At 28.4% G+C, this 440,132-nt stretch overlaps 61 protein-coding genes, 1 long non-coding RNA gene and 1 other non-coding gene across 124 annotated transcripts; 28 read left to right on the top strand and 35 right to left on the bottom strand.

The window, feature by feature from the left end:
* Positions 1-40,194: 40,194 nt before the first annotated feature.
* Positions 40,195-41,235, bottom strand: LOC118067479 (uncharacterized). The gene is made up of 3 exons (XM_035084221.1): positions 40,698-41,235; positions 40,470-40,601; positions 40,195-40,378 (listed from the first exon to the last, which is right to left on the bottom strand). The coding sequence occupies exons 1-3, from the start codon at positions 41,187-41,189 to the stop codon at positions 40,337-40,339; spliced, it is 666 nt and encodes a 221-aa protein (XP_034940112.1). The 5' UTR covers positions 41,190-41,235; the 3' UTR covers positions 40,195-40,336.
* Positions 41,236-42,077: 842 nt separating this feature from the next.
* On the top strand, positions 42,078-42,149 carry TRNAG-UCC (transfer RNA glycine (anticodon UCC)). The gene has a single exon. It is a non-coding gene; the product is annotated as a tRNA-Gly (tRNA).
* A 351-nt stretch (positions 42,150-42,500) lies between these two features.
* Positions 42,501-46,213, top strand: LOC118067510 (telomerase reverse transcriptase-like). 5 transcript variants are annotated; one of them, XM_035084274.1, is made up of 11 exons: positions 42,504-43,119; positions 43,216-43,436; positions 43,509-44,014; positions 44,093-44,225; positions 44,325-44,418; positions 44,484-44,686; positions 44,773-45,029; positions 45,088-45,281; positions 45,361-45,573; positions 45,644-45,903; positions 45,983-46,213. In XM_035084274.1, the coding sequence occupies exons 1-11, from the start codon at positions 43,055-43,057 to the stop codon at positions 46,129-46,131; spliced, it is 2,295 nt and encodes a 764-aa protein (XP_034940165.1). In that variant the 5' UTR covers positions 42,504-43,054; the 3' UTR covers positions 46,132-46,213. The 5 variants fall into 5 exon arrangements, with proteins under 5 accessions (XP_034940163.1, XP_034940164.1, XP_034940165.1 ...); XM_035084271.1 differs by having other exon boundaries at positions 42,504-42,943; positions 43,012-43,119; positions 44,093-44,418; XM_035084272.1 differs by having other exon boundaries at positions 42,501-43,119; positions 44,093-44,418; positions 44,484-44,716; positions 44,851-45,029.
* Positions 46,214-47,298: 1,085 nt separating this feature from the next.
* Positions 47,299-50,969, bottom strand: LOC118067490 (E3 ubiquitin-protein ligase MARCHF6). Its single transcript, XM_035084240.1, has 4 exons — positions 50,816-50,969; positions 50,057-50,506; positions 48,212-49,952; positions 47,299-48,138 (listed from the first exon to the last, which is right to left on the bottom strand). The coding sequence occupies exons 2-4, from the start codon at positions 50,441-50,443 to the stop codon at positions 47,402-47,404; spliced, it is 2,865 nt and encodes a 954-aa protein (XP_034940131.1). The 5' UTR covers positions 50,444-50,506; positions 50,816-50,969; the 3' UTR covers positions 47,299-47,401.
* Positions 50,970-51,029: 60 nt separating this feature from the next.
* On the top strand, positions 51,030-52,308 carry LOC118067501 (uncharacterized protein C7orf50 homolog). Of its 2 annotated transcripts, none has more exons than XM_035084259.1 (4): positions 51,030-51,274; positions 51,382-51,607; positions 51,678-51,861; positions 51,946-52,308. In XM_035084259.1, the coding sequence occupies exons 2-4, from the start codon at positions 51,384-51,386 to the stop codon at positions 52,222-52,224; spliced, it is 687 nt and encodes a 228-aa protein (XP_034940150.1). In that variant the 5' UTR covers positions 51,030-51,274; positions 51,382-51,383; the 3' UTR covers positions 52,225-52,308. The 2 variants fall into 2 exon arrangements, with proteins under 2 accessions (XP_034940150.1, XP_034940151.1); XM_035084260.1 differs by having other exon boundaries at positions 51,030-51,251.
* A 105-nt stretch (positions 52,309-52,413) lies between these two features.
* On the bottom strand, positions 52,414-53,342 carry LOC118067502 (thioredoxin, mitochondrial). Its single transcript, XM_035084261.1, has 3 exons — positions 53,038-53,342; positions 52,825-52,948; positions 52,414-52,678 (listed from the first exon to the last, which is right to left on the bottom strand). Exons 1-3 carry the CDS (start codon positions 53,190-53,192, stop codon positions 52,562-52,564), a joined length of 396 nt encoding a protein of 131 aa, XP_034940152.1. The 5' UTR covers positions 53,193-53,342; the 3' UTR covers positions 52,414-52,561.
* Positions 53,343-54,279: 937 nt separating this feature from the next.
* On the bottom strand, positions 54,280-71,591 carry LOC118067495 (glycoprotein endo-alpha-1,2-mannosidase-like). Of its 9 annotated transcripts, XR_004690390.1 has the most exons (14): positions 71,253-71,591; positions 70,422-71,124; positions 70,079-70,341; positions 69,692-70,010; positions 69,450-69,605; positions 63,839-64,190; positions 63,615-63,737; positions 63,113-63,383; positions 61,368-62,722; positions 61,182-61,302; positions 60,704-61,091; positions 58,413-58,946; positions 57,881-58,326; positions 56,294-57,752 (listed from the first exon to the last, which is right to left on the bottom strand). XR_004690390.1 is itself a non-coding variant. In XM_035084248.1 (5 exons), the coding sequence occupies exons 2-5, from the start codon at positions 71,049-71,051 to the stop codon at positions 69,333-69,335; spliced, it is 1,485 nt and encodes a 494-aa protein (XP_034940139.1). In that variant the 5' UTR covers positions 71,052-71,115; positions 71,253-71,591; the 3' UTR covers positions 69,176-69,332. The 9 variants fall into 9 exon arrangements, 3 of the variants coding, with proteins under 3 accessions (XP_034940139.1, XP_034940136.1, XP_034940138.1); XR_004690393.1 differs by lacking the exons at positions 60,704-61,091; positions 61,182-61,302; positions 61,368-62,722; positions 63,113-63,383; positions 63,615-63,737 and adding exons at positions 54,280-54,416; positions 54,603-54,924 and having other exon boundaries at positions 57,171-57,752; XR_004690388.1 differs by lacking the exons at positions 56,294-57,752; positions 57,881-58,326; positions 58,413-58,946; positions 60,704-61,091; positions 61,182-61,302 and having other exon boundaries at positions 62,073-62,486; positions 62,572-62,722.
* On the top strand, positions 60,159-62,108 carry LOC118067499 (protein yellow-like). The gene has a single exon (XM_035084256.1). The coding sequence runs from the start codon at positions 60,472-60,474 to the stop codon at positions 61,768-61,770; it is 1,299 nt and encodes a 432-aa protein (XP_034940147.1). The 5' UTR covers positions 60,159-60,471; the 3' UTR covers positions 61,771-62,108.
* LOC118067489 (exportin-4-like) lies at positions 64,335-68,715 on the top strand. Its single transcript, XM_035084239.1, has 8 exons — positions 64,335-64,553; positions 64,997-65,386; positions 65,468-67,092; positions 67,167-67,450; positions 67,528-67,706; positions 67,796-68,058; positions 68,126-68,345; positions 68,435-68,715. Exons 1-8 carry the CDS (start codon positions 64,500-64,502, stop codon positions 68,711-68,713), a joined length of 3,294 nt encoding a protein of 1,097 aa, XP_034940130.1. The 5' UTR covers positions 64,335-64,499; the 3' UTR covers positions 68,714-68,715.
* Positions 71,592-71,604: 13 nt separating the features above from the next.
* LOC118067497 (calcium/calmodulin-dependent protein kinase type 1-like) lies at positions 71,605-79,527 on the top strand. Of its 5 annotated transcripts, none has more exons than XM_035084254.1 (10): positions 71,605-72,377; positions 72,680-72,814; positions 73,836-73,907; positions 74,566-74,640; positions 75,089-75,351; positions 75,639-75,779; positions 76,020-76,146; positions 76,395-76,432; positions 76,538-76,743; positions 79,131-79,527. In XM_035084254.1, the coding sequence occupies exons 1-10, from the start codon at positions 72,268-72,270 to the stop codon at positions 79,173-79,175; spliced, it is 1,212 nt and encodes a 403-aa protein (XP_034940145.1). In that variant the 5' UTR covers positions 71,605-72,267; the 3' UTR covers positions 79,176-79,527. The 5 variants fall into 5 exon arrangements, with proteins under 5 accessions (XP_034940145.1, XP_034940144.1, XP_034940142.1 ...); XM_035084253.1 differs by having other exon boundaries at positions 71,619-72,377; positions 76,395-76,482; positions 76,577-76,743; positions 79,131-79,524; XM_035084251.1 differs by lacking the exon at positions 79,131-79,527 and having other exon boundaries at positions 71,620-72,377; positions 76,538-78,221.
* Positions 79,528-79,602: 75 nt separating this feature from the next.
* Positions 79,603-80,379, bottom strand: LOC118067527 (sorting nexin lst-4-like). The gene is made up of 2 exons (XM_035084300.1): positions 80,365-80,379; positions 79,603-80,280 (listed from the first exon to the last, which is right to left on the bottom strand). The coding sequence occupies exons 1-2, from the start codon at positions 80,377-80,379 to the stop codon at positions 79,603-79,605; spliced, it is 693 nt and encodes a 230-aa protein (XP_034940191.1).
* A 517-nt stretch (positions 80,380-80,896) lies between these two features.
* Positions 80,897-82,419, bottom strand: LOC118067500 (macro domain-containing protein CT2219-like). The gene is made up of 6 exons (XM_035084258.1): positions 82,333-82,419; positions 82,158-82,269; positions 81,843-82,070; positions 81,647-81,763; positions 81,364-81,572; positions 80,897-81,288 (listed from the first exon to the last, which is right to left on the bottom strand). Exons 1-6 carry the CDS (start codon positions 82,342-82,344, stop codon positions 81,202-81,204), a joined length of 765 nt encoding a protein of 254 aa, XP_034940149.1. The 5' UTR covers positions 82,345-82,419; the 3' UTR covers positions 80,897-81,201.
* A 516-nt stretch (positions 82,420-82,935) lies between these two features.
* Positions 82,936-88,524, bottom strand: LOC118067493 (probable ATP-dependent RNA helicase DDX17). 2 transcript variants are annotated; one of them, XM_035084243.1, is made up of 8 exons: positions 88,332-88,524; positions 87,611-87,970; positions 86,855-87,508; positions 86,542-86,714; positions 86,389-86,448; positions 84,472-84,714; positions 83,993-84,181; positions 82,936-83,214 (listed from the first exon to the last, which is right to left on the bottom strand). In XM_035084243.1, exons 1-8 carry the CDS (start codon positions 88,346-88,348, stop codon positions 83,177-83,179), a joined length of 1,734 nt encoding a protein of 577 aa, XP_034940134.1. In that variant the 5' UTR covers positions 88,349-88,524; the 3' UTR covers positions 82,936-83,176. The 2 variants fall into 2 exon arrangements, with proteins under 2 accessions (XP_034940134.1, XP_034940133.1); XM_035084242.1 differs by having other exon boundaries at positions 83,551-84,181.
* Positions 88,525-88,698: 174 nt separating this feature from the next.
* CSN1b (COP9 signalosome subunit 1b) lies at positions 88,699-90,972 on the bottom strand. 2 transcript variants are annotated; one of them, XM_035084250.1, is made up of 5 exons: positions 90,821-90,972; positions 90,521-90,610; positions 89,309-90,430; positions 89,065-89,199; positions 88,699-88,924 (listed from the first exon to the last, which is right to left on the bottom strand). In XM_035084250.1, exons 1-5 carry the CDS (start codon positions 90,830-90,832, stop codon positions 88,847-88,849), a joined length of 1,437 nt encoding a protein of 478 aa, XP_034940141.1. In that variant the 5' UTR covers positions 90,833-90,972; the 3' UTR covers positions 88,699-88,846. The 2 variants fall into 2 exon arrangements, with proteins under 2 accessions (XP_034940141.1, XP_034940140.1); XM_035084249.1 differs by having other exon boundaries at positions 88,847-88,924; positions 90,521-90,751; positions 90,821-90,964.
* Position 90,973: 1 nt separating this feature from the next.
* Positions 90,974-93,901, top strand: Tbce (Tubulin-binding cofactor E). Its single transcript, XM_035084244.1, has 8 exons — positions 90,974-91,176; positions 91,568-91,879; positions 91,966-92,355; positions 92,437-92,718; positions 92,807-92,936; positions 93,031-93,325; positions 93,404-93,621; positions 93,713-93,901. The coding sequence occupies exons 2-8, from the start codon at positions 91,683-91,685 to the stop codon at positions 93,803-93,805; spliced, it is 1,605 nt and encodes a 534-aa protein (XP_034940135.1). The 5' UTR covers positions 90,974-91,176; positions 91,568-91,682; the 3' UTR covers positions 93,806-93,901.
* Xpd (general transcription and DNA repair factor IIH helicase subunit Xpd) lies at positions 93,896-97,403 on the bottom strand. Its single transcript, XM_035084241.1, has 14 exons — positions 97,322-97,403; positions 97,082-97,129; positions 96,902-97,001; positions 96,571-96,825; positions 96,263-96,496; positions 96,062-96,185; positions 95,892-95,988; positions 95,684-95,817; positions 95,095-95,624; positions 94,851-95,026; positions 94,496-94,775; positions 94,303-94,413; positions 94,135-94,233; positions 93,896-94,058 (listed from the first exon to the last, which is right to left on the bottom strand). The coding sequence occupies exons 2-14, from the start codon at positions 97,084-97,086 to the stop codon at positions 93,924-93,926; spliced, it is 2,280 nt and encodes a 759-aa protein (XP_034940132.1). The 5' UTR covers positions 97,087-97,129; positions 97,322-97,403; the 3' UTR covers positions 93,896-93,923.
* Positions 97,404-97,612: 209 nt separating this feature from the next.
* Positions 97,613-103,390, top strand: Med (Smad/Smad4 homolog Medea). Of its 2 annotated transcripts, XM_035084264.1 has the most exons (12): positions 98,135-98,307; positions 98,397-98,567; positions 98,828-98,976; positions 99,073-99,352; positions 99,475-99,735; positions 99,915-100,052; positions 100,200-100,385; positions 100,548-100,727; positions 100,800-101,054; positions 101,127-101,408; positions 101,493-101,623; positions 101,703-103,389. In XM_035084264.1, exons 2-12 carry the CDS (start codon positions 98,501-98,503, stop codon positions 101,781-101,783), a joined length of 2,010 nt encoding a protein of 669 aa, XP_034940155.1. In that variant the 5' UTR covers positions 98,135-98,307; positions 98,397-98,500; the 3' UTR covers positions 101,784-103,389. The 2 variants fall into 2 exon arrangements, with proteins under 2 accessions (XP_034940156.1, XP_034940155.1); XM_035084265.1 differs by lacking the exons at positions 98,135-98,307; positions 98,397-98,567 and adding an exon at positions 97,613-97,863 and having other exon boundaries at positions 101,703-103,390.
* Positions 103,391-104,156: 766 nt separating this feature from the next.
* On the bottom strand, positions 104,157-105,787 carry mRpS26 (mitochondrial ribosomal protein S26). Its single transcript, XM_035084268.1, has 3 exons — positions 105,644-105,787; positions 105,338-105,583; positions 104,157-105,264 (listed from the first exon to the last, which is right to left on the bottom strand). Exons 2-3 carry the CDS (start codon positions 105,577-105,579, stop codon positions 104,841-104,843), a joined length of 666 nt encoding a protein of 221 aa, XP_034940159.1. The 5' UTR covers positions 105,580-105,583; positions 105,644-105,787; the 3' UTR covers positions 104,157-104,840.
* A 12,448-nt stretch (positions 105,788-118,235) lies between these two features.
* jeb (jelly belly) lies at positions 118,236-144,378 on the bottom strand. The gene is made up of 4 exons (XM_035084262.1): positions 142,684-144,378; positions 139,295-140,958; positions 119,759-119,919; positions 118,236-119,443 (listed from the first exon to the last, which is right to left on the bottom strand). The coding sequence occupies exons 2-4, from the start codon at positions 140,199-140,201 to the stop codon at positions 119,384-119,386; spliced, it is 1,128 nt and encodes a 375-aa protein (XP_034940153.1). The 5' UTR covers positions 140,202-140,958; positions 142,684-144,378; the 3' UTR covers positions 118,236-119,383.
* A 16,989-nt stretch (positions 144,379-161,367) lies between these two features.
* car (vacuolar protein sorting-associated protein 33A) lies at positions 161,368-164,015 on the top strand. Its single transcript, XM_035084266.1, has 8 exons — positions 161,368-161,608; positions 161,679-161,872; positions 161,953-162,458; positions 162,530-162,650; positions 162,734-162,894; positions 162,971-163,516; positions 163,586-163,708; positions 163,783-164,015. The coding sequence occupies exons 1-8, from the start codon at positions 161,504-161,506 to the stop codon at positions 163,875-163,877; spliced, it is 1,851 nt and encodes a 616-aa protein (XP_034940157.1). The 5' UTR covers positions 161,368-161,503; the 3' UTR covers positions 163,878-164,015.
* Positions 164,016-164,101: 86 nt separating this feature from the next.
* On the bottom strand, positions 164,102-165,508 carry LOC118067508 (serine/threonine-protein phosphatase Pgam5, mitochondrial-like). Its single transcript, XM_035084267.1, has 5 exons — positions 165,205-165,508; positions 164,901-165,079; positions 164,572-164,786; positions 164,363-164,493; positions 164,102-164,281 (listed from the first exon to the last, which is right to left on the bottom strand). Exons 1-5 carry the CDS (start codon positions 165,393-165,395, stop codon positions 164,131-164,133), a joined length of 867 nt encoding a protein of 288 aa, XP_034940158.1. The 5' UTR covers positions 165,396-165,508; the 3' UTR covers positions 164,102-164,130.
* A 196-nt stretch (positions 165,509-165,704) lies between these two features.
* LOC118067470 (glucose-6-phosphate 1-epimerase) lies at positions 165,705-174,134 on the top strand. Its single transcript, XM_035084206.1, has 6 exons — positions 165,705-165,934; positions 166,620-166,671; positions 171,234-171,292; positions 171,380-171,717; positions 171,832-172,140; positions 172,439-174,134. The coding sequence occupies exons 1-6, from the start codon at positions 165,865-165,867 to the stop codon at positions 172,445-172,447; spliced, it is 837 nt and encodes a 278-aa protein (XP_034940097.1). The 5' UTR covers positions 165,705-165,864; the 3' UTR covers positions 172,448-174,134.
* A 1,796-nt stretch (positions 174,135-175,930) lies between these two features.
* Positions 175,931-178,395, top strand: eIF3d1 (eukaryotic translation initiation factor 3 subunit d1). Its single transcript, XM_035084210.1, has 3 exons — positions 175,931-176,205; positions 176,600-176,645; positions 176,731-178,395. Exons 1-3 carry the CDS (start codon positions 176,038-176,040, stop codon positions 178,194-178,196), a joined length of 1,680 nt encoding a protein of 559 aa, XP_034940101.1. The 5' UTR covers positions 175,931-176,037; the 3' UTR covers positions 178,197-178,395.
* Positions 178,385-180,417, bottom strand: LOC118067473 (probable low-specificity L-threonine aldolase 2). Its single transcript, XM_035084211.1, has 6 exons — positions 180,278-180,417; positions 180,069-180,192; positions 179,948-179,994; positions 179,742-179,859; positions 179,411-179,494; positions 178,385-179,335 (listed from the first exon to the last, which is right to left on the bottom strand). Exons 3-6 carry the CDS (start codon positions 179,987-179,989, stop codon positions 178,449-178,451), a joined length of 1,131 nt encoding a protein of 376 aa, XP_034940102.1. The 5' UTR covers positions 179,990-179,994; positions 180,069-180,192; positions 180,278-180,417; the 3' UTR covers positions 178,385-178,448.
* Positions 180,418-181,719: 1,302 nt separating this feature from the next.
* On the top strand, positions 181,720-207,157 carry zip (myosin heavy chain 10). Of its 3 annotated transcripts, none has more exons than XM_035084235.1 (7): positions 181,720-182,681; positions 195,940-196,096; positions 197,483-197,601; positions 199,127-199,156; positions 199,629-199,721; positions 199,862-204,897; positions 205,124-207,157. In XM_035084235.1, the coding sequence occupies exons 1-7, from the start codon at positions 182,325-182,327 to the stop codon at positions 205,257-205,259; spliced, it is 5,928 nt and encodes a 1,975-aa protein (XP_034940126.1). In that variant the 5' UTR covers positions 181,720-182,324; the 3' UTR covers positions 205,260-207,157. The 3 variants fall into 3 exon arrangements, with proteins under 3 accessions (XP_034940126.1, XP_034940127.1, XP_034940128.1); XM_035084236.1 differs by lacking the exon at positions 199,127-199,156 and adding an exon at positions 198,852-198,875 and having other exon boundaries at positions 205,124-207,125; XM_035084237.1 differs by lacking the exon at positions 199,127-199,156 and having other exon boundaries at positions 205,124-207,125.
* A 39-nt stretch (positions 207,158-207,196) lies between these two features.
* Positions 207,197-208,572, bottom strand: LOC118067488 (26S proteasome non-ATPase regulatory subunit 10-like). Its single transcript, XM_035084238.1, has 4 exons — positions 208,397-208,572; positions 208,220-208,318; positions 207,555-207,843; positions 207,197-207,470 (listed from the first exon to the last, which is right to left on the bottom strand). The coding sequence occupies exons 1-4, from the start codon at positions 208,499-208,501 to the stop codon at positions 207,274-207,276; spliced, it is 690 nt and encodes a 229-aa protein (XP_034940129.1). The 5' UTR covers positions 208,502-208,572; the 3' UTR covers positions 207,197-207,273.
* A 573-nt stretch (positions 208,573-209,145) lies between these two features.
* Positions 209,146-211,337, bottom strand: Pis (phosphatidylinositol synthase). The gene is made up of 4 exons (XM_035084193.1): positions 210,968-211,337; positions 210,076-210,364; positions 209,601-209,764; positions 209,146-209,532 (listed from the first exon to the last, which is right to left on the bottom strand). The coding sequence occupies exons 1-4, from the start codon at positions 211,008-211,010 to the stop codon at positions 209,378-209,380; spliced, it is 651 nt and encodes a 216-aa protein (XP_034940084.1). The 5' UTR covers positions 211,011-211,337; the 3' UTR covers positions 209,146-209,377.
* A 601-nt stretch (positions 211,338-211,938) lies between these two features.
* LOC118067464 (protein dj-1beta-like) lies at positions 211,939-214,292 on the bottom strand. Of its 3 annotated transcripts, none has more exons than XM_035084190.1 (5): positions 213,501-213,652; positions 213,195-213,338; positions 212,939-213,097; positions 212,590-212,779; positions 211,939-212,391 (listed from the first exon to the last, which is right to left on the bottom strand). In XM_035084190.1, exons 1-5 carry the CDS (start codon positions 213,576-213,578, stop codon positions 212,264-212,266), a joined length of 699 nt encoding a protein of 232 aa, XP_034940081.1. In that variant the 5' UTR covers positions 213,579-213,652; the 3' UTR covers positions 211,939-212,263. The 3 variants fall into 3 exon arrangements, with proteins under 3 accessions (XP_034940081.1, XP_034940083.1, XP_034940082.1); XM_035084192.1 differs by lacking the exon at positions 213,501-213,652 and adding an exon at positions 214,274-214,292 and having other exon boundaries at positions 211,940-212,391; XM_035084191.1 differs by lacking the exon at positions 213,501-213,652 and adding an exon at positions 213,936-213,955 and having other exon boundaries at positions 211,940-212,391.
* LOC118067463 (protein ABHD11-like) lies at positions 214,049-215,492 on the top strand. Of its 2 annotated transcripts, none has more exons than XM_035084188.1 (2): positions 214,049-214,140; positions 214,208-215,492. In XM_035084188.1, exon 2 carries the CDS (start codon positions 214,338-214,340, stop codon positions 215,292-215,294), a length of 957 nt encoding a protein of 318 aa, XP_034940079.1. In that variant the 5' UTR covers positions 214,049-214,140; positions 214,208-214,337; the 3' UTR covers positions 215,295-215,492. The 2 variants fall into 2 exon arrangements, with proteins under 2 accessions (XP_034940079.1, XP_034940080.1); XM_035084189.1 differs by having other exon boundaries at positions 214,051-214,140; positions 214,296-215,492.
* A 63-nt stretch (positions 215,493-215,555) lies between these two features.
* Positions 215,556-217,790, bottom strand: Mfe2 (peroxisomal Multifunctional enzyme type 2). Its single transcript, XM_035084187.1, has 2 exons — positions 217,576-217,790; positions 215,556-217,476 (listed from the first exon to the last, which is right to left on the bottom strand). Exon 2 carries the CDS (start codon positions 217,445-217,447, stop codon positions 215,642-215,644), a length of 1,806 nt encoding a protein of 601 aa, XP_034940078.1. The 5' UTR covers positions 217,448-217,476; positions 217,576-217,790; the 3' UTR covers positions 215,556-215,641.
* Positions 217,791-218,698: 908 nt separating this feature from the next.
* On the top strand, positions 218,699-228,264 carry LOC118067467 (arginine-glutamic acid dipeptide repeats protein). 6 transcript variants are annotated; one of them, XM_035084196.1, is made up of 7 exons: positions 218,699-218,930; positions 219,705-219,850; positions 220,595-220,954; positions 221,039-224,462; positions 225,891-226,166; positions 227,056-227,254; positions 227,478-228,264. In XM_035084196.1, exons 2-7 carry the CDS (start codon positions 219,803-219,805, stop codon positions 227,542-227,544), a joined length of 4,374 nt encoding a protein of 1,457 aa, XP_034940087.1. In that variant the 5' UTR covers positions 218,699-218,930; positions 219,705-219,802; the 3' UTR covers positions 227,545-228,264. The 6 variants fall into 6 exon arrangements, with proteins under 6 accessions (XP_034940087.1, XP_034940088.1, XP_034940091.1 ...); XM_035084197.1 differs by having other exon boundaries at positions 220,613-220,954; XM_035084200.1 differs by lacking the exon at positions 225,891-226,166.
* A 732-nt stretch (positions 228,265-228,996) lies between these two features.
* LOC118067468 (deleted in azoospermia protein 3-like) lies at positions 228,997-240,858 on the top strand. Of its 2 annotated transcripts, XM_035084203.1 has the most exons (8): positions 228,997-229,472; positions 229,608-229,824; positions 232,676-232,963; positions 233,065-233,200; positions 233,282-233,401; positions 233,588-233,691; positions 235,870-236,316; positions 237,499-240,858. In XM_035084203.1, the coding sequence occupies exons 1-8, from the start codon at positions 229,396-229,398 to the stop codon at positions 238,660-238,662; spliced, it is 2,553 nt and encodes an 850-aa protein (XP_034940094.1). In that variant the 5' UTR covers positions 228,997-229,395; the 3' UTR covers positions 238,663-240,858. The 2 variants fall into 2 exon arrangements, with proteins under 2 accessions (XP_034940094.1, XP_034940093.1); XM_035084202.1 differs by lacking the exons at positions 228,997-229,472; positions 229,608-229,824 and adding an exon at positions 230,960-231,284.
* Positions 240,859-244,199: 3,341 nt separating this feature from the next.
* Zyx (lipoma-preferred partner zyxin) lies at positions 244,200-247,361 on the bottom strand. 2 transcript variants are annotated; one of them, XM_035084223.1, is made up of 4 exons: positions 246,968-247,360; positions 246,717-246,890; positions 245,411-245,960; positions 244,200-245,324 (listed from the first exon to the last, which is right to left on the bottom strand). In XM_035084223.1, the coding sequence occupies exons 2-4, from the start codon at positions 246,861-246,863 to the stop codon at positions 244,312-244,314; spliced, it is 1,710 nt and encodes a 569-aa protein (XP_034940114.1). In that variant the 5' UTR covers positions 246,864-246,890; positions 246,968-247,360; the 3' UTR covers positions 244,200-244,311. The 2 variants fall into 2 exon arrangements, with proteins under 2 accessions (XP_034940114.1, XP_034940113.1); XM_035084222.1 differs by having other exon boundaries at positions 244,312-245,324; positions 247,184-247,361.
* A 336-nt stretch (positions 247,362-247,697) lies between these two features.
* IFT54 (intraflagellar transport 54) lies at positions 247,698-249,709 on the bottom strand. The gene has a single exon (XM_035084231.1). The coding sequence runs from the start codon at positions 249,525-249,527 to the stop codon at positions 247,719-247,721; it is 1,809 nt and encodes a 602-aa protein (XP_034940122.1). The 5' UTR covers positions 249,528-249,709; the 3' UTR covers positions 247,698-247,718.
* A 596-nt stretch (positions 249,710-250,305) lies between these two features.
* Positions 250,306-251,990, top strand: LOC118067486 (8-oxo-dGDP phosphatase NUDT18). Its single transcript, XM_035084233.1, has 4 exons — positions 250,306-250,842; positions 250,932-251,475; positions 251,543-251,648; positions 251,723-251,990. The coding sequence occupies exons 1-4, from the start codon at positions 250,734-250,736 to the stop codon at positions 251,960-251,962; spliced, it is 999 nt and encodes a 332-aa protein (XP_034940124.1). The 5' UTR covers positions 250,306-250,733; the 3' UTR covers positions 251,963-251,990.
* Positions 251,991-252,163: 173 nt separating this feature from the next.
* On the bottom strand, positions 252,164-254,291 carry LOC118067485 (transmembrane protein 39A). The gene is made up of 7 exons (XM_035084232.1): positions 253,805-254,291; positions 253,583-253,722; positions 253,410-253,508; positions 253,232-253,341; positions 252,894-253,146; positions 252,563-252,770; positions 252,164-252,484 (listed from the first exon to the last, which is right to left on the bottom strand). Exons 1-7 carry the CDS (start codon positions 254,147-254,149, stop codon positions 252,230-252,232), a joined length of 1,410 nt encoding a protein of 469 aa, XP_034940123.1. The 5' UTR covers positions 254,150-254,291; the 3' UTR covers positions 252,164-252,229.
* Positions 254,292-255,026: 735 nt separating this feature from the next.
* On the bottom strand, positions 255,027-267,001 carry LOC118067483 (serine/arginine repetitive matrix protein 2). 3 transcript variants are annotated; one of them, XM_035084230.1, is made up of 13 exons: positions 266,863-267,001; positions 266,317-266,412; positions 266,030-266,198; positions 265,765-265,839; positions 265,619-265,676; positions 265,184-265,536; positions 264,873-265,115; positions 263,816-264,331; positions 262,931-263,181; positions 256,340-262,812; positions 255,945-256,273; positions 255,681-255,832; positions 255,027-255,545 (listed from the first exon to the last, which is right to left on the bottom strand). In XM_035084230.1, the coding sequence occupies exons 3-13, from the start codon at positions 266,147-266,149 to the stop codon at positions 255,527-255,529; spliced, it is 8,589 nt and encodes a 2,862-aa protein (XP_034940121.1). In that variant the 5' UTR covers positions 266,150-266,198; positions 266,317-266,412; positions 266,863-267,001; the 3' UTR covers positions 255,027-255,526. The 3 variants fall into 3 exon arrangements, with proteins under 3 accessions (XP_034940121.1, XP_034940120.1, XP_034940119.1); XM_035084228.1 differs by having other exon boundaries at positions 255,028-255,545; positions 255,945-262,812; XM_035084229.1 differs by lacking the exon at positions 266,317-266,412 and having other exon boundaries at positions 255,945-262,812; positions 266,863-266,979.
* A 760-nt stretch (positions 267,002-267,761) lies between these two features.
* Positions 267,762-272,407, bottom strand: LOC118067481 (formin-binding protein 4-like). 2 transcript variants are annotated; one of them, XM_035084226.1, is made up of 12 exons: positions 272,084-272,407; positions 271,644-272,002; positions 271,457-271,568; positions 271,206-271,391; positions 270,986-271,133; positions 270,288-270,880; positions 269,894-270,210; positions 269,686-269,819; positions 269,119-269,603; positions 268,704-269,047; positions 268,251-268,598; positions 267,762-268,157 (listed from the first exon to the last, which is right to left on the bottom strand). In XM_035084226.1, exons 2-12 carry the CDS (start codon positions 271,827-271,829, stop codon positions 268,068-268,070), a joined length of 2,943 nt encoding a protein of 980 aa, XP_034940117.1. In that variant the 5' UTR covers positions 271,830-272,002; positions 272,084-272,407; the 3' UTR covers positions 267,762-268,067. The 2 variants fall into 2 exon arrangements, with proteins under 2 accessions (XP_034940117.1, XP_034940115.1); XM_035084224.1 differs by having other exon boundaries at positions 270,288-270,886.
* An 83-nt stretch (positions 272,408-272,490) lies between these two features.
* LOC118067482 (probable RNA-binding protein CG14230) lies at positions 272,491-275,048 on the top strand. Its single transcript, XM_035084227.1, has 7 exons — positions 272,491-273,018; positions 273,108-273,535; positions 273,611-273,781; positions 273,873-274,087; positions 274,159-274,406; positions 274,499-274,732; positions 274,820-275,048. Exons 1-7 carry the CDS (start codon positions 272,835-272,837, stop codon positions 274,987-274,989), a joined length of 1,650 nt encoding a protein of 549 aa, XP_034940118.1. The 5' UTR covers positions 272,491-272,834; the 3' UTR covers positions 274,990-275,048.
* Positions 275,049-275,145: 97 nt separating this feature from the next.
* Positions 275,146-277,947, bottom strand: Fpps (Farnesyl pyrophosphate synthase). The gene is made up of 8 exons (XM_035084294.1): positions 277,688-277,947; positions 277,443-277,587; positions 276,537-276,699; positions 276,320-276,460; positions 276,051-276,254; positions 275,800-275,964; positions 275,505-275,720; positions 275,146-275,429 (listed from the first exon to the last, which is right to left on the bottom strand). The coding sequence occupies exons 2-8, from the start codon at positions 277,574-277,576 to the stop codon at positions 275,229-275,231; spliced, it is 1,224 nt and encodes a 407-aa protein (XP_034940185.1). The 5' UTR covers positions 277,577-277,587; positions 277,688-277,947; the 3' UTR covers positions 275,146-275,228.
* On the top strand, positions 277,906-280,114 carry LOC118067519 (ovalbumin-related protein X-like). Its single transcript, XM_035084293.1, has 7 exons — positions 277,906-278,308; positions 278,455-278,634; positions 278,712-278,922; positions 279,004-279,218; positions 279,376-279,555; positions 279,702-279,837; positions 279,904-280,114. The coding sequence occupies exons 1-7, from the start codon at positions 278,099-278,101 to the stop codon at positions 280,074-280,076; spliced, it is 1,305 nt and encodes a 434-aa protein (XP_034940184.1). The 5' UTR covers positions 277,906-278,098; the 3' UTR covers positions 280,077-280,114.
* A 40-nt stretch (positions 280,115-280,154) lies between these two features.
* LOC118067518 (spermatogenesis-associated protein 20) lies at positions 280,155-284,045 on the bottom strand. 4 transcript variants are annotated; one of them, XM_035084290.1, is made up of 12 exons: positions 283,664-284,045; positions 283,405-283,543; positions 282,938-283,298; positions 282,720-282,863; positions 282,556-282,642; positions 282,229-282,480; positions 281,763-282,152; positions 281,508-281,700; positions 281,277-281,445; positions 280,996-281,204; positions 280,729-280,928; positions 280,155-280,648 (listed from the first exon to the last, which is right to left on the bottom strand). In XM_035084290.1, the coding sequence occupies exons 2-12, from the start codon at positions 283,536-283,538 to the stop codon at positions 280,388-280,390; spliced, it is 2,400 nt and encodes a 799-aa protein (XP_034940181.1). In that variant the 5' UTR covers positions 283,539-283,543; positions 283,664-284,045; the 3' UTR covers positions 280,155-280,387. The 4 variants fall into 4 exon arrangements, with proteins under 4 accessions (XP_034940181.1, XP_034940179.1, XP_034940180.1 ...); XM_035084288.1 differs by having other exon boundaries at positions 283,405-284,045; XM_035084289.1 differs by having other exon boundaries at positions 282,238-282,480; positions 283,405-284,043.
* Positions 284,046-284,148: 103 nt separating this feature from the next.
* HSPC300 (haematopoietic stem/progenitor cell protein 300) lies at positions 284,149-284,811 on the top strand. Its single transcript, XM_035084299.1, has 3 exons — positions 284,149-284,431; positions 284,517-284,599; positions 284,672-284,811. The coding sequence occupies exons 1-3, from the start codon at positions 284,311-284,313 to the stop codon at positions 284,696-284,698; spliced, it is 231 nt and encodes a 76-aa protein (XP_034940190.1). The 5' UTR covers positions 284,149-284,310; the 3' UTR covers positions 284,699-284,811.
* Positions 284,812-284,919: 108 nt separating this feature from the next.
* Positions 284,920-286,024, bottom strand: ND-B14.7 (NADH dehydrogenase (ubiquinone) B14.7 subunit). The gene is made up of 3 exons (XM_035084297.1): positions 285,891-286,024; positions 285,410-285,739; positions 284,920-285,291 (listed from the first exon to the last, which is right to left on the bottom strand). Exons 1-3 carry the CDS (start codon positions 285,901-285,903, stop codon positions 285,077-285,079), a joined length of 558 nt encoding a protein of 185 aa, XP_034940188.1. The 5' UTR covers positions 285,904-286,024; the 3' UTR covers positions 284,920-285,076.
* Positions 286,025-286,043: 19 nt separating this feature from the next.
* Positions 286,044-286,961, top strand: LOC118067524 (NADH:ubiquinone oxidoreductase subunit V3). The gene is made up of 3 exons (XM_035084298.1): positions 286,044-286,249; positions 286,348-286,483; positions 286,570-286,961. The coding sequence occupies exons 1-3, from the start codon at positions 286,214-286,216 to the stop codon at positions 286,713-286,715; spliced, it is 318 nt and encodes a 105-aa protein (XP_034940189.1). The 5' UTR covers positions 286,044-286,213; the 3' UTR covers positions 286,716-286,961.
* Positions 286,843-287,886, bottom strand: LOC118067522 (peptidyl-prolyl cis-trans isomerase-like). Its single transcript, XM_035084296.1, has 3 exons — positions 287,713-287,886; positions 286,996-287,634; positions 286,843-286,930 (listed from the first exon to the last, which is right to left on the bottom strand). Exons 1-3 carry the CDS (start codon positions 287,824-287,826, stop codon positions 286,859-286,861), a joined length of 825 nt encoding a protein of 274 aa, XP_034940187.1. The 5' UTR covers positions 287,827-287,886; the 3' UTR covers positions 286,843-286,858.
* Positions 287,887-288,196: 310 nt separating this feature from the next.
* LOC118067521 (mitochondrial glutamate carrier 1-like) lies at positions 288,197-291,056 on the bottom strand. Its single transcript, XM_035084295.1, has 7 exons — positions 290,795-291,056; positions 290,332-290,574; positions 290,105-290,254; positions 289,351-289,487; positions 289,042-289,227; positions 288,824-288,974; positions 288,197-288,743 (listed from the first exon to the last, which is right to left on the bottom strand). Exons 2-7 carry the CDS (start codon positions 290,523-290,525, stop codon positions 288,605-288,607), a joined length of 957 nt encoding a protein of 318 aa, XP_034940186.1. The 5' UTR covers positions 290,526-290,574; positions 290,795-291,056; the 3' UTR covers positions 288,197-288,604.
* Positions 291,057-291,847: 791 nt separating this feature from the next.
* Positions 291,848-293,988, top strand: LOC118067469 (protein MEMO1). The gene is made up of 8 exons (XM_035084205.1): positions 291,848-291,899; positions 292,069-292,150; positions 292,231-292,299; positions 292,386-292,498; positions 292,572-292,683; positions 292,772-292,991; positions 293,234-293,338; positions 293,418-293,988. The coding sequence occupies exons 1-8, from the start codon at positions 291,848-291,850 to the stop codon at positions 293,553-293,555; spliced, it is 891 nt and encodes a 296-aa protein (XP_034940096.1). The 3' UTR covers positions 293,556-293,988.
* A 1,459-nt stretch (positions 293,989-295,447) lies between these two features.
* LOC118067474 (uncharacterized) lies at positions 295,448-302,169 on the top strand. Of its 2 annotated transcripts, none has more exons than XM_035084212.1 (6): positions 295,448-295,575; positions 298,269-298,396; positions 298,478-298,787; positions 299,953-300,245; positions 300,343-300,540; positions 300,841-302,169. In XM_035084212.1, the coding sequence occupies exons 3-6, from the start codon at positions 298,481-298,483 to the stop codon at positions 300,877-300,879; spliced, it is 837 nt and encodes a 278-aa protein (XP_034940103.1). In that variant the 5' UTR covers positions 295,448-295,575; positions 298,269-298,396; positions 298,478-298,480; the 3' UTR covers positions 300,880-302,169. The 2 variants fall into 2 exon arrangements, with proteins under 2 accessions (XP_034940103.1, XP_034940104.1); XM_035084213.1 differs by having other exon boundaries at positions 300,343-300,412.
* Positions 302,170-304,412: 2,243 nt separating this feature from the next.
* Positions 304,413-308,782, bottom strand: IleRS-m (Isoleucyl-tRNA synthetase, mitochondrial). The gene is made up of 15 exons (XM_035084275.1): positions 308,582-308,782; positions 308,127-308,419; positions 307,922-308,044; positions 307,678-307,837; positions 307,396-307,600; positions 307,017-307,321; positions 306,781-306,947; positions 306,477-306,713; positions 306,106-306,417; positions 305,875-306,032; positions 305,668-305,811; positions 305,382-305,595; positions 305,057-305,309; positions 304,801-304,982; positions 304,413-304,722 (listed from the first exon to the last, which is right to left on the bottom strand). Exons 2-15 carry the CDS (start codon positions 308,325-308,327, stop codon positions 304,501-304,503), a joined length of 2,883 nt encoding a protein of 960 aa, XP_034940166.1. The 5' UTR covers positions 308,328-308,419; positions 308,582-308,782; the 3' UTR covers positions 304,413-304,500.
* Positions 308,783-308,905: 123 nt separating this feature from the next.
* On the bottom strand, positions 308,906-310,910 carry LOC118067512 (WASH complex subunit 1-like). The gene is given in 5 exon segments (XM_035084276.1): positions 308,906-309,255; positions 309,257-309,814; positions 309,891-310,422; positions 310,516-310,645; positions 310,747-310,910. Coding segments are annotated over 5 exon segments (1,497 nt in total). The 5' UTR covers positions 310,769-310,910; the 3' UTR covers positions 308,906-309,000.
* A 367-nt stretch (positions 310,911-311,277) lies between these two features.
* LOC118067478 (uncharacterized) lies at positions 311,278-312,031 on the top strand. Its single transcript, XR_004690387.1, has 3 exons — positions 311,278-311,575; positions 311,666-311,769; positions 311,852-312,031. It is a non-coding gene; the product is annotated as an uncharacterized lncRNA (long non-coding RNA).
* Positions 312,032-312,840: 809 nt separating this feature from the next.
* LOC118067477 (IWS1-like protein) lies at positions 312,841-316,090 on the bottom strand. Its single transcript, XM_035084220.1, has 5 exons — positions 315,853-316,090; positions 315,627-315,765; positions 313,492-315,558; positions 313,257-313,368; positions 312,841-313,165 (listed from the first exon to the last, which is right to left on the bottom strand). Exons 1-5 carry the CDS (start codon positions 315,863-315,865, stop codon positions 313,043-313,045), a joined length of 2,454 nt encoding a protein of 817 aa, XP_034940111.1. The 5' UTR covers positions 315,866-316,090; the 3' UTR covers positions 312,841-313,042.
* A 199-nt stretch (positions 316,091-316,289) lies between these two features.
* On the top strand, positions 316,290-338,902 carry Rap1 (RAS oncogene family member Rap1). The gene is made up of 4 exons (XM_035084194.1): positions 316,290-316,990; positions 337,291-337,568; positions 337,652-337,933; positions 338,323-338,902. Exons 2-4 carry the CDS (start codon positions 337,386-337,388, stop codon positions 338,410-338,412), a joined length of 555 nt encoding a protein of 184 aa, XP_034940085.1. The 5' UTR covers positions 316,290-316,990; positions 337,291-337,385; the 3' UTR covers positions 338,413-338,902.
* Positions 338,903-339,916: 1,014 nt separating this feature from the next.
* LOC118067504 (carboxylesterase 5A) lies at positions 339,917-346,715 on the bottom strand. The gene is made up of 4 exons (XM_035084263.1): positions 346,272-346,715; positions 345,855-346,128; positions 342,202-342,317; positions 339,917-341,400 (listed from the first exon to the last, which is right to left on the bottom strand). Exons 1-4 carry the CDS (start codon positions 346,431-346,433, stop codon positions 340,069-340,071), a joined length of 1,884 nt encoding a protein of 627 aa, XP_034940154.1. The 5' UTR covers positions 346,434-346,715; the 3' UTR covers positions 339,917-340,068.
* A 1,819-nt stretch (positions 346,716-348,534) lies between these two features.
* Wsck (tyrosine-protein kinase Wsck) lies at positions 348,535-351,828 on the top strand. The gene is made up of 3 exons (XM_035084281.1): positions 348,535-349,253; positions 349,332-351,234; positions 351,320-351,828. The coding sequence occupies exons 1-3, from the start codon at positions 349,090-349,092 to the stop codon at positions 351,386-351,388; spliced, it is 2,136 nt and encodes a 711-aa protein (XP_034940172.1). The 5' UTR covers positions 348,535-349,089; the 3' UTR covers positions 351,389-351,828.
* Tre1 (Trapped in endoderm 1) lies at positions 351,760-356,578 on the bottom strand. 2 transcript variants are annotated; one of them, XM_035084286.1, is made up of 4 exons: positions 356,483-356,545; positions 355,169-356,058; positions 353,727-353,973; positions 351,760-353,118 (listed from the first exon to the last, which is right to left on the bottom strand). In XM_035084286.1, the coding sequence occupies exons 2-4, from the start codon at positions 355,254-355,256 to the stop codon at positions 352,473-352,475; spliced, it is 981 nt and encodes a 326-aa protein (XP_034940177.1). In that variant the 5' UTR covers positions 355,257-356,058; positions 356,483-356,545; the 3' UTR covers positions 351,760-352,472. The 2 variants fall into 2 exon arrangements, with proteins under 2 accessions (XP_034940177.1, XP_034940178.1); XM_035084287.1 differs by having other exon boundaries at positions 355,169-356,578.
* A 1,920-nt stretch (positions 356,579-358,498) lies between these two features.
* LanB1 (laminin subunit beta-1) lies at positions 358,499-367,287 on the bottom strand. 3 transcript variants are annotated; one of them, XM_035084279.1, is made up of 14 exons: positions 367,055-367,287; positions 366,794-366,909; positions 366,295-366,417; positions 365,515-365,562; positions 365,248-365,328; positions 364,614-364,839; positions 363,145-364,534; positions 362,643-363,056; positions 362,372-362,567; positions 361,808-362,254; positions 361,194-361,701; positions 360,025-361,108; positions 359,569-359,958; positions 358,499-359,469 (listed from the first exon to the last, which is right to left on the bottom strand). In XM_035084279.1, the coding sequence occupies exons 3-14, from the start codon at positions 366,350-366,352 to the stop codon at positions 358,888-358,890; spliced, it is 5,424 nt and encodes a 1,807-aa protein (XP_034940170.1). In that variant the 5' UTR covers positions 366,353-366,417; positions 366,794-366,909; positions 367,055-367,287; the 3' UTR covers positions 358,499-358,887. The 3 variants fall into 3 exon arrangements, with proteins under 3 accessions (XP_034940170.1, XP_034940168.1, XP_034940171.1); XM_035084277.1 differs by lacking the exon at positions 366,794-366,909; XM_035084280.1 differs by lacking the exons at positions 365,248-365,328; positions 366,794-366,909.
* Positions 367,288-369,565: 2,278 nt separating this feature from the next.
* On the bottom strand, positions 369,566-372,402 carry ort (ora transientless). Of its 5 annotated transcripts, none has more exons than XR_004690394.1 (10): positions 372,099-372,377; positions 371,806-371,950; positions 371,649-371,731; positions 371,391-371,534; positions 371,222-371,304; positions 370,916-371,050; positions 370,751-370,851; positions 370,342-370,662; positions 369,852-370,151; positions 369,566-369,760 (listed from the first exon to the last, which is right to left on the bottom strand). XR_004690394.1 is itself a non-coding variant. In XM_035084283.1 (10 exons), the coding sequence occupies exons 2-10, from the start codon at positions 372,197-372,199 to the stop codon at positions 369,966-369,968; spliced, it is 1,299 nt and encodes a 432-aa protein (XP_034940174.1). In that variant the 5' UTR covers positions 372,200-372,289; positions 372,351-372,402; the 3' UTR covers positions 369,566-369,965. The 5 variants fall into 5 exon arrangements, 4 of the variants coding, with proteins under 4 accessions (XP_034940174.1, XP_034940175.1, XP_034940176.1 ...); XM_035084283.1 differs by having other exon boundaries at positions 369,566-370,151; positions 372,099-372,289; positions 372,351-372,402; XM_035084284.1 differs by having other exon boundaries at positions 369,566-370,151; positions 372,108-372,377.
* A 3,715-nt stretch (positions 372,403-376,117) lies between these two features.
* On the bottom strand, positions 376,118-391,238 carry Ssdp (Sequence-specific single-stranded DNA-binding protein). 4 transcript variants are annotated; one of them, XM_035084301.1, is made up of 15 exons: positions 391,082-391,238; positions 390,785-390,969; positions 390,047-390,119; positions 389,631-389,692; positions 389,475-389,559; positions 389,331-389,372; positions 388,723-388,809; positions 386,530-386,637; positions 385,178-385,249; positions 384,892-384,940; positions 384,364-384,393; positions 383,326-383,534; positions 383,037-383,207; positions 382,626-382,826; positions 376,118-377,467 (listed from the first exon to the last, which is right to left on the bottom strand). In XM_035084301.1, the coding sequence occupies exons 2-15, from the start codon at positions 390,838-390,840 to the stop codon at positions 377,363-377,365; spliced, it is 1,350 nt and encodes a 449-aa protein (XP_034940192.1). In that variant the 5' UTR covers positions 390,841-390,969; positions 391,082-391,238; the 3' UTR covers positions 376,118-377,362. The 4 variants fall into 4 exon arrangements, with proteins under 4 accessions (XP_034940192.1, XP_034940196.1, XP_034940193.1 ...); XM_035084304.1 differs by lacking the exon at positions 376,118-377,467 and adding an exon at positions 381,762-381,986 and having other exon boundaries at positions 390,785-391,238; XM_035084305.1 differs by lacking the exon at positions 386,530-386,637 and having other exon boundaries at positions 390,785-391,238.
* Positions 391,239-391,719: 481 nt separating this feature from the next.
* Atg10 (Autophagy-related 10) lies at positions 391,720-395,951 on the top strand. Of its 7 annotated transcripts, none has more exons than XR_004690395.1 (7): positions 391,720-391,852; positions 392,635-392,785; positions 393,698-393,935; positions 394,613-394,781; positions 394,909-395,035; positions 395,134-395,245; positions 395,345-395,951. XR_004690395.1 is itself a non-coding variant. In XM_035084306.1 (6 exons), exons 2-6 carry the CDS (start codon positions 392,678-392,680, stop codon positions 395,155-395,157), a joined length of 666 nt encoding a protein of 221 aa, XP_034940197.1. In that variant the 5' UTR covers positions 391,720-391,852; positions 392,635-392,677; the 3' UTR covers positions 395,158-395,951. The 7 variants fall into 7 exon arrangements, 5 of the variants coding, with proteins under 5 accessions (XP_034940197.1, XP_034940198.1, XP_034940199.1 ...); XR_004690396.1 differs by having other exon boundaries at positions 395,510-395,951; XM_035084306.1 differs by having other exon boundaries at positions 395,134-395,951.
* Positions 395,952-396,912: 961 nt separating this feature from the next.
* LOC118067476 (excitatory amino acid transporter 1-like) lies at positions 396,913-408,440 on the top strand. 5 transcript variants are annotated; one of them, XM_035084218.1, is made up of 9 exons: positions 396,913-397,217; positions 397,327-397,446; positions 399,499-400,186; positions 405,309-405,712; positions 405,805-406,008; positions 406,218-406,401; positions 406,465-406,893; positions 407,267-407,401; positions 407,481-408,440. In XM_035084218.1, the coding sequence occupies exons 3-9, from the start codon at positions 400,167-400,169 to the stop codon at positions 407,623-407,625; spliced, it is 1,521 nt and encodes a 506-aa protein (XP_034940109.1). In that variant the 5' UTR covers positions 396,913-397,217; positions 397,327-397,446; positions 399,499-400,166; the 3' UTR covers positions 407,626-408,440. The 5 variants fall into 5 exon arrangements, with proteins under 5 accessions (XP_034940109.1, XP_034940106.1, XP_034940107.1 ...); XM_035084215.1 differs by having other exon boundaries at positions 396,913-397,518; XM_035084216.1 differs by having other exon boundaries at positions 396,913-397,518; positions 399,504-400,186.
* Positions 408,441-408,863: 423 nt separating this feature from the next.
* Positions 408,864-410,660, top strand: LOC118067471 (dual specificity protein kinase splB-like). 3 transcript variants are annotated; one of them, XM_035084207.1, is made up of 4 exons: positions 408,864-408,978; positions 409,067-409,344; positions 409,419-409,637; positions 409,902-410,660. In XM_035084207.1, the coding sequence occupies exons 2-4, from the start codon at positions 409,152-409,154 to the stop codon at positions 410,489-410,491; spliced, it is 1,002 nt and encodes a 333-aa protein (XP_034940098.1). In that variant the 5' UTR covers positions 408,864-408,978; positions 409,067-409,151; the 3' UTR covers positions 410,492-410,660. The 3 variants fall into 3 exon arrangements, with proteins under 3 accessions (XP_034940098.1, XP_034940100.1, XP_034940099.1); XM_035084209.1 differs by having other exon boundaries at positions 409,515-409,637; XM_035084208.1 differs by having other exon boundaries at positions 408,921-408,978; positions 409,115-409,344.
* The last annotated feature ends 29,472 nt before the right edge of the window (positions 410,661-440,132 follow it).

Raw genomic sequence — 440,132 nt, forward strand, 5'->3', positions numbered from 1 at the left:
AAAGTGTAATCGAAGAATGTTAAATATATTTCAAGGATTTTTATTTTTTTTTTTAATCATTATTATTTCTTTTCAACCTAATAACACATCACTTTTTCTTCATTCCTTAATTATCAAAGATTTGTAATTTGAGTTCTTTGTCATGAGATGATATGTTTCAGTAAGAAGAAAATGAATAATTGGAGTGGTTAATTTGGAATACATACCCTTGATTATTTATATCCAAGAAAAATAACTCAGCTTGAACTTCATAATGATCAAGACAAAGTTATCTTGAAGAAAAAGTAATAATTTAGTATACATAGTATAAAGTTCTTTAAATGTGATTAATTGGATTGTTACCTTATTTAACAAACTTCTTGTGATTCGTAGAAATTTTCATTCTTATCTGAGTTTGTTTGAAAAAGTCTCAACTGGAATAGCAAGGAAGCCTTGTAATTTCGTTCTTATTCTAAGAATTGAAAAAGTTATGCTCAAGAGATTGGAGTAATGATATTTAGAGTTGATATGTTGTTTGGTGGATATGGATGATACTCCTCCATATCCACCAAATAAGTATAAAACTTATTTATTTGCTGGTAAGGTTAAGGTTGTTTTCTACTTGGTAGTGGTAGTGGCATGTAATTTTTCATAATTAAATATTTTTATTTTGAAATTTGTTATTAAAAGTAAACTTTGAGATATAAAAGGTCGAATTATTTTTTCAGATTTATAAAAATACTATTAATAAAAAATAAAAACCAACTAATAGTGATTTTTATTGAAATCTCATTTCAAGAATATCAAGATTATAACTAAAAGCTACAATTATTTTATTTTTAATATTTACCTTGACTTTAATTGATAGAAGTAAAAAAATTCATCATTTTTCATACTTTTCCCCTAACAAATTAAATATAATTGTATCTTGTTACAGAGAATGTATTATTATAGTTATTTCATCATTTATATTAACATGAATTCTCTTTACAACAAATATGTATCAACATTCACTAGATCAACATACCTACATTTACTTAATTTACCTTTCTTGTTTATTGATCATAAAAAATTATATCTCCTTTATCGATCAAGTACATTCATAAAAAATGTCCTCAAATGCTGTTGTTGTTAGAAGTCTATTTAGGTTACTATTATTTTAATAAATTCTAATTTTATTCTAATTAAATATTGACTTAATAATTTTTTTTAATCCTTATAAAAAAGAAAATTAAATAAAATAATTGATTGATGTTGATGTTACACTCAAAGTAGATATTTATAACAAGCTCAATTGATTCGTTGCAGGTTTTCACAATGTCTTCTATAATAACATCATTTCTATGTATCATAAATAATATACTAAACAAGAAAATAAGTAAGGAAGGAACGAATCTTACTAACGAGAAAATAAATAAGTCTAAAAATTAATTTTATTATATTATTCAAAATGAGTGTACGGTACAAAAACGTTCTGTGTGTTGTGCAATATTTCTGGAATTAGGAATGTTTTATAAACAAGTGAATTACCTACTCTTACAATTACCGGAAATAATCTTTAATGGCTTCTATATCATACAATTTATAACTTGGAGACCGTGAGGTAACAATTTAATAAAACTCGTTAACACTGAATATAAAATATTTTTTTACTCATAATAAATTTTTTATTATTTAATATCAGCATGGTATGAATAGACTCTCATTTCTTCAATTATTTATTGAACTTATAATGGTTTTAATCTTCCAATTTTAAAATAATTTTTCCATTTTAAGTAGTACAAGTCAAGCTATGATTCATAATAATAAAAATTACTCCAAAACACTAGTTCATATTTTCTCCATTATTATTATTTTTTTCATTAAATAATTTTTAGTTATTAATTGTGACTTATTTTATAATTTAATTTAAATGACTATCGTAATATTGCTTTTAATCAATGAATATAATTTGTGAGTAAATGGAATTAAATCTGACCTTATACCTTATACCTTAATATACCTAGACAAAGTAATAAAGTAAGAAGTCAATATTACTAGTTATTTTAAAATTATATTGGCATTGTAGATTTTTTTTTATTACAAATGAAAATTGAATTAATTTAATAAGTTAAATTTATGTATTTAACAAGGAATCATCGTTTGTATTTCTGATGATTAGGGAAATTATAAATTTAAAGAAAAATCTGGTATTGGAATATGATTGTTTGATAATTGATTTGATAAAATTGAATGCAGAGTTTGAGAATTCAATTTATCAGTCAATTCCATTGTAGAGTCATGCCCTCCTATTTTGATCTGGTCACGGAAAATTAAATCCTGATAGATAGCCGGAATCCCCTGGGAAGTTGAATGGTCGATTAAATGTGCAACTGTTTCCGAAAATACTCTAAAATTTAATGAAATAGCTCAAATCAATCTACTATGAACAATTAATCTTTTAAAAGAAATTTTCAGATGATTACTTTGTTATAGAAAAGACAACAGTAAAGTAGCAACTAATGCATACTCATTATGTTAATCTAATAAAATTGTATTGCATGCTATATTTTAACTTAATTGTTATTAATAATATCTGACAATTCATAGCATATTTTCTCAATAATTTTTCAAATTAAAAGTTTACTATCACGTGTGAACTTGGTAAAAAGAAAAACAGTTCTGAAGCGTGACTGGTATTTATTTTATTTAAAAATCTGTTATTATAAATAATATTATCATTCAATAACTAATCATTTTCTATGAGAACTTGAATAAGATTAATTTATCAGATAAATTAATGTGAATTATGAAGTCATCGAATGTCACTGATTATATAATAATGATATACTTCTGTTTCTGTATGTGCAAAGTCAATAGATGACCTAACTACATTGTAAAAATATCGTTTGATAATAATACTTCAGATTTACAGTCTGAATATCGAAAGTTTATTAGCCAGTTCTTTTACAAGTCTCTTAACAGAGTTCGTGTCTAGCTTATTGACTCCTCTAGATAAAAAATAGTCATGTAGGTTCAGATATTACACCAAAATTAATATCAATTTTACTTTCTGCTCTATAAAAGGATCAAAGCTGAGTAGCATAAGCTAGATCAGACTCAATAAGTCTAATTAAAGAATAATACAATTATTAATTAACATTGGATCAAAATGCTCAAATTTAGTTGAATCTTAGACCGGGAATGAACTACTCTTGCTTGCTACAAAGTGTTTTGTTGAAGCTAAGACGTAAATATGATGGAAATAAAAAATGACAATGGCAAAGTGATATATTGTTTTTGGGCATACAAAAATATGAAACATCTAAGTAGGCTTGAATAACTGTAGTGTTATTGTATTTAACCCAACATTAATGTAGTATGTAGTCTTTAAAATGAATTAATTTTAGTAATCTTTTATTCTAAATTCTAACATATACCAGTAGAATAAGAAAAAAAAAATGATAGTAGAAAATCAGTGGCAATTTTGGTAGTAGTTTTTAGAATTTAGCCGTCAGACAACCTTACAAAGTCTATAATATTTTTTCAAACATTTCAACATAAATATCCATGCATTCCAACTGCAGACTAATTTTTCTCGTCAGTTGGCTTGCAGTCTAAAGCTAAACTAATTTACATGATTATTTTTCAAACTCCAATTTTTTTTTGTAATAAATTATTATACATCGACAATTCACATAAATTATTATTGTATTTCTGTTTTTTTAGTTCCAATGCATTATTGATGATGATAATTTTATTGTTCATAAGCTTATTATCATTAAATGAATAACATCTCAATAATTTTCTCCACTTTCTAACAAATAGAGTGTTTTCTAATATTTTGTAAACCATACTTAATGATTATAATCAAGACAAAAGCATCCTTTCTATAACATATATTTATTTGTATTTTATAATAATCTATGAATCCAATGATGACTGGACAATCACTTTGGCGTCGTCAATGATTTCCTGTCTAGAAAATGAACCTGTATTGATAACTGCAGCTTAATTTATAATGGCGAACCGAAACACGAAAGTTCGTGCCAGTAGTTATTTCCCTGTCAAACCTCGATCTCGTCGCTGGTGATGGAGATTTTTAGGAATATATTAAGAGCAGATTAGACTTTAAAAAAAGGGAAGCAAGGGAAATTAAAGACAAGATTGGATAGAGAAGAAGAAATTTAAAATGAAAAAAAAATTTTTTTTCGACAAAGATAGAAATACAAAACGAGGCTGAGGGCAATGATAATGATGATGATGATTGCCTAAGACTTTATAACGTCGGCCTTCGCTTTTATTGGATCTCATGTGCAGTTTCCTAGTGTGCACACAGTACATAAGAAGAGCAACTTAAGTATTTTATAACATCGAATTGGGCAGTTAACGAATTATTTCGATTGTTCTTCCTAGCTAGTGGGTAAATTAGTGAGGGTGTGGTGCTAAAGTTTATGGTTTTTTTCTGGCAAATATTAATAATAGTTTTATTAACTTAATTCATTGTTTTGGTAATAACAAAAAAAAAGCTATATTTCATCATTTGACTCCAATTACTCTGGAAAAAAATGACAAACTTAATGTCTGAAAGGTGGAAAATTGAAATTAAAACTGTTTTAATTATTAAACTTGACAATCAAAATGATATTAATTACTAAATTCATCATTTTTATTGAATGAAACTTGAATTAATGTTTTCTTATTCTTGATGAAAAACTTCTCGATTTTATTCGTCGGCAAGCTTAAAAACTCAATAATTAAAAGCTTTTTTTTTTAAATTTTATTCTCTTTTAAACATTTCCATAAATTAATGAAAAAATAAATTGTCTAGAGCACAAAATACTTTATAAAATAATAAATAGTATATTTAACATTAAAATCTATTAAAATTGTATTAAAAAAAAATTAAATTAAATTTTTTATCAAAAATATAATTATTGTATATATTATTAGTATTACAGTATTTTTAAATGATTTAATTTTTAAAAAAATATAATAAAGACACGTTTCAGAATGAAATCAAAGATTTTAGATCACATTATTTTAAGTAACCTCTAGACACATAATTATCTTGTTTTTGTTCATACATAATTCTTCAACTCCTCACAACTGATAGATCAGAGTACCGTGAATGTAAAATATGTTAGTGCATTCTTGCAAATATTTATGTTTCAAGTTCTTGTAATAACAATCATCAGAGCATATAGCATGAATATTTCCTCAAGTGACATTTGTGTATACCTCACTTAAGTCTCATCTTTTCCTCAATTAAACTTATTTTATATATAATTTTCTAATTTTCACACCTCCACCTAGTATAATTGTTAGATAAACATATAATATAGTCATTTTTGCCATCCGTTTCATGTCTGCTATCATTTTCATACTTTTTTTTACTAAATATATATGTATTAATTAGATGAAATTAATTTTTAACTTTTTTTCATGAACAGAAAATTATTGTGGTATAAATAATTGTGGTATATAATAATAGTAATGTTAAACAAAAATAATTTTAACGTTTTCATCTAAAGAAAAATGGCATCTGAAGAATAAAAATTTTGTTTGTGATAAACATGCATGAGCAGTTTTATAGACAATTTTATATTCTAATAGTTCTCTCTTTTTTAAAGTCTCTAAAAAGTCGTGATCTCCAATTTATTTAACGACAGATTATTAATTTTATTACATCAATAAATAGTTCATTAAATAATATTATATATTAAGTACAAGGAAATAATTTTTTCACTAAATATAAGTAAAAAAAGTGACAAGTGCACATTTCGAAACAAAGAAGTAAAAACATTTTTGTTCAATAGTGAATTTTGGGTTATCCTAAGTAATTATTAATTTACGAAGACACCTTTTAAGTATCAAGTTTACTTATGAACAGAAATATTTTTATTTATAAATTTCGAAACGTACACTTGTCACTTCTTTTTACTCATATTTGGTAAAAAAATTCTCTAAAAAAATAAAAAAATAAAAAAAGATCCTAAGATTTGACAAAGGTGTTAAAATAATACACAATACATGATTTGTCAAAAAATTTAACACGTTTTATTGTGTGTGAAAAATCTATAGTTTGTTAACGACCTTTAACATTGAAGAGGCTTAGTGTACTAAAAATGTTTACAAGAATAACAACACTTGGATTTGCAGTGTAGTTTGTTTTAGAATATTTAAGTACTAATTTAGCTTTCAAATTTCATAGAATCTATTTCATCAGACTTTAATTCAATGAGTTGTCTCTTGAATAAAAAAATCATTATTTACGATTTCTATAGCATTTATCCTTCTTCATTTCGACTTACTTTCACATCCAAGTAATTTTCATCCAACTAGTAAATTCATCTCCAAGAACAGTCTCCAACAGTAATTTTCCCGACTAAGATTCTCTTTTAATATCAAAATTTACCGTCAGATAACCATTGGACTATCGTTCAGGACAAAATTCAGGGCCTGAGGGCTTTTTGTCGGTTGAAATCAACAATAAAGCAGTAGAGAGGTTCGGAGACCTAGACGGATGATTCTTCGTTTAGCAGACGTGGCTGTCAATCACTCGCGGACTAGACTACCAATTTCTTCTCTCATAATTTCTTATAATTTCGTACAAATACGGTACCCTCATACCTTGGTTTCATATCTCGCCCTTTCTGTTAGCCCAGCGAAATTATTATAAGATCGTAATTGCGCCGATCACGTACCAACGGACTACTATTTATCCACGTTCATTATAATAACAATGTAAAACGTGTTGCTGTAATATCGCCGTGGACAGAATCCGGAGGGAATAATAACAGGTTCAACATGAGTCTACCGCAACCGATTCTTGCCAGTTCTTTTCCATACTTTATACACCCTCTCTCTGTATTTCTTTTTCTTTCCTTTTTTGTCCATCCCTTTAATATTCTTCAACTTACTAGGAATTATTATAACTACAGTTGACAGTCATGATACATATTATTATTTCGTGCTATCAGATTGGTGATAACAAAATTATTGGCTTAAGGCAAAGAAAACTGTTTTATAAAAATGATGATTTATACTTTTTACCTTGTGATTTAAGAAAAATAGTGCTCAAGAAAATCACTGTTTATTATCTGATCAACAATTGCAGCTAGTTGTTGCAATATTTATGTATAACTTGTGTGTTAAAAACTCACTACACATGAGTCGTGTAAATGATTTTCTGTCATTGATATTAATTTGCTGATGACAATAGTCGATATTACTACTCTATTGTTACTATAAAACTACCCATTACATAAATAATTAATTATAAATAATAAATATAAATTGTTTTTATTTTTTATATTTAATACTACTGGGGAGAAGACAAAGTAATAAAATAAATTTAAAAAATTTTAAATGGAATTAAATAAGTAATGCTGCAGTGACAGTGGAGCTTAAATAAAATAAAAAAAAGATTATTCAACATAAGAATGACGCGCTACAGATAATAACGATCTATTAACTCGTTAATTATTGACTAGAAATTTCAATAGCCTACAAAAGAGTTTTAATTGTTATAATAAGCATATTGTCACGTTGTGCCCTAGTTCTCAAACAACTGAAGAATAAAACAATGTTATATTTGTAACTTCAAGGAAATTACGTTCATCGATGTCATAATAATAACATATCGTAAAAATATGACATAAAAATGAAAAATACCTTATCTGGTGGCGAAAAAATATTTTTTTTCTATTGTTTTATATAAAAAAATTTTCGCATAAATTTCATACTTATTGCGAAAAAAATACGTCAAGAACATTGATGTGTGATTATGATAATTACACTTTAATGACACTACTGCAAATTTTTATTGCCTAAAAAATTTATGTAAAATATATGGAAAAAATGAAATGTAATTTACCAATCAAGTTTGAAATTCATATTTCGTTGTAATGCTAGTAATAATACCTCAAAAGTTAATAAAAATTGTCAACACTATTTTTAATATAACTTATTTTTATAACATAGGTAATAGGATTCATTGAGCAAATCAATGAGGAAATAATAATTAGACACAAATTAAGTCTATAATTGTGCACAGAGCTACCATGCTACAACTTGGACAAGCTTTAATTCATGATAACCGACGGTTATAAACAATAAGGTTGATAAATATATTTTTTTTTTTTATAATTAAACATGTTTCGAAAATACACTTTTGATAAATATATTATTTAACTATAGTCTCTATATATTTTTAATAATTTATGAAAAACCTAGAGAGGTTAATTATCAGCAGATTTGAAAATAATGAAGAAGAAAAATTATAATATTTAGCCTCTAGATAAAGTATAATGTATTTTTTTTATTAATAGAATAGTTATTGTGAAATGCAGTAATAAATATAACAGGAATGTTAATATCTAGGAAAAGTTGATTATTTCCCACGATTATTATGGGCATTATTGATGGATAAAAAAATTGACAGTCTCAATTATTCAATTGTTCCACATTAGAGAATATAAAGTTCAGTAAGATGAATAAAAAAAATTTCTTATATAAATTATTATGAAAATTGGCAATAAAGTTTCTGTACAAAGTCCAACTTGGAATGAATTCAATGTCAAGAATTTTTGTTACTATATATTTTTTTCCATTTCGTACTTTGGTTTCCATCTTTGAATAGCTGTTCATGATAAACAATATTTCTAGAAACTTTAGTGATGATTCTTGGAAAGGAAATAATAAAAAATACAAAATTATTAATTTTATTGCATGAATCGAAAAATTGCTCAACTTATTTTTTATTTAGCTTCCAATCAAACCAGTTCTTATAGCCAACAACCATAACTCGTCTTTGTTTCGTCAAAGTCTTTCAAGTTTCTGGCATATTGATTAATAAAATATTTATCACAATCGCATAAATATGGATGATACTCATATTAATTTCGTGGAATTTTAATATATCTGCAGACTAAATAATCAAAACCACATCAACAGGAATTCATCATTTTATTTTTGAAACTTTCGTAGTAACCTTAAAATTTCAAGTTTTCTATCAAAGTAATTTATTCAGAAATTTTACTGATAATATTATTAACTTTAATCACTGGAATAGATAAAAAAATAACATACTCAAATTTATTAGCGAGAAATGTTTTTATAGTCCTTAAGTCCTCATAGAGTAAATCTTTATACAGATGATATAGTACCAATTTTGAAAAACTTTAATAGCCTATTACACACTCATTTTCTCCTACGATCCCACAATAAGTTAAAAAAGTTGTTTTATTCCTTTGTAGTCCTATTATTTCTATTTTTTTTTTTAAATTATTGTCCATCATTAAAAAGAGTCCAATCTAAGTTTTAAAGATTTGTATATTCTGTATAGATCTTCCAAGAGAAAAAAAGAGGTCAAAATTATCTGAAAGGAAACCACGAAAAAACCTGATTTGAATTCTGAAAAAAAGAAAAAAGAAATCGAATAATGTAAAGGAAGAAGAAACCCTTTTGAAAAGAAGAAGAATCAATGCTCACCGGATACATTCTCCACCCAACTGCCATGCCTCAGCAGGTTTCTTCTCATTACTTATAAATTGCCCTGCATTATTTGTCTTCTTATTAACAGCAGTTCAAATGCTGAATAAAACATTCAAAGCCAGCGTGCTCCGTTGAGGTACGGTTTATCCTCATCTGACAGGATGGCTGACGATGAATATTATAACTCTCACGATGCTGATAGCAGTAGCCAAGATTCATCACGCAAAACCAGAGGAATTTTCTTCCCTACTTTTCTCATTACTGATTCTATCTCTCACGTTTTTCTCCCCTGAAAATTCTTCAAGAAACAACGATCAGAGCAAAGGAACTCTGTGAAGTCCTTGAACATCAGTAATTACCAAAGAAATCGCTTGGTCTAGATATCTGCCTATGGGTTTTATCTTCTGGCATAAGCTGTCTTGACATGCGAGAGTCATCCAGTGTCCTAAGTATTAAATTATGAGATTGGACTGAATAGAAATGATCTCAATCAATGAATAAAGAAATTATCAATATCTTTGGAAAGCTCATCGGTGGTAAACTATTTTTTTCTTTGAAATAAACTAGAAAAGAACTTAGGTATAATCAATTTACTTGAAATAAGTTCTTGTTTTAATAAAGATAAGTGTTTGTTTTTTTTTTATTCTGAAGAAGAGTAATAATATAGAGTTGAACTAAAATTAAAGCAAAGTTTAAATTTTTACAAAATGAACTTAGACTTGTTACTCCTGACTAGTAATTTTCCTCGTTTTAGTTTTTTTTTATTGTTATTATATAATTATATTCCTTTAACTTCCTTTGAAGAAGGTTTTTTTATTTTGTGGCTTTTATTTTTGATCTTACTTGTCCAGGCTGGAAATTATTTTATGGAAAATTACTATTTTTTAAAGCTTTTAAAATAAATACTAAGCTAATCCTGAAATTTTCATTCCTTTAAAGCTATTGTTTAAAATATATTCGTTTTTATAGCATAGAATATTATGCATTTGAATATTTTTTATGCCATTATTATAAATAGAACAAATTTCTCACTTTTAATTATCTATGTTTAAGTTATCTTTAATAATTATATAATAATGAACAATCTAAATGATTTTTATGATAAACGAGTATGGTTAAAAATTTATATGACGACTTTTAAACTATCGTCGGACTCCAATTGATGATGAACGAATATTTTTCTTGGCTCTTTTTTACAAATGATTTCAAAAACAAGTTTGTTATCAACAAATCATAATTGAATGAAAAAAATAATTATTACTTACAGCTACTGCTGAGAGAATTGTGTTTTAATTTTAGCAAGGATAAAGTCATAGATGATAAGGATAATATACAACATATCCGAAATGAAAAAAAAATATATAAAACCTATTAATCAAAAATAATTTTTATTTATTTATTGAGCATTAATTTATTTTATTCATTATTTTTATGCCTAGTGTTTGGAATCACAGTTAATTAATAAAATAATTAAGGATCATTTCAATCGTTATATCTTCTTGGTCAAGAAATTATTTAAAGATTCTTTGATTACCAAAAATATATTTATAAAAATTCATATCAATATTTGTTAATAGTATTTATTTATAAAATCTATGAATTATTATACAAGAATACAGTTTTTTCTATTATTTTAAACCATTAAAAATTTTTAAAAATAGAATTATCAGGTTTTTTCCGACATCTTATTATAACAAAACGATCAATAAAATCCAACATTTTTTTAATCGTTAAATAATGTTGTTTATAAATAAATATTTACCATCTTCTGTGTACAAACATAATCGTCGTCATTAATATGCAAAAAAAAATCGATAATCATTTTTTCAGTCAAAGCTCAACAAATTACAAATAGGAACCTGGATCAGATAATTCATTCCATAAAAAATACAAAAAAGTTCAATCCAAGTAATGGAGAATTGAATTTTTTTTTTAAATCTAATATAATATCATTGCAGAAATTATTTCACCATTACATTACTATTATAATTATGGCAATAAAAATATTTCATATTTTTAAATGAAGCTAATGTGAGTTAAATCATCAGACAAAAATAAATTTAATGATGAAAGTGAGATTAATAATCGATCGGTAAATCAATAACAATTTTGATGATCATGATTACTAAAAAAAAATATATTATTAATTAAAAAAGAAAGGAAAAACTTATATATTCACTTCAGTAGGAGTTTATTCCACATAAATTATGAAAATTTTATGCCATGTAAAATTATATTCATAATGTTATAACTTAAAAAATATAAAACACATGATACCCGATACGGAAAAAAATGGTCCACACATGGCTTACACCTTAATAGAAAGATTTCTGCATAACATTAAATAATGAATTTGATATTGAGTTTCCGCTATATCAGATTCAAAGTCGTTGAAGATGAAAATACTTAGATATATGAGGTTACACATATAATAACTGCATTTTTCCTCTCTACATTTTTCTATCAAGTTTCCCAATCAACAGAAATTTTTTTCACAGAGGTATACATTGTGTTTGTGGAATTTTATTATTTTGCTCCATTATACTCTGCAAAAGATTCACGCGAACCGATGTATGCAATACATACCCGACTTTTATTGTAATATACATACGTGCAATATATAGATATATATATACGTTGACCACGATGGTTGTCATTATTATTTTATTTGCTAGTTAATGCAATATTAAAAATAACCTACCTACATTACAAATCAATACAGATACATGGATATATAAATGAATCACAAAAATTAATCATTTACATTTATTATAGAACATGCAATAGCTACAGGTCTGTTATGATTTGGAGCCTGCTAAACAAAAGTCATTTTTCAATCATTTCAACACTTCAATCGAGCTCCTAAATTATTCCTCTATTACTCTGAGTTTTTTAAATTATTATTCATCAATTAATAAATACCATCATGATTATCATATTAAATATCTTTAAGTACAGAGATCAATCCATTAAAGTTATAGTTCATTCATGAAATATATTTTTAATAGCTAAAATTTATTTACATTCAAAATGATTATGATAAAATTAATATTAATATATCAATATCTTCACACAACCTCTATCCCACTCATGGTCCATTAGCTTTTCATGAAAATAATTCCAAGGACAATTTCTATTTACTCAACATATTTTTTTTTGCATCAAATAAAATATCCCCATTACCACAATTTGCATTCTAATAGTCAAGAAATCAGACTTAGCGATTGCACATTCAAACAAAAAAAGATCCTACAAATAAAATTGAATAAAAAAATAGTACTTTTAAAACCGCCATAGCGGCCTAGATATAGAAGTTGTGTGCAAGAGACGGTCGACTGGAGAACGGTGGCACAGTATGGGGGTAATTGCGTTGGCAATGCACGAGGCTCCTCCCTCCGTTGGATGTTGAAGCCCCAATGCTGGCTAATCATTTCGGTGCGCGAACATGACATATCCAATACGTGCGAGGTGTGAACGTCATTCTAGCCAGTTGGAAGTAAGCAGAATAATGAGTTAACTTCACTAGCATGTAATTCCACTCTACCACCCAAATATTTGGTAGTAAAATGATGCCAGTGACGAAATATGCTTACGATTGTCAATCTATCAGCACTTATAATCTTATTATATTGGCGGATTTATATGAAAAAATTAACTCTCGAAAAATTCTAAACTGCTAAACCTACACTTTGTTGTGAGAAACACTGATAAAACAGTTTTATAATTCTTGACTAGATTTCACATGATAATAAAATAATCGTTTGATACATATACGCATAATATTTCATCGACATATAATCTTGATATCAAATCATTGATCATCGTCAAAGATAATGGAATTTATATATTATATACAAGATTTTACCATACAATGTCTGGCTCTGTGAATATTTTTTATTCTTTTGCATTAAAAGATTTAAATCAAAAATTTTCATACTTTACCCTCGTGAATTAGATAGTTATCAATTTAGTTGTATATTGAAAACAGCAAAGTTTATGATTTCGATATTAAGAGACATCACACTAACAATGCAAGTTTATACAAGATTGAATGGACTTTTGTATAAAGTTGGGTATTGTTGGATTATAAATGTTATGGAGTATAAGTACTTTGATAGATATATTTATGTTAATAATTAATAGTAAATGGTCAGGCATAGCTGATCAATTGTGTCCCATGTAAAAAAATTTGTTCTAAAGCTGCTCATCATGAAGATGCTCTAAAAATCAAACATAATATAACTTTGGAGATACATTTTTTAAAATACTTTAATGAATGATGAAAGTAAATTTTATAAAAATCAGTTCAACAATTTTAATAATGATTCTTTTATTGAAAATATTTTTCTATTATTTAATTAAGTATTTCTAAAAATATTCCTCTTAAGTTAAATTGGATGCTTATTTAAGTCTAAAAAAATTTTTTATAGTGATGAATATTATTTTATCAGTAAAGAATTATTTCAATTAAGTAAATAGATAAGATCATTTTTACTATTTTGCATTCATCGATCAATTGCTTACTACTGAAAAAAAAGGAATATATCTTGGAAAATAATAAATAAATAAAATTATTCTGAATTTATGATAATAATTCATACATATTGATATAAATAAATAAAAGAAAATCAATGAATGTCAAATTTTAGAGACCAGTGAATCATAATTACAACTGACTCCAGAAGTATCTTGCTACCTTTCGATATATTTCTCAATTAGCTCCAGGCACAATGAAATGTTTAAATATTTCATCGAAAGAAAAAAAAAAGTGAATGAAAAATATTTTTAAAAATAATAATTAAATTTCAGATAATTCAAAGTCATTTATTCACAATTAGGATCCTAGGGTCTTTTGCAGACATTTCCAAAAATTCTCCTCAGATTATAAACGAACAAATTTTAGTAGCCGGTCCGATTGAGCGAATTTGTAAAATTCACTGTAAAGTCTTTGTCGGTGTTGTGAAAACCTTTGAACTGACATACGTATATAAATACACACGTCAAATGACGAGTCACGATGTGTTAAAATGTGCTTGGTATCTCTTGTCTATATTTGATATATAGGTCGTCTTTTGTGCAATTCCGCCTTGTTACAACTCAACTGTAGGTACAAAGAGGCCGTCTTAATCTTTTAAAAATCTCCAACACTCTAGAGACTCTCACGATGAGCATAAATCCAAAAAATAAAGTTCTTGCCAAATTTTAACAAATTACAAGACTGTTTGAAAAAATTATTTACAACTTCAATAATATTTCAATTAACTTCAAACATCAGTAATATTACTATTCTTCAGCATATAATACGCAGCATCATTTTTCTGAAATAATATAGGTATCCTTCTTAGAACCACTTTAACCCTACTTGAATATAGTTGCCTTTCTTTTCCTAGTAAATAATTCCGAAACATATAAGTCTAATCTAGCACAAAAAAGTGATGTCTAGAAGAGGGAGCTCAGAAAAATTTGACACTGATTAGCTCAAACGTAGTTTACGTTAAACATTTACATGACATTTTTGTGGGAATTTTCGATCTTATAATTTTCTATAATTTAGTAATATAATGGTAAAACCATTTAATTATAAAATGGATAACGTGTTTAATTATGTCAGTTAAAAGTCTAAATTTCTTCATAGATCACATGAACAACACTAGATATTCATAATTCATCTTTGACCTATGGTTCTCCTTAAATTGTCAAAGCTATCACGATCTACGAGCTTTGGATATGATCGTGTGATGACCCTACCATTTATTAGCCACATAACAATTTTCACTAATAATAGTTTTTGCCATTAAATATCTTGTAAAAAAAATACAATTCTTTTACATCACGCTTGATGTATTGTAGAAAAAATCCTAAACGCTTGGCGTGCTTCTACAGAATCAATCATTCCGAGGATAATCTTCCGTATATGTGTATAAAATTAATTTACATTTCACGAAAATACCAGCATGAAACTATGTAACGAGACAAAATAATTTTTATTACATGGGTAGAATTATGATTATGCTGCATTATGTGTGAAAGAAGGTGGGTCATTGATATTAGTCGTTGTCAAACTCGTTTTCATTTAGTAATATCATTAGACATATACTTAGTGATTTGATGTAATTAATTGTAAACACGCTTGTTGCATTATTTTTTTTTCTTACCAGTATTGTAGAAATATAAAATGATTTTTTTATTGGAAGACTTTTGATTGGAAGATTGATAAATGCAAATGAAATAATTTTCTTGTAGGGAAAGGTCGAGCAAGACGGGGTAGCTAAATAAGATTAGGCATTTAGAAGAAGTTTTTAGTGCCACAGTGTGCTTATTGTGATTTTGTAAGTATTTTTTTCAAACTCATATTCATATAAGCTTTCTTTTATATATAAGTTATTAATTTATATAAGCATAATTCTTGTTTTTTGTTTTGACTTATTAGAATGTAAAAAATGTGATTATTTTCTTAAGAAAAGTTTTCTTATTATGTAATTGAAAATGAAGGGTTTTATTTATGAAATATTTGAAAGTCTTCATCTTATCCTACCTTCCTTTACTCAATCTTAAAATGAAAATTATTAGGTTATTTATTTACTTTGAATATAATATTTTTGTTATGATAATAAAATTATTCAATTCGAAAGATTATATTTTGAATCTTTTAACGAAATTTCTGAAGATAGTTTCAATTTAATTTCATAAACTGATGAAATTGTAAATAATGGATAAAAAAATATATTTACAATGCGAGTAAAAATGATGATTGACAGTTTGTTCCATCGATGTCGATCATTGATTACTTCTAACTTATAAATATGGATACTCATATGTAGTCACGTAATCTATCGTGACTTTGAGTCACGATATAAACGTGTATTTTGAGTACAAACAACTTTGGAATTATTTGGCTAGTTCCAGAGATACCATCCCAGAACTAAGTGTCTTATCTTCATCGTATAAGTTAGAAATTTTTATTTCCAGGTTTCGATTAGCAATTGATAATATATCTTTTTCCATCAATATTTCTAAAGTAAGTTGAATTGCACTCAACTGTTTTACAATGAGAATTTTTGCAATTTAATTTTTTTGCTAATCATACCCCTTTAAAAAATATTTCAAGCAAACTGCACCTTGTGGAACTAACAATCTAGTTGTCAATAAAATAGTAATGAGTTTAATTTTATAGTATCTCAAAAATTCGACTGCTTAACTTAGTGAGACGGTACAAATGAGAAGAAGAGAACAAGAAATAACAAGACACGTTGTCACCTGGTACTCTAGTATAATTCAATGTGCCAGCTGCACGTGCCGCTTTAACTGAAGATACCCGCAGTATAACCACAAGATGCTATCTCACATCTTAAATCATTAACCGTGCCATCACGGCATTGATAACATTCAGCTTCGTTTTTCGGACTTAATATGGTAGACGTTAATAAATACAATCATGACTTCTGGATTTTTATCGATTTATTTTAAAAATGTCTCATTAAGATCCATACACCCTCGAACAAAAATTAGATTATATTTATGGCATTTAAATAAAAAAGGAATTTTATTGAAAGTATTTAGATGTAGAGTAATATAGAATTGTAGTCAATCATAGGTTGACATCTAGCGAGAGAATTGGAAAGACTCTTTAAATGATCTATCATTTGCTTCAGATATTGAAATTTTTTTTAAAATACCTGATATTTTAATTTGATATTTGTATATGTTATGTCCAACAATAACTGATAATAAGTGTTATTATTTTTTTGAAATAAAGTGTGAAGTACCAAGAAAAATGAATTTATTCAAAATAAGGAATAATAATGAAACATTGATTCAAACTTGTATTTTTTGGAAAAATATAAACTTGAAGTGTAATTACATGTGCATGCATTCTTCGATTATAGTTTTTAAATTTCTAAATTTTTTTTGGAGCAATTTACTTTCAGTTAATGTCCATTGCATTTAATTATTTAGTATTAAGAAACTGCTTCATTTAAATGAGTGAATATTAAATAAATGTTATTTAAATCAACTTCTTGATTGTCAAAATACCTATCAAACTATATTATTTGGGTTCACGAGTATAATTATTCATCTTTTGTCCTGAGAAAGATAACAAAGAATTGACGAGACCAAACAGTAATATATTTAATTTCACAAATTACCTGTTATTCTTCCGGGAAGTATAAGCAAATATTTTTATAATATTCGTGACGAATTCTTACTGCGAATACGTGAAGCGCATAAATATTTTTTTTGTGTACACATATAGTACACCAACTTTTTACTTTTACAATATCTACAGCAATTAAGTGCACATTTTCCAAAATATAGTTTGTCTGTTAAATTATAGGTAGGGATAAAATCGTAAATTGGTTGCGTGGTGACTTTACATTTTATACAACTCACGTACTAAATAAATGTAGGATTTTCACAGCATAATACAATAAAAATTTCACGTGTATTTTTGTTTTCATACTTTACTTGTTGTGTACCTTTAATATAGAAACTCTGAACTTGCTTATCAATATTCAATTGAAATAATTACTTTCAATAAGTTTATCTTCAAACCTACAACTGGTTGAAATTTTTTTTCTTTACTTTATTACAACTACTTACTTTAAATAAATATTGAATACTCTTTATTGTGACATTGTGACAAAAAAACACTCATGTTCATTCTTTGTAATGGTTTAGATCGTACAGAATAAAAATAAAGGAATAAGGATTAATAATTTTAATAAATAATAGAAGTTTGGAATATTTTTTTAGAGGAGAGTGAGGCAATATACAAAAAATAAATAATTGATAAAAAATAATTTTTTGAGGCATTTCACTCATATTTGTAATGAATGATTGAGTTACGAACGATTGCTATTCGTGAAAATCCTCGCGGAAGAGCACTTTCCAAGTTTCTAAGTTTAATTTTTTGAAATTCATCTTTAAGTTTAATTATCATAATCTACAGATATACACACATCGGATTGTTAATAACAGCACATTTCTTTTATACTAAAAACGCAGTCCTGTCGTCCGCGTATTCAAACGTGACATGAGTTCCACCCAGTTGAGTTTTATGACGTTACCGCCCTATTATGATAACAGTACCGCATAAATTTATTAACAGACATAATCGTAAAATACAGCAATATGAAAAATTGCATCAGGGGTCATTTTCGAAATTAAACATATTTATTCATCATTTTATTCTCATTTATATCTACTGTTTTTCTGTAACTTAAAACTATATCTTTTAATTATTTATATTAACAGATGTTACTTTTCTTTGTACTTTTCAGTAATACTTTCCCAAAAACTCTTTTTTTTATTCTATATCTTCATTTAATTTAATCAATCAATATTTATAAAACAAGCATATGCAAATTATTTTTAGATAGGTTCAAAGTTGCATAGTAATAATTATCTTTAATTGCAGCACCTTAGTCTTAAAATTATCCAACAAATGCAAAAAGTCAATTTAAAAATTATTTTCATCAAGTTTCCATTTTTTTCCAAAGAATTTAAATATATTAAATATAAAGTTCACATATTTATTAATAACGATCAAAAAAAAAAATTAATTTTGCATCAAATTAATCCCTCATTATTTTTATAACTACATTTAGGTATCAATATACCGACAACATTATTAAACATGTGAAATCGTTAGTATGAAAAAAAGTACGAAACAAACTAGCAAAAAGCATGATCAAAGATATAAGACCACATGCAACAGCACCCGACGACTAAAATATACGCCAAGTTGTACGATTACATATGGACTTCATTGTCTGCAAATGATTATTGACTTATTGATACCATCGAATCACCCGAATCTTCAATATTATTTCCATGAATTCTATACTGTACATAAAGTCAGTTTATACCTCAATTTTTTGTTTAATTAACAATCAGCTTATCATGCATACCTTAATATAATCAGTATCTATCTTATTATAAATGCACCATTGGACGAACCTTAATAATTTGCAAAATAAAAAATCATCGGCTTTATTTTTACATTTAAAATATAGACAATCGTTTAATGTAAAATTAAAAAAAAAGAACACACTTGACTACCACATTACCGTTTAATTATACCAAATAAGGGATGGGCGTGGTTCTGAGTCGCACGCACCGACAATAACTTGCAAAGTCGCATAAACCAGCCACAACGTCTTACTTATTTAATGAGCAACTTGATTACCTTCACCATTGGGACGGTTATAGTCAAACTTTTCTGTTTGTATTCAATATTTTGTTACAATTATCTAACATCACCATTATGCGCTAAGAATTTTCTATAAATAAATTTAATTATAAATATTTAAAAACATATTAATTTAGAAAAAAAATTATTTTCACTGTCAGAAAATACCAATAGGAAGGTTTCGATAAAAAAATGGTCAGTATTGATATAAAACATGTAAAACGTAATGTTATATCATATCTGGTGAGTATAAATAGTCTAGATATACATGCATATCTCCAACCCTAAAGATATAAGGTAAAAATGGAATTATTGTCGTACTTATCCTTGTGACTATTATCCTTGAATTAGATAAAATCTACTTGATATTTTTTATTTTTAAACCTGGCTTCAATTTCCAAGTCTAAGGGTTAAGATTAGACAAAATGATTTGTTAATTATATTCATGTAATAATAGTACAACTAAAAACTAAATTAATGGTAATTGTATACAGAATATAATTAAATATTAATTCATATCATATGAAGAATCTTTAAATGAAGTAATTAATCATCTTATTATGTTTGTAAGGGCTATTCTGATAATGGAGTATTTATATTTTTTGTACATTCATTGTGATTACCTTATTTATTATTCTGGTACAATTAACAAAAATTATTTATAAATATATGATAAAATTCTTTATTTTATTTGTAGTAGGATTAATAATTTTTTTATTTAAAATAATGATAATCAATGAAATTATAATATTAGAATTATTAATATATTTTTTAATAAAAATAATTTGCAATTTTTGACTGGGACTGTAAAAAAATAATTATCACCTGCAAAGTTTGCAGATTGTAGTGCATTTTATAAGTGATTCTATTCAAAAAGGATACTTGTATTGGTAATTATGACCAAGATAAAAATACATATTGTACAAGGTGAAGAAACGCCTTCATGATTCGAGTACACATATAAGCATGGAAAAATAGAATATAAACGCATAAGATTAAAGGTGGTATAGCCTTATTACCGGCAGATGCATCATGTTGGCAATATAATCAAAAGACGTTTTGTGTCGACAAGAGCACACACATGTCCTTTCTCATTGCTCTCAATCATTATTCTAATTTTCTTAGTTTCTTTTATTTGAAGAGATCCTGACCTCCACTTTTATTTTAAGAGAGAGAGAATCCAAGTCAACCCTTTTCAGATATACACTGTGAGCGTCGATTAATCATCCTCGTCATCCGCAGACCGTAGCATGTCTTGACGTTTATAAATCGCTCGTATTAATTGAGTCGTTAAGCATAAAGTGTAAGATAAATTTATCGTAATGATTTTATTTAACTTCTACATACATTATGACATAAGATTTTTTGATTAGTTACTTTTATTAATGACTAGTTTATACTTTATATCTTTGGCTTGAGTAAATATACATGTGTAGAATTATTTATTTTATATTATCTTAACTTGAGATATGATTAAAGATACTTCATATTGGAAAAAAAACATTTATAAATTCAAGTATTACATGATCTTATCCGATTGTAAACCTCCTTTGTAGATCACATTAAGTATAATTGTGTATTACAATAACACCTGATAATAAAAATATGTAAGCAGTTGTTTATAAAACCAGAAAGAAGTCTGACGTAAGATATTTTTGTTTTTAGATGTTCAAAAAATTGTGATGTATGATTATTATTTTGATTCACAAATATTGTTTTGAATTTAGTAAAAAGGAGAGAAATAAATAAATGAGTCTCATTTCAATTATCAATAAGTTATTTAAAATTATCAAGTACAAATGTGTTTAAGGAGTCGTTAACTTCTCATTAACATAGAATCCTGATAATTAAATAGTATTTTTATCTTACTCAAAGTGAAAGTAAAAAGATAAATATGTCTGATAATTCACTAAAGTAATCATTCACGCTTGAACAATGTTATGAATGAAAGGCGAAAAGTTCGATTTTTTGATGAGGTGTTCGAAATTATTGCAAACGTTTATAGAGTAATTAATTAATTTTTTTTTTATATTATAATTGATCTTTAGATTAAATACTTTTGCTCCATTCATTCCATATTTTATCATCAACGCATTTATTATTAGCTTTTAATTACTAAAAAAAATTATACTTTTTAAGAAATAAAAAAAAAGAAATGATTAAGAGCAAATATTATTTTTTAAATTAATTGATTAATTGTTTATTTTGCATTTAAGTTTAATTGATAGTATATGTTGAAAATAAAGGTAGATAATATATAAACAATGAACAGTAATGTATTATAATTGATATCATGCACTACTTATTGTAAAATAACTCGAAAATAAGAGAATACAACTCTATTTGAATTTAAAAATGAAAATAAATAATAATAATAGATAATTCGTCAATTACTTATCTGATTACTCTGATTCATGAACCTCATTATTAAATGAATTAATTATAAACCATAAATTTTTTAAAACTGTTGAAAAAATTTTACAAGAAAATATTATATAGTATTATTTTCTAAATAATAAAATAAATATCCTAAAATTTTAAAAATCATTTTACTATGAATAAGATGTTGAGTTTAAAAGTGAAAGTAAATATGTATGGGTAATTTTTATAGAGTAATTAAGATTGTAACTATAAAGGTAAAAAAATCAAATAATTCTTTTTGTTGCTTTTCTTTATTCATATATATATACATCACTGATTGCACTTACATAAATATCTCTAAACTATCCAATTGAAACTTCCACTTTTATATGTAGGTATATCGTACAGATTACACAAATGGAAAAGCGGACGTGGTGGCAAAAAAAGCACCATATAAAAACCAAAGTCATCAACTTAATTATGAGATGCACATGCGTAATCCGTAACAACATCATATTTACATTCTTTTCATCTTTCTTTTTTTTACTTTTTTCTTCTTTTTTTTTTAATACGCATGCATATATTGTGAAAACATTAAGTATATACTGATAATTGTTATTCAACAAATACACAGTGAAAAAAAAAATTTATTATTTATTTTTGGAGTAAAATTCTTTATTTTTGTATTTAATAATCCGCATTATGATCTTTGTTTAATCAGAATAATCTAGAGATAAATTAATATATAAAAAAGGATAATAAAAAATATTGTATCTCAGCACGAGTCATTCGAAGATCCTTCGCACCCCGGGGATGACGTACGGGTCTGACGCAGCGTGTGGCGCTCCCTTTTCTTCATACCCTGGAGTCATAGCTGCCGCTTAATTCCCTCAACTTTTTCAAACTTGGATCCAAACGCACCGCTACGAATAAATATTTGAATTACAATCCGTGCTGCTCATAAAAATGTCGTCAGTCGTAACGGATCGCGGCGAAAAAAGTAAAAGGAAAAACAAATAAGAAATAAGAGAGATGATCCTCCATTTGGAGTGTGGTACCTATATTGATGTGTTTCATTGCGGTTCCTTTTACACCGTGTCAGACAAAATGATGTTAATTATTTGTTTCAAAGAAACTTAAATTGATATGACGATTTGAGTGATGGAAGACGACTTTTAAATTGGTCACAATTTTGTCAGAAACTCTACCGATAAGGAAGTTTATTGAACAATTATGTTCAATAAAGAGTCAGTATAAAAAATTGAAGAGACACCGGGAGCTAAAAAACATCTAATTCCAAAGATCATTAATCAATAATTTTGAAATTTAATTAATTCTATTTTCATCTCTTTTTAATTTATTTTAATTTCGATTTTTTTTCAATAAAATTTATGATTATTTAAATGAGAAACACTAATTTATGTTATTTAAATCACAATAATTATACTCTAATCTTTAATAATAATTTTTTTTCATCCATTTTTCTTCAAACTAGCTCTAGCTAATGATTAAAAAATTAATGCAAACTTATAATAATGTGTGATAAAAAGTTTTGAGTAAATTCATGTTATCAACTACTTACAAAAGTAAATTAAAATACTCCAAGGAAAGTAATTATTCGACAAATTGTAATTTTTATAATTATTTAATTCAACTTATATCCAAAGCACAATTTTTGTGTTCTCTTTTAATAAGTTCAACTAATTGATACGCTCCAATTAAAAATCATTATAAACTACTTTTGTTATTTTGCTTTATTTTAATCATTTCTAAAATATTCAAGTTAATTAAAATGTCACACGTATTTATGTTTATCATTTGCAGTCAATTATTGAACAAACTTCATTATTGATTATTTAAGTAAACATGATACCATGAAATATTCATTTATTTCTAAAAAAATTTAATCATTCAGAGGATTTACATGAAAGAGTTTCCTTAAAAAAAAATTATTTACAACAAAAAAATTATGATAAAAGAATATTGCATGACATCAATCATCTTATGAAGTTTTTTGTACGTTGTTTGCTACTTGAGCAGCCTGATATCAAGGTAATTTAAGGAAAAAAAAATTCAATTCAAGTTATCTCATGGTGGTTATTCATTACCCATTTTTTATTACACAATAATGAGTTTTCGAATTATGTAACCTGTCAAAATCAACTATATAATGGTCAAAATATATCATAAGGTGATACTTTTCAAAAGATCCCTGTCTACATTCCATCATAAATAAATGTTCTAAATATTATTCAAATGCGTAAATTCCATTTCAATATTATTCTTTATAGCAAATATAATCTAATTAATACTATGTATGAGATGTTGAGAAAGAAAAGTGAAATCAATTATCTATAAAAATATTTTTACAACACATCAAAGTAATACATCATCAACGATAATATCAGATGCTTTTCTTCAAAAGCGTCACATGTCAAAAGAATTTTTGGAATTAAAAAAAAAGTTAGTTTATTATAAGACACCGATTACTTAGCGACGATTCAATGTAAGAAAGACTGAAGAGGAATAGGAAGGTGATACACTTCTTGAAAACCACCTGCCGTCTGCACGTTCCGACGCTGCATCACTTTTTGCTTGCAACCTTCCATTCTTCTATGAAAATTACGATCTCTGACGTACTTTTTTCGCACGACATTACTACGTCGACAAAGTATTGCTCGACGACAACTAATTCTTCCCTCTATCTAAAAAAAATTATGCTTTAGAATGTGAATTGAAATATATACAAAAAATTAAAATATGCTCTTTTTTAACTAGTGAATTGTTTTTATTAATTATGTAACTGTTATGACATCGTGTTGATACACATATCGATGAAAACACGTTTTAGAAATTTTAATCATTGATTTAACTGTATTAAAAAAAAATTAACAAATTATTGCATTCATTCATTGTCCTATTAATTCATTATATAAATAATTTAATTTTTTTTATTTTATTTAATATTCACAAAGGTAATTAGTGTATTACTAAGCCCTAAGGCTTATTATTTGTTCTCTATATGAAAAAATTCATTAGGTTGGGATTAGTAGTTATTATTAATAATAATAAACAAAGTCGTTGTTCATTGAAATAAATTGTTACTGAAATAATTGTAGTCACTTTAAATTAAAGTAAATATACTGATCAAAAATCTTAAATAATTGTTGATGCAATATGGCTTGGTTGTTAATGATTGCGAAATAATCAGTTAAAAAAAAAGAATTCAAACTTTTTAGAAACATTACTAATGAAATAAATGAATTGAATATAATTAAATTAATATAAATAATCAAACTATACAAATATATATTTAAATAGTACAATCATTCAATACGAGACGATACTAAACTCAACTTTAATATAAGATAAAGACGATAAAAGGATATCAAAGAGATAAGGTAAGCGAGTAAAATTAATATAATTAAACTCGACTGAAGAATTCCAATGGAACAAACCAGTTCGCCGACATGGCATTATCGCTTTCATCTTCTTCTCTTAAACTCAAACACTTTTATACATATGAGGATCATCTATATTCATATATAACCAGATCCATAAACACACGAAAAATTATTTTACTTTCTGATAACAATAAAAAAGCTCACTTTTGGTGTTTTTACTGAAAAATTTATTTTTCATTAAAACTTGGAATATTCTTCGATTGTTTCGAAAGGAAATTTTTATATAAATACAGAAAAAAATGCTTAGCATAATTAACTTGTTTACTCTTAAAAAAAAAAAAATACACTAGAACTTTATAACAGTGTACACAAGGCACATTTTATCAATGCAAATGACACTCTCTGTTTGACTGTCGTTTATTACTCATTTTGCTATACTTGCTAATGTTCGTCTGACTTTATTGTCCTCTTCTACTATTTCTCTTGAATTTAGAATTTTACAATCATCACACGCAACCTAGATATAATAAAAAATATTTACATACACAAAAATATGTCTTAGAAGAAGATGTAAAGAAAATAATAAAAAAGGGGTATGGAATAGATTTATAGGAACAATAATAACACAACATAAAAAAAATCATAACAGTCGGTAAAATAAAAAAAATGCAAATTTTTCATATCACATTTGAATTGGAAATATAAGCCGTAATTTTTATATCGTCATATAGATGTAAGTATGAAGAAATAATTGAATTTAATTTAATATAAAAAATTGAAGCAATTAAAAATACAAGCATAATAATGGTGTATGTATGTACAAGGTAATGCCTCAGTTGATAAGTGTTCTATTTATACTAATCTTATGATGAAGAATGAGATAGATGTATATAATTAATAATTAAAGATCTAAACATGATAAAGAGATTAACAACTATAAGTAATTTCTTTAAGTGATTATAACTTTCATTTGTATTTATTCACATATACTAAAAATTAAAATAAAATATTACTTCATGTTATTACTGCAAATCCAGATAAATTCAAAGATTTTGTAATAAAACAATTCAAGTATTTAGTCTCGATACATTTGGATATTCAGTATATTCAGCAGTAGTTTTTAAAATTTCATTGTCAGAGTCATAGTTGATATTTATAACATATAAACAAATTTTATGTGTCTATTGGAGTCTGTTTTAAGAAGTATAATTTTTATAACCATTAAAAGAATTCTTTGATCTTCAATTATTGTAAATTATAATTATTATTTATATGTACTTCACTATTACAATTAATGACTCAAGAAAAAGATATAAGTAAAGAAGTATTAAACAAAATACAAGTGTCCATATTTTCATAATATTTATAAATTGAGAATTATCCCTACGGATGTATTAAACTCAATCTGAAAATGATTTTCAAGTCACAGGTGCATTAACTGGTTTTTTTACAATCCTCAAAACAGCTCAAACTATATAATAAAGTGGTTACATACTGAGTGTAATACTTAAAAGTCTATTCACTTCTAAGTATAGATATGTAGATAATAATAATAATTTAGTCATAAAAGCATAAAAAATATTAGTGAGCAATGTAAAATTATTGTATAAACTCATATACAATTGATTCTATAGATGGATTGCTTGACTTCATGAAACAGAAAATTTTTTGTACATCCTTTGAATGTCATATAGCGTAAAAGAAGAATAAAACCTCTATGTAATCGTCAGCCAATGCAAAGAAAAAAAATAAATTCATTGAAGTAACTCTATATACATAAAAAGCATATTCAGCCTGATCGACCCAGTACTTAAGTGCACGCGCTTATCAGACTTATTGTATTTGTTTGCAGTCGATCCATGCACCCATCATTTCGTGGTCACACAATTCGACCTTCACCACTTTAGCAAGTGCTAATATATGATGTATATGTCTTTTGCTTTATAATTATTTCAAAATTCATCAAGCATGTTCCTATCAGTGAATTAGAGTGTATTTTCAGTGGAGTGTCATCACTGTAATTATTTTTTTTATTCTCAAACATATTGTTTTATTTGCTGATCTGATATGATATGTTCTGAATTTATTGGGCATTGAGTGCATTTTCACTTATACAACAGAGTAAAAAAATTTATTAGCTATGGAGCATAAAAATTAAAATATAAAAAAGCTGTTCAATAATAACAAAAAAAAGAAATATATGCAATCATAACTAAACTCAATCGATAAGGATGTTTAAAAAATTTATAATCATTTTCAACATTTTTATCTTAGATATTATATATATATCTATTTGAACTGATAATACCATACCTACGTTAGAACAGGACCCATTAAGTCAAAACTTATGACGATCACCAATGATCATGATAACAACATATCTTTCAAGATACTACTCCATCTCTCACCATTATTATTTGAATTATAATCAAGAACAAGCTTATCAACTTTTAGATTCTTTGAAAAAAAAATAGAACAATTTATAAAAAGAATAGTGAAATCGATTAGCAAATATAGAGGAGGTGAATACATAATCAAAGTGAAGCTGATTCGCTCAGTAATCACAACAACACTTCCTGTAATGCAAAGTGTTATTAATTATTTTGACTGTTTAACGTTGTGAATATGACAAATATACTCAAATAAAGGATCAAAAATAAAAAGGAGAAAGTTGAAATAAAGAACTGCAGGTATCGGACGGTGCGCTAGGTCACGTTGATCCCTATCGTCATTTTAATAACCGGTTATACGCCCACTACGAATGCATTTCAGACGACATAAACGCCCGTAAGATAGTCAGCACGTGATAGGCCGTCTGCTTGCACGGCTCGACGGCTCTATACAGTTGCATCCTCTATAGAACCACATACTTCATCATTTTTATCTCTATTTCCTTTCTATTAATTGCAAAAAGTAAATTCAATGCAATTAAATGATTCAGATTTTTATCCAAATCTATAATGCCAGTTCACTGAACTCTGCATTCAAATATAATAATAAACACACATTTTGCAATATTATTACCTTTATGTATCAAAAAATACATAATGTATTTTTAATTTAACCTTGGAGCTAATGAGTAAATTTAGCAATTCAGGTCATCGTGATTGAATAACACGAATCAGCCTTATTTATCCGCTGAAACGATGCTTTATATACGCATGGGATATAATTACCTGGTCTATCAAACTGTCAAAGTGAACAAACTTCTATTCCGTAATATGGGCTTTTGATTTCCCTTTATTGTTAACTGCAGCTTAACTTTGAGACTTGGTTATAGGTGATGTTTAATTGCATCTTTCTAATAATAATTTAGTTTAAACTCAATTTATCATTAATATTAGTATCCCAAATTGAAATTTTCAATTTATTTTTTTAATAGATATTTGTTTCTTAACTAAAATTACTATTGTTTGTCATAAAATCAATTAAATCTATTTTATAATCAAAAATTTATAAATATATTTTGGTGTGTTATCTTTAGCTGGTTTTAATAATTAAAGTGAAAACCAAAAAAGCAACCTTCATTTTTAATTTCACGTCTGTTCAATTTATTGAAATATTATTCCTCATAAAGAAAAAGTGTGCAAAAATTCTCTCTTCCTCTCTAATAAGACCTTTGATAAAAATTCGATAAAACCTTGAAATATGGGTTCAGGTGAAGGTAAAAATAGCGGTAATTTCTCTCAATACCAGTGAGTACTTCAATAAATCACTCATTGAATTGACACTTATTGACAATTATGTAAAACATTCATAAATACATCAAAAACCACAACATTAACTTGGCAATATCTCGAGTCAAAAATTAGCAAGGGAAATTTTCTAAATAAATAAAAAAAAGGTGTTTGGAGATATAGATGGATACACATGATACGTTTGATGAGCTCGTATACCAAAATTCAGGATAAACGTGACGTTTTCGTGAATATACATACATCAGAATGTTACGCTATCTGAGACCGTAATTTTCGAGTATGCGGCCACTTCAGCTGCAATAAATACTTACCAGTGCTATTAATCAATTCAAATAACACATATGCGCGAGTTAAAAAATTGCCGTCCGAGGTAATATACCAAGTATATCAGCATAAGCTTCTTCCAATGAAAGGAAGAGATAAAACGATAAGATATATAAGATAAACAGAAATACTCGTTTTAGTTCTCATCGGTGATGATAATACACAACACTAGATTAAGAATCTTATGTTCAATTTATTTCAATAAACATCCTGGTTCTTATACATTCATTTATTTTCCATATATTCTATTTAAAATTCGTTAATTAATGAATTCATGACAGTGAGAGTTTACTTAACGTTTCTAATTTGACATTTCATTTATCATGCAATAATTCGAGATGTGGGATATGGCTATCAGTTGAAGATGCTCCAGATTAAGAATTGTTTATTAATAAATTGCTAAAAATGTATATTTGATTATAATGAATTTCAAAGTTTTTTATTCATGTAAATATAAGCCTTTATTTCATGTAATTAGTGTTTATTAAATATTAATTATCATACGCAGTCATTATTTACTCTGTCGAGATGAGTGATTTGATATATTTTATTCATTTGCCATATGGCCTTGAGCTTTCTTGAAGATAAAACATTTTTGCTAAAGGGTTATTTATCAACTGACTTATTTTTAGTTATTTATGTAATTATGTTGTATTTTTATCATTTGAACGATATGCGGATATTTAACTGCAAATAACTTTAATTGCAATCACTATTTGGTTTTCGTAAGTTAATGCAAAAATATAAATTGTTAAAAATTATTATTCTTTATTTATTTTTCAACTTGAAAGTAATTTCATTGAAACCTTTTATTATTTTACTGAAATATTTTTTTAATATTGCAGATCACTGAATAGAATATTTAATACAATAGAGAGACAAATTTTTGCATCAAATTTTTAAATCTATTCTTTAAAAATGTAAATACAATTTCTAAAAATCATTATTTCTACCATAAATTTAATATTATGATGATTACTATTTATAATTATTATTATTATTCAACATATTTAAGTCGAACAATTTTATGATTTTCAGTAGCACACAAATTTGCAGCTTTCTTCGGTATCATCAACATTAGATTTGCCATAGCAATAAATCTTTCAAATAAAAAGTGAGTATTCGTAATACCTACTACGTCCATTGGCCTATACCACCCAGAATTAACCAGAAACATCTGCCATGCGATTTAAAACTCATCCGACGGATCATTAACATTCGGTCACCTCCTAACTAATTATTCCTTATTATCCAGCTGCAAAACATCAATTTTTCTAGCAAAAAATCTTTTTAAATGTAACAAACCTTATATAATATATACATAACTTGTAGGACAATAGAATTCGATTTAAATTAGTGATTCATGTATTTTAATTTATCTCCAACATTTGTACTAGAGTTCTTAGAAATTTATTTATGACTCACATTCGAATTAATTAGTTTTTAAAGGTTTAACATCATTTTATCAGTTATCAAAAGCTAGCAAATCAACGCTTTCAAAAGTATTGAGTTAATAATAAGTTCATAATAAAATCCCTTAAATCTTATTTTTTGTGAGCATTTAATGATTATTTTTTACTATATTGGAACCCTTGCAATTAAATTAATAAATACATTGATTATTTTATTTATCGTTATTGTATAATGATGACCAAAATATTGAATCAAAAAAAAATTTTAAGCTCCTTATAAGACAGAATGATAAAAGGAAAAATATATATTCAAAAAAAGTATTTACCTTATACACAAAACCCTTCAATAGACATACATTGGTGTTTTGGCAGTGCAAGACTGACAGTACCCATTCTCTTTTTACTCCGGACAGCACAATGAGACCAATTAACTTAATTGTAGTTCAGCCCATCTGAATGCAAAACTCTCAACTAACCATCCGGTATAAACGATACCGTACAATCACCATTTTACTGTACATAATACTCCTTTTCCGTTAACTTGGTTGATTTTTCGTTAACTTATGCAAGGTACGAATTACGACGATTGACAGTTTCAATAACTTATTTATAATCATTTTAAGTCAATTGTTTGTTTTTATTACTCTATAAAATAAATTTATATCAATCAATAGAAAAATATTTTAATCTCTCTGGTATCTTCTAAAACGTTAACAATTTATTAGTAATGAAAAAATATGAAAATTGCAATGTATCTCTGCATCAGCAACAATGAAAATTAATTATTTTATCATAACTAATTGAATTTCATTGAATAAAAAAATTGTAACTAGTAATTTTCCATAATATAGAGAGATGTTTTATTAATATTCGAAATTTATTCTGTTGTAGCATGTGTTAGTTAAATTATTATTTTTTGTAAAGTTCAGTTAAACCCTGATGATGCTATATATGTATCATATTATTTATCATTCTATTTTTGATAAAATTCTCTCCTTATTATGTACTCTAAACCTCATCATACTCCATTTTTCCTAACAATTTTTTAAGAAGTATATACCCTATAATAATTACCACTACTACCACTACTAGTAGCATAATAATCTAACCTTCTAACTATTTCCTAGATTTTTTGATTAACCAGTGTATAATTGGAGGAAAGCAATTGTTGACATTTTTAAACTTACCTACATTTACCTTGGCCTTGACATTTTCTATTGACGGCAATATCCTGAAGAATGATTTTTATGTTGGTCAACTATTCATTTAAATAATCTTGCAAAAATGGTCAATCCTTGTATGTAAAAATTTTTATGAAATTTAAATTTTTGTTATTATTATTCTATCAATACATTCAAAATTGTTCTACTTAAATTATAAATTATTACACAATTTTGAATATTTTAATGAAAATATCTTCAAGTATAAAAATTGCAGCAGTTAACAACTTTTTATTTCTTTCTAATTTTTTTCTTTATTAAAAATTGTATTGTCCGACAAATCCGTATTCTTCTCCAAACAATGAGGGTAGAAAGTATACAGTACTATATAAATTCAAATATTTCGATTTTTAATGAAGCTAAGTAGGTTTTTTTTTCAAAATTAAAGTTCAAACAATTCTGGGTAATATAGATATATAATTTTTAAGACCTTAGTTTCAAATTAAAAAAAAAAATTTAATCCTTGAATCAACTTGATAAAGTGCATCAACAGTAATTCTAAAGTAATTTTTAATCACAGTCATCCTACAGGTTTCTTTTGATTAACTGGAATCGATTATTCCTTCATATGATTTTTTCAGTACAAACTGTAAAATAGATCAAAGGAAAAGAACAAAATAAAAGTTAAACAAGAAACAATTTGTCAAAATCAATAAAAGTAATTGTCAGCGTCTTATTACCATAATTGATTAAAAATGAAAGACAAGGAAGTTAAGTTGATATAGTCATGCTAAAAATATATATATCCAAATACAGATCAACAAAAAGCTTGGGCAAAAGTTTTATCAGTTCGTTGCGTTCTCCATCCATCATCATTAGCCCGCCGTAAATTATGAGAGTGTAACGTAATGTTCGTGGTGGACCTATGTTGCAACAACATAAGCTAAGTCAAACGCGCGTGGTCACTTTTCAAGCCAATGCCAACCATGCAAACTCCACCTAATTATTTATTTTGATCACAAGTAATGATCTTTCTTTGAAGTTAATAAGCTAGGAATAAGAAGTACGTGAAATAAGAAAAACGTATCTAATCGTTCACATTACATACTTTACTATTACCACCAGAATCAAGTGATATAAGCACACTTACAAGATTCAATGTTGGCAAATGTATATATGTATATACAGTTGAAAATAGCGGAAAAACTCATAATCCAGGCGTTGAAATAAAATTGTTGTGTATCATAAATTAAATTAAATAAATCGCAGTGCAAGTAGCGCGATACTGACTAGTAATATGTTGGTAAAAGTGGCACGCTACATCGCATGCTACTTACATATATCACGCTCAAGAAACCAAGACTGATTCCCAACGCATTACGCATTAGCACCTATCGTTCTGTAACGACAACTGTGCATGTTGAATGAATATATCTTCCGGTATTTAAACGACTGCAAATCCGTTAAGTTGTTTTGTTTGTAATCATGATCACTTACAGAATCATATAAATCATGGCAATTAATAAAAACTCCTCTCAATATACTATGACACAATTTTTGAACCTGTAAAACACTCCATCCTTTCTGTCTACCTGTTTTAATCAACTTTAACACAACTCTACCACTAGTCTTTTTCTCATCCGACTTTTTTTTGCTTTTGGATCACGTTAGTTCAGAGAAAAACCTTCGTATGAACTTGCTCAATTTATTTTCAAGAAATCATTATTAAATTAAAGAGATTAGCTTTTGATGAACTAGTTATGATAAAAGACTCTTGTTAAATATTGTTGTTACAATAGAGATGTTATTAATAATAATTTGAATAATTTAATAATTTGATATTTACTTTTTTGATTGTTTCTACCATCACCGTAAATCCAAGTGCATTATTGTTATACATTTAAATATGTAACAAAAATGCACTAGGATTTGCAGTGATTACATATTATCACTTATTGAAAAAGCATCAACAAGAGTCCCGGCTAAAATAACTTGAAATTCTTCAAAGTATTCTAATTTTCTAATTAACTTTTCTTTTAAAAAGTATTCATTGTTCAAAAAAAAAAATATTCAAACAGTAAGAATAAGAAATGAAAAAAACGAAATAATAGGTTATTATGAAAATTAAATAAGTGTGCAAAAATATTTGATTTAAAGAGATATTATATTTTACTATTCTATTTAATAAAATTTATTATTATTAAATCTAGGAATAGAGTTAGAAAAATTATTTTGATTACATTCGTTCAGGCAATATCTTGTTATGCTTGAGCTACTTCCATTAATTTTTTTATCTTATTGATACAATCAAATTTAATAATCATTCTTTTTTTCACAAATCACATTAATATCACTTTAATATTATTTATGACACATAAGCATCATGTAAATGTATAGATAATTTTTATTAAAATTTCGATATAAATCATTTATTTTACCATTCATTTTTAACAATAGGCCACGTATATTGTAGTTATGACTGTTTCGTCTTGAATTACGTTATGCATTTTTTCAAATCATTTTTGTGATAATGAAATGTAAAAAAAATATACGGTTTGGTGTATCTAAAATTGAAAGACATTCTTTTGTACACACAACCGAACCTTTTCTCATGTTCAAGTAAATACCTTTTTCTTCCTCTGTCTTTTGGTTTTCATGTTATTCGCTTATTCCGAATGTCATTATTTTTACGAACGGTTCTTTATTTTTTTGCTCATAATAATTTGCTAAAAACAGTTGTCTCATACAAATGTATTTATTATTAATCTCGTTTGCAGAAAAAGTTAAATTATAATTTAAATTACCATATTTTTATTAACAAATATAAATAATACTATTTATAAACACAATTATTAAAATTATTTTTAAATAATGTTTATTATTTTATTGCTCCATATTGTTTATGGGTAAGAAATGAATTCTTACTTGATCACTTTTTTTTTATTTCGTTAAAAAACTATTTAAAATGATAATATTTATTATAATAAGGGTTTGAATAAATTTTAATTATATTTTAGTTTTTAAAAAGTGCTCTCCTATTTGCTCCTTTTCATTTAATTCTTCAATAATTCAGAAAACAATTAATTACAATAAAACATAATTACTTTATTATCCTTTATAATATAATTAAATCCTAAAAATTGTCATTAACAATAAACAAACTATGTCTTTAATTATTTTCAACTTAATTTAGAAATAATTGAATTTCAGACATCTATTAATTATTGAAATTTAATTAAACTTTTTTTCATGCGTCAATTACTTAATTAACCATCTAATTAATACACAACCATCTTTATAAAAGATTAGAAAGCTAAATAAAGTAATATTCTCTCACAATTACACCTACTTGTGTCACTTAAAAGTTCAAGGTTACTCTTACTTATCAAACATATTTTTCACACATAATTTTCACAGTTTTTTACATAGGTATGTATTATCTAATAAATACCAACTTATGATATATGTATAATTTAAAAATCTATCAGACCGAGTCTATATAAAAATATAAAAAATCATATAAATATATAAATAATATTAATTACCAAGTCTATATATATTTATTAACATTGCAAGCTTCTTTAGACTTTATTATGCTGAATGTTTCACAGTGCCGTACGATTTTTAAAATATTGTAAATCGAACGTGTGATTGGAATATATTAAAATATAATCGATGGAATAAAAAAAACTTTTAAATTACCCTTAGAAGATATGATATTCGTCTGTAATTACTAACAATGATGCAAAAGATAACGAAATGAAAGCCGTTACAAGTCGTCCAGACGATGACATTAACAGAAGTGTATTTTTTTACAATGCAGATGGAATTATAAAAGCCTCTAAATACTTGAATGCATGCATTTTAATTACAGCAAGTATTTAACTACCAGCTTTGATTTTTATAGCAAAGAGACTAAGCATGAACTCACTTACAACTTAATTTTACATTTATTTTCATCACCCTATTACATTTTACAGTGAAGAAGGAACCAATTGAAAGCAAGTAAAAAAAAAAAATAAAAAGGGAGAGATTGTTATAAAAAACAGTCATAAATCATGATGGCGGCGAGAAGTGTGCGCGTATGAGTGGCTGAATGTTCAAAACCGCAGTCTCGCCAAAGTGACGGTGCTTGCTAGCAGTAGTGTTTAGTGATAATACGTTTGGAACTTATGGTGGTGGCAGAAATACACTGTCGAGTATGCTGGTTGGTGCATGCCGACTCCGCCCCGTTACGATCATGATAAAGACCACTATTATATTACTCCCACGCGACAATCTCTGCCTTAATCCCCATGTTAACAATACGGTAACTAAATATTGTACTTGTGCGAATTTTTCTTCTTCTATACTTTTGTCGATTGTCAATTGACTATTCAAGACTCCAATCTTACTTATAGCCTCTAGATCAATCCAAATCACAAGTGACCAAACAATCAAGCAGTTAAGTCTGCTATAGATCTTGAAACCAGGTAGAGCTTGATGATGGCTAATCAACTAAGTGAACTCCAATTTGATGTCAAATTAATCAGAGGAAAATAGTTTGAATAATGAAAAAATGCAATTTAGCAATCGATTAATCCAATTCGATTTCACCGAAATAGAAATCATTTACAGATTGTTTTTTTTGTAAATATGATTTTCTAAATAATGTATAATACTGATGACGATCATTGATTGAATTGGATTAAATTGGTAATTTCATCATTGCAATTACCAATCAGTTTGAATTTATGTGAATTAATGTCACCATTGAATAAATTCTATTTCGCAAGAAATGAGCTTAATTTTTTGATGAACCTTCCTACTGACACCATGTAACCATGATAATGTATTTAACAAGCATAAAAAAATAATTACAATGATTTATCTGTCTTATTAAGAACTTCATCAAATGATGAGATTGTTAATTAGAAAAGCCTAATTTATTTAGTTAGGTTGAACATTTCAAAAACATCAAGATGATGGATAAACAAATTTAAGATTGCATGTGCATCAAAGCTTCCAGGAGCTCTAGATAAAGAATAATCCAACAACTTAGATACCTCGAATCACAAATTAATTATCTTTATCAGAAACTTCTTAGTTTGGTAATAACTTTTCTCTATTAAACTAGTGATAATAAGAATATTTTGCTAATCTACCATACATCAAAGATTGATCATCAATCAGTTTCCAAATTCATCAAAGCCAAAACATAGAAAACACTAAGAATAATCAATTCCAATAAATCCACTAAAATGCAATAACTTCTGTATCTCCAACATTTGATATACATAATATATGTCTCAGAGAAAAAAACTTAAGTAAATAAACGTTTGTCTTTTTAGCACGAGTGACAGGAAGCAACTAATCCGTCGGAGACGTTTACCCTTCTTATACGTTTACACATTTACGAATTCAGAGTAGACATTTGATGAAATTTTAAGTTGCTGCAGAACCTTGTGCTTGAGTGACAGACGTGAGTTCCTGCTGTATGGACTGGACAATAATTACACTACGATATAAAACCCAACAATCTCCCGTTGCATCGCAAGCTAAATATCACCTGCTGGCTGTCATTCGGAATGTATAAGGCACTCTTTAAAAAGAGCAAGTAGTAGGATATGAGGGACACATTGGCAGAAAAATATCTCAAGAATGTGGTCTGGCATCAACATATATACAACATACATTACGAGGAGTAATCAGTTAATTGAGTATCGCTAAGGCATGTTTGTTACTTCTGATAGACTTTCCAGAAGTATTCGTGTTATTGCGACACCTGCTATATATTCAACGCCATAAGATCAGATTCTATCAAAAATATATAATCTACCCTGCTACATTTACACGAAATGTGAATTTATAACGAGAAAATAACTTTCTAAATATATCCGAACTTGTTCATTTTGCAATATTCCTTATAACCACATACCAACTAACCAGTCAACCACCATCAGTCTTATCAAGACCATAGCACTAATCTTACACTGTTATCAGTTCACCAATTATCATTATACTCGAGCTATGTTCTTAATGCATAATTCAAAATTTTCCTAGAGTATAACTGAAGAACCAGCATTATTCACTATGTCACCAATTATCAAATCTCTTTCAATATACCTCATGATTGATTTGATTTCTTAAATATTATTACTTTCAATGAATTTAGACACTAAACATTTCGCATACGTGCACTTTGAAGAACGAAACAAAACTGGCGTTTGGTTTGTCCCAGTGGTGTGTACCTACAATCTGGCGAACAAGCAGGATGCCAGCTTGGATTGCGTGTATAGCATTGTACAGTCGAGCATTCCGTGTGCGTCGTAATCGAAGCTTCTTCGTGATTGTCGTGATCTCATGACGTGCTCGACAACTTTACTACTCTTTAGCCACATGATGTTACATTTATTACATTTTAAGATATTCATTTATATTAGCATCATGCATTTATATAATATATAAATTATTCATTCAATTCTACAGCTTCTCTAGAATTAGATAAGATTATTTTGCAGATCATACTGAAACTGTGCTTTATCTTTTGAAACAATCAAATTATTTTAATGGGCTTGATTTAGTAGATAGTTGGTAATACACATTAGAGAAAGAATTTTAGCATCAGTGTTGTAAGGAAAAAGTATAATCGTGGTTAGTCAAAAATTATTCAGAGTTATACAGGAAGAAGCAACTTTCAAGATTGTTTAAGAAAACGAGACGAAAAAAAAAGATATATTGTAAAGCAGGCTGATTCCCCATACCCAGTATAGACAATTCTGTAAGGCAATTTACGTGTCAGCTTGTCAGGGTGTAATTTGACTGATAGAGGTTTCGGTGAAACGTGAACGAGACACAAAAGCGTCGAGACTTTTCGATGGCAGATAATTACGACTGTAGAAAAAAAAAAAAACAGCTCGATTTCGAAATATCGGCATTTTAATACATTCGAAAAATGTTCTTCAAGTTGCCCTTAAGGATGATATTTTTGTAGTTTTGAAAAAAAATTCTTTACCACAATTCAGTTTTGTTAATTCTTGTAAAAAAATTATAAAAGTATCGTTTACGTTTATTTTATACTTTCAGAAGATGTCTGAATAACTGAAATTGTTGATACATTTATCCATTATGCATATAGTTTAACGTACTTTGTTTTGATTGCTTTTTTGTGAATTATGATGTTTGAATTTTGTTTATTACTTATTCTAAAAAATAAAAATTTATATTCGTGACTGTAGATATGTTTTTATAGAACTTATGTAAAAACACATTCGTTATTTTTTAACAAACTTGTTCAAAATTGTATTAATGATGATGAATTCAATTATTTAAAATAATTTTTAAGAAAAAAGATTATTTACTATTCTGTTGGAACCCCCTCGAACTTTGATTCAAATACTTTACCACAGAGAAAGTCTATATTATCAACTGTAGAATCAAAAGTAAAGTCGGTAAGTATTATTTACTTATCGATATAGGTAATTATCGACTGTCAGTGTAGTAAACTAACAAATAATACTATTCAAATGTATACTTGAGCTCATACTCTATTCAAGCATTAAAAATTTACTCAACGATGTAGTTTTCAATGTATAAACTAAAAATATACTCCTTGCTCGAAAGGACCAACGCATTCACGTGTTCATTATTTAAGAAGATTATTTTTATGAAAATGTTTGTTCCAAAATTAGTCACGATCGATTTTCATCAGATGTTTCTAATTTTTCTCGTATGTTATCTTTTAAAATACTCCACATACCGCATGTTCTACTAAGAAAAAAAGTTAAAATACTTTGAAAATTCACACAAATGAAGTAAAATGTAAAAAATGTAGTTTTTTATTTCATGTTATTCGTCAGAATACATTAAAATTAATTATTTACAAATATTAATTTTTGTACAAATTAAAAAAAATCATATCCGTTTAAAATTAATATTCAATTACCTATATAATAAAAATATTATATTTTTTACTCTAATTTGTTATAAATATAATCCATGAACCTAACTGTAATTTAAATGCATTGATATGTCACATACATGCTTTATATTAATTGTATTTAGTTAAAATTTCAAAGCAAATAAATATAAAATTATTTCATAACTTCATTATATGAAGTTAATTTAATATTAAAATTGCTTTTTCAATCTCATTCTTTTTTATAAATAAATATTATCATAAATATAACTCGAAACAAATGACTCAAAATTGATTTTACATAATTACATTGAATTCCACGATAAAAATAATCGTATTACACATAATTTTTACATGGGAGTAACATTCTTTTTCCTCCACATTTTCCACGATTGCTTATGTAGTTAATTTATTTACACAATTATAATCCCTTCACATGTTGTCCTCTAACAATTCCGGGTCATAGTTTCCAAACTATTAAAAGTTTAATTTAAATTGAGTATTTAAATTTACCAAATAATAGTATATATTAAAAAATAAAAAAAATATTGATTAAATTGCTCACCAATTCTCGTAAGTTGAGAACATTTTCCGCTTTCGTTAATGGACCCCAAATAGCCTGGGCTTCTATCCGTTTGTGAACCCTTTGAAGGTGAAGCACTAGTCCGTAATCCAAAAAGGGGGGACATCCTTCAAACTGCAAATTTCAATGGTTGGATTCCAATCACATTCATTTCATTTACAATATAAATAAATCAGATATTATAAAATAAAATTTTTTATTATAACTTACGAGTTCTTGAAGATTAAAGATATTTTCCCCAATATGGTTATCGGCGTCATCATCATCCCAGTTAACAAAATTGTTCTCTTCAACTAATATACGTCTTCTGAATCGTCTCATGAATATGCCATCAATATATTTTTCATGTATTTTTTGTCTTAAGTTTTTATTTAATGCTAATAAATATGCTAAATATCTGCCATTCTTTTGTACTTCACGACGTTTACTTTTTGAAACAATCGGTTGCTTCAAATCATCTTTCACTAATTTAAAACCATTAAAAAAATTGTCTAGATGCCAATACGTTTTCATAAAAAATTTATCATTTTTTCTCCTTAATTCGGAGCGACGTAAACGACACTCTTTAGCCTTGGAAGTTTTCCAAAATTTTTTATCATTTAGATTTCTTAATTCTTGTCGATGATGACGCCGATTAATTGATTCACACCAATGATCCGTGTATAAGACTGTTTTTATTATTAAGTTCGTTAGATTTTCCATGGCTTTTATTTTTTTTATTCTCCACTTTCTTTCACTTAGTCACTCCAAAAACTTGTAACGGTATGTAAAAGTCACAGTTTCGAAGCACAGAAAATTTCACGCTTTTCCCCTACCACTTCTCACTGTTTCCCCCAGACAGATGTATTTCGTAAACGCATTCATATCAATTATTATTATTATTTGGTAAAAAGCGTCAAAACTATTTGACATTGACTGGCAGACTGCATTATTTATCAACAGTATTATCTACGGTGAATCATAAATTTTTGTCAAAAGTAATATAACAAATTTCTATTATAATGACGAAATTAGTGAAACTTACTTCTTTACTCTTCGGAGCATAATACTCTCACATTAGGGATGTGTCGTTAACGCTGTATTCTTAACGATCGTAGAATACCTTTTGGGGAAGTTTAAGAGAATTGATAATGACTTTTTCCATTTACCGGGGAAATATATTAGACTTAAATTTAACGAAATGGAAATTTTAGTGTAACAAATAATATTCTTCAAAAAGAATATGTTATAATTTTGTGTGCTACCTCATTCTTGATAAATTAATTTCTGTATTCTAGGAAATATATTTCATAACAATTTGATAATTTGTCTCACTTTCGTTGTGGCTTTGAAAAAAAAGTGGGATATAAAAAAATGAAATCCATGGAAATTTTAAAGAATTTAGTAATAAAAATAGACAAGAATTAAGGAATCTAAATGATACAAATTTTGGAAAACTCTCGAGGCTAAAGAGCGTCGTTTACATCATTCATGTTATGTTTAAATTTTGATTTTTAAATCTCTTGATATTCAATAATTTTATATTTATATTTGTATAATTGCCAAATAAGGTATAGTTTTTGTATAATACAAATCGAATAGACTCCAAGTGCGATGGTGGTGTAATGGTCAGCATAGTTGCCTTCCAAGCAGTTGATCCGGGTTCGATTCCCGGCCATCGCATATTTTTTTTAAAATGATTCTTTTTTTAAAGACGATTTTATACACTGATATTTTTATCTTAAAATAAAATGTTATTTAAAAATATTTAAATTCAACTAGAATTTCTCAAGAGATGTAATATAATTTCTCTCAAGCTAGGTTAAAGGAATTGATATCAAGTCTGAAACGCAAAACCGCCAAAAATCTAAATTCCTATGAAACATTTTATTTATTACACATTTAGGCAAACTACAAATATAATAATCTAATCATAAAAAATACTCAAATAATGTTCCATCCAATAAAATAGCCATGTGATCACAATGAAATTAAATTCGCAAAAGTTCGCTTTATCAACTAATGATAACAATAAATAATAATCAAATATAATTTGCATTCAAGAAAAATAAATAAAAAATAGAATAAATTTCTCCCACAATGGAGAAATCAAAAAATTATTAGCAGTTGATATGGAAATATAGTGGGCGAAAAAGAAATTTTCACATGATACATATGCATAACCTAAATTCAAACAAGTCATTGAAATTATTCTATACCTTGGACATAATATTTAGGTCTTAATTAACTATTTTATGGTTTTTTTTTCAATAAATCATTGACTTAAAAATTATAGATTGCCAATTTTCTGCACAAAAAAATTCTTCTTGCAGTCGGTAATTACTCGGCGGGAATAGGTTAGGTTTTTTAGATGTGTGCTCATAGGTATTTATACGTATAATCTCAAGTGTCTATTTTAATATGGTGGACCTTCGATTATTCAATAAAACCTTATGACATCGATGAAAACAGTTCACGTGTGTAGAAATGATTCATTTTTTACTAACGATTAAATTTAAAAATAAAGTTATCATTAATAATACAGACTAACTAACTCATTGTTTTTCTAAAACATCTAATCTGCAATCATGGAGGGATCAACAATCCCAGAATGGTCTGAAATACGTAATATTTTTGGTAATACTGTAGCAGAGTAAGTAGTAAATTTATCATTTTATTAATTATAAGAACTATCAAATGTTTGAATTTTTTACCATTATAAAAATAATGTAATTTATGTAATTCCTAGATACTTGAAAGAACAGAATTGTGTTGTACGAAAATCAAAAACAGGGGCATTTATTATGAGAGAAAAAGACCGCTATTTATTTGATGATTGTGCTCATTTGATAAGAAACTGTAAACGTCTAAAAAAGACTGATCCCCAAAATCAACAAGCATGTAGTACAAATCCGTTACCTGAGATATTATATGTTGATACAAATATACGAGACAACCTTTATCTATTTGGTAAATATCTGATTTTCTTAAAGACAATTACGTAAAATAAAATTAATTTGAATTTGTTTTTGATCCATACAGAAAACTTTAGACGAAATCCTGATTTTGAAGCAATCAATGAAAGTTTCAATCCAGCTTCACCGAATTCAAGTCCATCACGAGAAAATGTTGAAACGAGTGATGATGTTGATTTAGATTGTCTAGATGGAAGTATTTATTTAAAACATAACAAGATTAATCAGTTGAGATCAGAAATATTTAGACATCTATATAAAATAGTAAAAAATAAAGATAAAGAATGTGCACTCATGTTTAAAGCAATTGTTGAATCTTTTATTCGAAAACATAGAGCATTTAAATACAACGTACTACTGGACAGTTTTCGACAAGATGAAACATTGATAGATGGTTTATTGACTAAGAAACAAGTTATTGAATTTTTTCATAAAATTTTTACTTCTGTGGTACCCATATCGTTGTTTGGAGATCAAACTAATTTCAAGAAAATTTACCATGCTGTTTTTTTTTTCCTTAAAGCTGCTGAAAGAGAAACTTTTTCTATTAAATATGTGTTCAAGAGACTAAATGTATGTATGTATAATAATCTATTTCGATTTAATGAATTAATGTGAAAGGTCATGTTTTTTTATTAATTTAAATTCCAGAGAAATAATGTGGTGTGGCTGAGAACAATCAAAGATAAAAGAGAAAAAGGATTAATTTTGTATCATATAGTGCAATGGTTTTTTGAAGAGTTTGTATCTGGTATTATAACAGCATACCTCTACACTGAAAAAGGTAGTGACAGACAAAAGTATTTTTTTCGACGTTGGAAGAAAAAATGTGATAACAAAATTTACATTAATAAACAAGTTCAAAAAAACATTTTTTTGCCAGTTAAAGTCGTAAACGTAGATAATATTGACGTACCAGTTGCAAAACTAGTATTTTATACTAAAAAAGACGGGATCCGTCCAATATTATCAACCAGGTAATGTCTATATTTTTTTTTAAATACATCAGTAGTATACAATTGATTGACTGATTAATTTTTAGGGCGAATCCTGAGCAAAGAAACGAACGTCAGGTAATTAAAAGTTTATTACGTCAAATATATTTGAAGAATCATGACATAATTAATTTGAAGAAAATTCATCAAGTTTGGAGTGACTTTAAAAAGTCGAGTACCAGTTCAGCAAATACTCCAGTATATTTTGTTTCTTGTGACATCCTTGATGCTTATGGCTCAATTATCCAAGGTGACATATTCATTTTTTGTTTATCTGTTGGTCAGTTCTTTTTATAATTCGATTTTCTGATAATAATTATTTTGAAAATATTTTAGAAAAACTTCTAAAAATTATCAATGATGAACTAGATAAACTGCCAAGCAAACTAATTGCTAGATGGTTCGTAATTTTAGATCCCAATACTTCACCTGTAACTGAAGAATATATAGATTCTGTAGCTCCTGAAATTCTACCTGTTACATTACCACCTGGAAGTTTATGCTGTTTAGATAGAAATGTTGATCAACTTTGTAAAGTTATCAATGTGAATACAATTAAACAAAGATTGGAGGCTTATATATTTAAACAACATGTACGTATTTTTTATAATTTGTGAAAACAAATATAATTTATTATTGTTTTTTTTTTAGATATATGTATCTCAAAAATATTATATCCTAAAACAAGGCGTTGGTCAAGGTCTTCCAATGTCTGCGTTATTATGTGATTTATATTATGAGAACATGCTAGAAAAAGAATTATCAAAATTTAAAGAAGATGGTTATTTCTTTCGTTATGTAGATGATTTTTTATATCTTACAAAGTCTGAAGATGCTGCAAAGAGGTAATTTTAATTCTCAAAATCTATGAATAAATGGCATTTTATTATCATTTCTATAAAGTTATTTACAAAAATTTATCAGATTTTTAAAAAAGGTAAATGAAGGTATAAAATCGTACAATTGTGCTTTCAAACAACAAAAAACTCAAACCAATTTAATGCCACATAACAACGAAGAATTCATTTATTTAGGCTATCGTTTTAATATTAAAACCTTTAATGTTATTCCTGAATATTCATCCGTACCAGCACGCTACAATACAGCTATTTCAAGACCACCTGATGATACATTAAGGTATCTAAAAATTATCTTAAGATCTTCAATCTAAATTTCCTAATATTAATATTTTTTGTATTGTTAACAGTGTATTTATTCAAAGAATATCCAATTTTGAAGGTCTTAAATTATGTCCATTAATCATGGATTTATCCATTAATTCGAAGGAAGTAATTCTGAATAATATTAAAAAAGCTTCTGTACTCAATGCTCAGCGATGTTTAGCTCTTGTAATAAATATGTTTGATATTGAAGATATCGATTATCCTGAGATATTTCGCATTATAAGAACTCGTTGTGTTCAAGTATTAATATCAGAGTTTTTAAGAATGATGTCTTTTAATACAGGTATAGATATATAAATTAGAATTTTAACAATCACTGTATAACTCATGTTAATCATAATAGTAATAATGTTGTTTTCTAGAAATTAATGAAAATTTAAAAAATCAAGTAAAGGAGCTCGTTTGGTCATCATATTATGAAGTCTTCAAAGCGAAAAAATTTATTAAAAAATGGTTTCTACGTAAAATTAAACAGCAATATATAAACTCAGACTTTCTAATGAAAGGTTAATTGATAAATGATTTATATAAATTATATTTTTTTAAATATTATTTTACAATAAATGATTATACTGAAAAAATTTAAATATGATTGGTGCAAAATAAACTTTATTTTTACATATCTTAATTTTTATTCAACTTAATCGTTTTTTGTACTAATACTTACTACAGTAATATGATGAGAAACTGATTTACTACTCATGCTTTTGATTATATTTACAATAAGTAATTGTCTATTCAATTGAGATATACAAATTTTTATTTAAAATTTGCGCTATTGATTATTCAGGAAAAATCGTATTTCTCAATCAAATGGATAATTATTCATTTTAAATGTAACAACTGCGATGAATGGTCGGTCATTTTTTTTGTAAATAAAAAAAAAATTGACTTAGTACTAAAAATTAAATTTGTAAACATCAAGAATGATTAAATTCAACATTTGTTTATTATTGATAGAAGAATTTCACATTATTATATTATTATTATTAATAAAACGAGTACTATTTGCAATTCTTTTTTCATCAAAAACACCATATAATAATTAATAGTAAAAATTCTACAATAATCTAGTAATCAAGAGATAGCAGTTCATATAAACAATAAAATATATTGAATTCTATGTGTAACTTATTTTTTTTTAAACTAATAAAATTAAATCACATTTTAGTTAATAGGTTAATTTTGACAATGATCATTAGAAACTGTGAAAATTTAGTTTAATTTATCAATACTTACTAAATGTTACAAGTAATTTATACAGATTGTTACATCTATCATAATATTAATTATACTTTACACCTACTAGTAGTACTTTGAAAAGATGTTTATGAGTAAAGAGGATAGTTTACAATTTTAAAGATAATTAAAGTTGGAAGTTTACTAAAAAAAAAAGTAAAGAATTAGTTATTAATCATTTTATCCCAATTACGTGGATATTAATATTATGATTAATAATATACTTGTGTAAGCGATACCATTGTGCGATTAATGAATGACAAATTCTATACATAACATTTAATCCACAATTTTATAATAATAATAAAAAGTAATATAATGGAAAACAAATACAGTCTTTCTTATTAAATCAGCATCGCCTACATAAATATTTAACCATTAATATTTACTGTATTATTGACACCAGTTATAACATTATTATTTTTGTTTAATTTTAAAATTTCTTTTTTTTCAATATTTTATAAATCATTGTAGAATGAGAATGTACACGAAGTTATTTCTAAATCTTCATTTTTTTTTGTCATTACTTTGTACAATCGACTTTAATTAGCTTTTTGTGAATGTTGTTGCTTGTTACGATGCTCATAATTTACTAAACGTTGTCCAACCAAATATTTATCATTTTTGATTCGTTCATAGAGCTTTTTGAATTGACGAATATGAAATACTATTAAAACACAAACAAAAATAATCCAAAGTAAAACTGAATAAAGACATCTAGCAATAAGAATCTGTGTTTGAAGATTTGTCACAAATAATGGTACTATTCCATAAGCAAAAGCGTAAGGAACAGCTAATGCAAGACCAAAAACGCAAATTACTGGTGCTGCAAGTTCGGTTACAATAAATTTGAGATCCATCTCTCTCACACCATCATTATAAGCTTTTTCAATTGCATTTCGTAATCTCCATTCAGGTCCCATCATCGTTACTGCTGTTGCTATTTTGGTATAGAGTACACCTAAAGCCCAATCTTGCCAAATAAATAAAATAGGATTTTGTTCTAAGGGCACCCGCAACGGAACGACTACAACTAATTCTAAAAGGAGGCCAAATAGCAGAGGAATTACTCCAACTAAAAGTATAAATGCTATTGACGCTTTTACACCTAAAATTGCTCGATGTTTAATTCTATCTAAAATGGCTCGTCGTCCTCGAGGCAGCCATGAAAATGCAAGAGCTAAACCACGAGCTGCTGCCCAACAAACATAAGTTCCACAAGCAACTGTATAAATTTCGTGGACTCGCCCGGAAAATACAACCATAGCCTCTCCTACACCTAGAAAAATAATGTATTATTTTTTTGACAATAAAATGAATAAATATTACTAATAAATAATGGTTATACTGACTGTTTACAGATAAAGTTTGTGGCAATACAGATGGAGAAGGTGCTGGAGCGCCGACCATCCATAAAGCCATAACTCTGCGTCCCAACCATACTGGTAGAGTCATTGCAATTAAACTAGCAATCACCAATGATATGCAAACACATATCAAAAGTCCAATTATTCTTGCTGGGAACCATTTAGTTCTAACGTATGGTTGATCGCCAGTTGGATTGTCTCTATGTAGCATATTAGCAGCTGCTTGATGTGCTGCTCTTAGATCTGCATGTTCCTCAATAACTGCTGGTCCTTGATCATCCCTTTGATCTCGAAGTAAATAAGATTGAATATCAAGCATCCAGGCTACTGCTTGACACCAGCCACGTATTAACGCCTTCAGCCATGTACGTGTATGGGATTGTTCTAATAAAGCTGGTAAAATCACTTGAAGTAAGAGTAATTCCAAAGAAAGTTCGCTAACTTGGGCTTCTGTTTGTAAGGTCACAGTGTACGGCAAAAATCCAGGCCATGCCCATTTGAGTAATCTAATAGGCAACCAAAGCATTAAAAGTATTGCTGTACCAAATATTACGGCTGATACGATAAGCCTTCGGGCATGTTTTATGATTGGAAGATGAATCATTTCTTGAATCGGTGAAAAGTCAGGATCATTAAGATTACGTAAGAACCAAAGAACACCTGGACGCAACACTTCACGTAAAAGTAGAATGAATGAAGCAAAATAATAAATATACACCATTCCTACTAGCCAATGGATAAACATACACGTGCCTGGAGCAAGTCTGAATGAAGATTCACGATCTTTTAAAGTTGCATCAAACATTGCTAGAGAGCAGATATCCAACCACCATCCACATACAAGTGGTAATACACCAATTTCTACAACTGATAGTAGGGAAACTTTTACTACTACATATCCTAACCCAAGGATCTTTTGGGAACGTTGAAAACCAAATAGCGCTGCTAGTGTATGTAAAATTACTAGAATTCCACCAATTACTCCATAACCACATAGAGTTGTGACAAGTCCTTCAAAGTGGGATGCAGCAGCATGTTCTTGAAGTCCTAAGGCAGCTATTGTATAATGTCCAAAGATGTACGGACAAAAAGCAAAAAGTAAAATAAAGACAGTATTCAAAGAAATAACCCAAAACACGTGTTCAACGAATAATAGAGAACCGTCAAGACCTAAAAGTCTTTCCCAAGTAAGTTCTTCAGCTGGTCGATCCCATTCCATAGGATTCCAATTGCCTTCTTCGGCTTCACCAGCAGCTTGAGCTTGATCTTGAACTTGACCTTCTCTCCATACACGTTCTTCAGGTTGAACAACGTTTACATTATCTTCTTGCCGTACTTCTTCATCAACGATTTCACCTACATTGCCTATTCCTTGTTCCGGACCATTATCAACAATTTCACGATACATTAGATGTTCTTCATCACTAGGATCCACTGGTCTAGGTGGTTCATCCACAAATGGAGGGATATTGTTATTATCACGATCATCAGGTTGTCTTTGAGGATCTTGAATATGTGGTTGAGCTTGAGCTTCATTATTTTCTTCCGCAACAGGCAGTTGAATATCTCTTTCAAGCCAATCAGGTCCTCCAGCGTGAAGAATTTGTTCTCGAAGCCATACCAAGCCAATAAAAGCAAACAATGTACAAGTGACCACAAAACAACCGTGGAAAATATCCGATGATATGTTTTCAGTAGACAAAATGTCTAATGGTAATGACATCACCTGCGATAAAATTAAATTAATAAGATTACTTTTGATCAATAGCAGCTATTTAATTTAAAAAAAAAAAAAAAAAAAAAAAAATAAAACACAAAATATATACGTACTCTGACAAGGTCTAAGGACCCACTGAATAATGTTCTGTAAGTACGACAGGCTGTTAATGGAACTAACCCCAACCATGCTAAAGCAACTAAAGTATAATGCAGCCAATAATTTACGACTGTCATGATACTAGAACATAATCCTCCGATCACATCGCGTAGAGGTAAACGACGTGGCATATCCGGGCTGTAAATTGGTGTAAAAGAAAATCTGTGGCCACATAATTCGCAATATTCTTTTCTTGAATATCTCATCCATTGTACTAAACACTCTTGATGGATCCACTTAATACTTCCAGTACAAATACAAGGATGAAATAAAGGTCTATCTGGAAGACCTTCAGATCTACAAACCCGGCAGATATCAGCTCCTAACATGTCCTCCGTCATGTTGATTAATTTTCAATATTTTATTGTATGAAATTTGACTTCCACTATCCAATGTCGTATGATCTAGAATTGAAAATTTCTTATCAGTTAGATTTCGTTTCTTATTGCTGATGTTATTGACTCTGTTGACAAAAATATAATAGAGTAACTAATCATGTAATGAGTTTTCGTGAGAAAGGAATCTTTTGACCCTTTGACATCTAAATAATACATCATCCAATTAAATTAGGTTAAGCTTAATAAGAAATACATATAAAAGAGTTATTGAAGACAATAACTACGTTGAAAATAGTTGCATCATTTGGTTCGAATTGAGAAAGAGGTTTGAATGCCAAATTGTTATTAATTGTTCAATACTATAAAAACACTTACTATTTTCTTGTTTAAGAAGTATATAACATCGAAGAATCGTGAAAAATATTGAAAAAAATACTCTACTGCTACTTCTTTACTTGCAGCTGTTTCGTTCAAGGTTCCGACACTAGTTTTATCAGTGATGCCAATGAGACAATAATTATGTTCCAAAATGATAAAAAATAAAGTTGGTCACACTGATGTTGTTTTATTGCTTTCCTTTCTTGTTTATTTCGAAAAGAAATTAGTGCATCTGAAATATACCACATAAATGTTCTGATAGAATTATGCGAACAAATAATAAAATTAAATAGTTTTAAAACATATGACACCTATTTTCGAAGTTATAAATTTATGTAAACTTAACTGATGACTCTAAATTTTTAGATAAATTATTGGAAAATTTTTCTAAACGTCTTGAATATTCAAAAGACAGTGTGCCACTCAATTACAGGTTAGGCTTCTCAAATAAAATAGGTAAAAATTTAGTTTATTTAAATAAATATAAAAAATAAAATACTCATTCTTTATTCAATTAAAGTTATGATAAACAATATCATGTTTTATGCAAAATTTTTCAATAGACATGGCTAAAACATTATCTAATAAAAACAAAAAAGCCGACAACGTGGATAATGAAATACATTCTAGAAAAAATTCTAAAAAAAGAAAAACAAAAGCAGTAGTAAATCAGAATGATGAAGAAGAGCCATTTAAAATCAGTAAGAAAATTAAAAAGAAGCGAAATCTTAAAAATAATGAACCAACTACTGAAGAAAAATCTTCAAAAAAATTTAAAAAAAACGAAAGGTATGCCCATTAGCAATATTCATTTAATCAATTTTTTTACAGTGAATCATTACTGAAAATTTTTTAACAGCAATTTAGATAGTAAAAAAAATTTATCAGAAAATGAAGAAGAATCTCAAGATAATATTGAACAAAAACCACGTACAATTTCTAAAAGACAAATAAAGAGAGAAAAAGAAGAGCAACGTAAAACTGACAAAAAAGAAGCAAGTAAACAAGATGCAATGAATAAAGCATTAAATTATATTTCTATGGTAAGAAGCATTTCAGGATATAAAGTGGCAGCGTTTTTTAAAATTTAAGATATTCTTTAATTACAAAGAAAACATTATTTTCAGTGGAAACATTCAAGAAGCCAATGGAAATTTGAAAAGATAAAGCAAATATGGTTAATGGATAATTTATTAGACGACAAAGCTGTGCCTAACTCAATTTTTCCAACCGTATTGGAATATTTTGAAGGTTGCAAAGGAATGGCAAGAGAAACATTACTTAAGAAAGGTATGGATGTTATCAAAATGTGCGAACAAAAACAAGAGGAGACAGGTAGCAGAATTGAAACAGTGGAATATAAAAGAGCAAGGGAATTATTGCAGGCATTGCCAATTGAGACTTAAACTAAGGTTTTACCTATTAAGATATTTAGTTCCTTCAGATAAATTTTAAAGTAACCGTTACATTATTAGATATAAAAATATAACTATTTCGTATGTTTATAGACGAAACATTTTTATTTTGTGATCGTTCATTAATTTATAATTATAAAACTATGAGAATTTTTGTACATATTCAAAGTACAAAATTAGTTAGTCTATACAACAGAATAAATTTTTATTTAATCAAAATTATTGTAAAGACATTATTAATTCGAAAGCGAAACATAACAGTACGTTTGATTTAATCAAAGTTCAAAATACAGTAAAGTGCTACAATTATAATATCCATATTTACTGCCTAAGGATCTGCATATTTGTCCACGAACTTTCTAAGTTTATCTGTATCCTGTAAACCAACAATTCGTTCTAAAACCTTTCCATCTTTCATTGCTATCAAAACTGGAACAGATTCCACCTAAAATTTTGAAACAATTAAATAGCTGATACTTTAAACAGAGCTAGAAAAAAGTATTGTTAAACAAGTGATATTTGATACAAATAATTTTTTGATATTATTGTTTATTGTAATCTAATTCGTATGAACTATACTGTTTATTTTACCTGATAATCTAGTGCAAGATCTGTGTTTTCATCAATATCTACTTTAGCTAATAAAATTTTTCCTTTCTTTTCTGCAATAACCGACTCTAAACGTGGTGTCAACATACGACAAGGATTACACCATCTAAAATCAAATTTAAAAAGTGCGTATTATTTTTTAAAATATTATTTTTAGCAATTATCAAATATTCTGATATATAATTGATAGCTTACGTTGCAAAAAAGTCAATGATAACAGGAACTTTGGAATTTTTAACTCTATCATTAAAATCTTTGTTATCTTGCACTTTGAACGCTGGAGAAGCTACTGATGAAAATGATCTAGCCTCTAAATTCGCAAAAATAGCTCTGACACCGACTCTTAACATTATTATTAGCTTCTCTGATTATTTAATGATTGATCAATTGGCTATTGCTAAGTGATACTAAATTTTCACTTTAAAAATATTCGAAAATAACCTTGCTATATATCAAAGAGAAGTCACTTCTTTCTGCTATACATATATCTAATATTTACGCTGATTACGGTACGCGAACCATCAGACTATTACACCAGATCCGGATTCCTTTGAAATAAATTGAAACCACGGAAAAGCTAAAACCGTAGAGATTTATGTTGATAAAAGTTGATGATTTAGTTGTTTTCAAAATTATTTCTTTGATATTTCACAGTGAACTAAAAACATCAGTGTTCTATTTTAATTAATTATAAAAATTAATTTGAAAAAATGTTTAATATATTTCGCGCTAAAATTCCATTAGCTTATTACGCTATCTATATCCTACTTTTGTAATTAAAATAAAAAATTCAAATAATTGTAAACATTGTTGACATTCATATTAGTTTGTTTACTTGTCATCAATCGGTGACAAAATAAAAATCCTTTATACAATTAATATTTTTTAAATTGTCAATAAAATTACATTAAAATTTATATCTTCTATTTGACATACTTATATTATAATAAAAATAATGTGATATTCACATCGTATGTCCTATTACGTTCGTTTAATTGTTAAATTGCATCATATTTACAATTGTATTATTTTCTAGTTCTCATATGGACACACACTAATATTCTCGGCTGTTTTATCATCCTGACGACTATGAACAACTTCTTACGCAAGCATATATTTTCTCAGTATATGACGCGAGAAAAAAAGTAAAAATATGAGTGTATAAATATAAAGGCTGTTAATCAAGATCGGATAAAAATTAATAAAACGTCTTTGGTGATTTTCTAGGAGCTGAAATATTTTCTGTTCTTATTATTGAAAATCAAATTGTCCAATAATAACTCAGATAAACCTGCGTAAATGACGTAATATCTGAAGCTCTCTGATTTTCAAGGCAATGATGATGCCGTGGCGCCGACAAGAATGAAAGAGTAGCTATATGGATGCAAGTCTAGTCTTTTCAGCAGAAACTAGAGTCGATTACGACGTTAGAGATTGAAGATAATTTAAATCTTGTCTCGTTACCTCGTTTGTGCTTTTCAAGGACTTCACTTCCTACGACATGGGCATTTTCACATGTCATATATCCGTACTATGCATATTGTTCGCGCTTTAGCTCTACTCACCAAGGACACCTAAGAAATACATCATCATTATTGCAAAAGATTGATTCCCGATCTCCATAATTAACCATTTACACATCCTTTTGATGTAAAAAAGAAACTAAGCTCAATGAAATTTGTGAAAAAATGTTTCATTGTTTTTTTTTATCATAATGAAATAAATCAAAAATATAACAAGATTTTAAAATAAATATTTACCAAGAATAAGAAAGTATACAATCGTAAAATATGATATTGAATTCGGAAAAAACCAGATATTTATTCCTATTTATTATATCTTCAAGCTATCAATAGTACCACACCCATTGGCCAATCCTGGTTGATCTAATTGATCCAGAAATATTGTAATACATCATTGAGTCGTTTCCTGATGACTCTTAGTAACAAAGGTGAACAATAATATGATTGCTTCATTCTATAAAGCTACTTGTCTTAATGTCAATTTACATTACATGCAAGGTTCCGCAACCGTCTAGAACTTATTTGTCTTCATTTATTTGGTTAGTACTCCATGAATGTGCTAAACAGAAAAAAAAACGTTTAATACCTGGTTGCATAGGTGATAAACAAGAACAATCATAAAATTAAACTATTGAGATAAACAGTAATTCCAATTGATAGCAGGATAAACATAAAATTCTCCAGTACAGAGATATATAGCTCATAAAATTATACGGCTTCTTCTTATTCATTTTGAACACTCTAATAACGACTCAAGGCTAGCAGATCTATTCCTATTTTTGCCATACAGATGAAATTCTACGTCGATGGTTACCATAACGACCAACTTACCCCCGACAACGAGCATCCCCGTTAGCTTTTTCATTACACTGCAACCCCACAATACGTGTGCACTCATCCCTAATGTTTCCGAAGCAAATATACTACGCACTCTAGCATGAAGATATATTTACTCTACTGTACAGATTTAATTTTATTCAAAAACTCAATAGCCTATTTTTTTCTCAGATGTGTATTAAATTTTTAATATCAACACCCTATTTTATTTACTAATGAACTTGTTCACGATATGTTTTAATATTTAATCTACCTTAAAAAATATGAATATAATTAAAATGAATTAATTTTTATAATTAAACTACTGTCTTATGAGCTATTTAATTTATAAAAAAGTAGGATAGTACATTGTAATAGAAAAATAATAATATAATGAGCCAATAAATTGTTTAAATGTCAAGATTGGAACAGAAGGTGATCATCACGAAGCAATCATAAAATAATTTCTCTAATATATAAGAAATTATCTTCAATGAAAAATATATCGTTAATTGCTGATTAAGTAGAATGATGACCTCATTTATAGCAACAATAAGAACTCTAATAATTTTTTATTTTTATCATAGCACACCAATTATTTCTTTTCAAATATTTATGAGTAAATAATAGCGAAGATACTATGCGAAATTTTAATGTTGATTTTACTACAATCGATCGGTTAACAGGAAAGTCTAATTTTTACTTTTCAGGGGAAAGAACGCTCTGTAAAAGATCAATCGATTTTAAAGCTGTTTTATGATGTATTCCCCTAGTTTCTTAACATTAAGGAGACCCTAAAATGTCAATTTTGAGGGTGTGCAAAGTAACAAAATTGCACGTCACGTAATGAGTTTGCGTGTGAAGAGTTGAGTGAGATGAGAACAAACGGACGGGCTATTAACTCTCGCGCTTGCTAACAATATTATGACGGTGACTCTACTTCTGTCTATTTACTGTGACGCAACGACCTAATTCCGCTGTGAATTTTTGCTTTTTGTATTCCATCATATTATTAAATGGCAATTATATTCGTCAAAATGTTACCGGAAAAATAATTTCTCTTATTCTATACTTTAATATAAAATAACAATTGGATATAATTTCATTTTTTATTGTGCACGTGCTAACTCATTAATAGTTATGGTTGAGTTGAATATTTTCAAAGAATAGTCAGTCACGCTACTGGGTTATACATAGTTGAGATACGTACATTCAACTCTTCTCTATACATTCCTAAACATGTAGAATCTATATAGCTACGCATAAATTCTTGCATGAAAAAAAGAGACAGCGATTTGTTTAATGCGCGGGAAGTATCCATGGTCAAGTTATCCGTGATTCGCATAATCATGATTAAAGTGATAGTTTGTGCACGCGAGTGTCGTCGTGCGTGTTCTAAGTGAATGTACTCCCTTAATTCATTGGGAACTTTTTACGATGTTCACCCACAGGTCAAGTTAGGGCCAGCGTTCTATAGAATTATTCACGCACACAGTTGTCTATTATTCTCCATATACTCGACTATGTGTACCACGGTCGCTGACGAATAAAAAAAGACCGAATATAAATTGCAGCGATCTAATCTAATGAGTCATCCGTTGATGTCTACAGCTGTATCTCAGCGTCAAAAGCATCCGATCGTTAATCTTATTACATGTGTTCTCTAATACGCAATAACAGTAGTCAATTACTAGAGATCACATGTCAACAGTCATCATCATAATCAACATTTCCAAGATATTATATATTTTTTTTAACACATATGACTGATTTCTGTTACCATTTTTCCGAACTAAACTCTCACAACTAGATATAAATTTCCGGACAAGGTATTAAATTCAGATGCAATTATAACATCTCATCTCTCTTAAATGGTGTATGTTACTAATGAGCTCTCGTTTTCAGCTTTTGTTTCCTTATTAGTTATTAAGAAAAAAGGAATAATTCAACTCATGTTTTTCAAATCTAAAATATGAATGTCTCTAATACCATTTGTGCAAAGTTGTGAACAATTGCAAAACATAAAGCATCCATCTGGCACACTGTCATCATTATTATCATCATAATAGTCCCACGGTACTCATTCTTCAATTTCCTCATGGACCCTTTGATTTTTTTCAAATCATTGATAAATAGTATTTAAAAATAATATACGGATTAAAAAGATGCAGAGTATACGATAAGGAACAATTTGAAAATAGATCATAAAGGTCAAGCGATACGATAAAAGTTTAGGCGGTTAATTCAACTTTTGATATCAATACACTGACCTCATTCCTGTCTTACTTTCCTTTTCTATCTTTAAGTTTACCAACATCTGTCTATCTGGGGTCTGATTCTTCTTATATTTGCGTCCATCTTCCTCGTCAGCTAACCACGCAGTTCTATTTCAGGAACCGATGTAGTCTTGTTAGTGGGGCAGTAGGAAGCGGAAAAGTGAAGGCGCGGCTTTTGACTATGCCATCCCAAGTTGAACAACACCAACAAGATATAGAAAAAATGCATTCTAGTCTATTTTGTGATTTACGTCATATATAGAGGCTTTTGTCCAAACGTTTCACTTGTAACGAGCTGAAAAAGTGAATAAAATATAAACTTTTGGTTAAAAGAAATGAAAAAGAATGCTAAATAAAGCAAACGAGCTTCGCATGAGCGTAACTCATTAAATAATTAATTAGAAAACACACGCAGTTACTTACTTGTTTTCTAACGTAATCCTTTGCATCAAAAGAAACCAGGTCAATTCTTTTTCTCTGTTCCCTCTCTACATTCTATGGCTTTATAGATCATTTAAAGCTTTATAACCAACGTGCAAGAATGCTAGTAAATTCTACATAGAATAATATATCATCACCTATGTCTCTTTCATTCCGCTAACAACTTTCCTCATTGAATATAATTATTAATTAAGAAACACATAAAGTCAGTCGAGTATAAACTCCTACATTTAATTCATTCATAATCAAGAACCATAAAATTTTTCACTTCAATTTATTATAGCTATCAAATGACATATATTTATCATTGATAATAGTTTCATTTTTGTATCTTCCACTTTAATGAGAATTAGAATATGATCCGAAAGTCGAGGTTATCATCACGGTCATTTTGATTAATTGTATTAAGAGTATAATCGTAACAAGCACTAAACAACAAAGTTAATAGAATAATGAAAAAATTCATGTTAAAATACGAAAATGATATTCATGTGAATATACCCTCGATTCTCACCTTTACTAATATACATTCATATTCTAAACGTCTATTTAAGTGTTAATAACTCAGACTTTGCGTTGAATCGAAAAAACTTATATTACCAATTCCGGTGGTATAAGTGCTTGAGGTGAGTAGGTCAAGTTGAACAAGAATCATCGCTAAAAATGACTAGAATATTTGTTTAATTGATAAAAATCTTCATCGGTTTCGTTGAAACATTAAAATATGTTTACAGAGAATTAAGCGACAATGCGAAGCACGTAGAAAGGGTACACAGAAGGTCTTACATAATCATAGCTTGCAAGTGCGGTCAGTAAAATAGCATTTAACCAACAAGTAAGCAAGCAGCTATGCTACACCATCTACCCATGGATGTAACGTTTGAAAATAACTATCTACAACTAGCTTATTAGTCATCATCCTTGAATTCTGGTGTTCCTGGTCACAACACTATTCAATAATTTAATCTTTATTGGAAAAGAATCACATTCATTTTCCGCTTTCTCTTTTCAAAGCAACCAGAACCAAAATATTATTGATCATTGGAATCTGAAAATAAAAACATAGTTTTAATAGAAATGTTAATTCCAAAATTCAAATTACTAAATATAGATAGAATAAAATTATACTATGTAAATCTTTCATAAGCATTTCAATGTGTTTTGAAAAAACTACACTACGTTATACTCATTCTGCATAGATCTATAAGAGTTTGTGCTAATAGAAAAGTTTTTCTGAGAAAAAAATTATTCATGGCTGTTGATAAGATTTGTTACAAAAACTAAAAAAAATTTTATTACAATCACTATCATCTAATAGTGATTTTATTTAATTATTTAAATGAGAATTTTTTTGTTTTTTTTTTTTATTGTAATTAATTATATGATTAATCAGTATATTTACAAAAGCAAATGCTCAATGACAATAATAATAACCACGAGGATATTATGTCAGGCTTGTGAAAGAAAATGAGAAAATTCCCTTCTTAAATAACTTAATGAGAAAAAAAGTAATAAAATATGGAAACCACATCATAAAATTCTCAATATTATTTTCTGGCCCTAAGATTCGCAAGATTTATTTCGTGTGTTTGTTAAGAAATAAAACGAAGGCCACAAGAAACTGGCACTGATCCATGTAAACTGTCATCTGGGACTTCAAACAGGACAATCTATTCGTCATTTATTGTAAACGATTATGATCAATGGAACATTAGAAAATTACAAATTGTTGAATCCCTTTTGAAACTTCTGCTTGAGCTTTTTTTGAGATGGATCATTTTCCCTTTAATCCCTTACCTAATAAACTAAACCTGTAGTATAGTATAGGAACAATTGAGATGTCCAGATGCTGCGTATAAGCAACCGGAAAAAGTAGACAAAAGATCTACCGACAAATACGAGAATAGTTTTAAAAGTTTTGTCTCTTCCATTCATAGACCTATGATGCAGTTGTTAAAAAGAGCGGCCTTTCATACAGCTATAAAGCCTCTGACAATCAAAAGAAATTCTATCATCAGAATAATTGAAATTGCTTATCAAACTGGTTGTATTTGTTCATATAAATTATCTGTTAGCCTGACCATTAAATAATTTTGAGTAACAAAAATCACAACAAATGGGAAAAAGGTATGAGCTTCGATGGGTAGGGAAGCTAAAAAGTACAGAGAAGCATAAAGAAAGAACGGTGGGGTGCACATAGGAAGGGGAATGAGGGAAGCCTTGTTGAACTGATGCTTCGCGCCTCCGTCAGTCAAAACGCGGACGTCCGACGCTATGGACCGTGTCAATAGTCGGCTCGAGTAAGATTGTCATATAAGAAAATTCATTAGGCAACTTACTCTCAACCGGATTGCTGGCGCAAGCCCGGAAAATCGTTGAATAATCAACAGTTTAAGAATAGCACGAGAAATACTTGAGTACTTCACATCGTGTAAGTTTATATTTTACTCTTGAAGTGTATTAATTTTGAGAAGTCATTTTTCCGACTACATCATCGTGAATCAAGTGTTTGGATTACGTGTGGAGTGTAAATCAATTCTATTTGTACATAAGACTACGTTAGACTTGAAAAAATGTTGAGAAAGGTTGTGATCTTTTTAGCTATTCTTACAGTAGTTTCAGCTATTGAACAATTCCGTGAAATATTTCGATGGAATACAATTGATATTATTTGGCCTTCAGATGAAATACGAACCAAAATTTTAGACCGAAATGAATATTTACCTGAAAATAATCCAATAGCTGGAATTAAATTTTGGAAAAAAAGAATGTTTCTTACTATACCAAGGTGGAAGCATGGAGTACCTGTGACTCTAGGAGTGACTGCTGCAGAGCCAATCAACAGAAATTGGTCACCAAAAATTGAAGCTTATCCCAATTGGGACATGCAAACCGTGGGCGATTGTAGAGCTTTTCAATTTGTTCAAAGCATGGAAATTGACCCTAAAGGTCGGATGTGGGTTCTAGATACTGGTCGAACAGCCACCATGACGACAGAAGCAAAATCCAGATGTCCACCACGTCTAGTTATTCTTGACGTTGAAAATAACGGTGACGTTTTACGTAGTTTTCCATTTCCTGAAGATGTAACTCCTCATAATTCTTCGTATCTTAATGACATCGTGTTAGATCATACTGATGGTGGCTATGCATACATTACTGACACAAGCGATCGTGATCCTGGCATCATTGTCTATTCATTACGAGAAAATAAATCATGGAAAATACGTCACGATTCAATGAAAGCTCAGTCAGAAGCTGTCGGGTTCACAGTAGCACGTACCTGGGTCAGAACACCAACAGCTGTCGATGGAATTGCTTTGTCTCCAGTTGACGCTCCAGAACGTTATGTTTACTACTCTCCATTATCATCATTCCATTTGTATGCTGTACTTACTTCCGCCCTGAAAAATAATACTGATAAAATTGATCGATACATTAGTGATATAGGAAGAAAGAGTTCACAAACCGATGGTATGATGATGTCTGCTACTGGTGTTCTCTACTTTGGACTTCTCGCCGATGATGCTGTCGGCATGTGGGATATGAAAGTAATGCCTTCATTTGTTACTGGACAACGGATTATTTCTCGTGATCACGTTCAAATGCAATGGCCCGATACGTTTGCTTTCGATGAAGATGGAAATCTCTGGTGCGTTACTAATTCATTACAAAATTTTATCAATAACAGAGTTAATACACAAACGGCAAACTACCGAGTCATCAGGATCTCCACTGGCACGAAGAGTTATCAATACCATGAAAATGGTAATGCACCTGATGTTCCAATAATTACAGCTGGTGCTGGTGATCGAACAGCTTTGGCCATGGCCACAGTTCTTATAGCTGTCCTTACTTTTGCACTTAAGTAGAAATATTTATCTACAATCATAATCATCATTACTATTTTAAGAATGGAGATCTCCATGACCAACTTCATGGATACTTCGGTCTAGCTTTAATGCATTCTTAACTGTGCAACCGTCCAGTCAATATGGCTTAAGGAATTTAATTATTTTTTTTAAATTCAGCAACACTTCATACATATTTGAATGTAGAATACAATTTGATATATCTTGATCTTTTAGTACATGGTGAAAATATAAATAGATCTACGCACACTGCACATAATTGATAAAGTGCCAGCACAAATTTGATTTATCTACCAAAAAAATTGTTTATTAAATATATATTTATTAATTTCAAATTATTTATCTTGACTCTGTATTTTATTTACCAACACATTCATTTATTCAGAGCACATACGGTTCACGGACAATTTTCTCGTATATAACTACGGGCCAAAGTATCAATAGGTACTATTATATAAGTGTAATTTTTCACACGAGAAAAATGGAATTGATATTGTTTTTAATTAACGTTTAATTGAGATAAATAGAACTAATCGAAATTGTAAAAAAAGCTAGATTTCCGGTGTGTATCATATAGAAACTCTCATGCTCACGAGCAAACCATGCAACCGAGACAAAATACACAACAGGGTTTGTCCTAGTTTTGTAAACATGAATTGGAAGAACATCATTTGGAATTCGTGGTACGCCTGGATTCGTCTGCAGATATCTGATTCCTAGACAAAAAGTGATCTTAGATTAAAATATATTCTCGTGTATATTAATTCAATGAAATATCACATTGTACACCTTAGATTGTACCTGAAAAATTTTATTATTTTCATTTCCAAACTTCACGCACCAGTTACAAAATATAATTTCTCTCATATATATTTTAAGAAATTCACTTTCTCAATTGTTTTCATTCTTTCGTTTGAACCATCAGCCTTTGTCATGCTACGTGATACTTGTACTAATCAATTTAAAATGTACTCGTCTACATTAATAGCTTATAATGAATATTGTCTTCATAAGTTTATTAAATTAATAAGTATAAAATAAGTGTATCATTATTGTTTAATAATCAAATGTTATTAATTGCTACTAAGATTAATTTATAAATATTCTATATAAAATTCAAGCAAATTTTATTTAATTTTTATGCCAGCTTATTTCATATTTACTTGGTTAATATTTACGTTGCAAATGTAAATGTTTTAAATAGTCATAAAAAAATGTTAATTTTGTATTACTCATCTGACTAGTGACGATGATGTAAGATCAATAAATAAAAAATTGGATTGATGATTAACTTGCATATTGCACTTGAAGAAAAAAATCTATAAACGTGAGATAATCGTACCTTGAATGACTCACATTGCCTTCATTTAATGGAGCCTTAAAAAATCTTGTTATGGCCTCGATGAAACATTCAGGTGTGGTAACATCGCGATCGATGATTTCATGTTACACCCGTAGAACGTCAATTGAGCTAGAGATTATTCTACTATTTCTAACAACCCCAGTAGCTACTAATTAACTAGGTTGGTGTTATACATGCTTGAATGTGTCATCAACAAGATATATACATCTATCGTCGCTTCTAAGGTTTCAGATGGAGTTTTTTCTCTTTTCTACAAAAACAGTGATTGGTGGATTTCGAGTAATGCGTATTACTTATGGAATAATCTAATCTTATTTAGAGTTTGCATTCTCAATGGATTCTTTTGTTTACACAAGATCTACACGTTCTTTTATAGAGTATAAGTATTGAATAATATCATCTCTCATTTCATCTATCAAAACTCAGCAGAAATTATTCTTGATTAATTTCAATAAAAACATTAAATAAGTGTTTTACTTACGAGTCGATATTTAATTATTTTCACATAAAATCAATTTTGACTCTTAGGTTATTCGTAAATAGATATTAATATATTTTATATCATACATTTAAGCATCGTCAAATTATTGTTTAGATGAATAATCTATATTTCGGTGTACCAATAAAGTATATATTGTATAAATTCATAAATAAAAAAAATTATAAAACTATTAAATGGGTTGTTTTCAATTTATTTATTCTTACCAGTGATATATTTAGATGTAAGTTGGGTTTTCTTGGTTATAAAGTTCACTAAATAAACACTGGATCAAATCGTCATTATCATTCAGAAAACAAATATTCTTTTATCATGTTGAAATGGTCAGTATTGCGAAATTATAACAAGTTATAAGTTTTAAAGATCTGCATTTTTTTACAATAAAAAAAATATCTGATAATGAGATCACGACCGTTGACACAAATTAGCCATTTTTGAATTTTTATTATAAATTGTTTCATTGTTTTAAAATAGTACAGCAGCGCTGCACGGTAAGTAACATGGCTAGGGATATAATAATTCCTTTATTACCGATAAATGAGATACCAACAAGGCCATCTGTAAATAAAAAACATAACATGCTGTAACATATGTATATAATTTTTTATTTCATACAAACATAGTTTGTTGATCTATTAAACATTTCGTTCATGGTTTTCTGGGGATGAAATATTCCTCTCGTGTACTATACGATTTTTATTATACTATACATAGTTCTGTATGTTCATAATTAAAAATTTGAAAGTTAAAAATACTTTTTATTATTACGTTTTTAATAGTTGATTCGATTTATGTTCAAGTTATCAAGCTAAAAATTCTATGAAAGAACTATTAAAAGGAATAATTTAACTATTTTTAATTTTCATCATGGATAATATCCAAATTTTAAACAGATTAGAAGCAGCTGCACAAATTATTTTGGTAAAGTAATCCACGTGCAATTTAATTATTGTTAAAAGAGAAAAGGAGTAATTTTTAAGCTAATTTTTCTCATAATACAGTAATTAATCTTTTTGAATATTTTTACCTGCTTTAATATCGTAACAGAAGACAAAAACATATAATTAAACGTGCTATAATGTTTATGTGATCCCGAAGATTTAATTTCCCAATAATATTCTATAATCATAGAAACTTTTTTATGATTTCTTATCGCTATAAATAATTTTATAATCCTCATTCACAAAATATTATCTACTATGGGTTCTCTTCAAATTTTGTCTGCTTAAATAATAAATAATTATATCAAGCACACATAAAAACAACTTATAATTATGTTTAAATTGCACTAATAACATTGTTTCACTGATGTAACAATATTATTTCCAGTTAAGAATGAATAATAATAGGATATATTATTTCAGGCGCCTCCAAATCTTATTTCGTCTGAACAACGTCATTCAGCAGAATCAGTTTTTCTAGAATTCCGCAAAACAAAAAGCCCCTATTTACTATGTCAACAAATACTGGAAACAAGTACAGTAGACTATGTAGTATTCGAATCAATTGGACTGATGAAAATAGCATTAATAAGAGAATGGAATTCAATATCAAAAGATGATATCAATTCTGTAAAAGACTATCTACTTCATTATGTAATAAATAAGCTAACGTTAGCACCATTTGTTAGAGAACGTATATTTCAAGTTGTTGCTGTAATAGTGAAGATATCAAGTGTCAACGACTCACGAGAAAACTTTACAATGATATTAAATCAAGTCGAATCCATGATTAGTAATAAAGATTTACATATAGTAATTATTTTAATATTGATTTTGTTAAATTTAAGTTTTTGTTAAACAAGTTTAATAATGTTTTCATATTTTGTTTAATAGAAATTGCTCGGGTGTGGAATAATTGCAGCATTAATGCAAGAATTTTCGATATCGACGAAATCTTCAGACATTGGTCTATCGCTAATATTGCACAAAAAAACAAAATTTAAATTTGAAACAACGGAATTGCCACGTATATATAGGTTCTGTACCCATGCATTATCTGAATTCATAAATAATACAGGATCAGAAGAAGATGTGCCTTTTTTAAAACATTTATTATCAACTTTAGAAGGAATTTTTTCTTGGACTTTCCTTGGTCAAGTTCCAAATAAAAATTTTTATTTACTGCCAACATCGAATAATGCTATTTTTGATCCTTCCATGATTCAACTATTCTTCAAAGTATACAAATTAATACGGACTAATTTAGGATTAGCACATTATGCAAGAAGCTGTTTAGTCGAATTATCTGACATCTGTGAAAACGTCAGGTGTAGTAATGAAGTCGAACTGCAATATTTGTCTTACTATATGGAAGAATTTTTAAGATTAGTTTCTAATATTAATATAATTGATCAAGAAGCACTTGATTTTGCAAATATTGTACATAAATTAGCTAACAAATATTTACCCAAGTTACTACCTAAAGCATCAGACCTTTTTAATTCTTATATGAATCAGGTAATAAGATTAACAGAAGTTTTTGCCAAAGGAGCAATTCAAGAAGAATCAATATGTTCTGATGATTATTTATACACAGAAGCATTTGAAAAAATTCTTGAGACTTGGATAGCGTTGAAGCTTATCTCACTAGAAAATTATCCACAACTTTCTGCGCAAATATTTGATATATATTTGAAGTCTAAATTATCACCACCACAAGGTTTTCATGTTATAAGTCAACAAGAACTAGAAGCAGAAATTACTGAAATTGAAGAAAATGACCGGGAAAAATTCAAGGGCCAACTTCAATTAGTTGGAGAAATAGGAAGAGCAAATTTGAATCATTCTTTAGTTTTATTAGTTCGTTTATTAGAAGAACGAACAAAAGACTTTTGTAATCAACTCAATAATCATAATTTTTTACATCAAACGAAGACTAGTTTGGACAATCTTACAAATATTTATGAAGATCTCCATTGGCTAATATTAATATCAATGCACGTATTAATTATACTTGAGAATGAAGAATATTGTGTTAAGACAATACCTTCAGAAATAATAAAAAATAGCATGTCTCAACTAAATGAAGGTAAAACTAATATAAATGTAACGTTACAGCTACTTGCATCACCTCAATGTAACTTATCAGATATATCTGGTGCTGAAGAATCTGCAGATCATGTTATCCAACTAATTTCATCTATTTTAAGATTATGTGAAATTCAGAAAAAAATGATCAATAGTAATATGTTATATATATTAAGTCCTGAGTTTATTAAATCAACTGTTTGGTTTTTACATCACTGGTCAGATTATTTTTTTCTGCTAGAAGAACAGCTTTATCATGAATTAAGTATTGTTTTTACACAAGCATTCGGAGTGGATAGCGAAGGAGCGCAATGGAGTATGAATTTTATGTTAGACTATACAAGATGTATATTGGATGCCTTCAAAAATGATCAAGAGGTATCTCAAGATTTAATTCTTTTATTAAGAAGTTTAGTCAATTCTAAAGAAAAGTAAGTGTGTCTTTACATTATGTGGCACAAATAACTTGATGTTTTAGTATTAATATATTTTTTATTTATTACAGAGCATTATGCGCCCTAAAATCTGAAAGACTAGATTACTTTATCGAATTAGCAAGTAAAAATAGATTTAGTTTTTCACAAGGTGTACAAAGAGGACTTATAAGTGCTATAACGCAAGTTGGATTACAACTGAAAGATAAATTAAATGACGATCAGGTTTTATCAAAAACTATACAACCATTTAAAGATAAATTTTTACAAATTATTATGGATAATAATTTTTCTCGAACATATCAAGAAGAATACGTTAGAATTGAAATCAGTGAACTTCTAGATGCTTTTATCGGTAATCATCAATTTATTCAACTAAATTTGTGTGTGGCACTCAATTTGAATTGTGTTTGAACTTGGCTTTGATTTTAGGTATGACACAAATTTCAAAAGTGCACTCTTCTATGGATTGTCTACTAGAACGTCTTTATCCGGTATTGTCTGAATTGGCACGTCTATTATCATTGTATCATAATTATCCAATGATAGTAAGATCAATTTTAGAATTGTTGTCTAAATGCGTTGGATTCCCAATTAATAAATTTCATCAGGTATTTATTATTCTTTTAGCTATACTTAGCTATATCTTAAGGATTTAAGAATTGGAACTGGATAAAATGGATTAAATCTAATTTCTTAGGAAAACAATATTAATATAAGCAAACTTTTTATGGATAATATTCAAGCATATGCACGTTGTAATTTAAACAAATGTACGAGAAATGTGACTGAAGAAAATGATCTCCTTGAAGATCTTATATTAATTGTGCAAACATTGATTGTGTTTATATCACAAAATTATTATTCTCCCGCATCAACTATTGAAGTAACGTTACTCTGTTTAAATTGTATTATACCAATGATGACTATTGAGATACTTAGGTATCCATCGTTATGTCAAAAGTAAGTCACAAATATTATATAAATTCATTTAAAAATATTTGTTGCTATTTGAATTTACTTTTTGCAGGTATTATGAGTTATTAAGTATTATCTTTAGTGAAGCCTTATTAACATTACCACCAGAAACTCTCAAGCAAGTGATGTCTTTTTTAGAATTCGGCCTCTACTCATTTGGAGAAGAAATAACAGAATTGTGTTGTTTGACGATAAAACAACTAGCTGAATGCATTTTGAAAGAAATGTTACAACAACAAAAAAGAAATTTAATATTAGTGCCATTTTTAAATGTAAGATTTTTTTATAATGAAGAAAAAATAAATTACAGTGATATCATAAAATTATGATAGGTCTGTTAATAATTTTTTTCAATTTACAGATATTATTCAATCTCCATCAAACGAAACAAATAAATTCATCAACATCAAATGTAAACGATGCAATGCTTTATTTGATTTACTGTTATCACGATGAGTATCAAAAAATAATACAAAATTACATAGCTTCACAATCTAATCCAGAAATGCAACAAAAAATAGCAGCAGCTTATGCAGAACTAGTAATTGATATCAAATCAATAGATGACATAAATGCCGATAAAAATAAAGATTTTGAAAATTTATTGAATACTCTACGAGATGTTATGGTTATAAAATAATGCAACAATGCCATTTATTGACTGTATATGGGTGTAAAATTTTATTTGATGTTTATTACGATCGTAAAATACTTGACAATTACAAGAAAATAATTATTAAATTATTTTTTATAGCTATTATAATTACAGATAAATATGACATATTTTACCTATATATACATAAAATTACTTTTTCTACAAAGATCATACCTTGATATTTTTGTGCGCATTTTCATTAATATTGATATTTTGAGAATATTTTAATTATCATTAATCATAACAAGATATTTGATAAATTAAAAAAAAATCAACTTCGTCAATTATCACATTTTTTTTAATATCACATAAGATAAAAAATTATTTACATTGTCTATAAATATAAAATAATAAATTATAAAAATGAAAATATATTGAATTTAAAAATAAGATATGTTTATATATATATATATATATATATAATTTTGATTAAAATTATGATTCGAACTATGATTTATGTACAAATTCAAATGAATAAAATTACATAAAGATTTTTTATGACTTATTAAATGCTTCGTTAAATAATTCTATTATACATCAATGATAGATAGATGAGAATTAAATTCTAAATACTGTATAATGCTTTTTTGATATAATATCATTATTAATTGGAATTAAAAGTTTTGTACGAAAATTGTTGTATCCACCATTTAGTGAGATTCAAATAGAAATTTGGACCTTCTGGTTCATAGTCAAGGTAAGTAAAATCTTTATTACTTACAGGTTTTGCTGGTTCAATTTGAGTTCCTTCATGCCATTCGTTGAAAGATGTAATAGATACTATGTTTGCTCCACTATTCATTGCACTTTTCCACGCCACTTCATAATATTGTCCGTGACGACGATATCTAATATTTTCAGCATTCCATGGACGCACCTGTTCAATAATAATTAGTTAATTAGTAATTTTTTACCCAAATACAATTATTATAAATTAAAATAATTATGTTATAAGTACATTACCTGTGTGTCAATGTAGCCAGGTCCAACACTAGGAATAAATAGAAGATCGTTATCGTTTGCGAATTTATTCAAATCTTTCCAATTTTTCCAAGTGCTTCCATAACTGAACCCATTAACAGCAAAATAAGTGTAGAAACCATCAAAGTGAGATTTTTTAATTTGACTACGATGCTGTGAATCTACTAATAATCCAATGTACACGGCATCAAATTCAGTTCTTCGAAGAGTTAAATTTCCTCGTTCGGACAAAAGTTCCCACCAAGCACTTGGTGGGAATAAATACGAATCGTAAATGTAGATCATCGGTAACAAAACTCCACTGTAATAAGATGTGTTTAAGTATATATAAAATCATCTCTAAAATATTTAACTATTTTTTTTTTTTACGTTTTAGGCTTTTTAACTCTATGAAGAGCAGGATGTGATGCATATCGCTCAAATAAATATTTAATGTGGTCAATTAAATTAATAGGATTCCTTCCTGGATAAGGCTCAATATGAGGAGCTATTTTTAAACTGTATCGATGCGCTGCGTCTAATAAATCAGCCATTAGTGAATCTGTACTATCGGGAAGATTAGGTGGTATCCAAGAAACTACCAATACTCCAACACCAGTTTCCTTCAACTGTTTCATGTGTAGATCAATCACCTAATATATAAAACCAATCAATATCATTACACAAAACAAATACAAGTATCGAACAAGCATATTTTTTATAAGCTTTATACCTGTGGATCATTGGAACTGTAACATCCAAGGCTAGGATAAAAATTAGTTCCAATATCAGCGGGTGGTTGATGAGTACCTACTGGATAAACTTTCTTGTCATTTTTTTTCCAATTGGGTATATAATTATGATTCCAATGCTTCCAATAGCCGTCATATGATAAAGAACGATACCATGGATAATAAAAAATGTGAACATGATAATTAACATCAAAATCTTTGGCATTTTTTTGAGATAATAAAGGTAAAACTTTATTTCTCATTTTCCAAGATAAATCTGGCACTTTGATTTGCATATTATTTTTATTAGTATTGATCCTAATGTCTGAGAACTTATCATCACGATATTCCCGTTGACTTTCATTATTGGAATTTAATTGCGAATTAATAAATAGTGAGCCATTATTATCTGAGTACCGATTATGTGCTATTGATCCAATAGGTATAGCACTGCTCCATTCAATTCGAGCTGTTGTCTCATCAGCATTTGCGGAATTACACTTTGTAGATTCTAACGGTGTTAATTTCACTATAATCATCATTGCCATTAAGGTAGACAAAATAAATACCATTGACGATAAATAAAAACATCTTCGCAGTGAAACAGCACTAACAAAACTTCCCAGCATCATTGCAAATTCTCTTTATTTTGTTATTGTCGATTAATATGGCACTGATATCGTAGAAGATAAATAACTATCGTATCTGCAAAAGAATAATATAAATATATAACTAAATCTTTAAATAAAAATAATGTTAATTATTTAAAATATTCATGTTTCTATTTGATAATGAAAAAGTGAAAGTTTTATTTACATTATCAGAAAACTTACGCGTATAGAACAATTAATTTTATCATGATTAAATATTTGGTATCATTTTCAAATATGAGTTACTCGATTAAACAATCAATAAGTTTTTCAAATAGAAATTAATTTAAATTTTTATTGACCCCGATTAAACAAATTATTCTACTCTTCACTGAATCCATAAACTGCATATGTATAATTGTTTTTTGGTAATGAGCGATTTACACAAACATGAATATGTACACACACGATGTACATTTATACATGCGCAATGAAATGAATACGCATCCATACTTTTCTTCCACTAACATAACATTTTTCTTTAGAGGTAAAGTAGAATTAGATAATTTGTTGGACGCTCTTGGATCTTTTACCAACAGATCATAAAGTAAAAAGAGGTGTTTATTATGAATTACTTCAAATTTTTTTTCTAATTAACAAATAAATTAACCTCAAAAATTGAATTGTTCAACAAGTGGACGCACACAAAGTGTAGAATATTGAATTCCTATGAATAAGTGAGAAAGACAAAAGGTGAGGTTCGAAGTGTGTATGTAATGGAAAATTTTGAAAGTAGACCCATATATGTATGACTATTCTCTACGTCATCAACGACTTAGCTATAGTGAAATTGCTGATGTGTTATATCGTATAATTCTACTGCAAATGCAACAAGAGTGTGTATTTTTTTAAGATTATGTAAATTAAATTTTGGGTGTGTATTAGGAGAATGTATAAATTATGAAATTTAATAGCTAGTTGATGAAACACATTGGCTATTAACCAATAAGGTTTATATAAACTTCAGTAATTTTAATTAAATTTCATGAATTTTGATAAGAGAGAATGAAGATTAGTATTGAATGATTGGTCAATTACTATTTTGGAATAAATATTACTCAGTTGATGATAATAAATTAACATTCAAGTGTGTGTCGACGAGTTTATTTGACAAAACAAATTCTACAGTCAAGTTCTTTCGATCATTCGCAATTAGTATATTTTATTTTGTGGTTAGTAACATCAAAATTTGATTGAAATGCCGCTTTTTGGTAAAAAAGACTCGAACAAAAAACTAAAAAAGGATGGAAAGGATGAGAAAATGTCATCTGTTGATGAAAAATATATACTTAAAGAACTTCTTGGAACGTAAGTATTACATTATTATTTTATAGATTTTAATATTTCTCTGTCCAATAACAGTAGATTATAAATAAGCATGAATTATTTTTCTTTACATGTTTTTATAAAATATATAAATATATCAGAATTATTAATAAATAACGTCTTTGTTGATAACACACGAGTCAAATGCCAACATGACATTTGTTACATAACTTTACCAGTCAAACTATTTACATACTAGTTAAATTATATCAAAATATAATATTCAAATAGTAAATAAACTATTTTCTTATTGAGATTAATATATTTTCTCTTTTTTTTTTCAGGGGAGCTTTTTCAGAAGTAAGACTCGCCGAAAGCAAAGAGAAGCCTGGTCAGATGTATGCAGTCAAAATAATTGACAAAAAAGCATTGAAAGGAAAAGAAGATTCGTTGGAGAATGAAATTAGAGTATTGAGAAGGTAGTACAAACAAATTTGTATGTTAATAAATTATTACATTTTAGTAATTATTTCAAATGTCTTGCTAACAAATGTTATTTAAACCAAGCTAATTTTAATACAAATATTTTTCTCATCTAATGCCGTTTATTTTTTAAGTTTTACGTTCGTTTGATAAGCATTTTTGAAAAATAAAACTTGAAAATTGAGAAGCTTGTCATAACTAAAGTATTTTTATTTTTCTTTGTTTCAGCATGCATATATTATGCGCGCTTTATTTTATTAAAATATTCGCGATTGTGTCATATCAACGTTATTGAGTAATTTTACATATACTGATCAATTGAGTTTGCCTAATTTTTTATTAATTTGAAGGTTATTATGATCCATCCTTCTTTTCCTTAATTTTTTTTTATTTTTTTTGTAGTAATGTATGCAGTATTACAGTAGTGATTCTAAAGATATGCTCATGGACTAAGTGTTGAAATCGTAATTATATCAATCGTTAGCCGATATTTCTGAACTAAAATACATACAATTGCGAGTTGAATTTGAATGAAAAAAGTGGTAAAAAGATATTATTTCTTTGTAGACATATTGAATGACTTAATTCTACTATTGGTACATATCATGTATCAAATTGATTACACTTGAGTCATTATTCCTATTCTTTTACAAACTAAAAAAAACATGTTCTTACATCAGAATTAAATTGTAGCAATTTTTTATACCATCTTTATTATTTATAAAATTCTCCGTCGTCATTTCGATTCTTTTTTTTTTATATTAATTTATTTCTATATATATTTTATTAAAATAATTATCAATATAATCCCGTCACTTAGGTTTTTTTACTTATTTCTTCTTTATATAATTTTTATACTTTTCCCGAATAAATAAAATTAATTACAAAACAATGGTTTTCAATAGAATAAAATTGATGGCGAAGTATAGCTGGTATGATTTTTAGAGGAATAAATTGAGAAAACGCACTTTTAGGCGTTTATTATGTAATTGTGTATGGTGTTATTATAATTCGTAGGTTCAGTGAATCAGTGACACCACAGAGTGGTGATGGGCCGATCAAGTCTAATATAATTGGCGAAAGAGGAGGGTAAGTGAGGGCCCATTTTTACGGGAATCACCTGCCTTTACCACTCTAATTTTTATTTTATCATTTTTTACAAGTATTCCTCAACATTGCCACATACTAATTATCATTGTTCAATCAAACATGAAACGATTTGAAGTCTTAACGTCACAGATAATGTAAAAAAAATTTTTTTTAATTAAGAAAATTGACAATTAAGTCAATTAATAAGCGTTCCGACATATAATTACGATAAATCTATGCATGAACTGGACAAATAACAACGTGTTTTATTAAACTCTCGTTTGTAACGACTCTGATAATCATCAGGACAAATTCATTGACTTTTTTTATCCTTATAATAATCTCTCATGCCTAAGTATCATTATGCAATGCATATGTGTGCGTTTATTTATTGTTATATTTATTTTATATAATAATTACGTTTTTATCGATGCATGTTTACGTTTTATCAGGCAAAATTATTATTATATTTATGCTTATCTTTGATATATTTTAATTAGGCGTGTGAAAAAAAAATGTCAGATATATTTATTATTTATTTTATCTGCTACGTAGTAAAAGGGAAAAATATTCTACAATATTGATAACTATCAAGATAATATGTTGATAAATAGAATATTTGAATACCCTTTATTAATTAATTTTATAATTGTTACAGGTTAACACATCCAAACATTGTCCAACTGTTAGAAACTTTTGAAGATAAACATAAAGTTTACCTCGTAATGGAGCTGTAAGTTAAATTTTATTTCCTATTAAATTTAAGTGAGTAGCTCGGTTATTGATTAGAGGAAAATTTCATTTGATGCTTTCATGTTTTTATTTTCACAAGGGTCGGATGAAAACTCAATAAATTTCTCAATAAATAAAATCAATAGATGATGGTTAAATTTAAAACATTTTCATATAAAATTTAAAAGAATTACAAACGTGAGAGTTTTCATCAATAAACCCATGTTTATATTTCAATAAATATATAATATATAATTAGCAAAGATGGAAGCACATAATTACACAAAGAAAAATAAATAAAAAAATATATTTATGAAAGAAATACTGTTAAAGGATTTTTAATTAAAAGAATTTAGAGTGTTGGTGCTGATTATAAAATGCTCAATAGATTTTATATTCACTTTAATTAGTTGAAGTAATGAATTTTATAAAATAATTAATTTTTGCAGTGTTACCGGAGGCGAACTCTTTGATAGAATAGTAGAAAAAGGTTCCTATACAGAAAAAGATGCATCTGGACTAATAAGACAAGTCCTGGAGGCAGTGGATTATATGCATGAACAGGGAGTTGTTCATCGTGATCTCAAGCCAGAAAATCTTCTCTATTATAGTCCTGATGAAGATAGTAAAATAATGATTAGTGATTTTGGCCTTTCAAAAATGGAGGATTCAGGAATTATGGCAACAGCCTGCGGTACTCCAGGCTACGTTGGTACGATTTATTTATGCTAAATACTTTAATTACTATTTTAATGAAACATTCTTTATTTTAAACCCTCTGCAGACTACGAAGATTTGGTAGTTTATTTTGAATTTTAAAACCCTTTTGAATATTAAGAAAAGTAATTAATGTAATCATTTATTAAAAAAGGTAATTCATGTTTTATATTTAAATTCAAATGCTCAAGAGATAAAAGTAATTTATTCAAGTTTTAATTTACTAGTTTAAGATAAAAATACTTGAGTGATTAATCATGTCTGTGTGGTTTCTGATTTCAGCTCCTGAAGTTTTAGCACAAAAACCTTATGGTAAAGCTGTTGATGTGTGGAGTATAGGTGTTATATCGTACATTTTATTATGTGGATATCCGCCTTTTTATGATGAAAATGATGCTAATCTTTTCGCACAAATTCTGAAAGGTAACATTTTTATATCTCTAATAATTAAATATTAACAATTTTCTTTGTCGTATTTATTATATTAAAAAAAAATTTTTTTTAGTAACTTTATCCTTGACACAATTTTCTATAGTGTAACAGTTTTGTAGAAATTTTTTTTACTTAAAAATCTTTAAACTTGTTTGTAAAAATTTTCTTTTCACTCCATGTTGTTAAATAATATTATTAAGTTGTCAGTGAAAGCTAATAAGGCTGTTACAGGTGAGTTTGAGTTTGATTCACCCTACTGGGACGATATAAGTGACTCAGCCAAGGACTTTATTCACAAGCTCATGTGCGTTAACGTTGAAGAGAGATATACTTGTAAACAAGCTTTAGCACATCCATGGTAAAGTGCATTCAAAATTTTTTTTTATCCATATTTTTATTTTTCTCATCCAAAGTTTATTGAGTCAAGACGTCGAATTTTAACCATCTTATTTAAAGAGATTATTCTAATTATAGATAAAAGTATTTATCAAGAATGATAATTAATTAGATAAGTGATTATTTTTTAGTTTTATTGATTTAATATAAAAGATGGTTGAAAATAAACGGCTTTACTCTATCGGGATAATATGTACTATTAACATTTAGGATCTCCGGTAATGCTGCAAGCAATAAAAATATCCATGGTACAGTATCGGAACAACTTAAGAAAAATTTTGCAAAGTCAAGGTGGAAGGTTAGTATAAATTGATTTCTTAGCACCGCTGATTGTGGTTGTGTTTACTTACCAGGCACCGTAGGAAAGTCTCCCTGTTGTCTCATGGTTGCAGCAAGCATATCACGCGGCCACGGTGATTCGTCAGATGCAGAGGCTGGCGCTCAACAGTGGACATCAACAGCAGCAGCAGGACTTAGAAATGACAGGGTCCTCTGCAGGCAATCAAAAATCAACGAGGTCCGACCAGTCTCATGCCAATCCTATTCGTCCTCATCGAAAGTAAGATCTACCAATAAACATCTGCTTCAAAAAAATCTTGACCCAAAACGATCGACGGTCAACATGCCACCAATATCTATTGCTTCTAATTCTTCACAGTTATCTACTGCTTATCGCTCTCAATTGTATTTCCGTAACAAACGCTTTCAGCTGTTGTGGGCTGATACACGCACTGCATTCACTACTCTCTTTCGAAAAAATACTAATTACTTAAAAAGAAAGAAGCGTTTACATAAATAATTTGAATCTCATTACTTACTTTCTTTTTTTATTCATTTACCTGGATCTGATAAAATTTTAATGAGCTCTACCTAATTACCTTTACCTAATATATATATTTTTTTTTCTAGTATCAAATGTTAATACAATGATAAATGTAACTTGTAAATAATCATTCCTTAATCAATTTAATGATAATACAACGACATATTTTTCATTATATTTTATGAAATAATGATAATGTTATTGATATTATTTTGGATAAGCAAAATATGTTGCGTATTCTAAACAAATATATAACAATTATATCAGTGAGTAACGGGTATAAAATACTAGTAATAATTTAATTTTAATAAAGATTTCTATAAAATCATTATTTCATTTATTTTTAATAACAATATCATTAAATTTAACATTTTACTTTACGTGATATGTATCAAATTAATCTTAATGATTCTGTACAGTACATCTATACGCTTCGTCTAGATATATTACCGTCAAGTTTTTCAATGAAAATACTTGTTGGAAAAAAATACATAATCTCTATAATTATTTTCTATATACATATATATATACACAAAAATTTACTGAAAGTTAAAAATAATGAAAATAGCACATATTTGTGTTGATATTATGTACATTAATTTCTTTAGAATTTCATATTGCGGTTGCTAAAGAGAATAGAATCGCTTATTGCTGATACTTGAAAACAAATATAATATTAAAAAGAAATAATTCCTTTTCCTATGTAAATAATATTATAATTAATTAAATTTTTTATTTGTACATGACTTATAAGCCGATCTGTTAAATGTATGTAATATATTTTAAATAATATTTTGGGGGAAAAAATGAATAATAAAACTGAAAAAAAAAATTTATTATCACGTTAAAAGACACATTGTGTGGATAGGTAAGGCTGTACGATATTTTAATCAAGTTTTATAGCTTTATTTTTCAACGGTTTACATCGTTAAAAATATATTTGATGCACAAATATTAGTAAATATACATTACAAAAAGATAAAATTGCAGTAGTATGAAAAAAGACATACATATACATACATGATTAATAATGTATTATCTAGAAATTTTTATTATCTCGTGCAAAATAAATCAATAATTGAAAATGCAAAATTATCTTATTGTGTATAAAGTACAATTTTATCTACACAATGAATGACTGTACCAGTTTGTCAATGGAATTGTAATGACACAGATTCAAGAAAATACAGTTGATTTCATTCGATTTCCGTATATAATGAGATTTATTTATGCATTATATGCTGCCAATGTTTCCTGTAATTTTGAAACTATTTTCTGATAAAATTCAATTTGTTCAACCAGATGTTTCTTAATTGATTGATGCATGTGAATATCAATCTCCGATTGAAAATGAGTTTCCTCAGCCATCAATGCTCGAGCTATCACATCTGTTCGACGTGACAATTCGCGTAACTCTTGTGGTTCCATTTTATGTTCACTGACTAGTCGTTCACAATCTTTTCTCTTTTGGGTTGCGCTCTATAAAAATGAAAAACAATTAATTATAATTAAAAACCGTAAATACTCCATATTTATAGGTATAATTATCAACGCGTTCAAGTTTTGACATAAAATATATTCATAAAAAACAACTCTGGTGTTTATAAAATATTTAATAATTATCACAAGTTTTCGATTTTGCTAATTATTAGATTTTCAGATAGTGATAAAATGTAAAAAAATAAAATAAAGGTCTACCTTATGGATAGCAATAACATCTGGGAAGTTACTGATAATACCACGATAAATATGAAATCTATCGGCAAGTGGTTCCCAATCAAATCTTGGCTGTTCTTCATACAATTTACCAATGTCATTGTAGACTTGACCAGTAAGTTTTAAAGCACTTGTTAATCGAGCACGATCACTACCTTCAGCTTCCAAAGCATGCCCGAGTGATGTAAAAGATTGTCCTATTTTTTGGAATTCTCTTTTGTACAAATTTTGATATTTTTTTCCTTGGTCCATAGCCGTTGCCATAAAATTTTTAACTACGGGATCTAATCCATTAATAAACCGAGTCAATCCATCAACTTTAATATCCATTTTTATAGAATCTACTGCTAAATCACTACATTGAATAGCATTAAAATAATTTACTCCTAATAATTCATCTTTTTCAGCCTGACGCTTTCCGGCTTTCCAGAGTTTTCCATCAGTACACGTAATAAAATGCTGCCAAACACGACTCCTTGACAAAACAGGATGTCGACAAACATAATCGACAAATTCCTGTAGTTGGGTCCGACGGTGTTCTATAAATTGTTCATCATATCTTCCAGATATTTGTTTATCTGGTAGAGGAGGAATTGCTAGGAAGCAATATTTACTTTCTAAACGTTCATGTAGCCAGTCAAAGTGTTTATATCTTCTTGAAACTTGAATGTTATTAAACTGTAAAGAAAGAACATATCATCACTAATCAACCTTTAATATTCATAGTTGATAAACAAAGAGATTGTCGATTATTAATAACAACTAATCATTAATGAGTTCTAAAAATATGATAATAAAAATTAATAAAATTATGTAGCATAAAATTTTAATATTTTTTCGGTTTGAATAAATTCATTTTTAATATAAATGATTATCGAATTATTTATGATAGATAAGTACCGTTGGCGTAAGCTGATAAACAATGAAGCTTTTAAGACCCTTAAGCTTTGATCCTTTTTTGGGTGATGTGACGACACAGTTATAAACATCACCATGTGGAAGCCAATAACAGTGACCATCCTCAGTTTCTTGAACAAATATTTTTTCATCCTCAGGAACTATTAATGTTTTCGTACCCATCAAAAAGCTATCTTCTCCTGATTTGATAAGAGTTGAAAATTTGTTATTTTTCTTAGGTATATTGGTAATGCTTCTTTCAGATACGATTGGGAATGTGTGAGCTGTTGGCATAGAGATAAGATCATTTGGATGATTTGTAACGCCCATTTGACTTGCTGCAAATTCATCCATCTGTGATTGTTGATACTGATTATTGCTAGGAGTATATGGCTGACTTTGTCCGATTTCTGAATCATCATCCCAGTCATCATCCCAATAATCTCCGCTACTTTGACTCACTGGGGCTGTGGCTGTAACTGTTGATGAGTCTATCGCTTGAACATAAGCTGCCGGAAAGAGACCAGATTGGCCAAGATGATTGTATCCTTCACACCATCCATCACCAACATTATCTCGAGTGACAGTAAGAATTTCACCAGCGTTAATTGATAATTCTGCTGTGCCAGGTTCTCCCGAAAAATCATATACAGCTCTAACCTAATGTAGAAACCGTTCTTTTTAAGAATTAATGACGTAACTAAGATGTTAATTTGTGAATTAAGCAATTATAGTATACAATACCTGCTTATTCTCCATTATTTTACAGTGGAATATTAATTTCCTTTGTAATTGAATATTAAACGCTTACATTTAATTTAGCAATTATCAGCAGATTTTTGAGATTAAAAAAATATTGTAACAATGATTACTTTTAATGAGAACAACAATGAATAAGTAATCTAAAAATATCACAAACACTCTTCTATTTTCTTTTATAACCTATCCTTTTTATAAATTAAATACAGAAATATAATTTATAATACTTTATCGTGCTATCACGCACAATTGTAGTAAGTGAATATTTTAGAGATTAAATAATATCAGAGGATATTGTTAAATGATAAATTGACATACGTGTCATTTTACAAAAAACTATCTATGTAATTTGAACTAAAGGTAACTTTTTTACTCCAGAATATCACTCAATAAGCTCCAATTGACTATACACTACAAATTTACTTAAAAAAAAAACCTTGTATAAATCCGTAAATCGTTAATTGATAATAATCAACGTCCACCAAGTTGTTATTAATTTGTATGCTTAACCAAAAGATAATTTTTATTTGACATTTTTATTTATCAAATGTACTACACAACTATAGTTTATGCATGAAACTACAAATTTATCCGTTTGTGCTTTATTTACCAACGGTGGAAAATATAGACTTCATTCGAGCTTATTTAGTTATTTTTAATTTTTTTTTTTCATAACAAAGATTAATTGTTAGATATCAAAGTAATTGAAAATGACTTTATTGTTGTATAAATTTAAGAAGCAAAAATAGTCATGAGTATCTCATAATTGAATAAAAATTGATCCAGTCTACATATCACACCTACAGCTTAGCTCACTCAAACTTAAGCCAAGGGAAAATATTTTTGGAGCAAATTTTCATAAATATCCTTATCAGTCTGTAGGAATAGGCAAAATATGACTCTTTCGAACTAAAACATTAATTTAAATAAGTCATAAATTATTTTTCATTTCTTGTGATATTATTTTTTTCATTTAATGTTTACCTGATCTTTATTTTCTTCCAAAAACTGTTTTACAGTTGTAATTGCTACTTCAGCAGCTGGTCTTTGAGGATACCCATAAACTCCAGTAGAAATACAAGGAAATGCTATAGTCTTTACTCCATTTTCTTTAGCAAGCTCTAAACTATTTAAATAACATTTTTTTAACATTTCGGGTTTTTCACCACGAGGGCCGACTGTATGAATTACATCTGAAAGAGTCAGGAAATGATTAATTACGGAGCTTAAATACAATTATACTCAATTTAAAAGAAGGTTTACTAACATTTAGCTGGAAGTTTGTAGCCTCCAGTTATTTTTGCTTCACCAACATTACATCCACCAAGACTAGCACATTCTTTTTTAAGACTTGGTCCAGCTGCTCGATGAATAGCTCCATCAACTATTATATCATATTAATTTTACTTGAGTATCTATTACTTTGAAATGATAATAGAATGATGAATAAATTATATAATTACCGCCACCTCCTCCTAGTAAACTTGAGTTAGCAGCATTGACAATAGCATCTATTTCAAGAGATGTTATGTCACCTTGCCACATTGATATTTTATTAGCTAAATTAGTATCATCTTTTATTTTATTTTTCGCAAAATATTCTGGCCATGTTAAAACTTCATCTAAAGCTGTTACTTTTGATGTTTGATAGTGCTTTCTTTTATCTTCTAGATTCATTTTTAAAAATTTATCTGTAAAATAAATTGGCGCTTCAATACTCAGCCTAACAGTTGAATGGATGATATTTAAAAAAAAATTAAATGACCCTGATAAAGTACCTTTATCTCCTTGAAATGACATTTTAGCTGTTGTTGAAAATATTGATAAACTTGTTATTGATATTTTATCTAAAGCTCCTTTAAATTGTATGAATACACTTGGTTTTAATACCTATAAGATTACACGTTTTTAATTGATGTCCTTTATTTAAGGTGTATTCTTAAAGAATCTTACTTTCAGTAACATTCTGTTAATAAAATAGTAAATGATTTATTCCATCTAATATGTATTGATTGAGTTTTCAAAATATAGCCATCTTTATTGATACCCAAAAAAATGTGCAAAACAGCTGCTAAACCTTTTCGCCATCTGGCGATTGTCTAGAAATACAATTTAAATTGCTAAACTAATTATTAGTAAAGCCACATATATATTTTTATAGCTGGATTAAATGTTTCACTTATTGAGTAGTTTAACTTAAATAAACAAGTTAAGATTTAAATTTTTTAGTTTATATTTTTATTATGACGCATAGATGCTTTTAATATTTAAATCCTTATATCTAGTTATAAATTAAGGTTATCAATATTTAATTAAAATTCTTTTGCTATTCAACTAATTAAAAATAATAAAGATATGTTTTATATACAGTCGTCTAACAAATTTTTTATTTGTTACATTTGAATTAAATACTGTACAATGTTATTATTTTTTTTTTAGTATCTAAATACACAGGAATGAGTAAAAATTATTGAATAGCTGATACTTAATTATTCATATATAATCCGTCGAAAAATTTGTTTCAATAAAATTAAAAAAAATTATGCTTAATTTATAAACAACCTTGTAGAGTTTGCAAATACAAAAAAATGAAATATTAATTACATTTTCGTCGATGTTAAAGTGAGTAATAAAATTAAATATTAAAATTATATGACATTCACAAACGATTATTAGTTTTATCCTTTAACCGTTGAAAAATTAATAATCACGATTGATGACAGCATATACAACTAATACGTTTATTGACAGCGTAAAGTTGTATATCTCTTGAATGTTAGAGAGATTCCGAAGTTAATTATCTTTCGCTATTCCAGTAGCTTTTGCCGATGATTTCTGAAGCATAAAAAATAAAATTATTTTGATAGAAAATTTTCTTTAAAAATGCCAGACAAATTTTGTAAAGATTTATAACATTGTTTTAATAATAAAATACGGGGCAGGATTTTAAGTTAAAGTTTTAAAGAATTTATTTGATTTTAAAGGTGACAATCAGTTGAAAAGACGATTCATCAAGTCGATATTGACGAATAGTCGTCAAAAGAATAAGATTATATATTACTGATATAATAATGTAAAGAATTTTCATTGATAAATACTTTACTATAGTATAGCAGCAAAAATTTCGCCAAAATAGACTTGACGTACCGTTTTGGGGAGATCGTAACGAACCTTGTGGTTATGAAATTGGCAGAGCAGAGGTACTGCCACTAGCGATGAAAGCCATTGGTAGAATGCATGGGCTGTGGGGGCAGCTGATAGTACGGCAAGGCTGGCAAACCATTAGGATAACCAACCCCACCTCCAGGGCCCGGTAACGGTGGCATTGACGTGAGAATATTAACGCCAGGTGAAGTTCCACCGTCACCATGACGTTGGTGGTAACCAGGCGCCACGGCTGGCCCAGATAGGATCGACGATCCCGTGCGAAGTAGATGGGGCATCGTTGGGATTTGCCGAAGATGAATTGTGTTTCCTGGTGGCCTTTCTTCCGGTTCAGTAGGGAGAGGAGGTAATACAGATGGAGCTGAAGGAGGTGGTAAAGGAGGTAAAGGAGCTGGATGGTGTTGAAAGGGTTGAGTTTTCAAAGTTCGAGTCGAAAAAGTATCCTCACCCGTTGGTGGACTGGCTGATGACTTGCCTGTACGATTATTCACCGGACTCCGACTCCTCGAATAGCTGCGACTATAACTTCGTCTTCCTCCTCGACCATTTCGTTCTTTGCTCACACTTCGACTGCGACTTCTTGAATAGCTTCGATCCTTTCCACTTCTTGGTGTACGAGTACGCCATCGATTTCTACCTGTATTCAAAATAACTATCGTCGTTGATGATTTTTTATTTACAGAAATTTTTCTTTACAATTATTATCTAGACTCTACATTCATTCCTTTATTTACAGATATTTTGACCTTTTCTCAAAAATATCTATTAACCAAAATCATCAAGTTATTTATTAAAATATTCAATAGTCTAGTAATGAAAATAATATACTAAAGGATCAAAACATCTTGAATCTAATGCTTTTACGTGTTAATATTCAATTCAACTTTGATCGCACTTTCACATTTAAATGGCATTAGTACAGCTCACCTTTTTGTCTACCAAAGGCTCCAGCTCGACTGTCTACAAGCTCTAATAATTTTGGATTGATGACTTGATTAGCTTCTTTCAATACTTGAATTAAGTCATTAGCTTTATTTGAATTACTTGGTGTAAAGAAAGTGTAAGCTGTTCCGGTTTTTTGTCGTCTACCGGTACGACCGATACGATGTACGTAGTCTTCAGAACATGATGGATAGTCAAAGTTGATAACAAACTTGACGTCTTCAACGTCTGAAATGGATAAGGCAATTAGTTATATGTTATAAATTTAATAATCAAGCCTGTGTACAGAAATTTCACTTTAATTGGGCAACAGCGCGAATTTGTCCTATATACATTAAAGATTTACGCGTCTAATAAATTACTCTATTAAACATTTTTTGCTTTATTTTACCATAAGCTACAGTCCCTCTGGCATAAAAAAATAATATCTTCAATGTGAAAAATTAAACTTTATTATATTTTATCATTAAAAGTTTCTTTTTAATAATTATTAAATTTATTAATTAAATATAATAAATGTTTTAATAATAGCAAATAACTCCAAAACGTGCAAAAAGATCAAGCTCTTTTCAATCAAAAAATCAGAATCCAATGAAAAATATGAGATAAACGAAAAGGGTAAAAAGTTAATTACTCATTTATACTTTTAATCTTTCAAGCATTTGATAATAATTTTTAAAAAACATAAATGCATGGATAAAAGGCATTAAAAATCAGTACACTTTACACTTTGTAAGCAGTAGTTATTTAAAGGACCGAAGCTTATGACTGCAGTGCTCTATTAATTACAAAAAAATAAATAAATAAGAAACTAAATCAGTGTTAAAAACCGAGAAATGAATGAAAGGTAATAAAGGCTATTTAAACGACAGTAAGATGAGAATGAAGAGAAAGAAAGCAAGACAAAGTAAAACAAAAAACAGATAAAGAATAGCAAGAAATGTAGTAATTGTGATATGAAATAATTTGATTGGTCTATCATACTAAAGTAAATCAGTGGGCGAATGTCGCTAGCAACGTACGGGCAGGGCCTGGCTGTTTGAGCTCGTTCCAGCTACAGCCTCCGCCGATCTGTTGCTATTGGGACCCACGAGAGGCCCTGGCATCCTCAAGTATGCCATCGCCTCATCGGTGACCCCGCCGTTGGGCGGGCTACTTTTAGCTCGAGTGACCAGTAGATGGGGTACTCTAGACTGGCAACAACGACTCGGCCAGCCCAGATGCCAAACGACGCTGCGTAGTACCGAGAAATCCGTTATTGTAGGCAGAATAAGAGGACCTGATTAGGCCCAACATTGACCCATCACGCAATTGACGATAGAGGCACGCGCAGCAGCCACCGCAGACAATGCAAACTTGTGCACCACCGAATATAAGACGGCGGAGCACCTCCGTTTGCTTTGCATTACCCGGCGTGGACCTGCGCGCAATGTGCCTCTGCAATCCAAACAAACATCCAGCCGCGTTAGCTACATATTTTTACTCTGTTTATTTAGTTTATTTTATGAGATAATTTTTTTTCTATTTACTTTTATCTAATATGTACCCTTTATTAATAGCTACTTATAAACTTTATCAACTACTTCTTGAATTTTATGATATTTGAAAGTTAATGAACTACTTGAACAACATGATAATAGACTTCAACCAGTAAATAAAAATATCTTTACAAACAAAAGATTTTAAATTAAGTTTTAATTGAAAATTAAATTTAATGCTTAAATTTTCTGTGCTTTGTTTTAAATAATACTTAACATGACTAGTTTATTATTTATTATATATCTTAAGCACAGAAATTATTCATTTAAATGATAAAAAATATTAATTTAATTTGATACTTAATAAATTTGATACTATAATTTTAATTGTAATAATAATTAAATATTTTTCATTTTTACTTACCAAGTCCACGAGCTGCTACATCAGTTGCCACGAGAATTGGAGCTTTACCAGATCGAAAATCTACACAATAAAAGTTATAAAGTAAATAAATAATATATATGTATATTTATTTATTCAAATATTAAAAAACTAAGTTAAAAAAACCTGTATTACCTTGTAAAACCCAATCACGTTCTTGTTGGGTCTTATCTCCGTGAATACACACAGCTGGCCAACCGTCACGCTTCATTTTTCTTGTTATTTCATCTACTCTACGTTTCGTTTCAATAAATACAATTGTTTTATTTTCTTTTTCAGCCATTATTTCCTTTAAAAGTGTACTTAATCTGAAATAACAGTTTCATTTTTCAATTTCAATAGTTTTAGCATTGATTTTTATTTATCGTTCATAGTCACGCATAAAAACGTAATGTGAAACATCACTTTTATTTTGCAATAACCTAATAACTGTTTAACCAATACATACTTTGTTTCTTTTTCGTAGTCCTGGCAAACATCAATTATTTGCAAAATATTGTGATTTGCCGACAATTGAAGGGATCCAACATTAATTTGTGTATAATCTTTCAGAAAATCTTCAGCAAGATTTTTAACTTCTTTTGGCCACGTTGCAGACCACATAAGAGTCTGTCTATCAGGTCTAATTTGTTCAATAATTTTTCTTATTTGAGGTTCGAAACCCATATCTAACATACGATCAGCTTCATCTAAAACTAGATATGTACATCTCTTCAAATTAGTCCTTCCTGACTCGAGAAAATCAAGAAGTCTTCCTGGCGTAGCTATCACAATCTCAACTCCAATATCAAGGTCTCTAGCTTGAGCACCTTTTGGAGCACCACCATATAAACACGTATTTCTAATTCCAGAAGTATGACCAAATTCATCTGCAACTTGTTGAATTTGTTGAGCAAGTTCGCGGGTAGGTGCTAGAACCAATGCTATCGGGCCATCTTTTCTACAAAGCTTTGGTTGACTATTAATATGAACAATAGCTGGTAATATGTATGACAAAGTTTTTCCAGAACCAGTTGATGCAATTCCAACCATATCACGACCGCTGAGTGCAATCGGCCATCCTTGAGCTTGGATTGATGTCGGGTCTTTAAATCCCTGTCGTCTATAAAAATTATTTACATTAAATTTACATTTTGAATAAACAAAGAAGCCAACAATAAGGCTTTAATCTCTTTAGGATTCATTTATTAAATACTCAACTTACTTAATTTCTTTCATAACATAATCAGGAAATCCAGCCTCTTCGAAACTAAAGACAGGATTAGGTATATTTTTCCCCCTCAATGTAATTTCTTTTTCACTTCTATATTGTTCAATGATCCGAGGATCACGATTTAAAACAGCATTACTAGGTATGTAGAAATCTTTTTTGAAGGGCTCTAAGCGTCCTAAATCCCATCGTGGTTTCCGGAGATTAGCACCAGGTTGATTTCTACCACCTCGATTATTTCCACCACGATCTCGACCATTACTTCCACCCCAACCACGTCTATCTCGTGGAGATCGACTCCTCGAACGGCTGCGGGATCTCCGACGTCGATCCCGGTCTCTATCTCTACTGCGACTAAAAAAAAATTGTTACAATCAGTACGGTAATTAGAACTCAATAATTAAAATTAAAACATCTGTTTTCGTTTTAAGTTTCTTTTTGTTTATCATCTTTAAAATTATTTTATATATATATATGTATAAATATTTAAAAGGTTATTTTATTTTTGAAAAATATTTTCAATTTATGAAATATTACTTTAACTTCAATTAAATTCAACTTTTGTTAATTATACGTCTAATTTTAATTAATGTTACAAAAATTTCATATCATTCAATACAATGAGAGTTGGGACGCGTCGCGGGGTGTAGATATAGAATTAAAAGCATTCGGACGCGATAAATTTCAAATAGTGTATCTTCTTTTCGTTACTCACCTCCTGTATCGACCCATTTCTTGTAAATGCAATTGCACCCTTTTCAATCGTTTTAATATGTTTTTATTAACATAAATTATCGTTTAGTTGATTGAACATGTAAAATATTAAAAAAAACTTTTACTGTTATGAGAATTACAAAAGCACTGAGCAATCGAGCGACCGCTCAAGCTGAAAGCCTGACACAACCAGAGAGAAACTTCTCTGAACAGAACAAGATGGAAGTCAATTTTGTCCACTAGAGTTCGCGCTGAGTACGGAGTGGGGAAAATCTTTTGACCAATAGTAGTGTACATTCTATCCATAGCGCGCTAATTAAACTGAAATTTATATAAATAATAAAATAATAATTGCTTAATTATTGCTATATACTGCACGCATTTATTATCAACTTTGTTATATGTGTATTTAAAGTCTTATTAAAGTGTATGTACATCGATTATATAAAATGAACGAGTAATTTTAGCGCTGGAAAATAAAATGAAAACAATGTATATGATGTACAGAGTAATGGATTAGTTTCTAGGAGTTGAACTGCTATTTCCTGGTGCAACCGACATTTCACCACCTTGAGAGCTGTCACGATGAGGACACTAAAAGTATAAACAATTTTATAAATTAATTTAACTTTAATAATATAATAGTTTAGAAATAGACAATTATTGCATTGTAACGAAATTCACAAAATACAAGTTAAAAGTTATTTGATAATTAACGCAATTAAGATAATTACCTTGACATGGATCTGATGCTTTAAAATAGCAGCTCTCAGAATAAGCATTCTTGTTCGTCTTTGATACTCTTTTCCCACACTTATAGACTTTTCGAAAGTTGTACTTCGTTGATCAACATCTTTGGCATACAAAATCTTTAATAAAAATAATCAATATTTAGTATATAAATAAATGTTTATAACCGAAAAATTTTCAATGAATTAATAATATTAAGAAAATTAAATAAAGTTAAGATATATTCACCTTATTGTGTGAGTCAATACGTGCTTGAATTTGCCCGTCTAAAATAAGTTGCATAAGCTCATTCTCCAAATCTGGAACACTTCTGTTAAATGCAACAGCCATTCTCTTCATGTCAGCACTTAAGTAAGGACTGAAGTATTGAATTAATGCTCGATTACGAATTTGCGTATATAATAATTGTACGTGGGGCGCTAAATACATATCTAATAAAATGTTATCAAGAATATCATCGAGTAATTTCAAACATGAAGCATATTTTGATTCATAAAACTTGAAAATAATATCACGAACTTGAGGTTCAAGCTCTAAGAAAAGTTTGAATGAGCTACTAAGTATAACTTGTTTTTGTAATTCATGTCTATCGAAGGTTGCTAAAGCACAAAGACCACCATAAAGAGCAACATTTCCTGGTGATAATAATTCCGGACAGTCACAATGATCGAGTGAAGCTTGTAGGAAATGTTTCGCTGCCATTTTATATTTTCTCATAGCTAAAGCTGCAAGACCAGCTGCTACTTTTAATTTTGTGACGATAGATTGATTATTATCTTTACCATGAACATCAGGAAAATCAGGCGCATTTTCAGCTTTTGCAACGTAAGTTAAAACATGTGTCCAATTTTGTAAATAAACAGATACTTTAATAACATTTAGACACATGTTAACTAGGTGTTTGCCACTCGTGCAATAATCTCGCGCTCTTGAGTAACATTTCAAGGCATTACCAAGATCACCACAATCTAAGTAATGATCTCCTAAATCATCATGTCCTCTTCTTATACTTTCTTTAATAGAATTGCTACGATAATTCTTCAAATCGGTATCGAATTTCTCTAGCTTTAAAGCTGCTTTTTTAGATCTTGTTTCTACCCACATTTGATTAATCGTTGGTATGTCTTGTGATGATGATTGAGCAGCTACGTCGGGCAATCCTTGTGTTCCAAGAGCTTGCAATAATTTTTTGTGTAAGGTTTGATATAATGTTACATTATAGGTAGTCATTACATGAGCAATAGCCATTTTTAGAGCTTCAATTTGTAAACTTGGACAATGATCAGCAATATAAATTAGTCTATATAATTTAGCAAGCCCCGCATAGCTGTTTGCATAAGCTTCAAGATCCTGGATGAGTTTTCATGAAACATTGATATTAAAAAATTATTTTAGATGAGAGGAATTATTGTTTTAAATAAATTAATTTATGTCACTCACCAAAGTAGGATTTTCGACGATGTATGGCTCTTCTTCTGAATTATCATTGTCTTCTGGGGGAGCATCAACCTGCATAGGTTCCACTGCATTCTGTTGAACCAATGAAAATAAACCCAACATGTTTATTTCTTATAGTAAATAAATTCCTTTTAATAAAAAATATTCTTCTGAATTATGTTGCTAATCCGTACGAATTACAGAAGAGCAATAGAATTAAGCAACCTGTCAAAACTAACCTTAAATATTAGTACACAATTTGTCTAAATAAGACGAAGCAAGTTTTAAAAAAATTTTCCTTACCTCAGACAGCATGATTTTAACGTAGAAAAATAAGGCAATTAAAAGTAATTAACTGTTTACTAAACTATGCAAACGTTGTACGTTTTTTTCATTTAACAAAAAAAAGCTTGCACCGCTACAACTACGACAAACGACTCTCGGCAACATTCACATTAGGCTGCGGAACAGTTGTGAAGTGTCATAGTGTCAGCAATGCAGAGATGTGACAATACCGAGATTACAATTATTTTAACTGACTAATTCAATCAAATATTCAAAAAAATTATAATAGTGGTTTTAAATAAATCAATAAAAGTATATTTTTATACATTCATAAATTGAAATTTTTGTTAACGAGGAATTGGGAAGTGCTGAAGGTTAAAAAATTTTTTATGGCTATTGATTACATTTTATTTAATTAACAGTCCATTGAAATAATACCGTTTTACTTGAATTTTTATTCATTTTACTAAGCTGTAATCGAAATTTATAAATAAATACCCAATAATATATTTATTAAATTAAAATTTTTAAAAAATATTTTGAAATTAGTTTACTAGGGATTTTTTCCAGTTTTTATCTCTAAATTTTGAATTTAATCTATTTAGAGTAGTCTTTTTTCATTTAGTGTTATTCTTTTTATAGTTTAAAAAGTCATTTTTATATTTTAATCCGTTGCTAAAGTTATTTACTCCGTAGAAAATATATAATTTATTCATAAAGTAACATACTAACCCTTTAAAACAAAACGCTACTTTCAATATGTAGGTAACAAAGTTTGAATGTGATCAAGAAGTTGCTGACGATACTAAAAACTGAAAAATAAAAAGAGTAGCTCATAAAACCACGTGAGCTATTGAAATTTAATTTATATTTTAACAAAATGGGAGAAAGTACAAACATTCTCAATGATTCCTATCAAGTTGGAAACCGAATTGATTGTGATGGACACCGTGGAACAATTCGTTATATTGGCCCAGTTATTGATACCAATGGTATGTGGTTAGGAATTGATTGGGATGAGTCGGATCGAGGAAAACACAATGGTACTTATCACGGCATTGAATATTTCAAAACACGGTAATTATTAAAATTTATTAGGTTTTTCATTTCTTATCATATTTTTAATAATTTATTTCATTTTCTTTTATTTTTATTTTCCATAGATATCCTACATCAGGATCATTTGTTCGTCCAGGAAAAGTTAAAACTGGAGTCTCTTGTCCAGAATCTATTAAGAATCGTTATGGCTTAATTGACGACGAATTAGCTGGAGTAGAACCAGAAAATGTCACCAGTTTAAAGAAAGAAATCAATGCTCCTTTCTTAGAGATGGTTGGGTTTTCTAAAGTTAATAAAAAACAAAGTACATTTAATAAACTTAAAATAGTTTGGTTACGTGATCAGTTAGTAAGTTGTGCCGGTGCTCCTGGAGAGTTAGAAGAGCTCTGTCCGAATGTAGAACAACTCGATATTTCGAGGAATTTAATAAACTCATGGCGAACGGTTGGTGATATTTGTTGGCAGCTAAAACATCTCGAACATCTTGATGTAAGGTAAATTGGCAAAGCAATCTGGAGTGGTATTGGTAAGAAGCAGATAAGCTGATACTATGATAATTAATTTTTTTTTTACAGTGAGAATATATTGCCTACTCCGGAAGACGGTAAAAATTTGAAAAACGCTTTCACAAAAGTTAATCAATTAACAATGGCGCGAATGAATTATACTTGGGACGATGTAGAATGGTGTACATCATTGTTCCCATCACTTAAAATCCTTCATGTGCCATTTAACAATATTTGCATCTTGAAAGAACCAGAAACAGATGCAAGCCTTAAACAACTTGTTGTTTTATCATTAGAAGGAAATGGTATTAATGATTGGACAGAAATTTTAAAATTAGGAAAACTTGAAAGGTAAGCATAAAATGTGTCATTAAATTAATATAATAAAATAAACAAAAATAAAAAATGATGTGGGATAACCAGAAACGCGATTGTTCAGCTTGGAAAATCTCAATTTGAACTCAAATAATATTGACGTAATAAGACTGCCGAGAGATGATGAAAATGGAAAGACGTCAATGTTTCCAGCACTTCGACAATTACATTTATCAAAAAATTTAATTAATGAGGTGAGTTAACAAAATTCATTTTCTATCAATATCTTACAATATCAATAAACTTGACAAGAGCAATAATTATTAAAAAATCATTTTTACTTTATAGTGGATTTCAATAAGTGAGTTAGAAAAATTAAAAAATCTCGAAGACTTAAAATTTCGTGATAATCCATTGTTAAATGATGTAGAAAAAGGAACTGCTAGGCAATTAATTATTGCTCGAATCTCAAACTTAAAGTTATTAAACAGCACAGAAATTACAAGAGATGAAAGAAATGGAGCAGAGTATGATTATTTAAAATTATGCTTTAAAGAATGGCAACAAATAAATTCAGAGTCTTCAGAAAATTGTAAAAAAATATTTTTAGAAAATCATCCTCGATATCTTACTTTAATTCAATGTATGTAGTAAACAATCCAAATTTAAGTTAATTATTTCATACTTAATAAAAGATTTGCTTTAATAATTATTTTTTCAGTGTGCGGAGAACCTGAGATTACGAATTCAAAGACAGATTTAGATATGAAATCTGATTTGATTACTGTTGAATTTATTTGTATGAATGAATCTTCACAATGTTCCAGTGTAAAAAAAAAACTTCTTAAAGAAATGGATGTACAAAAACTCACCGGTTTAGTTCAGCGAATATTTAAAACTAGAGGGAAAATTCCAAAGTTATCATTTGTTGGATTAAATGTAAATTATTACTTATATTATTTTAAAAAGTTATCTATGTTTATATATATACATTTTTTTTTTATATGAACACTAAAAAAATTTTTTATAGAGATTGACAGAAGAAATTCCTCTGGACAAGCCTTTGCAACAATTAAGCTATTACTCCATTCAGAATGGAGATCACATATTGGTTCGTTGGTGACGTTGAAAAATAGCGTAAGCTCTTTACAATTAAATATTATAAATGTAATTCCATCATTATTTTGTAATTAAAAAACTGATTTTTCATAAACCAAAACTTATTTTTCCCTTTTTGACTGTCAGTTTTGTGCTGCTTTTTCTTGAATTTTGCTAGACTCTTCTTTTTCAAGCTGTTCTTTTGTTAGTAACGAAAGCCCTAATTGATCTTCTCGTGAAAAAGGTTGTGCCATTTGTCTCAACCATCTTTTTGCAATCTACAAAATTAAAAATCAAATTTATCTAACAACCATATATAATTATAGTTTTATACATAATCAAATAAATGTTTACCTGTATTGCTTCCTCAGTAGATAAATTACATAAACCGTCAGAAAGATGCTCTTGAATCCATTTGGGTAATTTTGTTTTTTTATCAGCTCGAGAAAATCTCTGGAAATACATTTAAATGATTAATGATCTCGTAAACTATTTATTTTTTATCTAGTGATTGATTTTTACCTTATCAGCGAAAACCATAATACCATAGTCAGTTTTTCCTCTTATAGCTCGTCCTACACATTGAGCTGCATGTCTCATTGCATCAAACGTTAAGAAATCATTTTCTTTTATCTAATTATAAAAAATAATACAAAGTTTTTTAGTAATTTTTATCAATTAATCATGTAATTAAAATAAATGTTGAGCTTCTTACTTGAAATTGATCTCGAAGATATTCTAATCTAGCCTTTAATATTCTCGATTGAGTATAAACATAAGGAATTCCAAACATAAGCACAGCTCTTCCTAAATGATTGTCAAAATCGACTCCTTCGGAAACTTTTCCTCGTGCTACTGATAATAATACTGCACCTCTTCCACTGTCACATGCTTTGATATAGTTGATAAGAGCCAAGCTCGTTTCTGCTGAATCTTGGGTTTCGATAAATAAAAGTTTATGTCTTTGAAGTTGATCAACAACTCCTTGGTCGTACCTACAGAGCATATTCAAATGTTAGACAAAAAAAAATATGAGATAAAACAAAGAATAAAAAAATTTGGCTTCTTACCAAGCAGCAATAACTGATTCCATATAAAGATAAGATGTGAAAAAGCAAACGATCCCATCTGGTACAATTGCTGAAAATTCTACCAAAAGCTGGCCATAATTTCTTATTACAGCTATATCATCTCTTGTTTCAAATTTGGAAGAAATAGACACTTGATCATTTCCCTTAGCTACAATCTATCAAATAAATGTTACAATCATTTATTTACTATAGAATTGAAATAGAAATACAGATTGATATTCACCATAGGTAACAAACACTGCCTTGCCAACGTCATGGTGAATGATGACATAATTACTGGATGAAAATTTAAAATCTTTGGATACATATCTAGTGGTGATAAAGTACCCGAAGTGATGATTACAGATTGAAATCGATCGAATATCGGTTTCATGGCAATTGAAGAGTCCATACAACTAAAGTGAAAAACAGGATTCAATACCGTTGGAGTTTTGTCATCAAAAGGCTCGACAATTATCGTAAATCCTTTTGTATAAGTTGATACCAAAGTCGCCAGGTGTGTTACCAGAATTAATGGAGAAAAATCTGTTAGATCTGTTATCTCCATGGTTCTTAATAGTGAAGCCAATCTTTCGGCACAAAATCTAAGAGGCTTTCTCTCTATACAAACTTTATTTTGTACATCTCGAAGAAATATTGTCGGTGACTCTTGAACAACATGTTGGACTCGTAATCTTGTTTTCAAATATTCAACAAAACGTTTCAAAAAGCTTACAAAATGCTCTGCATTTCGTATATTCCCTGGTATTACCTCTGAAATATTTTTATGATTGATGTATTTAAATAAATTTTTCCTTATTCTATATAATTACCATGTAATATTTCATCAGGTAAAACTGGATTGGCTAAAATAACATCTGTCTCTCTAGCTACCTGCGCATCTTTCAAGCCGTCAACCAGTCTTTGATATTCCTCTTTTAATTTATTAGCATCTTCGTCTCGCATTCTAAAAAAAATAATTAAATCAAGATAATAAATATGAATGATTAATAAACGATGATAACAATCAATAAAGCTTACTCAGCAACAGTCTTCTCTAAAAGTTGAATATTTGCCGTACATTTATCCATGATTCTTCTATTTATTTTTACACTCATTGAATCAATACAAACATTATCTAAAAAAAAAAAAAAATGAACATTAAAATTTTGAAAATATAATAATTTATGAGTGAAAGCAAAAATGTATACCAATATTGTGAGCTTCGTCAAAAACTACAACTGAATTTTTAGCAAGTTCTTTAGAAACTGTTTCAGCGATCTTGGGATCCAATAAATAGTGATAGCTGTATACAATTATTTGAGCATGTATAATCTGTAAATTATTAAGAAAATAATTTCCAGTAATTCAGAATGAAACTAAAAAATAATAGTTGCATATAAAATATTTACAGTGAACCTCGCAAGAAAGTATGGACACCAATTTCGGTCTCTACCATACTCTTTAAGATCGTCAATAGAGTAAATTCCAGGTGGCATAAGTCGTTCTCTACCTTCCATATCGAAACCTTCGTAAAAATTGCATATTGGAGTACTTTCATCGTAATTATGTCGTGCTCTGACATATGATGCTGTTAAAGAATGACAACGGCCATCAACAATTTTCCCTTCTCGTTCTCTGCTTACCTACATATTAAATATAGTATATATAACAAATTTATAAATAATAAATCAAATCATTATTTGTAAGTTAAATGTACCTCTGGATGAATGCACATATTTTTTCTAGAACTTAAAACTAATCCAACGAATTTTGGCTTTACATTTGTTTCTTTCTCATAGTAATCCATAAGCTTTTTTAACTCTTCTACAACTTTTTCAATTTCTGGTACAGTTCGAGAGCAATAAATTAATTTGGTGACTGCTAAAGGATTTTCTATCATGTAAGCAACAATTAATGCTAATAGAGTAACAGTTTTTCCAGTTCCAGAAGGCATTTCAAGTAAGCAATGGCCCTGTTCAAGTAAGTAGAAACAAATCATTATTTTAATGTTTTTTTTAAGATTTACTTTAACTTAATTTTCTAATTACCTTGGCATCCAGGCCTTTTTTAAGCTCCAACATATAAGCATATTGTTCAGGATAAATATAATCATAAGGGAAATAAACTATTAACCCATCCACACTTATCCTAATAAAAAATAATTACGTAAAAATTAATATAATAATAAATGAAATTGGTTAATTTATATCTGATTAATTGATACGTACTTCATAATGTCAAATGATTTTAATAACAATAATTATAAATAATTATTCCTAAAAAATATACATAAATTACAAGTATTTATATTGTTTTGATTGTTTTAAGGTTATACCGGTATTCATTATTTGTTAAAAAAATGAATGAAAAATGATTCAATAAATATAATATAAAATTTCAATCATTATTAATACATAAAATAATTTTGATATGATTTAATGATAAATATCAATTGAATTAGTAATTACTTTATTCTATTGATGAAAACGTTTACAGTGCAAATATTTGGCGTAAAGGAAACGGAACAACTTACAGTGTACATACACATGTATACATATGCATATAAGAGGGGTATATGTATATGTGTGTATATATACAATGTACAGTACCGGACATAAATGCTGTGTGATTTTCTATAGGACGGTATAGGGAAATCGCCTGTATCACCCTTAAAAAATTGAACAGCATTCATGTCTGGTACTGTATGCACTATACTATACACATGATGCGGTTGAACCAAACTATAGATGTGACGAAACTTTAGAGTGCATATGCAAAGCAAGCCAGCGTTGCAAAAACTTATTTGTGCATCTATTATTTCTTTTGCATATTTATATAGAATTGTAACAGTATAATTACTTGAATAAATAAATTTTTGATACACATCAGTGTAAATAATTGATTCTTTTACAATTAATAAATAGCGTGTATATGCGCCTTAAGAATGTATTAGAATTTTTGTATCGGTGCTACCGGTGAACAATTCGCGAACTAGCTTTTTTACTGATATGTAAGTATTTTTAAAGATATTATTTAATGTTCATTTCTCTATAAACCTTCAATAAATATATATATCCTACTAAATTTATAAAATTTAACTCTAAAGTTCAATAAAATAAAAACTTTTGCCAATTGTTTTTTTTAGGTTATGGTAGAAAATAAATGTTGATTAAACAATTGCGATTTAAATTACGCGGTGTCAATAATATTAACGCCATCTAAAACATAACAAACATCTTGACGGTTTTATTTTTTCTATGGAAAATCGTTATAAACAAAGCGTATTTTAACTGAATACTAAAAAATTTCAGTGTTTGTAATTTTTTATGTGCCAATGCTACTATTAACCTAAAAAATATTTTAAAAAAAGTTTGTTAGAATATCTAGAATTTGTGTGATAGATAAGAGTTTAGTTCTACAGATTTTGACATTCAGAGAAGGATTCTTTGCGTGTGTATGCATTAATACTAGTAATTAATGAATAGTAACATCAATTACGTATGTTAAGATTCTTATTTCATTGTTTTTCAACAAACACTTTAGATGGTCAATCCTAAAGATATTTTTCAACGAAAGACTCGTTTCAAGGTCAAAACGAGTCATTTCAAAGTGGAAACAAAGCATTCGCCGCCACGGCTTTCACGGAGATGGTTGGACTTGCGGGCGGGGGAGGTCACTTATATCCCTCGCCCCCGATGCAGCCAAATTCTGAGTGTAAATACGGATTATTTAAATTTTTTGTTAAATTATAAAATCACATTATTTCTCTAATTTGAAAATTGAATCAAAGCCAAAAAAATGTATATACTTAATTGAGTGTTAAACCCGGGATCTTTTGCTAAGTACGCGAATGCTCATTCTACTGAGTTCTCGGGCATATCTTTTTCTCATTCTTTCAGCCTCGTAAAACTATTATATATACATCTTGAAAAAAGTCAAAAATATTAAAACTTTAATTAATGGTTTCTTTTTAGTGAGAGAAATGACTGGAATCACTCCATCAGCACCAACAAGTGCTGATGCATGCCTTAGCATAGTTCATTCCCTCATGTGTCATCGTCAGGGTGGCGAGAGTGAAGGCTTCAGTAAGCGTGCCATTGAATCTCTTGTAAAGAAGCTCAAGGTATTTATTTATTATTTAAAATGAATTAGTTTTTACTTTTTTATATATATTTTTTTTTGGTAATTTGATAATTATTTATGTTTTCATTTAAATTAGGAAAAACGAGATGAACTTGATAGTTTAATAACTGCCATCACCACAAATGGTGCACACCCAAGTAAATGTGTCACTATCCAAAGGACACTTGATGGGCGACTTCAAGTAGCAGGAAGAAAGGGTTTCCCTCATGTAATATATGCGAGAATATGGCGATGGCCAGATTTACATAAGAATGAATTAAAACATATAAAATATTGTCAGTTCGCATTTGATTTAAAATGTGATTCTGTTTGTGTTAATCCTTACCATTATGAGAGAGTTGTGTCACCAGGAATAGGTAATTCACGTACCAATCAAATATATGCTTCTTGCGATTTTTTTTTCTTATTATTTATTTATATTTTTATTTATTAAAATTTTGCTGCTTTGGTGTATGAATGGGTTCGTTTCCCGGCACAGACCCGTTCTTTACAGACTTATCTGGCCTAACACTTCAATCTGGCGTTGGAGTAGGTCCTGGTGGACGACTAGTTAAAGATGAATATTCCGTTGGTGGTGGTGGTGGCACTAGTACGGCAAGTGCTTCCGGTGTTGGAACTGGAATGGATGTTGACAATGAATTGAATCAGACAATTCAACATCATCCACCGCCTGCTCAGCCAACAACATCGAATCCAACCCCTAATCCGCAGTTCATTAATCTCGCACCTTCGAATCCAGGTAACATTTTTGATGAATATTTCTAAGGACTATTTTTTTACATTATTATGATTTGTTTTTTAAAGGATTCAATTAAAAATTTTTTTCTTTGAAATTAGTATTATTTTATTTGCTTTTTTTATTTTCATTATGTTTATTTGGTTTGTTTTTTTTGTTTTTTCCCGTATTATTGAATGCAGCTGGTGGTGAAGGTATATATGGAGGGGGTGGTGCGGGTAATCCGAATAACCCTCATGCTAAATTGGAAGAAAATAATTGTCCAAGGCAAACATGGATTCCTACGCCTCATCACATTTCCACGCGAAATATGCACCATCGTACGTATTTTCTTTTGCAAACAGTCCTATAAAATAATTATTTTTTTTTCATTTTGGTTTTAAATTTTTTAAGAATTTCTGAAAACAATTGATTTTTTGTTTAATAATACATTTTAATTATAGCTAATTATTATCTATAAATTTTAGCTGTAGTTCATCAGTTGGGACATCCAGTTACCACGCAACAACAATCACTAAATACAGCAGGAGGGAATGGAGGCCAAATATTAAGCCCAACGCAAGGGCAATCTTCAGATCAATTTTATAGCACTAATACACCTCAAGATTTGAATCAAGCTCCGCCAGCTGTTGATGCATTAACTGCGTCTTTGGGTATTTATTTATTTTACGCCTATTACAGTCTTATTAATTTCACTTTCAATTTGTATGATGTTATTAAATCACGTATTGGTATGCATCGCCTCGAAGTAAAGTTGACTTGGTATTTAAATAATATTTATAATTAAAATTAATCAAAAATGAATATTTTCTCAGGTGGAACATCTAGTTCTCCAGTATCTCCAGCTCATCTTCATCACCAAAATGGATTTGCTGTAGCTGCTGTATCAAATCCTTATAATACCGGGGCTCCACAATGGACTGGTGCTAATACTTTAACTTATACACAAAGTATGCAGCCACCTGATCATCGACATATGCACCCTACATCATATTGTAAGTAAAACAATTTCAAATAATTAGAATTAAATTTACTCTGATAAATTTATTTGGTATCAATATTTTAAGGGGGACATGGTAATGAAGTTAGTGGAGGAAATATTGGAGGTTTATTATCCACTCAACCTGCTCCCGAGTACTGGTGCTCTGTAGGATACTTTGAACTCGATACTCAAGTTGGAGAGACTTTCAAAGTTAGCAGTACTTGTCCAACAGTTACAATCGATGGTTACGTTGATCCTAGTGGTGGTAATAGATTCTGTCTTGGTGCTTTGAGTAATGTTCATAGAACTGATCAGAGTGAAAGAGCCAGGCTTCATATAGGTATATAAATTTTATTGCATATTTTAAAACCAATCAATTGCAATGAAACTAATAAATACTTAAAAATTGCAGGTAAAGGTGTAGTTCTAGACTTGAGAGGTGAAGGAGATGTGTGGTTACGATGTCAGAGTGAACACAGTGTGTTTGTTCAATCTTATTATCTTGATAGAGAAGCTGGACGTGCTCCCGGTGATGCCGTTCATAAAATATATCCTTCAGCGTATATTAAAGTGTTCGATTTAAGACAATGTCACAAACAAATGAGAGGACAAGCGGCCACTGCTCAAGCTGCTGCTGCAGCACAAGCCGCTGCTGTTGCTGGTCATCTTACTCATGGTCAACCAATTACAAAAAGTACAGAGAAATATTATACGATTGTGATTAAATTGTCAATTAATTAATATATACGTTATGATACTAACATTAAAAATTATTTAGGTCTCAGTGCAGCTGCAGGTATAGGAGTTGATGATTTGAGAAGACTTTGCATTCTGCGATTGAGTTTTGTCAAAGGTTGGGGTCCAGATTATCCTCGTCAAAGTATCAAAGAAACGCCTTGTTGGATTGAAGTAAGTATATTTCGTCGATTTATTTCATTAATTCACTTGACTTTATTACTATATTAATATATTTGTTAATTCATTATAGGTACATCTTCATCGTGCTTTGCAATTGTTGGATGAGGTTCTACATACTATGCCAATTGATGGACCACGAGGTATTGAGTGAATAATTTATGCGATATTAATGAATAATTTTCAAAAATTATTTTGACGTTTAATTTCGTAAAATGATGGCATATTTATATGATTAACATAAGATCATGTCATTAGACATGTTTTACAAGTGATACTTTGAATTGTTTGTATAACTAGTACAGTTTTCTTCAGAAGAAAACTGTAATGATTATGAGATAATTCAAAAATTAGGTAGATAAACGTTTGATGAAGTTAACACTCATTAATAATGATTAATATATATTTAGTGATTAGAATAATATTAATAATAAGAACTGAATAATAAATAATACGGCGCCATGGCCTTGCTCTTAGACAACGTACAAAAAAATTATCAGGTAAACGAGGTAAATTGGAGAAAGCGTAAAAATACTAATTATTAATGAAAGAGAGAAATGTTATTTTTCTCCATGATAAAAAATTATTTTTAATGAAAAATTAATGGATAATGCTAAGTGTATATTTTTTAGGCGGTCAAATGCAATCTTGAGGTATCAATTAAATTTTAAAGGAAAAAGAAAATAGAAAAAGTCAGAGTAGGCCTGGGGCAAATTTTTTGCAATTATATTTTTTGCCCTCAAATAATTATTGTTTTTGATTGTTTAATTTTAAAACAACATAACATAATTTGTTTTGTTGACAAAGAAATGCGAATTTATAAGTAAACAATACATGTTTTACAAGTTGTGTACGATTATCACAATATAAAAACGTTTGAATATTTTCGTATTAGCAGTTATTTATTAATGATAAATTATCAAGTCTACATTAAAACTAAGCTCAATTTTTATAATTTATATCTTTTAAGTTAAATTTTAAACGAATTCTAAAAAAATTTAGAAAAAAAAAAAATGTAAATACTCTAAGATCTAGAATAGTAGATCTTGAAGTAATTACGATGAAAAAAAAGTTCGAGTTGAACTTTATGCAATGAAGCAAAATGTTTTTTTTTTTAAGATATCGTTGATTTTTTTTTTATTATTTTTGACATTATTTTTAAATATAATTCAAAAATGTATGTATTTTACTAATCCATTATCGTTGTCATTGATAAAATGAAGTCAGAAGAATCTCATTGGAAGACATTAATGACTTCATTTTTTACTCAATTAGTTTTTTTTTCATCATTTATTGAAAATGTTATACAATAATATTTAATGTTTATGACCCAATGTCTCATAGTAATTATAGATACAAAAAAAATATATATATTATATTTGATAAGTATTATAATTATATCCAATAATTAATTAATTATTGAAAACAATAGGAGAGAGCGAGAATGGGTTGACCAAAATTAAATATCCAATTATGAAATATGAATTAACTATAGCCTTTAGAATTTAGCTCAGATTTGTTTGTGTTTTAAGTAGATTCGAGTTAAATAATGAATGTAAGAGTGATAAACAATTTTATAGTTTTTTTTCTTTATTTTATTTAATCTTTATTATTGATAAATGAAATATTATTACAGATTGACTAATTGATTTTTATTAATTACACACATGAATATGTGCAGTGTTTTAACTGAGTGAAGATTATTAGATATTTTATCATTTTTATTATTAATTTTATTATTATTCTTTTAAGCATATGTAAGAAATGCTTTGTTAATTTTTTTTTTCTTTTATACCAAGAGGCTTTTTTGCAAATTTATTAATGGCGTAAATGTAAAAGTTATTGAGAAAAAAGATTTTTATGATGTTAAAGTGATGTTTTAACATAAAAATTTTTTTTCTTTATTATTGTATTCCTTGGCGGATCGGTACAAATAATTCATACATATTAAAGACTTCAATACAGCCGCCAAGTTGATTAACAGTTAATAATAATATTAATGATTAATGTTAGATTTTACATTTAAATAGACGAAAACAATGAGAGATTACGAATGTGCCATTTATTTCATAAAGTGTACACAATCGATGATACAAATATTAAGATAAAAAAAACTACAATTATACCAACAGAAAAAATAATAACTACTATTTAAATATTTAGTAAAATTAAAAAAATAAATAAAAATAATAGTCTTTTTTACGAAACTTATATTTTTATCGTACGATAAAGTGCAGTTTTATACATAGTAACATACAAGTCATTCATATTTAGTCCTTGAAAATAATAAATAAAAAACAATTATTAAATAATTAATAGACGATTAATTTTAATAAAGGATTGTTCAAATTTTAAAAATCACGATTGTAAAATTGCACCAATACATTTATAACTTTTGAACATGATATATTATTAAAATAAATGGCGACTTCATTTCAATTGTTGGCATATAAAAACTAAAATATGCAATCTTGATGGTTTGTTGTTGATCAAAACTATGGAATGAAGTTTAAATTTACACGTTAAATGCACGCACACACTGATATTTATTTATAATAGTGTACAATAATTACTAGAAAGCAATGAATCTGTTTATAGAAAAAACAATACATAAGTGGTTTAGCTGAAATTTGTTTCGGTATTTGGCATGCATGCATATGATAATCAACTTTCAGTGCGATAGCATCGAAAATCATTTAATTAACAAATATTATTTTGTCTTATACTATGAAACTGCCTTAAAAATATGTTAAGACAGAAAAATTTTCCATTTTTTGTCCGCTAATATTAAATTGAAAAATCCAACAGCCGTTTTTTCTTTTCTTGAGACTTTGAGACTTGATTTTAATAAACTTATATTTAAATTATTTCAAAAAATCATTAATCGATATTCAATTGACCAATTTTCAACTGAAAATGAATTTATTCATTAAGAGTGTGTGTGTGTGTGTTGGAGAGGAATAAATGATCGCGCCAATGCCAAAGATATTTCGTAAAACAATGAAAAAAGCCTCTGAATACCAATAATTGTAATACAGTGGATAAACAACAATCATTAAAACTAATAAACAGAATAATTTATATAATGAGTGAAAATATTTAAAATATACTTTTTTTATCATAATGGTTATTATTACTATTATTATATTACATTGGATACATTACCATTTTGAAATAAAACAAATTTAAAAATTTTATCATGTTTTATTATTCAATTAGTCATTTTATGTTTAACCGTAACTCCTGGCCTATCAAAAATATCAGTATATTTATTTCCTTTCGAGTCTATAGCTACATTGTAACTGACTTCATTCTCCAAAGCTTCTTCAATTGCTTGATCTACCATTTCTCTTGTGATGAATTTTGCAGCTTCTTGTTTGAGTTTTCTTATGTATTCTTCTGACTCAGCTAATTCTTGTTCTTCTTTAACTTTAGCCTCTGCCAATTTTTCTAAATGGAACTTCTTTTTTTCTATCCATTCTTTCTGTAATCTTTCTTCTCGTTTCAATGCAATTTCTTTATTCCATTCGTCATTCAATTTTTGACAACGTTCAAAATCTTTTTGCTTAAATTGTTTTATTTTTTCTTCATCATATTCTACTTGATTTGCTTTTTCTAACTGTTCGAAATATTGTCTATAAACAAAAAAAGCTGGTTAATAAATATAAATGGTTATTTTTTTTTTAAATCAAAATATTTTTGACTAACTTGATTGACTTTCTGTATGTTCGATAATAATTTTGCAATCGTCGCATTTCCAACAACTCATCTCTTGGTATTTCCGGCCAATTGTCAATTTTGAATAATTTTGATTTAGCTACTGGAAGCCAACGCGGTTTTTTCGCTTTCCATCGTACTATTTGTGATATTGGAGCATTTATTCCAACTACTCCAGACCCTAGACTACTATTTTGGATTTTGATGCTTCCTCGCACAAAGCTTCTTAACATTTTTCTGTAGTTAAAACATATTGTGTATTAATCCATTATAATTGATAAACATTAATTAAATTACCTGGATTTTTAAATATGTATGATTTAATTTATTCAAGCTGATATATCTTAATTTTGGTTATGACATGAAATAAACAAATCACATGCATGTAGAGAGAATAGAAGCACAAAGAGGAAACAGAAAAGACAGACTTTTGGATATTAAAAATAACCTAGTAGCGGTATCCTGTTGTTGGAATACGTACTAAAGATTCAAACTAGCCTAATATTCTTTAATTTTAGTCGTTGTTAAATCAGAAATTACTTATGGAATTGATTGTTGAAATACAGTTTTTTTGTCGATAATATAAATGATGACTAACAATTGAATAAATCGTTTTATTATAATTATCAAAATAATTATGAGATAATTTTTAGTATTTAACTGCAATTTTGTTAGTTGGGTGAACAGTTGCTAATTGTTGAGTACATTTTTTTTCCGCTGACAGTGCTGCCACAGACGCCGTTCGTTTCTTTTCTGGAAACAACGTAGTAACATCACAAGGCCCATATTTTAAGATTTTTTGATTAAAAATTACTCGTTTTATTTGAATTTGAACAAATACTGAGTACATATTACGATAATCTAAATACATTATCAATGAAATATGATTAGAAAATCCGGAATTTCAATTTTACCTGTTCTTGGTAAACTCGGCGTCAATATTACAATGAAGTACCAATATTTTTACTAAGTTTGAGACAGTTCAAAAAATACCAAGACGAAAAAAAAGCCTTGAACAATTTTATAGAAAAATAATTGTTCAGATAAAGACATAGAAGAATTGAATGTCTTATTTTATTACAAGTAGATTAAATATAAAATATTCTTGAGAATTTTTTTATTATTGAAAAGTATGAAAAATATTTCAAACTTGAAAGAATACGTAATTAAAATTTACACGATTTATAATTGTTTTATTTTTTAGAACAATAATATTTAATGGAAAGAATATGCAAATAGATTGAATATACAATCAATGATTCTTTACATTTATTGATGTAAAATAAAAACAGAAGAAAAACATAAGGTACTTTTTCTAATTTTTTTTTCTTTCTTAATCAATTGATAATATTTATTAATTTATAATAATTACATCTGAAACATAATTTTACTTTTATTATTTTGTGTGTATGACTTTGGATTGATGATCAATGTGATGAATTATATTGCAATAAATAGTACTAACTTGAACAAAAAAACATGAAATTATTGATTGATTGAGGCATTTATTATTTTTTATACATATATAATTATTTATATCGGATTTTGAGGTTCTCAGGAAATGAGGATGTTTTCATAAACATCATTAAATAATTTATTATATCCACAGTAAATTTCACAATGTAACCTTACGATAATCTGTTTATCATTATTATTTAAATGGCATTACATCAATCATTCTCAATGTTATGGTAAGATTTATTATTCATAATCATTCATTATAGTAAAATATACACATAATTTATATTTATCATAATTTATTATAATAATAATGTGTTATATCATATTGATACAATATATCGATTGAATTATCAACAATTGCAAGCTAGCTACTGTAATTAGTTCATTACCTGAGAAATCCTTTAATTATTTACTATAAATTATAATAAACAAAAACTATATTATTTATTAAATTATTGATTACAATTATTATTTTATTCGTTTCACACATTTTTAAAATTTTTTTTAGTTATTAATAAAATTTTTATAAATTCAGTTATAGTATAAAAGAAATTGATGATAAAAATTTACAAATTTTTCTGATAACATATTTCCAATAATCTTTAACTATAAGCAGTAATTAATTAAAGGATTTTTAGTAAATATTTTAATTATATTTGTTTGTTTGTTAATGTTATATCCAATGTCTACTCATAGAATAATGGGCGATTGACATGTAAACTGTTGAACCATAAGTTCAGTTGATTGTATCATTGTACACTTTATAGATAATGGTAGTCCAGTATTATTGTTATTACTAATGTTATTATTATTACTTTAGTTATTATTATCATTATCATTATCTTTATGTTTTTAGTTTTATTCATATTATAGTATAGTTATTAATTATTTTAATTTAATAATAGCTTTTAGCTGATAAATTTACTATTAATCCGGACTTTTTCGAAGTGACTTATTGAATCACTATAAAGGGCCAAAAATGATCATCGCAAGTATTATGATTATAATAATTTAATGAGCAGTCTTTATATAGAGTAATTGGATGTACATTTTAAATTAAATTACAGAGTTGAATTACATATATTGTTGAAAAATGATAAAAATTTATATATATATATATAACATCAAATGATTCATTTATAAGAATTTGAAGAGAAATTTTGATTTTATTGCAGTTGAAGTAAATCGAGATTAATTAATTATTATTATTATTTATAATTTTATTTTTTTTTATATTTCATAGTAGAAAAAAAATGATGTGCAACAATGACTTGTAATTTCTTTTCTTCAAGTATATAAGTGTATTTTGTTATTTTAATTATTTATCTATGTCAAATACTTTTTTCATTCGAGGCGACCAACTGTCATATCGAAGTGACTTAGACTTTGTTACTGAATCAAACTTTGTTATCTTACATCTAATAAAGCAGGTACATATCACATAGACAGGTCTTCGAAATGTATTTTTATAGTTTTCGTTTATTCATGTACGGAATGTAAATTTTTTAGAGAAATTTTGATTTGTTTTTGTAAATAATATTAATGGTAAGTGAATGTAGAAAAAAAATTAAACCTGTTCTTTGGACATTTATGAGAAAATATTACTTTTATCCATTGTTTCATCATTTTTTGAGCTTGATTATAGCGATTTTTATTAACTGCTATAAATTTCTTAGTCTCTACACAGTTTTGTATAAATTTTTATAGTTAATTACTAGATTTGTCAGCATTAGAGAATGTAACTTTCGGATTACAAACTGCCCATTGCAAATATAGTCATTAGAAATTTATAATTTTATTGAATGTATACAGAACAGTTTTATGTAAATAATTAATCATTTATTTATTTTTTGTTAAATAGAGTGGCAAGGAATGAATGATCGAACGTGTATTTCGAAACACCCTGTCAGGATAGGCCACCGATCTGTAAGTTTTTAAATTTTATCTATTTTTTATTTCTGTTAAACTACTACTTTATAATGATTAAAAAGGTTTGAGTGAATGACCGAAAGATTTAGCTGTTTTTCACCAGAAATTTCAGCTTATTTATTTCCACTCAACCTGATGATAGTTTGTCCCTCTACTCGGTATGAACGATACTATTGAGAATAAATTTGTGTTTGAGTATCCAAAATAAAATCTACCATTTTGTCGTTCATATATCTGTTATCGTAAATTCTGCTTAAATTTATTCAATTTATGTTTCAAATATAGCTCGAAGTTATACACATACTACAGACTTATTCGATATTTATGTGCAAATTATAGTCATTAAAAGAATTATATCGAACACTGAAAAATAGAAAAATGTCCTTTCTTTGTTTCATTGTACCTTCTAAGGATCAGCATTTAGTTGAAGAAGTTGTAGCTCTTATTATTGATAATAATTTTGTTTTTTTAATTAATTATTATCATAACAAAATTGTAAACAAATAATTCAAAAATATCGTAATACATGCGGAATAATAAATATCAGGTAAAAATGTAAATTTTGAAAATTTTTTGAATATTGAATATTTAGTAGGCACCGCATGTAGGACTATTCTTTTTTTTTTTAATAGTATTTTTCGATTATAGATTACGTTTCGAGTTTCATTACTTTCACATGTTGTTCAAATCCATACGATTGGTCGCTCGAGAAAAAAATAATTATATTTACAGAGTTTATTTTACGCTTTTTTATCATTATAATTACATATAATTTTTATCAGATTATTCATTGATACATTTTTTAATAAAATTAAATTAACTACAAATCAATATGATAAATTACTTTGACGGTCAATAAATAAATAAATTTGATTTAATAAGTAATTTTAAATATTTTTATACTTATTTATTATTATGATTAATCAAAGTGAAGAAGCAGAATTTTTATTAATTTTATAAAAATTACTAATTTATCTCAAACTAATATTGAAAACTATTTTTTTTTATATAATTTTCATTCTATTATAAAGTAAAATAAATTCACTAAGTCTTTAAGATTATGATTTAAAAATGAATCAACATTTTTCTCGATATTAATCAGAAAATAGATGTTTTAAAAAAAATATAAAAATTGAACTTTCTATTTTTCATTATTCTTGTCTCTGCGTTTGAAAATTCACACTTTGAGCTTTACTTTTCTTTTCAAGTATTTTATAACAATTTGTTGTCAAGTAATTGAGTCATAATGCTGAAATGACGTTTTTTACTTCTTTCAAAAATAGCCTAGTGGAAAAGTTCTTGGTCATTGAAAAAGAAATTTTGAATTTAACAACTAAAGGTTGAGAAATATATCGAAAATTGCATTATTTTTTTACTTAAAAAACTGAAAAAATTACGAATTATATCTATTTAATTATTTTAAGTGACAACTCAAACATAAAAAGCTCTTTTAAGTAAATAGTTCAAGCTTTGACATATTTTTTCTTAATGTCGATATGCTTATTCAAACCAGCTGTAACTCTATTATAATTTTTTTTTTCTTTCCAATTTTCCTTTTTCTTTAAGAAAGAAAAAACTCAAAGTCACTTTAATTAAAATCAGTATCAAGAAAGTAGTTACTAAAGGATCGATAAATAATCTTTAAAAAGTCAATAAAAATTTCTACTTTTTCATCTTCAATTATCAACTATGATTATTTTTAAATAAGATCACTACTTTTAATGTTAATTAAACTGGTGATAAGTGATAACGTATGTATGGTTGAAAGCAAAATATTCAGCTTGATTGATACCAAAAAATCATTAAAATGATTATTTGGAATTATCATGGCGTTTAAATACCATTATAATAACATCATTATATCCTAAATGTCTTTACTTATCGATATATATTTATAATTAATAGCTTGATTTCCTTAACATGAATAATCGAACAAGTGAGACGACGAATGTAATGATAAGGGATGATTGAACAATCTACATCAGTAGCTCCAAAAATAATCCATTGAAATAATGAACAAATTAAAATGATTTAGTTGGAGATCTTTTCATTCCATGTTTTATATCATTCTCATATTTGATGCAGTCATGAATAAGAATCCAGTAAAGTGCTACTTGAGGAATCATGTAAAGGACGTATGTATTGTCGTATGTATATAATTAGAACGTGTATGCACATACCGTGTACACTCGGTGTCAGTCTGTATAATCAGTCAGAAAATGCGTCGTGTCAATGGCAAACTTAGTCACATGATCGATTATCAAAATGAAGAAGCACTTCACCATGTGCCTTGTATGTATATACAGACTGGTGATTGATTATGGTTCATTATAGATGGATAAATATTATTAAATGCTTCTTTCAATACTACAATCGAATCATGTGAAATAATGTTGTGATGATAGTGACTCAATCTCACTAGTGGTGATGGCCAAGGGGTTTGAATCGAGGGGTTCAATAATTCGCGGTTGCAAATTGTATTATTCTACTCAACAAGAGTTGATTGAGTCTCAACATCTTCACAATTGCACTCAACTAGTTTGTCCATGACACGTCTGCCAAATAGCTAAGCTATAACAAGCTAACTCAATAACAATCTAGCATATGATTAATCGCAGTCGTTATTACAATCCAACATCTTACAATCACTTTATCATCTTTGTGAAAAAGTTAAATTAATTGTAGTCAATTCGTTAACTATATTATCATTGGATTATTACAATAATTTTTCCAACTTTAGCTGTATTTAAGTTCATTAAAGTTTATGTATCCCGAATTTTTATTATTAATTGCGCAGCTGATGTTTATTACCTTTTATTTATTAGTATTGATTGAATTTATTTTTAATGAAAATTTTTATGAAATAATTCATGAAATATTCCAAATATTTTTGTAATAACTAATAGAAAAATTACCTGACAGATGTCTTCAGTACGCTTTTTTTCGATAGATTTAATATTGGTATATTACAATTCAATTTATAATAATTAATTCAATGTGACACAATCAATTAAGGCTGTCGTGGAAAACTAGGAATTTAATTTCTCACTTATATATTTTAATTGATTTTCCTTTAATTTATAATCATGGTATACAACTAAACTGTGCATGCGATTCAGCAAATGTGATAAAGTAAATTGTATTAAATCACAGAGCCGAATCAAATTTCAATGTTTCCAAAGAGATAAACCGATTGGAAAGGAAAAATATACAACGTGATTATGATTTATATATATATATATATTTGTATATGTATGTTTATTTTTAAATCATACTTTATACTTTTAGTAGTAAAAATAATGGATTTATATTTTAGTAGTTTTAACAGAGTATGAAATAATTATTTGAATTAAATTGCAACTTTTCTTATTGGATTTGATATTTTTGATACAAAATAATTCAAAAAAATATTCTTTTTAAATTCTATAATCATCATATCTGGCTGTTTTAGAACTTATTTTTATAAAGCTTCAGTTATAATTTAATATAAACAATATTTAATTGAAAATTTTAATTAAAATAATAGAAATGAGAAAGTTTTTTTCTATTACTTTTAAAAACAAAAACTTTCAAATATAAAAAATATGATATTTACTTTTTCATAAAGTTAAGAAAAGTAAATAATATACACTTCTACAAATGAAACATCTTTAAAAAATTAATTTACAATTAAAGTTCATTTTAGTATAAATAAATTGACTTCACTGAAAAAAACTATATTCTTGGGCTAAGTATAATTTTATTCTTGATAATAATGTTTTTAAATAAAACAATAATACATGTTCAACATAGCTCAAATGAAAATTGGATAAGAACACAACGGATCCAAAACGATGACAGAAATCCCATGATTTTGTCATTATTCTGGATCTATCCTGCTAACATTCTGGATCCATTACGTTCTTATCCTATCTTTATTCGTGCTATGTTGAAAATGTATTATTGTTTCATTTCAGAATATCACTATCAAGAATAAAATTACTCTTGACTCAAAAATGTTTTTTTTTTTCAGTGTAATTAGTTAATTGAAACATCATTGTTAAATTAAATGCAAAAAAGTATTTTAGAAAACGTTTTATAATGTAAAAGATCAGTTGATCAGTTCTTTTACGCTGGGAAGTGAAAATAAAAAGAAACTTAATTTAAAAAAACTCAGTTTAGATAAAATGAAAATGAATAGAAGTATGAACTGAATGTAACATTTAATCTGTATTAACATTTCATTCGTCAATCGAGCTTATATTTTTCATCACTTTCAGAAGCTACACTAATCCGACTAATATAACGTATCTGTAACTATTTAAGTTTCTTAGATTTTTTTCAACATTTGAACTAATTAGCAGCACTCGTAAATGGAAAAGCCTGACAAACCCTGATCTTGGTGTACTACTATCACGATCGAACTTGATTTTTTTTGTTTTAGTATATAAATCTATTTTCTATATGTTATGTAGTTAGAGTCCCAAATGACTCAAAATAATATATATAGTATCGAACTGTCGAGTTTCAATCAAATTTTTAGACTTTCTTTATTCATTTCACGAGTAGTAGAGAAATGTTTTTTTATATATTCGATTTATATATTATTATTACTTCATTTTTTATCATCTTTGTTTTTTCATTTTATATATATCCATTTCTGTAGTCGTTTTGATTTCCATCAACATATTTTCCATTTTTATTTTTATGCTCATTTATGTTATATCATAGCATTGAGTTGACATTCATTTGATAATTAATATTGGTTTTTTTTGTTGATTTTGTTATACAATTCTGCAACAACTTGTTAAATTTACAAGACCATTAAAGAATATTAAATTTCTTTCGATGACTTTTTTTCTAACGACTCTTGTTAAAATTATTGTACGAAAAAATATAAAAATAAAATAACGAAGAAAGTCAATTACTCAGCAGTAATCAGATAATTTTTTTGTATTGACTAGGATCATACTATAGAAAAGTAAATTGAATGAAAAGAAAATACTTTGACGTTAGCGGGAGTTGAACATTCAAGGTTTTATAACTTTTTGTTAGTAGTTCTTCTTTATGATTTACTTAATAATACAACTGCATATTTATAATGAGTACTTTTACTTTGAAAAAAAAAAAAAATCAAAGTAATTAAATCCAATAGATTTTCTACAATGTTTTAAATAGCATGAAAAGTTTTGTTAGAAAACTTAATTTGAAGATTAAATTGAAAAAAAACAAATGCATTGGTTAAGTAAATATAGTCAACCTACATAAGTTCAACACATTCAAGTCTTTTGACTAGTAGAAAATCATTTTTAGCTATAGGTAGATCGTTTTTAGAAGTTCTAGGTACTAATCAACAGTTGCCTACTCTAAAGTCAGCACTATACATTTTAAATTAAAATGAATTTATTATTAAAATAAGTTTGTCAGGTTTCAAAGATTCTTTGAACGTTCCTCCTAGATGCAGAAGTTAAACAACTATTACCAAATAAGGAATCACTTTTTAATAATTTATGGCACGAAAGACTACATGTTATTAATTGTTAAGTATGTAATTGGGAAAAAATATTGTTGAAAAGTAACTGCTTCATTAATTTCCTACTGCTGGTGAAAACAATGAATTTTTTAGCTTTTGATTTTAGAGAAGAGTAAATAATTGAACACGCAACAATAACAGTAATGACAATTATTCCAATCCAATAATCACTTATTAGTTATTTTAATTAGACATATTTATTCAATTAATTAATTATAAATAAAAAAATAAAATATTGATAAAAAAATGGTTTCCCTTAATAAATGATGGTTTTTCCATAGATTCAAATTTTAATAGATATTTGCAAAAATTACATCTAATATTTAACTTGAATTTAGAACACACATGAGGTGAATAATATTCCCAGATGTAGGTCCATGGTATCGAGGGAAGGTCATTAGAAGAGGTAGCAATAATACTAGACCAATTAATCAAATTCTCATTTCCATAAGCATAAAATCCGGGTGGCTCAGGATGAGCAGGATTTTTTTCATCTTATTATTGTCCTGCTTATCGCCCGTTTTTTATCACTGGATATTTATATTATTAAAAAATTTTATTTAATTTTAAAATCAATATTTTTCTCTCAAATTCATCAAACCTTACCCATCAATTCCAGCCTCCTGGACCCAAGTCTGTCTAGATAATTATATACTCATTAAATATTAGACTATATAATGATTAATATTTATGCTAATATGCCACTGAACATTCAGATATAATATATATAATAAAATTTTTAATATTTTCATACGATAATAATTATAATTTTTTTTTTTCGTTAATTCATCAATCTTTTATGTGTTACAATTAGTAATGAATTAATTATTTTTATATACCAATATAGACATTATTATGAATATTGAATAATTTGAACATTCAATTTATCTTTTACTAACTAGAATTTTTATCCTGAAAAATTTGAATCTCTTGGAAAACTCATATTTTATCAAGGAAAATGTACTTCAATGAAGCTGTAGAATAAAAAAAGAAGTCAATGACCTAGAGGGCAAGAAATGTGTCAAAAAAATATCTCTCACTAGGAACGAAAAAAAAATTTTGGATTTTTTATTATAAAACTCTTGTATTTGTACATTAAATAAAAAAAAACTTGACTGCTCTATGCAATTTACCAAGAATTGCATACTATTGATTTCACACAAGAGTTATGTAAGCTTTTCAGCACGAAAGAACGAAAAAAAAAAGGAATATATATATATATATCAAAGTGATTTCGGTAAATCATTCTATTTACGATGAAATATATATTGATTGTTTCTATAAATGCTGTCCAATGCAGATCAAATCGATTGCAATTATGGACAAAATTAGCCGCGGCCTTCTTTAATTGATCGTAACTGCAAAAGCTGGTGTATACGTACTTTGAGAGTGACCTTTAACATGAATTGACGTAATAACTTGCGACGAACCAATCGAATATGGAATAGTAGGCCATGCAAAAAAATTGTTTATACTTTTTTTTTCAATTACTTATTTACTTAACTTGAGAAATAGTTACTTGTTTTCTCTAGGCTTAACATTATGATGATTATGAGAATGAATAAAATGAGCTTATGTGAAGTGTGCGTGTGTATATGTTGTGTTGAAGAGCAAAAAAAGTAATCAAGTCCGAAGAAAAAGTAAACAAAAGAGCGGTCATTAACCCGATTGTGAGACGCTATAGTTTTCATTGATTTGCAAATTCTTTTTTTATCAACCTTCTTTCATTATTCCCATTTCTAAATGTCATTACTAGATCCGCTTGTGTCTACTATATATCTAGTCTGTAGCGCTTCGGACTTTGCAAGCACGCTATGTAAATTATTTATTTGATTCGTCTACATAAGGCCAGGATATTTGCCCGATCGGTATAATTCATGATTTCTTCTACTTATAAACTAAATGAGTGGTTTAAAGCTTTCAACACAATAAATAATATTTATTTTTATCTATTACTTCTTTTTCATTGCTCTATTTTTGTTAATAAAATTATTATTTTTTTTTTTAAATAATAACCAGTTTTATCGGATTATAGTCTAAAAACCATTTCTTCTTTATAAAACAAAATGCTTTTTGTTGAATTATTATTCTTTTTTATCTTCAAAATTTATTCATTTAAATGAATTTTTACTAAACAAAGTATAGTTGGTTATTTAACTGGCTAATAATTAAAATCAAATTCAAGATGTATTTCTTATTGTTCTTTTCAAGTATTTAATATATACACTGAAAACTCATTTACATTTACGTGCAATAACGTCACTTTGACGTGAAAGCTTATGAAATTAATTATAAATTTTTCATATTAAATGTTTTAGCTGAAGATAAAATATTAAATGAAATTATAAGTAGTTAAAGTAGAAAGAAAAAAAATAAATATGAATCCAATATAACCATTAAATAGAAATTTATTTATTTTTAAAATGAGTTTTATATTTATGAATCAATTGAAATAAATGTTTTATTTAAAATGTAAATGATACCTTAGAAAATATCTGGAAATAAAAGCAAAAAAAGTTCAATTACTTTTCTATAGTCTCGTAATTATTGATCGACCAAAAAGTTCAATAGTCTGAAATTTTTAGTAACAGAAAAGCATACTAAGTAAATTTGGAAATAAGTAAAAATGGGAGAAGGGAAATTAGATTCAATTGGATATGCACTAGTGTATGCGCGAGAATGATAAACGAATAAAAATTGATGGTCACTGCAGCAAAGTGCACGATGTGCTTATAAAGCTCAATTGAAATTGGGATTGTTGACTGAAGAAATGATATTTGTGATCGTAACGTTTCGTGCAGATTGTCGTGTGCTGAATATGGCAGAAAAATACAACGAAAGTTGAGGATAATATTATTGAGGTACAGAATGACAGAGAAAAATAGACAGAAAAGTAGGAAAGTTAAAAAAAATAACAAAATGGATAAAAAAAATGTACGATCGAAAGTGCAGTCTCGGTCGTTGGCTTTGCCTGGGATGCAGTTACATAAGAGAAGAAAGAAATTGATGGGTTCTCGCTCCCCCGAGTTCACGAATATTATGGCTGGGAGAGGTTTGGTAACTCGCCAACGGCCGATTCTACTACGTTTCAAGTAAAACGTTTTAACCAATCGGTAAAATTTAGCCAACTGCCAAATCTAACGAGTCGATCGAATATTCGAGTGTTGAAACTCTAAAAGAAATTCGTTTATTTAACCGTGCGCATCGTATCTTTGGTAATTTCATCTTGAGAATTATATACTGATAAATTCGAAAACTTATCTGGCTGACCTGATAGTATGGCTTTTGAGAATATTATCGAGAAAGAAAATGAGTTGGATACTCTAGCTAGTCGATAGTACCTCAGGAATGCAGTCAAAGTATTGGATTGATGCAGAAGTTTTGTGCTATCTTCAAGAGATATTTCAATTTACTGATGCTATTAAGTTGTCGTAATTAAGTTTTGCCATAAATTCATTGCAATTGATTGTTGTAATTCATTTAGAACAACTAAATGACTTTATTGCAAATTTATTTTTTCAATCATTTTTATTATTATTTCATTTTTTATATTAAATTATTGAAATTTAAAAAAACAATCAATTTATAATTATATTCTATTATCAACTAATCTTATTTGTAATGTAATTTATTGCAATTTTTTGATTTCCCGTAAATAATTTGAATATTGCTAAAAGTAGCTGTACTTAGTTGATTGTAATTAATTATTAAAACTAATTGAGTTATAAATAATTATAAACATCTTTTGCATCAATCCATTAATAATAATTTAAATAAACTACGTAACTAAATATGTTATGTACTAATAGAGATTAATGATTGATTACTACTTAGATAAATGAAGAACAATGTTAATTATAAAAAACTTTCAGTTTTGTAATTGTAACTAAAAATATCAATTTTACATTTATAATTATAAACAACACTTTACAATTGAAAAATCTGAGTATTAATTCAAAAAATTATCAAACATTTTGTTTCTTTTTTTATTATCATCATTTATCACTAATATTAGAAAATAATTTTTACTAAAGTATAACGGTGTTCGGCCAGCCCGATTATATTTTTATTATTCATCCATTTCCATTTTTTTTTTTTTATTCCATTTAACATTTAGACTTGTATAGTAATTCATTGACATGAATTATCTTTATTATTATTATTATATTATTATGATTATTTGGTATTTTTATTTATTTTTTTTTTTGTTTTTTGTATAAGACTACTATTTTTTTTTATTAAGTTACTATAAAAATAAACTGCTGAAGTAAATAGTCTGACCAACGAAGTTATTTTCTGGCAATAATACCAGAGACTATACACATACATTTACTTTACTGTACTCAGTTTAGTTAATTAAATAATGAGTTTATTCTATTTAAGTGACTCAACGACTTTTCGTCATCTCTTTTATTTTTTTTTTTTTTTTTACATTTTTTTTCTTAATATTATATAATTATTCATACCATCAAGTTTCTTTCTTAATTATAAAATAAATACTTCTAATTAAATTCTGTCTTTTTTTTTATACCTCTTTCTCACTCTCTCTCGCTCTTTCTTATTTTTTTTCATTCCCTTTTTTTGTCATAAATGAGTATGACTGAAAAGTCGTTGAAAGGACCAGATAGATATTGATAGAATTGACATGTACTATGATATATGCTATTTATTTATACTATATTGAAATTCATGAAAATCAAATATATAAATCATTTGTTTCTTTTTCCATATAACTCGATTATCTTTGGTTGTCTATTAAATTCAGTTGTCAAATATTTTATCTTTTATAATTTTTTACTGGGCAATAGCGAGGGTAGAGAGCATATTTTAAGTTTTTTCCTTTTCTCCTCTTTCATTTATATATATCTATATATATATGTGTGTATATATGTCTGTATGTTTGTTTAGTATTCTTCCATTTAAAATATACAACAAAGTATAGAGAAGGAAGATAAGAAATATTACCGGACATAGGAGTACACTCTTCACAATAAAATATTTATTGATACGTTGAATTTGACTCCTCTTGTTTATTTATCTTCTTTTTTCTTATCATTCAATTATTAATGAGTCGAGTTTGAATAAATGATGGTGAGATGAAAATATATAGGCAAGAATGAAATAACATAAAATCTTTAGCGGCCTCTGACCCATCGTAATAAAGCCTCTGCTAGCACATCTAAATGTGCTTTTGTCTGAAATAAAAGTAGAAAAAAAATATTAATATTTGCGTGACTACTAATATAATAGAAGGGTATGTATACATGAACACACAAAACGAGTAAAAAGTTTAGCATTTTTTAACTGATAAAACAAAAATAATTTCTAAATTTATGATTAAATTCAAGAGCATTTAATTAAATCTATAGCTGTGTCAGAATGAGACTGGACAGAGTATATTTAAAAGCTCAGTACACTCGTGTATGTATAGTAGAGTAAACGAAACAAAGAGAGCACGTGATAGAGGTCTTTTAGTGGTCAGACATTTAGTAACTAGTAGTGTTACTCACGGTTTTGTAGAACATGCAAGCTTGCCGATCCTCATCCTCTCCCGTTGGACAATCAATAAATCCATCACAGAGTACATGATCGTCAATGCAACGATACCTGCCCATTCTGTCGGGTGTTGGACAAGCAAACCTCTCCATACCATCCTCCGACGACGGACATTCTGTTAAAAGCAAAAATAAAATCACCATTTATTAAATGATTAATGATAATTTTTTATAATATCAAAAATATTTAAGTACTATCGAAATTGAGAGGTCATTTAATTTCTTAAATTAAGAGTGTTGGATTATGTAATTTCATTCATTCTTAATGCGCGCAATATTTGTCATGCGCAACAGGTGGTAATACAAGAGAGTCAACTGGCATCTATCTCTCAATCAGTTTTATTGTTACTTTATAACTTCTAAAGGATTATTAAATGGTTGATTGATTGCTGCTAAATCTATTTAGTATTCATTATAAATATTATGTACGTAATTTATGTCATTTATCGTTGGCTTGTAAATGACTTATGACACATTTGCGTTATTTTCGTAAGTGAATTATGTCTAATTGAATATTAAATACCCCATTAATTCTTTAATATATTTCGTGTTAAATACAGCAAATTTCATTCCAGTTAATCTTGTCTGCTTTTGGTGGGCGGATAACATGAAAATATGAATTTTAATTCTTTTATGTCTTTAATATGAAAAATATAAATTTATTTATTGCTGAGTTTTGGATTAATTATTTAGTATGCGTTCGTAATTAATGGTGATTTATTATTTTTTTTACTTCTCTAGAACCACAATGTAAAGGTAGAATATTATCTTCATCAGATTATGAGGATTGATATCAAAAAGAAATTTCATTAATCTCACATGAATTCAATTTATTGAAATTTTTAATTATTTTTTAACCGTTTTTTTCATTTGATTATCAATCAAAACAATCATTTGTGATTTTTGGTCCGTGAAAAATAAACTTATAATAAATAAAATGAAAAATGAAAAACTCTTTTTTCCACCTTAGTAAATTAGGCTGAAATAAAAATGAAAAATATGAGTATATAATCGTTTCATATTAAGTGGAATTAATAATTAAATATGATTGATTTGAGTAAACCCTAAGTATTATAAATAATTTATGATATTTAATTTAATACATATCTATGTATTGAATCAAAAGACTTTTTTTTTTCTTGATATTGATTGTCATATTCATCAGTTTACGCGATTAATAAATAAAGATGATTTTTTACTTTATTTTGATAATAAATACACTAAGTATTTGGAGTTGCGCTGCTAAAGAGATTAAAATAAATTCCTCAGGGTGTTGTGATTATGAATAACCATCATTATTTGCTATTATTATTACATAAATGTTTAATTTTGTAAGCTCTAGAGACTGTAGAGTCATTAATTCATTTACCATAATTATTATCATCATTTTTAATGTGAAAAAGTTCTTTTGTTATGGCGATAATTAAATATTTCAGCTTTTGAGTGAGTTATTTGGAAAGTTTTTGAAGATAAATTTGGTGTTTTTGAAGTTATTATTCCTCTGAATTTGATGTTAATTAAAAATTTATATGATGCTATTTCTGGTAATATATATTTCTGCTATCGTGAATATTTCATCTATTTGACTCTTCGCAAAAGTCTTATACTCTATATTTAGAATAACTTTGGCAAAAAAAACACATGGAAATTGATATCGATGGAGTTTAGACAGTTATAAGTGCAGAAAGTGCTAAAAGTAATAACTGTTAATCCCCTGAAAATAATAATAAATGACTCTAAAATGGCAAATGGTCACGCAATGAGCAAAATGTGTTTACTTATAACTGAAATAAACTGGGAATTCCATTTGTTTTATGATTCACTTTTTCTCAATTATAAAACTTAAGAAGAGGTTATATGAAATATTATTGAAGTGATACCTTATTTTTAACTTGATTTATAGTTTTTTCTTTTATTCATTCTTGAGATGCTCTATTTAATTTATAATGTATTTGTATGTAATTTATTTAATAAATAGATATTTTTTTTTAAATTAGGACATTGTGACATATTTGTGGAAATTTAAAAATGGATAGATATGAAGATAAAGCCATGTGATTTGAACAGTATCCAGAAAAATTTTTAAAATAAAAAGAAAAACTCTTTAAAAGTTTATTAATGTTATATATTTTATAATCTAGTTTTCTCTTCACTATAAATAAAATATAGATAAATTATTAAATATAATTTTTTTTATTCAACAATATTTTATCTTCATTATATGATTTTTCTTTAATCGTCTGTATTTTTTTATATTTATGTTTAACATTTTTCTCAATCATTTTTCTTTGACTTTATTAAATTTTTACGTCGACACATACTGTTAAAAATAAATATAAATGTTACATTTTATGAATATGGCTTTTTATAAATGTTAAACATTATTTATAGCTGAAAATTTTTCTATTTAAAATTAAAAAAGAAAAAAAAAAGTAAAGAAAAGTTTTTTTTTAGTCAATCTCTGGGTAATATCAGTGATATGAGCTCTTTTAGCTATTTTTAATATTTTATATTATCTGCAATATAATTCATGCAGCAAAGAGATACAAAAAAACTGATTAATAATATGGAAATGAATTGTTCTTAGCTTTAAAAAATCTACTGATTCATCAAAACGTTCATTTTTCGGGAAAAATGCAGTTATTTGAATATGATCCAAAATCAAAAATTTTCCACTCTATTTCTCTAGATGAAGAAAAAGAGAGATGTAGTCATTTTTACCATGTTTTTTTTTTGAGAAACTGACTCGTAGATTAATGGAACTGGTTGAGCGTATTTTCTTATGATTTGGTCATTTGTTAAAAATTTCAAGATTTTACAATAAAAAAAAAGAACTTTCCAAATACCACTGACGTTTCTACTAAATGCTTTTTTTAATAATTCAATTCAATTTGCATTTTTATCTTTTAAATTCTGATAATAAGTATCCGTAAATACTGACGACATGTCATTTAGAATGATAATAATAATAGTAAATAACACATCTAATTTTTAAATCAATAATAATAATCAGTATAATACACAAATTGTTATCTAAGATGATATAATGAATAATTATTTCCGACAGGGCTTTAGTTTCGAAAGTATATATGTATATGTATATGATGTTTCCAATATCCGAGAGTTCCGGGGTTAGATACAAAGTTGTACAATATTCATACTACAGAATGAAGAAATTTTAAAGCGAAATACAAACTATTACCCTTAGTTTTGCACTCATTTACTTCAAAAGTCATAACAATATTCTCTAAACAAACAACTGGACCAATAAAATTAGAAAAAAAAATATCCAGCATACACTGCAAATTAAAAAAGTACATTTAATTAAATATTTTGAATAAAAACATTCATTTAAATGTTTAGATTTGCAATGATTGTTAAATAAAATAATAATTTCCAATGCCATTATAATAAGAGAATGTTTTTTCTTTATCATTTAATTGATACTATATTTATTTAACTTGTTATTTTAACTTAGTCTCTTCTCTGAATGTGGCCTTTAATTATTCTTCACATGATTTCCATCTAGTCTATTGTGCATTATTTAATAAAATAAAGTTGTTAACATTTTTTTTGTAATGCCATCTTTGGCACATTGTGATCCTATCGCAATAGTTAATACTATTAGGTCTGTATGTTATTATAAATAAATAATTAAACAAATAATAACTTTTAGAATAAAATTAAATGATAAATAAAATAAAATAAAAGACTTTGGAGTGTGATATAAAATAAAATAAACGAATCAATGTTAATAATTAAAGTCTCTAGTCAGGTACTCAGTTCGTTAGTATAATAATGATATCACATCCCATCATAAACGATAAGTCGGTTATGACGGCATAAATTGCAATAACAGAGTACATGAAGTACCATGAATACAAGTAAGCTAATAGGTTTTATATACCGCAATGCATACTCGTGTATGAAGGAAAAGGTAAATAGACTTTTACCTTGATGTCATACGACGCATTACATACACTTGATACCCGACCTAACATTGTTGTGCTCGACGTCTGAGATTCATTACTAAAATTTAACAAGCAACCACTTTATATTATGAATTTACATTCTAATCGAGTCATAACAACATTGTCATTCTCTTTCATTACACCTTCTTCATCAATAATAAATTTTAATTGCGAGAAAATACTCGGTAATTCTCTTGACTTCTTAACACTATTGTCTAAATGATTCGCATTACAATTTGAATAAAATTATTCTTTTGGTCTTAAATTATTTTCAAGTCTTTCAATTAGACATTAATGAATGAATATATAACATTAGAAAACCAATGACAGATTGAAAGTCTTAAGAAAGAAGAATGAATTTAAAAAATGAGATATAAGAAAGGTTATAATTATAGCACAGTCGAGTGTAAATTTAAAAACGTTGAGAGATAAAATATTCAAACGTTCGAGGGTCATGAATGAGTTAAAATTAATCCTTGAATGATACAGAAAATTAATTTAATTCACTTTTTTTCTTGTTATTAAGAGAGATAATACTAGTCAGATAAATTTATATAAATACATGATTGTTCAAACTTCACAGATGTTTCGTGAAAAGTTGAAACGATAGATCCATAATGTCCTGATTTGAAATAAAATTTCTCAGGTGACATCATGTGAATTGTACATGCCACAGGTAGGTGGTGAGTTTACAATAGATCGATAGTTTCTATACTTAGACCTTTATTTATTCCATTTCGTTATATTCAACATTACCTTTCATGAAACTCTAAGTTAAATATGACTTGACCTGTGTTAAGATGTACAATGTAGAATAAGATAAATTAATTCACACAATAGTGTCAACATAATTTCTATCATTATTCTATCAGTTTTTATCATTACTAAGAACAAAATTAATTAAATACTTTGAATAATAAGAATTTAGTTTAATTTAGTTTTTTAAATGATTTATCGTTAAAGAAAAATATTATTAAATGATAATAATAATATTAAAATAATACTTTAAGTATAATTATATTCAAAATAATAACTTTATTATTGAAATAATAATAATTGAACATTCAATAATACTTGGTATGAAAAAAAAATAATATAACTTTTTATTATAACTATTATTGTTTGATATACATATTTAGATTTGAATGGAAAAGATTTTAGATAAAGCAAAAGTTTGAAAGATTCCATTAAAAATATAGCTAATGAACTGAAAGATTACTAAAACGTATAGATGCTGTTGGAAAGAGTAATTTTAAGTCATTGAGATTATCTTTGAAAAAAATTGAAACAATTTGTGAGAATACTATATCGTATAAAATTTATTCTTCCACCAGTATATAAATATATATATTTTAACTTCTTATTACTTTCATATTGTATTTTGATTTTTTAATTTTAACAAAAAAAAAAAAAAAGATTTTTAAAACTTTTATGCAAATAGCGTAGAACTATTTTTTATTTTTAACGTAAAATATGTTGTGGCGTGTGACTAAAGTCACAAAATCTCTGAACACGATAAGTCAAATGGTCAAGTAGCCAATCGATACTTCAAAGTACCTTAAAAGTTTTCAAGTAAAATAGTCAAAAAATAATATGAGACTTGATAAAATGATTATTATCCTTTTTGTTTGTTGTTATAAATATAATTTTCCCTATCAAAATAAAGTCATTACCCTCATTTACATTGGTATTCTTATCCATTTGAACAATACAATTGTTAAAAATAGCTATTGTAATTTCGAGGTTACTCAGCACTAATCTACTTCCCTGTTTGGTCTATAAATATTTTTATAATGATCCATAAAATTACTTGCGTGTTAAGTTGAAAACAACACGAAAAAACCTCTACTATGTATATCGAGTAACAATGTATCAAAAGCTATTACATAAAAAACGTCTTTTGATTTAAATATGATAGAAACAGTTGGATGTTTTCTACGAATTTGCATGCACTAAATAAATGCTTTTTAATAGTAAATTGTCATAAAAGTATAATTTAGATATTTAAACTTTTTACTAAAATGTTTCATTGAAATTCATGACAATGATAATTGAATGAATTTTCTCCATAAATTTATCACGCTAGAATAAACAATTTAATTAGAATACTGATGATGCTACTTAGTATTTGTTGCCTTAAACTCCAAATCGTAGTTAAAATAATTCATAAATTATTAATGAATTTAATGTAAAAAATTAATTTATTATGTATAAGAACGATTAATTTTTAAATGTTTAAAGGAGATAAAAAATATAAACTTAAAATTAAATGTTAAATGTGAACGTAAAAACGTATTTAAGGATAAGATCAAAGAAACATCAAGTCAACTGTTGAAAGTAAAATGGTCAATCTAAGTTCAGTTAACGAGTTTTCCGTGAAAAAATGAGGGTAAAAAGAAGGAACAATTTTTAAAGACAAGCTAAAGAAAAAATAAAGAAGTGTACAGAGGAGAGAAAAGCCTGTGCTAGTTATAAAAATTCCCAGGCACTCGCTCCTTCTTCTTCTTCATTTTCTTTCTCACTATATACTAGCTTTCCTATGTAGTCTGCAAGGCGCCAGTATGACCTCGACGCTCTTCCCTCTTGGAAGAGTATTCCTGAGATTATTTTATCCTGTAGCAAAACCTTTGGTAAAACACAGAAAAGCTTTCGTTCACTGAGAAAACCCTGAACGAAATACAATATAAGAAGGATCAGAATGATTCTCCATAATGTTAGGATAATATATTCTTTGTATTGTGCATAAATATTACATATATTTATTTTTAACTTTTTGAGATTTCTTTATGGGTGAATGTTATGGATATGTAATGCAATATATTTTAATCCTAAAATATAAATTGTGACATATATGGTACATACACTTTTATAGTTTCCAGTTTAGTCAAAAATTATTGATGCTAAATCTTAGCACAATGTGAATAGGAAGTGCTTGTCTTTATATCTAACTGAGTTTTTAGATTTTATTTATGATGATTCTTTTCTACAACAAACTAGATATTTATTTTGTCAAGTTTAAAATTAAATAAAATAACGTCTAGTAGAATTAACATCATGTATAAATGAATGTTCAATGTATCAATGGATGACGTTTGATTTAGATAAGTTAGTTGCTTGAAAAGTAGTTTATTTATACTTGGAATGCTATTAATATTCATGAATTGATTTAAGAGGATAATTAAAAAGATAGAAACGAGCTAGAAATGTTGTGGTATCTATTTAAACTATAAAAAATGACTTAATAATAATAGAGATATTATGAGTCAATTTTTTTAAAGTTTAAAAGTTAAAATAATAAAAAATATCATTAATAGCAACATTATTTTCTTAGTTATTAGATTTTCATAAAAAGTATGTTAATAAATAGTAATTTTTCCTCCAATTTATTTAGTTGGAAGTTTCAAAGGAACCACAGGTGGTAAAATTTTCCCTACTGGGTAAATATACTCAGCACACTATGGAGATGAAGTTATGAAGTTAAAAACTAATAAAAGTTCAATAACATAAAAGTTTATTTATAAAGTTTCAGAAACAGGAAAATCAATTTCTATTAGTAGGAAACGAAGCCAGAAATCAGGTTATTATATCATGAGCTAACAGTTTAGTTTTATTTTTATCATTTCTCCTTTTACTTAGGTATTTTTAGATTGAAAGATAAAAAGAATTCAATAAACTCATCATAAAATGCTAATTATCCAAGTTCTTATTAATTAATTAATTATTTCCTGTTAATTAAATTTTAAAAAGCTTCCTAAAAACTTTACTAGAAATAAAATATTTAAATAGTTAAGGTACAACTTTTATCCTTATTTATCGAAAAGGAATTTCATTTTCTTTTGGATATAAAATTACTTAAAAATTTAATTTTATAAAATCTCATATAAAGCAGATGAAAATTTTTGAAAAGCAAACTTTTCAACTTATATCGATTCGAACTCTATGCGAAATATCCTTTTAACAAACTTGGCTCAAATCTAAATATAGTTCCGAACTTTTACTTCACTTCATATAAAAAAATATTTCAAATTAAATCCCCCTATCCAGAGACATGTTTTAAAAATATTTTCAAATAAAATACACTTCCATGAATGTTATGACTTTTTGATAGAATTGTAAAACATGTAGGATCAAAAGTAAAGTTTTCTATAAGATCTTCCAAGCATGATACAACATCAGATATTTTTTTATCATTCATTTGTCATCATTATCATTCACCTATCCATTTATTTACAACAAATATTCCAATTGAAAGTAGCTAATTAATTAGAGACTTGTTCTAAAAGTATTCAACTGTATACAAATTACAGACTCGACTTTCAACCACCATTTACAATCCACTGAAAGATGTTTCTACTTCAGACAATTCTCCAAATGTGAATTAAATTGAAAGTTGATTCAAATGCTATTCTAACAATTTAACAATAAAAAAAGATAATAATTTAACTGGAGAATGATGTTTAATAGAATGTACAAATATATACACTAGTGTCGAATAGAAAGCATAACATAAAGCTTAATGATTCATATATCTTTCTTTATTGCTGGTATATACGCATTTTTTTATTGGGTATAGTTTCCACAGCACAAAATCCTTGGTTATATATCTTCTTTATTTACTCTTCATATGAAATACCACTTTATAAAAATGAAATACTGTGATATTTCATATTAAATATACCACACTGCAATGTACTTTTTATTGCTCAAAACTAACAAACGTTCATAATTTCATTGAAAAGAGTTTCAGATCAAAGTTAATACTACTGTAGTCTAGAATTTTAATGTGATATGATTAAAAAAAATGTTCTGTTACTGTAATAGATTTAAGATTCGTTCTCTCAACTGTTTTAATTGCTGCTTTCTGATGAATAAACCAGTTGTGGGTTTTAAAATATTCATCAACTACTTCTAACTGACGTATAAGAATTCATGTTAAGATAAAGTATGCTAATTGTTTTTATCATTAAAAAATGTTTATCAAGTTTTTGGAGTTAATTTTGAAGTTAATGATCATTAAAGTGTCTTCCATTTTATTATTAATTCATTCTTAATTTTTTTTAGTAAGATTGATGCATGTAAGTTGCTTTTTTTTTTTTTAAACTTTCATGATATTAATTCATCAACAGGTTTAATATTGGAAAATGATTTCAGCAGTTCAAGTGAAACTAAATTATTACTACGACAAGAATTTAATGTTAATCCTATAATTGAATAATGTGTTCATGAAATTGAATAATAGGACTTTTTTAGGGGAAAACTAGTATTCGATATAAGACATAATCATCTTAAGGGTTGGTTAAAAGGTTACAGGGTGTTCAATTTTTATTCAAACTAAAAGGTCATGGTTATGATCTATAAAAACTTTTATAAATAACTAAAACAATGTATTTTTGTTGATAATCTTAATAAGTAAAAAAATTTGAATAAAAAAATTAAGTCTATAAAGGAGTCTTTATTTTATATAGTTCATTTAAAAGTGTATAATTTATTGATAAAATGTTGGAACAAAAGGAGACTTCATTACTCAATTATTTATCCTTTATTATAATATTATTTTTATCAATAAAAGTATTGTAATTAAATACCTCACTTACTTTACAGGTATGAAATGAAAGTATGCAATAAAAAATAGACATGAAAAAATTTATAAAAGTATTTTAATAAAATTGAAACAACATTTAAAATTGTATTTCAAAAGAAGTAAAAATAAAATAGCAGTTTTTTTCTCTTTAATTATTTAAAAACTTTTCATATCATAAAATAGCATAATAAGAAGAATTTTAGACTAAATTATTAATAAATAAATGATCAAATAAAATGATATATTCACAACATTAATTGAAATGTCAGAAGCAAATTGTAGATCATAGAGAAAATCAATTTAACAGTAACTTCTTGGTAAATGTTGTAAAATAAGTTAATTAGTTACATAAAGTTTTGTGAGAGTGTAGTTGGTTTAATTTAGCCCCAAGTTGAATAACTAGTGATTCGCAAATTTGACTGATTATCAGTTTGATTATAAGTGCTTAGATGGCACTCAAACTACCTGTGACCTATGACCTATACGAGTTTCATTGAGTGATCATGACACATGAATATATGTACATAATATGTATAGACGTGTACATCAGTGACATCATATTTTACAATATAGTTAAACATTTAATGCATGTACGCATCGTGTATTGAATAAATTCCATATACACACAACCCTAAAACGTACATGCGAATGAAACAAACATCAGAAATGAATATGTCGTAACTCCAACGTTCAATACAAAATTTATTTCAAGCTATTCTATTGACATTTGTCGATAATAATAACAAATATTTGATGATATAAAAAAGTGAAACGAGAAACCGTGTCTCTTTGTAGTCATGTAATATTTTTGTTAAAACGGAATATTGTAAATTTTTGTTATTTATCTATTTTAAAATACACTTAACAATGGGATAAAGAATTTAATTAACTTTTTAACTAATAAAAGTTTTAGCATTAATTTTTTTTAAACAAATAATCGGATTTTTTAGAATTTTTTTTTTGCTTTATTATTTTGTATCAAATTGGAAAGGAATTATTGAGTTCAGTGCTTTTATATAAAAAACATTTACATCATATTCCTTTTAACGTAGTTGAATTAATTAATTTGAATATTTAAGTTGATGCTGTTGATTTGTTATTTAATGTTATATGCTATAAAAAATTATGAATTGTTCAATTTTATCAGCTTTACACCATTTTAATACAAATTTCTGCAGTTTAAATAAAATTAATGAATTAATATTATTTTATTATTTAATTTTGAATTGTAAAAATAAAGTAAAAATTAAAGTTATGAAAACAATATTTGATTGTACAACAGAAAGATTGGTTTGTAAAAAGCAAAAAACAACAAGTAATAACGATAAAAAAATAATTTAAATAATATTACACAGTTGACTGCAAAGTGGCTGTTTAGTAACCAATTGTACAGAGTAGTAGACTAAATTGAATTTTATTTAAAGGATTTTCTTTCTCAATTCTTGAGTAAATTATACTTTAGCATCGTACGAAGTTAAAATGATTCTTTTGTTGTATGGTGTTACACGTCATGTTCATAAGGAAGAAAATATTTTAGTGAAGGGTGCAAAGTGGAAATTGAAACTCATGTTATGTGTGTGGGTAGTTGAAATCAATTTAAGGAATTTCATTATTTGTTAAAGGAAGAGTAGGTTGTCCCGAAAATAGATAAACTTCATTCTTCTTATCACTTAAATTCACTCAAGTAATTTTTCCTTATTTTATTTCACAAACCAACAGAAGATATTTAAAATAAATTTAAATATCTAAAATTAATCTTATCTATTTATATATTACTCTATTCGCTTCCTCAATTGAAATAAGAATGGACTATTATCAGAAAACGATAATAATCAACCTAGTGACTTTTGTAATTATTTTATGTCTGACCGCAGCCCGATAATTCCACTAAATTTTTTCTCTTCACCGTTTAAATATACCACAACGAACTAACTATCAGCCGTTAACATGATTTTAGTTTTATTTTAAACAAACAATGTCCATTATTTTACAAAAGAGATTGGAAAAAACAATAAGAAATTATTAAGTATAAAATAATAAAATGAATGTTAATAAAACGTAAAATAATTTGATTTTTTGCCATTTTTCACTTAATTTAGCGTTAAATTTTCATTTTTAATCAAATATCCCCTTATTATTTCAAAGTAACTTTATTCTTACATACATCACACTATTATGACAAGTAATAAAGATGAAAAATATAGAATGCAGCTTCTCGATAACTGCACCAGTCGTACACTTATACTGTATACATACAGGTCAAAGCACTGACAAAGTAAAACAGTTAAGCCGCAAGTAACAGAGACAAGGATGAAAAAAGAAAGAGAGCGCGATGCATGTAGGCATTGCACGGAAGTGGAATAGGGAATATGTAGCTCGAAGTGCATTGGCAGTTAGCCGAGAGGCGCCCTCACCGAGTGCAACGGACGCTTAAGAGCGGCGCCGCTTATGTCACTCTCATCCCCCACATTCTTTAGCGAAACCTACTCTCAAGTCTAGGCGCGTTCAATGGTAGTTTCCAGTCTGCTTGTCGACTTGCCCTCTCTATATTACCCTTCTCTCTTTCTCTCTCTCTCTCTCTCTCTCTCTCTCTGTACTAGCTTTGTATCAATTGCTTCTGATTTCTCTCATTAATTTCCACGTCAACGGCATGTCAACGTCACAAAGTTAATCATTTATTGGACTAAATCCAGATTAATTGTAATATCAGAACCTCAAGAATATTTGAAAAGATGGCAAATCCTTTTTTAGTAACAGTCAAGTAATTAAAGCTGTCTGATGAATAATTTTGTCTGATAAAAAGGATTTAGAGGAATTACAGAAATAATGTGACTTAGAATGAGGATTAAAAGTTACGTTTCATTGTTGTGAATAAAGTTATTGATGAAAAAAAGTTTTATTAGTTGGGTTTTAAAAAATATCGAAGAAGAATGGTAGTTATGAAGTTGCTGTAGAAGTTGAAATTGTTCAGAAAGAAAATCCATTGTTGCAACAAATTGAGGATTTTCTTGATTTAAATGGTTTTGAATTGTTTTAATAGATTTATGCAAAGTCAAATTTACAAATAACCTAGGACTATATGGTTTTTATCAAAACTAGAATAGTATTTTTATTATCACTATTGAAAATGAAATACTAGAGTAAAATTGATGTTCAATTCTTCCATTACAATTAAAAAAAATAATATTTTTTGAAATTTTAAAATATCTGTCAGTTCTTTTTAATCTGCAGTGAATTTTAATAAGAAATTCTGTTTGATTTTTAACTTAATTTCTTAGATCGATAGACTTTTCGTGTGAGCACATCAGAATTATTCAAGAACAGATCTCGAGAATCTATTGCAGCAACAGGATATTGCTTTTCGTGTGATATCTCAATTAATGAAACAACTAGATTCTTTTTTCAGTTCATCATTGTTTAAAACTATCTTGTAGATCTGACAAATTCAAGATTTAACTATTTAGATAAAAAAACATCCTATCTTCTATTGACTCTTAAAAGAAATTAATTAATGAAATTACTGAAGAATATATTGGTAGAAAAAATATCAATCACGTTAGGTTAAAAAATGGACTAAGTTGTAATTGATTATTTTCAAGAGGTCATTGTATTAAAATGAGTTCAACAATAAACATTATGGAACAAATATAATTGAAAAATTTATTAAATCATAAAAGTTTTTACAGGTTTATAGTATTCATGCCCTCTATTCAAATGCAGAGAGTTTGGAATTAGAACTAAGTGAAACGAAAATTTTTCGGAGACTTTATGATTGTTTGTAAAACTTCCAACATTGTCATTGATCACAAAAACCGTTGGCTTATGAAATTATCAAATTTATTACCACAAAAATAACAACTCATAATTTGTATAATTTAAGGATACTTTAACATTACAATTCAGTTTATAACTACTAATTTACAAGCGTGATAAAATGTTTTATTATGCAGATGGTGTTAATAAATTTTCATTTTTAACTCAGAATAAATTGTTAGAATGAAATTGCAGTTTTTTCTTCAATATCATTCTTTACTCGAATTTTCAGTTATTTTTTGGCCATAAAACTTTCAAGAATGTTCAGATTTCTTTCAGACTACTTTCAATTTGGATTATCAATTAATGTTAGATAACAATTCCACTGTTCCTGTTATTGAACTATTGTCGATGCAATGACCTCTTTAATCAATACAAAACTTTCTCAACAGTATCTTATGTATGTATTCCTATGCTTATCTAGGAAAATTGTAATATCAATTTCACCAAGAAAATTAGCATAGAATTAATTATCTTTAAGAATTCTAAGATGTTCATTCTAGTTGAAAGCATTTTATCTAGCAAAACAATGCTTTTTTTACATCTTATTATTCAATAAAAAATGGATGAAAATCCCCTACACCTTTTATAACTTAAATGATTGATTCATCAATCCTTTCTAATTCATGTTAGAAATTTCATTAAACCATAGCTTCAGGCATAGTTTGATAATTGAAAAAAAAACCTATTATCAGAGAAACATTATTTTGCATGTCATATTATATTATATTTAGCATAATATTATATGTCAGTTATGAAATAAATATTTAGAACGTTCAAGTATATTACTTGAGACTTGATTAACTATTTACCTAGATATTCAGACTTGTCACAAGGTATTACAAAGGTTTAATTGAAATAAGTTTTCATTAAATGTATCTATTAGTTTAATATTTTCAATCAATAAAGTAGAATCCTATGATTTTAAATTAAATAAATGTTCATAAAATGTTTTGATAATTGAATAAATTCATAACTGACAGGTCATGTAAATAGATCTTTTGATTTCATGAAAGATGGAACACGAAAAAATAGAAAAAGTGTAATTTTAAAATCAATTTATTTAGTGAGTGGATGATTTTTTTTAAGTAAAGCTATAAATTTTGAAGATAAAAAGAAAGTACCCATCGGAGTATTCTTTGGGGCAGTAAAAAGGCTATATAAAAAATTGCACAGCAGTTTATTTTTTTTGTTGAACTAGCTAATTTTTGAATTACTTTAGTAATAAAAATAAATCCCAATCAGATAAATGTTTGGTTGTGCAATTATATAAATTATTCAGTATAGAAGAACAACAAATCTATTGAGCTAAGCATAATATTGTGCTTGGAAAATTCATTATTATTTTATGGAAATTAGCTTTTTTACCAATCAATAATTCTATCTTCTAAAATTTCATTTTTAGCTTTAATTAAATTTTTCAATTAAAAAGAATATTTTTTATAAAAGTGAATTAGGTAAATGAAGTTCAAGTAAACTTAATAATGATCATAGTAAAATAAGAATAATTAAATATTTGAATGTCCACCAACGACAAAAGAAAAAAACTTATTTGATAAAAATATTCTTGCCTTTTCATCAGACAACATTATTCCCCTTATTTTCAAAACTTCATTAATTATTCGATAATATTACTCTACCAACTTATTCCAATAACTGTTGATAAAGTTGTTATTAATCTTGTTTATCATTTCTTGCTTACATGACAGAATCTCTTGTTTATTGAATCGTAAAGGATTGCTATATTTAATGAATGATTCTTTGCTATTTTGATGAAAATCGATTGAATGGAATTAATTCATACGTATATGTGAGTATATATAGATAAAATAAATACAACATTATATATTGTAAAGTAAATAAGTCAAGGTGAAATAAACATTGAAGATGGAATACATGATGAAATAAATAGCAAAAATGAAATAAGAATATGATTATTATTTTATCTGATGATGGGTATGGTATGTGAATGTGTCCTATATTGATTAATCTTATACAAGAATAGTGGGGTAAAATGCATGGTATCTTTTCACAAGTAACTTTTCGTTAGTATAGTTTTTTTGTACCTAAGCTTTTATCTTTCCCCCTCCCTCCCATTTACTTGTTTATATATTTTCATGTCTCTAGTGTGGTGTACATCCCCTCTTTTATGACGAGATGAAATATTCACCTTGGCCTTATTGCTCCCGTCGGCCATTAATTATGGTCAAGACTCTTTTACTTTACTTTTTTCCTTTTTACTTACTTCCTTGTTTTAGAGACGGAATAAACTTTATATTTATATTTAAGATGTAAATGAAAATTAAAAATAACATAAGTTAATAAAAAAATTAAAAACGAAAAAGAAGAAATTTGTCAACATCGAAGGTAATTTTGCTTTTAAAATATTTTACCGGAAATTGCTTTTGGTTGGAGGAAAAAGAAACAAATGATTTTCTTTTATTTTACTCTAAAATTCATTCTTTTTTTTGCCAATTTATCAATATTTAATATCTAGGAAACTCAAGAGGTCTTGATACAATCGATGTGTTGCGAGTAATGCTGACATTTATCCTCGATGATGGTTCATATTTAGCATTGCCCTTCATTTTTCTGTCAACAAATATTCGTTATCGTTATATTTTTACTCTTCTTTTTCTTTTTGCTAATCTTTTATTCATTATGATTCCATCAGTATTAAAATGATTGAAAAAATACTCAAATTCAAAGTATGACTGGATTACAATACATCTTACAACATTATTAATAAACATAGTCTATGTTTAATTAAAATTATATTTCATTAAGAATCTTTGTAAAAAATATTTAACTTCGTTGCTGAAAATGGTGAACTTGAATGTATTAAATTACTTTTTTTTTATTATCAAAAAAAAGTTTTTATTCGGAAAAATAAATAGATAATAATTTACTTATTATAACTCGTACTTCCGTAAAGCATAAAATCATTTAACTGTATGAAATGGAATATTTTATTAAATTTATATTTTATAAAAAAAACTTTATTCTATTTTTCACTCCAACACTTTCAAATATTTAATAAACGTAAATAATTCAACAACTAGAGTGATGCAGAAGAATGAATCAAAATAAATTCACTAAAGTTTAAAGTGTGAAAAATTGCAACTGAATAATAATTATTTTTTTTACATCCATATACTTCAAATGGTTAAATTATTTTGTTTTTTTTTTTGAGATGGATAATTATTTTCTCACGCTCCAGCTATGATAATATTACTGTTGTACAATGAATTAGTAATAAAAGTAGGCTACTTTAAGTACGAAACATGAGATATCTACAAACATATTTCACAAAATCCTCAAAAAATCCACTTTTATTTCATAAATTGATAAACGATGATATGTAATGAATCAACTTTAAATTTTAAATTTAAAAAAATTTTCAACAATTTTCACTACTGAGAATGAAATTCTATGATCTGATGTAATTTTTATCAAATTCAAATCATTCTCCCCTATTACTTAAAAATATTCCATTACAATTATCTTCCCCCAACAATCTACCATCAATCATCTTCTTAAAAAAATGGTATCAAATATTTTTTCACTAACTAACTTAAATGGAGTAATCAACAATAAACAAAACCGAATACTAACCCAACTTCAAATACAGTTGAAAATAAAGCTTTACAAATCAAGCTTTCAACAAGAAACATCAATATGACCTAAAATGCTTTTCACGTATCTGATGTCATAATATAGACCATTACGAGGGACCACGTCTTTGGATGTTTTTGCAATTCTGACATCTACTGATCCCCAGAGTCTTTTAGAAATAGTGAGAGATCAAATCACTGTAAACTATAAATCATAGATTACGAGGAGCTTTACTGACATGTCGTTCGCAAGCGTCGCCACTGATTTCCTCTATTCATCCTGTGGGTCGCGACGTCCAATACTTTTCCCGTGGCGCCGTTTCCACTTTCAAGCAGCACACAAGTGTGGAACTCAACACGTACAAACAATTTTCGCGTGCGTTTTCTTACAATTTATCAACGTCTAGTGACACTTACAGTTATGCTGGTACACCGCGATGATATATCTCTTTGGGAAGTGCTGTTATTTACACAGCAGGTATTCCTAAGATTGCTTTATATTATCCAACACAAGGATTTTATCTATTCTTCACTATATACAACTTTACCATTTTTATCTAAATATTTCGGGAAATATAACAAATTAATGTTACAAAACTTTCCTATTTATTTTAATGGTTACTATTCATTTATCTTTTTTATAAATGTTGCTATCTAGCATGGAAAAGTATAATAAAACAAACGACTGAAAATGTCATGCACTGTCATCGTAAATGGAGTAATTTTTTTTCTTCTAAAGATTTCTCTTTGTAGTCTTGTAATATTATCTCTTTTCATTATTCTGCTATTTATCCACCCACACTTTTTCTTTCTTTCTCTCTGCATATTCTCAACGTCACCAACTCTTCCAGTCAATAGAAGATTAAAATAATATTCAACATTTGATGTTAGGATGGAAAATTTCTCTATGATTTTATCCTGAGATGTATTTTAAAATTGACTGACTTGACAGTGAATTTGCCTTTTTCAAGAGTGAAAAAAAGCATCTACTTGTTTAAAAAAAGTTGCATTTTATATTGAATAAAAAAATATTAAAATAGTGTTCATTTTTTTATGATTGAGTTAAACTGAAATTTATTTTTAACGATATTTTTCTATTTTTAAAAAAATCACTTTTGTAGATAAATTACAGTCAATTTTGTTCTTGAAAAATAAATATTTAAAAAAAAGAAGAATCAAAATTTTTTTCTCTCAAATTTATTTATTACTATTCAACACATCAATTTTGTGAGTAAAGACAAAAATCTGATTATTAAAGTTCTATAAAATTGACAACACCGATAAATATGACAATAAAATGTCTAATTGTTAATCAAATTGTTTCTAGTAATTCGATTAATTAAAAATGTATTTTGATTCCGCTTGAATTAACCTGTTATAAGCGCCCTAGCATAATGTGAGCAACAAGTGGGGATAAAATAGTGATAGGGTAAGTCGTAGTATGTTTATGCTATTGAGACAAAATAATATACAAGTGTTGAATAAATAAGAAAGTTTAACTTAACTCACTTTCAGTTTCAGTGGTTTTATTATGCATTATGTTATATATATATTTGAATGTTACTACAATGAAGAGATTAATTATTTATACCAGAGTAGTCAAACATTATGAAATACTAGGAGATTAGTGGATATAACAATGTTATTTTCTTTTCAAAGTGAAAATTACTGGAATGACATAAAGTGTAGGTAGTTTTAGTGAAATTTTTTTCTGGGTTGAATATTCTAGCATGATGTAACAATTCATTGATGTTAATAAATTATGAGTTAAGTTTATTCAAATTTTTTTGTTACTATTAGAGTTATATTTCAGTGAATGAAAGTCTTTTTTATAATTCAGTGGTTTGGTATTATTTGAATCAAGTAGATAATTGAGAAATTACTTCACTTGATTAAAGTTTAGGTCAAGAGTATCAAGTTCTTGAAAAAATCGATACTCTGAATTTTTATGACTTCAATAAAGTATTGTTAATCATCACTTTTTTATATTCTTATTTATTTAGTACTAAAGAATTTTAAAATAAAACTTGTACCAATGAAGATCTTGTTCTAGTCATAGAATAAAAGTTACGACATGAAAACTAATCATTTTGGGAAAAAATTCATCCTACCAATGAAAAATAGTTGACATTTACATTCTAGATTGAAGTAGTTATTCTATTTTATAGAAATAAAAAATTTGATGGATGTGCACTAGCTAACTCTGATCATCATTCAAATTAAATATCACGGAATTTGAATGTTGAATTCAAAGTTCAATCAATCCTGCTCATGTAAAAATTAGTAAAATGTATATTTATATCAAGGTAATCATTTTATCAATTTATTATATTATTAGAAATAATAGACTGAACAAAGGAAGGTAAAATTATTTTTATTAATTGAATATATCTAATCATTATCAGATCTAAATAAATTATTCAAAAATAATTGAATTCTATAAATATAATAAAAATTGATAAAAAGATAAGTTGAATCAAACTAATAATAAAGTATCAATGTGAAAACTTACCTATTTGAGGAACGTCGTATTGACGATTGCCACGTGCTGATCTGAGCATCAACTGTGACGCCATGCTGCCCATGGATACTTCAGGAATACCGGAAGTAAAAGACGATGGATGTTGTCCTTGTTGGGAAGTGGTACGGGAATCGACAGACTTTCTTCGTGTCCCGGCGACCTGATTTCTCTTGCCAAGTGTTCTGCTAGTATAGAAATTCCCAAGAGGGGATCTAGTATCAACGTTCGGCTGGATTTTCCATGGATAGCCAAACGGCTCTGGAGACCAGAGGAACGAGCTCTTGTGGGACGTCGATGCGAGACTATTTTGACTATCGATCAGTCGTTCGTTCAGACTATATTGATTCGTAAGATCATTTTGATTCAATGCTTCAGAGCGTAATATTCGCTCTGAACTTTGTTGAGACTGAGAGTGTCTACTATTATGTATCCTAGCCTCATCATCATCATCATCATCGTCATCGTCATCATCTCCAATATTATCGCTTTCTTCATTATTTATATTCACTTGTCCTTGAGTATTCAATAGATCCCGATGTGAATCTATTGATTCTAATACTGTATTTGAGAAATCATTTAGAATGGTATCACTGTAACCTCGAGGATTATTAATACCATTATTATTATTATCATCAGGTACAGCTGATCTTGCATGATCTTGATAAATATTCCAATCAGGCGGTAAATCATAAGGCCCATAATGGTACGAAGAATCAGAATCACTAGACTTTTTAGCAACTATTGAGGCCTTTTCGTTGATCGTTTGATCATTTGTCCTTAAACGATTATCAAAGCCTGATCTAATTTGGGCATGATTATGGATACTTGGACGATTGCCTAAAGTTAGAGCCAGTCCAAGACTGACATAACCCAACAGCCATATCATTTGACTTGTCATGATTCCACAATTGTTTCTTTGGTGCCACTTTACAGGTTTTGATAAACCAATTGGTTCTACTTAATTAAATTTTCTCCAAAGAGATAATTTATTTTCTATCTACCACTGCTGGTCTTATTAGGATCCAGTTGCTTACGTAGTAGAGATTATAGTCTTCTATAACTTCTTGTAATGGTTTTACTTCTATTTGCACTATTGATTTGTCATTCTGTTCATGACTAAATCCGCAAAATTCACAAATCAATTTTATTTGATGATAAAAGAGCTTTTTTTGTTTTTCAATTTTGAATTATTGGTTTTTGTACGTGATTCAAGTTTTGTAAAGAAGGAAGAAGGTTTTGACAGGGGAGAGGAAAGGAAATATGAGAAACCGGAAGGATTGCCGCAATTGTGAGGACAAGATAAGGAGGCAGAAAAGGAAGATAAAGTCTGATGGACAAGCAAAAGGAAGACTTTGAGGTCGCAAAAATGAGAAAAAAGGCAGGAAGGTATGGATAAAAGGTAACTGATGAATCAACCGTACAAGATTTGTGATATCCTTAGCAATACCCACTGATGTTTCCTTTCACTTTTTCTTTTGAATTTTTTGCTTTTTATCCTTTCGTCAAATTCGTTTCTTCTTTCTTTTCTCTCTATTTATTCGAGATGCTCTAGTTACTGCTAAGCTCAATGCACTCCAATTTTCAAGAGTTCCAACGATGTACGTAATCTCGTTTAATTCCTTGTTGAAGACGAGTCTCTTCTTCTTTATATCCTCCTGAAATCAGGTGATAATTACAAAAAGTTGTCCTGATGTTCCATTTAATAAACTCAACTGTTGATGCATATTTAAGTGGTTCATGGTGACACTGATGGTGCCAGTGTTGGTGCTGATAATACTGGTCGTCGTGATCGTCGTGCATTTGGTGCAGGTGCTAATTGTGCTTTGTTTTGTGCGTTAAGTAAACAGTATAATTATTATTTTATATGAAATTACGATTTACTATTATTTACTTTCATTCCACAAATAAAATCATATCAAGAAAATATCGTTTTTCTCATTCATCGTATTTCAAATTTTCTATTCACTAAAGTATTTACGATTTTTTATCTTCAACTCTCTATTTTTGTCTCACTCTCATACCCTTGCTATATCGTTATATTACAACTCACGTCTCAACTTTCTTCGTAATCTTTACTTCAAGTCGATTCACCTTACAAACAATGTCTCCTACTGCTACTTTAATTTGTATTTATGTTCGTGTAAAAGTTACTTTTACGTTACTTTACTTCCACTTTACTTTATTAAGTACTTTATATGTATACATATATATGTATGTATATATATATATATATAATATTTATTAATTTTTATATAAATCTATCTTTTATCTAAATAAATATATTTTCCTCTATTTATTACAATCAACAATGCAACATAACAACGCGCGTCCTTCGCGACGAAAAAGGTACTAATTAAATACTTCTAAACATCTGTTTGGACGGCATCTATCAATATAAATATGTATATAATAATATATAGACTATTACACCTTTTATTTATTTTTTTTTTCGTTTATTTAATCAATAAATATAAATATACTATTTATTTTATGTGCGTGTATACATAGAAATATTCTTTCTCCGGGTTGTAAATCGTTTAAGGCTACGTGAGTGAAAAACTGTTAGTTATAAATATACACTATTTGTTTCTAAATATATGTTATATACGTTTACAAATGTGCACTTTATACATGCTAAGGCTTTTGGTGCATTATTGTTTATTGTTTCAATGCCATGTAACAATAAATGTGAATCGCATATAACGTGCTGGTATAAAACAATACCGTGCTTATTATTTAATTTTATTTAGGTGCTTTTCAACAATTAATATACATATATGTGCGAGTACATTAAAAAATATCTAATCGAGCAGCCAAAATAAAGTTATATAAAAGTGTATTTATTTTACTTTTGCTCAATAATTAATTATATAATCAAATATATCTACTTTGCTTTGTTTATTTATTTTGACTTAGTTAATTATTTTAGATTTATTCTTTGACTTTTTTTTGTTCAATATCACAAATCTTGTGCTTTTTTTTTTCGTTTTTCAATTTAATTTGAATTATTGCAATTGTTACAATAACAACAACAAGAGCAATTTAATTGATAAATAATAACAACAATGGCAAAGTAGTAAATTATTGTATGTCAGTGATGGTAATAATAATAATAATATAAAAAAAAGGAAATAACAAAAACTATTGAGAGAAGGTTGAAATTTTTTGGCATTGAATGGTGAATGAGATAGATAAACAGTGAGAGGCCTCGAGCATTCACCGAAGAGAAGTAACAGCGGAAAAGGGCCGCGTGAGCTTCGGCATAATCAACAGGTGTCTCAAAAGTGCATAAAAAATATGGAGACGTATAGTGAAATAAATCATAGAGCGTGATATATTTGGTGGTATTTTCACTTCAAGTTTTATTTTTTTCTACGTACGCCCGTGTGCGTTAAGTTGTCGACGATGCTTTGACTTTTGTGACGACAAATCTCCAATAATAAAAGTATATGTTGGTGTGTTGTTGAATGGTAGATTATTCTTTTTAACAAATATTCCAAACGTTGTTAACTATAATTGCTGACATCTTGACATTAGAATTATTTCAGTAGTACAAGTCAACGTATGAGTGTATCACAAATGTGTCCACGTTCCCGGTAATATGTTGGTAAAAAATATATACTTCGAGCAGATGAGGTGACTGTCGAGTGACAATCCCTTGGCTCGAGTTCCGTTTATTCTCCTGCTTTTCTTCCTCCACCAAGATCACTCCCCTTCTTTCAAGTCCTCCCACTTCTGTTAAAGAGTAGTCTTGGTACTTAGTGTGACCTTTTCTTCTTCTTCTTCTCGATTATCTTGGTATTTTTCTCTTCTCTTTTCTCGCCTGCTTATCTATACGTGATGTCTAACTTCAGAATCGCAGCAGTTATTGAGGGAAAAACTACAAAGATACAATCAGAGTTGATATAAATAATTGATGTCTTGTCTTTAGTTTCTTTTGTTTTCTCAGTCACTACTAAAAGTGCCGACGTCAATGTTGGCGTAGTTAAAACCGTGCGATCATTTGCACCTGCGATTCACCCTTATACGACAGTTCCTTATTTCCTCCCACTTAATTTCTTTCTTCCACTCTCTTATATATACTTTCGTCATATACCTAAACCTTTTATTCACTCTCTTTCATCCACTTTCTTCTTCTTTTTTTTATTTTCTTACTTTTTGAAACTTTTTTTTTCCTTATATTTCTTGAACTCTAGTTTTCTTTAATGTCTTTCTCTCGTTTTTTTTTTTTTCACATAAATCTCTGTGACTCGCCTACTCTTCACCTCCTTCACTCTTGCAAAACCTCACTTCACTCACCTTTCCACTTTATATACACCTGAAGATAAATCAACGTACTTCACTGACTTTAATATTTCTTTTTTAAATACTAAAATTAAATTTCTTTTTTATTTTAAATAAAAAACACTACACACTTTTTACTATTTTCAGCATAACATGAATTATTATTTTTTTTTTTTGAAACTTCTTCAGTAATTCGTAGAAAACGTATTTGATATTTTATGTTTAGAAAAAAAAAAACAATCAAGTAAAATGTCAAAACGTAATAGGAAAAATATAATCAACAAACAATAATATGAATAAATAATGTATAGATTGGCTTCTCGACGATAATGTATCGTCGATTTCTTCAGGCACTATCAGAGGTCATTAAGAACAGCGATATCCTCGCCACCTCTCCTCGAGATTGTTAGCAATTAACCGAGTAATGAATTTAGCAAGACGAGGAAGAGAATAAGAGGAAGAAGAAGAAGTGAATATGTTATTTTTTGTTAATAAAAAACCTCCTCAAGTAGTAGTAGTTGTAGTTGTAGTTGAAGTAGTTGAGTTAAAAAATTGTTTAGATTCTTATCCTCGTGATGTAAAATGTTGAATTTGTTTCAAGTTTGAAGGATGAAAACGAAGCCGGACAGATACGCGTGTCGTTAAATGATTTTCGCGTATCTTAATAAACGAGCTTTTTTAATCTTTCCCGGCAACGCGACGGTCAGCCTCTACAAAAATCTGTAGCTGAGCCGGAGCTGTGAAGCTGTATAGTGAGCGAAATCGACGAGGGAGGTGGCGGTAGTTGGAGGGTTAGGGATGGTGGGTTAGTTTAGCGAGCGAGCCGGCTGGCGCCCTCACCAGAACTAACACCCACGCTGCGCGTCACACGTCATCATTTTAATGCGTTGCGCATCCCCCCTCAACAACGGGGTTTCATTTTCCCACCCCTTATACCAACGGCCTTCCGACCCGCACGACTATACTCTCTCTGTCGCCCTTACTTCCACTTATTTTTCATCCCCATCCTAAACCCTACTCCTCCCTACCATTCAACTACCCTTACACCCCACTAGTCTCGCGCCTTCGACCATCCACCGACATCCCCTTCACGCGCTTTTACCACTTTACTCTTTTGTTCCTAAGCACGCACCCGCACATACTCCTTTGCAAATTATGAATGTGTATAGTCTAAAAGACACTTACCTTTGTCACTTGAGTTAAGAGTATATCTAAAAAGAGGTAGAAAAATGTTGAGTAAAATTATTTTATTCCATTATTCAAAAAGTCTCGAGTCCTATTCTTTTTTACTCTTTGAGGTTGGATGGTTAAATCTAATTTTAAGAAATTTCGTCCTTTCTTTCAAAGCACCTTTCACCATTTATTTATATGGATTTGCTTTATTTACTTATGTAACATTTCGTTTTCTTCAATTACTATTACTTCTATTCTGTTTATTGTTCCACGTCCTACGTTATTTTCTTTAATGTTGATGATAATATTGAGCAATGTGTTAGGTAACCGAAGACTTGAACTGACCAATTCAATGAAAATTCATTCGATATTTGTGGATTTTAATTACAGTTAACAAAGACACTGTTATACTGGTCATTTTATTCCACTTAAGAGCTTTATCTTTTACTTACTTTGGTTATCAAAAATGCCAGTTTATTTTCCTTGTCATTACTCTCATTATTTCATGTTTAATTACCGTTAATACCGTTATCATTTTTCCCACACAAATTGTAATATTGATGTTTTATTACACCGAGTATTGTTTAACTTTTGTCTGCTTAGAGAAAATGAAGAGGCAATTATGAGTCGAAATTATAATTAATTTTAAATTTGCAAAAAAAAAATTAAACATTCATGTTTTTTTTTATTTTCATTATTAATAAAAGAGTATCTCCTAACTTATTCAGATGTGAAATTTTTTTGCCTACAGATATTTCTGTTATTGGTAAAATACACAAAAAAAACCCATTTTCATATCATCGTATCAATGTGATTTGAGCATTTCCCAAGATGTCTGTATATTTGACGACATGAAAATGTAAAACTGCAATTTTTCTCAATTCAACATCATTTTCAATAATATAAAAACTTTTCAATACTTGTGAGATTGAAATTCTAATTCTCATTTGTTGTTATTTTATTCATTTTTGAAGATAAACTTTTCTTATGGTTACTTTGATGAAATTTTATGATAGAGATCAGTTTGATTTGATCTTAATATTTTTATAAAACTAAATATATAATTAAATAAAGATACCTAGAATTTGTTAAATTATAATCCATGTTTTTATGCTCAAACGTAACAATGTCATGATCTTGTTTAATTTATTTTAGCTATTAAATAATTCATATACTGTTTTTTTGTTTTTTTTTGGATAATCATTATATTGATTTAGCAAATTTTCCTATTGTAAACACAGAGAAAATAAAATTAAAAAAAAAGCCTGATTCTATTTCTGTAGTAGTATTATTATAGAAGGAACAAATGTCAATAGAAGTGAATAAAATATTATCTACAGGCCATCAAAGTCTTACGTTTGAGATGATAATTTATAGAATATTTCGAATAAAAAGATAAATTATCATGTCGAAATTCAAACTATCTTTATTTATGTATTTACAAAAATATTGTAATCATATTATTTAAATAAATAAAATAACATTATTTTAATTGCATTCATTGAAATTTTAAGTGTCACGTCATGCTAATTGGACATTTAATTATACGCTTGTCATTGTGCTCGCAAATACTTGAATTTAAAATATCATATTTATTTTGAATTAATTGTCAGTGATGATACTTAAACATTTAAGAAAAAAAAATTTATAGCTTAGTATTAAATAATTAATAAGCATAATATTGATAACAATTGAAATATGTTTATTGAAAATAAAATTCGATAATAAGTGTAAATTTTAAAAGAGATAAATTGTGATGCAAGGATGAAACATTCAGCACGATTATTTGTACATCATCAAGTGACGCTAACAAGTAAGACTCATATTTATTAGGCCCCAATATTAACACGGATGTTATGTACTTTCATGGAATACATTTATTGGTCTATTTATTTTACTACACATTGTTTATGTTGAATAACAATTATGTTATTTGAACACGTATTATTATGTTAAAACATTGTCAGTAGTGGATTAAAAATATTCAGCTGCCTGACAAAAGTGTACATGACTAACGATTTGATATGAAATTAATAATCTGTTATGGAAGAAAATTGTTTTAAATAGCTTAAATTTCAAAGTGAATATACATGAATAACATGTTACTGATTTTTATTTAAAAATAAGTTGATAAGAAAAAATATTTACAGGAAAAAGTTTCTCAAAAAAATCTAACCTTAGTTTCACACAATATTCTTTAGTCTCTCATTCAAATAGTAATACCTTTTTATTTGAACTTGAGTTACATAAAAAAAAATACATTTTTGTATAAAATAATATTTAACTTTATCTTTTTTCGTTATTTTAATTCCAGGAACACCGTTAACACCGTTATTTAAGGTTATTGAATTTGATAATAGATTGTTTTTACAAAATTAATTTAATTTAATTGAATAATAATAATTAATAGATTCATTTTGACATTAATTTCAATTAATCGATTATAATTGAGACTCAATGAAAATATTTAAATTAAAAAAGGCTAAATATTATACAAAGTTAATTTCTAAATATACATATAACAAAAGGGTATTCTGTTATCATTAATCTCATTAATTTTTTAACTATCTCAATAATAAAAATAAAACGAATTAAATTAATTTATTGATATGCATACAGTAAAGAATAACATTATGCAAAAACATGAAATAAATTAAATATTTTCTATCGAGTCAATTGCGAAGGAGGTAAGTACTTAGATATATGGATATGTTTGTTAGTATGCGGAACGTAGATAATACATAAATAACTCGAAGGAGGATCCATTGTATAGGGTCAAACCTACGCACGACATTAAGATACAGATAACCGGTATCTTAAAATTGCTGGTGAAATCATGTCGAGGCGACGTCTGACAAAAAAAGTGTCGTTAAAGGAAAAAGTTTCCGACTTTTCTTTGATCCCCATTTTCATACAATTTTCACAAAAACATTTTATGCTCATGAATAAATTTAATAATATTAAAATTTGCTATCGAATAATTTTTAATAAAAAGTCGTGAGATTAAATTGATACAATGTCCTGATCGTTTGGCTCATACAAATGTTAAGTTTATCAATAATGAAATTTTTGAATAAATTTATTGTTATACTTTTGATCGATCTATTAAATAAATATTTGTTGATGATGCTCAGACAAAATAATAGAAATATAAAAATAAATTGTTGTGAGATTAGAATCGCTGATTCTCTGTCATTATTAATTCAACAAGCCATTTGTTTTATTTAAAAATTAAATGAATTAAGTTTTGTTGGGTCAACGATACAACTATTAACATTTTAGTTATAATTCTCTCACACCTCCACTAATTATTTTTGTATTTGATCTATCAATAAATAAAAGTATGTCAACCTTAATAATGTTTATGTTCCAATTTTTTTTTATCTTACAAATAAATTGAAGGAAATTAGCTAAAAAAACTTATGTAACTAATCAACATTAGTTTTTATTTATAAACATCTTTTAAAACTTTCTTTCTAAATATTGATAAAATTTACTACTAGTCATTGATTGAATATTAATCATAACAGGCATCAATATCTTCATTAGAAGATTTAGAATCAAAGTGGAAGTAATAAATTTTTAAATTAGAAAAATCATCAGGAAGTTTGGAAATTTTTTCAATTAACAAAAAGCTTCAATAGCAATAAAACTCAATACTTTTTTAGAATCACTAAAGTAGGAAGATCACTGGATAGACAGTTAAAACCAAAAGGTGAACAGCAACATACTTGTTTCTTTTTTGAAAGAAAAGAAGAAATACTTGAAAAACTTCTGAGTAATTGGGAAAAAGTAAAATTTGATTAAAAAAAAAATATAGGAATTGACTTGTATTTAACTTTCTCACTGATTCTCATCCACAATCAACAATCATTTTATTGATGTAGACAAAAAAAAGTTGTTCTACTCATGAAAAAACTACTCTTTCTATCAGACAGCAAAAATTACATCAGCTATTATTCTCCAAACCAAAGTAGTCTGTTTAGAGTATCAACAATAAAACTTCTCTCCAATTAAATCATTTATCTGTTTTGATTTCATTGATTGATTAATGAATTAATTTTCAAACATAAATTAAAGAGGTAAATGTTGAAACAATTGGTAGATTGATTTCCAACAGCAGTTTTTAACAATTCATCTTCAACAACATTCACAACGATAATTAAATCGCATAACATTGAAGATAGGCATTTTAATGGTGCCATAAAATAGCAATGATATTCAAGTGCTCATCCATATTTACTGGTATATGAATACATTATATCTAATCAGTAACAGTACACTTCAATGCTCATGAGCAATCTATGTATCACCTAGAATAGGACATTTCTGTGTAGAATCTGTTTCACATAATATTGCTGGCAGTTGCACATTATTATTCGTTAGACCTAAACATAGAAACATCCATAAAGCTCACATACATATAAAGATTATTACTATATTTCATGATGAAAATTTTAGCTCTATATATTTTAATGTTATTTTCATGTATCTTGAACAAAATTTCATTTGTTTTTTCTGTATATTACAAAGGTTTCACCACGCCTATAGCATTTTATTTGTTATTTCTGTTAATTTTTTCTTCCTTTTTTTTTCATGGTATCCAAACAAGCCCTCAGGTTTTAAGAGAATTACCAATCAAGCTAGCACGCAGCTATCTTCGAAACAAATCGATTTAATTGAATATGCTTTAATTGTATTTTAGATTTTTTTTCTTTATTTATATATTTATTTTTTTTTGCTTTTAAAAAAACGAAATAATTTATTTTATACTTAACTTTACTTGTTGCCCTGAGAGAGTGTAATTTATATTTTTGGCAAGGTAATTTCATTGATGAATGAAAAATAACTCTGCCAACATTATACTTGGAGCAACGTCGATGGAATTATTTAATATATATGTATAATAGGTCACTGAAGCATATCTATATGAAAAAGTGTACATATATGTGTAATCGTAATACAGAGAAGAAATTCCGAGTATACTGACACTCATTCAACATATAATGGGATTCAATTCTTGCTTCAAGCCAAAGCTATTTCGTTGCTACCCTTTTTACAACCCGCCTACTTCCGATCGTCCTTTCGACGTGATAGAGGCCATTGAGTGATCGTGGGCGAACGATAAAAATTTTGTAATTATTTATTCTTTCATACTTTCTGCTCTTTTTCATGATAATATTACTTTTGTACAAAACTTGATACTTTAACCTTTAATCCTTAATAAATAACTTTTTTACTTTAGTTTACTGTACGACTTAGTTTTGCTTTATTGGTATATACCAGGAGATAAATTTATTTTATTATATATAAAGGAGTAAATGAAATAAATAAATAAATCTCCTTAGGTTTTACTATATACTATCATTTTAATGAAAATAAAAATTAACTTTCACCCTGGAGGTTATTTCAAATGCTTCAATAATTTTAGTATCTGATAAAGAAATTTTGTTTTTTTTTTCGAGATTTGATTGTAGTTTTAGTATTCATTTGCAATTTATCTGCTTGTCTATTGGTTAAAAAAAAAACAAATTACATAACAGAGTTTTTTAAGCAAATGGGAAAAGAGAAATAATGTTAGTTATTTTCCAGGTATTTTTTATCACTAGTTGAGTTTATAATAAGTAAAAAATTCGTCCTATCATTCGTATTGATTCTAAAAATAAAAATTATCAAACATTTCTATATGTGACTTCTCTAAAAGACTACTAATCACATTCATGATAATATTGAATTATTTTAAGAACTTTTAAAATAACCAAAAATCAATCTTTTCGTTAATAAAAATATTTTTTAATATCACATCTTATTGAAATCGTTCAATAAATAAAAAAATAAAAAATTTTTAAAATAAAATCAACAACTGAACTCATCTGAATTGTTCATCAAATTTTATAACGTTTTTTTTTTAAACTTATTATTAATAATACCTCTTTGATATTTAAATAAAAACAAATGAGTTCAATAAAATATTGTCGAGATCTACTAATATTTTATACTTAAATTTCAATGAAAATGTTTATAAAGTTTAATGTTACCATAATTATTTTAACATTTTAATAAGAGTTAAATTTTCAAATTAGCTAAAAGATGATACTGACATTATCAACTAACAATGTCTGTCGTATGTAGATAGCATAGTATATTTTTCAACTTCTTTTGTTGTTTAATTAAAAATAAAATTCCCACACAATTTCCTTGATCTTATCAAACATTAAAATAACAAGAACAAAATGAATAACTAACCATGATGATGACATATTATTTTATTTCTCCACTTTTATTACAAACTTTGCTGCTAAATTTATTGTTTAATTCTATTGTTAACACAAAAAATATCATCTATTCATCATTTTATTTATAATGAACGAAGAATTGACAAGAAAAATTTCAAGGATTAAGTCACCGTGTGACCTTAATGTCATATAACTTTTTCGCCACCATATACTTGCGTATTATTAATATGGGTATGAAAAAGTTAAACGTCCACAGTGACGCTGTTACACCTACAGAATAATAATTACTGCTGTAGAAAAAAGAAACTTTGAAAATTATCTCAAAAGATTTTACTCTTCAACTAGATAGAATAACAATAAGGGCTATAACACGCTCCAAGGATTAAATGATTAAGATAATATTTCCCCGTTTAGTTTTATCAGCAGTTAGGAAGTTGAGCAAGAGTTGAATGTATCAGAGGAACATACTATGAAGAATGAAAATTTGATTGATTCAATGTCTGGAAAAATAGTTGTGGCGACGTGGTTCGTTTAGCACTGAAGAAGAGCCGGGCTGGCTAGCAGAGCCACCGCCTACTTGGCTGGGATACGTGGAAATACCTATAATATCCTTGTCTGATCCTTACATAGCTTTTACTTCATTCCCTAGGCCAACCGAAAACCCTATTTCTACCCACTCACGTATGTCGCTTCATTTGTTTTTCTTATCTGCATATTAATCGGCTTTTACTCTATTTTATTAAATTAAAACTTTTCTTTTAGCTTCCTGTGGTGACTTTCAGCTCTTTGTTGATACAGTTTATATTAAAATAATACGAAACATCAACAGTGTTAAAGATTTCTCACTTTGTATAGAAAACATTCATGCATCCTTTTTTTTTTTAATTTATTCATTGTTTGCCTAATTATTTTTTCTTAAAACTGTTTTTTTGTCTCGTGCATCTTTCATGCTCTTTTCGTAAATTCTTGATAGTTTTAATTAACAATGGTTAATTATAGAGCAAACAGTTTTATTTACTTCTTTTTTCTTTTAAAATTGTACTCTTTGTCTTAATCACAATAACTTCCTCTAAGTTTTCTTAGAAATGTTTGTTTAAAAATTTCCATAAGAGTAAAAAAATCGAAGGATACGATTTAACCTCGAAGTAGCAACGCCTACTCATTTTGCGTTGGCGTTAAAAAAAAAAATCAAGCATGTGAAAATTCAGTTGAGTGCTTTTTAGTGAATCATTCCCATACGTATAATATGAGTGTCCATTAGAACTCATTACTTTTTTTTATATCAAAACTCTGACTCAGTCTCACCCATTTTCTCTGCTTTTATTCAACTATTTTAATTGCTGTTTATTGAAGAACAAAAAAAAATTCACAACAAAAAATTTTTTAAAACTTTTTTTTTTTATTTTTTGTCAAAGATTTTAAGTTAAAATTGGCGTGACTAATAGTAAATAATAATTTTTAAATATATTTTAATGTAATTTTGAATGAGAATTTTTTGATTGTTGGTTGTTTAAAATAATTTAAAATAACGGAAATATTGATAAAAAGAATATTTACTGATACAAATGAAAGCTTAAAATCATAGCACTTGAAAAATGCAAATAAATGGTATGATTTGTTTGGAATGAATTCAAGAATAAAATTAAATTTGGCTAATTATTAATTTTTGATTAATGTCAAGAGCATTGATCAATTATTTGCGATTGTTTAACATTATTTATATAAAAATAAAATCTAGATATTGATTTTTTTATTTTATTCGAAATTATTAGATTAGTAAATACTTATTAATTAAGTGTAAATCTCAAATTTGGGAGTGTTTTGTTTTAATACACTCAAAATGTTATAAAATTGCGTCGCCTATCTAATTAAATTTTAAACAATTTTGAATGCATTTTAATGGACTCATAATAGTAATTACAATATTAATCAAATTCGTGACGTCATATTAAAACACTTTTAGTGAATTAAAATAAAACATTGTGATTTACAATAATGGAAATTTAATTTTTTTTATAGAATCATTTTATAATGAAACTTGAAAAAAAATCAAATCAAATAGTCTTCATGTTAATTACTGTCAATCAATATTAATGGCTGATTTTATCAAGATAATCAGTAGTAATTTGTTAATTTCAATCAATGATTTTTTTTACTAAGATAAATTTATATTCTGATTAGAGTAATTTTGTGTAATCAAACATTTTAAAATAAATTAAAACTATAAATGAAACAATCATTACGACAAACTTATAAATAATTTTCCTAATTTTCAATTTTACATCAAGTAAAAATAACTCGAGTATTTTTTCCGTACATCCTTTAGTAAAATTGAAATAAAAAAAATCCAACACTATCTATCTTTAAATCGATCATAAACTATTGTAAAAAATATTTAAAAAAAAAACAACATTAAAAAAATATTAAAAAGAATAAATTGAAACGAAGGACGTATCGGTTTGTGAATCTTACACAGTGCTGTCAACGGCACAAAAGACAAACAGAGTTGAATTTATGTATGAATCTCCAGACAAGTAAAATCGATCGGTCAACTGAAAAGAACAAAAATGCACAAAACGACGTTGTGAGTTCTCTTCTAAAGAAAGGAAGAGGAGGAGGAAGATGCGAGTGTGTGAAGAGAAGGGTGTAGAAATACAAGGAAGACGTCGACAACAACGGCGGACCAACGGCGACAGCCGCCGCAGCAGTCATAGTAACGATCGTACACGGCCTTGAACGATGACGTCAAAACTAGAGAGCTCCCGGTCGCACACCCCTCTTGTCCTCCAGCCCCGGCAAACCCCGGCAGGCATCCCACTCAAGTCCGAATCCTTGCACTCCTCTTCCCGGCTTTCCACCCTAACACACCCAGTGAGCTTTGGCTGGAGCCGCGCCAAAACCCGGGCTTCATTCATCGTTCGGGCCACGAACTAACCCAAGTCACCACCAACCCCTTTCTTCCTTCTTCTCCTCCTCCTCCTCCTCTCCCTCTTCTTCTTTCTCTTCTTCTTTTACTTTTTCGTATTTTTTTCCTTTCTTATTCTCGTCACCTCTTTCAGACACTCCAGGATTAAATATAACTCCTTGTATCAATAAAAATCAAATCCTCCAATTATTATTATTTTTACGTTGATTCATCCGATGCTTTTGACGAATCATAAATAAATCATTTTTTTTTCAGATGTTCATATCGATTTCGAATTTATTATGTTCTTGTTTTATTTGCGGTGAAATATGATGTAAAAGATAATATAAGGGGGAGATTTTTTATCGGATTTTCAATTAATATGAAATCATTTGTATCAATAGAGATCAAGGATCTTGATACTAGTTAAATTCAATTTCATGCCTGATAAAGAGGATTCTAAAATAAGAAAATAAATTAATATTGACAATACTTCATTTTATTTACAGTATGTTGTATAATTTTGTTTAATTTCACTATTTTTAATTTTATTATTCTAATCTATTTATTTAATCATCTATGCAGCTACTTTTTGATCAATAATTTATATGAGATATTAATAAGCTTAGATGATTATAAATAAAGTTGATAGTATCTATGAAATATCAATCATGAAATTGGTCCATTGATTATTTAATGTTATTTTTAATAAAATTAAGTGATAAGAGATCATAATGGTATATTAATTCAATCTATTGTTATTCAGAAAATAGAAGCTTGTAAAAAAAATACTTTAATACAAATAAATTAAAACTTTTATAATTAAATAATTAATTTAGTAAATGTAATTATTATAAAATAAATGATATTGTTATTTATTTTCAATAACTTTTAATCGATAAGTGATGCAAAGTATAATGATAAGAAGTATTATAAGAATGTGTAAAATTCATAATGGAATTTTTTCTAGCCATCAACTTGGTTTAATTGATTAGTGTGTTTGATAGACGTAAAGAATTCCATTACATTATAGGGCAAAAAAATGAGTACTCATGACAATGGTAATAGCTTTTAATGATACTTTCCTGTGAATAAAAATAAACGAGTGCAAACATATTTCTCAATCATAGTGTCACATTATACTGTGTAGGTTGGAAACAATAGTTTTCGTCAACAAATAAGCCACATTTTCTTGCTATTTATTCTTATTATGCTTCTGTTGGTACATTCAAAAAAAAAGAATATATTTTATGTAAAAGCTTTAACTTTAACAAATACATTTATGGACTTAAAAGATAGATACGTGCAACACTTTCTTATCTGTCTGTATTATTAAAGGGATGTAGACGGTATAAAAAAAGAATTAGCAATTCTATTAGGTTGCTGTGAAGTCTTTGAAAAAAAAATTTTAAAAAAATGTAAAAATAATAAGTTAAATATAACTTAAATAAAGTAAATTTAATTAATTGGCGAAATCTTACTGAATGATATTTGATATTTATACTTATAAACTGACGTTTTCCATCCCTTATTCTTTGAAGTAGTGTCTGGCTTTTATTGATCTTTAATTAATAAAATATGTCAAAACAATTATGGTTATCTTGAAAGTACACGTGGTAGTTATTAAGATATGTGTGTGTTGATTTTTTTTAAGTTAAAATAAATCGACTGTTACAAGAACTTGTGCAACAACCTAATAATTGTTATCTAACTGATTATCTGCAAAAAGAAGATATTCATTTATTCATTCCCTTGAGATTTACTTTCCGATTAATTTCAATTACTTAATTGCAAGTATTTATCAGTAGTCTTTTAATAAATTTATTTTTTGCTGTACTTGTAATTAGTGAGTTTGATAGCACGAACTCTAGTATAATTAACGATAAAAATAGTCCTGTTAATTAATAGTTTTAAGAAATCATTGTTAAATTTATCTACATATATATTTAACTGTAAGTAAATAACAAACTTTCATTGAAGAACATTTTTATTTTAAAAATAACTCAAAAAATATTTAAAAAAAAAAAAAACCTTTGAATGATATTACATTGAAGTATTTTATTCATATGTTGGAATAATATTTTATGTAAAAAAAAAAACTAGTCTTAATTAAATAATTATTTAATTAAATTATTAATTAGAGAAGTGTGTAGAAAAATGTTTTGTAATTTATTTAAAATAATATTTAGTTTATTTTTATTATTTTTATTGTTAAATAAAAAAATGACCTGTCAAAAATAAACTAAAGTGATAAAAAAGTTCTATTCAAGTTTTTAAGAAGAAATAAAAAATAATAATTGCATAAATCTAACCAAATGGCATCGACAAAAAAGTTGTTAATATTTCATAAAAATCATTACAAACAGGATTGATACAAATAAAAGATATTTATCGAAGCACTTTGTGGAATTTGATAAAACAAATATACATTTTAAAAGGTGTGAAAAAAGATGCTAAATATATATTGAAATAAAATTAAATAAAAGATAGACGAAAAGGGAAAACAATAAAATGGTAGGTATGAGAAGGAATGCATCAGAGGGTAAGGAAGGAAGGAAGGAAGGAAGGGGTCGCGGATAGCGGGGTGTATTTGTGAATGGAGCAAAACCCTGCGGAAGACTGAGGGTTGAATCAATATGGCGGGCCGCACCCCTTACTAGAATTGTGACGTCATTAAGCTGTATGAGAAAACCTGTATGTGCGACAAAATATTATCACGAAAATTTTCTTAGAAATTAATTGTCCTATTTAATGACACTTTATAACTTAATGTTAGATATAATTATCTTTTTTTTTTCTTCGTGACACGTTGAATTAAAATTCTATTTATCATGTTTAAACATTCGGGAAATAGAAATAAATATAAAAGAAATGTGTGTTGTTTCTTCATTGATGTAAGGACAAGTCGATTGGTCGATACGTTGTATCAGATAATATGTCAGACGTATTCTCGACGAATAAGGAGAACATATGAGAATAGTCAGTCAAGTGACACAACAACATGAGTGTGAATGTATGAGTGAAACAGGTCCTCACATGGCTGACCCGTCCAGTCATCGAGAGACGCAACAGGGTTCGGGTATCAGATCATGCGAGGATCGATGTTTGGCTCGGGTCACCGCCACCAAATATCACTCGTTATATTCCAACACTTGTCTAGCTGTCTCCAAGTTCCTTTGATTTTTACTTTGATCGTATCTAGAGTGATGCATCATTTATAAAGCATAATTTAAATAGGGCTTGAAAATATTCGTTAAAGTGTACATGACACTAAAAAAAAAAAATAAAAAGCAAAAAGTTTTTTTTTATCAATCACAATATCGTTGTCAACTATTTTTGTTCAATAATTATTCCTACAACACAATAAATAAATCTTTACAGATTTAGTTTAAATAATAAAAAATATATTTTTTTAATTTAATAAAAATAAAAAAATTTTAAATTAATAATTTGGTGTTAAAAATATTGTTATATATATACAGTGGAATTAATTTTTATTTGTCCTTAACTTTTTTACCTGTGCATACAAAAATTGTGAATATACGGAATATTAAATTAATATTTCACCGAATATCGAATATTTCTAACGTAGGGAAAACATTTTTATTGTAATAGAATTGACATATAATAACAATCATATACATTTATTTACCTTATAAAAATTCTGATTAAAATCAGGATAGATTTGAACATACAAACACTTGAGAGACAGGTTCTTCTTTATTTAATCTGTAAAAATTTTATTGGACTGAATTTAAACATTTATAAACTATTGGTTTATTTAATAAATAAACACAACAATTATTGAAAGAAAAATAAGAAAAAGACATAAAAATAAAAAATAAATTAATTAATTATAACGTTAATATGTTGTTTTGCATGATATTATTTAAATATCTGTATTTAAATAATAATTTATTTTCGACTGATTGCATTAATTTAAATACCAATAATGTCATTAAATTTATAAAAAAAATAAAACTGTGAAAAATTATAATTTATAATTATAAAAAAAAATCTTACAATTTTCAATTGGGAGATTAATCTAAAAATAACTCTCTAATGAACTTCACCACTTTTCTTATTAAACTTTATTGCTCGATAAAAAATTCAAAGGAAAAATGAAACTTTTCACGTTAAATGGTCATTGAAATTATTATTCATTAAAGATATCCTCACCAAAACACAAAAAAAGTCTCAGGATAACTTGTTGAAACTCTCACGTACATATTCACGCACATTTTTTTTGCAAACGTACATTATTTAATTAACACCAATACCTTTATGAACATGCAACTTCCTACGAGTTCTTTATTCATTTGATATTTTTTTCTTCAACAACAGCTCAAAGGAATTTTTTTATTCAGCATTTTTTTTGTTTTTCTATTTAAACTATCTCCAACTTTTCTGTTTTTTTTTTTCTTCGAAGAATTTACTTTGTCTGTACTTTCAACTGTAACAGTCAAATAATATAAGAAGATAAAATACGTAGGATGACAAGATGGAATGAAGAAAAAAAAAAGTACCTTAAAAGAAAATAAGATTTATCCATGTAAAGTAGTAAGAAATTAGATTGACTGTACTTTGAGCAATCGATGTCATAAATTAAAGAAATCAACCCAGAAAAAACTAGAGACTACGGGCATCGACCGTATATTAAAGGTTACGAACGGCTAATAATTTTTAGTGCACTTATGCCAGCTGTATAAATGACGTCACGCGACTTTAAAAACTATTCTAAGCATTATAATACAGCCAACGTAATCAACATAAGCCAATCGAATTGACGTATCAGTTAGACTATCTCTTTAAACGCTTCAACTGTATATCCCTATCTTTATACGTCATTGAATAACGGTGTTGCTGGGTCACACGAGACGAAGGATGAAATGTCCAACTAATAATAAATAAACGTATCATTATTTTTCTCTTACTCTTTTTCTATATCTTATCTATCGATTTATACGGTAATTTTTGTTCAATTAAATTAATGTTAAATGGCCAAGTGATATACAAGGATTAGTAGTTTATGGTTGTCATTTATTATCAAACTTAAGTCATGAGAAAAATTAAAGTTATCTTTCGACTATTGGAATTAAAGTATAAGGATATTTTTAGAGTTTCAAATGTTTTCAAAGAAGAAGATCTTTTTATAATAAAGGCACAAAGTGTTTAAAAAGTGTGTTTGAAACCTGTAAGCAAAAATAATTTTTTTGTTGAAGAATAACTTTTGTTCATAATTGTAGGTAAAATATTTTTATTTCATTCTATTAGATAAATTTAAAAAAGTATTTTAATTACATCTTCAAGCAAGCAAATAATATAAAATCTTGAAAATAGAAAATAACATTACAAGTCAAATAAAAGATTCGCTTGGATCAATTCATTCTTTATTAAATAAAACTTTTTTCTTGAAATATATATGATCAAAGGATACATTATGTTCTTACAACAAATACTGTAAAGATGAATACATTTCAAGGGGTAAAAAAAAAGTTAAAAATCATTATTATATAATAAAAGGTCAAGTAGGATAAATGTAATAGGGCAAGAGAAACGAATCATCAAAATGTTTTTTTTTTTATTTTTTAGAATTTCTGTAGCAATTATAAATAATTACAATCAAAGGTTTATTACCAATTTAAAAATATAAACAATAATAATAATCTTTAACAAATCACAAGATAATAATAATAACAATTAAAAAGAATTAATGATAGCTATTACCTTCATCCTATACCTACCCATTATACTTATCCCACTTGACCTTATATTGGTCAATTCCACCATCTTATATACCTAAAAAGAATTTATTTGACTAGGTTCAATTAATGAGCTAGAATTTAACTAATTTCTTTATTTTATAAAATAATCAATTGGAACTCGAGCCTAATTACAACTACAATCAATATAAAAAACTAGTAAATATTGGAGAATCTTCTAATCTGATTCATCAAGACCTTTGGTCCATTCCAACTACCATGATGAGCTCTTGATTACCATAAAGTGCTCTTTGCTGATGAGTAAGAGAATAGAAAATTGATGATATAGTCCATTAAATAATAACAATAATGAATGAAATCACTCTTATTTCTCAATAAATTTCTCAATATTCCTCACAGTTTAAGTATTAAAATGGCATCAAATAAAAGAATAGGAATGACTGTGACTTTAACGGAATTTCGTTTTTCATGAGTTATTAATTTTGACCTTATATTTAATGTTTAGATTTTAACACTAGATTTTGAGAGTATGAAAAAAGAAGTAAATAGGGTAAGAGGGAGCAATGTTTTTTTACTTGGAAAAGATTGAGGTGATAAGAGGGTTGGAAGTACTTAACATCTCAAGGAATGTACCATTCATGTTTCTCTAATTATAAACATATTAGTGGACTTTATATTTAAAAGGTTATTTAAGTAAAAGTATCATTAAATTTTTTTTCTCCATCTTATTTATTCATTTCCTGTACCAATAATTTATATATAATCGTGATCGAAATATATTTTACGCTAAAGAATGATTAATGAACTTTTATTTATTGATTTTTGCTCCAATAAATTACATTTTTTTTTGACATTTCAAAAGCTTTGACCTAAAAAACACTTGTTTGATCTATTTTTCAATGAATTAAATATCATCTAACATAATTAATTGAAATTAACCATACGTTAGTCATTGATTTTACAAAAATTATCTTTGCAGTTTTTATTATTAAAAATTGCGCCATTATTGCTAATAATGATTTAAAAATTGATTGAAGTAAAAGTGAAAGATATTTAGAGAAAATATTGAATAATGGTGGTTTCTAAAATTTATCATATTTATTTTTTACTTTATTTTCTATTAAAGACGACCAAGATTATTTGACAATACATACTTGACCTCTGTAGAAAAATTATATCAAAGAGTTTAAAAATATCACTAAGAGGTCGCAAATAAGTAATTCAATGGAGAAGAATAACTGTTGTATATAATCTTCAATCTTTTTTTGGAATTTTATAATTGTTATATTGCAATTATTCCATAGATTAAGTGGTAGTATGTATTTATAGAAGATAAACTTGGTAATTATGATAAATATCATTAGTTCCCTGACGTCATTTCATTGAAGAATATCAACTTTTAATACAAAGAATATTCATCTTTTTTATAAGTCAATTATTTAAAAAAAATTTTATTATCATAAAATATTTCAAAGTTATTTTGATAGTTAATTTTGAGTAAATACTGTTTTTTAAACTTCATGATGAAGTGGATTGAAGTTACAATTTATATTAAATTGAAATTTGATGTAAATTTAGTTCTCTTCATAAATTTTTCTTTATTTTAATTTATTAGGCGCTTTTTTTTTATACAAAATCGATACTGTTAAGTTTAATTTATTTTATTCATTGTCGGTATTATAAGAAACTTTATAACATTTCCTTCTGATAACTTATCGTCCATATCCTGTCAAATTTGATCACATAACCTCCATTATTTCGAATAAATACAGTGTTTATTTGACGGATAGCAATGTCTACTTGCTGGCTCCTAACTTGTCACATTTAATGACAATTTCTATAAATTGGAAGGAAACGAATCTTAGTGGAACGTACAACAATGTCATCAACTCATCTATCAGGAGGAAGATTGAATATAGGCTTGATTCAAGAACAAGCAAGGAAACAATTATTAAATCTGATTGAAAAATGCGATGGTCCAAAGGTAAATGAAAACTCTATTTATATTGTTTTTATGTTGATTGGAAAATATTTTTTTAATTCTTTATTATCAGGCCATTGTTTGGGATCCATCACTTGCTGGACCAGTTGGTCTTATTGCAAGATATAATTTATTAGAAGAATATGGAGTGACAAAAATGTATGAATTAGTTGGTGGACAACTGCCACTGACTAATGTACCTAATATAATCTTCATAGTTCGTCCACAATTACATTTAATTGATTTAATTGCTGAAAATGTACATGGGTAAGTTATTTAATCAGTCTAGATTGTGTCAAAGTAGTAATTGATAAGTTAAATTAATTATCGACGTAATATTTTTGCAGTGAACAGAATAGGCCAAGAAAAGAATTTCACATCTTTTTTGTACCAAGAAAGAGCCTTTTGTGTAGGAAAAAATTAGAAAATCGAGGAGTTCTTGGTAATTTTACTCTCATTGAAGAATTTGCATATGATTTATTCCCTTTTGATAATGATTTGGTATCGATGGAATTGAGTCAGACATTCAGAGAATTTTATTTAGAAAATGATCCTACGTGCTTATACCAAGTAGCACAGGCCATCAAAAAAATTCAAGGACTGTATGGGAGAATCCCTCGAGTAACAGGACGTGGACCAGCAGCGAGTAAAGTGTGGGAATTATTAAAACGATTAGAGCGAGAAGAAGATGAAAATGAATATAAAAATAATTTTAGATTAAATCAAGGCTCGAATTTATCACCAACGATAGATCATTTACTTCTACTAGATCGAAGTGTTGATCTCCTAACGCCACTTGTTACACAACTTACATATGAAGGTTTAATTGATGAAATATTTGATATCAATTGCAGTAAGTATTTTTTTGAATAAATATCAGCAATTAATATCAATTGATAAATTGAATGTTTGGAATTTTTTCAGCTACTGTTAAATTACCAGCAAAAAAATTCCATGATAACGATGATTCACCCACAGTCATGTCAGTAGATAAGAAAGAAAAAATCATATTAAATTCTGGAGAAGAATTATTTGCTGAAATCAGGTATTCTTTTATTCATGCTAAAATATATAATTTTTAACTTTTCTATTCACTAGAATTTCTGAATAATATCTAAATAATTTCAGAGACAAAAATTTCAATGGTGTTGGTCCAGTTTTAAGTCAAAAAGCTAAAATAATTTCATCACAGCTGGATGAGAAACATGGAGATAAAAGTGTTCAAGAAATAAAACAATTTGTTGCTCGATTGCCGCACATGCTTGCAACAAAACAATCTCTAACTAGACGTAAGTATTTTATAAATTATCAGATTATTAAAAATGAATAATTTTATTTAATTTAAATATAAACTCTTATCTTTAGATACTACAATCGCAGAGATGGTAAAAGAAGTAACAGATTCAAGTGATTTCCTCGAATCGCTTCAACTGGAACAAGAACTTTTAAACTGTATAGATACAGATAAGCCAAATGCATTTATTGAAGACTGTATAGCGCAAAAAAAACCTTTGATTAAAGTTCTCAGGCTTATTTGCATTCAATCTTTAACGAATTCTGGGTTAAAGCCAAAGCTCCTTGAATATTATAAGAGAGAAATTATTCAAACATATGGTTATCAATATCTCCCAGCGCTTTTAAATCTTGAAAAGGCTGATCTACTTCGTTCGCAACAATCTGCACGACAGTATGCAGTTTTAAGAAAAGCTCTCAGACTAACAGTAGAAGACGAAAGTGAAATTGCACCAAAAGACATAAGTTATGTGCACTCTGTTTATGCTCCGCTGAGTGTGAGATTGGCGGAGCAACTGGTTCAGCCTGGAGGCTGGCAAGGTTTAAATGATATTTTAGGATTATTACCAGGGCCACCAATTAGTTGTGATTTTAGAGGAGCAATTCCTATGATGAGAAGTATAATCACATTTTATTTTAATAAACGCAACTCTAATTATCTGTTACTAATATGTTTTGTTCATTTAGGAGGATCTATCACAAGTGAAGGTTCGAATTCGGAACCTCCAAGATTAATTTTAGTATTTTTCATTGGTGGATGTACCTATGCTGAAATTTCAGCTTTAAGATTTTTATCACAACAAGAAGATCGTAAGTAATAGCGGAACAATGATTTTTGTTTCATCTAATTACAATGATATTAAATTTCATATTTATTGTTATAGTTAACGTTGAATTCGTTGTGGGAACGACAAAATTAATTAATGGAAATACTTTTCTGAGTTCTCTAATCGAAGATTCAGAGACAAATAAAAAATGAAGATAAATCTAATAATAAATATAAATATTATTTCACTAATATATAAAAATTAAGATACAATATTGTAATTATCATGAACAATTAAATTCAATGAAGATAACACAATCTTAACAACTATTTAATAGATAGTTGGTTGCAAAATACAATTATTTAATTATTATTTAGTTGTTTATAATGAAGATTAATAAAAAATTATAAAATCAAGAAATACAAAGTTCATTAAATATAAAAGAAGGAAAATGAACAAACTTTATTAGCTCGTAGTCAGATATTCTGGTAACATATGTCCGGAATCTCCAAAACATCGTAATGTAACCCGTCCACTGGGATGAATACTGACCCAGGTAATACTTGCATGTTTTAATGAAAGTCGTAACCACGCTTCAGGCGGGAATTGTAATGCTCTATTAAAGAATAATATACAGTTATGAATAAGTAATTAACTCCTCTAAATTGATTAATCTCTATAATAAAAATTCAATTACCTGCATACAAAATATCTTATAACATTTGCATGACAAACAATTATAGTATAAGAGTCTGAAACATCTCTTGGACTAGCTCTATGAAAATATTTCCTAAACGCTGCTTCAATTCGAGGTCCATCTTGAAAATACTGTTCCAAAATTATTTAAAAAAATGGAAATTATAAAATAATCTGTGTAAAAGCATTTAACAATATCTAAATATTTACTTGACTTTCAGCTTTCCAATGACCAATAGGAGGTTCAGGAGGAATAGGAGAGCCTTCTACAAGAATACTATCATCTATAACTGGTACTTTCATTAGACTTTTTTCAATTATTTTGGAAGTTTCTTGTGCACGAGCCATTGTGGATCTAATAATAAGAGAATATGGCAGGGCCAACTCTGCCAACCGTTTACCAGTCGATTCAGCTTGACGTCTGCCTTTAAAGAATAACAATTCAGGTATTATCTGTGCCCAAATTTATATCTAAATAATATTTTTTAACTGATGTATTTATCAATTAGTAAACTATTCAATTCAAAATTATTACACACCAAGATCAGTTAATATCCTTTCAGCGTCATTCTGCCCTGCTAAGTTATATTGCCCATGTCTAATAAGGAGTAGATGTCGAACAGTATGAGGCTTCTGAGCATCTAACTTTTCATTGTAGTCATTTTCATCGTTTGTACTTTTTATCTTCATTGGTTTTACCATACTTTTTGGATCTCGTCTATTGAAATTTAAAATATATATCAACAATTTTTATCATTAAAAAAAGTTAATAAAAAGACTGCAATAAAAGATTTTAAAAAAATTTGAACAAAATATAATCTATGAAATAATAAAATAACGTACTTGTCCCAATTGCTATCCCATTTAGTCGTAGGCACAAATTTCATCACTTCAGATGTATTTTTGGTATTGAAAAATTCTATTTGTTTGGTTTTCTGTCCATTTTCTGAGAAGCGATAATAATATAATGTAGCACCAGTTATCGCACAAATTCCACCCAAAGCATATTTTTGAAATCGTGAAAAGGCAGTCATTTTGATTAAAAATATTTAAACAATATAATTACGATAAATATTAGATAAAAGTTAGACAAAACACTACGAATCACTATCCACGTGTGACTTTTTGTTCATTGCTTTTATTTACAGCTGTTTACATACGAAAGCCATCTAGAGTGACAATCAATTTAAAAATATCAACTGTAAGTATTAAAGTTGTTCTTATTTATCAGCATTACTATTATTGACTATCGATAACTTGAGCCATTTTTGTGTGATTATTTGCAGATAACTCAGAAACCTGATCAATCATAATAATCACAAAAGAGCAGCAGTGAAGTCGAAGTGGTGGGGTTAAAAGTCGTGGACATCGGACAAAGGTTGGTTGCGTCGGTAGCCGGCGAACTAGGCGGTGCTAAGCAGTCAGCAGACAAGCAGGCTTTACATCAAGACATCTCGTCGAGAAGCAAACCGAGCAGAGTGGCGGCGCATTCGCGATTCAAACATGGCAGCGGCTACCAGCGTTGTCGTGCTCGACCGGGGCAACAATACCACCTGCACGATCAACTTACATGGTGTGTGTAAATACAAATACATATATAAATTTGAGTTTATTATCATTTTATAAGTGTGATTATTAGTGAAGGTTGTCGTGTTAGAATGGACGAATTTTTTTTTGTTTTTTTTAACAATCATCAATACATCTACGTAATAATCAACCGTTTCTCTCATCTCAACTTTTTGCTCTTTCGCTCTCTCATCATTTTTTTCTGTCATTAAGAATTACCAAGCAATACGCGCGGCTTCAGTATGTCAAGTTTTGCCCACAGGCATGTGCACTTTCTTCAAGAGCAAGTGAGAGGGTGAGATAAGCGCGGGATATTCTCTGAACCACGTGGTTACGTCGTGGGGATGTTACAAAGCTCCTTTTCTCTTTTTTTTTTACCTTCACTTTAAAATTATTTTTACTAATAAAAAAAAATCATTCTAACATCAAGTGCTCATTTAGATTGAAAAACATCCAATCAGAGGTTTCTTAAAGTGGAAAAGATCATCAAAAAATTATTCAGATAATGGATTTAAAAAAATTAAAAACCATGACTCACGATTGCATGATGGATTGTATCAATTCTGTATGCATGATTTGTCGTTATACTTGCAAATAATAATCGTATGATCATTTAACTTCACTGATAATAGAGTTAAATAATACTTCTAATTAAATAAAAGAATTTTAAATATACTTGATAATTTTTTTAGGTGCCACAGTGGTTTCTTGGAGGGTTAATAATCAAGAACAGCTGTTCGTTAGGTAAGCTATATTATAATTTTATATTTAAAAAAAGTTTAATTTTTACTATTATTACTTGATAAATAATCATGAACTATGACATTGATAACTCTTGAATTTAAAATACTTGATAAACGTTTAGCAACTAAATTAACAATATAAAACGTATATTGCGGAAAAGCTTACTCAGGATATACAGATGAAGTGAAGGGTAGAGAGAAACTATCTCAAGCACACACAAGAGAAAAAACTATAACGGGAGAATGAGAAACGCCAGAACTCACTAACGGCTGCTTTCATCTGTGTACACATCTCGGCTTTCGTTTTATTCTCATCAATGTAGCACACCAAGAAGCATCCGTATATCCTTTCCCCTCTCTAAACAAAGCAACGATCAGAAATGCAGAGTTTTTTTTTTTATTTCCATGACAATCTAAAATCTAACTGACTAAATAAAATAGGGATGTCATAAATAATATATTGTATCTTTTTTCACGTTAAACTATCGATTTATGACAGTTTATACGTCTTGACACCTTCGTGATAAGGATACAAAAATATATAAATAATATCATTTATTTTGATGAAGATAGTCAACTGCAAGTTTATTTGTTTTTTTTTTAAAGTTGCTAAAATAAGGATATGTTTGAATAACGGAATTAAAATAAAAAATTAAAGTTGGTTTTGAACATAAATTATTAATTGACTTGACAAAAGCTGAAAAAAATTAAATATCCAGGGGATTTTAAAGATAAGATAACTCTTTTGTTATAAGTGAAGCTTTTAAGACTTTAATAATTTATTATTTAAAGATAGTTTCATATCTTAAAGTTTTAAAAAATTAATTTTCGTCAAGACAATACTTGGCAAAATTTTTATTTATTTTATCTGGATTTTCCAACACATTTTGATATGTATTCAGTTGAAATTGTCTGTATTGGACACAATCAGAGCTGATGCGAGTATTTTTCGAGACCCAAGAGAGAAGAAGAAGAGGCAAAGTGAACGTAAGAATCGGTAGCAGCCCTACGATTTATCTTGACAGAAAGGAATCAGGGTGGAGAAGAGAGAGAGAGAGAGAGAGAGATAAAAAAAGAGTTTTGAAAGAATGAAGAAGATATAAACCTCTAGTAAGAATATGATAAAAGAAAAAAGTTTTTCTTTGTAAAACAGATCAAGTTAAAGTTTATTTATTGTAGGAAAATGTACACATTATTTGATCACAGACATTTCAATTTACCAAGGTAATCAAGAAGAATTAACGTGGTTCAACATTCGATAAATTGTGAGGCAACGGAGGAAGACAAATTTGGAGGTTTCATGGAGGATGTTGGACGTGTGTTTGAAATAGTGAAGAGGGGTAGGAGGATGTATTGAAGAAGAAAGGAAGGGAGCAAGAAAGGAAGAGAAATAGAGATGGAGCACTAATGATGCAGCAGCGCCTGGCGTCGTCGTCGTCCCTGGTTTTTGTCGTCGTTCTCTCCCTCCATCTCCTTCATCTCTTCAGCTCGCTTGTCGGACCATAGGATTTGCACAGACAAGAATTTTCCAGATGGATATCCTGCTAAAATTTTCAGTAAATTCCCAACTGAATTTAAGCTTCAAATAGCAGGTATTTTGTTAATAAAAGTCTGAATAATCAGTAAGTTGTTTAATTTATCAACTTGAGATTGATATTTATCTTGAAGGAATAATGAAAGATCCTTGGAGTAGATGAGGTGCGTTGGCCGAGCGCAGAAGAGAGAAGAAATAAAGGGGGGAAGACTCCAAGAGTCCTGCAGTTGAAAGGGAATGTTGTAGAATGCCGGCAAAAAGCGTTCAGCCACTGAGATCATTAGTCTACGGTCTCGAGCTTATAACCAACGTACCGGTGGTATACCGGGTGAGACTGAACATGGGAAAGACATTTTTGGATATTTTGGAAGCTCAAGAATTGACCAAAGTTGCTGGAAGAAACAAAGAGCCTTTGAGAAATGATGGCAGAATAACACCACGTGGAATACACGTGGCCATAGCCATTAAGTTGTCTTCAATCATTTTAATCATCAAGAACCATATGCATCACACATTTTTTCCTACTAAAATAGTCCGGAAAAGCTGTGTTTGGTCAACGAATGAAGATCAGTAGATCACTTGTGGAATCAAAGAATCTTGATGATTCATTTGGTTGAATGCGTATTTGTCGGTGTAACCATTGGCTTTGTCAATCTCTTACGATCAAGTATATAATATCGTATGAGTGTACTTCAAGTTGAGACTCATAATGGACATGATGACATTCTACATGAGATGAGAACTGAGAGGAAAATAAATGCATTGACCCCTCAAGTATAAGAAATGTTCGTGTGGTTAATCAACGTGTGTTGGAGAGAAGAAATGTAAGAGAAAGAAGCTGGATGAAGTATTGTGTCAAAGAGGAGCGGGAGAGGGAGGAGAAGGGTGAGAAATGCTTGCAGCGATAACGACTAACGAGGTGATTTGGAGTGCCTCTCTTTAGCGCACCGTTCTGAACAGCAAAGTTGCTAAAGTGGATAGCGAGTGGGCTGAGAATCCGTCGGATTCCTTCTGAGTGATGAGATGATTGCTTTGATTAGTCTACTCCGATTTTAATTCCTTTGCTTTCCGCCATATCTTTGAACTCATATGGATAATTATGAATTTTAACAGAGTGGAATAATTGAACCAAGTACGAAGATGATAAAAAATAATAGATGCAAGAATTACCTTGTTGACAGGCTCATCGGTGATATAAATAGGATACTAAGCTATACGCCTGTCCAGCCATTGTTTCTTGCTGACTTTGGTGAAACAAAGTTTCGCGGTGACTTCGGTGGGGTAGAAAGTAAAGCGAGTAAACGAGGGTGGATCGAGTGTAGAGATGAAGGAGGGAGAAAATTCAAGCCCGCTGGAGCAGCAGCCAGCCCGGCTAATCGCAAAAACCGCTGGCTTCGCTCGCGCTTCAAACAGGCTATTCACAACGTACCGGGTGACTGTTGGAAACATTTTCAATATATATGTTCTTTCTTTTCATTATATAAAGTTGACATGAGCTTGATACCAATTGCGAGACATTCATTAATCTTTATACTTGTTTGGGAAGTTTAAAAAAAACTATTGATGGTAATTATGATTTACTTTTTCTTTAACTTTTCAATTGATCAGAAAAATACCTAAGGTTGAGTGGTCTTGAGGTTGCTCGATGATGCGGAGATCCGGTGTGATTTCTACTTGATGACGAGAAACAAATCTCAATATGAATTTACAAAGATCGAATTCAGCAGCCGTGAAATCGAGACAAAAGAAATTTCTGCTTGAAATTTAGTTTGAAAATTCATGTTTATTCTTTTGCAAGCAGAAAGACAAGATAGAGTTAAATATATATGCCGATGAATCTGTGAAATTGGAATACTGGAGTTGTGCAAGCAACGCGTAACGTTGAAGCTACAAGCATTGCTGGAGAAATACGTACAGGATGAGAGAGAAGAGAAGACAGGGGAGGATGAGGTGGAGGACGAGGAGGTTGGGAACTGCGATGCCCACAAAAAGCACACCAGACAGCGGCGATCGTTTTTGTTGGGCGTCAGCCGCGTTCTCTACCATCACCACCGCCTGCAGCTCCGCGCTACATTGCTCCCCTTCGCCGTGCAAACCTTTTCCCATTCCACTGGTCTTCAACCTTCGTCTACTCATCCCGCGGGATCTGATCGTGCGAGAGGATCGATCAATGGGATTAACTGAGTTCTTCTAGCGATCGCTCTCTTCCATCAAATCTACTCCATGTCCTTTTAGAAGTTGCTGCATAACTTGTTCTACAAAAAAATATACTTGAGTGAAATCAATCCTAAGGTTTACACATTTACTTTTTGTAATTTCACTAATGCTACAGATCATTTTAAACAAATAAGTGGAATTTTGAGGGAAATCATTTTCAAAGAAATTGAATAAAGGGAATACTCGGCTGAATAAAACTCGAGTGGATCGAATTACCCCCTCGGACACGTCCGGTTACCGTGAAATTTTCCCTTTGCTCTGGTGTAAATTAGTTAGTCAAGAATCAAATGATCCTGGCATCTGGTTTACATTTAAAGTAATATATTAATCTTCCGTGAAAAAAAAATTAGACCTTTTTGAATCATCACTGTTGGTAAATTCACTCCTAAAGATTCTAATTTACAACACAATAAAAATATGTCAGTTAATTAACGTTACTTAACCAAAAATTGCTTTTATAAAATACAACGAAATAAATGTTGCTGAAAAAAAAATTTAATATTTATGAAATAGTGAAATAAACCATAAAAATAACGATAAGTAAAAAATTGCAATAAATGTTAAATATTTAAGCAATTAAATTTTTTGATCAAATTATCAGTTTCAGTTAAATTGAAATAGTGAGAGAATAAAAATGATTGATGTATATTTTGCACGATAGATATTCAACATAGAAAAGTATAAAATAAATAGATGAATAAAAATCTAGAAAATAGATCATATAAAAATGAACATAAATTAAATGTCGATCGTTGGCATAACGTATTTACTTAGAAGCACTCATTAGTCACGTTTGTTTTCTTGTGTTTCAGTAAGCAAGCAGTGTTCGACGGGAAGAAGGCCATTAGAGGTGGAATTCCATTTGTCTTTCGTAAGTAGAGGGAACGCCATACAAAATATCTCAATATTTTGATTTATCATAATTATTATTATTTAAACATTTATTTTTATATTTCAGCACAATTTGGACCCTGGACATTTGGCCCAGGGCATGGATTTGCAAGGATTATGCGATGGAATGTGGAGAAATCTCCAGAAAGATTACCAAGTGGAGATGTAGAAGCAATATTTTCGATAATGGATAACGATTTTACTCGATCAATGTGGAATTATCCATTTCGACTTACATATAGGTTAATTCTACGTGAAAAAGAGCTTCATTTTAATATCGGAGTTTATAATCCTAGCAAGGAACATACTTTTAGTTTCAATCTGCTTCTACATACATACTTCAAGGTTCCTGATGTGAGAAGGTGTCAGATAACTGGTCTTCATGGTTGTACTTTCATTGACAAGGTATTTATTACCTGAACAACATAATTATTAAGATATTGCATTTATTTATTGCATCATATTAACTCTACTCAATCATTATGAATTGCTTATACTTTCCTATTCTATCATTTTCAGACGCGAGACAATCAAATATTCCAAGAAGGTCTAGACGTTGTTACAGTACGTGAATGGACCGATAGAATTTATCAGAATACACAGCCTGAGCACATAATCACGAACGTGGTTTCCGGAAGAAAAATGCGAGTCCAGAAATATAATTTTCCTGATACTGTTGTATGGAATCCGTGGCAAGAAAAAGCTAGAGATATTCCTGATTTTGGTGATGATGAATTCCCTAATATGATTTGTGTAGAAAGTGGACATGTCAGCAGTCCTGTTATACTTTTACCAGGAACAGCTTTTGAGGCTAGTCAAATTCTCCAGGTATTTGATTTATTCGTAAATAATTAAATTGATTGGATAATAATTACATTCATTTTTTTGATGCACTTTATTAAAAATTTATGAATTTTTTATTTCAGTAAATAATATAGTATTATTATACTTTACTAATATTACTCAAAAAACGATATTTATATTATTTTGATTGATTATATAAATTCAATCAATCAGCACATTGCTGAAATTATTATTCAAGCAATATATAATATATGATTATAGTGTATAAAAACATAACGAATGAGTCATGTTAAATAAATTTTTTTTTTTTTCCTTATCCAAGGTCATGTGAGTAGAGGGTGGAGTTTCATCTAGCCAAGTAACAGCAAACATGGGAGCATCAGAACAATTTCATCCTCCATCAGAATCTTTACCACCGGCACGTCCTTGCGCAACTGTTGGATGGCCAACAAATCCACCTAATTGGTTTTATGTTCAATCACCAGCTCAAACACCGGCGTACAACCATCATCATCCATCTCATCATTACTCCCACTGTGTAACTCAGTCCTGCTCCATATGTTCTCTAAATCTTTAAAAACCCGAAAACCGTAAGTTTGCTAGGTAAATTTAGCTGATGGGCGACTATTGACTATTTTATTCTAATTATAATTAATTAACACTTTTTTCCTCCTTTTATAAATTTAAAGCTACGGTATGCAATATCATAATTATTCCAGTTTTTTTTTACATTCCTTATAATATTTTCTTGAGTTTTTATCTCAAGATGACTAGCAATTTTCCACGATTAAATATTTTTTTCGATAAATAATACAGACAAAGTAATGGTGCTATGAATAATGTTAATAAATGACGTTGTAAGCATTAGATAAAGATTGTTAGAATTTAAGCCCACCGAATTCATTTTGCAAACACTTTATTTTCGAATCAATGCTTTAATGAATATATCAGTCAAAAAACGAGCAATAATTTGAAATAAAAATTAGATTCTATTTGTATTTATAAATGAACTCTGCTTCAATTAAATAATATTGAGAATATAAATAAAATTGCCAATATTTGAGCTTTAAATACTGTCAGCTGTTGTCAACTGCAATTAAATCAATTGAATATCATTGATCTTCCGCTTAAAACTATATACATTTAGCCAATAATTAAATTTAATGAAGACAACAAGACTATGAAATATAAATAATTAGAAAGTATTTTTGATTCATTTATTATGCTTTTTTTTCGTTTTGTTTCGTACTTGTAATTGAATTTTATGTTTTATAGGCGATAAATATTATTAAAAAAAAAATAAAAAATAAGATGTATACGATTAAATTTTGCCAGTGTCTTAAGGTACAGTGGCTTTTCAGTGGTGTAAAGATAAATACGTCACTGAATGAATTAATTCAAGTAGAGTTTCAGTTATTATATTGTAATATCGAGTTTTTGTAAATAGAAAGAGTTCGGTAACGAACAAAATTGTGTGTGTTCCTATACATTCAGACACAGGTGTGAGAATGTGACAGCGAAAATGAGCATAACAGATAATTAGAATTAAATTCATGTGTTAATTATAAGCCATTTGAATTGTAATATGTAGTGTTAAAAATTTAATTAATCACCTACAGTTTTCATTATCGAGAGAAAAAATTGAAATAAATACCTACAATAGATGTTTGATCATACATTTGGTCAACTATCAACTACCTTTATGAAAATATATATATATATATATATATATATATATATATATATATATTTATATCTTGAAGTAGGATTAATTGCAATTTTATCGACTTATTATTCTTTCCCATTATTAGCCTTGATATATTGTTGAGAATTTTGTTTTACGAATAACAGAATTGCACATTTATTGCAGCAAAATGTTAGAGAAAAAAGAAGGCTTGAAGAATGTAATTTTTTTGGGAAAGTGCAATAAACATATAGAAAACATGTAAACATTATGTTGGTTTAAAAAATCACTTAATTGGGATTAAAAATAAAATGAAATATTATATGATGAAAAATATACTCACAATAATTCGTTAAAATTACAACTGACATTAATTTATTCTATTAAAAGTAGATACAACTGTCAGGTATTGTTATCAAATTGATTATACTTCATCAATATTTTATAATACAAATTCACTACTATATTAAACATGAGCTTCAATTAACCATTTAAGTAACATTTACAATTATTGTTGGTATCATTATGCTCATAAATTATTATATACTTATTAATATTAGTTGTCTTATGATTAATGTATTCCTTATAAATATTACTATTACCGCTACAACTTAATCATTATAATTAAAACTATTTTTTATTATCACTATTTTCATAAATAATCAGAAAATTTTTACTACTAAAATTCTGAAGAGAGTGAAATTTAAAATCTAGAGTAGATTGGTGATTTAATTACTTAAACAAATTGATGATAAAATGGAGAGGTAGCCTGAACGGTATTTATTATAGATAGTATCGTTTCTTTCGGAGTTTAGTTATTAAATTATCATCAAGCTGCTTGTTTTTGACCATTCTGGTCCTGCGCTTTTTTTAACTGTTTCTCCCTCATTCGTTCTGCATCACTGAAATATTCATCAAAGTTCAATCACTGTTCGTAATAATTTAAAACTTAATATTGAATCAATTCAAATAGATTTTTGTATCGATGCAATATTTTTTTTCTAATAATTTTTTTTTAACAAACCGCTGTTTACGTTGTTCTAATGTGAGCCCTTTATTACTTTCTTGTTCAGCTGCAGCCTTTTTTACATTTTTTTTCATGTTCTTGGCACGAGCTAATTCTCGTTGATTTCCTCCTAAAACACAAGCATAAATTAGCACATAGACTCTAAATTACTTTAATATATTATCTTATTATCAAGCTGTTTATTTCTCAATAACTTCATCATTATTATATCATTTAAATTATTTTGAAAATCCTTTTTTTCTTAATAAGCTAAAATTAATGTTTAAAAAAAAGTAATTGCAATATCTGTAATTACTAAATAAATATAGGTTAATACTCATCTTGACGAGTTATGAGTTGGAGAAAGACAATTACGTTAGGTAATTTTATCTAAATAAAAATTTTTTCTTCATGGGTCTATTTCGAAACTATTGAGCCAATATTTTTGAATTTTTTTACAGAATGTTCGAGAATTACAGATTGGAGTACACCAATCTTATAATACTATTTTTTTGATGTAAACATTAGATACAGAATGCGTGAAAATATCTACTCCAATTGAATTTCGTTAGTGAAATTAACTTTAATCATTAACAGATTTTATAAACTCGAAGAGAAAATAAATATATAAAAATAGCACACAGGCATAAATATAAACAAGAGATCTAAAACTTGTCGAGTAAAAACTTGAGTAGTAACTTTGGAGCCTGAAAACTCTTATCTGTTTATTGTATTGTTAGTTGTACTGATATATGATGTATTGAATTTTATAATTAGTAATTATAATTTTTAGAAAATTATTTATTTAATAAACTTACGGGTCATTTTTCAAGCCTTGACCTCCGACAAACAAGTCTTTTGAAATTAATACGTAAACGGGGATCCTGATGAATTGTCTAAAAATCCTCGGGCTCCAAAATTAACGTGTGTCAGGTCTACACGTAGGTGATATGAATTAGATCACTACGAAGGCACGAATAAACTGAACTTTCAGACATTTACTCACACATAAACACAAATAACGCTAGTCAGGAAGTTCTGAATCTTTGAGAACTTTATTTCAAACTACTGCGCATTGCGTCACGCATAGATCAAGATGGCGCATCTGAGTCCAAGATGGCGGAATAATGGCGTCAGAGTCTCTTCCGCTTTGCCGGCAGTGGTATTCAGAGTAGTGTGCTGTAGAATTACTTGAAAAACATTGAATTTATGTGATAAATTACTCTGTAAAATGATTGCTACAGAAGATAAATTTGAAGAACCTCCAAAAGAGGAACAAGTGCACTTTCAATCTCCTGCTGTCCAGAATAATCCTAATGGATGGGGTCCTTGTGAATTACCAGATCAATTTAAAGATATTCCATACCAGCCGTTTTCGAAGGGTGATAGACTCGGCAAGGTAAGAAAGCGTATGGCTATTAAATTTTTGGTACATTGATAGTTAACTGTAATTAATTATTTAAAAATTACTCTTAAATTTTTCTATCTCACAAATAATATTGTCTAATACTATTTACATATTAGTTGAATTTTATTTATTACTCAGAAAATAAATTTTTTATGGGTTATGTTTATAAAACTTCAATAAATTATCATCATTATTTATAAACAGTATTGACAAATTTTTATCATCTTTATTTCAATAAATTTAATAATGTCTTTTATAATATTATCATTACATAATTCGTATTTCAATAAGATATGTTAGAAATTTATTAATCATATTCTTTTAAATATTTAAGTTGAAGTATTAATTATTTTTGTTCAATTTATATATTTTTTTGTAATTTAAGATATCAGACTGGACTGGAGCAGCTTTTCAAGACAAGAAATTTACCAGTAAGTTATTGAATTTATTATCAATTACTATATAATATTAAAAACATTATTCAACATTATTTATAATCAAATGTAAATTTTACAGACAAGTATGCGTCTCAATTTGGCTCTGGTAGTCAATACGCTTACTATCATGATGAAGATGAATCAACATTTCACTTGGTTGATACAACACGCGTACAAAAGCCACCTTATCAACGTGGCCGATTTGGTAAAAACCAACGTAATCTTCGTGGTCGTGGTGGCCAACGTGGTGGCCTCAATCAAATGCAGCAACTTGGTAAACTCAAGTTACGCGAACGTGAACGTAAAGGCCAAGCTAAACGTTGGGGACGCCAACAAGGTCTTAGGAATCATAAAAACCAACCCCCAATTAAAATTCGTGATGCTTCCGTTACTGTAAGACCTGATTGGGTAACTATTGAGGAAATGGACTTTCCAAGACTGGCCAAACTTACATTGCCCAATATTAAAGATGGAGAAGATGTTGTTTGCTGTGGATCATTGGAATTTTATGATAAAACTTATGACCGAGTTAATGTCAAAAATGAAAAGCCATTACAAAGAGTTGACCGTATATTCCATACAGTTACCACAACTGATGATCCAATTATTCGTAAATTATCTAAAACAGAAGGAACTGTTTTTGCTACGGATGCTATATTGGCAACAATTATGTGTTGTACTCGTAGTAATTATTCATGGGATATTGTCATAGAAAAAATTGGAGACAAACTTTTCTTTGATAAACGTGATAACACTGAATTTGACTTACTAACTGTTAATGAAACTAGTGTGGAACCACCTCAAGACGATGGAAATTCTTTAAATTCTCCAAGAAATCTTGCATTGGAAGCTACGTTTATTAATCATAACTTTTCTCAGCAAGTTCTAAAATCAAATGAACCAAGATATAAATTTGATGAAGGAAATCCATTTATTTCTGAAGAAGAGGAAGGTGATGTAGCATCTGTTGCTTATCGTTACAGAAAATGGGATCTTAATAACGGAATCACTTTGATTTGCCGATGTGAACATGATGCAGTAATGCAAGGACCTAACGGAGAAACTCAATTTCTAACAATTAAAGCTTTGAATGAATGGGATTCAAAATTAGCAAATGGAGTAGAGTGGAGACAGAAATTAGATATTCAACGAGGTGCAGTATTGGCCAATGAATTGCGTAATAATGCTTGCAAGCTCGCTAAATGGACAGTTCAGGCATTGCTTGCTGGTTCTGATCAACTAAAGCTTGGATATGTTTCACGTGCCAGTGTTCGTGACTCAAGTAAACACGTAATCCTCGGAACTCAACAGTATAAGCCTAATGAATTTGCTACGCAAATCAATCTGAATATGGATAATGCTTGGGGCATTTTACGATGCATCATTGATATATGTCTAAAGCAGAAAGATGGAAAATATTTAATTATGAAGGATCCTAATAAGCCAATGATTCGATTGTATGATATTCCTGATAATACCTTTGAAAGTGAAGGTGAAGAAGATGAGGATGAAGATGAACCTGTTAATGATGCTTTCCAAAACTGATCAATTTTCTGCCATTCAATTTTGTATATCAAAAATTTTTTTTGACATTTTTATTTTAATTACCGATATCCAATATACCATTATGTGACATCATCGAAATTGTAATAAATTTGGGGATTTAATATCTAGTTTTAATATCAATTTGTTTATTGAATTAATAAATTTAAACAAAAGAAACAACAAGTGTGTAGTAAAAAAGGTTATTAATTTTATTTTTTTCCCTTTGAATACATTTTTATACATTAATATTTGTTACTGATGTAAAGCTGGATCCAATTTTTTAATTACATATATAACTTTTCTTATTGCAGCTTCAAGCATTTCATCTGTTATGTCAACATGAAAAACTAGTCTCAAATTTTCTCGCCATTCAGCCCAAGCTTGAACAATAACTTTATCATCTTTATGATCATCTTCTACTACTTGAAGACGTTCAACGACAGTTTCCGCGGTGACACTTGGTAATCCTTTTACAATCACAAAGACCATGTTAGTTTGAACGGTTTTAGGATCAACATAAATTACCTTAGAACCAACATTATTAATTGCTGTCATCATCTTAGTTGCTTTTTCATGATCTGAAGCTAATCTGAATCTATTTTCTAAAGCAACTAATCCGGCAGCTGCAATAATTCCAACTTGACGCATTCCACCACCTAAAGCTTTTCGACAACGTCGTGCTTGAGTGATAAATTCATTACTTCCACATAATAATGATCCTACTGGCGCTCCTAAACCTTTACTTAAGCAGAAAGAAACAGAATCAAAGCCCCTTACAACTTCTTTTACTGAAATGTTGCTTGCAATTACAGCATTCCAAAGCCTAGCGCCGTCCATGTGTAATTTAAGATTATTTTTTTTTGCAAATTCTACAACTTTATTAAGCCACGTAACAGGCAAAATTTTGCCATTTATGGTATTTTCTACCGCAATCATACGAGAAATAGGATGATGAACATCATTAGGATTACGAATTTTATATTGGAGAAAATCTAAATCAAATGTACCATCATGATTATTTGGCAATGGATAAATTGTAACACCTGCTATTTGTGCAAGTGATCCTTGCTCATGTTGAACAATATGAGATTCTTCACCTAGATAAACTTCACAACCTCTCACATTACAATGAACCATAGCTAGAAATAACCATTTAGCCATTAATAATTATAATAAAAAAAATAATTATTATTACATTGTTTTTAAGTCCTTACCAGCAATTAAATTTCCCATTGAACCACTCGATACAAATAAAGCAGCTTCTGTTCCAAGTAAGTTAGCAGCCATTTGTTCTAATTCTATAAAATATTCCATAATCATTAAAAAATTATTTTATTATAAAATTTCTTTAAAGTATCTTTATTCTGTTTTTATTTAGGTGGCCAACATCAAAATACATAAATAAAGGATATGATACAATATGCCTGATTGCAGTAGTCAAATTTTATGATGTGTTAAAAATATACTGAATGAAATTTAGATATGAGATGATAATCGCTATTTTATATTAATTATTAACTAAATAATTAGTGAATCGATAATTACTGATAACTGTTGGGTCTTCTCTACAAACGTCATCTCCAACTTCAGCTTCAAACATTGCTTGTCTCATTGTTTGACTAGGCTTTGTAAATGTGTCACTTCTTAAATTAACAATAATTACCTGAAGAAAGAAAATACAATTAGTTAAAACTTTCTTCATTGATAACTTTTGATTAAACAATTAAATCAAAAAGAAAAAATCAATTCACCTTGTCAGAAGTGGAATCAGTAGTATTTTTCATTTGATACATTTTCGCTAGAGGAAAATTTAAACAGTTTCTGAAATATGTAATAATTTTATATACAAGTTACAGAAAGCATTTAACTTACCTGTTATTTAAAAACAAAAACGTAAACAAAGAATGGCCAAATATTTTGTATAAACTATTTTGACTTAAAGATGAGTTACTTTGGATTTAAAACGAAATGGTATGGCCGGAAAACTTGTTGGCGCCTAGATTTAACAATTTATTAAAATATAATGAAGTAAGTTTAAAAATATTTTTATTATTCTCTTTTAAACGATAATAAATAAATACTTTTATATTGGTTATTAAAATGAAATAAATCGTTAAATTTAATGTATTACGCATTAAATTATAGCTGAAGACTCAATTGATAAAATGAAAGATAATAGTTCAGAGTGTGAAAAAATTATCCAATTAATAGAGATAATCTATGTGATGAAATAAGATAAAATTCTACAACCTAGTCTAGAATATAAAAATCCATTTGCCGCCCATGGAAAGATACCTTAATCGGCGCGATTATTTGCTTTGAAAGTTTTAAATATCACGATTAAAACACGCAAATATGGAAGTGGTTTAATTCACAACATGAGATATGTTGGGGTCCATTAGCTAAATGTTGAAGCGTTTATCTCAATTTAGCCATCGACAGTTTGCCTATTTAATGGCTTTATTTGGTATTAAGAAAAAATTAGTCACCTTTAAGGACTTAATGCTACCTGGTAATAATAATTTACTTATTAAGAATAAATTTCTACAAAAAGTTTTGGCTTATTCGGATGTGAAACGATGCAATGTTTTTCTTTGTAATTAAATGTACATAAAAATATGCCACGCTCTTTTATTGTTTACTCTTGAATAATTGAAAAAGTAATAAATATTTAAGAAATATTTAGAATAATTTATGATGAATGAAATGGTTTGGTCGATAATAAGTTTGATTTATGATTTATAGTATTGGTATAAGCATTGTAAATTTATTTAAATATTTGTAACTGAACAGATTTCTATACATGCGCGAGTATAATCGGTAATCTCATTTAATACCAAATAAAGAAATGGTATGACTCATATGTTTATATTTTTGAATTCACCTTGAGAATTGTAGGCCAGCCAGTAGTTGGCGAAGTTGGGATCATGACGACCATAAAGTAAACTCAATTAATTAGTGGATTATTTTACGAATATACAGAAAATTAACGGTCTTGAGATGTTTTTAAAAAAATATACATAAATTTTTATTATTTCTTCAAAGTTGTCAAGCTAATTTTTATGAGCACTTCTTCCAACATGATTACTTAGGTGAAAATAGTTAGTAATTAAAATTCCTAAATGATTTATGAAGATACAGTCAAAAATATTTTGTGATTTTTTTTTAATAGTTATTTTCAGTTATTAAAAATGAAAAAATTGAATATCAATTCAAATTGTGAAAATAAATGAAATAGTTTATTGTCTATGACGAAAGGTAAGATAATCTTTCCATTCTTAAAACTATGATAATTATTGTTCAAATCACAAGAAAAAATCATTAACGATTATTATATTATTATTAATCTAATAAATAGAATTAATTGACGCAGAAAATAAAAAAAAGTGTACATTTAAATTTGGAATAAATTTAGAGTAGCGAATAAGCGCGTCGCTTGGCGAATTAGTTCAATGAAAATCCGGCATATGGCGACGTAGTCATGAGCGCTATAAATTCCACAGTGGTCAGTATGTGAACTTGAACGACGGTTACTGAATGTGCGCGTGTATATCCAGACGAAAAAAGATAGAAATACGTGGAATCTGTAACGTAAAGTGGGAACGTAATAAAATTGAATGTGTAGTGAGTGGTTTCGGCGCAGGCAGGAGAAGCGAGAGGTTCTTGGACTTGAGTACGAACGAAAGAAAGAGGGAGAAGTTATGGCGAGAAGCCATGGGGGTAGTGAAATCAGACTGGACTGTTGAAGAACGGTATTGAGAGGTAGTAGTGCGGCAGGCAGCGGTCGAGTAAGAGAAAAGAGTCACGGAGAAAACGATTTTACATGTGTGGTTTTGTTTCTCAAACAATTTTAAAGCCGACAGGCCCGTGCATGTATAATACGTGGAATCGACAATCATTCGTGGTTAGTTAAGTGTAATAAGCCGGTCAGTGAATTATTTTAAGACGGCTTCATTGAGAAAAGCTGTAGCAAGAAAAAGAAAAACGACGCGTGAAATTTTTTTTATCACTTTCAAATAATTCGGAGAACAGTTGAGGAGAGTCTTAACATACCAGCAAGGCGTGTAGTGCTTGAGTTACATTTTTTGCAAAGGAAGAAAGGCGGCGCATTGTGCGCGCTAAACAAAAATGGCGGATAGCGATTCGAGGGTAGACCGGTCAGATCCGGAGCTACGTTTTCTGTCTGTCGACAGGAACAACTTCAATGATCCGGCTACACAAGCTGAATGGACGCAGAAGAAACTCGTATGGGTGCCGCACGAGACTCAAGGTTTTGTTGCCGCTGGAATAAAAGGCGAACGTGGTGATGAAGTCGAAGTGGAAATCGCTGAGACCGGTAAACGGGTACTCGTTGCCAAGGATGATATACAAAAGATGAACCCACCTAAATTCGACAAGGTCGAGGACATGGCCGAGTTGACGTGTCTTAATGAAGCGTCTGTGCTTCATAACCTCAAGGATCGTTACTACTCCGGACTCATATATGTAAGTATTTTATTTCATCATTTTCAATATCTATTTTTTTTATTATTATTCATTAAAAAATTCAATGGTCTAGCAATTGTTTGATGTGCTAATGTCCTTATTTATATTTTTGCCACAATTATTGCCTTCAACGATTAAAATTCCACGACATTATGACGTCGCGCATCGGAATCCCGACCTTGTCCTTCATGTTGCTTCTCTAGATTTTTTTTCACTTTTTCTTCATGCTCAAAGACTACACTCAGACTTTGCTTTGATATTAGGCATAGTCTTCGAGCATATCTAGGTGGTCCCCATGAATATGAAAGCTGTAATGAAAGGGCTTACGTCATACTGATCGAATAAGAGGTATCAACGATAACCATTCAATGTTCCAGGCTTGAAAAATTATTTTTTATTTTCTGGTTAACTTTAAAAATATTTTCTTACACTTTTTAATTCTTTAGCAATGTCTAATAAAATATTCTTTTTTATTTTAGAGAATATTTTTGATATTTTCTGAGTTTAATGTGATTCAAAAATTACTCTAGCAGTTCTAATGTGGATAAAGAAGAATTTTTTAATTCTTTTATCGAAATCTTGATGACTCTGCGGAGAATCAAGGGTTTCATTCAAACAGATAATTAAATGACAACCGGCTGTCATCTTACTACAACGCGGGAGAGTTGAAACGCAGACGCGTTGTGATACCACGTGAGAATGTTTGAAAAGCGAATGAAGATGTGCGTGGTTGAACATCATTACGTGTTACAGCCGTTGTTCTTCCTCTCTATTTCCTCTTTTTTATTCATTCGTCAATCAATTTCTCTTTTTTCTAAGAAAGCATGAGGGAGCATGACTACTTTCTAAGTCAAGTATGAAAGTGAATTGCAATTGATTATAAGCAACTAGTATCTGACTATCTGGTGTAATCACCACAAATCACTATTACTTATTTTTCTATATTTTTTCTTTCTTTCTTTCTGTTGTATTCCAAAGTTTGAGAAAATAACTAGATAAACACTTTTATACCAAGCAAATCAACTACAATTAATATGTAATAGCTAAAGTTAAAGGTCTTTACATGATATTCAAATCTATTTTGTAGGTTTTTTTTGAATATGAATTAGACTAGGGTGAAATTATAGAACAACAGTTGGGGATCGTAGTGAAAGCTTAATTGAATATTAATGTCTTACATTAATAAAGTAGTTATCAAAAAATCAGATACATTTTAATTCAAAGTACTAGTTTTTTTTTTCACCAAAGACATAACATTAATTTTTTTTTATTAAATAATAATTGTACTTGAAAAAAAAAAACTTTTTCTGTTTTAACAATAGTACATTGTTATTTAATTGCTTGAAAAGCTTGATGATGACACTATTGAGAAAAAATTAAAATTAGATTAACAATTTAATCACATGATACTGAATAAAAGAATTATAATATAATTGATTATTCATAAAAGATAAACTACTTGAAAAATATTCGTTCCTTTAATTCTTCACCCTTATCAAAGCAGAAGCAGATAAATTCACCTACGTCAAGTTTCTGAGTCATTCACGATATCTTAATTGAAGACAGAAAAAAAAATTTCTAGACATTCTTCAACAACTTATACATCGATAATATTTATTTCAATCTATCTTCATTATTCTTTTGTTCATAGTTCCAACTAATGAAAATAATATTATTCAATAATAAAATCAATTAAATTAAATCAATTCAATTGTGTCAACTATAAGCTAAAGTTCGTTTAATTGTTTTGATAATTCTTTACATTGTTCAGTTTATAATTGACATTTGTCAAGCATTTGCGCTGTCCAAGTGTTAAAAAGGCCAACGTCCTGAACTAGTATCAATATCTCGCTTGTCTTGTTGGTTACTGCTTGATTTGTTCTTTTTTTCTTCTATCATATCACATTGTTGTTAACGCATTTTTTTTATCCATTTGCTTCCTTTTACTTTTGCCTTTGCTCGCCCGCAAGTCACACCCATGTCTCTTTGGGTAAAGCAGTTGTGCTTGTGATAAGGTTTAACGATAAGATAAAATAGCAAATTATATCTGTAGTTAAAATTTCATATATATGTATATATATATGTGGAGGAAAAAAAAAATATTTTCATATCTCAATGCTGATTTTTGTGTCATGTCTCGTTGATGAGTCTTTTGTCATGTCATCATCTCGTCACGTCTCGTTTCATTTAAAAAATATGAGACCATTTATTTTTAGATTTCAATGCTTAACTTCGTTAATCACTTATCTTTTTTATTGTATTATTTATCGAAAGTTATGCAAAAAATATTTGTAAACACATTAAAAGAATTTGATTAGGAGTTTCGTTCATTTTAATTGGCCATTTAGATTTTTAAAGAACATACATTCTTGAAATAATTATAAAAAATATATATATTTGATGAAAAGAAAAAAAATAGTTTTTTATTACAATAAAATGATTGAGAAAAAAAAATACACATGAACTTATAAAAAATCGTTCTGAAGCCTGAGAAAATATTTTATCCAATCATTCAAAATAATCTTTAATATTTATAATACACATTTCAAAACCATCTATTGTTTGTTATTGATAGTTAAATGATGAAAGAATAAAATACAATCGGATTGTCATTGTAGTCTAGGATTATTTTTAAAATACATTTGACCTCAAAAGAATTTCGATAGTAATCTTGGTCTGGATATTATTGATATTGGAAATTGGAGTAATCAAACTAGACATATATAGTGGAATGTCTGGAGTTTGAAAAGACCACCCGTAGAGTTAATTTCTTGTGGTTATTTGAAATCCCATTTACTCTGTCGTTATCAGTTCATCGTAATAGATTCAAAAATGAAGATGAACCGTAATATCTCATATCAACTCATACTAATATCCTTTAATGTATGAATAACATATATTACATAGTATTTTTTATTTGTATACTTACTCTTTTATTAACCACAAATTAGCGTAATTATCGATTGTATGATAAGGTCCATTTAGGAATATACATATATAAATATAAAATCAGGTGAATAACATTTAAAGATAATATCAGCAATATTTTAGTCACCGTTTTTGATACTTGACCATTAAGTATATTCAAAAGTTACACCATTATTTATTATTTTCATTTCAATTTGTCAATTTATTGCTAAAAATTTCTTTGTTATTAAAATCAATCTTCAATTAATTATTTTATTTTTCATATAAATATTTTTAATTTCTAAATCAGTTTGAAAATTAATTAATTTATATTTATTAATAAAGTTTTAATGACATTATTTAATACGGTCAATTTAAAATTAGTTAATTATTTCTTCGAAAATCTTTGACCTACATTTATATATGACTGAAAAATATCCAGATCTATGTAACATTAATTTATTATCTAGCTTTAACATTAATTATAAATTTTTTTCTATTACAAATAAATAATTAATAATAATTATAATACCTACTATTTTTAAGAATCATTACACGACAACTCTAAAAAATAATAATTAATTTCATTAAAAATATTTGCTGAATAAAAATCAATTCACAGTTTGCATCACAATTTAAGTAAAATAATATCATTTTTTAAAAATGCAGAATAGTCGTTTTTGATTTTAAAATAAATAATATTAAAGAGTTATATATTATTTGAATATATAACAGTAACTTGTGTATAATTAGGGAGAATTGAAAGTTAACATTTAAATCCTAAAAAAATAAGAGGATATTTGGATGGTCTTCTCTGAGCAAGTTTCATCCTTTCTTGAAGTGACTCATGCGTGACTGATTCGGTGTAAGAAGGAAAGTGAAGGATGGAAGAGAAACGAAGACGACCGAATACAAAGTTGTAAGAGAGTAGAATATGAGCTTTAGATGTTGTTCGACGAACTCTCAATGCGACGGCCATTTTGCAAATTCGAGTACTGTCCCAACAAAATGCATGATACCATGGTATAGTTTACAGTCTTGCGAAAGGCATCCAACTTTCTTCTTTCTTATTCCTGCTGTTTCAGTTGTTATTTTGCTACATCAGCAAATTTCCGAACGTTTATTTCGCAAATTCTGACGTCTTGGTAAAAGAATTTTAAAAATAAACCACGTTGTGGAATTTATAAAAATATTGATGTAATGAATAATTGAGTTAATATAAAATATAAAATATGTATTACTCAGATAATAAATTAACGTTGACTAGTTTGTGCAGTAATAAAATTCAAAAGGTCTTTCTTATCATAACGTGGGAGTCAGTCGAACGTTGTCGTTTTGTCTCTCTCATACGCTTTTGCGTTAATAGAAGGTTACTATAGGTTCGTACACCTGTTTAAACAACCTGAAAAATTTTACGCCATATCTTTATGTTGGCATGAGATCACCTAATCAGTATTACTGAAGAGTGTCTTAAATATTTTTTCTCTTAACATAAGCTTATATTATTTCTATTTTTATTCGTGTAACGTCATTATTATACTTGTTTTTTTCTTTTTTTTTTAGTAATAATTAATAACTAAAATAAAATACAAACATTAGGTTATCGTGATTTTATTGAAAATATTACTAAACACTATATTTAGAAATCAGATTGATGGTCTACTTCTTTTAACTGTCGTTAAATCATAAATATTTTTACGGAATTCAAATATATTATTCTATAACGTAAAATCTTAATGTCTCTAGGGCTTAAACATATCCACAATTCCTCTAAAAAAAGTATCCCCCTTTTTGGAAACTTTTGTCCAATTCAACATTTTTCATTGGAATATATATTTTTTTTTAGTTGGATTTATTTATAAAACAAAAAAAAAGGAAGATATATTCATAAAATGTATGAAAATTTTCTGCTATTATCCTTAGATTAATAATAATATAATCAAAATGATTGATTAAAAAGAATCAAAAGTACGAATAAAAAAAGTACACATATAAAATTGATTATATTAAATAAGCAAACTACTGTGAGAGTTTGAATTGTATTAAGATATATCAAATGACGTACAAATTCATATCTTGGGTGAATGCACTCCGGATGCAATGGCCGAGGTTAAGGATAAGGTTGGCTCAATATAAGTCGAAAATAGACAGCCACCTTCTATTCTGCGAAGCCAACTTTTTAAGTAGCGTCAAAATATGAGACCTTTTTGTAAAAATAGAATCAACCATGTCTGCGTTCAAGTTCGTTATTGTATCTATTCATAATATTATTGTTCTTGTCGATATGAACATGAAGAACAATAAATAGTAAGATTTACCTTCTTTTTTTTTTACTATTTTATTTTTAGAACTTATTTTCCTAATGGATCACAATAAATAATCGTGTTTCATATCATTTTTTATTTCATTCTAACTTAATATCTTTTTTATTTTTCAACTTTCTAATATTTTTTGAAAATTTATTTCTATATTTCATCAAGTTATTCATTATTATTTGTTGAATTTTAAATACTATACCACCAAGACAAAATTTAAGTAGCACAAAAAAAATGCTACTCAATAAAAATATATTATTCTGTAGTAGCCATTAGTTATATTACGCTGTTTTATGTTATAACAGTTGGCAGTATCTATAATAACACACAAAAAATTACTTCTAAACTAATTTCATTTATAATACCAAATATAAATGACACTACTGCTAAATGGAAAGATGATGTCCATTAATCATATAATTCTCATAATAAATTCAATCATGAACATTTTCATATGTTTAAAACAATATTTATTAGACTTGATGCATTTCTTTGTTGTAGTTAAAAAAGAAATTATCAAAACAAAAAACCGATAATTTTTTTTTTATTTATCAAAATAGAATATTTCTCGAAATAAAATTGAAAACAAGTGACGATGGTGAAGAAGATTTTTAGAATAATTTTTCATATAGATGTGGATATTACTGTCAAAAATAATTCTGTTGATGTCTCTTATTTTTTATTAATGCATTAGGTTCAGATATTCATCTAGTTTCATGTCATTGTTTTGTCATATTCAAAGTAAGTGAGAGTATAACAAAGTAAGATATTATCCTCACTAGCCCAAAGGATTTTTTGGCATATTGCCCATACAATGAATCGCGATGTGACGCACTTTAATTACCCGTAATATTTTCTCTCGTTTATATTAGGTCACAATAATACTACATACGTTGTCTTGAATAAGATTACTAAAAGTATCATTAAGTCCTTTCATCTAGACAAGACTTTACTCTGAGTTGCTTTGTGTTTCTATCCATGAATTGCTGCTTTATAGATGTAAGTTGTTTTGAAAGTAGTCGCTTTGATTGGACATTGTATAAAGCTCTTAATTAATTTCTCCTGAATTCCTCGTATAAAGCTTTATATATAGTAAAATTGGAGAAAATGTCTAAAAAGGTCAAATAATTATATTATTTGAAGATAAAAAATTTCTTTAATGATTTATGCCATTAAAAATCGTTTGAAATTGATATCTATCTGGTGGAGTGGTCATTCAATATATATTTTGTAAAGTTTTTTGATTGATTTTTATAAAACCTGACATTTTTAGGAATTTAGATAATTAGTTATTGAATGATTTAAAATATTTCATTTGAATGACTGCAGTCGTTAAAAATCATTTAATATTTCTTAATAGCTCTTATCACTTTAATTAAGATTATAAAAAATGTGATAACTTTTAGGAACTTAAATTTGTGTGCTAAATTAATCAATAAATCAAAACTATTCCATTAATTATCAATTTTTTTAAAACAAAATGCTCTATGTTCCTAGATGTCTTCTGTTCCTAAATATCTTATTTTTCGTAGATGTTAAAATAGCAAAAAAGATTATTCCAAGTTCTTTGAACATAACTTGGCTATTTTACGATCCGTTTACTTTTGTTGGCTGTTAATGCATGGAATTGAAATGATGATGGTAGTACATATTTAAGCGTGTACCAGCACGTGACACACAAAATATTGAATGTGTTCAGAGAGTAAGGAAGGCCGTTTTATCATGAAGTTGTCGACAATCATAAAAGTGAGGACCAGCCATGTGTGTCAACCGGCAAGCCTTGTCCGGGGACGCTAGAAGCTGATGTCATACCGGTCGTTCAATCGCAAAAAAAGAAACGTCTTTCTTTCCCTCATTCACTTCCCCTCACCATCATTGACTTTTTATATATTCCAACGACGCTTCATGTGAGCGATGCCTACCTCACCTGACGACTCATCTTTTTCATAGCTTACATGGATGATAATACGTTTTAAAATTCAATATACTACTTATCACTCTCTCTTCTGCATTTCATTTAATTATTTTATATTTATTTTTTTTTGTTATTCATTTAAAAAATAATTAATTATTTTTACTTGACATTAAAAACTATTTTGGTGTTTGGACTTTAAAGTTCTCTTTATTTGATAACGTGAATTTTTGTAAACGATTTTTCTTTTGTAAATGTGTTGGAGATTCGAAGAAGAGCCCGGTGTTGTAAACTGGCAGGTGTTTGCCATGAAATCGCTTCCAAACTCGCCCACAAGCTGTCGCTTACCCTATTTCTCTTCCTTATTCAAGTCTTCGAGTGTTTTCAGTGTATTTACACCTTGCATATGTACTTTTTTAACGCTGTTTCATGGCCCACAAACATTTTACACCTCCACAAAAATTGTTTCAAATTATTCTTCCGTACCGAAATTTATTTTACCTATTTTTTTTCTCGTCAATAAATCAAAAATAATGCATTAAAACTATCTTTTCAACTAATAGTCATGCTAAATTTTTCTTTAACTTCATTTCAAACGTATCAATGAATTTAAAAAATATTTACTACAATTTGCATAATTTTTCTATTTAAAAAAAATGCATATTCATCGTAAAAAGAATTATCTACTTTCCAAGAAAAAGAAGATATATCTTTAAATTTTCATATTCGTTGAATTAATTAGTTGAAATATTATTTATTAACTATTATTTGATTTGCGTATCACTAATCAATCTGTTGAAAATTTATTTATTAATTATCTACCAATTATTTGAAATTTGCCTGACATCAGTACATAAATCATCATTTTTACGTAGTTATTTCCAGACATGATAACGAATAAAAAATTAAGTAATTCTTAATTTTATCGATGATTCATACGATTATTTCATTATAATACATTTAAACGTCCTTCTCTAGGTAACCAGTAATATATGGTCTTGTTTAATCAGAATGAAGAGATAATATTCAATCTTGATAAAAAAAAAGCCAAGAAAGAAAAAATTAAAATTAATCAATACATTTCATTTTTATTATCAGAAAATTTTTCTTTTTTAAATCAATTTTTCTAATTTTTATCAATCATAATAAATAATTTTTTAGTGTGAATAATAATAGAATCATAAATTTTTACTGTTCACTAGTATAATAATCGATTAGATTTAATTGCGGTAGTAGTCGAGATGGCCGACTGACGGGTATAATTATAAATAGCTTGAGTCTCGCCTGGTATGGTTACCAAAAGCGTGATGCGCAAATCCGCGCACTTTCGATCATGTCAAAGTAGCTGTGATTTTTTTCTTTTTTATTTAAGATGAAGAAAATCACGATCATTAGCTTGAGACGTGTGCCGGTGTTTAAAGAATCACAAAAGAAACAAGGATTTTATATATGTGATGATAATGGTGATGATGACGAGGAGGTTGGTTAGAATTATATTGAGGCAAAAGACAAGTCCTTATATGGATCAAGTGTCCTTAACCCGGTTTGGAAATACGCGGTCAAGAGAGCTGACTGAAAAGAGTGAAGATTTAACTGGCCTAGAGTTTATAAAGTATGTTCCTGCATTATATGTTAAAGCGCCATGGCTCCCCAAGAGTTCCATTTATGGTCAACTCATATTGAAGTTGATGAAAAAATACGGTCAATTACGACATTACCTCCTTTCATGTTTTAGCAATTGATGACTCTTTGAGCAAATATTTACGTTTCTTTGGAATAACGGAATTGAGATCGATTGATAGGACATTTTTATTCTTGTAGGATAATTAAAAACTATTATCATCAAATGCTCTTTTTTTAATCACTAATGTTATAATCATCAAATAATTATTTGTTTCATTGAAGAAAATTCAAAACACTAGAAAATTGATTGAATAAATGTAATTTTTTCTAAAAATAAATATCAAGATTTAATTGCATTACATTGGCCTCAAAAAATGACATTCGATTGATATTCAGTGTTTGTAAATACTAATTATTATCATAGATAATTTATCACAATAAAAAACAGTATTTGTTGGTTTGTTTACTTAAAATATTTTATCTTTCAATCAATAACTATATTACTAAATTATTTATTATTTAAAATGACAAATTCACTGTAAATGATCAACTAAAACATTTATAATTTTTATCAATTGATTGATTAAAAAAAAAAACATTTCAGAGAAAATTAAAAAAAAAGAAAATATTTTATTCAGTTGAATAAAAATAGAATATTTCCAATGCAAGCTAATTTAAAGAAAGTAAAAGCAAATTAACATGAACAAGATTTCAGAGTCACGTCTCTTTAAAATCAAGGTCAAATATCGGAGAGTCGGAAAAAAATATTACAAAAAAGAAAACAGTCTAAAAACAAAAAATAACAACTTTACACTCAAAGCTTATTTTTTTCTTATATTTATTTCCAAGATTAAATTTCGAAGTTTCATTACAATTGAAGACCATAAATGTTTTATGTTATCCTGTATATACTGACTATGAAGAAGGAACAGAAAAGAAAAAAGAGATTTCACGAGAGTGGGTACATGGTCTTGTTTTTTTTTATGCTTAAGGCACTTTCAGCTCAGTTAGATATACGTAAGCCAAGCAGGAATGTCGAATAGGTCGACGACACAGGACCCCGAGGGACCGGTTTTGGGGACCTTCGGACACTCGTACTGCTACACGATGAAGCAGGCGAGACAATGTTGAACCTTATCGTCTTGCCCAAGCTTTTTTAAACTCCACTCTCTGTACTCTGGCAAAAAGAAAGCCTTTAAAAGTATGCTAAAAAAATTTTTCAACACAGCAAGACACCTTCCTTGACTTCATTTTAAACATAATTGCATCTTCTTCTACTCTTTGACAATGAATTTCCCTTTTAATTTATTCTTTAAAATTCTCATTCAATCGACAACATTTTAAATATTTTTCTTCAAATCATAAATGATCTGGAATACCGGTTGATATTATTATCATGAGAATCGTCTCAACGAGTGACGAATAAGCGGAGTATTTTGTGGGGAAAGTGTATGGATGAATCATGACATTAAAGCGAGGAAACGATCGTGATGACGATGCATAAAGAACTTTAGTGAAGGTGGTAGATATATACGTTATATTATGCAAAGTATTTAACGATTTAGTGTCTTGATGGATCGACAAAAATGCGGATATAACCCTTTTGTATAAGCTGAAGAAGCAAACTTCCTACTTTTTCATCAATTCCATTTACTTTTCTGATGATTCATAATTTTTGAATATTTTTTTTTCTTTCACAACCAATTATCTTCTTACATTTTTTTATTTTTATTTAAACAAAGAAATATTCATTTAAATTTATATGATTTTATTTTTAGACTTGGAATTTTTATGAAATACTCATTAGTAGTATCATAATAATTACACAAGAGTAAAAATTCACAAAGCTACTCTGGAATGCTTGCAAATCAATGTGCTTGTTACACTAATTAATTGCCCCTTGCGATGATAAACGCATCGGCATACATTAGCCTTTGAACGAGAGTCTTGATAGAGAATTTTATAATGTCATGAAAATGGGGTGTATTTCTTTTCTTTTTTAATTGTTACTTTTTTTGTTGATATAAAGTATTTATTTTATCCCTTAATTTAAATCCCATTTTTTTTATTCATCAAAAAGGTATTTAAAGAAGAAAAGTATTAAATAAATTTTTTTGACAGAAATTAAGAATAATTTATTTAATTCTATCAAGCTTGTTTTGATTTTTTATTCATGTGATTCCATTCGTAAAGAATAAGAGTAAAAATAACATCAAAAAAATTTCTCAACCTCTATTGAATAAATTTCAATAAAATGTTTTTCTCCAACCTAAATGTCTATCATTCTATCAAAGTACATATTACTCAACGGCATATAACTTTTGTGCAGCTGTAGTATAAAAACATTGAAAGTAAAAACGACATGCAAAGAAAATTCAAAATCAGAGTTTGTGAATAGACCAATTACCCTAAATATTATTCACCACTTTTTCATTACTTTCAACACAATTATTTGCTTATAATATTATAAGTAATTGAAACTATTAAAAAATACATTACATAAATAATAATATCTAATTACTTTTTAATAATAGTAAAATAGTAATATATAGCAAGTTAAATAATAATTAAATAATAAAAATTTATTTTCTCATAACTTTTTTTTTTCTTGACATAATAATATCATAAATTTAGCAAAACCCTGCTGTTAAAATTACCACAATAGCAAATATTTTTTTAATGTTTAACACAATAACACATTAGTATGCTTATTTCTACAATGATCATTAGCTTATTTTAAAGATATTCTAGCCGGAATATTAATAAGTTAATGATTAAAGTGAGTGCTTCATTCATGACTTGAATATAAGTCTTATTCTAAAGCTTGTTCACACGTAGTCATCAAGGTGAGTCTTGTCGTTGTACTACACATATGATATGATGTGTATGCAGATTTATGGCGGTCTGTCAACGACTGGAAAAGCCAATGTGCGTGGTGTAAGTGAACGAGCATACGTGAAAGAGTCCAAGTGTATTATTGAGGCGAGAAAAGAAGATAAAAATAGTTGGAAAGAAAGAAAGAAAAAAAAAGAGAGGATGAGGCTAAACATTCATCAGACAATCTGTGTTTCATACTTTAATAATATGCATGTATGCTCACGTGACGTCATTGATCTGACATTCCACTACTTTCCCATTTGCAACTCGCGTGTATGCTCCACCTCCTCTGACGAATCATACGTCCATAAAATTCTTCAAACCAGACCGCCTGAGTACTTTCAAGTTAGCTTGACGCTTCAAGTTTGCTTGGAATTTTTTTTCACGCTTCTCTGATGCTTTTAAGCTATAAATGCTGTTGTATTACACACTGCAGCAGCCAATCTCCTAAATTGATGCATTAGAAAGCTACAGACTAAATGGACAACAGATAGAAATGTCAATGAAATGCCTGAGAAAAGACTCAATGCTTTGCCTGACTTTTGTTCTGATTTTTTTTATTGTTGATATTTTTTTGATAAAACAATACTCAGCAATTCCTTTATAATGTTTTTGGAGTTTCTATTTTATATCCTCCCGTTTTTTATTTTGCTAGCAATACTCTTTATGTTGAAATTGCAAAACTTTCAGATGTGATGCAATTTTTAAAATAGTCTACGTATTTTATTTGTTTTTCAGTCTATTATATTTTTGTATCGATCATGTAAATAATTCAATATATAAATAAATCAAAAATTTAATCAAATATTTACAATGTTTAAAAAGACTCTAACTTAATAAATCAATATTATTTATTTTTAATTAAATTTATTATTAATTATTTGTTATTAGAAAAAAAATTTATGTTAAATGAAGATAAAATTAATGAGAATGTGATGGTAAAAATTTAAAAATAAATGGGTTAATTGAAATATGGTAAATGGTAGTAAATAATAAAAAAAGAAGAATGATATTTTTAGTAAATGACTATAAACGAAATACAAATAATTACAAGATGAATTATTTAGTGATTTGTGTCATGTTTGAATCTCTTACGATGGCCGTGACTTGGAAAAAAAATAATTAATGTGTGTCCAAAGACTAAAATATACTTGTGAAAAGCAAAAAGATAGCAAGGGAAGATGAAAATGTTTACTCTCCGTACAGAAAATCATGTATGATTTCTTATACACCAACTGCAATCATATTTTACTTAATTCTATGAACACGTTTTCTGGTCTCATTTTTTGCTGATATTTCAATTTTTTAGTCTGATGTCTTTATTAAAGGCGCCAGTACTCAAAGCCATCAAGTAAAGTGCATTTAAAACAGCGAAGAAATTTATTAAACTTAATAACCTTTCAACATCATCATTAACTTGTTTTTACTAATTACAACTTGTAATTTTTAATACTTGTGTGGTCATTAAATATAAACTATTATTTATTCATTTATTTATTTATTTATAATATAATAAATCAATCATCATTTACTTTTCAATGAAATGGCAATTTTAAAAATTAGGCCAATCGATTGCACACTTCTTCATTATGAATTAATTTTTTTTGTTATCAACTTTTTCCAGACTTACTCCGGCCTCTTCTGTGTTGTTGTCAACCCCTACAAGAGGCTTCCGATTTACACAGAAAAAATAATGGAGCGGTATAAGGGCATCAAGAGGCACGAAGTTCCACCGCACGTTTTCGCCATTACAGACACCGCCTACCGTTCTATGTTACAAGGTAATGTATGCTCACGATACTTCCTTGACTTAAACTTTCCTTTAAATTATTTTATCCACCCTCTAATTTATTACCATCTTTTTCGACCTTTTAAACATCTAAGAACGACACTAAACAAAAATCAATTCATGCTTCACAGATATTTGTATCAATCTTTTCCCTTTTGTTTATCAATTTTTCATTCTCATACTTTTTTTGCTCTCTAATATTAATTCATGGAATGCTTGAAGATCTTTCATAAAATTCTCATCAGTTTGCTGGAGATTAATAACATCATAAGGCTTTTAAAGTTTTTAATTATGTTTTTTTTAAATTATGATTAGTAGTATTTATGGAGTAATTAAATGAAAAGTTGATGATATTTTCATCTTCTTACTAATCGAAAAAGCATTAACTATAAAATGAACTTGCAGTAAAATTAAACTTTATGTTGAAAGTTAATTGTTGAGTTGCATTATAAAAAAGAATATAAAATTTGTAAAAACAACTTTGAATTAAAAATTATTTTATATATATATATTTTTTTTATTGTTGTTTAATGTATCAATAAAATTATTACCAGATAATATTCTTATTGATATAGGTCAAGTTTATTTTTAATTTATTCAACTCTATTTTATTCTATGGAAATAAATAGTTTATTTTGTTTTGAAATTTTTTTACTTCAACTTGTAATGTTTACTTTGATTAATCCTTAATTAAAAACCTTTTTATAGTATAAAGATTGTGAATAAGTATGTCTCTTGTTTCGTTTAAATCAATTACCCTTGATGTGTCAATTTGACATACAAATTTTTGTAAGTATTCGAGGGTAATTGGTATAAATATTCAATTTACAAGTATTTATAAACATAAATAACTCTAGTATTATATTAAAAATAAATTTAAAGTTGCTACATTATTTTTTTTTTAAAAATTGTTTTTGTACATTTTAAACATAATTTGTCAAGTCATTTAAAAAAATATAAAATTTTTCTTTTTCAAATAAAATATAGAAAATTACTAGGAAAAGGACTGAATAAAAAATAATATATGCTAAAATTACATTTAAAAAAAAATAAGCAATACAGTATAATTGTTTGGTTATTTATCTTATTTCACAATTGTAAAGAATAAACATGATTTCACGTGGGATTACTTAGCTGCAGCTGTGTTCAGCCTTGCTCGAATTCTGCTTCATGATTTCTTCTCCCTTCTATTTATTCATCTCCATAATATAAAAATAAAATTATACTGCCAAGTCTCATCAGCTTCGCTAATTTAAATAATTAAATATAATCCATTAAATTAAACTCAATGAAAACCAACAAAAAAGTTTTTCTTTGACCCAAAAAGAAATGTTTATTATATTCAACTCTATTTTAATTTTATTATATTTTCTTGCAGATCGAGAAGATCAATCAATTTTATGTACTGGTGAATCTGGTGCTGGAAAAACAGAAAATACAAAGAAAGTTATTCAATATTTAGCTTATGTTGCTGCATCCAAACCCAAAACAAATGCTGTAAGTTATGGATTTGATCTTTTATTAAATGAATTATGAATTTATTATCAATAGTTTCATTGTTGGAATAATTTGATAAAAATAGTGATATTAAACAGCTGACTAGACAACTGATGAATCAAATCGTAGTATAATAACTGCGAAATTCGAGATGTTTTATTATCTATTTACACTTGGCAAAGACTCCTATTACATTGAATTGATGATTATAACGAAAAAAAAAAAACAAAAAAGACATATTAAATTATTTTAATTTCTTCAATCATCAGAAATCTCAACCACATCCATACATAGTTATCACATTTGACCACGATTTCCGTAGCATATCTCCGAAAAAAAGAATTACTTCAATGAAATAAGTAGAATTATTAGCATTTGAATGAATCATCTGACATTTTATTTTATGTTGAATTCAAATTACGAAATGAAATAAATTACAAAGTTAAGCAGCCTTATTTGGATATAATCTACGATGTTGCATTTAAAGAAAATGTTCAATTTGTCTTGCACTAATGAAATAGAAATAGGAAAGAGATATAAAAAAAACACTTTGTAAGGATTAATCTCTATCTATTAACAATTTATGCCCATGATCAATTGGATTGTGAGCCCACCCGTAAATATTTCGCAATCGATCGATGGTCGCGTCATCCAATCGCTCTCTATTCAACGTGATTGATCCAGGTCAAGAATCTCGATACGTCCCATTCGTTTTTCTTTTTTTTCTTTCATGAGCTCACTGTAATTATTTCTTACCAAGTTATCTTTATTATTAGGGAGTATTTTTTCATCAAAACTTTGGTTACATTCAATTAAAGATGTTCAGTCAGATTCTTTTCATACTTTCTCAGTATGTGTCTTCGTTATTGGATATTTTCATTCTTCTTTTTTTTTCATAAACAGAGAGAAAATTGCAATGTTATTATGCTCGTGAATTATTCATTTTTAGTTGAATTGATTGTTCCTGTACATACGTAGCATAGTTAACTTTCAGAAAAATTAATAGGTTGATTTATATTTATTAATGAAATGTAAAATATAAAATTCCTGGTTTTTATTGCTAGAACATATTGTTATTAATTAGACATGATCGATCAAATAAGTAGTTGTAATTTGTTTAAAATAAAAAAATATGTTAAAATGTTAGATAATTTATAGTAAAGAAAGTACCATACAAAAATTAGCTAGAATTATAATTGATGGTTGAACCTTTCATTTTCGGTGCTGATAATCTGCGGCCACTCATCTAGACCCCCAGTCCAGCGTTAATAATAGTAAGTCCATTAAAGTTATGCCGCAAATCAAAATTACTAAGCTTTGTTCTTATCTTATTATTTCGCTTTTAATTTTTTATGTACGTCTTTGTCCCATTTTTATTCGTATTTCATAAGTACATTGCATTTTAATGTTATTCACTATGTTCATTTAAATCATTATGTTCATTGAAATGAAACAACAACTAATTTACTGATCATATTTAACTAACATATTAATGCTTAAATTTTCTTGCTGCCTGTGGATCCAGGGGACTGGAATCACCACCGAGAAATTTGCGGTAATTATTTAATTATAGGTGTGATTGTTTAATATTAATGCATGTTGCTTTTCAAACAGCTTAAAATGATAATTTTTTCATTCAAATTTTTTTCAAAAATATGATATATCATTACTTCATTCGACTTCATAAATTCATAAAAAAAATTTTTTCTTACTGATATTTTCTTTTTGCATGTTTTCCAATCTTGATCATAGTGATAGTTCTTTCCATATTCTGATATTTATAATTAAAGCATATAATAAATATTTGATTATAGATTCAAAAAATATTTTTCAACGTTTCTTTGTTTAATAATAAAAGAGAATAAAAATAAAGAATACTTTTAGTGACCGATTAATTTTCTTATCTTTTGATCTATTATTTACGATGTTGAAAAATTATTCATTTGAAAGAACGATCACTCGTACTGCTAGTGCTCTAAAAATAAAAATAAAATTTTGAACTAAAAACAATTTTTATTTCAATTTAGGGTGAACTAGAACAGCAACTTCTTCAAGCAAATCCTATTTTGGAGGCCTTTGGAAACGCCAAAACTGTGAAGAATGACAACTCTTCACGATTTGTAAGTAAAAAAAAAAAAAAAATTGTTTCTCAAAAAAGCATAAATTGGTTTTCATTGAAATAAACAATGACATTGTCTTATGATGATAAATTGTCTTCCATTTATTTGAAAAATTTCAATGCTTAAAATTATGTTTGCAGGGTAAATTCATCAGAATAAATTTCGATGCATCTGGATACATCGCAGGTGCAAACATTGAGACCTATCTCTTGGAGAAATCTCGAGCTATAAGACAAGCTAAAGAGGAAAGAACTTTTCATATATTTTATCAACTATTAGCTGGCGCTTCTCCAGAGCAGAAAAAAGAATTTATATTAGAAGATCCAAAGCATTATCCATTCCTATCAAATGGCGCACTGCCAGTTCCTGGTGTTGATGACGCATCAGAGTTTGCCTCGACTGTCAAATCAATGCATATTATGGGTATGACTAATGAAGATTTTTCTTCCATCTTCCGCATTGTATCTGCTGTTATGCTTTTCGGATCAATGCAATTCAGACAAGAGAGAAATTCCGATCAAGCTACGTTACCTGATAATACTGTAGCTCAAAAAATTTCACATTTATTGGGACTCAGCGTTACAGAAATGACGAAAGCCTTTTTGAAACCAAGAATCAAAGTAGGCCGTGACTTTGTGACTAAAGCTCAGACAAAGGAGCAAGTTGAGTTTGCTGTGGAAGCAATATCTAAAGCATGTTATGAAAGGATGTTCCGTTGGCTGGTCAACAGGATAAATCGATCTCTTGACAGAACTAAACGTCAAGGAGCTAGTTTTATTGGAATTTTAGATATGGCAGGGTTCGAAATATTTGAACTGAATTCTTTTGAACAATTGTGTATCAATTATACTAATGAGAAACTTCAACAGCTCTTCAATCATACTATGTTTATTCTAGAACAAGAAGAGTATCAACGAGAAGGAATAGAATGGAAGTTTATTGACTTTGGATTAGATCTTCAACCTACAATTGATTTAATTGATAAACCTATGGGTGTTATGGCACTCCTTGATGAAGAATGTTGGTTTCCAAAAGCCACAGATAAAACATTTGTTGAAAAACTTGTCAGTGCCCATAGTGTTCATCCTAAATTCATGAAAACTGATTTCCGAGGTGTTGCTGATTTTGCTATTATTCATTATGCCGGTAAAGTTGATTATTCTGCTGCTAAATGGTTAATGAAGAACATGGATCCACTGAATGAAAATGTCGTCAGTTTATTACAAGCCTCTCAAGATCCATTTGTTTGCCATATCTGGAAAGACGCTGAAATAGTTGGAATGGCACAACAAGCTCTTACTGACACGCAATTTGGAGCAAGAACTAGGAAAGGAATGTTTAGAACAGTGTCGCAGCTGTATAAAGAGCAACTTGCAAAACTGATGGTGACTCTTCGTAACACGAATCCCAATTTCGTACGTTGTATTATTCCAAATCACGAAAAAAGAGCAGGAAAGATTGATGCTCCTTTGGTTCTTGATCAATTACGATGCAATGGAGTGCTTGAAGGAATTCGTATTTGTCGTCAAGGATTCCCTAATAGAATACCTTTCCAAGAATTTAGACAGCGTTATGAATTACTTACACCAAACGTTATTCCAAAAGGTTTCATGGATGGTAAAAAAGCTTGTGAAAAGATGATTCAAGCATTAGAACTTGATCCTAATCTTTATCGAGTCGGTCAATCAAAGATTTTCTTCAGAGCTGGAGTTCTTGCCCACCTTGAGGAAGAAAGAGACTATAAAATTACAGATTTGATTGTTAATTTCCAAGCTTTTTGTCGTGGTTTTCTCGCAAGACGAAATTATCAGAAACGTCTTCAGCAACTTAATGCTATTAGAATTATTCAGAGAAATTGTGCAGCATATCTAAAACTTAGAAATTGGCAATGGTGGAGATTGTATACTAAAGTAAAGCCTCTTCTAGAGGTTACAAAACAGGAAGAAAAATTAACACAAAAAGAGGATGAGTTAAAACAGGTCAGAGATAAATTAGAAATGCAGCTGCATTCGGCTCAAGAGTATGAACGAAAGTATCAGCAAGCTCTTGAAGAAAAAACAATGTTAGCAGAGCAATTGCAAGCTGAAGTGGAATTGTGTGCAGAAGCAGAAGAAATGCGTGCGAGATTAACCGCAAGGAAGCAAGAGCTTGAAGAGATCCTTCATGATTTAGAAGCACGTATTGAGGAGGAGGAAGAACGTAGTAATGCTCTTAATCAAGAGAAAAAGAAACTCCAATTGAACATAAGTGATCTTGAAGAGCAATTAGAGGAAGAAGAAGCTGCTCGGCAAAAATTGCAGTTAGAGAAAGTTCAGTGTGATGCAAAAATCAAAAAATTAGAGGAAGATCTTGCACTTTCAGAAGATACGAATCAAAAACTGTTGAAGGAAAAGAAAATTCTTGAAGAAAGAGCTAATGATTTGTCTCAAACTCTCGCTGAAGAAGAGGAAAAAGCCAAACATTTAGCAAAATTGAAGGCCAAGCATGAGGCAACAATTGCAGATTTAGAAGAAAGACTTCTCAAAGATCATCAACAACGTCAAGAGGTTGATCGTTCAAAGAGGAAAGTTGAAACTGAGGTATCTGATCTTAAAGATCAATTGAGTGAAAGAAAAATTCAAGTCGAAGAACTACAACTTCAATTAGGTAAGCGAGAAGAAGAACTTAATCAGGTGATGTTGAAAGTTGATGAAGAAGCCGCTGCTAAAGCACAAGCTCAAAAGGCATTAAGAGAACTGGAGTCTCAGCTGGCAGAACTCCAGGAAGATCTGGAAGCCGAAAAAGCTGCAAGAAGTAAGGCAGAAAAATTAAAACGTGACCTAAATGAAGAATTAGAAGCTCTTAAAAATGAATTATTAGACTCTCTTGATACAACTGCAGCTCAACAAGAGCTTAGGAGTAAACGTGAACAGGAATTGGCAACTCTAAAAAAAAATCTAGAAGAAGAAACTTCTTTGCATGAAGCAACACTTGCAGAAATGCGTCATAAACATACTCAAGAACTAACAGCTATTAATGAACAGATGGATGCCTTGAAAAAAGCTAAAGCAGCATTGGAAAAAGCTAAAGGATCTTTGGAAGCAGAAAATGCAGATCTAGCAACAGAATTACGATCAGTTGGTGCAAGTAGACAAGAGTCTGATCGTCGACGTAAACAAGCTGAGCAACAGTTGGTTGAGTTGAATGCTAAATTAGCAGAAGTTGAAAGAAATAAACAAGAATTAGCTGAACGTGTCACCAAATTGCAAACGGAAACTGAAGCTATTTCTCAGCAATTAGAAGCAGCAGAATTGAAAGCTTCTGCATCAGTAAAATCAGCCACTGTTTGTGAATCTCAAATTGTCGAATTACAACAACAACTTGAGGAAGAAACCAGACAAAAACTTGCACTAAGTTCCAAATTACGTGCTTTAGAAAGTGAAAAAGAAAGCCTTCACGATCAGCTGGAAGAAGAGGAAGAAGCTAAACGAGCTCTTGATAAACAAGTACAAGCATTAAATCTTCAATTAATTGAAGCCAAAAAACGAAGCGATGAAGAAGCTGAGGCTGCAGCAGTGCTTGAAGAAGCTCGAAAACGATGCATGAAAGATATTGAAGCACTTCAGAGACAAGTAGAAGAACTTCAAGCAGCTAATGATAAATTAGATAAATCGAGAAAAAAAATTCAAGCAGAATTGGAAGATAGTACAATTGAACTTGAAGTACAGAGAGCTAAAGTTCTTGAATTGGAAAAGAAACAAAAGAATTTCGATAAAGTTCTTGCTGAAGAAAAGGCAGTTTCGGAGCAGTATGCTGAACAAAGAGATGCAGCAGAGCGAGAAGCACGAGAAAAAGAAACTAAAGTATTGTCTTTGACTAGAGAATTGGATGAACTAAATGAAAAAGTTGAAGAACTGGAACGTGGACGTCGAGGACTTCAAGCCGAACTTGATGAATTAGTGAATAATCAAGGAACAGCTGATAAAAATGTTCATGAATTAGAGAAAGCCAAGAGAGCTTTAGAATCACAATTAGCTGAACAACGTTCGCAGGTCGAAGAACTTGAAGATGAACTTCAATTTACTGAAGATGCAAAATTACGATTAGAAGTCAATATGCAGGCATTGCGTACTCAATTTGAAAGAGATCTTCAGGCAAAGGAAGAACAAGCTGAAGAAAAACGTCGAGGATTAGTAAAACAAATTCGAGATCTTGAAGCCGAACTTGAAGATGAAAGAAAACAACGTGCTGCTGCTATTGCTGCTCGTAAAAAGTTGGAAGCAGATTATAAAGATGTAGAACAACAACTTGAAATGCATAATAAGGTTAAAGAAGATGCATTGAAACAATTGAAAAAACTTCAAGTTCAAATAAAAGATTGTACAAGAGAAACTGAAGAAGCACGAGCGGCTAGAGATGAATTGGCAACAAGTGCAAAGGAAACAGAGAAAAAAGTTAAGAGTCTTGAAGCTGATTTACTCCAACTTACCGAAGATTTAGCAAGTAGTGAAAGAGCTAGACGTACGGCAGAAAATGAACGTGACGAACTTCAAGAGGAGATCAATAATAATGCCAATAAAGGGACATTAATGCTCGATGAAAAACGCCGTCTTGAAGCAAGAATTGCTACATTAGAAGAAGAATTAGAGGAAGAACAATCAAACAGTGAAATTTTTGTAGACCGTGCAAGAAAAGGACAAATAACGATAGAGCAATTGACCACTGACTTAGCGACAGAACGTTCATCAACACAAAAACTAGAATCACAACGATTATTACTTGAGAGACAGAATAAAGAGCTTAAAGCTAAACTTGCAGAATTGGAAACTGCACAACGTGCTAAAACTAAAGCTACTATTCAAGCTCTCGAATCTAAGATCAGTAATCTTGATGAACAACTCGAGACTGAAGCTAAAGAGCGGTTTGCCCAACAAAAAATAAACCGCAAATTAGATAAGAAATTGAAAGAACTGAGTTTACAACTAGAAGATGAAAGAAGAAATGCTGATCAATATAAGGAACAAGTTGAGAAAGCTAATGCACGAGTGAAAACATTAAAGAGACAACTTGATGAAACGGAAGAAGAACTTAGCAGGCACAAAGTTCTTAAACGAAAGGCTCAGAGAGAAATGGATGAAATGATCGAATCCCATGAAAATTTAACCCGGGAAGTGGCAAACCTCAAAAGCAAACTAAGGTATTTTACATTTTTTATCAAATTAAATTAGGTATTGTTTCAAAGTACTGCTAAATTATTTATAAACATTTGTCATTGAGTGTTATATTTAATGTTCGCGTTTATTAGTTGCATTAAATGACATAGTTTCTTCACTCACATAAAAGTTGTAAAAATGCAAAAGATTTTCAATATGTATTTTTGAATAATATTGAATATTTATTTATGATATAATTTTTTTGTCTAGACGAGGAGGAGGAGGAGCCACAATTGGTCTAAGTTCTTCAAGACTGACCAAACGAGGATCTGTGCAAACTGGAGGATCTGGTGATGACTCCACTACCCAAGATGAAAGTATTGATGGCGAAGAAAACATCAATTGAATCATGTAGTGCAGGCTTTTATGCTATGATAACTTCCATAACGCATAATAGAATATTTAATTAACGTCAGAGACATGAAGGATAGAAAAAATTGTGTTAGATGCAAGGATAATCTTGCATATTGGTATTTTCAAATGATCAGTATAATTAATTAAATGAATAATAAACATAAAAAAAAGTAAAGAAATGAAAAGTTGATCGAAAATATGAATCAGTCGAAGATAATACGTAATTGTGGTGAGTTGGAAATAGAAAATTATTTCTTTTTTTTATTTTTTTTTCTTTTCACTTGAAAGTATAAATATATTATTCACTTTTCATATATAAGATGCCATCGATATAAGAAAAAAAAGTGTTAAAAGAATGTGTACATAACTTAACAATGCGTTCTAACAAACCGCCGAGCGGTTTTGATGCAAGCACGTAATTGAATTCTGCAAAACTATGGAGGGAAAAGAAAAATGTTTAATTAAAAATACAATAATAAAAACAATACAAAGTGCATAGATAATGAAAACAAAATCAATAGAAAAAGACAAAAGATATAATATTCGGGAAAGCAGATCGCTGCATAATTATTATTAAATATTATTATTATTAAATATTATTATTATTATTATTATATACAGTAAAAAATAACCTTCTTAAGTAATGATAAGACATTAATGTTTATTACTATTTTATTTTATTATAATTATTATTATTATTATTATTATTATTATTATTATTATTATTATTATTATTATTATTATGAGACAGTATCATCCCGAATATGAATTAATTTACAAAAAAAAGCATCAAACCAGAAAGAAATGTGATAAATATTTGAAAAACAATTATTGCTAGGGATTTATTTCAATTTAAAAGGTTTACTTGAGATGAAATATATTTTTCCTTTTTCGCCCAATTAAACGTTTTCATTTGATCTTAATTTTCAATTGTTGTACTCTAATATTTTTTTAATAATTCTTTGATGTGAATTATTGCAATGTAAATCTATATACAACTCTTTCGCTTATTTATATAAACATTTTATATAAATTTCTAAAAATTGACAATCGCTTGCTCTGATTGTGTCTAAATTTAAAAAAAAATTATAATTAATTTTTTTGTTTCGTTATATTTTATTTTCTTAGTTGTTGGTAGTAAATCTTTGAACCTTTTAAAATGAATTAAAAGAAAAAGTGGGATGAAAATAAATGAATGGTCAATAAAATTATCAAAAATCAAGTAAAAATATTAAAACAAATAAGTTTGGCATTTTTACAAAAAGAACTTTTGTAAAATTTTTATGAAAAAATCTTTATACTGAATGATTTTTTTACATAAAAATATACAGCGTTAGTATATTTTTTAGTGCGATATTAATCACAAAAACATTCATATAAATGCATTTATGCCGTTTTCGAATAAATAAACAAGCTTTTAAAATATTAGATAAAAAATGAATTTAAATTCATTAAAGACCAAATTTTGCAACGATGAAAAACAATAATAGTAATGAAATCTAGACTGGCAATTCACATTACTAATTAAGCCAAAACAAATTTTATGTAATAACAATTTTCTGATTCCCAATGCCTAGTAAAAATAATTGTGAAATGTGTATATAAGGAATTTGAAATTTAAGTGCCATTTGCTCACTCACTATTACCAATATTTCATTTAATATTTTTTTAATAAATGCATGTGACGCTTTTGTACTACTTATAGTAATTATGAGCGAGAAAGTGGCCTTCAGTTTGATATACAAATCTTGATAATTCCACATGAAAAAATGAAATAAACGTCAAATTCAAGAATCAACAAATTTTTGATACATTTCTTATAGATTAAACTTAAGGGTTGATTGCATCTACGAAAAAAGAGAGAACAATAAAAAAAAAAATTTTAAAAAAGTTATCAATCATTTATTGAATTATTACATGATAATTTTATTTTTTTTGTTCAATTTTGATAACAAAAAAAAAAATTTGATTTTTTAAGTTATTCAAATTGTAATTCAACAGCACAATTATTCACTTGAAGTATTTTCTTTTATTGCTTTAAGTTGACGAACAAGTGATGGAGTTGCGATGTCCAATGGAGTTTTACGGTCTTTATTTTCTATCTCAATATTTGCTCCATAAGTGACCAATAATCTAGCTTCTTGTTGACGATCTTCCTCACATGCTAAATGTAATGCAGTGTTTCCATATACATCCTTTGTATCTGAAATGAAAAATCAATTTTAAATTATTAATAAATCACAAAACAAGATGTAAGGTAAGTCAAAATATTCAATTATTAATTCACCTATATTTAAACGACTGCCTTGTTCCAAAAGCAATTTGAGAACTTCAATATTGCCTTTAGAAGCAGCTCTGTGAAGTGGAGTAGCACCCCTTTTATCAGTGATGTTAATATTCGCTCCACTTTCGATAAGTTTTTCACAAATAGTGAGCCAATTTTTACTGGCTGCATATTGTAATGCTGAATGCCCTTCAAAAGTCTGTAAATTTACGTTAGCTCCTTCATTTATTAAAGTTTCTACTACTTTATCTCGACCAGCTGATGCCGCAAGAATAAGTGGAGTCATATTTGTCTGAAATTGATAAATAATTTTAACTAACAAAAATGTTTATCAAAAATATTTAAAATTATAAATAAATAATAAACAATACTTAAAGGAAAATTATATAAAATTTGTGATTTTCGACGTTATTTCTTAATTCAAAATGGAGAAATATTTGTTAAACGAAAAAATAGTATATCGAGTACGAGTATACATTGTTATAGCAGTGACTGATTTTTTTTAATGAATTAATATTAATTTATTTACGCGCGCTTTTTTAGTTAATATTAATGCCATCAGAGTGTAAAAAACATTAAAAATGATGAAAACCAAATAGTTTATGAGTGTCATACTGATGTGTCCATTTGACATAATAATAAACAAAATAAAGTTTATAAATATTTACATCGTCTTCTGGATCAACAGGAACTCCCATAGATAATAAATCCTTTACCAAATCATTATGTCCACCCAATGCAGCCCAATGGAGTAACATGCGTCCATTCTGTAAATATAATTAAAAACAATATAATATGATGCTATTTTATTATTTACTTTTATATTTATTTTAATTAAGTCTTACACTATCAACTTTTGTTTTTAATGAATCATCATCACTAATACGATTTTTTACAGCCGTTGATTTACCATGATATGCCAAATCGTATATTGTAGATTCTTGTGCCATTTTTTAGGTTACAATCATGTACATATTCCAACAGTCATGTGTTAGAGCAGCTGTTCAACTAACATTGCAACAATCGGTCATTTAACTGATGTATTTGGGACGGTATTACAGATTAAAAAAAAAAAAAACATCATATGATGTTTTTAAGAGGTTTGAATTTCTAAAAAAGTACAAAGAAAAAGGTGTTTAAAAATAAACTCCAAATAAAATGGAACAATATTTATATACATCATGTGAAAAATGATAGTAGAGTCTATGTATTTCTAACTCTATTTCTTTTGAATCAATTTAGTTCAAAAATATTAAAATTGTTAGTATTATTGATTTAATTATTATTAATATTATTATTTATGATCATTTGAAATTATAAATAATATATGAACAATATCTATAAATACATGAAACCTATTGTACTCCGAATGGATCGTATTAGTTTGTACATTGGTAATATAAAAAAGGATTAAACACAACTTATTTGGATTAATAAAAGATTTAAGATAATACAAGGGGAGATAATAAAATAATAATCTATTAATGTACAATGTTTATTATTTACTCGAATGTAATTATACGTGAAGAAAAAATAAAACTTAATTATTAAATGAAATAAATACACTTTTTATGATAAAAAATACCATTTTGAATAATTTAATATTATAATTTATTTTAAACTCTGTCATTTATATTATGTTATAATATATATTATATATTACACACATATAATTTCAACCTTCTCTATTTCGATAAATGCTTTACAAATTGTATTTATAAATTCAATTATAATTACAACTAGCACACTTCTCTAATAAATAATGTTTTTATAAACTTATAATAAAGACAAAAAGTTGGCACATAACTTGGAACATCCACAAAAAATTATTTTACTTTTTTCATATTTCGACGCTCGTTTACATCAATTATACTCAAATTGATAGCGGCAACATACCCATGGAGAAGAGAAATACAAGTTTTCACGAATGCAATCGGTGTTGATATCCACAATAGAATCATGAATAAACTTTTTCCGAATACTGCAATATGATACATTATTATACAAAGTTTATTATTGAAGTAGAATATTGAATAATTTTATACATACTCAGTGGTCCTTCGGTAAAATGCAGAAAATACAAGATTGCATAGAACATCTCATTACCAGCACACATAATGAATAAAACTAATCGATTAGTATAATAGATACTCATGATTGGATTTTCTGACATATCAATGAATTTGTGAGAAGTCTTTCCTTGTAAAATTGTTCTGTAAAATATAGTTTTTTTAATTTAATTATAAGAAATTTGTAACTTTAATTTTGTACTTTTTTATCTATATCACAGTAAAATCAGAAAATTTACAGCAAGACTTTTATATTACACTACAGTGCAATGTAAATCCCGCCTACATAACTTTCGATTAGATTTAAATTCAATCGTGTAGGATTAGGTTTTATAATACTGACATTATTAAGTTATTGTAGATCTAAAAAATTTTTCTCAAAATGTATTAGAATAAATTAGATGAACACAAAGTTCACCAATAAAAAATAAATAAAGTAAATTCTATTTTCTTACGTATGGAAATAAATCCAGTGACAGGAAATGTCAATAGCCATGCTCAATTGAAACCAAAACGCGTATTTGGGGTAAAACATGCTTAGTGCAACTAATAAACACATTGTTCCAACTCGATCTGTTAACTGATCGAGCATACTGCCAAACTTAGTACTCTGATTGAAATATCTTGCTGCATGGCCATCGAATGCATCTAGTAGAGCACTGGTAATATAGCACCAACCAGCCACAACATAATTTGTTGGCATAAAATAGAAAGATATAATGGCAAGAACTACTCTTGCAAAACCTAAGAATGAAAACATACTAATTAGGCATTAAAATTCTACATCTCATATCACACTATTACATTAGTTTTTAGAATTTTAATTGCGAGATCTATATTTTTTACGACTCCAATGATTAATAAGCAAATTAAATTTTGTTTTTAAGATTGATTGAATTTATATAAATGATTTTTTTCTTGATGATAATATTGCTCAAATTTGTTTTTTATTGTACACTGGATGATAAAATATGATAAGAAATAGTTCATGATAGTAAAGTAAAAAAGCAAATAATTTTATGAAACCTTGATACACTAATTTAATTAATTAGCCTTTTTTTATTTTTATTTTAGCATAGTTAATAATTTCAATTTTTAATATTTATTAAGCTATTGTAATTTTAATTATAATTATTGTTTAACACATTAGAATTTACTAAAACTTTTTAACGTAATTTTTGATCAATTTCATGCAAAATTATGAATTATTTCATTAATTGTAAAAACTTATTTAAACTAAAATAGCGATTAATTATGACGTATTATTATTTTTATTTTCAAGATTTGAAATTTAAAAATTCTGAAAACAACAATCCAGTAAACTTAAAGTTTATTTGTTATCCTTACCGATTATGTTAGGAACAAACAGAAAAATGTTCTCACTCTCCATCGTATTCTTCAATGAAATTGAAGTAAAACAAATAAATGTTTGATAAATTTAACACGGCAAAAACATGAAGACTAAAATAAAACGGAGTTATTATATTATTGATTTTTCAACTACTTCGATTAAGTTATGTTTATAGAGAACCATGGAATATATAGAGAACAAGTTTTATCGGCAACTTTGGAGTTAACTTGTTCCATCTATCGCGAAAAAAGTAATAGAGAAGTACTTCTTTTTGCCATCAATAATTTCATGACATTGTCTGCAGAGTTGTAGGAATTTTTAACTCCACTATTAAGAGTTTAACAAATCCAAGAAACGGAATTATTAGAATCATTAATATAATTTTTATTAATTATGAAAGTATGAAATAAAAATAAAATCAGCAATTGCTTGTAAGTACAATTGCAAATAGTCCCTCAAGACAGAGTCTGGCAAGACGACGCCATATTGCTCGATTCCTGCCTAAAGTCGCATAGATAATTTCTATGCCCGGGTAATTTGAATTGGAACTTATTTATAGGATTTTACTGCAATTCATATTTTTATAGTCATTAAATATGAAACTTATTAAAATATAGTCCAAAGCACTAATCTGTTTTTTTCGTGATTTCTTACAAAAATAGTATAACGGCTTGTATTGCTTTTAGTAAATATATCTTTTATTATATATTATTGTTTAAATTGCAGTACGCTCAATTTGAATCTCTTTGAATTCCATAATCTGCTAATGGGTTGAACAATTTTCGTTGCTGATACAAATTGCATGTATAACACGTTTATTGAAATTTATTAACAATTTCATTTCCTTTCTCCTGTTGTCTGACAATTATTTATATAGTCATACTTACGTTCTAATTAAATATTATGCATTTAAATAAATGTAATGTAATCATTTGTTTTAATAACTTTTTTATTTGTAAAAAAAAAAATTTTCAATAAATACATATGATGTATAAATACCAGCAATGTAAAAACACTCATGTCATTCACATAATTTAAAAAATTATTAATTTACGAGCTTATGTTTATTGAATCAGTATTTACCATTATTCTATCCGGAATAATTTTTTTTTATCACAAAATTAATTAATTAAAAATTTACTCATTATTAGGCAATCAATTAAACCGATTATTATTTTCAATTGGTTAAATATTTCTATTCAGTACATTTCTATTCATTTTTTGAGACCCAGTGATTACTAATGGTCATGTAGTTACTGTTATAATAAACATATGTATATATATATATGTTCTTATTTATACTCGTTATACAACATCCCTTTTGAAACTGTATCCGCAATTTCTTTGGTCAATAAATTTTCAACGATTGCCAATCCAAAAGCGAATGCTGTTGCTGGTCCTCTACTGCTTATGATATTTCCTACAAACAGTAAATACATTTTCATATTATCATTAAACTAATTATTCAATATACTAAAACTGAGCAAATTCTAACTTTAACAGAACAATTAGTGAAAGTCTCTACATGTTTTATTAGGAGTGAGGCGTAAGTCTAAAGAGTACGTACTATCCAGCACTAACATCATATCAATGGAAAATGACTCAAATAATTGTTTACCATCTATGACAACAGCTTGGTCCTCGTATTTATAATAATCAGCCAATTGACTTTTCATTGATGGATAACAAGTAATTCTCGATCCTTTCCCAATCTCATGATTTTTCAATGCTGTAGGTGCAGCACAAATAGCAGCTATGGTTTTGCCTTCGCTTTTTTGACGTTGGAGTAATTCACCAACTTCTTTAGACTAAAATTTGAGAAAATAAACGTTGTATATATAATTTACAACATTGAATATTTTTCTTTTATAATATTACTTTACATAAATTAAAAAAATTCATATTTTCGAAAAATTATTTCACAACTAAGAGTATTATTAAAATTATTTCATATGATAATATCTTACATCTCCAAGAGCTTTTGAACCTCCCAATCCACCGGGAAGAATAACAGCATCAAAAGATTGATTTTTGATATCTTGTAATTTAGCATCAGCACAAATTTTTACCTCTCGGCTACATGTCACGCATTCGTTTCCACTTACACTTGCAATGGTAACAACGATCTAGAAGGAAAAAACAATTTATTTACATTATTCGTAAGTATCAATACAAAGTACATAATGGAAGTATAAAATTATTTTTTTGTAAGGTAAACTTTACTCCGGCTCGTCTCAAAATATCAGCAGTAATAACAGCTTCCATTTCTTCAGCTCCATCAGCAAGAAGTAAAACAGCAGTTTTTTGAGCCATTGTTCTCGTACAAATATTAGCAAATGATGTTCTTGCGACGAATTTTTGTCGAAACTATCATACATAAATAAATATATGGATTATAATCAGTACATACTTCATTAATGTTTTATAAGCAGTTATCTGTTATGTAACTTTATGATTTTGATTGAATATTATTATTAAATTTGAAAATAATAACAAATTAAATAAATATTAAATATTCAAATTAGTTACCACAGGAATTGAACAAAACAAATGTGATATTTTCCTCAAATTCATGAATTTGTGTAAGTTTACATGAAAAATACACATAGAAATAGCGTAGTTAGATGCTTTATTTATACAGTACAATTTAGGCGCTATTTTCGAATTATTTAGATTTTAAACACCAAAAATAGTGATAATTAGATTTCTTTAGTTATAAAAATTTTATTTCATGCATCACCTAGATCATTAGAACGTTTCTAAGTGATTGTCAACCATAAATCCTTTAAAAATGAAGTTTTATCCTCAAATTGAAGTTATGTAATTTATAAAAAATTTTTTAAATATTAACAAATGTCATAATCACTCAATGAAATGGCATGAAATTTTGTCAATATCTTTTATAAAACAGTGATAACAATATTTGTAATATTTAAACAATCTTGTATCGATAAGTATTCTAACCTTACTTGTGTTTTTAATGATTCATTCAAACTGCGTGAATTTAATAATATTTTTTATTTTATTTCATCATAATAACAGACTTATTATTTATAAAAAAAAATCTTTACTGTTACAGATTGACCAATAAGAATTGATAGATTTTTTGTAAAATGCACTGAAGAATTATTCGGAATATAGAGTAATCATTTTTCAATATAAAACAAAGGTAATATTATTGTACTTTTCTATGTATTAGATATCAATGAAACAATTAATTGTAGATTTTATTTTAGATTCATTTATAATGCACCAATTACATTAATAAAAAAATATATTTGTGAAGTCATCATTGTTATTACCTTCGATTGAAAAATTTTTCAGAAATCACTACATTCTACCAAAAAAAAGATAATCATAGCGATTATGAAAAAGTTCAATCCTCTTAACTATTTTAATAATATCAAACTGATTTCATCTTCTTCCGCGTATCAAAAAATAATATCAAGATGTTTTTCTAAGAGTTCTACAATGAAAAACGCTGTCAAACTATCGACAACTCTTTATACTTCACCAAATACAGCACCTTTGAATGAATTATCACCAGTAATTATAATGCATGGTTTATTTGGATCCAAAAATAACTGGAATAGTCTTGCTAAAGCTATCAATCAACAAACAAACCGTCAAGTGATTACTGTTGATGCTAGAAATCATGGTGAGTCTCCACATTCATCAGAAATGACTTATACTTCAATGGCTGAAGACGTTAATCAATTAATCCATACAATTGGTGTTGATAAATCAATATTAATTGGTCACAGCATGGGAGGTGCAGTCATGATGTGTACAGCATTAAATCATCCAAATCTTACAGATAAACTAATAATCGTTGATATGTCTCCTATTAAAACTAGTCCTAGTCTTTATGAAATGACTAAAATTATAGATGCTTTACAAAGAATTAAATTTGAAAACTATCACACTCTCTCTGAAGCACGAAAATCTACAGACAAGTTACTTTCTAGTACTATTGAATCAGTATCTTTAAGACAATTCCTACTTACAAATATTTCTGAAATTACACCAGGTCAATATAAATGGAGAGTTAATTTACCAGTAATAGCTGAAAATTTTTCCACCAATATCGCAGTGTTTCCTCAGTTAATTCCGAAATTAAAAAATCAATCATTTGATGGAAAAACTTTATTTATTGCTGGTGGAAATAGTGATTATATTAGAGTTGAAGATGAAGAAAATATTAAAAAATTATTCTCTAATGCCAAAATTCATTACATCGCGAATGCTGGACATTGGGTTCAATCAGATAACCCAACAGAATTTTTGAAAGTTGCCTGCAGTTTTATCAATTCTGATAGATAATGAAATATCGATTGATCATCATATTTTCTACAATAAAATAATTGTTTTATTCTAATAATTAATTATACGATATTTGTTAAATGTTGTAACTTGAAATTATTTTATACAACTTAATTTTGATCTTCTAATTATATTCTTTGAAAAAATGTATAAAAGTATTAAAAATTTGTTGAAGTAAATTGGAAAACAAAATAATTCATAGAGTTCAGTAATATAAAAATATTTATTGAATAAATATAAAAATAACAATACAATAAACCATTTGTTTGATAGATTAACAACATTTTTATCCCCTTTTTATTTGTTCATTTACATTTAATATAAAAACAACATATTTTTTTTTCAATTTATAGTTTTGAATTGGGTGACATGACTATATCTTTCAAGTCAATATAAGCTCCAGCAATAACTGGAGAATTATTTTCAACAACAATTGTTTGAAAATGAATCCTTTTATTTTCTCTCCACATCTCTGTACGTAATGTTTGTCCAGGAATGACGGGCTTAACAAATCGCACTTTTATAGAATCAAATAAATCAGGATTACCTTGAGCAAATATTTTCAATACATGACGGGTTGCAAAACCAAGTGAGCAAAGACCATGAAGAATAGGATGATCAAAGCCACCCATTGCTGCTAAATTAGGATCAATATGTAGTGGATTCATATCTCCACTAGCTAACCTATAAATTGCTGCTTGATCAACACTGGTTTGTTGAGTATACGATGCATCTGGTTTTCTTTTTGGTGGTTCAATTGTTGGAATTTCATATTCTGAATTTCTTTTACCACCAAAATTACCTGCACCTTTTATTACTGCAACTAATTGTCCTGTTGTCAGTTTTTCTCCAGTTTTTACATCCAATGTTTCATGTTCTACTAAAACAACTGCACTTTTCTCTTTATCAAGGGTCGTTTGAAGTCGAAATCTTGTCTCAACTGTAGCCTCTGTGGGAATTTTCTTCAATATCTTCATATACTGCTCACCATGTAAAGAACCAGCTATATTTATATCTGTATGAGATAAAGCTTTTTGGAAAAGATCAGAAGATAGACATCCAAGTGGACCGTAAATAACATAAAAAGTTGGTACAACAGCAAAATTATCATGATTCTCATAAATATAAGGAAAATCATAAGGATCTTTAATTGTAGCTCCAACTGCAAGAGCGTACAGAATTGTATCTTTAGGAGTATAACTGTGCTTAAAAGTGTAATAAGAACTATTAGTTGATTTTTCACTTGACAATGATTCTAAAGCTCCCATTAATTCACCAGTGACTTCAGTAATTGTATTGTAATGTTGAGCATTGGTCATATCAGTAACTTTATCCCAATTGTCACGAACATTTTCAGGAGTAACAGAATCGTTTATTGTTTTACGTAAATTACATCCATTCGATCTTACTAGATAACACTTTCCAGCCCATCCTAAAGCTGATTCAATGATTGATCCGTTTTCTGTACACTCTTCATGACATAACCACAGGACAACTGGAGATATCAATTCAGGTTTTAATTCTTTAAAAAATTCAGGAGGTACAATGTCTTCAGTCAATCTTGATCCAGCTGTTGGAATTATAACATTAGTATTTATTCCACTTGATTGTCCTTCAATAGCTAAAGTATTTGCTAATCCAACAAGAGCCATTTTTGCAGAGCTATAATTTGCCTGTCCAAAATTGCCATATAACCCACTATTACTTGATGTAAAGATAATTCGTCCATACTTTTGTTGCCTAAAGAATGGCCAAGCTGCTTTGGTAGCTTTCATCGCACCTTTTACATGAACGTCCTGTATTAAATCCCAGTCTTCTTGAGTCATTTTGGCAAACGATTTATCACGCAGAATACCAGCATTATTTACAAGAATGTCAATTCTTCCAAAATTATCAATAGCTGTTTTAATAATTTTATCTCCATCAAGAACATTATCGTAATTAGCAACAGCATGACCTCCTAGCGATTTAATTTCGTTCACGACAGAATCAGCTATCTTTTTATTACTACCGTCTCCATGTCTACCTCCTCCTAAGTCATTAACAACGACCTTTGCACCTCTTGATGCAAATAAGAGAGCGTAAGCTCGTCCTAAACCTGCACCTGCTCCTGTTATGACAACTACACGTGAATCAAATCTTAGTTTTGACATTTTTTTAAATGTGTAGTTATTTTTACAACCTGAAAAGAAAAATGAAATCAGAAATGTTAAAAAAAACTAGTCTTTGAGTTCAATTTGAACTTTACTCTTAATAATAATCAAATTAATATTTTTTTTACCTTGTTCCTTTTTAATATTGAATAACTATTTTTGAAGTATTCTTTATTGGTACTTTCGAAAGTATAAATCACTTTCTAATTTAAAATATTATTTACTTATTTGATCAGTTGAAGAAGGAAATTAAAAGATACTTGAATGAGTTGTCAACTTTGTTTTCTTTTCAAGTTTTGGAGTGTACTTGCTCTATACTTTGATAGGAGTTATTACTCATATCTATATATTCGTATCGTTTGTATACTCATCGTATAGCAATAGAGAGAGAGAGAGAGAGAGAGAGAGAGAAATATGCATGATAGTTTCGCTTCTCTGTGCATTATATGTTACTGTTGCAAAAAATGCCTCTTCGTTCCATTTAATGAAAGCGGAATATTTAAATCAATAATAAAGAATATGATTATTATTGATTAATTAATGGCAAATGGTAATAAGAATATATTTCACATGATTAACCAATTTTAATTTAAAGATTCATAATCATTGTGATACTGTCTTTATTATCATTAAAAAATATTGTATAAAGAAAATTATATCCAGCTTTTGCAAAATATTTAGTTAAAACCTATCAACACCAAAAATTAAAAAAAAATTTTATTATGTTTTATTTAATAACTAAATGATGGCTTTTTTAATAAATAAGTTCACTATGAATGAATATTTTTTAAATACTTCGGACAATAACCTAAAACATATTCATCTACTACAAATACTCTGATATTATTTTAGTTTATACTAAATTGTAATTTAATACTGTTATTTATTTAATTTTTACGATTACATGTAGTATTTTTAATAATTTCACTTAAAAAATGATATGAATATATTTTTGATATATTCGAAAATATAAAAAACAATAATAATAATAATAAAGTATATAGACTTTAATCTAACTCTTACTTTTAACTTTTTTCTATATATTTATAAATAACCCAAAAATGTTTTGTTTTTTAAAATTATTTCGGAGGTGATTTAAATATCTCTGTCGATAAATATACATGATTCAATTGGAGTAATTTATTAATAATAGAAACATCTGGAATGTGAAATAATAAAATAGGAATATGTTGGAAACGGAGCGCACCCCCACAAAAGAAAAACGAAACAAACGCAGTACAAGATGGCGACGTTTGGGTGTTGTGGCTGTTGAATACGTGCAGGGTTACGCTACTTAAGAAAAAATTATAACAAATTCATATTTTATGTTATAATAATAGTCTAAAAGATAACATAATTAGTGCCTCACAAATTTCAATAAGAAGATAATAGAAGAAATATCAAAATAGTCAGTAAATAAATGGTGAAGCAAAGTGACGGAGAAACAATGCGAGATCATCGTTGAATTACCAATAAAGCTCCGGTAAGTTTTCATTCATGAATTTTATGAACTCTTTACTGGAAAAGCTTCTAAGCAATTTTCATGAATTATTTTAAGGTTAGAATCAGTGTTTATTGCAGTAGAAGTATTGATTTTTTTTCATAATAAAAAAGCATAGCTTTGACATCATATTTTTGCCATTCGTGTGTGACTCGCGTTGCTTCCCTTATGAGTTTCCTATACATGTATTTATTAGAATATATAGTCCTCTTTCGTTCCTTTTGTCTAGCCAATTATGCTTTAATATTACTTTTTAAATGTCCCATTATTTGAGAAAGTAAAAATATTTTAATCACTTTTCAATTACATTTATTTATTTTATTGGATTGAAAAGATTTTTAAGTCTGCCTGTGTCTTTCACCGTGACTAATAACCACATAAAAGGGTAATTATCATTTGAAAATAAAAGGTATAACTGTATAAGTCGAGAATAAGTATTTGAACCTTTGCCGGACAAATAAATAATTGATTTAGTTGAAAAAAGCTAATGGCTCGTGTTATACATTTATTTTATTGGCTATTGATTAAATAATTAATTCATTTTAATAATTTATTAGACCCGCATGCAACAAGTCCATCGAATGTATATGTGCATCTTTATCGTAAATTTCTTATTTGATTTTAATTTTTCATTATGTATGTATTTTGGACCAGAAAAAATTAATTTTTTTTTTATTAAATTCTTTATTTATTTTTTATGATAAAATTCAAATATTTAACGTTGTTTATGGATTATAAATTTACATCGTGGTTCAGGGGGTGGATATTGTTTGATACTGACAAAATAACCGGAAGAGATCGAAGCCCAGTCGATAACACTGGAGAAAGACGGTGGAGCTTCGGAGGAGGGGGAGATGTCCGCTGGCACCCAGGGCGAGATTCGGGTCGGTCCATCGCACCAGGTTTGACAATTCATTCCAACAAATCCTCATTTTTTTTTTCTCTTCAATTTTAATTTTTCATTGTATTTTATTTATCATCAAAAAATTTTATTTATTTCAAGATTTCTAAATTCCAAAAAATTTTATTATTTTTCATTTCCTCAAATTTTTCTTAAAATTACCCTTCCGATCGAGGCTTGTTGGATCATCTTCATGGCGAAAGAGGCAGGTGGATTCTAAGATCGAATTCGATGGTTCAATTAACCAGAAATGGCAAAGGATTCTGTGGTTTAGTCACGGTGGAAAATCAAATAAAATAACAAATATATGTATATATATATATATATATTTTTTTTTAAAGAACGTTATTTGAACCGTCTTTATTCTCATGTCCTTCGTCGATTGCTCCAAGCAAGCCAATGACATTAATGATGGTATTAATAATTTAGTTGAAAAGTGGTAAGAATATTTTATCATATTAAAAAAATGAAATTTTTATAATTACACTTTATACTTTAATTTAATAAATTGAAAATCGAAAAAATTCTAAACGTCGATATTTACATAATGTCTAATGTCTAAGATTAAATAGAATTATTTTATATTGCCACTTTAAAACAGAATTACTTAATACGTAAAACTATGAACTAATAAAATAAAGATAACAATTTGACAGTAAAAAGAAACTCAAATAGACTGTTGATAATTCTATACTTTTGTGGCATCGATTGCTAACGGTGCGCAATTGAAAACTTCTGAATACAGGAATTGGTTTCTTGTCAGGCTCGATTGCCTGAATATCGTCCTAGTGTGCCACCAGCCGACCTCTTGCCGGACCCCGAATTTTTAAAGGAAAGAGAAGAATTAAGATGGATCCCAGCAATGTCATTGGATGGCGATCTGCTCATGTATTTAAGAGCAGCACGTTCCATGGCAGCATTTGCTGGAATGTGTGATGGAGGATCTCCGGATGATGGTTGCGTCGCAGCGTCCAGAGACGACACGACTATCAACGCACTCGATATTCTACACGACTCTGGATATGATCCAGGACGAGCCCTTCAAGCTCTTGTCAAGTGTCCAGTGCCCAAAGGCATCGATAAAAAATGGTCCGAGGAAGAAACTGTATGTATTAATTATTTCTCTAGTCTAAATGAAACAAATCGATAGAATAAATTGATGGCTAATTATATTCATTGTTTTTTTTAGAAACGATTTGTCAAGGGACTTAGACAATTTGGAAAAAATTTTTCTCGAATCCGTAAAGATTTATTACCCCACAAAGACACTCCAGAGCTTGTGGAGTTTTATTACTTGTGGAAAAAAACACCAGGCGCCAATAATAATCGCCCACATCGACGTAGACGTCCAGGTTCATTACGTAGAATTCGTAATACAAGAAATTCTCGTGCGGGTACTCCAAAAGAGGAGACACCCGCTCCTAGCAAAGAAAATACCCCCGCAAACACGACGAGCGCCAAGGAAGCAGCTACTGAGCCTGAAACACCGTCTGTCGGTGCTTCGGCAAGTAGTAATAATAACAATAACACAAGTAACAGTAATAACAATAATAATCCTGGTGGTGAAGTTAGTTCTGTGACAGAAGACGATAATTCCGAAGAAGATAGTGATTCGAGAGATACAAATACTAACGGGTCAGCATTTGAACGCTCTTGTCAACATTGTTCTTCAACCACATCAAAAGATTATCAGGTAGCAGGAAAAGATAGACTCTTACTTTGCTTGGAATGTCGTTCACACTTGAAAAAAACTGGAGAATTACCTCCAGCGCCGCCTTATCTGTTTCGACCCGTACCTGCGGAGTCGCCAGATAGTCCGGGTAGGATGCGGACACGTAACAAAGCGAAAGAAACGCCGCGACCAGCTCGACCACGTAGAATTGGAGGCACTGATACTCCTGATCAAGAAAAGCAACAGCAACAAAATCAGCAAACCCCTGATAAAAAGAAAAAATCAAATAATAAATCAGAAACACCTAAAAAAACGCAAAAAAGGCCGCCAGTTGATGACAACGACGACGATAAAGAAGGACAAAAGAGAAAACGTGGAGAACGGCCAGAAAGTCCTTCAGAATCATTAACTACTGACTCAAATTCTCTGATGGATGAACCAGAGAGAGAAAACGAAGTTGATTCTAATGAGAATCAACAATCTAATGCTCCGATTGCGAGCGAAGAGCCTATTTCACCGATCGAAACGACACCTGAAGATACCAATGAACCCACACCCACTTCAACACCTGTTCCTACCGCGGTATCGAACTTGCCAATTACTGTACCGGTAATTCATGCTTTAGAAAAGAAACCTGTTATTGAAGAACCGTCGCCTGAAGTCAAAACTGAACCAGAAGATTCCCCATTGAGTCAACCGGTTCAATTAAAATTAGAACCTATTAGTACAGAAATAGAACCACCTCAAGCTCTTCCTTTGAATATGCAATATCCTTCAAATATTCAAATGAGTTCTAAATTAGAACCCATTTCCACAGAGGTAGAACCACCTCAAACTCTTCCTTTGAATATGCAATATCCTTCAAGTATACCGCCAGCTCAAACAGTTCCCCAAAATCTATCTCAGAATATTCAAATTCCTCAAAGTATTTCACAACCGATTGCTCAAAATTTACCGCCAGCTCGGGAAATGATTCCACCACCGACAATCACAAATCATTCAGAACCTCAGGCGTTAACACAAAATATATCAATGCCACCATTGAATTTAAATATTCCACAAAATCTGTCTCAAATGCCACCATCACCTCAGCCTTTAGGATTAACAACTATGTCGACTGACAATCGGATGGCTGAAAGAATTAATGAAGAAAGAATGGCCGAGAGAAGAATTCCCGAAAGGATGTCCGATAGATTACCAGAAAGAATAGAAAATAATGAACAGGATAGACCTTCGGAACCTTCAAATCTCTTCCAACCCATTCAACCTACTCCAATAATGCAAAATGAAAAACCTTCAGCCATTTATAGTTTAGCAACGACACCTCCGATGGAACCACAAAATTTGAAAATCAAGCAAGAAATAATTCCTTCGGAGCCAGATCCTTTACAAAGTTTAAAAGAAGTTAAGGTGCCTGGATTTCAAGGTGGCTTTCCTGGGCCAAGTTTGGAAAATATTAAAAAAGATCCTGATGCCGGAAAACCACCAACGCCAAGCAAACATTCACATTCAAATCAATCGTTGGTTTCTCAACAACAACAATCTGTACCGATTCAACAATCAGTAGCAGCATCTCCAACGCCTCTACCTCCTCCTACGTCGATTCCTCAACCTGTGATGCATCCAAGTCAACAACCAAGTCCTCATATGGCTCACCCATTCCATCCTCATCATCCTCTGATGCATCATTCATTATTTGCCGCAATGCACCCATATCATACTCCTTATCCTGGTTATCCTCCGGTTGGAAGTTATCCGTCTTTTCCTCCTTATGCTTATGGACCACCAGTTCCTCATGCTATTCCACCACCTCAACGAAGTCAAGAAAGCACAACAATGATGACTGCTCATCATTCAAGTACCAGCTCCAGTGTTACGACTCGTGAAGAGGGCGAAAATTTAATAGCAACGCATCATCACTCTTCCAGCCTTCATCAAGCAGCGACTCTTCATCACGACAAATTGCTTATATCATCGCATTCATCGCACAGTCATTCTTCATCGCACAGTTCCCAGCACAATAGTCAGAGGAAGCCACAAACAATGGTCTCTGCATGTTTAACGCCAAGCAGTTCAGTACATCATCATCATCGCGGACCTCCAACATCACAACCCAGTGTACCATCACAACCAGCAGCTATTATCGAACCTAAAGAAGAAATTGAACCAGAACCTGAAGAACCACCAAGTCCACGTGGGCCATCCCCAGAGCCTAGAATTGAAGATTCTGAATGTCATAGGTCGCAGTCGGCTATATTTTTAAGACACTGGAATCGTGGAGAAAACAATTCTTGTACTCGAACTGATTTAATGTTTAAACCAGTGCCTGATTCAAAACTAGCTAGAAAAAGAGAAGAAAGATCAAGAAAACAGGCGGAAAGAGAAAGAGAAGAACGAGATCGTGCTGCTCAACAAGCCAGAAAAATGTCAACGCCTGAGAAACAGCCTGAAGTTTGTAAACCACCCAGTCGGGGACCAATGGAACCAGTTGTTTCGCCTTATGACAGATATGCAGCTCGTCCAGGTGCCTATGCAGATACTCCAGCTTTAAGACAGTTATCAGAGTATGCACGGCCGCATGCGGCCTTTTCTCCAGCTCGTCATCCAGCACCTCCGGATCCAATGCTTCATTACATGTACGGGCCTGGTGCAAGAGAAAGATTGGAGTTGGAACATATGGAAAGAGAGAAAAGAGAACGGGAAATTCGAGAGTTACGTGAAAGAGAATTAAATGATAGGTTAAAAGAAGAATTATTGAAAGGAACTCCAAGACCAATGCCTGCTCCAGTTGATCCTCATTGGCTAGAAATTCATAGAAGATATGCTGCAGCTGGCTTAGCGCCTGGACCTTCGGGTCCTCCGCAAGGATTGCAGCATTTTGGACTTTATGGAGCACCACCGGGTCCGAGTCAATTGGATCGAGAACGATTAGAAAGATTAGGTAATTTTTCAGAAAGTTTTTGGAATTATTCTATATAACTCTAGAGCTTTGGAATGAGGATTAGAATGAATCTTGTGGTGAATGGAGAGTGGAATGGCTATCGGTAAAACATAAGGTAAATGTACATCTCACCGATTATAAAAATCAACATTTTAATGGTTTTTTTTTTTTCATTTATTATTGATATTGATTTAAGTAAAAAAATATTTAGTACTATCGTATATTGAAAAATTATCTTTCTTCAAAAATGAATTCAAACTATAAGATAACGATAAATTGATATTTTACTTGTTTTAGATTGAACAATTAGTTATTTATTGCCACTAGTAATTGATTTTTTTTAAACATAAAAATTTAAATTATTATTTAATGAAGACACAGATAGCAATTATTAAAACTACTACTTTTAATGAATTTATTAATTTTTTCGATTTTGCTATAATCTCCAAAAAGAATTCCTTCTGAAATAACTTCCAGTCATCTATTATTTTTATAATATCACAGAGATTCATTTTAAAAAGTCCTTGAAATTTCTTGAGATAACTGTTTTTTCTTTGTAATTGAAAAAGTCTAAATTACTGCAATTATTATTTCTTTATTTCTTCGGCAATTGGATTAACTATAATTAACAGATAAAACTTGACTCTTTGAAAATGAAAGAAAGAACAGATGTCCAACAATACTTGCTTTGAAAGTTAGCTTCTTTTTTTACACAATGCTTTTTATTATATTAAGAATATTTATTTTCATTATCAAGTTTTGAAAGAGATTACTATTTATTGAAATATTCATGGACATTCAGCCCAATACTGTTTCTTTCATTCTGATCCAAATTATATACAAAGAGTATTTAAAGGGGTAATCTATGAAAATAAACAGTTTGTATAATACTTTATCATTTTTTATCATTATTAGTAGAAATACGATAGTTTTATGAGTATTATATGATACAAAATAATTTTATGGGGTGATAATGTAACATTATATAGTTGTTGATAGTATTGAATTACACATTCAATATATATAAATTTTCATTCAATGTATCCAAAATGTTATTTACTGTTTTAAAATATGATTAGATAGGTAATAATAAAAGTATACTATGTATGTAAATGTTTTCTAAACATACATCAAATGTTGATAAATTTAATCCGAACACAGTGTTGGATAAATTTTTAATGTGTGATAAATAATCAAATTTAGTCACATAATATTAATCTCATTAGTTGAATTTAATCACTAAAATGAACTTAGTATCTAAGAGACTAGTAAATGGTGTTGACAGAATAATCATTAAAAAAAGTCACCAAAGACTTGTAAATCAGTCAGTAATCGGTGAAGTGTACATTTGCCTGTTGTTAAGTTAACGAAAAGAAAAAAGAGAAAGAAAAGAGTGTTGACATTGGGTCCGTTGATGTGCGGGTCTAGGGATTCCCACTGGAGCCGGCGGGGGGCCAGCGGGCGCAGGGGCCGGCCATCCTGTGGCACATCATCATGGCCAGCTTGATGAGCGCCTGGCTCTGGCTGCCGACCCGATGGTCCGGCTGCAGATGGCTGGCATCTCGCCCGAGTATCACGCTCACACTCACGCGCATACGCACGCGCATACCCACTTGCACCTACATCCAGGACAACAACAGGCCCAGCAACAAGCACAGCAACAGCAGGAAGCGGCTGCCGCTGCCGCTGGATTCCCCCTGCCTGGTATGTCTCCCTTGCCAGACCACTCAAAATTTTCAAACAATACACCCGCAATCCTTGGTTTTACTTCAATTCTTTTTCCTCAAGCTAAAACTCTCATCTTCACTCTGTTTTTAACATCTTTTATTTCCTTTTATTGTTCAAATATTTTTGAAGCATTTAAATGATAAAACCAGCAACATAGGTTTTGATTGATTTAAGAAAAAGAGTAAAGATGAAATTCGTTTTAGCTCGTCGGCTTTTCTAACATTCAGGGAATGAGTGAGATGAAGCGAATGAGAAAAAAGTCTATATTATTATAATTTATAAATTAGTAACTGATTGTTTGAGTATTAAACTATTTTTTTTTTTATTAATAATTTACTTTCTTTGTTTATTTTAGTGCTAAATCTGATTTATTATGAGAATATGAATGATATTAAACTGAATGAATGACAGTTTTATAGCACTAATAATAAACTTGCTTAAATTACGAACGAATAATCGTTTAACAACTTATTTATATTAAGTTTTTTTTTTACATTTTTCATTATTTTTAGCATAATATAAATGATGAATGTAAGGCCTCTAAGTATGAATTTTAATCATTTCATTTAACAATTGACAATTTTTTATAAAATTAAAAAACAAACAAACATTATAATTTATTTATTCAAAATTTGTATAAAAATTATTTTAATATTTTCTTGTAAAAGTGGTGAAAATGAGATGTGGTGTTCTTTCAGAATGTGTAAATTCTGTATACAAAAATAATTAATTTTAATCGATTGAAAAAGAAAATGGCAACGATCAGTCAATTGTTAGCACTGAATGGGAAAATTATACTTATATGCCAATTTGAATAAGTTTATTCTTTATCGAATCTTTTTTTATATTTTTTCATCAAAAATAGCAGCTGCCGGTGCTAATTATCCTCGACCAGGAATGATGCAACGGGATCCAACGCTTGCTCTACATCCAGCTGAATTGCTCGGACGTCCTTATGCTGACATGGCTGCAGCTCATCACGAACAATTTCAACGTCATCTAATGATGGAACGTGAAAGATTTCCATCTCATGCTTTAGTTGCTCATCATGAAGAGTATATAAGGTTCGTGCCTTAAGATAATCGAGAGGAAAGTGAAGAAAAATGGATTACAAAGACTAATTAACTAGTTAATTATAACTACATTGTTCAACTAATGAATATCAATTAAATGATTGACTTAGAGAAGAAATAAAAACTAATGATGATGAAAAAAGTGAAATGAACATTATAAAATTAAAGGTAAAGGATTTTCAAGAAAAATACAACTAATAGTATTTTTTTTTAGACAACAACGTGAACGTGAGCTCAAAGTTCGTGCCCTGGAAGAAGCAGCACGTGGATCACGACCTTAAGATCGCTCTCGTTCATCCATAGATTTTATTAAAACAATAACATTCAACTTCTTCATCCTGGAACATACACCATTGAAAATGAATAAATGAGTAAATCAATTAAATAATTGATTGAATGAATCCTTTAAAAAATTGTTCGATAAATATTTTATAATTATGTTATAAAAATTAACATTTCTAATAATATTTTTTACTAATAATAACTTTTTTTTTAAATAATCGTTCGGTTAACTAGTTTCTCTTAAATTACATAAATTTTGCATTTTGTTCTATAATGTGCTATCATTTCTTTTATTCTGAATTCCAGAACGAAGAAGTAGAATTTTCAAATTTTTTTCTTACAAGATAAAACTATTTACATATATAAAGTATAAATATATAAATATGAATTATATAAATATATTGTGACGTTTTATGACTATTTAATATGTTAATTAGTCAAACGTCGTGTAATATGTCCAGTGTAAATATGAAAAATAATGAAAAGTAAAAAAGAGAAAGAATTAATGAACGAGAAATTAATCAAACAAAATTTTTTTTGTTGATGAATAGTTTATGGTTTATCAATTATTAATAAATAGTAATTGATTAATCAATTCTCTTGGAAGATTACTATTATATAAAATCTAATTTTTTTAGACACTGATGTATTTGTAAATTTCACTTTTAAATGAATTCATTTATTTATAAATTGTGTAAGTGTGAATTTTTTAATGTAAAATATCCTAGGATTTTTGTTTTAATATTAATAATAATATTAATAATAATAATGATAACAATATTAATATTAAAAATAATTTTCATTATTAGAAATAAAATTTTCGACAAAAACCCTATGGATTTTATTAGTAAATTTAAGTCAATTTTTAGAATGAATTTTAATTCCTTTAATTCTAATAGCACATTTTTATCTTACGTGAATAGGAAAAGGTCTTTTTTAAACAAATTATTTACTTAAGTCATAAATAAATATTCTTTTCTTTTTTCTTTGTTAATATATAATTTTCAACATAATTCATAATAATATCATGTAATTTATTTTTTTTTAAATATAAATTACAATGTGAGATGTTTCAAAAATTAGAAAAAAAGTAAAGAAAGAAGAAAGAGGAGAAATTTTCATATATCCATATATTTTTATTCTATTTCTTCGTTTCTTTGTCTTTTTTCCTTTTTTAAAAAAATTTTATTACTTTTTAACTCTTTTTTTCTCTCTTTGCAATTGTTGTGACTAAAAAGAAAATATAAATTTTGGGTACGTGTAAATTGTATGAGCTATTTAAAACAAAAAAAGGAAAAAACCCAAACAAAAAACAACAAAAAAATATTCTATGTAATCTAGCTGTTTAAAATAAGTAAAAAAATTTCTTACAAACAATGCATATTTTTTTTTTATTTTTCACTATCTTTTCTTTCTTCATCTTATTAATTATTGAATGTTATAAAATGTATATATATATATATATATATACATATGTCTATTAGATCAGTATCAATTATAATTTGTTAAGCAGATGCGACGTTTTTGTAAGAGTTCACAGAGTGTAGTTTTGTTTTTATTAACATGAGTAATGTGAAACTCAGCACTTCCTACTGACATTTAGGCAAAAAATGTAAAAAAATTTATGAAAAGTGGGGGAATTCTAGACCATCCTCTTGTTAAAACTTGAAGATGATTTTCATACTCATTTTTGTTCTACTTCTGTTCACTTTCGTCTCTATAAATATCTTTTTAAACTTTTACTTTTATTTTAATAAAAGCCATTATGTTGAACAGATCAAACTATTTGTTATAAAAGAAATTTAACAAATTGACATAAATGTTTTAATATTCAAGAAAAATTGTAAAAAATGACGGATAAATGGAAAGAAGAGCCAATAAAGCAAAGACACAATGCCAATGCGAGAGAAAGAGATCGTACTTTCAGGTAAAATAAATAAAAATCACTGTTAATTAATTTATTGTAACGTAGAGTAATTTAATTGTAGTTTTGTATTATTTATGTATAACACGGTAGAATAAGTAATAATGTTTAGAAAAAAAAATATTAAATTTTTTCTAGTGTTAATATGGCATTCAACACATTGAGAAATTTAATACCAACTGAACCTGCTGATAGAAAATTATCGAAAATTGAAACTCTGCGCCTTGCTAGCAGTTATATCAGTCATTTAGATGCTGTTTTAATAGCTGGAGTTATTGATCAACCTTGTATGAAGCTTGATGATAACTTTCGTCGTCCAACAAATAAACCCAATAATTTTTATACGCGTCCACAAGTGTGTACTTTTTGTTTATCATCACAAAAGAAATACGTAAGTGGTTTTATCGATTATTTTTTCTACCATTCTTTAATGATTTTTTATCTACATTGATTAATGATTGGTTTCCTCTTGCAGAGTTTGGGTGTAACTTCATCAATTTTATCAGATTTAAATTGCCAACAATATGTAATTATTCCAAGTGAATTGAATAATTGTTTAAATGTTAATTAGAATAATATATAGATTATTTTTAATACCATTGTTTTTCAAACTTTTAGCGCGAAGAATTTGCACTATACAAGTCAAATGATGACTTAAGTATCGATTAAATTGTACATAACTTATTTAAAAAATAAAAAAAATAAATCTGAACAAATGAATTTTAAATTTGTTTTTCACATTAAATACTGAATCTAATCGATAACTATTTAAAACAATAGTATCGATAGTTTTTATCCAATAATTGGGTTTGTTTAAAAATTTTTATGCCATTTTTAGGAAAAGTTATTATATAATTTAAGAAGTCATCAATAAATAGCAGCACATATCTCAAATTGATTTTGAGTATTTTTTTTACAAATTAAATACATATAAATATTTTTTTTCAAAAAACCCTCGAACAATATTCACGTAATTTTATAGATTGCATTAAATAAATAAAGTCATTGATTTTCGTATTCGAAAATATAATGCGAAAATTAAATAAAAAGTATTGACAATAAAATAGAAAAGTTGAAAAAAGATAATACAAAATGTAGCTGCATCGTTTGACATTTTTCCTAACAAAAGAAGCTATGTGGTGTGTCTGACATATGTCGATCGATTCATCAAAAACATTTATCTCAAAACTCTAGCTCGTCCTCATTTTTCTTTCCTTTTATTTTAATAAGTAACAAACCAACGCAGGATAATCGAAAAGTTAACTTTAACCATTAACCAATGAATTAAATAAGAGTTTTTGATAATAATAATAATGAATTTCAATATTATTAATAATAGAATTTGTAGAAATAATAAAAATTAATAGTGGGTATTGATAAAAGTGAAAAGTGGCGCGCTTTAGTTGTCAGCCATCTTGTTTGTGCTCTGGTATCTCGAAAAAGAAAGAACGACGGAGGAGTGAGAGAGAGAAAGAGAGAGGTAGTTGGTAGTAAGTATTGCAACGGTGGTGTTTGTAGGCCGTACGAGCGAAACGAACGAACGAGAGGTGCGGAGGTGTTACAAGAGAGACGTGAGTGAGCCTTCGTATACACAAGGCTTTAAAAAACGTCGTGTTCACATCATAAGTGTTTAATAAAGCAATAAAACGTTTAATAAAAGTGACGAAATAATCATTAATATATCAAGTGGCTTTGCACCCCGGGCTCAAATCCCGTGGGAGCGAAGCAACCAGTCTAGACATCCTATCCCCGGGAAGCGTGCAACAAAAAAAAACCAACAGGACTCGCCCACAAGTCCGACAGGACTCTAACATGGTAAGTTAGTGTTTATTTCAATTCTTCATTTATTTTTTCATCATTTCTCGTCTTATTATTGTCGTTGGAATGGCGATTTTCCAACGATTAATCAATTATTACATGACAGTAAATTAAGAAAAAAAAATTAACCTCGAGAACTGCACCCTAAGGATTTTCCGGGAACAAAGAAAAACCGTCGAGACAAACGGATGTCTTGGTTTACTTGTCAATATTTTCAAGTTTATCATCAAACTTAATCGACATTCACGACGCTCATTCTGTTTACAAATTCGATATTCGTTTTTTTTCGTCAAGACTCAGATGTCTGAAAATTTGTTTTGGTGAGGCTTCTGAGTAGTTTTCTTAGGAAACGAACATGGTTTTCTTAAGTTACATAATATTTCATTAAATAGTATACCATTAAGAGATATAATGAAATATATTAATTAATTGATCAATTTTTATTAATTCAGTACTTTAAGGTAACATTCATTATTATTATATTTTTTCATTAATTTTTATACCATCAACAGGCTACACTTTTGACACAATATTATGAAATTTTTGAGATATTTCAACCATGAAACATAAATATTTACATTAATTAATTAGTTTAATGATGTCAACTAATTGACTTATTCACTAGAATTTAAGAATGTAGATCAACTCACCATTAACTACTAATCATCTTTATCCTTTTTACAACTATTTTATCTAATAAATAATTTCTTGATTATCTAATTACTATTAACATATTTATCAATAAAAAAATTTCATTTACTTCAATCACTTAAATTATGAATAACGTTTTTAAATGTGATTTATTATTTATATTGAAAAGATGTAAAATTTTATTTTATTCATAAAAAAAAACAATCAAAAATTAATCATTATAAAAAATATCAACTATTAATAAGTGAAATTTTTCAATTGACTCAATTGTTCATGAAATTCATTAATTAATACATTGTGGACAAAAATTACTATTTATAACCTAACCTTTATTATTGTGATGTATTTAATATTTATTTTTTCTAATGATGAAAAAAATCAAAATTATTAATTATTCAACAAATAAAATACTTGATGAACATAAAAAAACGTTAAAAAAATTGTTGATACTTTAAATTAACAAGCACTACTTAAAAATAATTAGCATTACAAAACTGATATACATTCAAAAAATAATTATTTATGAACCAAAAAATATAATTTATCCTTATAAAATACTAATTAATTTAATCCTCATAATATATCTACAGTATGATATTCTTTTCATATAATATTTTTTTATTATAAGCATTTCATCAACTATCCATGCTAATTTAAAGTAAATGAATTAACTGATTAATAATTTATTTAATAATTGAATACTATAAATTTTATTTAAGAATAATATGAAATTCTAGAGTTCAGCATCAACAGGCGGTACTGAGGGGTCGTCTAGTCCTGCCTCGAGTCCTGCATCAGCAACAAGCCAAGCTATGTCAGCACCAAAATATGGTACTTTAGTACCAAACCGTATTTTTGTTGGTGGAATATCGCCGACAACAAGTGAGGCAGAGTTAGCGGAGTTATTTTCTACTTATGGCAATGTTAAAGCAACTAAAATAATTGCTGATCGAGCTGGGGTATCCAAAGGATATGGTTTTGTAACGTTTGAAACTGAAGAAGAAGCTAAAAGACTTCAGCAAGAGGTAAAAAGCAGTATTGGAATTATTGTATCATTTTCATTTAGTTAATCAAATAATTTCATTTCTTTAAACTGTTATCTTTATGTTTATTTATTTATTTTCAGTCCGAGTGTATCGTCTTGAGAGAAAGAAAACTAAATATAGCGCCAGCAATTAAAAAGCAGCCTTTTAATCGTTCGTTCGATGGTGGCTCAGGCTCACCTCCAGCTGTGCCTACAAGTCCTTATTATTATGCTAATGGTAAGTAAATATTGATCTTTAAAATTATTAACGATTTTAGTTATCAAAAATCAATTATCAATCAAATTTTTTTTTTTTAAGGAATGGGTCTTTCTTATCAAAATGGTTTGACATTTTACAATACAGGAGCGCCTGCTCCTGGAACACCTCTAGCACCTCCAGCAGATCCGACAGCTATTTATCAAGCTGCTGGAGTATTTGGTAATTTTTTTAATCATTTATTTTATTATTTAAAATTATTTTAAATTTAAAATTCTCGATGAAAGTAGATAACAGCTATTAAAAGACTATTCATGTTAATTACCCAGAGTTTTCGTTATACATAATCTCAGAATGTTTGAAAATAAACATTACTGCATAATTAATTATGTACATTGTAATTTACAGGGCCTCAAGCTGCATCAGCACATCAAACTTTTGCACCGATGATGTATCCTTGTCCAGCGCCATCTTTATATATGCCACAACAATATCAGTATTCTCCAATGCCTGTAAGTAATTTCAACAACCCAATTACCCAAACTAGTATATAATTTAGTAATTAAGTCGTCAATTGATTAATTCTAGTCGTTATTAGTCTGTTGTCCAAATAATGTAAAATATACATAACTAAAATATTTATCAGTACCCTTTTTTTTAAAAGGTCACGTAGTGTGTCTAAAAAACTTTTCTTTTTTCGTGACTTTTATGACGAAAAGTTCAAATTGATTAACATATAAAGATGATATCAAAAAGTAATATAAAATAAAATAAATTAAGAAATATGTTAAAAAACATAATTCAAAGGTAAAAGAATGGAAATGAATGGATATAGTTATCAACGATATTGTTAATTACGGTATTTAAACAGACAAACGGTCTAATGGGAGAAGCTATACCACCGGCCTTTCTACCAAATCCGCAACAAATGCCTACTTATGTACTTCTCGACGCAATACAGTATTGAGGTTTAAAGGTACTAGAATGTCACTTTAACAAGAAGAAACTTCATTTTAAATGTGTTTTTGTCATTATTTTAATGTTCATCAAAGCATGAAAAAAAATGTTTATCATGCACATTAGACAGGCATGGCAGGATTATATCACCAAAATTTTTTTTTCGTTTCGTTCTTGTTTATTATTAGCATTTAAATGTATCATTGTTAATTATTATATTATTATATTTCAATTTATTGAATTATTTTAGCTTTACAGCAAATCCTTTTGAAACATCCCTCTGCTGTTGTTGATAATTTTATTTTTATCATTTATGAATTACATATGTAAACATGTATTAAGTCAAGGTACTGGTTTTACATAATTGAGCTTACAGTTTATATCAAAATAAAAAAAAACTTGGATCTATGTTTTAAGCTGCTGTTTAACTTTTTAGCTTTCTCAATTAGCACAGAGTGAATAGTGGATGATTTTATATTTTATTGAGTAATAACTTTTTAATATTGCTGTTGGCACTATTGTTCCTGTAGCTTTATTAATTCAATATTTTTCAGTATTTCTTCCAATATAATGAATACTCGATCATTTAATAATTGTTGTGAAAAATAATTTACACAAAAAATATTATTTTGAAAAATTGTTATAAACATTTTTTATTCAAATGAGACCGATTTTTCTTACATATTTTAATGAAAATAACTTAAGAATGGCTTTTCAGATTATGCTTAAAATCTAATCAGCTGTAAGTTACTTCAAGACGTATCGATTGACCTCTTATTCAATGAAATCACTCAATTCGTTCTCAAAATATCGTCAGATAAAGTTTCTACTAAATATGGATTAAAAAATTAACAGATTTTCATTTTATTAAAAATTAATATTAATATAAAAATATTTAATTATTTCAGTATAATAATTAATATTAATTAATTCAAAACTATAAATTCATAAGTATAATGTATAATTTCATTAAAAACAATTAATTATAAATCAATTTTGATATTATAAAACAGTCTAGCTGACTTTTAATCTTCAAAATTATTTATCATATAAAGAAATAGACTTTTTTTTATAATAGTTAAAATTATCTCCTTTGACAATGAAAAGTTCCAATGCATTTGGACTTTTTACTGATAATTGTTAACTGCGAAAAATCCCCTTACATCCCACAGCCTTTTTTAACACTCGAGGCGCTTTAGCCTTTTTTTCAATAGATTAAACGTTACAAAAAATTCTATAATTAAATTCTAAAATGCGGCAAAATTACACATAAGTAAAAAAAAAAATTTTTTTTCATTTTTTAAATCGATAAATTTGTCATTTTATTATCCAACTTCTAATTCATTATTAGATGATAAAACTTTCAATGGCTTTGAAAAAAATTGAACGATTCATATCATACAGTTATTTAATTGAGTCAGATTTAACATCAATTCGTTTTAAAATTGATAATAGTTATTAAGGTAAAAATATTTTATGAATAAATCTATAAATCTTATTTAATTAAAAAATTGCTTTTGAATTATTAACTATAAGACTGTTTAATTATTAAAATAATGAAATTACATAATTAAAAGTAAAGACTTGATAAAAAATATTAATATTTTTCATTGTAAGTGCCAGTACCTCTACTTTATTATGTATTAATGGCTGTTTAGCGGCATAAATTATATATATTATATACATCTATCTCATTCAGAAGCAGCTAATTCAAGTGACTTATTAATCTGCAGTACGAGTCGTATTATCCGGGAGCAGCTGGAACCCAACCATACCTGTATGCATCGAGCAATACAACGAATAATGGAAATCCTAATAGCGGAGGTGGTGGATCTAGTGGAAATAATCCTGCTGGAGCAACAAGTCCTCCAACCAATGCTCCTCATGGACTTCAATCAATTCAATCTGGTCCACACTACTATACACCACCTGGACCACCTACAAGTGCTCATCACCCTCCACTTTCAAGTGGTCCAACTCCTGGAGTACCTCAGCAGCTCCAGTCTGATCATCTTTATTATAATTTTACATCTGGACCACCACATCCTCCACCTCCACATCAGCACCCAACGCCTCATGGACCTATTGGAGTTGGAGATCAACAGCTGCTTCTTTATACGACCGATGGATCATGCCAACAGCCTGCCAATAATTCTGACGGTCAAACCGGACCTCCAGAGGTAAGCATTTATTTCATTTCATTAAAGAAACCTCGAGAGTTGAACAAATGATTACTAATATGGCAGTCATTTAACATATTACATTTCAATTTTATTCTTGTTTTTTATTTTTTTCCTTCATAATCTTACATTTATGTTAAATAAAAATTCATGTTCAATAAAAATTAAATTAAATGATGAAATTAATGTACCCTGGGTGCATAGTAGAATCCATTATGTATATTCGCAATTTTTCGTAACAATCATTTCACTTCACGTTAAAAAGTATTTTTTTCGATGTTTTTTTTGACATGCGTAAACCAAGTTGATGGAAAATAATTTTTTTATAATTTTGACATACATTAGTTTCTTAAAACTACACATGAATGATAATGGTTTCCTTTAACCATTAAGCTATACTAAAAGAGTAAAAGAAATTATTTTAGTACTATTTCATATTTGGTTAAAAATTGAGTATACTCCCTTCGTCTATATTGACTTTAAAAAACGATGAAATTTAAACCTTTTAATATCTTTTTGAAAATTCTAAAAAGATGAAAGAAAACAATAAAAATAGAGCAAATAATAGGAAAATTATTGGAAAAATAAGTGAACATTTGGTACTTAATGAGAAAAATGTTGAACAGATGTTGAGTTGAGATTATTTTATTGAACAGTCGTAGGATTCAAATATTACAAGACACAAAGTATGGTAGACAGGACAAAGATTAAAACAGAAAGCACTCCAATAAAGATTTTACATTAATTTTAAATGTCTTAAATTTTAATATAAGGGTTTTAGGATAGAAAAGTTTTTCAAATATAAAGTAGAAATATTCTTAATCCGTTTTGAGTAAAAGTATTACATGACAATTAATATTATCAAATTTTTTATTTGCAGCTCTTTTTAATAAAAAATCAATTTTATTAAGATTTTTTTGAATTATTGAAACAAATAAAAAAAATTATGAAAATTATGATGACAAAAAAAATAAATGAACAAGAGCAAGAGTACTATATGTAGCAAAAATAAACACACAATATTTGTGAAACTTTCTAATTTAAAATCAATTTTTCAACTCTCGAAGCTTTTAAAGATAAATGCGTTTAATAAAAATTGTTCTCTACTATTTTTTAAATATTTTTAAATTGAAAAATTAGAATAAAAAATTTTAAAAAATGTATAAATCGAACAAATCGTAGGATACACGCTCAACATCGAGCCAGTCAGATCATCAGTCACAACATCGAGTACAGTCAAGTGGCAACGAGACTCATGTAACAACAACATCATCTACTCCATTAATTCCCATAATGCCAATGAAATATCCATTATCAAATCGATTTCCAAATTATCATCCTTTAGCTATTCATCCATCCCCACTTCCACAAACGACTATTTGTTCTAATGAAACCGACGAATCGAACCTCAATCCAAATACAATGCATTGTAGGATTCTTTATCCAATTTATATTCCAAACCCTTACAATACACCAAGCTTATTACCAACCCCAACAAATTCATTTGATTCACAAAAATTAAGAGACCAAAATCAAGGTAAAACGTCTTTACATCATCAACATCCTAATGGATATAATTTGATTTCTACAATGCATCAAAATCCGTATAAGCAGCAAAATAATAATAAATTTTCGACAACGCGATTAACTAATCCGCACAATAGAAAAAATTATTCTACTTCGTCTTACGTATCTCGATCATCATCTAATATTAATTATAACAAATCAACAAATTCATACAATACATCAAAACATCATCATTCCGATTCAAGTAGCACTCGTAGACCATTAAATTCTGATTTTACGGGTAAAAAGAATTTCGCTAGTACTAATAGTAGTAGAAATCATGATAATAATGATTCGAGTAATAGTGACGTTAGAAATTCTAACGATAAACAATCCACAAGTCCACCACCTGCTCCTTATTCACCTATGACACGTCCACTTCCAAATTTTTCCCCTCCAAATGTCCAGGTACAGCAGTTCTATGGAAACCAAGGACGATTTTCTAACCCTAATCAGACGCAGCATCATCAACAGCAAAGAAAGTATGGATCTTCAGTAACATCAATTGGATCAAATAGTGGACGGTCAAATAATAAATCAACTGATAAATATAATCAATCAAGTGCTCAAGGTGTTTCTTTGCGATCGAATAAGTTTAAAGTTAATGGTATTATGCAAAATAATAATGGCAAGGCTGTTGAAGAAAATCTTGGTGGTGCTGGTGATGCTCAACAAGCTGTTGCAAGAATGCCATTAACTCCTCCGAGTACACCACGAAATATACAAGACTCAAGTCAAATTAATGACGCGTGCCATCAAATGCAGGCGCTAACTCTTTGAAAGAGAACAGATAAACAATTAAAAAATTATTTAAAAACATTGTTGCGTCTATACATTGTTGTTTCTTGTTGTTTTTTGAGAAGAGGGAGCAAAGAAATAGAATTAATATAAAACATAACAACAAATGAAAGAGTAAAAGAGAAACTAAAAGCTTAGAGCTAAAAATAAACTATTTATTTATTTAAATTTTATTTTTATTTTTTCTCGACGAAAAATGAAAAGAATTTGAGAAATAATTATTCTAAATTATGATATTAACTATTGGGGGCATAGCTGATTAAGAGTTTTCATTTTTTTTTCTTTTCCTAACGTCCCATAGGTAACACATAACAGCGACAAAAGAATTGACTAAATCATTAAAAAAAACTCCCTCGGCTCAAAATATAATGAATCTTTAATACTTCCTATAAAAAACCGTTATATATATATACATATATATATATATACATATATAAATACACAATAGAGTATAAAAAAGTGTATCGTCATGTTAAAGGTTATAAGAAATCAATGATAAATAATAATAATTATTATTATTAATTATAATAAAAGAAATAAAAATATATCTAGCCGATTCGGATACTTAATGCAATTAAGATTATGTATTATACATACAAAATATATATATATATATATATATACACTTAAACAAAAAATGAAGACAGAAAGAATGAAAAGTACGCATATATCATTAATAAGCAAAATACAAATTATTAATTAGCTATATTGACAAAAACGAAAAACAACGTTATAACAAAATAACTCTGGAGGAAAAGGATATAGTTAAAAATTGTTTTGAGATTACAACATTAAAAAATGAAATGTTTAAAAATGATGCTGTTTTGAAGCGAATAACAAGACTCTTATTTGAATCATTGGTTAATTAATTAATTGAAGGGAGAGTGTCTGTGTTAATTGTTGTTTCAATTAAATAAATAAGAAAAAAAAATGCAATTTTTTATTGCAGTAGGCTCGACGAAAAATGAAAAAAAATTCAAATATTTATTAAAATAATATGTTATTTAATGAATAAATAATAAATAAAAATAATAGTTAAATGCAAATAAAAATATCCATGAATCTCGCGAGCAAGGCTAGAGTAGATTAGATAAAACCAAAATGCCGAGTTAGATGATTGATTAACAAATTAGAAACATCAAATGATTGTTAATTATTTCAAAATAATAAATAAATATACATACATATATATAATATAATATATATATATATATACATGTATGTAACGATGTAACAAAAAAAAATTCATTAAAAGTATATTAATGCGAAACTCGTTGTTAATCGTACAAATACGAGCGATCTGTCATGTGTTCAAAGACAAAAAAAAACATTTATAAGTAAAGAAAAAAATACATAAACCAATGAAGGAATGGGATGTTTAGATATAGTTATAAGCGTTGGAGTTATAAGATGTTAAGAGAATAATATTGAAATAGTTAAAAAGAATTAAAGTGTGAGAGATGATGATTCATCATTTAAATAATAATGAATAAACATGGTAGGAGAAAAAGAATAATAATACGGTTGCTCAAGGCACTGCCATCTTCATTTTTCATTTTTGTTGTTGTTAATGTTACATTTAATTATTACTCCTCCCTCAATCTCTCTCACAAGTTAATGTTATAAAAGACAACAAGAAAGACGCAAAAAGTACTTAATATATTATGAAAATAATTTCTTTATTATTTTTTGTTGTTATAATGATAATATCAATTATTATCATTATAAATATTTACTTATTAATTATCTTCATCTTTATTATTAATAATTAATTATTACTAATTATTATTTTCGTAGAATTATTATTATTATTATTATTTAATTTATCAATGTAATAGTTATATTAATTAATATATTATGATATCGTTATTTAATTATTTGTGTCAAGAAACAATCGATGTGGTAATGAAAAAGTGAGAGTTAAGTAAATTTCAAGAATGGGCGGGGATAAAGTTAAAGAAAGAAAATAAAAAAATTTTAATAAATAAGCATATGTATGAATGAAGCTGAGTTAAAAAAAAAATATATAAAATAAAAAAAAACGTGTCGGCTGTGAGCTTCCAAGCAAATAAACAATAATTAAATTATTATTAATATTATTAAAGTGGAAGAGAGCAAGAGTGTTGAGAGAAAACGAGAAAAAGTGAGTGCGAAAGAAAACACTAAAGAGTATGAAAATATATAGAAAAAAAAAGAAAAAAAAAGGAAGAAAAAACAAAGTATAATAATTTTAAGCATATCTTATTTTTTATTATTGCGGATTATTATTATTATTATTATGATGATGATGATTATTATTATTATTATTACTATTATTATTATTAAATTATTATTAATATTATATGTAATTATCATCGCTACAGTTATTGGCAAATTAATGCTTCTTCAATTGTATTAAAAAATATGCAAGATATTACTTAGTAAAAATTTATTATTTTCATTATTATTATTATGAATATCTCATCAAAAACTATATTAATATGTAAACAAATACTTTGTTTTTCTTCTTTCTTCGTTGAATGTAAGAAAATATATTTAATAAATAAATATTTGTTGAATTCATATCTAATATATTGTATAGTAATTGATAAATAAATAATAAAAGGCCACTGTTATTGATGAGATAATAAAGAGACTAGTAATAAATAAATATTATTATTTAATTTGAAAAATATACTTGATAAAATACATATTAATTTAAAGAAATTTCATTAAATTTTGTGGAAAGAAAATATTTAAATATAGGCCTAGGTTCTTTTGACATTAATTAAGAATTAAATTCACTTCAATATAATATTTATGAACAAATTAATTATTAAATTCGAATTAGAAAATGATGTATGTATATATATATATACATATATGTATGTAGTGCCTTCTATTTATTTATTCGGTCGCTATCTTGACGGAAATTTTGACACTTATTTGAAAAAATGTACTTTAAAAGATATAATAAATAGTTCATTGTTGATTAGTTAATTAAATAATAATTTGATTTGAATGTTGAATAAAAAGTCAGGAAACAGTTAAAAGATAAATTAAAATCTTATACAAAAGTAAAGTGATCAATGTTAACGAGTTACATTATTTATTTATTAAATATTGAGTGTTATATAACAACATTGTTGATTATTCTGTTTTATATAAAAAAAAATCAATTGTAAAATTGAAGATAGTTGAAGCTGATAGTGAACGTTGATTAGTTAAATTTTACAGCTCATTTCGACACTTATTTCTTTCATGAAAAATATTTGAAAATGATTCATACGAATATACAATTAGTAAATAAATATATTAAATATATCGCAGCAATATTAATATAAAATAAGATAATAATATATTCTAGAATGGGAGAAAAATAAAAGTATAATTTACATGATTGAAAAATTAACAAAACGAAAACAAAAATTATTGCAGATTAAACAATAATTAATTAATAATATAATCACCCTTTTAATTAGAAAATATATACAAGAAACATAATAAAATTATTGTAACTTTCAAATCAATATTAATCTTTAATATTTAATTATATTAACTAAAACTCTCCAATATTTGCAAATAATAATCAATCATCGTGGATCTAAGAGCATGAATGCGTAAACTGTAAATCAATGACCTATGAATATCTGTTTATTTTGGAAATTGATGTTTTATTTTACTGTTTTCTTTGCAATAATTTTTTAAATTTCATTACAATATTTCGTACTCTTTATATTTGAAAACGTTGTAACGTTCGAATCGTAATATATTTATTTTCATCAATTTACTATTCTTTGGGAAAATATTATACTTGTCATCAATATTTGCTTATAAACTATATCACTGTAATGATGAAAATCATGAATATATATTAATATACCGTAGATAAGTATCAAATAATCATAATAAATTAATATAGACCTCAATCGGTAGTGAGATAAAAAAAATCTATGGAATATATCCAGCTTGAAATATACACTATAATAATAAAAATGTTTATTCACATTATCGATGAAAAAAAAATAATGATTGGTCGAAAAGAAACTCATTAATAATAAGGCACAATTATTTTGTCCAAAAAGAAAACTAAATTATTAAACAAAACCAATTGATTGTTTTCTTACTATTATCATTTTGGCAATCTATAATTTCACATTAAAAATAAATCCTAAATTTATATATGAAATAATTATATTAAATCATAATAACTATCGATTGATATTTTATTATGATTAAATAACTAAAATAATAGTTTTAAAGATAGTCACTACTATACATAAAAAAGTAATTGATCCATAAGAAAAAGTGATGGTACTATATAGATATAATACTTGTAATAATGATAATAAAAATCATAATAATAGAAATAACAAAGAATGATATGGGTATACTTTATGAATTAAAAATTAAAAATTAAAAATTAATGTAACAGTAAATAAAAAAAAAATACTGATTTATGATAATAAAAACAAAATTGTACTGTGAATAACGAATAAAGAAAAACATACAAATATACATGTAATAAAAAAAATAATATTGATATTATTATTGTTAATAATAATGATAATAATAATAATAATAACAATAATAATATTATATGAAATATTATACTAATAATAATAATAACAGCAACATAAAAACATATATTTAGAACAATACTATAAAAGCAAATAAAAGCAAAATACTTTAAGATAATTAATAATAATAATATTAATAAAATAATGATATTAATTATAATTATAATAAAGCATACTTAATAATGTATAAATAAAAATTAAGAAAAAAATTAATACAAACACAAGTTATGTAGTTGGAATATATGAATAAACAAATAGAGATTGAACAAATAAAAATTATGGAGGGGAAACATAAAATTTCAATTAATAAAAACGAAATGATATGAAAATCAGTAAATAATTAGTATAAAGATGATATCGAAAAAACCTAACAATAAAAATGTAAATCTCTATTAATGATAATAAATTTATTTCCATCTGTAAAATTTTTTATTTCTGCATAGTACACTTGGAAGATTTGTTTTTAATCGAAATCTTTAATTCAATTAATACATGAGTTTCATTTAAGTGGTCTTTATTGTTGTTTATTTAATTGATATAAATATGACACATTTTATTTCAATACTATAATATTATGTATTAATTAGGAGATTAATACTATTTTGATTAATAGTACAACAGTAAATATTTATAAAAGTCGTTAAAAAAGCATCACATTATTTTAGAGGTTGTTTATCATTTAGACCCCCATTTAACATCAATATATAGTTATTCAAATTGATTACATATTAACAATATTTTTTGAATAACTATTTAGAACGGCTTTAGTTACCAATTTTTTATTTTGGTTATTCCACTAATTCATTCCCTAATTAGTGCTTTACATAATACACTGTCAGCAGTTTTTAAACATTTTCATTTATATATAACTTAATATTCATAATACCTTTTATAATTTCGCATTTTTAAAATTTTATAACGGAATATTATTTAACCAGAGACAATTTATAGATCTTATCGTGGTGTCTACAGAATATAATATATTCTTTGAAAGGCCCACCAAAATGAATTTTGCCAACCTCTGGATTTATATTTTATAAGAATCCTTAATTCCAAACATCGGTAATTTATTTTATAGCTCTGTAGTCATATGGGACGTAAGAGCTTGAACTCTTTTAGCATTGCAGCTTTTGCAGAGAACATGATCATCTAGTGGATAACAACCACTTCCTTCAGCATCAGAGGATAATACTAAACCACAATCTTCACATTTATAACATTGAATATGAAAGCTTCTATCAAGTGCAACAACTCGAACAGTTTCATCTTCTCCAGGCTCTGGCATAATAGGCAATTTACAAACACAGCATCTGGGTGCAAATTTCTTGTGGAAGCATTGAATACAGTGAATTTGATTAGTAGCATCAACAGTAAATGGAATTCCATCTAAACTTTGTCCGCAAACAACACAAGTAAAACAAGATGGATGATAAGGCTTTCCAGTCGCTCTCAAAATCCGGTCTAAAATGGGTCTTGTGCAGACACAACATTTTTCTAGAGTATTTAGATAATCTTCTTCACAATATGGCTTTCCTTCAAGTGAATAAAAAGGTTTCCCTTGCAGATTAACTTGACAAACAAAGCAACAAAAGCAATCAATATGAAAGACTTTATCCATAGCAGAACATCCAGTTCCTTCACCTTCTACTTTTTTTCCACAATGCGCACAAATCCCATAGATTTCACTGTCATCTTGACTATCTTCCATCCCTTGAACGAGTAAATCTGTCAGCGTATCAACTTCTTTAACTGGAGATACTTTACTTGGTGGTTGAGAGCTAGCAGATCCATAACCAGAATACATGGAATAGTTACAAGACAATTGTGAAGGTGGCCGAGGATTAATTGGTTCATAAATTGATTCATAAGTTGAACTAGACTGAGAGCTTGGTCCATAAATATCATTTGGATAATCGTGATGGTTTGGTGGATAGTCTGATTGATGATAAGTTGCACGACGCAATTCACTATAACTGGATGAAACTGGACTTGGAGGCGGTGGTAATTCTTCTGGTGGTGGTGGAAATGCATTACCTGTCACACAGGAAATATATTCAGTCGGCTCTGGTGGTGGTGGCAAATCATCTGTTGAAAATTTGAGTTCATTATAATTTTAAAGAAACTTTTAACAAATTGAGATAATATCGAAAATTTTAAAAATTGTTACATACCATGATTATGAGTATTCATTATGTTACAATAAGTATTTTCCGGCTTATTCCATTGAATATTGCTATAAATAATATCCTTTTCTTTTGATTTCATCGGAGTGGGCACTGGAATTGGCACGGCCGGCTCAATATTGCTATAAACTACATTTCTTGTTGTCCGATTAGATCTTTCATCTGTACTTGGTATTTGAGGCGATGGAATATTCTCCCCAATGTTGGAATAATAATTTTTTTCATCATTATAACCACGTTTTCCATCATATTTTTCTCGCAATTCATTTTTATACATGTGTTCATTTTGGTAAAAATTCTCATTATTTGTGTGATAAAAATTATTTGACTGTTGTAAAGATCCAGGAACTGATACAGAAGTTAATGTTGAAGATACTCCAGGGTATACATTTTTGTCAACATTTGGCCGAACATACGGAGAAGGAGAATTAGCATATAGTACACTATTCTGAATGGACTTTTCGTTAGTGACACTATTATTTAAAACTGTACTATATGATGGTGTTGATGGAGCCTTTATAGTATAACTTTGCGGTACCTAGTAATCAAAACATATTTTTATTGAACGTATTCAAGATTTCTTTAAAATTGGAAAGTACAATTATAAAAACTTATTTTAAATAAAAGTGAAAATGATAATAACGTAGTTGCAAATTACCAGCGATGTTTCCATTACCAGCAATGCCAGGACAAATTAATATCATAATAAGTCATATTAATAAGTTCATCATGGAAATTTTTTCATTATTATAATAATTGTAACTGTATACTAAATACACACTATAATTATGTACAATTACCATTTTATGATTCATAAAAAATGTACATATAATTATGTGCTCATTATAATGATTGGAGAATTAGAAGAATTTCAATTGAGGTATATTTTTATGTTTTTCTTTTTAAATGAAAATTACTAAGAGAATATTAAAGAACAAAAGAATTAAGTTGAAAATTTATCTTTCAAAAATGATTAAGATTACATTAATTTAAATTTTTGATTGAAAAATATTCAAGAAAGTCATTTAAAATCAATTTTGTTAAGAGACATTTCGACTGTGATTATCTTTGCAACTTGAGCAACAGTCTTGATTGCATTGGTCAATTTATTTCTAGTAAGAACTTAAGCATATTGAGTCAATAAGAAAGTTCACATATGGTTGACATGATTTGAGTATTCAATTAAATCGTTAATTGAAAAGATTTTCTGTTAGTATATCGTTAGTATAGAGTATTAAAATGTATTTAAATATAAATATTTTAAAAATAGAGTAGAAAAATACAAAATGCTGACCTGTGGTTGAGATTTTTTAGGTTTGGGTGGCACAGCAGGTCCAATTTTTTTCCCTTGTTTAGCAGTCTTATTGATTTCGCTTATATTTCCAGAATCAAGTTGCAAGTTAGCAATTTTTTGTTCCAAATTCCCAACGTTTGACATCATGTTTTTGCAATATATACTCTCTAAAATCTTAAAAAAATAATTTTTATTTGTAATTACCGGAACTCACATTTACATTGTTCAAATGAATTGAAAAATTTAATTACTTTAAGGTTAGAATATGATGTGATAAGTTTTTTTTTCTAATTTATTGTATTAAAGAGCACTATAGCAATTTAAAAAAATTTAAGACTTCTCAAAATGACATAAAATTTACGACTGGAAATTGAGCAAGTTGAGTCATCAAATCTTATCGTTCTTTATTGTACGTATACATAAAGGAAGGGAATTTTAATAAATTCTTTAACGATGATTCTTCGTACTTATCTGCTCCAATAGTATTAAAAACGTAACATTTCCAGTTTCCAAACTTTTAAATAAATTTTCTAATAATTGTATGCAGATTAAAATGCATTTTTATTACATTAATTAATGGTTTTAAAACACACAAATCGGCAGTGAAATTGTTTTTTATACAAGAAAAATACATATGTAAGTCGACTACTGTGATCGATTCTATTGCGCTTGCGTCGTTTCTCTATCCAATAAGAAATGATTAAGAAAATGGGGGAAAGTTACACAATTTTAAACTTCAAATTTTACCAGTTTAATGTTTCAGTATAATACAATCAATAATATAATCAGATAATAATATTTTATTACAAAATAAATCATAAGTAGTGGTCGTTACCAAATTTACTATTATCCGATCACTACTTTGATAAAGAAAGTTTTTTTTAATTTCTTTTACTGATAAATATTTTAATAAAAAAAACTTATATATATATAATATAAATTTGAATTTCAGTAATTCTTAGATTTATAAATCATTCACCAATGTTTTTATTAATTATTTTCTTAATGACCACTCAGAAGCCGAGCGATTTTTTGGTCATTTTTTATGATATTACACTTGGTCTGATGAATTTTTTCAATTTGATCATTAATATTGGCTTCAACTTCTTTTAAAGATTCTTCTAACGGTTTTAATGACTTTTGAGTATTATTTCTCTCAACAATTAATTGTTCTCTTATACTAGCAAACTCGTTTCGACAATCACGTAATTCTCTTTGCATTATCTCAACATCCTCTTGTAGAAAATCGAACAATTTACCTAATGGATTTGTTGCTCGTGTTAACATTTGTATTGTTCCACGTAATTTATCAATTTCTTTAACAATAACATCTCGATCTTTTTTCAATCCTGAGTCCCATTCTATTTCCACTTTATTTGGGATTATTTCAACATTCCCTTCATTCACTAGATCCCTTTGAGTCTCCAAAATCTGTGCTACTAAATGACCATGCTCTTGACCTATTTGTGGGTTATTGAATAAATCTGTACTGTTGATGGGTAGATTATTTTCAATATTTCCACTCTCAATAACCACCATATTATCAGCATCGTCTTCTTTTCCATCGAAATTCTCTACAATCACATTAATATCTGCCATTTGAGTCATCATATTGTTGTCAATAATAAAATCTGGTTTATTTCGTATCTTGGGTGCAGCTGGACGCGCACTTGGTGGACGTGCACTAGGTGGTCTCAACAATGCACTTCTAGCTCGTTTGTTATTTTTTTCAATAGGTTTTTCAGTTGGTTCATCATTCTTTACATCTTTTTCTATTCCAGTGTCTTCTTGAATAATATTTTTAACTTGAAGTACTTTTTTGTCATTCGCTTTATTATCTATTAGTGATGGATTTACGATTTGATCGTCTTCTTTATCATCACTAGAGGTTTTTTTAACTTTATTTTCATTTATTGTTGAAGACTCGTTAATTATATTTGTTTCTATTTTTTCTGATGTTACTATATTTAAAGTATCATCATTTATATTATTATTTCCTTCTGATGATTTTTCAAGCTCATTAATTTCCTTAAGTTCTGTAATTGATTTATTGCCTTCGGCTGTATGATTTTTTTTCACCTTGGGTATGTTATTACTTTCTTTTTTTTTACTTTCTTGTGTTTTAGAGTCTCGTGATGATACTTTTAAGTCTTTTTTCTCTTTATTTGTTTTTCCTATACTTTTACTATCTCTTTCGTTCACCTTAACTTTACTGCTTTTCTCCTTGCTACTTTTTTCTTTTTCTCGATCTTTGCCATCTTTATCTTTTGTCTTCTCTTTAGAGCCACTAGATAATTTTTCATTAGAACCAGGTTTTGATAAAAACTTTTTGGATTTTTCATCACTTGGTGAACGACTATTAAGTTTGGATTTTTTTGAATTACCATCTTTCTTTTTCTGCTGGATTTTTTTATAATAATCAATAGCTTCATCACTGGATACTTTCTTATCTAAAGCTCGCCCAATAGCTTGGAGTAGTTCATTAGTTTTTATTGGTTCTTGTCCTGATACTATTTTAGACGCTCTGACAGAAAGTTCATTACCAGTTATTAGCTTTACAGAATCAATTAACTTGGTAAGATACGTTAATTTTGATTCTTTATCCGTGTAATTTGCACTATTTAATTCTTCTTCATTATATAAATTCTTCAGGAATCCTGTTTCTTTGATAACTGATGAAATTATATCATGAATAAATCTGAATGGTGGTTTTTTTAAAAGTTTTTCTGTTAACGGAGGCTTTTTAATATATTTTCCAAGTAGATCTTGAGTTTTTTTGATAGATTCCTGAAGTTTGATATCTTCGGCCATTATTAGTTAAAAACTAAATATTCACACGCTTACTTTTCTATGTTCTAGCTATTTTTATTATTTTTCTAAAAAACAATTTATTGTCAAAAACGTCTGACATCGAAGTTAATAATAAACGTTATATTTTAATGTTATGTTGACATTGTTGTTTCATTTACGTTTTCATAGCAACATAGAACCAATACAACAATCCAATCCGGAATTGCTATTTGGTGGTGGATTCATGTTTATCATGAATCGTAAGGTATCATGTGAATGTTACTTTATCGACATTTTAATGTCAACTGTTGGTAATTCATCAGTCGCTTGGTTTCAAATGTATTTTAAAAAAATTTTTTTGCATACAAATTGTATTGGATTGTTTAAACATTGTTGTTGTAAAGTTTCGGTATGTTAAAATATATCGAGATCAATTAGCTATTTTATTGAATCAAGTATTGCATCTGCAAATGTAAAGAATAAAACTTGTTACGCACGCTCCAAAACTCATGTAGATCATTCGAGTTAATTTGATAAATAATTGTTATGCTATTCTATTGATAATTTTATTGTCAAATTCTTGAAAATATTGAATTAAATTTTAGTATTATTTATACGTATGAGAAATTCATTGAAAAAATTAGTAATATTAAAAAAAAATAGTAAGATAATTTTGGAACTCTTTAGAGTTTAAATATTCCGCGTGAAAAATTAAAAATCTTTTTAACCAATCCGAAAAGAGAATTTTCTTTTTAACCAATTATCTAACACCTTATAATTAGTGTCGGTAGATAACATATGGTAGTATGTGTAATAAAAACAGGCAAATGCATATGAAGGTGTACATAAAAATAAAAAAAATGTTTTAATTTCTCTAACTTATCCAACGAGAAAGGCATTAGGAGTGTTATTCCATGTAAGAAACTTTATTGAATGCATTAAATCGACTCTAGTGATGACCTAGAATGTAAGAAAGCTTAAGAAAATGGCATGAAATAACTTGTATGCTTTATGAATTTATTTATCTACGTGTCAGTGAATCGAAAATAAAGAGGATAAACGTCATAAGTGATTTGAACACGATGTCTGGATGTTAAAACATATTATTGTAACTTTTTTATTTTGTTAATTTTTTATTGTTTATTTATTACAAAAAAATATTTCTCAATAGTGCATCAGTGTTGAATACAATTTCTTTATTTATTTAAATTATAAATATTTGTAAAAATGCCAGATGCAATTGAAGAAAAAATCCAAAATGTTCTCCAAGCATTGAGCTTAAATGACTCTGAAGAAATTTGTGATTTTACTTTATCTCAGCAAAATGATGCTATTGGTAAGTTCATTTTATTTAATCATATTTCGATGTTTTTTAAATAAAATAGATGATTAATTACAAATTATTCCAAAAATTCATTATTGCAGAAGCAAAAGGAGTGAAACCAACAGTCAGTTCAGATTACGTTCCTATCTGTCAAAAAACAGTTACTTACATCGTTGCTGCAGTGATATTTAATGATAAAGACCAAGTATTAATGGTCCAAGAAGCCAAACCTTCATGTGCTGGAAAATGGTATCTACCGGCTGGTCGAGTAGAACCAAATGAAAATTTATTAGAAGCTGTTAAACGTGAAGTACTTGAAGAAACTGGATTAAAAATGGAGCCAAAATCATTGATTATGGTAGAATGTGCTAGTGGTTCATGGTTTAGATTTGTAATGGCTGGAACAATAACAGGCGGAAATTTAAAAACACCTGACCAAGCTAATGAAGAATCATTACAAGCATCTTGGATTGACAATATTAATGATTTACCATTGAGATCATCAGACATTCTACCATTGATTCAACGAGCACGTGACTTTCATAATGCCGTCAATCCACCTTGGTATGCATCAATTCTTCCGGTTGAAAAATCGTGGAATAAATTATTGCTCAGACTTATCGTGTGTATAAAAAAAAAAGCTACGTAAGTATTGTTTATTGTCTGAATTAAAATACTAAAATTCGATATTATAATTTAAAATTATTTTTAGAAATCGTATGCATGTATTAATATCTGAAAAATCGTATCTTCATTTACCAATGTGCGAAATAAACCCTGGCAAAAATGTACACTCAACACTACATAGATTTATGGTTGTAAGTATCAGAATAATTATAAAAGAAATTGTTTTAAAGTTATTTGTAATCGTTGAAAAAATTTGTTTATTCAGGAAATTTTCGGGGAACAAGTTGCTTCACATCGACCTCACGGTTTATTATCAGTAGAATTCAGTGGAGAAACACAAGGGGATGGATTATGTCTAACGTTATTAGTATCATTCCGTCCTGCATTGGAAGAAGTAAAAATAAATGGAAAATACGTATGGCATGAGATATCAAAAAATATAGCTGATTTAATAGCGGATAGGTTACCGCGTAATATGACAATACCACTAAATGTTATACGCTAATAAATTATTTTGACGGACCGATGAGAAATATTATTTTTAATTTTTAAAATTATTTTTCATTTTTTTAATAAATTATTTATTACACTGTTATTAATATTAAAGTATTTTAATGATGATAATTAATATTGTTATTGTTGCTGTTATAATAAAGTAATTATCACATTATTAACATTATAATCGTAAAACAAAAATATTATTTAATTATTTTTTTACATTATGATAAATCAATATTATTTATATTTATATTCTAATCAAAAATTATAAATATTATTGATTATTATTTATCGCAGCCTGTGTTCTCTCTTGTACAATTTGTTCAGCACGATAAACACGGTAACATACTAAATAATCACGAGCTAATTTAAATAATGTATAATAATAATTTAATATTAGTAGTAACGTCATTGAAAGTATTTGGTACCATTCTACAGTACGAAATAAAATAAATAATTGTGCTGCTATTAATAACAATTGTAAACATAACAGTGAACATATCAACATGGTTGGATTACTAAAGAGAGCCTGAAGGAGAAAAATTCTTATTTTTAAAATTTTTCGAATAAATTTTAATAAATTGTTTATAAACTCAAAATTACTTACATAAAACCTATTATGACTTGAATTACCAGGTTCTGCTGCTGTACAAAGACCTTCTGATCGATATAATTCTTTATTATGTTTAACAAGCGAACCATGAGGCCAAATAACATTATCACTCCATAATTGCGTCGGAAGATGTATATTTCTGCTTTCTACTTTTGACCATTTACCTAAATGTAATGCTGCTCTGTGTAAAACATCGCAGTATCTAAACAAATATATTGATATTTATTTTAGAATGATTGTCAGTCCATAATTTATGTATGTATAAGGTTGTAATTATAGCTAATTTATTTATCTTAAAGAACTTTAGTCGAAGAAAAAATCCTACCTCACGGGGTATGCTTGAGCAAAGTGAGCACTCAATTGTCCTAACCAAAAGAAAACTACATGTTGTACTACCCAACCAATATTAAAATGAAGATGTTGAGGTACAAAAATAATTGGTGCGATTCCACAAACATACGCACTACCTGAAGATGCAAAAAGTGCTCGTTTTAATCGACGATTGAAATCAGAGCGTAAGCTCGATACTTCTGCTCTTATTGTAGATGCATTTAATGAACAATTATGCAAAGGTTTATCTGAAAAATCCATCCAATAATTTATTCTAAAATTAATCTCCAATATTTTAATACATTTGTGTTTAATAAAATATATTATTATTACCAAGTAAAAATTTAGTTTTTCGATCTTCTTTAACATAAAGAGGAGCCGTCGTAATATCAAAAAAAGGCCCTATGTTTACTCCAAACATAAGAAAATATACAGAAATACTCCTAGAAAAATAAAAGATCTTTTAATTGTTCTGATCATACATAATATCAAATGTGGCATGAATACTTACGGATAGCATAGATAGAAAACTTTTATCACATTATGACGCTCACTCATATAATATAGACACCAAGTTAATATTGCTAATATAATTATCAGTAAAACAATCCTGATTGGAACATAGATTTTAATATCAATAATTATTTATCATTTGACGTATATTATTTAATAATAAAATATTACCTAATAAATCTTTGGACGCTTGGCAACCATCTCGCTGGACTAAAAGCATCAATACATCGTCGTAATAGTGCATAAATAAATCTTCTAGCCATCATCGTCAGGATGAATATCATTAAAAAAGGATCTATTAAATAAAAGTTCTACACAAAAAAAAATATATATATATATACATATATTAGTCTATATAAAAAAATTAATTCAATGCATATACGCAAGAATTACCATGCTATAATCATTGTAAGACTGTGGTAACCACCAGACAGTTTTATATAAATTCAAAAATTGCATTAACGCGGCAGCTATTGATATACCAAAAGAAAGAGCTTCAAAAAATAATTGATCATCAACAGGAACCGCAGGAATTGGAACATGTTTTGGAGCTAAAAGTCTATTGTTTATTGATTCACCATATCTTTTCTCATCACTGAATGATGAATTAATATGCGTTGTCGAGGTTACATTTATTGTCGATGATGGTGATTGATTATGAGAATGCGAATGACAAATATTTAATGTTGTACGTCCACTTGAATTGTTTCGACTTGAATTACGTCTTGTACCGGGCATGATTTAATTGATAATTTATCAAATTTTTATTTTTTGTCTACAATTTATTATCATGGTTTTAATAGTGTTTTTTTCAACTACACTTTCCTGTACATATACACATGCTATAAACTTCACACCCATAACAAAATCGTATGTTACCACAAAATCACAAAAACTGTGTAGAGAGACAGCTCGATTATTAAAAAAATTTCAAAATATACATGTGGTAACATCTAGTGAAGTTCATTAGAACACATCTTTCGAAAGGGAGGTAAAATTTAAAAACATACTAATTACTAATTTGTTAATAAATATTAATAAAAGTGATTAATATTATAATTGTATTTAATTACTTTTATTTTTAGTAATAAATTTAATTTCATCGCATATCTTTTATGATTTAAAGTTAATAAATAAATAAATATTAATTGATGTTAGTTAATAATTAGATTGCTTTGATTTTTTAAAATTTAATCTTTATTCTATTTAAAATTATATGTATATTTTTCAACATAAAAATTATTTAAGTATATTTATAATTTTATTTATAACAAAAATTTATTGATGAGATCTTTACTCTTCACAACTTATTTTAGAATTTCTTTGTATTGAATTTTGTATAAATGAATTCTTAATTTCTAAGGATACATATGTATAATTTTATGTTCTATGTGTTTTAATGCACCAAAAATCAATATATAACTATATATAGTATATAAAATATATAAAACATGTTTACGTATATGTGAAACAAAATAGGATAATAATTTATTTTTATATTCTACATGTACTGAATAATAAGACTAATGTTAAATAATACAAGACATTAAGAAATAATATACAGAAATATCGTAGAGTAATAAAAGATATACTTTGCCTTTGATTGACTCTGTTAAAATATGTATATCTGATTTTCAATTTATAATTAATAAACTGTTGTTTTTCAAGGATAAGTTAGGATATTTAAAACGATGATAATACTGAAAACTTAGTTAAAAAGTGTATGAATTTTATAAATTCAGAGTTTCAAGTTTGATAATGATAATAAAATAGTAATAATTTTTTGTTCAATTTATTTTTTTGCTATTTATTAACCTTATAATTTTTATGATAAATAGTAGTTTATATATAACTATGTAAGTTGTCTACATATTAAAATCTAGCAATAATATCGTTATTTTGTATGTTAAAGTGTAGCGTACAGGCTATCTCCAAGATAAATACAAATATTGCGCTTTAATACAATCAATTATTAAGTATTTACATTACATAGAGTAAAAGATCGCTTACATAGCAAAAATGATGATAAATCGATCATAATTTTTATTAATCGTTTGATTGAATTATACATTTGCATTACCATCGATTAAATAATTTACCCTTAAAAATTTTTGATCAACTCCAAATATTTTTCCTACAACATATTTACAAAAATAATAATAATAATAATAATAATAATAATAACAATAATAATAAACAGCAATTATAAGAAAAATAGTAATTTTGTGTGGAGTTGTTTGTTAGTTCATGAAAAATGACAATAACTTACGATGGTCGCAATGCTTTTGACGTTGATGTTGATTTGCCAACTATTTCTGATGGTGTATTTTTGCGTTTATTACTTCTGCATCTTTTGACGTAGGCTTCTATTAATTGAGCAATTTTCTTGGGATTTATTTCTCCTGTTTTATTATGACATATCTGAAAATTAAATATTTTCCTTATTAATCAGTTATAACAAAGATTGTTTGTGAATTTTGTATCATAGAATATTATTTTTAAATATTTAATAAATCAACAAATAATAAATTACCTTGGGCACAGCCTTTCGCATAATATCCTTATATTCTTCTTTTGTGACATGTTTCTTAGTGTAATGTGGTTTTAGTACCAATTTAACTTCTTCAACAACTCGTTCTTGTCGATTGAGTTTTTTCAAAAACTTATCCTTTACTTGCATTTCAACAGCCGAACTTGGCAAGTCATCCAATATTTGAAGTTGATTTTCATCCATACGTACTCCCACTTTAGAGTTACTATTTCTTTTCCTTTTTTCAGTAGACTTTTTGATACGAAGTTTATTCGAACCTCCTTTAAGAACTGGAGATGATCCAAATAGCGCATCAAAAGCGTCTTTTTTATCTGAAATATTTCTATTTACTTTTGACGAATTATTAACATTGTTACTACTAATAGTTTTCGTCGTACTAGATATACCAGTTGCTGATGACAGTCGTGGAGGACTATGATGATTTCTAGCAGGACTTGGAGGATCAAAAATTCCATCACTTAAACTTGATCCTGGCGAGTAAGGTGAAGATGTATCAACAGCACCCATGTCATTACCAGTATCCATAGATACTTCACTGCCATTATTTGCAAGCATTGAACTATTTCTGTTACTACCCGGTTTTGAATTTCTTGAATTAACTGGCAAATTTTTCCCACCACTTGAAAATACGTTAGAAAGTGGAGGAACTCGATCATTTGTTCTTTGTTGCTTCAATTGACCACTTGGTGAGAGTCGATTTATTTGACAAGAATTTCTTTGAGCAACATTGAAGCCAGATGGTGGATTATTTAAATTAAAAATACCACTTCTTTGAACTGCAGCAGCAACAGTTGCCAATACAGGATTTATCGTTGTAAAGCAGTTCAAGTTTGATGAAGAAACTGGCATTTGATTTGCATGATCTTTAAATAATTGATTATCCATTGCTTTTGTTACATCAGATCTCATATCATGAGTTTTGATTGGAGAACTCACATTTTTATCCGGTGATATTGCTCTTTTGATTGTCACCATAGATATTACCTTTGGTTTTTCACTCTCAGGCTTTTCATTATTTGACATTAAAGTAGATTCATTGTGTTTTTGTTCACTGCTTAGAGTTTCTTCAATACTTGGAGTTGGTGATCGAGATTTAGTTGGATCAAATGGATCATAAACATCAGGAGACTCTAGAGGAGAAATTGGTGGTTCAGGAGGAGTATTAGGACCAATTTTACCGCCTTCCATTGCTTCTGAATTTTTATTATCACTTTTTGAAGATTTTTTTTCGCTATTTTCTAATTCACCTTCTTTCCTTTTAGTATTATCATCATCTTTTTCTTTACTTTCTCCCGTCCTTTTATCTTCACTTTCCATTAATACTCTTTCTTTGTCTCCATCAAGTCCTAATTCTAATTCTCTATCTTCTTCATCTTCATCATCATCTTCATCTATATCTGCCTCGAGACTATCTTTTTGTACTTTTGAATCTTTCTTTCCATTCGGTCTTTTTTCTCCTTCTAAATTATCTAAACCTTCATTTTTACTTCCATCTTGATTTTGTTCTTTTCTAAGTATATCTTGTATTTGGTCTTCATTTAAATCTGCATTTCTTTCTGAATCGTCACCATCTTCAAACATATCTATCTCTCCTTTTTCTTTTGATCCTCTCGAGACTTTACTTGATAATATCCTATTGCTATTAGTATTGATCCTTTCGTCAATCTCCATTTCATCATCTTGATCAATATCAAATAATGGATGCAAAGTAATTTGACGCATTGAACTTGGCTGTTTATTGATACAAAATTTAACTTGAGGTTCTGGCGGTGTTTTAGGTCCTTGCATCATGAACTGATCCAACTCCAATGATATAGAACGCTTCTGTTGCAATTGTTTGTACTGCTGTTGGAATAACTGTTGATGGTGTTCTTGTTGTTGTAATCCTTTGTCGTCTCCTTTAGCTAACTGTTTCATGTCTCCTGGTTGAACAACAAAACCAAACGTTCTTTGTTGATCATCACCATCGTCGTCGTCATCATCATCATAACCACTATTCTTTTGTCCAACTTTTCCTATAATATTGTCAACATTATTGTCATTAGAATTACCATTGATTTTACCAGCCTCACCAACATTATTACTGCCATTAAGACAATTATTAGAGTCATTAACCGCATTACTATTATTAAGACTGTTACTGTTATTGTTATTACTATTATGATTATTTCTTTCATCATTATTATTGCTATTAACGTTAACATTGCGGCCATCATTATTCTCATTATCATCATCACTGAGAACAATTACATCTTGCGGAGAAAGAGTTTGTTCACGGAATGGTGATTGATCTAAATCAATAACAGCAACAGGTTTTTTAGTTGCAGCAATTTCAGCTGCTTTCGATTTCTTCTTCTTGTCTCTTTTATTAAGCTTTGGTGATCTTGATCTTTTTTCTTTAGATCTATCTTTCTTTGGCTTTTTACTAAGCGGTTCATCTGTTCGAATTGGATCACGACGACGGCGTTTAGTAGTTGTAAGAAGTGGTAAAGTATCTGTTAAAGTTGTAACATTATTTGATTGGCTAGTTACATTATCATTATTGAAACACACGCTTACTAAAATATTATCACCACTTGCAAAAACTGCTTTTGATGGTGGAGGGGTTCGATTTCGTTTACCACTAACCTTGCGACGTTCTAAATCACGTGATTTTTTCCTTTCTTTAGCTTCTCTTCTTTTATCCTTTTTCTTTTTATTTTTATTAGCATCTTTATTACGAAGTATTACAGTTAAATTTTTCGGAGATACAACACCATCAATTGGAGCACCAACAGAGCTAGTAACTACTGCTGAAGATGATCCCAAATTACCCGCATTACCGAGAGAACTTAATAAAAGTGATGATTGAGAAGGTGGAGATGAAGGTGGTAATGCTAAGGATTGGGATACTCCTAATTCATCAAGTGAACTTGATGGTGACCAGCCGTGAGACGGCATAATATGATCATTACGTTGTTTATCAATTGGAGTTCGTGAACGCGATCTTGACCATGAAGGAGTCCACTGAGCACTCCAAGACGTTGGTGCTGCTGCATTCATTAATTGATCCTTATCTGTTCTGATACTAAATGGACTTGGGTCCATTGCTTTATTATTCCAACTCCGATAATTTCTTTCACGAGAATATGATCTGTCTCTCGATCTTGATCTATCCGTGAACATATTAGTATTTGAAATAGTCATTTTTCTCTTTATCCGTTTTTTGTTTAATGATTTAGATACTTTGGCAGACATCATGCTCTTACTCCTCGATCGTTTTCGTCGTCTTGAGTGGCTTCGTGATTTATGCTTTTTTGATTTATCCTTCTTTCTTGATCGCGATTTAGACCTTGATTTTGAGCGTTGTCTTGAACGTGAACGGGACCTTGAACGTGACCATGAACGTGACCGTGACCGATGCTTTCTCGATATGGATTTCTTTTTATTTCTTCGTCCAAGGCGTTGATTCGATGATGATCTACGGCTACGTCGAATTGTTAGAGACCTAGAGCGTCTTCTGGACAATGAACGTCGATCACGAGTTAATGATTTTTTTCTACCCCGTGATGTTGATTGTTTATATGATGGAGATCGGTCTCGAGACCAAGAGCGTTGATAGTGTCTTGACCAAGATCTACTACACCGTAAATTCATCCTTGGTGAGTATGATCGGCTTAATCGTTCACGAGAATGAGATCTTTTATTACTTTTTTCTAAACTTCTACTACGTGATAAACTTCTTGATAAACCACGAATATCTCTACCATATTCGTCTTTCCTAGGACGAACGGGTTTTTCTGCTACTATTTTTCTTACATCATACCGTGGTAATTCTTTTCTTTTAACTTTCTTTTTGTCCGTTTCATCTTTTTTCTTTTTTATTTTTTCTTTACTCTTATCTCTATTTTTACTTTTATCTTTTAGAAATTTCTCTTTATCCTTATCTTTTTCTTTATCTTTTTCTTTCTCATTAAATTCTGTACTTTTCATTTTTTCACGATACTGACGTTCTTTATTATTTTTAGAAATCTTTTTCCATGCAACATGATTTTCAGATGATATATTCTCTTTATTTTTTTCAGTATCCTTACACTTGTCCCTTTTATCTTTTTTCTTTTTATGACCATCAGAATCTTCTATATCTGATAATTTGTCACTTTGTTTTTTACCACTAGATTTATTATCATCGGCATCATTATCATTCTTGTTCTCTTTCTCTTGTCGTTCGCTTAAAAGTAATAATTCATCTTCAAAATTAATTGGCTCATCATTTTCAGAAATTGCTTCTGTACCTAATCCAGCATAGTCTATTGGAGTAGCACAACTAACATCCAAATCATCAGTTGATCGGTCTTTAGTAGGGGGTGTAATTGGTTCTAAACCACTATCATAAGGAGATTCATTATTTTCATCTTTATCATCTTTTTCCTTTATTGGCATTTCATCTTTACACGGCGTGTAAGCACCATCAGAATCCCAATTATCAACACTAATATTTTTATCATCGTCATTATCTTTATCAATAGTATTTGATGACTTATCTGGTTCTTTTTCCAGTTCAATATCAGAATGGATCATCGAATCTATTGATATATTTTCCGATTGACTTTTATCTATTTCCGTTTCATTATCATCATTAGTGACCTTCAATTTATCATCTTCATTATGAGACGATATATCTCCAGAAGTATTTTTTAATTCTTCAACATTTGTTTGATCAGATACTTGAACATCAGCAATACTTTTACCTTTATCATTTTCTTCTTGATTACTTTTAACCTCTTTTATATTAAATTCTTCCACTTCATACTCACCATCTTTTTTTTCATCGTCTTTTTCTTTTTCTATTTTTTCAGAACTATCATTGTCACTTTTAACAACAACACTGCCTTCACAATTTTTCTTATCATCACTCTCATCACTTTTCGATTGATTATCAGAAACTGTATCGTTTTTCACACGCTCAAATTTCTTTTCTTTAGATTCTTTTTCTTTTTCTTTCTCCAGTACATTGGGTTTCTCAATATTATCATCAAGTTCATCACGTATACTACATAATTTATTATTTAATTTAAATTTACTACCAATTTTAAAAGTTATTTTTCCTCGAGCATCAATAGATAATTTTTTTGGTGGAATTTTACTTAATGTCTGACGTTCTTTTTGTAAAGATTCAATATATGGGTCTGAAGGTTCCGGAATATCCGTCAAATCACAAGCTTGTACGTCAGCAACAATAATATCATCATCATCTGGTATACTGGGTGGCATTGGAGGTGGTTCTAAAGGTCCTATTTGCTGAGTTAATTCTTGTTCAGTATGTCTGGCAACATCCATAGTTTCTGAAGAGTAAATAGAGAAATTCGGACAATCTGATTGTGAATTGTTATCATCTTCATCATCAGATACGTCTAAACGAAGAAGTCCCGTATTTAATTCGTCAAGTTTATTAGATGAATCAATTGGTGGTAAATCTGGTGGCATAGGGGGTGGTTCTAAAGGCAGTGTAGATGAATCAATGTTCTTCGGATTTATTTCATTATTATCACCTTTATCATGTTTATTTTTCGTACTATCATTACTATCACTATCAATAACCGAAAACGGATCATATTTATCATCTGTTTTCATTTCATTCGTTTCTGTATCACCAGACTCTTTTGGAGTATCGTCTATCACTAAATCATTTTCGTCACTTTCATTTTCATTGTCACTTTTCATATTATCTTCAAAATCTAACAAGTCCGATGGTGGAACTGGTGGAGGTAATAATGCTACTACATTTTCACCATTATTTTCATTATCACAATTTGTTTTGGCTGTATCTGCGGATTTATTAACAGGAATCTCCATATCACTATAAATATCACACTCCTCTCCATCTGCTGGTTGTTCTGGTTGAACAGCTGCCAAAGGTTCACTTGAAACAGATTCGTTGAGTGTAGGTGAAGTGTCAGCAAGATTTCCTGTTTCCTGTTCAGCTTCTGAGTTAACGTTTACTGGTGTTAAAGGGGAAGATGATACTTCAGTTGAATTCAGATTATTCGAAGCTGTGTCTGGAGCAGCTGAAGTAGTATTACTAACAAGTGGAAAATTATTTATGTGAGAAAAATTGGAGTGTTGTGATTGATTTAGCGATCGAAACGGTCCTGATCTGTCAGAATTAAATCGTCGTTGTCGACCGTTATTATTACGAAAATTATTACGGCCTCTGAATGGTGGCATTCCAGGTCCTGGAGGTAGTCTCCGATTATCAAAATTTGGCCTAAAATCATTCATGGATGGCGGTGGTGGTCTAAAATCTCCATAACCAAAATCATTTCTTGATCCTGAACCACCATAGTTTTGTTGTCCACCACTTGAATAAGAGTCTCGTATACTATAATCATTTCTATTATGATTCCTATTGTAATAATTGCCTCTAAAATTTCCTCCGTCAGCGTTATTATTATTTCCACTTCCTCGTGAATTATTATATAAAGGTGCTTGAACTATGTCCACTGAACTGATAGTTGTAGAGACAATTGTATTTTCAATTTCTGGACTATTGGTAATCCTACTATCTTGTGAAGCATCATTACTTCTAACAATATCTTTTTCTTGATCAGGTATAATCAGAGTGCCGTCAGCTTTGAGTGTTATTTTCTTTTCTTTTGAATGCCACAACTTTTGACTATTAATAATATTTGTGATTAAATCCGTAGCTGGTTGAGGTTCATCTCCTGTAGAAGTAGAACTTGTAACACTTTTGAGAGCCAATCGTCGTCTAATTGTATTTATTGATGATACACCTCGATGTTGAATACCAACAATGGAACCAGTATCGACACCATTGTCTTGTCTCACAGAACTCATTTCATCATCTGACCTAGAAAAATAAATTTGATTGTAATTATTTAATTTAAATATATGCATTATTTTTTTTTATTTTGATAGTATAAATTATTAATGAGAATTTAATTAATTCATAACTAATGAATACTTACCCTGAAGGTGAATAATCTAAAGCAAGATTATTTCCAAATAAATTGAGTTGTGGAATGCCAGCACGGTACCTTGCATTAGAGATTTCAGATCGTTGAGATCCTGGTAATTGTTTTGTTAGACTAAATCCAGTAGAATTCATTCCTCCAAGTTTTCTAGCCATGCTTAATGTAAGAGCTAATCGTTTTCTCACAGCCTTGATGTTGTCGAGCTGACAAAAAAGTTTACGACGCATCGATTTTGTTTTTCGCTTCTAAAAAAAGAAATAAAGAACTCTTCAAAATAACATTAAGTTGATTGGACAACAAATAGTTAAGTAACAATTCAATAGAAATAATTTTTAGTTAAAACAATGAGCGGAATTTCATGCTATAGGCATCTTGAATAATTTTCGGACTGGGAAAAAAACATTAGCAAACTATACTTGAATGTTGAATTTATTTACTCATGTATTCGACTTATCAAACATTTTCAATTAGTAACCATTAATTTATAGTGAGTAAGTAATAATTTACAATCATTGGTACATTTAACATAAATTCACATGTCTTATGACATTATTATCTAAATTAGTAGTTTTATGAACGAACAAAATATTACAAACGCCAATTTGAGATTAAAATTCACTATAACAATTAATTTTTTGATTTTTTAAGATTAATAGATACGTATCACTGTTGTATCCTTAATTAATTTGGTCAAATTAACTTAAGAGCGAATACATTGAGTTTATTAAAAACATTGGAAGTCATAATTTAAACTAATTGGAAGGAAAAATAGCAATTGATGATGTGTTATATTTGTATATAAGGATAAAGTGATGTTGAAAAATTCATTAATTTTTTAAAAGAAAGTCATAAATTATGAAATTACGTTGAGTTTGGTACCTTACGGGATTTTACTGTTCGCTTCTTACGTTTCCGGCTTGTTTGGCGTGATTTAACTTTGACATAGGTCACTATTTCCTGTTCTTCACCGTCAGTATTGTATTCTCTGATGTATACTTTTTGATGATGTAATTTATTATCACTCTTTGTTTTATGACCTCTTTTTTTTCGACTAGATGTTTTACGGCTCTTAGATTTAGTGGTAGTGCGTCTAGATGGAATAGTACCAGAGGCTCGACTATTTTCCGAAATTGAGTCTAATCCAGATGAAGTTGATGGCTGATCTGGATCAAATGTACGTGGATTTGCACGATCACTCGTTCTATTGCGATCAGCATGAACGCTAGCACGTACACGTTCTGATTGACGTGTTCGTGGAATAAGTCGTTGTCGTGAATGAAATCCAAAAATTGGATCAAAAGGTGCAGTAAATCCTAGACGTCTTCGTCCATAAGTCTGTCCAAGGAGCCTTGCTTCTGCAATTATGTCTGGTAACTCATTGAAATCTTGTTGGATCTATAAAAATGTCATAAAAAGATTTAGTTTCTATTACATTGAAATAATAATTAAAGAAAGTAGTTTATTTGTTACAAAAGTCTCGCTATAAATATTTTTGTTAGTATTTTTCATTTAACTGTTATTTTTTTAAAAATAGTGTAATCAGAAATTATTATTCAAACTTTCACGTTTTACGAACTATATGTAGCTATTAAAAGAGATTAAAAGCTTGATATTTTTACGAGCGATGTTTATTTAATAATATTTGTCTATTACCAAGAAGAATTATCCAATGTTAAATAAAGAATTATTACAGAAGAATATTAACGATTTATGGCAAATGGTATGAATATTTGAATTAGCTTATTGATTTACCATCCATAAAACTGTTCTTTATAAATAAATCATTTCATCATTTGTTATTAATCTAACTTATTATTTAGAATAACTGAATAAATATCTAGGTGAGTATATTTGGTAAAAAAAATGTTACAAAAACTTAATAAATACAAAGGCCTTTGTAACGATAAATGAATAATATCATTTGTTTAAAACCTACCATTTCAGTGAGATCTTGATTTTGTTCGATTATACGTGAGCACCCTGGACAGAACCATTCTTCGATAGGAACCTGATCCATTGGTGGTGTTAAACACTCTAAATGGTAACCCGAATCACAACCATCACACAATAACAGACGATCTTCACGATCACCCTGATGACAAACTTCACATAGCGTAGGATTTTCTTGCACTGGTTCCTCTACCGTAGATCTTGGTTCTACAGGTATAACATTCGTAACCTATAAATATTTGATATAAATGAAAATTTCAACAAAATAATTAATCTTATTAACTAATTTTGACATACCTCTCCATCTATTCGTGCTTTAACATGGATGGTGTTGAACTCTAAGCGGTCTACTGGGCAAGTGTTAATATTTCTACTCCATTCATTTATGCATAACAAACAGAAACAATGATCACAGGAAGATGGTATTCCTATTTCTTGTTTGCGAAAAGATAATAAACAAATAGGACATTTTTCTGATTGGCCATCGCTTTCGTCAGATTCTGCACCTTCTGGATGACTATCAGTTGATTTAGTAGTCTTTTTAGGTTGTTTTTGAACATTTTTAGATTTTTTTGGCGACGTATTATCTGAACTATCACTACTGCTTTCCCAATCTGATTCCCACTCACTGTCAGTACTATCAGAAGCGACTAATGATTCGAAAAAATTAAAGAAATTAATTTTTCTAATAAATAATATTGAAATATTTTTTATTAACTATTTATTTCTTACTGAATACTGATGTATCACTTGCACAACTGCTGGAACTCATATCATCATCTTCCTCCTCCTTAAAAGTAGTAGAAAACAATAGAAATATTAATGAAAATACATGATTAGTGAAATAGTCATAATCTATGGATAATTTAACGACTTACGTGGTTTTTTCGTTTTAATGATTTTCCTTTTTCGATGTTTACATCTTCATCACTACTATCATCACTCAAGACTTTCTATAAAAATAAAAATATATAAGTTATTAACTAATTCGTAAAATCTAAATCACTTGAATTAATTATAAAATTGCACAAAACCTCAATGATGATCCAATTTAATAGTTAACCTAATTCTAAATTACTGTTTTTTATTTAAGACTAAATAACGATATATTTTCTTCTCATTTAAAAATATTTAATAACTCACTTTTGATCGACATTTGCGATTAACTTTAACTACAAACGAATCATCACTGCTTTCACTGTCAGATATACGACATCTAATTCGTTTTGATGGTTTTGGGATATGATCACTGTCACTTGCCATTTTCAAGTGATGATTATTCAGCTAACGATTATGAACATCCTTTAGATAACTATAATCAATAAACAATAACAATATAATTATCTTATTAACATATACTTTCAATAACAAACAAATGGCGTACAATAATAATGGCTATGATTATAATAACAATAATAATAACCACAAACCATTGATATTATTATGATGCTGTGTTATATTATAACGAATTTTCTCTTGTTTAATATTTTCTTTGTTGTAAATGATGTAACTTGCTGATGAACAAACTGAAAAATTATTAAATAATTAGACATGTCTGTAAACAATTATGAAATGGAGTAAATGTTTAAAAATTACATATTTGTCCAATTTTATACAGTTATATACATTTTTAAATATTATTAATAATCTTATTAGCATGTTAAATTATTATTTATCCTTTTATCATCTTCAAGAAGATTTTCTGTTGTATATAAAACGCTCGATGCTCTAAAAACTGATAGCATTTCTTTTCAATTATAAAGAAAACCGCAGCATTTCCGTAATAATATATGAAAGTCGATACTTTATGTTTTAATAAATAAATAAGTAATTTAAAAATATCACAATTATTAAAAACATTTTATGGTAGATGTATCAGAAAAGAAATAGTAGAAAACTTTCAGTCAACTTAGTCTGTAAATTGTTTACTATTTGTGCGGATTGAATTTCAATATTTACTTAATTAAATAACTTACGGATATATATTATTGATAACACAGTGATTTTAAACAATATTACAAGTAAAATGACAGCCGAGAGATACGCTAACTTGATCTGCCCAATCTTCAGACATCTTAGTTACTCACGACGCCAATTTACGACGTTGCAATATTTATCCTTTTAAGATGGCGACCACCATGGTATTAAGTGAATTCTTCAATCAACTAAAATACTTATTTGACAACAATTGAAAAATTATTTGCTGATCTCTTCGATATGTTGTTTTACAAATAAGTTAATTACATGTATTTACAACTAAAAATATCTTTGATATTTATTAATCAAGAATATGGTATAATTTTTTTTCTCCAAAAAATACAGGAAACACAGATGAGTAATTTGACTCACGTAGACACTTTCAGACTACTACTTCCGCATCTGCGCAGTAAATTTTCCCAAGAAGAGCGAATCGATTGTAAGATACAAATAAATACTAAGTAAATTACTGATTTATCTAGATATTTTAATATATATGTACACTAAATAATTAAGTAATACATGATAGTTAACCAACACAGTTTTAATTGGGTAAAGGCAAATTATGTGAGATTGTATTCAACTTCAACTTGGTAATAAAGTAAATGAAGTTTTATGTCTTTGGAACTTTATAAATAGAAACGAATACATTATTAGTATTATAAAAAGTATTGCAATTATAAATATATTTTATACAATAATTACTAGCTTTTTAAAATGTAATTCTATCAGTGATTATATAATTTCAAAAGTTAAATAATGTACAAAAATATTTATTTTTGTAAAAAAAAACAATTATCTAAAAAAAAAAATTACAAAATATTTAAATCAATGTAAACTAAAAATTAACTGAAACAGCATAAAATATGATTTTTGAATTAATTCATTTATCTTCGTTTATATTATTTTAATTTTATTATGACTTAAATTCATGATTTATGAATCTCCACTGTTCATTATTTAAGCTTTTTTTTACAAAATATGTTTTATCTATTTCTGTTATTATTCATTAGTTATACTCATACTTATATAATTATTTTTTTGCATATATACATGTGAAATAATTAATGTGTACTTAAAATTAAATTTAAATCAATTAAGTATTATAGACAGCTCTGTGACTTCTTAAAAATTAAATTAATAATTTTATTAAAATTTAATTGTAATTTTCTCTAGAAATTCGTTTAATTCAAGCATTATTGTGTCAATTGATATCTTGAAAATTTTGCGCCTTTTTCCACTTAGCCACCATACTTGATACTTCTTTATGCTTTTTATTTATAACAATTTTAACCTGTAATTGAATTGAAATAATTAGTGGGATTAGAAACAAAATTGCAACTGTTTTTCAAGATAGCAGTTAATTATATAATTTATCCAAATTCACCTTTTTCTTTTTTTTTTCTTTGATAGAATTATCAGTTGTGGGAGATGACGAAAAAGGTTGACAATCAGTTTTGATTGGCATAAATAAAGATTCCTGATGTAGAGTGGATTGCAACGTAGGTGTTTGAATATTTTTGACTTCTTGTTTATCACTTGTAGTAGCTTGACTTTTTTCAAGAGATGCAATATCGTTGTAAAATGAATCAACAGCAGAACCCAAAGATTCTTTTTTCATATTGATAGGAGGTTTTGATATCACCTGAGTATTTGCATAAATGCCTGGATGATGAAGCATTAATTGAACTGCTTCCGGATTAGTAAATCTGTTTGCAGCAGCAATTATAGCTTGCTGTTTCGATAAAATACAGTTAAAATAATAATAAATGAAAACTTCTATAATGCATTACATCATGCACTTGAACTTATCGAATAGAAATACTAATCCTCAACTTACATCATGTAGATGCTGATAAACAGCTGGATAATGTACAATTTGATTATGAACCAAAGCTGGATGATGCCCTATTATAGAAATATTCGTTGGATTTGGTATGGCTGCTGCATAAATTGATGCATTAGACTGTGGAGCAGTAGAAAAAATTACAGGTGATTCGATGGATGCAGCAGCGATGGCATAAGGACTTTCAGTTTGATCTACACCAGGTGGAAGAGGTTCAATATGTGAAGGTGTATTTGCTACAGTTAAATGAGTATTAGATGATGGTAATAACACTTCACAAGTAGTTGAAGTACTTTCTGGTATATTCATTATATTCTTCTTTTCACTTTCATCAATACCTAAGAAATAATTTTTAACAATTATGAAAATTATAAACTTTAATCAATTGAATGCACTGAAAATGACTTACCATTCGTTGTTTTATCATTACTATTATTATTTGGAGAAACTTTCGATTGATTTTTGTTATTTGATTTATTTTTCTTTTTTAAATCATCAGCATATATTCTGGGTGGCGGTGGAGGACTTGGTACAGATATTTGAGGAGGTAATGGTGCCGTTAGTTCACATGACTGACTCGTATTATCAATTAATGCTTGAATTTTGTCGTGTTTATCATCAGAACTATCACTTTCTTGGGATGGATTTTGATTTATTACATTTGTATTATTTTTTTCTTTGAGTAGTTTGGCACTTTGCGATTGCTCTAAATTACTTTGAAGCCTTTCAAAAACATTAGATTCAATAATTTTTATTTCTTGCTGATGAACTGGGGATGAGGCTGCTGGAGGTGTCGTACATATTTCCATTTCTTCAGCACCACCAATAATATCTGGATAAGACCATTGTATTTCTCCACTTATTTTATTTTTATAGTAATATTTTTTAGAATCTCTATACAAAAATAAATAATTGCATTAGTTATTCTATAATATTGTTGAAAGTTTGATAGATTAACAATATTCTGTTCGCTTACTTATTCCAAAGATAATCCCATTCAGGAGGAGCAGCAGCTTCTTCTAATTGAGAAACAACTTTTTTTGTGTCATTTAACCAATTAAAAAAATAACTATCAGTTAAATCACCAGACTCCCAGGCATTTGAAAGAGCCTATAATAAAGATAATTACAAAAATAATTAAAATAAACATGAACTAAAATAAATTTAATGAAAACAAATCTTACTTGTAGTTGAATATTCAGTACTTGAGCAGTAGGTATTTCTCCATTTTTTTCGCACAAAATTTTCAATTTTTCTATGAGTATTTGTACTTGATGCGTAAAAATATAATTTTCGGTCTTCGAGATTTCATTTTTTACCTCTATCGTTTCACCTTTGATAAAATCGATAGAATATTTGCCTAAACTACGTTTTTTTTCTTCAAAAGAAACAGTAGAAGAGATGTCTTTAGTTGAATTATCGATTTTATCATTATCAATTAAAGGCCTTTTTAAAAATCCTAAACCAAGACGTTCATCATTTCCTCGTGAATTGGCTAACACTTTTGAAAAATATAAATTCATTATTTATGTAGAAATTAATTGATCCAATACTATTAACATAACTAATTTTTTTTACCATCAAAAGCAATTCGCCTTTTTCGTTGAAACCCTTTCATCGATGTACTTATATTTTCTAAAGTTCGATTAATCTTTGGTAATTCGTTATTTTTACTAAACATTTGCATTGATTCTTCATTACTTGAAAATTCTACTAAATCTGATGGTAATTCTGATTGATCTGAATTTTTTCCAGCTTTTAGGTCGTCTGATCTAGATTTATAAAATGAAGAAGGAAAAAGTGTATTTGCAGGGATTTTTTTGCTATTCAAACTGTCATCATTATCTGAATTGTCCGTGTAACCAGATATGAACCAAGGCTTCATTTCATTCTTATACTCAGTAGATTCATCTTGTGATTTACTATTTGTTGAAGAATAATTACTAATTCGACTACTTGAAGGTTTTTCTGGTTTTATTTGATATTCATTTTTACCATCATCCACTCCTCTATCATGGTTATTCTGTACATCTTGATTTTTTGATTCATAATTATTAGTCTTTTTTGATGAATTACTTGCTTGTGATTCGTCGTCATTTCTTTCATCATCGTCGTCACTTCGATCTGATTCAGAGTTATCATCTCCAAAAGATGTGATCATTTCAATAGTGCTGAAACTTGAAAAATGATAAATAAATGAAATTTTACATTTCTCCTATTTCAGAATATATAATATTTCTTTTAGATAAATTATTGTACTAAAAATATATACTTACTCATCATCAGAATCATCACTTTTATCTTTTGGTTTCGTTTTTTTTACCGATAATTTTTTTTTTGAATTACCTGGATCACATTTTTGTTTACTCCATGAGAGATTTGTTTTAACTGTTTCGTTTGATGGGTTATTTTTTTTTTGTGGATCTGTATGATTTATTATATAAATACCAATTATAATGATTAAAATTTTTAGATATTTTATAATAAAATAATTACCCGCTGGTTTATTAGATTTCGGAACATCGGAAGTTTTAATCTTAGGATTAGCCTCAATTTTATCTTGATATTTACATGATTCTTTCAGTTCTTTGAGCTCTTTTGGTATATCCCAAGTAACTTCATTGGTTTCAATATGCCAATAATACGGATATCCGGTAGACTCGTCGTAACACTCTTGCCACACTATTAATAATTATTAATAAAATAATTACAAAAATATTTATGTTAATTCATATTTGTACACTTACACGAAGAAATTTTGTCACATGCTGAAGAAGGCTCGCTAGATTTAACGGCGTTTTGGTTATTTACATTGGGAATATTAGATTCTTTGTTTTGTTCTGTAATATATTGAATTTCCTGCAAAAAAATTTTTTTTAGGAATTGAGTTCTAGAGTGAAAAGAAAATGTTTATTAAAAATTGTGTGTACATACCTTGAAAAAATCGTTGACTTTAGCATTCAAACCCTGTCTAACATCGGTTTCGGGCTCATCATCATCACTATCTGAATTGTATTGTTCCACTAAATTGATAAGGGAGCTACTAGATATTCCATTATTTTGAATGTTTATAGAATTTTCATCCAGAATATTTTTTCTACGTCGTTTTTTGTTATTCATTATAATAATTTAACAAATAACAAAGTTAAATATTGATTTTACTAATGTCTATTTAAAGTAAATTCCAAGATTTAAAATCAAATTGACTTTGAGTAGCTCAAAAAGAATAATAAGATACTACAGTATTATGAATACATGAATACAGGAGTATATCTTCATCACACTATCCAACACTACAATAAAGAACATGATATAATTGTTAATTTTAAAATTTCGTGTAATATATTAATAATTGAGTTTGACTTATAATTAACCTCAAAAAATTGTTGAAAGTTTGTACAAATGTTTATGTTAGAAAGGTACATGATCCGAAATAAAAAATATATTTGAGAGCATAACAATCTTTAAATAAAATATCACTTCACTAGAAAGTCTGAAATTTTCAATACACTTTATTATCACGACTCTTGATGATTAAAGCCTATATCATTTTTTTATCACAAAAAATTTATGTATCTGAATATAAATATACATAAAATATACTACATAAACATGTATAAACATATCATATTCATGATATAACACATGATAGAGTCTAAATTTCGACACAACTCGTGTCCGCCATGTTCAATCAGCTGTTTAGAAAAAGATAAGAAAAACTACTGTCTCTTTCTGACTCATAGATATTGGTTTTGTTTGGACAGAAAATGGTGAACCATTGTAATGACCAATAGAAGACTAAAATTTTGTGTCTAATGGTGCAATCAGATTAGCGAATCCCTCTACAGACAAAAATAGGCATTTAAGAAGTAGACGACCTCTTACAATGTTTTTGTAGGTTAAGAATTCTGTAGCTGTTTAAGTTAACAGCATGGCAATAATTTTCTACTCCAAAAAGTAGATTTAATAAGTTATATATTACTTCTTCAGTTAAAAATAATTTTTTTATCGTTAAACACGTCTATCAATATTTAAAAAATATTAAAGTATATTTGTTGTGCGAATTTCAATACACAAAGCATTAAATTACCAAATCACAAATAGGTTATTAATTGATCATAAACAATGGAAAAAAATTATCGATTATTTGTAAAGTGCTTACCAAATAATATTACAAGTGATAAACTTCAAAAACTTTTTGATAAATATGGATCTATTAGTAAAGTTGACATCAAGGAAAAATCTATGAATGATGGAAGTAAAATTGCTTTTATTAATATTACTTCAACAGATCGGAAGCTGAATAATTGTAAATATATAGAAATACTATACATTAATATGTACTTTATCATCATTAAAATGTATAATCTAAGTATTTTTAAATTTTTTATTTTCTAGGCTATCAGGATATAAATTCTACTGTTTTAGAGGGTAAAAATCTCTCAGTGGAATTAGCAAAAGAAAGTTTTCTTGAGAAACTTAAAAGAGAAAGAGAAGAAGCACAAAAAAAAACTACTGAAAAACCAAATGGGAAAATACTTCAAGGTCCTTTGGAGCCAATTAACATTAAAATCCCTGATAAATTAAAAAATAGACAAAAATCTCTCATTTCACAAACTACAGAATTTAGTCAAGATCAAAACTTACCAGAATATACAGTAAAGTGTTCTTCTCAAATTAAAGAAATCAATGCAAATTCAGATATCATTAATAATAGTGATAAAAATAAATACGAATCAGAATTGAAAAGAGTTGCTTCTTTAAAGCAACGAAAACAATCGTTTAAAGCTAAAGAACAATTAATCCGGAATGCCTTGAAAACTGTGGTACGTAATAAATAGCCTTTTAACAACTTCAATACTTAAAATGTTATTTTTCAATTTTTTCATTTCTTCTTTTAGGACAGTAAAAAAAATAAAATTGTTTTTTCTGATGATGTTGAGAACTCTGTAAATAATTTATCGCATCAAAAAAAACCATCGAATCATCCACAGCTATTTGATGACGATAACGATGATGATAATGAACACAATGAAATTACTTTCGATTTTAATAAGAAATACAAGCCTCAAGTAAGTTATTTTAAATCATGAAAGTCATGGCAATTAGTCTTTTACAATATTGTCAGCATACTTGGTTTTTAATTGAATCATTTCCTATCAGGCACAATCGATTGGAAATGATAGTCGATTTATTATGGATGACAGATTTAACGAGGACGAAGAGGAGGATTGTCAAAATGAAAACGATGAATCAAATACAGAAAATCTAGAGAAAGATGAGTTAACTAAAGAAAAAGAACAAGAATTGAAAATTTTAGAAAATGTGCTAGGAAAACCTATGATTCAAAGAGATGATAAAAATATTCCTCCAAGAAGGTAAGTATCTCAATCAATTCTTAGAAAAAATATTCAAGTATCAAAAGTAATCAAGAAATTTTGATAAATAGAACAAATGCTATGATTCGTTATGATCCTACAAAAGATGATCATCGTAAGCATGAAATAAAATTCGAAGAAAAAATATCTGAGCCGAAGAAGAAAAAGAAGAAGAAAGCGATAATCGAAGAAACAGAACAACCTATTCCAGTGTCCAATGAAGTATTTTACTCGGTCTCAGATAATCTTAAAGAAAGTTTAACTAAAAAAGAAGAAGGATTTAGTTTATTAAAGACTTTTGGTGCTACTGACATTCCAGGTATTTCTTCTATTTCAAATGTATTAAATCTATTATAAGTTGATTTTTTTATTAATCATGGACATTAATTTCTTAAAAAAATTCTTTTATAGAGAATAAAAATAATAACGATTCTGCTGAGGCTATTTTACATCAATCATCTAAATTAGGTGCTAATTTTGATATAAAAAACCCATTCAGATATGATTCATCTGAGTCAGAAGATGAAGATTTTTCTGAAAATACTAATACTCGAAATGATTCGAAAGAAAATGGATTGAGTAATAATTCATCATCATATTATATTGATAAATTTTTCTTAATTGATGATGATCCTAGATTCAAAGGTAATAAATTCAAAGCTTTTATGATTTAATTACAAGTATTTTATTCATATATATTTCAGTTTAAGTATTTCTATCGTTCTTTTATAGACGCAGAGGATTTTTTCGGAACATGTTCTACATCCGAAACGCCTTTCAACGAGTTGAGACGTGAATTAAAAAATATTGTTCGTTCAAAGGTACGGAATAATGTTCGAAAAACTTTACCTTGGAAGAAAAAAATATCAAGTGTAAAACGTGTGACAAAAAGACGTAAATAGTTTAAATAATTTTTAAAAAGAATATAAATATGTTTTTTTATTAAAAAAAAAATGTTGATAATTTTTAAAAAAGATATAAATTTTATTTCAACCTCATCCACCTTAGTATTTCATTATAATAGAAAATAATTTTTTCACATTTATTCCCTAAAGATAAACATTAATTAATTAAAGAAAAAAATATTCAATATATTTTATATATACAGAAGTTAATGACTTGATTCAATGATTTTTTAATTTTATGCATTTCGGCGGTAAATTTTCGATAAAATTTTGAAAAATAGGTCGTGTGGTAGTCCACGTGATATCTGTTGAATATGAGTATTCATGAGATTATAACTTTCTTCTTCATAAATCGCGTAAGTTGTGGAAAGTCCTAAGTCATCATACAACTGTTTGATTCGTGCTACTTTTTCATCATCATTATACCCATAGCATTCCTATGAAAGGAAATGTCATAATTTTATTTAAAGTAGAATACCTAATAAGATTTCTTCAACTAGAAATTATTTTACCTCAAAAATCTTTCTCTGAGACGGTGTTACGCGTTGAAGAGCAACGACGGCTAACCAAGTGCATTTCCCTTCTTTAATATCTGTTCCAGTAATTTTTCCGGTTCGTTTTGAATCTCCATAACAATCGAGATAATCATCTTGAACTTGGAAGAAATGACCTATTTCTAATAGAATTGTTTTTGCTTGCCTATGCATTTCTGGATCTGTAATTCCCGCCTATAAAATAAGAATATTCTTTAATTAGTAATGTTTAATTCAACTGCAATTTAAATAATATGAATAACTTGATACTTACAAAATCCATTGCTAAAGTTACTGGCATAACGAATGAGTAATATGCAGTCTTATACTTTACAATTGCATTATAGCGATCCATTGTGAATAAATTAAAATTTGGTCGCTCACCGAATTGTGTTGAAAGTGTATCTAACGTTTGACCCATAATGGTTTTCAACGTCGTCTAAATTATTCATAAAAAAAATTTAATCATACATATCATAAAATTTATAAGATTTTAGTTGATATGTAAACAAGTTTTCATTTTACATCATGGAAACACTCCAAAAGATTCACATAACATGGCTTTTTCTTAAAGTACATTCGGAGTAATTGATACAATGTTTGCTCCAATAAAAGCCCATCATTTATTGCTGAGAGTCCAATATTATTGTGTAAATACCAGCATGGTTGGCCCCTACGAGTCACTGAATGATCCATCACATCATCTTCTACCAATAAAAATGCTTGATGCTACAATAAGAATAGTATAATCAATCAATTGAATGAAAATTAACTTGCAATTTTTATCCACGCACCAATTCAGCACACCAGCCTAGAATTCGAGCTAGACGGATATTATCTTCTGTTAGTTGGTCTTGGGGTACTAATTTTCGATAGGCATATACTAAAGCTAAAGCCCTATTTTTTTTTCCGTTAGGAACATTATATTGTAGCACCTGTAAAAATTAAAAATTAAATCGTTTACATACTTTCTATTTTATTTATTATTATTTATAATAAGGTGATGTCTACCTTTGCCATCCATTTAGTTGCCTCTGGAATATCTAAATGACGACCAGCTTCAGTGAGATCACGAACAATATCAGGCCACAGGGCCATCATTTCCCTACTTTCATCTTTACTAGATATCCAATTTATTTGAGCCATACTATGAGCCATTCGACGTATGACAAACCTGTTGTGCAATTAAATAAATTATTCATTCTTTTTAAAAAAAATCCAATCTTAAGAAAAGTAACAAATTTACATAAAATGTAGAATAAATATTTATTGATTCCAACAAAGAACTGCGTTTAAAATAAATGTGAAAAAATAATGAAACTGTTTTTTGATATTTTGTTTTCTCTAAGGCAAACATTGATTGAACTACGGAAGTTTATTGTTCTTTTATACTCTGTTACCAAGAATAACAATAATTATACTGTTTTTCTTTAAGAAAAAAAATTAATTTTACTTATGTCAACGCTATCCAAACTTTTTCATTGATAAGACGACTTTGCATTTAACAATAGCTTTGAAAATTATAATGATAAAAATCTAGCCTTCATCATCATAGTTGTAGCATTTAAATATTATAAATATAAATGTCTTGATAACTGAACTATTTACAAAAAAATAGAACAAAAAAATATGTATAAAAGTATTATTAAGATAGTAAGCTGCTATCATTGAATGTTGGCACTAATGTGGAACCCGTTAACATTATTATTAATTATTATTCACGTTTAAGTTGACTATTCATAAAGATAAATATATCCAATTATAAATAAAAACCTTGACAGAGATCATTTGATGCGTTGACCTTGATAGAGGTGTTTAGATCAAATGTAAGATTTAATAAAATTATTTCTTTATTGTTGTTTTATCATACTTACTACTTGATAACAACAATAAAATTATATTTGCAAAAATGATTACCTGGAATTTTGGATTGAAACATCATAACTCGCCAATTTGCCAAATGATTTTGATTTTATTTTATGGGAATGTATAAAATTTTGATAGGCTCTTTTTGGAAATAGTTTTAAAATTGATCTATTGACGACAGACATTGTGGCTAATTCTGAAAAATTAAAGATATTTTGGAAAAAAAATTCATGAAAAATGTCACTCCTAAATCATTTACTCCAAAATAAATAAACAAATAAATGGAAAATACTTACACAATGTTTTCCTTTTAAATCAATTTGTTTATGATATCCTGATAATTGTTTGAAAATTATTTATATTTAGAAGAAGTATCAATTTATTATTTATTAATATTCTACAGTAATTTTAATGTATTATTTACAGTGCAAGTAATTGACTAACAGTCAAAGATAAAAAATGAAAGTTGTAATTTCTTTTTCTACTTGGGTGTACGTGCCATTGCCTACGAATGCTGATGGTGGACTAAAGAAATTTAAGAAAACAACTCAACACATCATGTTTAGTTCTAAAAAACTTGACTATATTCATGGGAGGCAGTAGTATCGTACAGTCATCAGCTGAGATGATGAAACGTCAGTTTATCAGTTCATTGTCATTATCAGATTAATTCACATTTTAAGATATCTTATTCTATTTTTAATTAAATGTTGCTTTTATTCCATGATAATTTAAAGAAAATTTATGTATTTAATGATAATAAAAATAGTAAATACAACGAACTTGATTATTTAAGAAGGAGATTATTCACTCTTATATTTTTATTTATCATTTCAATTCAAATGGCATCAGCTGAAGAGAATAATTCATTTTTTAAATCTGATTCTTGTTCAATATTTACTTCAAAAGTTTATAAAGTAAGATGATCCCATTTTGGAGTACAATTGTTTTGTGTAGATTATTTTTATGTATTATATTATTTATTATTATTGACATGCTTCATATCAATTATGTTTATTTATTTTCTATTTAAATGTAGATTTTAAGTATGATTAATTTTTAGACAATTATAGAAGAAGTTAATGGAAATATTATTTCTTCACCTATCAGTATTCATCTTTTACTATCATTCCTTTCTCATGGCGCCAAAGGAAAAACAGCCGACGAATTGATAGACAATCTTTATATCGAAGATTTCGATCAACTGTCTACTGAGTACAAAAATTTTATTTCCACGTTAAATGTAAATTTATTGGCATAATATTTAGGTATTTTATTTCTCACGTATTTGTCTCATAATATTATTTTATTTTGTTTTAGAACATAGAAAAAGTAGAACTCCATATCGCAAATTCAGCATATTTACATGATAATGTTCAATTATTACCAAAAATTTCAGCATTAGGAATAGATTTCTACAATTTTGCTGTATCAAAAATAAACCTTCAAGATAATGTAAAAGTTGCTGATCAGATAAATAAATGGATAATGGAAAAAACAAAAAACAAAATAAATGATATCATCAATTCAGGTAGCGAACGATATTAATAATGAACAGTAGAAAGACAAAAAAATATTAAACGTTAAAATAATTTTTTTTATTCTGTTAAAGACGATATCACAGCAGATACGAGAATGATTCTAGTTAATGCCATTTATTTTAAAGGATTGTGGAAATTTCCTTTCAGTCGTAAAGATACAACTAATGAACCTTTTTACTTAACAAAAGAAAATTATAAACTAGTACCGATAATGAAGAAAAAAATTCGTTATGCTCATGGTGAATTACCTCAAATGAATTCGAGGTTCATTGAAATTCCATATACCGTAAGATTTTTAAATAAATAAATCCATGATTAACAATTAACAGAGAAGGTTAATTAACAATTATTGTATAGTTCAATAATTTAATGACTGTTAGTGCCTCAATATGAAATCTTATTATTAAAAAACAAATGTAAACTATTTTTATTTATTCTAATAGAATGAGAATTTGAGTATGGTCATTATATTACCTAATGAAATTGAAGGATTAAATTCATTGGAGCAAAATTTTGATTGGAATTCTATCGTTAATGCCGAACCAAGTCATCAAGAGATAATCATTCATTTACCGAGATTTACAATTGAATCAACGTTGAATCTTAAATCAATTCTTAATAAGGTATATTTATACCATTTAATTCTCCTTAGGCAGTTAATCAATTTATAAATTATTTCATTAAAATGATAAAAGTAAATTAATCTTACCTTTTGTGGACTTACAATTATCTATTCGATAATTATTTTATTTATTTATTTATGGATTAGATTGGAATTAAAACTATGTTTGAAAATACAGCAAATTTTTCTGGAATGACAGAAACTCCAGTAAAGGTCAGTAAAGTCATTCAAAAAGCCTTTTTGGAAATTAATGAAGAAGGCTGTGAAGCTGCAGCAGCAACAGGTAATTCTTTTATTGAATATTTTTAAAATGATGATTTATTTGAATAAGTAAATTATTTTTTTTTAGTAATGAAAATTCGATTAAGAAGAATGATTGAAGATCCAGAAGTATTTCTAGTTGATCATCCTTTTTTAGTTGCTATTCGTCATAAAGACAGTAACATTCCATTATTTATTGGAAGAGTACAAGATATTGATGTAAATCGTCTATTACTTAGCGATAAAAGAGACGAACTGTAATTAATTAAAAAAAATAAACAGTTTTTCAAACCATGAAATACCAATTTCGCACAGAAAAATATTTAACAAGTATTCATGTATATTTAGTACGTGTATTTTTTTAATAATAAATTCACTGACATTTATGACAATTTATACATTTAAAATTTTTATAATTTAAAAAGAATATCACCAGTATCCATCACGATTAGTCTAAAAGACTATTTCCCTAATTAAATTAATTTTTTCTTAAATCAAACTATTGTCATTATAATTAGTATTAAATAAATCTCTCGTTCCACTCAAGACTATTTGATTTTTCTTCAATTGCATTAAGTTTGTTCATCAATAAGTTCTGCAAGCTGTCTAGGTTCCACAACTGGTAAAGAACAAGTACGATGCCGACAAACATAAGCTGTTGCTCTACCATTTTGTGTTTTCATTTTACTTATGACCTCATTTCTCTGAAAAAGTAGAGAATCTCTATCTTCAGGATCAGTTAAAAGTACTAGCTTTGCTGGAATTAATCGATCTCGAATAATATCCAATAACTCTTCGGTATCTTTTGCATCTTTTTTTCCTGCAATAAATATCTGGAAAACCGAATCGAATCGAAATAAGTATTGATATATTTAATTAATGCAATCAAAAAAATTCGTACAAGAAAACATACTTGAGTAGTAGCATCCCAATAATGAAGTAATGCACATACTAATTCGGGAACAGCGATAGGAATCCGAGTTAGAGTCTCATTGAAGAAGGAAAGTAATTCAACAACTTTTTCATTATAATCTATTCGATCCATACATGCAGCTAAACGGAGTAGATTACTGCAAGCTACAGAATTTCCGGATGGTTCAGCTCCATCATGTTCTGAAATAAACCAATTAATGAATGATTATGGTTGTGCGATAAATGATCAACTAATAAAAAAAATTACCATCTTTTAATCTTAAAATAATGTTCTTATCATTATTAGTTGTAACAAAGTATGCGCCGTCTTTATCATCCCAGAATAATTTATTTTGAATATCTTGTAATTGTTCTGCGAATTCTAACCAATGAGAATCTAAGCTTGCTTCATATAAATCGAGAATACCTTGTATTACGAATGCGTAATCTGAATGAAATCCAGGAATAGGAACCGATCTAAAAATTAAATTAATTTCAAAATGATGTTAGAATACAAAAATAAAAAATAAAATATACTCAACAACTTACGGTTGCGTTATTTGATCTCCTTCGCCGCGATAACAACTCCTCAATAAAATTTGATTCTCCTTATCGAATAAATATTTTTTTATAAAATTAGCAGCGTCTTTTGCATATTGGATATATTGTTTATTTTTTGTCGCAATGCCAGCATGCGATAAACCACTTATCATAAGTCCTAAAAACATTTAAACATTATTACATAATAATTTTCAAATTTATAATAAAAAAAAATTTTACCATTCCATGCTGCAACTATTTTATCATCTAAATGAGGTCTAGGTCTTCTGGAACGAGCTTCAAACAACACTTTTTTTGCCTCAGCAAGATACTTTTCTGTCTCTTCAATAGTACAGTTGAATTTATCAGCTGTGTCTCTCAAGCTGCCATAGATTATCAGCACATTTTGACCTGTTAGTTCTCCATGAGGGTCCTACATCCGATAATATCGAATATTAGCTTATTACACTATATTACGGAAATTCATAAACTTACTTGTCGTTTAGCAATATTGCCATCAGTTTTCACGTTAAAGTGATAAGAAAAAATATCACTCAGAGTCAAATCATCGCGTCCTGGAACTGATTTTCCCAATAACTCATCAATTTCTTGAGCTGTCCATACATAAAAAGCTCCTTCTTTCTTTGCAGCAGCATCTGTAGTTGGAAAAGAATCAGCATCTTCAGCACTATAATAGCCGCCTTCTTTATGACGTAAATCTCTAGTTACGTAAGAAACAATATCATCGACAATATTAGCAAAAAATGGATCCTTAGTTACTACAAAGGCACTGGAATATGACCGTAATAATTGTCCTTGATCGTACAGCATCTTTTCAAAATGTGGGACATGCCATTTACCATCTACTGAATATCTTGAGAATCCCTAAAAATATTATCATACAAGGTACTCAATATATAATTCTACAAATGTATTCAGAAAAAAAAAATAAAACCAATACATTTGATACCTGTCCAATATGATCATGAATTCCTCCATCAGCCATCTTTTTTAATGTATGAAGACACATTGATAAACATTCTTGACTTAATTCGCTTTTTGGATCTCTAGCGTACATGTGGAAAAGAATATTCAAATTAACAGGCTGAGGAAATTTAGGAGCATCAGAAAATCCACCGAATTCACGATCATATGATCTGATCAATTGTTGGACACATTTTTTTCCGCAATCCTCTGATGGTGGTATTTTTTCCTAAAAGGCAAGTAATAAAAAAATTGACAGTACAATTTCTATTATATAATTAGTTAACAGAGAATGATAACTCACTAATTGATTATTGTTTTCAGTGGCCATTTTCAGAACTTCCAATATTTTTGATCCAGATTTGATTAGATCTTGTTTATTTTCCAGCCACTATTATTGCCATAAAAATAATAATAATTACAATAATTATTATTTTGAAAGAATAATTTTAAAAAATTCTAAATCACCTTATGAGCAATACTAAGAAGAATTTTTTCAAATCCTGGCTGGCCATATCTATCAATTGGTGGAAAATATGTCCCTCCCATAATTGGAGTTAAATTTGGAGTTAAAAATACACTCATTGGCCATCCACCATGCCCAGATATGGACTGAAATAAAATTTTATTTCTTATTTCTACAAATATTATGACAATTTTATTAAAAAATAAACTATAATAATCACTTGAATGAATGTCATGTATATTTTATCAATGTCTGGCCTCTCTTCTCGATCTACTTTTATGTTAACAAAGTATCTATTCATAATCTTTGCAATTTCCGGATTTTCAAATGATTCTTTCTCCATAACATGACACCAATGACATGTTGAATATCCAACCGATAAAAAAATCAATTTGTCTTCTCTCTTTGCTTTTTCTAAAGCTTCTTCACCCCAGGGATACCAATCAACGGGGTTATGAGCATGTTGTAATAAATAAGGAGATTTTTCTAAAGCTAATTTATTGGATTTGAAAGGTTTATCAGTACCCCCTTGCGACGTTGATGCCATTTTAATGTTTATTTTCAGTATAGTATGTCCAAATCTGCAGAAGAGAGATTTTTATTAAAATAAACATTCAGTTACATTTTAAAATATTTAATATTTATATTTAAAGTAATAAAAAGGAATGTATTATGTTATTTATTTACCTTCCAGATGGTAATTTATTTACTTGTGAAAGTGTTTCTGGTAAGATAAATCCTTTATAACTAGTATTACAAAATTTCGAAGTCTCTGATAAACATCGAATAGCAGAAAAGAATGAACATCTTCCCAAAATCATAACATCTATCATGTAAAAGACAAATTGTTTGGAGCAATCGAGAATTTATATTCTTTCAATCAACTTTCTCCATATGCTTTATAATTTTGACCAAAATTTATATGGCATAATGAGGATTTATTTACCTTACTTTGGGGTAAATGATCAATTTAATAGTTATTATTTTTATAAAATAATTTTGAGCATGCCGTTACCGGAGAATAACAAATCGTTTTGAGGTTACAGACGTAGTTAATTGATGCTCATGAAAGTTTGGATTCAATATTAATAATAATTCAAATGACACAAGAAATTATTTATTATTATTGGTAAAATTTCACTAATATGCAAAAACATAATATAAATTTTACTTGATGAAAGAATAGAATGTTGACAGTTATCACAACTGTGAATTCCCAGATTATTCGATATCAGTCGATTTTTATGTAGTTTTGACGTTTTAATTCTCAATTGTTGTTATTATAAACCAAAAAAGTGTTACCACAATTATATCAGTTTCATCATAAACTACATAAAATATCATAAAAGAACTTGAAAAATATTTCCAAGTTTTGTTTACCAATGGAATTTAGATCTTAACGCCACCTAGAATATTTATTTTGCTTTCAAGTTATCAATCTAGTTAATCACATGCTCCTGTCAATAGTCAATTTATTTTGGATTATAAAACTTTTCTAAAGTGCACACAAATATTGTTTGTTATCATTTATTTATAATTTTTTTAATAATTCAGTGACAAATTCTTAGTTAGTAAAAATTTAATATATATAAAATGTCAAATGTACATCGTGAAGCTTTCCAAAAACAAATTCAACAAGATTGGGCAAACAGAGAATATATTGAAGTAATCACGGGAAGCATTAAAAAAATAACTGATTTTCTTAATTCATTTGGTAATTACTTGCAAATGTATTATAGTAATATGTTTAAAAATTAATAAATAATAGTTATAATAATTTTATTATACCATTTTTTTAGATATGTCTTGTAGATCACGATTAGCAGTTCTAAATGAAAAATTAACAACATTGGAGCGCAGAATTGAATATCTTGAAGCATGTGTAAGTGTTTAGAGTTTGTATATTAATGACCAAACTGTTGAATTTATTTAAAAAAATTATTTTTTATTTCAGGTGACTAAAGGCGAAACCTTGACATGAAGGATCTCTAATTATCTATGAAATTTTATTTACATGATCCATAATCATATTTGTATATATTTACATACTTTAAACATAGTAAATGAAATAAACTTGTCACCAGATTTTTAGAAGTTTATAACGTTTTATTTTAACTTACACAAATTATACTAATAAACTTTTTAATATTTAATGCAAATTTTCAATGACTCATTTTGACATTTAAAAAGTTTATATATATATGTATTTCGACCCTAGTATTTCCAGTCATTGTTTTAGTAATTCAATAAAGGAAATATAATGTCAAGAAGAAATTATCAGTTTAGGTAAACTACTATTGTATACCTTTACATTACCGAGTTCAACTCCGAATATTGTATTTAAATTTATTCTTTCAACTTAATATGGTCGTTTTGGCCATTCTTCAGTGATAATTGTTGTATCATATGTATCAAAATAATTTCCATACTTTTTGTCCAGTTTTCCGACGAACTGCCAATCATTTTGAATACTATCTTTCTTTAACCATGCACTAATCATAAGAATTGCTGTGGCCCAGCACGTAAATTCGAAATTTTTCCTCCACGCATGTAAAATAGGTCCACATGCCAATGCTAGTACAAAAAAGATATATATTGATGTGTTATTCAAAACAATAAATTAAGGTCGCAATTAAAAGTTATCAAATAAAGTGTGTTCTTTCACAATAGTATTTTTGAAAATAAGACAAACCTCCAAGGACGTAATTAATTTTATCATCTTTTTTCCGAATATCAGTTGCCATGTACGTAACAGAAGCAAATGCTGTTGCACATCCTATTAGTGGAGCAAACCAAAATCCAGCAACATTAGCAACTTCACGAATGTTCTGAGCATGAGAAATAGCCAAGCAATCGTAGCTGGTAGTAGCAATTCCTGTTACTACTGCATATTTATTAACTCCCCAAAGTTTGCCAATGGGGTCGGTTCCTTCAGGACTATCATAATAATTTGGACCTTTTAATAAAGTAGGTTTCTGAAGCTGAAGATCACCATCGTCGTATCTCGACGGTAAAGTACTATCTGCAATGGGAAAACATAAAGGTTAAGTAACAAGAGGAAAAAAAATATTTTTACTATAAGTAACAGTAGATATTAATATAAAAAACCATTTTTTATAGTATGTTCATTTTAAAGAAAAAATAAAATACCAAAATTTATGAAAAATACATACAGAGTCCAAACATTTTTATGCAGTTGTTCAGTATTCTTTAAAGAGTAAATAAGGGACTGACAGCGCCACAGAGGGGTTATGTAATTTGATAATTACATGTGTCAAAGAATACGACTAACATAGAAGTTCGAATTTCACGATTTTACAGACCACCATGTGCATAGTATGTGAATCAACCAATGTGCTGCGCTACAGTATGCTCCATTTATAAGATAATCTCGATCTTTGTGCCTTTATGTTTGATTGTATTTTTTTTTTGACTAAAAAATTTTAGTCAATTATCAGTGTTATCATTTTTTATTAGAGAATCTACTAGTTTAATAATGTTTTCATCAATTAGTAAATTTTCTCGTTCTACGGTATGTTAATTCTCAAAAAAAAATATTTTGTTTATTGTAGTTTGCAGAACAAATAGATGCAAATACTCTACTGATTTATCATTATAATTTTATTACAGTCTTTGAAACATCGGTTTCTTAGGTTTTATGGTAAACAAAGTGATCAAAGAACTACAACAACAATAAACAATCCACCTGCAATTAATGTTGATGTTGGAGGACTAAGTGGAAAATGTGTCGATGTTCCAGCACAACGTAAGCTCTATTTAATCATTTCAAATTATAATATAAGGTTTTTTCTAACAAATTCATGATTATTCTGTTAAATCCATTAATTGTAGCTGTTGGACCTGGTGCAGCTAAGGACAAAGAGTATAAAAATCCGGAATATTTTTGTTATCATGTTGATAGTTTTGCTGAGGCAATGGTAGAACTCCAGAAATATCGACTTCCAGCTCCTTCCAATAAAAAGAAATCTAGTCATTAAATATTTTAGAAATGGTAATATTCATCTTTCACTAATAATTATTTATTTATTATCATTTGACTAAAAAATAATTATTATTAATGTAAAATTATATAGAGACTTAAATGTGAATAAGTAATGTAGCATACCCAGTTACTTTTTATTCAATACAGTCCACATTTAGAAATTATTACTTGATTCTTTGGTTTACCAGTTGTCGTTCCGAAATATTCAATCTAAAAATTGAAATATATATATTAGAAAAAATATATATGGTTATTTAAATAAATTATTTATTTACTTTCATTAAATTGTTGAGCCCATAAATAACTGCTCCAAAAACAACATTTTTCCTATCGAGAATTTCAAGTTTTTTAAAAGTCAAATTGAATTTTGAATCATTAGTATTTTTTCCAGAATTACTCATTGATAGAATTCCGCATGTTGTATGTTTAAAATGAAAGTTTTCATCCTCAAAAGAATCCCCATAAATAGATGTACCTCCACTTCCATTGAAATTCGTTACATCTCCACCTTGGCACAAGTAGCCTCTGATAATACGATGAAAAGGAGTATTCTTGTAAGATTTCCCATGATATCCTTCGCAAAATGATAAAAAATTTTTACATGTTTTCGGGAGAATATCAGCATAAAGTTCCATAACTATTTTTCCTAAAGATTGTTGCGTTTCCACTACTTTTAAATCAAAGTAACATTTTGGTCGATTAGTTGTCAATATATTTTTTATCAGATTTTTTTTATTCAATTTTTTATTTATTTTATTTTTCGAATCCATTTCTGGTTTACCATAGCGAATTTGTTGAAGGTGCTGATATAATTCTTTATTTTCTCTTATGATTCTTTCTTCATTTCGTTTTTTTCCATCTTTATCTCTATCAGACACTTCATATATTTGGGTATTCCAACAATCAGTTTTAGCCTAAATGCAAATCAAAAATTTTTTATACAAATCGAAACAAAATTAATTGAACTTTTTTTTAAAACAAGCAACATAAACCTTTGATCGATAAATTTGATTAAGTCTTTGCAACAATTCCCTATTTTCTCTATCAATTTGTAATACCCGTTTTACTTCATCTTCAAGTAAAGTGACATTATGAATTTTATCCATTTGGTGCGATGTAGTACTAAATAATTTTGTGACGTAAAGATTAGTTATTAAATTCCGTTGTGTTTGATTGATAAATACATAAACACAGACTGATGTTCAATTATTTAATTTCAGATAAATCACTGTAAAATAAGAGAATATGTTCATGAATAGCTTATTTACTAATGTAATAAAAAAAAAACGTTCCATTCATAATGAGATAATATAATGTGCTCTGTATACTCAAAACTTTAAATCCATTATAACATCAATAAAATATTCTCATTTATTTGGCAATAGTCATCAGATATCATAATACAATTGATGTATTTTTTAACAGTAGCAATTATACAATACTGTTTAGATAAAATATGGAAGAAAAATACATGAAATACTTGATATATACTGTTGTAAATTATTTCTATAATTTAATTATAATTGATTTTGTTTTTAAAAAATACAATTCACAATTTCATAGATTGTTACAATTTGCAATTGATTATAATTAAACGGAAGTGCTCTGAAATATAAAATCCAGATGATGGCTGACAGATAGATAAATATCAAATAATGATGACTAGTTAAAAAAAATCTCAAAAAAATATTTGATTCAATACTTATACAAAATATACATAAAGAGTATTGGATAAGCTTTGAAGAAATGTATATATACACAGAATACTCTTTCGATAGAATCTGTTGAATATTTATCTACTTTCTTAACTAATTATTGTTCTGATTAAATCTATTATTGTCAATTCGTTGAGGATCACAAAGAAATGCGTTAGTATGGCAGTATTTATTTTAGACCCAGTAATCTTTCAGCAACACCGAGGTAGTAGACGGTTTGTGCTATTCCAAATAGAGGTGCTATCACAATCATTCTGCAAGCACCTCCTTTGAAGAATGCTGTTGGACCTTCATTTTTCAATGTCTTGCTGCAATTATTTAATGATTAAACGAATTCGTGAGAATAACTTGATTTTTAATAAATAAAACTATTAGAGAAACAACTTACCCTATGCAATCTAATACTCCATTATAAGTGGGCTCACCAGGAGCTTTATTTATTGCTTGTAATCTCGTTTTTACAACATCAAATGGATTAACCATCAAAGCTGCAACTGAACCAGCAGTACATCCCGCCAAAAAAGAGCACCAAAATACAGCTGTAAACAAAATAATTGTTCATTGAATGAATTATTCAGTAGACAATTATTTTTTATCAATACTTACATGATCCATCTTCACGTTTAGGACCAAGATTATTCAATCTAGCGAATAGCGGAAAATAAATTACAGAAAATGTTACATCTCTCAGAGCAGTAGCACCAGTTCCTTGATACAGTCCTAAAATTCCTTTTTTTTTCAGGAGATCTGTGGTCAACGACCATGCTGATACTTTTGGTATAGTTTTTCCTTCTATCAAAGTAATGTAAAGAATAAATTAAACAAACATGTCAACTTATTGTATAGTAAAAATAGAAATGAAGGACAAATCTATTTGTGTAATAATCGTAAAGTAGATAAAATTAAATAACACACCACTTTTCGCTGCAGAAGCTACTCTACCAGCATCTTGCATTTGAATTTTTAATAATTCCATAGGAGTGGTTATGATTATTTGGCAAGCTCCTGCTGATCCTCCAGCAAGCATCTCACGTCCAAGAGGCAATGGCTGACTTCATTGAAACGATAATTAAATTAATAATAAATCTAATATTAACATTAATAGACTTTTTGCTGGGTAAATTAATAAAATTTAAATTTTTGATAAATAATTAAATCAATTATCGTTATGTCTGTATGCATAGAAACTAATTAACGCTATCGATAATATTTATTTTCATAGAACGATTAATCGTTGCAGAAATATTTACGACAATCTACTAGCGTAAAGTGAAAATTTAAATTGAAGAGAATTTCTATGGAGTGAATTCAATATTAGTTTTAAAATCAACTGGAGACCTCAGGAATCTGGGAATATTCATAAAATATACCTACTATTTTGTAACAATGTAGACTCAAGATGAAAACGTTTGAACCGGAAATTAATTTCTAATCGTTTAAGCCATTTCTTTGGGTATTTAGTCACTGAGAGAGTTGATTCCTAATGATTCGAAATCAAATTAATAATATTTTCTTCAATAAAAAATTGACAAAAATAATAAGGGTGGTACTACTGGTTAATTTTGAATAATATATTCTACTTGATTTTATGGATGTTAATATGTTTGAAAAAATTTATGTATTCATAATAAAATCAAATTTATACATTCAGTATTTTAATTATTCATACCCAGGTCCTGTTGATAGGTAATGCCGAAACATATCATTTGCTGTCAACTTAATGGCCTTCTCCGGTGTAATTAAAAGAATATTAACTCCAGAACCTTTGTACATTCCAAAATATCCTTCAGCTGCATAAGTTTTCTTAAAGCAGTCAAACCTATGACATTTTTTTGATTGTTTTAAATTGTTTTGATTGATTGATTGATGAAATAGTAATTGAATAAAACTGCTTACATAGATTGATACATTTTCTCTCCACTTGGTCCAACCACTTGATTTTGTAATCTTGTTTTTACTAAATCTAATGGAAATACCACAGATACACCAATAATACCAGCTATACCTCCATTGATAATTTTTGGAACCAATTTAAATTGATCAGGTGCTACTGTTGCAGGAGTTACTTTAATTCCTTCTTTTGCCATCATTTTGCTAATTTTTAATTTGACTCTAATCGACTTTCAAGCTTTTTACGTACTGAAATAAATTTTTAGCACATATACTCAATAATTAAGATAACTAAAAGGTCGCATTATCATTTATATCATCAAAAAGGAAAAAATCAATAGAGATAAATTATAAATATTACAAAACATCAATAAAAAATTTTAATTACATTAATTTTGTTGCATAATTCTACGTATTTAATATCTTTTTGATAAAATTAATTAATATTGGGAATCACTTTTACAAATACCTTTTAAAAAATAGTTGATGAAATATTGACCTTGTGTATAAAGAAGAAACACTTATCACAATTTCTGAATTTTATTTTAACTAGCTGATATGATCATAAGTATTTCATTTAAAATTCGGGTTGATATCACCACTTGTTTAATAAATGGAATTATTGAATATTAATTAAAAAGACAATGACATGAGACAATGACCCTATTCACATAAAACCGGTCGAACCCATTGACATTGGACACTGCGGTAAAAATGACATATTTTTTCCAAAAATTTATAGTCCTACTTTCGAGCCTAGAACAAGCTCATAATGCAACCTATTTTTTTTGTTACAAACTGAAAGATAGATGAAGAGAATATTCTCTTATAACAACAGTTGATATAAAATTCATTATAGATGGCAATTAATGAAGAATCTGAAAATGGCGCGCCAAGCTTAAAAATTTATTTTTCATCAAAACAATTTTATAAGTAATTATAACAAATACTTATATGCTCAGAATGTTGGAATTTTAAGATAAATAATAATTCGGAAGTTTCATTATTTTCAAGTGTAAAGAGATCTGATAATTTTGCGCAATTTGTTTAAATTTAAATACTCAATTAAATTTCTTGTAGGAAATACAAACTTCGTTTTTATCAACTTATGAGTTCTAAGAGGAAAATGACAACATTCTCCAGAAAGAGCTGCCTCCAGTGAGCATTACTTAAAAGAATTTCTCATGGTTGCTTACCAAGTTGTAGAATCTTAAGCTTATATCTAGACTCGTCTTTGTCTTCATACTCCATCATCAAAAGAGCGTGTTGTGGATTTGTTGTAATTTACGTTAGTGTTATGAATAGTGATGAGTTTATAGAGATAAACTCCTTTGTTTGCGAAAATAACATTTTATAAGAAACAAAAAAATAAATGAACACAAGAGTATGTATATAAGTTAATGGCTGTTTCGTATTCAGATCTCTTTATACAAAGAAATAATTAGTGTGATATTAAAAAAATCCTATATTTATATACTTGCTACCCCTAAAGAGCCATTGTTCTTGAGATAGATAGTAAAAAATGGTGTTCGTCAGAAAAGCAACCCACGCCGGTAGTTGGTACACAAATTCAGGTAAAAAATTTGTTATTGCCGAAAAATGCTGATGTTTTTTTTTAACTTCTAATAATAGAATTGCATTCCGAAAAAATCTATAACCTTTGCTAAATTTATTCAAAAATACTCTTTCAAGTGTACTAAGTAACTTGACATTTTAATAATAAATTAATCAATAATATTTCAGGATGTGACTTAAATAAGCAACTTGGAGATTGGCTAAGTGCTGCAGATTTATCACACGGACCAGCTAGAGCTATTATTGCTCCGTTAGTAAATTTAATTATTATATAGATTGATAAAAATATTTTAATGAAAATAATAATCAAAATTCAATTATTCATTACAGTCATGCTGGTTACAGCTACTGTGGAGGATGTGCAGGCTTTGCTTATCGACAAATAAGTCCTGTTGTAGTGTAAGATCAGCAGGTTTAAAAATTTGATATATTGCTCCACCAAATTTATTCAACGTTGCTAATTGATTCTTTTAATGCAATTCCAGCCGTAGGATTTTTATTCTTGGTCCTTCTCATCATGTAAGATTACCTGGATGTGCTTTATCGTCAGCTTCTACATACATAACTCCTCTATACGATTTGACTATAGATCAAGAAGGTAAAAATTTATTAACATTTTATCTGATATTTAAAATAGATCAAATATTTACTATTCATTTTTCATTCATTAGTGTGCCGTGAATTGAAAGAAACTGATGAGTTTGAACTGATGAATATGAATACTGATGAAGGTGAACATAGTATTGAAATGCAATTACCATTCATTGCTAAAGTTATGGAAGAGTAGGTCAACTAGAAATTAATTTTTATTTACATAAAAATAATCCAATCAATAATACGTGATTTTCAATTCTAAATGATTGATTTTCAGCTTTAAAGATGGATTCACTATAATACCTATTTTGGTTGGCTCAATGAGTCCAGAGAAAGAAGCTATTTATGGAAAGTTGTTAGCACCTTATTTAGCTGATCCACAAAACTTATTTGTCATTTCATCAGATTTTTGCCATTGGGGTCAACGATTTAGATATACTTATTATGATCGTTCAAGTGGTCCAATTTATCGATCAATTCAAGCCCTTGATAAAATGGTAAATATATTTAATGATGTTAGTAGTTTTTATTAAATTTGAGAAACTTAAAAGTTTTTTCTTTTGGATCTCAAAGTAAAAATATTTACAGTTATATTATATTTAACGTTCATTCAATGAATACTCAAAGGTATTTACGTCAATTTCAAGTTATAATTTAACTTTTAAGTGGAATTTAATTAATGATATCTAATAATTTATTGTAGTTACACAGATGAAATTAGTATCATTTATTTCTCTAGGGGATGGATATTATTGAAACACTGAATCCAGCTTCATTTACGGAGTATCTTAGAAAATATGGTAACACAATATGTGGACGACATCCTATCGGAATATTATTACAGGTATTTATAAACATTGCAAAATATGATCTAACTTTATTTTTAGAAAACAAATATTCTAATTAACTTGTCACATTTATAGGCGATTCAAAGCTTCAAGGAGAACTGCAATGGACAAAGAATGAATTTAAAATTCTTAAAGTATGCTCAAAGTAGCCAATGCATTAACATGAGTGACAGCTCAGTTAGTTATGCGAGTGCTTCCCTAGTACTTGAGTGACGTTTGCGACGATCTCTTTAAAAAATACACCTATGCTTAAGTGCAATGTGACATAAATTAAATGGGAATTCAACAGAATGTAATTTAAGAAGCAACTGATCGATAAAAAGTTGATGGATTATTATTAGTATGGTTCGCTTTGGAATTAATTCGCTTCTTATTACTAAATGCAAATAGACTTATACCGTAAACATTACATATGATTTAAAATACATTAGAAAAAGTTTAATTTTTTGATGACCTAGTGATTACTGCATAAGTTAATCTTAATGGTGAAACTTAAATGTTTGTATCTATTTTTTCAGTAAACTTTTTTGTCACTTTACATTGTCATCAATCAATTACCTTTATCAATTGAACTTGATGATCAAGTCGATGATAATGAAAAGAAAGAAAAATGAAAATACGTAAATAAAAATATATTTTTATCTCATCAGTCATGTTATGCTAGAAATATTTCCCTTTCATTGTATGGTCATAAAGTCAAAAGGATTTAAAATCTGACGATTCAGAGTAGAATTGCGTTATTTATGATAATAATACGAATAAAAGAACGATAAATGCGACGCGATTCACTCGCAAGATGTAAATTTGGAGATTTATGAATGAACTGCTATACAGCTGGCTGGGTCGATAGAGCATCCCCCTTAGACGTAGTAATCAATACGAGAGGTTGGGTAGGCGTGGAGGACACGAATGGTACAGTCCATTCAGTAGAAACCGTAGGCCTGTTATCGATTGTGTAGGTGGAAAAGTTGACTCCCACTTGAAACTTGAAACTCTAGTGGCGGTGGTGGTGATGGTGATGATGGTAGTGGTACAGAAGGGTAGCAGGGGATGCAGGAATGAGATGCTATGCTCTTCTACATAAGATTTCCGTTAGTAAGATGCGTAGGTGGTTGTTGGGGAAGTGTCCTCATTTGGAGGTGGATGAACAGGGCTGGATAGAATTTCGTCAGTCCAAAATTATCTAAAGATTGATCGTTCTGAATGAACCAAGTGTTTGAGCATTTCTTTCCCTCCATTACTTTCATATGTCACTAATTTTTGTAATAAAACAAATATTTTTTTTATAATAATGATACTTATCTATTTGTTGAAAAGAAAATGACTAATTACATTCATTTATTTGTAAATGAAAGAAAAATTCATTAATTTTTTCTTACAACTTTTTTAATAGGATAAAATAAATGAAATGAAAGTATGTCTGACGTAACGTTTTGTAATTTCACTTGAAAGCTCTGACAACAGTTTAAACAGCTGAATACCAATTTTGAATGAACGTTATCACACTTTCTTTAGCATTTAGGAATTACATTTAAAGACAAAGGGATCTACCAGAGATGAAGTTATTTCATTTATGCTATGGAATATCCAGTAAAAGCAAACTGAACAGAAATTCCAAGAATTCCATGCTTTTATCAAAGAAAACATAATGAAATTCCATTATTTATCTATTTAATTTGTAAGATATAATTATTTTCCAGCTTAGTTAACGTTAATTAAACCAATGATGGTAAAATGAATTTATCAATGAGCCAATATGTCAAAATTAATAAAAAATAAGCTTTGTAACTCATCAAAACTTAACAAATGATGAGGGTTCTAGGAATTTCTACGTCCCTGATACATCGAAAAGCTTTTGGAAGTTGAGTCAGGGGTTGGTTTTTTGAAGAAATGTAGATGGAGATAAAGAAGAAAAAGAAGATAGACGTGCGCTGTGACTGATATTGCGAGTATATCCCCGGGGGTGCCTAGGGTAGAGTAAATTCGTGAGGGTGATGGATAAAGTGGGAGTAAACTTGGCAGAGAGGGAAAGGGCAACATTGGTAGAGAATTGCGGAGAAAGTGAGAGGGGATAGCCAGTTACCAAACGGTGGAGATTCAAAGAATACCCCGTGCGAATCGCGAGGAAAGCCCGCATTGAAGAAGTGGTGGAGGCGTCAGTGGAGTCATAGCCTTACGTCCTCGCCACGTCAGTTGGTTCACAGTTTCCGGACACGACAGACCAACGAGATAGGTTAGTATAGCATGAACTTTATTCATTCAACATCTTTCGTCTATTGCTTTTCGTTCATCTCAATCTCATTCACTCCTCTCATTCATTCGTTCATTCATTCTCATCAGCACGTTACTTTGTATTTTTTTTTAAATTAATTTGTTTTATTTATGTTAATCATTAATTTATTCATGTGATAATAATTAAAAAGTAAGTAATTATTGTAAATTATTTATTTTTATTCATTGATTTTTATTTAGATTGAAAAATAAATTGGTTAATTGAAATACGCATTTATGAATAAAAAATACTGTGTGTTGATAATCACTAAGCAATTAATTAAAGTACATGGAAATTGGTTTTTTAATCAAACATATTACTCGACCGAGTTTTTGGTGAGCTTTGGAATACTGCAAACTTGTTCAATCAATCCTTGCTGACTAACTGTAAAGGTCAACCGGAAGATTACTCGCCGGGCTGGCCTCTTCAATTCCCCGGGGTCTGCTGTTGACACAAGAACTCGTTACATTCAGTTAATGACTCTTCCCATATTTAATTTCACTTTAGATCTGGCTACATCATTAGATTGACATTGTATTTCTTGGACCATTTTACAAGTTCAATTATAAAGCTTTACTGCTTACTCTATGCACTCTATGCACAGCCATTTTAGTCCACTAATTTGATAAAAGGTCGTAAAAGAGGGTAATAGAGCCCTCACTTTGCTCAAAGGGACAATTTATTTGATAAAAGGATCATATAATCACTTGTTGCCATTTTTCAAATCATATTACTTTTAATTATAATTTATTCAATTTTTTTTAAGGAAAAAATTTGACCATTATCAATTTGATTAATTATTTATTATCTTATATTCTTAACTTGGTTTTACTAGGAGAATAAAATTGAAAATAATGTCAGTTTACTTTGCTTATTGTGAAGACTAAATGCATTTAATATATACATGTATATGAATGATGAATAATAAACATTGAAACAGCTGAAAGGATTCACAATCAGTCGAAAGCCCGAATGTGTAGAAGAAACAACAGGTGCCCGGAATAGTGTCCACAATTGTGCAGAATGAAACGAAGTAAATCTCTACGAGGTTGAACTGAGAATATGAATGGCGAAACGTGTGACCTATTGTTCAATATACCACTTATAGAACTGTATTACCTTCTATTTTAGTTAAAATTTATTTTTTTTCTTTCACTAAACTATCATTATTAAGCTTTTAACATTTTTCATGATATTTAATAGAAACAAAAGTATCTTTAAATTTGACTTTAACTCTACGGAAATGTCAGATTGTTGGAGATGTTCTATAATGATTGAGTAGTTAACAAGAAAGTTTAATTGAATATTTTCATTGTCATTGTTCTTAAATCTTAGATTTAGTTTAATCTGTTTGTTTTATTCGATTAATAAGTTTCTAAGATTATTATTAAAGTTATTAAACTTTTTCATAAAACATTATCAATCATTTTAATAAATTTACTTTTACTAGAAGCTCACATCGAGATGGTTTTGAAGAAACTTTTCCAATTAAACAAAGATTTAGTTTTATCAGCAACAGTTTTTTCCAACAGAAATTTGTGATGAATAGTTGCAAAAAATACTTTTTTTAAATTATGCTTTTTGAATATGTAAACTAAAGTGGTGGAAAAAGTAAAAAGGTACAGAAGACTCAAATAACTTTATTCTAGTGTTTTTATTTAGAAAAATATTGCACAGATGTACGTAATATCATAAAGAATTGCAAATAACATGAAATATTATGTTAATGAATTTATAAATATTGTTTATAGTTTATTTAAAGTATTAAAAAACTATCTACTTTAATTAAAGTTCAATTGGTGTATAAGTACCTAGTTTCAATTCGGAATTGACTCTAGACGTTATAGCTACGTATCATAATTAATATGATAATTATAATTTAAATTAGTCATCATAGATATTATTTTTTAGGTAGACAACTAATGTCGAGTTTGAGTATCGTTATAATATATGATTAATTGATTTTAAAGCTTGTACATTCATCATAATATCAATTATATCGACTCAATTTAGAGAAGATAAATTATTAATCGTATTAGCATTATCTTCTATTCTCTGTTTTAATTTAATGTCTATTGAAATTATCAATGAAACTTTTTTCTTACTCTCAGGATAATTCATTATATTATTTAATTATAATTACATTTAGACAAACTCTATAAGTTTACAATTAATTGTAGAAATCAATTGAACTTTGTAAAATTACACATTCATTTACGTTGTTGAAATTTATTTGAATATTTCAAAAAAATAATTTAGGTAAATATTTTCTTCTTTTTAATTAACAAAATGAGAATTATTGAATTATTTCTATTGAAACGTTTTTTTCAAATTAAATATCTTTGCAATAATTAAATTTAACTTTGATTAAAGTTAGTGATGAAATTATGATTCAAGTATTAACATTGTCAATATTGTCATACATTTTTTATTCATAAAGTATACTGTACATAACTATATTTTTTTTTCCTATTATTCTAGCTTGACTGAACTCTTACTTTAATCTATTCAAATGGAGCATTCATGAAAATTCTCTTCTGGCTGTTCTACTTTTTCCTATTTTTGTTGATTTATTTCCCTCTATTTAACATTTTTCAGAATATACAAACATAAAATATGACATATAATACGTTGAATGAATACTTTTTTTACAGAATTATATCACTACATGTAATTTGGAACATATCTTTTATGACATATCGACTAAAGGACTTATCAAAATAAAACTTATTTGCGTGCACAAGATAACAACAATAATCCTTTTCAACAAAACTTTCATTAGGTAAAGAAAATATTGATTAAAACAATATTTATTATGTTCCATTCGATTTGATTTTATTTACTTATTATTATTATTTTTCAGAAAATGAAACTTGCAACAATATTGGCCGGGACTTTTGTTTTGTATTCATGTTTGTTAAACACAATAAAATGCCAGAGATTTGCGGATCATCCATTGTCACCCTATATTACTGTGAGTCATATCGCCTATAGAGATAGACGTAATAAAGCTGAGCCTACGTGTGAAGAGTTACGTGCTATGTGGAGATATAGTAAACGACAAAGTCGTGCTGCTGAAATAACTAATGATTTGCCTATGTATCGGGATCCGTTTTCATATAATGTTTGGGAATCTTATCCAGTCCGGTCAACTGTATCATCTAACTATCGAGGTAATTATCATAAACAATTATTTATTTTCAAGTTGGCAACCTGAAGAAGTTTCTCAATAACTGACAATATTTACTGTCTTTTTCAATAGAAAAAGATTTTATTACTTTTTTAAAAATCCTCTTCAAGTTTAATCAATTTTTCTCTCTATTCTTTCCAATTAAATAAATATGGTGGAGTGGCGATTTTAGTTTTATTTTTTATTTAACTGCGATGAATAGTAGTAATAATAATATTAATAACAACAACAATATTAAATTTAAAAAAAATATCATGCCACTAATGAATTTATTAATGAGTTTTTAAAACGATAAAAATAATCTCATAACCTGATTCAAATGATAATTGGTCTACGTTGATTACATGACGGAATGATATGTGTGAGTGAAAAAAAGACTCGACACTTTCCTGATATTATTGGCATTTGATTGTTATTTGAATATCTGATAAACATCATTTTCAGAAAATAATTGAACTTCATAAATGTTCTTCTAAAAGCTTTTTTTTTTTTATTATTTATTATATTATTTTAATTAATATTAAATAATTGTATAAAAATTTGTATAAAGGTTATTTCTAATATTTGGGCAATTTTCCCCATTTTAAACTTTTGAGATATCTCTCAAGAAATAATTCATATCAATAATTACATTTAATAAGAGTTTTTTGAGAACTTTCGTTGATAGTATTGATTCAACATCAATGCCTTTCACATAATTAACTACAGCTCATTGCTTAATTGCTCGTAAATGGAGTAAAATTACATACACAAAAAGTACGGTAATTTATTCATTGATTTGTAGTATCTATTTCTACTGATATTCATCTTCACTAAGTCTTCCTATAGTTGAGGCCAATCCTTTCATAGTCGACAAAAAATTTTATTGAAGTAATAAATAATTAAAATACGTTTTTTATGTAACTGGTGATAAGAATATTTCAAAGTATAACTAAGCTTTTTTGCATTGTTGAATTCCTAGAATTATATACAAAATATGTTTTTCATTGGAAAAATATTTTCAAGAAAACAACTATTCATCTCAATAAAATTTTTTCAAACTTTCTATTGTATAGTTTGGGACTTTAGCCCTGAAGAAATTTAATCATCCATCTCTAATATTTAATTTTGTAAAAAATTAATTTTTTTATTTCATTTAATTCTGATAGCTTTAAATGAACGCGATGAGCAAGCTCGCAATCGTGGTGGTGGTCGAGCACCGGTGTATGGGAAAATGGTTCATAAAGCACCACCCGAAAGCAGATTACGTAATGGGATGCCAAACCGGATGAAGACATTTGAAGAAGTAGCCAGAATGTATGGAACAATTAATCGACAGCCGCCAGATTTGAGAAGACCACAATATAATTTCCGAGTTGGTGGAGGATCACATGTTCCACAAGCTGGCAGTTTTCAACATCTTAAGGAGCTTATCCGTACTGAACGTGCTCGTGAGCTACAGGTTTGTTTTTAGGTCAATTTTTTCTTAGAAAGAAAGCAGCTTTATCTATTAATAGATGATGGATTTTCATTACTAAAGAAATGTATACTATTTTAAGGAACAGAGAATGGCTGAAGAAATAGCAGCAAAGGCATCTACAATAAATGATATTAAAGAAGATCAACGTGGTAAAGTATCTGAATCAAGACATTATTTAAATACCATACAATCATATCAAGAGCCAAAGAATATTAATCATAACTTTGGAAGATCCCAGTATATTCCAAGTTTAAGTGGGTTTGGTGATGGATTATTGGTATATTTACTTATTAACTTTGTCTTAAGAGAAAGAGAAATAATTACTTTTAGAAAGAAAAAGTTTTAAATATAACAACTTTTATTGAAATAATAGGAAAATATTTGTTTACTTTAATATTATAAAAATTTAGTCATTCTGTATTTTATTGCCTGACATAAATTTTGAATGAAAAAATATTGGTGACTAAATATTTATCAGACAGAAGTACTTGATCTTTCTAAAAATAATTTCTCTTTGAGTACATAGATGAATGAGAAAATAATTGAGTCTGTTATCAATATGTATTGTATTTTATAGAGGAGTGACGAGTATGACCGCAATTCCATGGTACATTAATAAAACAACCGCAATGATCTCGGCAAATACTAAATGTAACACGAACTGCCCATGATTAATCTACAATATCAAAAGATGACAATAATTAAATGATTAAAGGTATGTATTTCCAGCCGTGTTTTCGAGTAGTTATTGATCGAATTTACGCGAAAAAGAATATATTTATAGCAATATAAAAATTCTTTGATGACTCGATTCTTATTGAACCGAACATATCTGAATTTTCAAATTCTAGAGAGATTAAAAAATATTTCACTTGTATAGTCTTCACACAAAAGAAAACGATAAAAAAATAATAATTCAATCATATTGTCAGTGAAATAAAATATCTTTGGGCAGACAAAATGCTCACTTTAAAGAATGGTACAATATTAAAAATACCATGTTACAAAACATATTGGCTTTAATTTGAAAATAAGTGTGGAATTCTAGTTATGGTGATTAAACTTGTCATTAAACAAGTTTCAATATTTAAGTAAATTCTTTAAATAAAATTAAACTTGTTCATAAAGACTAAATAGCCAAAAAAAAAGGTTTTTAATCGAGAGTATCTTGCAATTATTAATTTATAATCGAAAACTGTTTTCGATTACCAATCACTCGAGTTCGATATAGAAATGAGACAGGACTGTCCGTAATTTTTTGGCGGAAAACTTATGAAACCTGATCTTGTCTGGTGTCAAATAAAAAAATTTAAATCTCTGCTAATAATTAAGTAGATACTTCTTATACTTATTTGAGTAATAATAAACAAAATATTGTGGCTTTTGCTTACTATTCTATTAAAAATAATAAGGAAATAATGAGTAAATTAAAAATACTTCTTAAAAATGATAAAAAACAGAAAAAAAATCTTGACAAAATCTCAAATGTTAATGCTTCGTTTTTTGAAATAAGGCTGAAAAGATATATAAATTTTATCCTCAAGAGTACGGCTAAAATTTTGAATTAAAAAATTGTAAAATATATAAATTTTAAGATTTATTTAAACTTTAAGCTCGAGCTTCAATATCTGCTATATCTAACAGGGTTGTTATATTTTTTTTGTCAGTAATAACAATAATTACTTATCAAAATCACTGATCCAGTGCTTAGGCATGACTTCAGTGTTAAAGAGTAAATATAACATTTAATGAACAGAGAAAATTTATTTTTCAATAACTTAATAATTATATAAATTATTATTTTTATGAATTATACAGATGAAAAAAGATTGAGACTAATTTTAAACAAAAGTCTATATATATTTCTTTTTAAATCTGAAAAAATATTTGAATGGAAGCTTTCCAATTTTAGTTGTAATAATGATTTAATGCATAAATCTATTTTTAAAAAGAATATGCTTCAAGTTTCAATAATTTATATCTCTTTACTGTTAAGAGTAATATCATGACAATACTCGACAATAATTATGATAATGAAAATAGTAATAATGATAAAAATATTAAATAAATGATAAATTAATAATATTTATAAACTAATATTACAATAGGTTTATTAATAATTTATCAAAATCAAATCATCAGCTTTAATATTTTTTAATTAAATGTTTTGAAGAATTTATTTAATTTTTACGAATTTTAACAATTTTATTTCTGTTGATAAATGTTAAGATATTTATTTAAAATTTTATTCTTTGACAGGCATAAATATTTCGTTTTAATAGGAAAATTTTAAAATTATAAATTTTATTTTATTTTGTATTATTAAAATAATAAGTTATCAATTATTATTATGACAATGAATAAAATTATATTCTAGTATTCTTATATAATAAGTATCAATAATAATAATAATTATATCAAAGACAATACTCTATTAAATCGAATTTCTGACTTCTTTGTGTCATATCAAACGGTAGAAGCGAGAGAAGTAAGAAATAATCTAGTGACAATATTATTATATACATCTCAAAATATATCAAATTATACTATAAATAGTTTTCAGAGATGTTTTAACAATAAATATAAAATTAAATATAATAACTGAATACATATGTCAATATTTTACGGACGTAAAAAATTATTATCACTATTATTCTTATAATTATCATTAATATTTTATGTTTACTGATACGTCTTCTATTTAAAGTGTGGCTATGACAATAATGTTAATGAAATTAATTAAGTCACGATTATTCGCACGATTAATATTCCAATTGATTTGTTATTATCTGAAAAATTGAAAATAAACAAAAATTAAAAATCATTTTTCCTGAAAATTAACATAAATATTAATAAAAATATTTTGAAATAAGTTTATATTAAATTGTTGCAAAAGTTTTTGCAAATTAATAAAGCAATAAGCTCAATTTACATTTTTGTTATTAATGATGATTCAATAACAATTTATTTGTTAATAATTTTTTTTTCGATCAATTTTAATAAGCAGTGATTGTTAGTTAATTTTTGAAATACTTTCCATAAAATACGTAAATGAAAAATAACAAAAACTTTCGCAACAATACGATAATAACTCTGGTACAAAGAATCAGTTTTGCACATATTTTATTAATCGTGCATGCTTATGTTCTATAAATAATAAGTAATTAAAAATAAATATATTATATAACATATATAAATATATAAAACAACTTTAAGAGTGTGCTGTAATTATTTTCATACGTGGTTTGATTATAATAAAACTTCAAGTACTAGAAAGCAAAGGAGATAAAAAAGAATATTAACATTTTAATAATCAAGGCTTTTAATTACACAAACTGAATCGTGCTTCAATAATAATAAAATATTCTATCTAAAAAACAATATACAATTATAAACTTAAAACAATTGATTCAATAAATAAAATAGATTTTCTGTTATTTATTGAGATTCAAATATACCGTCCGGGCATTATTTATCCATTTTTAATAAAGGAAAGTCCTCAAACAACTTTTAATTTTATTTATTAAAATGAATAAAAATGTATTTTGTTAATAACAAATTTTTGCTATTCTTGCCCGGTAAAATCATATTATCAATAAATAAATGAGAATAATATAATATTTTTGCCTGAAAATAATTATAATGAATTAATTTAATGAATATACAATAATTGATTTTATGAACAACCAATCCATGGGAAAATCATGGTCCAACAAAAGCTTTACATACACAATCAATAGTATCGTATGAATAATATAATTCAATATAATAGCATTTACCTCTATTTCCTAGTCACCAGAAATTAATTAATAGTAATAATAATATCGTACATTTGATTTGTTTGAGTTAAATTATTATCGAACCGTAATTGTATTCGTAGTACTTATGATCTGCTTATAACATAAGATGTGTCAGACAATAATATGGCTTAATGTCACTACAAGGTCACTAAGCCTGACTGAACTTAATCTATTATGATTATTATAATTATATTATTGCATATTAATATTATAAATATATATGTATGTATATACATGCATCTATTTACACTATATGTATTGTACTTATTGTAGAAAAACTGTATTGAATTTCATTAAATTATTATTAATACGCAAATATACTATTTAAAACATCTTGTTTCATTTACAATGCAATTTTTATTTGATAAGAAAAAAAAAACATTTTTATGCAGTATAAATAGTTATAGACTTAAAAAATATTCAATTTATCACGTTTGTTATTTATTGAAGTATCTGCTTAAAATTTGTATACATCGAATGCATGGCTGATTTGGAGATGATTCAACAAATTTTCGACATCGTTTACACAAAGACTTTTCAATGTTTTTGAAAGAAACTGTCGGTGAATCACAGCTTGAGTCGGGTATGAGTGTTACTTTTGAAACTTGTAAAACATGACACAATTCTGATGTTGATGAAACTTCTTCTGCTTGCAGAGCCTAAAATAAAAATTATTTGGGTTAAAAAACATGAGTGTAAAACTTATTGATTGAAAATTCAGAAACAATAAGACTCACTGATATTAAGGATATAAATTCTGGGTTGGCTCTAACTGTGATTTCTTGTTCTAAAGTACCGGTTCTGTATGATTTATTGATTATACTCTTTATCCTAAATGCAGGTTCCATAATTTTTTCTATATCTGGAGCATTCCACTCGTCCGGAATCGAATGGGTTGAATGGAAAAGTGGCACAGACGCTAAAAGATGAAATTAAATTTTATTATGATAATAATTATTTTATTATGTAATGATTTTTAGAAGATAATATTACTAAGATTATAAGGATGATAGAGCCAAACTTCTTCAGCTAAATGTGGAGTTATCGGAGCGATAGATCTTGTAAGTACTTTCAGTATTTCCCCGATAACGTCTACAGCTCCTATTCTAAGGGGAGAGCTCGCCTCTTCACAATACAATCTATCCTTAACGAGATGACAATAGTTGGCAGATACATCATTAACAGTGAAGTAGGTAATTGTCTTGCAAACGTTATGAAATTCATAATTATCATAATAATCTTTGATCTAATAAATTAATTTGATTAGTAAAGTAGGTCAACAGTATAAATCGTTAATAAATAAATAATTATATTTTACCACATTGTGATATTTATATAAACGATGTAACATATATTTATCTAAAATCAAATATTCAGCTTTAATTTCTTGAGGTGTATCATATGGATAAAGACCACCCAGTAAAAACCGTAACAGCCGTCGAAGTTTTTGCAGAGTATCTACACTATCTTGAATAGTTGTGTCTGTTACAGGAATCTTATCATGCTGAATACCATGATTTGCTACCCACCATCTAGAAAATTTTTATTCGTTTAAATAAATATTCAGTTATCTTTATTAGGACTTTATTTATTATATTTTTTACCTCAGAACATCAATACCATAAGCGGGTTTCGATTTTTGATCTTTTTTGCCTTTAACAATATCGTTAGGGCTTATAATATTTCCTAGTGACTTTGACATTTTCATTCCCAGTTTATCAACAGTAAATCCATGAGCAAAAATTGATCTAATAGAGCATATAATTGTTAATCAAATAAATTAATTTTTTAGACTAATTTATTTATCTTACTTGAAAGGAGGAACACCTTGCAAAGCAATTGACGTTAATAGTGACGATTGAAACCATCCATTGAACTGATCCATACCTTCAAGATATAGATCAGCTCGTCCCTCTGGTAAAACCGCTGACCAAGAAATTCCACTATCAAACCAAACGTCCATAATATCCTAAATTATTTCAAAACTTAAATCTCGTATATTATTTGGAAAATATTATTAGTTCAATAAAAGTTTTACTTACATTTCCTTTTTCTAAATTATTAGGATCAATATTTAATTTTTCTATTAATTTTTTTCCAATTAACTTTTCAACTGGTAAAACCCACCAACAGTCACTTCCTTCTCTTTCGAATACTTTACACAGTCTTTCAATGATTTCCTCATTTATCACAACTTTTTTAGTATCCTTATAAAAAAATACAGGTATTGGTGTACCCCAAGAACGTTGTCGAGATATACACCAGTATGGTCGTTGAATTATTTGATGCGTTAAACTGTTGAACACTACTTTTTGTCTTAAAGCTGGATACATACTTGTATTTTCTAATGCATTCTAAATAAAAATATTAAAATATTATTTTAAATACACAAATATTTTGAAGTCTAACTTACTAGAGCTTTATTTTTAAGAGAATCCGTATTAATGAACCATTGAAAACTAGCACGAGTGATCACAGGTTTTTTTGTACGCCAATCGTATGGATAACTATGTACCATATTTTCCGTATGCAATACGTCATCTCCAAGACTTTTTAAAGCAATCTCGTTGCCTCCATTTAATACATCAACTCCTGTAAAAGGAGCTCCTGCTTCTGTAGTATAACAACCATTTTCGTCAACCAATGATACCTATTTTGGAGTAAATTATTCAAAAACCAATTTTAAAAAATTCTATAGATATTTGTAAAAAACGTACAACTGGAATATCATTTGCTAAACATGTAAGAAAATCATCAGGCCCATGAGCAGGTGCTGTATGAACTAGTCCAGTTCCTATTTTATGACTAACATAATTTGCTGGAAGGAAAGGCATCATGTTTCCTGTTATTGGATGAGCATATTTCAATTCTTTGATATCACTACCTGGAAGGTAAATAAGTTAAAAATATTTATACTATAAATTTATTTCACAAAATAATAAAGCAAAATTACCTTTAATAGTTAAAACTGGATTAAGTGGACCTATTTTACAAATAATGTCAGTCAATAAATCTTCAGCAAGAATATAATAATGTTTCTGTTGATCTTCTGCTACACAATAAGAAATTTCATCAGAATAGACCACAGCTTGATTAGCAATTAATGTCCAAGGAGTTGTAGTCCAAATAAGAGCATAAACTGGATTATCTTCAAGTATTTTTAATTTTTCGGATAATTCACTAATTAAAAATCTGATTATTGCACATCGGCTTTTATGATTTGGATTATATTCCAACTCCGACTCGGCTAATGCTGTTCTATAGAGTCCAAATTATGAAAAAAAATTTTTATAATTCATAATATACTTATTCTGAGTATTTTTATTTCTTACTTGGATGATGGAGACCAATAAACGGGTTTGAAATCACGAAATACAAGATTCTTTTCATACAATTTGTAAAATTGTTTCAATTGATTTATCATATATGATGTTTTATGTGTAAAATAACATCCTGATTCCTTCCAGTCTGCCATGATTCCCCATGACATAAACTCCTCTCGTTGTTCTTTGATTGCTGCTTCAGCAAATTTTTGTGCTGCAATATAAAAATTATTGAATTATAAAAATATTAGATCAATTATAATTTATTTATCAATGTATAAAATTTTTTACCCTGATGACGAATTTCTTTAGGTGTCATGTTACTTTGTGCTTGTTTTGAACCTTCAAAACATTTAAGCTCAATTGGTAGACCATGGCAATCCCATCCTGGTACATAGTGGACCCTTTGACCCTGAATAACTCGACTTCTAATTGTGATGTCTTTGATGATCTTTAATAACAATGAATGTATTTAATGAATAATGACTATTGATTTAAATTAGGAAGAAACCTTTAAGCCAATAAAATCATTTACTTTATTAAGTGCATGTCCCATGTGTGGTTTGCCGTTAGCATAAGGTGGTCCATCATGTAAAATAAAATCTGGACCTTTTAAATTTTCTCTTTGCCAGTTGTATAGATCATAAAACCCACATTTCTATGAAATATTTTTTATAATATTAATAACCATTTAAATAATACAATTATATATATTTAATAAAAAAAGCACCAAATATTACCTCCATAAGATAATTATCTGTTTCTATTCGACTGGATTCTAAAATTCGTGATGGAAACTTTGTTTGTGGAAGCAAAACTGTTTTGGTATATCGATTATCCACAGCTTTTGCCGGCTTGGTATACGATCGAAATAAGTATTTTGAATATTTGATAAATGTTGAATAATACTTTGTTTCGATAACTTTCATTATTGATGCCATTGTTATAATAAATTGTGAATAAAGATTGTTTTCTATGTTTTAATCCAGATGTATACAATCATCTACCGGTGCATTTTTAAAATTTTTTTCAGCTGTAAAAAAGAAAATATGTTTTTTTGATTAAAATTATTTTAATTATTAAGAAAATGTTATTTTTATTTAATAAGTCATTGAAATTGATAAATTTTCAATCCAATTTTAAAGTAATTTATCTATTTAATAGAATATATGATTATTTAAACATGTTTTCTAACCTCGCAATTATTTTTAAAGGAGAAAAAAAGTTTATTGACACTAATACATTCATAGACAACAATTAAAAATTAGTCTGAAGATAAAAGAAAAATAGTTTTATAAATTTAAAAAAAAAAATTTCCTGAACGTAATAGTCTAATTATTTTCTTAAACTTTCGTCACACTTTATATGAGACGATATATTTTGAGCTGAACTTGATTTAAACTACTCTAAGACAGTACTATTTTCTGAAATTACTTTTTGCTTTTAATTTCTACTTTTTTTCATAAGTAGTAAGTCTATTTTTTATTATTAAAATATCAGCCATTCTTTGTAATAAATATTTATATTTCATTAATTTATTTCATTAAATATTATTTACATCAAATAACCATCTATAAATATGCTTTAAAAAATATTATAAATTTTTTAAAATAATTATTCTTCCCAATCATCAACATCAGGTTGTGAATCACATTCGCTGGCGGAATTTCTATCTGATGTTTCAGCTGGTTTAGGTGGCGGAGGAATCAATCTTGATATCCTTTCTAAAGCTGTAATATTTCCTCCACCTCCTGACATAGCTATTCTTCTCATCGATAATTTTGCGTGAAGATCAGCCATTAAATCTCCACCAACTGAGGCCGATGACCAACGATCACTTGGTTTTTCTGTTGAAGTATGTCGTAATTTTGGCTTTACCAATACCACCAGCAGCTCGAATAGCTTCCATTAAATTACTTCTATCATCTGCATTAGATTTAGGCACTGGAGGTGGTTTTGTCTCCACTTTTTGATCTCTATCAGTTTCAGCTAATCCTGGAGAAGCAAGTGGCGGCGGAGGAGGAGGAGGAGGCGGTGGTGGTGGTGGCGGCGGAGGTGGTGCTGTAATCGCAGCAGTCGTTTGCAGATGAGAAGTTGTCTGATTAACTGGTAGATTAACTAAAACATTATTTGATACTGGTGGTGGTGGAGGAGGAGGTGTAGGTAATGATGATTGAATAGATGAATTTTCATTTTCGGGTCCTGTTAAATTTGGAAGATTTGGAGGAGTATCTTGCATTTGGTTCGAAACTTTATTATCTCCTTTAAAAGCAATTCCTGCGTCTGGAAGGTCTATTCGTGTAGTTGGAGAAGTCACTGCAGATGATGGAGCAATAGGACTTTGAAAGCTTAAATCGAGCACAAATTTTTCATCATCAACAATGCCTGGAAGATCTGGAAGTATTGCTGGAACATTGATTTGAGGAACCTACATATCAAAAAATACGTTATTAATATTTTTAGAGTAAAAATTTCTATGTTTCATTTATGCAAAAATTCATTACCTCGCCTAATATAGGAGCATATAAATAAGATGGTGATTCAAAATCAGAAGATTGCCATGGTTGAACGATAGAATCAGGAGCATCCTCAATTGGTTTCGTGGCATTAGCAGTAGTTGATATCGAATAAAATTGTTTTGGAGTTTCATCAATTAACAGTGCACTCACTGATGAAACAGAAGCAGATGAAGATGTATTTCTTCCGCTTAAATTTAAATTTTTTTTCAACGATTTACTCATAACGTAATAAAATTGTAATTTCTCTTTTAGGTTTAGTTCTGTTGCATAGTGATCTGCTTTAATTGTAGGCCTTTGAGACTTATTTATTTCGTCATTGTATAATTCGATTTTTTTGTCGTCTTCAATTAACAATTTATCCTTTAAATTATTCATAATAGTTTCGTATTCTTGATAAGTTGTATAAGCAGGATATTTTGCGTCTGAAAACATTTTTACTGCTTTTAGGCTCATATTATTTTGTAAATAAAACAATTGATCTTGAAGTTGATTGGCTTTCTGTTTTACTCCTGAAAGTCTAAAATAGATGGAAATTGAAATAATGTACATTGTAATATTTTTGATAGAAATCAAAATATGTTTACTCACAGATTAATGTAAAATAACAAACCTTTTACTATAGCCGGTAATCTTTTCATCAATACATTGAAAAATATGTAAAGCAGCTTTTTGTAAATCATCAAGTCTATTGGCAATTTGAAAAATAGTCTCTTCGTGATTCGCTTCATTGGGGACTATTCCTAATATATTAAATAAACAGAAATAAACAATTAATTCATCGTAAACATGAAGATACAAACAAAAAGAAATAAATCAGTAAAAATGGTTATAATTATTATACCAATTTCAATTTGTCTTTGCATTTTTGTATTTTATTCATAAATTACGAGGTGTAAATATTAAAAAATTTTCATTTGCTTGTATTTATTAAACTTCATGGGTTTATCAATCACTTTTTTATTATTATAATGGGTAACTTGATTTTCATTTTCCAGTTCAATAACACATCTGAGTAAAAAATTCTCAAGAAAACTGATATAGAATTATATAAAAAGAAATTTGAATTTGCAAAAATCGTAATTAAATAGTCATGTAGTATAAATAATTTCATTTACATTAAAATTTCTCGCTATTGGAAATCATTGGGATACTGTTCATGGAACAGATTGTAAATTTAACCAGAAATTACATAAATTACATAGAGGCTCGTATTTAGTATTAAATGTTAATCTAGTGAGATTGGAAATAGAAATGAGAGATGGCACAGCTGTAAATATCTGGATTTCTTTTTTACCTATTGATTCAAGCGCTTTTTTTGAAATTCCATGTATTATTATTAAAAACATGTTTACAAATAAAATTTTTTTTGTTCTAGTATATGTAGAATTATATACTAATTTTTGATACCGTCATTTCTGTATTTCATGAATAAAATTAAACTAAATTTGATTCATCTAAATCAGATATATATTAATCTTGATGAAAATTTTTTTTAATAATTAAAGGTATTAACATGCTTCCACGGATAAGAAAAAGTCAGCCGCGATCTGTTATTTTCATTGCCACAATATTTGGAGTTTTTAGTGGAGTTTACATTTGGAAACCTTTATTTGAAGAAAAAACAAAAGAATTAGAAGTGAAAGTAACATCTGAATCATCATAATGACAAGGTATTTAATATGATTTTTTACAATTCTGATTTTAACAATAAACTAACCTTACATCGAACTTTTACTAGTAAATATATCTTTTTTGCATAGTATCATCAGCTCTTCATTTCAAAAAGTAAATACTTTAGTACGTAAGGCTATTGGAAAAAAGACATTAATTTTATTGGGGTTGTAAATGTAGCCCTATTATTTCAGTAAGTACATATTTCGTTTTTTTATCACTGTAACAGATATTGAAAAATTTGAAGTATTCATTTTAATTTCAATTTACTTTAGCCATTTCGTAAGGCCAGAAATTTACGCAAGAAGACGAAAAGCTCGATCCTCAGAAGCAGATTACCTTTATGAGATGGAAAAACGACAATTACAGCCAAAGTGACCATTTTAATATAAGTATATTTTCTACTTGTAAATGATGTAGTCAATAAATTATTGTTTAATTGCCTCTACAAATAATTTCTCGAGCTCTATTTTATCTTAACAATTGTCAATACATTATGATTATCAATTTTATTACATTGATTTAATTATAATAAATTCTTGGAGTAAGTTTAGTTGAATTTTGTGTTATAATATGGCAAATATCGAAGTACTACTTTCCAGTCAGTAAAATATAGAAGACCACAAGTTCCTGCTGCTCCGTAAGTCATGGCAGATGGTAACCTAAAAATGAATTTAATATTTTTAATATTATTAAGTAATCAAATGAATAATACACATTTTATGTTATTGCATAACTGCTAGTAGAATATGTGTACAATTCCAACGATGAGAATTACATATTATAAATAAAATTATTATATAAAGTATTTAATACAAAATAAAAAAAACAATAAAAATAAACAATTAATAACATTTTATTTATCACAATATTCAATAATTACCATTTTACAGCTTTTTCAATGTGTTGTGGACCTAGTTTAGGCATCTTTGGGTCAAATTTTTTTGACTAGCCAAACCACTTTTCAAATAATGTTGATTTTTTAAATATTATGTAATAAATATCTACAAAAAAAATACAATTATTAATTTCAGTGTTATAATTGAATATCAAATGTGAATGTCAGTAAAATATTAAATATTTACTCAATTTAATCCAAACACATACACGATCTAAAAAATTTGTGAGATATTTTGGAGCTTTCACGTTGTCAACACTGCACTGCAATTATCAACAAATGATAAATAGTAAAGAATCACATGCCCTGTCAATTTTTCCTTAAATAATATGTTGATTTAAATAATGATTTTTAGACAATAAGTACTCTTGGTCAAAATTTTATTCGTTAATAAAAAAATGTTTTTATAATATTTTTATTGTAATAATTATGAAGCAAATCGAATTATTTAAAATAATATGTTTTTTACAAGAGTCATAACTTTTCTTAACTACTGAACATATGATGAATTTATTTTTTACTTATTCTATTATTCAATCTTAGGATAACTAAGTTGTAAATTATTGAACTATAATGACATTTTTCGTCCCTCTATTGATATATCCACCGCACGTCGTGCTGATTTCATCCTTTTACTGTCTATATAATTCTTCATATGACGTTCAAATCTGTTCATCTGTTTCTTGGTGCCCTATTAAAATATAATAAATTGAATTGATGTTATTTAACAAATAACAATATGAATCAGTGAAAAACGATGAAATAAATCTATTTTAACTTACTCTACTAATATCAACATCTGATTTCCAATCTGGTCGCACAATATAATCTTTGTTAGATGGCCTAGGAACTCGAGCTCTACCAACCCATCCAGGATCTCCAGGTCTTAATAGTCTGCAATAAATGATTTTAAAAAATATTTAAATTAGCTGAATTTTATGATCTACTCATTAAAATTAATTGAAGATATAATTTAAAATCGTATGATATATAATTTTGTAATAAAATATAAATTACTTGGCATCTCCTTTGAGTGCTTTGTTGATATCCTGAGATTTTTGTGATGAACTGTCTTCATCGGTTTTTCTTATCTTACGTGGAGTTTGCTCCAAATCTCGCTGCAATCTTTCTTCTCTAGAAAGTGCTTTCATGTCTGCTGAAAGATTGAATATTGGTCTTGCCCAATCATTTATTAATTTACCAGCACGTTCTTTGTTCTCTTTAGTTTCTCGGGGATGTTTATAAAGGTACATGACAGCTTTGCCGATACCAGACTGTTTTAGAGATGCTTGATCAATACGTGGAAATTCCCATAATAATTTCAAAAGACTATCACGTATTCTTAAAGATGGTAAAGAGCGGTCAGGCATTGGTGCTAACCAATCAGTTAAAACAGATAATACATTATGTTCAAGAAATGCTAATTGCAAATCGTGTTTTTTTAATTGAGAAAGAACTTTTGGTAACATAGCTATTTTGTTTGTAGCTGGTTTTTGTTGTTGATTCAACTTTCTGTCTTCTTCTGATGCTGCTTTCATGTCTGATAATAATTGAGCAATTATATCATCATTATCATTTATAATGTCAATATCTTTACGCCTTCTTCTACGTGATTGCTCTTCTTTTTTCCGTGCCAGCATTATATCAAAGTCTGACATGAAGTCATCCATCTGTCCACTTCTGTCTATTTCAACATCAGAATCTGCTCCATCATCTTTATCAACTAAATTTTCACCACCATTGCCTTCATTTCTATCTTCTATTTCCAATTCATCACCTTTATCACTTTTCTCTTGTTTTTCTTCGGAATCTTCTTTTTCTTCATTTTCATTTTCAGAATCTGATAGTTTATGTTTTGTCTTCTTTGATCGTTTAATTTCATCATCTTCTCCTTCAGAATCAGATAAACGTCGTTTTGCGGCAACTCTTGGAGAACCAGAACGACTTCGACTATGACTTCGGCTACGACTACGGCTGTGACTGCGACTACGACTTCCACTATGACTTCGACTTCTACTACGACTGCGGCTCTTTCTTCCACCAGAAGATGATCGAGATGAAGCTCGAGAAGCTCTTGAACTAGCAACAGATTTTGAACGTGAACGAGACTTTGAACGTGACCGTGATTTGGATCTTGAGTGCGAACGTGAACGTGAACGTGAAAGACGTTGAGAAGTACCTGGAGATCGGGATCTAGACCGTGATTTTGATTTAGATCGTGAGCGTGATCTCGAGACAGATTTAGATCTTGAACGAGATTTAGATCTCGAAGGAGACTTTGATCTTGATCTCGAATGAGACTTGGATTTTGATCTTGAGCGAGATTTAGATTTGGATCTTGAACGCGATCTAGATTTTGATCGTGAGCCCGATTTGGATCTTGAGACACGTGGAGAGCTTTTTGCAGAACCTTTTGCAGGGCTATTTGATCGAGATCGAGAACGTGAAGGTGATTTTCTCGATACAGGTGATGGTGACCGAGAATGAGAAGATTTCCTTGCTGATCTTACGCTTTTCGGCGAATTTGAACGTGATCGTGAACGAGATGCTTCTCTTGAATGAATAGAATGTGAAGCTTCTCGAGAATGCACTGAACTTGCATTTGATCCGCTTCTTGAACGAGATTTTCTTGGTGATGGAGGATTAGAAGACTTTTCTACTGATCTTACACTTTTAGGAGAATTTGAGCGTGATCGTGATCGTGAAGCTTCCCTTGAGTGAACTGAGCGTGAACGTGATGCTTCTCTCGAATGTACTGAACTCGCATTTGATCTGCTTCTTGATCTGGACTTTCTATGTTCAACTGCATCAGGAGATTTAGAACCAGCTCGAGAATCAACTGATGACCTTGAGCCAGACCTACTTTTTCTGCTACTTCTTCCAGGTGATTGCGATGCAGCACGAGTAGGCGATGCAGATTTACTTTTATTAGACAAAGATCTAGATCTGGATCTAGATTTTGAAGAACGTTCAATATTTTCAGGAGATGGAGATCTATCATTTTGATGATGTTTACTACTAGCATTTGAATGCACTGATGCTGGAGAGCCTGGTTGTTCAGATCTCGGTGATAATGATTCCGACCTATGTAAATTATTATCAGTAAATGAATGTTGGCTGTACCAAAAATATGTTTAATAAGTAGCGCTTACCTTGGTGGACTGGTATTATTTTTATTAACTACATCACTTGGACTAACTGATCTATCAGAAGCTCTTGATCCAGATCTTGATCTACTTTTTCGATCAATGTTATTATCCATCTCTAAACCATCAGATCTGTCCTCAGAATCTTTTTAAAAATTTAAATTAAGTTAGATATTAGAAAACTTTTCTACTTAAAAGATAAATATTTTAAAAAATTCAAGCGTTTTCTAACCTGTGTTATCCATTTAAATAATTCAAGAAACTAGCCACTCACTTGAAATTTACTTTTTAAATAAAAATTTTAAGACAAAAATATATTTTTTTCGCCTATCACCTATTGGAAAGTTTTATAGCAAACAATTTTAGCGTCATGAAATTTCTTAAGTAAATATTTTAATATTTTTTAACATAATAAGTTCGTTAGACGAAAAACAACATGTCAACACAGAACTACAAGCCATCAAGTTCACCACCGGTGAAATCAAACACTAAAAAAAGTATAGGGAAAAGTCTAGAAAGCCTAACTTGGTATGTAAAATAGAATTCGTTATCTTCGTAAACAATAAAGAAATTGTTGTTACCGACAGTTTGTATAAATATTGTCAAAAATTTGTGACAGAGTGCGCAAATGTTTTGCAATATTTTTAGAAATCTAGAGATAGCGCTTCAGTTGTTAGTCTGGTTTATGACACGGTCGATGGCGGAGGGTAAACCTGCGAGTGAAGAGGCATCGCCCTAGATAACGGTAGAATTGTGCACTGTTGCGGGTGTCTTCCACGCGTAAATATAATCTATAAAGTAATCCGTGGAAGTGATAAAACGGACAACGCAACTAAGTGACATAAAATAAAAATTAAAGTAATACAACGAGAATTGAAAAACATCATTGTGCGCGATCAACTTGAGGTCGGTTAGCACGAACGGAAAACGGCCCCCCCGCATACGGCGTCTGTGGTTTCTTTCGTCGAGAGTTTACACGCTACAAAATTCAGGACAAGAACAAGTGACACAGTCGTACGGGTGATATACTACGTGAATTGTTGATTGTTATAAAACAAGTGTGTGCTTAACCTGCTTAATTGTATTATTTAAACTTGCATTAAAATTTAACATCCATGAACCCATGGCGGTGTAATGACGAATCGGTAGACAACGGGACAGAAAGCAGCTAATTGTCGGAAAATACTGGGAAAACATCATTTGCAGTATTGAAGATTGGAAAGAATAAAACCATTCAATTAAGCAAATAAATATTTTATTTAGTATAATTGGTGTTAGTGATTGTGGTTTGCGTTTTCACGCCAAGATTAAAACACAACAGCGGGAAAAGTCGACTTACAATCGCATACAACAGTGATAGGCAGTACAGGGTAAGGTTTTATCTAAGTATTCCCCTCTTTATACTAACTACAGCGCGCTCCATCTCACTGTATACCAGTCCTCACAGCGTCACTCCTTTCCTCCGCCGGAAATTGGCTTATATTGGCATTTGAGGAATCCCATGGACCTAAAAAAGGAGGAAAAAATAATTGTGTGCACCTCCTTATAATAATCTTTATAACTCTTATTTTTAAATTTCCATTTATTCATATACTTTCGATTTTTTATGCTTTGCTCAATGTTCCTTAATTTAGATCAATTGTACCTCTGACTAAGTGTCAATTAAACACATCGAATTCCCGATAAACGCGAGGTCACTTGATTCTAAAGCTCATCTAGGTCAGATACACCAAATGCTGTACACAAAGGTCATTAACCTTTTTTATCATTATTATTAAAGGATAATAAATAAAATAATTAATGATCTTATATTCTCTTTTTAAATTGAGCTTTGATTTCAATCAAAGTCATGCAGTGGAATCTTTTTTCAAATATTATTTTTCTTTTTACTGGTGAAAGGAAATTTTCGTTATTATTCATTAATTTATTATTATTTAAATAAATAAAAAACGTGGTAGTGATCTAAACGGATGATTCATTGAAAGTATGGAGGCGTTTATGAAGACACTAAGTACATGTGTACGAAGAGTAGAAAAGAAATAAAAGAAAACATTTATAACTTTTTGTTGAATTTTTTTCAAATGAGTATATCAATTATTTCCATTTTTCCCTGACTTTCTTCTCTTCATTTCCCTTTCTATTGTTTTACAATTTAATCTTTCATTTTTTGGAGATGTTCAATTTTTCTTCTTTCTCTTGTCATTATTGAATATGACACGTACACTTGTGGCTTTTTTCGATGTATATTGTGAGCTATAATTACAGGCAAGGTCAATAAAAAAACGTAGTCACGGATCTTTTTATGTGTTTAATACATTCAGCTGTTCATTCACTTTGTTATTAACTTCCTTTATAGATCGTTGAGTGAATGACTGCAGGTATATTGGACTTAAAATGAAAACAAAAAATAGAAAATATTACATAGTGAAGGAAACAGATGAAGAATTATAATAGAATGTCATTTTTTTTCTTCTTTTCTCAGAATTAATATATCTATATTACTAAATTTGAAGATAATTCTCCAAATATAGTGCTAAAAGTTATTTATGAGCTGTAACAAAAGTTCGGAAAATAATGTTGATCTGTCTTGTTCGCTACGATTTAACATTCTATCTTTACTATTCATCCAAACATTTCTCTTACTCTATTTATCCGTCGCTATTTTACTGTGCTCTAATATAGCTTGAAAATTATTAAGGTTATCAGTTGAAATTTTGCATAAATATTATTATGGTTCGTTGACCGAAGAATATGAATATAGAAAAAATTAGATATGACATTTTTTATTTCCACATGTAGATGGATTTGCAGAAAAGCAAGTTTTTTTTCTAATACTCTGCAGTTTAGTTATTTTAGTTTATAGGTAGATTAGTTTATGTATGGAGACTTAACTACATTTTAGGGTCACTTTTATTTTGATTTTGGGTTGAATTGAACATGACAAAATATACATGAAAATTACGTCATTCAGAATAATATTTTGTTCCACTCAGAATGATAAAAAAATATATTTATTGTTGGCATCTAATACAAATATTCTTTAATTATCATACAAATAAAATCATCTTTACTCTGAGAATTAAATAATCATGTTTAGCATAAGATTTAAATTCATTTTAACTTGAAAGCATGTTTGGTTATTTAGCTTTTCAACAAATATTGAAGTAATAAAAATGTATAGTTTGATTAGCCAAATAATTATTGATTAAAACAATTTAAATTTTATTAAATGAAATGTGCAATTTGTAATGTCGTTATTTATATCCTGGAGATAATTTGCTGAAAAATATATTGCGTCAAATGATTTATATCATAGTTGGCATGGCATAGACATTTTGTTTAATACTACATTTCTTTACGTAGTATCTGGCATTATAAATTGGCGATATTTCAAATACTTTATTTATGTAGATTAATCATTTTTATTGTATATCTTTGTATCAACAGTAAAAGTTGATGTATATTGTGAATAATTTATTTCAAATTAAGTTAATTGTAATTTAACTACCATTTCAGAGAAATCAATAAATTATTTTTATTAATTAGCTTATTCAATTGAGTATTTTATTTGAGTCAGGCTTAATTGTAATACGTAATTTTACATGAGATTTGAATATTAAGAGGATCAAATAAATTTAAAAGTAATAAAAAAACTTTTTAATCACTTTATTAAGCTGGAAATTTATACTTTTTTTAATTGAAAATTAAAATTTTGTCTCTTAAAATAAATTAAATTTTGAATTAAATAATTCATATTTATTTATTTATTTATGGACTTTTATTTTTTTTATTGACAGCATACATAATGAATATTTCAATTATTCATTTATTGATATAAATTTTAATGATATCAATGTTATTTTGATAAAAATAAGAAAAAATTTATTACATTGACGTTCAAGGGCAAGGTAGATAGGAATATACGATGACTCATAATGTCTGTAATAAGATTATTTCTATACTTAATATATGAACGGAATGCTTACGTTTCAATTTTATTTGTAAAAAGTAAATTTAACAATAAATTTATAGTTCAAACGTTAGTTTGGAATTGGCTATAAAAATGATTATGGAGTTATTACACATGTATGTGGTGAAAAAAGTAACGTGAAAAGAAAGTTTTAAATAGGCATTTTATCTTAACTGTGATAAAAATTTTTTTTTCTCGAGAGATTTTATTCTTAAGTTGTTTTTAAAAGTCTATTCATGCTACTCCCTTATTCTTATAAAACTTTTTGGAGTTTTAATGAATACATAGTTTATATATGTACCTTAAACATTTTGTTATACCTATTCATCCAATTCAATTCAGTTGAACTAGTTTTTATTCTATTGTTGATAACCACAAATAATGTTTTCATCTTAATATATATATAATAATTTCATTATTTTTCTAATTTAAAACGATTAAGAAGTATAGTTTCATTAAGAGATTTTAAATATTGTAGTTTAATTTAATACAATCGAGTATCGGAAATTTAATGTAATTTTCAAAGAAAGTTATTGGAAAAAAATTATTCCTTGTTAATTAAATTTTTTTTACATCTTTTTTATCCATTAGCTCTTGATAGACTGTAAAAAACAATTTACTGATAAAGATTTACTGATAACAATAATTAACAAAAATTCTTGAAATGCATATTTATCACTAAAAAATAAGAACTTGTAAGAAGTTAGTGAAATAAAATGTTTGTGAAGAATCTAGTGCATGTACTTTACTTTGAAATAAATGAGAAAATTTTCAAGAGTAAAGATTAAGAAGAAAAATAGACACGAAGAATAGTTATAACGAGTGGATTCAAGAGTTGTGTCAGGCAAGAACCATGAACAACGAGAAGTTGCAACAGGGAGAAACGGCTTCTCACGATAGCCAGAAGATAAAAACAAAGCAAGGGAGCTTTAAGAGAGTTGTATTGCGGGAATAGAAAAGAGAAGATAGACTAATACTAATACTAACATAAATAAGAAAAATAATACTCTATAGGGATAAAGTACATTGAGAGTAAAGGAATGGCTTATGTTATCTTGCGTTGGCCAACACTTTGAAAAAATATAAAATAAACTTCGCATAAGGTTCACAAACCTGCATGTGACTCATTCTGGATGTCACGCAAGGCCGCGAGAAGCGCGCGAGACCCTCAATTTTCCATTTCCAAGCGGATATCGGTGGATCGTTTCCGTTAAACCCTACCATATAGACTACATAGTCCATATTCACACAAAAGCACTGGTATACACTATTCAGCTTTTATATTTTGTGGTTATACACTGAGAGTTATATACCAAGCCCCAAAGCCCATTCAATTCACCAGTTTAAACGTAAAAAAAAACTATTTAATTAATTTTTTTCTTTTTTATTTAAAGAAATAATATGCTGATTTAATTTTGTTTTTTAACATTTTTCAATCAGTTTGAGGTGATAGATTGTTGTTGAAAAAATATATATTTTTCTTTGTTACCCTCATGTGTTTCACTGTTGCAAAAGATGAAAAGTTGGTTTGTTTGCTTTCTTGATTTAGTTATCATTGTGTTTATAGACTATTTGAAGTACTTGAACAATTTACTTACTTTACATTAACTATGCTTGTTTGAATTCTTGTTAAGGTAACAGTTTGCTTTATTGATTTTTATGTTGGGTGAGTTGTAAAAATATGTAAAAAACAATTTGGTCATGGTGACAATACATTTTTTGTAGTTAATTATTTATCAATAATTTATTAATATATTGGAAATTTTTATTTAAAATTTAAAAATTATATTATTTTTTATAAAAATCATTTTAAATTTTAGATAAAATTTTACAGATAGATTAAAATTTTTTTTGTTAATCACACATCTTCACTCGTAAAAATAATTCAATAATCTTCCTGTGATAAAAATAAATTAGTAACGTACATACACATTCCACAAGTTGTTGAATTGAAAAGCGTATTGCATGTCAACGGAAATATAAGTATTCGAGTCGGTGGTATAGTATTGCATAATGGCAGCTTAACAAAAAACAATTAGCTTGGGTAATAAGTATATAATCACTCAAGAAATACCATGAGTTTATGATAAGAATATTTTTTTAACTTTCAAGAAATGTTTTATAACAAAAACTAATTAATGTACTAACAATTGTAACATGGTATAAATTATTTAGCGAATTATAATCATATTAATCGCCATATTATAATGAGAATCATTATTGTTATTTAGCTATCAATAATTTTCTACATATGTGCGTGCACTGGTGTCACCATCAGAGATATTAAATATCGTTCTACTCGACACATGAGAGAGTGGGTCATATATGCAAGAGATACAACTAATTATGTACTATGTTGCGTGGATGTGATTGCATCATAATTATGATTGTACAAGAGGACATTTGCTTATAATATGACAATGTTGTATTCACACTCGATTGAGCTTAAATGTCACCTTTAATATTCAAATAACAAATATCGTTGAAATGACAGAAATTCATTTTGTTTCTTAATGGTTCTATTTAGTTGGAATTAATTATTAGTCATTTCCTTACACTTTCACATTTCCTTAACTATTTCTTTATCTATTTCCATTTTGTACTCCAATATCACGCTAAAAATTCTAACATTTGTAATTGAAAATGAAAAAAAGGATTTAAGGTTTTATTTGTTTGGAGTAAATTTGATGTTGGACAAATTATTTTTAATTATTTATTTATTTGTTATATAAAGGTTTATAAGTATAAGCTAAAGTCTAAACCATAAGTCCATTTGATATAAAATAGCAGACAAAAAGTCTGAGGAAAAAAAGGAATATTTGAGATAATGCGATACAAAAAAAAAATAAAAATAGAATGAAATGAGATTGGATTTTAGTATGGTTTAGTATGGTAACTTGTTTTGTAGTATTAAAAATTACGTTTTTTTTTGTTTATTATAAATTTATCGGCTAGTAGAAATAAAGTAGTAGAATTTCTAATATTCTTTTCCCTATAAATTCATTTTTTTTTTTTAAATAGTAAAGCAACACCACATTTAATAAAACATTCTCTAAATATTATTTTTAGTTATTCAAACAATTTTTTTTCCTCATTTTATTAACAATTTAAATATTGAATTAGTTGAACTTATAGAAGGAATTTTGAACAATTTTTTGGAATAGAAGTAATTTGATTTTATCTAGTTGATTTTAAAGAGAGAATTTCTTTTGATCAAACTGCTTGATGAAATGTAAGAAAATTAGTAAAAAATAAAATAGAGCATTCAGGCATAAATTGATATCGAAAACCGGCCGTAAGATAATCTAGAAAAAAAGTTGAGAATTACAAATTTATTTATCATGATCAACAGATTATGTAACTGTTAAAAAGAAATACTTTCACCTTGAGAACGGCGATTGACTATGTCCGCTTATACGATACCATGTGGGCAGCTCTTGCAATCGATTAGTTGACTTGGTGACACGTGTGAACAATGGAATATTTGACGGGAAACGGTAAATGCGGAAGTTATGAAGGACATATATATATATATATATACATAAAAAAGACAAGAAAGAAAAGTAGAAGAAAAAAATTTTCGATTTTTTATATTCACACGACAGTTAACGGAAATTTCTTCTCAAAAATTTTCACTTCAAGATTTTACCTCTTGCGATGTGTTTTTTTTCGTATGAAAGAATTTTATAACAAGTGATGAATGACAGTTGACAAGCTAAAATATATTTTATAATTGACATAAAAAATTTAATAGCTTGTGAAATGGGTTATAACGGGGTTAACACGTGTGACTTATACAGTTTCTGCTATTTTAGACAAGTGTGCTTACATTCAAGACAATTTCTACAAGAGTTAGAAATGTGAGAGAAAAGTCGCTTCGTCAACTACTTTAGATATCTTATGTTGTATCTATTCAATTAGAGAAACATATAAGTGTCGAGAAATTTGCCAATTTTTGCTCTTATTTGTCACATTTTTTTTCTCCTCTGAATTCTCGTAAATTGTCTTAATCAAAAGATAATTAATTTAGAATTGATATAAATACTTCATTCCTAAGAAAAACTCTTTTTTGTAATTAAAATTATTGATTTAACACTAATTATTACATTAACAATTGTGATAAAAATGGAGTAAAATATTTATCATTTGAATAATGTGAAGAGTAAAGGAATATAATTAAATGGCCATTAAATGCCCTAGTTGTTTGTGACAGCAGTAAATGGTATCAAGTTTGTCTTTAAGCAATCAAAACACTCAACTATCTTAGATTATTGTCAACAACAAATACCTATAAATCTTAAACATACTTTCCTTTCTATTCAAAATTATATTTTACTAAAAATTAAAGTTATTTATACTCAAGAAGTACAAATGTATATTTTTTTTTTTTAATACTCTAAATTTACTAACGGACTAAGAACGAACTGTATTGAACAGTATATTATATCTCTTGAATCAATGCATGATGGAATTTTCCTGATGCTTTATCTCAATTAGCCACACATAATTTCAAAAAACTCAACAGTTTAAAAGAAAAAACAAAATAATTCAACTCAAACTTTGTCGTAATTATGTTTTTTCTTATTTATATCATTATCACGAGTCTACTTAGACAACTTGAAGATAATTTCTTAAGCTAAAGGGACATGAAAGGAGTGCTATTCTCTTTATTTAATTGTTCTACTTGTATTCAGCTAATTATTATATTCGTAAATGAATTATTATCTTCTTGTGTATGTCATAATATTGATTTTAATCTGCAATGTATATATACTAAAATTTGCACAAATACACATAAAGCATAATGTGTAGGAAAAGTACATGTGTTTTTAGATATTAAAAATTTTTAGTTTAAGAAAATACAAACTCAGCTTTTTGGAAGTATAAAAGCTTCTAATAATGAATTTTTTTTTTAGTCTTAATGTTTTTTGAAGCGCAAAAATACTAATATATGTACACTCATTAAATTTATACTTAAAAACATAACGACGAGTCTTTCAAGTATCCTCAACGAGTTTTTCTTTTAATTTTACATACACTGTCCTTCTCTTCAACATATTCTTTAATAGAAATATATCATTAAAAAAGTTTTCTAAGTACGTATTGAGACTATTGATTGAGTTTTTAAAGTGGTTAAACGTTTTTTGATGAATTTAGTAGAGTTGAAAAAAGTTTTGACTCCATTGAATGGAATCCATAAAAATGCAGTGATTGAATAATTCACTTGTATTTTGATGCTTAATTTTTTAAAATGGATTTGTAGGGTTGCTTAAATAGTTTATATGTAAAACAAATATCTGAAATAATAATCGATACTGAAGTAAATATAAGAAAAAAATCAAATATTCTATAATAAAAGAGAAATTAAAAATTTTATTACTCTAATGACCTTAATGATTGATATAAAAGTATAAAAAATTTATACTGTAAATACAAATTAAAAATAATTTCTATTTTTTATTAAATTTTATTAAGTTTTTTTTTGGTAAAAATATTTTGTTTGTTTGTACAAAATGGCAATGTGTAAGTCAGTAATACTGATGTAGAAATATTAATTTTACAATTTTTTAGCAGCTTTTTATATTTGGAAAAATTTGTAAAAATATCCCCAAAATGAAAATGAAGGAATAGCTTTTTCTCGTGCACTTTTATTCTTTGACAATAGGTCATACAGATATTTGCTACTACATATCACGTGATAAACTTACTGTATATAATGCTCTAAAAGTATGCAAATGTATTTCTCCATTCATTCAAAACCACATTTTACCCTTTTTTTTTTTTTTTGATTTTTTTTTGTTAGAAAATGCATTATTGTCTTCATCAGCTTGATACATTACCGTAGCAATTCTCCCTGAAAAAAATAGATTCTCCATAGAATGCAGAATTTGCATTTTATTTGCATACTTTAACTTTTGTAATTTTTTATTGGAGATGCATTTTCTTCATTTATTTTGGTTACTTTGATAAGAAAAGATTCCAGAGAAAATAGATAATTGAAAATTCGGAATTGATAATAGAATGTTTAGATAAAAAAAATTCTAGGGAATTTTGGTGAATGTCACTGTTTGTGAAAGTTTCCGGTTTAAAAGGAAGAAGAGTTTATTAAATCCGGGGGCACGATGCCATTAAGGCGTCAAGAGTCGATCTTAAAGTTGATAATGAAGTTTCAACTTTCATTCCAGCAACCTGTCGAACCCTATGCTTGGATGGTTTAACTTCCGGTGGTATCTCCTATAGTTGAAGAAAATCTGAAAAGACTCTGGTGAAGATAAGGTTCAATATAGAATAATGTGAAAATGATTTTTAATTTTTAAAATTAGTAAAAAATATTTATTTTTTATTTTTTCATATCTGAAAGAAGCGAATTAGTAATGTTAATGAGAAATAATTTATTAAAGTCTTTACATAGTATGATAAACTTTGAAATTAACAGAAATCTTTTTCATTAATTGAAAAAAAAAAATATAATTGAGTTTTAGAGATTGATATCAGTGATAGTGGTCTTAGTTGCTAGTGAAATTGAATCTTCTTTAATTAAACTTGGATAATTATCATATGACGAAGACGACAAGAGTTTAGCGGAAGTCTAATGTTAGATATCACGAACGGAAGCTCAATTGGAATGTCAGACAGGTAACGTATAAATCCTCGAGTTCCTTAAAAGTCTAGACTACAGCCGTTAATCGATTCCTCAATAACTTTTCGATTTGTAAAGATTAAAATTCCTAAAAAGATTTCAGAGATAAAATCGCATAAAGAAAAGCAATGAACATTCTAATTGGTACGTCAGAAAAAAATAAATAATTGTTTAAGAATAGTATTATATTTCAGCTCAATAATTTCTTACTCTACAAAATTTACTTTAATCATCAACAATTATTTTCTTCGCAAATATTCTCATAGTTTAAATTACTTTTATATTAATATTTTGGCCTTATTACCTTGACAAAATAAAATTATAAGAAATCATTTTTCTCCAGTTGCTATTTCATAAATCACAATGATTTATTCAGTTTTTATCCGGAAATGTATTTAACTTAATTGAATTCATTTTATTCACTATACCTTTAGTCTCACACGATTATTATGCTCTCTAATCTTTAACTTAATTCTTTAAGTAAAATGATGGAAAATAAAATCGAGGTTTCACATAAATTTAAAACAATAATTATCTGTCAGAAAAGCCTAGCATTATTAATCAAAAAGTTGGTAATAAATTATAAAATACCTTTAACGTTTATTTACTGAAGTAATATATGCGTCTCATAAAATGTTAGGATAGAGGTTAGGATCATTAGAGTCTAAATCCAAAGTCGATTCATCACGGATAAAACAGAGACTCGCACGCTGTAGTTTCTCTCACAACACTTGGACGTGAGAAACGACTACAATTCATTTGACGATAGAACCCAAGTTCACTATTAGTGTCTCGACTACTCTACGCACGTGTGCATATGTGTTACCTACTTTATAACACTGTGATAGAGATACATATATGCATTTCAAGTATGTAGTAGCTTCCGTACTAGGTTTTATAGACTACGGGACGCTCACCAATCAAGACAGGTGGAAAGGCAGGGGCTTTTTATGTAACCGTGATCATCATCATGAGCATTGAAGTTAGTCCACTGCACCAACAAGTGCACTAGGATAACGATGTGAATCGTGACGATTTCTCGTTTATTTCATATCCTCCATCTAGACTTGTTATCTACAATCAAGCGTATGTCTATTCTAATGACTTAATGTCAAAAATTTAATCTTTTTTTCTCTTATTTTTTTGAACTCTACTGTTCGACAAATTAGATATGTGTTAACATTGTTAGACACTGAGATTGCTTTTATTGATTCAGTCAATGTCTTTATTGTATTTTTGTCTTTTTATATTCAATTTTTTAGACCATTCGAAAATTCACTCCAATATATTTTTGCCTAAATATCAGTAAATACGTTCTGTTATTTTATGTTTTTTAGAGGATTTTTTTGAAGCTACTTGTGTTGTGTGATTTATTTTTTAATTCAAGGGTAAGCAATTTTATACTGAAAAAATAATTGAGTTCAGTAGAGAATTATTTATCACTTGTGGAAAATGAGTTGTTTGTTATCGTGAATATTCATGGTTCAATTGATTTCAATGAATCTATTCAGCTCTGATTATTTTAAACAATAAGACTTGGTGGTCAGTGTTACTAATTTCTCTAGATAAAATTTTTTTATTAGTACAATGATATTTAACTTATTAATTGAGTGATTTGTTTACAAATAATATTTAAAAAACTTATTAATTAATTTTTATCATTAATAACGTTGATTCTTTTATTGATTATAATAATTCAAATAATTGAGGTGCTCTAATTTTTTCTATCTACAACTTTTACATCAAGTAGTTTGTAAAGTATTTCATTGTGTATTTAAATTCTATTAATAACTAGGTGAAATCATATTTTTTTTCTACTTGATTTTTCTCATGAATTTTTAGCTTATTTGAAATCTAAGACGTCATTTTATCTTTATTCAACAAAATAAATTTTCTTGTATTTTTCCAGTACTTATTTATATCTTATTTACTTCAAAAAAAGAAAATTTTTGAATAAGAAAATATTGAGAAAAATCAAAGAGAATCAAAAAAAAAAAAAAATGGAAAGCTTCTTTCTTTTTTTGTTAAAGTCAACTGAAAGCTCATCTAGATAAAAATAATTTCTTTTACTATACATTAGGAAAGAACTTCTATAACGAAACAAAAATAAAGGAATCATTATTTAATTTTCTTCCCTTTTGTTCATAAGAGAGATCTCACTTTACTTGTGTGCCTTATACAGGCCAGATGTACTATAATAATATTGTTTTATTGTCATATTTCTACAGACTCAGTATTATTAATAAATGAAACTTATTGTTAGTAAAAAGAAATCCTTCTTCAATTTCTTTCTATACAAATGAATGTAAAATTGAATGAAAAATGAAGAAGAAACATAAAGGAAGAGCTTTAAGTGAGTTTAATATAAAAGAGGACTTGATGTCCATTGAAATGTTGCCAAAAAGAATTCTATATTTGTAACAGATTAAAGGTATTTTCTTTGGATTATTCTTAATTCCTGTTATATCAATATATAAGTTGAGACATCTTTTGGATGAAGGATAAGAGAATGTAATGAAACTGCTGCAACGTTAATTAATGATATTCCCCTATCCTCTTGGTTGTATTCTCGACCCTATAACCGCATAATGAGTTTAAAGTGGTTCACGGGACGTAGATTTTTCTGGTCCCATGATGTTTCCGCGGCGAAGAGGAAATTTCATCATGTGAAGTCGATGCAATTGCACGATAATTGCTGTCATGAGTTACCCGGGTAGCAATTTAAATTCGGCCCTATTCTTGAGTCTTAATTATGTCCCATTTAATTTTTAAGACGCCTTGGTTAATGCTATATATCACTTATAAGACAGTAAATTAAAGGAGTAAAGAGACAATGAGATTTGGACCATTTAATAATTATTTATCTAATAGGTAGTTATATGGTAGTAATAGGGTGATAGCTTTATATATTTCAATAACACGAATTAAAAGTAAATAAATAAAGAAGTTTTCTTTAATTTAATTTGATTTTAGAGATTATACCTGTTTAAAAAAAAGAAAACCCCTATATCATATACATTAAAAGTACTATATATTTTGATGTATCTTATTTTCGTGAAAGGATTATCTTTCACAAATCGTATTTTTATCATCCCTTTGTTGAATATAATAAACTTATTGTGCTTGTGTTAAATCGGTGAGGTAAAATCGATCCTTGTTCGTTTCCGGGGAAACGTTCGTGGTTCATCTGGTGTCCGAATTATTGGAGATTTCAGATTATATTTCACATGAGAAATTTTACTTTTAGAATTATTGACATTTTTTGAATATTTCATGAAACTGATCAGTAAATTCTTCTTTTTATGCTACACTTTTCTAATGATTTAGTGTTAGATAAGAATAAATGCCAATATTAATTTTGATTAATGACATACGTATACGTCTAAAGTTTACTACATTATAAAATCTAAGTTTAATATTTTGAATAAACTTAAGGATTAATAAGAGGCGGATCGTTATATAAATTTTATGTTGTTTTTATTCCAGCTTTATAGAAACATAATAAATATTCTTTTTTATAAACTATAAATGGATAGAGTGAACAATATTGAGCTTTTTATAACACCATTAATTGAATTTTTATTTAAACATCTTTATTAAACTGTTTCGAAAATTAGGATTGAATAATTTTTTCGAGTATTATTCGAGGATTACATTAAAAGATTAAATCATGAATTACAATTTTAGCCTTTATAAATATATTTTGTGATTGAATATTATCAATATTTATTCATCTTCATTTCTTTCAAATTTTTTTATCAACTGTCAAGAAGTGGAATTATATTGAATATTATTTTCTTACCTTTTGTTGATGCTGATTTCGAAGTTAAATATTTATTTTTATCAAAAAAATAACTTATCTGTAAAAAATTGAGTACAAGTAAAAAGTAAATATGAAATTCTACCTAAAAAATATTTTTTATCATTCCAGTATATAAATCAATACACATGCAACTATTCTATCAAAATGTTCAAATAGTTAAACATTTTTCAGAATTTCACGAAAATTCTGAAAATATTCCTTTATACCCACTCCAATAATATGTGTAAATATTTCAAATAATAATTTATCTCAAGATATTTGATCATAAAAGTATCCGATCATTAAGAAAATATGTACTTTTAATACAATATTACCGATATCCAATCTCATAGTTTAATACTCAAGATAAAAAATCTCAGCACATGAAGAAGAAACCTATTAATCCAAGAATTTTCAAAAAAAATAAAAATATTAATCTACAAAATGTCATTCAGATATCAAAGACTAAACAAAAAATGATAAAAATTAATCAATGCCATGAAAAATGATGAGACTTAATTTAAAAGACTTGTAATTAAATAGACAACTTTGTAACCTTGTACTTTCTAATTATCGGACTTGACGAAAAAATTTATCTGTGAATAAGCTGTTTTAAGCATGAATAATTAATAAAACTATATAATAAGAGTGATTGAAAGAATGTAGGTCACCTTATTTTAGCTTTAAAGAAAAAAAAAATAACAATTGAACTTGGAAATTAATCGTGTAATCCGTGAAATAATTTTACACGTTAAGCTTCATTATTGAATCACTTTTGTTAGTTTTATGATAATGTATCGCTTCCGTTTACGCATTATGTTCACGCGATACTGTATAAGGTTATGCTGATATAAATTCATCATATATAACATATGAAATATATGATTATAGAACAAGCAACGGTATGAGCTGGATAGATGAGTGAGAGAATAGATGACAAAGCCTCTTAGTCTTCCGTTCTGAGTCGACGCAGTGACCCCAAAAACTTTTATGAAAAAAACTTTATTTCTCTATTCTGCATCTTCTTTTAAATTTTATGAGACTCTAGATAATGAAAACAGTGAAAAAAAAATTATCTGATTATTTATTAGTAAGTACAGCACAGGAAAGTTAATGAACTAAAGTAGTATATTTAGCTGAGTTTATTTAAATTTACAATTTCTTTTCGCTTTCCTTTTTTTTTACTTATGAATGGTAAAAATTCTAAGTAATGAGGAATTTTGAATTTTTTGAATTAATTAAAATAATTGATTACTTATGATAATTTAATTCTAATTAGATATTATTACATTGGAAATCAATATATTGATTCAGGTGGAATAAATGAATTGATTCCTTTTGTGAGTGATACTGAGTCTAGTAAATTCAATCAGAAATTAGTTAATTATCTGGAAATAATACCAAAAAAGAATTTGAAAATAATTTAATGATGTAGATAATAATAAAATTTAATTTATACTTGATTAATAATTCAATTAAATGGTTATTTTGAAATGTTTATCAAAATTTATACTTTATTGTGTTGATAAAAATAGAGTGAAAAATTAAACTTCTGTAATCAGTTTACTTCAACTGGAAACTCTATAAAAATCATGGAATACTTTTTTCTTCTCTGCTCTTATGTAAAAAATGTTTTGAATCATTTGATATAATTATGAAAGAAACTCTAAATTGAAATTTTGGTTTATTAAAATGTTACAAATTTTTTAAAAATATATATTTTTATTTTTCGTCACAAAAAAAGAAATCAATATTGTTATAATCAACTTATAATCCTCTGTTGATAACATTATTTTCACTCGAAACATATTTCATACTTCACAAAAAAAGAACATTAAAAAATGATTAGTGTGACAAAAAGAATTTCATTAACTCAAAACAAAAGTTCTTTATCACCAATAAAGAAAAAAACACATGGCTATTTTCTCTTTCAATTAAACGTAGTAATTATTTACGAGGAAACAATAAAAGTTAAATTAAACTATTGTACAACTGATTTCCGTTGCAAGTAATAAACGAGAAGAATGTAGTCCTAAAACATTTCTTCGAATGCATAATCTAGACCACCGGAAAAAGAATAACTACGCGCAAGGAGCGTAAAGTGATTTTAAAATTTATAACTTAGACAAATCATTATTTTTATCTGAATTTATTTTACAGGTTTTTAACATACTTTATAGCACAATATTTATTTTTTGGATTCCATTTATTTTGAATATTTATTCAAACGTCTAGATAAATTTCTTAATAAAAAGACTCTCTCAACTTTGCTCTTGACTTCATGAACTATGTAAGGAAGAAATGAAACAGGAAGTCGACTTGTCGACATGGGCCTTAAACGGTCCGGTCGACGGGTACTCACTTGGGATAAGCTTGAGAGGGAGAATGAGGGGAACAAGTCACTGTGACATACTTTTAGCACACAATAGAATGATTCCAGTGAGTTCACTGTGCAAGCGATACACCACTCATGATGTATTGTTATTATTCTTCTATACCTTCCTACCAGCACATGAGCTTCTTCGTTTTATTCAAAACCGCAAGATTGAGATTATACAAATTCTCGCGCTCTTGTTATTAATAATCGTATTGTAGTATTGAGTAGGTTGAAAACAACATGAAACTACTATTGAGAACGAGAACAAACATTCTACTACTTTGCTGAGAAGAGACTTCAAAAGGTCTAATTAACATAAATTAAACAATAATAGATACTTGAACAACAATTAAGATTTTTTATCGCAATATTTGAGAAATAAGCTAATACTAGATAGATTTCGAGACAGGGGAAAGTTTATTACATTAGGCTAATTGCTAAGTTGGGTTATGTCTCATGGAGTAATAGTAAAAATTTATTTAGAAGCTAAGAGATCATGAGATTTAAATAAATTTAAATTTTTTAAATATTTCATGACATTAAAGTCTACTTTCAATCAATTAAGTTTAAAGATATTAAAATTATTAGTATTATTCATTTAATTATTATATTATTCATATCATTAAAGTTACTGGTGTTATTTATTATTATTTAATTAATTTTTTAGTCGTTAAAAGTACATAAATCCGACTGGATCTATAAATAATGTCCACAATAAAAAAATTAATTAGTTTCTCATTAAATATTCTAATTTAAAATTTATCATTAATATTTATCATTTTTTCAATTTGATTGATTATATAAAATTAGTTAAATATTTTTTTATATAAATAAAAAGACTGTTAAATAGTTATCCATGATCTTAACTTGGCAATGAAAAAAATTTGAAAAATGGTTTAAATCTTAAAATCTCTAGAGTTATGAGCTGTCAAAGTAACAAAGCTAGTCGAAATTATTTAACTTTCTATTATTAAGTTGTTACGGTAATCAATATAAATTGATCATTAGGTCACGTATATCCCTAGGAAATTCATTGTAAGTTAGTTCAGGTCGTGTACGGTCTGTCGAGTTTGTCCAGGGGTTTACAAGGCACTCAGAGGGAGGCTTCTCTTCCCAAAGTGTCTGACCAACGAATCTGTTGTGCTCCAGTTACGTTTCATGTCAACGACTTGGTGATAAAAACATATAATCCAATTGACTTTGGATGTTAAAATTAAAGAAAGAGTTAAGGACCAATAATATCAAACTTTAAATACTTCAGTTATATTTGAATTAATATTTTTTTTATCAATCCATTGAAAAGTATTTCAATTAATTCTTGAAAAGTAGTTGAAATCACATTTTTTAGTTATAAAATGGACAATTATTGGTATAAAATACATTAAATGAACTTCGATAGAATAAAATGTAGTTGCACAATGACTTTTAGAAGTTTTATACAAAGAGCTTCATGGTCGAATTGCTGTCAATTAAATAATAATTGAAATGTATTTAAAATCATTAAAGGATTAAAGAGTGAATTGATAAAAGAATATAATAATTTATATGCCTGGTATAGACTTATAATTGATTGTATAATATAATGTTAGTTAAAAATGATACATTTTAATCAATAAATTCCGATAAATAAACCACTTTCATGATTTCATGTCTCCATAACTTGAGTTATTATACTAAATATAATAATGGTGATTAGTTACATTTAATTTATTTTACTAGATAACTATAGTGTTATAATTGGAGGGAATAATTAACTATTTTTGTTTTGTCAATCTCTACTCAACTGATTTATTCTTTTGAAGTTTTCTATGATTATGAATAGCTGAGGTATGCATAAATTATGTAAATACTTCAAATTCCATATCAAAAAAGTAGTTTATTATGCAACAAAACATACTTGATAAATAAGTCTTTTAAACCGTTAAATAAATTTATTTTGTAAATTAATTAAATTAATTTGTAAGTTAATAAAAAATAGAGTATGAATAAAAATATTGGCCAAAATTTTAATAATGTATAGATCATTGTCTAATAAGAAAACCGTTTCTTCATAATTGATATTAGGAATAAATTATTAATAAAAAAAGCTGTTTGTATGTTATAAAAGACATGAGGCAACAAAAAAAATGGAAAAAAAAGTTAATTTTTATTTGATTGTTTATAAATACATTGTTTATAAATAGATAAATTTTTAATAAATACAAAATTTTAATAACATGATATTTACATTCACACAAATTAATGAAATTCAACGAAAATGGATTTCAATTACTCAAAAATAAATAAATATAAGAGAATATTGAAACATGGAAGCTAAATCAAGTCATGTCAAAAATATTAAAACGAATATTTTTGAAAATTTAATAGAAAGTCCACTTTTAATTGGTCCCTAAAAATTGAATTGTTTTATAATAGTTCCTTTGTATTAAACGTCCATTAATTTTGACAGTATTCCGATGGTTGTTTGATAGTTGAGAACTAGAATGGAAAAATACTTTGGATGGTGATGCATCGATAGTGACAAGGTAAAGGACTTGGGGAATAGGAGGTGGTAGTGCTATCAAGTGTATCGACACTTGTTGCGGCAGATAACGTATTTACAGTTCAAAGTGGACGCCCGGAGTGTCTGTTAGAATGTAAGTGGATGTACAGGCTGTCTATGACTACACATGTGAGAGTTAGATAGTTGGAGAGTAAATTGAGTTGTATCTCACTATGTTCAAACCTTTAATTTGTAGCACTTAAGTCCAACTGAGAGAATTATCACATAAATCGATACTAGAATGGATTAAGAGTAAGACCACCATCCTATTTTAGGTACAGCCTAATTTTATCCAGTTACTACAATCTGATAGAGTCTATCAAGAAAGTATAGAATATTACTATCTATTTGTTGAATAATCATTTTGTCCTTATTTTACAATTATTTCCGGTAGTGACACAACTCTTAGCTTCTTACTAACTAAAAACATTGTAACTTAAGAGTGATTCATTATTTCCTTGGCATATAATCACCGTTCCAATGAGTAAGCATGATGTAAACGATATCATTTTCTTATTTCTGCCACTGTTAACTCATAATTATCACGTTTCATTTCATTTAATAATTTTTTTTTCTCTTCATAAAAAAAATCACTTAGTTTTCAATGTTCTAATTAGAAAAAAAAGTTTCAATAGATTTTTTATTTTTTTTAAAGTTCCTTTTAATAATGTTGTATAGTTAAATTAAAAACAATACTTTGTAAACTAATAGAATATTTAAATATATTGAATATTAATGTTGACAAATAAAAGAAGAATCCTTCAGTAAGATTAAAAGCTCTGTAAAATTTGCTATAGAAATACATACATTTTTCAAGAGAAAAAAAAAATTCGAAAATGAGTATACTACTTAAAAAATTGAATTCATTGAATTCAATTGAATCATGAATTTACTGATCAAAAAATAACTAATAGTCTGTTGGAAAAAATAAATAATAATAAGCTGTGATAAGATATTGTTTTATCAACATCTCAATGATTCACAATAAATGAAAAAAATGTGTCTTACTACATACATGGCATATTATGGATTAATTAGTGTTATTGAAGTTGATTGCGCTTTTATTCATTTCATTCGAAAGCTATTATTAGTGCATTTCTTCGAGGGGATGTTAATAGAAGTTGTCTACATTACTAGATCTCACTTGTAGGTCTAGACATAATTAATTGATTGATAGATACAGATATCAAAAGTTCAAGGTAATCCTATTTCCAATTCAACCAAGAAGTTTTGCCAACTTGGTGCTTATTCAATATGCTACAATAGGAATCCTTATTATAGTAGATAGATGTATAAAGCTGAGTGTGGGAACGTATTCCGTCAATCTGTCTCTTCAGCAGACGTAGTTTGTTGCCTGAAGTAACGAGAAATCATTGTTACGCTTGAATAAACTTCTTGCCTATCAACAACTCCATTTCTTCATTCTCTTTTCATTTTTGCTCGTTTTTTTTTGTTTTTTATTTTTTAGTCTAATCTTCAAAAACGTGTTTCATCAAAAGCCTTATCGATTCATGGAGACTAAACAATAATTAATTCTCTCTCTGCCTAGCCCCTTGTAACAAAAATGGAAATTCGATTGCTAGGATATTCTTGTGATAGAACAATAGAATTTTATTCTCTGTAAAATGTAGTTGTATAAATTAACTATTTCTAGTGTCCAATAATCGATCATGTTTTATTTTTAATTAACACAATTTAATTAAGTTGTGCAACAATTAAATACATTATTTAAATGTTTGTCGAATTTTAAGTACTTTATTTTGAAATATAATTTAATATTGAAGTTATCAAGCTTTAATAGGCTCGTTCAGATATTAATTAATAAAGGGAACTGGGTTTAGACTTATTAATTTGTTGAAAATAATTTAAAATAAAAATGTTAAATCAAACATACTTGATAATCAAATTTTATCATAATCATTAAAATGTTTTTGTTAAATAAAAATTTTGTGTTCATGATAGCTGATGTAAGCAAAGTATAAAACATTCTAGTTTTATTAAAAACTAACTTGATCTTTTCAAAATTAAATTTTCAAAGTTATGAAAAGAGTTCTATGTAACTGAGTTTAATTCAAACATGTTATTTAAATAAAATTTATCATGAAAAAAAAAAAAGAATGAAAAAGTTAAAATCTGAAAGAGAATCAATAGTTATTAATTTATTTAATTTCGTCCGTTATTAATAATATTCAAAATATTATTAAAGTATTGTAGAGTATTTGTCAAAACTTTCATTTAAAAACATAATTGATCGATATGTGTAATATGTATTTTAATATTTTATTGAATATAAAAAAATGGAATTATTATTAAAATGAATTTGATCTTTTATGTTACAGGTATAGCTGGCTAGAGAGACTAGAGAACAAGACGAAGCGAATTCGGTGACCCTTCGGCTGTGACAGGGAAAGAATAGTTAGTTAGAAAAGAAAGAATGCGTGAATATAAAATAGTGGTACTGGGTAGTGGAGGTGTTGGCAAATCAGCCCTCACTGTCCAGTTTGTTCAAGGAATATTTGTTGAAAAGTACGACCCAACTATCGAGGATAGTTATCGCAAGCAAGTTGAAGTTGATGGTCAACAATGTATGCTGGAAATTTTGGACACAGCTGGCACAGTAAGTTTTTTCATTTATTTTTTTTTCAATTACTTACAAAAAATGTTCATGAATTAATTGTTTTATAATTTTTTTTTTTTTAGGAACAATTCACAGCCATGAGAGATCTTTACATGAAAAATGGTCAAGGGTTTGTTTTAGTTTATTCAATCACTGCGCAATCGACGTTTAATGACTTACAAGACCTTAGAGAACAAATATTACGGGTAAAAGATACAGATGACGTTCCAATGGTACTCGTTGGTAATAAATGTGACTTAGAAGATGAAAGGGTAGTAGGAAAGGACCAAGGTGTCAACCTTGCTCGGCAATTCAACTGCGCCTTCATGGAGACCTCTGCCAAAGCTAAAATTAATGTTCATGACGTGAGTTTAATATTTATTTAAATATTCAAAGAGATGTTAACCGTAATAAGAAAACTATTTTCATCTACAAAAGTTTTTAAATGGATTTATAAAAAGATTAATAACTTTTTACATCTGAATTAAATAATCAAATAATAATAAAATAAATATATTTACATCAGTGAGTCGTCATCTATTCAGAAAAATGATTATTATATTCAAATGATACATCAAAAAGGTAAAGTTGGCAACTCACTTGTTTGAAAGCTAATGAATAATCATTAATAAATTATAAAAACATTTATGGATGAAACTTTATTTCTTAACAATCATCAATGTTCTTTTAATATTTTTTAATTAAAATGTTACATTAATTAATAATATTCTAATAAAAATAAATATTGTTGCAGATCTTCTATGACCTTGTGCGACAAATTAATAAAAAATCACCGGAGAAAAAGATAAAACAAAAAAAGAAATCGTTGTGCCTACTTCTTTAAAGTGAACAAGGCCTTGGCCATGACACTTTTCATTGAGTGTCAAAAAGAGTTAAAAAGGGGAAAGCAAATAATAAATAAAGATAAAATAAAATTAAGTCGAAACTAAAAAATCGGTGAATTAAATTGATGAGATGTGGAAATCTTAGTAATAATAATAACAAACAAGGGGGCTGAACGTACGATGTAATAGACGAAGAAAAATAATATGAAAAAATAATAATAAAAGAATGAAAAAACACATAAAGAGAGAAAAAAAGGCAAATAGGTATGATAAATGATGAGAGAAGGTTGTACAACAACTCTAATATGGAGAACGAGGGGTGGAAAATTGTACATAAGGTTGTTCTGGGTCGGCTTAGGTGCACGCGCATCAACAGCGCACAAAAATATGGTCAAAGAATACGAAAAACGTGTATACGAAGCCCCATAACATCGGCCATCACTGTAATTTTGCATTAAAAAATTGATTTTATGTATTTAGAAAAAAAAAGAAGAAAATGAGACGAAAGTTAACTAATGTTTTTAATGTGCGCGTGTGCAAGCCACCAGCCCCCATGCATTCGCCGCGCACCTCTCTCTCTCTCTCTCTCTCTAATATATAATATAATAATTATAATTATAATTATTATTATATATAGACGATACCTACAATGATTATTATTATCAAAGTATCAAAATATTCATAAGTTATCAACCGTTTGTTTCTCAAACAATATATGTTTTTCTATATCTCTCCGTATTGACGCAAATAATAAAAATTCAGTAAATGTTAAAATTTTTCGTTTATCTTTCATTCATTATTTATTTCTCTTTACGCTTAAGGTTAAGGCACCGATTTTTAAAATGCACTAGTAATTGACTGTTACCTTATTGTCTTACTATAATAATTATATTTCTGTTTAAATAACAGCTCTTTATTATTAATCTTATTAAAACGCATTTTATTCTTCGAATATATATTTTTAGTAAGTTGGAAATGTATAAATTGTAGCATTTTATATGTTATCATTTTTTTACTATTATTAACATTAAAACCATGACAATTTTTTCGATGTTAAACAAAAATTGTATTTTTGTTGTAAGTCACAGTTTTAATATACTTTCTTTGTGCTCGTTAGTTTGAAATATTATTTTTAATTGAATAATGATTATATTAAATGGTTTGAAAAAAAAAATAAATAGTTTTTTTGTAGTTATAGATTCATCATTTTATTATATTTAAAATAATATTACTGTAGAATATTTTTACAACATTTAAAACTACCTAAAATCGAATTTTAGTTGTTAATATCTTTGTTATAAATATAAAAATACATATTCATGTATTATAAGAAAGATAAATAACAAATTGATAATTTTACTATCTTATGTTCATTATGTTTTTAAAATATCTACAAATATTGAAAAGTAAAACATTGTTTCAATATCATTTTCAGTTCAAATAAAAAAATTTAAGATATAAAATAAAATTTTCTTGTTAAATAGTCAATTACTAATGCTTGTATTAAGATTAAATAGTTTAACCATCATAAGTTTAATTCTACATCAACAATAATTACACAACTTGCAATAGTTTGACAATTAATATTTAGCATATCTTGAAAAAATTAAATTTCTTTATTTTTTATTCAATTAAATTAATCTACATAATCATTTTTAGACATGAAATAAATTTATTATTGCTATAACAATCACATTAGAAGTAATAGACAGTTTCCAATTTATATTTAGATATGTCACAGCGGCACTTGTACTATTACAACAATTATCCAGAGATTCTACGATTAGACGTGGATAATAATCATTCCAGAATGCGAGCATTCTATGATCAATAGCATTAACATCGCTGTTACTGAATGTTCTATTAATAGTAAGAAGACCTGGTAATTTTTCAGTAAATGGATCCCATTTTATACTATTCAACGATGGATGCCCAGTTCTAATAAAACTTTCAATCATTGTCATCATAGCATCAGCAAGATTTCTATCACTGACACTCCAACCCATTTTACTACCAAGCATATTTGGCAAACCCCAGACAAAAGGAAGCTCAAACATGTGAGGAACACCCGCCCACTCTGGAACATCTTTAACTACATATGGAGTAGTAGATCTATAATCAAACCGATAAACAAATACTTTTGCTTTCTTGGAGACTTTAGAAGCAAAAAAAATTATACTTGATGCATAGTTTTTTTCTGTTTGTAAAGCTAAATATTTATTTCTTAAAAGCATTGGATCATCTGATGGTGGATAAGGTCTGTAAAAAAATAACACTGCTTCAGCAACCATATTAGGCTTAGGCTCACAGTTGCTAGTATTATCAAAGGGAATATTGATAGAAGCCAAAATTTCATCTGTGATTTTACTTTCAAATTTATCTATTGTTAATGTTCCATCATCATTAGAATTTTCTTCTATATAAGCTAAAGATAGTTCGTGGCTGGTATATCCAGTCATCAGAGGCACGGCATTAAAGTCTTCGTCTTCTAAAATAAATCGTGGATGCTTCGGTAGGAATGGAGCTGATGAATTATTGGTGTCGAGATCGACGATTGGACCCCAAGATTCAATGTGTGCTGTCCGGTTAAGTAAAATATGAGCAGGTACACTTCGAAGACATTCTATAAATGCTGATGTAGGTTTAAAATTGCAGTGATCAAAGATACTAGCAATTTCTTTCAACACAGTCAACTCCATTTCAGGTGTTCTCACTGTTTCTATAGGATCTCCACTCATGGCCATGGCTTTGGCAAACTTCCCTTTGCTTAGTGGACTTACGATGTGTAATCCTACACTAATTGCTCCAGCATTATGTCCAGCAATCACTACATTACTTGGAGATCCACCAAAAAGCTCGATGTTCTTTTGAATCCAATCCAAAGCCGCAACTTGGTCAAGCATTCCATAATTTCCTGGCGCTTCTGCATCAGCTGTTGTAAAAAATCCAAAGATATTCAGGCGATATGCTACCGTGACGACTAGAATCTATAAATGATAGGAAGGAAATTATTATTAAAAAAGAATAAGAATTAATTTTTTTTTATCAGCCTTGAACTCTTTTGTCAGGACATTGATTTTTGATTAGTGTTGCTAAAAATATATGCATCGGTGAAGGATGTCATTTAGCATAACTTTATGATTTTAAGATCAAATTATTTTATATAAAGAGTTTATAATTCATTGGAATTTAACAGAAGAGGTAATTTAACGAGGGCTAATAGTTTTTATGTTCATTGATTCTGATATTGTCAGAAGTCTAGATAGTTTCTTTGTACCAATTATTGACTTCTATTCAATTCTGAAGACTCTCAGACATCCAAACAATTCAAAATAATTATTAAAAAAATCTGATCTTCCTTGGTATCTTAGCTTGCAACTAAACATTACAATGCATTTTTTTGTTTTTATTATCGATCTTATTTACTATTAGAAATTGAAGATTATCAGATAGTTGTATAGTCTAGAGTAACTAAGGAATCCTTCTTGAGCTGCCATATAAGTTTTTTGTATCAAAAAATATTTTTTTAAGTAATTATTAATTTTATTTTTCATTTTTTTGTCGAATCAATCAACAAAAAAACTTGACATAATGTAGATATTTATATTCCAAAACTTTCAGAAAATATTCATTCCCATATGTTCATTTAGAATATAAATAATCTTTTACTATCCTAGACTTATTAAATATTAACCCCATTTTATCGCTTGAAGCATTTATATTTCAAGCTATATAATCTGCAGAATATCAGTTATCATTAAATATTAAAATTTAAGTTAAAATTTCACCTCTTTCTTATTAACAAAAGTAGTGGCGTCCCAAATAGCTGGAGTACCGGTGTTAAAGTCTCCACCATGGAACCAAACCATAACAGGCCAGCCCTCCTTTGGTGATTGTTCTACAGCTAAAATCAATAAATAAATAATTACTTTTTTCCCACAATACACTAGAAAACGTAAAAAAAAAATTTTGTGTAATGCAAAGCCACCTTATTTCCAATATTACAATTTACTAAGTCATTTCCGGTAGATTAATCTCTGGTGGATAACTATATCAATATTAATGTTACTTCACCCTTGTCAAAACATCAGGGCTTCTTCACGAATGATTATATATTCCCGAGGCTATCGAGATCCATCAGTATATTAATTCAATCAACAGCTAATCGATCAGGAAGCTCCTGAAGCCATCATTTCCTCATTTAACACTTGTCTGTCTCCTGTACAAACCTACGTCTTTATTTTCTTAATCGACTTTTTTATAATGCCATTTTTGTGATTGAAATAATTTCAATTTCTCAAGAGTCTTTGGAATCTAAAGGCGCAATGTCCTTGAGCTGATTTGTAAATGAACGTTTATCTCGAATGTATGATCTAATCTATTATATATGAAGGTGTGTGAGGGTTAACGTTAGTTATGCTTTGTCGAGTTCCCTCCCTAGAGGCATTAAGCCCAATGAATTCATCTTACTCTCAAGTTAAAAGGGTGCGGCAAATGATCTAGTCGACTAAACCCACCCTGGGGCTTACAAAAGTAATGGAAGACCAAGGCTTCGTGACTCGAATCGTATCTCGACATCTTCGCTGGCCCTAAAAGATCGCGTGCCACTGGCTGCACCAGTTATACTCCGTTACTTCTATACTAGTATCGACCATTCTTTCACCCCCCAGGGGGTTCGAACGTCAATTACATGCCGAATTGCGTAGTCGTATTTTTTTTATTTCCGACTGTTGTCTTCTTAATCTTTTTCTTTGTTAATACTTTCCGCTACTTAACTACGAAAAATCACTTTTCTCCGATTGAATTTTTTTGATGGCTTCAATATGTTCTGCTAGTGAGAGATTTCATTCTTTCATTGATGTTATTTTGGTTGATGTCGTGTTCAATTATCACTACTAGATTAGAAATTATGTTGATGTCATGATATTTTTCAATTTTAATCAGATTTTTTTAGATTATCTCTATATATTGTATAAGATTGATAAAATCAGTTCAAAAATAAAACTTTCTTCTGGAAAATAATTTTATTTCAGTATATTTCGATGTAAATCAAAAAATGTGGAAAATTTAAAAAGTTAAATCAATGAAATGAATGGATAATATTTCATGAAGTAATGTATAAAAGAATTTTTCGTTTAATTGAAAGGATCATTGTTCACAGCTTTCAGTGTCTTAATGAAGCATTACTTCGTATAATATCTTTTTCCTTGTTCTCATGACAAGAAAAATTACTCCCATTTAATACAATTATTGGAGTAAAATCTTGATTAAGTCTATTAGTACCTGTCATTTCAAACTGAAATTATTTTTCTATATTATTGAACTGATTTTAAAAAATAATCTAATAATCATGTTCAATAATCTTGTAACATTTTAAGAGTAAGAAAAATTGATTCAATGTTATTGATTTAATGTTAAACTGAGTAATATGGCTTGCAATTTGTTGATAATGTTGACTTGTTATTTTTCATTAAGATAATTTGTTTCCTTCTCAGGAAGAAGAAAACAATTATTCCTACTTCTTAAGATTATTAATGTAATGGGCTACTCAATAAAAATTTTTATCTATTAATTACACAAGTCGGTAGGAATTTTCTATAATTTCAGAGCACAATGAAATTAAAACATGACATATGTCAGTCAGTGTTGCTCAATTTAACAAAAATTTTCTCTGAATTTTTCTAAAAGACAAAAAAAAGACATGTCTTTCATGTGCAATTACCGCGAATAGATTAATCAATAGTTAACGTAATTATTAATTAAATGTAGTTTATATAAACCCATCCACTCTAGATGTTTATACACTGTTGTACATTTTCAAACAAATTATATGTTAAGTTTGGACAATAATGAAGTTTGCGGAAATAAAAGCTGCGATAAATAATTAAAAAAGTTTTCTAAAGTTCTGAAATCTTCATAAAATTTAAGTGAAATAATTATCAATTAGAAGCAATAATTTTATCCCATTAATTTTTCACTGTTATGTTTGTTCGCGCATATGAAAGAAAAACTTTCAGCGAAAGTTTAAGAGTCTCCTAAAATTTTCTGTGTTGAAATTAACGATTATACTAAAAACTTATTAAATCTTTCTGGTAATATACTTTTGAAAAAGGATTATTAAATTTATTCTTTTTTTGAAAAACATCTTTTTTCCTTTTCAAACACGATATCATAATTTAAAGAAAAAAATAATCTCAAATATTGATAAAAGTATTTCAACAAATTTTTATCGTTTGTTTAAAGTATTATATAAATAGCGATTCAAAACGTTTTATGTATTTGATAAATAAAAATGCAAATTTATGATAAGTATTTCAAATTTTCTTCACTAATATACGAGTTAAAAAGAGTAATGAATTATTTTTAACCATTCTAGAACAATTGTCTGAAATGTCATAAAAAATAAATAAACTACTTTTTAAATTCATTATCTGAATAAAAATTATCCAGGTCGACATAATATTTTTTCTCTTAGATATATGGTCTAGCTTTTATATACTTCGCATGTGTTGTGTTATTAAGCTTAATTTTGAAAGGTGGAGATCAAGCTACGTTCAAATTACAACGTTTTTCTCGCGATAATTATCAGGAATAAAAAAAACCTAACATGTATACAAAATTTTACTTTTTCTAAGTATAATAAAATAAAATCATTTGTATTAGAAATGCTGTCATCAATTCTATTTATAAATTTGTAATTTCTGGCGAAATTCTCCTGATGTATTTAAAGCAAAGGTGAATAATTAAGATAAAGATCGTCCTCGAAGATCCTTTAGTAGATCGAAGAAAATTGTCGTGACAGAAATTCAATGATCCAAGATTGTCGTTAACATCATAAATGTTTGGATATTTCCCGCATCGTTTATTCCAACGTTGATCTCTTGCTTATCCAAAGCAATAATATTCAGAAACCTATGGACTCTTGTACCATGACACACGTATATGCTTTTATGTTACGAAGAAAATACGAGGAACGCGGGCTTTATTCCGTTTTGACTGTAGGTCACGCGATTGTTTGGTATGCACTACACGACGAATGAGGATTATTACTATTACATCCTAAAATCGTATGGGAAAATTTTCAGAATTTGTGTGTGATTTATGTCCCTGAACTTGGAGATTTTCAAGTCTTTGACTTCTGATGAATATTATCTGACTATTCGTACTATTCTGAAATAAAACTATTCGACAAATTACTGTAATTGTTATTTCAAAGTTTGATTAGGAAAAAGTGAAATAAAATTAAATGATTGATGAGATTGTGATCTAGATTATGAACTACTGAGTCTTGATTTTTTTCATAGAAATAGTTAAAAATCTAAACTAAAATATTTTTTATTACACTATTTCGTAAGTCTGTAGAAAAGTTAGATATAATATGTTGAATTGTAATCTTTCATTTTAAATTAAATTATTGAAAAATAAAAAAATTATTTCTTACCATCAGGTATAAATATATTTAGGTAAAGGCAGTCTTCATCTACTCCAGGATCTTCCATATTTCTTGGAAGAAGATTTCTGTATAGTTTCTCATGATACTTTATCATTCCAACGGCTTGTAAACAAGAAGGAGCAAATTTGGTAGCATTTTTCTGGTCCTCCCATGACTCTAAGGGATCTGTTACTGGTGGAGCAAATCGTCTTGGTCCTACTGGAGGAAGAGCATAAGGAATTCCAAGATATGCTGTTACTTTTTGCGGTCTTGCGAAAAGAATCTATGGGAAAAAATCAATTGATATAATGATATCATGAAGTATGAGCAAGATATCATGAAGAAAAAAAAGATTTGTATAAAATTACAAATAGTATTAGAAAAATAATCAAGAACAAAATAGAGATAAAATAAAAAAATTCTCACTTCTTTTCCAATAATTGTTCCTTGTCCAGGAATCGTAACAGTTGGTGACATCCTAGTGACTCCTTGTCGAGCATTTGTTCTTTGTGAACTAGTTATAGCAATACTTGAAAGAAACAGAAATTCTTGGAGGCACACTATGATGACTATAGTGGGGAAATTCATTTTGTAGACTGACTGATTGGACGCGGATGTAATACTGGGTTCCCCAAACCTTTTGTAAGCTTTGCGTGACTTCCACGACGCCCAAGACCTCCTCCACCTGGAGAAGGTTCAGCAGAGACTTGCGCCCTAGACTCTAGTTTCACGGTTTGTTTTTTTTTTTTTATGACTAGGGAACATATAGTATGAATCATAAGTGTTTGTTGACATAATATATAAAGGTACACGTTATATATTATTCAAATATAAAACTATTTAGCTATCAACAGCAGTTGTTGCGTGAGAAATCGGTTGAAATAATTACTTTTATGTAAAAAATTCTTTTAAACTGTTTAGTTTATTGAAGCAAAGTTGATTCAGAAAAATATAAATTTAAATAAACGAGTTAGAAATTTGAATAAAATTTAAATTGTAAAAATTGATGCATTTATTTTCAAAGAATAGCTAATCTAAAAATGTTGCTCTTTCACAATGTGAATTTATTTGAGGAAAATGAGCACAAAGCAATATAATTATCTCAAGCGATAGCAGCAATACCGATGATTACTTGTTAAACTATTTCAACCCTTAATAAGCTGATATGAAATAATTACGTGCATTAGAATAAATTGTCTTTCACACACGAATATCTTAATATACCAACATTAATAATATAAAATGATTCTTTAGGATTACTAGGTCACTAAGAAATTTTTTTCTAGGCTGAATCAATCATCATTTTGAACGAAAAAAAATGTCTTTACTTAGAACAAAAAATATAACTATTGAATGTGAGAAAAAAGCTCTTACATATGATTGATAAGTGATAATATCTTCACGCTTGTCCTCGATCATTCTTTCAAGTAGAATGACCTTGAATATATATGATCGTTATGAAATTCTAAAACATGCATAAAAGTCATTTTATAAATTTTACGGCATAATTGCTTGAAAATTTAGAGCTACAACGTATATTTACTAAGATATCAGTTTTTAAATGGTTATATCTGCAATTTGTGCTTTTATTTCCCATTTTTAGGAAGAATTTTGCTTTCATTCGTATAATAAAAAATAAACTTTTCTTTCCATTCTTTGAACTACTTGAGTGTTTTTTATAACACAATTTGTTGATAATATGAGAAAAATCATAAAAGTTGATTGTCCAACGATTATTAAATACTGAAACTTTTTATCAATATCATTGGATTATCATCAATCTTGTTTTTATATCAAAATTTTAAATCGATTTCATTATGTCTCCATTCTGAAATAATAAAAAAAAGTTTAAATGTAAATATTAATTAAAATAAATTGCAATTGTAAATAAAAAATTAATACGTTTTATCAGTGTAACAGCGAAAGACAATGTTTTAACACTACAAACAATTGATTTTTAAGGGTTGAAGTGATAAATCCATTAAGTCATTCTTTATGATGATTGAAGCAAAGATAGGTGTTAGAGGTCACAGGTTTTACCTGTCGTTAAGATCATTATTGTTGAGCTACTCGTTTGACGTAGCTTGACATGATTAAATCATAATGTCTGTGATTTTTATCTTTGATTTACTGTTATTAAATTAAGAACAGTGAATTTTACAAGCTCTGGGTAGACTGAATTACAAAAACAAACAAAATAGGTCAAATACCTTTAACCTAACAATAATTTAATCCTTTGTAGGTCATGAGTTCATTACGTGATATTATCAAGATTTTTTAAGTTACATAATTAATATGAATAAGTAAATAACACGTTTCCTTAAACCTGAAAAGTTCTAATGAATTATCGTTGTTTATTATTTTTTCGAGTTAAAAGTAATACTTAATATCTTAATTAACCTCTTTTTTTATTCACTGAAAATATTTTAAATAAAAAAAAAACGACGATTTTTACGGTCGTTTAAAACTTACAATTAATTATTTGTGGCCAACAATTAAAAGTTTTTTTGATTTAATAAAAAAGTTTGTTATTCATGATATTTAGCACTTTTTATAAATTCATTGCTAATTTATATTTGATGAAGTATAAGAATTTTCATTTGTTGATTTCCAATCTTGAAAAGTTTCATATTTCTAACATTTCGCGCCATAGGGAGCGTTATCCTCTGAGGTTTCAACTATACACCAGTAGGGGGCTACTAAATTTTTTTTATTATGTAGTAAAATTATTTTTATAACAAAATATTCTAGTTAATTTACGTACTTAAAACAATTTTCTGTACAAATAAAAGCTTTTTTGAAAGATTAATACCTCATAAGTACTCGTGAATTATAAATTTAAGTCAGTAAATGAGTTAAGCATGAGTAAAAAATTGCTTTCCAAGTGTTACGTGGATTTATTATGAACAAACTACTGTCAGATTATAAACAACCGCACCCAGGAGTCATGCAGTTGTCGCGTGGCATTTTTAATAATGTATTTTCAAAACATGTGATAACGAATGTCTTTTAAGTATTCAAAAAAATTAAATGATGATATGATAGGTTCGATCAGTATTTTTGTCGACTGAGCATTATGTTAACCTCTTCTTCATAACATTAGCTCATACATTGACTCACCAAGTCACATTTGCATTGCTCACCTGTAAAGAATGTCTTGAAGTTTTTATTGTCTTTAGAATTTTTTATTAAAGTGACTTAAACTAACAATTTGTTACAATATTAAAGTATAAACAGTCCAATCATGAATACTATCTGGCTACTATTTACTATTGGTTTTGTATCAGCAAAGGATTCGTATAAAGGATGTTATAAAAATTCTGAAGAATCTGAATCCCCTTTGCTCGCTTTAAATTATCCTAGTAAACCAAGTGAATGTACCAAAGAGTGCAAGAATCGATATTACATGTAAGTTAAATTAATAAAATTTATTAATATCCATTCACATTATTTTAAATCTAAAAATAATATTTTTTAATAATTTAGGTATGCAGGTCTTATGAAAGGTCAATTATGTTATTGTATGAGCAGATATGGAAGTGGAAGCCCTTCCAATGGGTGTTCAAACACATGTATAGGTGATAAAAGTTCATTTTGCGGCTCTGAAGATTCAGTTAGTGTCTACGAAACTGGTCAAAAAGGTTCAAGCCCACCAAAAAGGCTCAATGTAGTACAGAGGCAGACTACATCGTTATATATTACTTGGGAACGCCCAGATATTACTAATGGCGTTATTACCTCATATACAGTTCGCGCTGTACCTGGACAAACATATGCTTCATACCCATTACAACCAACTCAAGTACAAATACAAGGAGAATCTTCCGATAATACTATTATAACTAATCTACATCCTGGAACTCAATATAATATTTCTATTACTGCTATGAATGCTAAAGAAGAAAGCGAACCAACTTATACTGTTGACTGGACACTTATTGGACCACCAAATAATCCTGAGGTACCAAAAATAATTTCTAGAGAAGGTACCAAGATGGTAATAGAAATTTCTGAAGGTAGTAGTCAGAACGGACCATTAACTGTTTATCAAATTATCGTTGTTTATCCAGGAATTGTCCCTCCAACTGATCATAATATCGCTTATCCTAACTATGATAAAGCGATCAGGGATGGTTTCCTTTATTATATCACTGGAGAATTTGAGGCTTCAGAGTTTATGAATCATAAACAATTTGTTGTTGGAGACGGACAAAAAGTTGGTGGTTATTATAATGCTCCTTTAGAAAAACCTTTTGATAGACCTCAGATTGGTATAGCACTTGTTTCAAAAGTAAGAAATGAAATTCAGTACAGTTACTCTGATCTTACAGGTCATGCTTTCATGTTTAATCGATTAAGGGATAGACAAGGTCTCGATGGAACTGCTATTGGACTCTGCGTAGCAATAGTTTTATTGGGAACTTTGTTGATCGTTTCAGTCGTTTCTTACTTTGTTATAAAACGTAGACACGAGCAAATTCGAATGAATAAACTTCCAGAGCAACAAGAATTAACACTTCAGGGTCCAATGTATGAAGTTGATAACATGGGTTACATCCCTGAAGAAGTTCCAGAGCGACCAAATCATTATCAAGATTTGAAATCTAAAGTCTGGAGTATTCCAAAGAATTTTCTTATAGTAGATTCTACTCTCATACGCCGTGGAAGGTTTGGAACAATTCATAGTGGCACTGTACAACATCCACATGGAGAATCCTCTAAAGTTATTGTTCACTCGATATCAGATGGTTCTTTGAGACCATCAGAAAAGAGACACATGCTGAGAGACCTCGATGCTTGTATTAAAGCAGGAACTATGAAGTATTTAGCGAGTTTAGTAGGTAATTGTGAAACTCCTGATACTCTTTATGTTGTCTTAGAGATGCCAGCACAAAACTTGAAGACTAGATTATTAGCTGCCAGATCAGGAAATGCTTTTCCTACAGAGAAATTATTACCTATTGGTGCTTCTATTGCAAGTGGACTTGATTATCTTGATGCTCATAAAATATATCATTCTCATCTTTGTGCGCGTAGTATTGGATTGACTGATGATTTCGAGCCGAAAATAATGGGTTATGGTATAGGAAAACATTCACTGGAAGACTTAAAATTAGCTCGTTGGACTGCTCCTGAACGGTTTGGCCATAAAAAGCACAACCCAGCGGTTGTGTGGGCTTATGGTGTTGTCATTTGGGAGATGATGAGCATGGGTGGTACTCCGTATAGTGAGCTTGAAGATGAATGTGATGTCGAAGAAGCTGTTGTTGAAAAATTTGTGAGACTAAAACAACTACCGGATATGCCAGATCCTCTTTACGAAGTGCTTTTATCATGCTGGCATGTAAATACAGATGAACGACCGACATTTGATGAACTTAGTCGATTGGTGAGTAATTTTTTTCATTTCATTTAGAAATAAAAAACTTACGGAATTATTTTTATATTTACCTTGGATTTATTTCTGTTCATAGAGCACTCTGGGCATCTGCCCCATCACAGTCATCACGGAACCATACCGGCCTGAGTTAGAATTGAATTAAAACTTGTTTTCGAATAAAGATCGGCATTCCAAGAAAATAGAAAAAAAAAACAGAATTTTAACATTTATATCATATTTCTAGAGTTCGTTTTATATTCAACGATACGCTAACTATAGTTACCGTACTCAACTACTGACGAAATTAGTCTAATTTTTAAAATTTTTTACTATTATTATAGTAGACATTTTTTTTATGTATTATTACGGTATTATATAGATTTATTTTACAGTTACTTAAATTACATTTTAAGCTCAATATTGTTTCCGTCCAGAATTTACTTAATTATTATTTTAATTATAAATTTTATTAAAAATTTTTTATTTTTTATTTCTGATAGTTTATAGGAATGTAATGAAAAAAAAGTACAGTAATTAATGTACTGTAATACTGCTTTATTATTTTACACTTCTACATACCACGAATATTTCATGATCTTATGCATCTCCCTTTTTTTGTTATTACTCGTCACAGAATCATCATTTGAATATTTCCATAAACTTATATACTCATCAAAGTACAAAAATTAAGAGTTCACATATCTATTTAAAAAAATAAATTTTTATTCATCATTTATATATTATTTATGGCTGATTGTTGCAATAATTTTTCGCAATGCGTAAATAATTAATCGTACTATATAAACTAATTAATTATACATTTTTTAAAAAGATAGTATTTAAAATACTCATAGCGTAATCGTAAAAAATAACAAGAGCAGATAAATAAACACATTTATCTTCGAATGTTTCAAATGTTGGAATTAAATTAACGTACTGAATGTTTTGTAACAACTTAATAGACGTTAACTAAAGGATTAGCAATCATTTAAAAAATATAATAGAAATTATTACAAAACACAATTAAGTCAAAAGATAATTCAAAGAAGTTGTTCCTGGTTAATAACCAGATATGCACAATATTTTTTAAATAAATTGCATACTTTTATACATATAACTCATGTTGTTTCATTAATCATCTTTTTTTTAAGTTATTTCATTCTTGATAAGAATGATTTTAATTTACTATAATTTTTAGTATTATCTCTATCATTTCGATCAACTTAAAATATTGAGAGAAAGTGAATTCATGTGATTTGCGGTGATGAAACTTTGCTTGAATGCGAACACGTGGGTTTTACACCAGGAACGTTGCTTTTACTGCTTGTTATCGGGCACAATACCTGTCTGTAAGCTTCTCTATAGAGCTTGTTAGTGCCAGCATAAATGAACGGATTAATAACTGAAGATGCCCACGCTAAAATAGATGCAACCACATGTAGAATTGGTACATTAACCTTGTCATCAATCACGTTCACTAACATAAGGGGTAAAAAGCAGAGCAAAAAACATAAAAATATGGTAAGCATAAGTTTCGTGACCCTGGAATCTTCCCGGCGTTGAAAGCCGATATTTTTTCGCATGCCCATGTGTGCTTCCAGATTCTTACGACTCTTACGAACTTTCCAGTAGATACAGAGGTAAGAGACAATTATTACAACGCAAGGAATAATGAAGCCAATCACAAATAACATTTTTTTAGGACTTTTACCATCTTTAGGCAAAATTGTACATGAGAATGTTTTAGCTTCCAGTCCAAGTGTTCCCCATATTCCTGTGAGGGGAGGAAGTAGTAGTGAGAAACTAAATACCCAAATCACGACGAGCATTATTACTATTCCTCGGGTTGTATAAAGTCTTGCATAAATATCTGATTGAGATATGAGGACATACCTGAAAAAATATTTAAATAATTTTTACTAATTATGACTATATTTATATTGAATGGTTTTCATTAAAAAATTTACAATAGTAGCTGAAAAGTGTTATAATTAGCATTCAATACAGATTTTTTAAAAAAGTTAAGAATTAATGAATAATGGCAATGAAATTTGCAATAAAGTGTCATCAATGTCACAATACATTTATTTATAATTGAATTAAAGCTTAAGCTTTAATTATTAAAACTTTAAAGGCAATAACCTTCTAGATGTCAGAAGATTTTTAACTATGTCATCATATTAAGCAAAAATTTTTTCTTTACTGCTTCTAATTAGATTTAATATAGTTAGCGTTTATGATATTTAACGAATTTTTTTCTGGAACTATTATTATATTAATTATCTTCATATGTTCCTCACATAAATGGATTGACCCCTTGCTATAAAAAGAGTTATAGAGAGGAAAGACTAGGATGACTCATGGAATATGTGCAAGTAGAGCATCTTGAAATGAGTTTTATTAACGATTCAAGCGGAAAAATCAACTTAATGACTAATTAATTATACTTGTGTTTAATCGATAAATAAATATAATAATTTGTTTTTAAACTAATTACAAACCTGTTGATGGTTATGGCGACCATACTGAGAAGGGATACAGCAACATTACCGTAGAAAAAAAATGGAAATACTTGACAGAGTGTTTCTCCTAGAACCCATGCTTCATTTAGATATCTGCTAGCTGTGAGTGGCAGGTTCACAGCTGAGAAAATCAAGTCTGAGACACTAAGACTTATAACAAATGCTGTAGTTGCGTGTCTTCGTAGTCTAGTGTATTTCAATAATGCAATTACTGTCACTGCATTGCCTGAAATTAATAAAATTAATTATTTTTTTAAAGAATAATAAAAAATAAAGAAAAACATTTTATTTTTTTTAAAAATGAAGAATGACAATATTTCATACACAGATAATAAATTGAAGACATCATGAATCTAATTTTATTTAAAATTAATTTATCTTAATTATAATTAATAATACTATAGTAGAAAAACACCATTTTTGAATTTAATTTTTTTCATTTAGAAGAACTTGCTTAAACCCGTCTCATATTTCTACTTTATTATCATGCAAGCATGAAATGGTCATGAATTGGTGATTAGAGCATTTTTTTGGTTTTTTTTTAGAAATATTTCATTTATTCATTTAAATTAACAGCATTCGGCTGGTAAAGTGTCAAAAAGAGTATACGTGACTGTGGAATTTTAACTTGATATCAAGATATATAACTGGAAGTTCATGAAGATCAAGTTTCACACTCGTAGTTCACCACTTGATATAATTAGATGTTTTATTTTTTCTTTTATTTTATATTTTATTTCGTTGTTGAAATATATTTCATGCACAAACATTTATCCCAAACATAAAGTGATCATTATTATTCAAAATTCATTGTTTATATCAATTTTTATTCATCTGTACCGATTGACTATTAGTTGATAATCATTATTTTGTAATATGCAGATTAAAACTTTACATTCAGCACAACATCAGGAGAGATCAAATACAAAACTTAATACAAAAAGTTTGTGCCAAGTGTAAACATTGATAAGAGATGGTTTTAATGAATTGATAATAAGTTGTATGAATTGCAATATAATAAATTAATATGATTCAGTATTATTATGAATTTCATTATCATTATTAATATTAATTACTATAAAATAAAATGCTAGCGATTGAAGATGATTACATTTGAATACAATTTGCTATCTCTCATATGTAATTGTTATTTATAGTATTCAATCTCTGAAAACAGCTTTTTATTTTAAAAAAATGTGCTATTGATTGCAAATATTTCTATATAACATCAATAATTTGCTTCAATGACTATTTCGATGTAAAATTCATATTGATAAGAGATATCATGGTATCAAATAACAAACTGATGATGAAATAATTTAATAAAATAATTGTCATTGTAATTATTTATGAATTCAAGATTTATTATTGAATGATAGAAAATAATTGATGAATTAATTGATTATGATGCTAGAACTTACCAAGGATACCAACGACACTAAAGAGAATTGCACATACTGCTGCGATAATTGTTACAGGTCTTGGATAAGGATGCTCAGATGCATTCATTTTTGAAAATTTATTTAGAATTTTTTGTTTTCACTGGTTAAAGTTCAATACACTTGACTAGTAATTTTTTAAGTTCAGTTTCTTAACATTCTGTGCAATCAAAAGATCACTCTTGAGATATTGACAGTTACGTTTGAGCACGTGTCTATGGTGATTGATGAGTCACTGCAGGATAGGCAAATGTACACTCATAAGTTTACAATTTTTCTTGCTATTTATCAACTTTACTCAGCCTTTTTTACATTGCAAGGCAAAATGTAAGGAATAAATTATTCATCGAATTATGCCATTTCAACAGAAGTGAGTTTTTTAATTGTAACTTTTAGTTTCTTTTGTGACCATAATAAGTATAAAGCAAAATACTTAAAAATATACTATCGATGAGATATTTATGAGCTTGAATTCTCATTCGTACGTGCTTTTAAACTCAATCAAAGTCTTTGAAAATAGTTTTATTGACGCAAGCTGAATTTTCAATTTTGCACTCACAAACAATTGTTGTTGATGTTTATTCCATTTAGGATGAGGATAATAATAGTAATTAAATGGCTAACAACCAGATAGAGTTCAGTTCCGAAACTGGTTGCTCTTCAGGGACTGACAAACTTGCCCCATGCACTCATCAACTATCCCCGTCTGGTGTTCCCTTTTGCGATATGTGCGCGCACTAGAGAGTCAGAGAATTTCTTATCTCTTTTCCAACACTCGAATTAGCTTACGCTTTTCCTTCCTTCTCTTGGCGTCTCCTTTCAAATGTTCGTAATATTTACAAGTTCTTACCGCATCCATCAGCCACTATGTCCTGGAGAACGAAATGGAATATCATCAGTAACCACTTCCGCTTGATAGAACACGTATTTTTTCCAAGTATAAGTGTAAATTTCACAATTTATAAAATTATGATAAGAAAAAATTTTCTCCTCGTTTTTAATTTGATTGAAACTGTGATAAACTATTTGCACAAATGTTAGTCTATTAATGAATTACTTAACGATTGGAATACTTTTAAAATAATCGAATTTAACAATTAGCAGCATTAGTTGAATGTCAATGATAATTTATCATTTGATTATTAATAAATATACTAATTGAAAAATAATGTTTTGATGTTCAAGAATCATAGCTAAAATTAATGATTCCTAAATCACTTAATCCATGATGATTATCAATGAATCAATGAATTGTTATTAATGGAGGTATACAAATAATAAAAAAAAAATATTCACCAATTAAAAATGATGAACGTACACGAACGCCCAAACACGTCTGATCTTGTTCCGAGTTAAAACGCGAGTGTGTCTAGCGTTCATCGTCATCATAACAATATTTGTATATCTAGGCGTAAAGGTAACGTCATGGGATTGGCTAAGGCGTGTAGTAGTACACCCAGTACAGCTCAAACAAGCAGAATCCAGCTGCAACCCTCCCATTTTCTTGTAAAAAAAATTCTAAAAGACCAAACGAAACCAACAATTGTTATAACGATCGTCACAATGCTTGATTATCCACGTTTTCCGTTGAGTGAGTCCCTAACAAGTTCGCCTACAGCTTTCATCAATGAATGCAAATCTGACCTATTATAAATCTATTTAGCATTTTACACCCTTGTGGTTTTAATTCGTACTCTTTTATGCTTATATGACATTCCTAGACTTACGAAAGTGTTTAATATGGAGCATTCAAAGACTGATGTACTGGTAAAGTCGTTATAGCATTTGCGTGAGAACAAGTTTTACTTTATTAGTCATGTTTACAGCGTGGGACAAAGCACTTTAAAATTAAGGCAGAAGCTTCTAATGCTTTATTTACTTTTACTTAGTGATCTCTGTTTATAAATTCTATCTATAGTCTTGACAATTGAATACATAATAGATTTCTTTTGAAAATCTTTTGTAGCTAAAAGTATTTCTTTTATGATCATTTGAATAATTTTTTATTTGTCATTTTTTCTTAGATACTGATAAGACTAAGTTATGAATTAAATATTAATTCCTTATTAAAAACATTTCACATAGCTCATAAATTATCTCGCCCATATGCTGATAAATAAAAACAACTAATTATTGCTTGCATATTTATTACTATTTACCGTCACGGATATGATTGATTATTAAAGAAAGTCATTTTTTACTGCTTTAATATTTAATGTATTACTTCTACATTTTTATAGTTTCCTTTTTCATTTATCGTATGAGTATAAACAATGATTAAATGAATTCATTCTCATTTTTTAATCAGTTATTGATTGAATTTGTAGAAAAAAAAAATCTTTATGGAAATATTCATTAATAAAGTATTTGTTGTGAACTTCTACTTATATAGAATTAGATAAAAAGTTGGTCACTAATATTGGAGTTAGGTAAAAAGTTAAAAATGCTTGATAATTGTCATCAAAATATTCAAGATTAAAATTAAGTAGCCATAGAATGTAACAATTGATCCAGTTATTATTATGATGATTATCATGTTTTTTTTTAATATGAAACAGTTGTACTGATGGTTAGAGATGTGTTGAATAAAATACTTAACATAAATTATGACACAAAAATTATATACATGTATGACATAGTCAACAGGAATAAATTTCCATCAACTTTTGGTCATTTATTGTTTGTTCCTGGGTCTTGCAAGATGTTTGAGAACCATTGGGAACGTTGAATGAACTCATTGTGCGTACCCTTCGCTACTTTATTTGAATTCAACAGAGCTCGTCATTCATGAGTCGACCGCCTGCCCCTCTGACTTCTGGCTACAGGGATAAAGTCATTGGAAGTAGGCACAGCAGGAGCATCGTGATTATAAAACAATTTTTCATGGAGAAAAAAGGAAATAACTTATGAGAAAATTTAAATACCATGGATAAAACTTTCTATTTTAATTTTCACTGTTTAGAAATAATTTGCACTAGGAAACATATGTTCCAGGTGTTTTATGTGGTATTGAATATCAGCCAGGTACAAAACACATTATACTTCGCTTTATTCATTCATTCATTCCATTTCTAATTTCATCTAATTCTTTTGAAGTCAACCGCTAATTTTTTATTATACTATGAGAAATAAGAGCTTCCTTTGTCTTTAATAAAGTAATTGCTCCAAAAATTTGAATAAAAAATTTAGGGTAGATTATTTTGATAAGAAGATGTCTTAATCATTTGGAATAAGTGCCGAAAAAGTTGATATCAAACATTTTTATTGAATTTGTTTTCCAGTATATAAATCATATTAAAATATCAATACATAAATTTGGTTTTAACCATAATTAATTGCAATTTTAATGTAATTATAATTATTTGAAAAAATTTATATTAAAAAAATATTAAGTAAACGTTCCTTACATTTCTTAATTAATTAAGTAAAGAAACATCCTGCCCAACTAATTGGCATAAAAGAAGTAAACTACGTTCTCTCTCTCTCTCTATTTAGATAATAAAAAAGATTATTTGTTTGTAAAATAAAACTCGATTAGAACTATAATGTGTGTGTATTTACAGACGCTAACTGCGTTAAATGCTTGGATTGATGAACCACTGTTATCAATTGACGAGTGATATGACACTGAGTTTATGGCACATGCACGAATGATAATCCCTCAAGTGTCTACATATTTAATATTGCTTTTAAATAAATTTTTAAGTGGAGCATTGTCGGTAGGTTTGTGCTTTTTGTTCAATTTCTGCCAATTGTCGCTCCATTTCTACCGTCAAGGAATCAACTTCAGTCATTAAGTCTCCAAGAAGCCTGTCATTGTCTCTATAAACGCTCTCCATTCCATCTAAATCCTTAAACTTGGTCGTTGTGTCGGCAGTAAGTTCAGAAGCTCTTTGCAAAAGCCTCTTTGCTCTTTGGATGTCGCCTTTACTTTTAGTTACTCGATAAGTTAGAGAATCACCCGCTTTTTTGTACTCAATTCCAAGTTTGTCTGTTTTCTCTCGAACGTCTTTGGCGTCATTAGCCAGAGTACGGAGCTCTTTTCGAATTTCTTGATTTAAAACAAAATCATTACGCACTGATTGAGTTTGAAGTTGTTTTAAACGTGCTTCTAATGCTTCTACTGCTGCTGTAGTGTTGCCTGCTCTTTTTCTTGCGTCTTTTGTTATTCCTGAAACAACTTCAAGATCTTTTTGTGAACCTGCTATGTCTACTTCTGCTTTTTCTATTGCAGATTGTGCTATAACTTGTGCTTGTTGGGTATCAGTCAATAAGCTCACCACCTAAAACATAAATTAATTGATTAATTAATAATTAATACATTTTAAAAGTTCTTTATTTTGTGTTAGTAATAAAAATAGTTTTATTTACGATGCAAATACCTTTTCGGCTTGAGTTTGTTTACGAACAGCAGCTTCTTTAATGGCCTGTGCCCTTTCTGCAAGTTGTTCAGCCATTCGTAAATCTGCAGCAGTATCCTGTAATATTCTGTCAGAATCAGTTAAGGATCCAACAATGTTATCGATCTTATCTGCTAAGCTTTCTATTTCATCAGGTCTCAGATGAATATTTTTTTCAAAAACTTCCTCAGCTAAATCTCTGACCATTGTTGGTGTTGGTTGTTCATCGTTCAAAACCATCCAAATTTTTTCATTGATATCAGTCAAAGATTTAACTATTCGATCTGATTTATTCCTTGCATCTAGAGCAAAATTAAAAGCATCTTGAGCATTGGATCTTGCTGTAACTGCATCTTGTTTAACGTTTAGCATCTACGAAAAAAATTTTTTATTTTAAAAATTAATAAAAATAAATTTTAATTAAAAATCGAGTTTTACCTTGCGTACTAATTGCTCAGTTGCATCTTTATGGCTTTTTATTTTTTCTGCTTGTTTGGTGGCAACATCCAATGCTTGATTCGCTTTAGTTATGGCTCCAGCATCACAGGAAATTCCACCACAATTTCCGCAACCAGCTCCACCACAGATATTACTACATTCCGTGACATTATCACCACACATATCAAGATTTAATCGTGGAATGTCTGTTTCTAATTTATTAAGTTTATCATTAAGTTTCGCAATAGAGCTTTGACTGCGTTCTTGTGCTTCAATGACTGTTCCACTATTTTTTGCTAATAAACTTTCAGTATTTTTTCTGTATCTTTCAGCATCTGCCAATACACTTGTTGTTTCATTAGCCATTTTTTCTGCTTGACGTGACTGATCTGCCATGAGATGAGTTACATTTAGAGCACCTTGAACATTAGCTTCTTGAAGCCTCATGGCATCCTCTTTGAGCAGTGCTGCTCCATGATGGAGATTATTTGTTCGATTCTTCAATTTTTTCAGAGCTACATCACCTAAATTTACTCGTTGTCCGACATTTTCCAATTGATTTTCAATTTCTTCTAAAGTCTTTGTTGATAAAGAAATATTTTTAGACAACTCCAATGTCAACTTTTCAAGTACATCAAGGTCTTGAGTTTTTACTGTAGTTTTATCAATTAAATTGCGGACTTGATCAAGTGACTCTAACATTGCATCAAATTGTTGACTGTAAACACCAGTTGTACCTACTTTTTGAATCCTTGAAGCTTCTTGAATAACTGAATATGTTGTATTCTTCAGACCACTGAGAATTAGATCCCAATTATCGAAACATTCTCCACAAGGTCTACAATCTGGTGCAGTACCAATGTAACTACGGTCACATTGATCACATTTCTCTCCACCAATTCCTTTATGACAAATACAATAACCTGTGTCTCTATCGCATTGGGAGCTAGATGAGCCAATAACATCACAATCACAAGGATAGCATTGGACATTTGGATTTCCCCAGAAGTTTGTTTGACATTCATTACATCTACGACCTCCAAATCCTGGTTTACATTCACATGTTCCATCATATGGGTTACAACTAAGTAAAGTATTATTTATATATTTATCAGTTATTCAATAGACATTATGATATTTTAAAATACTGAAAAAAATGATTAACAAACCTGTCAGAGATACTTCCAACAGCATCACATTCACAAGGATCACATCCTTGTCCACTTGCTATACGCCAATGGTTTTCTTCACAAGCATCGCAAAGTTTACCGACAACATGAGGCAAGCAAGGACATTGACCAGTTCTATGATCACATGGTCCAGCAGTTGGATCAGTACCCAGTACATTACACTGACAATCTTGACAATTTTTCTCTAGAGCATTACCATAATATCCGGGTTTACAATACTGACAATTGGGTCCATCTGTATCATAGAGACATTGAAGACAACGTCCAGTTTGTGGATCACAATTTCCTGGACGAGCTAAGTCAGTATTATTGCTGCAATCACAAGCTTGACATTTGCCATTTGGATCTTCAGGATTTCCATAATAATTTTCAGCACAATTTTCACATCTCGCTCCTATATATCCTTCAAAGCATTCACAGATTACATCATGAGTTACTGGATCAAGAGAACAACTTTCGGCATAAGAGTGACCAGAATCAATTGTTCCTAAAAAAAAAAAAAAATATAAGAATGGTACAATAAATTTTTTTTAATCATTTAAATATTTTATAAGCATTATTATGTAAAAATTTAATAGAAATTTATGAATTACCTGGACAGGGACACGCTCTGCAAGGAATATCAACTCCGATTCTTGGATCACCGTAGAAAGTATCAATACATCTATCACAAGTATGACCAGTAGTGTAATCTCGACAGTTGATACAAGCTCCAGTTCGTGAATCACAACTATCAGCATGCCCATTACACTCGCATCGTTGGCAGTGCGGGAAATTCCAAAAGCCTGGATCACATTGACCACAAGTTTTTCCGTAGGTATTGGGTCGACATTTACATCTACCAGTATTAACATCGCACAAATTATCTAAAGCTCCAACAGCATCACAATCACAAGGAGTACATCCATTAGGTCCAAAACCATAGGTACCAGCAGCACACCGATCGCAACGTCTTCCTTCAACGTTAGTTTTGCAAGGACAAACACCACCATAATTCTGGCAAAGTAAACTATGTGATCCAGTTGGATTACATTCACATGCTAGAGAGGAAAAAAAAATAAAAATAAATTGTTGATCCAAAACACTGCAGTTTATAATTAAAAATAATTCTTTTATTTAACAGAAAAATTAATGAATTTAAATATTAAAAAAATTACCATGAGCTCCATCAAAAACCCATAAACCAATACTATTATGATATTTAGCACAGATATCATTCTCATCACGAGTATATGGTGTAACGCTGTTAAACATATCACTACAACGATATCTTTCATATTCTTGACGCCTTAATTCTCCTGGTCCTGAGCCGCTGAAGAAAGGAATTGATTCAATTCTAGGTCTTAAAACAATCTGAAAATAGTAAATAACAATCGCTGAAATTTTTTAAATCATTTATTTTATTTTATTTTCAAAATCTAATCTTACCGAGTCAATCAAAATAGCAGCACTTGGAACTGGATCGCCTTTAGGATCAAATTTTCTAAAAGTCAACAAAACTTTATAAACTTTTCCGGCTTCCAAACAGACAGCAGGTGTCATTACAGCACTGCGAGAATTATCCGGCAATTGAACCCATAAATGATCATCATCTATTCTCCAATCAGCACAAGGACCATCAGGATCTACAGGACCGTCTCTTTCGATGAAGATTTCAACGTGTTCCCACACACCAGGATGTACAGGTTCATATCGTACAATAATATCATACCACATTGATTTCCTGATGTCATTAATTGTAAAATTCATTGTGGAACCTTCTAATGCTTTCATGAATCCTGTTCCTGTCCAAGTATTATTACGTCCATCTCTATAAGGCTCTCGAATGACTACTTGACAATTCTAAAATACGAAATCATTGCATTATTAATCCATTAATAATCATAATTATTCTAATATATTTACAATGATTTTATCAAAAAATACTAACGTCAGAAGCTTTAGCCAATTCTCCTTCATATACTAAAAAGTCCAAGGAACCTGTATAGTAACTTTGTTCCGGTTGATCACAAGTTCTTCCACTAACATGAGGTCGACATCTACATTGACCCGTAACGACATCACAGGTTGATTCATAAGATCCACCAGGATTACAATCACAAGGCTTACATCCATCATGATCATCCGAAAGACCCCAATATTCAGGCAAACATTGATTACAATCACGTGCTGTTACATAACGTTTACAAGTACACTCTCCTGTGAGCTGATTACACCCTTGATTATCAATAGTTCCAAGAAGATTACAAGTACATGCCTGACATCCTTCTGGATTTTCTGGATCAAAGTTCCAAAAGCCATTTTTACATCTATCACATCGCCGACCTTCAACGTTAGCTTTACAGTGACAACGTCCCGATTCTTCTCCAGTTAAAGGATCAGTTCGTGAATCACAAATACCGTCATCAAGTGACCCATTAGGATCACAATCGCACGGCTGACAGGCTTCAGGGTCAGAAATATTTCTATTTACATCGTGGTAAAAAAAAGGTTTACATTGTTCACAGTTTTGACCCCTTGTATTATGCTGACAATCATCACAAACTCCTCCAGATATTCTTCCAGATCTCTCGTAAACAGCTTCATCAAAATGACAAGAAGAAGCGTGATTATTACAATTACAAGGTCTACAAGCGTTGCTCTGCTTTCCTACAGCAGGTTTCCATGGTCCATCATTAAATAGATCTTGACACATTTCACAATTCAGTCCTTTGGTGTTATGAGTACATTCACATCTTCCATGAACCATTTCCTCTTCATTAGCAATACCTGGAAGCTCTAGACAAGCTGAGGCATGACCATAGCATGAACAAGACCCACGAATTACCATGTCTTGGACAGCGTAGTAATATTTTTCTCTGATTTCAGGTCTATCATCCAACAAATCATCTCCCAAAGTATGAAGTTTAGTAAAGTTTATTCGAAGATTTGTCATTTTCATCAAATTTTGAACTTCTTTAGAGTAAGGATTGTCGATAACTGATTGAAGATTAGGTGGAAGAACTCGGAAAATAATTTCTCCTCCTGACGATGGTGATACAGATGAATACCGGGATTCACAGATAACATCAGTAAGTTTTTGAGGTGGATGCGTTGGTACACCTGGAAATGATTGTTCACAATTGTGAGCAAAGTATCTATAAACCTGCCAAGTTTTTCCAAAGTCATGGGATCTTTCAATTAACATTGCCGCTGGTCGGAATGTTTGGAATCTGATGATTAAATGAGTTAAGTGAAACTCAGCTTCCATATCAAATGTTACTACCACATTTTCAATTCCATTTTCTGCTTGCCACCAAGTTCTTCTAGTTTGAGAAGACCTATCAAAAAATTTCATAAATATATATTTTTTTTTTATTTCTATGGAAAAAAATCTATTTTCATTTTATTTGGACTTACCCACCGACGATGTTGGTAATGTTGTGCTGCTGTTTAGGATTTGATGCATCACAGAAGAAGCACTTTTTCTTTTCTTTTAAATGATGTACAATGCAGTATCTTTCTGGACCATGTAATCCACATGTTGATGATGCTGAGAGTCTATCTTTTCTTCCAATCAAGAGATTTCCTGTAGCAGGATAGCAGGAACTTTTCTCACAGGGATGTCGTCTCTTGGCATAAGGTCCTATCCAGAAATAAAGAGTTTATTAATAAACAGTAATCGATATGTTCAACTTCAAAATCAGATGTAAGAGTTTAATTATTTCAACACCACCGCCTTGGTTAAAAAGCTATATAAAATATTTCTGATTATATCATAATGATTATTTTTAAATTTTTTATTTTATTTATTATGTCAACTGGGACATTGGTGGAATTATATACGATTTGACTTCAAATGAACCACAGTAAAAAATATTATTTATTAACAGTGACATTAGTGGGGAAGAATCGTGCATGTCTGATTAAAATTTTAAATACATCTCTTGCCAACCTCAACCAAATATTAATACAATTAATTAAAGGTAATCTCTGTGGGTGAATTAATTATTATCAAGTTTGCTTTTTGTGGGTTCAAAATTTACGAAGCTACCTCCAGGCCTTGAGAAAACATATATGGGCCCATGATATGCAATTCCATCCAATGATGAGATGTCTCCTCGTTGTACTGATCCTATAACACCCCTTTTATTGTATTTTCTATTCACCCTTTTATTAATTCATTATTCGATAAAACTTTCGGTTGTATTTTTTTATTTTTGTTTTATTTCACAATTTTTTATTTCATTTTCTCAAAAGTTTAATGACTTATATACTCTAATTAAATAATTATTATATTTATCAGTGAGAGTGATCTTACCTCTTAAAGGTCTTTCATATTCTTTTGTATATTGACTACTTACAAAACCTGTAAAAAAAAAATTTCATGTAATTATTGCTATCACAAATTTTGAATTGCTATTAATATTTAAAAATAACTCTGAAAAAACGGAAGTTGAATGATTTTTCTCCCTATTAAAGTGTTATCAAGCCGAAAAAAATGACTAAATAATTTATTTTTAATATTTTAATCAATTTCTCTTGAAACATTCCTCTCTTTGAGGCCAGTAAATATAATCACTGTTAAAATTTTATCTAAAGTTTATAACTATTACGTTATTGGATTATTAATTGATGCTCTTCATTTAGTAATGTATCATTACATTTATTTAACTAAAAAGTATTTTATTTATAAAATAAATATTTGTATTTTCTTTCATTAAGTGTGATGACTATATTAGTGAATAAAATGAACTAATCAATCAATCAAGAGTTATAAAAAAATATTGAATAATTTTATTCGACAAAAAAGTTGATAAAACAGTAATTATTTATATTCTAAGTAAAATAATTTTAATAAACTATTCGGTTTTTCGGGTTTGAAAGAAAGCTCTTGTGGTCCAACGGAAGCTAAGAGTCAAGAGGTCGAAGTAATATCTAATCAAAAATGGATAAAGATACATTTGTCGTGAGGGCAACGAATAGAAAGTGGGCTGTTCTTGGTATAACAAATTTTTTTCAACTGTTATCTCATCTAATTTATCATTTAAATAATATAAAAATGATAGTATTTAAAACGGAAGCAAAATTTCAAGCTTACCTAAAATGAACACAGTTATCAACAAAAAAGTTGCTGAACTCAGTCGTATTAAATGCATTTTTATTTTAATGTTGATGCATTTCTCCGAGTGAAATAACTTCTCAATACATCGGCTCCATTTATCTGGATAACAAAATAACAGCACGATAGTGTGCGATCAATCATAAATATACTTTTAAGTCTTATTTTAATACCAAGAGATAGTGAGTCTGAATGGTGAAGTTGTGAATCAAAAGATTGCCCTCAGGGTATGAAGTAACATGCCAAGTTTATCAATGAATACAAAAAATTTTTTATACAATCACAGAAGAGATAAATTTAAATTTTTTATAATTTGTTTAGATGATAAAAAAATAATTTATTATTACAATTCCAATTTTCATAGACAGTTATTGATGCTAATTATGTATAAACCACCATCACATAAGCATAAACACTTTATCAACAATTAAACAAAACAATTTTCACATGGTAATAAATAAAGCAATGATTTTTATACCAGTGTACCAAGTGCTATCTTTACTGAGTGCTGTGATTTTTTTACAACTTCAACATTCTTCTCTCATGTCATCTCTTTCTCTCCTTTATTCTTTCTCGCTTTGGCTCATGTAGGCACTAAAATAAAGGGAATCATATGTAGCACAAAAAAAAACATCACCAACAAAAACACTTTTCATCTAATTCTTGAAGAACTTGACTTTTTTATCATTTTTCGCAGTACTCAGGAAGTTAGTTTATATTGAGAATCACAAGTACCCACCTAGATTAGACGCTCACAGTCCCAGCAATTGATTTCTGATCTAAATATCAACGATTTTTAGATTTTGGAATTTTTAAAACTTTTGATAGAACAATTGGAGATATTTAAAAATTTCTTTGATGCTTTGAATGTTGACGATATTGAAAAGTAAGGGTAAGAGTACTGTAGGGAATTAAAATTTACTCGTAGACACAACTCACGCTGTCGCTCCAAAGCGGCTGCAGCACTCTCAGCACACTACACACTGTGTGTGCGCCTTCATTCTACCAACAACCAGACGAGAATTAGAGAGAGATAAGTTAGTAAGCGAGTTTAAGTGTTAGACAAAGCTAACAAGTATTAGTCATGCGGGGGACTTGAAGCTAAAAACCACCGTGGGAGGGATTAAATCTCTTAGGATCAGAATGGAGCAAGTCTATGGAGTGTAATGAAAATTATCTAACCTTTTAGATCATCTTTTTTCTATATTAAATATTTACTAAAAAATTGATTATCAATCAACAATCTTAATAGATCATTTTTAAAACACTATTATATCAATTTATACATTTTTATTTAATTTCGTTCTTGGAAAACTGAAATTAGACGGTGATTTCTTGGAAGACAATTATTCTCATCTGCATGTGGATAATAAGAATATTATATACATTCTAAAAAGATGATTAATAATATTGTTAAACTTAATAAAAGATATTTTTAATAAGTTATTTTTATAAAACAACCAACGTATTTGCCTGAAGTTGAAAATCAGGTATAATAGTAGAAGTTTCCCAGAAGAAAATGACCCTCGACCCTGATGTTTATGACCGTAAGAAACCAGATGTCTTATTTTATGAGTCTTTGAACACCCAGCCTTTTTTTTATTTCTTAAAATTGAAATCTGTTTGTCTTTAAATTTTACGTCTTAAAATTAAATAGATATGAGTAAAAACTGTCAAGTTGAATAGTGTAGAAGTAGACATTCTGATATTGTAGAGATTTCAGAAAAACTTATAAATGAATTAAGAATGAATGAAAATATTTATTTAATAATAAAAATAATTTTTGATATTTATATAATTGTCAGATTAATTTAATAATGTGTTAAAATGGTTGAATTAAACTGCTTCGTTCCATAAATTGATAAGCCTTCTTCAGCAAATTTTAACATTGTCAATGGTCTTCTAGCGTGGGTGTAAATGGATACAGTTAAGTTTCCTGTTGGCACATTTGGATTTAGATTATACCTCGTATCTTAATAGCATATATAGTAATTATCATAATTATAAATGCAATATGATTTATTAATAATTACTCGTAAAAGCTATGATCAATTAAGCAAAATAAATAATTAATCAATCTATATCAAACAAAAATTCAATATTCAATTTTCCAGTGAAAATCAATTGCTTCTGTCGTTGACATTTATTATTATCAAACAGCCTGCAGCAATGTTTCCCAAATATGGATCTTACAAGGCTGACTTCCACTGAGTGCTCCAATTTATCCTGAAGACTCAGTTTCAAGTTATATTTTTTATCATATATATTTTAACAATCAATTTTATTGATATAATAATTTACTTGATTTATTAAACAACCAAGTTATGTATCATTTTTACAAATTTTATTTTACTATAGGAGATTCTATTTAGAGTTATATTAGTCAATATCCAGGGTATCCAAGCGACACCCGTTAGATTGTGTGGTAAGTGATCTTTGTCCACACGTGCTGCACACTTGCATTTGTCTGCTTTACTTCTCGTATCCATATTCCTCTTTTCTTTAGCTTGAAGCATATCCAGTTAGAGTATGTTCTCTCGGTCATCTTATCAATTTTCAATCCAAGAAATTCGTTGGAATTTTTCATTTATCATTTCATAATAGTCTCAGTAATAAATTACATCATCAGCTCAAGAAAAAATTATGTACTTATTTTAAAATAATATTATGATAAAAAGAAATATTTTCTAGAGTTAGAGACATAGATAAATGAGAAGTTTTAAATTTTTTATTAAATTAATAGAATTGAAGTGTTTGAGGTAAAAAACGAGACTGTTTTAATTTTATTTGTTAAATGATACGCAATTCAGTGGAAACAATCGTGGACTTATTTAATATACTGCAACAAGAGGAAGGAAGAGAAGCGTGGGTTGCTATCATTCTCCGGTTGTGATAGTATGCCATTGCCTCCTCTTCCTCGTCTCACTTTTAAGTTTCAAACTCTTCTTTTTTCTTTTTCAACTTCCCTATTATGAACAAACTTCAAGCACAGTCAACTATTCTTTTTCTGCACGAATAGCTACTAGAGGAAACGGAAGGCCATATGACCACGTGCTTTCATGTCATACTAAACAAAGTATAAAAAATATCTACAGCAAAGATAGAACACTACAATGGAATTTTATTTATATTATTTATATGTATTTATTTATTTTTTATAATAATTATTTTAATTATATTTTATAATTTTTAACTTTAATGAATTATGTAAGAGTATACTCTTGAAATTTTTTCAATCCTAATTGCAACTTTAATATTAATTTCTTAAATTTTATCTTATTTTTCACATGAATTTATTTTATTATTTATTATAATATAAAAAGAAAGAAGATAAGAGAAAGCAGAAGCTCAAGTTTGGTATGAAGCAGATGAAAATGTAGATGGAGAATACTAGAAAATTGTCCAACAACTGATAAAGCTGATCGCATTTCTAATTAACATATTTCTGCAACACGTTAAAAATTCATTAATTATCTAGTTATTCATTTGATAAAATATTATCAAATAAATAAATAAATATCACAAAAAATAATAACAATTTAAAAGAATAAAATAAGCGTAGATAGCAACGTTAACAGTAAGGTAAACGTCAAAGGAGTTCGGACGGCAATGGCGAGACTATTGAAGACGTTGGTAGTGCCTCGCCTTTTTTAGATATATTCAGCAAACATTATCCAGTATGTTACATTGAGTACTGCAAAAAGAAACGGAAAGAACACTCGTGAGGTTCGATCGATGTTGAGAGCTCGAAGTCTTGCTCGTTGAGCAGGCGTAGGACCTGGTGGAGGTAGATTTGCAGATTTCTGCGAACGACCCGATAGCAACATTGCATTCTCCTGTGTGACAATAATCACAATTTGAACATCAATTAATCCAATTTTCTTCTGTGCTTCGGAGAGGAAAAATATTTATTGATTATATTTATTATAATCAATATTTAATTGAAAGAGGCATATTGTGTTACAGCACACAGTCCTCGCCGAAACACAGAAGAACATAGTTAAGTAATTTTCGTCCAGCCGTTACCTTGGAAGCAATATCAAAAATCTTATCAAGTTTAGTTGAATCCCCAGGACCAGTGGAAGTCGTAGCTGGTGGTGGAGGTGGTGGTTTGGGTGCAGGAGCATCAGAGTCACCCAAAACAATGTTGACTAGACAGTATTCCATCAAAGCCATGAACACAAAAATTGTACAAACCGACATGAAAGCATCCACTGCTTTTAGATATGACACTGGAGGTAATGATGCCTGGCTTTTTGCATGCTGCGTTGATAAAGTCAGTAAAGATGTGACTCCCAAAGTCACTCGTGCTGGTGCTGCTTCTGGTTTGATCCAAAATGATACCCACTATAAAATATTATTTTAAATAAAAATTAAATAATAATAATTTCTGTTGATATGGTCATTTTTGATATAATTATTAAAATTTACTTACAGACATGATGACAATTAAACATGTAGGAACATAAGTGTGGAAAAGATAATAACCAAGACGTCGTTTGAGTACGAAAATCACCTCCAGGCATGTGAAATTACCTGTCGAGGATTCATAAATGAAATTGATTGTGATTATTTTCATGCATTTTCACAAGTAACGTACCTGTAGAGTAAACTTGAGTACAATCAGCAGTATAATTCTTAACAAGCTGCAATTGTGGTAACTCAATGTTCTCATCAACAACAAGAGGTACATCTGGATCCCATTGGAATATCATTTCATCCGTCGTGTGCGAAACTGTTGACCGAGTTAGTTAATTGCGTGTTATCTATTCAATCTTTGTTTTTGACTTATCGATTTTCTTTTCAAACTACAATTCCTCTTATTATCAAACTGAGCTTATAAAATACTGTTTTATTTTTAGATTTAACTAGCATCAAATTTATGTAGCGTTATGCTAATACTTACGGCTTTCCATCTGTAGTTTACATTCCTGAGTGTCGTGAGGGTAGATTAGGAAATTCATAGCACATGATAGTTTCAATGTCAGCCTAAATGTCAATGTTTAGTCTTTAAATTTCTTTACTTATTAAAAATAAAGAGTGAATGACAGAAAGTAAACTATAAAACTTCTTACTTGACCATGTAAAGGATGGTTTTGTCTTTGTAAAGCCAAAGATAGTGATTTGGTATCGTCATCGTTTGAAAAGTCACTGATTTAGCATTTTTGAAAAACGAATCTGGTCTCCACATATTTTTTAGCCAATCTACTTCTAACAATCTAAGAAATTTTAGAATTTTTAAAAATAACTTTTTAATCATTATTTTATAATCAACGTGAATTTCCAATATATTTAATAATATTATCATTATGATTTATTTATCATTGAAATACCTGTATTCAGAAGTCATATTTTCAGGAAGTCGAAGTCTATTATCCTTCCACGTTTGAGCGAAAAAAATATCTGCTGCATATGTCTAAAATTATTGTGTAACATATCAATCTAATATTTCACCATAACTTTATGAAATGAAACAAGAAATAAAATTACCATTGACGTTTCGTCAATAGAATCAAGACCCATAACTGTGACATGAAAATACACAACAGTAGCTTGTCCATCTTTCTTTGGTGGTCTCATCTTATCATAGAGTTTAGGGTCTTCAGGAAGAAGATCATAAAATTCCAGACTTCTCCTAAAATAATTGACAATCATAATTGAGATAGGCCTGTATATTTTTTAATAACACTGTCAATTAATTGCTTGCAACTGTCGTCATCATTCAGCTGCTAAAAAAGTAATAAAAAAAAAATTGACTGCCGTGACTACAGAAGCGATCTTACTGAGCGTACGCATCGTTGATGAGGAAGCCTAGAAGAATCAGCTGAAGAATAAAACAAAAATTGAGAACAGCTGAAATACCACGTTTCCACATCCTTATCATCACCCAGTTCTTTTTCTAAGCTTCTTTAACACATTTTATTCAATTTCTTCATTACACTTTCTTGTTTATATTTAAATATTTGCTTCAAATCTAAAAACAAAAATTGATTAATTTCTCCTCTGGTACTGATGAATTTATTAGAACTGGATACCAGTGCCGAGGAGATACATTGGGCGACTGGATTTCTTGCAGAGATTTTGTAGAAGCTGCACAATTGGTGGTGGGAGATCGAAAGAGGAACCTGGAGAGTTGAAGAAGGGTGAGAGGATGAAAGGAAAGAGACGGAAGAGGTTGAAAGTGGTGTACCGGAGGGAAAACTACCCTTTCTTTTTTTTCAACATTGGCTCCCTACCCCTGCAGATCTCCAGCGCTGCACTATTGCTCTGATCTTACTGTGTTACGTACCTTTCAGTGATCGCGATAGATAAGTCGTAAGTGTCTACGACTTGTCGAGGGAGAATGAGTGACGAGTTAAGAGAAAGAGTAGTGGTAATCCCCCTGGAGTCTCACACTACCCTCGACCTCTTCCCAATTTGCTTCAATGCAGTATTTCGTAACTGTTCAACTATTTCGATTCTTTATATCAATCTTGATTCTAATTGTTAATTGAAAATTAGAAAACGGATATTAGAAATCAAGTTTAGCATTGATTGGGAACAACTAAATTCACCAATAAAATTTAATTATCATCATTTCATATAAATAATTATAAATTCATGGCAATTATTGAAAGTGATGATTAGAGAAAGAAAATAATTTGATCATTAGTTTTACGCGATAAACTTTTTAATTTATTTTTAAATTCAAAATTATCATTGTAACATAGAATCCTTTTTCAAGGATCAACTGAGTCTTGGTACATCAGAGTCTGGTAATCTCAATGCTGGGCTCAGATATATCTAGACTGTGCTTTCAGAAAATTTATTGATAAACTAATTTTATTAATAAAATTATCTTCATTAAATAACTGTATAACAGTAAATTAAAATGAATACTTTTTAAAGATTTTATTAAACTTTTAACTATATCTAATCGATAAGTCTATAGATGATATATTTCATGAAAAAAATTAAAAAATTATACTACAATTTTAGTTGAAAAAAGTTAAAAAGGTAAGAAAAAAAGAATGATTATAAAGCCTATATTGTAGGTAATTTTACTAACTACTATGACATTCACAGAGTTATTAGCAACACTGCTCGATGCATCGATCCTCGAAATTGTGTTGCAAATAAAAAACTGCAAAGTAAAGTGCCTGTTCTTGAAGAAACGATCTACCTCTTTCGAGATGATCATTTTTTCAAAAGACAAAATTACATTGTATTATTAAAAAAAAGGGTTATACATAAAAAAAATAGTTTTAATTTATCGTCATCAACACAGGCTGAGTGGAAAAGTGATTAAACTTTCTTTAAAGTGGAAGAAGAGCCCAAAGTTTGATTTGAATCAAAAAGAATGAAAATATGTAAAACTTAAAACTAGAAGAAGACCAGAATTTTAGCTTGCTCACTCTTCTCATCTAACGATTTTAATTGTAAACATTGTCAAAGCTAGTGGTTGTATGCGCACATAAATAGAGACTCCGGAGGTACTTATTTCTGAAGCATCTTGTTTCTCATTCTCGTTCATGATTGTTACCCACACTAAGAATATATCTCTACAGTTCATCATCCAACCCGTTAATATTGCAGATAGAAATACAGGCACCTGTATGCTATATAAGATCTTCCTATATTCTCTTTTGGTACGATCGTCCTCGTGGAAGCACCCCTTCAAGAGTCACCACTCCACTGCTTTCTATTCGTGCCACAATTTTGAGGATCGATGCATTGAGCAGCATTTTCATCGTTAATAGTCCAGTCAATAAAAGCTTTCAAAAGACTGAAAATTTTTTTTTAATATTATCAATCATAATGGTAAAATATATCAAATAATTTTTGTTTAAACATGCATCTAATTAATTTTGAAAAGTTTTTTTTATTCTTTAAATTTAATCTTCTTTTTAACGAACTGGCCACTATTAGTTGATGCTGATGATGAGTTGAAGAATGCTACTCATGTAGCAGTACAAGTAATCATCAAAAATCTTAAAAATATACTATGCACAAATATGTTAGCAAGATAAGGCAGTAAAATTGTTCAAAGACTAAAAAAATAAATTTAGAAAGAAAACTAACAACCTTTGTAATGAATTTTGTTGAAACATTGTATTGTAACATTCAAATGGAATTTCTATTGTTAGTTAAAATAAAACAAAAGTGAAGATTCATTGACTATTATTCCAAAAAAGTCCTAAAAAACTAGGGTAAAATTCCTGGTATATTTATAGATCTTAATTAATGATAATAAGTTAAATTATTTTTTTCTTTTGTTGCTTTATACTTTATAGACAAGCTGTGTCAAGCTGAATCTAGCAATTTCTTTTGTAAAATATATCTCGCTTCATATCGATGACGACGTCAGTTTTTGGTGTGCCATGACGTCACTCAAATACTACTTGAGGCCTGATAGGATCAGATTTAAAGCTGCATATTTGACAAAAATAAATCCAAATCATTGCTTCTGATTTTGCAGTTTTTTCTTTCGAATTCTCTAATTAGGTTTACATGATTCCAATCTTGATTTGATCAAAAACGAAATAACTGCTTTACGAATACTAGAAATTATGCAAAATTATTTATTTACTACTTTCATTCATTTATTTTGATTGATTCTTTAATTATAGATTGACCTGAATTTTTGACGAAGTGAGCTTGCATTGGAAACATTAGATCCCATGTTGAGTGTTTGAATTGACACTATTTATAAAAATTCAACAATATATAAAATTAAAAAAATATTAAGTATATGAATATCGATGAAAATTTATCCTTTTAGCAGAAAACGATCGATTGTTGGCACAGGGCACTAAAATTTCGCCTCTTCCCTCTCAAAAGGCTCAAGTATTTCGAATGACTTGACGAAGCAACTACATCTCTCTCGAGTCCGTCAAGTGTGAGATGGCCCCCAACTTTATTTCCAGCAGGGACTTGAGTATTTCTAGTCATCCACTCAACTATTTCTGGTGGCCTACCAATACAAGCTACCGATTTATTCGCTTTATACTTTTAGCCATAATGTCACTCAAGCCAATACCTACCTAATAGAAGTCTAGATAATCTTCAACTCCTCCAATAGCAACCTACTCAAAGTTTCAACCATATTTTTTTTGATTCAATTATCCTCTAAAGATTCTTCTGCTTTAGTTAAGAAGTAAAAATCTATAAAAATAAAATTTTTCAATAACTACAACTCAAAAGATTTTACAATTCCTCATATGGAAAATGTCAAGGTGTTTAGCTCATGACAGTAGCTAAATTAAATTGGCAAAGTATTGCAGGTTGTCTGTTTAAGATGTAAGCATCCATTTTGTAGCTGCGCAACTCAGTGACGTGCTTTTTTCGCAAACGTCAGCAAGAGAAGGTGTAAAAAGGGGATAACGATACAGACATATAGTAGGAAAAAGTTAGTAAGACCATTTGAGGTAGTTGGAGACGATGCACGATAAGCACGCTTCGCCCCTCTTTCCTCTGACCTTATATACCCCTTCTTTTTTTTAATCATATACTTTTCATCCTATACTACATTATTGTCCTCATACTGAGTCTCTTGAAGACACCAACTTATTAATATTAATTATACTATTCATTATTCTAAGTTCTAAATGAAAGAACATTTTTCTTCTGAAGATTATCAAATTTCAAGCAGATTTTAATTTTTTTTTTTCATAGCAAATGAGAAGTTAAAGTGTAATTAAATAAATCATGAATTGCAAATTCTAGTATTAAAAAATACTTTTTATAATAATAATTATTAAAAATAAATACTTACCATGTATTAATAACAAATTACTATGATATTAAAATGAAATATTAACGATTTTTGGTATAGGATAGATGACATTTATTTTTTATCTTAATTTTTAATTATAATTATTATTGTTTACGCTACTGTTGCTATACTCATACAGAATACCTACAATTATGTCATTAATTATGCGTGAATTCAAAGAATGCGTGAGGTACGCGCTCATATTCAATAAATTTGCTCTTTTTCAATTATTGCGCGTATTTAAGCCATGACTCGAGGAAAAAGTAATCATGATTGGACGGCAAGTCCTATTTGATTATTTAATTTAATGTTAATTCATCTTTTTCTAAATAGTTTATTTTATTTAAGAATTTTTTTAAAAGTTAATTCCTATTAAAATCAGTAGAAAATCGAATATTATTTATTTTATGTAACTAATTACATATTTTTAAAATTTCATATTCCTCGAGTCATTTTCAATACTTTATTCATCTCGTCGCGATTACAATGATTCGTTCGCAATATTTTGCGCTTTAAACATTTTCATTACATTTAATTTTATTATTCTCTTGTTATCAACTCGCATTCATACCGTTAATTTAATTTATAATTTAAAGTTTTCAAATAAAACGGTATAAATTAACACAATTGACAACAAACGCCGTTGTAAAATGCGATTAATCGCAGAAACTGGCCTAATTTTTTTTATCAAACAATTTCATACGTTGTCACTTTTATTTTAGCAACCATGGAGAATCCTGCTGACAATCCTGAGTAATTAAACATCACTATCATTGATATATTTACACATGTCAAATGTGTAGATACTTTTATTAGTCCATAGTAACGTCATTTAATTGATGCCAACTTTAATAAATCCCATTTCGTGCGTTTTGGTTTTTTGTTTTTGTTTCTTTGTTTCACTCTCCTTTCTCATAAAGTGATTCTCTTCTTTTTGATATATTAGACAATCTTTATTTTTAACTACGTACATTTACCCTTGTAAAATAATTTTTGTACGTATACAAATATTTCGATTGTCCTAGAAAAATTGATTTAAACACGACAAGAGAATTTCACGAAAGCTTGACGATCATCACCTTTCCTTTGGTTTTGAAGACTTTGTAACGGAGTAAAAGAAAGAAAAATTCCTTAGGAAGAGTGAGAAATAAGGAATAGGGACGAACGGTTTATATGTTACTCACGAGATATAAACATGATTTTAAAAAGACAAAAGACAAAATCTCGTTCAAACACATATTTCTGTCGCAAAATTCTTTAGCCGAGTTGCGAATTCCAATTACTCGGGGAGAGTTATTGCATGAAATAATCTGGATGATCTGAATCCTTCTCAAACCTCTTGGCCTCCTCCTGCATGCTTTCCTTGATCTTGAGAATGGCTGCTGACTCGTTCTGATCCTGCGAACCAACCAACACCAGGCCGGTTACACGTAAGTCGTTGAGCATCACACCCACTCATGGTAAATGGTACTATTTTTTTCTTTTAATGCTTTTTTATTGTTCAATGTTCTATTTTATTCAAGTGCAAAGGATAACTTCTATTATAAAGATTTCTTTACTAAATATCTATTTATAATATTTTACTAATCAAGAATTTATTATTTTTAATTAATATATGAATATTTTTCTACTTTTTTTAAATAAAATATTCTATCACTTTCCATTGGATTCATTTTTTGTATTATCAAAGGAAGTAATTTTTTTTTTTTTTTTTCAATTAATTAATTAATACAAAAAAAAAAATTAAAATTACAAGCAAAAATGTCTGCAAAAAATAGTGTGTGAATGTAAAGTGATTAAAAAAAAGTAATTTGTTCTCAAAAAAGAAAAAAAAAAATAAAATGTAAAATGATAAAATAAAATGAAAGTGAGATTAATTAAAGTCCTTTGATCTTGAATAGAATTGTTAAATGTTAATAAATAGACTTTTTGTGCCACACACCGTGGTGGATGCGTGCTAGGTGCGGTGATGGTGCGTCGGTGGGGTTGGGCTTTATAATAAAAGATTAAAAAAATTCTATTGACCAGGTTAATGTTATTTCTAGGATATTTCTTAGGATATTTGTGACATTTTTCAGGGTGCTCTGACCCACAACACATGGACGATAGAAAGTGCGATAAAATAATTTTGTGCCTTTCATTAGAGGCGGCCTACTTCCCTTCCCACGCACGCACACCTCACTGAATTGAAAAAATTGTCAATTTATGAAAAAAAAACGATGATTAATTAAATGTATGATTATTTCAACCTAATAATGTCATTCGACATTTTTAGGTTCCTTTTTTTTAATTTAACTATTATGATTTTTTTTTTTTTTTGGTTTTGATTAATAAACAATTTGCTAATTCGCAATCCACAATCTTAATTCGACTCACGCATCCATGTGCTACAGGTCAGTACAGTCTAGTACCATATACAGCTATCAGATTTATTTTCAAAGTAAAGAATTATGTTATAATCGACGTCGCAATTTTTAATATTAATTAATACAATGCAAAACATGTTTCATGCGTTCCGCAATTTTAGAAATGATTAGGAAAGGATATTTTATATTAATTGATCATTTTAAAAAAATATAAAACAGGAAATTGTGAATAAAAAATTTCATGATGAAAAAAAAATAATTCACAATATCCTTAAAAAAAAAAAAATTGTAGACTCAGAGTTAAAGGAATGGATCCTTGGAGAATTAAAATAATTGAGGTCGAAGGGATGATTACGTGACGTCGTGAAACACAAAATGCATTTAACGAACAATGAATAAATAAATAAATTATATTCATAAATATACGCGAAATAAACGACGATAGTTATATATGAATACTGCAGTAGGCAACACCCTGAAGGTTATAAATGAAAAAAAGAAAAAAAACGCAGTAGTCTCAGTGTAACAGGATTACATTTATTGTCTCGATCTCCCTTAGCGTAGGCATATTTTTAAATTACTTAATCAGGCGTAATATAGCTTACAACTTGGGAGTAATTGAGTAAACGGTATTTTAATGTTTAAACAAGTGCGTTTACATTTCAAGATTTATAAAAAATTATTACCTTATTTAATCAACATCTAAATAATTTACTAATTAAACAAATAGCTGATAATAATATTAGATAATAATATCGAGTATTTTAAAACCATCAATTTATAGTTAAATGACTTCAAATCACGGTGAATCTTGGAACGTAAGCGTACCTTCGACGTCGAGTATATTAAGTCTCTTTAAGTTGAAACCTCAGATATTAAAAAAAAATATTCCTCATGAACGCGAGCTTATTAACGAATTTTTAGACTGACTTGTTGATGAGTTAAAATTTTTTGAAATTGTTTTCAAATCATTTTTTATATGAAAATATATTCGTATATTAAAATCAGTCTTCATCAAATGAATAAAAAATAACTATTTTGCATTGTTTCAATTCTTTTTATAAAAACAAAAAAGAAAAATAAAAAACTATGATTGGAAAAAAGTTTACACATTGCCAGTCCAAAAGTCCGTACTTTAACGCGAGCTTTTTAAATATTATTTTACATAAGACACTTCTATTTATATAAATATTTGAATTTATCGTTAATTGTAAGTAATAGCAGCACAGCATAGTCTGGTACTGACCTATAATCACCTGCGGACGGATGGACTATTTAATATTTTATTTTATTTCATATTTTGTTTGATTGATATTTAAAAATTTCTTCAATCAATCAATAGCTTTATACTTTATTGTTAATTATTTCGATAGATTTTTTATAATTATTTTTATGAGTTTTAATTATTATTAATTGCTTCTCAAATCTGCTATTATATTAAATATCATCATTTTATCAAGGTCCAGTACTCACATTGTCTACGAGTCTTATAAGAATACAAAAATAGTAACGCTTCACTTTTTTTTTTATAACATTCCTCTTACTATTTTTCAAGTACTTGATTGAAAATCCGGCAACGTTTTATTATACCTCGCAATACCTCGTGGTTTATCGCGAACAAAAATGTTTATCTTTTAACGCATACAAATCATCAATTACCTGTTCTTCATATGAACAGGATAATTAAACAATATCATAGTTAAAAATTTACAATTTAAATTTTGTTTTTATAAACTATATACACTGTTTATATTTTAAAATAATATTTACTGTATATAGTGAGTAATAAAGTGAAAAATTTTATTTGTTAATAATATAATTATTTAAAAACTTGTTTATTAAAACAAATGTTAATAGAGTTTAATTAAAATCAATTAAGTTAGCTAAGTCAGTTCATGCTGTTAAACAAAAAATATTTATAAAAATACTATGTACATTGTTATAAATATTTATCAAAAATATCATGTAAGTAATTAATTAGCTTGCATTACTTAGCAATAATAATATCTAGTATCAATTTTGTTTTACTCTCCACGATAACCCGAAATAAATATTAATTTTTAGAAATAAAAACGTTATCATCAAGCAATAATTAATTAATTAATTATTAAATATAGTATAAAGTTATTTCAAACTTATAATGATATACAAACATGACTGAGTAGACAAGAAACACAGCTCGATCTCCTTACGGAGGTCAGTCGCACGTTAGTTGTACTTTAAACCGTAAAATTAAATGTATTAATTAATATTAAAAATAATAATGTTCATTAGTTTGTTTTTATTTCATAATAATTGAGCAATTGATTAAGCGGCAAGATTTAAGATTTTCAATAGAATCGTAATCGCGAAAATGAATATCAGATCCACTAGGAATTGCGATACGTACATGTTGCCGATTACTAAACGTGTGATCCCGAATAATAAACGGGTGCACTATTTACTTTTTATACATAATGAGCAAAAAATTGGAGGGACTCGATTTGCTGCCAACTAGACTTGTCTATCTACTGAACTTTAAAAAAAAAGTTGAACATTTTATTCTGGATCGCTGATATTTATTTATTTGTTTTAAAGCATTAAAGACGACTAGAACTTTAGATTTTTATTTTAAAAAATATTTTCAATCTTTTACTTAATTTCAAAATGAAACAGTGGATTTCCTTAAAGAAATTTTTTTCATTTGCTCAATAATAGAAGGACAAACCTGTTGGCAATAATGTAATAATAAAAAATAATTGTAATAATAATAAAAATAATAATAGTATTAATAATAGCAATAAGAATAATAATAATAGAGATAACAATATAATAATTATAATAATAACTATAATAATAATGATAATAATAAATCATTAAAACTATGTGATAAAAGGGACACGAATATAAAAAAGAATTTGGCAATTATGCAACCAAATCACAGTGGCAAACAGCTATGAATAAACAGCCTTCTTTTAACTTTCAGGCACTATCATTTTATCATCAATAAATCAATGATTTTCTTTTTCTTTTAATAAATATAAATTAAAGTTCGCGTTAACTATCGTTATTTGTTGAATTAAAATCTAATATCTGAGCATAGTACTAAACATATGTAGTAAAATAATAAAAAAATGCAACCTTGTGAGTATTAGCAAAGCATATACATTATATGGCGATAGTGGCATTTAAATAATAATAATAATTATCATTATCATCATCATCGTTATAAAATCTCAGTACCATCTCGGATTTAAGGATTATTTTTAGTGAACAATAACCATGTATTCACGAACACTGTCATCGATCTTAAATAAAACTCGTCACGAAAGACAAAGTATTTAATATTTTTTTTTCTATTTTTTTTATTTTCTCTATATGTTTTCTATTTTATATTTTTTCTATATGTTTGATTTTTATTAATTACTTTTCAATCATACTGTGCAGATTTATATGTAAACATGCTTAACAGTAGATAATTCGCGTTGATTCCTTCCTCTTTCTGTATAATCGGGTAGTTTACGATGCCTATGAGCTCGTAGCTGGATCCAAGGCGATTTCATTTAAAAAAACTGTCGAGAATACAGAACGTACACGTATGCAGTTACTTTAAATAATAAATACCCGGAATAATTATAACTATCGCGAGGGAAAGTTGTTTTTACTTAATTATTTTGTTTTAATAGATATAATTTAATTGAGTATCGATTGTGTATTCAATTCTCTTTATCAAATAAATCTTATAATTCTGTTTCATAGTTTTACCCATAATGTAGAATAAAGAGATCATTACCTAAACGATAAATAATTATTGACTAGATTTAAAATTTTAAAAAATTACTAAAATAAAAATGAGTACCATTAAAAGTACTCTAACTTAAATACCCAATCGATCTCAGAAAATAGAGTTCATTTTTTAAGTAATTTTTGTCTTCAATAGTCACATAATTATCAATAATTATTAATAAACTTTAAAACTTAAGCTTGTGGCTGTAAGTCAATAAGATTGATAAAAGAAATTGTTTTTACACCAAATGACAAAAGAGTTAACTCCTCAATAATGTAAGTAATAATTGTTATGTAATGAATTTTTTTTAAATAGTATTTTTCTGCATGCGGATTAAACTCTACACGGTACGTAAGACGTGGATTGTGAATTGATTGCAAATGCAAATTGATCAAAGATTAAAAGAGAACCTGCTGATACTTACGTTTTCACCTGGACCACCAAAACCACCTAGATTATAATCACCCATGCCACTGCCACTGTCTTCTCTTGGTGTACCGGGGCCTCCATTAGCTGGGCTATTTTTCATACCATCAAGACCATCACCATTTAATACTGGACCCATTGTATTGGGTCCCATTGGACCCATTGGTCCACCTTCTGGTCCTCCACTCATTGGAAAATCCTACAATGTTTAAGTTTTTATAAAATAATTGGCTTTTATGAAACTATACTTGTTTGATGAGTTGATAATAGAATCGTAAAAAGAACTTGACTATCGTAAATCGTCAGAAGAACGATCATTACCATTAACGTCTTTTTATGCGTTGAACATTAATGGAGACATAAATGTTCATTAAGCAACTCATCAATTTAATATTTATGTGTTACTTACACCAGGCATGTTGCCTCCAGGTACTGGTTTCATCATTGTGTACATATTTTCACCACCACTATTGCTACTGTCTTGTGGACTTGGCATTATCGGCGTACCGGGACCTGGGGGTCCTGTCGAACCTGGTGGTCCACCATAATTACCAGGGGATGATGAAGAATAGTTCATAGGCTAAAAAAATGAAATTATTATTAATTAATGTTTTTTGTTTAAAGTTACAATCTTTTTAAAAATAGTTTTATGTTTAAAATTTGTTTTTAACAATTTCTAGTAAAAAATTAAATCTTACTGTTGATGTATTTGGCTGCCATTGGGGTCTTCCAGGTCCTGCCATACTCATAGGAGGCATTCCAGGACCACCAGGTCCTCCTGGACCTAAACTGCTATTTGGTGGTGGTCCTCTCATACTTGGACCATAATTTCCAGGACCCATTGGTCCCATTGTTGGTCCACGGGGTGGATTCATTCGTGGATTCATGGGATTCATACCCGGTGGTCCTATAGACAAAAATTCTATTAATATATAAATCGACAAGACATCAATGCAGGGCTACACAGTAATGAATTTATGTTAATACTATGACGCTAAATTGTTTTTTAATGATTAAATTTGAAGCGTGACCAAATCCACAACTTATATATATATTATTTTTAAAACAATAAAGCTTACTAGTATTTTTAAAAACTTCAAGAGATAAAATTCATCTCTTTTGCATAAAAAAAATAAATAAATTGCCAGAGTTCTTATTCAACATTTAAAGCTTATACCATGCTTTACATTAAGTACAACCTTATCTTAAAAAGTAAAAGATTTTTAAAAAAATCGAGAAAACTTTTAGTAAGCAGATTAGTAGGTATTATGAATTAGAAGCTTTTAAGCAACTTCTCTGGCTTGTTGTTAATATTAATGACAAAATAAATTATTTTTATTAATTTTTTAGGAACGAATCAAAATTTAGAATTATTTGTGCTTCATTTTGAAGGTAAAATAATGATGAAGCTTACGAATAATGATAAGAATTATAATAAAAAGCAATGAGTATTTGTTTCAAGTGTTTTTCCACAATAATATTGAGAAGATAAATTTTTTAAATAGACTTGTGTGTCATGTACTAATGATGTGCGCAACAGACTAATGTATCTATCCTCAGGAAAGTGAATAAATCGATAAAAGAAAGCCAGTGCTATTGACTTTAACGAATAAATAAATAATATGATAATGACTATAAATGTAATAATAATTATAAAAGGCAGAAGAGGAGAAAATAAGAGGTAGGCTTGACTATATAAAATATGAGTGTGATTCGGTTGCTGGGTTGCTTCCTACCTTGCCACCCTACAAACTCTCCAGCTTCGCCTGAGGAACACAAGAGCACACATTAGTACGGCAGGTAGGTATAGTAAGGTCAAGTTGATGGCAGCAAAGCCTAGTTATTTAACAGTAGTATTCTAATTGCAATATTTTTTATGTTAATTTTTTTTTTTTTCAAAACTCACTAAATCTCATGAAAATTTCTTTAGATACAAGTTCACTCTTTACTTTTGTATAATTATACCACTGTCGTTAACTAGACATTTTATAAAACCAATCCATTCCATATCACAGCAATCCAATCCTTCGTATGTAAATAAATTATGTACTAAAAATCAATATTTTGCTGTGCAATTTTTTATATCTTTTCAATCGAATTTTGTTCTCAATTATGAATATTATTTTCATTAATTATTTTATTATTAATATTAATATTATTATTTTTAATTTTTCGATACTCATGCGACTAAATCATTCTTTTTTTAATATGCTTGCCAATACGTAAAAGAAGAAAATATAAACTCAATAATCAGAATTATTTACCTTGTCTAGTTGGATCCATATTATTTGGCATCATCGGTTGACCTGGCGGCTGTAATAAACGGAGCATCCATAAAAATGTAATCAATCAATCGTTGAGCTTAATCATTATTTATCATTGTCAATGAATAAATATCAATAAATAACACAGACTTGTAAAATGTTCCAATTTTGAAATATAAATTCATTTCAACTACATTTAAATACATTTAATTTACTTCAATTTTTTACGAATATGTGTTGTTTATTTTTAATAATTCTTTATACAAAAATTAGCTTAAATACTTACTCCATTGAAATCATTTCCCATTTGAGGCATACGAACACCTGGTCTAGGTCCTGCAGGATATCTGGGCATAAACTGTAACAATAAATTTCACTTATAATATTAACCAACAAATCAAGCCACATTGAATGATTAATTTCATGAGAAACTCAATGATTAACTACCAAATGATTAGTTGGCAAATTGTGCAATTTTACGCTTTAAGAGAAATGATTATCTAAATTCATATTATTCGCGTATTTTACATGATGTTTAATGTTAAATAACTGACATTCTAATAAGTCTATATGCAATATTCTATCATTTTTTACATTAATATAAAGTAGATTTCTGTTAAAAGAAATAGGTTTAGGATATCGCAGGGGCAAGATGCGAATTTTTAATTTAATGTGAACAATGCAAGAATTGGTTAATTTAACGCTGGAATCATCATGTTCCAGTCTTACCTTTCACGCTTACATATTAATGATAAGCATCGATGGTATATAATGTTAGCGTTAATGCACAAAAGCCGTATAAAGTATCTTACCTTCATCAGGATATTCTAAATAATGTACAGTGTAATAATTTATAAAATGATCATAGTCTAGTCTAGTGATAATCTAATGAAGTTTTGTTAGATCAAGGAGACAGTAAAACAAAAAACAACAAAGAATATTGTATTTTTCCAATAATTGTCAGTTAGACTAGGTAAAGTGTGTCGTAAAATTTGAATCGATAACATTGTCATGCAATGTGAATCTTCATACATTAATCTTTGAAAAATGGCGAGATCGGTCAGTAGTAGTAATGGACAAAAATTGATAGAACTTTTTAATGAATTATTTAGTATTTTTAATTCATGCTCACGCGATTTACTTCAACACTGAAGGAAAAATTTTGTTTATTAATAAACGAATATTATATAGAATGATTTTTTTTTATTGAAGTTACTAGAAATAATTTGTTCTAATTAGATTATTCTATTAACATAAGATCTTTACGATTACGATAAGAATAAAATAATGTTGTAACAAAAATATAATAATAATTATCGATATATTTTTTATAAATTCTTAACTAATAAGTGCACTAAGTTTGATGTTAATTTATGCAACAATACCAAATTTGAATTAATATTCGAAGGAAATAAAGGAATAACACGTACTGTTAAGTTTTAAATAGCTAAAAATTTTTCTTCAGTGCATTAAAAGAAGTTTTCAAGTGCATACAAAAAAATATGTGTTATTAAAAGATAAGAAGCAAGTTAGAAAACGAATAATGTACCGGTCTTAATGTCTATGCGATAAAATGGTTGGAAAGTGACGAATGATTAGTCAATGAGTGAATGAGTGTATGTGTTGAATGAGGCTTACCTGAGTGGACATCATCTGCGAGTGTGGGGGCGGGGGTGGCTGGGGGTGCTGGGGAGATGGCTGTGATGAGGGGTGTGTGGGCGGAGATGGTCGCATTGTCGAGTTGTTCTGCAACAAGCAATGCAAACGACAGACATGTAGCAACATTGCGATCCAGGCAACAACTATATACTAGAAGGCTTGGGGTAAAATGATTGTGTTAAAAATTCCTTAGGTCAAAATTTAGTAGCTTGAATTTATGCTAAATATTACATACACAATTGCATAACCAACTTGCAAAAAATAATTAATAATAGTTTATTTTGAAATATCAAATAATTCATATTCAAATATTTATGTAAAATGAGTTATTTATTGCAAGAAGGTTTTGTTCTATTTTTTCTTTTTGACAAAAATGTTTGATTATTGGGAAAACCATTGAATTATTTCGAGGTCTTTTCGTTATCGAATTGAAATGTCATATTTTTTTTGTACATTCAAATAAATACTCGATTTTGTTTCATTTAATATACCTCGATATAATATAGATAAGAATGCAGAAAATGTACAGTTAAATTAGGTTGAATCAATTATTTCACGTATCATTATTATCTAACTGTACATTTTGCTGACCTTTGACATAAAGAACCGAGCAAGCAACATTTTATGCAAATCCTGTCAACAGTAAATCAATTTTTTTGATATTCAAACTTATTTTTTTTTTAAATATGTTCAATGTTTATACTTATAAATGATTAAATCGAATTCAAGAAATTATCTGAAATTTTCCTGTCATTTATTGACATACCAAGTTTATGATCTAGACTCTAGGAAGGCTGTTCAAGATTTAAAGTAACATTGAAAATTTGACCTTTATTTGAAACTAATTATTTAAGAAAAAATTTACTTAATTATTGCTTTTAACGCTTCAATAAACAACAATAAAGTTTTATAATTGTTAAGTTAAAAAATTATTTTACATATTTCTTTATAAAAACAATTAGTTCTAATGTTGATAAAAGAAAAATTTTAGGATTTATTTTGTAAATTTTTTCTAGTAAAGAATAGTGTACGAATAGGAACTGGCTTCTACATGACTATAGTGTGAAAACTAATCTAATAATAAAGTCTAAAAAACCGTCGGTTTAAAAATATTCCTATTTTGATTCCATATAGCAAAGAAGTAAAATAATAAAGTGATTGACAAGTGCACATATACGAGTCAGGTACATAACAAAGAAAAATAAATATCAAATAGTGTAGTCAAGCATGACACAAGACTTTGGAATTTACACTTGTTTCAAAACTGATCCTAACACATAACTCTACATTCATAATTATTAACAATCAATCCAACATAAATAATTATATGATCATTGTCATTTAATGCCAATTTTTCATTCAATAATTTGAATAAAGGTCTACAGCCTGTCTCCTAGAGTACTAGGTCTCAACATAATCCTAAATATTTAATAATCAGTAAATGTATGTGATAATATCATCTAGCAGGTGTAGTTTATTAATTAAATAAGCTACGACGACTCATTCTCGTTACTCGAGCAACATCAAAAGTTCGTTACTCTTTATGAGTAAGATTTGAATCAAGTGTATCTCTAACTAGGTATAAATAGTTGATTAATTAATAATAATAATAATAATAATAATAATAATAATAATAATATATGTATGAATAAGTATATATAGACAAAGTATAATTTCAATGAAAAAATCCTAAAGAAAAGTTGTATTTCAAATACTAATAGGAAAAAATATTTGATTTAAACAAATAATCAAGCTTCTATTGATATGATTCATAATTATTAATTAATACCATAGATCTTGATTGTTTTCGCGTTCCCCAGAATGACGAAACATTCACACTTATATACAACGTGCATCGTATGAAGAAATAAGCTTAATTGCATGTCGGTGATCAGATGACCCATTAAAATTTCATCACAAGCATCGAATTATAAAGATGACAAATGTGAAATTATTTTGAGTTGAGACATATGAAATGAATCTGAATTTTTCTTTAAAAAAGTTCATAAAGTTTGATTTACGTGAGCCCCCAATCATTTAAATAATAAATATTTTGATAAAACATGTGATTCAATATAGTAAATAAAATTGATTTGATTGTAATTGAAAGGACAGAAATGCGAGGAGGTTTAAGAGTTCAAGTTTTAGAAATAGTAATTGATGATAACTTACTGGAAAGAATCCAGGGGGCATCGGGGCACCAGGCATGCCATCATTTGGTGGCAACTGCCCAAGTGGAGATGGTGCTGGTCCAGCATTCTGTAATCATTTTTTAGTTAAACAGTTGCAATTTCATAGAAAATAATTTTTTTTTTGTTTTCTATATTTGAAAATAATTTTAACACCTAAATGGTACAAAATTAATTCATTTGTGCAACTCAAACTATCAAGAAATAATATAAAGTATGCGTATTTAATTGACTTTATGAACCAGTAAATAATTCTTCAGTACTTAATTATATAATAACTTATTGTATATAATATAATATTGTTAAATTAATGTAAAAATAAAGATTGTACCAATTAAGAGTGAATTATAGGCTAATCAAATAATTACATTAATTAAGTATTCAAATAAATTGAAATCAATTAGCCAAAAAGCTGAGAAAATTAATCTATTGCTCATCATGCATTCAACTGCAACTGTTATAATGTGACGGCGAAAATTTATATGAATTAGTTAAAGCAAAGTATAATTGATGACGATATTAATACAGATCAATAGTCAATTGATTCCAAATGATACAAATGCGGATTAGATTTTTCAGCCATGTACTTACGTGAGTAATTCCATTTACGCCATAACCACTGTTTACAAATCCCTAGAAAATAGAGAAGCTATTAGTTACCATGCAAACGCAGACAGTTTTATGTGATTGTCCGAACGTAGAATATTATTAATATAAACGATATGAAATGCTTACATAGTCATGGAAAGCTTTGGCCTCACTACTGTGTTCACATGAGTCACGTCGTTCAGGTGCTGCACAGTATAAATCCCAAAATACGCTGCAAAATTTATATCGTTAGTATTTTTAGTCAATATGAGCAACTCGATAAAGACAAATAATCAAACTTACCACCACCAAGAGTGTAAAAATCCTGGTGGTTCGCCAAGTGTAATATTCTTCTCCCATCGAATCTGAAAAAATGGGTTTCAATGAAATTCATCAATTTGAAGCTCATTCACATTTTAATACTTTCTAACAAAAGTATTTCATTAAAAGAGAAAATTAATTTGATCTTGGAATATTTTTTTTTTCCTTACTTTAGAACTTTAATTATTGCATAAGTAGTCATCTAACAATAATAAAAATAGCAAGCTGTAATTAGTAATACAACAATAGAGCTAGTAGAATAAATATTCCAAGATTCATAAGAGATATGATAAAAAAAATGTTTTGGAGTAATATAAGTGAAACGATTTCGTTAAGCATGCAGTTAGAAAATGATGAACAAACAACAGTTGAGAATATTTATTAAAAATAAAATTTACCTCCGACAGGAATGTTTGTGCGGCTTTTTGTGCGCCAACGTGTAGTAAGTATTCATAAACATACAGAGCAAGCCTGAAACAAATAATGATAGTTTAGTTTGCAGCGGTTTCAAGTTATGAATTGAATAGGATGGTATGAGCATAATTAGAGTGAGGATTTTCAATCACGAATTGATGGTAAATGTCCAATAATTTCCGCTCGGCCTCAAGTGCATTTAATCGGACGAGTGTCAACGACCCAGCGTCACTTCTAACGGAATCTTATGGTTGAACCACAGAAGGAACGGCATACGGGGCGGCTTGGCGAACCGAAGGAAGCGAAAACAACGTGAACAATTTGCGTGAGAAAGAGAGGATGGAGAAAGGGACTTATATACTAGTAGTTGGTTATCTGGAACATAGCCAGGGGTGCTCAATCTTTGCCGACTGTCACGTGTATTATAGAAATGACAGCAAGGTTTACTTGTCGCTTATATGTTTGTGATAAAACTATTATGTTTTACCGGTTGATTTTAATCAAACACGTCCTATTCCTTCAAACTAATCGAACACAAATAGCACATCGATAACGATGCGCGTGCATGGAAGTAGAACGTGTCTCATGAACCCGGCACCTACTAAAGAATAAACAAAAATGGAGCAGTAAAACGAACATTAACTTGACTTTGATAGACAATGGATATCAGGTAATGACTAATTAAATGATTAATGAATAAATAATTATAATTAAATACATACTTTTCTCGTGCTTGACTGTCTGAGGGTACTGCCGACCCCTTTCCCTTCGCGTACATTGTTGTAGAGTTGTCAATCTCTCCAGTGTAGGCACGATAGTTCGAATGGCGCGAGGGCCAGTAAACGTCCAGCACAAATACTACGTCTCACTGAGAGAAGAGACGTAAGGGGGCACCCCGGAAAAAATACTGAAAGAAAACGTCAAATATAGCGTTACTCTTCTCAAATCTGCCAAGTAATGCAGCCTATGCGGGTTGAAAATGCAATCCTAGGAACAAGGGATTTTTCCGGTATACACACGCGTCACTCAGGTATGTTGTTGTACCAGTTGTCCTTTTTCTCATTTGATCCAACTATGCTCCTCATGGCTTCGTTTGCGGGTTCAACTCCGCTGGACAGACGTGCGTCGTCATCGCACGGATACGTCGTCGACGACGACGATAAGGACTAGTAGCTGATTCCCGGCGACGCTCTCGAAACCGAGGAAGAGGGCGACAGTTGCTGCTCCTAGTTACCAACTCTTATTCTTTTTCTATCTTTTTTTTTCACCAACGTTTCCAACACGTTGTTTCTTGTTTCTCTCTTACTTTTAACCAATGCCAATAACTAAGTGTACGTTTATTGTTTACGCTTGTATTACTACTTCACTAGCTATTGTTCGTTATCCGCGTCTCTGACACGTCACAGTAGCTAAGTTACGCCTCTCTTGGTCACTTCACTTCGTCTTCGAACCTTACTTCACCGTGCTGCCGCCGCTCTCGTCTCGTACACCCTCCACAGCATATACACTTTGACGCCGTGCACACAACGACTGCCCCGCTTCACCCCTCACGTACTCCAAAACTCTCGATATGTTGTCGCGACGCGCACGCCACGCTAGTGTGTTCGCAGACTTGTTCGCTCGTCTCTTCTACCAGAGCTTGTCGTGGGCAACGTGAAGAGAGGATACGAAAAACACACAGAACTTGGAATCACAGACACGCGTTCTTGCCTATACGCCGTTTAATATTTTACTACGCATGCGTTCGAGATCAAGTACTTGATGCGCGCGCATTCTAATCCAAGGTTCAGGTATGTGTCTATTCAGTCATGGTCCCAAATTTTCTTCCCCAAGGTCTAATCTTTTACCTTCATTTATAATTGTTATTTACTTTCTTGTGATAATTTATTACTATAACTAACTAACAATCACTTAGTTCGGTTCTTCATTGGTATTGTACTTTCACTAAACACTTTCGTAAAAATTGCTCAAAATTATCTACAATTTTGCAAGTTTTTCTCAAATTAATGCTCATGTTTAATGTATTATTCTTTTGGTTGAATTTATTAGTTCAATTAATTTTGTGATTATTTAATAATAGTTTAATTAATATTAATTGATACATTACTGATGTAAACGTGTTTTATGATTGGTTAAAATGTTTATGTGAACACTTGAGTGTACAGCACTGACACAATCCTAATTTCACTTCACCGACGCTGATTATAAGGAAAGGCGGGAGGTACGATGATACCCGACGTGACACGAGTATGTCCGATGTGAAATAGTCGACAATTGACAAGGCGTTGAGGGGCCGAATAAGGGAGACACTAGCTGTTCTCCTCGGTGTACAGCTTCCCCTTTCTCACTTCATTTTTCTCTCAAAATCGATAAATTCTCGTTACAAATAAAAATTTGAAGTAACATACATTTATTTAAATTATCTCTAATGATTTTTTGTTTATTTTAATATCGGCTTTTCATATTAATTTCATTTATTTTCTTTCCAATGCCATGAAAATATTATTATCCGGCTTTTGCAGGTGAATCTATGTATCAACTTGTTTTCTAATGAATGAAATATCTTTCGCAGGATTCACTAGCTAATGGAGAGTCAATTTTGGTAATGGTATCCCATGGATGGACCTGGAACTATTACGTGGGAGGAATTTGTGGAGAATGCAGAGAGTTTTGTCCGAGTTTCGGATGAAATTTTGGACAGTTGGGAACTTCGAGGTGACAAGGTACTATTCGATCGATAGAGGAATGACTCTCGTTGAAAACTGCAGCATATGAATGTTTTCAAACATTCATATGTATATTTTCGATAGATACTAATCAGAAATGTAAAAAAATCAGTTTCATAGCATTTAATTATCTATTCAACTTCATTAACCCGAATGATGTACAAAGTACAATCATTTAATAAAGTATTTATTAACAATCATTACAATTATGATATATCAGAGAAAAAATTATTGAAATGCTTCATTGATCATTTCTTTTTTTTTTACTCAATTAAATACACTTTATAAAAAAGTTCTTCTTTCCTAGCTATTTTAATAATCAAACTAATCTTTTTTATGGTAATTATAGAATAAAGCGTGAGAAACTCAGATGCAATTGAAGATTGAAGTTTATTCTAAAAAACGTAGTTGTTATAAAAAAAAGTAGTTAAAAAATTATTTTGTTATTGATATCAATAAATATTGATAAAATTAACCAAGTTAATGAGTTTGACAAATAAAACACTCAAAGTTGGATACTTCCAGAGTAATTTATAGCAATAGTAGTTTTATACAAAAAAAAAGTCTTGACAAATAATAATGTAAGAATGATTATTAACATAGAATATTTATGTCTCAATGAAATGTTTGACTAATTTTTTTTAAATAATATAATAGTCTAACTGTGAAAAAATATTTCAAATTTCATAAAATTATTGTTAGATCGTCATAAAGCAGTCATTAGAATAATTTAAAAGTGAAATCCCCAAGATATACAATTTTCTTAATCAATTAAGGAACACAAAAAATCAATTAAAGTAAATAGAATGTAATCTATAGATATTTTGTTTATATATTCCATATATAAGAATTAAAAAATTCATGATTTCATTTGTCGCGTGTCAGCTAATTTATTTCATATTTTTACAGAATAAACCTGCTCAGGCATATTTAATCCGTCAAGTCAAAACCTTTGTACCTTTTGATTATTTTATAATCAATCCCGAAGCTCAATCCATCGATAAATTAAACGAAGAATTTGTCAATAATATTAAGGATCCCTTTGAAGCTCAGAACACTCAAGAAATGCCGTTGATTACCGAACATCATGTATTATGGTCTATGAGCTATAGCGTTCCAGTATTATATTTCAATGCGTGGATTTCAGGTATGTTTTATTTTACCTTACATAAATATCACTTTAATTTTATCTTTCTGATATAGACTCATCGACATCTTCAAATGCTTGACTACTGTCTCGATATCTAACCCACTGGAGGTATGATCGGTACTAGACCTTAATCCACCAAAGTGCTGTGCTTAAATGAGAATTGTTTGGTTCTAAAGTCGGTATATATTGAACAAAGCCTGCAAGCATTAGATATAAATCTACTATTGAAAAATATTAAAAATAAAAAAGAGTTTTTATATCTTACTCTGACAAAGCATACATCCATATATACATTTATTCAAAATTATTTTAATCAGTATAGATTGATTTCAAGTTAAAGTAGACTGTTAGATTATTTGTAAATGATTACCAAAATGTGATTTATAAAAAGACGAGTATTACTATAATTATTTACTTGATAATCTATTATTTCGTAAATAGCCATTCAATATAGATAAAAGTATTGAAAACCCTTGCTTTTTGAGCTGTAAATTATAATAATGATCATTGGATTAATTTTGAAATTATATTAAAACGCTTCGATAAACATTCCAATAATGATTATACACATTTATTTCATTTGGATTAATTTGAATATAGTTTTGTTCATATTAAATATATTTTTAACTGATTGAGAGAGTTGTACATACAAGTAACGATATGGATATTTGCAGATTTTCCTGGTATTAATGCAGTGACTGTCGAACAGGCTCAACAACTTGTCCCTCAAGGAACTTTAAAGTACAATGAGTTATCCCAGGCTATTCACCCAATTCTCGGTACAATATTTCTTCACCTTCATCCCTGTATGTCCAAGGAATTACTTCAAAATACATCAACGAGGTACAATTTTCACAATAAAAGATTAAATGTTAATAAAAAAATTAATAACTCATAGACTTCTAGTAATATTAGTGTACAATAGAAGGAAATTTCTATAATGAAGAAATGATTCTTTGTATTCTTTCAGCAATAATAAATTAGTTAGCTGGCTGAGCACGGTTGCACCAGCAGCATTGAATTTAAAAGTTGGAAATGAATACTTTGAATTGACAAGGACAAACAAATCTGTTATTAGCAAGGAAGTGGACGAAGAGGTAATTCAATGGAGTAGAAAAAATAAATATAATAGAAACAATTTATCATAGATTTCTAATAACTTTTTATTGTTTTTAATACTGAAATATTATTCCAGAAATTAATCAATATCAATATTTGATTATTTTATAATTACGTCTATATTGGACGGTAATACTTTTATCATGATGATGAAACTGTGATCTCTGTTGTAAATAAAATCGAATAAGGTATTTAAATTGACTTTATATCTAGAAGAGTAAGCCATATCAATAACTAATATCATTTATTAATTACAATTTTTTGACAATATTCTATGACTGATGAAGATATTGACTATGTTGAAAGATTAAGCTTTAATGAAGTTCAAAAAATAATTCAATAACTTCTGGAATCTAGCATAAATTGGAGAATAGTTAAGATACTTAACAGATTATTAAGGAATTAATAAGATTATTCACCATAACGATGTATTATGATTATATGAACTGAAGAGAAGTGAATCGAGAGTTCCAGGACAACCGCCATCGATGCGTTCGCAAATGATGAGATTATTGATCCTATGAGTGAATGCGCGTGTCTGTTTTCTCGGAACGTGAGTACAGCATTTAGCTTTTCAAATGACACAGGTATTTGGCTGAGCTGTTGAAACCTCAGTGTTTATTCAACTCTGGATTTCCTACAATTACCAAAATGGTTTGATTATTGAATTTAATTCTATTCAACTAAAACAATTAAATAATAAATATAACGATAATAATTTTTTATTTTTCGTTGTTATTATTACGTTTATGAACAAAACTAACTGAGAAAAATTCAATCGTCATTCAGAATATTGTTTATGAATCGTTTATGCCTAGGCTACTGGAACTTTTCTTTCATTTTATTTGTAAATTAATTAATTGTTAAAAAAGAGGACAGTATTTTTTTATTAAATATGATGCAATAAATTTTTTATTTAAATACATAAATGATCAATGTATTTCGTTATCTTTCTTTTTTTTTTATACAGTAATGATCTAAGGTTGTACATTATTTATTTATCTGAATGACGCACTTGATTTTTTTCAATGAAAAAGAGACTATATTATAAACAAAAAGTATGTTGAAACAAATTTTATTGAAAAAGATGTCATCCGTAATTGTATCGGTAAAGAAGACAATGTGCTTGAAAGTTGCAAAGGTTCTTGGGGATGAAGGTTGTCATGGTTACGTAAAGCTATCGCTTGTTGCGTACCCAAAGGGAAAGGGGTTTGTCGGTCTTTTTATTTTTTTTCGCATTTGTATTTTTTTACCATTTGTTATGCTTTTTTATTTTTATTTTATTTACTAAATATTTTATATTCTGCATACATTTAATTAAAAAATTCATTATTATTTATTTAAAAATTATAGATGATTGTAATCAAATTTGCCTGGTAATTTGATTTTTAATGATTGTTATTATTATAGGGTTCTTTTTAGTATTATTATCATCAAAATTATTTGAATAAAGATGGGAGCATTCATTACTGAAACTGCAATAAATGTCAGTGGAACCGGAAGCAGGAAAGTGTGCAGCTCGTTAAAATTGACACAAATTTAATATTAAAATAGAGAGAAAGATTTTTACAACTCTTTTTGATTTTTATCCGGGTTTTCTTTCTTTTATTTCTTATTTATTTAATTATTTTTACAAATAACAATTAATATATACATAATAGCCGATTTTTTTTCTGTATAAATCAGGAAACTGTTGAGCACTTTGTGCTCAATTTCCGGCAGCATCATCCTCCAGTTCAATCGCATAATAAAGGGTCGATAAAGTGTGACAATGGAGACAAAAGAGTTTAACATATAACCGAAGAATTGTGTCGTTAAGATTTAGGAATATTGCAATTTATTTTCTTCTTTTAGGATTCATTCTTGATATATCGTATCCTTCAAATCACAATTAGAAAATAATATTTTGCAGAAAAGACGTATAGACTTAGCCATATCTCTCTCACTCTTGCCTTCAGTTTTCATCTATCTCAATTCCTCTTCACTCTGCCACCACTTCTAGCTCTCGTAGTTGGGTGTCCGCGTCTCTCGCATTTGAGCCTCACGCCACAAGTGTTCGTGGCGTGCTCGCGCGAAGGTGCCTTCTCTTGTTCCCACACGCACCTCGGTATTTAGATCGCGCTAAGCATCCGAACTGCATTACACTTCGGATCATTTACTGTACTTTATGATGATTAGAAAAAAAATTAGTACTTGAGTTAAATTTGAATTTTATTATCATTAATATTCAATTAAAAACATATCTAAATCATTCCATTTCTTTTTTAAGTGAATTTAGTTGTCTGCAGTTGTTAATAAATAATTGAATTTCCCGACTGTTATTATTGACTTGGAGATTGTGTTGACATATTCGTAGTGCTACTTAATTTAAAGAAGCTGCGATTGAACGGTTAGTCAATCTCATCCAACAAACTGTCAAGAAGGTTGACAAGGGTGCGTTTTTCCACCAGAAAATTGAGATGTAAGGATATATAACACAGTCACTCAAGCATTGTCTTCTCGATTTATCGTATGTTTACCTATACTCTTCGATCAGTCTTCTCGACACTTTTTCGTGGATGTTGAAAGGGCGGAATAGATAGAGAGGTGCGAAAGAGAGGGAGGATAAGTGAGGACGATGAGGGTGGGTTCCTCCAATGTGCTGTGACACGCGAGCATATATACAGGAAGAGTTAAATGAAGTGGAATTGAGAGATAAGTTGGGAGATGATCTAACTGATAGTCTAGTTTTTGATCGGATGTATTATTTTAGTTTAATAAAAAATAACAGTTAATGATCATCTTATCGATCTGTAAGTAATTAATCTAATCGCCTTATATTGTAGAATAAACAAATCGAGTTATCAATGAATACTGCATGATTACATGTTTATGCGACTCATTTGATATTTATCAGACATTTTACTTGATTTCCTTACTGACATTAAGGTTAATAAATATTTCATTTCATTTTTTCAATTAATTATGACGATCCAAAAGTAGTTACATATTTTCTTGTGTTTAATTATGGATAATACATAACAGGCTTATTTTTTTAATTAAAAATTTGCTGATGAGATTTTTTTAATGGAATCAATTGTTGTTGATAATTGAATTCTTAATTATTTTTATTGCAATTGAAGTAGTTTATTGTTGACACGTTTTATTGAAGATTATTCTTCTCTTTTATTTTCATAAATAAATGCACTCTATAAAAATATCTTAATAAAAAATTATCGAAAGATTGTGTTTTTCATAGCAATTCAATTCTACGTGCAAATAATAAAAAAAATTTAAACTTTAAATTCAGAGATGCAATCATTAATAAAAGCACATTTTAGTTTCTGCCGGAAAAGCTCTATAGACTCCGGCAAACCAATTTCCTCTATCAATTGAATCGATTTTCGATCCTAAATCGAGGTCAATCTTTTGAAAACAATGGATTGTTCGAATGAATTCTGTTTTTAATTAAGTCAAATAACGTCATCTTGAAGATCATCATTCTATCATCATATTAGAATTATACCTATATGGTGAGGATTAAGTTCATAAGCTCGATTATTACTCGACATTGAGGATAAATGACAACGTTGGCTAAATACTTTATCAAACCCCGAAAATTTAAAATGAGGTAAAACCCACCCAAAGTCCTACTTTTCCACCCAAATGAGGGTAAAATCGAGCACACAGATTGGTCTAAAAAATTTCTATGAAAAAGGAAAAAAAAAACCGATGCGTGAAAACGCAAGCTTTAAAAGCTTTTTCTTTTTAGTCGAGTAAAGTAAAGAGGAAGAGTATAAAAAACAAAAACGTACAACAAAAGTTTTTTTTCAACATTTTTCTAGGTTTAAATATTTCTTCTCATGTGGAAATATAATGAATTCTGAATTTAAATCTAAAAATTTGGGGAAAATGCACTCTTGACAATGGTGAGAGAAGATATTGTTGGTTAAAAAATTTAAAGCCAATGATGACGAAATTGTTCTTATTTACATAATAAACAACGGCGTTATGAAATCAAAAAGTTTATCATTGAATATTAAATTAATTTTATTTTTATGTTAATCTTGATTATTTCATGAAATAACAACTTTTTTTTGTAGAGAAAAAAAATTATCATTATTTGTCATCTTTTATTATGTCCTAAATTGTATTTTCTTTTAATTTATCAAACAATATTAAATAAATTAATAGATAAATATTTCGATTAGCCAGAATAATTCAATCATAACTATTATGATAAAATTCACAAGCACAAGTTTAAATTAAAAAATTCAGGAATATTTCAATTAAAAAAAATAATAAATTAACAACGGTTTCGTAATGGAGCTTTTGAATAATATAATAATGATATGAATGGAATTTTTTATCTCAATCGGACTTTATTCGAACAATTTTTCTCTCACCAAGGATCTTGTGATCATTAAAAAGAATTGAAATACTCAAAATAAAAACCTTGAAGGTCAGACTAGGGAAGAAAAGGAGGGAGATCAAAAAGTATCAACATCAAGCGGATCATCATCACGGTGTGTCGACAGCACTCATGTTGTTAATTCGGGGCGAGTGATCGCAACAATGGCAAATACTCTATAGCAGTTTTACTACGGGCTAAATGATAGCATAGTAGTCGAGTATTTGTGACATTATGATAGCCCGAAGAGGCAGGAAGGGATTGTCGTAGGGGGAGATCGCGACAGAGTATCGTCCATAGCTAATAGTACCACCCAAGGTGGCATAGATTGAAAGCCCCATCAACACACATCCTCTCTTGCCAGTGACCAGGGTTTGCCGCTCGTTTTCACCTCCATTGACGACTAAGTAATCCCACACGAGAGATCTATTCAGAAGGAAAAAAAAACCCCAGTGTGATAGCTGAAACGTGTGATAAGCTTTTGAAAGAAAAAAAAATCATTGTTCAGTTCTTTTAAACTCTGACAGACGTTTAATTGAGCACGATTTTTTTTGCTTTACTACCGGCATCACGACCACTTCGGTCCCCCTTGGGGACCGTTTGCTGCCTCCGCGCATCACTCTACACTTCCGCCTGACCGGAAGCGAGGTCCATGTGAACAGGCAGAAGTGACCCCGCAGACACCAAAACCGTCAACCAAACCAACACACAGCCAAGATATGGAAGTCGCCTCCGAGTTGTGAGTATTTTTATTTCCTTATTTACTTGTTTTCTATGTCATTATTATTTTATTTCAAAAATTACATTTTTTTTATCAATCTACTCATTTTTATTTCTGTCCTACTTATCTAGTGTTAATGTGATAATTTATCACCGTTTTAATATACTAATTGCATAATGATTATGTCTGATATCGTATTTTGATTTTCATTATTTTATCATAAGCTCCTTGCTTCTGTCTTGCAATTTTTCTCCCAAAGTTCGAAGAATTTTTAAATCGTATAATAACTTATGAGATAGTTTTGAATAATAAAAAAAATCGTCAGAGAATATTCTTTTCGTGATTTATAATAAGATTATTTTTAATTACCTTGAATTTTTTTTTTTCTTTACAATGCATTTTTCAATCTTATTCTCATGGGTAGTCTCTTTATAATTATCCCCATAGCTACCACTACTGAACTAGAATGCTTCGAATATCTTAATTATCATAAAAAATATCTGCAGAGATTATAAATAATCAAGTATTAAATAATTATTCTTGATAATTGATGATAAAAAGTCCATTTTGACAGTCTAAAAATTAATTAAAATATCATGAGAAATATTTATTGTGACAATATGTAAATAATTATCAAGTTTTACATTTTATCTTTCTAAAATAAAAGCAATTATTACCTGTACTCATATACTGAGATTATATAAAAGCAGTTTAATGTACATTTTATCGGTCAGAAGTGACGTTGTGTCTAACTAAATGCGCGGGAGAGCTTTGTTTGAGTATTTCGTAGATAGATTCTATAAATAAAGTAGCTTAAATTATATTTTAAAAGTGTCGAAATATGAAAAAGTTTTCTATTAAGCTAATACATTCTAACAATATATTTACAATAAGCTATAATAATTTATTGAGTAGATTATTATCAGAGAAATTTTATCAGCTACTTGGTTTATTCGTAAATAATTATTTCATCATTTATAATAAATTCTTTACTAAATATTGTTAAGTATTACAAAACACTTGTATGGCATTGAATGTTGGCAATGAATAATTATACACAAACCATGTAAAGACATGTTGTTTGCGTTTGTTATGAATCGTAATCAGGAAGGAATAGTTTAATTATGTATTTTTCATACTAGTAATAATCATAATAAGGATAAATAGCAATAAAAAGTTGTTTAATGCTTAAGAGTACTATTATCGTATACCTTGAAATAAGCTGAACGAAAAAATACTCTTTAGTTTAATAAAGTCGATGAATATACAGAGTTGAGTTTCATGCTGGTGGTAATACATATCTAGAGGAAATTCAATTTTTCATAGTTAAATGACAAAAAAGTGTCATTAACGAATTTTTTCGTTAGATATGTGATGTAATTATTTTTTATTGACATGAATAGTCTCTTGCTAAATTTTTATTTTATGTATATCATAGTTAAATGTGCTAAATTGTGACCTATAAAATAGTTTAAAATAAAATAAAATAATCAATTAATTTAATTGTTTTTAATTAATAAAATCATCATGACATATAAATGCTAAAGAAGTTGCCATTGGTGTCGCAAAATATTTTATTGTTTATTAATGTGTTGTTGTTTTTTTTCTGAATAATGTATTTTTTTTATTTATGAAACAATTATTAAAATTTTCTAAAGTAATTCAATTGCTTTACAGTTAATAATAATCATCAAGATTGAAGCTTGTGAATTTACAAATGAAAAAATTACTCTTGTTAATTGTTTTAATCATGAGATATTTTCTAAACAACGTTTTATTCCGTCAACTATGGAACAAATAAAACTAGTCACACTTTAATTGAACGAATCAAGTTCAAATTTCATTACCATCTACATTTATGTACAATTTTGACAGATATAAAACACGTTATTTAAATAGGATTAGTAGTATACCAAATATAAAACCCATGTTTTATAAAATGAAATATGTATTTTATTTATTGGACTTTTATCTCAAAGCAATAGTGTTACATCATTTTTTAGCTATATTTATATCCTATTATTATCATAAATTTGTCCAGATGTCTCACGTAATGGATGCGTCATTTAATCTTTAATAAGTTAAAAAAAAAAAACTGCTGTCAAATGAAAACAACTAAACACCTATGACGAATTTGTTCAAAACTGCTTAATTGATTGATTACTATTATTGCATATAAATAATAATATTATTTACCTTGAAGGAAATTTTACAACTCTGAAATATAATTATCATTTAATACTTGTTGATTTTAATGCAAAATTTAAAGATAATCTATAACATGTTAGAATTTTTCAAAGTTGTTGACAATTATTTTGGCACAAAATTAGTTAAACCAGGGAGTATTTTGTTCTGCATCTACTTGTTTATGTCATCACAAAAAACAAATATAATGACATCATTTGTTAGTGAAGTCACTAATCATTTATTGAAATTCATAATGACTTGTTAGAAAATTTTATTTGAATAAAAAACAATTTTTTTGTTCTTAACTATTCTAATTTACAATGCCAATGCATTCTTTGAGAATAATCTAATGCTATTAATTCATATGTTCATCGTTCCCTTCATCCAAATGTTGGTGATATTTGTTGAGAATAATAATAAGGTCATCAAAAGTATTTCAAGACCCTTTCAAGATCTTCTAAATTTTTTTAAGTCATCCCAGATTTTTTTTATCAATAAAATGAGGTCATCAAAGCACAAGGTTTCGTCAGTCACACCCATGAAAATTACTCAATGGGTTAAATAGAAAAATATCTTTGTGGTTGACAAAATAGTAACAGATGTGGTTGACAGAAAAGTAAATGAGCTTTCAATTCATCAGTGATTAATTCATCAAAAGTTTATTCAAGTTTTTTTTTGTTGATTTATATGACTATAGTATTTATAAACATTCAAGTAGTATCAATATTTCTTCATGGAGTGAAATAAAAATTGCATTACAACAGAAAAACTTGTGTGAGAAAAAGTCACGAATTTTGAAATTTTTCGTTAAATAATAATAACTCACTCAAATGATGTAATATTATGTAATATTTATTTACTACTTTTTTATGTATTCTTTATTCAATAATGTAATCGTGTGAGAAAAAAATCCAAGATATCAAATTTGTTGATGTCAATCACTTGAAAAGTACGTTAATCAATTATTTCAAGCAATTACTCATTAAAAAAATTGAAGATTTTTTTTTGTTGATAACTTCAATCATAATAAATTAAATTAAATTGATATAAAAGTTAGTTCTAAGTTTTATTGTATTTGCAATGACTGAACTAAACTTCCCCATTTACCAAATTCAATTATTCTACGCCTTCTAAGAACAAATACATTTTTTCATTTGGAAACTGATCCAAAATTTAATCGACTGAATTATGTAAAGACAGATATTAGTTGTATCACATGTTAGCATCAATTGTTTCCCAATATTGATTTTCATTCCTTTTTATCTTGATTTAAAATAAAAAATTGTTGTTCGACGTCTGATTTTTGGAGTAATTCATCTAAATTTGCTAAAAAAAAAAAATTTACATTTCGATATAAGACGTATATCTTTCAAAAAGTAAGTAATTTTTATAAATGATCTAAATATACAAGAATGGTAAGGGAAAAAAATACAGCAAGTTTTTTAACATGATGATTTATTAAGCAACGTCATTTTTTTTCTTCCGCATAAAAAACTAATACTTCTTTTAACCTATTTATAATTTAACATTACACTATGTCGAACACATTAATATGTGTCAGAGAGCACCCGTTAAGCATGCACCTACACGTGTAATCATCCATACAGCATCACCACGACGAATTCAATGCTCACACGTCGTCATATCCTGTTTATAAGCTTGTGTATGTGTATTCATATACTTATACATAAATTCAATATCGACATGTATAGAATGAGAATGTTAAATACCGCCTACGTATTTAATCCCCAATTAACAATATTGCTTTAAGAAGATCTCCGGCTTACGAATGAAAAAAAATCTTTCAGTAAAACAATTTATTTATTTATTTTTTAATAAATCTAAAAAAAAAATCATTAGAAATTTGATTTTTCTCCTCAAATTTATCGATAGCCAATTATTAAAATCCTCTAAATTAAATTATTTGATAAATTTTTTACATTCTAGACACAGTAGATCATTCTTTATTTTCAATTATCATTTAATGCTTTTTTTAAAATAATTTTTAATGTTTATTGTATTTTTTTTTTACTTGGATACAAGAATTTTTTTCAGAGCAAATGCTTAAGGTTCATCTTGTACACAACTCGATGCAATTGCTTATGATACGCATGAATCTGTCAGCCCTTTCAACAGCTCAATTATTTCCGAAACATTTGAGATATTAACCTCACTGGATAATATACAACATGACAATTGTCTGTTTAGGATGCATTACTAACACTAGTTACTACATTCTCAGAATTAATTTAATTAAATCCTCTAATACCCTAAGTGAGATTAATTTTTTTAATTCCAATAGTGTATTAATGTAGATTAGGTTTGTATGTTATTTGAATCATTCATAACATCTCACATTATCTGTGTATTCAATTTACATGTGTTTAAAAATTATTTAATAAACATTTATAACTCTTTTTATTCTTAAATTAATCACTTAATGTATTATTAATCCAAATAAATTGGAATCACTGAAATTGAGTGCTGTAACATTTATTGTATGCACAGTAAATGAATCAAATAACGATCAATAAATACAAGGATTTATTTATTAAAGATTAAATGATGTTCATGGAAGAAAAATGAAGAGTTTGATCAAAGGAACTTATAATGATCTTTCTCCAAATACACTTGGGAAAATCTTATCTACTACTTTTCGAGTTTGAAGTTTAATCGCTAAGATTTTTATTAGTTTTCTAATAATGTTGATGTTCTGAGTAGTTTTTAAAAAGAAAATTTTTTTTATCTTCCTTATGTATCCAAAAGCTTTATTTTTTTCCCCAAAATATCATAATTCAACTTTTATTGGCTCTGAAGACTTATGACTGAAGTTCAGTTTATTTCAAGTTTTTGATAGTTTTTCTTTTTGAATTCTCCAAGTTGGATGGAAAAATTTTTTTATGTTGTAATTACTTAATTATTTAATCTAATTGACATAATGTTTAATTTCTAGATCTCCTTTATCGGGAGTGGATGCGCAAGCGAAACCAGACATTGAGAGGAGAGCAATCTACAGAGATGGCCCAAACAAAGTACCACTCAATCGGCGGCAAAAAATTACATCTTGCCTCAGTCACAATGCACTTACGATCCTTACCATTTCCGGAGTCGTTGGTGGAATTATTCTAGGACTAATCCTGCGAAATGCGCGAAGTAGTTCATGGAGTGAACGAGAAATTATGTACGTCAACTACGTGGGCGAATTGTTCCTGAGAATGCTCAAGAGCTTGATTCTCCCACTCATTATTGCTAGCTTGGTATCAGCCATTGGCTCCTTGGATTTATCACTCAGTGGGAGGATTGGAGCACGTGCAATTACCTATTATATGGTTACAACCGTCAGTGCTGTTATATTGGGTAATTTCATTATACCAAAAATAATATCTATTAGTAAAAGCTAAATTGTGATTATTCAAGTATTTTTATCTCAATTATTTAAATGATATTAGGAATTATTCTGGTCATAACAATCCAACCAGGAAAGTATGGAAAGTCTGACAACAGTACAATGAATAATAACTTAGGTGCTAGGAACGTTTCTACTGTTGATACGTTGATGGATTTGGTGCGAAATATGTTTCCACCTAACTTGGTGCAGGCCTGCATTTCACAGTACCGCACCGTACTTACAAGACAACCTAATAATACTTCTGGTAAGTAATAAAATTAGTTATTATGATAATTAAACATTCAAACTAAGTTAAGTTTAACCTTGTGATTTATTTAACAATATTGATATATGAACTTTTTTTAAAAGATATCTAATCATTGTCACTAATTTTCTAGTTAATTAAAATTCCATTTTTCCTGAATGTAGGTACTGATAAATTAATTTTAATTAGTGAATAAATTTTCTGATTAGATGACATCAACACTTGGAAGATTACTAGTGAAGATGCTTCAGGAATGAATATCTTAGGTCTGGTTGTATTTGCGACCGTACTTGGAATCACTCTTGGAAAGATGGGTCCTGATGGAAGACCTTTGCTCAATTTTTTCGAAGCTTTATCTTCTGCTATGATGATCATTACTAACTGGGTAATCTGGTGAGTCATCAAAATTTTAATATCGTTTCAAATTTATTATTATTATATTTTTGTATATTCCAGGTTATCTCCTGTTGGAGTATTGTTTTTGGTATCTTCTAAGGTCTTAGAGATGAAATCATTCGACGTAATCTTAGGCCAGCTGGGAATGTATTTTTTGACAGTAATAGTAGGACTTGTTATCCATGGATTTCTAGTATTACCAACGATTTTCTTTATTCTGACGAAAAGAAATCCTGTCATATACATTTCGAATATGGCTCAAGCAGTAGCTACTGCTTTTGGTACATCTTCAAGTTCTGCTACGCTTCCGGTAGCTATCGGTTGTTTAGAAGATCGCAATGGAATTGATTCGAGAGTCTCTCGGTTCGTTATGCCTATTGGCGCCACAATTAATATGGATGGAACAGCTCTGTATGAAGCAGTAGCTGCTATCTTTATAGCTCAAGTTCGTGAAATTTCCTTAACTTTTGGACAACTTGCAGCAGTTAGGTAAAATATGTTTTATTCTATTATTTATTTATCACGAAAATTTTTCTTCTATATTGCAACATTATTAATAGAGTTTTCATGTATGAACTGATAAAAGAACCGCTAGAGATAGTTGAAAAGCTGATGAAATAAAATACTTCTTTGTAAAAAAATTCATTTTACTGAATTATTAAAATGATCATTATACTCGTATTAATGAAAAAAACTAAAAAAAAAAAAAATAATAAACTCCATTATTCAATTGAAAAAAAACTTTTAAAGTATTACTCCATTCTTATTCTTCATTTTTCATTGTATCGTGAATATAAACAATATTTATAACGATTTTTGATTTTTTTATGACTGAACATTGAATAGTAAAATATTTTTCTAGTATTACTGCCACTGCAGCCAGTATTGGAGCAGCCGGAATTCCACAAGCTGGTTTAGTTACCATGGTAATGGTTCTAGATACTGTAGGACTTCCTGCTAAGGATGTTACATTGATCATTGCTATAGATTGGCTTTTGTAAGTTATCTTGAATAGAAAAGTAGATGAAAATAAAATATCAAATATTTTTACAATGAAAAATATTCCTGTTATACAGAGATCGATTCCGAACGTCTGTGAATGTTATTGGAGACTCTTTGGGTGCAGGAATTGTCAATCATTTAAGTAGAAATGAGCTTGCAGCATTACCACACAATGTTCAATCACAAAATGGTGCAGATCATCATACAACGTCGATATGAATTAACTGAAATATCAATTCATGACAATAAAATTCTGACCAATGCAAATAAATGGTCTTATATTAAATTAAGCATAATAATGATAATAATAATTATTAACAATAATTTAATTGAAATTAATAATATTAATGATTAACGAAATTGTTGATAATAATAGAAACGATAATGTTATTGATAATTATTGAAATATCAAAACTTATTTTGTAAGTTTCCCTACATTTAAAAAATCACCATATACGTGTTCTAGGAACCTATGTGTTTCATTTATTTATGTTTTGACAAAAAAACTCAATCATATTCACCCTGCAGTAATTTAAACTTATTAACTATATTTTTTTTACTGACAAATCGACTGATTTAATTTACTAAATTTTTCGAAACATCAAATAAAAATAATCCAATCATATATTTTCGATATAGCAATGAAAAAATAAATTAAATTCAGTGAAAAAAAGTATAGAACTGCAGTTCAACCCCATTACGTAACAATTTTGTTTTTGTATTCAATTAATATCCGTAAATGATATCGTGAATTGTAATTAATATACCGTTACACTTCTATAAATATGAAGTTTTAAAAAATAGAAATTATCAGAGTAATATATTAAGAACATAGTAAAATGAATGAATATATTAAAAATAAATAACGCTGGCGAATATATCAGTTAAATTAAGAAGAAAATTTTAAGATATGGAAAAATTTAATTGTTTATGAAAAGTAATAAAAAATATATTATTAAATAGTTATAAATATGTATATTATATATCACATGAATCAATTAACTATCGTTGCCAAACTCATACATTGGATAATAATTAATTAATACTCATTATATATGCAATAGAAAAATTATTAACTCATAATAATTATGAATGGTTGAATATTGATGTTCGTAAAAATTTCAAATTATTGTGTACAATTATTGTATTTTCGGCTTGCCAAAACTGATGAAAGTCAATAAAATGTTGTTTAAACAATAAGAAATTTAAAAATTATATTTGTTAAATGAATTTAGCTATTTTTTGAAGTAAATAAATAATTTTCATGTTTCTTCGAGTCCTCTAAGTCATGTTACTCTACTTTAAAGATTGAACAGTAATGAGAAAAAAATATCTCAATTTACCAATGACGAAACTTAAATCGATAAAAATAGTGTTTTGATTATTTACGATGCAATATTGTCAATAGGAGGTATAGTTGGTGAAGAAGTCTAAGTTGGATTATTCTGTCACGTGCCTACCAATCGAAAATAGACATCCGCGTGTTAGTCATATCAAATGTTCATCTTGATCGACCTGTCATTCAAATACAAACTCGTCTTAGCGACATTGCCAGTAAAGTGATTGTCGAAGGTTGTTAAAATAATCATTATTATTATGATTTATTATCACTCTTAACCAGAAATAATTAATAGTCACTTTTAATTATTTTGTTCGTTAGAGTATTATTTAATTATCGTAACGTGAATATGTTATGATTATTCGGAAGGCTGGAGCAATCAGATCGTCTCGCTCAGGAACGGGTAATGAGAATTAATATAATTGCTGTAAACGCGAGTGCGAGTCCACATAAAATTAGGAAGTGCAGAAGCTATAGAAATCTAGCGAATCAGATCTTATTGGGGCCTTCGACATCCTCATCACCAATCGACGATAAAATTATTGAAGAAGAAGAGGAATACAATATGGTTGAAGATGAACTAGCAGATGAGTTAAATGGTAAATTTGTTTAATTATTTATTTTAAAAAGAAATTTTATTTGTTCATTAAATGTTCGTTTGATCATTTCCTAGCATCCCTTTCTCAACAACTAATTAGAAATGAAAGTGGAATAAATAATAGTGTTAATGAAAATAACAATAATAATAATCGTCCTATTGGTTGGCAAGTTCAAGATGACGAAGACACTAGTGACAAAGAGGATGATGATGAAGTTGAAGAGGCTAATTTAGAGTCAGAAACTAATGACGATCTGAATGTGAATAATCTTTCTTCAAGTTTATCTCATGCAGGTAAATAAATTTTTTTTAATAATTACTCAGAAACAGAGCTCTATCTTAATTGCAGCAATAAAAATCTTCTAACAGTCAGATATAAATGAAAAATGAGCAAAATATTTTCGATATTTATTTATCAAAAAAAATAGTTGTATTGATTATAATTGTTAAATTGTTCCATGCTCAGCTAGAGTAGAGAGGAGAGTTTTAAAAGTCTACTATTTAAAGAATGCCCAAGTATTTTTAAAAAAATAAAATAAAAGTTTCATTGGTTTCTAGATCCTCCAGAAATTAGAGTAACGACAGATGACGACAGTCTCATACAAATGGCTCAAGAATATCGAGGAAACTTTGACGGGTTTGCTGAAATTAATCATTTCAATACAATCGAGGAGATGCATGACTTTATAAAGAATACTTTGGAAATTTCTCCAACTTCTACTAGTGAAACAGCTTCTCACAAGCAAGAACTTTATCTTGACATTTTATTGAATGAACCACCGGAGGATCGTTTTAGACGATTGTTTGAAACAAGTAGACAGACGGTACGTCAAGTTCTTATAAGAAATGAAGATATTCTTCAAGAATTATTTGCATCAGCGAGTTTAGATAACTTTCCAAGCCCTTTGGCATCAGTAGATGATAATGAAATGAACGAAGATGATACTACACATGAAAATTCTAAGGATATTGATGTTGAGGAAAATATGAAGAGATGGTATATGATTGAAATGATTGGGCTTTGGTTGAGAATGATAACTGATGTAAAAACTTACAGAGCTGCTATCAAGTTAGCTGTTCTGATGAAGATGTGGGGTATTGAAAATAATAGATATGAAGGAATCGCTGTTCCATTGAAGTATAAATAATCAATTAAAACCAATTGTCTTCAATTCTGGCAACCTTGGTAACTAATCAAAACTAAATTAAAAAAATCATCTTGGCTATTCTCATTCTTATTGCTGAGGTAGATGATAAATTGATAAAAAATATTGTTAATAAACTTATTACATTGAAAATAAAAAAAGTTATACTGTTGTTGTTAGTTTTTATTCTTTTTTATATTCGATAATTGATATTAAGTATGAAAAACAATTAGCAATCTATGATTCAAATTATTAACATGCCTCGACAATAGTTAAAGAAATAAATAGTCGTTGCCTGACCATGAAATACTGTAGACTGCTACTACTGTCCGTTCGTCGATATTATCATTCTCTCTGTTCTGTTTCTACTTAAGGTAGTGACTTACATTCTAACTTGATGTTTTGCAATTGATTACAAAATTTTTTACAATTTATAAAAAATATCTATTAGCATCATTGAATCAAGTCGAATGTTTCAATAATTTCTTTTCATTTTTATTCAATTATTTATTTTTACTATCCATTATTAAGAAGCTTATCTTTATCTCTGTGTTATCTACCAGCGAGTATCAACAATTCTATTTACAATCAGCTTATATTCTTTACATGATTTTAGAATCGAACTATAAAAAATACAAATGTATTATTTAATCAGTCTAACAATCGATATTAAATTGTCGAGCTTATTCAATAGAACCAAATAAAAATAAAATTTCTAGAAATACTTTTCCAACTTGCACTCTCTGATCACGATTTACTCTACCTTCATTCCTCTCTCATAGAGTTCGCATCACAACAACAATTTTCCGAGCTTTGTCGATAACTTTATTAACAATTTTTTATATTTATCCATTTATTTATAATGTCATACCTCTTGAGATAAATAACTTGTTCAAATCATTCAGAAAATACTGTTTTTTTTTTATCTTTAATTATCATCTAAATTACTTTGGACAGTTGTTTTTTCAAATCGATTATTGTTTCCCACGTAAATCGCTAGTCTGGACGCCTGTTAAAGCTCAGATTGAGGATCAATGAGAGGAGAGTTTTCCACTCGATAATATAATTTTTCTACCAGAATAATTGAAAAAGGGTGAAATATATGCATGGTCAATGAGTAAATTGGTCTCTGGAGTAAAGAATAGTGGTCGCGTGTCATACACGCTGTTATTAGAGGGAAATATAGGGGAAGAAACATGCGCAAAATAGTAGTGCGCATTGGTGCAGGGAGCGGGAGGCTGACGTGTTACTATGACAGCAGTTTCGGCCTAGCAGTCCGCAATGTGACACCGTTCTTCTATTGTATATCACTGTGTTTATTATTTCATTTGACGCACGTTGTTGCATTTCAATAGACTCTAACCAGAAATTGTCTCACATCTTTTACGATTATGGTGAGTACTGCAATATGTACGTAGCACCGACTATTATAGCAAATGATGGCGCAGGGTCGATCATAGGATACGAGCTTGCGGTTATACCACCCACCGCACACGTTTCTACGAGCCCTCACTCTTGCAGGGCGCATTTGCAAATCTACCGGCTCATGTACGCCAACTATTCCGGATATATAACAAGTGTATATAGAGTTGCCTGTTCCTTATAAGCCCGGCTCAAACCTTATTTACACCTCAGATGTTGTTTGCTCCATTGGGTTATTCTGATTAATATCCGGCCGATAACCTCAAGCGTCATTTGCTACTTAGAAAGCTCTCTAAACATCAATTATTTGCCAATATATATTACGATATTATAGTTACGCGATTAGAATTTATTCGACAATGAATATTTTTATTATTGTATACTATAAAGAATTTGATGATACCTTTTAAGCAAATTTATTTTTAAAATATAAATATTCATTTATAAGTTTATTTGACTCTAATTAATTTTAAGTATTATAAAGGAAAATTTTTAATTAAATATTTCATTTTTTCAAAGTTAATTTAAAAAAAAACTTTTATTGGTTTTATTTAAACTTTAATTTGTATCTACTCGAGTGTAACTAAAGTTTCCAGGTGAATTGTTTTTATTGAAGTTAACTTTTTAGTTAGAGTATGTTAATGAATCTTGCTAAGTGTTGGTAAATTTTTTGTCAGGAGAATTCAATTTTTTTATTTTAAATCAACTGATCGGATTTAAAAATAACTTTAATATATTTCATCACTTGTAAGAAGATTATTTCAAATATTATTATTTAATATATTATTATTGCCGAATACTTGGTAGCAGATAAAGCTTTTTTATCGTTTAGAATAATTTATTTTAATGGAATAAAATTTGTTCAAATGTTTTGTATGAATAGTAATTGTAAATGATTAATAACAGAACATGGATAAATTTTATAATCCATAATTCAATCGCATTTATTAAAAGAACTTTTAAAAGCACATTTCCTTACGAATGTGTTCCAAACCAGCTTTTTAATTAAACGTGGTAAGAAAGTTATAAAAAAAATATAGCAACAATAAAATTTAGATGTATAAATAATAATTGGAAATAAAAATGTAATTTTAAAAATTATAATAAAAATCAATGAGCTCTTCTATAGAATATTAAGCTAGATATGTCACGTAAATGTAGATAATAATTAAAATTTGATCAAGTATAATTGAAACTGCAGTAGAATGTTTTTAAAAGAGCTCTAATCATTTTTAGACTGAGTCTCAACGATATAATCATATTACTGGCGGTATAAGCTAATTTTTATCAGCTAATAAAACTCTAAGTCAGCAAAAAATATTTAATCAATACTGAAATTACTAGAAAATATTTCCATAAACTAAAAAAAAAATTGTTACTTTCTTTTTAAAAATCTTGAAAAGCAATTTTAAATATAAAATAATATCTAACAAAATGTAAAGCGATTTTTTTATCAGTCAATAAAGCTTCAACTTAGCAAAATGCAATTTACTCTATGCTAATAATAATCTCCTATCCACGAATATATATCTATGTTGGTATGTATTCTACCTGCGTCTTGAAACCTTTATATATCAGCTTAAATTTATCTACTTATGAGTGAGCGATGTGACGTACTAAAAAATGCACTTTCTATCCCCATCAGTAGATATGTCTTCAACAATCCACGTAGCGAATATTAAAGAAGACATAAGTCGTTTTTCCATCTACTTTTATCCTTCTTCACTCTTAAATTCGTGACAGTAGATGACTCTCAAAGACTTGCACTTTAGTCTCGTCCCCTGTGACTCTTCATTCTTGCTTCCCTTGCGTTCAATATCATTTTCTATGGAGTCTCCATGACCGTCGAGAGACCCTCAATATTTTTTATCAAGTATAATATACCTTTGTTGATACATATGTACCATATATATACGATATTCTTTGTGTACATTCAACTGTAACTTGCAATTCAATTGCTTTCTAGAAAATCTATAAAAGATTTTACATTTCGTCGCTAAAAAGACGAAAAATAAAATAAATGTTTTGTATCGACTGAGTATGATCAAAGGAAAGGGATATACATATATATATATATATATATATATATATATTTTTAACTAGTAATTATAAAAAGAATACAATTGAACAAAAATAGATTAAAGGGGACATAGAGTTTGTGTAATCAATGCAGTTGTCCTCCTTGATCACATTGGTACGAATACATTGCATGAAAAAGGGGACAAAGACCCCATTTTATGATACAATATCTAAAGGGTTGAAGTCATAACAAAAAATAAAGACTATTCAGGGATGTTCATGAAGGAATTTTTCGGAACTAGAATTGTTTTTTATTCAACTTTTACTAGATATTATTTATAACATACTAGGATGATTGAAAAAAATTAAAAGATGAGATAGAGAATGAAATGAATGGAAATTTATTTCTGAGCAGGGTATATCTTTTTTATTCTAATAATCCAGTGAAAAAAAAATGAATAGATAACTTTAAAAAAAGAGTTCAAGCCCTGACAGTATTTTTGTTTCTGTAATCCGATCATTTTTTACATTCAACAATTTAGACGAAAAATTCAATTGTCAATTTTCTAGATAATATTGATATTTTTGAGATTCTGTAAATAATTATTTCATTTCAAATCATTTGCATATTTTTTCTCTATCTATTGATTAAATTAATGGATATTTTTAAATTGAAAAAATAAGATAGATTCCCAGAAAAAAAAACATTATCCAATAGATTGTTATTAAATCTATACTTAAGCTTGCAGAATGTAGAGAAAAATAATTTGATTTACCCAGAAGGAAGGTATCTCATTCAATAAAATTATATAACAAGAAAAGAACTGAAAGTAAAATGCCTTTAATCAAATGAATCAGCTGAGATCCATTTCATAATTTATCTCTTTATATTTGTTGTAAAGGATTTTTAATAACTATAATTATCACTAAAATGGAAATGAACTGAATCTGTAGAAAATTGAATAAAGAATCTAACGGTAAATATTAATTAAATTTAAATGAAAAAATGTTTAATTATGGCTTTAATCAATACATCCAGAATAAAATATTCAGTTATTAAAATGAATAAAGATAGTATTTTTCCTATCAATTTTAGATTAATAAAATTCATTTCGAAATTTAAAAATCAAAGAATAAAAATACTAATAATATTTAAAATGATACTTGTAAAATTTATCCATAAAATTAATAGTCTCTGCTCGTGATAGCCAAGCAATTTGCATTGATTTACATTTTGCTTGATATTGGAAGGATTTTCGATAGACTAATACACGATGAGTAAATATTTGTCAAACTCGTGCATGTTTATTGGCATTAAAATTGTCACATCGTGCACTGAATAAATGTTTGTATTATCTTAAAGAGTTTCACATGATATATTCTTTATGGATATTACTTCTTTATTATTTCTAATATTTCTGTTCTATTTTTTATAATAAAATAAATATTTATTAAAGAAAAGGAAAAGAATAATATTTTTTAAAGAACGTAAAAAGTATTGTGATAAAGAATCTTCAATGATCCGATTGATTGGCTGTGATCAGTTATTTGCATTGTGCTCATATTTCGCATCGAATTTCCCTAGGGATTAAAGTCTAAATGTACTAACGTCAAGATCCATGCATTTTTCCATATATAATTATAAAATATCATGTGAGTAAATTTAAAAAATTTTTGTGCAATATGTATTAAGCGACGAATTGTTGATTGGTTGATGAAGTAATCGGCTTTACTGAGGTAAAATTTATTCAACATGACAATTCTAAATGTTTGCAGAGTTTGTAAATATATAGATATTTGCATAGTATGATTTACAAAAATCAATTGAAAATTTACAGGATTTTTTTTAAACATCGTTGATTATTGATCATAGACTAATTCATTTATTATTTCGAAATCTATATATCGTGTGCTCTAGATTTTGTTGATGTGGTCATTTAATTTATTATATTATGTTTATACTCGGTTTCTATTCACAAATAAAAATAATAAAGAAATTTTTTCGATTTAAAAATCATCGAAAGGTTTATGAATAAATTACTTATTTTCTCACTAATTTTTTTACATTTTTATAAAACTATTTCTTATTGAATTTATGTTTTCAAAGTAAAATATTTTCTATCAACATATAGACACGGTGACAAGAAGTTCGAATAAATTATAACTTTTCGACTTGAAACTTTTTTGATCTGAGAATTTATTTTCTTATCAAAACTCGTGACACATTAATAGGACAAAAAAATGTTATTCTATTTTATTTTGTATTTGAACTTTCAGATAAATTAGATGATTCAAAGTAAACTAAATGTATATTTAAACTCACTTCGAAACTATTGAAAATGAATTTAAGAAATGTATTTCAAGACTCATTTTTCTTGTCTAAGAGGCTAGAGACAAGCGAAGAAGACTAAGTGTGAAGTAGAAAAAGCTTGGTGCTGATTAGTCTGTAGACTACTAGAGACTAGACAGTCTGATAAATGTAAAATGTAAAAATTCGAATAATTAAAAAAAGATGAACTAAAAGCAGTGTAAAAATTATCCAGTGAAAAAATAATTACTTAGATTATTTGTCATTTATTTCATTACTAAATTACAATTAATAATTATTATACTGCAGTATAAAAATTTAATTTACTGCTGTTAGAATTATTCTGAATTCCATTTCAATCGAAGAATAAACTGTTTTTCTAAAAAAATATTCTGTTGCTGCAATAGATGAGAGATTGGTACCTGTATTAGTGTAAATATCTACAAAAATATCTATAAATCATGAAAAATTTGATACTTGAAAAAATTAAATTATTCAAACAGATTTTAGTTGACATACAATGAAGGATGTCCAAGAGGTGACTAATGAACTTTGAGTGGCTTTAAAAACTTCAAAATAACATAGATAAACAGACATAAAAAATTATTATGCTGTCAACTTTATAAAATTTTTTGATATTTCTAAACAATGATTGTAAAGTTTTTCAACTTCTGACAATTTTTTCTACAAAAGTACCATTGATTGAGTAGAATATAAGTATCACGATTAACGACAAACTAACATCCGTCTCGAGAAAGTTGGCTGTGCTTCATGTACTTTGTGTATTAATAGACGAAAGCTTGCAGAGAAGAGTTGAAGAGAAAATATGAAGATAGTAGGGGTAATAGTCAGGGTCGATGCTCGTGAATTGTTAATTTAATCCTGAAGAAAATGGGCTATAATTCTGGGTAAAGGAAAAAGAAAAACAAAAGAATAAAAAAATCGTAAAATTTGTAATTTATTCTTAGAATTTGACTGCAGTGTAAAAAAAAAATAAAACACAAGTGATATAAATTGGTGCTTTACTTACTAGAGCTTTTTGCTTGGATTTATTTTTTACTTGCTTTACTTAACTAGTTTCTTTTTTTTTTTGTTCCTCTCTAATTCAAAGAAACTTGGACAGTGATACGAAGGTTGAGGCCAAACCAACGTACGAAAAAGAAGGAGGTGAGGTAGAGATAGTTAACAAGCAAAGTTTCGAAATGGTCGACACGGCTGTTGGAACATAGTTTGTAGACGAAAGCATCAAGATTGAACGTCGAATCGCACTTTCATGAAATTATTTTTCCCCTTCCTTCAATACCATATGACTGACCTATACATTTATCTAACATTTTTAAACTCAACCCCTTGTGCACTTTTATTAATCAAGCAAAAAGTATTTTAAATATAACTTGAACGACGAATAAAATTCCTTCTGTTCATATCAGTATTCAAATTGGATATAGAAAAGATAGAGAAATATGTTGAGAATGTTGTGTATTAAAGTTCCGAGAAAAAAGTTTGATTAAACTATTAAAATATTTCATTACTTTTTGTTTAGAGTTGGAATAATTTTAGAACTATAATTAACCTCTTGATATTTATAAGCTGAACTATTTTTAACAAAAATGCATGTTAAGGAAGCTATTACAAATCCTTAGGGTGGTAGAAATTCATCTAAATTACGGTAATTAATAATTGAAGTTTACTTGGGGCATTTTCATACTCAATGTGATTTTTTCTATGACACTTTAATGCTTTTATTGATATATGATATTTGGTAATGTTGGGAAATAAAAATTTAGAAAAAAGAAAAAAATGCTGCAGTGTTTTATTTTTATTCGCACGAACAGAACTAACTATTTATCGAGATAAACATGTTCTAGAATAAATCAAAAATAAATTACAGCCAATGCATTATCGATAAACCTCTTAAGGTAAATGGAAAGCACGTAAAAGTGGGAATTTCAAATCAAGTTTTTTAAATAATAAATAAAGCAACTGTTTTACTTTTTATTCTCTTTCTTTTTTTATGTAATAAGTCAAACTATAAAATACTATTTAATTAGTTTAAAATTATTTTGCTATGGACATGAAATTTATTAAAAGAAAGTTTAACAATAAATATTCCTTTTTTTATTAATATTTCAAGTAAAATTGCTAAAAAACTTGTTGTAATCGATGAAAAACTTAAAAATGCAAATGTGAAATAAACTAAGTTCAAGTTTTATAACATTAATTACACTGAAAATTTATATTTAGCCTTTGTACTTAATTATTTGCACAGAAACTATTCAGAAAAACAGCAAAGAAAATCATTTAAAAGTGACTGAAGTTCCTTTGAACCGGGGTATAAATAAATAAATAAACAAAAAATATTCAACAATTTTCATTCCAAGTAAGATACCTTTGTTCACATTAACAATATAAAAATACTCTAAATGTATTCTTCAAAAGACACTTTAAACACAAGTATACAAGAGAATTGTTAAACAATAGAGATAAAATAAAGACCATCTATAAATAAACAAACGTTGAAACTGTCAGAAATTCTTTTAGTGTAGTCGTGAAATTCAACACATAATTAATAAGCAGAGGAAAACATTTTAATTAAACCACGAGGAATTTCTGGATGCATTAATCACTTTGGATTTCTCCCATATTTTCGTTGACCTGTATGTCTATTAGGTTCACACTACCAAGGTCATACGAAATTATTTCTCATATCCTTTTCATCATGTGTCTAACGGGTTTTCACTTCATTTAATGTCTCAAGTATTATTTAAACCTTCCATATACACTTGTCTTCATATAATCCACCCTTTTATTATGTAAGTTATTCATAGCAAAGGTTATAAAGTCCCGCATTTATTCAGAAATATCATCAGAATACTACGGGGATACTTTTTACATTCAATTTTTTCCTAGAGAAATTTAAAAATTGAATACGAACCAAGCGAGAAAATATGGCAATATAAAGGACATGAGAAGAAGAGATGATATACGTTGAGGATAATACTTGTATATTTGTGTTACACACATAGCTAAAATATATGTATATAATGATGTTGCAGATATACATCCAAGTATTTGTGCAAAATAGTACTCGTTACACAAAACTCATTAACAAAAATAGAATGTAGAAACTGTCACTTCTGTACATTTTCATTTTACATATGGAATTAAAAGGGGTTGAGAGAAATGTTGAGTATGATAAGAAATAAAAGGATCTGGCAAATGCACTCAAACTCTCTTCACTATACCAAGTAAATTTGAGACTTAGATATTCACTCATAAGAGAAAATGATTAATCTTTCAACTAAAATTGCATCTTCCATCATAGAAAATATTAATCAACAACTTAAAGAAAATTATTATCAAAAATTTTATTTATTTACCATCATTTGGAATAATAAATTTGATGTAATTATACAATTAAAATTATTGTTACATTTTGATAACCTTCAGCCACATGCTGTCTTACTCCATGCTCGATTTTATACCACCGTAACATCGATGCGCTTTCTTATTATAAAATACGTTATAGCACAGTTGGTGCTCTTCCTCTAGCATCGATTTTACGAATAGCTACCTATCCTAGTCTTAGTTAAGGGTGGAAATACAACACTCTAGGGTTGCTCGCGTTTGGGATAACTATGAACGTATACAAAGTGCTTTCAGAGCTTCGTTAGAATTCTCTGAACGTGATGGGAATATTTCTAATGATTGTGTATACATTGGTTACGTAGCATCAACCCTTCCTGTACCGTCTCACCTATCAAAGCAGCACGAAACTGCCAACTTTATGGCCGTCATGCAGGTTAGATTCTTGATAATAAACATGTACATGATATTCATGTTGATAGGTGAGATATTGTTTCATTGTTTGTTAACTATTATCAGTTCTAGAGGAAATTATGTTGACTTGATGAATGAATACATCAACTAGAATTAAATTGAGGTCATATTAAGTATATTACATTCATTTATATATGGATGAAGTAGAAAAGGAAATTTTTCATTTTATTTTTATGTTAGCAATGAACCAGAATTGAATGTAGAGAAATCATTCTTGAACAGTTATAGGTATGTCTAGGAAGGTATTGATTGAAGAGTAAAATGGTGAATGTGTTTTTTACTTCTGTATTTATGTTTGAGAGAAAGTTATTGTGAATGCTTCAGAAATTGAAAGTGAAGTTTTTATAGAAACTTCATAATTCAAGGTTTCTAGAGCATCATTGAAGAGTCTAAAAACATTTCAAAAAGTGTATGCCTGTACTAGATTAAAGATGAATTTATCACATAGTTGGAGATGGAAGTATTCAGGTCTGAAAAAAATTCCTCTGCACAAGTTGCTCTTGAATGATGATGTATTTGACTTCTGTCAGAGCAAAAACAAGTGGATTAATGTAACCAACATGAAAACAATTTTTATACAAAATTTAAATCACATGTTTAATCATACTGAATATACAAGTAGTACAAAGTACTAGGGTGCTGATTAATTTAGTTGGAAGTCTTCAGGCAATGATTAGTTGTAGATTTTATACAATCACAAAAGAACATAGTAACGATGGTGAATTAATTTCATTAAAGCAAATATTGATTATTTTTAATATTTTCAATCATAATTAAATCGATAATTACTCCACAGATATCATCACTTACATTTACGTAAATTATTAAACTTCAACAATATACTATAATATTTTTACATTGATATTTTATTTTTATTACTTTATATTATATTGTGATATTATTTGGAGTAAATTTTCTCTGATGCTTGGTTACATACTAAGAGATATTGTAACAGTTTGCATTTTCATTACTATTTATTCAACTGAGTACAATTTCAATAATAATACCTCTAGGATCTTAATGCTCTACAATTCACATACTATAGGTCAAAATATAAACTAACGTATTATTATGTTATTATTGTAGATAAAAATATGAAATGGTCAAATGAATAATCTGATTTTAAAAATTTAAAGTTATTACTTTAATTTTCATATAATTAAGTTTTCTTGGAAAATAATACATGCTACTGGCAGGTTAACCTTGGCAAGTTTAGACATTGAAAAATTTCTTTAATCCTTTTTATTTATTCTAGACCAAAGCCAGGCAAATTGGGTCTTTTGATTCCCAAGAGTTTCCCCGGTAAATGATTCTTGTTTACTTGCATTCATCAATGCTTATAGAGAGATTTAACATTTAGATTTCTGATAAGTCATTTGGTCTGGCTTTATTCTAAACCATTATTTCTACACGTTTTTATGCCAAGTTGGTGACAAAGCCCTTTCTCAGGTATTGTTTAAAGTTAAATAATTTCTCTTCAGTTTAACCTTCAGGGTATTCTATACTTTATTGCCAGTTTGACTTTTTAATTTTCCTTTCAGATGATGTATGTCTCTGACTTTATGGATTCACAAATCATAGTAAAATAGGTAGTTGAGTTGTCTCCGTTATAGCTCATAGAAAATTACATTGTCCATGAAATCGTCACCAGTAGACCACTTATTAATTAAGAAATTTTTAATGACAAAAGAAAAAAATTATTACGGCATAACTATGAAAGCAGACTATTAGATTTGAACCTTAGATGTTTCTGTAGTTAGTTTGAAATTTTTTTAGTTTTAAAAAATTCCAATATGAAATAAAAAAAAAATTATTTAGCAATAATTGATAAGCTTTGTATGTCAAAAAGTAAACGAAGGGAAAATTTTATAATTATATTAAAAAAAATATTCTGTTACAATAGATGAAATGATGCTATTTCATTCTCAGTGAACGTTATGACAGACAGCAGGATATTTATTTTTATGTAAATATCTATTCAATAACTAAAAACTTTTTTTTACAAAAAAAAAATTTACTGAAAACAATTTGTTAATTAAATAATGACGTTTTTATCAATATTAGAAAATGAATAAAAATAAAAGAAATATATTTTATTATTAAATAATAAATACTTGAAATTTCAACTACAATTATTCAATAAATATTGAAGTTAAATTAATTTATTCTTAAATAAAATAAAGTTTAGTTTTAATCGGAAACAAAATACATCAACATACAATGAAAAATATTTAGTGGGAAGTAATTTAGCTTATATGCGCGGACGTTTATCGTGTAGTTTCATTCACCCTCTTGTTTTCCTTTCTCTCTCACATGCATCCCTGAATCAACGCTAACGACCGTTCTTTATGGAGGTCTACGTCCCCGCGTGATAGGAGCATTGCAAATTGCACCAATCCATTGTCCTCTATCGTCTAGGAAATATTGCGTATTTAATTTACAATGAATTGTGGTCATGAAAAAAGATGATTTTTTTTCTAAAGATAGCAAACAGTGAAGGGAATGAAAATAAATAAAATTAGAGGGAAAGCTACTTAGATTTTTAGTCTTGAATTCAACGAATGACAATGAATTAATGTAGGAGAAAAAATGTCTTGAAAGCATCCAAGAGATCTAGCTAATTTTGAAGGTGAGATTCTCTTGTACCGGACGGAAGGAACGTTACTCTCTCACTCGATGTGCTCTCAGAACAATAGCAGTGTGCACATATAGGTAATACGAGTATATATGTGTAGGTGTATACTGCAATGGAATATTTGCAAAGTCTCATTCGCTTGTTTCAAGAGAATGTGAGAGCACCACTTGCTTTCCTCGATTTCGGTGATCATCCTGTTGAAATTTCCCATGTGAATTGCAATCTCTTCAGCTTTAGAATTGCAGTTTGTGGTGCAATGAATAAATACTATTCCAAATTGAATATTTCCTGCAAAAATACCCTCTCTAATAATGTTATGTTAATTTGTTGAGATTTCATTGGATTTCTTTTTTATTTTAAATAAATAACATCTCTTTGCTCTTTTGTTGAAAGAAAGAGACGAAAATTTTTTAAAGAAAATGCAAATGTTAAAAATAAATTTATTTTCTTTATGAATTTTTTCCATTGTCTTTATTCAAGTTGGAAATGATGCTTTCTAGTTGAATTGAGCATTCAATATTCAACATTAAATAAATTAAGCAAGACAAAAGCGAAGTTAATCTTGCTTTTGATCTAATTGGCTTACTCAATCGTTATTATTAAGTTACAAAGACCCCTTACTTTAAAGAGATATAATTTATCAAAAAAGTGGAATCATTTTGTGAAGAAGACTAATAATTTGCTTTATTTGCAATAGTTGGTATCAAAGTAATTTATATCAATATGTAGTTAATTTTACTTTTTTAATAAGAGAAATATTCTTAGACAAAGCGATTATGTAAGTTTTACGGCTTTATTCATCCTATGTCTTATAAAAAATAGCTTCTTAAACTTATTTCATAAGAAATCACTTTAATTAAACTATATAACATTGGACTAAAATTTTTTTTCCATATTTACCCTTATCTAGGAAAAATTTATAGACTATAAAAAGTGGATTTAATAATTTAAAGAAATGTTCAGTTAAAAAAGATTACCGAAGACTTAGTTTAAATAAGTAATATTACGTAGAAAATTAATTTCTCATTGTAAAACATTGTTTTATCCATCACGCAAAGTGAACACGTTGAATTGATTTATATCAATAGAGAGATTTCATGAAATGAATCCTAATAAAATAATGGCAAGTAAATTTTAATATTCATAGAAAACTGTCACATAAAAGTCCTTTTCTATATCTTGATGAATATGACAAGTGAAAAATACAATTTCCTCTCAGAAAATATATAGTTGAGTGATTGCTTCTCATTTCTCTTCGTTGACAAAGCTTTCATTCCCGACCTTTCTCTCGTCGTGTACTTTTTTCACCCTTCTCGGTTATATACCATCTATACAATGATTTCGGACGAGTGATTTTTCGTATATAAGATACAACAACAGAAATAACCGTGGAGTGTTGAAATACTTTCTTGCTACTTCACGTCTCGCAATTTTCATTTTATATTTATTTTTCTATCCTGCAGTATTGCAGAAAAAAAAAACAATTTAATGCAGAGCAAAGAATCAAGTTTCTTTTTTTTCTAACTGTATATATATTTATTTATCAATCTAATTTAAGTTATAAATAGAAATTGTTTTTTTTTAGATTTTAAAATTACACTTGAAGAAAAAATTATATGAGAATCATAATTAGCTTCATATGACTTCAGTATTAAATTAGTTTATTTAAAAAGTTGAAATTAATTAAGTTTTATTAATTTTTCATCAAAGGTTTTTCCTCAGCTCTTTATTTTATTTCACCAATTCAATTTCTCTATTAAATCTAATTATTTAACAAAGTTTTTACATCCATCAAGGCAGTGAGTCAGAGATATTTAATTAATATTACCCGACTGAAAATGCAATGAGCTTTTATGTGGCCTTCAATTACAACTTTCTATTAAATTAAACGGTTTAAGGGTTAGAGTAGCTTTTAGATAGGTTTGTAATGAAACAGTTGAAAGAAAAAACTAAACAAAAAAGACAAAGTAACATGGAAAAAAAATCAAAAAATTTTGAAGCACACAACGAGGTTGCACACGAAAAATAAAGAGTAATGGGTCGTACTTTAGTACGTGCAACCAAGAGCCTGGGGCTAGCGAAAGCAAGTAAAGTGCCTCAGAACAGTTTTCAGCAAACTCTGTTGTGGTGTAAGTATTTCACAAATATATATCTATATATCAATATCAGTATATACATAAACTTGCTAGCGGTTTAAAGTCTCCAATGGAAGACCCATGTCGTGATCTCTTGTAAAGTTCCTTTTGCCTCGAGGTTTACCCATTTCGGAACAAATTTAGATATATCCTCTCTTAGGTGATCCATCTTGAAAATATAACACGAAAAAATATTCTACTGAAACTACATACTGAATTAGTTGGATAAATGTTTTTTTCTACACTTAGGATATTTAAAAAACCATTTTTTTTATTAGATCTACAGCAGAGAGATGAATAATTAAATAGTAGATTATTTAAAATATAAATATTTAATTAAAAAGTTTAGTGAGATTTGATCAACCTTATAAGTTTGCACTATTAACTGTTTAAGGTACTTTTAAGGAGATTTTCGTATCTTGCCTACCAATCAACTTATCTGTAAATTGTCAGGTGTCTAATTAAAATTTTATTGACAAAAAAATGATAAACTGTCGACTTGATAAATAAATAACTTGATTGATTTTGGAAGAATTTACAATATCACCTTCGATTAGATGAGAAAGATGTTTTTTTATTTTTCATTCTATTTCAAATTAATAAAAGGAAATATTGTTGGAAGAGAATTATTAGTAAATACACATAATCGTAATATTGAATTAATTTACTTAAGTACTTGTAACATTACTGAGAACATAACCGTAGGTTTTACTGTAGTGTAATTATTATTTTATTACATCTGTTATTTCAATAAGTTACTTTTTTTTAAATTTTTCACTCTATTTTCTGTAGTTTTTCAGAAAAAACTATTCAACATAAAAAAAATTTCAATAAAAATGCACATTTTTCCATCTACTAGATGCTTCTATGAATATTCAAGCTGAGAAACAGTTAAAAAATTTTCAGTAAAAATTCATCAAGTTAAAAAAAAATGACAAGCAACATAAAATAAAAGTAGAGTAATTTTTTTAAATGATTAAAAATTATCTTCCAACTCCACATGCCTTTATTTAGTCTGCACTTGACTTTTAGGACAAAAATCCTCCTCTTAAGAAAAATATTAAAAATGAAAGATTTACAAATAATCCCCTTAGGAGTTTTATGAATATTTAAATCAAAGCAAAGTCAGGAATAATTTCACGTAGAATTTTCACTTACATAACAATCTCTGAAAAAAAATTGACTCGTGACAAAAAAAATAGCAACAAAAAATAATAAGAAAAGAAATGAAGAGAAAAATGAGAGGAAATAGAATCTGACGTGAACAGATGTTGGGGTGAGATCAAATAGTGATATCAAAAATAAGAAAGAATGTGAAAAGAGTGTTAATTAAAAAGTGAGAAAATAGTAAAGAATGAGTGGGCAGAAAATGCACAGAGAATAAATGCAAAATAATTGTAAAATATGATTAACTGTCATGGGAATACTCACTTATCAATAAAATCTTAGACTCTTACTAGAAAAACATCAACAAAATAATGTGATTCGCAGTAAACAAAGTCGTGACACGGAAACCGAACAATTTGTCGATAAGATGATAGGGACTTTTTTCACCATCCAACTGCATGTGTTCGCTTTTAATAATTCTTTTCGTATATTGCCTCTTGCAATCGATACCATCTAAGTACAATCATCATTAAATATTTCCTTGGTGTATCTACGTTTATAAACAAGAACGATATTTTTAATGCTTTAAAAAAAAAACAGTTTTTATGATAAATCATCTCATATTCACTCCATTAATAAATAACTCTTATTTTGTTTCATCTACCACACCAAACAACATTCATATCTCTGAAACACTTTTGATGGAGAAAAATGAATAATTCTGTTGATGCTAAGATATTCTGGTCACAATTACTTGGAAAACGATAAAACAGGATTAATTATTTTAAATAGATATTGATAAATTGATTGAGTTTAGTCTAGACTGTAATTTATTTATGGTTTTACAATGCATTCAATTTATCAGAATGTGCTATTAAAGATTTGACAATTGTCAGCTGAATAAATGATAATAAAATAATTGACTTAGGTTAAAAAGCTATTGATATTTCTTTTCTAAATTTGAGTTCATATGGCAAAAATAATATGCATGACCAAGTTAACATTTGATCAATAATCTCGTCCCTTTCCCAAATTTAAGATTTACCTTTGAGTCATTTGGTCACGCGAACTAGACATTTACGTTTCTAATAATGTAGAGGTCTTTGGATCATGGAGATGATTATTTAAATACAAGCTTTGACTTATATTATATTGATCATTTGAAGATTTTGAATTTAATCGACTTTCAAATATAAAGTTTAATTTTAAAATAATATTTCTTTACACATGTATCTTTTTTTATTCCAATTATTTTCCTCTTACTTTAATATTAAAAAAAAATTTCTCTTTAAAATTAATTATTAGGATAATTAATGTCTATGTACATTAAAATGCTAGTTCTATTATATTAATTAAAGTAATTAACTTTATAGTTATTTAAACGTTTAAATTTTATCCCAAAAGTATTTCACATCTACTTACTGAAGCTACATAAAAATGTCTAGTATTTTCATAAATTGAATTTCAAGCATTTTGAAATATTTAGTGTTATTTTAGAATCATTTATCTTATAGGGAAAAAATTCCCTTGAGCATGAGGTCAATGCGAAAACCGACGCCCTGCGGCAATGAGGGACTCTCAAAGCGCACGTGCAAAATCTGTGTCACTTAAATGTCCTAGTAGATGCCCCATAAATATCAAAGTGAAATTCGATCGAAATTGATAGAAAAAAATATGAATTTAATTCAATCCTTAATGTATATGAATTTGAATAAATTATACTGAAACAAAAACTAGCAATAATAAAAATGAAAATTACAAAAAAAAGGTGAAGAATGAGGGATAAAAGACTGATAATGTACATTGATAGTAATACTGATAACCCCAATAAGATCACGCGAACGTGTGGTGTCAACTGGAAAATCTATCTGCAATGACAAGGACTTGGGGGTTGAACGTTGACTCAAGGCGAAATTGAACAAAATTGGAAGCGTCCGTGGACAATTATTTCAACAGAAATGCCCTCACCGAAGACAGTTATTATTCAGTAAATACAATCTCTAATTGTTTGCTCTCACGAAAATTTTTATTTCATTACTTCTTTTAAATTGATTTTCGCGCTTGTTACGATTTATTTTCTCTTGAAATTTTTTTTTTAATTAAACTCATGTTCGCGTTTGGAAGGAAATATTTATCCTGCCATTCAAATATTTGAATTTTACTAAGAACTTTAGATTTCATATTTTTGATATCAAGAGAGACAGTTTTATTCTTCGAAGCGTAAAGTAAAGTTTCTTTGCATTACCCTAAGTATAAATTTGACAGTAAAAATGCAGTCAAAGTATTTTTATAATATAAATATCATTCTAGAAGCATGCTTTGCAAGTGCATCATACAAAATTGTGTATTTGAGAAAAATGAAAATGCTTTATATCAACTAATGTTGTTGCATTGAAAAAGATTATTGATTTTATTTCTTAAATTGAGTTACTTTTAACATTTTATATACAGATGTCAGGGCTCTAGAAGGAGGAAGATTCATCTTAGAAATAAAAAACAGATAATGATAATGGATATTATCACTGATCACATCAATTAATCAATAAGACTTAATGATTTATTTTTGTTATAAGTTAATAACAGCTTTCCGCTATCATTTCATTTATCAATTGATCATCTGATGGATTTTAAATTATATTTATTTGTTAGCTAGACCTTTAATTCAAACGAAAAAGAACTTATTAAATTAATGAGACACTGTTCCAATATACGTAGAAGGTTTAGTCGACCCAAAATCCCTCAATTCAAATATTAGCTTTGACTTAAATCTTTTTTTTCATACTGTACAAGCTACAACTAGGGGTCTATCTTGATCCTTTGTAACAATGTAACGTTGGAAAAACAATAAAACTAAACTATCAACCAAATAAATATTTTTTAGAGCCAGGTGTCCAGAGATAAATCATTCTGATTTTTTATTGCAACAGAGAAAAAAAAAACAATTACTTTCATAGACTTTCAAACCCGTCTAACACTGTAGAGCAATTTTTTTTTTTGTTGATGTACTATTTTTTTAGAATTTATTTACTCTTGAAAATTGTTAAAAACCTTTCAGCCTCCAATTCCTGAAGGTGATAAAAGGTTCTAAATTTTCTAAATACATTAAATAAAACATTACAATAATTTTCAATAAAAAGCAATGATTTCTATAAATATGTCACTTAAAATCTCTTGGACAATAAACAGCATATCTATATTCTTATTAAATTATTGCTTTTGTTCGAGTTCACTTGGCATTTCTATCTCGATCCTCCGCTATTCCCTAGTGCATGAGACACTAGTCGCATTGAGGAAATTTGATGAAAGATCTTTACGGAAATGTATCCAGCAGGATTCTCTAGTTTTAACACTCCAGATGACAATCCATACCACGTGATTGCTGCACGTGAAGTTAACCGTAGAACAACGATTGGTCGAGTAAAAGCCGGTTGGTGTGCCAGATGTGCTAGATGGAGGGGCGTTCTGCATGAGCGTGCATCATCAGGACTATCGTGTTGGTGCTCTTATTCAGTACTGAACCAACGCGGTTGGCATCGTTTCATCTTGTGGTGCTAGCTCTAAATAATTGATCTACTATGCAAATTGTACCCTTAAAGAATTTTCAACAGTGCAAAAACTCATAAAGACGGAAATATTTACGTACATAATAACGAATATTTTTTTTCAAGCCTTTGATTTTGATGTTTTTTTTTCTCTGTGTAAAAATTGCTATGAACAAATTTACAAAAAGGAAGTTGATTATGTTGAGATGAAACAAGTAGAAGTAGATTAAGTGTTTATGATATAGACATAATGATGCATTAAGTTCAGCTAACGTTGCTGTTTTATTAAAACATTTTAAAGCATGTGAGAATTTCAAAAACACACACACACACATAAAAATATAATAAATATGGTCTACAGTCGTAATGCATTTAAGTGGTTTGTGTTATTTCGTGACAGAGTAACCAAGTGTTTGACCATTTGAAAGATCGTTTTATGCATTCATCCAACGTGTTTTGAATTCTCTTTTTCGTTATGCTACAATAGTAATATGAGAGAGAAACAAAATAGGACGATGCAACAAAACACATTCGGCAGAAAATTATTGATGACAAAGACAGTTTTGTGAGTACGAGTCTTTTGAGGAATTAATTTCTCAATTTGTTAGTCTGTGAAGTTTCTATTGACGCGAACTTGGTACTATTGGATTTACTACGAAATGAAAAACGTGCAAATAAAGATTTTAATGCTTTCAAATAGTCTGGTGAATTTGATGAATTGTATTGATAAACTTCAATATAACAAAAATCAGCCCTTGGATAAATAGTAGGTAATTTTTATTGTTTTTTTTATGCTGATAGTCTGATTCTAATTTTCATTCATGTTACTAGTCTTTGTAATAGCCCTTATCAATGTTATCTGGTAAAAGTAGAACCTCATTTTGTAAATTATTCATCAATAGTTGAAAAGTTTGTAAAGAGATAAACTGCACTGATGAATTGCTGCAAATTGATCAATTATTCAAATAGGTCTTTATGAACGTAATAATTTTTGTAAAAGAACAGCATATGTTTTTATTTTTATAGCTCCAAAATGAATAAACAATTGACAAAATTTGTTTGCCGACCATTCAAAAATTTCAATTAAATTATTTATTAATCTATTGATACATTCAAAAAAAAATTTAATTTTTTTGTTCAGAAATTTTTTCCGGTTTTTTTTATTCGAAAATTTTTAATCAACTGAATAGGATATTAATATTAATTGTAAGTGAATATTATTTTAGGTTATAAAAATTGAATTTATTTAAAGTTGAGACCTTTTTATTTTTTTATTAATATAAAAAAGATTTATTTAACTTAAGGTAGGAGAGAGTATATATAAAATGTTAATGAGCTTTTAAACCAAAGTATATTCAACTGCGAAAATATTTAAGCAGAAATTTAATTATTTTTTTTTCGTACATATTTATGAAATAAAATTATGTGCAGAAATTTCTGTCATTTTGCATTTCTATTTAGAAGAGATATATACCACTCTTGAATATTTAGAATTATTATTATTATATATGTTAGTTTCGTGAATAAATATAAAATATACAAAATTGTGCAAAATACCAGAAACCATTCTTTAGATTTTTAATATTAATATTTATTAAAAATTTAACTCTAATTTTTTGCAAACATAGAGTTTCTTATTTTGAAAAAAATATCCAATAAAAAGAACTTTTAGAGTTATTTGAATAAAACGTATTGTAGCTTTTTTGAAACGTTAATTGGTTTTCTACAAAGCGAATGGACCAATAAATAAATATTTTTGCTTGATGATCAAAACTTTGAAAAACCAATATTTCATACTCTTTTAATTATTTAGAAAAAATCTAGAATACAAATAAATATTACAAAATCAAATATTTAAAAAATATTTTAAAATAAATAACTTGAAATAATTGAAAAAATTCTTCTCCAAACGTCAGAAAGTGTACAAATAAAGATATATTTCCTTTTCCATCACTCGAATAAATTTTAAAAAAAATTCTCTTCGGTATTTTTTTTAGCCATGCTCGAAAGGCACAAAACATTTTAAAAATTAATTTTTCTTCAGAAAAAGAAAAATACATAGTGAATATCATTGCGATTTAGACATTTTACAACTAAACTAAAATACAAAGAAATCAACTACGATAGAAAAATTGCAATGCATACACATCTATCAATAGTATCATCACTAAAAGTAACCTATATTTGTAAATTTACATAACTAAATTCCACATAGAATTTGCAACCGATAGCATGTGAAGGAATTATTAAAGACATGTCGTAGAGATAAAAACAACAGTAGAGGCAATGTGAAAACTAAAAAAATTGAATAAAGAAAAATTCAAAATTTATTCAAGATAGAATTATTGAATCTTGAATACATAAGCTGTAAAAGCCGATTACTAGTTTCAATGTGATACGCATAAGAGAATGTATTTGAAGCGCTTGGTGTACTCGTGAGTAGGCAAACCTGATGACGATTACGATGTGGTCCATGCGGCTTTGCGGTTTCTACTCATTTATGCGTATACTAGATATGCCATTTATGTTTATACGCTAGGTAAGCGAGTAACATCATGAGAATACATTACTAGAACCGATTGAGAGATTTTGTCATGTGATTCTGCACACAATAATCATCATTTACATGCAATCATTATATTTGAAAAAAAATAAAATCATTCAAATCAAACCATTTGGACAATTATGCCTACCGGAAAAACATCATTTCCATGTAATACTCTAGCATTTATTGCCTCAATTGTGATAGATGTTATTTTTCGAACGAGAAAAAACGACTTTAAAAAGGTACAACGACTATGAATTCTTATTCATGGATCGCTGTTTCGATACTGAGATTTTATTGAGCTTCAGGCAATTGTGAAATGTACTAAAAAAGCTTTTCTTTTAACAGCTCTAAGAACATTTCAAACTATTTATTTTATTTTATCTTCAGATACGAATATATATATATATATATATATATATATTGTTACGCCGTGACTACCTCACACCATACGTGTATTTAATTTTTGCTGACTGTAATATTATTACGCCTGTGTCTCGAGACTCATGGCAACTCTCTTACTTATTTTTCTCAAGCGCAGTAACACATTAGTAGCACTACTTTTGTATTTTGATATTTTTTCATCTTTGTTATTCAGGCAGTCGACAGGAAACTATCATTGAAGTAGAAACAGAAATAAATAAAGTTTTCTCGATTCATGTGAAGAATAAGAATCAGAATATTGTCAATAAGTTTAGAATATTCAGTAATAAATAGAAGTGATTAATTAACTGTACTGTTGTTAACTATAATTTTAGTGCTAAACATTTAAGTGTAATTAATATTAAAAGTGACAATAAATTTGTGATCACTTAAAATAAATTTTTGTGTATTTAAATTGACTGAAATCCTAGAATTTATCCACGGCATAACAAAATTGGTGGCAGCGGTAGTATCTCAAATCAGTTCGAAATTTGAATGCTTGGATTGATAAAGAATAAAATGATAATAACAACACTTCTGTAAGTACAATTACTTATATATGGAAACACATATGACGGATAACGCATTTTCGGAATACAGAGAAAATAATAAATACGATTATTTTAATACGGACGATTCTAACGAGTCTACGGAAGATTTAAACGAATATCGAAAAATTCAAGTAACAGAAAACACGATGGAAGCTCGAATTACAGATCTCGTAAATTCAGTACAAGCATTACAGAATCAATTAACTACATTACATGCAATAATAGAAAATATAAATGCACCGGCTAACAATCACACGTCAAATCACGATACAGTCGATCACGCATCTACAACGCAAGACAGCGTCGCGACGGCAACTGATATAAAAAATCTTAAACAACAACTCGAATTAATTACGGAATTCGAAGGCAATAACATAGCAGTCGAAACATTTATTTTCGAAATAAAATCTATTATTGATGATTTGCCGGAGGAGCAAAGAAATACATTTGTTCGATTGATCATTTCAAAAAAGATTATTAAGGGCGCACGGAAAGCTATCGACGGGCACGATATTCGATCGTCAGATGATCTATATCAAGTTTTACGTAACAATTTTGGCGAGTGTAAATCTTACGATATCGCTATTCTTGAGAGAAGCCAATGTCAACAAGGATCAGAAAAAGTAACCCTTTACAATAAACGATTCACTGAATGTCATCTTAATATTAAAAGAGCAATAAATAATAATGTTGATTATGATAAAAGAGATCGCGCCGTTATATTAGCAAATGATGAAAAACAAGGACTGATACAGTACATTCGTGGTTTAAAGCCGAGTGTCAGATTATTCGTCAAAGCTGGAAAACCTACAACTATTCGAGAAGCTCAAAATTTAGCATTAGAAACAGAGAAAGAAGAAGAAATATCGCGCGTGGTTTATAAAAATTCGAATCACGAAAACAAAAAACCTATTAACAAAAATTTGAATAGAAACCCGAAAAGCATCGATAATGAAACGCAGAAAAATCTGGCGCAAACAAAAAAGCGATTTCCATGTCATGGATGTGGCAGTTTAGACCATTTTATTCGAGACTGCCCACAAAAACCTACTAATGCAAATTTTCCGTCGCGCCGACAACCAACCGTGCCCAATCCCATCAAATACACAGAATGTCAAGGAACTCAAGAAACCCAGGAGCAACCTTTATGCTCAGAATCAACAGCCAATTCGGACAGCGATACTATTCGTTCTTGGCAGACACAGGAGCAGCCGTCAACGTCATCAAATTAAAGTGTACTGTCGGACTACCAGTCAGGAAAACCTGGGCGCAGCTAACGGGTATTAATGCTACGCCTGTGAATTGTACTCAGGAATGTAAAATTGAAATAGATAACGTTGAACACATTTTTCTCGTAGTTCCTAACGAGTTCCCCCTGGAAGAAGACGGTATTGCTGGTCGTCCATTTCTTGAGAAAGAAGATGCTATAATATTAGCGAAACGAAGAACAATAATTTTTAATAGGAAAATACCAGAATTAAAAACGTTGAAAATTGAGAATAGAGAATCAAACAATTACACAATAGAGAGAAGTAAACTTTTAGAGGAAAATACACGTCTAAATCATATTTTGGACGAGAAAGCTAAAGAAAATATATGGGAAATAATAGATTCATATCAAGATGTGTACTGTTTGCCAGCAGATCCGTTACCAGGCACAGATTTAGGAGATCATCCACTTGAAACAACAGACGAAATACCGGTTTTTGTTAAACAATATCGATATCCACCTGGACAACTTGAAGAAATTTCGAGACAAGTGAAAGAAATGAAAGAAAAAGGACTAATTACAGACTCGGACTCTCCATATAACTCACCTTTGTGGATTGTCCCCAAGAAAAGTGACGCTTCAGGGAAACAGAAATGGCGAGTTGTAGTAGACTATCGAAAATTGAACGAAAAAACTCGCGCAGATGCTTATCCTATACCAAACATAGAAGAAATTTTAGACCAGCTTGGTAACGCTCGCTATTTTTCAGCTTTTGATTTAGCAAGCGGGTTTCACCAAATCCCGATGAGAAAAGAACATCGACATAAAACGGCTTTTAGCACTCCTCAAGGCCACTACGAATTTGTCAGAATGCCATTCGGGTTGAAAAACAGTCCTTCAACCTTCCAAAGAATAATGGATAAAGCTTTAAGAGGGTTAATTGGAAAAGTATGCTTTGTTTACTTGGATGATGTCATCATATATGGATCAACCTTGGAAGAACACAATAATAAATTACGTATCTTCCTACAGAGAATGAGAGATGTTAACCTCAAACTGCAGCCTGACAAGTGTGAATATTTAAAACCTGAACTACAGTTTTTGGGTCACGTCATTACGAAGGATGGTGTAAAACCTAATCCTGAGAAGTGTAAAAGTGTTCGAGAATTTCCTCGTCCAAAAAACATAAAAAACATCAAACAATTTTTGGGACTTTCAGGCTACTATAGAAAATTTATCAAAGATTACAGCAAAAAGGCTAAACCATTGACACAATTGCTAAAGAAGAATGCACCTTGGGTATGGGAAGTAGAACAAGAAAAAGCATTTACAATTCTTAAAGAAGAATTATGTAATAGTCCAATCCTTGCATACCCAGATTTTTCAAAGGAATTCACCTTAGCTACTGACGCATCTGGCGTTGCAATAGGTGGAATATTATCGCAAGAAAAAAATGGAAAGGAACACCCAGTGTCTTATACAAGTCGGGTACTCAATGCAGCCGAACAACGCTATTCAACTATTGAAAAAGAATTATTAGCAGTGGTATGGTGTGTAAAACACTTTCGCCCATATTTGTATGGTCGCAAGTTCAAAATAATAACCGACCATAGGCCTTTGGTTTGGTTAATGAATCTAAAAGATCCTCATTCACGATTAGCCAGATGGAGAATCATGCTAGAAGATTATGATTATGAAATTGTCTATAAGAAAGGTGTTTTGAATACAAATGCAGATGCATTATCAAGAAACCCGGTACTGGCGTACCGAAAGAAGAAGAATGTAAATTCAACTAGTAAAAAACGAAAAGAAATAGAACGAGAAGAATCAGAGAACCAAGTTAGGAAACGGAAGAAGTTGAGTGAAACTCAAACAAAAAAGAAAGAAGAAAATGAGGAATCAGTAACTCATGATAAGAAACGAAAAAGAATAGAAGTAAACATAGAACAAAATAAAGAAAGAAAAGTAGAGGAAGAAAAGGAAGATAATACAGAAGATTTAGAAAGACCAGAATTAGCCTCACGAGCGAAGCTAGGAAAACAGATAATATTGACGAATGATCCAATACCTGAGGGTAGTGTGGATGTATCGTTCATTGAAGGAGAAAATTCACAACCCATAGAAGTCTACTCTGAAGAGGACAACCAAGAATATCACATTATTGTGAGAATTAATTTAGAAGGAGAAATTGAAGAATTGAAAGAAAAAATTCAAGAAATAAAACAAATAGCAGTTAATGAAGAACTTGAAGAACTCCACGTTGATCACGATGGATGTATCCAGTTAAGTGGCTTTTCGAGTAAAGCTTTGGAAAAAATTTGGATAAAAGAATTTCGAAATAAGAAAATCACAATTTATCTTCATGATAAACGTAGAATGATTCCAACAGAAGAAGAGATACCGAAAATATTAAAAGAAAACCATGACAGCCTTACTGGAGGACATGGAGGAATTAAGAAAACCTACTACAGAATTGCAGAGAACTATTTTTGGGAATCGTTAAGGAAAGATGTTGATAATTATGTAAGAAATTGTATAACATGTCAACGAAATAAAATCAATCGCCATCCAACAAAAATGCCAATGGTGATCACCGACACACCAACCAGATTTAATACGAAAATTGCCATGGATATTTGTGGACCTCTACCTTCGACAACAGGGGAAAATAGATACCTTTTGACCTTGCAAGATCAGCTCACAAAATATCTCGTCGCCGTACCCTTAAAAAATTTCACAGCCGCTACAGTTATTAATGAATTTTTGAAACATTGGGTCAGCTATTTTGGAGTACCACAAAACATTTTAACAGACAAAGGAACAAACTTTACAAGTGAATTAATGAAGAATTTCGAAAAATTGTTGGGAATAAAACAAATAACGACAACAAGTTTCCACCCTCAAAGCAACGGAAGCCTCGAACGTAGTCATCAGGTATTAAAAGACTTTCTGCGACACTTCTGTGATGAAAATGCTCAAAACTGGGACGAAGTAATCCATTTTGCAACACTATATTACAATACATCGAAACATGAAGGAACTAAATTTACACCCTGTGAACTAGTATTCGGTCAGAACGCAAGAGATGTATCATCAGTCAAGAAACGTCATAATATACCATATACTGAGTATCTCAATGAATTAAAATGCAAGTTATCAAAGAATCTAGATGAATGCAAGAAAATGATATCCGAGAGTAAACAACGATCCAAGGACAGATATGATAGAATGAGTAATCCTCAAGAATTCAAACCGGGCGATTTAATTTGGTTACGGAAAGAAAGTGTAGCTAACAATAAAACACATGCACTCAATCTACCATGGGAAGGGCCATATCAAATATCTGACAAGACGTCTGACGTCAATTATGAGATAATAAAGAATAATAAAAAAATTATCGTTCATGCAAATAGATTAAAATACGCTAATATAAATTTGTTTCAGAATTTTCCTGATTGAATTTTCTGATGGTAATAAAGGAATTTACAGAGAAACAGGTTTTCCTGTATTACCAAATATCTACATGGAGTATTTGGGGGACGTAAGATTCTTCCACGAGACCTACAACGTAGTATCATATATCAACTTGGATGAATTGACATTCCAGGAATCCGAAATCATGAAAGGACTCAACATGGTCAACACGTTTTGTAACGAAAATTGTACTGAAGCGAATCTGATAAAGAAAATACGTAATCAATTTGAGACATTTAGACAAGATAAGTATAAACTGTTTTCTGCTATAGGAGTTCCAAATCTAGTTAGAGAAAAGAGAGGTCTATTCAATTTTGTCGGTCAACTTTCCAAAATTCTATTCGGAACTATGAGTTCAGATGACGCAACTTATTACAATAATGAAATTGATGCTATTCATAGGGATAATAAAAGAATAAGTGAATTATTTCGAAATCAAACATACATATTGCAATTAACTATTCATAAAACTGAAAGCCTCTTTAGAGAATATAGTGAAAAGTTTAATAAAATAAATTCTAATTTTCAAAGTATTGATAAAAACATTCAAAAAATCTTAGAGACTGAAAATATCATTCAAAAGGATACTGTAATCACAGATATTTGCTTAGAAATTGAGTTAGCCCTAATTGAGTTTAGTAGAAATGTGAATATGATAGTTCAATCTATTAGTTTTGCAAAAATTGGTCAAATAAATTCCCAATTATTAACACCAGATTTACTTATGAGTTCAATAAAATTGATAAGAGACGAAAGGGGAGCAAACGAAATGCCAATTGCTCTTCATCAAGGCAACTATTTTGAATATTTAGAAATAAGTGACGTATCAATAAGTGTAATAGGATATAGATTTGTTTATGTAATCAAAATACCGATTTTAGAAATAGGAAATTATAAAGCATACAGAGCAATTCCTGCTCCTAAATTAATAAGAAGTAATCTATTGGCTTATATATCAAATCCAAACGATTATATAATTACTAATAATGAAAGACTATTATATACCCCTAGCGATAAATATTTTTTAGAAACTTGTAAAACCCACAAATCACTTTATTTCTGTAAAACGATATACCCAAAATACTTTATTCAAAAACAAGACACATGTATGAGCAAAATTGTAAACGAACCTGTAAATTTAAGCGAAAATGATTGTGATATTAAACTGATTAGTGTAAAAACTTCTATTTGGATACAATTTAAAAGTAATGACAAATGGTTATATTCGGCCCCTAAACCTGAGACTATTAAAATTATTTGCAATAATAAGGTAACAGATAAAATTATAAACGGAACAAAAATATTGTGGATCGCACCTGGATGTAGTGTTGTCTCTAATAGTGTCATACTAAATTCTTACAAAAGTACAAATTACGACAATAATCAAACTTTTATACCATTGATTAATTATAACTTCAACCAAAATTTCCAGATGATCAATAATTCAATTATGAACCTCAGTTTATCCAAAATTTATTCAATAGAGACACCTGATGTAAAAATTGAGGATTTAACTAAATACGGAACTAAATTAAATGAAATTAAAAGAGACGCAATTGCAATAGGTAACCATGAACGAACAAAAACCACTTATGAAAAAATAATGTTTTGGCTAACTTATGCTATGTACGCTTTAGGTGTGTTAGTTATACTATATTTAGCTTACAAATTAAGAATCTTTCAATTGATTAAATTCATAGTAAATAAGTTCTTTTCACTATACAATAAGTTAATCATCTATTGTGTTTCACCTCCTAAAACTCAACTCAATAACGACGAAAATTATTCCAACGAAATTCCAATGAGGACAATATGTTACGCAAATTCTATTTCTTCAGATTTAAATAGCATTTCAGAAAATAGTAAACAAAACCATCATTCAAATCAGAGAAGAAAACTAACTAAATCAAAATTACGCATATCAGAATTTGAAGACTCAACTTAACACTTTTTTGTTTTGAAAATCTTTTTCTTTTTGGAAGATTTTCCAATCTAAGGGTGGGGGTGTTACGCCGTGACTACCTCACACCATACGTGTATTTAATTTTTGCTGACTGTAATATTATTACGCCTGTGTCTCGAGACTCATGGCAACTCTCTTACTTATTTTTCTCAAGCGCAGTAACACATTAGTAGCACTACTTTTGTATTTTGATATTTTTTCATCTTTGTTATTCAGGCAGTCGACAGGAAACTATCATTGAAGTAGAAACAGAAATAAATAAAGTTTTCTCGATTCATGTGAAGAATAAGAATCAGAATATTGTCAATAAGTTTAGAATATTCAGTAATAAATAGAAGTGATTAATTAACTGTACTGTTGTTAACTATAATTTTAGTGCTAAACATTTAAGTGTAATTAATATTAAAAGTGACAATAAATTTGTGATCACTTAAAATAAATTTTTGTGTATTTAAATTGACTGAAATCCT

This window comes from Chelonus insularis, unplaced genomic scaffold, assembly GCF_013357705.1.
Source record: "Chelonus insularis isolate UGA/USDA-ARS -01 unplaced genomic scaffold, ASM1335770v1 contig_384_pilon, whole genome shotgun sequence".
Classification (NCBI taxonomy): Eukaryota; Metazoa; Arthropoda; class Insecta; order Hymenoptera; family Braconidae; genus Chelonus; species Chelonus insularis.

What these genes read in the sequence shown, in the direction of transcription:
- LOC118067469 (XM_035084205.1), top strand. Translation starts at nt 291,848, where the DNA reads ATGGTGTTCGTCAGAAAAGCAACCCACGCCGGTAGTTGGTACACAAAT. An exon ending in GCTAGAGCTATTATTGCTCC is followed by an intron (nt 292,151 to 292,230) that starts GTTAGTAAATTT and finishes TATTCATTACAG; the next exon opens with TCATGCTGGTTACAGCTACT. An exon ending in TTCAAGCCCTTGATAAAATG is followed by an intron (nt 292,992 to 293,233) that starts GTAAATATATTT and finishes TTATTTCTCTAG; the next exon opens with GGGATGGATATTATTGAAAC.
- LOC118067473 (XM_035084211.1), bottom strand. Translation starts at nt 179,989, where the DNA reads ATGTATCAAATGAAAAATACTACTGATTCCACTTCTGACAAG. An exon ending in CTGATTCCACTTCTGACAAG is followed by an intron (nt 179,860 to 179,947) that starts GTGAATTGATTT and finishes TTCTTTCTTCAG; the next exon opens with GTAATTATTGTTAATTTAAG. An exon ending in AGAAGACCCAACAGTTATCA is followed by an intron (nt 179,495 to 179,741) that starts GTAATTATCGAT and finishes AATATTTTATAG; the next exon opens with AATTAGAACAAATGGCTGCT.
- LOC118067524 (XM_035084298.1), top strand. Translation starts at nt 286,214, where the DNA reads ATGTTTTCATCAATTAGTAAATTTTCTCGTTCTACG. An exon ending in GTAAATTTTCTCGTTCTACG is followed by an intron (nt 286,250 to 286,347) that starts GTATGTTAATTC and finishes ATTTTATTACAG; the next exon opens with TCTTTGAAACATCGGTTTCT. An exon ending in TGTCGATGTTCCAGCACAAC is followed by an intron (nt 286,484 to 286,569) that starts GTAAGCTCTATT and finishes CATTAATTGTAG; the next exon opens with CTGTTGGACCTGGTGCAGCT.
- Rap1 (XM_035084194.1), top strand. Translation starts at nt 337,386, where the DNA reads ATGCGTGAATATAAAATAGTGGTACTGGGTAGTGGAGGTGTTGGCAAA. An exon ending in TTTTGGACACAGCTGGCACA is followed by an intron (nt 337,569 to 337,651) that starts GTAAGTTTTTTC and finishes TTTTTTTTTTAG; the next exon opens with GAACAATTCACAGCCATGAG. An exon ending in CTAAAATTAATGTTCATGAC is followed by an intron (nt 337,934 to 338,322) that starts GTGAGTTTAATA and finishes ATATTGTTGCAG; the next exon opens with ATCTTCTATGACCTTGTGCG.
- IFT54 (XM_035084231.1), bottom strand. Translation starts at nt 249,527, where the DNA reads ATGGCCGAAGATATCAAACTTCAGGAATCTATCAAAAAAACTCAAGAT.
- mRpS26 (XM_035084268.1), bottom strand. Translation starts at nt 105,579, where the DNA reads ATGTTAAGAAGCTTTGTGCGAGGAAGCATCAAAATCCAAAATAGTAGT. An exon ending in ACATACAGAAAGTCAATCAA is followed by an intron (nt 105,265 to 105,337) that starts GTTAGTCAAAAA and finishes TTTTGTTTATAG; the next exon opens with ACAATATTTCGAACAGTTAG.
- LOC118067482 (XM_035084227.1), top strand. Translation starts at nt 272,835, where the DNA reads ATGGAAAAAAATTATCGATTATTTGTAAAGTGCTTACCAAATAATATT. An exon ending in AGATCGGAAGCTGAATAATT is followed by an intron (nt 273,019 to 273,107) that starts GTAAATATATAG and finishes TTTATTTTCTAG; the next exon opens with GCTATCAGGATATAAATTCT. An exon ending in GGAATGCCTTGAAAACTGTG is followed by an intron (nt 273,536 to 273,610) that starts GTACGTAATAAA and finishes TTCTTCTTTTAG; the next exon opens with GACAGTAAAAAAAATAAAAT.
- Wsck (XM_035084281.1), top strand. Translation starts at nt 349,090, where the DNA reads ATGAATACTATCTGGCTACTATTTACTATTGGTTTTGTATCAGCAAAG. An exon ending in TGCAAGAATCGATATTACAT is followed by an intron (nt 349,254 to 349,331) that starts GTAAGTTAAATT and finishes TTAATAATTTAG; the next exon opens with GTATGCAGGTCTTATGAAAG. An exon ending in TTGATGAACTTAGTCGATTG is followed by an intron (nt 351,235 to 351,319) that starts GTGAGTAATTTT and finishes TTCTGTTCATAG; the next exon opens with AGCACTCTGGGCATCTGCCC.
- Tbce (XM_035084244.1), top strand. Translation starts at nt 91,683, where the DNA reads ATGGGAGAAAGTACAAACATTCTCAATGATTCCTATCAAGTTGGAAAC. An exon ending in AAATTAGGAAAACTTGAAAG is followed by an intron (nt 92,719 to 92,806) that starts GTAAGCATAAAA and finishes GCGATTGTTCAG; the next exon opens with CTTGGAAAATCTCAATTTGA. An exon ending in CAAAAAATTTAATTAATGAG is followed by an intron (nt 92,937 to 93,030) that starts GTGAGTTAACAA and finishes TTTACTTTATAG; the next exon opens with TGGATTTCAATAAGTGAGTT.
- LOC118067470 (XM_035084206.1), top strand. Translation starts at nt 165,865, where the DNA reads ATGGCAGCGGCTACCAGCGTTGTCGTGCTCGACCGGGGCAACAATACC. An exon ending in TGGAATTCCATTTGTCTTTC is followed by an intron (nt 171,293 to 171,379) that starts GTAAGTAGAGGG and finishes TTTATATTTCAG; the next exon opens with CACAATTTGGACCCTGGACA. An exon ending in GTTGTACTTTCATTGACAAG is followed by an intron (nt 171,718 to 171,831) that starts GTATTTATTACC and finishes TATCATTTTCAG; the next exon opens with ACGCGAGACAATCAAATATT.
- LOC118067490 (XM_035084240.1), bottom strand. Translation starts at nt 50,443, where the DNA reads ATGACGGAGGACATGTTAGGAGCTGATATCTGCCGGGTTTGTAGATCT. An exon ending in GGTCCTTAGACCTTGTCAGA is followed by an intron (nt 49,953 to 50,056) that starts GTACGTATATAT and finishes ATTTTATCGCAG; the next exon opens with GTGATGTCATTACCATTAGA. An exon ending in ACAAACTTTATCTGTAAACA is followed by an intron (nt 48,139 to 48,211) that starts GTCAGTATAACC and finishes TTATTTTTCTAG; the next exon opens with GTGTAGGAGAGGCTATGGTT.
- zip (XM_035084235.1), top strand. Translation starts at nt 182,325, where the DNA reads ATGGCGGATAGCGATTCGAGGGTAGACCGGTCAGATCCGGAGCTACGT. An exon ending in ACTACTCCGGACTCATATAT is followed by an intron (nt 182,682 to 195,939) that starts GTAAGTATTTTA and finishes AACTTTTTCCAG; the next exon opens with ACTTACTCCGGCCTCTTCTG. An exon ending in AACCTCAAAAGCAAACTAAG is followed by an intron (nt 204,898 to 205,123) that starts GTATTTTACATT and finishes TTTTTTGTCTAG; the next exon opens with ACGAGGAGGAGGAGGAGCCA.
- LOC118067463 (XM_035084188.1), top strand. Translation starts at nt 214,338, where the DNA reads ATGAAAAAGTTCAATCCTCTTAACTATTTTAATAATATCAAACTGATT.
- LOC118067493 (XM_035084242.1), bottom strand. An exon ending in GACTACGAAAAAGAAACAAA is followed by an intron (nt 86,715 to 86,854) that starts GTATGTATTGGT and finishes CTGTTATTTCAG; the next exon opens with ATTAAGTACACTTTTAAAGG. An exon ending in ACGTGATTGGGTTTTACAAG is followed by an intron (nt 86,449 to 86,541) that starts GTAATACAGGTT and finishes TTTATTGTGTAG; the next exon opens with ATTTTCGATCTGGTAAAGCT.
- LOC118067479 (XM_035084221.1), bottom strand. Translation starts at nt 41,189, where the DNA reads ATGGAAAATCTAACGAACTTAATAATAAAAACAGTCTTATACACGGAT. An exon ending in TCTTTAATCTTCAAGAACTC is followed by an intron (nt 40,602 to 40,697) that starts GTAAGTTATAAT and finishes TGAAATTTGCAG; the next exon opens with TTTGAAGGATGTCCCCCCTT. An exon ending in TTCTCAACTTACGAGAATTG is followed by an intron (nt 40,379 to 40,469) that starts GTGAGCAATTTA and finishes AACTTTTAATAG; the next exon opens with TTTGGAAACTATGACCCGGA.
- LOC118067521 (XM_035084295.1), bottom strand. Translation starts at nt 290,525, where the DNA reads ATGATGGCAAAAGAAGGAATTAAAGTAACTCCTGCAACAGTAGCACCT. An exon ending in GAGAAAATGTATCAATCTAT is followed by an intron (nt 290,255 to 290,331) that starts GTAAGCAGTTTT and finishes AAAATGTCATAG; the next exon opens with GTTTGACTGCTTTAAGAAAA. An exon ending in GGAGTATTAGATTGCATAGG is followed by an intron (nt 288,744 to 288,823) that starts GTAAGTTGTTTC and finishes AAATAATTGCAG; the next exon opens with CAAGACATTGAAAAATGAAG.
- LOC118067489 (XM_035084239.1), top strand. Translation starts at nt 64,500, where the DNA reads ATGGATAATATCCAAATTTTAAACAGATTAGAAGCAGCTGCACAAATT. An exon ending in GTAATAAAGATTTACATATA is followed by an intron (nt 65,387 to 65,467) that starts GTAATTATTTTA and finishes TTTGTTTAATAG; the next exon opens with AAATTGCTCGGGTGTGGAAT. An exon ending in ACTTCTAGATGCTTTTATCG is followed by an intron (nt 67,451 to 67,527) that starts GTAATCATCAAT and finishes CTTTGATTTTAG; the next exon opens with GTATGACACAAATTTCAAAA.
- eIF3d1 (XM_035084210.1), top strand. Translation starts at nt 176,038, where the DNA reads ATGATTGCTACAGAAGATAAATTTGAAGAACCTCCAAAAGAGGAACAA. An exon ending in AGGGTGATAGACTCGGCAAG is followed by an intron (nt 176,206 to 176,599) that starts GTAAGAAAGCGT and finishes TTGTAATTTAAG; the next exon opens with ATATCAGACTGGACTGGAGC. An exon ending in TCAAGACAAGAAATTTACCA is followed by an intron (nt 176,646 to 176,730) that starts GTAAGTTATTGA and finishes TAAATTTTACAG; the next exon opens with ACAAGTATGCGTCTCAATTT.
- LOC118067483 (XM_035084229.1), bottom strand. Translation starts at nt 266,149, where the DNA reads ATGGCAAGTGACAGTGATCATATCCCAAAACCATCAAAACGAATTAGA. An exon ending in AAGCACGAATAGATGGAGAG is followed by an intron (nt 265,116 to 265,183) that starts GTATGTCAAAAT and finishes AAATATTTATAG; the next exon opens with GTTACGAATGTTATACCTGT. An exon ending in TTAGATTATTCACCTTCAGG is followed by an intron (nt 262,813 to 262,930) that starts GTAAGTATTCAT and finishes TTATTTTTCTAG; the next exon opens with GTCAGATGATGAAATGAGTT.
- car (XM_035084266.1), top strand. Translation starts at nt 161,504, where the DNA reads ATGTCATCAACTCATCTATCAGGAGGAAGATTGAATATAGGCTTGATT. An exon ending in ATTGCTGAAAATGTACATGG is followed by an intron (nt 161,873 to 161,952) that starts GTAAGTTATTTA and finishes ATATTTTTGCAG; the next exon opens with TGAACAGAATAGGCCAAGAA. An exon ending in TTTATCACAACAAGAAGATC is followed by an intron (nt 163,709 to 163,782) that starts GTAAGTAATAGC and finishes TTATTGTTATAG; the next exon opens with TTAACGTTGAATTCGTTGTG.
- Ssdp (XM_035084301.1), bottom strand. Translation starts at nt 390,840, where the DNA reads ATGTACGCGAAGGGAAAGGGGTCGGCAGTACCCTCAGACAGTCAAGCA. An exon ending in CCAAAGCTTTCCATGACTAT is followed by an intron (nt 389,373 to 389,474) that starts GTAAGCATTTCA and finishes TCTATTTTCTAG; the next exon opens with GGATTTGTAAACAGTGGTTA. An exon ending in GCGTAAATGGAATTACTCAC is followed by an intron (nt 388,810 to 389,330) that starts GTAAGTACATGG and finishes AAATGATTACAG; the next exon opens with AATGCTGGACCAGCACCATC.
- ND-B14.7 (XM_035084297.1), bottom strand. An exon ending in AATTAATTACGTCCTTGGAG is followed by an intron (nt 285,292 to 285,409) that starts GTTTGTCTTATT and finishes TTTTTGTACTAG; the next exon opens with CATTGGCATGTGGACCTATT.
- LOC118067508 (XM_035084267.1), bottom strand. Translation starts at nt 165,395, where the DNA reads ATGACTGCCTTTTCACGATTTCAAAAATATGCTTTGGGTGGAATTTGT. An exon ending in ATTGGAAAGCTGAAAGTCAA is followed by an intron (nt 164,494 to 164,571) that starts GTAAATATTTAG and finishes ATTTTGGAACAG; the next exon opens with TATTTTCAAGATGGACCTCG. An exon ending in ATAAGATATTTTGTATGCAG is followed by an intron (nt 164,282 to 164,362) that starts GTAATTGAATTT and finishes ATTCTTTAATAG; the next exon opens with AGCATTACAATTCCCGCCTG.
- LOC118067477 (XM_035084220.1), bottom strand. An exon ending in AATAATACCAGTCCACCAAG is followed by an intron (nt 315,559 to 315,626) that starts GTAAGCGCTACT and finishes TAATTTACATAG; the next exon opens with GTCGGAATCATTATCACCGA. An exon ending in CAGATGTTGATATTAGTAGA is followed by an intron (nt 313,166 to 313,256) that starts GTAAGTTAAAAT and finishes ATATTTTAATAG; the next exon opens with GGCACCAAGAAACAGATGAA.
- LOC118067504 (XM_035084263.1), bottom strand. Translation starts at nt 346,433, where the DNA reads ATGAATTTCCCCACTATAGTCATCATAGTGTGCCTCCAAGAATTTCTG. An exon ending in GAACAATTATTGGAAAAGAA is followed by an intron (nt 346,129 to 346,271) that starts GTGAGAATTTTT and finishes TTTTTCCCATAG; the next exon opens with ATTCTTTTCGCAAGACCGCA. An exon ending in CTTTTGTTAATAAGAAAGAG is followed by an intron (nt 341,401 to 342,201) that starts GTGAAATTTTAA and finishes TATCATTTATAG; the next exon opens with ATTCTAGTCGTCACGGTAGC.
- IleRS-m (XM_035084275.1), bottom strand. Translation starts at nt 308,327, where the DNA reads ATGGCATCAATAATGAAAGTTATCGAAACAAAGTATTATTCAACATTT. An exon ending in TCCAGTTTTAACTATTAAAG is followed by an intron (nt 306,948 to 307,016) that starts GTAATTTTGCTT and finishes TTTACCTTCCAG; the next exon opens with GTAGTGATATCAAAGAATTG. An exon ending in ATAATTTAGAAAAAGGAAAT is followed by an intron (nt 306,033 to 306,105) that starts GTAAGTAAAACT and finishes GAAATAATTTAG; the next exon opens with GATATTATGGACGTTTGGTT.
- Mfe2 (XM_035084187.1), bottom strand. Translation starts at nt 217,447, where the DNA reads ATGTCAAAACTAAGATTTGATTCACGTGTAGTTGTCATAACAGGAGCA.
- CSN1b (XM_035084249.1), bottom strand. Translation starts at nt 90,640, where the DNA reads ATGTTGGGTTTATTTTCATTGGTTCAACAGAATGCAGTGGAACCTATG. An exon ending in TCGTCGAAAATCCTACTTTG is followed by an intron (nt 90,431 to 90,520) that starts GTGAGTGACATA and finishes AAACTCATCCAG; the next exon opens with GATCTTGAAGCTTATGCAAA. An exon ending in GTATTGACTCACACAATAAG is followed by an intron (nt 89,200 to 89,308) that starts GTGAATATATCT and finishes TTTTTATTAAAG; the next exon opens with ATTTTGTATGCCAAAGATGT.
- ort (XM_035084283.1), bottom strand. Translation starts at nt 372,199, where the DNA reads ATGATAAGGATGTGGAAACGTGGTATTTCAGCTGTTCTCAATTTTTGT. An exon ending in AATATGACTTCTGAATACAG is followed by an intron (nt 371,535 to 371,648) that starts GTATTTCAATGA and finishes AAAATTTCTTAG; the next exon opens with ATTGTTAGAAGTAGATTGGC. An exon ending in TAAACTACAGATGGAAAGCC is followed by an intron (nt 371,051 to 371,221) that starts GTAAGTATTAGC and finishes CTCGGTCAACAG; the next exon opens with TTTCGCACACGACGGATGAA.
- HSPC300 (XM_035084299.1), top strand. Translation starts at nt 284,311, where the DNA reads ATGTCAAATGTACATCGTGAAGCTTTCCAAAAACAAATTCAACAAGAT. An exon ending in TGATTTTCTTAATTCATTTG is followed by an intron (nt 284,432 to 284,516) that starts GTAATTACTTGC and finishes CCATTTTTTTAG; the next exon opens with ATATGTCTTGTAGATCACGA. An exon ending in TTGAATATCTTGAAGCATGT is followed by an intron (nt 284,600 to 284,671) that starts GTAAGTGTTTAG and finishes TTTTTATTTCAG; the next exon opens with GTGACTAAAGGCGAAACCTT.
- LOC118067500 (XM_035084258.1), bottom strand. An exon ending in CTACAAACTTCCAGCTAAAT is followed by an intron (nt 81,573 to 81,646) that starts GTTAGTAAACCT and finishes TGACTCTTTCAG; the next exon opens with ATGTAATTCATACAGTCGGC. An exon ending in TGGAAGAAAATAAAGATCAG is followed by an intron (nt 81,289 to 81,363) that starts GTAAACATTAAA and finishes TTAATGTTTTAG; the next exon opens with TTCGAAAGAGTCATATTTTG.
- LOC118067495 (XM_035084248.1), bottom strand. Translation starts at nt 71,051, where the DNA reads ATGATGCTGGGAAGTTTTGTTAGTGCTGTTTCACTGCGAAGATGTTTT. An exon ending in AGAGTTAAAAAGCCTAAAAC is followed by an intron (nt 70,011 to 70,078) that starts GTAAAAAAAAAA and finishes ATCTTATTACAG; the next exon opens with TGGAGTTTTGTTACCGATGA. An exon ending in CTGGCTACATTGACACACAG is followed by an intron (nt 69,606 to 69,691) that starts GTAATGTACTTA and finishes ATTATTGAACAG; the next exon opens with GTGCGTCCATGGAATGCTGA.
- Xpd (XM_035084241.1), bottom strand. An exon ending in GAATCAGTTATTGCTGCTTG is followed by an intron (nt 94,776 to 94,850) that starts GTAAGAAGCCAA and finishes TATGCTCTGTAG; the next exon opens with GTACGACCAAGGAGTTGTTG. An exon ending in TTATGGTTTTCGCTGATAAG is followed by an intron (nt 94,234 to 94,302) that starts GTAAAAATCAAT and finishes ATGTATTTCCAG; the next exon opens with AGATTTTCTCGAGCTGATAA.
- LOC118067464 (XM_035084190.1), bottom strand. Translation starts at nt 213,578, where the DNA reads ATGTGTATTTTTCATGTAAACTTACACAAATTCATGAATTTGAGGAAA. An exon ending in ATATTTTGAGACGAGCCGGA is followed by an intron (nt 213,098 to 213,194) that starts GTAAAGTTTACC and finishes TTTTCCTTCTAG; the next exon opens with ATCGTTGTTACCATTGCAAG. An exon ending in GTTCAAAAGCTCTTGGAGAT is followed by an intron (nt 212,780 to 212,938) that starts GTAAGATATTAT and finishes CTCAAATTTTAG; the next exon opens with TCTAAAGAAGTTGGTGAATT.
- LOC118067485 (XM_035084232.1), bottom strand. Translation starts at nt 254,149, where the DNA reads ATGCCCGGTACAAGACGTAATTCAAGTCGAAACAATTCAAGTGGACGT. An exon ending in GCTCAAGCATACCCCGTGAG is followed by an intron (nt 252,771 to 252,893) that starts GTAGGATTTTTT and finishes ATATTTGTTTAG; the next exon opens with ATACTGCGATGTTTTACACA. An exon ending in CAAGTCATAATAGGTTTTAT is followed by an intron (nt 252,485 to 252,562) that starts GTAAGTAATTTT and finishes TTTCTCCTTCAG; the next exon opens with GCTCTCTTTAGTAATCCAAC.
- LOC118067510 (XM_035084271.1), top strand. Translation starts at nt 43,055, where the DNA reads ATGGAGGGATCAACAATCCCAGAATGGTCTGAAATACGTAATATTTTT. An exon ending in ATGTGTTCAAGAGACTAAAT is followed by an intron (nt 44,015 to 44,092) that starts GTATGTATGTAT and finishes TTTAAATTCCAG; the next exon opens with AGAAATAATGTGGTGTGGCT. An exon ending in TTATGGCTCAATTATCCAAG is followed by an intron (nt 44,687 to 44,772) that starts GTGACATATTCA and finishes AAAATATTTTAG; the next exon opens with AAAAACTTCTAAAAATTATC.
- LOC118067467 (XM_035084196.1), top strand. Translation starts at nt 219,803, where the DNA reads ATGTCCGCTGGCACCCAGGGCGAGATTCGGGTCGGTCCATCGCACCAG. An exon ending in GGGTCGGTCCATCGCACCAG is followed by an intron (nt 219,851 to 220,594) that starts GTTTGACAATTC and finishes TTCTGAATACAG; the next exon opens with GAATTGGTTTCTTGTCAGGC. An exon ending in CATCATGAAGAGTATATAAG is followed by an intron (nt 227,255 to 227,477) that starts GTTCGTGCCTTA and finishes ATTTTTTTTTAG; the next exon opens with ACAACAACGTGAACGTGAGC.
- LOC118067522 (XM_035084296.1), bottom strand. Translation starts at nt 287,826, where the DNA reads ATGGATAAAATTCATAATGTCACTTTACTTGAAGATGAAGTAAAACGG. An exon ending in ATCAAATTTATCGATCAAAG is followed by an intron (nt 287,635 to 287,712) that starts GTTTATGTTGCT and finishes ATTTGCATTTAG; the next exon opens with GCTAAAACTGATTGTTGGAA. An exon ending in GGCTCAACAATTTAATGAAA is followed by an intron (nt 286,931 to 286,995) that starts GTAAATAAATAA and finishes TTCAATTTTTAG; the next exon opens with ATTGAATATTTCGGAACGAC.
- LOC118067468 (XM_035084203.1), top strand. Translation starts at nt 229,396, where the DNA reads ATGACGGATAAATGGAAAGAAGAGCCAATAAAGCAAAGACACAATGCC. An exon ending in ATTTTTATACGCGTCCACAA is followed by an intron (nt 229,825 to 232,675) that starts GTGTGTACTTTT and finishes ATGAAATTCTAG; the next exon opens with AGTTCAGCATCAACAGGCGG. An exon ending in CTAAAAGACTTCAGCAAGAG is followed by an intron (nt 232,964 to 233,064) that starts GTAAAAAGCAGT and finishes ATTTATTTTCAG; the next exon opens with TCCGAGTGTATCGTCTTGAG.
- LOC118067502 (XM_035084261.1), bottom strand. Translation starts at nt 53,192, where the DNA reads ATGTTAAGAGTCGGTGTCAGAGCTATTTTTGCGAATTTAGAGGCTAGA. An exon ending in ATCATTGACTTTTTTGCAAC is followed by an intron (nt 52,949 to 53,037) that starts GTAAGCTATCAA and finishes ATTTGATTTTAG; the next exon opens with ATGGTGTAATCCTTGTCGTA. An exon ending in ATCTTGCACTAGATTATCAG is followed by an intron (nt 52,679 to 52,824) that starts GTAAAATAAACA and finishes TCAAAATTTTAG; the next exon opens with GTGGAATCTGTTCCAGTTTT.
- LOC118067471 (XM_035084207.1), top strand. Translation starts at nt 409,152, where the DNA reads ATGAGAATTAATATAATTGCTGTAAACGCGAGTGCGAGTCCACATAAA. An exon ending in ACTAGCAGATGAGTTAAATG is followed by an intron (nt 409,345 to 409,418) that starts GTAAATTTGTTT and finishes ATCATTTCCTAG; the next exon opens with CATCCCTTTCTCAACAACTA. An exon ending in TTCAAGTTTATCTCATGCAG is followed by an intron (nt 409,638 to 409,901) that starts GTAAATAAATTT and finishes ATTGGTTTCTAG; the next exon opens with ATCCTCCAGAAATTAGAGTA.
- Pis (XM_035084193.1), bottom strand. Translation starts at nt 211,010, where the DNA reads ATGGAGAGTGAGAACATTTTTCTGTTTGTTCCTAACATAATCG. An exon ending in GTTTGTTCCTAACATAATCG is followed by an intron (nt 210,365 to 210,967) that starts GTAAGGATAACA and finishes TTTCATTCTTAG; the next exon opens with GTTTTGCAAGAGTAGTTCTT. An exon ending in CACTGGATTTATTTCCATAC is followed by an intron (nt 209,765 to 210,075) that starts GTAAGAAAATAG and finishes TATATTTTACAG; the next exon opens with AACAATTTTACAAGGAAAGA.
- Tre1 (XM_035084287.1), bottom strand. Translation starts at nt 355,256, where the DNA reads ATGAATGCATCTGAGCATCCTTATCCAAGACCTGTAACAATTATCGCA. An exon ending in TAGTGTCGTTGGTATCCTTG is followed by an intron (nt 353,974 to 355,168) that starts GTAAGTTCTAGC and finishes TATTAATTTCAG; the next exon opens with GCAATGCAGTGACAGTAATT. An exon ending in GTCGCCATAACCATCAACAG is followed by an intron (nt 353,119 to 353,726) that starts GTTTGTAATTAG and finishes ATATTTTTTCAG; the next exon opens with GTATGTCCTCATATCTCAAT.
- LOC118067488 (XM_035084238.1), bottom strand. Translation starts at nt 208,501, where the DNA reads ATGGCACAAGAATCTACAATATACGATTTGGCATATCATGGTAAATCA. An exon ending in TAAAAACAAAAGTTGATAGT is followed by an intron (nt 208,319 to 208,396) that starts GTAAGACTTAAT and finishes TTATATTTACAG; the next exon opens with AATGGACGCATGTTACTCCA. An exon ending in CTGTTGATCCAGAAGACGAT is followed by an intron (nt 207,844 to 208,219) that starts GTAAATATTTAT and finishes TATCAATTTCAG; the next exon opens with ACAAATATGACTCCACTTAT.
- LOC118067481 (XM_035084224.1), bottom strand. Translation starts at nt 271,829, where the DNA reads ATGAATAACAAAAAACGACGTAGAAAAAATATTCTGGATGAAAATTCT. An exon ending in AAGGCGAATTGCTTTTGATG is followed by an intron (nt 270,211 to 270,287) that starts GTAAAAAAAATT and finishes ATTTTTCAAAAG; the next exon opens with TGTTAGCCAATTCACGAGGA. An exon ending in TTTATCAGCATCTACATGAT is followed by an intron (nt 268,599 to 268,703) that starts GTAAGTTGAGGA and finishes TTATCGAAACAG; the next exon opens with CAAGCTATAATTGCTGCTGC.
- jeb (XM_035084262.1), bottom strand. Translation starts at nt 140,201, where the DNA reads ATGACAAGTCAAATGATATGGCTGTTGGGTTATGTCAGTCTTGGACTG. An exon ending in ATACGACGTTCCTCAAATAG is followed by an intron (nt 119,920 to 139,294) that starts GTAAGTTTTCAC and finishes TGCTTTTAACAG; the next exon opens with AATGTCCGTCGTCGGAGGAT. An exon ending in CTTGCATGTTCTACAAAACC is followed by an intron (nt 119,444 to 119,758) that starts GTGAGTAACACT and finishes CTTTTATTTCAG; the next exon opens with ACAAAAGCACATTTAGATGT.
- LOC118067518 (XM_035084288.1), bottom strand. Translation starts at nt 283,550, where the DNA reads ATGATAGATGTTATGATTTTGGGAAGATGTTCATTCTTTTCTGCTATT. An exon ending in CTGAAAACAATAATCAATTA is followed by an intron (nt 282,481 to 282,555) that starts GTGAGTTATCAT and finishes CTTGCCTTTTAG; the next exon opens with GAAAAAATACCACCATCAGA. An exon ending in GGAGATCAAATAACGCAACC is followed by an intron (nt 281,205 to 281,276) that starts GTAAGTTGTTGA and finishes TTTAATTTTTAG; the next exon opens with ATCGGTTCCTATTCCTGGAT.
- LOC118067474 (XM_035084212.1), top strand. Translation starts at nt 298,481, where the DNA reads ATGAAACTTGCAACAATATTGGCCGGGACTTTTGTTTTGTATTCATGT. An exon ending in AACGTGCTCGTGAGCTACAG is followed by an intron (nt 300,246 to 300,342) that starts GTTTGTTTTTAG and finishes TACTATTTTAAG; the next exon opens with GAACAGAGAATGGCTGAAGA. An exon ending in GGTTTGGTGATGGATTATTG is followed by an intron (nt 300,541 to 300,840) that starts GTATATTTACTT and finishes TGTATTTTATAG; the next exon opens with AGGAGTGACGAGTATGACCG.
- LOC118067476 (XM_035084215.1), top strand. Translation starts at nt 400,167, where the DNA reads ATGGAAGTCGCCTCCGAGTT. An exon ending in ACAACCTAATAATACTTCTG is followed by an intron (nt 406,009 to 406,217) that starts GTAAGTAATAAA and finishes TTTTCTGATTAG; the next exon opens with ATGACATCAACACTTGGAAG. An exon ending in ATTACTAACTGGGTAATCTG is followed by an intron (nt 406,402 to 406,464) that starts GTGAGTCATCAA and finishes TGTATATTCCAG; the next exon opens with GTTATCTCCTGTTGGAGTAT.
- LanB1 (XM_035084277.1), bottom strand. Translation starts at nt 366,352, where the DNA reads ATGCATTTAATACGACTGAGTTCAGCAACTTTTTTGTTGATAACTGTG. An exon ending in TGTTTTCTCAAGGCCTGGAG is followed by an intron (nt 364,840 to 365,247) that starts GTAGCTTCGTAA and finishes ATTTCTGGATAG; the next exon opens with GACCTTATGCCAAGAGACGA. An exon ending in CTGAGCAATTAGTACGCAAG is followed by an intron (nt 359,959 to 360,024) that starts GTAAAACTCGAT and finishes TTTTTTTCGTAG; the next exon opens with ATGCTAAACGTTAAACAAGA.
- Fpps (XM_035084294.1), bottom strand. Translation starts at nt 277,576, where the DNA reads ATGTCTGTCGTCAATAGATCAATTTTAAAACTATTTCCAAAAAGAGCC. An exon ending in CAACTAAATGGATGGCAAAG is followed by an intron (nt 276,461 to 276,536) that starts GTAGACATCACC and finishes TAATTTTTACAG; the next exon opens with GTGCTACAATATAATGTTCC. An exon ending in TAACTTTAGCAATGGATTTT is followed by an intron (nt 275,721 to 275,799) that starts GTAAGTATCAAG and finishes CTTATTTTATAG; the next exon opens with GCGGGAATTACAGATCCAGA.
- Med (XM_035084264.1), top strand. Translation starts at nt 98,501, where the DNA reads ATGGTTGGACTTGCGGGCGGGGGAGGTCACTTATATCCCTCGCCCCCG. An exon ending in TCTCGCACCTTCGAATCCAG is followed by an intron (nt 99,736 to 99,914) that starts GTAACATTTTTG and finishes TATTGAATGCAG; the next exon opens with CTGGTGGTGAAGGTATATAT. An exon ending in TATGCACCCTACATCATATT is followed by an intron (nt 100,728 to 100,799) that starts GTAAGTAAAACA and finishes CAATATTTTAAG; the next exon opens with GGGGACATGGTAATGAAGTT.
- LOC118067501 (XM_035084259.1), top strand. Translation starts at nt 51,384, where the DNA reads ATGGCTAAAACATTATCTAATAAAAACAAAAAAGCCGACAACGTGGAT. An exon ending in AAATTTAAAAAAAACGAAAG is followed by an intron (nt 51,608 to 51,677) that starts GTATGCCCATTA and finishes ATTTTTTAACAG; the next exon opens with CAATTTAGATAGTAAAAAAA. An exon ending in CATTAAATTATATTTCTATG is followed by an intron (nt 51,862 to 51,945) that starts GTAAGAAGCATT and finishes CATTATTTTCAG; the next exon opens with TGGAAACATTCAAGAAGCCA.
- LOC118067519 (XM_035084293.1), top strand. Translation starts at nt 278,099, where the DNA reads ATGTTGCTTTTATTCCATGATAATTTAAAGAAAATTTATGTATTTAAT. An exon ending in TCATTGAAATTCCATATACC is followed by an intron (nt 279,219 to 279,375) that starts GTAAGATTTTTA and finishes TTATTCTAATAG; the next exon opens with AATGAGAATTTGAGTATGGT. An exon ending in TGAAGCTGCAGCAGCAACAG is followed by an intron (nt 279,838 to 279,903) that starts GTAATTCTTTTA and finishes ATTTTTTTTTAG; the next exon opens with TAATGAAAATTCGATTAAGA.
- LOC118067499 (XM_035084256.1), top strand. Translation starts at nt 60,472, where the DNA reads ATGTTGAGAAAGGTTGTGATCTTTTTAGCTATTCTTACAGTAGTTTCA.
- LOC118067486 (XM_035084233.1), top strand. Translation starts at nt 250,734, where the DNA reads ATGCCAGATGCAATTGAAGAAAAAATCCAAAATGTTCTCCAAGCATTG. An exon ending in TCAGCAAAATGATGCTATTG is followed by an intron (nt 250,843 to 250,931) that starts GTAAGTTCATTT and finishes TCATTATTGCAG; the next exon opens with AAGCAAAAGGAGTGAAACCA. An exon ending in CACTACATAGATTTATGGTT is followed by an intron (nt 251,649 to 251,722) that starts GTAAGTATCAGA and finishes TTGTTTATTCAG; the next exon opens with GAAATTTTCGGGGAACAAGT.
- LOC118067497 (XM_035084251.1), top strand. Translation starts at nt 72,268, where the DNA reads ATGCCGCTTTTTGGTAAAAAAGACTCGAACAAAAAACTAAAAAAGGAT. An exon ending in CGGTACTCCAGGCTACGTTG is followed by an intron (nt 75,352 to 75,638) that starts GTACGATTTATT and finishes TTCTGATTTCAG; the next exon opens with CTCCTGAAGTTTTAGCACAA. An exon ending in TTTCGCACAAATTCTGAAAG is followed by an intron (nt 75,780 to 76,019) that starts GTAACATTTTTA and finishes AGGCTGTTACAG; the next exon opens with GTGAGTTTGAGTTTGATTCA.
- Zyx (XM_035084223.1), bottom strand. Translation starts at nt 246,863, where the DNA reads ATGATGTCAAACGTTGGGAATTTGGAACAAAAAATTGCTAACTTGCAA. An exon ending in CTAAAAAATCTCAACCACAG is followed by an intron (nt 245,961 to 246,716) that starts GTCAGCATTTTG and finishes TTTGATTACTAG; the next exon opens with GTACCGCAAAGTTATACTAT. An exon ending in AATGAATACTCATAATCATG is followed by an intron (nt 245,325 to 245,410) that starts GTATGTAACAAT and finishes AATTTTCAACAG; the next exon opens with ATGATTTGCCACCACCACCA.
- Atg10 (XM_035084306.1), top strand. Translation starts at nt 392,678, where the DNA reads ATGGATGGACCTGGAACTATTACGTGGGAGGAATTTGTGGAGAATGCA. An exon ending in GGGAACTTCGAGGTGACAAG is followed by an intron (nt 392,786 to 393,697) that starts GTACTATTCGAT and finishes ATATTTTTACAG; the next exon opens with AATAAACCTGCTCAGGCATA. An exon ending in GCAAGGAAGTGGACGAAGAG is followed by an intron (nt 395,036 to 395,133) that starts GTAATTCAATGG and finishes ATATTATTCCAG; the next exon opens with AAATTAATCAATATCAATAT.